This window comes from Podarcis raffonei, chromosome 12, assembly GCF_027172205.1.
Source record: "Podarcis raffonei isolate rPodRaf1 chromosome 12, rPodRaf1.pri, whole genome shotgun sequence".
NCBI lineage: Eukaryota > Metazoa > Chordata > Lepidosauria > Squamata > Lacertidae > Podarcis > Podarcis raffonei.
Genome location: NC_070613.1, coordinates 8,774,024 through 9,350,739, shown reverse-complemented (window position 1 = coordinate 9,350,739; position 576,716 = coordinate 8,774,024). Strand labels below are relative to the sequence as shown.

General features: G+C 46.4%; 9 protein-coding genes and 1 non-coding gene across 18 annotated transcripts; 3 read left to right on the top strand and 7 right to left on the bottom strand.

The window, feature by feature from the left end:
- Positions 1-104,898: 104,898 nt before the first annotated feature.
- LOC128398598 (U1 spliceosomal RNA) lies at positions 104,899-105,063 on the bottom strand. Its single transcript, XR_008327179.1, has one exon. It is a non-coding gene; the product is annotated as a U1 spliceosomal RNA (small nuclear RNA).
- A 91,095-nt stretch (positions 105,064-196,158) lies between these two features.
- Positions 196,159-488,137, top strand: XIRP1 (xin actin binding repeat containing 1). 3 transcript variants are annotated; one of them, XM_053410150.1, is made up of 3 exons: positions 196,159-196,212; positions 198,939-198,993; positions 201,811-211,020. In XM_053410150.1, the coding sequence occupies exon 3, from the start codon at positions 201,811-201,813 to the stop codon at positions 209,425-209,427; it is 7,617 nt and encodes a 2,538-aa protein (XP_053266125.1). In that variant the 5' UTR covers positions 196,159-196,212; positions 198,939-198,993; the 3' UTR covers positions 209,428-211,020. The 3 variants fall into 3 exon arrangements, with proteins under 3 accessions (XP_053266125.1, XP_053266126.1, XP_053266127.1); XM_053410151.1 differs by lacking the exon at positions 196,159-196,212 and adding an exon at positions 488,067-488,137 and having other exon boundaries at positions 198,944-198,993; positions 201,811-209,919; XM_053410152.1 differs by lacking the exon at positions 196,159-196,212 and having other exon boundaries at positions 198,944-198,993; positions 201,811-206,517; positions 207,020-207,146.
- On the top strand, positions 224,232-229,776 carry LOC128424216 (uncharacterized). Its single transcript, XM_053410153.1, has 2 exons — positions 224,232-224,286; positions 225,966-229,776. Exon 2 carries the CDS (start codon positions 226,171-226,173, stop codon positions 229,114-229,116), a length of 2,946 nt encoding a protein of 981 aa, XP_053266128.1. The 5' UTR covers positions 224,232-224,286; positions 225,966-226,170; the 3' UTR covers positions 229,117-229,776.
- On the bottom strand, positions 234,534-259,786 carry LOC128424220 (solute carrier family 22 member 13-like). Its single transcript, XM_053410164.1, has 10 exons — positions 259,364-259,786; positions 255,622-255,725; positions 247,543-247,697; positions 245,870-246,038; positions 243,498-243,618; positions 242,259-242,353; positions 239,849-240,063; positions 238,225-238,333; positions 236,942-237,151; positions 234,534-235,043 (listed from the first exon to the last, which is right to left on the bottom strand). The coding sequence occupies exons 1-10, from the start codon at positions 259,733-259,735 to the stop codon at positions 234,962-234,964; spliced, it is 1,632 nt and encodes a 543-aa protein (XP_053266139.1). The 5' UTR covers positions 259,736-259,786; the 3' UTR covers positions 234,534-234,961.
- On the bottom strand, positions 276,150-294,093 carry LOC128424218 (solute carrier family 22 member 13-like). 2 transcript variants are annotated; one of them, XM_053410159.1, is made up of 11 exons: positions 293,625-294,093; positions 291,838-292,255; positions 287,974-288,077; positions 286,279-286,433; positions 284,574-284,742; positions 283,145-283,265; positions 281,962-282,056; positions 280,685-280,899; positions 279,287-279,395; positions 278,077-278,286; positions 276,150-276,515 (listed from the first exon to the last, which is right to left on the bottom strand). In XM_053410159.1, the coding sequence occupies exons 2-11, from the start codon at positions 292,207-292,209 to the stop codon at positions 276,422-276,424; spliced, it is 1,644 nt and encodes a 547-aa protein (XP_053266134.1). In that variant the 5' UTR covers positions 292,210-292,255; positions 293,625-294,093; the 3' UTR covers positions 276,150-276,421. The 2 variants fall into 2 exon arrangements, with proteins under 2 accessions (XP_053266134.1, XP_053266133.1); XM_053410158.1 differs by lacking the exon at positions 293,625-294,093 and having other exon boundaries at positions 291,838-292,857.
- LOC128424219 (solute carrier family 22 member 13-like) lies at positions 294,443-320,237 on the bottom strand. 4 transcript variants are annotated; one of them, XM_053410162.1, is made up of 10 exons: positions 319,785-320,236; positions 316,374-316,477; positions 314,367-314,521; positions 312,723-312,891; positions 311,789-311,909; positions 300,175-300,266; positions 298,752-298,862; positions 298,106-298,214; positions 296,875-297,084; positions 294,443-295,785 (listed from the first exon to the last, which is right to left on the bottom strand). In XM_053410162.1, the coding sequence occupies exons 1-9, from the start codon at positions 320,154-320,156 to the stop codon at positions 296,893-296,895; spliced, it is 1,425 nt and encodes a 474-aa protein (XP_053266137.1). In that variant the 5' UTR covers positions 320,157-320,236; the 3' UTR covers positions 294,443-295,785; positions 296,875-296,892. The 4 variants fall into 4 exon arrangements, with proteins under 4 accessions (XP_053266137.1, XP_053266136.1, XP_053266135.1 ...); XM_053410161.1 differs by having other exon boundaries at positions 296,875-297,080; positions 319,785-320,235; XM_053410160.1 differs by having other exon boundaries at positions 298,752-298,966; positions 319,785-320,229.
- OXSR1 (oxidative stress responsive kinase 1) lies at positions 324,621-403,103 on the bottom strand. Of its 3 annotated transcripts, none has more exons than XM_053410157.1 (18): positions 402,642-403,103; positions 382,548-382,660; positions 372,357-372,465; positions 363,270-363,411; positions 349,315-349,370; positions 343,492-343,601; positions 342,279-342,380; positions 339,962-340,095; positions 339,232-339,280; positions 337,705-337,770; positions 337,429-337,551; positions 336,708-336,743; positions 334,910-335,071; positions 331,799-331,866; positions 329,045-329,097; positions 328,086-328,154; positions 327,819-327,883; positions 324,621-325,926 (listed from the first exon to the last, which is right to left on the bottom strand). In XM_053410157.1, exons 1-18 carry the CDS (start codon positions 402,712-402,714, stop codon positions 325,852-325,854), a joined length of 1,605 nt encoding a protein of 534 aa, XP_053266132.1. In that variant the 5' UTR covers positions 402,715-403,103; the 3' UTR covers positions 324,621-325,851. The 3 variants fall into 3 exon arrangements, with proteins under 3 accessions (XP_053266132.1, XP_053266129.1, XP_053266130.1); XM_053410154.1 differs by lacking the exon at positions 402,642-403,103 and adding an exon at positions 387,165-387,216; XM_053410155.1 differs by lacking the exon at positions 402,642-403,103 and adding an exon at positions 385,346-385,442.
- MYD88 (MYD88 innate immune signal transduction adaptor) lies at positions 421,038-433,335 on the bottom strand. The gene is made up of 5 exons (XM_053410167.1): positions 432,836-433,335; positions 429,885-430,019; positions 427,071-427,251; positions 422,426-422,517; positions 421,038-421,745 (listed from the first exon to the last, which is right to left on the bottom strand). The coding sequence occupies exons 1-5, from the start codon at positions 433,176-433,178 to the stop codon at positions 421,591-421,593; spliced, it is 906 nt and encodes a 301-aa protein (XP_053266142.1). The 5' UTR covers positions 433,179-433,335; the 3' UTR covers positions 421,038-421,590.
- LOC128424221 (cryptochrome DASH-like) lies at positions 434,682-450,291 on the bottom strand. The gene is made up of 14 exons (XM_053410166.1): positions 450,095-450,291; positions 448,525-448,697; positions 447,323-447,416; positions 446,288-446,418; positions 446,055-446,203; positions 444,386-444,474; positions 444,012-444,085; positions 443,473-443,562; positions 442,890-442,969; positions 440,968-441,027; positions 439,005-439,162; positions 438,256-438,375; positions 435,756-435,932; positions 434,682-434,833 (listed from the first exon to the last, which is right to left on the bottom strand). Exons 1-14 carry the CDS (start codon positions 450,155-450,157, stop codon positions 434,723-434,725), a joined length of 1,569 nt encoding a protein of 522 aa, XP_053266141.1. The 5' UTR covers positions 450,158-450,291; the 3' UTR covers positions 434,682-434,722.
- A 23,563-nt stretch (positions 488,138-511,700) lies between the features above and the next one.
- Positions 511,701-576,215, top strand: LOC128424067 (mitogen-activated protein kinase kinase kinase 3-like). Its single transcript, XM_053409854.1, has 16 exons — positions 511,701-511,781; positions 529,464-529,573; positions 542,539-542,582; positions 543,047-543,146; positions 548,274-548,387; positions 550,558-550,669; positions 555,114-555,247; positions 558,015-558,088; positions 561,908-561,966; positions 564,879-564,971; positions 567,018-567,215; positions 569,215-569,363; positions 570,903-571,034; positions 572,706-572,835; positions 574,239-574,416; positions 575,290-576,215. The coding sequence occupies exons 1-16, from the start codon at positions 511,772-511,774 to the stop codon at positions 575,516-575,518; spliced, it is 1,866 nt and encodes a 621-aa protein (XP_053265829.1). The 5' UTR covers positions 511,701-511,771; the 3' UTR covers positions 575,519-576,215.
- Positions 576,216-576,716: the final 501 nt, after the last annotated feature.

Genomic DNA, 576,716 nt, shown 5'->3' with positions numbered 1-576,716 from the left:
CGTCAAATTGTATATTATGTCCAATATCCCTGGCCCATTTTATCATAACTGATTTAACTTCTTCATCTTTTGTGTGCCATTCCAACAATATTTTGTACATTTTGGATAAATTTTTATGTTCGTTATTTATTATTTCTATTTGAAACCTAGAGTCTTTCTCTGCATATCCCTGTTCTTTAAGGTCTTTCTTAAACATTTCATTTGTTTGGAAATAATGTAGCCAATCATACACAAATTCTTTCACTTCTTCGTAGGGTTTCATTTTCCATTTCCCCCCTTCTTTAATGATCATATTAAAGAACGAGAGCATTTTTGATACAATGGAAAATGTTCCGGGAAACTGGTGCATAGTTTTGGTTCTACCCTCTTCCTCATGCATTTCTTGAGATAAAACTCCTGCCTCTACTTTCAGCCTATTTCAGGGAGTTGCCCTGGTACCGGTAGAGTGAGTGAAACTGCAGAAGGAAAAATGAAATGATAGGGCATGCTACTGTAGGGGCTTTCTCTCGCAATGATTCATTGTGTTCGTGCCGTGCAGCAAAGTGTGGCTTCCTCTTCGCCTCCCCCAACCCCCCTCTCCAAGTTTCCTATGAATTATAATGTGGTGAATCTGCCACAATGTGACTTTTTCACCCATTGCATCTCCAGCATGCAAATTTCTTCTCAATGCAACACCCCGACGTGCGGCAAAGGGTTGACATTTACTGGGAACTGGAAAGTTGTAGCTTTGAATGGGTTTGCAGTATATGGTAAACCTTTCATCGGGCCACTTGCAGAAAGGGCAACTTCTGCCAAAAGATTTCCCCTATTTAAAATGTCACACAAAACACATATTCTGGAGAATTTAAGCATGTTAGAACCAAGGGTCTCCTGGTGGTGGTGGTGTAATCTTGTTCCTCTCTTTTCAGAGGGGAAGAGATGTAGTTCTGTGGTAGAACACCTGCTCTGCATGCAGAAAGTCCCAGGTTTTTATTTTATTTTATTTATTACATTTATCTACCACCTTTATCAAGGGACACGGGTGGTGCTGTGGGTTAAACCACAGAGCCAAGGAAGGATCAGAAGGTTGGTGGTTCAAATCCCCACGATGGGGTGAGCTCCCGTTGTTCAGTCCCTGCTCCTGCCAACCTAGCAGTTTGAAAGCACATCAAGTGCAAGTAGATAAATAGGTACCGTTCTGGCGGGAAGGTAAATGGCATTTCTGTGCGCTGCTCTGGTTCGCCAGAAGCGGCTTAGTCATGCTGGCCACATGACCCGGAAGCTGTACGCCGGCTCCCTAGGCCAGTAAAGCGAGATGAGCGCTGCAACCCCAGAGTCATCCATGACTGGACCTAATGGTCAGGGGTCCCTTTACCTTTATCTACCACCTTTATCGTCCAAGGATTTCAAGGTGCTGTATATGGTTCTCCTCATTGCATCCTCACAACCCTGTGAGGTGGATTAGGTTAAGAGCCGATGACTGGCCCAAGGTCACCCAGTGAGTTTCATGACTGAGTGGGGATTCGAACCCGGCTCTCCCAGGTCCTAATCGAACACTCTAAGCGTTAGACCACTTTGGGGTCTCAATCCCTGGTAAATCCAGGTAGGGCTGGCCCCTGTCTAAAACCCTGGTGAGGCCCTGCCAGTGTGTAAACAATGACTGAGCCATGCTGGGACTGCTCAGTTGGTAGAGTATGAGACCTTAATCTCAGGGTTGTGGGTTCAGTCCCCATATTGGGCAAAAGATTCCTGCAATTCCTGCATTCTAGGGGGCAGGATGAGAGGACCCTCATGATCCCTCCCAACTCTATGATTCTTGATGAAACAACAGCCTGACTTGGAATAAGGCTGCTTCACATGTTCCTAATCACAAATAAAACTGCACAGCTGGTGGTGGTTTCCTGCTGTTACTGTAAACACAACTTATTGCATCTTCTCAGCTATCTAGGAGATGTTTAGGAAGATCACCAGAAAAGGGGGGCGGGGAGGCAGCGAATCTCTTTTCTTCTTTGTCTCCAACATGCCATTCAAGATTTCCCCCCTCCCCCTCTCTCTCTCTTTTGTTGGATAGTTTATCTTCATGAAAGAAAGCCCTTCATTTTGTGTTTCGTCCATTAAAACTGCATTGGTTTTCTGCTTCGTTCATTCACGTTTTATTCATCCTCGGACACATGCCAGCCCAAGATATTTTGCTGCTTGAGGCAAAGGGAAAGATGGCAACTCTCCCCCGCCTTCCATGTACGGACTAGATTGGCAGCTGGATTTTACTGTTGACACTGGCCATGAGATAGCATCACCTGAGGGCAGTGAGCAAGTCTTGAAGGAAGATGCCAGGCAGCTTGCCACAGCCCAGAAGATATGGTCAAGGGGCTGCCATAGCCTCCTCCCAGCTCCTGGGGCCATCGCCTCACGCTGCCTAATGGCAGCACCGGCCCCGAATGCACCTTCTTCCCTTTCAGATATCGTTTTCTGATTTTATTTTATTTTGACTTGTTTATCACTGCGCTGTGGTGGCTGTAGAGCAGACATCTGTGGGCCTCGTTGGCAGCAGCCATCTTGTTTTTCCCCAGAGTGCCCCAGACACCGTGTGGTTCTTGGCCATTGTAAGGGGGAATGGAATCCCCAACCCAGAACAGCAGCCCACACTTGTGGCCACCCCATCAGAATGATGCAAAACCCACAGCATAGCTGTCAACAGTCCCTTATTTGATGGGAAACTCCCTTATCCCAGCACTGTGTCCCGCTGCTGTCCCTTATTGATGATGTCCCTTAAATTTCCCGGGTTTCAAAGGAAGCAGCTCCTCTCCCTCCCTCCCTGCCGGCCAGGGAGGAGGGAGGCTCCAACTGTGTTGCTTGGCTGCGTTGCTCACCCAATAAGGAGTCTAAGAACGACTGGGGGGTGGAGCTTGCATGCCTTGTGCCGATCAAATCGGCCGCGTTGCCTGGGGACTCGCCTTTGCTCAGCGCTTCCCAGCGGAGAGGTAACGGTGGTTTTCCTTGCTGCATCTCCTTTGCCGGGTTGCTGCACTGTGGGAACCACCGCTTGAGGCTTCGTTTGGCTGCTGGCTGGGCTTTCTGCCTTTGGCTCGGAGGGGCTCAGAAGTTGAACATACCTGTGCTTGGAAAATCCCTTATTTTGGCTGCTGATCCCTTATTTTCGAGGCTGCTGGTCCCTTATTTTCAAATCTGTAAGTTGACAGCTATGACCCACAGCATTCTGGAAAACATGAAATAGTGGCTATCGAAGCCCCTTTGTCACCCCTTGAATGGTGCAAAAAGGGCCGTCTTAAGGATACCTGGCTGCTGGCAAAGCCGCTCAGCTCCCCCACTCGCTGGAGTGGCCCTGAGAGGCTGGCGCCCTGGCGCAACGCACCAGTAAGCCCAATGGGAAAGACGGCTCTGGGTGCAAATGGGTATGTTCCCCTCTGCATTTGTTTCTGGATGCAGGGGAATCAAACAGACTGGGCCTCGTTTGGCTCAGTTTGCTGCTTGTCCGCACCTGAATGCAGTGCCTTTTAGCTATCATGGCTGATAAAACCATGATTGCAACGAAGCCACAGGCTAGAAATACATGTCATATGCCATTGGCGCTCCTCTCGCGAACATTTCTTCCTCGCCCTACTAACCTTTTCAGCTATTTTGGGGTCAGGTTTGTCTCCTTCCTCTCCCCCTCCCCCAGCAATTTAACCTACTTTCCTTTAGCTCCTTCCCAGGCTATCGCAAGAGACGTCTTCTCTTCCTTCCCCTTTGCACCACGCCATGGAATCTGCCCTATTTTCCTGCCAGCTCGCTCAGCGGCCTTGCGACGTGTCAGCCGAGGCTCCGGCTTCCCTGTGGAAAGGTGGGGACATATATTGCGAGCGAAGTGCCTTCTGTACCCCAAAGCTCTGGCTCTTTGCAGCTTCCCTCGGCTTCCCGTGAACCCTGAGAAGCTGTGATATTATGGTGATATTATTGCCTTATAGAGCTCAAGCCCTTGCTGGTCACCCAGCAAGCAAAGGAAACTGCAAGAACTCGGTAGTGTTATCAGGGATGTGCTGGGAAATGTTGTGGTTTTGTTTTTTAAATCATTTTTATTTGATTTTACAAATACAAAATTGTAGCATTCCAAATGCATATCCATATAAAGAGATTACACACACCTCTTGTTGTTGTTGTTGATGTTGTTGTTGTTGTTGTTGTTGTTGTTGTATTTCTCAGTTACAGCGAACACAGGGGCTTGGGAACGGGTGGACAAGTGCAATCTCATCAGAAAGTGAAACCAAGGTCTTTTCTGGTTTTTTTCTGGTCTTTCTTCAGCACATGGTGCGACAGGAAAAGGAAGACACGGGTGGGGAGACCTCCTTTGGCAAAGCATCCTTGGCTCTCGGCTGTGGGATTCAGAAAGCTTTCCTCGCTCCAGCGTCTCCTGATTTATATACGTGTCAAGGGAGTGTCACACTCACGCCCTAACAAAACCGTACCAGAACCCCCACATCCTGGAACAACTTTATTTTCCTTGCCTCCCACACTCATTCCTGGACGAGCTCAGCTCTAATCAGTGCCATCGTCAGGGGCTGAAATGTAGCTCTGCCCAGTTTAACCTTTGTGAGAAGAACATTGTGATTCATGAACATCAGGGAATCATAGAATTGTAGAGTTGGAAGGGACTCTGAGGGTCATCTAGTCCAACCCCCTGCAATGCAGGAATCTTAGCTATAGCATCCAAGGCGGATGGCCACCCAACTTCTGCCTAAAAACCTCCAAGGAAGGAGAGACCACCACCTCCTAAGAGAGACTGTTCAGCTAACAAAAAGCTCTTACTGTCAGAAGTTATTCATGGTGTTTAGTCGGAATCCCCTTTCTTGTAACTTGAAGCCACTGGTTCAAGTCCTTCCCTCCAGAGCAGGAGAAAATGAGCTTTCTCCATCTTCCATGAGACAGCCTTTGAGACATTTGAAGATGGCTATCATATCTCTATGGAAGTGAGAGCTAGACCATAAAGAAGGCTGATCGCTGAAGAATTGACGCTTTTGAATTATGAGGCTGGAGGAGACTCTTGAGAGTCCCATGGACTGCAAGAAGATCAAACCTCTCCATTCTGAAGGAAATCAGTCCTGAGTCCTCACTGGAAGGACAGATTGTGAAGCTGAGGTTCCAGTAGTTTGGCCACCTCATGAGAAGAGAAGACTCCCTGGAAAAGACCCTGATGTTGGGAAAGATGGAGGGCACAAGGAGAAGGGGACGACAGAGGGCGAGATGGTTGGATAGTGTTCTTGAAACTACCAGCATGAGTTTGACCAAACTGCGGGAGGCAGTGGAAGACAGGAGTGCCTGGCGTGCTCTGGTCCATGGGGTCACGAAGAGTTGGACACGACTAAACAACTAAACAACAACAACAACACTCATATCTCTTCTCACCCTGTTCTTTTCCAGGCTAAACATACCCAACTCCTTCAACCGTTCCTCATCAGGCTTGGTTTCCAGACCCCTGATCATCTTGCTTGCCCTCCTCTGCACACATTCCAGCTTGTCAACATCCTTCTTAAATTGTGGTGCCCAGAACTGGACACAGGACTCCAGGTGTGACCTGACCAAGGCAGAATAGAGCGGTATACTTTTGCTTCCTTTGTTCTGGACACCATACTTCTGTTGATGCAGCCTAGAATAACATTAGCTGTTTTTTTGTTGCTGCGGCACACTGTTGACTCATGTTCAGCTTGTGTTCTGCTAAGACCCCTAGGTCCTTTTCACATGTACTCCTGGCAAGCCAGGTGTCCCCCATCCTATATTTGTGCATCTGGTTCTTCCTCATCAAGTGCAGAACCTGACATTTGTCCCTACTGAAATGAACATCCCCTCAATTTCTTCATCCAAGTCATTTATAAAGATGTAGCACAACAGTCCCAGTGCTGAGCCCTGCAGCTCCCCACTTGTTACTCCCGCCCCCACCCCAGGATGATGAGGAACCATTAGTGAGCGCTCTCTGGGCTCAGTCAGTCAAACAGCTACATTATCAATCTCACAGTAATAATAATAATAATAATAATAATAATAATAATAATAATAATTTATTATTTATACCCCACCCATCTGGCTGGGTTTCCCCAGCCACTCTGGGCGGCTCCCAATCAAGTATTAAAAACAATACAGCGTTAAATATTAAAAACTTCCCTGAACAGGGCTGCCTTCAGATGTCTTTTAAAGATAGGATAGCTACTTATCTCCTTCACATCTGAAGGGAGGGTGTTCCACAGGGTGGGCGCCACTACCGAGAAGGCCCTCTGTCTGGTTCCCTGTAACCTTACTTCTCACAATGAGGGAACCGCCAGAAGGCCCTCAGCGCTGGATCTCAGTGGCCGGGCTGAACGATGGGGGTGGAGACGCTCCTTAAGGTATACTGGGCCGAGGCTGATTAGTGCTTTAAAGGTCAGCACCAACACTTTGAATTGTGCTCGGAAACGTACTGGGAGCCAATGTAGGTCTTTCAAGACCGGTGTTATGTGGTTTCGGCGGCCGCTCCCAGTCACCAGTCTAGCTGCCGCATTCTGGATTAATTGCAATTTCCGGGTCACCTTCAAAGGTAGCCCCACATAGAGCGCATTGCAGTAGTCCAAGCGGGAGATAACTAGAGCATGCACCACTCTGGTGAGACAGTCCGTGGGTAGATAGGGTCTCAGCTGCGTACCAGATGGAGCTAGTAGACAGCTGCCCTGGACACAGAATTAACCTGCGCCTCCATGGAAAGCTTTGAGTCCAGTAACCTCACTCAGCCCGCATTTTACTAGCATCCTGTTCTCCCAGTGGCCAACCAGATTCATGTGCGAAACCAGCAAGCAGGATTCGACCACAAGAGCCCTCTCCCCTCCCATGGTTTCCAATAACTGGTGTTCAGAAGCATTTCTGACTCCCAGCTGTGGAGGCAGAACATAACAACAACAATACAATGCAATTTGTGGCAAAAATGTATAAAAATGAAAAGAAAGAGTGCTGGAGGTGTGAAGCAGAAGGTATGTTTTATCTTATGCGGTGGGATTGTAAAAAGGTAAAAGCTTATTGGGAAATGATATATAGTGAACTGAAGAAAACGTTGAAAATAACTTTCGTAAAAAAACCCAGAAGCCTTTTTATTAGGTATTTTAAGCCAAGATATACCGAAAGAAAAGAAGACTATGTTCATGTATGCCACTACAGCAGCAAGAATGTTGACTGCACAAAATTGGAAGACTGGAGAAATACCAGCTAAAGAACAATGGCCAGAGAAGTTGATGAACTATGCAGAACTGGCAAAAATGACAGACAGATTAAGAGAAAAAGACAACAGTGACTTTGAAAAAGAATGGGAACCATTTATATTACACTTGCAGAAACAAAGAAAGGCTATAGACTTGATGGCATTTAAATAAATATTCACATTGTTAGCATTAGAAAATGTGTAGAAGATGGAGAAATAATATGGTGTATTCATTGTTCTTTTTATGTTTTTAGGTTTGATGTTATTGTATAAATATGTTATTAGTAACTTTTTCTTTTAGGAGGCAGCAAAGTGGCCAAAAGGAGAAACAAACCAGAAGCGGAAGTTGGGGGAAGCCTAATAATAATAATAATAATAATAATAATAATAATAATAATAATTTTTTATTTATACCCCGCCCTCCCCAGTCAAGACCTAGGAGGGGAGGGAGGAAGGAATGCATAGCAAATGTTATGAATATGAGATGTGTGTAATGAATGAAAAAGAAAAATGAATAATGAATGAAAAAGAAAAATGAATATTTTTTAAAAAAAAACAACAATGAAATTTGGAGGGATTTTTTAAATAATTACTCAGTCCCTGCAGACAAGGAGAACTGCAGCCTTTGAGACAGGGTGAAACAGTTCTGGCAGAAGCATTACATGCTTAAGTGAGAATGTCTCACCTTCTCGGAAACCTGAGAAAACAAGATACCCACCTGACAAGGTGAGAATCTCTTCACACCTCTTCCCTTCCCTGGGGTCCTTCACCTTGCCACTGTCCCAAGCCTCTTCTGTTTGCCCTGAACCTTGTAAACTTGACAAATGGTGACAGATCATGATCGCAGCTGGCAAAAGGCTGGACCACCCCAGGCAGACTGACGGAAAAACCAGGAGGAGAGAAAGGAAAATCCTCAAGGAGCAGACTGGATGCTCAGGCTGTTCGCCCATCGTCCAGCTGAGACACAAATTAATCTGATTCTAGGTTGCGCTGGAACACTCGGGCCTGTCTCCCAACAGTGTCAGAGCCACTGTGAAATAGAAAGGGGGTGACATGTTAGAAGTTTGTAAAATTATGCTTTGAAATTAAGTTCTTCCCCTTCTCTTGCGACACCAGAACTCATGAACATTCAGCAAAGCAGACTGCGGGAAGATTTAGGACTGATTAAAAAGAAAAAAAGGATGTATCCGTGAAGCAAATACAGTGGTACCTTGGTTTTTGAACAGCTTAATTCACGAACAACTTGGAACCCAAACGCTGCAAAACCAGAAGTAGGTGTTCCGGTTTTCAAACTTTTTTTCGGAAACTGAATGTGCTCCGTTTTGAGTCCCACTGTGTTTCCTGTTGCGCTGCTAATTTGCATCCTGTCCCCCCAAAATTGTAATTCAAGCCTTCCATTTCCGATTGCAGTGTTCTGAGGTGATATTTGGAGCTTATATCTGGTGTTTTTGTTTTTGCTATTTATTCTGTGTTTTTTGTTTTTCAGTTACTTTGTTTTTGTGACCGTGTGGATCCCAGTTCAGCTACTGATTGATTGATTGATTGATTGATTGTGTGACTGCGGAAATGGATAAAAGCCCCCCATCCAAACAATGACTACCATCAGTGCAGGTAAGAATTTTTATTTTATTTTTATCATCTATAATACTGATTTATTTATTTTATACTACAGTACATTGTTTATCGCTTTCATTTTATGGATCAATGGTCTTGTAAGATAGTAAAATTCATGTTAAGTTGCTGTTTTAGGGGCTGTTTGTAAAAGTCTGGAACAGATTAATCCATTTTGCACTACTTTCTATGGGACAGCGCACCTTGGTTTTGGAAAGCTTTGTTTTTGGAACAGACTTCCGGAACGGATTAAGTTTGAGAACCAAGGTGCCACTGTCGTTAAATGAACTACGGAACTCACTGCCACAGGAGACAGGGATGGCCGCCATCTTGGATGGCTTTGAAAGAGGATCGGACAAAGTCATGGAGGGGGTGGCTACTGATGGCGGCTAGCCATGATGGCTGTGCTCTCACAGTTGGAGGCAGCAAATACCTCCAATATTTGGAGGCTTCCAAATGCCACTTGCTGGAGACGACAGGAGGGGAAAGGGCTCATGTTCTTGGGTCGTTCTTCAGAGTTTCCGCAGGCATCTGGTTTGTCAGAACTGGATACAGGACTAGATGGTCCATTGGCCTAATCCAGCAGCCTCTTCTTAGGTTCTTCAATGTGCTTGCTTGCATTAAGCAGTATCCTCAGTCGAGCCAATGCATGTCCCATGTGCCAACTCTGTCATGGCCCCTCCAGATGTCGCTTTTATTGCTCATATGTTCATTTTATTGCGCATATGTACATCGCTCACGATGGTGTTGTTGCAGTTATACACAGACGCGCTTTCAATGCCTTGTGTGCCTTCAGAAATTTCAGGCAGACATCCTGCTTTGTTTCCAGTTTGTGTATAGGTCCTGTAACTTTCTGCTGAAATCCAGGCCCTCCGAGTGCCCCTATTTTCCAGGGACAGTCCTGGATTTACAGAAGCTGATTTATTCCCAGAATGCCCTGCTTTTCCTTAGGACGTCCCTATTTTCATCAGATAAATCTTGGAGGGTACGGAGTCCTGCAACCCCCTGAGCCAAGGAGATAAGTAACTATACAACCATTAGAAGACACCTGAAGGCAGCCCTGTACAGTGGTACCTCAGGTTAAGTACTTGATTCGTACCAGAGGTCAGTTCTTAACCTGAAACTATTCTTAACCTGAAGCACCACTTTAGCTAATGGGGCCTCCCGCTGCCGCTGTGCCGCCAGAGCACAGTTTCTGTTCTCATCTTGAAGCAAAGTTCTTAACCTGAAGCAATATTTCTGGGTTAGCGGAGTCTGTAACCCGAAGCTTATGTAACCTGAAGCATATGTAACCCGAGGTACCACTGTATAGGGAATTTTTAAAAATATTTAATGTTTAATGTGTTTTTATATATGCTGGAAACCGCCCAGAGTGTCTGGGGCAACCCAGTCAGATAGGTGGGGTATAATAATAATAATAATAATAATAATAATAATAATAATAATACATATTATTGAATAGGACATCCCTATTTTCATCGCATAAATGTTGGAGGCTGTGGAAATCCTGTAACTTTTCATACCTCAAATCTTGTCCTCCACCTCAAGAAACAACAACCTTGACTGTAAAACCCACAAACTGACTCTGTTATAACACATAGAGACAGTGGCAGATGTTTATTTCAGCTTTACCCCAATTCTCCTCCAAGGTGCTCAGACCATTTATCCTCACAAGAGATAGGTAGAGATAGAGATAGTGAAATATTACCCAGTGAACTTTATGCTGCTTAGGGATTTGAACTGAGGACTCCTCAATCCTAGTTCTTTACCATCTGCTCCATAAAGGCTTTTATTATGGAAATAACGCTGTACAGTACTGATAAAGAAATAACATTGTTTTTAAAAACATCCATTTCTCAGACCCCCTGACTTTCTGGGAAAGTTACAATTTCCATTTGCAACTTTGTGTCTGTCCTGGGCAGGGCGGTTAAACAAACCGTGTTTAAGGAAGGGTATTTATGTATTATTATTTTTATTTCATAAAATGTACACACAACTTTGAGTGCTCACTGGAAGGACAGATCGTGAAGCTGAGGCTCCAGTACTTTGGCCACCTCATGAGAAGAGAAGACTCCCTGGAAAAGACCCTGATGTTGGGAAAGATGGAGGGCACAAGGAGAAGGGGACGACAGAGGACGAGATGGTTGGACAGTGTTCTCAAAGCTACCAGCATGAGTTTGACCAAACTGCGGGAGGCAGTGGAAGACAGGAGTGCCTGTCGTGCTCTGGTCCATGGGGTCACGAAGAGTCGGACACGACTAAACGAATAAACAACAACAACATTTATGTATTGTTATTTTTATTTCATAAAATGTACACACAACTTGATTGTAAAACACACACAACAACCTCAAAACAGTTCACAAGCCACAGTTAAAAAGAACCAAAGTTCCTCAGCTAACAACAAGCTATGGTTTCAGATCACGCTTTGTTGGCAGGAAGGAAACCACGGTTCAGCTGTTGGGCAGAGTCTGCATATAACATTAACCCATGGTTTAATAAACCATGGTTTAGCACAAACCATGGCTTAGCATTATGTGTGAATGGGGCCATTATGTGAACAGATGCGCGGAGGGCAAGGAATCAGTTTCTGCACACCTAGGGACCCTTCACAGAAATGCTTGAATCAGCCTTGCGTTCGCATCAGATCAGAGTCACTGTGCTGGCTGCGCACAGAGATAATGTTTTTCTTGCAACGTAAACTCTTTCTGCACGTCCCAGGGTAGAGGCATTTATTTGTCAGTCGTGAAGGTGCATCTGGTGGAAGCAAACTTTCCTCCAAGAAGCTCTTTGCTGGAAGCCGGGGTGTGTGTGTGTGGAGAGATGGGAAAAAGGAAGAAAGAAAAACATATTTGCACCGTGAAAACAAACATCTCCTTCGCTGCCCTGACCAAGCCCACAGAACGAGTGTTTGACTGAGAACAGCTGCAGCACAGAAGCCTCGTTCTCCAAACAAGGATGGTTTAAATTAGTCAGATTCGGGCTAATTAAAAGCCTATAAAGATATAATTGAAAGAACGGAGGCCGAGCCGTATTAAATTAGCCTGCCAGCCGCCTTCGAAAGTGTGGATCGGTGCTATCACCTAACCAGAGCAGAGAACGGGCCTTTGCTTCCTGAATGCGCAAGCAGAGATGTGGTCCCACGATGATTTTCAATTTCCATACGGGAGCAAGCGAAGAATTGAACAGGGGGCGTCCCGAGGGATTGCGTTTGAATATATAAACAGCCAGGTCCTTTGAGATAACCGGGGAGTGGTAAGAATCTGCTAAGATGAGCAGAGGGGGGGATGGAATTCCATACCCTCCAACATTCCTCAGATGAAAATAGGGACATTTCCCATTCTTCCAAACTGACCCCCCGTTTTTGTGCAGAGCACTAACTCTCAGAAGAAGGGTGGGGGCAGACACCCCCACCCCAATTTAATTTAATTTAATTCTTTGGTAGATCTGCAAGAAGAAAAACTCACACCAATAAATAAATTTTAGCAAGGGGCAAAATTAGACACAGGTGCTGAAAGCATTTTTTAAAAAATAAAATAAAAATTAATTGTGTTCTGCTCTGCTCCCCAATTTCTTCCTGCCCCTCAGAGCTGGAGAGTTATGTGGGGCTGTGCCAGCCTCTTCTCCAGCAACTGCTACGAGCTGCTTTGTCTTTAGTCATAATTTTATTGTTTGATTATTTTTGTAAACTGATTTGAGGTTGTTGGGTTGTTGTTTTTTTACAGTTAAGCGGTATATAGATTTCATGAAATAAGATAAACAAGCAATAAATAAATGATATTAATGGTATCGCCACTGGTTTCTCAGCGGAGCTGTGTGTGATGAAGATTTTGTTGGAAGGTTAAAGGCAGAGGAGAGAAAGCCCTTCACACAGCGCATCGTTAACCTGTGGAACTCACTCCCACTTGAAAGAGGATTGGACAAATTCATGGAAAAGGTGGGGGCTATCCATAGCTCCTAGCCAGAAATGATTTGTAATGAAATGAAGAAGATGTTTAAAATAACTTTTATTTAAAAACCAGAAGCTTTCCTACTAGGCATTGTAGGAGTGGATATACCAGGAGCGCAAAAGGACTTATTCAAGTACGCAGCCACAGCGCCATGAATACTGTTAGCACAACGTTGGAAAGAAGAAGGTGTCCCACCAGCCAAAGAAGATTGGCAAGTCAAATTGATGGAATGTGCTGAAATGGCAAAATTAACATTAAAATTAAGAGGAAGAGACGACAACGAATTTAAGGAAGAATGGAAGGACTTTATTGCATATATACAGAAGCAATGTACACAGGTTAATACATTGGCAGAATTCTAGAAATAACAAATAATGGAAAGAGGGAAGGGACTAGGGGAAGTTTGGCTTCCGAATGGTGTCCCTGCAAACCGGAACACTCACTTCCGGGTTTCCATAGTTCGGGAGCCGATTTGTTCGGCAACTAAGCCGTTTGAGAACCAAGGTACCACTGTATTTTATTTAAACCACTTGGGAGGTTTGGGGTGGGTGAGTTTTTATTAATTAAGCAGTGAATAAATCTTGTTACGTTAAGATGAATGAAATTATAGGGATAAGAATAGCCTGGAGCCGGGCTCCTCCCTTGGCCTTCATCCCGTTGTCAGTGCTTTGGGGGCTCGCCAGTCAAGCAAGCAAGAAAGAGGAAGTTGACAGGATGAGCAAATTCTCTGGGGGGAAACCACCGGTCCCTACCCCACACAACTGGAAAAGTTGAGCTGGGATGCTCAGCCGAGGGACGTTTCTGTGGTTGTCCCACTCTTGAGGTGGTTGGGAAATGACTCACGGACTTGTGTAGCAGGGCTCCTTCTCTTTCCTTGAAGCCCAAGAGGAGAACTTTTCAAACACACTAAGCACCCAACCAACCCCACCCCAAGTCGCCCTCCCCTTCCGCTGCCAGTCCTCCTGAGTGACTCACCCTGCAGGATTTATTTTAGAGCTGAGGTCAGGAATAGAAGTCTTTGGGAGCTGAGGTGCCCCTTTGAAGCGCAGCCAAAACCCTTCTCTGGCCTGGATGAGGGAGGCAGGAAGTCTCATGAGATTAGGCAGCCAAGGAAGATTTACAGCCTCTCCCGGTTCGCAGCGCTACAGAACAGCTTTTCTTGTGCTGAACCGCAGCGCTGCCAGCTTTGCAGCCGAGAAAGGAGCGCTGCAGCACAGTGGCGCAAAAAATAAAATAAAATAAATTCCTGGGGTGAGCGTTGCTGGCTTTAAAAATCTGCCAACGTAGCCAGTTAGCCATGACCTTGGAAGGTCATGGCCACCCAAAAGAGGGGTCCCCTGATTTGGTAAAGGTAAAGGGACCCCTGACCATTAGGTCCAGTCGTGGCTGACTCTAGGGTTGCGGCGCTCATCTCACTTTATTGGCCGAGGGAGCCGGCGGACAGCTTCCAGGTCATGTGGCCAGCATGACTAAGCCGCTTCTGGCGAACCAGAGCAGCGCACGGAAACGCCGTTTACCTTCCCGCCAGAGCGGTACCTATTTATCTACTTGCACTTGGACGTGCTTTCGAACTGCTAGGTTGGCAGGAGCAGGGACCGAGCAATGGGAACTCACCCCGTCGCGGGGATTCGAACCGCCGACCTTCCGTTCGGCAAGTCCTAGGCTCTGTGGCTTAACCCACAGTGCCACTCTCGTCCCCTCCCTGATTTGGTACTTGTGGGAAATGTTGAAGGCTGGAATCAGCCTTCCACCCTCCACTGCCCACCACCTACATCTCACTGGTTAATGGTCAGGGGTGTGTGGAAATTGTAGGCCAGCAATATCTGGAGCAAATCCTAGGGGTAGAGGGGTCTTTGGTCTCCTCAATATTTGCTGGCATGAACACGACATCACACCTCTGTCATGTGCATGACGCCTGGGTCTCGCGCATGATGTCACGCTCATGCAGTTGCCCCCCCCCAAAAAAATATTGGGTGCAAGACAGCGCCTCTGAACACAGGTGTTCCCCAGCCCCTGCTTTGAAGGTTAAAAGAGCAAGGCTGGGAGAAGAAAACAGGTTGCTTAACCAACCCACAAGTAGAGCAGAAATGTCTAAAATACAGGACATGGCTAAGAGAGCCAGCGTGGTGTAGTTGTTAAGAGCATTAAAACATAACCTGGGAGGCCAGGGTTCGAATCCCCACTTGTCCTTGAAACTCACTGGGTGACCTTGGGCCAGTCGCCACTTCTCTCAGGCTAATCTAACTTGCAGGGTTATTGTGGGAATAAAACGGGGTGGAGGAGAGTCTTGTATCTATGGGCTACTTTTCAAATGAGCCTGCATTTTAAATTGCATTTTAACGTGCATTTTAATTTGGTTCCCCCCCCCCATTATGTTTTTACTGTAATTTTACTGGTGTTAGCCACCCTGAGCCCAGTTCTGGCAGGGGAGGGCAGGGTATAAATAAATATTATTATTATTATTATTATTATTATTATTATTATTATTATTATTATTATATGCCACCTTGAGCTCCTTGGAGGAAAGGTGGGATGGAAATGCAACAGAAAAATAAGAATAATACCCACGACAGCAACCATTAACTGCAGGCAAAATTTAATCACAATAGCCAGGTTTGCTATAGCTCAGGCAGGCGCAAATTTCCTCTTCTAGTTATTCATTTATTATTATTTATTTCTAGACTAGTTTTCTGGAATACTAGGCGTGAAACAAACAAACAAAGCCACGGAAGTGCTCTCCCCCACGTATACGCTCATAACTTTGGCATTTTCTGGTTATAGGTTACTCTCTAATAATAGCAGCGTGTTGGCAAAGTCGCAGGCGATCGGCTACAATTTTCCCTCTTTAAAATGCCAGATCAAGCAGCAACTACCGTATCCTGCTATAAATGGCCCATAGCTGGCTGCGGTGTATTTTCCTGCCTGGGGCAGTCAAGGCACAATTCAACAGGTGAAGCTTGCCAGGATTGCAAAGGCTTTACTAGTTGAATTTATTCCTATCTTGCAGATTATTTGTGTGTGCGTGTGTGTGTGTCCACTTCTGTTTCCATTGCTTCTTCTGCATTCCGGTCTTTTCCCAGGGGAGCCCTCTAAGGCAGAAACTCACACCTTCTCCAAAGCCATTAACGCCTCATTAACACCCAGGCAGGAGTCTGTGTGATCCCTTCAGCATCCTTCCTGGCTGATTCGTCCTTGAGCCTCAGCGAATGGGCTCTCCTGCTTTCCTCCTCTGCAAATCCAGATGCCAAGATTTGCTACCTGGCAGCTGGATGTTTCTGCCTCAGTTTTCCCCGTCTGAAAAATGGGAGAAAATAACCCTGACATGCCCTGCAGAACTGTTGTAAGGATCGCAGCAGAGCCTGGGTACTGGCATTTTTGAACTCCAACTCCCATCATCCCCGGCCATTGGCCATGCTAACTGATTGATGGGAGTTGGGAATCCAAAAATATAGGTTAGCCACTCCTGAGCTAAACAGTGAAGACAGCTGGATTGCAAATACATTTCCATCACTTTCCAAATCCATGTATCATAGAATTGTAGAGTCTAGTCCAGCCCCCTGCAATGCAGGAATCTTTTGCCTAACGTGGGGCTTGTTGTAAACCAAAATTGCCCTTTTCCCTTATGGGGTATCCAAGAGCCCATACAGAGACCTTACATAGGTTCCCTATTGGTAGGAGAGAATAACAGAGGCCAACCAGAGAATATTGAGAAGCAAAGCAGCTAGTAAGCTTGATCTTTATTGATCTGTTGCAACAGGGTGCTCCCCTCACATGCAGGGAAGGAGGAGGGACCCAGAAAAATGGTGCGCAAGGCCTTATAAAGACTTTTGAAATTGCCACCCTGTAGATCAAGACCACCCCCAGAAACATCATACATACATCACAGAAGGGGTGTAACCTAAGACCACCCCTCAGATACATCATACCTACATCACAGAAAAAGGCGCTCTAAAACAGAAATTTGAATGTTGTTTTTCTCCTGTTGTTGTTTATCTCCTGTCTGTCAGGTTACTTGATTGGATTGCCTGGGTAGCCTGGCCAGTCTTTTGTAATGATAAATACTTAGTTCCTGGGCCAGGTCACAGGCTCACACCCTATTCAAACACAGACATACCCTTAAGACAGGATTTGTGAAGGAAAAGACAATGGGGAGGCTTTTCTATTTTCCTTTGGAGCTTGCAGAGAAAACATTTGGTCAGTTTGGGACAGTTTGAAAATCAAAATGGTTCCAGGTCGGTTTTCCTGTGCTCATCTATGTATGTGCTTGGTTGGTATACTTATGAACATTTAACATATATCTAAGACCTCAAAATTCCTATCACAGGCTCCAACCCACTGTCCTGAGATTAAGAGTTAGCTTTATATCTGAATGTTCCCTGAATACGGAAAGTAAGTGTGTCAGGGTTTCTCCCTCAGCTTTCTCCCTGATCTGCTACTTTTCTATGTGCAGGGAGATTTCCGTTTTGATTATGCAGGAACGTTCTGAAGTGGCCACGTGATTTATCTGTCCCTGGAGATCGTCTCTGAGACCTGCGAAGTGAAGGAATGCAAACCTCAGGCTCCCTTTATGCGAAATGCAAATTTATTTACAGCCCTCCTTTGAAAAGCGCTTCCGAACAGCAGCCTCCTAGACAGGAAAAACAAAACACTAGATATTCCCACATGGAGAACAAGCAGCTGCCACGACTTCCATAATAAATTAACACTCAATGCAATGCAAGAAGCGTACTGGGGAATATAATGTCAAAGCAGCACCCGGGGAACCAAAGGGATTCCCACTCCACAAAGCCAACAATTAGCTTTATTAGGATAAAAACCCAAGGTCGCCCCACGCAGCAGAACAGCCGGATCGCTGCAGATGGGAACGGAATTGGGATTTTTTGCACTCTGTTTGCGATAGGCGAGTATGAGCTGAACCCGGCTGCAGTGACACCAATCACTAGAAGGCTTTTGACAGCACTGGCTGGGATCCAAAGACCATTGCACAGAGCACTCAGTGGTGCATGCACTGCTGCACACCAGCAGCCAAACAGACGACAGTGCTCAGCACCAGTTGGAAGCCAGGGCCCAGATCCCTTGGCCCACAAAGAGTTGAGCACTGCAGCCCAGCTGAGCTCCCCGACCGACTGTGGGGCAGGAAGCCCTTCGGAGGCAAGCGATTCTCCCCACACTGGCTTCACAGGCATGAAAAGGCCATCCCCACTCTGCGTCTGAGCATGCACGGGTCGCGATTCGCCGCTTCTGTGCATGCGCGTGACGTCATTTTGAGCGTCTGCGCATGCGCGAGCAGCGAAACCTGGAAGCAACCCTTTCTGGTACTTCCAGGTGTCCACGGGACGCGACCTGAAAAGATTTAACCCGAAGCGTTTTTAACCCGAGGTATGACTGTACAGTGGTACCTCGGGTTAAGTACTTAATTCTTTCCGGAGGTCTGTTCTTAACTTGAAACTGTTCTTAACCTGAAGCACCACTTTAGCTAATGGGGCCTCCTGCTGCTGCTGCGCCGCCGGAGCACGATTTCTGTTCTCATCCTGAAGCAAAGTTCTTAACCTGAAGCACTATTTCTGGGTTAGCGGAGTCTGTAACCTGAAGCGTATGTAACCTGAAGCGTATGTAACCCGAGGTACCACTGTAAAGAGTAACAATAAATAACTCCATCGTCTCTACCGGCCACCTTTTCCCTCTTCTTTTAACTGCCTCAACTACCGCCTCCACAACCGGAGTACAAAAAACATTTCGAAACTATCTTAGAGTTTCCATGGAGGAGAGAGGAACACACACACACACACACACACACACACGAGAGAGAGAGACAGAGAGAGAGAGAGAGAGAGAGGTTTCTTGCAAGGGGAAGCAAAATGAAAAGCGTTGCTTCAAATACATTAAGGTTTCAAAATAATCATAATTAGCTGGTAGGTGAAGAATTTGGGCTTAAGTGCAACAGTGCAACACTGAGACACCTGTTCACTCCAAGTATTCAAGGCTGCAAGGAAGGGATATGGCTGGATTAACTGCTGTTTTTTCCTCTCCTGTCGATTTTTCCATCAGTTATTATTAGACATTTCTAATGCCGTCTTAACACTGTTACCCACCCGAGGATTTATACGAAGGGTGGGGATATAAAGGGAGCAAAATCAATAAGCAGAGGCTAGAAATATGACCTGTGGAGTCCTGGGTTCGAATCTCACATAGGAAGCTGCCAAATACCTAGTCGGACCTTTGGTTTAACTCTTGGGAGTGGGAAGCCTCAGGTCCCAGGGGCCAAATGCGGCCCTCCAGCCCTTTCTGGCCCTCGGGAGTTTCCCCAGGCTATGCTTCCTCCATGGCCATGCCCCTCTCCCCAAGCCACGCCCCTCTCCTGCCCTGCTCTGCAACTTCCTTGAGGTTCTTTGCCTGGCTGAAATGTATCCTCGAACTCCAATAATGCTTATTGCTGTTGCTTTCTGTGCGTTGCCACTGTGCGGTGCTTGGAGTCACAAGACTCTGCTTTGAATTCCAGAGATTCCAGACTGTTGGAAGTCTTACGGAAAGCAGGAGACGGATGTGACGTTACTGGTTTCCTGTTCCTTTGTTTTCCAGTTGCTCTCTGCTTTCACAGAGAGAGGATGTCTTTCTTTTCTGTCTGTGTAGCTAGAAAGTAAAACTCTTTGCAATGTAGCTCATAAATCTCATCACTTCTGCTGCTTTGAAACTCTGCGGAATGGGAACATGCTTGGAGCCTTATTAGAGGCTCAGGTCGGTAATTATCATCGGAGGCGATTCTGAAGGACTCAACCGGAGGAGGAGTGGCTTGGTCGTAATGGAGGCTCTGACAATTGCTTGTCTAGTCGGAAGACAGAGAAGGGTGTGAGAGTGTGTGTAGCAACTAGCCTACTCTACAGGGGTGAAATTTGCAGCCATTGATCAGCCTCCTTTTTCCTACTGGACCTGTCCGTCACTGACATGTGGCCCCTGGAAGCCTGCATAGGAGGCAAGGTGGCCCTTGATCCAGAAAGGGCTCCCCAGCCCTGGTCTGTACTTAAGATGTCAGCGATTGAATGAGAGCAAATCTTATTCAGCATCCTTAGACTGACAGCCTCAGCCACCAATGCAGGAACAGCAGTGTGGGATATTCAAAGAGCAGTCAAACCAACGATTCATTGTTTGCTAGATAGGCACATGAGAGGAGCCAGAGCTCAGAGGCGGAGCTAGCTGCTCTGGGACCCAGAGCGCTGCGCATGCTGGGGGCGGGGCTAGCCACCCGTGGGGGCGGGGCAAGCATCCCAGGGGGCGGGCGAATGTCCCAGGGGGCGGGGATAGCCACCTGCGGAGGCAGGGCGTCCCAGGGGGGCGGCGTGGCGATGTCACCCCCACCTGACCCTGACACCCGGGTCAGGCTGCGCTCACCAAACACCCTTCCTCTGCCCGTGCCAAAGCTCACAGATTTTGTTGTAAATTTGCTGGAGAGGACTCTTGCTTTTTGTTAAGTTGTGGGTGAACATATCAGACGACGCAGCGATTCTTCAGACAGCTCTTGCTTATTCACAGGCCAGAACAGAACTGAACTGAAGGGTTCAGCCAACCTGCTTATATAGAGCTCAACTACAAAGCAACAGTAACAACTTTCTGTAACTATCCAATCACTGAACGTCACTTTCAATTCCTTATTTGCATATGCGGACCTGAGTGAAAACTAACTACAGTATCCCCCTGTTAGCCCAGGGTGAGAACTTCAGTACATAGCACTTTTCATCTCCTCACCAAGCCAGCAATGTTGAACATCTGCTATGTCTGAGCTACAGCCCCGGCTCCATCTTAAGCTAGACTTAAAAAGCTCTTTGTAACCGAATTACCATCTTAAGCCTGCCGGAACCAAGCTGCGGTATCTGTTCTTCCACAACAGAAGTGCTGAGTGAGCAATTGTCATTCTTACCTTTAACAAGTCCGTTTGCGTGATTATTGTTTTCAGGGGGAGAAAAGGGCGAAATACCAGGAGAATCCAGTCCGCCTTAATGCATCCTGGATTACTTAAACTAAAAAGATAAAACCAACCTATTTAACTGTCCCTTTTAAGCTGCAAAGGGATGCACTTTGCAAAGGATAATCTCTAATAAATATATCCTCTCCTAGCATCTCTACACATCCCAGCAAGCAGTACTTTTTAATGTTTGAGGTTTTATTCTGTTTTTAGTGTTTTGTTGGAAGCTGCCCAGAGTGGCTGGGGAAACCGAGCCAGATGGGCGCGTAATAAATAATAAAATAATAATAATAATAATAATAATAATAATAATAATTATTATTATTATTATTATTATTATTACTATTACTGACCTAGCTTGCTGTTTAGAATCATCACCATCATTTAATACAGTCAGGGCTGAAGGTTTTGGGACGCAGGTGGCGCTGTGGTCTAAACCACTAAGCCTGGGGCTTCCTGATCAGAAGGTCGGCGGTTCGAATCCCTGCAACGGGGTGAACTCCCGTTGCTCGATCCCTGCTCCTGCCAACCTAGCAGTTCGAAAGCACGTCCAAGTGCAAGTAGATAAATAGATACCGCTCTGGCGGGAAGGTAAACGGCATTTCTGTGCGCTGCTCTGGTTCGCCAGAAGCGGCTTAGTCATGCTGGCCACATGACCCGGAAGCTGTCTGTGGACAAACGTCAGCTACCTTGGCAAAATGAGCGCCATAACCCCAGAGTCGTCCGCGACTGGACCTAATGGTCAGGGGTATCTTTACCTTTTTAAGACTCAGGAAATGGGTGCCCGGCTGCATTAATTCTGAGACAGGAAACTCTCACTTAGCGCTGCTTTCTGTGTAGGAGGAGATGATATAGTACAAATTGGGAGCTGTCTCTTGGCTGTTCCTCTCATCCAAGGTCTTAGCACTGTTACATTTCTCAGCAGAGGACCCATAGCGGTGTGTGTGTGTGTTGTGTGTGTGACACACACACACACACGAGAGAGAGAGAGAGAGCTTATGGAGTGATATTATATCAAATCTGAAAGCTATTCCCGTTCTGCTGGCTTTGCAGATTTCCTGCTGCCCATGCGACTGCAAGCCCTTAAAAGTTTATCTTATTCGATGAATTTATATGGCAGCTACAATGCCGGATGGTGTTATACAGCTCTTAAGTAGTTCCATGTGGCCTCTGTAGCCCGATAAAAAAGCATTCATTGTATTGCTAAGGTTGCATTTTAAGCACTGAATTATGGATCGCTTGATGGCATCGTTGGAAATCTGGCATCCCGATGTGACCTTGCCATTATCTATCGAAAATGGCTAAAGTGCCGTCTTGCAGTTGTCTTCCTCAGGCTGATTTAATGGTTGCCTGCGCTCTGCGATTCCCTCGGTTCGTGCAAATCAGTTCTTCCAGGCCGCTCCCTGCATTGCGAGATAGCGAGCCGTGACTTCCACAAGTGCCATCGAATGTCCAGTATCATGTGCAAAAAAATTGTCTCAGATAAAGTGACGTCACCGGCACCTGGAGAGAATAAATATGCAAATTCTGGGCCAGCATCAGGATACGACCAGGACCCAAACGTACACATGAAAAACATGCATGTGTGATCAACACTATCAACTCCCATGTGGGAATGGCCTTACTTACTTATTACTATTACTATTACTATTATTAAAACCCTGCTTTCCCTCCAAAGGCTGATCGCCGAAGAATTGATGCTTTTGAATTCTGGTGCTGGAGGAGACTCTTGAGAGTCCCATGGACTGCAAGAAGATCAAACCTATCCATTCTGAAAGAAATCAGCCCTGAGGACAGATCGTGAAGCTGAGGCTCCAATCCTTTGGCCACCTCATGAGAAGAGAAGACTCCCTGGAAAAGACCCTGATGTTGGGAAAGATGGAGGGCACAAGGAGAAGGGGATGACAGAGGACGAGATGGTGGGACAGTGTTCTCGAAGCTACCAGCATGAGTTTGACCAAACTGCGGGAGGCAGTGGAAGACAGGAGTGCCTGGCGTGCTCTGGTCCAGGGGGTCACAAAGAGTTGGACATGACTAAACAACAACAACAACATTCCCTCCAAACACAGTTCCTAGAGGGGTAGCCATTTTGCAGCAAATAAGCCTAGTGGCACCTTAGGTTGCGTACAGCTTAGTGTACTACAGACTTCACAGATCTCTTTGTCTGGTTTTTAGAGATCTGTGTGACTCCCCAAGCCTCCCAAAAAAACGATGCACACGGAATTGCAGGCGGCCTCAATGATGATCTTATTTCAATAATTCTCTCCCCGAAGGTTCCTGCATTGCAGGGGGTTGCACTAGACAAACCCATGCGACCTTCCAACACTACAATTCTATGATTTATTTACTTATAATGCCGTCTGATGGGGCAGAGGGACCCTACTGCGCTCATGCAAATGTCCCAGGCTCCCACTGGGTAGCTGGCTGAATGGGTTTAATGAAGGCTGCTTGCCAGAGACAATGGCCTTTTTTTTTTTGTCAGTGACAAAGGGGGGATTTCGAAAGAGAGAGTCAACTAGGGGGCTTCGCTGAGATGCTGCAGCAACGGGCATCCGAGTCAGGGAAGGCAGGGCCAATTGAGAAACATCAGCATCAGCAGGGGAGAGAAATAATGAGAGCCGGCAGAAGTCAGGCTAAAAGGCTGCGCGAGGAGGACCCTCGAGGGAGCAGAGCAGAGATGGAAATCTGGTGTGCGAAGAAGGAAACGAGCAACGCACCTGCGCGAGAGACAGGCCTTGCTCCGTCGCACGTATGCCCATATGGTCAGCGGGACGAATGCCAGCTTCGGAAGGCCTGTGCTGTTTGTTTTGGGGGGCAAATCAGAACATTGGGAGAGCCCAGACCCTCCAAGTGTCCCTATTTTCCAGGGACACTCCCGGATTTACAGAAACCGTCCTGGGTTGTCCTGCTTTTCCTTAGGACTTCCCTGTTTTCATCGGAGAAGCGTTGGAGGGTATGGAGTAATGTTTGTTACGGGTGCTGAGAGTTGTTAAAAGACATACAATCACACCTCGGGTTGAAGTAGCTTCAAGTTAAGTATTTTCGGGTTGCGCTCCGCGGCGACCCGGAAGTAACGGAGCACATTACTTCTGGGTTTCGCCGCTCGCGCATGCGCAGACGCTCAAAATGGCATCACGCTCAAAATGGCATCACGCTCATGCGTAGAAGTGGTGAAACGTGATGCGCAGTCGCATCTTATGTTTATTTCAGGATGCGAACGGGGCTCCGGAACGGATCCTGTTTGTATCCAGAGGCAGTGGCGTAGCGTGGGGGGTGCAGGGGGGGCCGGTCGCAACACCTGGGGGTTAGGGTTAGGGGGCGCAAATCCACGGGTTAGGGGGCGCAAATTACTTGCCTTGCCCCGGGTGCTGACAACCCAGGCTACGCCACTGTCCAGAGGTACCACTGTATATTCCCCCCATGGTGGGAATGAGGGTTATTCTTATAACTCTCAACATCCTTAACAAACTACAGCTCCCAGAATTCTTTGCAGGAAGCCCTGGCTGTTTAAAGTGATCTAGCATAGCACTTTAGATGTTTGGTGTGGACATGGTGGGCAGGCCTAAGGTCACCAAGTGGGCTTCATGGGAATTTGAACTCTGGTTTCGTCCAGCTCTCTAACCACTGCGCCGCACTACCTCTTTGATTTCAGCCTCACATTACAATGGTTCAAGATAGGAGGTGCTTTCAGGAGGGCCCAAATAGCGTGTCTATGGGGCTGGTAGGTTTCAGGTTGTCTCAGCTGGGTCCCAAGTCGCACTCCATCTCTTTTGCACTCTAGAACAAAGCAGGAGATATTTTTCAGCCAATCTGGTTTGTGTAGCCTCGCCACCACTCCGATTTGCATAGACCCACCTGTGTTCTGTTCTACGGTCACACGAATGTGTGACCAAGAGACATAAACCGCAAATCTGCTTTTCTAGAGAAACTGAGCCTAGCTGCCTGGAATAAAAGGTTTCTGTTCTTTTTAAAACGAAATTTAAAATTCTTTTAAAGCATGGGGGAAGGGTGGCAGGTCCAAGACCAGGCAAACTCGGCCCTCCAGACGTTTTTGGGACTACAACTCTCATCATGCCTAGCTAACAGGACCAGTGGTCAGGGATGATGGGAGTTGTAGTCCCAAAACATATGGAGGGCTGAGTTTGCCTATGCCTGTCCAAGGCCAATGCATCAGGCACCCTGCGCCACCTGCTGACGACGCCATAAGAACACAAGAAACAGCCTTGCATTGAGTCAGACCATTTGTCTACCTAGCTCAGTGTTGCCTACACAGACAGGCAGCTATTCTCAAGGGTTTCAGACAAGGGTCTTTACCAGTCCTAGCTTGGAGATGCTGAGGACTGGATCTGCAGGCTTTTGCAGGCAAAGCATGTGTCCTGGCCCTGAGGCACAGCTCTCCCCCTGCACGACTGTCAGCCATGACAGCTAGATGGAGGAGACGACCACATGAACAGCATCTATGCGCCATTCCTCATCTGGCTTGGGTTGTGCATCCGTAGTGCAGCAAAGCTCTTGCTTCCAGCCGGATCAGGACTTTGTTGTTGTTGTTTAGTCGTTTAGTCGTGTCCGACTCTTCATGACCCCCTGGACCAGAGCACGCCAGGCACTCCTGTCTTCCACTGCCTCCCGCAGTTTGGTCAAACTCATGCTGGTAGCTTCGAGAACACTGTCCCACCATCTCGTCCTCTGTCGTCCCCTTCTCCTTGTGCCCTCCATCTTTCCCAACATCAGGGTCTTTTCCAGGGAGTCTTCTCTTCTCAGGAGGTGGCCAAAGTACTGGAGCCTCAGCTTCAGGATCTGTTCTTCCAGTGAGCACTCAGGGCTGATTTCCTTCAGAATGGAGAGGTTTGATCTTCTTGCAGTCCATGGGACTCTCAAGAGTCTCCTCCAGCACCATAATTCAAAAGCATCCATTCTTCGGCAATCAGCCTTCTTTATGATCCAGTTCTCACTTCTGTACATCACTACTGGGAAAACCATAGCTTGAACTATACGGACCTTTGTTGGCAAGGTGATGTCTCTGCTTTTTAAGATGCTGTCTAGGTTTGTCATTGCTTTTCTCCCAAGAAGCAGGCGCCTTTTAATTTCGTGGCTGCTGTCACCATCTGCAGTGATCATGGAGCCAAGGAAAGTAAAATCTCTCACTGCCTCCATTTCTTCCCCTTCTATTTGCCAGGAGGTGATGGGCCCAGTGGCCATGATCTTCGTTTTTTTGATGTTGAGCTTCAGACCATATTTTGCGCTCTCCTCTTTCACCCTCATTAAAAGGTTCTTTAATTCCTCCTCACTTTCTGCCATCAAGGTTGTGCCATCTGCATATCTGAGGTTGTTGATATTTCTTCCAGCAATCTTAATTTCGACCTGCAGACAATTGTGCTGTCCTCAAGACCCCCCCTCTCTTACACACACACACACACACACACACTGGCCCTTACCCATCCACCTATGCATATGCAGGCACAGCCACATATTTAACTCAGAGCATAACGTTGACATTGCAGCTGACAGGATACGGTCCAGTTTGCACAAGCTGTCGGCTAAATTTAGCCCTCGCTGCCATCCCACTACGGAACATCTTGGCCAGGAAACAAACAGCCCCTTTGATGGAGCGAGTGCCAGGCTGGAGTCTACCATGACATTAAAAACAAAACCCCTTTCTGGAAGCAGGAGGAGAAAAGTCTAAGGTGAAGCAGAAGACTTTATCTCCAAATTACATTTCCTCCCCCTGCTAGCTCCCAACTTTTGTTGGCAAAGCATTCCTCCGCTTGATAAAGAACTGGCTCCATCCCAGCTGAGGCAACTCTGCCGTTTCAGCTTACGTTTGCAATATCCTCGTTCCGCACGAGAATCAGGGTTCTTGGGATTCATTCGTCGAAACGTTCATTTCTGGTTGCACAAGAACCAGTTTATCGGGGTACAACATACATGAGATCTGAAACACTTAGAAAGCTGTGGACATGATTCCAAATCTCTAGATCCCAAATCCCTCTCCATAGGAAGCCATGCACACACACAAACTGGAACTAAGCCATGGACTCAGCTATACAGCTGCAAATAGAACATTTTAAATGTGTTGTAAAGTGCAATGTACAAATGCAACACTAGATGGCGAAAGTGAGCTATGCCAAATTCAACGTATTTAAAACAAGCATTTTCACAGCATTTTTAATATGTGTGTAGATTCCACCAATATATATTTCTGCAGTTTACCTCGAAATGTGATAGCTTTTGAACTTGCATGCAGCTGTTTTAATTTGGGCAGGCAAAGGGTGTGATATCTCACATGTCGGTTGCCAAACGCTACCAAACAGCATCAAACAAGAAAACTGAACCTTCAGCCAAACCGCTCTTGACTCGGAAGATTTGTGGCTGGATCTCCTGACATGGGATAGGTTTCGGTTTCTCTCGGTTTATCGTTTTTCTAGCCTTAAGCTGCAAAACATTTCCACATCAGATATAGGCACGCACACAAATATCTCATGCAAATTCAACAGCATTTTGGCGTGGAGTTCTCCTGATAGACACATATTTGTTTGCAAATGCTAGTTCAGAGAAAAAACAATGCTGTCCAGGGTTGTAAAGACTGCGGAGAGAATAATTGGGTGCACTCTTCCCACCTTGGATCAAATCTATGCTTCCAGGTGTCATAAGAAAGCTGCAGAGATAGTGCAGGATAGTAGCTAGGGATCATGGGAGCTGTAGTCCCAAAATATCTGGAGGGCCGGGTTTGCCTATGCCTGTCTTATTCTATACGTTAGGCCCGCAAGCTGCACATATTCCATTAGTTAAAGTTGTCCTTCTTTAGTTGGGTCCTCGCTCGTTTTCCTGCCAGATCTGTGCCTCTAACAATTTTGCGCCTGAGGAAACTGCCCCACCACGCCACTGACTCTATAGAACTGCTTTTAAACACAACAAGCAAAAATAATAAATATATTAAGAGGGGTTGCCTAAGATCATGAGGAGGGGGGATGTATTATCATTTGGTGATTGTTCAAGGTCCTAGTCAGGTTGTATGGTTGGGGAGGGAGGGCATTTTCTGGTTTGCCTCAGGCAGTGAAATACCTTGGGCCAGCCCTGGCTGGGAATATTCCTGCAGCGTCAGGTCCCTGAAGGACTTAAGAGCTATGATTTGAAATCAAACCTCACCCCTGGCTCTGCTATTCCCTCTTTGCTGGGGCAGCACAGATGTTATTCTTCAGAAGCAGCTGAAGTGAAAACACGGGGACACCTGGATGCCTCCAGCTTCTCTCGATCTGCTCAGTCACCAACACCCTGTCAACACAAGGAGCACGTAACCTTCGTACGCTCGCTCGGAAGGAGACGGTGCGATGATCTCACTTGGCAGCAACTGCCTGCAATCTTGTTTCTGACTGGATTTCGTCAGTCCCCTGCTAAGTGAAAGAACAATATACAACCGCGGGAGAGGGGGCCAAAAATCTCGCAGCAACTTCCAAACATCTTCCAAACATGCATTAGGTCATACTGTGTGCAAGGCTGTTTGTGCGCATCTCCAGGAGGCCTGGCTAGAGGAAGGTTACCAGATTTTGTTCAATGAATCCAGGGACACTTTTCAACTTCCTAATACAGTGGTACCTCAGGTTACATACACTTCAGGTTACATATGCTTCAGGTTACAGACTCCGCTAACCCAGAAATAGTGCTTCAGGTTAAGAACTTTGCTTCAGGATGAGAACAGAAATCGTGCTCTGGCGGCGCGGCAGCAGCGGGAGGCCCCATTAGCTAAAGTGGTGCTTCAGGTTAAGAACAGTTTCAGGTTAAGAACAGACCTCCAGAACGAATTAAGTACTTAACCCGAGGTACCACTGTAGATGGGTTTTGTCAGGGGAATAATTTGTAAATCCGGGGGACTGTCCCTGGGAAACAGGGACGTCGGGTAACCTTAGGCTAGGTAAAGGTAAAGGGACCCCTGACCGTTAGGTCCAGTCGTGGCCGACTCTGGGGTTGTGGTGCTCATCTCGCTTTATTGGCCGAGGGAGCCGGCGTACAGCTTCCGGGTCATGTGGCCGGCATGACTAAGCCGCTTCTGGCGGACCAGAGCAGCGCACGGAAGCGCCGTTTACCTTCCCGCCGCAGTGGTACCTATTTATCTACTTGCACTTTGACGTGCTTTCGAACTGCTAGGTTGGCAGGAGCAGGGACCAAGCAACGGGAGCTCACCCCGTCGCAGGGATTCGAACCGCCGACCTTCTGATCGGCACAGTGCCACCTGCGTCCCTAACCTTAGGCTAGAGGACCAAGCAAATGGGATGAGGAGTTTTCACACAGAGGGAAAGAAGGCCACAATCTCACCTGTAGGCCCTGTCTTCTTCGGTTGCTTAGCAAACTTCTGAAAGAGCCCAGGTGCATCCACACATTTAAAGCTCTATGGTGTCAATTGAAACAGTTGCGGCTTCCCCCAAAGAATCCTGGGAGCTGTAGTTTGTTAAGGATACAGAGAGTTGCTAGGAGGTCCCTATCCCCCGCCCCCCAGAGAATACAATTCCCAGAATTCCTTGGGAAAAGGGATTGAGTCTTATATAACTCTGGGAGGGGAAATACGGGTCTCTTAGCAACTCTGGGCACCCTTAATAAACTACAGCTCCCAGAATTCTTTGAGGGAAGCCATGTTTAAAATGGCATTGTAGTCGTGCTTTAAATGCATGGTGGAGGTGTGGCCTGTGGGGTCTTCCAGGGCACTTTTAAAAATTGTGCATTCAATGATGATATCGGGGCACTCCAATTTTCAATACTGTCTGCACCTATAGAAGTTTCAGGGCAAGCAGCCTGATTCGTTACCTTTCAGTGCATGTCCTGTAATTTCCTGGGGATGTCCTGCAAGCTTTTATACCAAACCAGGTATAAACCAGGAGTGGTCATAGAAACACCGAGTTTCTATGTACATAGAGTCCCAACCCCTGCAATGCAGGAATATGCAACTGTCCCATACCGGAATCGAACCTACGACCTTGGTGTTATCAGCACCACGCTCTAAGCAACTGAGCTATCCACACACTAACATTGGAGAATCAAGTGAAAGGACATGCAGATGGCCTCGTATAAATCCACCACGAGGGCCCTGTTTTTGCACCCGCAACATGTTGCAGAATAACCGCCTGCAGCAAAAACGCTGCCCTGCTTTAGGCACCTGAACACTCTGAACCAAGGACTGGAGAGGATCCCTTTTCTGATTTTGCGGACAGTGCCTACAAAAGTACAGGGTTGCACAACGCCACGTACACCTTGCTTGTTCCATGCTCCATCCTCCTCCGGAATAGTTTCGCACAGTTTGCAGCAGCAAATATCCCACGGCCTGGGAAGAGAAACAGGAGGGGCAAGTTCCTATTGCTCATAGCGGCACAACCAAGGGCTCCCCTTCGCTCGCCGTTCTCGTGGTTTTTACTTCTTCGCAGTTGAACTATGGAACTCATTTCTGCAGGAGGCAGCGAAGGCCACTCGCCTAGAAGGCTTTAAAAGCAGATTAGACAAATTCATGGAGAGGGCAATTCGCGGCTTGTTGTTGTTGTTTAGTCGTTTAGTCGTGTCCGACTCTTCGTGACCCCATGGACCAGAGCACGCCAGGCACTCCTGTCTTCCACTGCCTCCCGCAGTTTGGTCAAACTCATGCTGGTAGCTTCGAGAACACTGTCCAACCATCTCGTCCTCTGTTGTCCCCTTCTCCTTGTGCCCTCCATCTTTCCCAGCATCAGGGTCTTTTCCAGGGAGTCTTCTCTTCTCATGAGGTGGCCAAAGTATTGGAGCCTCAGCTTCACGATCTGTCCATCCAGTGAGCACTCAGGGCTGATTTCCTTAAGAATGGATACGTTTGATCTTCTTGCAGTCCATGGGACTCTCAAGAGTCTTCTCCAGCACCATAATTCAAAAGCATCCATTCTTCGACGATCAGCCTTCTTTATGGTCCAGCTCTCACTTCCATACATCACTACTGGGAAAACCATAGCTTGAACTATACGGACCTTTGTTGGCAAGGTGATGTCTCTGCTTTTTAAGATGCTGTCTAGCTTTGCTATCGACAGCTAATATCCAGCAATGCTTCTGAACAGCAGTTGCTGGAAAGCACATGAAGAAAGAGTGTTTTTGCGTCCGAATCCTGATTCTTGCAGGTTTCTCACGGACATGTGGTTGGCCACTGCGAGAATGGGATGCTGGACTGGATGGGCCATTGTGCTGATCCGGCAGGCTCTTCTTTTGTTTTCAAAGCAAGAAACACAAGCCCAGGTTCGGGTGTCAGAGACTCAGGAGAGGGCTCCCTGCGGGAAGCATCAGCGGTCAAGAGGCCTTCTCCACAGGGGCACCCCCCCTTCCCTGCAAAACAACACAGGGCGCTATAAGGTGCATTGCTCCACTCTGCTTTCATCTGCATGCTCTTACCGGTGGCGCTGGCAAAGGAAGCTCTGCATCCTATTCCATTAGCAGGGTAGCACATTCCATCAGTCTTGTTCTCATGCCCCGCAGGCATTCTCCAGAGATTTCCACGCCATGACAATGTCGCATTGAAAAAACAAACCGCCCGACAACACGGGGGCCCCGCTGCTTCCCATCCATTTTTTATGGTGCCATGGAAACAAAAAGAGTATGCGGCTCCGTCGCGCTCGCCATAAATCACTCCGTAACGAGCGGCGACTGGCGGCCTCCTGGTGCAAGCTTTCCTCGCACTCCATCTTTGTGTTGGGGCAGGTCAGGCCTGGGCGGTGCTTCCCACCTTCCCCACCTGCCTCTGTGTAACCTCAGAGAAGAGCAGAGGGGCATCCTGTTCCCAAAGGCAGCCTGTGTGACGGGTCCAGAAGCTGGTGGACGGGGCGCGGCAGAGCTTGCTTCTCCCTGTTGCTGGCCCACAGCACAAGATATTCAGAGCTTTGCTGCGGCTGAGCATGGAGGTTCCACTTAGCTATACAGTGGTACTTTGATTCTCAAACTTTTTTCAGTATTTCCTTTTCAAAAAAAATAGTTTTTAATCGAAAATTTCAACGTAACAATTTATCAAAAACATATCATCCTAATTTTCCTTTCCCCCTCCCTAAAAGAACCCCCCCCCACTGGACTTCCCTCAGCTCCTCTCTCTGGTTTTTCAGCACATGTTATTTTCTGCATATTATCAAATTGTAATGATCCTTAATTTATCTCTCTATATGTTACCAATAATAAATTTGTATTTGTTTATTCAAAACCTGCCAAGGAGAATCAGTTCATTTTGTTGTTTCTTTAAGTACTTTGTGAAATTGAAGAACATATTTATGTATGCGACAACGGGGGCAAGAGTCTTAATAGTGCAAGGATGGAAGAACGAAGAAATCCCAACAAAAGAACTGTGGCAAGGGAAACTAATGAACTATGTGGGACTGGCAAAACTGACACATAAATTACGTGAAAAGGACAACTGTGACTTTAAAGAAGAATGGGAACCTTTCACAAAGGTTCTCAAACTTAATCCGTCCCGGAAGTCCGTTCCAAAACCAAAGCTTTCCAACACCAAGGCGCACTTTCCCATAGGAAGTAATGCAAAATGGATTAATCCGTTCCAGACTTTTGTAAATAACCCCTAAAACAGCAATTTAACATGGATTTTGCTATCTAACGAGACCACTGATCCATAAAAGGAAAGCAAGAAACAATGTACTGCAGTCACACAATCAATCCATCAGTAGCTGAACTGGGTTCCGCACAGTCACAAAAAAGAGCCGCAAAAACAACAATGCAAAATAAATAGCAAAAACAGACAGACCTCAGGGTAACACTCAAATCGGAAGCGTAACACTCAAAACGGAGCACGTTCGGCTTCCCAAAAAAGTTTGCAAACTGGAACATTTACTTCCAGGTTTGCAGTGTTTGGGTTCCAAGGTATTTCAGTACCAAGGCGTTTGAGAACCAAGGTACCACTGTAATGGCTTGAAGGTGTCAAGAGAGCCGTGCTCCATGGAGTTTTCCGACCCAGAGCTGGGGAACCTTTGGCCACACAGACGTTGTTGGACTACAGCTGTCTCCAGGCCCCGGATATCTGAGAGACCACCGACTTCCCTAGAGACCCTCTCAGGTGCTGAGATTGGCAGAGGGGCAGATGTAAGGGAGTGTGACCAGGTCGCCTGCAATGGGCGCCAAACCAAGAGGTCGCTGCGGGGCCCACAGTTGCCATCTCCTAGGCAGCAAGGACTCTTTGGGGCTCCCATAAAATATCCGCCTCTCACCTGAGCAGCCTCTTCCGCTACTTCGGACAGATCCTGTGCCCCTCCTTCCACCTCTGACTGCTCCACCCCTTCCTCCGCCCCCCGCCTGGCTCTGGCCTTGTGGGTGGTGCCAACCCCAATAAATCAGTGGCCCCTATCCCAGGTCACTCTCTGGCCCTCTTGCCTCCACCATACACAGGCCAGAGCCCTGCTAGGACCTGAGGTTCCCAGCTTCTACTGTATGGCACAAACACACATGAACAATGTACTGTATTTTTCGCTCCATAAGGCGCACCTAGTTTTTAGAGGGGGAATTCAAGGGGGAAAGAATTATTTAAAGGGAGCGCTGAGCAGAGCCTGTATGCATCCTAGGCTCTGCTCAGCGCTCCCTTTCACGAGCCGCGTGGAGCGTGTGTGCGGTGCTTGCAGGCTTTTCCCCGAGGAGGGAGAAGAAGAAGAAGAAGAGTTTGGATTTGATATCCCGCCTTTTCACTCCCCTTCAGGAGTCTCAAAGCGGCTAACATTCTCCTTTCCCTTCCTCCCCCACAACAAACACTCTGTGAGGTGAGTGGGGCTGAGAGACTTCAAAGAAGTGTGACTGGCCCAAGGTCACCCAGCAGCTGCATGTGGAGGAGCGGAGACGCGAACCCGGTTCCCCAGATTACGTGACTACCACTCTTAACCACTACACCACACTGGCTCTTGAAAGGGAGTGTGGCTCTTGGGGGCTTTTGCGGGAAGTGGGGGAAGTGAGAGAGCCTCGCTCTGTCCCTTCCCCCACCTCCAGCAAAAGCCAGGGATAGCAGTGTGAAGCCTCTGCAGGGCAGCAGGATGAAGGCTCCCCGCTGCCCTGCGGAGGCTTCACGGGCTACCCCAGAGCTGCTAAGGAGCTTGTGGGGCTGGCGAGGAAAGCCCGGGTCCCCCCCCCAGCCCCAGGGACCACACATTCGCCCCATAAGACAAACAGACACTTCCCCTTAGTTTTTAAGAGGAAAAAAGTGTGTCTTATGGAGCGAAAAATACGGTGATTGTATATTACACAGAAAAAAACCACGAGGGAAATGTCTCTATACTTATTCTTTTGCAGCCATGCTCCACCGAAATCAGTGGAACACAAAGTGCTGGACTTTGGCTGGATCACAGCAGAGTTTTCTTCCTCCCTCCCTTCCTTTTTGAAAAATAAAAATAATAATAAACCTTCTGGGAAAAGCCCTGCCTTTGCGTTTCTCTGGCCGTGATGTGTTCCAGAGTACACTTGGCAAACGGAGAGCAGGACTCGCTGCCAAAAGTGCGCCAGGCACTTTAAAGCGCTGGAGTTATTAAACATTAACGGCTCTCGCGGCAGAAAGGAAGGGCAAACAGGGAGAGGGGAGAGGGAAAGGGAGGAATTAAAAGGGGGGGGACCCATTTGGAACGGCAAATGAAAAGGACCGTTTGAGTTTACTGATACAAATGAAAAGGGTTTTGGATTGATCCAGGCCGTTTGATCCACTTAGACGAGCCAAGATGGGAGATGCCTCTTTCCCTTTGGCTCTGTGCCGGTGTTTGGGATGGAAGACGGAATGGCTCTCGTCGGTTCACTCTTCCAGAGGTGTGCCGAGAGGAGTGGGTGCCAGACAGGGGAGTGTTAGGGGTGTTCCAAGACTGTCCCTGTGTGGCAAGTGAGATTAAGCAAATTCAGGCTGCGCAATTCCGATGTGGATTTAACGCTCTTGTGGAACAAGCCGGTTCTTTATCTGCACACCCACACTTCATTTGTGTTAAGGGAAAGCGATAGGGAAAGGCACCAGGAAGTGTGGGGTAAGAACTGTTTGGTGCAGCTATGTGCCACCTGCCTCCACACATATCAGAGGTCACCTGGAAGTCACCTTGGAAAACTCTCTTCTGAAGAATCTCAGTCCACCTAATGTTGAGTGAAGTTCTACTGATAGGGCCCTTCAGATTGGTGTTTGATATACAGTCATACCTCGGTTTGAAGTAGCTTCAAGTTAAGTATTTTCGGGTTGTGCTCTGCGGCGACCCGGAAGTAACGGAGCGCATTACTTCCGGGTTTCGCCGCTTGCGCATGCGCATACTCTCAAAATGACGTCACACGCATGCGTGAAAGCGGCGAAACATGATCCGCACATGCGCAGACACACAGTCGCATCTCACGTTTACTTCAGGATGCGAATGGGGCTCCGGAACGGATCCCGTTTGTATCCAGAGGTACCACTGTACAGTGATACCTCGGGTTACAAACATCTCGGGTTACAGACGCTTTGGGTTACAAACTCCGCTAACCCGGAAGTAGTACCTCGGGTTAAGAACTTTGCCCCAGGATGAGAATGGAAATTGTGCGCTGGCAGCACCGCCGCCGCAGCCGCAGCAGCGAGAGGCTCCATTAGCGAAAGCACAGCTCAGGTTAAGAACGGTTTCAGGTTAAGAACGGACCTCCAGAATGAATTAAGTTTGCAATCCGAGGTGGTACCTCGGTTTTCAAACATAATCCATTCTGGAAGACCGTTCGAGTTCCAAAACATTCGAAAACCAAGGCGCAAAGGGCAGTCTGCAAATTCAATTGAGAAAAATAGAGAAAAACACAATGGAAGCTGTTGGACTTCTGAGACATGTTCGAAAATGGAAGCATTTACGGTGTTCAAATTCCGAAAGATTCATCAATGGAGACGTTCGAAAACCAAGGCACCACTGTATCATCATCATCATCATCATCATCATCATCCTCTTTCATTTATATACCACCTTTCCATCCAAGGAATTCAAGGTGGTGTGCACAGTTTTCTCATTCTCATTTTATCTTCACAACAGCTCTGTGAGGTGGTTTGGCTGAGGCAGCGAGTGGCCCAAGGTCACCCAGTGAGCTTCATGGCCGAGTGAGGATTCGAACCCTAGTCTCCCAGGTCCTAGTCCGGCACTCTAACCATTACACCACACTGGCTATCACTAATCCTGCGTCAGCGGTGGATTTAGTCGGCTTTATTTGTTTCTTCTGCGCTGCTTCCCCAATACCACCACATTCTTGCTGTCCAGAGGGGCTGCAGTGTCACAAAAGCGGGACAAAAACAAACTGCGACATTTGTGCTGTAGAAAGGTTCAGGAGTTTCAGCAGGAAGTTCTGGGATATTCACAGTTTGGAAGTAAAAACCATGTGACCACTCCAACACTTTTCCAGGTACAAACAGTATTGAAAAAAGGATTGTTTGCAACTGTGGTGATGGCATCATGAGCATAAATCATCATTAATGTGCAAGAAAAGGGATGCCTGGAGAGACCTTTCATTCATAATTCTTCCTCAAACTGCCACAGTCTCTTGCTCATTATGCAGCTTCATTGTGTAAGAATCTGAAAAGTGCCTGTGCCTGAATTTGCTTATTTTCCTCTCCCCTCCCCACCGCTTCTTCCTTTCATGTTGTGTCTGTTTAGATTGCACGTTATTATTTGGCAATGGCAAAGAGGTTAGTAAGAAAGATTGACGTTTATGTGTATTTGATAGTCTTGTTTCTTCCCATTACCAAAAATACCTATGAAGGAATTTGGACATGACCTATAGCGGTGAAATAATGTCCATTTGGGTTTCTCTCGGGTTCGCGTTTTTTCAATCTTAAGTCTAGCTCTCCACAGTTTCACAACAGTTTGCAGTTTACTCGTTCGTCTTTAAAAAGTCTTCGTGAAAATTTGCCTGCATTTCTGTGCAAATCTCTCCTAACAGACACATTTGTCGCAAGCCACACACCCCTCAATACAATGCATTTTTGTATGCTATTCTTTAAGAAATTCATGCATCTCAAATGCACTTTCCCTTAACCTACACCCCTTTGTAATATCTGGCTGGAGAAGCGCATTGCGAAATTCAGAGAAGTATATTTGTCGAAGGATATTCACAGCATACCACTTTGCGTATTATTTCAGGGAAATGCAGATTAGGCAGGTTCCAATCAAAACACAAACAGCTGAATTTATCCCCCAAACCCAAACTGAAAACCAGGCCCCGTTTTGCTCTCCAAAAGGCCAGGAAGCCAACAATGACCAGCTGGTTTTGCTGATGTGCCAGCGCTGTTATCAGCCATGATAAATCTCTTGTTTGTTTTGGCACAGGTATCAAAACCGGGTTGAAAATTCTCTCAGAGAACACCCGAAGGTCAGAGGAGAAGGCGAGAGTAGAAGGCAAACATTGGCTTGCCCGATGGAGAGGAGATGCAGAAACACACTAGCAAAAAAACCCCCTCTGTGTGTCAAGAAGTGCAGCACTGGTAAAAACAAACAAACCCGACTTATCTATTATTTACTGAAGACACCGCTGTAAGTGTTTCGGAAAAAGCAAGCAAGGAAACAAACAAACAAACAAATTCCCATCCCGGTTGACAGCTGACGTTCCCACACTGGTATGATCTACAAGTCAGACTTAGCATGTTACCTGCCAGTTCGAAGGATTATTGCCTGAGGTGGATGGCATGAAGTCAGGGCCTCTCTGCAGACTGGTATGATTATTATTTTCCAGCCGCGTTCTGCAGTGCGCCATGGATGCAATCATAGCGTATGGGGCGGTGACTCATACTGGACCCTCCACACATCATTCTGGTTTATTATTTTGATTGGCTGTGATTCCTGCGTTGAAGGGGGCTGGACTAGATGACCCTGGTGGTCCGTAACAGCTCTGAAATTCTACTGGTTGCTCTGATGTTTCCCCAGTGGGACCGACACCCCCCTCCCACCCAGAAGAACATTTGCGGCGAGAAAAGTTACAGGGCACCATTTCCCCAACCACCAGAAATTGGGAACAAAACTATGTAATTGTCTACAATTATTCAAATATTGCAATGCTGGGGAACCCGCCCTCCAACATTTCTCTGATGAAAATAGGGACATTTCTCCCTCCCTCCCACAGGATAGTGCGCACCCCGGAAATGACCTCTTTCAGCTTCTGCTTTCTGGAAGAAGGTACAGGGTTATAAAGACTAGGACTAGCCGCCTGAGAAACAGTTTTTACCCAAATGCGATTTTGGTTTTAAACGCCGTTTAAGGTAGTCTCTATGGGAGTATATTGTATTTAATTATGGGGTATCAGAGTTTTTAGGGGGCTAACCAGGCTGGGATAACTGGGATAGCAGGCGTGTTGGTTTCTGAATGTCTGATGTAGATTTTCAATTTCGTTGTTCTGTATGGGACAAGGACAATAAAGATTATCGTATTTTATTGTATCTCTGACCTCACATTTTGTCTCGCCCCCCCCAGAACATTTCCTATGTCACCCCCACACCAATGGGACACAGAACACACACACACCCCACTGTCCTGAGAAAAACCCTTAATACCCATTTCATTTTATTCTTTGGTAGATCTACAAAAAGTAAAACACACAGCAATCAATACATTTTAGAAAGGGGCAAGATTAGATGTGGGCGCATAAAGCATATCCACACACACACCCCAAATCAAGTCTCCTTGTGCTCTTTTCCACTCTCCCTTTCTTCCTGGCCAGGGCGGTCCTGCCCTCTGCCTGCCCCTCAGAAGGTCAGCAAAGGTACCGGAAGTCATGGAAGGGCAATAGGAGGCTCCCTGACAGCCGCCACTGTCATTTGGGACAAGCACCAGCTCGTTCTGCTTCCCGAGCTCAGTGGCAGCAGTGCCGGATTAAACCCTGTGGAGGCCCACTAGGGTTTCCATATTTTGAAGTGGCCTTGGCCCTGTATACCTGAAGGAGCGTCTCCACCCCCATCATCCAGCCCGGACACTGAGGTCCAGCTCCGAGGGTCTTCTGGCGGTTCCCTCACTGCGAGAAGTGAGGTTACAGGGAACCAGGCAGAGGGCCTTCTCAGTGGTGGTGCCTGCCCTGTGGAATGCCCTCCCATTAGATGTCAAGGAAATAAACAACTATCTGACTTTTAGAAGACATCTGAAAGCAGCCCTGTTTAGGGAAGTTTTTTAATGTTGGATGTTTTATTCTGTTTTTAGTGTTCTGTTGGGAGTGGCTGAGAAAACCCAGTCAGATGGATGGCGTATAAATGTTGTTGTTGTTGTTGTTACTGAAGTGCAAAAAAGAGGACACATTTGCTGACTTCTGCTTTTAACTATGGATCGCTATGATGACTCTCATTTTACATAGCCGTGAAAAAGAGGATATATCTGGGGAAAAGAGGACATATGGCAACCATATGAGCGGTCAAAATATCGGGGTGGGATAACATTGAACTAAGAAAGCTGGATTGCAATTTTCTTCCACGATCAAATCAATATTATTTTGATCCGTTGCCGCGGGGACCCTGAAAGGTGTGGAGCCCAATGGCCAGTGTCTGCTCTGCCTATTGGGTAATCTGGCACTGGGTGACAGCAGCGCTGGTAGGGGAAAGGAGAGTCCAACTCAACATCAGGAAGAACTTTGTGACAGCAAGAGCTGTTTGAAAGTGGAATGGACTCTCAACGCTGGTTGATGATCTCCGGCGGGCTAGGGACAAAGGTGAGAGCTGTTTCCTAGTTCTGCTGGATCTCTCAGCGGCCTTTGACACCATCGACCATAACATCCTTCTGGACCGTCTAGAGGGGCTGGGAGCTGGGGGCACTGTTATACAGTGGTTCCGCTCCTTCCTCCTGGGCCGTGTCCAGAAAGTGGTGGTGGGGGATGAGTGTTCAGACCCCTGGGCTCTCACTTGTGGGGTGCCTCAGGGTTCTGTCCTCTCCCCCATGCTTTTTAATAACTATATGAAGCCGCTGGGAGAGATCATCAGGGGGTTTGGACTGGGTGTTCATCAGTATGCAGATGACACCCAGCTCTACCTCTCCTTTAAATCAGAACCAGTGAAGGCGGTGAAGGTCCTGTGTGAGTGCCTGGACGCGGTTGGAGGATGGATGGCGGCTAACAGATTGAGGTTGAATCCTGACAAGACAGAAGTACTGTTTTTGGGGGACAGGGAGCGGGTTGGTGTGGGGGATTCCCTGGTCTTGAATGGGGTAACTGTGCCCCTGAAGGACCAGGTGCGCAGCCTGGGAGTCATTTTGGACTCACAGCTGTCCATGGAGGCGCAGGTTAACTCTGTGTCCAGGGCAGCTGTCTACCAGCTCCACCTGGTACGCAGGCTAAGACCCTACCTGCCCGCGAACTGTCTCGCCAGAGTGGTGCATGCTCTAGTTATCTCACGCTTGGACTACTGCAACGCGCTCTACGTGGGGCTACCTTTGAAGGTGACCCGGAAACTGCAATTAATCCAGAATGCGGCAGCTAGACTGGTGACTGGGAGTGGCCGCTGGGACCACATAACACCGGTTCTGACAGATCTGCATTGGCTCCCAGTACGTTTCCGAGCACGATTCAAAGTGTTGGTGCTGACCTTTAAAGCCCTAAACGGCCTCGGTCCTGTATACCTGAAGGAGCGTCTCCACCCCCATCGTTCAACCCAGACACTGAGGTCCAGCGCCGAGGGCCTTCTGGCGGTTCCCTCATTGCGAGAAGTGAGGCTACAGGGAACCAGACAGAGGGCCTTCTCGGTAGTGGCGCCCGCCCTGTGGAACGCCCTCCCATCAGATGTCAAAGAGATAAATAATTACCTGACATTCAGAAGACATCTTAAGGCAGCCCTGTTCAGGGAAGTTTTTAATATGTAATGCTGTACTGTTTTTAACACTGATTGGGAGCCGCCCAGAGTGGCTGGGGAAACTCAGCCAGATGGGCGGGGTATAAATAATAAATTATTGTTGTTATTATTATTATTATTGGGAGGTTGTGGACTCTCCTTCCTTGGAGGTTTCTAAGCAGAGGTTGGATGGCCATCTGCCATGGATGCTTTAGCTGAGATTCCTGCATTGAAGGGGGTTGGACTAGATGGCACTTGGGGTGCCCTCCAGCTCTACAATTCAATAATAATAATAATAATAATAATAATAATAATAATAATAATTTATTATTTATACCCCGCCCATCTGGCTGGGCTTCCCCAGCTACTCTGGGCGGCTTCCAAAAAAAAATATTAAAATACTGTGATTCCATTTTAATTTATTTTATTTATTTATTGACTTTATATACCGCCCTATACCCGGAGGTCTTCCATGACTTTCAGTGTCCCCAGATCACTGAAAGACAATTGGCCTTAATGCATTGGCATTCATTTGAGGGTTTTGTGTGTGTTTTTTTAACTAAAGAACACTGTTTTGGCTTTTAAAAACAGAGGAGAACAAGCTCTTGGGAGCAGGGAAATACAGTGGTACCTCGGGTTACAGACACTTCAGGTTACAGACTCCACTAACCCAGAAATAGTACCTCAGGTTAAGAACTTTGCTCCAGGATGAGAACAGAAATTGAACGGTGGCAACGGGAGGCCCCATTAGCTAAAGTGGTGCTTCAGGTTAAGAACAGTTTCAGGTTAAGAACGGACCTCCAGAACGAATTAAGTTCTTAACCCGAGGTACCACTGTACAGCAGACAGCAAAAGGAGCTCAATGTGCAAGCACTTGGAAGGAGGCAATGGTTCTCAGGCTCAAATGTGCTTCGACCAGATCTCTACTTTCTTCTCTGAAATGTTGGATGAGGAAACCTGTGGAAATAACTCAGAGGCTGTGAAAGAAAGAAGGATAACAACAGGAGGACTCAAAGAAGGAACTATTGGAAACTCAAGGCAGTAGAAACATAAGATGATTGGACCCCACTGAACTTGAAGCACGGGAAGCCCCAACAAAAATTTATAATTTGGCAAAATATTTGGACTTTATGATATGTATTTGTATAATCTGGAATATTTAATGTGATTTGATTGGATTGTTAAAATGGAAAACTTAATAAAAATTATTTTATATATATATATATATATATATATATATATATATATATATATATATATATATATATATATAAAAGAAATGTTGGACAAGGAACAGGCGGGTGGGTTTTGCATGCCATCAGTCTACCTATCCATTACAGAGGCCAAGGTGGCCCGGGAAAAACCTTCCTGAAACAGACCGTAAAACAAAGCGATACAAACAAGGACAAGGAACGAGGAAGGCCGTACAGTGTTCCGTTTTCCAGGGCATTGGGGCACCTGTGAAGAGCAATCTCCTGATATATCTCTGCAGGCATCTGATCCGTAATGAGGAACGGGCTCAAATGAGGTTAGAGCTCCCCTCCTGGCTCGCGAAAGCAGGTCAGTAGAGTCTGCACACGCTGTCTTTGGCAAGGCACAATGAGAGCCGCGTGCTTTGATGCTCCGGGAGAACAAGAACAACAAAAGGAACAGAGGGCTAGGGCTACGCCGCTTTGCATCAGTGACATAACCTCTGATTCTGCTTTTCTGGGATTAACTCAGTGCTGTTGGTGGAGAGCTCAGTGAAAACACTCTGGTATCATGTGGCAGGACGGAGGGAAGAAGAAGGAAGCTATCAAAACGTGTGTTTTAATGGCATTAAACAATGCAGATACGATCACCTGTTTGTCTGCTAAGCAGGCTACGATAACCAACAAACACAAAGAAAGCTTGAATTAACTGTAAGCCCAACAGAAGTTTAGATTATGTCCTTATCCTAAAGTACGCACAGCAATGATTTCTTTGGAAAGATCATGGATAAGCCTATTTGAATTAATATTGTTCCCGCAGCTGCTGAAGCAACCTCATAAAATGCGGGTGCTTCATACACCCTCTTTAAAAAATAAAGTTATCTCACAGAGTGATCCAAACCATGTCTACACAGATGTAAGTCCTATTGAATTCAATGGGGCTTCTTCCCAGATAGGTGGGATTAGGCTCTCAGCCTTATTCGTTATTGCCGTGTGGTGCATTCAACGCAGCCAAAAGTCTGGATAATGTCAGGAAATCTGAGCTACTCACATTTTGCAGGTGGGCAGGCAGAGCATTTATATTTTAGCCTTCTTCAGAGAGAAGTTCTGTACGGTAATCCACACAAGGAGTTCAGCATGCATGCATTTGTAGAATCATAGAATCATAGAATGGGAGAGTTCTGTATTCCTACAATACAGGAATCCCATTGATTGGGTGGTCTATGCCCTCTGAAATTAGACTTGAAAGAAGCATTCTCTTGTAGCCCGAACAGTAAGTTGTGGTATCCCAGCGGCAGTTTGGATGGCTTTAGACAGCGGCACTTGCTTCCGCGTAATCAAGCTGGGCTGCCCTGCCCCTGTGATACATAGAAGAAGAAGAAGAAGAGGAGGAGGAGGAGGAGTTTGGATTTGATATCCCGCTTTATCACTACCCGAAGGAGTCTCAAAGCGGCTAACATTCTCCTTTCCCTTCCTCCTCCACAACAAACACTCTGTGAGGTGAGTGAGGCTGAGAGACTTCAGAGAAGTGTGACTGGCCCAAGGTCACCCAGCAGCTGCATGTGGAGGAGCGGGGAAGCGAACCCCGTTCACCAGATTATGAGTCCACCGCTCTTAACCACTACGCCACGCTGGCTCCCATAGAGAATAAGCGTCACAAAGCTATGTTTTGGGTTTGTTTTTTTTCAGTGCAATGGATCTGAATTTCCTTCTACAGTGGTACCTCGGGTTACATACGCTTCAGGTTACAGACTCCTCTAACCCAGAAATAGTACCTCGGGTTAAGAACTTTCCTTCAGGATGAGAACAGAAATTGCACAGCGGTGGTGCAGCGGCAACGGGAGGCCCTATTAGCTAAAGTGGTGCTTCAGGTTAAGAACAGTTTCAGGTTAAGAACAGACCTCCAGAGCGAATTAAGTTCTTAACCCGAGGTGCCACTGTATCTTATGCAAAATATCCCAAACCTCAGTTTAGCCAGGGGAAGGCACTTAGGCCTATAGCCGTATTCTGAAATTATCGACGACACTTCATTTTTTTGTTGCTCAACCAATTTTAGCGCCTGTCTATAACCTACAGGCTTCAAAGCTAACCAGAGTAACATGTGTGGTCCAGATAATTCGTTCTTGACTCAGAGTGAGATTGTCCGTCTCTCTCTCTCTCTCTCTCTCTCTCTCTCTCTCTCTGTATTTCCGCTGCCTATTATTGCATTCGTCCCTTTTCTTGTGCCTGCTCGAATCATGTCCCCACCGCCCTGTCCTATTGGCCTCCTCTCCTACCCCTCTGGTGGGCATTCCCTGCCACTTTGCAGAACCGTCACAATGCCCCTGAGACTTGCCTCTAATTATCCTGGTAACAACGGCCTTCAGCATAATCAGATCTGACAGCCATGGGGTGGGGTGAGGGGGGGGGAGCACAGCTGCTGGAGAGGAGAAAGACGATTGTGGCGAGAGGAACACATTTCTTCTCCCACTAAGACCGTCCAAGCCATCTCCCCCCGAGCCTCTGTTTTCCAGGAATCTCTGCATTATTCTGGTCAGATGCACAACACTTTATAAATCGTTTCTCTCCTTCCCCTTCCCGCCACACCTTTTTTTTCAAGCAAAACCACGTAAAAGAGAAAAGCGTCATACCCTCCAACATTCCTCCGATGGAAATACGGACATCCCGTTCCATAATATAATTTTATTCTTTATACCCCACACATCCTGCTGGGTTGCCCCAGCATATAAAAACATCCTGCTGTGATCAGCTCCCCTTCTCCTTGGTCTCCCAGGGCCAGAAGAGGCGTGAAGAGGGAGGAGCAGAGATAGGCAAGACGAAGGAACCTCAGATTGCATGGGAAAGAACTGAGGGAGGAAGAGAACACACCCTCCAACATTTCTCCAGTGAAAATAGGGACTTCCCGTTCCATGATGATTTTACTATTTATACACCACACATCTTATTGGGTTGCCCCAGTCTGGGCAGCTTCCAGAATGTATAAAAACATAAAGGGAAGCCTGACCATTAGGTCCAGTTGTGACCGACTCTGGGGTTGCGGCGCTCATCTCGCTTTATTGGCCGAGGGAGCCGGCGTACAGCTTCTGGGTCATGTGGGCAGCATGACTAAGCCGCTTCTGGCGAACCAGACCAGCACATGGAAATGCCATTTACCTTCCCGCCAAAGTGGTACCTATTTATCTACTTGCACTTTGACGTGCTTTCGAACTGCTAGGTTGGCAGGAGCAGGGACCGAGCAATGGGAGCTCACCCCGTTGCGGGGATTCGAACCACCGACCTTCTGATCGGCAAGTCCTAGGCTCTGTGGTTTAACCCACAGCGCCACCCGCGTCCCTTATGTATAGTATAGGTAGGTATTATATAGAGTAATGTAGGTATGTTTTATGTTATTAAAATTAGGTAGTGTGTTGTGTACGTGTATTGTGTAAATGTATATGTATGTGTTTTATATGTTAATAAAAAATAAAAATAAATTAAAAAGAGATAGATTGATACTGTAGATTGATTGATGGATGGATAGATAGATAGAGTAATTTTCAGTTGCATGAATGGTAACCAAATTGAGCTTGGCCCTCGGGAGACTTTAAAACTGGATTGGACAGCATGACAGCAGGTTAAACCTATCCATGGTTCCTAGTTATGATGGTTGCTTGATAACTTCAGCCCTAGTTAGCAGGGCTATGCTGGCTGGGGCTGATGGGAGTCTTATTCCAAAACACCTGTAGGGCGCCAGTTGGGGAAGGCTACTCTGCTGGAACTTGCTTCCTTCAGCCTTTGATTTGCTCCTCCGGTGTGCACAGAAATCGGAGTCTGGTGTGAGTTCAGAGGCTGGCCCACAAGGATAATGGATAGTGTCAAGCTGGAAAACAAGGTGGGAAGGAAAGGAACCCCTCCACTGGAGCGAAGAGCGTGCTTCGAACTCGCTGCCTCTTCCTCTCCCAGGGGTTACACAAATATATTTAAGGGCAATTAATCACTTGGCACTCGAGTTAAACATTAACACCTTTAAAAGTTTAATCAGGCATTTTATCTCAATAATGGCCCTTAAAAGTTTTATTGGAAGGGGGGTTGGGAGAGAAGAGCTAATTGATTAAGGATCATTTTAGTCAGAGTAGGTTGGGATTCAATGTGTGCAGCAATTTAACCAAAACAAGAACTAGGTCCAAGTGTATCTATCACAGTGAGGTCCACGTTTGTAGGTTGTGCGTTGCATTGAAAAATCAGCACAGTGGACGAAGGCTCGCTTCATAATTCACTCGTGATGATTTATGAACTCTGGGTCAGGCCAATTTCAGCAAAGACCATTTATGTCTATTTAAACTGTATCTCCTTGATCAAAATTAAATGCCCCATATGAGGAGCCTTGGAGATATCCCCTGTAGTCGAAACAGACCGTTACTCTCTCCAGGATTTTCGGGGGGGGGGTCCTTGTGCAAGACTCCTCAGGGCCCCCCATTAACCTAGATAAGGATTTATACACATGTATAAATGGAGAAATCTTGCAGGCTGCCCACAACCTTCCTGGGGGCAGTAATTATTATTATTATTATTATTATTATTATTATTATTATTATTATTACCACCCTGCCCATCTGGCTGGGTTTCCCCAGCCACTCTGGGTGGCTCCCAACAGAATATTAAAAATAGAATTAAACATTAAAAGCTTCCCTAAACAGGGCTGCCTTCAGATGTTTTCTAAAAGTCTGATAGTGGTTTATTTCCTTGACATCTGATGCGAGGGCGTTCCACAGGCGCCACTACCGAGAAGGCCCTCTGCCTGGTTCCCTGTAACCTCACTTCTCACAGGGAGACAACCGCCAGAAGGCCCTTGGAGCTGGACCTCGGTGCCTGGGCTGAATGATGGGGGTGGAGACGCTCCTTCAGGTATACTGGACCAAGACGTTTTGGTCCTCTTACTGTTTCAGAATCTGCGAATTGGGTAGTTTTGCCCTCCACTGCAAACTAAATTGACTTTCTCCCCCACCCCATCAAATGAAATCCACCTTTATGTTCCTCTACAGTTCCTCACTGGACTTGACATTTCCATCCCCAAGCATCCCCCCGCAAAGAAATAACCCTCTGCCCCAGATACCACCAAGTGAGATTAAAAATTAGATACCACCCATTGATATATAAAACAAATACAATATCTCCCTTCCATCATTAAGACAGCACAGCAGCCACATAAAACAGCTGGCTCAGTTTAAAAATACATCACCAAAACAGGAGGTTAAAAGAGATTAAATCAAAGTTTAATAATAATAATAATAATAATAATAATAATAATAATAATAATCCTAAAGCTCAAGAGAGGTGACGGTAGAGGGGAACTGAACCTCTTTCAGGAAGGAACTTCAGAATTTGAGGGACGCTGTTCAGGAGGCACTCTCATGTCCTAGAGAGGGCAGTGCAGAGAAAATGGCACCCAATCATTCCCCCTCTAAAATATCTAATATAGCTTGCTGGGGAGTCACTGTGGTGTCGTGGCTGGACTAGGACCTGGGAGTCTTGGGTTCAAATGCCCACTCAGCTGTGAATCATACTGACTTACCCTAAGCCAGTCACTCTCTCTCTCCATCTGGTCTACCTCATAGGGTTGACGCAATAATAATAATAATAATAATAATAATAATAATAATAATAATAATAATTTATTATTTATTATTTATACCCCGCCCATCTGGCTGAGTTTCCCCAGCCACTCTCCAGCAACGCTATCTTGAGATGAGCCAGGAGAGAAACGCCTGACCATAAGACACACCTAATTTTTAGAGGGGGAATGCAAGAAAAAAATATTGCCAGAAAAGCCCCCATGCGGCTCTTTAAAGGAGCACTGAGCAGAACCTCCCGCCTGCATTCGCCCCATAAGACGCACACACATTTCCCCTTAGTTTTTAGGAGGGAAAAAGTGTGTCTTATGGAGAGAAAAATACGGTAAATGGACACAGTTATTAGAGAGCGGGGTGTGTGACATCAAGTGGTGAGCCAGAACTCACGGTCCAACTCTGCCCACCTAGCTTAAATATGTAGAGCCAGCTGCGAGTATGTACAAATGCCCCATTGTTTAATTTTCCAAGTGTTCAGGGCGTTTGCGGAAATGGGTGTTTCATCTTTCAGATTTCCAGCTCGTGTGGATGTGCCAGAATGCTTTTGGAACTGGGTGAGTTGGCCGCCAAGTCAGGCCATGTTCGCACCGTGCATTTAAAGCACTGCAAGATCATTTCAGGGCTTCCCCAAAGAATTATGGGAGCTGTAGTTTGCTAAGGGCACTGAGAGCTGTGAGGAGATCCCTTAGTCCTCTCCCAGAAATACAATTCCCAGAGTTCCCTGTGAAGAGGGATGGATTGTTAAACCACTCTGGGAACTGTTGTTCTGGGAGGGGAATAGGAGTCTCCCAAAGACTCTCAGTACCCTTAACAAACTACAGTTCCCAGGAGTTTTCTAGAGAAGCCATGGCTGTTTTAAAATACTATCATATTGCTTTAAATGTGCCTGTGAATACAGTGGTACCTCGGGTTAAGTACTTAATTCGTTCCAGAGGTCCATTCTTAACCTGAAACTGTTCTTAACCTGAAGCACCACTTTAGCTAATGGGGCCTCCTGCTGCTGCCGCGCCGCTGGAGCACGATTTCTGTTCTCATCCTGAAGCAAAGTTCTTAACCTGAGGTACTATTTCTGGGTTAGCGGAGTCTGTAACCTGAAGTGTATGTAAACTGAAGCGTATGTAACCCGAGGTACCACTGTACTTTCTTTATCCTGAGCAAACCGTTTTGTATGACTGGCTTTTCGGACTGATGAAACGTGTAGTGAAACCTGTAATATATCCGGAGAACAGGTCTCCTTTTCCTCACTTGCTTTGTGTTTCCAACTCAAGACCTATTGAAGAATAGAATAGAGATAGACTTGTAACCATTCAAGCAACAAACATACTAAGGTGCCATGTGCAAAACAAATCCTGGAGATACTGTAAACATGGAGTGGATAAATGTACAAGTGTATCTTAACAAGTTACATGTGCAATAAATGTTGTAAAGGTACCCCTGACCATTAGGTCCAGTCATGGCCGACTCTGAGCTTGCGGCGCTCATCTTGCTTTACTGGCCAAGGGAGCCAGCATACAGCTTCTGGGTCATGTGGCCAGCATGACTAAGCCGCTTCTGGCGAACCAGAGCAGTGCACGGAAACGCCGTTTACCTTCCCACCGGAGCGGTACCTATTTATCTACTTGCACTTTGACATGATTTCGAACTGCTAGGTTGGCAGGAGCTGGGACCGAGCAACGGGAGCTCACCCCGTCACAGGGATTTGAACCGCCAACCTTCTGATCGGCAAGTCCTAGGCTCTGTGGTTTAACCCACGGCACCACCTGCGTCCCAATAAACATTGTACAGACTGGATAAATGAACCGTTCAATGATTTGCCTTCCTGTGATTGATCCATGTATACGGCTTTGTGTTTCCAACTCAAGACCTATTGAAGAACATCTCATCCAGTTCAATCTTTGAAAAAACAGCTTTGAAAAACTTTTTCATATTCACCAGTGTGCTCCCCTTGCCATTGTGGCGGCACGGGGTTGCCGTTCTGTGATTGGACTTACGCTACATGTTGAACGGTTCATTTATCCAGTCTGTACAACGTTTATTGCACATGTAACTTGTTAAGATACAGTTGTACATTTATCCCCTCCATGTTTACAGTATGTCCAGGCTTTGTTTTGCACATGGCACCTTAGTATGTTTATTGCTTGAATGGTTACAAGTCAATCTCTATTCTAGTTATTATTCTAGTAAATTTGGTTTTATACTTATAAGCCAGTTTGTGGTATTGTTGTTTTGTTGTTTTAAAATAGTATCATATTGCTTTAAATGTTCAGTACAGTGGTACCTCAGGTTAGGTACTTAATTCATTCCGGAGGTCCGTTCTTAACCTGAAACTGTTCTTAACCTGAAGCACCACTTTAGCTAATGGGGCCTCCTGCTGCTGCTGCACCGCCGGAGCACGATTTCTGTTCTCATCCTGAAGCAAAGTTCTTAACCTGAAGCACTATTTCTGGGTTAGCGGAGTCTGTAACCTGAAGCGTATGTAACCTGAGGTACCACTGTGCAGATGTGGCCTCAGTCAGTTCATCTGTCCCAGCCCTGATCATCAAGGGTGGTGGTGAACTTTGCTGCAAATTTTTGGTTCAGCTGGAGTTTTGGGTTCAGTTGGACTAAGACCCGGCCTTTGGTCTGACCCAGCAGGGCTCCTCTTTGTGCCTCTCGGAAACCTCTTGCCCAGAACAAATCCCAGAATTTCTTCTCCTCCCAACGGCCATCTTGTTTTCCCGTCCTAGAAAGGAGAGCCATAGCAGAATGCATCGATCCAATTAATTCGCCGCACGGGAGGTAGTCAGAACCCGAGACTTCATTCCCGTCGCGGAAAGGTGGGAGGCGGAATGGAAATGACAGAGCCCCGTCCGATGGTAATTGACTGGGACTCTTCAGATACTGTCGTGTCGGTGAGGGACCCCGGGGACCTCATTTTACACGGCAGCTCAGCGCCTTCGGCAGCCAGAGCTGAAACGCGAGAACTCCCAGGCCCTTCAGAGGAGACCGCCGCTCTTCTGTTCCTCCGTCGTCCCTCACTGGACTTGACATTCTCATCTCCGCGCTGCCCCCTGGCAAACTTCTCCAGCTCTCGTCTTCCAGCGTCACACAGGGAAATTAAAAAGGCCCACAATATATTTCTTTAATTGAGTTAGGGAGAGAGGGCAGTGTCTGCAGAACTCAGAGGCTGTTCTGCATTGGAGACGAGCGAAACTGCAGGCAAGCTGGGGTGCAAATCCCTCTCAATATTATTATTATTATTAAGCATGCAAATTATTATATAAATTATTATTATTATTATTATCATTAAGCATGCAAATTATTATATAAGTTGTTATTATTATTATTATCATTAAGCATGCAAATTATTATATAAATTATTATTATTATCATTAAGCATGCAAATTATTATATAAGTTGTTATTATTATTATTATCATTAAGCATGCAAATTATTATATTTATTATTATTATTATTATTATTATTTTAAAGCATGCAAATTGTTATATAAATTATTGTTATTGTTGTTATTATTATTACTATTATTTTAAAGCATGCAAATTATTATATATCTTTTAAAGGACACCACAGGTTTAAACAAAGCAAATAAAAAACCTTCCGAGTGAAGAACTGGATTACATACTGGGATTTCTCCCTGGGCAAATATCCTCTCCAAGTCTATGATGTGAAGAACGCATACAGAGCTATTGCTATGCATATCTGCACCACGGGTGTAACAGTCATTCTCGCACAGAACTACACTTCCGAGGGTTCCAAAGTCGCAGAGGCGGAGCCTGGGATTTCCTGACAGAGGATGTTCTGAATCAACATCAAACTACAACTCCCAGGGTTCTTTGGGAGAAACCACAACAACTGAAGTGATACAATAAAAGACTGGTGGGGATTATAGTGCTGATGTACCTCTTAAGATGACAGCTGTCTTAAATTGACAGGCGAATGGCCCTTTCAACCCTGTATCATTTATTCTGTCAGGAAGAATGAGGTCTATTATATTTAGTTACACTCCACCTTTCCTCCAAAGTTTGCTCATGTTAGCACATTGTATTCTTTCTCCTTATTTTATCCTCATTTCATTTTGATTTGTTTTTGTGAAGGTTATTCGACTTTGAGGTTGAATCCTGACAAGAGAGAAGTACTGTTTTTGGGGGACAGGAGGCGGGCGGGTGTGGAGGACTCCATGGTCCTGAATGGGGTAACTGTGTCCCTGAAGGACCAGGTGCGCAGCCTGGGAGTCATTCACAGCTGTCCATGGAGGCACAGGTTAATTCTGTATGCAGGGCAGCTGTTTATCAGCTCCATCTGGTACGCGGCTGAGACCCTACCTGCCCACGGACTGTCTCGCCAGAGTGGTGCATGCTCTAGTTATCTCTGGCTTGGACTACTGAAATGCGCTCTATGTGGGGCTACCTTTGAAGGTGACCCAGAAACTAATCCAGAATGCGGCAGCTAGACTGGTGACTGGGAGCGGCCGCCGAGACCACATAACACCGGTCTTGAAAGACCTACACTGGCTCCCAGTATGTTTCCGAGCACAATTCAAAGTGATAGTGCTGACCTTTAAAGCCCTAAATGGCCTCGGTCCAGTATATCTGAAGGAGCGTCTCCACCCCCATCATTCTACCCGGACACTGAGGTCCAGCGCCCAGGGCCTTCTGGCAGCTCCCTCACTGCGAGAAGCGAAATTACAGGGAACCAGGCAGAGGGCCTTCTCAGTGGTGGCACCCACCCTGTGGAACGCCCTCCCACCAGATGTCAAAGAGCAAAATAACTACCAAACTTTTAGAAGACATCTGAAGGCAGCCCTGTTTAGGGAAGCTTTTAATGTTTAATAGGTTATTGTATTTTAGTGTTTTGTTGGAAGCCGCCCAGAGTGGCTGGGGAAACCCAGCCAGATGGGCGGGGTATAAATAAATTATTATTATTATTAATTATTATTATTATTATTATTATTATTATTATTATTATTATTATTTGCACCCATCATTCGGCATTTCACAAGTTCTAGTGCATTTCCCCTTCACTGTTGCACTTAAATCCACTTTAATTGCACCAAGTTAAATTTGCCAAGATGCAATCGAATCCCTCTTGCAAAACGGCGGCAGTCTGGAGGGAAGGGAAGACTTTGCAGGGAAGGTCTGCGTACGGTGGATATTTGGGCTTTCTGACAGGAGGTTGCAAATGAGACGGGGACCTCTCTCTCCTCCTCCAAATTGTCTGGCAAGCCTTCTGTCGCACAGGGAATAGTGGGCTTCAGGCTGCAAGTTGGGTAATGGCTAATGAGTGAAAGCAGGAAAATCTGAATCACTGCATTCTTGGAGTTTAAAATAAGGATATCAAAATGCTCATTAGAGAACAGATGTTACTATTTCCTTCTGTTTTAACCCAAATGCTTTTTTTATTATTAAAAAAAAACCAGGCTGGAGCAGATGTACACTCACAGGGTTCCAACAGCTCATTTTGGCTAGAAAGGGCCATTATTAAAGCTTCTTGGTAACTCCTTCAAATACAGAATGCAAACAAACACAGAACATTTCCACCAAGCTGAGGCAAAATGGGAAAAGATTGCCTGAGTCTGCCTGGAGAGGTTGTACCCAGATAAGCTTGTCTGCTGCATCAGGTGAGCTGTGGAGAATGTCGTCACTTTACTTCCTGGCTATAAAACCTGTATGACTGACGGAAATCCAACAGGTCCAGCTTTTTCTGGCTGGCAGATGCAATGGTGAAAATTCAGGCAGCTGTTGAACTTTAACCAGTTGCACCACTAGGAAATGCATGTGATGTGTCTTGCCAGAAGATGAAAGCCCACAGACCTTTGTATGCTCACTACAGAAAGACACTCTGTTGATTTCTGTCTGGTTGAAATCTGAACAATAAAGAACCCCGCTGGACCTAAGGACCAGTTTATACACACGGCAAAAGGGCCAGTTTATACATATGCCTGTGCCACTTTTGGACTGCATGTTTGAATGCTCCCTGATATAGGGGAAAAAAAAGAAATCTCTGCATGTAGGAAAGCTAACACCTCAGGCAAATTCAAAGCTATGTTTCTAGGTGCAGGGAGGTCTCCTCCTCCTCCTCTTCTTCTGGAAGGGGAGCACTTGCAACATGAAAAAAAAAAGTTCCTCACCATCTGTATTCCAAAGTAGCACAGTCTAGAGCAGCGGTTCTCAACCAGTGGGTTCCCAGATGTTTTTGGACTACAACTACCATCATCCCTGAGCTCTGGCCTTGCTAGCTAGGGGTGATGGGAGTTGTAGTCCAACCACATCTGGGGACCCACAGGTTGAGAAAGGCTGGTCTAGAGGGTGCTTTACCAGTTGATAAGAACATAAGCAGAACTCTGCGAGATCAAGCCAAAGGCCCATTTGGTGCAGCATCTGGCTGTCACAGTGGCCAAGAAATGTCCTCCTCTTCTCTGGTTTCCAGGAGGTGGAATGTGTCCATCTTGGCTAGCAGCCTGTCAGGCTTCAGGTACTCAACTTCCTCCCCCCCACTTTGGCAGTAGATAAGCAGAACAAAGCAAAAGGAGTCTCTTACTAGTTACGAGATTTAAATGATCACAGCGAGATAACAAAGGATCCATTCCTAGGAATGAAGGTGCTCCCAATTAAGGGTTTCACCCACTTCCCCCCCTTGTCACCCCCGTCACTTCCACGTCCTGCAACCTGATCTCACAGCCACTGTGCTTTCTGTGCTGCCACCTTATCTGCTCTTCTTGGGCTGAGCGGATGGACGCTTTCCAGCGAAAGAGAGTCTGTTAACTCTCTCTCCCAGTTCTTTTGCTCCTAGCTGTTGCCCATCCAGTACTTCCCAGCTTCTGCCTTCTGAATTACGTCCATCTGCAAACCGCTGTTCCAAATCTATTATTAAATGAAGAAAAAGAAAAAAAAGTACAAACAGATCACTATAATAGAAATCCACAAGCAAGAATCCATGGGAGAGGCATAGTAAAAATGCTCCTGGGAAGATTCAGGATCCTGCTCAGGAGCAGGGGGAGCGGGGAGACTCCCACCATTCCTCAGTGCAGCCCTCCTCAATACAATCCCTGACATAGCCATTGATAGCTTTGTCCTCCATGAACTTGTTTAAGCCTCTTTTAACCCTCTTTTAAAGCCCTTTGAGTTATGGCCACTTGTGAGAAGGAGTTCCATAGTTCAACTTTACCCACCACACCGGGCTCTCTCAGCTGGCACCACCAGCCCTGAACTGTGAGGCTTGGCACTAAATAAACGTTGGATGGACCAGGGAGAAGAATTGATGGAAGAGGATTGGAAAAAGTTCAAGGATTATCTACAAAAATATTGTAAAATGTTTGAGTGTTAATATGATGTGGGATGTGAAGGTAACACGGCATTTGGGATATGGTTAAAAGAGCTATGAAAAGAAGAATCTTGAAAAGGAGAAAGGGGGGTATGACTAGAATAATATTATGTCAAAGTATACAAGGTGGAGTAAAGGACCAAGATAAGGGAAATTAGAGACATAATAAGTGGAAACATATAATTATAAATGAGATCTGAAAGAGGACTAGAATTTGCTGAATAAAGAGGAACACAAAAAAGGGAGATGTGAGGAGGTCAGGACAGAGGGATATGGAATTTTGAAACTTAAAAGTGGATTTTTCTTTTTTCTTTTTTTTTCTTTGCTACGTGTGTATTTTTTGTTTTCTGTTCTCTGTTTTGTTATATGTGATTGTTTGATTTATGTGATTTTATGATTTCTATGTTTTGTAAAACTCTAATAAACATTTATTTTAAAAATAAATAAATAAATAAATAAATAAGCGTTGGATGACCCCCACCAATAATAATTCCACCCAGCACAGAACTTCTTCCAGAACCCAGCTACGAAGGGAGACCAAAACAAGGGACTGGAGGAACAAAAAAATAAAAAAATGAGGTGGTGGGGTTGCCGTTGCCTCCTGCCTCTCCGTACAAAATGGCAGCAGAATCTCTTTAATTCATCTCAACTCTACAATGGTACCTTGGGTTAAGTACTTAATTCGTTCCAGAGGTCCGTTTTTAACCTGAAACTGTTCTTAACCTGAGGCACCAGTTTAGCTAATGGGGCCTCCTGCTTCTGCCGCGCCACCGTCGTGTGATTTCTGTTCTCATCCTGAAGCAAAGTTCTTAACCCGAGGTACTATTTCTGGGTTAGCGGAGTCTGTAACCTGAAGCATCTGTAACCTGAAGCGTCTATAACCTGAGGTACCACTGTACTTCGTTTTCCCAAAAGGCAATTCCTCGCACATCTATTCTGGCAGGATACTGACCCCTTTCCTTCTAAGCTTCCTCCATTCCCTTCTTCACACTGCTGCAGATGTACTCTAACACAGAGGGCAAAATCAATACACATCGACCTTCACCAGTTCCTTCTCTCTCTCTCTCTCTTCACCTTCAACTACTGTGTTCCGTCTTCTTCCTTTATCACTCCCCCCCCCATTATAATGTCTGAGTAAGGAGCGCAGGGTGTCTTACAAGAAGTTTGCATTCACAGCAGAAACAGCAGGATATGCAGAGCAGAACCTGCTTCCAGACAGCCACTATTTTGCTGGCAGGATTCAGCCATAGTGCCACAAATTCAGATTGCTTGGTTAACTGTGCCCCTGAAGGACCAGGTGCACAGCCTGGGAGTCATTCTGGACTCACAGCTGTCCATGGAGGTGCAGGTCAATTCTGTGTCCAGGGCAGCTGTTTATCAGCTCCATTTGCTACGCAGGCTGAGACCCTACCTGCCCGCAGACTGTCTCGCCAGAGTGGTGCATGCTCTGGTTATCCCCCGCTTGGACTACTGCAATGCACTCTATGTGGGGCTACCTTTGAAGGTTACCCGGGAACTACAACTAATCCAGAATGCAGCAGCTAGACTGGTGACTGGGAACAGCCGCCGAGGCACATAACACCGGTCTTGAAAGACCTACATTGGCTCCCAGTATGTTTCCGAGCACAATTCAAAGTGTTGGTGCTGACCTTTAAAGCACTAATCAGCCTCGGCCCAGTATACCTGAAGAGCGTCTCCACCCCCATTGTTCTGCCCGGACACTGAGGTCCAGCGCCGAGGGCCTTCTAGCGGTTCCCTCGCCGCGAGAAGCCAAGTTACAGGGAACCAGGCAGAGGGCCTTCTCGGTGGTGGCACCTGCCCTGTGGAATGCCCTCCCACCAGATGTCAAAGAGAAAAACAACTACCAGATTTTTAGAAGACATCTGAAGGCAGCCCTGTTTAGGGAAGCTTTTAATGTTTAATAGGTTATTGTATTTTAGTGTTTTGTTGGAAGCCGCCCAGAGTGGCTGGGGAAACCCAGCCAGATGGGCGGGGTATAAAGAATAAATAATAATAATAATAATAATAATAATAATAATAATAATAATAATTATAACGTGCTTTTGTGCTTCTGCGCTACAAACTTGCTTCCCACCAGAAATGGACATTTTTCATTTTTCAATTTTAATTTTTTTTTTTACAGTAAGGAAAAGGGCACGAATGACCTGCAAAGTGTGTGGGATAGCAACTGCTGGGCACAACACTGAATCACAGAATGGTAGGTTTGCATTCGAACTGCCTCCCTCATCTCTCTGCTTCCTGCCCAGTCCCTTCCATACAGCTCCCAACACAGAGAATTGCACACTCCCCCTAGTGGTAGAAGTGTCCTATTACAGGGTTTCTGAGAGGTACTTTTAACTGCTCAGCAGCAAAAATTTCAACCCAGCTGGGACTTGGAATGCAAACATATCTTGATTTCATCTGATCAGATTTTTTCAAAAATGACAACACTCGGATTGACTCCTGATACATAATAGGCGCGCACACAAACACATCTCAGCCTGCAGCAACAGCATTTAAAGTCCCACCGGCCTGATGGAGGGAGCCCGCTCTGCTTTCTATCTAAGCACATCAGCATTTTAAAATTAGCCACAGGTGACTCATTCCTAGGTTTATGAGAGCAGTATTAAATTACTAGACTTGCTCGGCCTGTATATTTTATTACCTCATTTTTGTATCTTCTTTACGGATGGTGATATCAATGACCTTATACGCCGGGGCTGAAGAGCTAGTTAAACTTGTTCTCTGTCAAAACAGTAATTAAAAATGTTCCTAAAGGGCACGAAGCAAACCTTTGTGCAAGAGGCTGCTTCTCTCTGTCCCCGTGAAACCGAGTTGGGGGAGGGCTTGGCAGGGAAGGATTGGAAGGTGTTGATCCATCAGCCCCAAGACCCTCAGAAAAGGAGGTGTCCCTGAGTGTTCACATTAATAATTGTGCTGCGTTGGGTCTTTTGCATGAATATATTAGATAAATATGTATTAAGCCCCACTTGGTGCGGTCGATTAGAGATGAGATAACAGGTGAAAGATAAATCCTGCACTGGCAAGTTTAGTGCCGGGCTTCTGCCTGCAGGGAGCTGGGTTCGGATCCCTCAGCAATGATGAATTACCGTATTTTTCACCCCATAGGACGCACCGGCCCATAGGACGCACCTAGTTTTTTTGGGGGGGAATAAAGGAAATTCCCCCCCTTTATTTTTCCCCCAAAACCAGGTCGGGGAATCCAAACCAGGTCGGGGAACAGCGGGATGGCGGCGCTGCACCTCCCCGCTGTCCCCCGAGCTTGTGGGGCTGCCCAATGTCTTCCCGAAGTGCCGGGCGCTCTGCTTTCAGGGCGCCCCGTGCTCCAGGAAGCAGGCTGCTATCCGCAGCTGAGGGAGCCCTGTGGGACCTCCCGCGGGGCTCCCTCGGCTGCGGATATCTGCCTGGCGACAAGGCGCTCTGCTTCAGGGCGCCCCGCGCACCGGGCAGCAGGCTGCTATCCGCAGCCTAGGGACTCCCTGTGGGACCTCCCGCGGGCTCCCCAGGCTTGCTGATAGATTGCTGAAGCTTGGAGAGCGAGAGGGGTCGGTGCGCACCGACCCATCTCGCACTCCAAGCTTCAGCGAAAGCCTGCATTCGCCCCATAGGACGCACCCAGATTTCCCCTTAATTTTTGCAGGGGAAAAAGTGTGTCCTATTGGGCGAAAAATACAGTAGCTTCGTGCTTTCTGGCAAAGTTGATCTCTCTGGGCCCTGTGGCTGTAATAGAAACCCTTCATGAGTTATGACCCGGGGCCAATTGGAATTACAGTCATACCTTGGTTTTCGAACACCTTCGGCATTCGGACGTTGTGGCTCCCGAATGCCACAAACTCGGAAGTGAGTGTTCCGGTTTGCAAACTATTTTTGGAAGCCAAAAGCCCAATGGGGCTTCTGCGGCTTCTGATTGGCTGCAGGAGCTTACTGGGTGACAATGAGGATCTCTCAGGGCTGGTGTTATGTGGTCTCGGCAGCCACTCCCAGTCACCAGTCTAGCTGCCGCATTCTGGATTAATTGCAGTTTCCGGGTCACCTTCCAAGGTAGCCCCACGTAGAGTGTGTTGCAGTAGTCCAAGCAGGAGATAACTGGAGCATGCACCACTCTGGTGAGACAGTCTGTGGGCAGATAGGGCCTCAGCCTGCGCACCAGACGGAGCTGGTAGACAGCTGCCCTGGACACAGAATTGACCTGCGCCTCCATGGACAGCTGTGAACTCAAAATGACTCCCAGGCTGTGCACCTGGTCCTTCAGGGGCACAGTTACCCCATTCAGGACCAGGGAGTCCCCCACACCTGCCCACCCCCTATCCCCCCAAAACAGTACAGTGGTACCTCTGGTTGCGAATGGGATCCATTCCAGAGCCCCGTTCGCAACCTGAGCAGAACGCAACCCGCGTCTGCGCGTGCACGGATCACAATTCACCTCTTCTGCGCATGCGCGTGACGTCATTTTGAGCGTCTGCGCATGCACAAGCGGCGAAACCCGGAAGTAACCCTTTCCGGTACTTCCGGATCGCAGCAGGACGCAACCTGAAAAGATTTAACCCGAAGCGTCTTTAACCCGAGGTATGACTGTACTTCTGTCTTGTCAGGATTCAGCCTCAATCTGTTAGCTGCCATCCATCCTCCAACCGCCTCCAGACACTCACACAGGACCTTCACCTCCTTAGCTGGTTCTGATTTAAAAGAGAGGCAGACCTGGGTAGCATCCGCATACTGATGCACAACCCCTGAGCTTCGCCCCACGCCCACACCTCCCCAGTTTCTACATTATTTCAAGCCTAAATAAGAGAGCGGCCTCCTTTGACCCTTTCACCACCACCCAGTTCCCAAACGACCTGGAAGCACTTGGAGAAGAAACAGCCCCAGAAGCTGGAAATAAAAGCACGGGATGTTCCACCAACCCCCATTCCAATGTGTGTCTTTTACAGGCTGCTAACCAAGTTGAAACATTCGACCTGAAGTCCGGCCATTAAGAGCCAGGCAGGCACTCCCGGCCTCCCCCCCCCCTGTGCCATTTCCAAAGTGCTGCGCTCAGGAAGCGCAAGGAAAAGTGGAGCGCGCCAGCTTTTCATGCCTCCCCGCAGACCTCCCGCTCTCTAATGGGCCTGTCGAAAGGAACAAAGGAGTCCCCGGGAATCGCGGAGGGGCACCGGCGGGTTGCCGCAACTTTCCCACTAGAAGTTAATGAACTTTTAAAGACATGTTGCCGGGTGATCTATGTCTCCACCGCCAGCTCCTCGCCGCGTCCCCGCTAATATAATGCTCTCCGTTCCCCGGGGGACTCCCTTGCTGGGGTTTGCCAGCTGCGAAGCTATTCTTTTCTTTTTAAAATAATAATAATAATAATAAAATAAATCCTGCAACTTCCCCTTTGCTTTTGTTCGCTTTTGTTCTTTCTTCCCTTCCTTTCTGCTCGCCGTTTCCCCTCTCTGGGGAAGAGGGGGCAGGGAAGCATGTAGTTTTAATGGTCTGATTCAATAGTTTGAAGGCCAGGCATCTTCAAATTAAGAGCACTTACAGGTTTGGAACACCCATCCATCCAGGAGCAGAAGGGGGTGGTTGAGTCCTGGAGGGACTGTACCACTCCAGACTTCAGATGTGGAGCTGTTGTCTGCTCCTAAATCATTCTATTTTTATTTATTGCCTTCCTAGCGCACCTTTCCCTCCAGGCAGATCAAGACGACGTGCATAGTTCTCTTCGTTTAATCTCCACCACAACCCTGTGAGGCAGGTCAGGCTAAGAGATGGTGACTGGCCCAAGGTCACCCAGCGAGCGTCATGGCTGGGTGGGGATTCGAACCCTGCTCTCCCAAGTCCCAGTCCAACACTCTGACCACTGTCCCACGTGGTCTCTCTCTGCTACTTAAAGCCTTATCAGAACAGCTTGATGGGGCTCATTGAGTCCAGTTCCAACCAATGGAGAGCCTGCAAGCGGTATTAATTTATTCAGCGATTAATCAATTAATAATCTTAATGATTGTGCAGAATCTTTGGTTTGTGTTGCTCTTTTGTGTGTGTGGATTCACTGCAAACCCCACCTGATCATCATTGTACAGTGGTACCTCAGGTTAAGTAGGTACTTAATTCATTCTGGGGGTCTGTTCTTAACCTGAAAATGTTCTTAACCTGAAGCACCACTTTAGCTAATGGGGCCTCCTGCTGCCGCCGCGCCGCTGGAGCACAATTTCTGTTCTCATCCTGAAGCAAAGTTCTTAACCTGAAGCAATATTTCTGGGTTAGGGGAGTCTGTAAACTGAAGCGTATGTAACCTGAAGCGTATGTAACCCGAGGTACCACTGTAATATATAACAAGCAGACTGTCAGCGTTAATCCTAAACCAAACCCAGTCTGCTCTGCTTTGTTGTAGGAATGCAAGTGAAGGGGAGAGGACCCACATGTTCCACTTGCCTGCTCTTCAGGAACTCATTTCAAGATCTCCGGGACTGCTCTGACCCAGGTTGACCCCGGGGTTCCTGAAACGCATGCGTCTGAGAGTCCCGATGGAGCGCCACGGCGGATACATTGCCCTGAGCACCAGGCATGTTGCATCTTCCGGCACACAATAAAAAAATCTGCTTGGTGGCTGCAGGTAACTCTGTCTGCAGCAAAGAGTCTTCTGAGCAGCTGCTTTAGTGGCAGTGCAATCATGAGAGCCAGATGGTCCCAAGTCGGAAGATCTCCTTACGGCTTCAGACTTCAGGCTCTCAACCAGCTGGGTTAGGATTCCTCCGATATCCGAAGGGGAGGAGAAATTACTCTCTGAGTTCCTTTGCTTTGGCCTTTATTTGTTGGCCTCTACCAGGACACGGGTGGCACTGTGGGTTAAACCACAGAGCCTAGGACTTGCTGATCAGAAGGTCTGCGGTTCGAATCCCCACGACGGGATGAGCTCCCGTTGCTCGGTCCCTGTTCCTGCCAACCTAGCAGTTCGAAAGCACATCAAAGTGCAAGTAGATAAATAGGTACCGCTCCCGCGGGAAGCTACACGGCGTTTCCGTGCACTGCTCTGGTTCGCCAGAAGCGGCTTAGTCATGCTGGCCACATGACCCGGAAGCTGTACGCCGGCTCCCTCGGCCACTAAAGCGAGATGAGCGCCACAACCCCAGAGATGGCCACGACTGGTCCTAATGGTCAGGCGTCCCTTTACCTTTACAAGGCAAGGAACTGCAAGCAGCTGAGATGCAGTTAGCTCCAAATTTGGAAGGTTTCAGGCTCCAAACTGGGAGAGGGGTACTATTTTCTGACATCTTGCGATGGGCGCAAGTTTCGGCTGTATGGTTCTGTAGGTGAGGGTGAGGAAAATATGTTTCCCACCCTGAGGGCCACATTCCTTTGAAGGCAACCTCCCAGGGGCCATGTGGCCCTGGGGGCAGGGCCCGAGGGAAAAGTGGGTGCAACTCTTACCTTTCTACATCCCAGCCATGCAAAGCCCAGAGATTTATACACATCCAGACTGCACACAACCTCTGCCCTAAATTCCAGGCAAGTAGTAGGCATTATCAAGGGCCGTGGGTGGTGCTGTGGGTTAAACCACAGAGCCTAAGGCTTGCCGGTTGGAAGGTCGGCAGTTTGAATCCCCACGACGGGGTGAACTCCCGTTGCTTGGTCCCTGCTCCTGCCCACCTAGCAGTTCGAAAACACATCAAAGTGCAAGTAGATAAATAGGTACCGCTCCCGCGGGAAGCTAAACGGCGTTTCCGTGCGCTGCTCTGGTTCGCCAGAAGCGGCTTAGTCATGCTGGCCACATGACCCGGAAGCTGTACGCCGGCTCCCTCGGCCACTAAAGCGAGATGAGCGCCACAACCCCAGAGATGGCCACGACTGGACCTAATGGTCACGGGTCCCTTTACCTCTACAAGGCAAGGAACTGCAAGCAGCTGAGATGTGGTTAGCTCCAAATTTGGAAGGTTTCGGGCTCCAAAACCGGAGAGGGGTCCTATTTTCTGGCATCTTGCATAGGCGCCTGTTTCGGCTCTGTGGTTCTGTAGGTGAGGGTGTGGAAAATATGTTTCCCAGCCTGAGGGCCACAATCCCTTGCAGGCAACCTCCCAGGGGCCCTGGGGGCGGGGCCTGAGGGGAAAGTGGGTGCGACTCTTACCTTTCTACAATCCAGCCACGCAAAGGCCAGAGATTTATACACATCCAGACTGCACACAACCTCTGCCCTAAATTCCAGGCAAATAGCAGGCATTATCAGAGGTCAATGACACATCCCAGAAAAGCAAAGGCCCTCAAGAAGGGTGTGGAGCAAGGCCAGTGTGAAGTGGGTGACCTTGGGAGAGTCTTGAGGGCCAGGCAGAGAGGCTGGGGGTCCACATTCAGCCCCTGGAGCTGACACACCCCACCGTGCTGTAGGGGGTGAGAGACAAAAGATTCAACATAAAAAATGTGCTGAAAAGATGTGGGATGTAACAAAAGCAGTCAAATACAACATTTCCTGTTTGCCTAGAGTGGACATGCAGGGGAATGTTGGTCTAGCCAGTTGAATTTCCTGTTATATCTGGTCTGGAGCACCCTTCCTTTGCATGTGAGCAGGTAGGTGGGCGTGAACCTTCAAGACCCCACAAATCATGTCCGGTCATGCAGCCACCTTTCTCTTTTTCTCTCTTTTGATGCCTTTTCTTCTTTTGGACTAGCTAGCAGCAGGTGGGATGAGTTTCCATATGGGATGAACTCAAACCCTCTTCTGTAACTCTAAGCTAAAGGCTTCCTTCAGGGATCCAACTGTGAACTGAATGTGAGTAAACTTCTTATTACTTTCAAAAAGAAGACTGTTGTGTCTTTATTCTTTTAGGAGGGAATCAAAGGTCCCTTACCAGGAATAACAGAACTTAAGAAATTCTAACGAATCTGCAACTAGCTTCCTGCTGTGTAAAGAATAAACTCACTGGGGTGAGTTAGGGAGGATAAAATTTAATCAGTATATCCTCTCCTGCTACCCACAACATTCCCACAAAAGCGAATCTGCTGTGAATCTTTTATTTGCCCCTGAAACCTCTCCCTGAAATCCAGAGTGGTACGTTCCCTTATTTCATTATATCTTCACAACAGCTCTGCGAGGTGGACTAGCTGAATAGGAAATAATTTAACTAAGGCTCCCTAGTAAGCTTCACATCAGAAATGTGATTTGATCCCTGGCATCTCTGATCTGAGTCCAACATGATATCCACATGTGCTGGTTGAGGCAAGTGCACCAGTTTTGCAAAACCAGCAGCTTGCACATCGAGACGAGGAGCGCCAATCCAAAAGGAGCAATCCGCCAAGAGGCTTGTTCATACACTCTGCTAAAACACAGATACAAGCTGTATCTACACGTGTACCAGTGTCTGTGCGAAAGGGTGCACACTCATTGATTTGCGCAGACCAGCTACTGAGTACGCATAAAGGGTGTTCTCACCTTACAGTCTGTATACACAGTGGTGTTTTCATGTTACAAGTGTACGATGTGTACCTTTGTACATAAGTAGTTGAGCTGTTGTACATGCAACATTCAGAGAATGTAGACTCTGAGCACACCGTAGCTAAGATGTACAAATCAACAGGTGCACTCTCTTTTGCACAAATACTCGCACATGTGCAGAAACAACTTGTGCCTGGGTTCAGTGTAATGTGCAAACAAGCCTGTGCACAAGGATAGTACAGTCAGTGAACATGGCATGTGAATAACTGCGTAAGTACTCTTGTTAAATGAAGTAGGTGAACACCTCTTTAGACATTTTTTAGTGGGATTTCTGCAGAATTTGTCCTGTCGAGGTTGATGGGAAATGGGTCCAGCTCTTCTGCCCCCACAGGACCTTCCACCCAGGCGGGAGTGTTCTGCAGGCACCACAAAACACCAGTTGATAAATGCCGACCTTTGAGAGGCTTCCACTGCGTTGGATTTTACGAAGGGTCTAGTAAAACCTGATTGATTCATTCATTAGCTAATGTTCGTACAACCCTTTGAAAATGTCGAGAGCCGTAGAGCTGTTAAGTGTTGTTATTGATTGGTCCCCCGTTCCGTTTCGCGCTGGCCCCATAAACGCGAGAACAAGGGGTCATTCCGCAGAGTTAATGGTGGGTGAATGGAAACAAGCCGTCAGAAATGCATGGGCGGCAAAAACGGACGTGTCGGAGGATGGATGTCGGGCATAGAAGCTCTGGTTGGGTTTGGAGACAAAGTCGCAGGGCTAACAGCTCCCTTTGGGGAGGTTTAGCCCAGAGGAGAGGAGACTGAGAGGAGAAACGATAGCCACCTTCAAATATCTCAAGCGCTGTCACATGGAGGATGGAGCAAGCTTGTTTTCTCCTGCTCTGGAGAGTGGGACTCGAACCAGTGGCTTCAAGTTACAAGAAAGGAGATTCTGCCTAAACATCAGGAAGAAATTTCAGATGGTAAGAGCTGTTTGTCAGTGGAATAGACTCTCCTTCCTTGAAGTTTTTTCAGCAGAGGATGGTCATCTGCCAGGGATGCTCGAGTTGAGATTCCTGTATGGCAGAGGGCTGGACTAGATCAGAGTACAGTGGTACCTCGGGTTAAGAACTTAATTCGTTCTGGAGGTCTCTTCTTAACCTGAAACTGTTCTTAACCTGAAGCACCACTTTAGCTAATGGGGCCTCCCACTGCTGCCACGCCGCCATCATGCAATTTCTGTTCTCACCCTGAAGCAAAGTTCTTAACCCGAGGTACTATTTCTGGGTTAGCGGAGTCAGTAACCTGAAGCATCTGTAACCCGAGGTACCACTGTAATTTGACATGGAACCTGCAGGCCACACATTGCCTTGTTGCAGTGGACAAGGCCACAACTTGGCACTTGAGATGCCTTCACTCTTTAGATTAGTGGTGCCTACCCCAGGGACGACAGAGGACGAGATGGCTGGACAGTGTTCTCGAAGCTACAAACATGAGTCTGACCAAACTATGGGAGACAGTGGAAGACAGGAGTGCCTGGCGTGCTCTGGTCCAGGGGGTCACGAAGAGCTGAACACGACTAAATGACTAAACAACACAAGCCCGGATTTACGTGTAAGCTAAACAAGCTATAGCTTAGGGCCCCACTCTCTTGGGGGCCCCAAAAAAAATTAAAAGAAAAAACCACTGGATGTACATTTCCAAAATACAGTGGTACCTCAGGTTAAGAACTTAATTCGTTCTGGAGGTCCATTCTTAACCTGAAACTGTTCTTAGCCTGAGGTACCACTTTAGCTAAGGGGGGGCCCTGTTGCTGCGGTGGCGGCGTGCAATTTCTGTTCTCATTCTGAAGTAAAGTTCTTAACCCGAGGTACTGCTTCTGGGTTAGCAGACTCTGTAACCTGAAGCATCTGTAACCCGAAGCGTCTGTAACCCGAGGTACCCCTGTATAAGATAAAAAAGAAATAAAATAAAACCTAGATACAGCAACAGTGTTTTGTGTTGTGTAAGCTCATATGATGTAAGTCATGGGCCCCGCCTGCTAGCCTGCTCCCTAAAATATCACTGGTTTGCTCATTTCTATATATAGGGTGCCTACATTCTGCATGTGCAAATGGCTTTAGATACCTATTAGGTCCATAAATGACCATACAGCATATATTCAGCACAAAAAACAGTGACAATTTATTGTTGACAAAGGACAGCTGGACATATAAAGGGCTCCATTACCTTCAGTAGCTTAGGGCCTCATCAAACCTAAATCTGGCCCTGGGCTAACCTATGGCCCTACCAATGATTTTGGGCTCCAGTTCCCATCATCCCAGCCAGACTGGCCAACAGCCAATGCCTGAGCATAATCTCTTACTGTTTCCATCTCTTTCTGTTCTGCCAACAATGTGAGAATATCTGCTTAGTCTGAGACTGCACCTTAAACTACACTAAAATACGTCTTTGTAACTGAATTACCATTTTAAGCCTGCCTGGACAAAGCTGCTGTATCTGTTACTCTTCAGCAAGTTTTCTGAGTGAGTAATTGTTATTTTTATCTTTTACAAGACTTTTTGTCTGATTGTTGTTTAAAGACAGAGAAAAGGGGGAAATGCAAGGAAAATCCAGTCCTGATTTGTTGTTGTTGTTGTTTAGTCATTTAGTCGTGTCCGACTCTTTGTGACCCCATGGACCAGAGCACGCCAGGCACTCCTGTCTTCCACTGCCTCCCGCAGTCTGGTCAAACTCATGCTGGTAGCTTTGAGAACACTGTCCAACCATCTCGTCCTCTGTCGTCCCCTTCTCCTTGTGCCCTCCATCTTTCCCAACATCAGGCTCTTTTCCAGGGAGTCTTCTCTTCTCATGAGGTGGCCAAAGTATTGGAGCCTCAGCTTCAGGATCTGTCCTTCCAGTGAGCACTCAGGGCTGATTTCCTTCAGAATGGATAGGTTTGATCTTCTTGCAGTCCATTGGACTCTCAAGAGTCTCCTCCAGCACCAGAATTCAAAAGCATCAATTCTTAAGCGATCAGCCTTCTTTATGGTCCAGCTCTCACTTCCATACATCACTACTGGGAAAACCATAGCTTTAACTATACGGACCTTTGTTGGCAAGGTGATGTCTCTGCTTTTTAAGATGCTGTCTAGGTTGTCATTGCTTTTCTCCCAAGAAGCAGGTGTCTTTTAATTTCGTGGCTGCTGTCACCATCTGCAGTGATCATGGAGCCCAAGAAAGTAAAATCTCTCACTGCCTCCATTTCTTCCCCTTCTATTTGCAGGGGCCCAGTCCTGATTACTTAAACCAAAAGGCTAAAACTAGCCTATCTCAGCTTCCTTTTAAGCTGAACTCACTAGCGTGAAGAAGGAAGGATGATATTTAATAAATATATCCTCTCCTGGCAACTATTCACATCCCAACAATGTACGGCTGGTTTTCTTCCCAGCTGACTGACTCCTTGCTGTTTTTCCTCCTCTCGGGAGAGAGGCAAAGAGCAGAGGAATCTGGCCTCTGGGAAATGCAAGAGATGTCCATACTACTGGGGTCATCCGAGCGAGGGCGGTGCAAGAAGATTTACTAGTACCGACTGCTCTTCCAACAAAACCATCAGCAAGCGCAGGCCAAGCGAAGAACAAAAACGCCTTCAGCTTACAAACGGCTTCTTGGGAGACTTGGAAAGAGATTGGCTGCCTCAGCAGTTTTCTCCCCTCCGGCTGATTTCATTAAAAAATTGTGTCAAACATTTTACAGCTGGTGATTTTTAGGGAACTCTCCGCGGAGTCAGGAGGAGGTCAGAGACAAAAGCGAGAGCCACAATCTCACCTTCTCTGCCACCCCACACCCCCTCGACCTTTTCCCAGCCTGGGTAATTGGGACAGAGTTGGATGAAACCCTCATTAAACTTTTTTCCCTCTTCCTCTCTGGGAGGGAAAAAAATGGGGTGAAGTTCTGCCATTAAGGAGGAGCGCCACGGTTTGCCGAACTGCTGCAATGTAAGACATTTCCTCCAAAGAGCAATATTCATGGAGGACCCTCTTTCCCTGATAATTATTATTTTTTATTTTATTTTTTCAAAAAAATAGTGATTAAGGTCTCCCTAAGTAGCTCTAAATCTCCTCCCTGGAAATTGCCTTATGCAATCTAATTAGCTAATTCAATTAAACGATTGGGAGATATTAATTAGTCCATTTGTGCACTGGAATTAATTATCAAATGAAAAAGAAGATAAGGAGGGAAGGGTGAAGGGAAACCCATTATTATTAATTTGCAGTTTTAAGTGTCCATCTGCTTTCGCTGGGGACCAACTTGCTTACCAGAGCCAACCAACGATCCCTTCATTTAAACACCTACGGCTAATTGGATTCAGGCCCCATCTGCACACTCCAATATTACTTTAAACAGGCATGGCTTCCCCCAAAAGCACCCTGGGAACTGTAGCTTGATAAGGGTGCTGAGAATTGTTAGAAGACCCCTGTTCCCCTCACGGCGCTACAATTCCCAGAGTGGCTTAACTGTTGAGGCGTCTTCCTAGGGAACTGCCCTGGGGTATGTGGGGCATTGGCCCCCGGAAGGCAGCCCAGGAGTGAATGCGGCCCCGAAAATGCTTTTCTGCCCCTGCAGTAAGATCATTAAAGTATTACCTCACAAAAAATTACAAGCTCGAGGGTCAGCATTTAAGGTGTTCCAAAAAGCACATGCAACTTTCTGAAGCAGGAAAATAGATAATGCCTTGCCGGCTCACAGCATTTGCTGACTCAGATTCTGTGCAGTTGAAGGAAATATAAAGGTAAAGGAACCCCTGACCATTAGGTCCAGTCGTGAACGACTTTGGGGTTGTGGCGCTCATCTCGCTTTCCTGGCTGAGGGAGCCGGCGTACAGCTTCTGGGTCATGTGGCCAGTATGACTAAGCCACTTCTGGCGAACCAGAGCAGCGCACGGAAACGCTGTTTCCCTTCCCACCAGAGCGGTACCTATTTATCCACTTGCACTTTTTATCTACTTGCGCCACAATTGACTGAATCAGAAATCCATAAGTATTGATTTATTGGGATTTATCAAAGCATTGCATCAGCATCGTTTGCCACTTTTATGTTTAAAATGAGGCATTTTGTAAGTAGAGAGGGGCAAGTGAGGACAAGGGCAAGTGAGGACAAGGGTCAATGAGGGTAAGTGAAGGCAAGGCAAACAAATGTTTTCACAAATGGCGCTGAGAAATTGTGAAAAGAACAGGAATATTCAGTATAGCTTGAAGAATTGCAAGAAAACAGAGCTATTTTGGTTTTAATTGGGACTCAGAGCGATCTAGAAGTTCCCCTAAATAAATACAGGGCTTCTAACTCTGTGCTGATATCTCCCAGTTTAAAAAAAAGTATTTTGTGCCAAGGTAGCCCACATTCTGTGCCCTGAAGAAACGAGGCTAATTCAGCAAATGCTTTTGCAGACTTCTAATGACTGGAAAGGGACGCGGGTGGCGCTGTGGGTTAAACCACAGAGCCTAGGACTTGCTGAATGGAAGGTCTGCGGTTCTAATCCCCGCGACGGGGTGAGCTCCCATTGCTCAGTCCCTGCTCCTGCCAACCTAGCAGTTTGAAAGCACGTCAAAGTGCAATGCAAGTAGATAAATAGGTACCGCTCTGGCGGGAAGGTAAACAGCGTTTCCATGCGCTGCTCTGGTTCGCCAGAAGCGGCTTCGTCATGCTGGCCACATGACCTGGAAGCTGTACGCTGGCTCCCTCGGCCAATAAAGCGAGATGAGCGCCGCAACCCCAGAGTTGGTCATGACTGGACCTAATGGTCAGGGGTCCCTTTACCTTTACTAATGACTGGAAGGAGCAAGGAATTACAGGGTTTTCCTAATGATTGCCAATGTGCTTCATCTTTCAGTTCTGACCCCTCAGATCTCCCCAGGGGAAGCGGTTGACTTTTCGTTGCCTGAGGCAAAGGGTGAGGTGGTACCTCCCTCAATAGCAAGCAGAGACTCTAGTCCTGCAACCTTATTATTTGAATGGCAGTGATAAGACAGCACCCTTCACTGCTCTTGAGACCAGGGGTGCAGGCCAGGCCATGTGTAGCATACAAACTGCTCTCTCCTCCACAGGAAACTGCCTTATACTCAGTGCTGGCCCACCCATGAGGCAAGGTGCGGCAACTGCCTCAGGCAGCAGGATCCATGGGGGCAGAACATCCCAATGTAGATCTTTTATTCCCCTCTTTGTTCCTGATGTAGAACTTCACTCACGCCTTCCCTGGCATGGAGGAGGGCACCATTTTTGTGGTTCGCTTCAGGCGCCAAAATGCCTTGGGCTGGCCTGCTAATACAGAGTCAGACCCTCAGGCCATTTAGCTCAGTCTACATGCCTCTTGCCTACCCATTGAATTTGGCCCACGAGTCTAGGATCTGATCAGGATCTGGTCCATGGAGCCATAAAGGTTCCCAATCCTGGCTCTGCCTAACGGTAGAACCGGCCCTAGATTTGCTCATAGTACCCTCTCTGGCTTGGGTTGCTGTTGTTGTTTTGCTTCCTCAGGGCCTAGAAATTTCCTTTGTTCTTTTTTAAAAATAAGAATGCAAAGATCCCCAAGCATGCCACATTCCATCCTCAAAGCGGACATGATCACAGGATTAGAGATCACACACAGCCTCCTGCGGACCTCTTAAGCAAGAAACGCAGGACAGCCTTGGCTCACTGTCACCACCACTTTCTCCTCACCTTCGGCGCCTGCTAAAAACATTCCTGTTTAGGCAAGTCTACCCAGATGCTTAGAAAGTTGAGGCAATTTTAATCCGTTTTAGTATTTTTAACTTTTGTGCGTGTCCAATTCCGGGCACCACAATTTAAGAAGGATGTCGACAAGCTGGAACGTGTGAGGAGGAGGGCAAGGAAGATGATCTAGGGTCTGGAAACCAAGCCTGATGAGGAATGGTTGAAGGAGCTGGGGATGTTTAGGCTGGAAAAGAGGAGATAGGATAGGCATCTTCAAATACCTGAAGGGCTGTCACATGGAAGAGGGAACAAGCTTGTTTTCTCCAGCCCTGGAGGGTAGGACTCGAACCCGTGGCTTCAAGTTACAAGAAATGAGATTTTGACTAAACGCCAGGAAGAACTTTCGGGCAGCAAGAGCTGTTCAAATGTGGAACAGAGTCTTTCGGGTGGTTGTAGACTCTCCTTCCTTGGAGATTTTTAAGCAGAGATTGGATGGCCCTCTGAGATTCCTGAATCGCAGGGGGTTGGAATAGATGATCTTCGTGGGTCCCTTCCAACTCTACAATTCTATTTTTCTATGTTTTAAAGCATGGCTGTGATTCCCCCCCCCCCTTTCGTTCCCTTGCTTTATCTTTTCATAGAGCACTTTGAAGTTGTTGTTTTTAATCAATCCAGCTTTGTACAGTCATACCTCGGGATGAATACGCTTCAGGTTAAGCATTTTCGGGTTGCGCTCTGCGCGACCCGGAAGTAACTGAAAGCATTACTTCTGGGTTTCGCTGCTCACACATGCGCAGACGCTCAAAATGACGTCACGCGCATGCACAGAAGTGGCAAAACGTGACCCGCGCACGCGCAGACGCACATTCACATGTTACGTTTGTTTCAGGATGCAAACGGGGCTCCGGAACGGATCCCGTTCACATCCAGAGGTACCACTGTATATCAATTTTATGAAACAAACAAGCAAATAAAGCAAGCAAACAAACAAGCAAATAAAGAGGGAAAGAATAGACACAGTATATTTTAATAGTCGAAATGGACGCAGCATTTGACAAAAAGCAAGCCAGGGCCGATTCTGGAAAGGGCTGCGCAGATCCCCACTCAATTTCTAATAATCAATTTCCTGCTCAATGTGTTCCCCTTCCTGGCCCTATTTTCTTTCAGCTGAGAGCGAGAAAGAGGGCTTGTTTGTTCCAAGAGCACTTTGCCAGCTTCTCTCTTCCCCAGCAGCGTGGCAGAATGTCAAGCCTTCGGCAAGCTGTCCAGGATCAACATGCGTTCCAGTTACTCTCGCGGCTGAGCGGCACACAAGCCAGTAAATTTAGCCCTTCCGTGGCAGGGAGCCCTCAGCGGAGGTTTTTTCTCCAAACAGCAGCAGCAGCAGCAACCACACAACAACACAAGTTTCCGTGTGCAGGCAACGTGCGAGGCAGCGAGATTTGAGACAAGGCCTGGCTCGTCCATTCCTCCATCAGGAGAGCTTGCTGTGCTCGAACGTGTTCACGCAAGGTCTCCCATATGCAGACTTGCACCACATGGAGACAGGATCTCAAAGGAAACGGGGGTGAAATCAGAGAATCACAGGGTGCTCGAGTTGGCAGGGACCCCCAGAGGCCATCTAGCTCAACCCCCGCAATGCAGGAGTCCCTCGTGGAATCCTGCAGGCACTCCAAAAGCCAACGAGACGCCTCTGTTTCCAACATTCAGCTTCTGAGTGTGAACCGTGCAACCGTTCAGTATACCTGAAGGAGCGTCTCCACCTCCATCGTTCTGCCCGGACACTGAAGTCCAGCGCGGAGGGCCTTCTGGCGGTTCCCTCACTGCGAGAAGCCAAGTTACAGGGAACCAGGCAGAGGGCCTTCTTGGTAGTGGCACCCGCCCTGTGGAACGCCCTCCCGCCAGATGTCAAAGAGAAAAACAACTACCAAACTTTTAGAAGGCATCTGAAGTCAGCCCTGTTTAGGGAAGCTTTTAATGTTTAACAGACCACTGTATTTTAATACTTCGTTGGAAGCCGCCCAGAGTGGCTGGGGAAACCCAGCCAGATGGGCGGGGTATAAATTATTATTATTATTATTATTATTATTATTATTATTATTATTATTATTATGCTCTGGAATGCAACACTTGACTTCATTAGAGGCTAGCACCCTCTCCTGCCGCCCAGGAGACCAGGGTTCGAATCCTGTTCCTTTTTCGGAAGGACCACAGTTGAGTGGCAAGATGTACGCTTTCCTGAGTTCGTGTTTTGACGCTGGTGATTTTCTCCCTTTCCATCCTGGAAAGAAAATGGGATGTTAACCGGATACAAAATGAAAAATAAAACATATTTTCTATTTAGGAATCTTGATAACCTTCCTTCCTTGTAAGGTATACTTGAATGGTAAGGGAACTCTTCCTGTCTCTGAAGAGGATCTGTTGAGCCACACACACTCAAATCCTATCCCCTGTGTGTGGAAGTTCAAAGGAAAGTAACCTCGCTGACTCACAGACCACAGGATGGAGAGCTAGCTCTGGATTAGTCATCCCCCCCCATTGATGAGTAATGTGCAACATCTGTGGTGCATATTTATGGCACTTTTAGCACTGGGCATTCTAGCGGAAAGAGGCTGCTGTTTCTTGGGTGTAACGATGGACAGAGGAAGCATTGACAGGAACCGAGAAAGCCAGGGGCGGACGGGACTACAACTCCTTTTGCCTCTCCCTGGGCTCCCAAATTGCTCCACCTTTTAGCACTGAGGGGGAAATAGATGCTCCATCTTTGTGGGTCCTTTTCTCTGCCAAAACAAGGACACTGTGAAGCCCAGAGAAGGGGAAGGATTTAGCTGCTCGCTTATCATGTAGGGGTTCCTTTGCATCTGCAATCTTTTTCTGATTAGATGGAGGGATGGTGACCGGTTGAGACCAGCGCTGTGCAGGTAAAACATAGGTAGGCAAACTAAGGCCCGGGGGCCGGATCCGGCCCAATCACCTTCTAAATCCGGCCCATGGACAGTCCGGGAATCAGTGTGTTTTACATGAATAGAATGTGTCCTTTTATTTAAAATGCATCTCTGGGTTATTTGTGGGATCTGCCTGATGTTTTTACATGAGCAGAATGTGTCCTTTTATTTAAAATGCATCCCTGGTTATTTGTGGGGCATAGGAATTTATTCTTTTTTCTTTTCCAAAATATAGTCCGCCCCCCCCCAAGGTCTGAGGGACAGTGGACTGACCCCTGCTGGAAAAGTTTGCTAACCCCTGAGGTAAAATGACGACGGAGGTCTCTGACCCAGAGAGTCGACAGCAAAGAAAAGATGGCAAAGGTAGATGAGGAGAGAGATAGGATTAGGTTTGGGGTGAGAGAAGGACAGAGAGGTTTAAGGCAAAGGTATTATAGGGGAGGAGGGTTTTAAGCCACAGCAATGCTGGTGATGAGAGGTCAAGTATCGTAAGTATCACCAACTGCTGTTGGGAGAAACCCAGCAGTTCTCGTACAGGTCAGATCATTTGGGGGGGGGCATTGTTAAAGACTACCTATGGCCTCTGTGCGTATAAAATGCTCTCCCTGTCACCACCCTTGTCATCGTTTTGGTGTGCAATTCCCCCCCCTCCCGGGAATTTGGGCAGCACCAGTGGTGTTGCACAGTTCATCACGCTTTTGGAAGTTTTGCAATACAACAGTAAAAACACATTCGCTTCAGGGAAGCAATGTACAGTGGTACCTCGGGTTACAGACACTTCAGGTTACAGACGCTTCAGGTTACAGACTCCGCTAACCCAGAAATAGTACCTCGGGTTAAGAACTTTGCTTCAGGATGAGAACAGAAATTGCGCGGCAGCAGCAGGAGGCCCCATTAGCTAAAGTGGTACCTCAGGTTAAGAACAGTTTCAGGTTAAGAACGGGCCTCCAGAATGAATTAAGTTCTTAACCCGAGGTACCACTGTATAAAGTTCACCAAACCTAAAGGGAGAGGTGAGCGTTTTGACTAGGGGTAGGCAAACTAAGGCCCAGGGGCCGGATGCGGCCCAATCGCCTTCTCAATCCGGCCCGCGGATGGTCCGGGTATCAGCATGTTTTTACATGAGTAGAATGTGTCCTTTTATTTAAAATGCACCTCTGGGTTATTTGTGGGGCCTGCCTGGTGTTTTTACATGAGTAGAATGTGTGCTTTTATTTAAAATGTATCTCTGGGTTATGTAATAATAATAATAATAATAATAATAATAATAATAATAATAATAATATCTTTATTGTCATTGCCCCCTCTCAGGGACAACGAAATTACTCGACTGCTCCATAAAAACACTAATTATAAAAACACTAATTCCTATGTGTGGGGCATAGGAATTCGTTCATCCCAATATATAGTCCAGCCCCCCACAAGGTCTGAGGGACAGTTGACCAGCCCACGGCTGAAAAAGGTTGCTGACCCCTGGTTTTGACACTGCCAGAAATGACACCAGGGTGCAGTGGGGTACAGTTTCGGCTCAGCACAATCCCAAAGTGGTAAGAGTAAATTCACGGCAGGAAGGTTCAGCATGCTCAGTGTGTCAGCCGTGAGATCGCTTTGACCAGCTGGCCTCAGCTTCTTGTTAAAGGCTGCTCTTAATTACTTCCACTTGAGGCTCTTTTCTATGAACTGAACCCTATTATTGGTTTTCCCCTTTGATGTAGAAATGAACAAGCCCAACAACACAACCCAAGTAGGTCTTTCTTTTCTTTTGGATCTGGCTAACTGTGCCCTTTTATTTTTTAAATGAACCCTCCGAAACTTGCATTTGCAGCAAAGAGTTCCAGAACTGGGCTGCGATCCTAAGCACGTTTACAAGGGAGGCTTGGTATCACAGTGGCGATTACTTCAAAGTATTATTATTATTATTATTATTATTATTATTAAATTTCATACACAGCCCTTCACCCGTAGATCTCAGGGCAAATCACAACATAAAAGCACAAGATAAAAGAACAACACAAAATACACAATGCAACACAAAATACACAATAAAAGCAAAAACAAATCACTAACTCCACCTGCTCCCACAAATGCATTTTTAAGGGTATTGGATGGTGCCAAACGTCCTCCTTTGGACCACATCAGCAAGGGCTCTCAGGGTCATCTAGTCCAACCCCAGGCCAAGCAGGAATTTAACTGAAATTCCTGAATTGCAGGTGTTAGACTAGATGACGCTCGAAGTGCATTCCGACTCTACAATTCTATGCTTTTATGATTCTATATATGCACTAGAGACATCACCTTGCCAACAAAGGTCCGTATAGTAAAAGCTATGGTTTTCCCAGTAGTGATGTATGGAAGTGAGAGCTGGACCGTAAAGAAGGCTGATCGCCGAAGAATGGATGCTTTTGAATTCTGCTGCTGGAAGAGACTCTTGAGAGTCCCATGGACTGCAAGAAGATCAAACCTATCCATTCTGAAGGAAATCAGCCCTGAGTGCTCACTGGAAGGACAGGTCCTGAAGCTGAGGCTCCAATACTTTGGCCACATAGTGAGAAGAGAAGACTCCCTGGAAAAGACCCTGATGTTGGGAAAGATGGAGGGCACCAGGAGAAGAGGATGACAGAGGACGAGATGGTTGGACAGTGTTCTCGAAGCTACCAGCATGAGTTTGACCAAACTGCGGGAGGCAGTGGAAGACAGGAGTGCCTGGCGTGCTCTGGTCCATGGGGTCACGAAGAGTCGGACACGACTAAACAACTAAACAACAACAACAATGCAGCGGTTTTACTTCACCCCACGAGGCACACTCCATTGTTTCTGGAGACAAAGAAGAAGAAGAACCAAAACAAAAAATGCCATGAAATTCCTGCACTGCAGGGCATTGGACTACATGACGCTAGAAGAAGAAGAAGAGGAGTTTGGATTTGATATCCCGCCTTTCACTCCCTTTAAGGAGTCTCAAAGCGGCTAACATTCTCCTTTCCCTTCCTCCCCCACAACAAACACTCTGTGAGGTGAGTGGGGCTGAGAGACTTCAGAGAAGTGTGACTGGCCCAAGGTCACCCAGCAGCTGCTTGTGGAGGAGCGGGGAAGCGAACCCGGTTCCCCAGACTACCGCTCTTAACCACTACACCACACTGGCTAGAAGTGCATTCCAATTCTACGATTTTATGATTCTATCTATGCACTGTCCAGGCTTCCTCCTCAATGTCACTTTGATGCTGCATAATGCAGTGGTTTGACTTCACCCTGCGAGGCACACTCCATTGTTTCTGGAGACACAGAAGAAGAAGAAAAAGAACCAATGCCAACCGAAAACCCAGCCTAGACGCCACTAAGACCCAGAGGGATCCCCTGCGCACAGCTCAGCAGCTGAGCATAAGTCCTGTGCAGAGAGGGAGAGAGATCAGGTTCCTGGCGGCTCTCTCCCTCACATGCCCAGCAACGGGGCTTGGCCTCAGGCAGCCGCGCACGGGGAGCCTCCGCGGCTGCGCGCGCAGCCCGAGCCCGTCCTGCGCCAGGCCGCCCAACGGCAGTGGCCGGCGAAGCAGACCTGCCTCCCCGCGTGGGAGAGGAGGCTCGTCGCGCCACGTGACCCGGCGCCGCTCCCACGGGCCGTGGAAGCTTCCCCACGCGGACACGGGTGGGAGGGGCGCGCTGGACCGGTCTCGCTGAGACCGAACCGGATTGGAGGCAGCTGCCAATCTAGATCGCCCCATTTCCTCGGGGTTTGGGTTGTTTTTTTTTGCGGGGGGTTTGGCGACCCCATGCTGAGAAGCAGCGAAAGTGAAAACTCCTTTAATTGCTCTGTGTGCAAACACGGCGGTTCTCGCAGTTCGGTTGGATCCATGCTGCGATTGTAGATGGAAACTTGGGAGAGACAGGCCCGTTCTAAGTACATTAAATAATAATAATAATAATAATAATAATAATAATAATAATGAATAATAACTTGGGAGAGACAGGCCCGTTCTAGGTACATTTAATAATAATAAAAATAAAAATAAAAATAAAAATAAAAATAATGAATAATAACTTGGGAGAGACAGGCCCGTTCTAAGTACATTTAATAATAATAATAATAATAATAATATAGCAGAGGCAATCTGAGCACCAGAGGGCCGGCTACTACAGCACCCCGTTTCCCGCAATGGCCCCTTCAGATGCCTACGAGTTTTTCGGTTACGTGACTCCTCTCTCTGTGTCCAGCAAGTGGTCTACTACGCAATTCCCTTGCAATTCCCTCTCCCGTTTACACCTCCTTTCCCCGCCTCCTCCATTCATTCCTCCTCCAGCTGCTTTAACGAGCTTCGGAAAGTGAATTACGCTGGCCTCGTTTCCAAGAAATCCTGTGTTTATGAGCAGCTTTGGCTGTCTCCGCGCGGATCGCCTGGGTTGTTTTTGGGGAGAGTCCCAGCGCGAGACAGAACAAAAGGAATGTGTTGCACTTTGATGGAAGTGCGTAAAGGGATCGGAGAGCTTGCTGCTTCGGCTCCCCCTGCTGCTGATCGTGTGAATGGCAGCGAGAGTTTGCTGGGTCAAGCGGGAGGGAGGCCCGGATTTTATAAAAAGGTAAAGGTAAAAGACCCCTGACAGTTAAGTCCAGTCGTGAACGACTCTGGGGTTGCGGTGCTCATCTCGCTTTACTGGCCAAGAGAGCCGCCGTTTGTCCGCAGACAGTTTTTCCAGGTCATGTGGCCAGCATGACCAAGCCGCTTCTGGCGAAACCAGAGCAGTGCACAGAAACGCCATTTATCTTCCCGCCGGAGTGGTACCTATTTACCTACTTGCACTTTGACGTGCTTTTGAACTGCTGGGTTGGCAGGAGCAGGGACCGAGCAACGGGAGCTCACCCCGTCCTGGGGATTCAAACCACCAACCTTCCAATCAGCAAGCCCTAGGTTTAGACCACAGCGCCACCCACATCCCGTGTCTAGATTTTATAGGCTCTCTCAATTTCCCCCTCTCTTCGATGTACTTTTACAGTGTGCAAGAGCTACACGGGCCCACTCGCCATGTGGCAAAGGTAAAGGGACCCCTGACCATTAGTGCTTTCGAACTGCTAGGTTGGCAGGAGCAGGGACCGAGCAACGGGAGCTCACCCCGTCACGGGGATTCAAACTGCCGACCTTCATTTTTGGAATCGCTGTAAAAAATAATCCACCTGCAGCGTGTGATTTAAAACAACAACACTGTGGTATGAGAGACAGCAACATACTAAATAGCTGTAATTCCTGCACTGAAGGGAGGATTGGACTAGATGACCAAGAGTCCCTTCTAACTCTACAATTCTGTGATTCTATGATACCTCTTTTGGCCTTGTGTGTTCCCTGGGGGAGTGGGAGCAAAACGCTTCTAGAAACAGAATGGATCTTCCAGAAAGAGCTCAGAGTGCGCTAAGACTTCAAAGGCCCATACTGAGCTTAGCACAACAGTTCAAGAAACAACCCTAGAAAATCTAGCCAGACAAGCGATTTCCTACGCGTTGTGTAAGTTTTGCTGCATAAGGATTTGTTCTATCATGGATACTTTAGCTGAGATTCCTGCATTGAAGCGGGTTGGACTAGATGACCCTCAGGTCCCTTCCAACTCTTAAGATTCAGTTATTCTATTCAGAGCAGGAACTGGTTCCCATGCACAGCCCTTTGAACTGTGCAGGAATAGATACACACAAAATGGTGTCCTGCACACATCTAAATGGGGGTGTGTGTTATTGGTTTGTTGTTTTTATTTTGATTATATATATTGTGGTTTTATGTTTTGAGTTTGTTCTGTGCACCACCCTGAGGGTATAGGGCGGTATATAAATTAAATAAATAAAAATAATAAATAAAAATAAACAGATGAAGGTCTAGCTCCAGATCAGCAGCGCAGCAGTTCTAACGTAACACTCTTTCCCCAAAATCGTATGCCTCTTCCCTTCCTGTCAGTGCCTATGTAACAAAATAAACCAACTGTTTCTTCGCTGGAGAATAGAGTGCGTTCAGCACTCCAAATGCATTGTAATAAATTTGAGGGTGGACTAGATGGGTTTTGGGTCCCCCTCCAAACCTGCTATTCTTAAGCCGATTGCAAAAAGAGGCCACCCCCCCCCATATTAATTAAGTGAATTGCTTAACCAGATCTGCTAAGTATCTGCTTTGTTATGTAAGCGTGGGCCAAAGCATTGCCATGGAAACTAAATAGCTGGAAACGCTTCTGGGAATAAGCTGGAGAAGGTGTCAGCGTGTGTCTGAATGCTGGAGAGAGAACAAGAGGCGGTGATTTTTGGAACTCAGTTGGAAAGATGATGTGTAAATGCAGTCCCATGCCATTGGAAATAAACCTTATATCACATCATAGTCTCAAGTGACCTTCATTCCAAGGAAACCAAACCCTAAGTATGCACTGGAACTCCCGAACTCTCTCCCTCCTGCATGTAAGTACATATACTTTGCCCAGAACTATGGAATTCTGCAACTTGTATAAGTTTTTCAAAGCATAGGAATTAGCATATATTTGCATAAAGTGTAAGCATAGGAATTTGCATATATTTGCATAAAGTATGCTAATGATAGGGGTGTTCCTTCCTAACCTCCAGAAATTTCACCAGGTTCTCATTTCCCCTTTTCAGGTTGTAGCAAGCAGTAGCCATATAAACGTAAAGGGACCCCTGACCATTAGGTCCAGTCGTGGCCGACTCTGGGGTTGTGGTGCTCATCTCGCTTTATAGGCCAAGTGAGCCAGCGTACAGCTTCCGGGTCATGTGGCCAGCATGACTAAGCCGCTTCTGGCGAACCAGAGCAGTGCACGGAAACGCCGTTTAGCTTCCCGCGGGAGTGGTACCTATTTATCTACTTGCACTTTGATGTGCTTTCGAACTGCTAGGTTGGCAGGAGCAGGGACTGAGCAATGGGAACTCACCCCGTCGCGGGGATTCGAACCGCCAACCTTCTGATCGGCAAGTCTTAGGCTCTGTGGTTTAACCCACAGCGCCACCCACGTCCCCCCATATACTTTGTAGCCATATACTTTGAAGCTTATATTGTCTGACAGCAGCCACTGTGCTGTAGTGGTTAGAGTGTTAGACTGGGACCTAGGAGACCAGGGTTCAAATCCCCACTTGGCCAGTCACTGCTAGCCTAACTTACCTCACAGGGTTGTTGGGAAGGTAAAATAACGAGACAGAGAGAGTCCCTTGAAGGAAAGACTGAGGCCGTTTAGGGCTTTAAAGGTCAACACCAACACTTTGAATTGTGCTCGGAAACGTACTGGGAGCCAATGTAGGTCTTTAAGGACCGGTGTTATATGGTCTCGGCAGCCGCTCCCAGTCACCAGTCTAGCTGCCGCATTCTGGATTAGTTGTACAGTGGTACTTCTGGATGTGAATGGGATCTGTTCCGGAGCCCTGTTCGCATCCTGAACAGAACGCAACCCGCGTCTGCACGTGCGCGGGTTGCAATTCGCCGCTTCTGAGCATACCCATGACGTTATTTTGAGTGTCTGCGCATGCACGAGCAGCGAAACTCGGAAGTAACCCGTTCTGTTACTTCCGGGTCGCCGCAGAATGCAACCTGAAAATGCTGAACCTGAAGCTACTTTAACCCGAGGTATGACTGTAGTTTCTGGGTCACCTGCAAAGTTAGCCCCACATACAGCGCATTGCAGTAGTCCAAGCGAGAGATAACCAGAGCAGATAAAATGAGGAGGGGGGCAGAAACCATGTATGTCGCTTTGAGCTCCTCCCCATAGTTCAGCCCGTAAAGTCTGAGACACTTAATCTCATGGTCGTGGGTTTGAGCCCTACATTGCACAAAAGATTCCTACTTTCCAGGGGGTTGGACTAGATGATCCTCAGGGTCCCTTCTACAATCTTATGATTCTATGATCTGCTTGGACACTCTAAGAACAGTCTGCTGGACTAGAAGGGTCACTGGCCTGATGATCCAGTAGGTCTCTTCTTATGTTTAAGTTCTCCCATCACTCCATCCCAATTTCCCCTAGCTGGGAAAAAACTATTTTGGACTTTGCAGCCCTTAATGTGCTTTTTAAAACAACAACAACAAACACCCAAATCTTTCTTTCCCCCTTTCTAAATGCCGCCACACTCCTGTTGCAGAAAGGGAAATGACTGCAAATCTCGCAGGCCGCTAATTTAATGCCTATAATTTCTCACGGACAGTGGCGTACTAATGGACAATAAAACCGCTACCTGATTTCAGACCAGGCAAGTTCAGATGGCTGCTGCAGTCAGTCATACTTTATTGTGAAATTGTTTGCTGCCTTTGGCCGATGTGTTCATTCAGAGCTTTTAAGTCAGGCTGGCGGGACTTAAGTGCAGCTGAGATTCACCCCAATCTGTTCCTGCCAACAGAGCTGGGTGGCGGATTATCGGAAGGTCAGAGTTCAACAGGGCAAAAAGGCAGCTAGTTTGTATGTAACACAAACCCTAAAGACTGCCAGAAATAGGGATGACGCAGCTTTAAGAGAGACTGGAATGCTGACACACATACAAAGAGAGAGAGAGAGATTTCATTGGGACCTGTAGCAGAGAGAACATGAAGCTCAGACCCTCACACTAATATTTCAACCAGATGGCTGCTGGCGGTGAATTCGCTTTGACTTTGAATGTGCACCGAAGTACACAAAACAGCCACCTCAAAGATCAGAGGAAAGTTGCTGGAGAAGACCTGGGCTTCTCAGAAGCATCTGATGGGTTGCTGTGGGAAACACGGTGTCAGATTAGACAGGCCTTTGGACCAAACCAGCAGGGCCCTTCTGACGTTGTTGGCAGTCACTGTACTCCAGAAGCGCACCCATTTCATGGTTGCCAGGCATACTTTTTCTTCTCCAAGATCCATCAGGCGGGGCGGCGGTGGCAGGGAGTTCTGCAAAGCTTTATCGGCTGTGCATAGCTCTGATTGGCTAGTAGCCGTGACTTCGCAATCCTTCCCCAGGCCAGCTTTACACTATGTGTGCTTCACAGGTGGCAGCGGGGGGATGTTGAATGATAATGAAATGTCAATGTGGTCTTTTTTATTTCCTTTTTGTTTTAGGACTGAAGACCGACATGAAAAACAGGGAGGGATGGCAGACTACAGATCCCATCAGCGCTAGAGACACTGATAGTTATAGCTGCCTATGACAAAGTGAGGGTGAAAGAGGAGAGCGCAAAATATGGTCTGAAGCTCAACATCAAAAAAATGAAGATCACGGCCACTGATCCCATCACCTCCTGGCAAATAGAAGGGGAAGAAATGGAGGCAGGGAGAGATTTTACTTTCTTGGGTTCCATGCTCACGACAGATGGTGACAGCAGTCACAAAATTAAAAGACGCCTGCTTCTTGGGAGAAAAGCAATGACAAACCTAGACAGCATCTCAAAAAGCAGAGACATCACCTTGCCAACAAAGGTCCGTATAATTAAAGCTATGGTTTTCCCAGTAGTGATGTATGGAAGTGAGAGCTGGACCATAAAGAAGGCTGATCGCCGAAGAATTGATGCTTTTGAATTATGGTGTTGGAGGAGACTCTTGAGAGTCCCATGGACTGCAAGAAGATCAAACCTATCCATTCTGAAGGAAATCAGCCCTGGGTGCTCGCTGGAAGGACAGATCGTGAAGCTGAGGCTCCAGTACTTTGGCCACATCGTGAGAAGAGAAGATTCCCTGGAAAAGACCCTGATGTTGGGAAAGATGGAGGGCACAAGGAGAAGGGGACGGCAGAGGATGAGATGGTTGGACAGTGTTCTCGAAGCTACCAGCATGAGTTTGACTAAACTGCGGGAGGCAGTGGAAGACAGGAGTGCCTGGGGTGCTCTGGTCCATGGGGTCATGAAGAGTCAAACACGACTAAACGACTAAACAACAACAACAACAACAATGACAAAGTGAAACCTGGTGGAAGCCACACTCTCACCTTATGGGAAAAGAGTGGAAAATCACAGTGACTACTTTTTATTAGGTACATTTGGAGACTCCTTGAAGTCCCAAATTGCGGGTGTCTTGATGGCTTGGGTACTGGTGCAGAAATAGATTGGGTTCCCTGTTGTTTTCCCTGTGTGTGCATTTGTGTGACATGTCTGGGATCGTTTCAAGGTGAATGCTGGGAAACTAGCTTTCCAGAGGCAGGGAGAAGGGGGTTATCAAGCTGGAACACGGCATGCTCAAAAGAGGCCAGAGTTCTTTGGCCGCTTGCCCAGTGATATTCCAGAGTTGACTGCTCCTAGCAACCAGTCTCCCAGAAGCACACTTTCTCTCTCTCTCTCTAAATATAAATATATATAACTATGTATACAGTGATGTCACGGTCACCACGGCAACTATCAGCTGGAGAAACTATTGCATTTTGGGCTGCTAAGGAACCAGGGAAGCCGAATGGCCCCAGACTGAAATATTTCTCAGAGAGAAAGAGCTTGTTATGCGGCTCACATACGTTTGCCAGGAGGCGCACGCTGCAGTGCCTTTTGCTGATGGAACCATTCTTCATGGAGTGCATGGGGGGCTGCATCCCCCCCTCTTTCCCCCTCCCTTCTTCCCTCCCTCTTTTTCTCTCCACCAGCACAATTGCCTTGGCTGCTGTTCCTGGGCAACTGCTGCCATGCCCCTCTCAAGGGCTCCGCTGTAAGAAATTAATATCACAATTAATTAATCCCCAGCTCCTCGCAGGCAGCCCCGGCACTCTCGTGTCGGCGCAAGTTTGGGGAGAGAGACAGGGGGAGGAGCCCATCTGTCACCCGCCGACAAGTTTTGGCGCTGGGAAACGGGAGCCGTTCGGCAACAGGGGCCTTTGATCCTCTGCACACACGGCGGCAACGAGGATTAAACGTAATTGTCAGTTCCACGGAGGGTGTGTGAGCCTGTCTTCCAAGAAGGGCGTCTAGGCTTGGGGTAGGGGGGTGGGGAGAACAAGTCTCCATTTGGATCCCTTCCAGTCGGGATTCAGGCCTCATCATGGGACTGAAACTGCCTTGGTTGCACTGGTCAATGATCTCCGGCGGGCTAGGGACAAAGGTGAGAGCTGTTTCCTAGTTCTGCTGGATCTCTCAGCAGCTTTTAACACCATCGACCATAACATCCTTCTGGACCGTCTAGAGGGGCTGGGAGCTGGGGGCACTGTCATACAGTGGTCCCGCTCCTTCCTCCTAGGCCGTGTCCAGAAAGTGGTGTTGGGGGATTATTGTTCAGACCCCTGGGCTCTCACTTGTGGGGTGCCTCAGGGTTCTGTCCTCTCCCCCATGCTTTTCAACATTTACATGCAGCCGCTGGGAGAGATCATCAGGAAGTTTGGGCTGGGTGTACATCAGTATGTGGATGATACCCAGCTCTACCTCTCTTTCAAATCAGAACCAGTGAAGGCAGTGAAGGTCCTGTGTGAGTGCCTGGAGGCGGTTGGAGGATGGATGGCGGCTAACAGATTGAGGTTGAATCCTGACAAGACAGAAGTACTGTTTTGGGGGGACAGGAGGCGGGCAGGTGTGGAGGATTCCCTGGTCCTGAATGGGGTAACTGCCCCTGAAGGACCAGGTGCGCAGCCTGGGAGTCATTCTGGACTTATACCCCGCCCATCTGGCTGAGTTTCCCCAGCCACTCTGGGCAGCTTCCAATCAAGTGTTAAAAACAATACAGCATTAAATATTTAAAGCTTCCCTAAACAGGGCTGCCTTCAGATGTCTTTTAAAGAGAAGATAGCTGCTTAGTTCCTTCACATCTGAAGGGAGGGCGTTCCACAGGGTGGGTGCCACTACCGAGAAGGCCCTCTGTCTGGTTCCCTGTAACCTTACTTCTCGCAATGAGGGAACCGCCAGAAGGCCCTTGGCGCTGGACCTCAGTGTCCGGGCTGAGCGATGGGGGTGGAGACGCTCCTTCAGGTATACAGGACCGAGGCCGTTTAGGGCTTTCAAGGTCAGCACCAACACTTTGAATTGTGCTTGGAAACGTACTGGGAGCCAATGCAGATCTCTCAGGACCAGTGTTGAGTCATGACTACCACTGAAGGACACAAGCAAAACCCAAGCAAAGCCTGAAGAGGGGACAGTGGCGAGCCCGTGCAGGGTGGGGCTGGCAGGAACGCATGTGGTCTTGGGAGAGTCCCAAGAGCTAGATACAGAGGCCTGGCGGGCCACATTTGACCTCTGATCTTGGAGTTCCCCATCCCTGAGTTAGAGAATCAGGCTAGGGAACCCCAGATTCAGATCCCCACTTAGGCCCGCGATGGAAAGAGGATAAGATGCCGACAAAGGCGGTCTGGCCGATGAAACTACTTGACTATGCAGAGATGGCTAGACTGACTGGGAAAATCAGGAATCAGGAGGACCAGAGCTTCAATAGAGGATGGGATAAATATAGATTGTATTTGAAAGAACACTGTAAACACTTGAAATCTTTGGCAGGCTTCGAATAACTCTTGCAATGTTGCAGAGACTTTGGATACATCGGAGGACTATAATTTGGAGGACCCATAATATGCAGTTGATTAAGATATTTAAAGGACCCATGGAGGGGAAGAGGGAAGTCTTAAGATTCGGAAAAATCTTGTGCTATTTCAAAATTCAATTGTGTTAAGTGTGTGGTTTATTTTGTAAAACTAAGAAAAAAATATTTCAGAATTGAAACGAAAAACAGATCTCCACTTAGCTATGAAGTCCCTACACTCTCCTGCACAGGATTGTTGTGAGAGGGTTTTTTTTTAAAAAAGTGAGCAAGGGAGGAAAACCACATTTACACATATCTTCCAGCATCCCACTGATCAAAATCAGGACGTGCATTTTTTGGTCCTAAGCTCTCACGGGAGCCAGCCGACTTGCGCCAGAGCACCGGACCAATAAATGAGATGTTGTTGTTGTTGTTGTTTGGTCGTTTAGTCCTGTCCGACCCTTCGTGACCCCATGGACCAGAGCACGCTAGACACTTCTGTCTTCCACTGCCTCCCGCAGTTTGGTCAAACTCATGCTGGTAGCTTCGAGAACACTGTCCAACCATCTCGTCCTCTGTCGTCCCCTTTTCCTCGTGCCCTCCATCTTTCCCAACATCAGGGTCTTTTCCAGGTTGTCTTCTCTTCTCATGAGGTGGCCAAAGGACTGGAGCCTTAGCTTCAGGATCTGTCCTTCCAGTGAGCACTCAGGGCTGATTTCCTTCAGAATGGATAGGTTTGATCTTGCAGTCCATGGGACTCTCAAGAGTCTCCTCCAGCACCATAATTCAAAAGCACCAATTCTTCGGCGATCAGCCTTCTTTATGGTCCAGCTCTCACTTCCATACATTCCAGGATCCAATTAGAAGCTGGATGGCATCTGTAATTCGGGGATGTCCTGCTCAAATCAGGTTAAGGAGTACGTATATACACACCTTTTCAGGAAAGGCAGGATATAATAAATATGCTAAATAAAGCAATATATATATATATATATAGGATCCCAACGCGACATGTCACCCTAAAGAGAGGAGGAAGAGCAGGCAGGTGTCACGATGCCAGTTAAAATTTGGGACAGAAGTTGGTTCGATGGCGTTAACACATCGGAGTCCTCGGGTGCCTGCAACACACAACTCTGAATGTGCGATGAATAAGAAGGCTGAAACTGTACAACGATGGCCCTTTGAGCTGCCTCGTCTCCCCCCTCGCTGGCTTCTTCCCCCAAGACGCAGAGAAAGCGCTCACGACCTTTCCTTCGCTACTCAGAGATCAGGTCTGAAGATAACTTTGAGAAGTTGCTTCTAATCTGCACAACGGCTCCGTGTTGAAGTGCTGAGGTGGTGGGAAAATAATAGATACTTCTATTTCCACCGAGATGGGTCAGATAAGGGCTGGGGAAGGGGGAAAGGGCGTCTGGATAAGAATCTGTGGTTGTTTGTCTGCAGCGCAGCAGAAAGTCAGAGAAAAAAACACCGCCAGGGCTTCAAAAGGCCCCAACCTCCCGTCTTAGATTTGATTAAAACGTTCAGGAAGTATGTGTGGTACAGTCCTCTCAGAGAGCTGCTTTGCACCTCAGAGGCGCTGCTAATCTTGATAGTTACTTTATCTCTCTTTGCCTGTTATTTTGTGGTTGCTCCAGCATTGCTGCTGGCTATTTGTAGTGGAGCAAGGGGTTTTTTCAGTACCAGGGGTGGTATGATTCGCTTGCCTGGAGTGCTGGGTCAGAGGGTGAGCGTTATGTACTGAGTTGAATAGGATCCAAAATGCAGCAGTCTGATTGGCCCTAGAACAATAGGATTCAGAATGCAGCAGTCTGATTGGTCCTAGAACAATGCAGCAGTATGATTGGTCCGCAGGGGCCACCCAATCCAGCTCCAGGTGGAAGTGAATCCACAACCTGATTGGCCTACAGGAGAATCCCAGAATTAGCCAATCACGTGCAGCCTGTTGTGTAAATAATGTATATAAAGCAGATATTTTGGGGGGAACTTTCATTCCTCACTACTATGAGCTGAATAAAGAGCATGAAATCCACACTCGACTCCGAGTATATTTCAGTGAGAATAGATCTGGCTGGTTAGCAGGATCTTTATCTCCCTCACCCATCCGCCAAGCACCTAATTTCACATTGGACAAGAGGGACCACGCTTTTGTCTGTGGCAACAATCAGGTGAACTTTGAGGGCTTGCAAAACAGTGTGTCTCTGAAAATCAGCTACTGTCGGGACTTGCAAAACACTAGGCAAACAAACCCTTACATTTAGGCTTGCATGGTGCCACAGTAGTAGCATGGGGATGTGCTAAAGAGTACAGTGGTACCTCGGGTTACATACGCTTCAGGTTACATACACTTCAGGATACAGACGCCGCTAACCCAGAAATAGTGCTTCAGGTTAAGAACTTTGCTTCAGGATGAGAACAGAAATCGTGCCCCGGTGGCGGCAGCGGGAGGCCCCATTAGCTAAAGTGATGCTTCAGGTTAAGAACTGTTTCAGGTTAAGTACAGACCTCCGGAACGAATTAAGTACTTAACCCGAGGTACCACTGTATATGAAAAAAACATTGTTCTGGAGTAAGCATATCGGTATGTAATGAATGATGCTTTGCAGGGTGAAAGAAAAAGAAGAATGGTGTAAAAAGTATAAAGATGGAAATAATCTACATTAGACAACCATTTAGAAAGAGTAAAATTTTTGAGGTCTGAGAACAAAGGAAGGAAGTCAATATGTGTATATGTATGTAATGACTAGATTAGAATGAAGATATGGTTTTATTTGTAGATGTGTGCTTTTTGTGGGTTTTTTTCCTCTTTTGTGTGTGTTCTGTTTTTCTTTCTTGTTTGTATAGTTTTATTTTGGATTCAACGTTTGTAAATTTTGTTGTAATTTTCCATTGAAAATAAAATCTATTTTTTTAAAAAAAATAAGTAGCATCTGGAGATCCACAGGTTGAGAAAGGCTGGATGAGAGGCAAGATCTGTACTGAGTTCTGTGTAAGATTTAAAACCATTTCTGTTAACTTGTGGGTGAACATATCAGACGACACAGGCGATTCTTCAAACAGCTCTTGTTTATTCACAGGCCCAGAACAAATCTGAACTGAAGGGTTCAGTCAGCCTGCTTATATAGAGCTCCAGTACAATGTAACTGTAACAATTTTCTAAAACTATCCAATCACTGAACGTCACTTTCAATCCCTTATTTGCATAACTATCTACAGTATCCCCCTGCTGGCCCAGGGTGAGAACTTCAGTACATAGCAATTTCTCCGCCCAATTTGGGCACTGGCCACACCCTCCACTGGTACGGGGGCCCTAGAAGGTTGCCCTGATGGAAATATGGCCCCCGGTTAAAAAACGTTCATCCCTCCCTGATTTTAGAGCATGGGAAGAAAGAGAACAAGTCACCCCCCAAAGGACTTTGCTCTCGGTGAATGCTTTAAGCCTGATTGAAGTGTGGGAATATGTCCAGAGGATTCAAAAGCTATTGATGGGATAGAGAAATATATTCCAACAAGGTAAAGTTCTACATTTAGAACGAAAAAATCAGAGGCTAAAATGCACAATGTGTGGCACCTGACTTGAGAGCAATACTCGTGAATAGGATCTGGCTTTAGCAAGAGCCAGCAGTGTGATGCAGCAGCTAAAAAGGCAAATGCGATTCTAGGCTGCATCGACCATGGAATAGCATCCAGACATTGGAAAAGACTACCTCACAAGTGCTGACTGGAAGGACAGATCGTGAAGCTGAGGCTCCAATACTTTGTGTGTGTGTGTGTGTGTGTGTGTGTGTGTGTGAGAGAGAGAGAGAGAGAGAGAGAGAGAGAGAGAGAGAGAGAGAGACCACTTTCAGAAGTCACAAGAGCATTACTTAAATTGTCAGGAAGAGTTATATATACCACCCCATTAAACTGATATGTTAAGGCACTTACTTTGAGAAGGTGTGTGTGTGTGTGTGTGTGTGTGTGTGTGTGGAATTAATACGTCTCGTTCGCCTTCTCTTTTTCCATTTCTTTTGTTTTATTAATCTTAATAAAGGGCTCGACTTTTAGACCTCTGTTTCTCTTAGCTGCAGTTGACGTGTCTCAGATTATTGTATTTGTCCCCCAAACCCTCATAACTATGGGCCTGGGCCAAGCTAGATCCATGGTTAGGCAAAGAATCATGGACATAGACAACAGGACTGTACAAGGCTCCCCAATTATAAAATCATAGAAAATGGGGGATACGTAGCCGCTCCAGCAGCACATCACTGCTTCCTCACATCCGGAAACGCAAGAAGGGCTTTTACTCTTGCTAGAAGCTTGGTCTTGCCCTCACTGGTTCTGGAAGGCTCCTATAGAAGGGTCCCGTACGCACAGAGACTTTGCGCCTGCCCATTAGGGGAAATAGGAAGCCTCGAAAACATATTTTTTACATGTCCTTTTTATGTTGAGATTCGTAGAGACACCATTGATCCTTTGCTGAAGAGGCTCTCCGATCTTTCAGACAAGTCTAAACTTAATTCTCTCATCTTAGGCAAAGATCACAAGATGACCCGGCTGGTAGCCAGATTCTGCACCCACATTTGTAGGCCCAGATCATCCTCTAGAATAAAATAGCTTACTAGGGAAATGCTGAAGTTGCCCTTTGGGGCGCCTCAGGGTCAATTTTTTAAGGTAGCCCAAATCTCAGTTGTACAGGTGTATGTGTATATCTCAATTTTAACTCATGAGCTATTGCTGCAATCTGCTCCGATTGTATATTTTATCTTTAGGAATGCTGTTTTTATTGTGTTATGTGAGCTGGTCTTTCATCGTAATAAATTATCTATCTATTGTATTTGTCTGACTGCAGGAGGCTCACTTTGGCAAAGCCTGAGACCCCCTGCGTATCGTTTGCCTTCCTTCCTTCCTTCCTTCCTTCCTTCCTTCCTTCCTTCTGCTCATCCCATTCATGTATTTTCCGTAACTGTATGAAGGACCATTCGAATCCCCACGACGGGCTGAGCTCCCGTTGCTCGGTCCCTGCTCCTGCCAACCTATTATTATAACCTAGCAGTTTGGAAGCACGTCAAAGTGCAAGTAGATAAATAGGTACCACTCCGGTGGGAAGGTAAACGGCGTTTCTGTGCGCTGCTCTGGTTCGCTAGAAGTGGCTTAGTCATGCTGGCCACATGACCCGGAAGCTGTACGCTGGCTCCCTTGGCCAGTAAAGCGAGATGAGTGCCGCAACCCCAGAGTTGGTCACGACTGGACCTAATGGTCAGGGCTACCTTTACCTTATGAAGGACCATAATCAGCAACTAGATTTTCAGGAAGGCCATACTGGAGGGAGACGAATGGAGTGTGAGAAGCCAAAGAGGACTTGACCACAGTCAAGGCGGACTCAAGAGATTTTGCCGCCTAAGGAAAATGATGTACATCCCTACCAGATGTACAGAAGATGACTGGATGGGTATTTGTGTGTTTTTTTAATAAAATTTTTATTGGCTTTTCAACATATATTATAAGACAGTACAAACAACAAACACAAACAAACAAACAAACAAACATAAAAACATGTATAATTTCATAAATTTTTTCATGTACCCAATTTCAACGACTTCCCCATGCCTCCCTTTTCTGCATCCCTATTTTAAACTTTTTCAGCAACCCCTGATCTAAATTACTTATAAATTCCTTTCTTTAACCCTTTTCTTTCCTCTTATCCAATCATTTATCTTTGCAAATCTGCTATGCTTTACCCATGACATTTTAACACTCACTAATTTTACAAGAATTTTTAAGATAAAATTTAAATTTCTTCCAATCTTCTTCCACCGTCTCTCTCCCTTGGTCACGGATTCTGCCCGTCATCTCCGCCAGTCCCATATAGTCAATCACCTTCGTCTGCCACTCTTCCAGCGTGGGTAGTTCTTGTGTCTTCCAATACTTTGCTAGTAGAACTCTTGCTGCTGTTGTAGCATACATAAAAAACGTCCTATCTTTCTTTGACACCAATTGGCCTACCATGCCCAGGAGAAAAGCCTCTGGTTTCTTATGAAAGGTACACTTAAGCACCTTCTTAATTTCATTATAAATCATTTCCCAGAAGGCCTTAATCCTTGGGCACGTCCACCAAAGGTGATAGAAAGTACCTTCAGTTTCATTACATTTCCAACATTTGTTATTGGGGAAATGATATATTTTTGCAAGCTTGACTGGATGGGTATTTGAGCTTTACTTCAACATTAGCGATGGGATCGTGTCCTCCTCTGCAACCAAGGACAGTAGTCTGGCTCAAGAGGGCAAATACATGCTTAGGAGGAACAGCCTATTACTATTGCCACCACCCCAACAGCAGCTGCCGCCTGAGGCACTTGCCTTGCTTTGTCTAATGGTAGGACCAAGTCCACGCACCTCTCTTGCCTGTGAGCTGAGATGTGGGGCCCCTCCTGGACTATGCAGAACTGGACAAATTAACAGGAAGGATTCGAAACCTGCGGGACCAGAGATTCTTAGAAGACTGGAGTAAATATACGAATTATTTGAAAAGCAATTGTAAGGAACAGATTACGCTGGTAGGTTGGAAGAAGTTTAAAACCTACTTACAAAAACACTGTAAAATCTTTGAATGCTGATGACATTGAAATGAAATGAAGGGGTTCTAGTAAATAAGGGAAACAAGAGTATGAAAGAAGGGATAGACATTGGATGAAAATCGGGAAAGTATAATACGTGAGGGAAATTACTTAAGATTAAAACTAATAAGAATGAATTTGCTGACCAATTTTTAAAGTGGAATACAAGAAAGGGAGGCAGGTGGAAGTCAAGAAAATAAGGCAATGAATGATAAGAATCTGAAAAGAGGTTCTTCTCTTTTTTCTTTTCTTTTTTTGTGCTAAATGTTTTAATAACTTTTTCCTTTTTTCTGGCTTGTTATATCTTTTTTCTCTTTTTCTATTTGTTGTGTTTTAATTGGTATTTGTTGGTGTTTTAATATGTATTGTCTTTTTTCTGTATTATTTTTTTTGTAAAACTTAATAAAATATTATTTTTTTAAAAAAAGATTACGCTGGTAGGACTGCAAGAAGTCCTGGAAGGAGGACTATTTGAAATATTGAAAGAAAGACTTTGAGGCGAATTATTAGTTAATAATAATTAAGAGTAATAGAAAAATTAAGAAATGCAGAATAAGAACGGAAAATCACCAGAGGTGTTGACGGAAGTCTAAAACATTGTATAAGATAAGAAGTTATGTTATATGATTGTTGGAAACGACATATTAAAAAAACTAATAAAAATGTATGTATATAAAACAAAGAGATTTGGAGGCCCTCCAGCTGCCCAACTCTATCCTGGAGCACCGCATTTATTGCAGGAGAAAATTGACATTGTTGATCTATGTTGATATAGTAAGGTTACCAGACATCCCCGGGGACAGTCCCTGGATTTGCAAATCAGTCCCCTGACAAAATCCTATTGTTCCTACCAAAGTTGAAAAGTGTCCCCGGATTCATTGAAAAACATCTGGTAACCTTATGATATAGGCCCATTCATGCACAAAGCATGTAACGCAGCCCAATTTAGTGACCGGGGGAGGTGGGAATGCAGACATATCCCCGCACCCACTCCAGGAGCATAAATCTGCTGTCTGCAATAAAGTTCCTATGAAGTTTTCAGATTGGTGAATGAAAACCCAGATATCCCCCACGCTCCTAGAAGTACAGTGGTATCTTGGGTTAAGTACTTAATTCGTTCTGGAGGTCCGTTCTTAACCTGAAACTGTTCTTAACCTGAAGCATCACTTTAGCTAATGGGGCCTCCTGCTGCCGCCGCACCGCTGGAGCACAATTTCTGTTCTCATCCTGAAGCAAAGTTCTTAACCTGAAGCACTACTTCTGGGTTAGCGGATTCTGTAACCTGAAGCGTATGTAACCTGAAACGTATGTAACCTGAGGTACCACTGTAATTTTAAAAACAAGCAAACACCCCACCACTTTCCCTCCTCCAGTGATTCTATCCTGTTAAAAGCTTGCTGGTTGTTCTCTTTCCCAACCTGATGTTAATAGGTAAAAACTTCAGCAGCTGCCGGGCTGGGCTTAGGGGTCCTCCGAATTGCTCGATTCCGAGCTGTGCTGGGCCAAATTAAGCCGAATGCTTTTGAAGGGAGACAGAGGGGGAGAGCTCTCTTTGAGCACTAATAAATCTCTTTTGCAACAGCTGGCTGAGCCCTTTTAACCAAAGCCAACCACCAACTGCGCTCCATTATTGGATTCTTTTCTTCTCTTTGTCCCCAGTGGTGGAGAAAAGGAGATCCCATGTCGTAGCAGCCTGGCCGTTGCGATGGGCCTTCCACAGCGGGATTCCGTTGCTGTTATCGTCCCCATTTGTGATTCACAATAAAACAGGCGCTCTATGGGAATGCAGCAACAATTTGCGTGCCACACTGATCGTGTGGCCGAATGCCTTCGCCGCCAGTGAAATATACCCAGAGTCAAGAGTGGATTTCATGCTCTTTATTCAGCTCATAGTAGTGAGGAATGAAAGTTCCCCCCAAAATATCTGCTTTATATACATGATTTACACAATGGGCTGCACGTGATTAGCTAATTCTGGGATTCTCCTGTAGGCCAATCAGGTTGCGGATTCACTTCCACCCAGAACTGGATTGGGTGGCTCCTGCGGACAAATCATACTGCTGCATTGTTCTAGGACCAATCAGACTGCTGCATTTTGTATCCTATTGTTCTAGGGCCAATCAGACTGCTGCCTTTTGGATCCTATTGTTCTAGGACCAAACAGATTGCTGCATTCTGAACCCTATTGTTCTAGGACCAATCAGACTGCTGCATTCTGAATCCTATTGTTCTAGGACCAATCAGACTGCTGCATTCCGAATCCTATTGTTCTAGGACCAATCAGACTGCTGCATTCTGAATCCTATTGTTCTAGGACCAATCAGACTGCTGCATTCTGAATCCTATTGTTCTAGGACCAATCAGACTGCTGCATTCTGGATCCTATTGTTCTAGGACCAATCAGACTGCTGCATTTTGGATCCTATTCAACTCAGTACATAGCAGCCTCCCTTCTCTCTTGCTTCAGCTTCTGCCTCTGATTCCGGACTTCTCTCTGCCACAGACTCTCCCTGCTCACTAAGCCCTGTTGCCTCCTCAGCTTCCGACACCTCCTTGTCTTCTCCCTCTGACCACTCTTTGTTGTCCCACCACCAGTTCCCAGGCTCTGAGCCTCCTTCCTTTGGTGGTTCCCCAGCTGGTTCCTCTCACCATTCCTCTGTGTCCAACCAGTCCATGAACGACACCCTCTTTTTAAGCCATCCACATTGGTGACCATCACTACTTGTATTTGGGGGGTGGGGAACCCCACCTGGGTTTAACCATGTGCTCTGTGAAGAAGTACTTCCCTTCTCCTGTCCAGAACCTTCCAACATTCAGCTTCTTTGAATGTCCACGAGTTCTAGGGCTAGGGGAGAGGGAGAAAGGCTTTCCTCCACACTTCACATGATTTTAAACATTTCTATCATGTCCCCTCTCTTTTCTCTAAGTCCCTGTTAAGTTGTGGGTGAACATATCAGACAACACAGCGATTCTTCAAACAGCTCTTGTTTATTCACAGGCCAGAACAGAACTGAACTGAAGGCTTCAGCCAGCCTGCTTATATAGAGCTCCACTACAACGCAACTGTAACCACTTTCTGTAACTATCCAATCAATGAACGTCAATTTCAATCCCTTATTTGCATATGTGGACCTGAGTGAAAACTATCTACTGTATCCCCCTGCTGGCCCAGGGTGAGAACTTCAGTACATAACAGTCCCAATGCTCCGACCTTTACTCTCGAGGGAGTAAGGCTAGTTCTACACAGCTATTAAAAAAACACTGAAAACAATCTGCAAAAAAACGTTGAAAAGCTCACAATTGAAAATATCACTGAGTTGTGATTTCAGCTCTATAGCGCCACCTGGTGTTATAGTGTTATAACACATTTATAATGCTATATTTTGACTTAGGTTGCTCAGTCCTGAGTTGCTCCATATACTGGATCAGGCATAGGCAAACTCGGCCCTCCAGATGTTTTGGAACTACAATTCCCATCATCCCTAGTTAACAGGACCAGTGGTCAGGGATGGTGGGAATTGTAGTCTCAAAACATTTGGAGGGCCGAGTTCGGCTCTGGATCATTTTGCTTCTCCTTTTCTGAACTGCTCCAACCTCCCACCCTCCTACCCTGGGGCTTAGGAATGAATGAACAGGATAGGGTTCCAGCTTTGGCCAAGAGAAAGGCACCACCAAGCAGCTTTCGAACCCAAAGCCCGCGCTGGCCACACCAAAGGAATGACACCGGATGATTCCACTGGGGGTGCTTTAGACTAGAGACTTAAGTGGTGTACACAACAGCAAACAGCATGATTCATTCACAAGAGCCGAAAGGCCCTCAGGGCTTCCATTCATCTCAAATGTCACAGGAGCCTCCTTTCCTAACATCAATTACAAAAGGACTCTGCTTCAATTCCAGGTGATCCATTCATCTCTCTCTCTCTCTCTCTCTCTCTCTCTCTCTCTCTCTCTCTCTCACACACACACACACACACACACACACACACACACACACAAAGTCAGCACTGGTGGGTGGGGAGCTCTTTTTGTTAGCTGCTGCAATTGGCAAAAAAAGGAAAAGGAAGCCTTCAGTTTGGTGGCTGGAAATGGAATGGAATCGGTCATTGTGTTATATAACAACAACAACAACAACAATTTATTATTTATACCCTGCCCATCTGGCTGAGTTTCCCCAGCCACTCTGGGCAGCTCCCAATCGAGTGTTAAAAACAATACAGCATTACATATTAAAAACTTCCCTGAACAGGGCTGCCTTCAGATGTCTTTTAAAAATAGGATAGCTGCTTATTTCCTTGACATCTGACGGGAGGACGTTCCACAGGGCGGGTGCCACCACCAAGAAGGCCCTCTGCCTGGTTCCCTGTAGCCTCACTTCTCGCAGGGAGGGAACCGCCAGAAGGCCCTCAGCGCTGGACCTCAGTGTCCGGGCTGAACGATGGGGGTGGAGACGCTCCTTCAGGTATCCTGGATCGAGGCCGTTTAGGTCTTTAAAGATCAGCACCAACACTTTGAATTGTGCTCATAAAAGTACTGGGAGACAATGCAGATCTCTCAGGACCGGTGTTATATGGTCGTGGTGGCCACTCCCAGTCACCAATCTAGCTGCTGCATTCTGGATTAATTGCAGTTTCCGGGTCACTTTCAAATTTAGCCTCACGTAGAGCGCATTGCAGTGGTCTAAGCGGGAGATAACCAGAGCATGCACCAGTCTGGTGAGACAGTCTGCGGGCAGGTAGGGTCTCAGGCTGCGTACCACATGGAGCTGGTAAACAGCTGCCCTGGACAAAGAATTGACCTGTGCGTCCATGGACAGCTGTGCACCTGGTCCTTCAAGGGCACAGTTACCCCATTCAGGACCAGGGAGTCCCCCACACCTGCCCGCCCTCTTGTCGAAAGAAAAAGAAGGGTAGTAGATCACCTGCAGTAGTCCTGACTCATGCCTCTTCCTGTGTGGTGTGGTGGTGAAGAGCGGTGAACGTGTAATCTGGTGAACCGGGTTCGCGTCTCCGCTCCTCCACATGCAGCTGCTGGGTGACCTTGGGCCAGTCACACTTCTCCGAAGTCTCTCAGCCCCACTCACCTCACAGAGTGTTTGTTGTGAGGGAGGAAGGGAAAGGAGGATGTTAGCCGCTTTGAGACACCTTCAGGTAGTGATAAAAGTAAAGGTAAAGGTACCCCTGCCCGTACAGGCCAGTCTTGACAGACTCTAGGGTTGTGAGCTCATCTCACTCTAGAGGCCGGGAGCCAGCGCTGTCCGCAGACACTTCCGGGTCACGTGGCCAGCGTGACGAAGCTACCCTCGCGAGGCAGAGCCGCACACGGAAACGCCGTTTACCTTCCCGCTAGTAAGCGGTCCCTATTTATCTACTTGCACCCGGGGGTGCTTTCAAACTGCTAGGTTGGCAGGCGCTGGGACCGAGCAACGGGAGCGCACCCCGCCGCGGGGATTCGAACCGCCGACCATGCGATCGGCAAGTCCTAGGAGCTGAGGTTTTACCCACAGCGCCACCCGCGCTGTGATAAAGTGATAAAGCGGGATATCAAATCCAAACTACTACTACTACTACTCTTCCTCCTCCTCCTCCTCCTCCTCCTCTTCTTCTTCTTCTTCTTCTTCTTCTTCTTCTTCTTCTTCTTCTTCTTCTTCTTCCTCCTCCTCCTCCTCCTCCTCCTCCATTGTTGGCTTGGGGCAGAGCATCTCTCTTGCATGCAGAAGTTCCCAGGTTTGATCCCCAGCATCTCCAGGAAGGGCTGGGACAACAACAACCATGGAAGATGGGGGTGCTACTTTATTCTGAGTTGGTACTGTAAAAACTGACCCCCAATAGCTCTCTCGCTATTTTAGACAAGAGTCTTCCCCTCCTTTACCTGGGAGTGGTGGGGGTGGATATTGAGCCAGGGACCTTTGACAGAAAAAGAGCAGGCAGCTTGGATCACCAGCTTTTATTGAAACCCCTTTTCTTGCCCAATGAGGGCATATATTTGGAGCAAAAATTCATATCTGTGCAATTATTACTACTACTATTATTATTATTATTATTATTACTACTACTAGTAGTAGTCTGCATACTTTCCCATTGTTTGCAGTGTGGCCATATGCCTGTTACATTTAACAGCAGAACCGCTAGCATTACCTGATTTATCATCAAGGGTGAAAGGATCCTGAATTTGCATTACAGATGATTTTTTTACATCCCTCCTTTTTAACATATGTAAATTCAAGAGCACATTAAAGTCATTGCTCTCGAGTCCTTTTGAAACAGCGGGAAGCCTGGCTTATTTTTAAGTATATAAAGTGAAAGCACCGTGGGGTCCCTCGTCCTTTTCCCACAGAAACACAAAGTCACATTTACTCTGAGAGATGCGCAAAATCTTCCGGTTTATTTGTTGGGGGAGCATTTGAGCTTCTCCTTTCCAGATACCAGCTCACCTCCTCCCAGTTTGCGGTTTTGGTAGCCTCCAAACCCCCATTTCTCCCCCCAACCCCCTGAAAAAAGTGTGTACAACGGGAGGTGGTGGGGATACAGGCTTGGCGTCACCATGGTAACAGCATCCCCATCCTGTGTACATTCATGAGGATGTCTGTAGACCCTTGCAAAGAGGAGGTCTCTTCGGATATTCAGTGAAGTCGCTTTGGCCCACTGCCAGGCTTGTTCATGAAAAGGATCTGTCCCCTTCTTGCGCTATGCAAAAGGAAGGCTCTGACATTTCCCCCACTTTGGGACTGAGCTGGCAATCCGTGGATTATGTTAAGTCGTTTTAACACGTAGCCGAAAATGACCATTTCTCATGGAAGCAACAAAGGCTGCATCCTGTGCACATTTGCTGCACCAAACTGCAAGGCCCGTTAAAACTCGTTGTGTCCTCAGCTGGGAGGCAGGAAAGGAGGACATAAATCCTAGGTGAGAGAACAGGTTGGCTCGAGAGCCAGTGTGGTGTAGTGGTTAGAGCACTGGACTATGACCTTGAGAGACCAAGGTTCAAATCCCCCCATAGCTCATTGAGTGGCCTTGGGCTAGTCATTGCATCTCAGTCTAAGGCCCAGGGGTCAGCAAACTTTTTCAGCAGGGGACCAGTCCACTGTCCCTCAAACCTTGTGGGGGGCCGGACTATATTTTGAAGGGGGGGGAGAAAAAAATCCTATGGCCCACAAATAATCCAGAAATGCATTGTAAATAAAAGGACACATTCTACTCATGTAAAAACACAGATTCCAGGACTGTCCACAGGCCAGATTTAGAATGCAATTGAGCCTGATCCGGCCCCCAAGCCTTAGGTTGCCTGCCCATGGTCTAAGCCAGTGGTGTCCAAACTTTTTTCAAAGAGGGCCAGATTTAATGAAGTGAAGGGCCATGAGGGCCGACCAAAGTTTGTGGCCTTTTTTAAGGATTGAAGCTGTTGAGCTTTTTTTAGGGTTGAAATTGTTGAGGGGTTTTTTACCCAGGGAAGTAAACTGCCACAAGAGCCGGATTAAACCGACCAGCGGGCCGGATTAGGCCCCCAAATCAGGATAAAATGAGAAGACTATGTACACCACCATGGAGAAAAACTGAGATATAAATGCAACAAACAAACGGTAAATTGATGGATGCTTTCTCTGTTTCTTTGCTGCAGGCTTATTCGGCTTTCCTAAGGCGTATCTTGTATAATGAGTAGGCATTTTGTAATTTTGCTAGTTTATATTGTTTTACATGCTTACTTATTTGTAATTTATTATTATTATTATTATTTCAATTTATAATCTACAGAAAGCAGAAAGAACAATTATAACAGCAGGCGAAAGTTTAAAGATGAAAAACGAAACTACAATATAAGCACGTAGAATAAGTAGCTGCACGTGGGTTAAAATAACAAAGTCCAAGTAAACACTATCAACACTATCAGATCATCAAGTACAGTTCCAGTTTGCCAGGCTTGTGACAAAGGTTTGGTTTGTTTATTTGTTTGTTTGTTTGATATCCTGTCAGCACAGGGCAGCAAACACATGAGGTAAAACAACTGAAACAGCTGTTGTTGTTGTTGTTGTTGTTTAGTCGTTTAGTCGTGTCCAACTCTTCTCCTTGTGCCCTCATTTAGTCGTGTCCCCTTCTCCTTGTGCCCTCCATATTTCCCAACATCAGGGTCTTTTCTAGGGAGTCTTCTCTTCTCATGAGGTGGCCAAAATCTTGGAGCTTCAGCTTCAGGATCTGTCCTTCCAGTGAGCGCTCAGGGCTGATTTCCTTCAGAATGGAGAGGTTTGATCTTCTTGCAGTCCATGGGACTCTCAAGAGTCTCCTCCAGCACCATAATTCAAAAGCATCAATTCTTCGGCGATCAGCCTTCTTTATGGTCCAGCTCTCCCTTCCATACATCACTACTGGGAAAACCATATCTTTAACTATACGGACCTTTGTTGGCAAGGTGACCCCTTCATGGATCACTGCCTTGTCGTGGCGAAGGGGCTTGAATAACTCAGAGAAGCTATGAGCTATGCCGTGCAGGGCCACCCAAGATGGACAGGTCATAGTGGAGAGTTTTGACCAAACGTGATCCACCTGGAGCAGGAACTGGCAAGCCACTCCAGTATCCCTGCCAAGAAAACTCCATGGACAAAGACAACAGGCATTGAAACAGCTACAATTAATAAATTTAAAAAATGCCAGTACAGATTTATTTCAGTTGATTGTTTGCATTCATAGCACTTTTTCCATATACATATACCTATTAATGTGCTTTTCACTGCTTTGGGCCCAAAAGTCAGTATATAAGTAAACCCCCAAAGCTCACAGCAACTCAATGGGCCTTGCTTCCGAGTAGGACCATGTTAGGACTTGCAGCTCTCCTAACTGAAAGATCCTCCAGCCCCATAGTTAAAGTTCACCAGGTAATGAATCTTGCCAGCTGTCAAAGTAGCCACTTAATCTGTGAGCTCGCTGCCTTCCATTCGCCCTCAAAATTGGCTCGGGAAAAACGCTTTGTTTAGCTTGCATGTTATTTGCTGAGTCTTCCCTGAGAATGTCGCAGGCTGATCTGAATTGCCTTGTCCTGGAGCCAGCTGATAGAGTTTGCACATTTCAAGATGAGTCACGCCAAACAGCAGTGAAGAATGGAAATGTCACATGGAGCATGATTACTCATCGCCCTCACTATCACCCCCAACCACACACACACACACACACACACACACACTTTCCCCAGTGGTAAGAAGTTTCAGGGAAACTTTCCACGATCCTTTTACAGGCAACACAAGAATACTGGAGCATCGTGGTGTTTGGGTAATCCCTGTTCCTTAACAGGAATTGCGGCCATATCTGCCTGTTTGTTTCTTTGTCATTTGTTTGCTTATTGCATACAAATTACCGTATTTTTGCTCTATAAGATTCACTTTTTCCTTCCTAAAAAGTAAGGGGAAATGTGTGTGCATCTTATGGAACGAATGCAGGCTGCGCAGCTATCCCAGAAGCCAGAACAGCAAGAGGGATTGCTGCTTTCACTGCACAGCGATCCCTCTTGCTGTTCTGGCTTCTGAGATTCGGAATATTTTTTTTCTTGTTTTCCTCCTCCAAAAACTAAGTGCTTCTTGTGGTCTGGTGCATCTTATAGAGCGAAAAATACGGTATATACCGCTTGATTGTGGAATCAAAAAAGATAAAAACAATGAAATGATTGCTGCGGAATTTCCAGCCATAATTCAAAACACACCGAAAGCTAAAACCACAACAGACTAGACTAAAGCAAATTAAAACTCAGGCAAACTTTCTAAACATCTGGGCCGGCTTATCTAGAACATCTCTAGATGCCCATTAATATAAAGCAGAACTCTCTAAAGTGGTTTACATGAAATATAATCATAAAAAGTCTGTATGAGTTCATGGGGGGAAAACACAACAAACAAATGCAACTTTTAGAAAGATGAATACAAACAGAATTAGAGATAGGTGCAAAGTTTGGGGGAGCTGTGGTTCTCAAGGTGTTGCTGGGCTAGAGCTCTTATCAGCCCTGACCATTGGTCCTGATGGTTATGGCCTTCGTATCATTCAGAAAGGCAGAAAATCCGAAAGCAATGTTCTATAGAAGGAGCATGGACACCTGTCCCCTTTTGTCTTCGCAGCACCCTAGTTATTTAAGGTAAGGCTGAGGGGCTGCGACTTGTCCTCCCAGTGGGCTTTGTAGGCCACATTTGAACCCCTGTCCTTGCTGCAGTGATCTGTTAGCTACAAAAGAGGGGCTTTTCCTTGCCGGTGTAACGCTCAACTTTCTGATACTCTGAGATCAGGCAGTTATCAGAGCCCAGCTGACAGATCCGGCCCCAATTTATACCAGATGGTCACCGGAATTCAGTATGCCCCTTGTATAAGTTCAGATTACCGGATGTATTGGCAGAAATGACTGGCAGAATCCGAGACCAGGGAGAAGTGTCGGTGGATGAAGATTGGAAGAAATTTAAAGACTATCTACAGAAATATTGTAAAATTAATGAATGTTAGAATGATGTTGGATAGAAATTAAGTGGTTTCCAGCTGTAATGCTTTAAGAGAATATGAAAAAAGGGTTATAAATAGGTAAAAACATAATGGTAAGGATTTGCTGAACCAACAATTTGAAGTGGAATACAAAAAAGGGAGGTATGAGGAGGTCTGGGAAACAAGCTAAAGGAAAATAAGCAATGGAAAATTTGTGTGTCTTTAATTATTTTTATTTTGTATTTTTGTTATTTTATTCTCTTCATTTTATTGTAATACTTTAAAAAAATCTTAATAAATATCTTATTAAAAAAAAAAAAGACAGATCCGGCCCCAATTTATACCAGATGGTCACCGGAATTCAGTATGCCCCTTGTATAAGTTCAGATTACCAGATGTCATCGGCTTCATTTTGCAGAAGGATACCTTTTAACAGTCCCAAAGGTACTCATTATATATATATATATATATGGTTCATTCTCAAACAGATTCCTTCCGAAGATTTAAGGCAGCGCCAATCCGTTAGTGAGCTGAGAGGTTTCTTTGGCTTATTAAACCTGTTACGTACTGAAGTTCTCACCCTGGGCCAGCAGGGGGATACTGTAGATAGTTTTCACTCAGGTCCGCATATGCAAATAAGGGATTGAAAGTGACGTTCAGTGATTGGATAGTTACGGAAAGTTGTTACTGTTGCGTTGTAGTGGAGCTCTGTATAAGCAGGCTGGCTGAACCCTTCAGTTCTGTTCTGTTCTGGGCCTGGAATAAACAAGAGCTGTTTGGAGAATCGCTGTGTCGTCTGAGATGTTCCACACAACTTAACAAAAAACCCCACCACACGCTTTCCCTTGCCCCCAGCTACGCCCCACAGAGTGTAATTATGGGTTGTATGTTCTGCACCCTTGTTCTCCCTCTCTCAGGAGGGGTCCGTGAATGTCTCGAAGGAGAAACGAGCAACAGGGTGTCAGGCATGCGTATCCCCCGGGGCGACGGCCTTCACAGGGAAACCCGATGGAGAAGGAAACATTCATCCACAACTCTCCCGAGAATCATCTCCGGCCCTTCATCTCCCCAGCTGGCTTTTCCTTCATTTTGCCTGTCTTCTCTTTCCACTTAAGAGACTGGTGTCACCACGCTTAAGAGAAAATAGAAAGCAGCCTCAGTGGCAAACGACGCGGTTTCCAGGCCTGCCTGAAATAACCTTTCCGGCACTGGAAAAGGAAACGTCGCCATAAAAATAAGGCTGTGTGTGCCCCGCGATTGTGTGGCCTCGTTGCCACCGAACGGGTGGATCTTGCCCTCAAGGTAGGCCTGGAAGTGTGTTACATGAATTTTAAGGGGCATACAAGCAGGCACACACTCCACAGCAAACCAATCCTTTGCCCTTCAAAATTAGGAAATTGAAATATACTCAGAGTGAAGAGTGAATTTCATGCTCTTTATTCAGCTCATGGTGGTGAGGAGGAATGAACGTTTCCCCAAAGTATCTGCTTTATGTACATTATTTACACAATGGGCTGCACGTGATTGGCTAATTCCGGAATTCTCCTGTAGGCCAATCAGGTTGCGGATTCACTTCCACCTGGAGCTGGATTGGGTGGTTCCTGCGGACCAATCATACTGCTGCATTGTTCTAGGACCAATCAGATGCTGCATTCTGAATCCTATTGTTCTAGGACCAATCAGACTGCTGCATTTTGGATCCTATTGTTCTAGGACCGATGAGACTGCTGCATTTTGGATCCTATTCAACTCAATACATAACAGAAATAGTCTCTGGAAAAAATAGACACTTTATCTGAGTTCACAGAGCGATCCTGATGCCATCTTGACACACACACACACACACACACTCTTAAACAGCAGAAATACAGCCCCCCACTGTCACAAATGATGCAGTCCACTTTTCCCACATTTGGGGCAATCACAGGGGTCAGCCCCCCCACAGTGCAATGGATGAGCCTCACATTGAGAAAAACTCCTTCTTGATCAAGGTGTCTCCCCTTGCCAGGTTAGTATTTGACTCTCTTAACGACCCGAAATCTTTTCTCTGCAGCGGAAAGAAGTACCGTATTTTTTGCACCATAACACTCACTTTTTTCCTCCTAGAAAGTAAGGGGAAATGTCTGTGCGTGTTATGGAGCGAATGCCTGCGGGTGGCGGGGGGGGGGAATCTGCTGCAGTCGTGAGCAGAGGATCCATGGTTCCCCTTCCTTCCCTCCTCCATGGTTACAAAGCATGGATCCACATGGATCCTCAGGGTTTTTGCATTGGGCTACTCCAAACTCACTGTCAGATCACATGTCTGTGGCCACAGCATGAACCACAAAAATCATATATCCACTATTTTGTTTAGAATATTTTTTTTCTTGTTTTCCTCCTCTAAAAACTACGTGCGTGTTATGGTCTGGTGCGTGTTATAGAGTGAAAAATACGGTATCTTGGGAAAACCTTTCCCAAAATGTCTTTTCGCTTACCAAATTCCTTCAGATCAGTAAAAATCAGTCGGCAAGAGCTCTTGGGCTAGCCTGGAATACTTCCAGACTCTTCCCTTCCCCCATGGAGCTCAGAGGTTAGTTCATACAGGGTTATCATCCCGTTTTATCCTTGCAAAGGCACTGGAGGCTAGTGACTTGGGTAAGGCTGACCAATGATTTTTGACGGCTAAATAGGCATTCTGAACCCATCTTCAGTTCCTCTAGCCCCTATGCCACAACAGTTTTCGACATTGCAGTGGAGACAACAGCAACAACATATTATCACACACACACACAGAGAGAGATTGAGCATTGCGATTGGTTGAGTACTCCCACTAATTGCTTACTTTGGTTAATTTGTTCCCAGACAAGATAAATTGTTCATTGAGTACACAGTCTAGATTGCAACATCTTCCTGACAAAAACACTCGGCGCTAGACATTAAAAATAAATGGAGCTGAGCGGGGGGCAAACACACAAACCCTGTCATATTGATCACATCAACCGAGAACTCTCGGGGAATGGGGGCTGATTCAGAAATAAGAAATGGCCCAGTTTCCTGGGTCTCATTGTCCCACTGTCTATTTTTCCGTTCGCCCCCTTGAGCTGTCCCCCTTGACTTCATGCCAAACTAATAATTGTCAACGTTGACCATCTATGGCCCCAGATGTGGGTTGGATTTATCGTGGACATTTGGACAGGATGAAAATCTGGCAAATAGCAGAATTATGTGTGCAGGTTGAAAGACTGAAGAACCAAAGCAAACAAGTAGGCTGGTATTATTCCTAGGGAATTATGAGCATAGGAAGAAATCCAAGAGGTGCAATTAGGGCAGAACCAATCAGCAGACAGCTGGGAGTCAGCTGACATGGGCGAAGCCAATCAGCACAAAACTGGGAGTCACGTGACCATGGCTCAAAATGTCCTTGCTTGCTTCTACTTGGCTATAGACTGTGTCCATAAATATTGGCGATGACACTACAGACCCAATCCTGCACCTATTTCCACATGCTGAACTGGGGAAGCATCTGTTGCCATCACCGTAACCCAGCCCAAATTAGGGGCAGGGTGGGAATGAGCTCAGATCTCATTCTCTGGAATGGCCTCTCTCGCAGGTCGCCTAACTTACAGGTCTTAGAAATAAAATTGGTTGGCTTATAGTTCATACTGTGTATATTTAGCAAAGTTTTAGAAATCTCGAAGCTACGTAGAGTTAACTGCACCGCCATCGTTTGTCTCATTCACACATTGCTAGCGTTACTTTAAAAACGTACAATAAAACACACACAAGTCCCATAGGTAATGAAAAAAGACAGTTACTTCACATTCACAGGGAGGGTTTTGGAGTCCAAGCCTACAGTATGAGAGGAGGGCCAACACAGAAAAGGCCTGTTCTAGTTTTGCCCCCAAACGGATCTCTCATGAAGGAGACACAGGAAGAAGGGCCTCAGGTGATGATAACAGGGTTCGGGCAGGTTCATATGTGGCCCTCAGTTATTTAAAGCTTTATAGGTTAAAACCAGCACTTTGAATTGGGCCTGGAAACTCACAGTGCAGTTGGGCCAAGATTGGTGTAATATGCTCAAACCGTCTTATCCTGGTGAGCAACCTGTCCACCAAATTCTGCACTAGCTAAAGTTTCCGAATCAACTGCTTTTAAGAGTGTGTTTAAGACTTCTTCTAAGGCTCGCCCTGCTGTCCTAGGCCAACGGTCCAACAGTCTTTCCCAAAAAAATAGACAATCAGATGTTCAAAGCAGAGGTCAAAGAGACAGACACTGGACACAACTAAAGAACCAGGGAGCCAATATTTGGGGGGGGGAATCACCAGTGTTGAAGCAACGATTCTTCAACATCAACTTCTTTGGACTGGTCGTGTTGTGCGGATGCCTGATTATCGTCTTCCAAAGCAGCTACTCTATTCCGAACTTAAAAATGGAAAGCGTAATGCTGGTGGTCAACAAAAGAGGTTTAAACACTGTCTCAAGGCAAATCTCTAAACACCAAAAATTGGGAAACACTTGCCTGCAAGCACTCCAATTGGAGAATAGCCTTTACCAAAGGTGTCAATGGGCTTTGAAGACACTCGAACTCAGGACGCAAGGGAGAAACGTGCTAAGAGGAAGGCACGCTTGGCAAATCCACACCATGATCAACTCCTGCCTGGAAATCAATGTCCCCACTGTGGAAGGACGTGTGGATCCAGAATTGGCCTCCACGGTCACTTACGGACTCATTGTTAAAACTGTGTTTATGGAAGACAATCTTACTCGACTACGAGGGATCGCCAAAGAGGAAGAAGAAGAAGAAACATATAATATGTTGTAGTAATCTAACCTAGAGGTTACCAAAGCATTGCTGTTGTTTAGTCGTTTAGTCGTGTCCGACTCTTCGTGACCCCATGGACCAGAGCACGCCAGGCCCTCCTGTCTTCCACTGCCTCCCGCAGTTTGGTCAAACTCATGTTCGTAGCTTCGAGAACACTGTCCAACCATCTCGTCCTCCGTTGTCCCCTTCTTCTTGTGCCCTCCATCTTTCCCAACAACAGGGTCTTTTCCAATGAGTCTTCTCTTCTCATGAGGTGGCCAAAGTACTGGAGCCTCAGCTTCAGGATCTGTCCTTCCAGTGAGCACTCAGGGATGGTTTCCTTAAGAATGGATAGGTTTGATCTTCTTGCAGTCCATGGGACTCTCAAGAGTCTCCTCCAGCACCATAATTCAAAAGCATCAATTCTTCGGTGATCAGCCTTCTTTATGGTCCAGCTCTCACTTCCATACATCACTTCTGGGAAAACCATGGCTTTTACTATACGGACTATACAGACCAAAGCATAGACAGCAGTAATTTGGCTGTCCCAGTCCAGACAAGGGTGCAGCTGGGCCACTAGCCAAAGCGGATGAAAAGCACTGTGCCCCACCGAGGCCACCTGAGCCTCAAGAAACAGCAACAGACTAGATGACTCCAACTCTAGAATTCGATGATGAGAGAATGAAATTGATGCAGACAAACGTTGGCATCTCTGTCCAACTTGAGCCTCACTATAAGACATGAGCCTGTGTTAATACAATGGCATTGGAAGGGGGCAAAACATATGTGGCTAAAACTGGGCCCGTTTAACCTTTTCTTCCCAAACCTGCAAAATAAACATGACCCAGCTTTGCACAATAAAGAGGAGCAAAGCGCTCTGCCGAAACCTCCTGCATGCTACATTAATTTTATTTCCCCCCTTTCCTTCTGATTAAACTGCCCACTAGTTATTCGTTGCCTCTGGGCTAATGCTAGTACAACTCTGTCACTAATGGGAATGGAGTGGGCATGCATAAAACTACAATTAGAAGAACGGTACGATGCACATCTCAGACGTGGATATATCCCTCCCTATGCTTTGAGCTGAGACAGAGAGAGAGAGAGAGAGAGAGAGAGAGAGAGAGAGAGAGAGAGAGAGAGAACATTTTCACCAGCTGCTCATCAGTAGCACAGGATGCAATTCAACATTAAATTCACATCTAAAATTTAAAAGCAGGGGCTTCTGAATCTCTCTCTCTCTCTCTCTCTCTCCCCTCCTGGCAAGGGAAGGTAAATTCTGTTCATTTCATTTTTCCTCCATTTCTCATTTTCCCATTCTTCAGTTCTCCATATTTCCACACCAGTTTGCATTAAAAAAAAACCCAAAAAACTGCATGATAATTCATCAGCATTTCAGCGCTAGTTTGTCCTAATAGACACATTTCCGCCTGCACCTTTGCCCAATGCATACATTCTTTGCAAAACCTTTTCCCTGTAATATAGCACGTTTTAATGCACACTTTGCCCTAGTATATATAAATTTGCACACATTCCTTAGTTGGAGAACCAAGCTGCGAAATTTGAAGAAGTGTGAATTTCAAAGGATGTAATCCTTTGTTTTTATATGTGCAAATTTTAGAATTTTTTAATATATATATATATATGTGTGTGACTGTTTTATGTACACTTTTATCGTATTGTAAATAGCTTCAGGATGCCTCGTGGGAAGCGATTCATAAATTAAATAAATAAATAAAAATAAAAATTATAGTGTCTATGTTTCTTCCCTATCTCTCCCACATTTAATCCTCAGAGCAAACCCTGTGAGGCAGGCTAAGTGAGAGGCAAGGGATTGGCCCCAGTGAGTCAGGATTTGAACAGAGGTCTTCTGAATCTCTGTTTGACACTCACAAAGTGCCACCACTCTGGCGCTCTCGTTTGTCCGTGAGGAGGAACCCATGAGACACAGGATATGACATCATTGTGAAGTGCATCTCCCCACCCACCACCCCTTTGCCAGCCAATGACGTGAGGCAGGAAGTCACTCTGACCACCTCTCATGAAAACACCATGGGCAAGTGTCATGTGGATTTTGAAGAATTCAGGCACCTACAGTGGACGCTCGGGTTGCGAATGTGATCCGTGCAGGATACATGTTCACAACCCACAGTGTTCGCAACCTGCAGCCACACATCTGTGCACGTGCGGGTTGTGATTCGGCACTTCTGCGCATGCGCGACCGCTGAAACCCAGAAGTAACCCAGTTCCAGTACTTCCGGGTTTCGGCGGTCTGTAACCTGAAAAAACGCAACCTGAAGCTAGGAAGTACTAGGAACTTTTTGCCGTTAAAGTGGTTGAGAGCCAGTGTGGTGTAGTGGTTAAGAGCGGTAGTCTCGTAATCTGGGGAACCAGGTTCGCGTCTCCGCTCCTCCACATGCAGCTGCTGGGTGACCTTGGGCTAGTCACACTTCTTGGAAGTCTCTCAGCCCCACTCACCTCACAGAGTGTTTGTTGTGGGGAAGGAAGGGAAAGGAGAATGTTAGCCACTTTGGGACTCTTTTGGGTAGCGATAAAGCGGAATATCAAATCCAAACTCCTCTTCCTCCTCCTCCTCCTCTTCTTCTTCTTCTTCTTCTTCATTATGAACAAGGAGCTCAACGTGGTGTGCCAAGTTCCCACAACCATTTTATCCTCCCAGCAACCCTGTGAGGTAGGCTCGGCTGAGAGACGGTGCCTGGCTCCAAGTCACCCAGTGAGCTTCATGGCCGAGCGGGGGATCTGAACCCTGGTCTGCCAGGTCTTAGTCCAACGCTCTAACCACTACACCACACTGCTTTCAGAAGGGCTCTGCCGCCCTAGCTCAACAGATAAACTGGATTTGAGGGTGAGTCTGGAAAGTGAGGCAGAACTGCACTGAAAAGCACGGGATGAACGAGTGGTGTATGAATGCCCTGCAAGCAAAACAAGATGAATGATCCTTGGCGTCTAACCGCCCCGCTAATGAATGCTCAATAAAGACTGACTCTAATCTGACCTCTGTGTAAGCTTTGTGCAAGCAAATCAGGATGAATGATGCCGTCTGGAGGAGATGCCCCAGAAGAACAAGCTCCCATTCCCAGCTTATGTGAAATGACCCCTGAGTCTCGGCCGGGCAGCCCCAAATAATTCTCCGGCCTTGCTTCTTCTCTCATCTGCTGGTGGAGCCCAGCTGAAGGGGAAGAGCTCAGGAAGGTTTTCATCATCTGCCACTGGGTGCCGGCTATTATTTCAGACACAGCTCCGCAGTCAGCGGAGTGTATTTCATGACTCTTGAACATCAAAAGCCCTCGATGTCAGAGCTACAGATGCTGCACATTAGCCGAGCCGGAGCGCTGCCAAAACGTTATCTTGCATGAGAATTCAAGAGTTGACTTCTCAGCTGGACACACACAGAAAAGGGTTATTTCTTCAAGATGCAAGCGGGCGCAGGTCCAGCGGTTATTCAAGCTCTGCTCAACAGTATTAAGAAATCAGATTTCTTCCTCTCTCTCTCTCTCTCTCTCTCTCTCTCTCTCTCTCTCTCCCGAGCTTTAAGGAAATAAACTTCAGATATAGATTTGAGAAAGCACCTGCTGCCCAGATATTCCCCACAAATTCTAGTTCGGCCTAGTTGCTGTATGTCAGCTGGAGAACTTGTGTTATGAGGCAACGGGAATGTGCAGAATAAGAAATAAACACTTGTGTTTCGGCCCAGAAATGGAAGCAAGAAGAAATACTGACGAAAGAAGAATGGCAGACAAAATTAATGGACTACGCAGAATTGTACAAAATGACAGGAAGGATTCGAAACCTGTGAGACCAGAGATTTACAGAAGATTGGAAGAAATATATGAACTATTTGAAGAGCAACTGTAATCAACAAATTACGCTAGTAGGACTACAAGAGGTTTTGTAAGGAGAAATACATGAAACATTGCAAAGAAGATTAGGAAGAGATATATTAGTTATGATATTTAAATGTAATAGTGAAAGGAAGAAATGTAAATTAAGTGAAGAGATTGGAAAATTTTCAGATGTGATTGATTGTATAAGATATAAAAGTATGTTTAATAATCGTTGAAAATGATATGTTAAAAAACTAATAAAGTATTTAATAAAAAATAAATAAACACTCGTGTCAGCAGTCCAGAACCATAGCACTTTATTGTTTATTCCAGGCATTTATACGCCACTTAATCATCCACATTTCTAAACGGTGTACATGAAAATGAACCCCGCAGAAAATGCAGTGGTACCTTGGGTTACATACGCTTCAGGTTACATACTCAGCTAACCCAGAAATAGTGCTTCAGGTTAAGAACTTTGCTTCAGGATGAGAACAGAAATTGTGCTCTGGCGGCGCGGTGGCAGCAGGAGGCCCCATTAGCTAAAGTGGTGCTTCAGGTTAAGAACAGTTTCAGGTAAGGAACGGACTTCCAGAACGAATTAAGTACTTAACCCAAGGTACCACTGTAGGAGGATATTTTTTAGCTGGATCCCGTCTTGAAGGCAGACATGTCAGAAAATTCTGACAGGAAAAGAAAACAGGACTAGAAGTTGCCAGTATTTACTTATTCATCCCATGGCTGTAACAAAAATGAATGGGCAGGAATAATGTAATGATAACGCAATGCACGTAAATTAATTAAGTAAATTACGTCATTTCACCACAGCAGACAGGTGAACAAAGTTGTCTGTGGTGGAAGGTGAACTGTGTCTTCTGCTGCCGCCAGATTGGATCATAAAACTACAGAATTATAGAGTTGGAAGGGGTCCTGATGGGCGGGGTATAAATAATAAATTGTTATTATAAATTATTATGTTTATAATATGTTAGCCCAAGCCCCTACAATGCAGGAATATGCAACTGTCCCGTGCAGGGATCGAACCTGCAACCTTGGCGTTTTCAGCACCACGCTCCAACCGAGCTGTTAAGGATCTCTGAACCCCTCAGCTGCACCCCTCCCCCCACAAATCAAGGGGAGAATATTTGGAGAAGATTCTGCAAAGTGGCCTTTTCTTAAGGGCAGGGTCAAGGGCCAGAGAGAGAGAGAGAGAGAGAGAGAAAAGAAAAAGGCTAAGCATTTCCTCAAAACCAAACCAAATGTCTTGAGAAAATGCAGTTCAGCTGTAATTGAAAGCAAGCAAACAGGTTCAATAGCGTTCTGTGCAAGCGAGTGGGCTGGGTCAATGCTGCTCTGTCGCCACACGTCGTAACTCAGGAATAAGCATCTACATTGCATGCAGGAGGTCTCAAGTTCCAAACATGGCATCTCCCTGAATCTCTGGGGAGATGCTGCCAGCCGGTGTCAACAGTACTGAGCTAGGTGATGGGGCAATGGCTTGATTCGGTATAAGGCAGCACCAGCATCAAAAGAAAGGGCTCTTCCATCAGCTCTACATCCAAAGCACCAGCCGTTGCAGAGCACAGCGAAATCTCAGCTTTTTCTCTCTTGCATCATCTTCTAAGCAGTTCTAGGAGCAAACTCCAGTTCTTTGGACGAGGTAAAAGGTAAAGGTAACAGTCCAGTCGTGGCCGACTCTGGGGTTGCGGTGCTCATCTCACTTTATTGGCCGAGGGAGCCGGCGTACAGCTTCTGGGTCATGTGGCTAGTATGACTAAGCCGCTTCTGGCGAACCAGAGCAGCACACGGAAACACCGTTTACCTTCCTGCCGGAGCGGTACCTATTTATCTACTTGCACTTTGATGTGCTTTCGAATTGCTAGGTTGGCAGGAGCAGGGACCGAGCAACGGGAGCTCACCCCGTTGCTGACCTTCTGATTGGCAAGTCCTAGGCTCTGTGGTTTAACCTACAGCACCACCAGTGTCCAGGTAGCTTTGGGCAAAGAACAGATTATTTACAATGCATTAATCAGCTCCCAATTGTCCCCATCGGATGGTAGGTTTCACCACCCTCAAGGGAAACACAAATCATCTTTACTATGTATTATGATCCTAATGCGGTTTTAAGCCCCATGGAATACCAGGGGTCAGCAAACTTTTCCAGCAGGGGGCCAGTCCACTGTCCCTCAGACCTTGTGGGGGGTCGGACTATATATTTTTTTTTGGGGGGGTGTTGAACAAATTCCTATGCCCCACAAATAACCCAGAGATGCATTTTAAATAAAAGCACACATTCTACTCATGTAAAAACAGCAGGCAGGCCCCACAAATAACCCAGAGATGCATTTTAAATAAAAAGACACATTCTACTCATGCAAAAACACGCTGATTCCTGGACCGTCCACGGGCCAGATTGAGAAGGCGATTGGGCTGGATCCGGCCCCCTGGCCTTAGTTTGCCTACCCATGGAATAGTCTGACAGGGGTTTGCAGCCTGCCAGCAAACTCAAAGACCCCTACCCACAAATGCGCAGCATTTTAGGAAACCGGGAGGTTGATCAGATTTGGTCTTCCGATCCAGAAATCTGTCTAGCAACTGTTTTGCCGGAGATGGCCCCCTGGGCTCTGTCCTTGTCCTACTTCTGTTTTGTAATAAAATGATCTCCGGGAAAACTGTCACAAAGTCACACAGCAGATGCTCTCCCTAGTGGCGTCAGCTCGACATATTGGACGCCTTCTGTGCCTCTTGAACCTAAAACCAAATTGTTTCAGTTGTGGACCAGAATCCTCAACAAGCTAAGTCCAGTTGCTGAGTGCCCATTCTACCGCTAGAAACTTTTTGTTAAAAAAAACACAAATCTAATTTATTTATTTTTTATTTTCACATATCCTTCCACCTGCCTGGATCTTTCCCGGCCGAGACCGTGGAAAAGGTGAAATTGTGGTTAACATATATGCAGCTCATGTATAAAAGATTTTGGCCTCTGGTTCTCTTCACCATCATGTTTCTCCACTGCTAATTTCATCACTTCAGTGATAATGTAAAACTAGCCTAAGGGCCTGCTGGATTCTGTTGCAGGCAGACCACAGTGGGAGGCCTTGTCAGTCAGAGAAGGGGTGAGGGGGATTTACCGTATTTTTCGCTCTGTAAGACGCACCAGACCACAAGACGCACCTAGTTTTTGGCGGAGGAAAGCGAGAAAAAAAATATTCTGAATCCCAGAAGCCAGAACAGCAAGAGGGATCGCTGCGCATCGAAAGCAGCGATCCCTCTTGCTGTTCTGGCTTCTGGGATAGCTGTGCAGCCTGCATTCGCTCCATAAGACGCACACACATTTTCCCTTACTTTTTAGGAGGGAAAAAGTGAGTCTTACAGAGCAAAAAATACGGTAATAGTGCAGAGAGGAGAAGGACTGCTTTGTGGTCTGGAGTGACCTTTAAACAAAGATACAGGTTGTTTTGTGGGGGATCACACATTGCTTGACATGGGCAACCCCCAAATTTGCAGAGCGATAGAAAACAAGAGAGTCCTTTAGCACACTCAGGAGAGTCAGGGCTGGCCCTACAAGGTAGCAGCTGCCTCAGGTGGCAGATGATAATAATAATAATAAAAATTTATTTATACCCCGCCCTTCCCAGTTCAGAAAACCGGGCTCAGGGCGGCTAACAACAAATTTAAAACACTTAACTGATGCAACAAAAAAACAGCATAAAATAAAGTATAAAACGTGAATAACAATAAATTCAGAATTCAAAAATCAATTTTGGGGGAAATCCATCCAATAAACATTTGATGATCACCAGGGCTAGCTGGCTAAATGAGTCCTATTTGGGCCAGCGAGGAGACCAGGGGAGAATTAGCTGTGAGATCCCAGAGCAGGTAATCTTCATAAAGGGGGGGGGAGGAAGGGGAATAAAAGATCAGGCTAAGTTCAAATTGAAAGCCAGGCAGAATAGCTCTGTCTTACAGGCCTGTGGAAGGAAGTTAAATCCTGCAGGGCCCTGGTCTCCTGGGACAGAGCATTCCACCAGGTCGGAGCCATCACTGAGAAGGCCCTGGCCCTGGTGGAGGATGATCTGACTTCCTTAGGGCCCGGGACCTCTCAACTATGATTACACTGGGCAACAATTTTTTACTTTTTGAATGTTGTCTAGATTTCTACAACTGATTTAGGGTATTTTTGCACTGCTGAATCAGGAAATGGCATCCGTTTCTCTCCATCAGGTCAGGTTTTCTGTAAACTGAATGGTGGGCATTGATAAAGGTAAGTACATGTAAATTGCATGTTGCTTCACCATTTTTCAAACTTGGGGGCTTGAACTTCTGTTTCTTGGAATGCTCAGCAGCACGGAGGTCTCTCTTCAGAGTCCAACAGTAGTCAGCCATCATGACTGCGTCCCAGCGACCCTGATACCTGGTCTCTTTCATGTCCTGATGGAATCTCTCCCCCTGCTCATCACTCGTTGAACCCAGGTTCTCAGGATACCGGTCCATATGTAAAAATAGGTAGTGCATCTTGACGCTCATGTTGCAGCCCAGGTTTCGGAAAGCAGTCAGCATGTTGTTGACAAGTTCTGCGTAGTTTCTGGCCTTATTGTTGCCAAGAAAGTTCTTCACTACCAGAACAAATGCCTTCCACGCTTCCAGTTCCACTTCGTTCATTGAGTTTCCGAACTTTGGATCTCTGATGAGCTGACGGATCTGAGGACCGTCAAAAATGCCAGCTTTCAACTTCTCTATGGTCAATCCTGGAAAAGCCTGGCACAGAATGAACTCAGGCTTGCTAGAGAGGTTAAAAGCAACAAAAAAGGCTTTTATGGGTATGTTCGTAGCAAAAGGAAGAACAAAGAAACAGTGGGGTCACTCAGAGGAGAAGATGGTGAAATGCAAAGAGGGGACACAGAAAGGGCTGAAGTCCTCAATGCCTTCTTTGCCTCAGTCTTCTCCGATAAAGAAAACAATGCCCGACCTGAAGAATTTGGAGCAAATGATTCAGCAGAGGAAACACAGCCCAGAATAACTAAGGAGATAGTACAAGAATACTTGGCTAGTTTAGATGTATTCAAGTCTCCAGGGCCAGATGAACTGCATCCAAGAGTATTAAAAGAACTGGCAGATGTGATCTCAGAACCACTGGCAGTCATCTTTGAGAATTCCTGGAGAACAGGCGAAGTCCCGGCAGACTGGAGGAGGGCAAATGTTGTCCCTATTTTCAAAAAGGGGAAAAGAGAGGACCCAAATAATTACTGCCCAGTCAGTCTGACATCAATACCAGGGAAGATTCTGGAGCAGATCATTAAGCAAACAGTCTGTGAGCACCTAGAAAGGAATGCTGTGATCACCAATAGTCAGCATGGATTTCTGAAAAATAAGTCATGTCAGACTAACCTGATCTTGTTTTTTGACAGAATTACAAGCCTGGTAGATGAAGGGAACACAGTGGATGTAGCCTACCTTGATTTCAGCAAGGCATTTGACAAGGTGCCCCATGATATTCTTGTAAAGAAGCTGGTAAAATGCGGTCTTGACTATGCTACCACTCAGTGGATTTGTAACTGGCTGACTGACCGAACCCAAAGGGTGCTCATCAATAGTTCCTCTTCATCCTGGAGAAGAGTGACTAGTGGGGTGCCACAGGGTTCTGTCTTGGGCCCGGTCTTATTCAACATCTTTATCAACGACTTGGATGATGGACTCAAGGGCATCCTGATCAAATTTGCAGATGACACCAAACTGGGAGGGGTGGCTAACACCCCAGAGGACAGGATCACACTTCAAAACGACCTTGACAGATTAGAGAACTGGGCCAAAACAAACAAGATGAAATTTAACAGGGAGAAATATAAAGTATTGCACTTGGGCAAAAAAAATGAGAGGCACAAATACAAGATGGGTGACACCTGGCTTGAGAGCAGTACATGTGAAAAGGATCTAGGAGTCTTGGTTGACCACAAACTTGACATGAGCCAACAGTGTGACGCGGCAGCTAAAAAAGCCAATGCAATTCTGGGCTGCATCAATAGGAGTATAGCATCTAGATCAAGGGAAGTAATAGTGCCACTGTATTCTGCTCTGGTCAGACCTCACCTGGAGTACTGTGTCCAGTCTGGGCACTACAGTTCAAGAAGGACGCTGTCAAACTGGAACGTGTCCAGAGGAGGGCAACCAAAATGGTCAAAGGCCTGGAAACGATGCCTTATGAGGAACGGCTAAGGGAGCTGGGCATGTTTAGCCCAGAGAAGAGGAGGTTAAGGGGTGATATGATAGCCATGTTCAAATATATAAAAGGATGTCACATAGAGGAGGGAGAAAGGTTGTTTTCTGCTGCTCCAGAGAAGCGGACACAGAGCAATGGATCCAAACTACAAGAAAGAAGATTCCACCTAAACATTAGGAAGCACTTCCTGACAGTAAGAGCTGTTCGACAGTGGAATTTGCTGCCAACGAGTGTGGTGGAGTCTCCTTCTTTGGAGGTCTTTAAGCAGAGGCTTGACAACCATATGTCAGGAGTGCTCTGATGGTGTTTCCTGCTTGGCAGGGGGTTGGACTCGATGGCCCTTGTGGTCTCTTCCAACTCTATGATTCTATGATTCTATGATTCTAAGTAAGGGAAGCAGTCACCATCCTTGTCCAGAGCCTTGGTGAACTGCTTGATTAAGCCGAGCTTGATGTGCAGCGGTGGGAAGAGTATTCTGTCTCTGTCCACCAGAGGGTCGTTGATGACGTTCCTTTCTTTGCAAGGCACCAATTCCTCCCTCACAGGCCAGTCCTTCGTGTAATGCTGAGCACGGTCCCTACTATCCCACATGCACAGAAAACATGGGTACTTGGTGAAGCCAGACTGTTGTCCCAACAAAAAGTTCACCATCTTCAGGTCAACACAAATAAACCACTTATGCTGATCATAACCAATTTTCTCCAGCACATACTTCACCGCTTCATAGTTCTCCTTCAGTGTACTTGAGTGAGCCAGGGGTATAGAGGCAAACTGGTTGCCGTTGTGTAGCAGAACACATTTCAGTGATCGCTTGCTGCTGTCAATGAACAGTCTCCAATCTTTGGGTTCGTACTGTGGCACTCCAAGCTTGAGCAGAAGCTGCGCAATATCTGCACAGTACACCAAGTCCTTCTCTTCCGAGAAAAAATGGAGGTACTCTTGATGCCTGTTGCGCAAGAAGCTGATGCGAGCACTGTCAGAGAGGAGGTTTTTTTCCTTCAATCTGGATGCCAACAGTTCAGCAGAGTCCTTTGACAAGCTGAGGTCGCGAACTAGATCATTCAACTCCTTTTGGGAAAATGGATGTGGAGCATCATCTTCAAGAACCACTTCTTCTTCTTCATGTCCTTCAACACTGGAGGCATCTTCGTCACTAATGTCAGGAAGTTCTCCGAAGATAGGCACTGGAATTTCATCACAATGAGCTACAGGACGACGTGCTGATTGAAGATCAGGATACTTTGTGGGGCGGCTGCCCCATTAACTTAGTTTTGATCCCCCAACTTTATGCTTTGCTGGACCAATTTATGGAAGATTTCAAGGTTTTCTGACTTCAAACTGATCCCTTTTCGACATAATCATCTAGAACTATCGGACCTGAATACTTCTTGTCATTAAAATAATCATTTCCAATCAAAACAATTATTTGACAAGGCATTTTACCCCCACCAACTTCTTCTAAAATGCTACACACAAGCGTACATGTGAACAAAAACGTAAAAAAGACATGTGGCCATAGCTCAAAAACTTGACCTGATTGAGCAAAACCAATGTGATTTTTGGATTCAGCACATCAGATTCATCCTAAATCAGCTGAAAAAACGCAGACAACAAATTTGTTGTTGACCAGTGTTATTCATGGACCTTAAGGTCGTCTGCAGACCTTAAGGATGCTAAGATGGGGGCAGTGGCCAGAGCTATGAGTGCAGTGGCGGAGGAAGGGGGTGCGGCTGTGTGGTCTACCCCGGGTGTCATCACTGAGGGTGTGTGTGTGACAAAATGAGTTTTTTTAAAAAATAATAACAGGCCCACAAAACTTTTTAGGAGTGACGTGGTGGCTTGGGAGCCTGCGGGTTCTGCGTTGCCTGAAACAGCAGCGTGGGACGTGTGTCCGCCTCCTGCCTCTCCCTCAGCCGCCCTGCAGCTGAAGGGGAGGTGGCAGAGAGGCTCCAAGCATTGGAGAGGCTTGCCCCACCCCAATGGGTAGATTGCCCCGCCCCTGGCTGCAGGACACGCCCCCACACCAGGCACCCGAGCGGCTAGCTATGCCACTGTATGAGTGGCCAGTGGTCTGCCCTGCGTCCCCTACACTAGCCTGCTGCCCTCAAGTGCAGTGGAAGACAGTGTCCTATCGCCAGTATAGGAGCAAGGTTCAACCACTGGTCCAATTGGCTTCTGCATGTGCCTTGGGAGAGGGTGCCATCTTGTCCCTTGCCTCGGGCAGCAAAATGTCTTGAGCTGGCCCTGAGACTAGTCCATTAGGGCACTGGAAGGGGCACTGCCTCACCTTGTTACTCTCAGACAGTGCTCCACCTAGTGCCCCACCTAGACAGTCTGGTGGACTGTCTCGCCAGAGTGGTGCATGCTCTAGTTATCTCCTGCTTGGACTACTGCAATGCGCTCTATGTGGGGCTACCTTTGAAGGTGACCCAGAAACTACAACTAATCCAGAATGCGGCAGCTAGACTGGTGACTGGGGGCGGCCGCCAAGACCACATAACACCGGTCTTGAAAGACCTACATTGGCTCCCAGTACGTTTCCGAGCACAATTCAAAGTCTTGGTGTTGACATTTAAAGCCCTAAACGGCCTTGGCCCAGTATAGCTGAAGGAGCATCTCCACACCCATCGTTCTGCCTGGACACTGAGGTCCAGCTCTGAGGGCCTTCTGGCGGTTCCCTCCCTGCGAGAAGTGAGGTTACAGGGAACCAGGCAGAGGGCCTTCTTGGTAGTGGCACCCGCCCTGTGGAACGCCCTCCCATCAGATGTCAAAGAGATAAACAACTACCTGAGATTCAGAAGACATCTGAAGGCAGCCCTGTTCAGGGAAGTTTTTAATGTGTGACATCTTAGTGTATTTTTGATCGTTGTGGAAACCACCCAGAGTAGCTGGGAAAACCCCGCCAGATGGGCGGGGTACAAATAATAAATTATTATTATTATACTTGTCCTCCCTTATGTATAACCTGTCCAATGGCATGACACTGACTGTCAGCTCCCTCCTTCCTAGACTGATTATTTATTTCTTGCGTTTATAAGCCATCTTTTCCGCTGAGGAGCTCGTGGTGGTGTAGGTGGTTCTCTCGCTCCTCATTTCCTCTTCCCAAATCCCCACTCGACCACGAAGCTCTTTGGGTGGTCTTGGGCTGGTTGCTTTCTCTTAGCCTAGCCTACAGGGTTATTGTGAGGATAAACCAGGGAGTGGACAAACCACGTGTACCGCCGTGAGCATTTTGGGAGAAAGGTAGGATGTAAGTAATTGAAATAGACAACAATGTGATATTGGGAATAAACAACAGAGAAAAACGCAGAGATTAGAATAAAAAACCTTCTCCTACTAGCCAGAATATGGGAAGCCCTCTTTAAATTGTTTACCGTATTTTTCGCTCTATAAGACACACCAGACCACAAGACGCACCTAGTTTTTGGAGGAGGAAAACAAGAAAAAAATATAATCTCAGAAGCCAGAACAGCAAGAGGGATCGCTGCGCAGTGAAAGCAGCAATCAATCCCTCTTGCTGTTCTGGCTTCTGGGATAGCTGCGCAGCCTGCATTCGCTCCATAAGACGCACAGACATTTCCCCTTACTTTTTAGGAGGGAAAAAGTGAGTCTTACAGAGCAAAAAATACGGTAATTCAGAATGTATAATTGGCTTTAATTCGGAATGTATAATTGGCTTTAATATTTGTGTTGTGATGTGGGAAGATTTGATATGTGATTAATTGGAATGTTATTAATGAAAAAATAATAAAAATTATTTTTAAAAACTGTGACAACAAGAATACCTCTGAGCATGTCTAAAATGCTTCCTTCACTTCCTCTCTCACTGTTGCGTAAGTAGCCCCTTGGCTGGATATCAGATTTCTCAGTGGAAGAGAGAGAGAGCAGTAGCAGCAACAGGGCAAAAAATGCCACATTCACCCATGTAGATTCTGCAAACAGGACAGCAGAGTTTGCCATGAGCCAAGAGATGATTGGGAGAGATAAAGGTTAGAAAAAGAAAAAGGAATAGTGTGGGGGGGTCCAAGTGACCCTACCTTTATTGCAGGTGGCACCAGTTCTCCATCTTGTTTGACGATACCTTGCTAAAAAGAATATCGGGCTCTCCATCTCCCTGGCAGTTATCTAATTAGGTGGTGTAAAAGCGCTCGACTCCTGCAGCCCCGAAGGCGCAAATGAATGGAGATCAGCGGAGGGGCGAGGGTGATTCATCTGAGGAGCTCTCCAGATGCTCGTCGGCAGCGTGGCTTGCCTCTGCCACCCCCTCTTGTTTCCCAAATAAATGGGGGTGAACGTTATCCCCCTACAGCAAGCTGATCCTGGGCTGATGAAGGAGGAAGAGGAGGAAAGACTCCCGCCAGCACGACAACCTCTGCCTCTGCTCCCAAGGAAGGGCGTTTCAGAAGGGACAGCACCACATCAAGATAGCCACTGCCACAGATTTAAAGTTGCTAGCAGAGTGCTCTTCAAAATTTGTTGGTCAGACAGGAAAGGAAGGTGCAGCCTTGAATTCATCGCACCTTAAGTGCTCCCTCTCTCTAAAGAAGCCAGGTGGCACAGACACCGCCCTGTTAAATTTTACTTATACCTAGGGGCTGTTAGAATTCCTGCTCCATGATTGCAGTCCTGGGATTGTTGTCTTTCACATGACGGTGTATGTTTTGACTCCACAGAGTGGGAAGTGACGGAGACAGGATGTCTGTGTTACTGTGTTCCGTGAAGTGGGACTTTTGTCCTTTGTTCTTTTTCTCTTTGCTGTCTGATGCTAGAGAGAGAGGGAGCCATGTTGCAGTGCTCTGTGTGTGTTTATATGTAAATAAAGTAGATTAGCCAAAATGCTGAGTTGCTGAGGTCTGTTACGCAACTGCGCATACTCTGCAGATCCCTAAGTGTGCCGGTGTCTGTTGGCATCGGTCGTTGTGATGTTTGGGCTGAAGAAAGCTTCTGAAGCTCCTGAATGATCGACCAGGAGGGAGGGAACATACCAGTCGGCCATGTGTCTCTGCAAGGGTCCTACGCGAGTGTAGGCTGAACTCCTGACAGGGGCTGGGGTATATATGGGGTGTTAGGGAAGCAGTAGTACCTCTGGTGGAGGGCACATTGTGCTCCTTCTGGGGTAGTTTGTCCATCTGTGGTCGCCACCCTGCACTCACCTCTCACCTGTGGCTCCTAGAAGCCACGAACAAGTGCCAGCAGCCCTGGAACAGCTTCAACAGGTCGGCTAAACCATGTGAGGGTAGCCGATGGGTCTCAAACCCTCCGGGAGTTAGGGACTTCCACTGCCTGCGAAGACAGGCTCTGGTGGATTGAGCGCTTGCTTACTAAACGTCCTTGGTCTTGTATACCTGAAGGAGCGTCTCCACCCCCATCGTTCTGCCTGGACACTGAGGTCCAGCGCTGAGGGCCATCTGGCAGTTCCCTCCCTGTGAGAAGTGAGGTTACAGGGAACCAGGCAGAGGGCCTTCTTGGTGGTGGCTCCCGCCCTGTGGAACGCCCTCCCAGCAGATGTTAAGGCAATAAGCAACTATTTTACTTTTAAAAGACAGCTGAAGACGGCCCTTTTTAGAGAAGTTTTTTTAATGTCTGACGCTGTATTGTTTTTAATATTTGGTTGGAAGCCGCCCAGAGTGGCTGGGGAAACCCAGCCAGATGAGTGGGGTATAAATAATAAATGGTTGTTGTTGTTATACTAGGAGGGGGAGGGGCTCAGGGGGAGGGAAGTCAGCACTGAGCATAGGAGCCAACTCCTAGGGGCCAAGCACTGGCGGAGGAAGCGGGATGCAGTAGCTGCGGCACACACTGGGTGTCATCCCTGGGTGGGTGACATCACCACGATGCCCCCTTGGGACGCTCAGTGCTCGCCCCCACGGGCGGCTAGCCCCATCCAGGGTGCACAGCATCTGTGCCATTCTGGGTGCTGGAGGAGCTAGCTCTGCCTCTGGGGCCAGGGTCCCTTTGGGGCCCGCAGTAAAATATATATATATATTAATGTATTTTTATTGAAGATTTTCTTGGTTTACAAAAGTATGTACAATGTCTCTCTCTTTCTTTCTCCAAGTAACATTTTTCACAGATCAGTTTCATTTGTTGAGACGTTAGGTAGAAGAGGGGAAAAGGAGGGAGGGGGGAAAGATGTGTGGGGTTGGGTGGCGATGTTTCTATTTTACTTAATATATGTGGAGTTTGGTGTCAGCGTTGCTTGTGCTGGTTCTTTGCTGTTCTCTTGTGTTCCTTTGGTGGTGAGAGAGGTTGGGCTTGGCCTAGGGTGTGGTTGTTTGTTTGTGATTGGCTGTGGTGGTCTTTGTTTTCACGTGTGAGTGGGGTGGGTGGGTGTTTTGGATCAGGTTAGCCATATTGATTTGTATGCTGTTGGTGTAAAATACTTGAGGGGCCCGTGGCCCTCCAAAGTTGATGGGCATTGCCATCCAAATGGTGTGCATTTGCCGCATCATGTGATCAATTATGCAGGGCGGGGCTCACCTGTCTCCCCCCAATATTTTATTCAAGTTAGCACCCTGTTTGCACAGTGCCAGGATCGCCCTTTTGGCTCGATTCAAAGCCCCACTGCCTTGCCCCTCCCATTTGCCCCTGTAGTAAGTAGTTGCGATTCTGCTGTTGAACTGTCTGGTAAGCTGTGCCCTCGCCCGCCCCTTACCGTGTCCTAGTGAATGCAAGCTACAACCTGCCTGTCACATTCTCAGCTATCTCTGTGTCCCCAGGCTGACTTTCTGCCCCAATAGCTCTCTTCTACCTGGAGCAGATCTGAACTTGCTCCCTGTTTTCAACATTTACTTCCCCCTTCCTAGAATGTCAAAAGCTGCCAGCAGCTGATCTCCCACAATGGCTACCATTTAAACAGAAATCCAATACGTCTCCCCATTGTGGGGATTGCTGTGACCTGGTGCGACCACTCAGTCTGCTGTCCTTGGTGCTAGCTGTTGACAAGCAGCCTCAAGACCCCAGCTCTCCTTCAGAGAACTACTTGAAAATGATTTACAGATGATATTTAACTCCGGGTAAGACATCACCTTGCCAACAAAGGTCCATATAGTTAAAGCTATGGTTTTCCCAGTAGTGATGTATGGAAGTGAGAGCTGGACTATAAAGAAGGCTGATCACTGAAGAATTGATGCTTTTGAATTATGGTGCTGGAGGAGACTCTTGAGAGTCCCATGGACTGCAAGAAGATCAAACCTCTCCATTCTGAAGGAAATCAGCCCTGAGTGCTCACTGGAAGGACAGAACCTGAAGCTGAGGCTCCAATACTTTGGCCACCTCATGAGAAGAGAAGACTCCCTGGAAAAGACCCTGAGGTTGGGAAAGATGGAGGGCACAAGGAGAAGGGGACGACAGAGAATGAGATGGTTGGACAGTGTTCTCGAAGCTACCAACATGAGTTTGACCAAACTGCAGGAGGCAGTGGAAGACAGGAGTGCCTGGGTCATGAAGAGTCGGACACGACTAAACGACTAAACAACAACAACAGACTTTCTAAGATGTATTAGGCTGAATCAGATAAGCGCTGGAGATGCAATGAGGTCGAGGGTACGTTCTTTCATATGTGGTGGACCTGTAATAAGGTAAAAGAGTATTGGGAAATAATTCATAATGAATTGAAAAAAATGTTTACTCCCCCCCCCAAAAAACCCCACCAGAGTCCTTTTTGTTGGAGATAATCCAGATGGAAATTCCCAGGTATAAAAAAACACGTTATTTATGTATGCCACTATTGCAGCCCGTGTTTTGTTAGCCCAAAAATGGAAAACGAGCGAGGTCCTAACTAAAGAAGAATGGCTACTTAAGCTGATGGAATATGCACAGCTTGCGGACCTAACATACAGAATAAGAAAACAAGAAAAACATACGTTTAAAAAAGATTGGAAAATGTTTATTGAATATATGGGGGGGGAATTGTGTGCACTTGAGAATGTTGGCAGCATTAAGATAAATTCAACAGTGTAAGTTTTACTGGTTGTAATAATGGAATACTGAATAGTTTAGTTTATGTAAAATATGCAGGGATTTATAATATGAAAAATGGACCATGGAAAGAGAGGAAGGGGAGTAACTGATATTTTAAGGTTGTTTAAATGAATATTATAAATTTTAAAACAGAAAATTTAATAAAAATTATGCACACACACACAGAGAGAGAGATCCCAGCTCTCCTTCCCATATTATACCAGATAAGCTGGTCCTTCAGATAGAGGACTGCTCTATGTAAAGTAGGGCATATGCCCCCCAACTTTTTGGGAGATGCTGTGATGGCCTGGGAATCTGATTCAGAGGCTGAACCGGAGGAATCCCAGCCTGCACAGGAGTCCCCGCCTCCAGGGCCGGCTGAGCCGGGGCAGGGCCTTGAATCTTAAGCGCCTGCACCTGTGCCGGATCCTCAGAAGCAGACACCAGATGAATCCACTCTGGCTCCGGAGGTGATTGAGGACCCATTGCCTGCAGGTACTCCTCTCCCAGCCCTGTCAGGGGAAGGTGAGTCTCCCCCTGGGTCCAGTAACCCTCCAGCTTCTCCTGAGCTGCAGAGGCTCAGGGCAGAGAGGCGGAGGGAACTGGTTTCTCCCAGGAGGAGTGCTCGCCTTAAGGCCAGGAGAGGCGGGTCACCTGTGGGCCGGGACCACCCCTGGCCTCAGAGAAGATAAAGGCCAGTCAGCCCGGTCCCAGGTTGCGGGAGCAACGTCGTTGGAAACCTGTTTCTGGCAGCACCCAGACCTGTTCTACCAGCGTTCCCGACCTTGCCCGGCTCCTCGCTTTGGACCCCGCTTCGCCCTGGTGGACAGTCTCCAGACCCTTGACCCAGGACCGGACTCTGACCATGCCTCATGGTAACCTCCCCCCGGGACCAGCACAGATACCCAGGGTTGAACCCGTGACCTTCTACCTACAAAGTGTCTGCTCTGCTACTGAGCTATGACCCTTCCTCCACAGAGCAGCCTGCCTTCCACGTACTTCATTTCTTCACAACGCTGAATTTAACCTGGTTTCTAGTTTCCATGGGAGGTCACAGATCCTTTCAGAAAGGATTATTAATGAAGTGCAAGTACAAAGTGGAGCTCGGTGAGCCGTAATGGCGTTTCTCGCCAAGCGTGCATGGCCGTCGGGAGCTCGAAGGACTTCTAAGTTGATAGGAAGGTCTTCTGCCATCAGAGGGACCTCTCTTTTCTTTTCCATTTGGAGAGTGTGCAGGAGAAACAAGCCCTTCTCCCTCCCTCTTCACTGCCCAGTGGCAAGTCCCCAGATGGGGAGAGCCAAGTTTAGAGCTGGACTTCGGCTGTGTCATAACCGCTTAGATCAATCATGTCTCATTAAGTATGGTGACGGATACAACCAGGCATCGCCCATCACAACCGCTACACGTCAGCCTCAGGGGGAACGTAGAAGATCTACATTTTCAAGAGGTTATAAGCAAGCCATCCTTCCGCTTGGTCCCACGTTTTCTCTCGGTTTCAGGAAGACATGGAAAGGAAAAAGAAAGGAAAAACCAACCAACGCAATATATGCTCTTAATATTGCATGCCACATGGATTCGCAGCCAAAGTTAGGAGGGGGAAATAAGTCCAACGGAATCCGTTCCAGAAGTCCGTTCGACTTCCAAAACGTTCGAAAACCAAAGTTTGCTATCAGTATGCTGATGACACCCAACTCTATCTGTTGATGGATGGCCATCCTGACTCGGCCCCAGACACGCTGATCAGATGTTTGGAAGCTGTGGCTGGATGGTTACGTGGGGACCGGTTGAAGTTAAATCCTTTGAAGACACAGGTCCTTTGGGTGGGTCGGGATGATATGGGATTGGGGGGGCAACTCCCTGTCAGCATCGCCCTTGAGCCAGTGCCACCAACTGGACTCATCCACTTCAGCCCGACTGGGCTAGGCGAGCTGGGTGGCACTTCCAGAGACCACAGGAACAGGTCAAAGTGCCGTGGACTCACAGTTTAGAGTTGTGAGCACCGGATTCACTTCCACAAGAAGACAGTCGCCGCACAGCAGAGTACAGCAGAGTATAGCAGAGTATATAAACGACTCGGAGAGCAGCTCTGTAGAATATCTTCTTTATTCTATCTACAGCTATTATACAACTATATACAGAGCTTAATGAGGTCTAAGCATAAATGAATGCTGCACTACACTGAGTGTCTGCAGCTGCTCTTAGCAGCAACCTTATCTCTACACACGATCTGTAACACTCAGTCTCTCTCTCTCCGACACACTGATTGACTGACTGACTCTTTGATGTGGTGCTGGAGCAGAATAAGTAGAGAGCAGAACAGTCTCCTCTCTGGAGAATCAGCAGACTCATCAGGAGATTCTTGGATATGGGAGGGGTGAAATCTCCTCACTCCCATCTCTTGCGGGGGTGCAATTAGTGCCAGCACCGTCCGTTAAGAGTTTGGGTGTAATCTTCGACACCTCCCTTTCCATGGAGGCGCAGATTGCAGCTATAACAAAGGCGGCATTTTTTCAGCTCCGCCAAGCTAAGCAGTTGGCTCCTTACCTCTCTCGCCCTGACCTAGCCACTGTGATCCACGCGACGGTCACCTCCAGACTGGATTATTGTAACTCGCTCTACGCGGGGCTGCCCTTGAGACTGACCCAGAAACTCCAGCGGGTGCAGAATGCCGCAGCGAGACTCCTTATGGGGTCTTCACTGCGAGATCACATTCATCCGGTGCTATATCAACTGCACTGGCTCCCTGTGGAGCACAGGGTCAGGTTTAAGGTGCTGGTTTTAACCTTTAAAGCCCTATACGGCCTAGGACCCTCGTACCTACGGGACCGCCTCTCCTGGTATGTCCCACGGAGGACCTTGCGGTCTTCAAACAAAAACATCTTGGAGGTCCCGGACCACAGGGAGGTTAGGCTGGCCTCAACCAGAGCCAGGGCTTTTTCGGCTGTGGCTCAAATCTGGTGGAACGCTCTGTCACAAGGACTAGGGCCCTGCGGGACTTGACATCTTTCCGCAGGGCCTGCAAGACAGAGCTGTTCCACCAGGCCTTTGGCTAGGGCACAGCCTGACCCCCTCCTTCGGCAATCCTCACAGAACTCTAGCCCAATGGTAGCCACTAATTTGATTTGAACTGATTTTATAATGAACTGATTTTAGAATGTTGTATTATTTTACTGTCGTTAGCCGCTCTGAGCCTGGCTTCAGCTGGGGAGGGCGGGATATAAATAAAATATTATTATTATTATTATTATTATTATTATTATTATTATTATTAGTGCGGCTTCTGATTGGCTGCAGGAAGCTCCTGCAGCCAATCAGAAGCCCCATCGGACGTTCAGCTTCCAAAAATAGTTCGCAAACTGCAACAGTCACTTCCGGGTTTCGATTGTTCAGGAGACAAAACGTTCAAGAACTAGGCTGTTTGGAAACCCAGGTACGAGTGTATCTATGAACTATGGGTCAAGTATTTTCCTGCTCATGCTTAGATCAGAAGATGAGTCCTTTCTGCTGGTTCCTCCTCAGTATCGGGTACCTGGTGTTGGGAGCCCAGGAAAGGGCCTTTTCAGTGATGGCTCCTTGTATGTGGAACTCCTTCCCTCTTGAGCTGTGCCTGGCCCCCATCGCGCTATAGTTTCAGATGTTTATTTGGGATTCCTCTTTTTTGGCAGGTGTTAGGAGAAGATACTTGATTGCTCCTGCTACTATTAGCAATGGTTATTCTGTGGCGCCGCTCCCAGATCTATTAGTCTTGCCGGACATCAAAAGCTCTTCCACGGCATTCAGAAAAGCCTCTGCTTTCGCTTTTCCAACACATACCTTTCAGCAGTCTGTCGCAGTCTTACTCTCCTGTAAGTGCCGTGAATCTGGGCCCATAACCTGTTGTTGGGATACTGCCAGGGAGACAAAGTCCATCTTAGCCCCCAAGCCGGCTGCCGGACGATCCATTGACCTCCCGTAGACAGGCAATATCAGCAATTAGTGACACGAAGCCTCAGAAACAGATTGCCACATTCTTAGGCTGGTGCACACTCTGTCAGCAGAATTCACACAGCGAGAGATGCACAGCAGGAGAGCATATTTACAGTTTATTTAGCGTTGGTTAGAACAAAGAAACCATGACCGCCTGCATCGGTATGCTCAGGCAAGAAGAAGGAAACGAAAGCAACTGAAAACATAAACATCCTGTGAACAGGAAATACGCAGACTCTGTGACTCACAAAGCCTGCTCCCTTTTAAGGTGGAACGGAAATATCCCAACAGTTTTGTTGTGATGTGTTTTTGCAGGTCATTTTGATGGATTTCTGTTCATGTTGCCTTGTTGCAAGCAGCCCTGTGGTTTGTGCAAAGGGAGATGCAAAAACCATCTAAAGAACGGGAAAAAGAGAGAACATTTTATCACATGTGGTGGGAATGTAAAAAGGTGAAATGCTTCTGGGAGATGATATATAATGAGTTGAAAAAAATGTTGAAATATAAATTTATAAAGAAACCAGAAGCATTTCTATTGGGCATTGTGGGGAGTGATATAAATAGAAAGGGATGTAAGCTCTTCTTATATGCAATAACAGCAGCAAGAATATTATTGGCCCAAAAATGGAAGCAAGAAGAGTTACTGTCGATTCAAGAATGGAGGATGAAGTTAATGGACTATGCAGAATTAGATAAACTAACAGGAAGGATTCAAAACCGGCGAGACCAGAAATTCACGGAAGACTGGAGTCAATTTACGGACTATTTGAAAAGTGATTGTGAAGAACAGACGACGTTTGTAGGGTTGCAAGGAGTTTTGTGAGGAGTATTATTGGAAGTATTGTAAAAATGGAGAAGGGGAAGGATGATTTGTTAAGAGATGTAAAGGCAATATAAAGTTAAGAAATGCATCAGAAGTGGCTAAAACGGTGGATCATCAAAGGTGCTGATGGAAGTCCAAAAAGATTGTATAAGTGATAAGTTTTGTGGTACATTTTATAATTTATATGTTAAAATTAATTTAAAAAATTATAATAAAAAATAATTTTAAAAAACCATCTAAAGAACAGAATGGTGAAATGGTAAAATGTCACTCAGGCGGTGCAACCTAGTCTGAGGTCCAAGCTAAATACCTGCGAGAAGTAAGAGTCCCGCACAAATTACAACAGGCCTCTCTCTACATCATGTCAAACCTATGCTTTGTTCCTCTGTTATTAATGGCTTTCTCCAAACAATTCGGAGAATCGCAGTTCCGTGAGGGTGCTGAGAATTCCTTGGCGGAGATCATTCTGCACCACGGAGTGGCAATTCCCAGCATTCCCTGGGGCAAAGGAACAAAGCCTGTAGCAGTTCCTTTGGCCTCCAGTGATTCCCACATCAGATGGACATTTGACAGCAAACAAATCATAGAATCATAGAATCATAGAGTTGGAAGAGACCACAAGGGCCATCGAGTCCAACCCCCTGCCAAGCAGGAAACACCATCAGAGCACTCCTGACATATGGTTGTCAAGCCTCTGCTTAAAGACCTCCAAAGAAGGAGACTCCACCACACTCCTCGGCAGCAAATTCCACTGTCGAACAGCTCTTACTGTCAGGAAGTTCTCAAAGACGCAGGGCTTTTTGTCTGGACATTTTTTGGCGCTGTGAACCAGGATTATTCTCAGCGCTCATGTGCTTTAAGGTGCAGTGAACGAATCTGTCGGTTCTTTTCTCAGCTTCTTAAATTCAGTCCACCCCATTTCTGGAGGAGTTTACTAACTTCTTTGTTTGTTTGTTTTTTTAAAAAAACCTCAAACAAATATTTGCACACATTTTTTTTGCCTGTGTTTCTCCTAATATATGGATTTTTTGCACACAATCTTCCCGAATATTATGTATTTCTATGCTTTGTTCTGCAGATCACTGCAGATGGTGACAGCAGTCACGAAATTAAAAGACTCCTGCTCCTTGGGAGAAAGGCGATGGCAAACCTAGACAGCATCTTAAAAAGCAGAGACATCACCTTGCCAACAAAGGTCCGTATAGTTAAAGCCATGGTTTTCCCAAGTACTAAGGTTTTCCCAGTAGTGATGTATGGAAGTGAGAGCTGGACCATAAAGAAGGCTGATCGCCGAAGAATTGATGCTTTTGAATTATGGTGCTGGAGGAGACTCTTGAGAGTCCCATGGACTGCAAGAAGATCAAACCGATCCATTCTGAAGGAAATCAGCCCTGAGTGCTCAGTGGAAGGACAGATCCTGAAGCTGAGGCTCCAATACTTTGGCCACCTCATGAGAAGAGAAGACTCCCTGGAAAAGACCCTGATGTTGGGAAAGATGGAGGGCACAAGGAGAAGGGGACGACAGAGGACGAGATGGTTGGACAGTGTTCTCGAAGCTACCAGCATGAGTTTGACCAAACTGTGGGAGGCAGTGGAAGACAGGAGTGCCTGGCGTGCTCTGGTCCATGGGGTCACGAAGAGTCGGACACGAGTAAACAACAACAAAATGCTTTGTTCTCACTAATATATGCATTGCCCTCCCTTAGGATATGCTCCTTGCACACAGGTTTTGGAACTGCACCCCAAAATTCAGAAGAGTGCCAGTTTCAAAGGACAGCAGCATTTCAATTCTTGCCTTTAGTTCTGGAAGGGCAAAGTAGTTGATTTGCATTAAACTGATTGGATTTCTCCCCCACCCTCATCCATTCCTACTCCAAAAATTATAACTGTTCCAATTGTGCATCCTACTTAAATAGTTAAATCCACTTTTGCCTCTGATGTTTTCCATCTTTTGGGTTTCAGGTCTTGCGGGGCAACCTTGTCCATTTTGTTCCTCACTGAACTCCAATTCCCAGAATTATCTGTATCGCTACCATTTTCAGTGCAGGAGGCCACTAAATGTTGCTTCTCCAAGGCTCCTGGCTTGCCACAATGAGAGGATGCTGCTGAATGGACCTGATCCAGCAAACCTCTTCTTACATCCTTATCTGGTTGGCTGGATTTTCTTTTTTTAATGCTTATGAAACTTCATAATTTAAATTTGTATCTAAACAGGTATTTGAATGCACCTTATCCCAAAATGCGTATTTAAATTCCATGTCCACATTTTGAAACATATTCCATCAGAAAACGTTGCTACATTTTTCTGAGCTGAGGACTCCTGAATTTATTTTTAAACATTTTGCGTTTCCTCCAAAGTTGCTTATATATTAAAATAAGAGTATACATCAACTGCGACAGAATAAATTAGTACACACATACGCCCTGAAACTCCCGGGTTATATCGCAAAATCCAGAGGAGTGCAAAACTTGAAGGGTAATTAGGCTCCGATTTCATGAATTGTGCCCAGGAGGCATGAATCTACTCAATTTCCTTAAAAACGCAGACCAGACAAAATTCTCCCTCCCTAGACTGTGCTACACTCATTCCCCGAGATCTGCTTATCCACCCACGAAAACGCTGCTAAATGAGATCTGCGTGCTGCCTAATACTTTCTGCTTTTATTATTTTGTAAAATAACGTTCTGGCTGGATGGCAATCTGTGGAACAAATGTTTCCTTCCCTCTGTACTCTGCGACAAAAATAGACCTGCCAAGGTATTTTTAGCACAGATCAAGTGCAGAGCAGGTCCAAGTTCTTACCGCCAGCGATGAATATACCTCTAAGAGTGTCTGGGAACTCCTGTAAACAGTGATTTGCAACGAGGCTTCTTATTGCCGGAGAGGCATAATTATCTATTCCCTAATTTCATAGTTCGCGTCTCATAACATCAAGGTGTTTAGGCTAGGGTGGCAGAGCAATATATCACAAAGCACCGCACACACAGTTTTTGTAATCCTTCTTCGAGCCTCGATTTCTGCTGAGCAAAGGACGCATTACTATGCATACATGAGTGGAAGGGAAAATAAGTTTCCAGAAATGTTACCTCAATCTTTTCTTGTCTACTGAATTTTGTGGCAAGGGTGGTGACAGGATATTATATCCCTCCTCACCTCTGCATTCGCAGAGCCATTTGCTTTTCACGCCAGGAAGCAGTTTTCAGAAAAGAGCACTTATATTCCGGATTTTAACATTTGATCCACAGCTCTTGTCATTGTCACATGCCTTAGTTCGGCTTCTGTCCACAACACTTCAGCCGTGCAGGCTGTTAGGAAGATAACATATGAAGATATGAGCAGAGGTTGCAGAGTTTGGGGCTTTTTAGGGTTTTTTTTGGGGGGGGAGGAAGGTGTGCAGGGAAAAGGCAGGATGATAAGAAGTGTGCAGGATTATACGGCATGTGGGGAAATGTAGACACAAAGAGGTTTCTCTCTCTTTCTCTCTCCCTCTTGAAATCCCGGGACATGAGGTCATCACTGGAGAGTTCAGAACAGACCAAAATAAGTACTTTTTCATACGGTGTGTGGTTAAAACTATGGACTTTGCTACCGCAAGGTGCTACGACACCTTGGTTTTTTGAAAGAGGATTTGATAAGGCCATCAAAAGCTCCCGGTCACGGTGGCTATGTGGCAACATCTCTAGGCATCTGAATATCAGTCGTTGGGGGTCGCAAGCAGGAGAGGTCTACTGTGCTCCTGATCTCATTGCAAGCCCCTCACAGAAAACCCCACAAAAACCCACTCTTTACCGCCAAATCGGAGCAAACGGCAGTCCATGGGAAACCCAAACTGCTGTTTGTTCTGATTCAGCATTGAAGAGCTGTTTTTTGTGGGGAAAGCGCCAGGGCAATAAAGACAAGCACTCAGTACCACCGCTTTAAAACACAGACAAAAGGTAAGCCTTCAAATGAAATGTGCACTTTTTGTACACCCGCGTGGGACTGTCATAGAGTCGGAAGGCACCCTGAGGCAGTGGCGTAGCAAGGTCAGGTGGTACCCGACACGATTTTTTTTTTTAATTACTCCCCACACACACACTGAAATCTAATTGGACTCCCAAGAGACTGTGATCTGCTCATGTCAAGACGAAGGGCAAAGGAGGGAACGCCACAGCTCCCCCCCTTCCACCAACAACTCAGGTTAGGCAGGAGTCGCGGGCGGGCGGCGAGCTGACGACACCCCCCTCAGTGATGACACCCGGGGCGGTCCGGTCCACCCCCACCTTGCTCCGCCCCTGCCCTGAGGATCATCTAGTCCAGCCTTTCTCAACCTGTGGGTCCCCAGATGTTGTTGAACTACAACTCCCATCACCCCTAGCTAGAGCTGAGGGGTGATGGGAGTTGTAGTCCAACAACATCTGGGGACCCACAGGTTGAGAACCGCTGATGTAGTGCAACCCCTGCAATGTCGGACTGTGCAGCTGTCCTATACAGTGGTGGCTCGGGTTAAGTACTTAATTCATTCCGGAGGTCCGTTCTTAACCTGAAACTGTTCTTAACCTGAAGCACCACTTTAGCTAATGGGGCCTCCTGCTGCCGCTGCGCCACCGGAGCACAATTTCTGTTCTCATCCTGAAGCAAAGTTCTTAACCCGAGGTACTATTTCTGGGTTAGCGGAGTCTGGAACCTGAAGCGTATGTAACCTGAGATACCACTGTACAGGGATTGAACTTGCAACCTTGGCATTCTCAGAACCACACTCTCACCAGCTGAGCTATCCAGGCTGACATTAGAAAAGCTGGAGAAACTGAGATTGGCAGATCCACCCATCCCTGTGTCAATTTCCACAGCGGGGCTGCTCTTGGCAAATTTTGTGGGTCTTGAGGGAAGAGGAGACAGGGTGGTGGAGCGTCACACTGAACAGAGCCATTGGTCGGCCTGACCTACTCCTAAGGGACCAAGCAAGGGTGTAGCAAGTAGTTTGTCAGTGATTGGTTCATGTGCTGGCCCCGGGGGTAACCCGAGAAACACGGTCCAGGTCCAGTCCAGAATCCAAAGTTTCCGCTAGGAGTCAGTCCGGTGGGGCTAAGGCAGGACGCGAGGCAGGAAACCAGGCAAGGACAGGTACAGGATCTCAGGCAGGATCTGGCATACAGCAATGTTGCTGCCACAACCTGGGACAGGGTCCGTCAGCCTTTTATCTTTGTCAGGATAACTGCCGGTCCTGATCCCGGGCGACTCACCTCCCTGTTTCGCCCGAAGGTGAGCACTCCTCCTGTGAGTACTCAGGTCTCTCCTTCTCTCAGACCTTAGTCTCTGCAGCTCGGGAGACGTCGGTGGGTTACTAGACCCAGGGGCCGCCTCAGCCTCCCCTGACCCAACCAGTAGTGGGGCAGCTATAAGTGATGGCCCAACTGAAGGCAACGAGGTAATCCCCGCATCTGGAGCCAGCGCAGGCTCAGGCCCCTGACTCGGCTTGTTGGTGCTTGTTGCAGGGGCAGCTGTGCAGACTGGGGCTCTTCAGGATCAGACCCCAGACTTGGTTCAGATGATGCCTGAGGCAAAGGATCCGGTGCGGACTGAGACCCCTCTGGTTCCGAGTCCAAGCCCGAGTCCCAGGCCATCACAGTTCGGTTCCACCCCATGTGCTGCTTTCAGAGCAAACCTGGAAATCAAGACTCTATACCTTTGAGTTGTCTTGACACGTCAAGTCGCCTTGAATGCAAAGCACAGTTTGAAACCTGTATTAAATGTTTCTCTTCCACTCTGCACAGCATTAAACGTTCGCCCACAAAGAAAGAAACCAACTAAGTCCCCGGCCATTATTTTAAGCGCTTGCTTCCCCCTGCAAATGCAATCCAGAGCAACTGAAAAACCGCAAGCTGCTCTTTGTTTCTGGAACACGCAGGTGTGTGATTTGTGAGAGTTAAAAATGTAGCAGCAGCTAATAGTGGCCGTGTGCAACTCGGCGTGTGTGCTGGAGCGTGTGGCAGAGTTTTTCTGCAGAGTGATGGGTTGCAATAATCCAGCCAAGACATTATAAACACTCACACACCATAGACTACTAATTCCGCCTTAGGCTGCCTACAGCGTTTCTGGGTTATTGTCCTAGAAAGCCAACAGTCCAGACATTTCTTGTTGCCACGACTGACTCATGTGAACTGGAAACGACATGAAACACTCCCCAAGTACCTTTGTGAGCAAATTCTTCCCTCTCTGAGACCCACATTGACTCTGAGCTGTGCAAGATTCCAGGGGTCCAAGAATCTTATCCGAAGCTCAGGTTTCCTTTTGGGTTCAAACAGAAATCAAACATGGCTCTCAAACGTTGCTTTCCCTCTCTCCCCCCAGCTTGCTGTTTTACTTTTAGTTCTCATCACTGTCAACCCCCCCCCCAAAAAACACCTCTACTCTAAACCCTGTTGAGGGAGGGGCACCCGCCCAAGGGGTTCTTACAGAACCCCTTAATTTCCCTTTGTTTAGTTATTCATTTACAGTGGTACCTCAGGTTAAGAACTTAATTTGTTCTGGAGGTCCGTTCTTAACCTGAAACTGTTCTTAACCTTAGGTACCACTTTAGCTAATGGGGCCTCCCGCTGCCACCACACGATTTCTGTTCTCATCCTGAAGCAAAGTTCTTAACCCGAGGTACTATTTCTGGGTTAGCGGAGTCTGTAACCTGAAGCGTCTGTAACCTGAGGTGTCTGTAACACGTGGTACCACTGTATCTACATTGGCTCCCAGTACGTTTCCGAGCACAATTCAAAGTATTGGTGCTGACCTTTAAAGCCTGAAACAGCCTCAGCCCTGTATACCTGAAGGAGCGTCTCTACCCCTATCGTTCCAATGTCAAGGAAATAAACAACTCGGTTTTCGAACGTAATCCGTTCCAGAAGTCTGTTCAAGTTCCAAAACCAAAAACTGAAAGCAGAAGCCTCAAAACGGAAGCCTCAATACAGAAAACTCAAAACGGAAGCCACATTTCCTATTCGACTTCCAAGGCGCGTTTGAAAACTGGGGTGTTTACTTCCGGGTTTTCAATGCTCAAGTTCCAAAACGTTCAACTACAGAGGCGTTCGAAAACCAAGGTACCACTGTATCTGACTTTTAGAAGACAACTGAAGGAAGCCCTTCGTATGGAAGTTTTCAGTGTCGGGTGTTTTACTGTGTTTGATGTTTTAATTTGCTGTAAGCCCCCCAGAGCGGCTGGGGCAACTCAGTCAGATGAGCGGCATATAAATATTTTTCATTCATTTATTTAATTGATTTATTTCTTTGCAGCATTTGTACCCCACTCTTCAGCCAAAGTGGCTCCCCATCAAAACAAGCCTACCCAGAGGCTTACAACCTAAAAGAAAAAATCACAGCACTCAAAGGAAAAGGGACATCCTGAATAGAACGTAAGATATGACTGCGCGTTTGCATGCGCGAGCGGCGAAACCCGGAAGTAACGCACTCCGTTACTTCAGGGTTGCCATGGAGCGCAACTTGAAAACGCTCAACCTGAAGCACATTCAACCCGAGGTATGACTGTATTATTATTATTTTTTTCTGCTTTTTCCTTCTGATGCCCTGTGGTTAGGGGTGCGGGCCAAATTGAGTTCGGTTTGCATTTTCATGCCAACCCAGCGAATTCAAATTCTCTGAATCGAAGCATGGCCGACCCACAGATGCATTTGGCTCCCCGGGCATACTCTCGGCGAGGAGTCGCGACCCTAACGCCTGCACGCTATTGCAACAACATAGATTGACGCAACAGAAGATGTTGACGCGCCTAATTCTGTAGCCTTGAAATTGGCAGAGGTTTGACGTATAGCTTCATCTGGGTGAGGCAGAAGGGAATCCTCCCCAAAGGCATTTATCCTTTCATGAAGAAAGGGACTCTTTTACTGTTTCTTTTGCTTGCTCTTTCTGTTGGACAGGGAGAAAACAACTCTTTAATCTACACCGAAATGATCGTTTTGGCAATCGTCAGCTGGCAAGAGGAACTGGGTAGCCCAGCCACTTTGGGTGGGGGTGGTAGAAGATGCTGTAGGGATTTTCGGGAGACCCAGAAATCGATGGGTGGCGTGGCTTGCTGTCCATTGATCAAAGCCTACATCGCAAATAACCCTTCTGGGCCTGGCGCCATAGACGCTGGGCTTGAAAGGAGCCCTTTGATACCTGGCGAGGATAATCTGTCATTCTAGAGTCATAATCCACTTTCTCCTTTAGTTTAACCAGAGAGCTCAGCTCAGGTGTGAAATGTTAAAATCACAGCTCAGAGGAGATGAGCAGGACTTTGGCATGTTGTCGTTGCTGTTTCTGGAGATTTGCTTCACTCTTCTCCCTTGAGGCAGCTGCAGTAGCGAAGTTCAGCTTCCTTTCAAAGAGAGGAGAAGCATGTTTCAAACCTCTTCTGAGCAAAATGGAATCAAAATTCTTTTCACCTTCCCTTCAAAACCCGGCCTTCAGTCCCTTGGGATCCTCCGAAATCACCCGGAACGAAAAGAAAAAACTATATTGATAAATCTTTGCGCATCCTTCTGTAATTATTTTCACTGCTCATGTGGATATTTCAAAGACCCTCCAAATATACACAGCCAATTCCTCACAAAAATCCGTCAGCATTTGAGTGGTAATTTCTCTTAATATGCACATTGTGTGTGTGTGTGTGTGTGTGCGCGCGCGCAATTTCCCCTAATATACACATTTTTTGCAAAAGCATTCTCCCCCGACATTATTTATTTATTTGCTCACATACTTATTTATAAAAATATGCACATGCCGCCCTCTCACAAAATATCATGCGGAGGTGTACAGCAACGTTGTAAAAGTACCCTTTAAAAGGAATACAGAACAATCATTAAAATGACTGGCTGCTTTTTGGTATGCTATTTTCTTTTTCTTCTATTTTTCTGGGTGGGATGCTTCTTTTTTAAAAAAAATTTAAAAGTTTTTATTATTAAAATAATTCAGCATTAATACACACATATTGCAAATATACAAGCATACAAACATACATTTCATACAATCCTTTAAAAAGTTCAAACATACCCACACTCAATTCAACAGAGAATTCCTTTTCCCATGACCATCCATCACCCCTCACCCCACCTTTGTGTTAGACTTCCAATCTACTCAATTGCAATTTCTTTCCACTTCTATTACTTTCTTTCACACACCTTTAACCTAATTCCATGCTCCTTTTTCTATTACACATTGTTATCCATCTTATTTAGTATTTCAGGATTTTAAACGGAACTTGTTTATTCTAATAGGAGTTCTGATTTTTCAATATGGTTTTGCAAGTATCCTTTAAACACCTCCCAGTCCCTGTCTATCTCAAAAGAGAAGATAGCTATTTTCAATAAATTTATGCATTCATCAGCATGATTTGCCCAAGTATGTGCCATTTTGTACGCATGCCTTGGCTACAGAGATGCTTTGCGAAATTCAGAGAGGTGCGAATTTCAAAGGATGGCTGTCCAGAGTGCGTGAAGGAGCCATGTCCTGTGACCAGTAGGACTTTGCAGGATTGGGGCCTTCCTAAGTTTGTTCTGGAGAGGCAAGGTGCGGCCGCAAAGGTGAGGCCACTTGGTAACACAGCATTTCCCTTCGGCTCTTTGCCACAGCAACACGTTTCCTGCCTTGCTGCATTTGGCTTCTTGCTTCTTGACCCTCGGACCCTTGACTTGGTGACTCCCTGCTTCCTGACCCTTGGACCCCTGGCTTCTGGACTTTCATTCCTGCTCCCACCTCACCATCTTGCCCCCGGTCCCGACATCCTCAGCCGGGACTTCAATCGCCCGTAGAATGGACCGTGACAATGGCTGTGCTTTGGTTGCTCCAGGAAGTGTGAATTCAGCATGTTGGCCTTTAGTTGTGAACTGGATCAAATATCTCAACCATCCCTGCTTAGGAAGGAGACTTTAGCTCCTCTCAACTGCATCATCATTGCCAGTCCTGCTGCCACACATGCTCGTTAGAGGCAATGAGGAGCCTTTTCTACTCATTTAGGCTTCTTGCTCAATTCAGAATCCTGATTTTTCCAGTGATCCAAATCTCTATTATCAGCACCACCAATTTATTAATTGCCTTCTAAAGAATTGTCTCAAGGCGATGTACGCTGAATATCATCGAAGTTTAAAACTCAAAGGAGCAAATACATTTAAAACAAAATTAAAACATATAAAGTAGACTTAAAAGGGACACGGGTGGCGCTGTGGGTTAAACCACAGAGCCTAGGACTTGCCGATCAGAAGGTCGGCGGTTCGAATCCCCACAACGGGGTGAGCTCCCGTTGCTCAGTCCCTGCTCCTGCCAACCTAGCAGTTCGAAAGCACGTCAAAGTGCAAGTAGATAAATAGGTACCGCTCTGGTGGGAAGGTAAATGGCGTTTCCATGCACTGCTCTGGTTCTCTAGAAGCGGCTTAGTCATTCTGGCCACATGACCCGGAAGCTGTACATCGGTTCCCTCGGCCAATAAAGCGAGATGAGCGCTGCAACCCCAGAGTCGGCCACGACTGGACCTAATGGTCAGGGGTCCTTTTAAAGTAGACTTAGGGTAGACACCCATTTCTCCAGCTGAGAAAGCCTGTCAGAACAAACATGTCATTGATTGTTTCTGAAAATGCACATAGTGGGAGCCTTTCAAATCTTGTCAGGAATGCAGTTCCACAGAAGTGGGGCAGCCACACTAAAAGCCTTGCTCTGAGTTACTGTGAACTGGGCTTCTGAGATCTTTGGAACTTGCAAGAGAAACTCTTTGCACTTCTTAGTGCACTCCACTCCTACGGAAGATTTTAAACCCAGCCAGACTTGACAATTCCCCTTTGTCCCACAGAGGTTGGACTGTGTAAACTCTTAATGCATACTTGCCAGGCAATCTGATAATCAATGCACACTTGCTCAGGGAACTAACACGAGTTACACAACTTGGTTTGCATCACAATCATTTCTCAATGATTTAAAGAACCCATTTTAAAATCTCGCCCCCCTGCTGTCAACAAGAGTTGCCTCCCTTGTAATAGATCGGCAATTTCTTCTTCTGTGCTCTTGCAGCCACCGGAGGGGAAGAGAGCTGGGTGTATCTTAGGGTAGCAGCTCAGAGGAACAAGAGAAGAAGAACTTGCTGGATCAAGCCGAAGATCAAAGATCTAATCCAGGGCTGGCCAACTCCCAAGAGCCTGCGATCTACTCACAGAGTTAAAAACTGGCAGTGATCTACCCCCTTTTTAGGAGTTCAGGTCAAGGTCGCTGAGCTTTTTTTAGGAAGGAAAGCCCTTTTTTGGGGTTCAGGTTGAAGTTGTTGAGCTTTTAGAGAGAAGGAAAGCCACATTTTTGGGGGGTGCAGGGCAAAAATGTTGAGCTTTTTTTAGGGGAGCCAAAATTGTTGAGCTTCTTTGGGGGGAGTCAGTGATCTACCAGTGATCTACCACAGATGTCCAGTGATCTACTGGTAGATCACGATCTACCTGTTGGACGTGCCTGATCTAATCCAACAATGGACATTCAGAGGACACCCAGGACTATGGCACCACACACTGGTGCTGGAGCTATCATGCGGTGGTTCCTTGGAATGAAAATCGTTCCCCGAGAGAGAGAGACCTTGAAAAACATCGCAATAGATCAGTGGTTCCCAAAGTAGGGGCAATGGAGGAAAGGGGGCGGCAGAGGACGCGGGAGGCGCAAATGACTATCAGACTTTAAAAAGCTGGTATCTCCAGAGCAAGTCCATCGATTTTGTTGAATTAATTAAACTAAGTCATTTTAATTGAATTTTGAATAAATGTGCAATTACTGTTTCTAATTTTATTGTATCACTATTTTCCTTAGTAGGATTACAGTGGTACCTCGGGTTAAGTACTTAATTCGTTCCGGAGGTCTGTACTTAACCTGAAACTGTTCTTAACCTGAAGCACCACTTTAGCTAATGGGGCCTCCTGCTGCCACCACGCCGCCAGAGCGCGTTTTCTGTTCTCATCCTGAAGCAAAGTTCTTAACCTGAAGCACTATTTCTGGGTTAGCAGAGTCTGTAACCTGAAGTGTATGTAACCTGAGGTACCACTGTATTGCTTTCTTCTTCTTCGTCATAGAATTTATATACCGCCCTATACCTGGGGGTCTCAGGGCGGTTCACAGAATAAAATCAAGATATAAAACCACAAAATACATAATAAAAATAAAGACAACAGCCCAATAGGCCCCCCCCCAAAATACATTTTAAAGGGGCATGCAATGTAAATTGAATTGATTTTAGAATGAATTGATTTTAGAATGCATTTCAATTAACTGATTGTGATTTTATGTAAACTGTGTTACTTTTATTGTTGTTAGATGCTCTGAGCCCGGCTTTGGCTGGGGAGGGCGGGATATAAATAAAATAAAATATTATTATTATTATTATTATTATTATTATTATTATTATTATTATTAAATCAGATCAACCAAAGATCTGGTTATAAAGGAACGTTTTTCCCTGACGCCTATAGGTGTCTAATAAAGGTGTATTATGTATTTTGTTTTGGTTTTTTCTATTGTAATTTTATGTTGTGAGCTGCCCTGAGATCTATGAATGAAGGGTCATTTGATAATCATCATCATCATCATCATCATCATCATCATCATCATCATCATGCTTTTGATAGGGTAGGGAGCCCTGGGGATAAGTTTATGGAACCAAGTGTTGGATCGTGGCATTCTTGCAATTGCAAAAAAAATCCCTTGCAATTCTTCCTGGCGCTAATAGCAAAAGCTGCACGGATTCGGGAATCAACAACCAAACGACCCGTGCCAACAAGTTGCATGAAACTAACGCTTCCGTCGCGAGTGACATGCTGCTTATTAATGGCAGGTGTGAGGAAGTTAAGCACGGTGTGTACACAGATCTTTATCTGCAGCTATTCTTCAACAAACTGGCAGAGATGCATCGCTGCCTGCCGGGCAGAAGACAGAGAGGGATTAGATGTTAGGCAGGGGACCCCCAACCTCCCAGCTTTAAGTTTCTGAAGAATACAGATGTGTCCTCGGCTGATGAGAAGCGCAGACAGGGGCCTGGGAAGGAGATACATCAACAATGAAGGTTATTGCCATATAAGGCGAAGAAAGCAATGGCGCTTGCCAGGGGGGGAGAAGCAGGTTCAGGCAGACGGGGAGATCGTGGGATCGGAGCATTAGTGCCGAGGCCTGTCGAGTGGTGCCAGGATGAAAAATATGCGAGGGAGCTAGGAAAACAGGCAGCCAGATCAGCCAATGAACAGAGCTCTCAGTATCGGCAGGGATGGACCCTGGGATGGTGTGTGTGTGTTTGCGGGAGTGTAAGCCCTTCCCCAAATCCAAATTGTACATTTCTGCTTGGGTCAAAGCTCTCCCTTTCTCCCGCTGGGTGGAAAAGCTTTCCTGTAGGAAATAAAGAGCCCGACTCTTTCTTGGACAGCTCACAAAACCCCTGGGACTGTGATCAAAAGAAGCCTTTATAGGAGTGGCGCTGTGGTCTAAACCACTGAGCGTCTTGGGCTTGCCAATCGGAAGGTCGGCGGTTCGAATCCCCACGACAGGGTGAGCTCCTGTTGCTCGGTCCCAGCTCCTGCCAACCTAGCAGTTCGAAAGCACACCAGTGCAAGTAGATAAATAGGTACCGCTCCGGCGGGAAGGTAAACGGCATTTCTGTGCGCTCTGGTTTCCGTCACGGTGTCCTGTTGCGCCAGAAGTGGTTTAGTCCTGCTGGCCACATGACCCGGAAAGCTGCCTGTGGACAAACGCCTGCTCCCTCGGCCTGAAAAGCAAGATGAGCGCCACAACCCCATAGTTGCCTTTGACTGGACTCAAGTTTAAATTCTTATAAACTTATTTTCTATGTTTTTTGTTTTCTGTGTTTTTTAGCGGTTTTTATTTTTATCTGTAAGCTGTCTTGGGTGCCGTCAGGGGAAAAGGCAGAGTATAAATAAATATATAATCATAATAATAATTATAGGCCATACTTCCATAACAAAAAACAAGGCGATATCCAGAAATTACAAACCCAGCATGACAATAAGTTCAATAAAAGCACCAGTAAATACTGGTTGGGGAAAATAAATTTGCATTTCAAAGGCCCATCTGAATAATACAGTTTTCCAAAGGCATCCAAATGGAAGCAGGGATTATTCCCACTAGATATCTATTGGCAGGGAGTTCCACAGGGCAAGCCAGCGTGTTCCATAGTTTAACTATGTGCCTTTTAACTGTCCTCAATCTTCCAACATCCTTTTGAAAAGCAGTGGAGGCTGGTCTATTAGGGCAAATGGGGCACTGACCCCACCAAACCCGGCCTACTCCTTCTGTTTGCCCTTTTACTTGCAACCAGTCCAGGGGTCGCCATGGAGTGCCAGCTTCCACTTCCTTAGTCTTATTTGTAGAACTCAGTAGGAAGTATGAGTGGGACAAAGCTATACCGTGGTACCTCGGGTTAAGTACTTAATTCGTTCCGGAGGTCCGTTCTTAACCTGAAACTGTTCTTAACCTGAAGCACCACTTTAGCTAATGGGGCCTCCTGCTGCTGCCGCACCGCCGGAGCACATTTTCTATTCTCATCCTGAAGCAAAGTTTTTAACCTGAGGTACTACCGTATTTTTCACTCCATAAGGCGCACCAGACCATTAGGTGCACCTAGTTTTTAGAGGGGGAAATCAAGGGGGGAAAATATCCGCTTCTCCCAGAGCTTCTCGGGGCTGCCGGGGGAAGCCCGGGTCCCCCCCCATTCCCAAATAGCTTTCTCTTTAGCTGTGTGCAACCTCTTCAGCCAGGAGAGGCTGCGCGCGGCTATGGCAATTCCCCCACCTCCCACAAAAGCCCACCGGAGCCGCACACCCTTTAAGGAGTGTGCGGCTCCTGCGGGCTTTTCTACGAGGAGGGAGAAGGGACTGACTGGCCGCGTCAATCCCTTCTCCCTTCTGGGGAAAAGCCCGCAAGAGCCGCATGGAGCTTGTGTGCGGCTCTTGGGGCTTTTCTTGCCTGCCTCCCCCCTGCATTTGCTCCATAAGACGCACACACACTTCCCCTTACTTTTTAGGAGGGAAAAAGTGCATCTTATGGAGCGAAAAATACGGTATTTCTGGGTTAGTGGAGTCTCTAACCTGAAGCATATTTAACCCGAGGTACCACTGTAATCCGCTGGCTCTGCTTTTCATTGGCTCTGGCGCCACCTGCTGTTCAGCTCCTTGCCTTCTGGCCTACCAGCTGCAAAGGTCAGCAATCGCCACTGTTGAAAAGTAGCCCTTCCTCCTCCTTCTTCTTCGAAGAAATGCACCAGGTGGATTTAAAGAACTAAAACAGCAACCACGTCTTAAAGAGAGTTCATTCGGCGCAACCTATTTCTCAAGGCTAAGGGATTACGAGGCTCCAAATGTCCTGGTTCGTACACGAGATGATGAATGATCTCAAAAACAGAGGGTAGGTGCCGATCTATTAATTCCAGTGCGGTGGTTCTCTCACACCTCCGCCCGGCGTTTCCTCATGGAACGACAATAGGAATTGCGCCTTTGCACGCGTAAGGAAGCCGGGAATTAATGAGGGCAAAGTCTCGGAGCTCCTTTCCTTCGCAGAAGTGACACGGAAGCTGTGAATAATGAGCTTTCGCGCTACGCAGGCCCCTCTCCAAGGACCCAAACGTAGACACGTTCCATTAAGAAGCCACTCCATCAAAGGGTCCCAGGAGGAGGCGCGCCGGTGCGTTTTCCAGAAAGATGCCACAGAGCGGAGGGGGCAGGGGGAGGCTGGCGGATGATAGATGCCCGATATGATGTGCAAAGCTAACCACAGAGGACCGGATGAAGAGACATCGTCGACAGGTAATGGAAGACACTCATTCCGATTCCCAAACAAGCCTCGGAAGGAGACCCGCACGCAGTGATTATTTGCCACAACTTATTTATCATTCGGGTATCCTGCTGCTCCACGGAAGAACTCAGGGCAGCTTATTGATGGTTGCCAAAATGTTCCTCATCTTTTTTTCTTTTTCTTTTCAGTTTTTTCTTTATACTTTTCAAATTTATAAGGTAAAGGTAAAGGGACCCCTGAACATTAGGTCCAGTCGTGACCAACTCTGGGGTTGCGGCGCTCATCTTGCTTTATTGGCCGCGGGAGCCGGCGTACAGCTTCTGGGTCATGTGGCCAGCATGACTAAGCCACTTCTGGCGAATCTGAGCAGTGCATGGAAACACCGTTTACCTTCCTGCCGGTACCTATTTATCTACGTGCACTTTGATGTGCTTTCGAACTGCTAGGTTGGCAGGAGCAGGGACCGAGCAACGGGAGCTCACCCCGTTGCAGGGATTCGAACTGCCGACCTTCTGATTGGCAAGTCCTAGGTTCTGTGGTTTAACCCACAGTGCCACCCACGTCCCTCTTTCAAATGTATACATTCCATTAATTTGACAATCCATTTAACATTTCAAAATTTGACTTTCTTCCCCCTCCTTCTGCGGCTCCTTAAATTTATTTTACCATATCTTCTGCACATCCAAATTCATTTAATTTACTCATTTAATTATCTACTGCATATACATACTCTCTTAAAACTGCAGGTTTTTACAATAATCCCGCTAATGTTTTTATCTGCTTACAATTTGTCTGTAAATATTCAATAAACCATTTCCATTCTTTTATAAAGAGTTTCTTGTCTTGATTTCTTATGCTTCCGGTAAGTTTTGCCATTTCTGCATACTCCATAAGTGTTTTTTTTATCCATTCTCCCTTTACTGGGACTTCTGCTTCTTTTCATTTTTGGTCAAGTAGCATTCTTGCTGCTGCAGTAGCATACATAAATAAATTATACAATTTAGGTACCATATTTTTCACTCTATAAAATGCACCAGACCACAAGACGCACCTAGTTTTTGGAGGAGGAAAACAAGAAAAAAATATATTCTGAATCCCAGAAGCCAGAACAGCAAGAGGGATCGCTGCGCAGCGAAAGCAGCAATCCCTCTTGCTGTTCTGGCTTCTGGGATAGCTGCGCAGCCTCCATTCGCTCCATAAGACGCACACACATTTCCCTTTACTTTTTAGGAAGGAAAAAGTGAGTCTTATAGAGCAAAAAATATAGTTCTGTCCCTATAATTCCCAAAAGAAAAGCTTCTGGGTTGTTTTTTCAATAAACGTTATTTTGAACATCTTTTTCAATTCATTATATATCATTTCCCAGTGAGCTTTAACCTTACTACAAGACCAGCACCATTTATCAAAATGCCTCTCATCCATGCACCTTCCAGGGCCAGAACAGCTCTACTTGTGCAAGAGAACCGCAGGGCCGGATTTAGGTTTGATGACGCCCTAAGCTACTGAAGGTAATGGGGCCCTTTATATGTCTACCTGTCCTTTGTCAACAACAAATTGTCACTGGTTTTTGTGTTGAATATATGCTGTATGGTAATTTATGGACGTAATAGGTGTCTAAATCCATTTGCACATGTTGCCATGCAGCCAGTCCATGCAGAATGTAGGCACCCTAAATATAGAAATGAGCAAAGCAGTGATATTTTAGGGAGCAGGCTAGCAGGCAGGGCCCATGACTTACATCATAGGAGCCTACACAACACAAAAACACTGTTGGTGTGTGTAGGTTTTATTTTATTTGTTTTTTATCTTATATTTTGGAAATGTACATCCAGGTTCTTCCCCTTCACATTTTTTGGGGGCTCCCAAGCAAAACTGTCAACGTTTCCCTTTTTCTGAATAGGATTCCTCGCAAGAAAAGGGAGAAGTTGACAGCTATGCTCCCAAGAGTGTGGGGCCCTAAGCTATAGCTTGTTTAGCTTATAAATCCGGCACTGAGCCTCCTGAAACGGAAACCACACACCCTGTTCCCCAAACCGGGGAGCAAATTAACCCCTGAATGTGTGCAGAATTGGCTTCAAATGCACATGTTATTTTAGATCACCCACCCAACTATGCCAGCTACCCACCCGCTCCTCCTTTAGGGCTAAAGATATGAAATGCCCACCCATGCCCAAAAAACCTGAAGAGTGGGAACTAGACCAGAGAGAAGTATTTGCTCCAAGATACAGTGGTACCTTGGGTTACAGACGCTTCAGGTTACAGACACTTCAAGTTACAGACTCCACTAACCCAAGTAGTACCTCGGGTTAAGAACTTTGCTTCAGGATGAGAACATAAATCGCGCGACGGCAGCGGGAGGCCCCATTAGCTAAAGTGATACCTCAAGTTAAGAACAGTTTCAGGTTAAGAACGGACCTCCAGAACAAATTAAGTTCTTAACCCAAGGTACCACTGTATAGTATACCCCCAATGGTGGAGAAACATTTCTTCGGCCACAATCTCTTCTGGGCAATTTTGCAGGGCCCATGTGACCGTGGTGGGTGGAGCCAGAGGTAAAAGTGGGCAGGGAAATGGATGCAAATATTTAGCTTCATAAAATCATAGGATTGTCGAGGTGGAAGGGACCCCAAGGGTCATCTAGTCCAACCCCCTGAAATGCAGGAATCTCAGCTAAAGCACCCATGACAAATGGCCATCCAACCTCTGCTTAAAAACCTCCAAAGAAGGAGAGTCGGCAACCTCCTGAGGGAGACCATTCTGCTGTCGAACAGCTCTTACTGTCAGAAAGTTATTAAGTCCTTAAGTTCTTTATTTCATACAGTGTAGAACTACTGCATACTGCAAAAATTATAAAATGACACACACACACACATTCTGCTTTATTCGCCATTCAGGCTTACAGGAGACGTTTTCAGGGTTCAAGGCCATTTTCCAGCCAGGTAAAAACTCTCAGAGTATGAAGGAAGGTCAGTGAGGGATGTGGACCTGAAATATTTCTGAAGGTCATATAGAGAGGCGGCGGGTGGCGCTGTGGGTTAAACCACAGAGCCTAGGACTTGCCGATCAGAAGGTCGGTGGTTCGAATCCCCTCAACAGGGTGAGCTCCCGTTGCTCGGTCCCTGCTCCTGCCAACCTAGCAGTTTGAAAGCACGTCAAAGTGCAAGTAGATAAATAGGTACCGCTCCGGCGGGAAGGTAAACGGCATTTCTGTGTGCTGCTCTGGTTCGCCAGAAGCGGCTTAGTCATGCTGGCCACATGACCCGGAAGCTGTACGCCGGCTCCCTCGGCCTATAGAGCGAGATGAGCGCCGCAACCCCAGAGTCGGTCACGACTGGACCTAATGGTCAGGGGTCCCTTTACCTTTACCTAGAGTAACCAAATTCAGGCCTCCACAGTTAGTATTTCCTATGGGTTTAAGCATTCTGGGCCACAATTATCTGCGAGGAATTGCACCTGTGGCCCGACTCTCTCCATGATATGGGTGCTCAGCAGAAATGTCAACGTGGCTGCCTCACTTTGCCTGCTGAAGAAGGCATCTTTGTAGATTTCTCAAACGCTATCTTAACCAGACAATCTCAACATTTTAGGGAACTATCTTCCAGAACCCTGGGAGTAATAATGTTAAACTATCCAATAATCCAGTTTGGTGAATGTGAGCTGACTGGAGAATGTTCGATAAACACCAGTCGTTCTTGACATTCACCAGGCATTTAGCTATTTTGACCCTGCTTTTTCAGCATTCAGTGTTGTCCACCCGTCTCTCAAAGAGGTTCAGGTAGAACCTAAGGAAACACAAACGAAGCCACAATAAAACCTGAGAACATAAAAACAACAACAACATTGGGTGAGGAGAGGAAGGCATTTCTTAGAGGCCAGGGTCACACCAACACCAATGCTGCATTTAACTTCATCACCCCGTTTGTGGGTGATGAACGGGATACAATGAAACAGCAAGCGCAAAATTCACGGGAAACCTAAATCTCTGCCAAAGCATTTCATCGAGTTCTGGGCAGGGTCTCCCTATTATAAACGGCCAGCGCATTATCCCCCCCAGGGAGCAAAAGATAAATACCGTGACCCCGGAAAAGCATGTCACGGAAAATAGCTTTCCAGTCTCCAAATTGCAACATAAGGGGAGAAAACAACACCTTGCAGCTTACATTTTCGAAACAGTAAACATATTGTTCCGACTTGATTTCCTGAGGGCGAGAGTTGGAAGATCGGAATGGCTTCAAAAACACCTATTCTAACCCATCAGGTGTGCTCAAAGATATTCAGGCAGCATCCAGCCCAACGTTGGCACTCAGCCCTGTCGGGTAAATGCCAGGCTCCACAGTCCCCTCAGAACCTCCTTTGCTTCTTACATTCTTCCCAGGGTGACAGGGACTTTGCAAGGCACCAACAGCGGCTGCAACCGCCCACTATTGCCATTTAACAACTAGGGACCAGTTCACCTACGAGATGGTCTTACCTCACATGAGCCCACCTGACTGCTTTGATCAGCCGAGTTGGCACTAATACTGGTGCCACAATACCCGTTCCGCATCTGTAAGAATCCACTTTGGAACTCCCTGCCTGTTGAGATCAAGCAGGCGCCTTCACTGTTCTCTTTTTGACACCTGCAAAAAACCATTCCTGTTTTAGACAAGCCTACCCAGGTGCTTCATAGGTGGCGCTGTGGGTTAAACCACAGAGCCTAGGACTTGCTGATCCGAAGGTCGGTGGTTCGAATCCCCGCAACGGGGGTGAGCTCCCGTTGCCCGGTCCCTGCTCCTGCCAACCTAGCAGTTCAAAAGCATGTCAAAGTGCAAGTAGATAAATAGGTACCGCTCTGGCGGGGAGGTAAACGGTGTTTCCGTGTGCTGCTCTGGTTCGCTAGAAGCGGCTTAGTCATGCTGGCCACATGACCCGGAAGTTGTACACCAGCTCCCTCTGCCAATAAAGCGAGATGAGCGCCGCAACCCCAGAGTCGGTCACGACTGGACCTAATGGTCAGGGGTCCCTTTACCTTTACTTACCCAGGTGCTTTGAGGTGATTTTCTGTTTTAGAAAGTTAACTTTCATCTGTTTCAAAGTAAGATTGTTATTCCCGCCCCTCCCCCTTTGCTGCTACTCTTTTGTCTTTCGTAAAGCACTGTGAGGTTTTTTTGTTTTTACTTTCAAGCGGTGTAAAAATTTTACGAAAGGAAAAAATACAATAATTTCCCCCATGATGCCTCTGGTTTTAACTACGTTGGGGTGCCCAGAAGCATTCTGGGGGGGGGGAAGGAGGTATCAGGCTGCTACTTCTGCCCACCACTTGGTACGTTTGGGGGGGTGTCACCATTGTGATGCAGGACTTCACACAAGGATGTGTGGGGCTAAGGCCTAACTCTGACCCTGAATAGCTCTATGGTCTGCAAATGTCCAGCAGTGGCTTGGGAAGTTAGGATCCTGCTTCAGGGACTCCTCTTCCTCCCCCCCCCCTTTGGCAGTAGAGAAGCAGAACAAAGCAAAAGGAGTCTCTTACCAGTTAGAGATTTTAATGATCACAGCGAGAGAGCAAATGATTCTTTCCTAGGAATGAAGGTGCTCCCAGTTAAGGGTCCCACCCACTTCCCCCTCCTTGTCACCCACGTCACTTCCGCGTCCTGCAACCTGATCTCGCAACCACTGTGCTTTCTGTGCTGCCACCTTATCTGCTTTCCTTGACCTTGGGCTGAGCAGATGGACGCTTTCCAACGAAAGAGAGTCTGTTAACTCTTCCTCTCCCAGTTCTTCTCCTAGCTGTTCACCAGCCAGTTCTTCCCAACTTCGGTCTTCTGAACTACGTCCCTCTGCAAACCACTTTTCCAAATCTATACTGGGAAGATTCAGGATCCTGATCAGGAGCAGGGGGAGGGGGAGTCTCCCACCATTATTCCTCAGTGCAGCCCTCCTCAGCACGGTCCCTGACAGATCGACACCCAACTCCATCAAAACGCAGGCTTTGTACCGTATTTTTCCGTGTATAAGACTAGGTCCCCCCCCAAAAAAAAATAATGTCCAAAATTAGGGGGCATCTTATACACGGATCGTGCCGAGGGTGGATTTTCTTAAATCTGAGTCCTCCAAAATAGGGGGCGTCTTATACATGGGGGCATCTTATAGACGGAAAAATACGGTATGTGCCTGATTGACTCTGGAGCTGAACTTGGAGAATTTCCACCTAGGGGTGGGCAAATCTACTAATTTTGGTTTCTCTCAGTTCTCATTCCCAACCCATCTTCAGTAAAGTTATCCACATTTTCACATTTGTAGGGATCCCTCCCCCACAAAGTCCACTTGAAAATTCACCAGCATTTTAGTGTGAAATTCTCTCAACGCAGACATTCCTGTATTCAATCTGGCCTAATATTTTGGTGGTTTTCCTTACATAGGCATTTATATACCTGTTTAAGGAATATAGGAAGCTGTCAGACCACTGGTCCCTCTAGCTCAGTACTGTCTGAAATGACAGACAGTGGCTCTCTGAGATTTTAGACCAGATTCCCTCCTTGAACCTGGGATCTTTTGCATGCAAGGCTCTATCATTGAGCGTCAGCCCTCCAAATGGGTGCCATTTTGTACACAATACTTGGCTGGAGAGGCGCACTGGAAAAAACCAGAGCTGTGCGAATCTTGCGGGATGGTTATTTCAATTCGCGCATTGCTTTCCGAAAGTGCGAAATTGGAAGATTCGCCTTTCAGTGCGAACTGGACCGAATCTTTCCCCGCCCCCGCCATTACCATATCCCCTCCAAATGTCTTCTTCCTGAAAAGTTCAGGCAAAGATATCCAAGTTTCCAGCAGGCAACCCCAACCGGGGAGCTTTGAGGGCATCTGAACCCAGGCCAAGCCAGGCTTTGTTCAGAAGAAAGAGGAGAAGCCCCAGCTTGTTGCAACATGCGTTGGGGTGGGTGAGTGGGTGGGGGGCTTAAAAACAAGCTGGTTTTAAGCATGCTGCTGTTTTGCAAGGGCTTCCATGGCAACCATGAAAGTAAACAAGCCCAAACAGCTCAAAATAGCTGCCTTCCGCAGCACGGTTATTGTCTCTGTCACTTGGCCAAAGCGGTGAGTTATGGCCAAGCGCAAAAAGCCCATGGAGCGCTTGGCTCTGTTCAGTCTGTTTTGCAAGCAGCTGGAAATGCTTAAGGGGAGGGGGCTGTCCCAGAAGGAGAGCGGGGTCCAGTTAGAGTTGGGAGAGTGGAGGCAGGATGTCTTAGGGGAAAGCAAGGGTGGGTGTGTTTGGGATTTGGCCTGCCTGCCAGCCAGAAAATCAAGGTAGCTTGGCTCCAGAATGGATTTTGAAATGGCAGCACTATTTGGCGCTGTGAGTTAAACCACAGAGCCTAGGACTTGCCGATCAGAAGGTCGGCGGTTCGAATCTTCGCGACGGGGTGAGCTCCCACTGCTTGGTCCCTGCTCCTGCCAACCTAGCAGTTCGAAAGCACATCACAGTGCAAGTAGATAAATAGGTACCAGTCCGGCGGGAAGGTAAACGGCGTTTCCGTGCGCTGCTCTGGTTCGCCAGAAGCGGCTTAGTCATGTTGGCCACATGACCTGGAAGCTGTCTGTGGACAAATGCTGGCTCCCTCGGCCAAAAAAGCGAGATGAGCGCCGCAACCCCAGAGTCGGTCACGACTGGACCTAAAGGTCAGGGGTCCATTTACCTTACAAAGCCTTTGACAACTTGGGAACTGTTTACATACAACAACACTTTACCCAATATATGGGCTGGTATTCCATGCTCTCTTCTTGCTCTCTCATTGGTCTGGTGCCTCGCTATGTTCCTTGAGGGATGCTGAGGTCTCCTGACCTAAGTCCTTAGGACCCCCAAGAGCTGCTGGTTCCCTCCTCTGAGTTGCCTTTGTCCTGCCAGCCCTGGTACCCCCACCACTCTGTGACAGGTAGTTTATAACCTCTAGGTTAGATTGCTGCAATGGGTTAAACACCTCTGAAGACAGTTAATAATAATAATAATAATAAATTTTATTTATATCCCGCCCTCCCCAGCCGAAGCCGGGCTCAGGGCGGCTAACAACAATAAAACAATACAAAAGTACAACACAAACAACACTCTAAAATCATTCATTATAAAATTAATTAAATTCAAGCCACTGGCCACCATTGGGCCAGAGCTCCGCGAAGATTGCCGAGGGAGGGAGTCAGGCTGTGCCCTGGCCAAAGGCCTGGCGGAACAGCTCTGTCTTGCAGGCCCTGCGGAAAGATGTCAAGTCCCGCAGGGCCCTAGTCTCTTGTGACAGAGTGTTCCACCAGGTCGGAGCCACAGCCGAAAAAGCCCTGGCTCTAGTTGAGGCCAGCCTAACTTCTCTGTGGCCTGGGACCTTCAAGATGTTTTTATTTGAAGACCGTAAGTTTCTCTGTGGGGCATACCAGGAGAGGCGGTCCCGTAGGTACAAGGGTCCTAGGCTGTATAAGGCTTTAAAGGTTAAAACCAGCACCTTAAACCTGATCCTGTACTCCACCGGGAGCCAGTGCAGTTGATATAGCACCAGATGAATGTGATCTCGCAGCGAAGACCCCGTAAGGAGTCTCGCTGCAGCATTCTGCACCCGCTGGAGTTTCTGGGTCAGTCTCAAGGGCAGCCCCACGTAGAGCGAGTTACAATAATCCAGTCTGGAGGTGACCGTTGCGTGGATCACAGTGGCTAGGTCAGGGCGAGAGAGGTAAGGAGCCAACTGCTTAGCTTGGCGGAGATGGAAAAATGCCGCCTTTGTTATAGCTGCAATCTGCGCCTCCATGGAAAGGGAGGTGTTGAAGATTACACCCAAACTCTTAACGGACGGTGCTGGCACTAACTGCGCCCCCGCAAGAGATGGGAGTTGCCCCCCCCCAATCCCAGAAACTTCAGCTAGTGCGGAATTAGGTAGCCAGGTTCCTCGCCAGGGCAAGATGGTTTGAGCATATAACGCCAGTCCTGGCCTGACTGCACTGGCTGCCACTTGGTTCCACACTGGTTGTGACCTCTAAAGCCTTAAATGCTTCAGGACCACAATACTTCAAGGGCCTCCTCCCTCCTTATGGACCTACCTGGAACCTGAGATCGTCTTCTGAGGCCCTTCTTCATGTGCCTCCTCCACAAGAGGTCCGGAGGGTGGCAACACAAGAACAGGGCCTTCTCTGCAGTGGCTCCCTGTCTGTGGAATGCTCTCCCCAGGCAAGTTCGCCTGGCACCTTCATTATATGCCTTTAGACACCAGGCAAAAACCTTCCTCTTCAACCAGGCCTCTGGCTGATTAACATTTATATCCCTTTTTAATGTGTTTGTGGGCGTGGGAGGCGAGGGGGGTTATTGCACTGAGGGTTTTTCTGTTCTCGGTTTTATCATGTATTTTGTGTTTTTATGGATGCGGGTGGCGCTGTGGGTTAAAGCACTTGCTAATCAGAAGGTTGGTGGTTCGAATCCCTGCGACGGGGTGAGCTCCCATTGCTCAGTCCCTGCTCCTACCAACCTAGCAGTTCGAAAGCACGTCAAAGTGCAAGTAGATAAATAGGTACCGCTCCGGCGGGAAGGTAAATGGTGTTTCCGTGCGCTGCTCTGGTTCGCCAAAAGCGGCTTAGTCATGCTGGCCACATGACCCGGAAGCTGTACGCCGGCTCCCTCGGCCAATAAAGCGAGATGAGTGCCACAACCCCAGAGTCAGTCACGACTGGACCTAATGGTCAGGGGTCCCTTTACCTTTGTTATGTTGTGAACTTCCCTGAGATCTATGAATGAAGGACGGTATACAAATTTAACAAATAGATAAATATAATGGTAATGATAACAATAACTCGAATAGCGACTGCTGTCAGAAACAGTCACAATCCATCTTTTCGTTACTACTATATTTGGATGGGGTTTTTTTTTAACTGTCTCGTCTGATTAATTTTTCCATGCACTGCCTTGAGTGAAGGGCAATGGATATACAAATTAAGTATAGTAAATAAAGCATGACTTATTATTACATCAAAACTGTTCCAGCACCAAGGCAGCTGTCCACATTTACCCCCTGATGAACAAGGGCCCAAAAAAGTGCCGGTATAAATCCAAGTTGAAAACTCGGCTGCAGAAGTTGCATTGCGTTGATCCTAGATGGCGCTTCCTTCCCAAAATGCAGAATTGCAGGACAAATGGTGCAGCGCAAATTAGCCCCCCCTCCTTTCCTCCCCCCCTCCAAAGATTGCTAGATGAACTCAGCTGTTTTCTCTTAAATCAGCTCAAAGGGGCTGCCTTTAGCATCTGTTCCTAATCCTTTTGTGAGGAAACCAATATCCTTCTGATTTTGCCATTGAATGGTGTTTCACAAGCGGTGGGGGGTTTGGCCCCCTGCCGTTTATTTCGATGGGGTTTCGGCAGGGGAACTTTCCAGAAGATCAGGGCCCTTCTGAGGAAAGCAAGCTGTGCCCTGACTATGGGGCCAGGATGAAAACACACACACACACACCTGCCTCTTCCTTCATCTCATGTACCAAGATGACACTCAATTAAAGAAAAGTGTCATGATACAGTGGTACCTCGGGTTAAGTACTTAATTTGTTCCGGAGGTCCGTTCTTAACCTGAAACTGTTCTTAACCTGAAGCACCACTTTAGCTAATGGGGCCTCCTGCTGCCGCCGCGCCGCTGGAGCACGATTTCTGTTCTCATCCTGAAGCAAAGTTCTTAACCCGAGGTAATATTTCTGGGTTAGCGGAGTCTGTAAGCTGAAGCGTCTGTAACGTGAAGCATATGTAACCCGAGGTACCACTGTACTAAGAGTGTATTAAATATTTTTCTTTATGCAACTGCTGCAGCCAGAATAGCCGATGCACAAATGTGGAAGGACAAAAACAGTCCAACGAAAGAGGACTGGAAGAATAAGTTAATGGAATATGTGGAAACAAAATAATAATAATAAAAATTCCTTCCAGTAGCACCTTAGAGACCAACTAAGTTTGTTATTGATATGAGCTTTCGTGAATTTTTTTGTTGTTGTTTGTTCAGACTACGGCAGACCAACACGACTACCTACCTGAAACTAGGAATATGTGGAGTCAGCGACGCTGACTGCAAAGAAACCAGGATGAACATAAGAGAGGAGTGGGAAAACTTTGGGGGCATATTTAAAGAATTACAGCAGTTACATATATCTCCGAGTAGGACTGGGTATAGGAACATCAGCTATATAAACTAGAAAGATATGTAGCACAACTAACAGTAAAAAGGAACCCATGGAGAGGTGTATGGGGAAGTCAGATAATGAAGAATATTGTGAAATGGACCTACCAATTTACTGCTAAAGCATAAAAAAAATTAAATAAAAAAGTGTTGTAACAAAACGTCCTTGCATGAGCCGCACTGGGTTGCAGCGTGCCTGTCAGATGTGACAAACAGAGACACCTTTCAATTCATTGCATTTGGGACTTCCGGGGTGGCGCCATCGGTAATGGCGGACTCCCTCTGAATTGGAGGGACCAGCTCCGCATGAAACGGGTCTTTTCCGCTACGGCGAAGCGGGGACCCTTCTGGAAATCACAGGCGGATGAAGCCTGTGACCGTGGGACTCGGCGGGCACCCTTAGCGCCTCCCCAACCCGCAAAGGAACCCACTAACGGGCTCCGAAGCGACGAGGGGGAAGTGGCGCGGTGCTGTGAGTCAATTGCTTTTTCTGCGGAGCGAAGCCGTATAGCCATTACCAGAGAGCGCTGCTTTTTTCCTGGGACAATTTGGCATCTAAAATAACCACCCGTGAGTACTGAAACACTGAATAATTGGACTTGAATTAAGAACTGGCGAAATAGAAAGGAATTTGGACTTAAAATTTACCCTAATTTGGTACTGAAACGGGAAGGTCTAAACAGGAAGTCAGCCTTCTGTTTCCTTGTAGCCAGAACAAAGCAAAGACAACGTAAACTAGAGCTTTGAAAATCACTTTCAAAGGATTGGCTTTCATCATTTAAAATCGCTGAACCCCCCTTCGGCAGCAGGAGAAGAAGGGGGATCTTTTTTGGGCTGTTTAAACCTGCAGAAGTGAGTTTAAAGCAAAGTAATTTTCCACCGTCCTGATCCTGGAGCAGGGTGTCAGAATTGACGTTTGAAGCTCATTGACCAGAAACAAATGTCTCTGACAGATAGTTAAGAGAAGAGAAACATAGTGATTCTATTGTTTCCTTTCGCATTTTAAAAGAACAAATATGGACAAAATATCACAAAAAAGAAACTTTGTTGCTATTGTTATCAAAAGAAAGAACAACTAGAAGCTTTCCCCCTAGAGGGGGACTGTGAAATTGTAACTAATTCCTGGGAGCTTGCAGCTGTCTCAGATTACAACCGTGGGAAAGGATTTGTGACCTTGCAGGACAATGTCTTCAGAAGCACTGTTGGGTGCTTTCTGTAAAATAAATGCCCTATTGGATCAGTTAAGCCAGAAGACGGATTTAATGACTAATGCGGCCAGAACCCTTGAACAGGTAGTGGGAAATTATATGGAGCCCACCCAGGAACTAAAACAGGAGTGTGCCATGACAGAACAACTGAAAGAAGAGGATGTTGCTGAATCTTTGGCGCCAGAGACGGAGGGAGCAGCGGCCCAGCAGGAACATAAATTTTTGGAGTTGACAAACGAACTTGGAAAAAACCAGACTTGGAAAGATAAAGTTTGGTTAGGTTTGGAAATGGGGGGCTGGGTAGACCCCCCTTTACAGGGAGATTTGGACTTTTCGAGTCTGGCAATGGGCCGTCTGATGTCTGGAGCTGTGGGGGCTCTCAATTTTGGAGGGAATCTGGAACATGTTTTTAAATACCATATGGAGTACAGTCTGGTCTATGGAAAAGGGGCTGATTTGTTGAAAAGGGTCCAAAACATTACCAAGCTGGAGTTCCCGAGAATGAAAGGAAAATATGAAGAAGAGCTGCGGAAGGGACATGGAAGAGACTTGAGGGCCTCGGATATAAGGTTACCAGGTTAATGTGCTAGATTAATAGGTTAAAAAGGACTGACAAAGCCCGGGACCAGGAGGAAGGGACGCTGGATGAAGATTGGATTGTTTTTTTCTTTTTTATATATATATAATTAAGATTGTTCTATAAAATTAATGAATGTTAGAAAAATGTTGAAATGAAATTACTTGGCTCTTGTAAAAATGTCTAAAGAATTAGGTAAGAATGTTGTGGTTAGGAGAAGTTGGTAAAAATAAGATTTAAGCTTTAAACTTTAAGGTTTCTATATGATAAGATGAAAATAGAATTAAGGTAATGTAATGACAGAATATTATGAATTAAGGAAAGGATTTGCTGCGATTATTATTAATCAGGATACAAGAAAAGGGAGGAGGAGGAGGTCAAAGAAAGAAGGTATTGAAAGTGGGGAATCTGAGAATGGTGGTTTTATTTTTTATTTTTATTTTTTTGTCTTGTTTTTTCTTTGTGTGTGTGAAATTTTTTAAATTTTTTTTAAAAAAACCTTTCCCCCAATAAATATCATTTTTTAAAAAAACAAAAAACAATTCATTGCATTTGCAGCTGCAAGCTGCAGAAAAATTGAGAGCCCAGGGGAAAGATGCCAAGCATTGTAAGGAAACAGGACTCTCAGTTTTACCAGGTAAAGGGACAATTTTCTGGTCCCTTGTAGATCACTCAGTCTGTTTCACATTCTTTTTTAATGTGTTACAACATGATCCCAACTGTCTTCACCCAGAAGTAAGTCCTATCAAACTAGCCACGAAGCATTGCCGTATTAATGATGCCTCTGCTCTTCTTGCTATCAATTTTCAAAATTCAATAGAAGACGTGATAAAGGCACACATGAGCTTAGCTGGTTAGAAGCAGCTCAGACAGGGAAACTCTCTATACAAGAGGTAGTCCAGTCCTGTTCTGCAGAACGCAGCGCCAATCCGAAATATCCCACTAATGCAATTTGCTGGGCATCCTGTAAATCACCTTTCCATATGAGGATTACAAGAATTGTGGAGGGAAGGGATTAGGAAAAACTCACAGTGTCAGGGTTGGGCCAGCACAATTGGATCTGGTTTGCCTTCCTTTTTATTTTCCTGTTTTCTGGTTTTATTGGAAGTCATAGCCGAGTTCACCCAGAAACCCAAATGTGCATTGGGGTGGGGACAACCCCTTAGTGGGGAAGGTTTCCTTACAATGTGGTAAAAATGAAAAACCGTTGAATTAATTTTAATATCCCACAGGGTAACGGAAAAAGCGAGGCACCTGGCTAGGGTTGTGAAATTTCCAAACTTTGAGAGAAACCAGAGAAGCTTAGGGACTTTCCTGAGTAGCTTTCTTTCCAAGACGGAAGGATCTGGATGCACACCTGGGCGACACACCTGGCATTCCTCCACCTGACTCTTTGGGGCTTTCCTTCTTTCAACATTTATGGGGATCTGGCTATAATTTCCATTCTCGGCCAGTGTGCCAAATGCCTGGAAAGTGGTGTAGAAAGAGAGGATGTTGTTGCCGTTCTCCCAGTTAAAATCAGATAAAATGGGCCTGATTAAGGAATATTAATTGGAGAGAGCAGATCCTGTTGCAGATGCTTTTGCACTGCAGCTGAGAAATAAAGAAGAAGTTCTCCCCAACTAAGCTAAAAATAATACCTTTTTTACCAAATAATCTTTATTAGTTTTTCAATTAGAAAAACACATATTGTATCACATTTTACATTTATACTTGCTCTTCAGAGCTGACTTCCTTCTTCCTTCTTCTGGTTTTTTATATCACATATAATTTTATCGCACTATTTTCTTCCATTTTATATATTGTTATTCATTTTCCATATTTGACCATAGTGTATCCCTAAACAAATAAATCCTCCTGTTTATACAATTCTTGTTGTCTGTCTGTATTCATTCATCACTACTGTTAGTTATATTAGTTTCCTTATACATTTTGTTTCTTATTATTTTCATTATCCATCGCTTTTCTTAATCTTTCCCGTTATGAGGTTTGTTTCCAATTCTACCGGTTTTACTTTTTCACCTTATCTTTCCTATATACAACATAATTTTTTCCCATTCTTTATGAAATGTTTCTTCGCCCTGTTGTCAAATTTTCCCTGTTAGTTTGGCTATTTCCGCATACTCCATTACCTTCTGTCACCATTCTTCTGCTGTTGGTAATTGCTGCTGTTTCCAAACCTGAGCTAGCAGTAACCTCGCAGCTGTTGTTGCATATAAAAACAGTTTCTGGTCGTTCTTAACTATATCTTCTCCTACCATTCCTAACAAGAATGCCTCTGGCTTTTTCAAAAACGTATATCTAAAGATCTTCTTTAGCTCATTATAAATATTTTCCCAGTACATTTTTACCTTATCACATGACCACCACATGTTTTAGTTTGGTTTAAGGCAAGGGTAATGTTATGTACTGAGTTGAATAGGATCCAAAATGCAGCAGTCTGATTGGTCCTAGAACAATGCAGCAGTCTGACTGGTCTGCAGGAACCACCCAATCCAGCTCCAGATGGAAGTGAATCCACAACCTCATTGGCCTACAGGAGAATTCTGGAATTAACCAATCACGTGCAGCCCATTGTGTAAATAATGTATATAAAGCAGATACTTTGGGGAAACTTCCATTCCCTCCTCACCACTATGAGCTGAATAAAGAGCATGAAATCCACTCTCGAATCCAAGTATATTTCAGGTAAGAAGCCTGCATCCCTCCAGATGTTGCTGGACTTCAACTCCCATCATCCTTCACCTTTATCCAGGCTGCCTGTGGCTGATGGAAGTGGGAGTCGAACGACAGATGGAGAGCTGTTCAGGTGTTGTTGGAATCCTGCTTACATCAGCCGCAACCAGCATGGCCAATGGGAGTGGGAGCCCAATACATTTGGAGGGTACCAGGCTCCCCAGCCCTTGTTTAAGGAGGCGTAAGTTTGCAGTCCTAGACACAGTGGCCTGAGCGAGGGATAAGTCCCTCTGAGTTCAATGGGTTTCACTTCTGAATGTGCATGTTTAGGGTTAGGGTATAAGAGGGGAGGATGGTAGTGGTTTATAATAATTGGGCATGGTGTGGAAAAATTCATTTTTCTCGCTCTCTCATGTCTGATGAAGCTGATTCGCGGGGTCATGTTAATTTCAGCGGGGAGCGATGGGGTGGGATCGGAATCTGCACTTCCCCAAAAAATATGAACCAAAAATGCAGGTATCGTTCAAAATTCACACTCTTCCGAATTTCTGTGATGTAGTTCTCCAACCAAACAGACAAAGATGCACATATATATTAGGGAGAAATGTGCATTATAGTGCATGTATTTGTGAAAAATAAGACACATTCTATGAGGAAATTTTTATTTCAAGATATTAGGCAAAACTGCATACAAAAATGGGTGTACAGTGGTACCTCAAGTTACAGAAGCCTCAGGTTACAAATGCTTCAGGTTACAAACTCTGCTAACCTGGAAGAGTTACCTCGAGTTGAGAACTTTGCCCCAGGATGAGAACGGAAATCGTGTGCCGGTGGCGCAGCGGCAGCAAGAGGCCCCATTAGCGAAAGCACGCCTCTAGTTAAGAACAGTTTCAGGTTAAGAACGGACCTCTGGAACGAATTAAGTTAGTAACTAGAGGTACCACTGCATTATTAGGAAAATTGGGCACTAAACTGCTGGTGAATTCGCAAACCGTTGCAGATTTATGGAGAAGATTGGGAAAAGGAGAGACTGAGGTCCAGTGTGCTTCTGCTGAAATGAACCTAAATTTTGTTTGCCTTTGTGCAAATAAACAGAGAGAAACAGAAATGGATAGACTCGCTCATCCGCTACCAACTGGGACCTCTTTCTTGGGGTAGGCTTCCCCTATGCTACTGTGTTGCACAATATATTCACCCAGGCTGCAAAACTTTATTGGGGAGCAGAGGCCCTTCAGAATTCACACCCCCAGTTGGGCTGTAGGTCAGCCAGGGGGTAAATGTGCCATCTGGCTGTATCCTAAGCTATCATAATGAGTGGATGCTTTTTGCACAATCTCCCACCAAGTCTTGCTCAAGGTGCGTGGTGGTGAAGTCAGCGAGGCACAACCTTATCTATCCTCATTCTTTCTCCAATGCAGAATGCTCCACTTCTGATTTCTGAGTCATCTTCTTTCTGCTTCCTTCTTTTATGATGAACGTCCGCATGTATGCAACCATTCGCCCTAGGCGTCTTGTTAGTTTCTTCCTCAAGTTTCTTTTAGCAGAAGTAATGTCTGTGTTCCCTCTGCTGGCCTGATGAGGAATCACATTGGTGTATATAGGACTGACAAGATGAAAGAGCAGTTGAAGCAACAGCAGCAAGAATACTCATCGCGAAGTATTGGAAGACACAAGATTTACCCACCCGGTAAGAAGGGCAGATGAGGTTGATGGACTATATGGAACTGGCGGAAATGACTGGCAGAATCCGAGACCAGGGAGAAGAGTCGGTGGAAGAAGACTGGAAAAAGTTTAAAGACTATTTACAGAAATACTGTAAAATTAATGAATGTTAGAAAAATGTTGGAATGAAGTTATATGGCTTTAGTAGAAATGTTATAAGGAATTAAGTATAAATAGATTAATAGAGTATTAAAGGAAAAAATAAGGTTAGAATATGTTAAGATAATTATAGGATAGAAAACAGAGGAAGATGGAAAGGAATTGCTGAAACAATTAACAGAAGTGGAAAAAGGGAGGTGTGAGGAGGTCGTTGAAATAAGTGAATGAAAGATAAGATATTGAAATTGTTTGATGTGTTTTAAACTGTTTTTGTTTTGTTTTGTTTTGTTAGTTTAATGTGTTAGTGTTATGTAGTGTTTTTGTATTGTATTGTATTGTTTATTTTTTTTGTAGTGTTTAAATTGTTGGAAAGGTAATAAATATTTTTTTTAAAAAAAAGACAAGATGAAACAGCAAAACCTTTAGCATATTAACTCAGAAGAAATCTGGCTGTGTTCAGCAGTGCTTATGCTCAGGAAAGTGTGTGCAGGATTGCAGCTCCTGGTGCCATTAGTGCAGGAGCAAAGTTAAAGATCGGACCAAAATTTAGAGTGAAATTTGGTTTCAAAAAGTTCAAACTTGGAAGAATGCCACCGATAAATTAAAATTTAAGCCTTGATGTATGTCCAGGCAATCACGTTCGGTTACAGTTTACCAAATTCAAGACTGCTTCTAAAAAGCCCTTAAACCAAACAGTAAAGATAATTCAGAATGCTGAGGAGTATTTGTGCTCTAGAAAGTCACAGAATTTCAGCAGGAAGTTAGAGAGCACATGTTCAGCCCGGACACTGAGGTCCAGCTCCAAGGGCCTTATGGCAGTTCCCTCATTCCGAGAAATGAGGTTACAGGGAACCAGGCAGACGGCCTTCTCGGTGGTGGCGCCCGCCCTGTGGAACGCCCTCCCATCAGATGTCAAGGAGATAAGCAATTATCTGACTTTTAGAAGACATCTGAAGGCAGCACTGTTTAGGGAAGTTTTTTAATGTTTGATGTTTTATCGTGTTTTTAATATTCTGTTGGGAGCCTCCCAGAGTGGCTGGGGAAACCCAGCCAGATGGGCGGGGTATAAATATATTATTATTATTATTATTATTATTATTATTATTATTATTATTATCTGTTTGACAGTGGAACAGACTCCCTCAGACTCCTTGGAGCTTTTTAAGCAGAGGGGTTTCGACTAGAAGCCCCTTGAGGTCCCTTCCAACTCTCCCATTCTATGATTCCTGGACTCAGCACATGCTCAGAGGCACCTGGTTTCTCAATTCCTAGTCACAATTTTGCACCTTAGGGGGGGACCCCAGGGTTACAGTAAAAACAAAAGAACAAGCCTGAGCACTTGGGCCCTGAGCCTTCCCTGAAAGCTCTTCCAGGCGACTTGCTCCAGTTATTGCCATTGGCCTTGTGCCCATCGCTCTGTGCACAGAGATCCATTTGCACCTCTTCTCCAGACTGATGTGCACTTAGGCAACGCTGCTCCTGCGAGGTTATTAATAGGTTTCCTGAACATTTCCTGCCTTGAGATGCTTCCTCCCCAGCAGGCAGAGAAGGGCCTTGGGATTCTTCCTTCTCCTGGCTTACGGTTCACGTCTCAAGGTTGTTCTTTCAAAGCTTGTAATGTGCAGCGCCAGTTACCTCAAGCAAGAACAGCTTTTCAACAGGAACTCATCAGCTGTAGGAGAGTCGCATTAGTCCAGCAGCAGCCCAGGAAGCAAATAAAGTAAATAAATGGTGAGAAGAACATTGAGATATGTTCAGACTTCATATATGCGTGCTGTGTGTGTGCTTTGCACAGGTTACAGACCCTCTGAGTGTCCCTATTTTCCAGGGACAGTCCAGGATTTACAAAAGCCGTCCCGGTTTCTGATTTGATGCCAGAATGCCCCGTTTTTCATAAGGACACCCCTATTTTCATTGGAGAAATGTTGGAGGGGATGGAGTTATGCGACCCCCGAGCCAAGGAGATGAATAACCATACAACCTTTAGAAGAAGTCTGAAGGCAGCCCTGTATAGGCAAGTTTTTAAATGTGCAATGTTTTACATACCTCATGTTACGTTTGCTTCATGTTACGTTCTTTCAGGTTACGTCCCGTGGCAACCCAGAAGTACCGGAAAGGGTTCCTTCTGGGTTTTGCCGCTCACACATGCGCAGAAGCACAAAATGACATCACACCCATGTGCAGATGCGCCGCTGCGGGTTGCGCTATTTTCAGGTTGCGAAGGAGCTTCTGGAACAGATCCCATTCGCAACCAGAGGTACCACTGTATTATGTTTCGATATATGTTGGAAACTGCCCAGAGTGGCTGAGGCATTATTATTACATTGTTGTTGTGGTTGTTGTTGTTAAATAGGATGTCCCTGTTTTCATCAGAGAAATGCTGGAGGGCATGAGGTTAATGCAGAATGGGTGGGAAATGGAAAAACCCAGCCAATTAATTAGGAACTCTGAGTCTGAAATTTTATAGAGAGAGATTTCAGTAGAAGTGGATGTGAAAACAGCGCTCCTGAGATTGTTATAGGTTCACTAAGGTAAAGGACATTTCTGTGCAATTGTTTATTGGCAAGGAACAGAGACCCCGTGGGCGGAGCTAAAACATTTCCAGATTCCATGCCCATGTAAACAAAGATCAGTGGTTCTGAATAAGTCATTTACAGTCATACCTCGGGTTGCGAACACTGCGGGTTGCGTGTTTTCGGGTTATGGACCGCGCCAAACCAGGAAGTACCGCAACGGGTTACTTCCGGGTTTCGGCGCTCGCGCATGCGCAGAAATACTAAACCACACTTTGCGCATGCGCAGAAGTGCCGAATGCGGGTTACGAACGTGCCTCCCGCACAGATCACGTTTGCAACCCGAGGTATGACTATATACTGTATATCTCTATTTAAAGTAGAGATTGCAAAGATGGCACTCTCCAAATTTTGATGGGCTGCAGCTCCCATCACCCCTGACTGCTGGCGATGCTGGGAAGGGTTGATGGGAGTTGAAGATAACAGCATCTGTTTCTAAACCAACCAACCAACCTCTTCCTCCATCCCCATTCCACTCCCCAAAATGATAGACAACACTGACTAAATTAGGATCCTGCAATGTCTGGTAGAGTCGATCTTCAGATCAGGATAGAGCTGGGGTAGAAGAGAAAGCTTTTCAGATATTCCTATCTACAGCAGATTGTGATGCCCTGGCAGTCTGTGTTGCAGTAGCAACATTAGACACCACTATGCTTTTTTTTTTAAAAAGTACATTTCGTTTGCTCTATATCTGCATTTAGCTGATAACTTTTGGTTCCTTATCAAGGAGCCAGTAATTATGGAAATGACTTTTGGGGGCTGGAGAAATCTCAGTGGGGAAAATGACAGGGAGCCAAGTGATCTGAAACACAGTAGTAGGTTGTGACAAGAAAACATTCAGTAGCTGGGTGTTTCAGTCTAAATGGGGGCACACAGTTCTCTGTCCTTCCCAGATGGAGACATGGGAAATTTCAGAAGCAGCGTTCAACAGATGGCGCTCTCCCTCGTTCTTTGGCAACAACCTCTGAGATCCAAGCTTTCGTCAAGAAACCGGGGGAAATGGAGTTTGAAGTCTCAGACTGGTGGCAGGCAATTGAAATTAAAGAGATATGTAGCATTGCACATGGCGAACACATGTTTATTTGGGCCTGCACTCACCACAAGCCAAACCGTGTGTGTGTGTGTGTGTGTGTGTGTGTGTGTGTACACTCTCTCTCTCACTCACACACACACACACACACACACACAGATTCCTTTTTCTGGGGGGACGCAAGGGGACGCATACCCCTAAACATTTTGTGAATCTTTGTACTTTTGTCCATTTACTGTATTTATTTTTCCCTATTTGAACTATAAAACGGTGATTTTCTTGAGTCAAAATGAGAGTACCCCCTAAACATTGTGGTGTTTTTTTTTAAAAAGTACTTACTGTGTGTGTGTGTGTGTGTGTGTGTGTGTATAAAATCAGGAACTCCATAAAACTAGGGGGTGGGGGGGTGGCAGCAGGGAATGAAGCCAGGAAACATCACTAATTATTTTATATTTTAACAGATTGCAAGCACAAACAAAACTGTAAACGAAACTAGAAATGCTACTGTCAAAACAGGACACCGTTTTTTAAAAAAAAACCAAATGCCACCACAACAAAAACAGTGGTTATTCCTTATGACAGAAGCTGAGAGGGGCCCTTCCCCAACACCCTCACTCTGTCCTCAGCTTGCCATGCCTGCCTGTCTCCCTGCTTACAACCACTTCAGGTGCTTTGCCTGGCTGCCAGCTTCCTGGCTGCTTAACCTCAGCGTTGCTCCCGTCAAAGTACTGCATTTTTCACCCCATAAGACACACCTGGCCATAAGACGCACCTAGTTTTTAGAGGGGGAAAGCAAGAAAAAAATGTTCTGCGCAGAGCATGGATGCAGCTCTCGCTTTTCTTGCTTATGGGCAAGCAAAGCGAGAGCCGCTTACATGGCTTCTCTCCCGCTTTGCGCAACTCTCACTTGGCTTGCCCATCCCTCCTCCCGCCTCGCTGTAGAGCACGGTGACACTGGAGGAAGAAGAGGAGGAGGAGACACCGGGACAGGTGCTTTGCTTGCTTTACAGCGAGGTGGGAGGAAGGATGAGCAAGCAAAGCGAGAACTGCGTAAAGCGGGACAGAAGCCATGTAAGCAGCTCTCGCTTTGCTTGCTCCCGTCGCTCGCTTTGCTATCGCTCTCTCTGAAGCCAGCAGAGCAAGAGTGATAGCTGCACAGCGGCTCTTGCTCTGCTGGCTTCACAGCGAGCGACGGACGGGGGCCATGGCTCTGGCTGTGGAGGCATCCCTCAGCTTGCGACTACAGCGGTAGCCGAAGGGATCCCTCTGCCGCCCAGTGCATTTGCTCCATAAGAGGCACAGACATTTCCCCTTACTTTTTAGGAGGAAAAAAGTGCGTCTTATGGAGCGAAAAATACGGTAGTCAGGGAGGAGAGAAAACTAGCATCAGTTGCCTCAACCTCCACCTGCTTTTGTCTCTGGCTCCACCTACCGCTGACCTCTCGGCTTTCCATCCCACCATCCCTAATGGGAACCAGCCTCCACGGATTCCTTCAGTCGCCAGCCATTTGTGTCTCCTAACAAGCCCATCAGCCTTCTTGGTTAGGCACCTGTAACCGTCGTCCTCCTTAACAGCAGTGGCATTGCTGTACCTCACCCCAAACTTGCGCGACTCCAGGGGTCCCAGGTGCTAACCCAGGCTTCGTGTTTCCTTTGGAATGAGGTACAGCAGAGATGGCGGTGCCTTTAGGATATACAGTGGTACCTCAGGCTACATACGCTTCAGGTTACATACGCTTCAGGTTACAGACTCCGCTAACCCAGAAATAGTGCTTCAGGTTAAGAACTTTGCTTCAGGATAAGAACAGAAATCGTGCTTCGGCGGCGCAGCAGCAGCAGGAGGCCCCATTAGCTAAAGTGGTGCTTCAGGTTAAGAACAGTTTCAGGTTAAGTACGGACCTCCGGAACAAATTAAGTACTTAACCCGAGGTACCACTGTACAGTTTATTTACACATATGAAAATACCAGCCGGGACGCAGGTGGCGCTGTGGGTTAAACCACAGAGCCTAGGACTTGCCGATCAGAAGGTTGACGGTTTGAATCCCCACGATGGGGTGAGCTCCTGTTGCTCGGTCCCTGCTCCTGCCAACCTAGCAGTTTGAAAGCACGTCGAAGTGCAAGTAGATAAGGTAAACGGCATTTCCATGCGCTGCTCTGGTTCGCCATGTCATGCTGGCCACATGATCCGGAAGCTGTACGCCAGCTCCCTCGGCCAATAAAGCGAGATGAGCGCCACAACCCCAGAGTCGGCCATGACTGGACCTAGTGGTCAGGGGTCCCTTTACGTTTACCTAAATACCAGCCAGTTAAGGGAGAGATGCCCACCCATTTGTCGTCCGGCACAGAGCCACTTCTTTTGTCACCTTAATGATCTGTACTTAGAGGGTCATTATCACACCACGAAGCTGTTAGAATTCCTGCTCTGTGATTGCAGTCATGGGATTGTTGTCTTTCACATGACGGTGTATGTTTTGACTCCACAGACTGGGAAGTGACGGAGACAGGATGTTTGTGTTACTGTGTTCCGTGAAGTGGGACTATTGTCTTTTGTTCTCTCTCTTTGCTGTCTGGTGCTAGAAAGAGAGGGAGCCATGTTGCAGTGCTCCGTGTGTGTTTATATGTAAATAAAGTAGATTAGCCAAAATGCTGAGTTGCTGAGGTCTGTTGTTACGCAAGCTGCGCAAACTCTGCAGATCCCTAAATGTGCCAATGTCTGTTGGCATCAGTCGCTGTGATGTTCGGGCTGAAGAAAGCTTTTGAAGCTCCTGAACGATCAACCAGGAGGGAGAGAACATGCCAGTGAGGGCGGTGAAGGTCCTGTGTGAGTGCCTGGAGGCGGTTGGAGGATGGATGGTGGCTAACAGATTGAGGTTGAATCCTGACAAGACAGAAGTACTGTTCCTGGGGGACAGGAGGCGGGCAGGTATGGAGGATTCCCTGGTCCTGAATGGGGTAACTGTGCCCCTGAAGGACCAGGTGTGCAGCCTGGGAGTCATTTTGGACTCACAGCTGTCCATGGAGGCGCAGGTTAATTCTGTATCCAGGGCAGCTGTCTACCAGCTCCATCTGGTACGTAGGCTGAAACCCTACCTGCCTGCAGACTGTCTCACCAGAGTGGTGCATGCTCTGGTTATCTCCCGCTTGGACTACTGCAATGCACTCTACATGGGGCTACCTTTGAGGGTGACCGGAAACTACAACTAATCCAGAACACGGCAGCTAGACTGGTGACTGGGAGCGGCCCAGTATTCCGAGCACAATTCAAAGTGTTGGTGCTGACCTTTAAAGCCCTAAACAGCCTCGGTCCAGTATACCTGAAGGAGCGTCTCCACCCCCATCGTTCTACCCGGACACTGAGGTCCAGCACCGAGGGCCTTCTGGCGGTTCCCTCACTGTGAGAAGCCAAGTTACAGGGAACCAGGCAGAGGGCCTTCTCGGTAGTGGCGCCCTCCCTGTGGAACGCCCTCCCACCAGATGTCAAAGAGAACAACAACTACCAGACTTTTAGAAGACATCTGAAGGCAGCCCTGTTTAGGGAAGCTTTTAATGTTTAATGTATCACAGTATTTTAATATTCTTTTGGAAGCCGCCCAGAGTGGCTGGGGAAACCCAGCCAGATGGGCAGGGTATAAATAATAAATATTATTATTATTATTATTATTATTATTATTATTATTATTATTATTATTATGTGTCTCTGCCAGAGTCCTACTCGAGTGTAGGCTGAACTCCTGACAACAGCTAGCCTGGCTATTCCAGGATTTTGAATCCTTGCTTAGATTTTAACACTTACTGTAACCAGGAATTAGAAGGGTCTCGGCATGTGGCCTACACCCCTCCCCAAATTATAACAGCATGTTTAACTTCATTATTTTCTAAAAGGCTGTGTCTGGATCCAGCCCCCTAACACGAGAAATGAGCGCTGCACCTCTTCGTCAATTTCCCACTACAGTAAAGTCTTTCCAAGTTAAGTAAACCATTGGCTAGGACCAGGAAGAGCTTTAAGCTTCAGTTTTTGAGTTTTTGCTTACTAGCACAATCCTGTTGTCAAAGTTCTTCCTCCTTCCCCTTTCCACACCCTGAACAAAGGACATTCCTGGACAATGAATAGCCAGCAAGGATATTCTTTTGGTGCCCCAATGGCCCTCTTGTTAACATATTAACATCAGCTATTTGTGCCTCAAAGCTCTTAGAATCATAAAGTGAGAACAGACCCAAAATAAATAAAATAAAATTCCTAGCATTATGAGAATCCTCCATCAGAGACCACTAAATTTTCAAACTTGGGTCCCCAGCTGTTGTTGGACTACAGTTCCCATCATCCCTGGCCACTGGTCCTGCTAGCTAGGGGTGATGGGAGTTGTAGTCCATCAACCGCTGGGGACCCAAGTTTGAGAAATGCTATACATGGTTTCCACACACAAATAGCTCAACCTGCACAAGCCAAGGGCAAATTTACTATCAAAGAAGTAGCTCCAAGATAACTCAAGTGAGCCTTATGCCCAAGTATCCCACATTAAAAAGAAATCAGAGGATTAGATCGAAATTACGTAAATCCGTTTTAGTTCCCATCACTATCAAGTACAATGATACCTCGGGTTACAGACGCTTCAGGTTACAGACGCTTCAGGTTACAGACTCCGCTAACCCAGAAATAGTACCTCGGGTTAAGAACTTTGCTTCAGGATGAGAACAGAAATTGTGCAGTGCGGCGCAGCAGCAGCAGGAGGAGGCCCCATTAGCTAAAATGGTGCTTCAGGTTAAGAACAGTTTCAGGTTAAGAACGGACCTTCAGAACGAATTAAGTTCTTAACCCGAGGTACCGCTGCAGTGGGGTTTGCAGATCTGACTAAAGCCCCTCCCCCACGAGAAAACCCGAGCTTTCTCTCTCTCCTCTCAAGCTCTGCCATTGCTGTTCTCGAGGCCTGACTTTTAATGTTTAATTTGATCCCAAAGTCAGTGGACTTTGCCCACCTGGTTGCTGGAGCTCAACAGCCCAGACAAAAGACAAGAAACTAGAAGTCCCCACCTGGAGAAGTCTTCAGGATGCTTTTGCCGTGTTCCAGTGCGGGCTAGGAAACCAACCATTGGCAGGTAAGTACTATGGTCTGTTAACCATCTTAAACAAATAAATAAATCGCTTCCTCCTGTGTCTATGCCAACCTTCCTCCAAGGCACTCAAAGCGGACCTCCAAAGGTTCCACACTAACCTCAAAGAGCCGTCAGGGAGGCTGTGGGAGGGAGTTGCCTTGTAGCCCCCAAGCAACTTTCATGCCTGAACGGGGATTCGAACTTAGACCTTCTTCGTCTGAGCTCAAGGGTAGCCAACCTAGAGTCCTACAGATGTTGTTGCACTCTAGCTCCGGTCATCCTTAGTCAGCATGCCCAATGGTAAGAGATTGATAACTTTCTTGTCCATGGTTTTTGTCTCACCGTCTTCTACAGCCATCCACGTTGGTGGCCGCCAGTACTTTTTGCGGGAGCAAACTGGTTTTTAATCCATTTTAACATCTCTCCCCATCCTTCTCCCCTTTTAACGCACCTCCTTCAACCTTCCTTGATATCTGGTTTGTTAGAATGTCTTGAATGCGTACCTTCAGAAGCTTCTTTTTAATATACCACCAGGTGAGAGGATGCAATGATGCTGATTTGCTGACATGGACAGAAGTCCCAGCGTGAGATCACGGGCTTCCCAGAGATTGTCGAATACTTCGGAGTCTCCGGGGAGAAAACAGAATTTTGGAGCTGCACCTCTGGGAAGAATGTCCGTTTCGGAATTAGTGGTTCAGTAAGGAGAATGCCTTTAGCATTTTTTAAAGAGTGGCTTTAATTACTTATTTCCTGGTGTTGCTTTTTTTCCCTTGACTTTCTTTGATAGGTAAAGTGTTATTTTGCTATACAAGCAACGCAAAGTGAAAATGAAAGGGCATCAATCACTAAAGCCCAAGAAACAGTCTCAATAAGGGGCAATTCCTCAACCCTCATGCCACCTCCGAACAGGGAAACTTTTAACTAACTGTGCAGGGGATCTCAGCTGAACATCTGAACAGCTTATTTTGAACAACATTACTGGAGGAGCTTGGCCATGGGATAAGGAATTTCTGGATAAGACAGCATGATAGTAACCAAATGCTTTGCGGAGTCTCTGTTTTAATCCCGGTTCCAGCTGACGGGAAAAACAGCCTCTGAGAAGTGAAAGATACTCCACACTCCACATACCTCCCAAACTGTCCCCCCACAAGACCAAACACAGCCTCTCCCTTCCCTTTCCACTAAATTACTGGTGGTCCAGGAACAGCAACAACAAATGGCGAGAGAGAGATGGAGGTGGGGTTCAATTCTCTCAATTTGTCCCTTTCCCTTTGTGTTGGCTAATAGCATGCCAGGGTGCAGGGACATACAGTGGTACCTCGGGTTAAAGACACTTCAGGTTACGTACGCTTCAGGTTACAGACTCCGCTAACCCAGAAATAGTACCTCGGGTTAAGAACTTTGCTTCAGGATGAGAACAGAAATCGTGCTCCGGCGGCGCGGCAGCAGCGGGAGGCCCCATTAGCTAAAGTGGTGCTTCAGGGTAAGAACAGTTTCAGGTTAAGAACGGAGCTCTGGAACGAATTAAGTACTTAACCCGAGGCACCGCTGTATGGAAGATGTAGTTCTCATAAGGCACAGGTGGGGAACCTGTGGCACTTTGGGTAGGGTTACCAGACGTCCCCGTTTCTCGGGGACATTCCCCAGATTTGAGACTAAGTCCCTGGACAAATTCCATCCCCGGAATGTCCCCGGATTTCATCTAATGTCCCCGGGAAACACAGCAGTGTTAGTCTCAGCAGCCCGGAGCAGTCAGCTCTGGCTGGCTTCAGGAGCTGCTCAGAAGTCCCCATATGATGGTGGCGCAGGGGCTCTCAGATGCAGCTTCCGGGCTGCCTCCACCTTCCCTGACTCCAGCAACTAAGCTGTGAAGGGAGGCTTCATGCTGTCTATTGGAGCAGCCTCACAACTCGTACTTGCGTGCAAGCAGGAGCGGGGCGGGGATCTCTCAGCTGTGAAGGGAGGCTTCATGCTGCCTATCGGAGCAGCCTCCCAAATCCTACTTGCATGCAAGCAGGAGGGGGCAGGGATCTCTCTTAGGCAACGGGAAGCCTCCCTTCCCAGCTGAGGGATCCCTGCCCCCTCCTGCTTGCACACAAGTAGGAAAGAGATTGGGGCTGCTCCAATGGGAAGGGAAGCACTGCACTGCCTGAGAGATCCCTGCTCCCTCCTGCTTGCACACAAGTAGGAATCGGATTGGGGCTGCTCTGATGGGAAGGGAGGCATTGGGCTGCCCGAGCCTCACCGCTGCCTCCACTCTTGGCCCTCCTTCTCCGCCTTCCATGCCTGACCCACTGCGCACCACTTCCCCACCACCACCACCGAAGAACCGACAACTCAGGGGCTGCCCAGGTTCATGGAGAAAGGAGATAGAAGCCTCGGAAGAAGGGGAAACGTGGTGGTTTAGTTCAAGGCAGCGGCCGCCCCTCAGCCACCACCATCGCTGCAGTATCAACGTTTCAAACGCGTAGTGATTAATTAATTGATTAAAGTGTCCCCGGATTCATTGGAAAAAATCTGGTAACCTTAACTTTGGGTGCTGTTGGACACCAAGTCCCATAAAACCTAGCCAGCACTGGGCGGAAGTGATGGGAGATGTCACCCCAAGTGGCCATGAGTTCCACAGGCCGGCCAGTCCTGTCCTAAGGGCTCCCCAGGGAGGTGGTATGACTGATTCATTTTTGTTTCCCTGAGGTCTGTTTTCCTTATTGCAGGTATCAGAATATATCAGAAAATGCTTCCACAACTGAAGAGAAGCCAAAGGTGAGCGAGAAGGCCAAAGAGGTTTAAATTAGACTGTGAACTGCCCTGAAATCATTGGATGAAAGGCAGTATATAAATTTAATAAATTGACCTATTCCTCCCTCACCCCAACAGCGTACGAATCAATATGGCTATCCTGACCCAGCAATGTCCTCTCACACACAGACGAACCACACTGCAAACAAAACTCTGCCTCCCTCTTGACACTCTGCTTCTTTTGCAGAATATATATTTAAATAAAACTTCCTCTTCCACAATATTCAAAGGGTGCAGGGGTTTCGCTTCAGAATTTAGAAGACATATAAAGGCAGTTTTTAAAAAAAACTGTTTAAAGTTTTATTATGTTTTTCCATATGTTGGAAGCCGATGGGTGAGGTACAATTATTATTATTATTATTATTATTATTATTATTATTATTATTATTATTTAGGGCATTGGTACCTGAACAGAGGCACCAGGTTGCCCCCAAGATTGTGGGGGCCCAACAGCCTTTAAACAAATATTGAGGGGACCGACATGCCTTTGGCCCCTAGAGTTGGCACACCTGGACCCAAATATGGGGTTCAGGGGGATGGATAATGTTGAAAATAAATGGGTATTGCATTTTTTTAAAAAAAATAGCTGTCCAGATCATGAATAATCATGGCAAGGAGAGTCGTTCAAGTGTAACAGGTCACCTGACTGGAGAGTGAAGTTCGAAGCGAGACAAGGTTAAACATTGCCGGACGAGTCTTTTGCCCCAGTGGCATGTGCTAAAATAACAGAATATATAGATATATGGTGTAGCTGATAAGTCCGTTCTTTGTTACGGTTTCAGGTCCTAGAGAGAAGGCTTCTGCAGAAGGCCCCAGCTGATGGGTCTGGCCCCAAATCAGACATCATCCAAAGCAATGACCACAGAGCCCCCAGGAGCAGATCCGCGGAGAATTTCACCCTCCGACAAACCAGAGAAGTGAAGAACAAGAGCTCTGATTCCCAAGCTAGCATTGACTCCCCAAAAGCTGCATCCTCACCAAGCCTTGGCGGATTCCTTGCCAGAACATCAGCTGCTGACCTTCCTAGAAAGAGCCAGATTGAGTCCCGCAAAATGGCAGCCACCCACCAGCCGAGCGCTGGGTCCAAGCCTGCTTCCTTGCTCCTTTCCCAGGGAAAAAGCAGAAGAGAGGGGAAGTACGACGTCATCACCCACCTGCAAGAAAACAAATCGGACAGCGAGGTGGGTGCCCTTTCTTATTCCAAAGAGCGTGAGGGAGGGGCAAGAATCCTGAAAGATACTCAGAGTCGAGTGTGGATTTCATGCTCTTTATTCAGCTTATAAGGGACGCGGGTGGCACTGTGGGTTAAACCACAGAGCCTAGGACTTGCCGATCAGAAGGTCGGCGGTTTGAACCCCCGTGACAGGGTCAGCTCCCGTTGCTCAGTCCCAGCTCCTGCCAATCTAGCAGCTTGAAAGCACATCAAAGTGCAAGTAGATAAATAGGTACCGCTCTGATGGGAAGGTGAACGGCATTTCCGTGCGCTGCTCTGGTTCACCAGAAGCGGCTTAGTCATGCTGGCCACATGACCTGGAAGCTGTATGCCAATAAAGCGCCACAACCCCAGAGTCGGCCACGACCTTTACCTTATTCAGCTCATAGTAGTGAAGGAATGAAAGTTTCCCCAAAATATCTGCTTTATATACATTATTTACACAATGGGTCCCACGTGATTGGCTAATTCCGGGATTCTCCTGTAGGCCAATCAGGTTGCGGATTCACTTCCACCTGGAGCTGGATTGGGTGGCTCCTGTGGACCAATCATTCTGCATTCTGAATCCTATTGTTCTAGGACCAATCAGGCTGCTGCATTTTGGATCCTATTCAACTCAGTACATAACAAATCCTGTCTGAAATCTTGGAAAGCTACGGCCAGTTAGTGTTTACAGTACTGAGACAGTTGGACCCAGTGGGCTAACTTATACTAAGGCAGCTTCCCAGGTCCCATTTTCAATCATAGCTCAGCTGGTAGAGCATGAGACTCTTTAATCTCAGGATTGTGGGTTCAAATCCCATGTTCGGTCAAAGATTCCTGCATTGAAGGGGGTTGGACTAGATGACCCACGTGGTCCCGTCCAAATTCTATGATTCTGTGAATCCCTGGCCGCTTTAAATGGTTTGTCAGCCATCTTGATTCAAAATGGCGTCCAGTTGTATCCAAACGTAGATGGAGACCTGCTCCCTGATCCCACGAGCCATCGTCCAAATTTGGTTACTATGGACGGTATTCCTAAATGTTAGACCTGTTGAAATCAACACACCTCGCTTAATGTGTTCTGTTTCTTCCTGAGGTCTTGAGACTTCAGCAAGTGACTTCACACCATGCCCATTGGCCTCATAACACACCTTGTCTTGTCACTTTGTCACCATCCAGAAAGCACTACTCACAAGGAGAAAGAAGGCATCTCCTCTCCCTTCGACAACGCTTGGTGCAGCTGCTACCTGCGCCTCAAGAAAAGTCAACAGCTGTAAGTGAACTAATGTGTTTTGGTCCCTGGGGGGGAACCCTTCCTTTTCCCAACCATGATCCAGTCAAGATTTGGCATACAGTCATACCTCGGGTTAGATGCGCTTCAGGTTGAGCGTTTTCAAGTTACGCTCCGCAGCAACCCAGAAGTAACGGAGCGCATGCACAGACACTCAAAATGATGCCACGTGCATGCGCGGAAGCAGCAAAACATGACTCGCGCATGTCTTACGTTTTACTCAGGATGTGAACGGAACGGATCCCGTTCGCATCCAGAGGTACCACTGTAATGACATGTCCCCAAGCAATCGTGTCACCTCAAGAACCTGTAAAGGTAAAGGGACCCCTGACCGTTAGGTCCAGTCGTGGCTGACTCTGGGGTTGCGGTGCTCATCTCGCTTTACTGGCCAAGGGAGCCGGCGTACAGCATCCGGGTCATGTGGCCAGCATGACTAAGCCGCTTCTGGCGAACCAGAGCAGCGCACGGAAACGCCGTTTACCTTCCCGCCGGAGCGGTACCTATTTATCTACTTGCACTTTGACGTACTTTCGAACTGCTAGGTTGGCAGGAGCAGGGACCGAGCAGCGGGAGCTCACCCCGTCGCGGGGATTCGAACCGCCGACCTTCCGATCGGCAAGCCCTAGGCTCAAAAGTTTAGACCACAGCGCCACCCTTACCCTTGCTTCAATCTCTTCTCTACTTTTGCATCACTTGAAGAATTTTATAAACTCATTAAAAATACCAAGGTGGGGAGGGGGAAAAGGAAAATCTTGGTGTTCCCCCACACTGCACAACAACCACAGATCTTGCTAGAAAAGACAACAGGACTTTTATGAAGTGCTGTTCTATTCTCACCAATTTATCGGTGGGGTTTCTATTAAAATATCGTTAGAGCAATCACCATTGAGAAAGCTCAGAGTGCCACCTGGTGGGGAATGTGCTGTTTGCTTTTCATGGAAATCATAATTCAGGGATGGGGAACTTGTGGTCCTCCCTAAATTGTTGGACTCCAACTCCCATAATCCCTGAGTTGGCCCGTGAAGGCAATAGCCCTCCCATGTTTGGCCACCTCTTCTGTGGCTATGAGTGTGGAAGAAGATCGTACCTCCCAAACGCATCCATTCATCGAAAGTGTGTTTGCCCTGTTCACAGCTACTGAGGAATGTGTGGAGGTCGGGCACGATTCTGCTGCTCCTTTCCATGCCACCAGGGCAGGACTTTGGGGCAGAGGTCCATGGCCCTAGGCAACAGAGCAGGACCGGCCCACCCATGAGGCAAAGTGAGACGACTGCCTCAGGCAGCAAGACCCACAGGGACAGCAGTACCCAGTGCAGAGATTTATCCACCTGTTCCTGATGTAGATCTTCCCTCACCCCTTCTTCCGTGGCAGGGAGGGGAGGGACGCCATTTTGTTGCTTGCCTCAGGCGCCAAAATGTCTTGGGCCAGTCCGGCAACAGAGTGAACAGGAGGGCCCCCAAACACAGCAAAGTGCAATTATTGTTATCTATCTATATCTATCTATCTATCATCTATCTATCTATCTATCTATCTATCTATCTATCTATCTATCTATCATCTATCTATCTATCTATCATCTGTCTATCTATCTATCTATCTATCATCTATCTATCATCTATCTATCTATCTATCTATCTATCTATCTATCTATCTATCTATCATCTATCTATCTATCTGTCTATCTATCTATCATCTATCTATCTATCTATCTATCTATCTATCTATCTATCTATCTATCTATCTTCTATATCATCTATTTCTATATCTATCTCTATCTATCATCTATCTATCTATCTATCTATCTATCTATCATCTATCTATCTATCTATCTATCTATCTATCTATCATCTATCTATCTATCTATCTATCATCTATCTATTTATCTATCTATCTATCTATCTATCTATCTATCTATCTATCTATCATCTATCATCATCTATCTATCATCTAGCTTTCTATCTATCTATCAGCTATCTTTCTCTATCATCTATTTCTATCTTTATCTATCTATCATCTATATCTATCTATCATCTATCTATCTATCTATCTATCTATCTATCATCTATCTATCTCTATCTACCTTCTTCTCTTTATCTTTTCTGTCTCCCTATTTCTTGATTTTTCTTTCTCCATATTTTGGTTTCTCGTTTTTCTCCTCCTTTAACGACAAAAGTTTGCCTTCTGTTGTATTTTATGTTGAAAACCTGAGACGGGCCCAGGCTCTCTCACCCTGGGGGGGGTGTGTGTGACTGCTTATTCATGGCTCTTTATTTAAGCTGCGTTACGGAAGGCGAAGGGAAGATGGCTATGACCTCAGAGGCATACCTTTTATGCAGAAAGGCGATAGACGCACTGCATCCATAAATAAGCTAATTGTCATGAAGGAGGCATTTCTGTGTGCTGTTGTTTAGTGTCCAGGGTGAAGGTGAATGAATCTGCAGGGGAGAGGAATCCACTGGCATGAGGTCACCCTTTCCGTTCTTGGGGAAGCTACATTTCCCAGCCCCCAGGCCTCTAAATGCACTTGCCAGCAATGACATCTGACACTGGGAAAAGCCATTCCTTTCCCAAAAATGCTCCTGAAATGTTTGGTCACCCGAGTGTCACCCAGAGCTCGGCTGTCACAAGCCTGGGTGACACAATGACACATTTGTGACATAGCTACGAGATGCGTAGGGATGAGCGGACCGGCTAGTTTTTGCTGCCTCTTCTGTTTTCTCATTTCCCCAAGGCTTATTTATTTATTCGATTTAACAAAACCAAGCTTTTCCAAAACATAAAACAAAGCAAACATGAAAATTGTAATAAAGGACAAATAGATAAAAGACAAAGTTTAAAAACTGATGTTTTAAAAAATCAACATGTTGGCAATTAAAATCAGGAGTTGATATAAAATCAGATTAAAACAGAGAGCCTAGGCCAGGCATGTCCAAAGTCTGTTTTGGGGGCCTAATCCGGCTGTGGCGGTTTATTTTCTGGGGTAAAATCCTTAAAAACCCCTCAACAACTTCAAAAAAGCCCAACAACTTTGGCCGGCCCCCACGGCCCTTCACTTCATCAAATCTGGCCCTCTTTGAAAAAAGTTTGGACATTACTGGCCTAGGCTATCTGAAGGACCATATTCTCCCATACGTGTCTTGGCCCTGAGATCTTTGGGGGAGACCTTTCTCTTCGTCCCTGTACCCTCACAGGAATGTTTGGTGGGGAAGTGGGAGAGGGCCTTCTCAGTGGTGGCTCCCAGACTTTGGAATTCACTCCCTAGAGAAGCCAAATTATCTCCCTCCTTGTTGTTCTTCCTCTGGCAGATGATGACGTTCATTCCAAAAGGCCTTTGGGAACTGACCGTTTTTGAAGCAGTGCTGTGCTATTTTTATTATTTGTATTTTAATCAATTTGTTTGTGTAATATTGTTTTAATTCTGATAGAGTTTAATTACTTATTAATGGTGATCTTTTCTATGTTTTTAGCTATTTGTATTTTATCTGTGTTGCTTTAGTCTTTGTATGGACTCACCTTGAGTCCAGCTCTGGGGAAAATGCGAGATATTATTATTATTATTATTATTAGTCACACACACACACACCAGGAAAAGAGCACATACCTGTCAACTACCTCATTTGGGGCACCTTGCTTTCACACGATTTCAGGCCTTTTCTTGCCTTTTCACATCCACAGTCTCGCGCAGCACCCCCAAAATATGTGTTTTGGGGCACTGTGCCCGAAAAAGTGCTTTTTCGGGTCCACTATCTCACCATGCCCCCCCCAAAAGTGCTTTTTTTCTGGGTCCGCAATCTCATGTGGGTCGTGCGATTTGCGGAGGATTTCGGTCCCAGAAGATGGTGTCCCAGATTTGGGCCATGTCCTGTCGGAGGGTGCGAGATCACTGGTCGTGACGTGCTCAGAGGCACCTTGCCCATTCCTGTCTTACAGCCTATATTAGTTCGAGGGATCCTTGTCAGGAGAAAATGAGACACAGACCTCCCATGGCCTGGGCTAAAGGTAAAGGTAAAGGTGCCCCTGACCATAAGATCGAGTCGCGGACAACTCTGGGGTTGCGGCGCTCATCTCACTCTATAGGCTGAGGGAGCAGCCATACAGCTTCTGGGTCATGTGGCCAGCATGACTAAGCCGCTTCTGGTGAACCAGAGCAGCGCACGGAAACACCGTTTACCTTCCCGCTGGAGTGGTACCTATTTATCTGCTTGCACTTTGACGTGCTTTTGAACTGCTAGGTGGGCAGGAGCAGGGACCAAGCAATGGGAGCTCACCCCGTCGCGGGGATTCGAAATGCCGACCTTCTGATCAGCAAGTCCTAGGCTCTGTGTTTTAACCCACAGCACCACCTGCGTCCCAATGGCCTGGGCTGGACGGGGGCAAAAAACAAACAAACAAAACCACTGCAGGCCAAGACCTTGGGCTTAACTGGGCTTTAGACTGGGCTAATGGTCTGAAATTAGTTTCTGATCTCACAAGGTGCGTTTGACGTGGTGCCGTCGTCGTCATGACACCACACCTCAGAGCATGACTCAGCAAAGCGTCCCGAGTCCCCGATGTGCTTCTTCCCTTACCGAATTACGATTTACCGAGGGTGGAAGCGGCAGTGGGGGCTTCGCGGACTGAGTCAGCCCTCTTGGCACCGCGAATTTTGTAGGACGTGCTCCTTCTGCTGCTCCCATACTGGCTTACAAGAAATCGTGATTGACTCAGCCTGGTGGAATAGCAGCGCCTGCCCCCTAAAAATAGACCAGCCTTTTCACCCTCCCAACATAGCTCAGGATTCCAAGATATAATCAGCTGCGAGGGGCCGGCTGGAGACACTCAGAGCCAGGATCGGAGCGTGGAGCAGGTCTCTCCTCCCTAGGATATCCCAACGGCCCAGCCTTTCCAACACACCAACCCAGGACTTGCCATTGCAGATTGCTGGGAACTCTCTGTAAGTCATTTCTTGAGATATTGCAAAGGGAAGGGGAAGCTAACGGAAGCTAAATCTGTGGATTTAGGTGGAGTTAGGGATTGTCAAATATCTCGTTGAGCGAAGCCAGATTAACGTACCTGGTTTTTCTACGTTGAGCCAAAACTTCTGCCGGATGGTGGTCATTGTTATTTTTCTGTAGTCAGGCATGTGTTCCTTGGGCCTGGTGAACAGTCACATCCAGATTGCGACTTAACGCTTTTGGAAACTGGTCTATCTTTTGATGTGGGCATAACTGGTCCCAGATGCGAAGGGTGGACCTAGATTCAGGTCTCAGGCAAATCCACTGAAAAATGGATAAAGCCAGTATTTCTACATACGTTCTGGCCTTCCACCCCACCCTCCAGACACACATTTTGACCCTTCCTGAGGTCTTGGAGGGGTTTCTGCCATTCAGAGCCTGAAGCTACAGGTGGTCTTTCTGACATACACCTTTCCCGCCTGCCTCCATTGTGTTTTATCTCATATTGTGGTTTTAGGGTGTTATTTTAATTGTCATTGTTGTGATTTAATTACCTGGGTAATGGTGGCATGGAATTTTAGAGTTGGGAAGGGGGGATCTTGGAAGGCGCCTAGTCGAAACCTCTTGTGTGATGGAGTGATCAGACTGAAGAACTGTTGAATGGGAAGGGACCACAAGGATCATCTAGTCCAACCCCCTACAATCAGCTAAAGAATCCAAAGGGCAGCTCTGTATACCCTAGACCAGGATTCCCAAAATTTAGGTCTCCAGCCGTTGTTGGACTACAACTCCCATCATCCCTAGCTAGCACGACCAGTGGTCAGGGATGATGAGAACTGTAGTCCAAAAACAGCTGGAGACCCCAGGTTTGAGGAACCCTGCCATAGACCAATCTTCCCCAACCAGAGATTCTCCAGAGACTATAACTCCCATCAGTCTCCACTGAAACAGCTACACATGGAGACTCCCTGCAAATATTTGGTCTAGTCTAGTGAGTGGATAAGGGACATGGGTGGCACTGTGGTTTAAACCACAGAGCCTGGGGCTTGCCAATTGGAAGGTTGGTGGTTCAAATCCCTGGGACGGGGTGAGCTCCCGTTGCCTTGGCCCAGCTCCTGCCAACCTAGCAGTTCGAAAGCACGTCAAATTGCAAGTAGATAACTAGGTACCACTCCAGAGGGAAGGTAAATGGCGTTTCTGTGCGCTGCTCTGGTTCGTCAGAAACGGCTTAGTCATGCTGGCCACATGACCCGGAAGCTGTCTTTGGACAAATGCCGGCTCCCTCGTCCAATAAAGCGAGATGAGCGCCGCAACCCCAGAGTCATCCGCGACTGGACCTAACGGTCAGGGGTCCCTTTACCTTTAGCGAGTGGATGGTTTTGTATCAAATGGGTGGAAACCTGATCTGGCAGTTGGGTGACCGGGTGCTGATCATCATGACTTCAAAGCACCGCCCAGGGCTTGGAAAGGTCCTGTATGGTGCTTTGAAGTGCCATGGTTCAGCCATCTTGAAGGCAGCACCTTGAAGGCGCTTCAAGCCTGCATGTTGCAGGGATTGGCCTTGCAATCAAGTTTTGGGGGAAACGGCTTCATGGGTCAAATTAGAACCCAACCTGGGCCAAACTGAACTATCTACAGACAAGAGAGGAAGGCGTGGAGAGACTTTCTACTCTTGGGGCGTCGCACAGTCTTTTCGTTGCTGGCTTCAGAAATATATTACATAGCAAGATGAAAGAGTTGCTGCACAGCGACATGGGGGTGCTTATAATGGAACGGACACCCTATTCCCCTCATATAATTGCAATTCCCTGAGAAGAGAGACTGACAAACCCTCCAAGTATCCCTATGTTCCAGGGACAGTCCCAGATTTACAGAAGCCATCCTGGTTTCTGATTTGATCCCGCCATGTCCCGCTTTTCCTTAAGACATCCTTATTTTCATCAGATAAATGTTGGTGGAGATGTCTTTATTTTCATGGGAGGAATGTTGGAGGTTAAACCACTCTGATAATTTCAGTTCTGTGAGGGGAACAGGGGCTTCGTAAGAACTCTCAGCACCCTTGGCAAACTACAACTCCCAGAATTCTTTGGGGGAACCCATGGCTGTTTAAAGCAATAGGGTAGCGCTTTAAATGCATAGTGCAGCCTGCGTAAAACAAAGGTGAAGAATGAAAGGGAAACGGATCTGCAATTGCTTTTCACATTTGTTTTGATTCCTCCTTGCCCCCTGCAGCTACCAATTCATTTCAGCATCCCAAACAAATCTGGGTGCATTACATTTCATTTTCCATTCATTTTTAGTTAAAAAAGTGCGCAGCCTTAAAATACCACCCTCTGCCTGTCTGGACAACTACGCTCCGTTCAGCGCCAGCAATGCGATGATAATTCCAAACAATACCACCGGCTCGCGCATTGTATTTCTGAAAGCTCTTTAACATTCCCTCCTGCAACCCCCTGGTCTCTTGCACAGGAATGAAACTGGGCTTCTCTCACCAGCTGCCCGCTCAAAGGCAAACCTCCTCTCGCCCCCACATCCCAAAATGCCACCGGCAGTTGTCACTCGCCTTTGCATTTTTGAACCAGGAATAGCAGCTCTGCATTCTTTCATACATGATTATCTCCCCTGCCTGCCCACCCCCCCATCCCCATCCCTGGTTTCTCTCTCAGGCCAAATGTAACAAGCACAATGACTTTTGTCTCAAACAAGGGGCCATTTGCAAGGAATGTGTGCGAAAGAGGGTGGGGGGCGAGAGACTGCCTCTTCCGAGCTGTCAAAACTTCAGGTTCAGCAGAAGGAACGTGTTAATTCTGCACCACCAGCTATTCAGTGGACAATCGTATTTGCCTGCTCAAAAGTAAGCCCCACAGAGCTCGGTGAGGGATAAGATTGCAACCTAAATGGGCTTGTATGTGTCAGTGCAAGCCCGGAGGGTAGCACTCGAACCCATGGCTTCAAGTTACAAGATTCCAACTAAACATCAGGAAGAACTTTGTGACAGTAAGAGCTGTTTGTCAGCAGAACTGTCTCCCTCGGCAGGTTGTAGACCAGGCACAGGCAAACTCGGCCCTCCAGATGTTTTGGGACTACAACTCCCATCATCCCTGACCACTGGTCCTCCTGTTAGCTAGGGATGATGGGAGCTGTAGTCCCAAAACATCTGGAGGGCCGAGTTTGCCTATGCCTGTTGTAGACTCTCCTTCCTTGGAGGTTTTTGAGCAGATGTTGAACGGCCACCTGTCACGTATGATCTCGCTGAGATTCCTGCATTGCAGGGGGTTAGACTATAGGACCTTCGGGGTCCCTTCCAACTCTACAATTCTGTGATTCTACTATTCCAAAGACCATGTGGTTGAGGTGAGGGTGGGGAGTGATTTCCAGTGGCTGTGCTAGATCTTTGAAGCTGCCTCTTCCATTTGCATCCACCTTCAGACTTCATTGCTTGCCTGGACCAGAAAAAAAGCCTTGGAGAGAGAGAGGGGGGGGAGAGAGGGAGCTGGGATGGCGTTGCTCCATCAGGAATGCAGACAGGATCAGGGTCCTGGCAGCAGGACAATGGCATTGCCAGCACAAAGACGAAAAGGGGGCGGAGCAGGGCAGTGCCAGGGGGCTGAGCATTACCCATGGCCTGAATGGGGCTTGCAGGCTTGCATATATAGCTGGACCCATCACCCTCCAGTTAAAAGGATGCATTGGCTCCCACCCCCCACCCCTGGGGCTATTATTGCTGCTTATCCATCTATGAGAATCCCCCGAGGCCGGGGGCACGAGCGGCGCCGGCGCTTAGCAAACCTTTTGTCAAGGCCCGAATTATCTTGCAGCGGAGCAAAAGGGAGAGGGATTATGGGGGAGGCCACGCGAGTGAATTCCTTAACTTCCAGCCACAGATACGCGGGCCGTTGGAAGGCAGGGCTGGGATGCTTGATGTCTTTGGTCCAGGCCAAGATGCCTTTCCGTAGAAGTTCAGGAAGGGCAAAGATAGATGGAGTGCAAGTGGGAGGAAAAGATGGCCGGCCTTTCTAGCACTTTGGCAAATTTATTCAGTCTTAACAAATAGGTTTTTGGGTATGAGGAATTCAGATCTGCTTTTATTTTGTGATTGGGCAACGCTGGAAAAATCCCCTTGGAAGGACACTCCATCAAAATGTCATGAATTCATGGAGATGGGGAGAAAATGGCACGCAGGGCCTTTTTGCAACCAGAAAGGTCTCTGTGATCATCACTGCTGCCACACAGAACCATAGGGTTGCAAGAGACCATGAGGGTCACCTGGTCCAGCTCCCTGCCATTGAAGGAAACTTTTCCCCAACATGGGTTTCGAACCCACAGCCCTGAAAATAAGGGTCTCATTCTCTACCGACTGAGCTATGCGAGCTGATGTGGCAGTGAGAATGTTGTTTTTTTATTCTTCTTCTTAAAAAAGGAACTTACAAGGAACTTCCACTGCTTCCTAAGGAATCAAAACTTTGAGGGAACGTCACCCCTCCCCATTTTACTTAAACCCCCTCACCGGCTTTCAAGGCTTAAAGTTCTTCCAGTTCAGCACTAAATAATAATAATAATAATAATAATAATAATAATAATAATAATAATAATAATAATAATTTATTATTTATACCCTGCCCATCTGGCTGGGTTTCCCCAGCCACTCTTGGCGGCTTCCAACCAAATATTCAAAACAATACAGCATCAGACATTAAAAACTTCACAAAACAGGGCCGGCTTCAGTTGTCTTTTAAAAGTAAAATAGTTGTTTATTGCCTTGACATCTGCTGGGAGGGCGTTCCACAAGGCAGGCGCCACCACCGAGAAGGCCCTCTGCCTGGTTCCCTGTAACCTCACTTCTTGCAGCGAGGGAACCGCCAGAAGCCCCTCAGAGCTGGACCTCAGTGTCCGGCTTCTCCTTGCTTCCTCCCCTTGGCTTTTCCCTTGCAAAGACAGTTTAGGATTCCTAAGATTCCATGACGTTCAGTGAAGAAATCACAAATCACATCAATGAGGGCTTGGGGTATATTCCAGGCGAACATTTCTACTATGGCATGACTGCATGGTGGGTTGGAATGCAATAGCAGGGGCGGACTTTGGTAATCTTTCGTAATATGGTGCCCCGTGCAAGGCCATAATTTGCACCCCAAAATTGATCTTCTCAATTAAGGGGCTTCTAAATTTGCACCCCCTCGGCTCAGCACTCAGCGCGGGGGAACTGCCCGTACCACTCTAAATCTGGCGCTGGCAACAGAAACTAGTTTTAAAATCGACTCTAATCAGGCTTGTTGGTCTGTACAGGCCCTTCTCATTAGAGATGGGGGCAATGTGACCTGAAAGAAAGAAAGAAAGAAAGAAAGAAAGAAAGAGAGAGAGAGAGAGAGAGAGAGAGAGAGAGAGAGAGAGAGAGAGAAAGAAAGAAAGAAAGAAAGAAAGAAAGAAAGAAAGAAGTCTGTTTTTTCTAGCACCTGCTTTGCCTCACTCCCAGTAATTCCAGTGCTGAGCAGGATGGGAAGCAGGGAGTGGGGGCAGGGAGGCTTAGCCTTAGGCTGGAGACAAGACAAACAGACAGACAGGCTGAAGCAGGGGAGTGAGTCATGTGGCTGTGAGGGGGCATGGCTCTCTTCTACTCAGAAGTAAACCTAGGGTGCTGGGGAATGTAGAGGCCACCAGCACAAGGTGAGGCAATGAGCGAGCAGCAAAGTATTTGCAAGTTGAAGAAGTAGTATTGCATGCTCTGGTTATCTCCCGCTTGGACTACTGCAATGCGCTCTACGTGGGGCTACCTTTGAAGGTGACCCGGAAACTACAACTAATCCAGAATGCAGCAGCTAGACTGGTGACTGAGAGCGGCCGCCGAGACCACATAACACCTACTTTGTCTCCCAGTACGTTTCCAAGCACACTTCAAAGTGTTGGTGCTGACCTTTAAAGCCCTAAAAAGCCTCAGCCCAGTATACCTGAAGGAGCGTCTCCACACCCAGTGTTCAACCCAGACACTGAGGTCCAGTGCCGAGGGCCTTCTGGCGGTTCCCTCATTGCGAGAAGCAAAGCTACAGGGAACCAGGCAGAGGGCCTTCCTGGTAGTGGCGCCCGCCCTGTGGAACACCCTTCCATCAGATGTCAAAGAGATAAACAACTACCTGAAATTCAGAAGACATCATAAGGCAGCCCTGCTCAGGGAAGTTTTTAATGTGTGACATCTTAGTGTATTTTTGGTCTTTGTGGAAGCCGCCCAGAGTGGCTGGGGAAACCCAGCCAGATAGGTGGGGTACAAAAGATAAATAATTATTATTATTATTATTATTATTATTATTATTATTATTATTATTATTATTATAAATGACGCTTGAGATCCATCCCAATTTGACAATTCTATGGTTCCATGACTTTGGAGGACTGGAAATGGCCAGCAGGCAGCAAGGAGTGAAAGCATGCAGGAAGGGGCAAGTACTTAGTGGCGTGGTCCAAGGAGATACAGTGTGAAAGCTGGGAATCCCAATATAACCCCAAAACTGAAGTATGCCAGACTCCTGCTGCAGGGCAGAATGCAACGTACCCATTCTAGAAATCCTTTTCACGCTCCTCCATTAGGAGAAAAGCAGGTTTTTACTCCAGGGCTTTTCAGCAAACATCTCTCTCCTCTTCCTCGTAATCATTCAGCCACATGGGGCACCTCTAGACTTTTCAGCATTTTTGCAGATACTGGGATAAAATTTAGGTTGGCGCAATGGATGTGCCCTGTCACCCACTTGAAAAGAGAAACCAAATAGTTGCAGTTAGGAAAGTGACAGGGAAAGGCATTGAAATTTGTGGGACGTCTGAAAGATGAATGGGAAGTTGTCTAAATAACCTGCAACCCAACCAGGACGAATGCTGAATAAAGATCCAACGGAATCTAAACTCCACAGGAGTTTTGTGCAAGCAAATTAGAAAGAACTCTCAGCCAGTAGGTGGTCTTGGGAACTGATGCCAGGCTCAACCCAGAGTGATCTGGTGAATTCTTATGCAAACATCCAGAGATGTTTGCCAGGGTGGTTTGTTTTCTTTACATTCATAAGGCATCACTATATCTTGCCCACTGTTAAATTCAAGCCCTGGGTTTGCAAGTTCCTCCTTAGGCGAAACATCTGAGAAATTTTGAGGGAAGCCAAAAGGATTTTGGCAAGGGTAGGGAAACTCCTCATTGTGGGGTGGCATGCTGTTAAGGCAGCAATACTGATGAAAATAATCAAGGCTTGGTGCGATCAGTGCATGGATCACGCTTCTCCCAAGGAAGAAAGGCAGGCTGCGATGAAACACAGCTCACACCAGGCTAGACTGGGTGCTGTGCCTCTCTGCTCCTGCAGAGAGAGAAATCCTGCTGGCATTTGGGGCAGCCACAGCAGGGCTTATGCAGCGACACACAATAGGGTTTTTTCGCTTAGCAGGCCTCTTTGTCCGGGGCAGATGGATTCAGCAGCAAAGCTGACGACACGCTCTTGGCCACCTCCAGCATAGAGGCTGGGCGCTGAGCTTGCAGCTTTGCCTTTTTTTTAATAGGCGGTTGCGTCCGTCGGCAAGCCAGGGGTGGATGGTGGCACTCAGCCGGTCTGGAGAAGGAAGCCATCGATTCTAACAGGTGGGTGGCACCGCTGGCCATGGTTTTAACGTAGCAGCAAAACGGGGCAGGGCAGGAAGGGGGAGAGGAGAAGGAGTTGTCTATTTGACTATAGATTCTGGGTCTTGGAGCAAATCTGGGTATTGCATGAGCATTTTTAGTAATGACGGCTACAGTGGAGAGAAAAAATGAGTCAAGTGTAAAACAGCCTCTGCCGACCTCATGGCCTCCAGATCTTTTGGACTACCTACTGCTGATGGGAGTTATAGTCCACAACATCTAGAAGGCAGCCAGTTCAGCAGAGATTGATTTACCGGATGCCACAAGCTGAGCTTTGTTGACTACTCAAGAGTTTGAGGTATTTGTAGCAAGGAAGGAAAAAGGCAACCCGGCCAAAGTAGCCGATCTCACGCACAGAGAGGTTGCCAGCTTTCAACTGTTGGGTGTGAGGTTGTGCTCATACCGTACATCTTAACATTTAGACATTAACTATGTTTTTCGGCACCAGTGGGAAGCTTTCCTCCAGATGCAATAGCAGTTATGGTGTGTGTGTGTGTGTGTGTGTGTGTGAGAGAGAGAGAGAGAGAGAGAGAGAGAGAGAGAGAGAGAGATCCAGATTGGAACAGAGGTGGAAGCAAAGGGTTAAAGCCCTCCCCCAACCATGATCCCAATTTGGATCAATGCCCCTCCCATACAGCTGCTATTTACAAAACACCAGGCAGCCACTTGCACGATTATCGCCAAGTCATATCATGGGCATAGCCAGGATTTATTGGGGGGGGCAGGGTTTATGTTGGGGGGGGCAGAACCGAGTTGTCTGCAACACAACTGGTCAGTAAGTTAAGTATTTTTATTTATTTACTTCATTTGGGGGAGGGGCAGCCGCCCTCCTCTTTGCCCCCTGGCAACGCCTATGGGCTATATAGGATGTCATGAGTTGGGAGGGTGGGCGTGGCTTGAGAAATGGCCTTGCAGGCCAAATTGGAAACACTACTGGCTCAAATTAGGTCTGCGGGGCTGGAGTTCCCCCGCTCCTCTTTTGAAGGAAAGCCTGTCTGTTTTTCATTTTCCGCCAGAAGTGCATGGAGTTTGCAGGCCTGGTTACCCCTTCTGAGTGCCGTTGTGCTGAGGACATGCATCTGGTTGGTCACTCCAGCTGGCCCCTCTTATGTTCTTATATGCGATCAATATATATATATATATTTCCCTTCAAAAAACCAGTCGTTGGCATTTCCAGGCTGAGACCCAGCCATTCTGGTGGCCACCATGCTTTGCGTTGCTTTCTCACAGAGGAACTGGAGACTCCTGAACATAGCTGTCAACGTTTCCCTTTTTTTAAGGGAAATTCTCTTATTCCAAATGGGATTCCTCGCAAGAAAAGGTAAAAGTTGACAACTATGTTCCTGAACGCTTTCTAAACTACCTTCTGTTGTGTTTCATCCACCTGACTCTCCTGTGATCTATGGCTTCCTGACTCTGGTCTATGGTCACAACTCTCGGTTCTCGCTGCTGACAATCTCTCCCTGCTCTCAAGTTGCAGGCTTACCCAAAAAGTTTGCTCTCACCTGCTTGGTTTTACACTTCAGTAGACCCATACCTCACAAGCGTCCTGGGGAAAAACAGAACACCCTGCTTTCTCCTGGAAGAGCACTGGTCACTGTGATCTCGCATGGTTTTGCACTGAGATCTCACCTTGAAAAAGCATTTACCGTATTTTTCGCTCTATAAGACGCACCAGACCACAAGATGCACCTAGTTTTTGGAGGAGGAAAACAAGAAAAAAAATATTCTGAATCTCAGTAGCCAGAACAGCAAGAGGGATCGCTGCGCAGTGAAAGCAGCAATCCCTCTTGCTGTTCTGGCTTCTGGGATAGCTGCACAGCCTGCATTCACTCCATAAGACGCACACACATTTCCCCTTACTTTTTAGGAGGGGAAAAGTGAGTCTTATAGAGCAAAAAATACGGTATTTTGGAGCCGCAATCTTGTGCAGCACTCCAAAACGTGCACTTTTTGGTGAGAGCAAGCACCCCCCCATGTGTGTCTTTTGGGCTCTGTGATCTCGTGCAGGTCACATGACTTGCAGGGAGCACAGACAGGAAGTTCTATGTCGCCGTTTGGGGACTCTGCATGTTGGTGGGTATGGGGAACTTATCTTGTCCGGGACATAACTTGATTCTGCTACAACTTCCCATTATCCCTCCCAAGAAACACATTTCTCCGCTTGGAACTCAGGGCTTGGGAAATTTCAAAAATGCACCCAGAACATCTGGAACAATGTTTGATTCTGAGTCTGGATTCACTACTAATTTGGATGCCACATATCACAGAAGAGCATTAATTAAGTTGCCAAGACACAGCAGTAATTGGTTGCTTGCTACTAATAATGTGTCCACACCTGGACACTGAAGTTTAAGGACAGACCACATGATAAACACGAGTCTGCAGTGTGATGCAGCAGCAAAAATGCCAAATGCAATTCTAGGCTGCCTCAACAGAAGCACAGCATCCTATGGTATTGTTGTGTTCTGCTTTGGTCAGACTTTGGCTGGGATACTGTACATACTTCTGGGCACTGCGGTTTAGAAAGGATATCCTTGAATCAAAAACCTGTAGAGCTAGAAGGGACCGCAAGGATCATCTAGTCCAGCCCCCTGCTATGCAGGAATCTTTCAGACAACGTAGGGCATTGAACCCTACGATTAATCTCCGTGACCCTGAGATTTAAGGCCAGAGGAGGGTGGGAAAGACGAAGAGGGGAGATTGAAGCAGTTGGGAATCTTTAGCATGGAGAAGAGATAAAATGCAGTTTGAAAGGATACATCCAAAATTAATGCCAATTTTCAAGGTGGTTTTTAAAAGACGGGTCAGGGGATGAGAAGGTGCTTGCGAATGGACATATGTGAATCTGACCCAGGGCAGACATAGACTGATCCGTCCTACATAAGCGTGGCCTTGGGATGTGAAGTGGGGGTTATAAAAGTAGACCCCCTCAAAGAAGCTTGTTTCTCAGTAAAAGATGCGAACTCTGTATTGTGGGCACCTGCACAGCGAGAGTCAAATGCCTAGACTGGCTGGGGCCGCCATGCCTGGCCAGCCCGTTGCATCAGTTGTGTGCATGATAGATGTGTCACGCACTGGATTAATAAGTGCAAGGCATCCCCGTGGTTCAGCATGGCATTTTCAGCTGTTTGAGATGTTTAAATGTCAAGGCCCATCATAAATTGGTCTCTGGAGCAGCCTCTCACCCGACGCTGTACTCTGGGGGAAGGGCACCTTGCATGAAGAAAGCCGCAGGTTCAAAGCTCAGTGTTAAGTTGTGGGTGAACATATCAGACGACACAGCGATTCTTCAAACAGCTCTTGTTTAGTCACAGGCTAGAACAGAACTGAAGGGTTCAGCCAGCCTGCTTATATAGAGCTCCACTACAACGCAACAGTAACCATTTTCTGTAACTCTCCAATCACTGAACGTCACTTTCAATCCCTTATTTGCATATGTGGACCTGAGTGAAAACTATCTACAGTATCCCCCTGCTGGCCCAGGGTGAGAACTTCAGTACATAACACCCAGCATCTCCAGGTACGGCTGGGAGAGATCCTGCCTAAAACCCTGGATAGCCACTGCCAGTCAGTGCAGACAATACTAAGTCAGATGGACCAATGATCTGACTCAGTTTAAGGCAGATCCCTATGTTCCTGGTGCAAGAGGGCCCACAGGGGTATTCTTCACCACTTCTCTTCAAAACACACAAAAATGGGCACTGGGCCTGTGCTGGTCCCCCCCTTTCCAAGTAATTTAAAAGTGGTGAAGAATACACCATTCCTGACCACTCCTGCATGTGTAATAATAATAATAATAATAATAATTTATTATTTATACCCCGCCCATCTGGCTGGGCCTCCCCAGCCACTCTGGGCGGCTTCCATAAAAACCAAAAATACAGTAAAATATCACACGTTAAAAACTTCCCTGAACAGGGCTGCCCTGTGTATAGTCTGCCCTATTCAAATATCCACTTTTATTGAATTTGGAGCTTGAGTTTGCGTCTCTTCCTCTTCCCTCCGCCTCCTCTTTTCCTTTTGTGTTGTGTGTTTTGCCATCTACCCTGCACGGAGCTGCAATCCCAGTGCCTTTAACAAACCACAGTTCCCAGGATTCTTGGGGGGGGGTGAGCCACGTGCATTAAATGTGCTTTAAATGTATGGGGCGAATGTCACCAAGGCACATGACTCAGGCTGCTGTCTGTAACTCCTTTTCTTGGAAATGTTGCTTTATAAGAGCTGATAAGCCAACTGTGGGCTGAGAAGTATCAAGCTCAATAAAGGCGAAGGGAGTTGAGTTTTGCAGTAGATCAACCTACACAGAAAACCTTTCGCCTCTAAATTGCATCTCAGTTTGGCAACCCCAGAGGACACGGAGCTAGAGGCATCAAAATGGCGCACGGTTGCACTCATAAAATTGGGTTTTAAGTGACTTGCTCTAAAACAGATCCTATGAAGCCTTTTTTTTAAAAAAAGTGAATGATAATACCAGGCAACATACCTGAGATTTTATGAGTGCCAAAGTTCATCTCGGAAAAGGTGTTTTGAGAAGAAATCTGCCCTTTAGTCTCACTGTCGCAGATCTACAACAAATAACAGTGTTGTGATTATTTGTGAAAGGTTATCACACTGTCCCCCCCCCCTTTCTGTTTTCTTTGGGGATTTGGGACTGGGTTTAGCAGTCCCTAATTGCTGGAAACCTCTCTCCCGTCTTTGGAATGCCATATCCATCAGAGTTGGGGAGGTGGCCAGAGAGACTGCCTGAAGCAAGTTTGAATTTAGGCAGAGTTTAGCTGAGCAGGAAGCAATGCGCCTGTGAGGGGTCCAAAATAGGAGATCAACAGTGAAATCTTATATCTGTCTAGCAAAGAAAATAAGCCCTGTTGAGTTCAACAAGACTTCTTTGCAAGGGCTCACCCTCACTGTTCTTTGCTTCCGGGGTTAACAACTGCAGGGCTTGTTTTTAGTACCGTGTAGGCCAGACGAGGACGCGGGTGGCGCTGTGGGTTAAACCACAGAGCCTAGGACTTGCCGATCAGAAGGTCGGCGGTTCAAATCTTCGCGACGGGGTGAGCTCCCGCTGCTTGGTCCCTGCTCCTGCCAACCTAGCAGTTCGAAAGCATGTCAAAGTGCAAGTAGATAAATAGGTACCGCTCTGGTGGGAAGGTAAACGGCGTTTCCGTGCGCTGCTCTGGTTCGCCAGAAGCAGCTTAGTCATGCTGGCCACATGAGCCGGAAGCTGTACGACGGCTCCCTCAGCCAATAAGGTGAGATGAGCGCCGCAACCCCAGAGTTGGCCACGACTGGACCTAATGGCCAGATTTAGTGGTGTGGCCATCGGTTGCTAACCAGGATCATACATTATCTGGACCCTGAAGCAGTAAGCTTCCTAGCAGGAGGGTGAGGCTTCACTCCACAAATGGGCAAATGCTGGGATAGCTCAGCTGGTAAAACACAAGCTTCTTAATCTCAAGGTCGCAGGTTCGAGCCCCTCGTTGGGCAAAAGATTCCTGCATTTCAGGGGGTTGGACTAGATGGCCCTCGGGGTCCCACCCGACGCTACAGTTCTGTGATTCTGCGAAGTAGCATTTCTACTGGTGCTGGAACTCTGGCACACATCTTAGTGTATCTATCTTTGTCCCTGTTGCAGATGAGAAGACCCTGGGAGTTTTAAACAGCTCGGGCCACAAAAGCCACATACTTCGCCAAGGACACAGGACAGCCTCGTTCCCCTCTGTGAAGGAGCGGTCAGTTCTCTATCTGTCTCAGGCAGCAGCTGCCACTGCGGATCTCCCCGGTGGTCTGACAGAACCAGTAAGTTTCTCAGCCTTGACATTCCTCCCATTTTTCTGAGCTAAAAGAAGTATTTGAGCCATGCCTTCCTCCGGCAAATGGTCATACTGAAGTAGAGGAGAATTGGGGCACAGGGTGGGAGGGTGAATGCTATTATGGGAGTGTGTTTTTGTGGTCATCTCCCTCTGTCCAAGTAGCTAATATACAATGCATAGATCTGAAATGGCTGCCGGGCAATTTTAAAAGTCCAAATAGTTGCAAATACTGTGTTCAGATTGGCATCAGCTTGTTTCAGGGCATACTGTATTTTTCGCTCTATAAAATGCACCAGACCACAAGACGCCCCTAGTTTTTGGAGGAGGAAAAAAAGAAAAAAAAATCTGAATCTCAGTAGCCAGAACAGCAAGAGGGATCGCTGCGCAGTGAAAGCAGCAATCCCTCTTGCTGTTCTGGCTTCTGAGATAGCTGCGCAGCCTGCATTCGCTCCATAAGACGCACACATATTTCCCCTTACTTTTTAGGAGGGAAAAAGTGAGTCTTATAGAGCAAAAAATACGGTATCCATACGATAGCTTAGTTGGTTAAAGCATGGCGCTGATAATGCTAAGGTTGCAGGTTCAATCCCTGTATGGGATGGAATATTCTTGCATTTCTGGGGGTTGGACTAGATGACCCTAGCTCTACAATTCTACAATTCTATGATAACTAGCCTGAATTAGGAATGGCGGAGAAATCCAGTCTGGTTCACATTTCAGCATTAACCATCCTAATCTGAACTTCTGACACAATATGTTGACTGAAGCACAGCTCTCCTTCAAAATTTGTTCTTCTAATTTTGCAATGCAGGTCTCCAACCAAATAATGTGTGCAAAATAAATATAATGGGGGGGGGGTGGCTCTGTAGAAATGGATATGTTAGTGAAAACAAAAAAAGCAAAAAAATGGATTTTATTAAGGAAAATTTGCTTCCAAGCCTATAATACAAAAATGTATATATTAGGAGAAATTTGCACTAAAAGGCTGGTGATTTTTAATGACTTTTTTAAAAAATGCCTACTGATGCAGGCATGTTGAGAACTGAACTTACTGCTGAAAAAACTGAACTTACAGCTAGCCCAACATGAATACAGAGTGCTCTTGATGCAAAACGGATCAGGGCTCCTGCACATTTAACAGTTGTATAGAAGAGGACCCTTCTAGGGGCGCAGCAATAAAACCACTAGCACATTTGAAAAAGCTAAGCAGGGTTCAGTGTGGCTTCAAATTGGATGGGGGAACGCGTGTTGAGATTCACGTATTGCATGGGGTTGGACTAGATGACCACCGTTGTTCTCTTCCAACTCTACAATTCTATGATTTTATGAAAGAGCCTGGTTGCTAGAGGAGGCCAAATGGCCACCTAGCATCATTTTCTCACAGGGTCCAACCAGGTGTTCCACAGGGATAATAATAATAATAATAATAATAATAATAATAATAATAATAATAATAATAAATACTAATTTATTAGTTATACCCCGCCCATCTGGCTGGGCCTCCCCAGCCACTCTGGGCGGCTAAAAACATGATAAAATCTCAAACATTAAAAACTTCCCTAAACAGAATTGCCTTCAGATGACTTCTAAAAGTCAGATAGTTGTTTATTTCCTTGACATCTGATGGGAGGGAATGCAATGAGGGAACTGCCAGAAGGGCCTTGGTGCTGGACCTTAGTGTTCGGGATGAATGATGGAGGTGGAGACGCTCCTTCAGGTATACTGGACAGAGGCCGTTTAGGGCTTTGAAGGTCAGCACCAACACTTTGAATTGTGCTCGGAAACGTATTGGGAGCCAATGCAGGTCTTTTAGGGAAACCCTCCAGGAAGGCCTGAGCACATCAGTATTCTGACCACCTGTGATTCCAAGCAACTGGTACCCAGAGGCGAACCGTCCCTGACACTGGAAGCAGTTGTATAACCATTGTGGCTAGTAGAGATTGGTTGCCTTACCCTCTAATTCGTGTTAAAGCCATCCAAGTGCGTGTCCAGCACTGCATACTGTCTGAATTTTAACAGCTGGAATTCCCTCTTCTACACAGCTGTGAAAAGGGCAGGACCCCTGCTCTCTTTTTCATGTGCCCACCCTGCCAAAGAACCTGGGGCATAACAGTTGGTGAGAGTGTAGAGGATTCTCTTTTGGGAATCCCAGTCTCCCCATCCCACCCTATGCTGCTGCCACATTGAACTACAACTCCCAGAATTCCATGGCCAATGGCAGAGGCGGCTTTGGGGCAGCACGATCAGTTCTTTTGCAGGGCCCTAGGGGGCGTCTTCTCGTCTCCTTCCCAAAGCCTAGTTAGCTCTTGCTCAGCTTTGGGAAGGAGGAAGGAGGGCTCTAGGACCCTGCCAGAGCCACATTCCTCCTTCCCAAAGCCTGCTCCTCCCTTACCCAGCTTTGGGCAGGTGGCTTTGGGCTGGGGGGTCATGTGTCAAATTTTGGCCCTGCACAGGGTGCCAGATTACCAAGGTCCACCCCTGGCTCGTCAAACCAGTCTATGCATGCAGGACAAATACGCCTCCACTATGGTGAAACTGAAAGATCAGAATATCAAGATAAAATAGCTTTAGAGAAATGCGCCTATACACTGACATTGAATTTGGTATTTCCATATTTGTAGCTTACAGGCCTACCAATATGTATTTAGTGATGTGTGTGTGTGTGTATGTATGTATATATATGTATAAATCTACTTTCTGTGTTTCGTTCAGAATTTCATACACAAGATCCCTTTCTAATTCTCCGCATAACCAGAAAGCAAATAAGGTAGGAAATGCTACAAACATAGGTGTGGTTGCCTAATCCAGTATCTGTAGGCGGTTGTGCGGTTTATGCTAACAATGAATGCAGGCTTTGTGTCTCACGCTGAGCTTCAACATCACCTTGTGTTTTAAACCTCACTAATGTGGAATTGGCGGAAAGCACTAAACGGCAATTGAAACCGGAGTGATTTGCAGTTTGGTTTGCAGTGTACTGATTTCTGTTGTTGTTGCTGTTGTTTACTAATACGCTGTCCAGACTTTTGTTTACTGGAATGCTTGTGCATCCAATTGAGGGACTCATCCTGTACAAAAAGCGGGTGGGACTCACCTGTTTAAATTCTGAGCTACCCATTGCATTCTCTGCGATGTCGGATTCCTCTCAATGGTACCCTCTGTGCATCAGGTTCAAACACGGAAGGGGCAATATACCAAAAGCCACACTTTCCATATTGAAATTCAGCTCTTCTTCAGGAGGGAACTCCTCTGAATTTTGCAATGCGGTTCCCCAACCGATGAATGCATACGAAACATGTATATTAGCAAAAGCTGCATGCATTAAAAGAATGCATTTTTTTAAATGTACAGAAGTGCATTGAAGTGAGGGGGATTGGTTGCCAAATTTAATTAACTGTGTGCCAAGAAAAAGTGTCTATTAGGATCAACGTGCATGGGAAAGTGTATGAATTCTCATGCAAACATTATTTACTTATCGCATTGCTATGCTTCCTTTTCCTCCAAGGAGCTCAAGGTGGGGTACGTGGTCCTCCCTCTCCTCTTTTAATCACAACAACAACCCTGTGAGGTAGTGAGAGGCAGTGACTTCATGGCCATGTTAGGATTTGAACCCTGGTCTCCTAGGTCCTAGTACCAAACTGTAGCATACTGGTGCAAAAATTCACAAATGTATGTGAAAATGGGGCAAACCGAATTCAAGACTTGGAAAACGTGTTATAATAATAATAATAATAATAATTTATTATTTATACCCCGCCCATCTGGCTGGGCCTCCCCAGCCACTCTGGGCGGCTTCCATAAAAACCAAAAATACAGTAAAATATCACACGTTAAAAACTTCCCTGAACAGGGCTGCCTTAAGATGTCTTCTGAATGTCAGGTAGTTGTTTATCTCTTTGACATCTGCTGGAAGGGCGTTCCACAGGGCGGGCACCACTACCGAGAAGGCCCTCTGCCTGGTTCCCTGTAGCTTTGCTTCTCGCAATGAGGGAACCGCCAGAAGGCCCTCGGCGCTGGACCTCAGTGTCCGGGCAGAATGATGGGGGTGGAGACGCTCCTTCAGGTATACTGGACCGAGGCCGTTTAGGGCTTTAAAGGTCAGCACCAACACTTTGAATTGTGCTTGGAAACGTACTGGGAGCCAATGTAGGTCTTTCAAGACCGGTGTTATGTGGTCTCGGCGGCCGCCCCCAGTCACCAGTCTAGCTGCCGCATTCTGGATTAGTTGTAGTTTCCGAGTCACCTTCAAAGGTAGCCCCACGTAGAGTGCATTGCAGTAGTCCAAGCGGGAGATAACCAGAGCATGCACGTGGTTATTCTCTAACCACGTGGTGCTCTCGGGTGCAATGGTACCCTCAAGGTCTTCCTTTGCTACCCATGAAGCCTTTGAACCACCACTCATTTCCCCCTCAGTCATGAGGTGGTGAGGTTCTCTTTTCCTGTCACAAAAAGGACATAGAGTTGAAGAAGGAAGTGGCAAGACTGACACTCCTTCCCACTTCCTCTTTGAGCTCTATGCACTTTCCAAGGCTCAGATTCATCTACAAGATTCAGCCTTTACTCAGATCTCTTGGGAAAGCAAAGCACGAATACGTCCCTTTCTCTCTTTATGCCTCTTTGGCAGGGTATTGCAGATATTAATATTGCGTAGCTTCAAGCGGTTGGGTGCATAAAAACAGACTCATTTTGGAAATAGCACATTGCCAAGGCCCATAAGTTGAATTAAAAACTTTACTTGCAGAACTTTGTTCAAAGCATAATAAAAACATCAGATGATACATCCAAACAGTTCTGTAAGACATATTTCAGTCCAAAGCATAAGCTCAGCATCTTACAAAATATGAAATAATTCCAGCAGAGGTCTGTCTCTTCCCACATCCTGCATTCCTGCCTGGGGCTGTGTGCTCCTGGAGAACTTCATTTACATCCTCACTCTCACAGAGCCTGAGAACAAGAAGCTCCAGCCACCACCCTTCCAAGATGGTGAATTTGCAGTTCAATGTCTCTCATATGATCTAAAGTTAAACACTCATGTGTTAGCTAGCAGAAAACATCAATAGTTAATTGTCAACTGAGTTAAAGCTCAGTCTCTTAGAATGCTGCAGTGGAATTTTCCAATGTTAAAGCTTTCAGCAATACGCAGGCATTCCCACACCAGTGTGAATTAAACAATTATACTTAACACAGGGGAGCTGATCTTGGAAAGGGAGGAGAGAAGTGACCAGAGGTCATGGCACCTGCACTCGCTCAAAAATCAAAATGCACCCACGGACTTGAAAAGGTTGGCAACCCCTCTTCTAGCTAAATAGAAAGATAGGACTTAAAAACTGAAGAAACAAGCACCTGGGAACAGTTTGTGTTGTAGCTTCTCACTGGAGTTACGGGTGTCTTTAGCACCACTAACCGGAAACCAGTCGTGGTTGTTCGAGTTTGCAGTGGTGTGACGCTTGTTGTGCTTTGCAGGTATGGAATGAACACGCAGCTAGGCATATTAACCCAAGTTGCTGCATGGATTTGACCTTTCTCATTAACAAACTGACGAAGGGATTATGCTGACTTTAAAAAAAATAAAATTGTTTCCTTAAAGATGGCAGAAGCTCAGAACGAAAAGTCTTCCAAGGCAAGCATCAAGTCGGATGAGGATTTGCTCCCACCTCCTCCACCCCAGGATTCTGCCTCAGCCGCAGCTTCCACTCCCGCGACTCAGGATACTAACCCTCTGCCTCCACCTCCTCCCAAGGAGTCCTTCTCCAGGTTCTACCAGCAGCGTCAGGTGAATGAGCTGAAGAGACTTTACCGCCATATGCATCCAGAGCTGAGGAAAAACCTGGAAGAGGCTGTGTCAGAGGACCTGGCAGAGATGCTGAGTACCGACGACCCTGGCGCACAGGCCATAGTGAATCTAGATGCGGTGCTTCCAGGAGAGGTACAATCCATGCGCTGGATCTTTGAGAACTGGACGCTGGACTCCATTGGAGAACGTCAAGCCGCCAAGAAGCTGACCGAGGAAGAAGGCATCCCGAGCGAAGATGTGAAGAACAGGTCCATGAGGTTTGAAAGCCAGCCGTTCAACGGAGACAACCTGGTCCCTTCGGCCCAGTCATCTGAGAAGGAACAAGCCAAAGGCGATGTACACACGGCTCGGTGGTTGTTTGAAACCCAGCCGCTAGACTCCTTGAACAAAATGTATTTGGATGAGACCGACTTGCAAGAGGCAGTCCTCAAAGAGCCCGTGCAGAGAGGGGATGTGAAGGGGGCTGCCCGGCTCTTTGAAACCCATTCCTTAGACGCCTTGGGTCGCTGCAGTTCGGTGGAGGAGCAGAATATCTTGCAGCTGAAGTCGGAGATTCAAGAGCTCAAAGGCGACGTCCAGAAAACCGTCAAGCTCTTCCAAACCGAGCCCCTCTGCGCCATCAGGGACAAAACAGGAAACATGCACGAGATCAAATCTGTCTGCAGAGAGGAAATACAGAGCAATGCCGTGAAGACAGCCCGCTGGCTCTTTGAGACCCAGCCTCTGGACACGATCAACAAGGACACCTCCAAAGTGCAAGTCATCCGAGGGATATCGCTGGAGGAGGTGGCCCCAGGGAACGTCAGCGGAGCAAAATGGATGTTCGAGACGCAGCCCCTGGATGCCATAAGGGAATTTACAGTGGAAGAAGCAGACTTCAAGGCTTCTCCAGACCTTATCCAGGGGACCGATGTTAGTAAACAGTGTCTCCTTTTTGAGACACAGCCTCTCGACGCCCTGAAAGGAGAAGCCTCTGACAGCATCCCAGCCAAGGAGGAAGTTATCAAAGGTGACGTGAAGTCAACCCTTTGGCTGTTCGAAACCCAGCCGATGGAGACGCTGAAGGATGACTTCGAAGTGGGTCATTTGAAGAAAGTAGAGCTTTCAGAGAAGGAGAAAGGAGCGGTGAGGCAAACAAAGCACATCTTTGAGACCTGTCCTCTGGGCAGCATCTCCAAATCTCCACCTGAGGACTCCTCAGCCACCAGCGTACAAGAGGTGGAGAAAGGCGATGTGAAGGCCTTCAAGAGCCTCTTTGAGACCCTCCCTTTAGATAGCATCAGGCAAGCGAGCACCGAGGAGGCTGTCAAGGAAGGAGAGGAAATTGTTCCAGGGAACGTCAAAGCCAATCAGCTGCTGTTCGAGACGACACCTCTGTACGCCATCAAGGACAGCTTTGGGAACTTCCACAAAGTCACCTCTGTGAGCAGAGAAGAGGAAGTTGTGGGCGGAGATGTCAAGAACTACAAGTGGATGTTTGAGACCAAGCCCTTGGACCAGTTTGACGACAGCATCCAAAAAGTGGACCTTATCAAGGGGATCACTAAGCAGGAGGTGGTTGCCGGGAACGTGGAGACAGCCAAGTGGCTTTTTGAGACGCAGACCATCGACGTCATCCACAGTCAGATGAACCAGGCAGAGCAGAAGGTCTCCGAGAAAGGAGACTCTTCCCAAGGGGGTGACGTGAAGACCTGTAGGTGGTTGTTTGAGACACGCCCAATGGACACCCTGTATGAGAAAGAGGAGAAGAAGAAGCAGGATGGCGAAGAGCCTGTGCCACGAGCAGATGTCAAGTCGTGCACATGGATGTTTGAAACACAGCCCTTGGATTCCCTGAAAGGCCAAGAGGAACAATATCTGCAGGTCAGCAAGACCTATTGCCAGGATGAATTGCAAGGGGTGGACGTGAAAACAGCCAGGCACCTGTTTGAGACGGAACCCTTAATCAATAACGTCACTAGTGACGCAGATTCAAAGAAAATAATCCGGTACTCCAGCCGTGTGGAGATCCAGTCTGGAGAAGTGTCCAGGGTGAAGGAGTTTTTTGAAGCGAAGCCCTTAGATTCGGCTGGTAAGTCCAGCCCGTCCATGAAGGCCATCGATATCCCAACAGATGGGAACATCGAGGCAGGGGCAGTGCACAAGTTTACCTGGCTCTTTGAAAACTGCCCCATGGATACCTTGAAAAGCAGCACGGAGGGCATTCAAGAGGTGCCCCCCGAAAAGGACATCCGAGGTGGAGATGTCGGAGGCAAGAGATTCGTCTTCGAAACCTACTCCCTGGATCAGATCCACGACAAAGAGAACGAGATGCAAATCAAGAAAATCCAGGAGGAGACCATGAACAAAGACAGCGTCAAGTCCTGCACGATGCTGTTTGAAACACAGCCTCTTTACGCCATCCAGGACAGAGACGGAGGATACCATGAAGTCACATCTGTGAAGAAGGAAGAAATCATGAAAGGGGATGTAAAAGGCGCCCGGTGGCAGTTTGAGACCAAACCCTTGGACCAGATCAAGAAAGACGAAGAGGTGTTTGTGATCAGGGCTGTTACCCAAGAGGACATCAAGAAGGGAGATGTCCAAACAGCCAGGTGGAGGTTTGAAACAGAGCCTCTGGATTCCATCGCTGATGAGAAGAGGCCTGTCTTGAAAACTGTTGACGACGTGCCAAAGGGGGACGTCCAGTCCAACAAGCAACTCTTTGAATCAGAGCAAGTGAGTCAAAAGAAGTATGTGAGGATGGTCAGTGTCAGTGATGTCCAGCAAGGAGATGTGAGGACATCCACCTGGCTTTTTGAAAACCAGCCTATTGACTCCCTCAGAGGAGAATCTGAAAGCACCTCCAGCCTGAACACGGTACAGAGGGAGGACATTGCCAAAGGGGAAGTGAAACGCTGCACGTGGCTGTTTGAAACTCAGCCCATGGACAGCCTGAAAGACACAGAGGCTTCTGCGAGTGCTGAGCCCCAAGAGCTGGTCCCTCAGGCCGACGTGAAGAGCACCACGTGGTTGTTTGAAAGCACGCCTCTGGACAAGCTCAGCGCTTCTCAACACTGCACAGAAACAGAAGTTAGGGAGAGAACCATAAAGGACACTTTGGAAGTTCTCTTCTCCTACCAAGTGATCCAACACGACGGCATCCTTATCGAAGCCAACGACATTGAGAGCGTCAAGATGGCCAAGTATCAACTCGGCAGCCAAGGAGCCCCCGAAATCCAGAAGGAAGAGGTCATGGGAGGCAACCTGCAAAGGATCTTGATGCGGCTGCTTCAGAGGCCCAACGTGGAGAGCCAGGGGGTTTTGGTGCAGGAAAAAGAGAGTGGGGATATCAAAATCAGTGCAGTGCAGCTATTGGAGTCTGGCAAGGCTGAAAAGAGCCAAGAGGAGTTGAGCAGCAATGCGGCAAAGGCTCTCCAAGAAGTTCTTAGCCAAGACGCCTCAAGCAAGAAAGGGATCGTTATGCAGGAGACACAAATGGGGTCAGCAAACTTGACCATCTACTCTCTCCTTCACTGCGTTGCTCAACAGCAGCAGTTTGTCAAGGGGGATGTCAAGTCAACGATTGGGAATCTGCTGGCTTCTGCCCAGGAGCAGAGGGCAACTGCGACCGTCCGGCGAGAGGACAATGAGAGAGGCAATGTCCAGCTGTACACCAGCTGCATCGAAAAGGGAGACCTGGATTACTTAAAGAACCTCCAAAGGGATTCCGAGATAGAGGGCCTGGTTTCCTCGCAAGCAAAAGAGGAGACCCTGAAAACAGTGGAAGAGGTCAGAGTATCTCCTGCCCAGCTGCAGGAGGAAAAAACTGTGACAGCGGCAGCAGACATTGTGCTGGGGAATAGCAGTGGGGCTAAGCGAGTGGTCTTATGTGAGAGCAAAGAAGGTACATTAGAAAGGAAAGCGATGCATGCAACTGACCTGGGTTCCTCTGCACGCTGCCTTGCGCAAACTCCACCCCCTGTGATAGTCAAAGAAGGTCTTGTTTCTGGGGGTGTTAATTTGCCCATGCAGTCAGTGCAAAAGGCACAGAATGGTAGCCACAGGGTAGCCAGAGAAGAACAAATTATCTTGGGCAACAGGAAGGAGGGCACAGCCGTCATCACCACCACCACCACCAAAGTGGCAGATCAGAAGAATAAGACAGCTGGGGTGACCCACTGTTCCACGGTCGGGGAAGCCAGCCAGATGGTGGCACAGCCTAAAACGCAGGTTCTGGGGAGCGACCTTCAAGCAGCGATGCAAAGCCTACGGCTAGCCACAGCAGAGGCCCAAAGCCTCCAGCACCAAGTCCAGAGCAAGCTGCAGAAGACGACCGAAGAGATTCAGCTGAGCCCCGCACAGCCCCAGGCGGCCGTGCAATCCATTGCAGCAAACACAGAGGGCTGCGTGGCCACCAAGCAGCAGCAGCAAGCGAGCAACGTCACCTTCCTCCGAGTGCAGGAGGCCTCCAGGTCCCATGCAAGCATGTCTCAGAAGACCATGGTGTCCCACGCAAAGGTCAGTGCTTCCGAGGAAGTCCAGGGAGGTGCGCTGCCCGTTGCAGCCTGCCCGGACGGCCGAGCTGCGCCTAGTGCAGGTCTTAGTATTAAGGACGGCCTGTATACTGCCACGCCAGTGAAGTCCTATGTAAACCCATTTGTCGAGTCTGATTACAAAGAGCACTCTTCCGTTCCAGAAGAACGAGAGCAAGAGGCGATAATCGGAGGGGATGTAAAGACCGCTATCCGGGCCCTCCAGAGTGCCGCCACAGAACAAAGAGACAAAGTAGACAAAGAGGACGTTGTCCGTGGCAACTTAAAAGCCACGCTCGAGTCCCTGGAGAAGTCTAACGTTAATGTCTCCAAAGGAGATTTTAAAGCGGCCATGATATACAGGAATGCAGGGCTGTCCCATTCCACTTGTAAAAAGAAACACGAGTCTCAGTCTGTTAGTAGTCAGGCAGCTGCTGTAGCAGCTTCAGGCTCACAAGCTCTTAATGACTTTACTCCTCCTCCTCCAGCTTCAGCTTCAGTGATGGCCGAAGGCACCTCGCCACCCCCAACCAAACTGAGAGAAGCAGAGGCTGTAGAGCATTGCCTCCCCACACCACCCCATGTTCCTCAGACTCTCCCTCCATCACCTGCCAAGCCCAGCATCCAGCGTCCTTTAGAGAAGCCGCAACTTCCCCCCAAGCCCGACGTTCTCGCCCCACCAAGGAAGAAACCCGTCCCACCTCCGAAACCAGACTTCCTTTTGAAGGAAGCGCCGCCCCACCCTCCCTGCTGCAGGAAAGGGCAGTCAGGAAAAGCGGTGCCTCCCCTTTCCCCACCCAAACCTCCAGCCACAACTGAGCAGGACAAGCCTATGGCTTCCCCCACGAACCAAGCCAGGGCACCTGGGGAGGCTGACACGGGGAAGAAATCTGCATGCGGAGATGATTCGACGGGTTGCCCCATGCCGACTGTCGTCACGGACCTCGCTTTTGAGAAGAGGGCCACGAAAAGTACCGTCAAGACCCCTCTGCAAGTAGCGGAAGAAAAATATAAGGCAAAGAAGGAAGGGCAGAGCAAAGTGGAAGCGTCTTCATCAGAGGAGATTAAAAATGGGTCGGTTGCCTGCGGAGGAGGGAACTGCCATCCTACTACACAAATCCAAGGATCCCTGGAGTTGTGCCAACAAGAAAAGAGTTGCTTGCTGCCTGGCAAGCAAGACTCTCTCTCACCTCTTGGATGCCAAATGGGTCTTCCTAATTTGGAGGGTCAGAGGAAGCCATATCTCTCTGCAACATGCGAGGCCAATATTCTGAGAAAAGGAACCGTCACAGCCCACGTCTCCTCATCGAAGATAGAAAAGGCAACCGTCATTGGAGCCTCTGCTACAAAGAGAACAAATCCAAGAGCACAAGAAGAGACACCAGGAACTTCTGGTTCAATGTCTTCACAATCAAAGCAGTTCTTTAAAGGGCACCAGTCTGTGAGCAGCAGGGGGTTAGGAGAACCGGAAGCGAAGGCTGAACAAGAGACGGAAAAGCCAGTCGTGGTCATGCGGGAGAAAGCGTGCAGAGAAACCGAAGACGAACGTCGCAAGAGGCTGTCTGTTCACAAGGAGGAGATCATGAAAGGGAACGTCAAGGAAGCCATGGAGATATTTGAGAACCTGCGAAGGCAAGAGGAGCTCCAGGAAATCCTAACCCGGGTGAAGGAGTTTGAGGAGGAAACCTCCAAGGTGGATGTGAAAGCCTTGAGAAGCCTCTTCGAGAACGTCCCTGAGTGGGTGGTGTATCACAAAGCTCACCTGGCGAAACAGCCCAAGGCGGAGAAAGCTGGGCAGATGAAGGAAGCACGCGAAGATGCCGACAGTGTTTCGTCGGTGGAGTTAGCCTTTGAAGATCTAGAGAGAGCCAGTGCTGAGATCATTCATCTAAAGGAGCAGACCCTGAGCAGGCTGCTAGACATTGAAGAGACCATCAGGAAAGCCCTGTATTCTATTTCCAGCCTAAAATCTGAATCAGACATAGCTGGGCTCTCCGGACTTCTCAAGGAGTCTCTTGGGAGTTCCCAGAGCCTTGCAGCCGGCAACAACATCCGCAAGATCAGCATTGTCTCCAGCAAAGCCAAACAAGAAAGAGGGGTGCAGAACTCATCCTGTGGAGAGGAAAGGAGGCACGAGGTGCCCAAAGTGGAGCTAGGGGTCCCCTGCATTGTTCAGCCTCGAGCCACTTCTCCTTCCTCCCCTTCCTACATCTCCATTCAGTCGGCTGCACGGAAGACTGCAGAGTCCCCCAAAATGGCACGTTCCTCTTCCTCAGACTACTTGGACAGGGCTGCAGAAAGGGACACGTTCGCTCAGGATATTTTTAGCTCCTTGCCACGTCACTCGGTGAGGTCTGACGGCTGCAACTTGACCTTCAGTGAAGGTGAGCAGGAGCTCATCAAGATGAAAAAAGGAGGGAGCTTAATTAAGCAGCAATATCTCCGTAGTCCCGACCATCTCCAACATCACCTTAGCAGCAATGGTGATCAGGAACGGGAGACCTCCCAAAGCTTGACTCAAGGAGGAGGGGCTTCCCTGAGCTCTTTAAGCCCATCAAATCCACGAAGGCAAAAAAGCATACTAGAACTTCAGACGAGTTCTGATGGATCCAAGCTCTATGGGGCTACTCGAACCGTAACGGAACAGTATGAGGAGGTGGACCAGTTTGGAAACAAAATCATCACTTCTTCCACCACCGTCACCAAACAGTCAGAGACTCAGACCTCCTCCACATGCGACATGGTCTCCTGCCCTACTAGATACGAAGTGACAGCCTCACCAATCCTTCGTAGGTACCTGAACAGCCCAGCAGAAGACTTCCACTCCAACGGAGGCAACCAGGAAACAGGGGTGGTCTATGTCACTTTCAGCAACTCCAAGCCTGCCAAAAAATGAATCAGATAACAGTGATGGTGGGTGGTCTACCAGCTAGCTAATCTCACCCCAGGCTGAAGGTTAAGCCAGCTGGTTTTAATAGGACCCAAATGTCTTTAATCCAGCACGTTCAAGATAAAGGAACTGTAAATTATGGAAATTGCATGACAGGAGAAGCTCTTCAGCTTCGCAAAACTTTTGCAGAACAGTCTTAGGGTTTGTGTGAGACTGTGACTGATGAACTCCAAACCGGTTCTGGAAGAAGATGGCTTCCTGCCATCACAATACAGACCTGGATTTCAAACTGAAGAGAAAGAGATTGGGGCAACTGCTTTTAAGAGTGGGCCCTGTGTTTAAGACTTCTTCTAAGGCTCGCCCTGCTGTCCTAGGCCAACGGTCCAACAGTCTTTCCCCAAAAAATAGACAATCAGATGTTCAAAGCAGAGGTCAAAGAGACAGACACTGGACACAACTAAAGAACCAGGGAGCCAATATTTTGGGGGGATCACCAGTGTTGAAGCAACGATTCTTCAACATCAACTTCATTGGACTGGTCATGTTGTGCGGATGCCTGATGATTGTCTTCCAAAGCAGCTACTCTATTCTGAACTTAAAAATGGAAAGCGTAATGCTGGTGGTCAACAAAAGAGGTTTAAAGACTGTCTCAAGGCAAATCTTTAAAAAATGTAGTATAAACGCCAACAATTGGGAAACACTTGCCTGCGAGCACTCCAATTGGAGAATAGCCTTTACCAAAGATGTCAATGGGCTTTGAAGACACTCAAACTCAGGACGCAAGGGAGAAACGTGCTAAGAGGAAGGCACGCTTGGCAAATCCACACCGTGATCAACTCCCGCCCAGGAACCAATGTCCCCACTGTGGAAGGACGTGTGGATCCAGAATTGGCCTCCACAGTCACTTACGGACTCATTGTTAAAACCATGTTTATGGAAGACAATCTTACTCAGCTACGAGGGATCACCAAAGAAGAAGATGATTCTCAATATGCGGTGCCCTTCCCCCACCTCTTATTTTGATTGACAGACGCCCCCCAACCTATTTGCTCCCCTTACTCTCACTTCCCTCCATGCCATTTGCCCACAGACACTCCCATGACTTCTCTATAGCTAGAAATTGAAACAGTTTTTATCACAGCTGTCAACAGCTTCAGCGTTATTACGTTTCCAACAGAATATTTAGAGCTATCCATATGTAGCAAAAGATCCGTATCAGGATGAAATACATTAACCCATATTTAATAATTCCTATCATTGTCTTTCCCTCTTAATGAGAAAATGCGGGGAGGGATTCTAGAAAATACCAGGGTGGTTTTTTTGCATATTGATGGTTATTGCTTTCCTCTTTTTAAAAAAAAAAAAATAGAACTGTAATTTATTATTCATTGTTAACATGTCTTGTATTCTTAGACTCCTCGCTTTCTTACCTGTTCAGTATTTAAATCAATTGTGAAACCATGTAAGAGCAATTTTATTACAACGTTTTGTATATTCTCAAGTGAAGATTTTAGGTATTTTGTGGTTGTTTTTTAAAAAATTTGCATTCTGAAGGTAAATTTGACTTCTGAAAAATAACTTGGGTCAGTTTGTTTGCCTGCGTGGGTGTGCTTAGCCAAAAGAGTTAATTCCTTTGAAATCACCCATCAGATCATTTCTCTTCATGAAGTAGTTAAATCTGTCTATTGAAAGAGCCAGGTGGGTTTTAAATGACCATGAAACAACAATGAAAATTCCTGAACACTTTTACAGTGTGGTGTGGTGGGGGTGTTTTTTTCTTAGCCAAAGACCTGTTTGTTATTTTATTTAAACTGACCATTTCAACACCAGTCAGACATCCTTCATTTTTTCATTTCTCTTCCAATAACAGCAGTCTGGTGTACAGAAGTTAAGAAAGTAAAGAGAATCACTTTTACAAGGCTGAGTGATGGGGGAAACTTCCACATTCTTAATTCCTGTTCAAGGTTGCCTACATTTCTTTAAGTCAAACTGCTATTAAAGAAAAGAGGATTAAGATAATACATATCTTTTTATGTATGAATCAAAATTTATAGACCTCTGCATGGCATAAAGCCTTCAAAATGGTATACAGGGCGAAAACAGAATAAAACAGAAGCACAAGCTCTAAGGACATCAAAATTGATTCAATGAACTTAAAAATATATATAAACCATCCATACAAACCCTAAAAAGGAAATTCATTATAAAGGAGATTCTTACCAAACACCAGGAATAACTTTCTGACAGAAAGAGCTGTTCAACAATGGAACAGAATTTCCATCCATGGAGGTTTTTAAGCAGAGGTTTGGATGGCCATCTCTCATGGATGCTTTAGCATTTCACGGGGTTGGACTAGATGACCCTCGGGTCCCTTCCAACTCTTAAGATTCTATGATTCTATGACTTCCGGCTCCCTGTCCTGCAGCTACATATAATATTCATTCCTTAAAACCCGACCATTCTATCTTCTATAAACCTGCATTATTTCAATATTCAAACTCCGATATTACCAGTTCATTTTCTGTTTCACTCAAAAAGTCCATAAGAAATTTCCATTCCTTAACAAATGTCAGTAATGATTTTTCCCCCCTGTCTCTAATCAAGCTTCACCATCTCAGCCAGATCCAATCATTTCATCAGCCATTCTTCTATAGCAGGGGTCAGCAACCTTTTTCAGCAGTGGGCCGGTCCACCGTCCCTCAGACCATGTGGTGGGCCGGACTATATTTTGAAAAAACAAATAAATGAACAAATTTCTATGCCCCACAAATAACCCAGAGATGCATTTTAAATAAAAGAACACGTTCTACTCATGTAAAAACACACTGATTCCTGGTCCGTCTGCGGGGCTGATTGAGAAGTCGATTGGGCCACATCTGGCCCCCAAGGCTTAGGTTCCCTACCCCTGTTCTATAGCTGTGATGAATTTCTTGCGACTTTCTGGGCATAAGCAAAACCACCTTGTTCCTCCTTTTCAAGGGCTCCTGCCAGATTTCCAGAGTCAGTGGCGTGTGATGGTTATGGTCAAAAGGTCAAACTAGGTAAAGGTAAAGGGACCCCTGACCATTAGGTCCAGTTGTGGCCGACTCTGGGGTTGCGGCGCTCATCTCGCTTTACTGGCCAAGGGAGCCAGTGTACAGCTTCTGGGTCATGTGGCCAGCATGACTTAGCCTCTTCTGGCAAACCAGAGCAGCGCACAAAAACGCCATTTACCTTCCCGCCAGAGCGGTACCTATTTATCTACTTGCACTTTGACATGCTTTCGAACTGCTAGGTTGGCAGGAGCTGGGACCGAGCAACGGGAGCTCACCCTGTCGCAGGGATTCGAACCACCGACCCTCTGATCAGCAAGTCCTAGGCTCTGTGGTTTAACCCACAGCGCCACCTGCATCCCTCCCTGTTCTATAGCTATGATGAAGTTCTTACGACTTTCTGGGCATAAGCAAAACCACCTTGTTCCTCCTTTTCAAGGGTTCCTGCCAGATTTCCAGAGCCAGTGGCGTGTGATGGTTAGAAGGTCAAACTAGACCAGGGTTCAAATCACCACTCATCCATGGGAGGCCTTAGGCTAGTCACACTCTCTCAGCCTGGCCTACCTCACAGGGTTAGCGTGAAGATAAGAAATGGGGAGGAGGGAGAAACTGAAATACAGAACATCAGAAAATAAGAACTTTATTTAACATATATATATATATATATATATATATATATATATATATATATATATATGTTTCTTATATATATATATATATATATATATATATATATATATATATATGTTTCTTTCGCCTTCTAAATTCAAGCAATCACTCGATGAAAAGTGGACATCATGGAGTGTTTATTTGTGCAGAGACCTTCCAAGGTGTTCTGGGCCAGCCGATTTTTCTGGCTGCTGAGGATTAAAATTCTGGATCCAAAGGAATCTTTCCTGACTCTTCATCTCTCCTGAACGCAGCCAACAATGACCTCATCGTTTGTGTCACAGACATGTCCTAATGCCCCGGGGAAGCTGTTTATAGCACGTGAAATAATAGCAGATGTGTGATCCTTTTCGCGAAGTCAGTCTCATCCAGGAAACTGACGCACCTCGTCTCAGATTACTCCAGCTCCACAACATGCCTCCAGTTTGTGGCTCTTGTGGAGCAAGAAATGAAATTGCTCAAAATGCAAATCCAGACCAAAGAAAGGGCAGAAAAAACACTCTTGCCACCTCCCTTTTCAGCAAGCTTTCTCACTGTGGAATTTAAGCGTTGCGTTGCATAATTTGGAGGATATAAATTCAATTGCCGGCTCACCAAATAGTCATTGTGGATGTGTTGCCTTTCTCCAACCATTCTAGAATATCGTTTCAAAAAGCAAATCATATTATGGGGTGTTCGTGTTAAAGTGGGAGTGGGAGGAATCGCTCTAAATAGCCAGATTAGGGAGTCCAGCTCTGCGTGGCACTCTCAGTTCTGCCAACTCTACAAATCTGTGGTCACTTTCAGAAACCTGCTCATCACACGTTCGTCCTGGTTTGTTTGCTGCGAGATTAGACAACTCTCAGCGCCCTTAACAAAATACAGTTCCCAGGACTCTGTGAGAGGAGCTGTGACTGTTTAAAATGGTTTGATACTGCTTTAGGTGTTTATTGCAGATAGGCCCATAATATTACGTCAAGCAAACGTTATCCCACACTTCCCAGTGGATTTTCTATTTACAGTTGTACCTTGGAAGTCGAACAGAATTCGTTCCAGAAGTCCATTCGACTTCCAAAATGTTCGGAAACCAAAGGGTGGCTTCTGATTGGCTGCAGGAAGCTCCTGCGGCCAATCGGAAGCCACGCTGGACATTCGGCTTCCGAAAATTCTCCGAAAACCGGAACACTCACTTCTGGGTTTTGATTGCTCGGGAGCTGATTTGTTCAGGAGCCAAAGTGTTTGAGATCCAAAGTACGACTGTATTGCAAAAAGTCAAATTTGGAGGGAGAAGGGAGAAGGAATGTTCCGCAAGACCAAATCGGTTTCAATTGCTCAGCTTGAATTTGCCTGTATGCAAATGCATCTCTCCTGAAAACAATAAAAGCTTGGCGCTTTGCCTTTGGGGAAGGGCCATAGTTCAGTGGTGGAACATCTGTGCTGCATGATGCAGAAGGTCCCAGGTTCAAATCCTGCCCAAAACCCTGAACAGGTGCTGCCAGTGTGAGCAGGCAGCACTGGACTAGATGGACCAATGGTCTGACTCAGTATAAAGCAGATCCCTATGTTCCTATGGAGGGACGGACGCAGGTGGTGCTGTGGGTTAAACCACAGAGTCTAGGACTTGCCGATCAGAAGGTCGGCGGTTCGAATCCCCCTGACGGGGTGAGCTCCCGTTGCTCGGTCGCTGCTCCTGCCAACCTAGCAGTTCGAAAGCACATCAAAGTGCAAGTAGATAAATAGGTACTGCTCCGGCGGGAAGGTAAACTGCATTTCCGTGCACTGCTCCGGTTCGCCAGAAGCAGCTTAGTCATGCGGGCCACATGACCTGGAAGCTGTACACCGGCTCCCTTGGCCAATAAAGTGAGATGAGCACTGCAACCCCAGAGTCGGTCATGACTGGACCTAATGGTCAGGGGTCCCTTTACCTTTACCTTTATGTTCCTATGGCAGCGCTCCTTGCCTGCTGCAGCTGCTGCTACAGCCTCCCAGATGACCCAAGATAATTTCTCAGCAAGAGAGATGATGGGGCATCGTAAGCATCAGTTCTCATGGATGTTAAAACAGTTTGGTCCAGCCTTCCTCAACCCGGTGCCCTTCGAATATTCCTGGGCTCCAATCTCCCATCATACTTGGCTGTGTGGGGTAGGAGAATCCCTCAATTGTCATTTATCTTGGATTGTCGTTTTTCCAAGTACAAATGCTTACGATGGCAGTGTAAGACTGCACACTTGACCCAGTTAGCTGGGAGTAGGCTCCATTGAAAACAGGGGGACTTACTTCTGAGTAGACAAGTGTAAAGCTCCATTTACAATAAAGGAATAAACACTCCACATATTTCCTAAGAAATGGCTGGCTGCGGAAGCGTTGCAATGAAAGAATTTAAAGTGGATTGGTGACATTTTCCTTCAAAATTATAGGAAGGCCTTTGTGTGCCAGCTTTACCATTTGCTACATTTATTATTATTATTTTTATTATTATTATACTGCCCTATACCCGGAGATCTTGTTGGGATACTGCCAGGGAGATAAAGTCCATCTGAGCCCCCAAGCTCGGTGCTGGACGATCCATCGACCTCCCGTAGTCAGGCAATGTCAGCAATTCAGCGACACTAAGCCTCAGGCTTAGTGCACACTATAACAGCAGAATTCACACAGCAGGAAGTTGCACAGCATGAGAGCAGAACATGCATATTTACAGTTTTATTTGGCGTTGGTCAGAACAAAGAAGGCATGACCGTCTGCTCCGACTGCTCAGGCAAAACAGACAGAAAACGAAAGGAACTTACAACATAAACATCCTGTGAGACAGGAAATTACGCAGGCTGTTATACAAACATCCTGCTCCCTTTTAAGGTGGAACGGAAATATCCTAACATCCTCCCCCTTTCCGTGTAACCTGTAGTACCTGTGGTTCAACCCAATTGCAACCTTTGTGCGTAAACCTTCAGTTGTTCTCTGTTAACAACCTTAGACAACAGATCAGCAGGAATTTCATTTCCTGGCATGTAGGACACCTGAATGAGTCCTTTCTGAATACACTCTCTTGCACGATGTAGCTTAATCTGCAAGTACTTGGTCCTCTGCTTGCAACTCTCCGAGTTCAGCAAAGCCAAACAAGATCTATTGTCTTGATACACTTGTATAGGACATTTCACAGAAACCCCAATGTCCTTAAACAGTTGCATCAACCATTCACAATCCATGAGTGAAAATGACAGAGCATTGAGTTCTGCTTCACAGGAACTTAGGCTAACTGTGGTCTGCTTTTTGCACAACCAGTCAAACAGGCAGTGGTTGTACATGTAGCATACTCCAGAAGTGCTTGTACCATCTGTGGTGTCACTTCCAAAACTTGCATCTGCAAAGATTTCAAGACCTCCAGTCTTCTGACTGGTGAACCTCAGCCTGTAGTGCATAGTCCCTTTCAAATACCGGGCTATGCGCTTCAGAGCTTTCCAATCCTGAACAGTAGGATTGTTAGCATGTCTGCTAAGCAGGTTAGTGCTTACAGCAATGTCAGGTCTCGAACATCTAGCAATGAAATTCAACTTGCCTAGAATGCATCTGTATAGCGTTGTGTCAGAAAACGCTTCAGCAGTACTGTCTACCTGGTAACCTGCCACCATCGGTGTGTCTGCTGGGTTTGCATCAACCAAATTCAACCTGGTTAATACATCAGCAATTTTCTGTGTTTGGTGTACCAGAAAATTACCTGCTTGGTCCCTCTCCACCTGCAGAGAAAGATAGTTGGATACCTCACCAAGATCCTTCATGTCAAAGTGCTCCTTCAGCTGAGCTAGGGTGCTTTGGTAAAAAGCCTGATTCTTCCAAAACATCAGAAGATCATCAACAAAACATAAACAATACAGTTTGTTTTGCCCCTCCTCCTTGACAAACACACACGGATCAGCTTTGCCCTGGTGAAAACCTAGAGAAAGCAACGTTTCAGTGAGTTTTGTGTTCCAACACCTGGCACTCTGCTTGAGACCATACAAGGATTTCCGCAGTTTACAGACCATTCCCTTCTGTATCTGCATCCCGTCAGGTGGAAGCATGTACAGCTCCTCCCCCAAAATCCCGTACAAAAAAGCTGTATTTATGTCATGATGGGAAACATGCAGTTTCTCCTCCGCAGCGATCTTGAGCATCAGCCGAATGCTCTCATATTTGACCGTGGGTGAGTAGGTCTCGTGGTAATCCTGCCCTGGTACCTGTGAAAAACCTCTGGCAACCAATCTGGCTTTGTGTCTGACAACCTTGCCATTCTGGTCTGTCTTGGCCTTGAAGACCCATTTGCTGCCAACCAGTCTCATCCCTGGGACTACCGGTACCAGTTCCCAAGTTTGGTTCCTGTTCAAGGAATCAACTTCAGCCTTCATGGCATTAAGCCAAGGCTCAGCATCTTTAGAGGTTAACTCCTGGACCTCTTTGAAGCTTGAAGGTTCCCACACCTTCTCTGAGCTACTAAGAACAGCAGTTGCCATCTTAGCAAACTCATCAGCAAATCTCTTTGGAGGTTTGCCTTTGGTCGCCCTTTCAGACCTGCGAACCAGACGCAAGTCTTCTGGACTCATCTCCTCCTTCTTAGGAGAAAAACGACCAATGGTGAACAGTGGTTCTTCCAGTTCATTGTCAGACTCATCAGATGGTCTGACTGAGGCCTTTGCGCTCTTGTAGTCTGCTGTGTCATCACTGTCACTGACAGCAGCAGCAGCGCCGCCCACTGAACTGGAATCCAAACTCTGATCATCACCATCATCATCATCATCATCATCATCATCCTCAGTTTCCTCAGCTTTCTCAGCATGATCTGCTTTCTTCACATCACCTACATCTTCCTCTGGGTAACTCTGGAAAATTCCCACATTTTCCCCCCACTTAGGATTGTACTCAACACTCCTTGTGAACTTTATGGATTTAGAGTTAGTCATCCATACCCTGTATGCACCTTTTTCGTACCCCATGAACAAACCATGTGCCCCACGCTTCCCAAGCTTGTTGCTTTGTGGGGTGTGCACCCACATGTCAGAACCAAAGATTTTCAAGTGCTTGGTGTTAGGTTTCTTACCAAACATCTTCTCATAGGGAGTGCAGCCTATAGGTGATGACAGTCTGCGATTAAAAGTGTAAACAAAATTCGCCAAAGCCTCCCCCCAAAACTTCTCAGGGAGATTGGCATCATGCAACAAGGTTTTTATCCCTTGCAGCAACGTTTGATTTGCTCTCTCTGCAAGCCCATTCATCTATGGCGATCTAGGCGTTGACAAGTCATGCTGGATTCCCTTCTCAGTCAGGAAAGCTTCAAACTGCTGAGAAGTGAATTCCCCGCCTCGATCAGTAAACAGACAACCAATCCGTTTACCGTGAGCATTCTCCAACCAAGCACAGAATGCCTTGAACCTAGGAAATGCTTGCGATTTCTGCTCGAGCATAAACACATGAATGTACCTGGAAAAAGAATCAATTAGAACCATGAAGTACCTTGCTCTTCCCAAAGAGGGCGCTAGAGGACCTACCAGGTCTGCGTGAACTAGCTGGTAGGGTTTGGAAGCCTGCCTGCTAGACTCCTTGCCTTTTGGAGCAACCTTCACCTTGTTCTCTGCACAAGATACACATTTCATGTGAAATTTGCAAGGTTTGATGTCCAAACCTTCAACCAACTCAGGCATCTTGGCTAGCGCTTGCCAAGAGAGGTGACAAAATCTGCGATGTGCATCATGAATGCATCCTGCATGAAGAACCTTGTTAGTTTGTGCAACACAACAAGAATCAGCATTAGACATAACAGCATTGTCATCATAAGTTAGACAGAACAAACCATCCATCAACTTTGCATGCAAAATGTCCTCTTTGCCTTTTCTGATGACACAGACAGTCCTCTTGAAGGAAACCTCAAAACCACGCCCATTCAGCTGTGGTACACTAAGCAAATTGTCCGCAGCTCCTGGAACAAAAAGTACACCTTTGATGGTAGTATTCAGACTTGCAAGTTTCACAGTCCCAACTCCTGCAGCCTGCAAAGTCCTTCCATCAGCCAGCTGGACCTCTCCATCTTGAGGTGTGAAGGATATGAACAGATGGCGGTCTTTGGTGAGATGGCGCGTGCAAGCTGAGTCGACTATAAACCTGGCCTTCCCCTTCGAAGCAGATTTGCTGGCAAACAAAACCTTGTTTTCCACCAGCGTGGGCTTTTGCAGCTTGCCTTTAGCCTTTGGTGAAGCTGTGCCAGCAAACATAGCCTTGTTTTCCACTGGCGAGGGCTTTTGCAACTTGCCCCCCTGCTCCTGGCCATCAGACGTGCCTTTAGCCTTTGGTAGAGCTGTGCCAGCAAACATAGCCTTGTTTTCCACTGGCGTGGGCTTTTGCAACTTGCCCCCCTGCTCCTGGCCATCAGACGTGCCTTTAGCCTTTGGTGGAGCTGTGCCAGCAAACATAGCCTTGTTTTCCACTGGCATGGGCTTTTGCAACCTGCCCCCCCGCTCCTGGCCACCTGCAAGCATCTTGCTCTGTTTACATCTGGTCTTCCGGCCTCTGCAAAGGCTCTGACCTTGGTTCTCACGAGAAACAGAGCTCTCAGCAGCCGACTCTTTGGCTCCCCCTGGAGGCTGGAATGCTGCCCGGGATGACGTTGTAGTCTGCTCCCCCTGCAGCTTGCAACCGGTGCCCTCAGCATCCCTGCATTCACTAGCATTCTGGGAAACAGCCAGGACCTCCGATGCATTCAAACACTGGGCTGGGATTATTGGCTGGTGGGCCTTTTTCAAAGCATCCCACATGTCACGTGCCGTGAGATTTCCAGCAAGCGTCTTTATTTCCTCCAGAGAGACGGATAAGACTATAACATCCACGGCCCTCAAATTCTGGCCCTGCCATTTCTCTGTCCGAGGAACTGGAGTGGCTTGAGAGACAGTATGCCAGACTCCAAACTGACGCAGCAAACTCTCACACCATTTTGCCCAGGTCTGATAGTTGTGCCGATTTAACTTAGGGCACTCAGTGGCCTCCGAAGCTTGGAAAAACTCCATTCCAGCTTTTTACGTGAGCCGTTATGCCTTGGAAGACGTGTTATCTTGGCAGCCCATTAATCACGATGCCTCTGGCTCGGCTCCCAGGCCAATTAGTTTTGCCGGACATCAAAGACTTCTTCCGCGGCAAACAGAAAAGCCTCTGCTTTCACTTTCCCAGCACATACCTTTTTGCAGTCTGTCACTGTCTTACTCTTCTGCAAGTGCCGTGAATCTGGGCCCGAAACCTGTTGTTGGGATACTGCCAGGGAGATAAAGTCCATCTGAGCCCCCAAGCTCGGTGCCGGACGGTCCATCGACCTCCTGTAGTCAGGCAATGTCAGCAATTCAGCGACACTAAGCCTCAGGCTTAGTGCACACTATAACAGCAGAATTCACACAGCAGGAAGTTGCACAGCATGAGAGCAGAACATGCATATTTACAGTTTTATTTGGCGTTGGTCAGAACAAAGAAGGCATGACCGTCTGCTCCGACTGCTCAGGCAAAACAGACAGAAAACGAAAGGAACTTACAACATAAACATCCTGTGAGACAGGAAATTACGCAGGCTGTTATACAAACATCCTGCTCCCTTTTAAGGTGGAACGGAAATATCCTAACAGATCTCAGGGTGGTTCACAGAAAAAAATCAAACCACAAAATACGCAATCAAAATAAAAACAACTCAATAACACACACACCCCGGGGGAAAAACACATTTTAAAAGAGCATAGGTGAAGGTATTTTATTTTCAGTATAAACAGGACTCTGTTTTTGCACCTACACACACACACACACACACACACACACCACTTTTAAATTGTTCTCCGAGCCGCGGAGGAAAAAGGAAAACCAGGACATTCCAGGATCAAAACAGAAACCAAGATGACTTCTGTAATTCTCAAGACTGTCCCCGGAAAATCGTGACACTTGGAGAACATGCTGTAGCAGCCAGATCTCTGGCTTAGTCATCACCTTGCAGGCCTGCGATGCCCAAGAAAGTCTTATCCCATGAGTGCCGCCTCATCGAGAGCAAGCCATGGCCAAACTAGTTATTTAGACAAAGCCAGTTTTCTCAAGCGGTGGGTTGGTTGCCATAATCGTCGTTCCCACCCTGACCCCATCCTCAACTGCACTGCATCATACATCAGAAGTGTGTTACATTAAGCACACGCCCAGAAAATTCCCGCATTTCGACGGATGCCATTAGTGCACCCGTTTTGAACAAAGGAGAGGTGCAAAGAGCTTCCCTCTGTGAGCAAGTAGCTGTTGTAGGTGCCTTTCCCCCCATTGGACAGGATGAGTTGATCATTTGAGGTGCTCAAACCACGGTGCGATTTTGTCTCTTTCTCTGCCCTTTGAGATGTGTAAGCCCTGTATACCTGAAGGAGCGTCTCCATCCCCATCGTTCAGCCTGGACACTGAGGTCCAGCTCCGAGGGCCTTCTGGCAGTTCCCTCCCTGCGAGAAGTGAGGCTACAGGGAACCAGGCAGAGGGCCTTCTTGGTGGCGGTGCCCGCCCTGTGTAACGCCCTCCCATCAGATGTCAAGGAAATAAACAACTATCTGACTTTTGGAAGACATATGAAGGCAGCCCTGCTTAGGGAAGTTTTTAATGTTGGATGTTTATCGTGTTTTTCATATTCTGTTGGGAGCCACCCAGAGTGGCTGGGGAAATCCAGCCAGATGGATGGGGTATAAATTGTCAGACCTTGTGTTCGACAGAGCTCCTCAAGTCCTCCGACGTGATTAACGACCTGAGCCTTTGATGAGGCTCCAGGCATGTTCCCTCATTACACAGAGTATCCAGCACGCAGGGAAGGACGAGAAATATGAGCTACATTGCAAAGAGTTTTATTTCTAACTACACAGACAGAAAAGAAACACCCTCTCTCTGCGAGAGCAGAGAGACAACAGAAAAACAAAGGAACAGGAAACCAGTAACATCACATCCGTCGCCTGTCTTCTGTGAGACTTCCAACAGCCTGGAATCTCTGGAATGCAAAACAGAGTCTTGTGACTCCAAAGCACTGCACAGTGGCAACACACAGAAACCAACATAAATAAATAAATATTATTATTATTATTATTATTATTATTATTATTATTATTATTAAGCATTATGCCACTCCCATTGCAGCCATTTTGTGACAGGCGCCCACGGCACTTTGTCCCCTCTGGGCCCAAAAAGGTTTGAGACCTCTGCAGTGTCAGAAAGATGCTCTCTCACTCTTCAAAACAAACAGAGAGAAAGAGTGTGAACAGGAATGGGAGGGGAAAAACACATGCAGGAATAAAAGGCAAAGCAACGCCCCCATTGTGGCTGCAAAAGCCAGCCTGGGAGTTGGGGCAGAGGAAATCCCAGGACCCCATTGCTACCAGTCAGAAGAGGAAAGCGATATTTGCAGTTTACGGGTGACTTCTGCAAAGCGAGTGTGTCTGTGTGGGTGTATTTTATAAAAGCAGTCTATCTACTGCAGATAAAACCATCGCCTAAAATGCAGTAGCGCATTGAAAAGTCACTACAGCCTGACAGACCTAGACCCTGCCTTCAAGAGGCCCCAGGAGGCCCCAAAGAGAGGAGAGGCACTTGTGGGATTTTCCTGCCTCAGCTGCCAAAATAAATGGGCTGGACATAGGGATGGGTGAACCAGTCTGTTTTGGTTTCTCTCCGTTTCTCATTTTTCCAATCTTAAGTTAAATTTTCCACGGCAGTTCATGATTGCTATTATTTTTAAATCCTCATGAAAATCCATCAGCCTTTTAGTGCCCGTAATCCTAATACACACATTTTTTATAAAGCATGTTTTACCGAACACAATGCAGTTTTCTTTAGTACTTTTTTCTGCACGCTTTACCTCAGCGTGTGCATTTTTGCACACGTTACGTGGCTGGAGAACTGCGCTGCAAAAACCGGGGAAGGGCAGATTTCGAAGGACAGCTGTGTTTCGGTTCACATAATGTTCTCAAAGTGAGAATTTGGGGATTTAGTTTCTCCCCCACCCCCTGTAGGGGTGCAAATATCCAGAGTGTGGGGGCCAGATGGGATTGCTATGAGGAATTATAAAATATGCATCAAGCCATTGTGTCCGCAATGAAAGCATTGCGTTGACTGGGTTCAATTCATTGACAATAATTTCTGATCAAATCCCACAAGCCTCTGCATCTTTGGCCATTTTCTCTTATGTTCATTTTCTACGCCTGACAGGTACGTGTAAGCATTCTAAAACACAGGCCAGTTACTTCATCAGGCATCCTCAGTACATAAAGATAGTAGGTTACTTTGATATAGTTTGTTAATCTTAGGGCCAGTAAATAGTTTCACATGTAGGTGATAAAGATGCCTAATCTTTCCTTGCCATCCTTTCTCTCCTGTTTATTGCTGTTTATGTTATGCATTCCTCCTTTTTAGTCCTGTTTTATTTACCCCAGAAGTATGCATGCTTAAATTAGCTTTTGTAGTTTAACTTTGTCCCCACATGGGGTTTTTTGAAATGCTCAGAGGAAATCTGATTGGTTCTTACGAACACTGTGTAAAAAGTTCTTTTCACAAAAGTTCTTTTGTGAATAAAACGACCTGGGCCAGGGGGTGGAGAGACAGATTATTATACGCACTCCTCCCAGAATCTTGCTGGTCAAGCCTCTGTGTGTATTTTATTAATCAGAGTCCAATCCTTCCTTGCTTTGGGAACGCTACACACCCCAGCTGGATAGAGGGGGACAGCCCTGTCCCTGGTTTAGACCCTTCTTGGGAGTGTGGGAGTTCCTGCTAAGGCACAAGTGCTCAACATCCTCCACTCTTGCCTTCAGGAGAGGGAGAAGAGAAACCTTCCCATTTGGGGCAGACGTTCTGGTTTTAAGCTGAGAATTGCTCATTGAACGCAAATATTTAAACCGTGTGAACCGCCCAAATAAATGTTTGTTACAGAACAAATCCAAAGAGTTATTTCACACCACCAGAATCACCTTTTCTGTCCCTTTCCTCCCCATAAGAACCGCCTTGTTGGACGGACATCACAGGCCAACAAAAGCAAGACAAACATTTGAATGCACTAGCTAGCTGATGCTTTGTAATTTCAGGCTGGAGTGAAGGAAGTGTGCGCATCATGTTCCAAGCCTGTCCAGAACGTTCCTCTGCACCACACATGTTTCTGCTGTAAGCACTGCGGAAGGAAGCTGAGGTGAGACATGAGACTTGAGTGAGAAAACCACGGGGTTACAGGTCACATTCAGAGAATGCAAAGATGTATCAGGCCAAGGACCCATCTAGCCCAACTTCCTGTTCCAACCAGATGCCCATTATGGGAAGCCTAGAACCTGAGTGCCACTTATGATTCTCAGCACCTGGCATCCAGATATGTTAGGGGTGTTAGGAGAGGGGTAGTACTTCTGGTGGGGGGCACGTCATGTTCCTTCTGGGGTAGCTTGTCCACCTTTGGTCCCCACTCAGCTCTCACCATGTGGCTCCTAGAAGCTGTCCACACAAGACAGTGGCCACACCCTGGGAATGGCTTTGACTGGTCAACTAAACCAGGTGAAGGTAGCTGATGGGACTCAAAGCCTCAGTGAGTTGGGCATGCAAAGACAGGCTCCAGTGGATTGAGCATATGAGACCAATAGTGGGTCCATCGGCCAAGAAGGGGTTTTTTGCATGTGCTGTAGAGGGAAGTGAGAGGCAGATGGGGCTCATCCACCTGAGAAGGGAGCCCATCCAGGAGAAGGAAATATCTGATCCTAAACCTCTACTGCCTTGGGAGAACAAAAGGCTCAGGAGTAAATCCTACACAAATCTAGAGTGGAGTCCCTAAGATGGTTGGATGGCGCCTTGCATGCCTCCTTCTGGCAACTCCTGCAGCCAAGCTGGTGCCAAACGTCTTGCTCTGCTTTCCTTTGGACCACATCAGCCAGGCCAAGAAGGGGATCTTGTAATCTGGGCGGCCCAGGACCTCCACACACACTGCCCAGGCTTGCACCCCAGGGAGGTCACTTGGATGCTGCAAACGTAGCCATTTGATTTCACCCCCGGAGGTGTACTCCATTTTCTTTTGAGACAGAAGGATGCCAATAGCAACTGCCATTACTGCTGGTACCCACCAATAGCACATGTGTCCAAATTTATTTCAAAGCTTAAAGTTAAGGTAAAGGGAGCCCTGACCATTAGGTCCAGTTGTGACCCACTCTGGGGTTGCGGCGCTCATCTCGCTTTCAGGCCGAGGGAGCCGGCGTTTGTCTGCAGACAGCTTCAGGGTCATGTGGCCAGCATGACTAAACTGCCTCTGGCGAACCAGAGCAGCGCACGGAAACACCGTTTACCTTCCCACAAGAGAGGTACCTATTTATCTACTTGCACTTGACGTGCTTTCGAACTGCTAGGTTGGCAGGAGCTGGGACCGAGCAACGGGAGCTCACCCCGTCACAGGGATTCGAACCGCCGACCTCCTGACCGGCAAGTCCTAGGCTCTGTGGTTTAACCCACAGTGCCACCCGCGTCCCATTTCAAAGCTTAGATGTGTCTAAAATTATTTCAAAGCTATTCAATTTACTACCCAGCATAGCTGCAGCAGCAGAGTAGGAGATGTGCCTTTTCCCTTCTTCTGGTGACCCCATTGTTTCACCCCTTCCCCATTGTCCCTCAGATTGTAGCCCATTTATTTTGCCCCACTGAACTTAATGGGGGCTATGGATAATTCAGGCAGCTCTGATCTGCATAGCCCCACCCCTTCATCTGCATGGCCCCACCCCCTTCACCTGCATATCACCACTTGGCTTGTTCTTGCGTGATGCAGTGGAACTCTGGGAAATGATGGGTGTTTGTGCATACGCGACAACCGTAACCATTTCCATTCTGTATGTCTTGCAGCTTAGCCAACTATACCACCTTCCAGGGCACATTTTATTGCAAATCTCATCACCAGCTGCTTGCTGGGGTTAAAAAAAGGAGCCAAGAGGAAAATGCCGGCGTCCGTCAAAGAGATCAGCAGCTGCAGATAGCCGTGCAGCCAAGTCCAGGACTGGGGCCCAAGAATAGAAATAATTGCCCAGGAAAGCTCCTCGCCAGAGAGAAAATGCAGCCGCCGTTTCCTGGTTTGTACTCTCAGGCTAAGCTGAGACCGCCTAGGCAAGCCAGGCAAGAGAACAAGCCGAGAACTAGCTGGCCCCCTTTAAAGGAAGCGGCTGGAAAAGAAATAGGTCGAAAATATGGCAGCCCTGGACCATTGCAAGATGCCTTATTGATTCTGCAATGCCGGAGTGGAGCAGATGGGAGCCGCCGCGAGGCCCCGGGAGGCAAATCGATAGCAGAAAGTGCTCGGGCGGAAAAGAAGCAAAGCCAATTACCCAGAGTCCCATTTCCAAAGCACGGTTCGCATTGGATTAAAACAGCAGGTGGGAGCGGAGACTTGAGAGTATCGGGGAAGAGACAGTTGTTCATGGGTAAAAGCATCCCAGGAGCTCAGGGAAGGAAGAACGGACTCAGCATAGCAGAAAGGGCTGTGATGTTCCAAGGCAACCCGCTCAAAATGAAGAAGAGCGTTCCTGTAGTCTCCCCTTTAACGTCAACCCCTCTGGAGTCTCCTTCTTTTGGTTCACTGCCCTCCCGTTCAGAAGCACTCAGAACTAGTAAAGCAACTTGTTTTGCCGCTTCAGGAGTTACTGTAGCTGATGCTTCTAGTCTTGCAAAAGGTTCTCTCAAGGGCAAGAGGCTTAGTAGTGGATCTTCCTCCAGAACAGGTGCATCCGATGAAAGACATGCAGAGCAGATTTTGCTAAGAGCTGAGCTCCTTCCTAAAGCCAGGGTTCCACTGCCTGCTTTGGCACCAGCAGACAGCAGACAGAAGCTTCCAGAAGCCAGCAAAGGTAACATGTCAATCACTCTGGCGTGCGAAGAGGCTGGACAACTGAGTCACATCAGCGCTAAACCAACAGAGGTCCACAAGCCCTCCCAGGCGAAGGCTGAATCCTCAGTATATCTACCTGAGCACAAAGGTGAGCAAAGCAATGATGAGGAGATGTTGGGTTCTTCTCTTGATTCAGTGGAGACATGCCTGGCGGCTGACCAGGTAAGTGAGAATTCATGGGAAGTCAGGATTGAGTTCCCCGAAAGAGAAATGCAAGCGGTGGTAGACCCAGCAAGCTTGCAAAGGCCAGAAAACCAACTTTATCCTGAAACCCACAACAGTAAGGAGGCAGAGAGTAGAAGGGAGAAAGGAATGCAGGCAGGAGGAGATTTAGACAGCATTGAGACACAAAATGGCATTCTTCAAGAGGTCTCCCAAAATAGCAAACCTGAGGAAAGAGCCACCACTTCAGACGAGGAAGCAGAAATAGAAGGTCCTTCAGCGTCCAGCTCACAAGCAGAAGACGCTAAAAAAATGAGTGTCCCGCAAAGAAATAACCCACAAGACTCCACTTTGACTTCCAACACAGCACCATTCACTCGTGAAAACCTGGAACCAAGTGGCCTACTTGCAGAAATAGCCAACACAAATGAAGAGATACCAGGAAAGTCTAGCAGTGACAATAATATCCAGCTTGAGGAAGAAACTTTCAGAAGGACCATCCTTCAGGATTCTAAGCTTCAGGTCAAGGACCAAGAAACATTCGACTCCTGTGAGGTCCCACATTTGACTGAAAAGCAAGTGATGGGAAGCACAAAGGTGGCTATGAAACCTCAGAGCGAAGATGGCTCAGGTGCACAGGCCATCTGCAGTAAGGAGACCACCAAGGAGTCTGCTAGAAAGCAGAAGGAAAGGAACCCTTTGGCTCGACTTTTTGCTTCCAAAACTCAAGGCAGAGCATGTAAGCAGGAAGAACCAGCAGTGACTAAGAAAGCACTTAAGACTCAGTCTGCCTTGGCCACGCTGTTCGGATATTCTTTGGAGAAAGACAAGATCCCAAAGGCATTAGCAAAACCCACAACGAAAACCAGCAGTGAAGAAGGATTATCACTTGTGTGTTTCTCAAACTTACCAAAGCTGGGCACCTGCAAGGAAAGTGAGACCTCAGGTTTTATTCAAGCAAAAGGTTCAGAAGCAGGCCTTCGGGATCCAGAGGAGAATTATGGAAGCCACACAAGGGATGGGCAGAGAGAATGTTCTCCATCCTTGGACAGTGCCAAAGCCTTCAGTGGTGATGCGCTTCCTATAGAGCTGAGCACAGATATTTCAAGTAGCATTGAAGTGGTGTCTGGAATGAAGGGTCTTGAAGTTCCCAAACAATCCAATTTGCAAATGGAAACAGTGCTCTCGGACCACAACAAGTCCTCACTATTTTCCAGCTTTCAGGATTCTCTGGCAACTCCTACAGAGAACCTGTTGCCATGTTCTACGAGCTCCTTGATGGAAACAAAGACAGAAATCACCTCTAGAGGTGATTCCTATGATCAAGATCTACAAAACTTCCCTAACCAAGCTGCCATGGATGCTCAGTATTTAGAAATAAAGGCTGAAAATGTTTCTTTATTGGGCCCTTCGAGAGAAAACAAGGCTCAGTGTGACTATCAAGTTCCTGACATGCTTCTATTTTCTATGGGGGTAGACAGATCAGCAAGCATGGATGGAAGTGGCCTGCAGTCCAGCTCTCTTGATCTGGACATAGGGAGCATGAAAGTAAAAAATGATACTTGCTCTGGTTTAAGCGCTTCAGAAAACATCTCAGAGGTGAACAACCTGCACCAGTTTTCAGAATCTGAGCCCATTAGAGCAATCACTCTTAATAACAACACTCTAGGAACTAGAAATTCTGAGATGTTTCAGAACCCACAATCCTGCCTTGAGTTTAATGAAGATGTTCTCCTCGGACTTGGACTCCATGTTGAAAAAGCCACTGCTGATGGTTACTCCACTGGAAAAGTGGACGTCCCGCCATTGCTTGGATCTCTCCAGCATATTCCAGAGCTCCTTAGAGATACCATTCAGCGTAACACTGAAGGAAGTGCAGCTGCAACAGAACAATCCCTGGAAGAGATGATGTCAGCAGAGAAGAGTGATGGGTCATCAGGAAGCCTTCTGTAATGCATCTTGAAATGCAGTGTCTTCTACTCACAAGGCAAGGTTATGGGGGCAAAGTCCTAGCAGAGGTGAGTTTGTGGCTAAGAGCAGCAACCAGCAAAGTACCCTCTCTGGGGTGCTAACTGGCTTGACTGTCCATAATTTCCCAGGTTAGGGACTGGCAACCCAAGAGAGCCCCCCCCCTCAAGGTCAAAGGTGCAATCCAATGACCTTTGGCCTAAAACTCCCATCAGCCCCTGCCAGCCTGACCAAAGGTGAGAGAATATGGGAGTCGGGAGTTCAACGGGTGGAAGAAGGCTGGGGTTTTTTACACTTCACAGCTCTGTGACTCTAGGAAACCGTTAAAGAACACATTATCTGATTCACTCCACGTTCTCCTTCCCCTCTACTCCACCACCTTCGTTCAATCAGCCCCAAACTCACAAACAACCAATTTAGTGCGTTCCCAATTGTCTCCCCTCCTGCTCTGGAAAGAAAAAAACCCTTAATGAGCATCACTCTGCAAAAAGGAAATTGCTCTCTCCAACCCCGGAGGGAGGTGAAAAATTCGTTTCCTCCTCTTTCCCTGTTCTTAAAATAACTCATTGCAAGATAGGAGGTCTGAGGATTAATTAGATTTCCCTTTGCCTGGGATTGAATCCCAAGGAATTAGTAACAACACCAGGCAGTCAAAAACATGCTTAGCATCTGTTTTTGGGTACCACGTTAGCCGTCCGTTTTTTTCAAAGTAAAGGAATAGCATTTTCTGCTCCCTTTTCCTTAAGACTGAGGAAGTTTCGTTTGGGGGGGACCACACCTGGAGTCTCGTTGTGTCAGCAAAGCAACGACCTATTTTTTCCTTACAAAGGAAACGCTTCGCCAATGCACGGAGTATGGCTTGCTTAAGGATTCGTGGATGTTTGGAATATCATTCGGTCTGATGTTGCATTGACTGAGAAAATTTGTATCTCCCCGACCTTCTTGCTTGATGGCAATAAAGACAAGAAATACGTAAAAATGTGTTTGATGCTAGGGGGAAAACCCACACAAGTTAAATGCCATTAAAGGAGTACATGCGCCATCCCGCAGGCAGGCAGAGTTCAGCATGTTGCCTTTCCCATTCACTTCAATGGAGGGGCTCCATTCAAGACTCTGGAACTGGAAAGGCTCCAACTTGGCTATCACTTCGCAGGCAACGGTTCCAGGAGAGCAGAATCGGAATCACACATTTTATTTTTTATTTTTTAAATAATATTTATTAAAGTTTTAAAGGTTACAGAAAGAGAAAGCAAAAAAACACCATTTTAAACAAAAACAATACAACGCATCACAATAAAGAAAAAACAAGAATGAGAAAAAGAAAGAAAAAACAAAAAAATCCATTAAAAAAGCAAAAAAGAAAAATACAGCGAATCTTCCCATAACGTATCTTTCATTAGCTTATTTCCTTGACCTCCTCACACCTCCCTTTTTTGTATTCTAGTTTGATTATCTGTTTCAGCAAATCCTTTCCATCTTTTCAAATTTTTGTCCTGTAATTTATCTTAATATAATGTAACTTTACTTTCCCTCCTTTCACCAATTAACAGTCAGTTTTTCCCGAATCCTTTATAACATTTCTGCTAAAGCCACATAACCTCATTCCAACATCCTTCTAACATTCATTAATTTTACAATGTTTCTGTAAATAGTCTTTAAATTTCTTCCAATCTTCCTCCACCGACTCTTCTCCCTGGTCATTTCCACCAGTTCCATGTAGTCCATCACCTTCACAGAATCACACATTTTAACTGAGAAGCACGTTTTGCATCATCTTTCCCATTCAGTGGGATCAACATTGCTGCTACTTCGCCTCCTCTAGGACAGGGGTCAGCAACCTTTTTCAGCAGAGGGGCCGGTCCACCGTCCCTCAGACCATGTGGTGGGCCGGATTATACTTGGGGGAAAAAATAAAATGAACGAATTCCTATGCCCCACAAATAACCCAGAGATGCATTTTAAATAAAAGCACACATTCTACTCATGTAAAAACACGCTGATTCCATTTAGAAGGCGATTGGGCCACATGTGGCCCCTGGGCCTTAGGTTCCCTACCCCTGTTCTATAGCTGTGATGAATTTCTTACGACTTTCTGGGCATAAGCAAAACCACCTTGTTCCTCCTTTTCAAGGGTTCCTGCCAGATTTCCAGAGTCAGTGGCGTGTGATGGTTAGAAGGTCAAACTAGACCAGGGTTCAAATCACCACTCATCCATGGAAGGAGGAGGAGGAGGAGTTTGGATTTGATATCCCGCTTTATCACTGCCCAAAGGAGTCTCAAAGCGGCTAACATTCTCCTTTCCCTTCCTCCCCCACAACAAACACTCTGTGAGGTGAGTGGGGCTGAGAGACTTCAAAGAAGTGTGACTAGCCCAAGGTCACCCAGCAGCTGCATGTGGAGGAGCGGGGAATCAAACCTGGTTCACCAGATTACAAGTCCACCGCTCTTAACCACTACACCACGCTGGCTCCTTTGGCTAGTCACTCTCTATCTCAGCCTGGCCTACCTCTCAGGATTAGCGTGAAGATAGGAAATGAGGAGGAGGGAGAAATTGAAACAAAGAACATCAGAAAATAAGAACTTTATTTAACATATTCTTTCACCTAAATTCAAGCAATCACTCGATGAAAAGTGCAGATCATGGAGTGTTTATTTGTGCAGAGAGCTTCCAAGGTGTTCTGGGCCAGCCGATTGTTCCGGGTGCTGGGGATTAAAATTCTGGATCCAAAGGAAATTGGCTGACTCTTCATCTCTCCTGAACGCCGCCAACAATGACCTCATCGTTTGTGTCACAGGCATGTCCTAATGCCCCGGATCTTAGGTTGCCTACCCCTGCACTAGAACATCCACATCTTTGGTCTCATAATTGATTGTTCTGATTTGAAATAGATGGCCGCCTAAGGTTGCCACTGTCTTTTACTGGCCCTGCTCCTGTGCCTTTATCCGAAGCCTGGGACAGAGAAATGGAGCAAGCTACTCTTTCAGGAGTACAGATAAGTCTCAGGGAAAGCTTCCCCTGATAAATTTCTGTGCGCTAGGTTGAAGCCGCATGCGGTTAAAGTCACAGGAGCAAAGCCAGCCCTCCTATGATCAGCCATTAAGCCCCTTCACAGTAAAATCAACAAGATGGTGGGTGGAATTGTTGTTTTCTTCTTAAATCGCCTCTCTTGGCAGAAAGCCCATCAGCAATTTGATTGCCCCTTTGGACTCCGAAGTTTATCGTTTCTCTGTTAGCAAGTTGTGCATTAACTTCAGAGCCATGGGCATAAATAAGGACACAGAGAGTGTCAGCGCAATTGCCTGTGCAGCATCTGAAGGCAGCATGACGACCATCCATATTGCTTTTGCCACATTTATGTCTTAAAGGTAAGGTAAAGGTAAAGGGACCCCTGACCATTAGGTCCAGTCGTGACCGACTCTGGGGTTGCGGCGCTCATCTCGCTTTATTGGCCGAGGGAGCCGGCGTACAGCTTCTGGGTCATGTGGCCAGCATGACTAAGCCACTTCTGGCGAACCAGAGCAGCGCATGGAAACGCCGTTTACCTTCCCGCCAGACCGGTACCTATTTATCTACTTGCACTTTGACGTGCTTTCAAACTGCTAGGTTGGCAGGAGCAGGGACCGAGCAACGGGAGCTCACCCCGTCGCGGGGATTCGAACCACCGACCTTCTGATCGGCAAGCCCTAGGCTCTGTGGTTTAACCCACAGCGCCACCCACGTCCCTTTTACGAATGCACAAAGCTGCCTTATCGCTGCTTCCGTGCCAGATGATGGGCACGTCTACCAGCCCAGTAATGTCTATAGAATCTGACAAACCACACCTCTCTAGAGTTTCAAAGGCTCTCTCCCAGAACTGCAGCAAAACTTTATTTTTATTTTTTTTAAAATAACCTGAAGGTTGAAAAAGGAACTTGGCGGATGTCCAGAAACATGTCACCCAAAGAGCTTTCTAATTGCAAAACCTGGTAACTGAGCCTGGAACTTGAAGCATTGCAAACAAAATGTGTGTTTCTCCACTACTGAGATTACTTGGGGAGTTGAACTGGTGGGAAAGTATTTGCACGCGCTTCAACACTAGACGTGAGGGGGAAATGCAATTCAGTTCACATTCAAAGTGAATATTGCGCTTTCTGAAACATTCAAACCAAGACACATTCATCCTTCAACACTTGCACTTCTCCAAATTCTGAAACCCATTTCTAATGTGTGTATATATTAGTGAGAACAACATGCAAAAATGAATTGTGCTGGAGAATGGTGCATCCAAAAAAATTTTGTGTATGTTAGGAGAAATTCACACTAAAATGCTGGTGAATGTTCACAAAGACTTAAAAAGCAGAATTGCACATTGCTGTGGGGAAAATGTGCATGACTGAACCTGGAAAAATGAGAAACAGAGGGAAATCAAAACTGACCATGTTGCCTATCCTTACCTGACATGCAACTCTGTGGCCCCTCTCCATCTTGTCACCTGCTTCTACCATGTCTGAAACTGCTTTCTCATCACCAGTTTGTGGCTAATTTATACAGTGGTACCTCGGATTAAGTACTAAATTCGTTCTGGAGGTCCGTTCTTAATCTGAAACTGTTCTTAACCTGAGGCACCACTTTAGGTAATGGGGACTCCCGCCGCTGCTGCCGCGCCACCGGAGCACGATTTCTGTTCTCATCCTGAAGCAAAGTTAGCGGAGTCTGTAACCTGAAGCGTATGTAACCTGAAGCGTATGTAACCCAAGGTACCACTGTAAAAAAAAAATGGTGGAAAGCACTAATAGTAGTTGGTCAAACTTGTCTGGAAGCTCCCACCCTCTATGTACCTCTATAATCAACAGTACCGTTCACAAGGTCCATTCTGTCAGGGGTCCTTTCAAATATTTGCCAGTATCTTCACCTATTCTTCACTTACTTTTGTTTACAATATTTTTAGACCAGTCTTTGGCAGAAGTGTCTCAAAGGAGCGTACAAAAAGAAAGAGGGAGAGAGAGAGAGATCATAATATGTTAAAATTAATTAAAAACCAGGGACACAGATAAAGAAGAGCAGCCACAAAATGAAAACAGTGAAGCTGGAAAAAGCTTCCATTTTACCAAAAGTGCCGTGTAACATAAAGGTCTTCATTTGCATTCAAGAGGACCAGGTGGATAGAAGCTGCATGAGCAATTTGAGGGAGAACATTCCATAGTTCTGGGGCTACAACAGATAAGCCCCTGTTCTTTTTGGGGGGGGTATTCAACCTCACCTTGATACAAGATGGAATTTCAAGTAGGATAGATATTAAAGGTTGGACTGTGTCTTTTGGATCTCCTTGAGATGGTCATCCTTTGGGCTGCTTATGGCTTTATTGGTCCAAAACAGCTGATGAATTGGGCAAATGGATAGCCACACACAGGTGTTTCAAGACACATGAAATATACCAGCCTGAACCAGTCAGAAAAAGAGACTTTACTTAACAGGGATGGGGAATCTGTGCCTCTCCAGAGATTGCTGGACTTCATTTCCCATCAGCCTCAGCCAGTATGACCCTTGGCAGGGATGATGGGAATCGAAGTCCAATAATATCCAGAGGGCGACTGGTTCCTCATCCCTGCTGGATGAAAAGGAATGGCAATCCTGACTGGTGTGACTGGGAGGCTGTTTTAAAGGGGCACGGGACCTGCGTTGCCTAGGTGCATATCTGGATCATTGGGACTTGCAGGGCTGCATGTTTTCCTAGGCAACCTGAGAACGGCGGGTGAACAATCGAGAGATATGCCCACATCATTTGCCTGCTAAAATCTTCCACAGATGTCCCACTATTTCTTTGGACTGCAAGGAGATGTGATGTTTCTGCTAGAGGTATGTGCTGTTGGTATGTTCTTTCGTTTCGCCAGCTTCTTTCTGCGCGGGTTTTTCCCCAAGAGCGTTTTTGGACCTAATGGAAAGGAACACAAATAAACATCACGTACAGCAGCCCCCAATTGCCCCCCATCCTCATCCCCACCCATTGCCATCACTTCCGTGGAGGCTTCCAAGCTGTCACTCTTCTGTGGTCACCTGGGGTGAGCAGAAATGATCACCAAGCGATATTCGCAAGCCAAAATAAACTTGCTCCTTTCGCCTTTCCTTTTCTTGTTTACAGTTTGGTAAGCTGGTTCCTCGCACTGGAAGTGAGAGCTGGACCATAAAGAAGGCTGATCGCCGAAGAATTGATGCTTTTGAATTATGATGCTGGAGGAGACTCTTGAGAGTCCCATGGACTGCAAGAAGATCAAACCTCTCCATTCTGAAGGAAATCAGCCCTCAGTGCTCACTGGAAGGACAGATCCTGAAGCTGAGGCTCCAATACTTTGGCCACCTCATGAGAAGAGAAGACTCCCTGGAAAAGACCCTGATGTTGGGAAAGATGGAGGGCGCAAGGAGAAGGGGACGACAGAGGACGAGACGGTTGGACAGTGTTCTCGAAGCTACCAGCATGAGTTTGACCAAACTGCGGGAGGCAGTGGAAGACAGAAGTGCCTGGCATTCTCTGGTCCATGGGGTCACGAAGAGTCGGACACGACTAAACGACTAAACAACAACAACAAGCTGGTTCCTAGCCTAACAGCGATTTCATTCATTCAAGTCCTACCCATCAATCATAGGCACGCTTAGGGCTTAGTTACAGGCAATTAACAGCATAATTAGTAATCACATTGGGTGTTGTTGTTTTTTAAATTACCTATTGCACAGGGGTGGGGATTGTTATCAAGATCACAGTGCAATAATAATAATAATTTTATTATTTATACCCCACCCCTCTGGCTGGGTTTCCCCAGCCACTGGTTTCCCCAGCGTGTAGAGAGGGGATTTCAAACTTTCTCTCTTCTGCCACAATCTCCATGAAATTCTTTGTCCATTCCACTCGCCCCCCTGCATGTTAATACAAACTTAAGCATAGGTGCTGACGCCTAGAAGCCTTCAAAACAATATTTGAGGGACCCAAGTTGATGGGCACACTACATCATTTGATTGATTATGCATGGAGGAGCTTTCCTCCCCCACTAATATTTTATTCAAGTTGGCCCTCCTGAATTTAAGCTTTCCTAGCATTTTAAAAAATGCTATGTATGGGGTATGCGTGGCAAATTTCACAAACATTGCTGGTCAGGAAGAAAAGGTTAAACTGCAATTTCAATAGCAATGATATTGGGGAGGGGGAACCACCTAATATTTTATTTCTTAAAACACTGAACTCATCCACCATTAACCCTGTCACATGGACTCAGGTCTTGGGAGAAAAACCCATTTTACTCAGTGGACTTAACCAAAAAAAAGAGACAGCACGCTTAATTGTTAAGCATGTAAGGACAAAAGAAGTAATTATAATTTATTAGTTTTCATGTTATTTTATTCTGTTAAAGCAACTAGAAAAAAATTTATGTTGGGAAGATCTCACACAGATGAAAGGAAGCCGTGGGGAGAAGGGGAGGGTTAGGTTGAATTTGGGAAATAAAATAATATATGGGACAGCAAAGGATATCATAGATTCTTATAGAATAGTAATATATTGTAACAAGAATAGAAGTTCAAAAGGAGAAGTAACTGTATTTTTAGTATTTTCATTATTGTAATAGTTATTATTATTTCTTATTGGTAGAAGGCAATGTTAACTTAGATATCTTCATTTTGCTGTCTGTATAATTTTCTTAAGTCAATTAAAAAAGAGAGAGAGAGCACAGAGGCAGGGGTGGAGGAGGCCAGAATGGAGCAGACTTAGTGTATTCAATGTGCAAAAAATGTCAACCTCTTAACTTCTTATGCAGAGCTGTTCTAGAATCCCCTGCAACTCACCTCTGACTGGCTGGGGATTTGCCGGTGTCATCCTGGAGATCTTGGTTCCGTGTCTCAGGAAGGAAGAAGCAGAGGATTCCCGCGGCCAGTGCTATGCCCCCAAAGATCACCATGGGAATCGCAGGGTGGAACTTGTCCAGGAGACCCACAAGCGGAGCAAGGATGCCCCCTATTCTGGCAGCCATGGAGCACAAGCCTAAACTGCTTTGCCTGGTGGAAGTAGCAAAACACAGAGAGCGATGCCTGAGAGGAGGCGCAGACAGGTGCGCCCGGCCAGGGGCAAGTTTCCAGAAGTAAAGAAACTGCCCCGTGCATAAGGATCAACAAACATATCTGTTTTGGTATCTCTGACCTTCTCATTTTCTTCAGTCTCAAATTCACTTCACCGCAATGCTGCACCATAGAATCATAGAGTTGGAAGAGACCACAAGGGCCATCGAGTCCAACCCCCTGCCAAGCAGTTTACGATTTTGTCATTTTTGTGCACTTTTTCACTTCATTGCATGCAATTGTGCCCAGCATACAATGTTTCGCCAGCTATTTTATCAGTCGCAATGCATTTTTAAAAATAAACAAAAATCCTTCCAGTAGCACCTTAAGGTAAAGGTAAAGGGACCCCTGACCATTAGGTCCAGTCGTGGCCGACTCTGGGGTTGCGGCGCTCATCTCACTTTATTGGCCGAGGGAGCCGGCGTACAGCTTCCAGGTCATGTGGCCAGCATGACTAAGCCGCTTCTGGTGAACCAGAGCAGCGCACGGAAACGCCGTTTACCTTCCCGCCGGAGTGGTACCTATTTATCTACTTGCACTTTGACGTGCTTTCGAACTGCCAGGTTGGCAGGAGCAGGAATCGAGCAACAGGAGCTCACCCTGTCGCGGGGATTCGAACCACCGACCTTCTGATCAGGAAGTCCTAGGCTCTGTGGTTTAACCCACATCGCCACCTGCGTCCCTAGTAGCACCTTAGAAACCAACAAAGTTTGTTATTGGTATGAGCATTCGTGTGCATGCACACTTCTTCAGATGCACACGAAAGCTCATGCCAATAACAAACTTAGTTGGTCTCTAAGGTGCTACTGGAAGGATTTTTTAAATTTTGTTTTCAACTATGGCAGACCAACATGGCTACCTACCTGTATTTTTAAAAATTTTATCTTCACCGTCAGGGTCACGTCCAACCCAAACGCTGGCAAGATGCACCGCCACTGTCTTCACCTTATTTGAGCAAAATATGTAGAGGATGTTTTTTAGAATACAGTGTGGTTTGTGTAATAGATCCTCACCTGACAACAGTGGGAAAGACTTCTGCAGAAAACACATAGGTGGTTGAAAAGGAGGCGGCCAACGCAGACTTGCCAATAACAGCCAGGACCGTCACGATCACAGGGAAGTCTGGGCAAAGACAGGCAGTGAGGTTAGAAACTAGATCACAAAAAATGAAGGTAAGGCTTTGTTGAAAGACCACAGGCCTAGCAAAATGTCTAATCCAGTTCTGAAATGTCGCCTGTGGTCCTAGGGATATCCAGAGCTACTCTAACCCAGGAATGTATGGGTAGTTGAAAGGTTTTCTGGTGCCCATTTGCAGAAAGACTCTGGCTCAGTGGTAGAGCAGAGACTTTGCTTGTAGAAGATCCTGGGTACAATCTCTGCATTTAGGAGAATCTCAAGGTGTAGTAAATGGTGCTCTACCCAAGCCCCAGGAGAAATGCCATCAAATGCCAGATATTGCTGCATCACCACATAATGCTAAGCCATTGCTTTATTTTTATTTTATTTCACAACTGCACAATCCATATTTCAGGCCACCTCCTCATAGTCTTCCCCTATTATGGTGAGATGAGTTGTATTTAAGCTACAGCAACTGCTTCTAAGGGACGCTGGTGGCATGTGGTCTAAACCACTGAGCCTCTTGGGCTTGCCGATCAGAAAGTCGGCGGCTCGAATCCCCGCGATGGGGCGAGCTCCCATTGTTCGGTCCCTGCTCCTGCCAACCTAGCAGTTGGAAATCACGCCAGTGAAGTAGATAAATAGGTACTGCTGCAGCAGGAAAGTAAATGGCGTTTCTGTGCGTTGCTCTGGTTTGCCAGAAGCAGCGTAGTCATGCTGGCCACATGACCCGGAAGCTGTACACCAGCTCCCTTGGCCAGTAAAGGGAAATGAGCGCCACAACCCCAGAGTCATCCATGACTGGGCTTAACAGTCAGGGGTCTCTTTACCTTTACCTTTAACTGCTTCTAAAATTTGCATCTTTATGTATAAACTAGCACACGTAATTGTCATGCAAACCAGTGTGCCCTGTTTTGTTTTTTTCAGAAGTTAATCCCTTGAGAGTCTTGGTTCAAAGAAAGGAATGGGAGGGAAGAAACAAGGAAAGGAGGAAATGGATGGAAGAGAGGAAGGACACAAAGTGTAAGAAAGCAATGTTGAAGAGAGAAGCAGCTGATTACTCAAGCCATGCCTGCAAGGGCATTGCTAGCTACTTAAAAGTCCTGGCGTTCAGGCTCCAGATTTGCCTGTGGCAAATAACAGGGTGGGTGGGTGCACTTTATAGAGCGTCTAGCCTCCTTGTAAGCAACCCTTTAAAAAATTTAGGAGGCATGGGGCAGAAGATCAGGTCCCCAGTGCAATAGACCCAGAGCCTTGTGGCACCCCATAATAACTCCACCAGTGCCTGGCTGCTGTGTTCTCTTCACATACCTCAGGGGATTCCTGAACACACAGAGACACTTCTGAAACAGTCGAAGGCCTGTGGTTCAGACCTTACAATGAGGGATGTTGAACTCCAACTCCCATCATCCCCCGGCCAAGATGGCCAATGCTCAGGGATCATAGGAGTTGAAGTCGGGTTCCCCTTGCTTGCCTTGCAGTTTGCCTTCCGGGTTTTCTTTCTCAAGCGGCTTTTTGTACCTTTTGGAATAGCAGGGATGAGCAAACACACGACTCCGCTCAGGAGGAGCCAAGCAGCCTGGCATTTTTTCCTTCCCATCCACTGGAGGAGGAAGATGCAGGAGGCTCGAGATGGTATTTCCACAGCTCCAAACACAAGCTGGGTCATGTAGATGTCCAAGCCAAAATCCCCCACATGAAGGCTCACTCCGTAATACACAAGACTGTCTGCAAACCTGAGGACAAAGGAAGAAATTACTGTTCATTCTGCATTTATTACTATTGTTCATTTTAATTCCTGGCTCACAGCAGTGGGATGCAGTTCCACAAAAGATTGCAATAACGCAGCCTTGGGTGAAGAATTCAGTTTCTTCAGACTCTAATTTTTCATTTTCAATGGGAGAGCGCATTCCTAGCCCTCCAGGCTATGACAGGCAGTGTTTAGAACTGCTGAAACCGACTCTATTTTTGCTGCCTGAGACTAGCCCAGTTGCCCTTCTGGAAACTATAATAAAACAACAACAAACCAAAAGGTCTCATTCAAGATCGATAAAAACAGCCTAAAAACTCTGCCTATAGTGTAGGCCGTTATTTTGTTTTTATATCTGGGACACAGCATACGCATTTTGCCCATTCCCATAAACATTCCTTTGCATACCCTCTAACATGGGTAGGCAAACTAAGGCCCAGGGGCCGGATCTGGCCCAATCACCTTCTAAATGCGGCCCACGGACGGTCCGGGAATCAGCATGTTTTTACATGAGTAGAATGTGTCCTTTTATTTAAAATGCATCTCTGGGTTATTTGTGGGGCCTGCCTGGTGTTTCTACACAAGTAGAATGTGTACTTTTATTTAAAATGCATCTCTGGGTTCTTTGTGGGGCAAAGGAATTCGTTCATCCCCAAATATATATATATATATAGAGAGAGAGAGAGAGAGAGAGTCCGGCCCCCTGCTGAAAAAGTTTGCTGACCCTTGCCCTCCAACATTCCTCAGATGAAAATAGCGCATTTCTGACTCCTCAAAAACTGACCCTCCTCAGCCCCCCATTTTTTTGTCCCCCGGCCCCCGAGCATTTCCACCACTACCAATGGTATACAAAACCCTCCACCATCATGATAAAACCCCTTAATCCCGGTTTTGTTTTGTTTTATTCTTTGGTAGATTTACAAAAAGAAAAGCACACGCCAATGAACAAATTTTAGAAAGGGGCAAGATTAGACGCATCCACACAAAGCATTGAAACAGAAAGAAAATCAGGACTCCTTGTGCTCTACTCTGCTCCCTGTTTCTTCCGTGCCCTCTACTTTTTGTAATTCCAGGACTATCCCTGTAAAATAGGGACACTTGGAGGGCATGCATTTGTTCTATTTGATGGAGAGATATGCATGCAGATGACAATGGCTGCTTTCTCTCACATTGTTCTGCCTGAAATGTGCAGTCACTGCCAAAGGCCTTCTTCCATCCCTTCCCTATCCAAAGTAAGGTGAGCAGGAACTTGAAAGAGGGGCACCCTCTTTGCCGTACCCTCTCCAAGGAGGCCTGCTTGGCACCAACTCTACTGTGATATTTGACACAACTTTTTCTCTGTAAGGTTGGGCAAAGTTTTCATTCCGCCCGTTCCACTGATTTTCATGATTCCTTTGCACGTTGCTGCTCTTTCGTTTATTCGACCGTACTTGATATTTAAGAATTGTTTTCTGGAGCGCGTGAACTACGCTTTCATTGCCACCCACCCTACAGGTTTTACTAAGAGTGGCCTTGAAATATTTCAACCAATGGGCAGAGATGACGAGCAGAATCCGAAATCAGGGAAGAGAAGCAGCGGAAGAAGAATGGAAAAAATTTAAGGACTATTTAAAGAAATATTACAAAATTAATGAAAGTTAAAATGATGCTGGATTAGAAAATAAATGGTTACTATTAGTAATGGATAAGATAAGGAGAATAAGTAAGATCAAACTAAATTAAAATAAGGGAAGATTTGCTGAATAAATGATTAGAAATTGGAATACAGAAAAGGGAGGCATGAGGAAGTCGGAGAAGTAAGGTATAAGAGAATAAGATATGAAATTGTACTTGTTTTTTTATGTTTGTTTGTTGTGTTTACTGTATTGTATTGTTATGTTTTTGTTGTTATAAAAAAAATCTTTTAATAAAAAAAAATTAAAAAAAAAAGAAATATTTCAACCAATGAAAGTTAATTCTCAGTAAAGGAACCAAGCCATTCATGGGGCAAGAGAAAACTCCAGCCTTAGACCAAACAGAGCCTCATCAGATAGAAGTCAAAGGTTTTTCTATAAGCCACTGATTATTGTATACCTAGAGAACCAAGAACAAGGAAGCTTCAGCTGGTGATGCCTTTCCATGTAGACATTGGATTTTTAAAATAAAATACTGTACTGAATTGATATAGTTTGGAATACTTACCAGACTATGACCATGATTAAAGTCAAAATCCTTAGATGTGGCTTCTTGAAAATATCCAGGATATTCCCAGATTTCACCTTCTCTTCTGGAGTGAGCTTCAAAATGTGCAAGACAAGACACAGAACATCAGCCAGAATCAAGGATGGCTGTTCCCAAACTGGTGCCCTGCGGGTTGGACTACAATTCCCATCAGACCCATCTGCCAGGGCAGCTGTGCTGGCTTGGGTCAATGGGAGTTTTAGTCCAAAACAGCTGGAGTGCCAGGTGGGTTAGCAAGTTGAGCCAAGACTGGAGAGATTCCACTCAGCCACAAAATTCACAGGATATGCTTGGACTTGTCGTTCACCCCCAGCGCAAATCTCACAGGCCTATGAGGAATTAGGGAACCATGTAACCCCAATAGGGGGGACCATTGGCCCTCTAGGTGTTGTTGAAATACAACTCCCATCATCCGCAACCATGCTAGCTGAAGCTGATGGGAGCGGTAGTTTCACAACATCTCATGGATGTTCCCCAGACTTAATGTAAGCTGTCCTCCATACCTCCTTGGAGAATGGGTGGTATATATACATTTTATAGTGAATTAAATAAAATGAGAAGGAAGCGGTGGTTTGGAGGGGCAGGTGGACAGCTAAATAGTAGATACTCAAAGTGGATAAGCATATTTTTTTAAAAAAGTCAAATGTGTTAGGATATAGTTCCGTTCCACCTTAAAAGGGAACAGGCTGTTGTGTGTCACATGCCTGTTTACTTCCAGCACTTGCTGGGAACTTCCGTTTGTATATAGCTTTTGCATCTCTGCTGTTTTGCTGGAGACGAAGGGAAGCAGACATGTTTTCCTTTGTTCCTGAACTATGCTGAATAAAATGCTGTACATTATGCTTGCACATCTCTCTGTCCGCCTCTTCTGCTGTGAGATGATTTACACACTCTGCTGACAGAGCGTGCACAGGTCTCTAAACGTATCTGAGGCTCATGTCGCTGTTTGATACTGCTCCAAGGGAGACTGGCTGCCGGCTAGAGCCAGCTGGGGGCCTGCCTGATGCCTACCTGATGCCCCCGTCTTCCTGGCAGTATCCCAACAACATGCAGTTTGATGAGGGACTCAAATATCGCAGGGCAGGGATCTCTCTTTTTTCAATGGTCTTGTTTTCCCTTTCCCCATTCACCGTTCGCTTTTTCCATATCCTCCCCAGACATTTTCAGAAAAGGAGCAATAGAAATCCCAGGCTTTGCTACCTGGTTGAGTAGTTCTTCTGAGACGGTTCGTTTGTTAATGGAAGCGGCTTTTCGAAGCTCCTTTTTGGCTTCCTCGACCTTCCCTTTTGTCGCAAGCCATCGCGCAGACTTGGGAAGAACCCTGAAAAAGACAAGAGTTTGTGAGGCATGGCCAGTGCATTAACCTGGAAAGGAGCTGAGGTGGGTAGTGGTCTGCTGTGCTCTGGTCTGGTCTGGTAGAAACGGGGGCAGACTTTGGTTATACGGCACCCTCAGCGAGGCCAAAACTTGGCACCTCCAAATGGACCTTCTCAATTATGGATCTTCTCCATTTTGCATTCCCTCGGTGCCCTGTGCAGGGGAAATGCCTGTGCCACCCTAAATCTGGTGCTAGTAGAGCCCAGAAGGCAGCCTTCCTCAAACTGTGCCCTCCAGATGTTGCTGGATGTTGCTCCTTTCATCCCTGGCCATTGGCCCTGATGGATGAGGATGATGGGAGCTGATGGGCACCAGGTTGGGGCAAGGCTACATCAGAACCCTTGGGACTCCATAGCACTGCAAAGAGAACTTCAGTAAACATTAACAGGCCAGAACAAAATCACAGTTATAATGATGCGATCAGGATCCAAAATTAGATTTCGGCCATTAAAAGAGACAAAACAAGCCTTTGAAGAATATGCATGAAGAAGGCTGTTTATTTTATCTAGGTCCCTAAAAGGTAAAGGTAAAGGGACCCCTGACCATTAGGTCCAGTCGTGGCTGACTCTGGGGTTGCGGCGCTCATCTCGCTTTACTGGCCGAGGGAGCCAGTGTACAGCTTCCGGGTCATGTGGCCAGCATGACTAAGCCGCTTCTGGAGAACCAGAGCAGCGCACAGAAACACCGTTTACCTTCCCGCCGGAACGGTACCTATTTATCTACTTGCACTTTGACGTGCTTTCGAACTGCTAGGTTGGCAGAAGCAGGGACCGAGCAACGGGAGTTCACCCCGTCACGGGGATTTGAACCGCCGATCTTCTGATAGGCAAGTCCTAGGCTCTGTGGTTTAACCCACAGCGCCACCCGCGTCCCTATCTAGGTCCCTAGTAGATCTTAAAACACAGGGTAGATAGGAGTTGATGTCACCATTTCACTTAATTGTTGCACGCTGTATATTTTTACATGCAGTCCAACTGTCATGGCCTGGTTGGACGCAGTGTTCAAAACTCCCATTGTTCTAGGCGCATTTTGCGACAAGGAATTTCATTAGCACAAGCAGTTTCTGAGCTCTGGGTGCGGTATTCTGCCTAAGATTTCAGATTAAAACTGCAAAGTAGAAGGAAAGGAGGACCTTTTTCTGCCTCCACACTTCCAGCTACCCTCTGGAGAAGTGTCCCTCTTAAGAATATTAGGGGGGGAGGGCAGGGAAAGGACTAGACCATGTGAAAAATGAACATTATATTTTAGCTGCAGTTCATTCATTTTCTGCTTTGTATTCTTGTTGTAAAAAAGCGCACCTAGACATTCCGTTGTTGCGCCCATAACCTAGGTTTAAGGTGCCATTTAACTCCTAGCTTTCACATTTCAGTTTCTGACACTGGTTGGACGCAGAAGAAAGTTGGGAGGAACCAGCTCAGAGCCCAGTTGGTTGGTGATGGGACAATGATGAGTGGTTAGAGGGAGAAGAGAGAGGAAACTGGGAGGTGGAGATTTCGGAAGCTGAAAAAGTAACTGGGTTTAGTGAGCAGGAAGAGACAGTGACAGAGAACAGATCAGAAGCAGAGGCTGGAGAGGAGGGGGGCCAAGAGGCAGAGGTGAGTCTGGCTGGTGAAGAGACATGGATATCTCCCCCTCCTGTTGTGACAAGAACTCCTCCCCCCTGGTCTCCAAGAACCAGGAGAGGCATGAAAAGGGTGGAGAAAAGGTTGGCTGCACATGGGCACCGTCTCTGATTGCTTGGGGAAAGCCCTGAGGAGGAAAGGCCTTAAGCAGCTCTGGGAAGGCGGGGACCTTCAGTCTCCACTGCTTCATAGGGGCAAGACTTACCGGAGATGAGTCACTGTGCTCAGTAGACCCGACACTCCTGTGCAGATCCTGTTTTTGCTAATACAGTGGTATCTCTGGTTATGAACAGGATCCGTTCCGGAGCCCCATTCGCAATATGAGCAGAATATGATTTGCCACTTCTGTGCATGTGCATGATGTCATTTTAAGTGTCTATGCATGCATGAGCGGTGAAACTTGGAAGTAACCCTTTCCGGTACTTCTGGGTCACCGCGGGACGCAATCTGAAAACGCTCAACTTGAAGTAAACGCAACATGATGTATGACTGTAAAGAGTTAATTCCAACTTGCTCAGTGCGATTTACAGCCAACTCGCTCCTGTCTCATTTCTGGTCCTTTTGCACACTCACCAAATGTAAAAAAAGAGGGCGAATGCTGGAGCAGAGCCAGCAATCTGGTAGAGTCTCCAGTCACGAATGGCGTACGCCAAGCCAGCCAAGGCCATCTGCCCAAGAGCGTTGCTGCAGTGGCTGATGATCATCGCAAGCGGGCGATAGGAAGGCCCGACCCACTCTGAAGCTAAAAGGGTTCAAGTTACAGTCAGTATTTGAAAATTAGAAGACCCTGCCATTGACAATCACTTGCATTTTTTAAAACAACCCTGACTTTATTATTGGCTGCTTTTAAATAACCACATAAATTACAAGAGCAAAGTATATTTCTAGGTGGATAAGAAGGAAAAGTAACCACAGATGTTGATGACAGTTCAGAAATGTGGGGGAAACTCCTTGTCCCCCCCGCCTTGTCCCCCCAGCGCCATTCATGCAGCCACACAGAAGAGGCTACATTGGTAGCAAGCAGAGGAGCATTTTGACCCATGCAAATTAGGAGTGAGTTTTGCATTTCTTCCAGAAGCACATCAGCTGTGTGGCCATAACTCCTGCAGCATGGACTTGTAAGGTAAAGGTAAAGGGACCCCTGACCATTAGGTCCAGTCGTGACCAACTCTGGGGTTGCGGCACTCATCTCGCTTTATTGGCCGAGGGAGCCTGCGTACAGCTTCCGGGTCATGTGGCCAGCATGACTAAGCCGCTTCTGGCGTACCAGAGCAGCGCACAGAAACGCTGTTTACCTTCCCGCTGAAGCGGTACCTATTTATCTACTTGCACTTTGACGTGCTTTCGAACTGCTAGGTTGGCAGGAGCAGGGACCGAGCAACGGGAGCTCACCCCGTCGCGGGGATTCAAACCGCCGACCTTCTGATCGGCAAGTCCTAGGCTCTGTGGTTTAACCCACAGCGCCACCCGCGTCCCAACATGGACTTGTACTCTGAGGTTATTTCTTCCCTAGCTGAGAGAGCCAGGGTTAGCATGTTAGACTGGGAACTTGGAGACCAGGGTTCAAATCCCCACGCGGCCTTGAAGCTCACTCAGGGCTTATCCACACATTCGTCAGCTGGCGCAACGGGTCAGTGTGTCCAGCTGTTAACCGGAAGATTGGTGGTTCGAGTCCAGCCAAGGACAGCTGTGGGCAAGATTCCTGCATTACAGGGGGTTGGACTAGATGAATTGGCATTTGCTATCCAGATGTTTTAAGGGACGTGGGTGGCGCTGTGGGTTAAACCACAGAGTCTAGGACTTGCCGATCAGAAGGTCGGCGGTTCGAATCCCCGCGACGGGGTGAGCTCCCGTTGCTCGGTCCCTCCTCCTGCCCACCTAGCAGTTCGAAAGCTCGTCAAAGTGCAAGTAGATAAATAGGTACCGCTCTGGCGGGAAGGTAAACGGCGTTTCTGTGCGCTGCTCTGGTTCGCCAGAAGCAGCTTAGTCCTGCTGGCCACATGACCCGAAAGTTGTACACCGGCTCCCTCGGCCAGTAAAGCGAGGTGAGCGCCGCAACCCCAGAGTCGGCCACAACTGGACCTAATGGTCAGGGGACCCTTTACCTTTATCCAGATGTTTTGGACTTTGGCTCACATCACTGTTGTAGCCTAAAGCACCTGGAAGACTCCAATTGGAAAAGGTTGGGTTTGTTTTTTTATGGATGGCAGGGCCTGAACTTCCCCAGGGAAACTGAAGTGTCTTACTTAACGCTGCCATGCTGATACTGATCCCGGCAAAAGCAGCGCCCACGATGAATCTCAAGGCGATGTAGAGGTAGAAATTTGGCGCAAAGCCTGCCCCGACACCAAAGGCGCCCATGAGGAGAAGGGTGAGCAAGATCATCCGTTGACTTCCGATCCTGGAAGAGGGAAATGAAATGCGGGAGGGAGCTGAGAACTTGCACCTCGCAGGAACATAGGAATTTGTCTTATACTGAATCAGACCCCTGGGCCATGTAGCTCAGTGCTGTCAACACGGACCGCAAGTGGCTCTCCACAGATTTAAAACAGGGGTCTCATCCTGCCCTCTTGTGTTGCTGCACATGAAAAGCTTTCCTATCTGCTAGGCGAGAAACCCATAAGGTACAGTGGTACCTCAGGTTAAGTACTTAATTTGTTCCGGAGGTCCGTACTTAACCTGAAGCACCACTTTAGCTAATGGGGCCTCCTGCTGCTGCCGTGCCGCTGGAGCACAATTTCTGTTCTCATCCTGAAGCAAAGTTCTTAACCTGAAGCACTATTTCTGGGTTAGCGGAGTCTGTAACCTGAAGCATATGTAACCTGAGGTACCACTGTATTTTCATTCAAAAGGTATTTTATATCCATAGTGGCTTATTGCAAGATAGATGCTTTTGCTCGTTTTCAGTCGCATCCTCACCTATGATTCGGTACATAACGCACTTTAAAAAATTTTAGTATGTCTAGAGACAATGGGTAAAACCAACACCATTAGCTGTACTGTTGGGTTAAGTGTTTAATGCTGATTGTATTTGTATTTGTTAAAAAACTGATGAAAATTGTTTTTTTAAAAAAAAATGAGGCAGTTTTATAAATTTTGTTGTCCTTTCTGTTCTTATACACATTAAAAAATATTTTTTTTAAAGGTTTTGAGGGCCTTTGAACCTGACATAGCTGGGGTGGGGGGCTCAGCACATCTCAATCCAGCTCTGCAAACTCCGCCTCATTTAAGGTGTGCCACAGGACCCCCTGAGAGCCTTTCAGATTCAAGGCATATAAATGTGTCGTGCAATTGCTTCTTGTGTTAAGATTCTGGGAGAAAACAACAGATAACCGGGCCTTCAAACACAACCTGATTTTAGTGCAGCATAACTAAACAGCGAGAGAAGCTCCACGCAGCAACTCAAACTGGAAGGAGCAGGCATGCGAGTTTTGGGTACTTCTGCATTCAGGTGGCCTTGGTGTTGCAAAGTGCCTTCCTTCAGCTTCGGCTCGTGGGTCAGCTGCGCCCCTATCTGGACAGGGATAGGCTAACTTCTGTTGCCCATGCTCTGGTAACCTCTGGGTTAGATTACCACAATACATTATATGTCGGACTGCCTCTGAAGATGGTTTGGAAGCTTCACCTGGCGTAGAATTTGGTGGCCAGGTTGCTCACCGGGGTAAGATGGCTTGAAACGCCAATCCTGGCCCAACTGCACTGGCCGCCAATTAGTTTCCAATTCAAAGTGCTTGTTTTGACCTATAAAGCCGTAAATGGTTCAGGAACACAACACAAGAAGGACTCTCTGTATATGACCCGCCCTTTTCTTGAGACCATCATCTGAAGCCCTTCTTTAGGTGTCTCCTTCACAAGAAGTCTGCAGGGCGGCAACAGGAGAACAGGGCCTTTTCTATGGTGGCTCCCCATTTCCGGAATGCTCTCCCCAGAGAGGCCTGCCTGGCGCCTTCATTATGTTAGGATATTTCCGTTCCACCTTAAAAGGGAGCAGGATGTTTGTATAACAGCCTGCGTAAGTTCCTGTCTCACAGGATGTTTATGTTGTAAGTTCGTTTCGTTTTTGGTTGTCTTGCCTGAGCAGTCGGAGGAGACGGTCATGATTTCTTTGTTCTGACCAATGCCTAATAAACTGTAAATATGCATGTTCTGCTCTCTGCTTGTGCAACTTCCTGCTGTGTGAATTCTGCTGATATAGTGTGCACTAAGCCTGAGGCTTAGTGTCGCTGAATTGCTGATATTGCCTGACTACGAAAGGTCGATGGATCGTCCGGCACCGAGCTTGGGGGCCAAGATGGACTTTATCTCCCTGGCAGTATCCCAACAACAGGTTTCGGGCCCAGATTCACGGCACTTGCAGGAGAGTAAGACTGCGACAGACTGCTAAGGTATGTGCTGGGAAAGTGAAAGCAGAGGCTTTTCTGCCGCGGAAGAAGTCTTTGATGTCCGGCACAATTAATTGGCCTGGGAGCCGAGCCAGAGGCATCGTGATTTATGAGCTGCCAAGATAAGAAGTCTTAGAAGGCAATAAAGGCTCACGGCTAAAGCAAAAAGCTGGAATGGAGATTTTCCAAGCTTCTGAGGCCTCTGAGTGCCCTAAGTTAAATCGGCACAATTATCAGACCTGGGCTAAATGGTGTGAGAGTTTGCTGCGTCAGTTTGGAGTCTGGCATACTGTATTTGAACCCACTCCAGTTCCTCGGACAGAGAAATGGCAGGCCCAGGATTCGAGGGCCGTGGATGTTATAGTCTTATCCGTCTCTCTGGAGGAAATAAAGACGCTTGCTGGAAATCTCACGGCACGTGACATGTGGGATGCTTTGAAAAAGGCCCACCAGCCAATAATCCCAGCCCAGTGTTTGAATGCATCGGAGGTCCTGGCTGTTTCCCAGATTGCTAGTGAATGCAGGGATGCTGAGGGCACCGATTGCAAGCTGCAGGGGGAGAAGACTGCCACGTCATCCCAGGCAGCATTCCAGCCTCCAGGGGGAGCCAAGGAGTCGGCAGCTGAGAGCTCTGTTTCCCGTGAGAACCAAGGTCAGAGCCTTTGCAGAGGCCGGAAGACCAGATGTAAACAGAGCAAGATGCTTGCAGGTGGCCAGGAGCGGGGGGGGCAAGTTGCAAAAGCCCACGCCAGTGGAAAACAAGGCTATGTTTGCTGGCACAGCTCCACCAAAGGCCAAAGGCACGTCTGATGGCCAGGAGCAGGGGGGCAAGTTGCAAAAGCCCTCGCCAGTGGAAAACACGGCTATGTTTGCTGGCACAGCTTCACCAAAGGCTAAAGGCAAGCTGCAAAAGCCCACGCTGGTGGAAAACAAGGTTTTGTTTGCCAGCAAATCTGCTTCGAAGGGGAAGGCCAGGTTTATTGTTGACTCTGCGGCCACGCGCCATCTCACCAAAGACCGCCATCTGTTCATCTCCTTCACACCTCAAGATGGAGAGGTCCAGCTGGCTGATGGAAGGACTTTGCAAGCTACAGGAGTTGGGACTGTGAAACTTGAAAGTCTGCATACTACGATTAGTAATGTTCTTTTTGTTCCAGGAGCTGTGGACAATTTGATAAGTGTACCACAGCTGACTGGGCGTGGTTTTGAGGTATCCTTCAAGAAGACTATCTGTGTCATCAGAAAAGGCAAAGAGGACATGTGGCATGCAAAGTTGATGGATGGTTTGTTCTGTCTAACTTATGATGACAATGGTGTTGCTATGTCTAATGCTGATACTTGTTGTGTTGCACAAACTAACAAGGTTCTTCATGCAGGTTGCATTCATGATGCACATCGAAGGTTTTGTCACCTCTCTTGGCAAGCGCTAGCCAAGATGCCTGGGTTGGTTGAAGGTTTGGACATCAAACCTTGCAAATTTCACATGAAATGTGTATCTTGTGCAGAGAACAAGGTGAAGGTTGCTCCAAAAGGCAAGGAGTCTAGCAGGCAGGCTTCCAAACCCTACCAGCTAGTTCACGCAGACCTGGTAGGTCCTCTAGCGCCCTCTTTGGGTAGAGCAAGGTACTTCATGGTTCTAATTGATTCTTTTTCCAGGTACATTCATGTGTTTATGCTCGAGCAGAAATCGCAAGCATTTCCTAGGTTCAAGGCATTCTGTGCTTGGTTGGAGAATGCTCACGGTAAACGTATTGGTTGTCTGTTTACTGATCGAGGCGGGGAGTTCACTTCTCAGCAGTTTGAAGCTTTCCTGACTGAGAAGGGAATCCAGCATGACTTGTCAACGCCTAGATCGCCATGGATGAATGGGCTTGCGGAGAGAGCAAATCAAACGTTGCTGCAAGGGATAAAAACCTTGTTGCATGATGCCAATCTCCCTGAGAAGTTTTGGGGGGAGGCTCTGGCGAATTTTGTTTATTCTTTTAACAGGAGACTGTCATCACCTATTGGCTGCACTCCCTATGAGAAGATGTTTGGTAAGAAACCTAATGTCAAGCACTTGAGAATCTTTGGTTCTGACATGTGGGTACACACCCCACAAAGCAACAAGCTTGGGAAGCGTGGGGCACATGGTTTGTTCATGGGGTACGAAAAAGGTGCATACAGAGTATGGATGACTAACTCTAAATCCATAAAGTTCACAAGGAGTGTTGAGTACAATCCTAAGTGGGGGGGAAATGTGGGAATTTTCCAGAGTTACCCAGAGGAGGATGAAGGTGATGTGAAGAAACCAGATCATGCTGAGAAAGCTGAGGAAACTGAGGATGAGGATGATGATGATGATGATCAGAGTTCGGATTCCAGTTCAGTGGGCGGCGCTGCTGCTGCTGTCAGTGACAGTGATGACACAGCAGACTACAAGAGCGCAAAGGCCTCAGTCAGACCATCTGATGCATCTGACAATGAACTGGAAGAACCACTGTTCACCATTGGTCATTTTTCTCCTAAGAAGGAGGAGATGAGTCCAGAAGACTTGCGTCTGGTTCGCAGGTCTGAAAGGGCGACCAAAGGCAAACCTCTAAAGAGATTTGCTGATGAGTTTGCTAAGATGGCAACTGCTGTTCTTAGTAGCTCAGAGAAGGTGTGGGAACCTTCAAGCTTCAAAGAGGTCCAGGAGTTAACCTCTAAAGATGCTGAGCCTTGGCTTAAAGCCATGAAGGCTGAAGTTGATTCCTTGAACAGGAACCAAACTTGGGAGCTGGTACCGGTAGTCCCAGGGATGAGACTGGTTGGCAGCAAATGGGTCTTCAAGGCCAAGACAGACCAGAATGGCAAGGTTGTCAGACACAAAGCCAGATTGGTTGCCAGAGGTTTTTCACAGGTACCAGGGCAGGATTACCACGAGACCTACTCACCCACGGTCAAATATGAGAGCATTCGGCTGATGCTCAAGATCGCTGCGGAGGAGAAACTGCGTGTTTCCCATCATGACATAAATACAGCTTTTTTGTACGGGATTTTGGGGGAGGAGCTGTACATGCTTCCACCTGACGGGATGCAGATACAGAAGGGAATGGTCTGTAAACTGCGGAAATCCTTATATGGTCTCAAGCAGAGTGCCAGGTGTTGGAACACAAAACTCACTGAAACGTTGCTTTCTCTAGGTTTTCACCAGGGCAAAGCAGATCCATGTGTGTTTGTCAAGGAGGAGGGGCAAAACAAACTGTATTGTTTATGTTTTGTTGATGATCTTCTGATGTTTTGGAAGAATCAGGCTTTTTACCAAAGCACCCTAGCTCAGCTGAAGGAGCACTTTGACATGAAGGATCTTGGTGAGGTATCCAACTATCTTTCTCTGCAGGTGGAGAGGGACCAAGCAGGTAATTTTCTGGTACACCAAACACAGAAAATTACTGATGTATTAACCAGGTTGAATTTGGTTGATGCAAACCCAGCAGACACACCGATGGTGACAGGTTACCAGGTAGACAGTACTGCTGAAGCGTTTTCTGACACAACGCTGTACAGATGCATTCTAGGCAAGTTGAATTTCATTGCTAGATGTTCGAGACCTGACATTGCTGTAAGCACTAACCTGCTTAGCAGACATGCCAACAATCCTACTGTTCAGGATTGGAAAGCTCTGAAGCGCATAGCCCGGTATTTGAAAGGGACTATGCACTACAGGCTGAGGTTCACCAGTCAGAAGACTGGAGGTCTTGAAATCTTTGCAGATGCAAGTTTTGGAAGTGACACCACGGATGGTACAAGCACTTCTGGAGTATGCTACATGTACAACCACTGCCTGTTTGACTGGTTGTGCAAAAAGCAGACAACAGTTAGCCTAAGTTCCTGTGAAGCAGAACTCAATGCTCTGTCATTTTCACTCATGGATTGTGAATGGTTGATGCAACTGTTTAAGGACATTGGGGTTTCTGTGAAATGTCCTATACAAGTGTATCAAGACAATAGATCTTGTTTGGCTTTGCTGAACTCGGAGAGTTGCAAGCAAAGGACCAAGCACTTGCAGATTAAGCTACATCGTGCAAGAGAGTGTATTCAGAAAGGACTTATTCAGGTGTCCTACATGCCAGGAAATGAAATTCCTGCTGATCTGTTGTCTAAGGTTGTTAACAGAGAACAACTGAAGGGTTACGCACAAAGGTTGCAATTGGGTTGAACCACAGGTACTACAGGTTACACGGAAAGGGGGAGGATGTTAGGATATTTCCGTTCCACCTTAAAAGGGAGCAGGATGTTTGTATAACAGCCTGCGTAAGTTCCTGTCTCACAGGATGTTTATGTTGTAAGTTCGTTTCGTTTTTGGTTGTCTTGCCTGAGCAGTCGGAGGAGACGGTCATGATTTCTTTGTTCTGACCAATGCCTAATAAACTGTAAATATGCATGTTCTGCTCTCTGCTTGTGCAACTTCCTGCTGTGTGAATTCTGCTGATATAGTGTGCACTAAGCCTGAGGCTTAGTGTCGCTGAATTGCTGATATTGCCTGACTACGGGAGGTCGATGGATCGTCCGGCACCGAGCTTGGGGGCCAAGATGGACTTTATCTCCCTGGCAGTATCCCAACACATTATACACCTTTAGGCGCCGGGTGAAAACATTCCTCTGCAACCAGGCCTTGGGCTAATTGAACCATCTTATTAACTATGGGGGTTATTGTTCTTTGTTTGTTACTGTGTTTCATATTTTTGTGTTTTTATATTGTACACTGCCCTGTGATCCTCAGATGTAAAGGTAAAGGGACCCCTGACCATTAGGTCCAGTCGTGGCCGACTCTGGGGTTGCGGCGCTCATCTCACTTTATTGTTCGAGGGAGCCGGCGTACAGCTTCCGGGTCATGTGGCCAGCATGACTAAGCCGCTTCTGGTGAACCAGAGCAGTGCACGGAAACGCCGTTTACCTTCCCGCCGGAATGGTACCTATTTATCTACTTGCACTTTGACGTGCTTTCGAACTGCTAGGTTGGCAGGAGCAGGGACCGAGCAACGGGAGCTCAACCCGTCACGGGGATTCGAACCACCGACCTTCTGATCAGCAAGCCCTAGGCTCTGTGGTTTAACCCACAGCGCCACCCGCGTCCCTGATCCTCAGATGAGGGGCGGTATATAAAGTTTAACAACAACAACAGGAGCTGATCAGGTGAAACCCATCAGCACAAAAACACAACCTTTACTATATTTTGAAGTGCAGTGCACTTAGCTGATGATGCTACCTTAGTTGTTGTCCAAAGCTACTTGAGGTAATCTAAACTAAACTGACAGGCCAGTTCATTAAGGTCATAGTGGATCCATTTCTTCATAAAGTATCAGCAATGGGTTCTGTCTTGCCCTTGCTTCTTCTAGAAATATGTTTTGCCTCTCAGGCACACCCTGAGAATCGCTGCCCACACTCCTCTGACTGGGCGTTCCAGTGTACGACTGGAAGAACAGGAAATGTTTTTTTTCGCAAAGGCACATAGAAAGTGCAAGGAGCTAAGCAGGTCACTGAAACTCCTCCTCTGCCATCTTTTCTTAAAATTAAATTTGTACACCGCCCTATAGTCCCAGGCCTCAGGGTGGTTACAACACAAAAGCACCATATAAAAACACAAAATACATAACAATAACAAAAACAACCCAATCTTCCACCAGGTAATGCCCATACATTTGAAAAGCCTTGAGGACCAGAAACTTGGTGGTTGTTATTAAAGGGAAAAGTGAAAGATGGGAAACTGCATTGTCAGCAACCAGCTGGAGATGTCTGGATCTGAGACCTTCTGCATCCAAAACAAGTGTTCAATAAATATAAGAGGTAAACAGCCTCAAAGTTGTGGGCAAATCCCCTCCCCTTTAAATGACTGAAATACCTGGTCTCCTGTTCACCAACTGCAGATGGAGTGGCCATTTTCTCTCAGCCGCAACATGAAATCTCAAAAGTTATGCTTACCAGTCGCTCAGTGGGCCAAAGACCAAAGCTCCCACAAGAAGACCTGACATGTAAATGGATTGAGAGATGTCTTTTAAGTCCTTTCGGTCGCAGACCAAGTTGAACTAAAGGAGAAGAAGAAGAAAACGCCTTTTCCTTCCATCTCCCAGCACTGCATGGTGTATATTATACGTCCCCTTTTCTTAATTTGACTGACGTTATGATTCATGAATTACAAGCCGCGCTCCTCAAAATTTGGCCTGTTTTCCTTAAGTCACCTAGATCAGCCAAGCTCAGGAGAAAAATTATACTGGATAGCTCTGTTGGTTAGAGCGAGGTGCTGATAACACCAAGGTTGTAGGTTTGAGGCCGAAATGGGACAATTGCATATTCCTGCATTGTAGGGGGTTGGACTAGGTTAGGGCTGCCAAACGTCCGGATTTTCCCAGACACAACCGGGATTCGGGGAGCTCTGATTATCTCCCGCTTGGACTATTGCAATGTGCTCTACTTGGGGCTACCTTTGAAGGTGACTCGGAAACTGCAAATAATCCAGAATGCGGCAGCTAGACTGGTGACTGGGACCGCATAACACCGGTCCTGAAAGATCTTCATTGGCTCCCAGTACGTTTCCGAGCACAATTCAAAGTGTTGGTGCTGAACTTTAAAGCCCTAAACGGCCTCGGTCCTGTATACCTGAAGGAACATCTCCACCCCCATCATCCAGCCCGGCCACTGAGGTCCAGCTCCGAGGGCCTTCTGGCGGTTCCCTCGCTGCGAGAAGTGAGGTTACAGGGAACCAGGCAGAGGGCCTTCTTGGTAGTGGCGCCCTCCCTGTGGAACGCCCTCCCACCAGATGTCAAGGCAATAAACAACTATTTTACTTTTAAAAAACAACTGAAGGCGGCCCTGTTTAGGGAAGTTTTTAATGTCTGACGCTGTATTGTTTTTAATATTGGGTTGGAAGCCGCCCAGAGTGGCTGGGGAAACCCAGCCAGATGAGCGGGGTATAAATAATACTAAATTAGTAGTAGTAGTAGTAGCAGCAGAATGGCAACCGGGCGGATTTTGGCCGATTTGGCAAAATGTCTCGGAAAACCTGGACGTATGGCATGGGGGGGGGGTGCGCATTGGGATTTCTGAGTGAGTGCTGTGAGCATCACTCCCTCTGGCCACTCCTTTTCCCCAGATCATGCCCCCCCACTCCGAAACACAGAAGGCGATAAAGTATGCAAACACATTTTGCAATTCCAGAGGAAGTAGGGGGAAAACTCCACTCTTCCTCCTTCAGATTTACGTACTTTTCAAGGGAGGAAAAGGTAACACACACACCCTCACCATCTCATGTGCAAGGGGGTGGGGCAAACACAGGCTTAATGGGTGCCAGGGAGAGATCTGAAGGATTTCATTACCCCCATGGGCACAATGTGGGTGACTTTTGCTTCAGGGAATGCTGGGCATACCGTGTGACCCTGAAAATGCACTCTAGAAGTCACCCTACAATTCTGCCATACTCCCAGTGTCCTGTTTTAAGTAAGCTAAAGGTAAAGGGACCCCTGACCATTAGGTCCAGTCATGGCCAACTCTGGGGTTGTGGCACTCATCTCGCTTTATTGGCCGAGGGAGCCGGCGTACAGCTTCCGGGTCATGTGGCCAGCATGACTAAGCCGCTTCTGGGGAACCAGAGCAGCACATGGAAATGCCGTTTACCTTCCCGCCGGAGTGGTACCTATTTATCTACTTGCACTTTGACGTGCTTTCAAACTGCTAGGTTGCCAGGAGCAGGGACTGAGCAACGGGAGCTCACCCCATCACGGGGATTCAAACCTTCTGATAGGCAAGTCCTAGGCTCTGTGGTTTAACCCACAGCACCACCCGCGTCCCTTTTCCTGTTTTAAGTAGGACATCCCAAATCACAGAAACCAATCCCAGCTTCTCTCTGGATCCCGGAATGTCCTGTTTTTTGGTCCAGCACTCTGGCACGACCCTGCTGATGATGGCCAGAGTGCATCCCTCCTGAAGTCCCAGTTTGGGGGAGGAAAATATTGGAGGTTGGGTGTTTCTAAAGGACCATGGGAAACACGTCAGTGTAGAAAAGATCCCCAAAGGGAAGGAAGTTTGAAAACCATGGATCTTTCTCTCTCTTTCTCTCTCTTTCTCTCTCTCTCTCTCTCTCTCTCTGTGTGTGTGTGAGAGAGAGAGATGTGTGTGAGAGAGGGTAGGGGAGAGCCACTTCACTCCTCAATTTCTTAGGGTCCTGGAGCCCTGACATTTAATCGCTCCATAGTCCAAGACACTCCACTCATCAGAAAAATCTCAATACAGACATCCTTAAGGACCCTCTCAGGTGTTGCGCATCAGAGGGAGTTCTCTTGGAGTCTCGTAAAGGTAAAGGGACCCCTGACCATTAGGTCCAGTCGTGACCGACTCTGGGGTTGCGGCGCTCATCTCGCTTTATTGGCCGAGGGAGCCGGCATACAGCTTCCAGGTCATGTGGCCAGCATGACTAAGCCGCTTCTGGCGAACCAGAGCAGCGCACGGAAACGCCGTTTACCTTCCCGCCGAAGTGGTACCTATTAATCTACTTGCACTTTGACGTGCTTACTGCCGACCTTCTGATCGGCAAGTCCTAGGCTCTGTGGTTTAACCCACAGCGCCATGTCTCTATCATCCCCCAAAAGCAAGGTTGCCACAGCCTGGAAGAGGTCATTCTAGGTGGCAGAAGTGGGAAACTCCGTCTCCACAGAAGGTGTGTCTCCCATCTTCCCTGTACAGTTCACCTGGCCTTCAACAGCTCAGGTGTTTTGCCTCGTGAGACCGGTCTCTACTCCACTATACAGTGGTACCTCAGGTTAAGTAATTAATTCGTTCCGGAGGTCCATTCTTAACCTGAAACTGTTCTTAACCTGAAGCACCACTTTAGCTAATGGGGCCTCCCGCTGCCGCCACGCCGCCGGAGCACAATTTCTGTTCTCATCCTGAAGCAAAGTTCTTAACCCGAGGTACTATTTCTGGGTTAGCAAAGTCTGTAACCTGAAGCGTATGTAACCTGAAGCGTATGTAACCCGAGGTACCACTGTACACTGTTTTGTTCTGAATGGTTCCAACCTGTGTTTTTAAAATCATTTTTAACTGTTTCATCTTAAAAAATAAATAAATAAAGTTTACAATTTTATTGTTGTAACCTACCCTGGGAACTCCTGGTTAAGAATCGCAAATCGTAGCCCAGTTAATTAGGCGGAGCTTTTACCACTGTATTATCAAAACCTCTAAGCGGTTTCCATCACATGTAAATTATATATTAAAATTGCCAATAAAAATGAGATGTTAAAAAGAAGTTAGCCTATTTTTCCCGAAAAAAATAAAATCAGCAGTTTAAAAAATTTACCTCTTGAGATAGTTGCATGTCAAAATGCATGTCAAAACAATTATCCCCTTGGCTGGCCACTCATGTCAATAATTATTTTGTATTGTTCTTACTTTTTGTAGTGCTTATATGTACATTGTGGTACACCACCTTGATCTTTTATACAATCTTGCAGCTAAAAGACTTAAAGAAGGTGATTGCCACTAGTCTATCCACAAGTCATTTCCTGTCCTGTCAGTTTCGCTATCCAGATCTTTAACTGTAGGGATAGCAGGTGAATACCAATGTTGAAATCGCTTTAAAGCAGTCTTGTACGAATCGCATGTGACACACACAAACGCATCTACCTCAGAAGAGACAGGACATTTTTGTTAACAAGGAATATACTATACTCACCTCTGTCAGCAACGACGGCTTTGGATCTGTGGGATACACCCAGCCATCTCGGCAGGCTTCCGTGGAATTTCGTCCGTCTTTTATGATTGAATCGATATCGCCTTCCACAGGAGTAAACATGGAGCATTCCTCAAAAGAGCCATCTGGTTTCCTGGGAACGGTCAAGTTCAGCTGCTGCTCTTGGGTCAGGTTTTGGGTAATATTAAGGATCCAGTTCGTGTTGCAGTGGTGAGGCACGTCCATGACAATGAAGACTTGTCCGAACATGTGAAAGGGAGTCAGGAAATTGGGGATGCAGATCAGCAGCACCAGCCATTTCTGAAACCTCCCGAATTCTCCGATCACCTTCAAGATGTCTCCAAATCTGATCATTCTGGGATCTTTGGCAGCCAGTCTGTATCGTTCTCACATCTGGGGACTGAAATTAATCTTTAAACTTAATTGTGGCTATGGATAAGGTGAATAATTAATCAGGCTTTGGCTTCTGATAAACTTAAGGAATCTATCCTGTCACAGCAAGTGCCAAGATTAAAAACATACTTTCCTGCAAACGCTTCCTTATTGTTGCCTTTTTCTGATTCAGTGTTGATATTGTTTCGATTTTAGTATAGATTTCATCTAACCAAAAAGGAATTGAGCTTCAATGTGTGATGCTAAGTGTACACCGTACTTTTAAAGGACATTTAGAGCAGACCCCCCTCTCTCACAAAGAACTTGGGAACCGTAGTTTACCTGACAAAACTACAATTCCCAGCACCCTTTTATTAACTAGAATTCCCAGAATTCCTCTGCGGTGGGGATGTTGGACTGGTCATGTTGTTCGGATGCCTGATTATCGTCTTCCAAAGCAACTTCTCTATTTCGAACTTAAGAATGGAAAGTGTAATGCCAAGCGGAAACAAAAGAGGTTTAAAGATGCTCTCAAGGCAAATCTTTAAAAATGTAATAAAAACACCAACAATTGGGAAACACTGGCCTGCGAGCGCTCCAGTTGGAGAACAGCCTTCACCAAAGGCATCATGGACTTTGAAGACACTCAAACTCAGGACAAAAGGGAGAAATGAGCTAAGAAGAAGGCATGTTTGACAAACCCTCACCGTGATCAACTCCTGCCTGGAAACTAATGTCCCCACTGTGGAAGGATGTGTGGATCCAGTCACTTATGGACTCTCTGTTAAGACCATTTTCATGGAAGACAATCTTACTCAGCTACGAGTGTTCGCTAAAGAAGAAGAATAGTGATAATTGCAAATTATTGCAGAAATTAAAAACCAGAAAAATGAGAAACTGCAAGAACCAAAATTATCAGATCCTTCCATCCCTGCTCCGGAATAAAAGTCTTCACTGCCCAGAGTCAGGCAACTTTTCTATGCGGATGCTTTACCACTGAATCTAGGCACCAGCACTATTCCTGAGCTTTGGATGCAAGAAAGAAGCACCAAGTTTCACACTGTTTATCTCTACACACACACACATAAACCTTTGCCAATGCTACTTACTTTTTAACAGCTGTACCTCCTTCCCTTGCACATCATAGCAGGAAAAAAAGAAAAGGAAGTCTAAGAGGGAAAATGTTCCGTGAAGGAAAGCCAGCAACACTGAGGCGGTTGAGACATCAGTAGGAGGTCAACACACCCTGAATCGGGCACCTTCAAGAGAGATTACCATCTTCGCCGGTTAATGTAAACTTGTGCAATATATCAAAGTATTGTTGCATTCAAAGCAACATATAGAGGAAGAGGCGAGGCAAACCTGTTTGAATCGCAGAATTCCAGACGATCTAAAAGGCAACCAATGGTGGCTGGTGCTCACTGGAAGCTGGTGCCCAGGGCAACTTAATCGGATGAGTGGCAGTGATGTTTTTCTAGAAACAGAAGCACCGGAACTCAGCCTTGTTCTCTTAGAATGGCAATGGCGCTCAACGAGTTCCAACAAGTTCTGGCTGAAAAGAAAGCCCTGATGAGCAGGGTACAAATAATAAAGTTATTATTATTAGCCACATAAGCAGAATTCATCATGTGAAAGGCTGGGCTGGATGAATCCCTAGCTGGAATTAAGATTGCCAGAAGAAATATCAACAACCTCAGATATGCAGACGACACAACCTTGATGGCAGAGAGTGAGGAGGAATTAAATAACCATTTAATGAGGGTGAAAGAGGAGAGCACAAAATATGGTCTGAAGCTCAATATCAAAAAAACTAAGATCATGGCCACTGGTCCCATCACCTCCTGGCAAATAGAAGGGGAAGAAATGGAGGCAGTGAGAGATTTTACTTTCTTGGGCTCCATGATCACGGCAGATGGTGACAGCAGTCACAAAATTAAAAGACGCCTGCTTCTTGGGAGAAAAGCAATGACAAACCTAGACAGCATCTTAAAAAGCAGAGACATCACCTTGCCAACAAAGGTCCATATAGTTAAAGCTATGGTTTTCCCAGTAGTGATGTATGGAAGTGAGAGCTGGACCATAAAGAAGGCTGATCGCCGCAGAATTGATGCTTTTGAATTATGGTGCTGGAGGAGACTCTTGAGAGTCCCATGGACTGCAAGAAGATCAAACCTATCCATTCTGAAGGAAATCAGCCCTGAGTGCTCACTGGAAGGACAGATCCTGAAGCTGAGGCTCCAAGACTTTGGCCACCTCATGAGAAGAGAAGACTCCCTGGAAAAGACCCTGTTGTTGGGAAAGATGGAGGGCACAAGGAGAAGGGGACGACAGAGGACGAGATGGTTGGACAGTGTTCTCGAAGCTACCAGCATGAGTTTGACCAAACTGCGGGAGGCAGTGGAAGACAGGAGTGCCTGGCGTGCTCTGGTCCACGGGGTCATGAAAAGTTGGACACGACTAAATGACTAAACAACAACAAAGCATTTTGGTGGCTGAAGTTTATGCTGACTAAAAGTTCCGAACGGTTTTTTTAACAGCGGCCGTACAGAAAACACATTACAGTGGTACCTTGGTTGTCGAACTTAATCCGTTCCAGAAGTCCATTCGACTCCTGGAATAGTTCCAAGACCAAGGCACGGCTTCCGATTGGCTGCAGGAGCTTCCTGCACCCAATCAGAAGCAGTGGAAGCCCCGTCAGATGTTTGGCTTCCAAAAAACTTCTGCAAACCACAACATTCACTTCTGGGTTTGTGGCGTTTGGGAGCCAATTTGTTTGGGAGTCAAGCTGTTCGACAACCAAGGTACCAGTGTACAGCCATCTTAGCCTGGATGTGAATAGGGCCTTATGTAATTTGAAGCCGCTGGGCAGAGGGAGGAAGATGCCTTGGGCAGAGGACATTGGTTGTAAAGAAATGGCAAAAATGGCTAGTTAATTATTTTTGCATCTTTAGCACCAGAGAAGAGGATAGGTGCTTGTGGGATTTTCTGCATCACAGACCAGAAATAACTTGGCATTGGGTCTTGCGCATTTTCGCTTGGGGCAAGGGGTGTGGCAGCAAAAGGTCTTGAAGTAGCTCTGCTTTCCAAGGTTAATGGGAGCCCCCCCCAAAAAAAGATTTTATTGAAAGATTCCCATGGATGACAAAGGTGCATATAACATCTCTGTTTTCAGTTCATAAGAGTCTTATCTGCAGGTCAGTTACATCTGGTGTGAGACATTGCTATCAAAGCCATTGTGAGGTTGCCAGGGGTGGGGAGAAAGGTGGAAGAGAGAAGAGGTGCAATCATTTCCCTTCTTTTGCATGGTGTATGGGGGACGTTTTGTGTCAGCATCATATGGGTAAGTTCTTCATCTGTTCATTTATTAATTTTCGTTGGCTCTGAGATTGGGGAGCCCGGGGCCTGATTGGTTGCATTCGGTTGATTGCAATGAGTTTTGTACGTATGGGGGAATGGACTTTTTGGGTGTTGTAAACCGCTGAGCCTAGGGCTTGCCGATCAGAAGGTCGGCAATTCGAATCCCCACGACGGGGTGAGCTCCCGTTGCTCGGTCCCAGCTCCTGCCAACCTAGCAGTTTGAAAGCACGTCAAAGTGCAAAGTAGATAAATATCGTATTTTTCGCTCTATAAGACGCACCAGACCACAAGACGCACCTAGTTTTTGGAGGAGGAAAACAAGAAAAAAAAAATTCTGAATTTCAGAAGCCAGAACAGCAAGAGGGATCGCTGCACAGTGAAAGCAGCAATCCCTTTTCTGGCTTCTGTGATAGCTGCGCAGCCTGCATTCGCTCCATAAGACGCACGCATATTTCCCCTTACTTTTTAGGAGGGAAAAAGTGAGTCTTATAGAGCAAAAAATACTGTAGGTACCGCTCTGGCAGAAAGGTAAACGGCGTTTCCATGCGCTGCTCTGGTTTCACCAGAAGCGGCTTAGTCATGCTGGCCACATGACCCAGAAAAACTATCTGCGGACAAACGCCGGCTCCCTCGGCCAGTAAAGCGAGATGAGCGCCCCAACCCCAGAGTCGTTCGCGACTAGACTTAACTGTCAGGGGTCCTATACCTTTACCTTTTTATGCAGGGCTTTTATTCAGCTGGAACTCTGTTCTGGCACCTCTCAGGTACTATTGGCATTCTAAGAGAACGAGGGAGGTGTTCATGGTGAGTCCCAATGCCTCTTTTTCTAGAGAAAGAGCAGTGTAATAAAGGGAGCCACACTGGGGTGAAGGATCCTCTGTTGTTTCTCCCCATGCCAGTTTCAATTTGTTGGCTAGCTTTTCTAGTTAGGGGTGTTTCAGTGGCATGTGGTCACTGAACTTAGGGGAGTAGGCTAGCCCCTAAATGTTCCCCTGCTGCTTCCTTCCCAAAGCAAGGGAAACTTCTGCCTGGCTTAGGGAGGGAGGCACAATGCTCACACACACAATGTCAGGGTGTCACAATGTCACATGCATAACACACACACCCCGTCCCCCTGCAAGCTGGCGCTTCCGGCCCTAACTGTTCCCCTATGGAAAAAAATCATCGCATGCCCCTGTTAGGATATAGTTCCATTCCACCTTTCGGACAGGCATGTGGAGTTGTTGTATGTCACATGTCTGTTTACATTCCAGCACAGCTTGCTGGGAACTTCCATTGTATATTGCTTTTGCTATACTGCTGTTTGCTTGGACACAAAGGGAAGCAGACATGTTTTTCCTTTCTTCCTGATGCTGAATAAAGTAAAGGGACCCCTGACCATTAGGTCCAGTCGCAGACGACTCTGGGGTTGCGGCGTTCATCTCGCTTTATTGGCCGAGGGAGCCGGTGTACAGCTTCCAGGTCATGTGGCCAGCATGACTAAGCTGCTTCTGGCAAACCAGAGCAACACACGGAAATGCCATTTACCTTCCCGCCAGAGTGGTACCTATTTATCTACTTGCACTTTGATGTGCTTTTGAACTGCTAGGTTGGCAGGAGCAGGGACCGAGCAACGGGAGCTCACCCCATTACGGGGATTCAAATTGCCGACCTTCTGATCAGCAAGTCCTAGGCTCTGTGGTTTAACCCACAGAGCCACCCGCGTCCCGATGCTGAATAAATGCCTGTAAATATACTTACATATGCCTCTGTCCGCCATTTCCGTTGTGAAAAGTTATTCACTGCTGATTAGAGCATGCTCAGTCTCTGAAGGCTTCTGAGGCGCGAGGCGCTGATTGATGCTGTTGCAAGCAGGAACCGGAGTTTGTCCGGCTGCCGGCCGGTGGCTGGGGGCCTGCCAAATGCCCCCGTCTCCCTGGACGCACCCCAACAGCTCCATGGCTGTTTCCTAGGCGGTTTGGGACCAGTGGTCCACGTTCACTCCTGACAGGTCCCTCCAGTGTCTAGTTTTGATGCTCCTAGCTGCTGAGAACAGGTGGCTTACGAGTTCCTTGTAGCGTGAATGTTGCAAGGGAATTTTGTTTCTTTAAAAAAGTATGTTTGGAACCACTGCTAGGATTTGCCTCTGGCTGCCTGCAACGTCATCCCCACGATCTGGAAGTTCCTTGCGGGAAGGGAGGGAGGGAAAGGATTCCACCAACCACTGCTGTGCTGCCAAATATCACCACGGAAACGGGGGCCGACACTTGTCGAAGAGGCCAATCGGGGACCAGATGTGGTTGGTCAACCTAATTGTCATCTGGGCACACCCATTCTAGAAGGAAGAGAGACACAGAAGGCACATTTGACAAGTCTTCCCCACAATGCTCTGGAGTGACACTGCAATGGGGGCATTGTGCCAACCGGGTAAGCCAGAGGAGGCACAGCAATGTAAGAAGGGGGCCCAGACAAATGGCACTTTTCCTAGAGATTCCTGAAACCGGCATATAGCCGAGCGGCTGTGTGATTGTCGCAAGGGATAGCCAACAAGCGTTTTGCACAGCCTGGAAACCAACACACTGGCCCATCTAGCCAACTCAGGTGGAGAGTTTTTCCCACGCCGTTCCCTGAGATCTTCGGAAACTGCCTGATACCAAGCCAGATGATCTAATTCAGTATTATCTACAATGACTGAAATATACTCGGAGTCCTGTAGTGATTTCATGCTCTTTATTGCAGCTTGTAAAACAGTGATTGAATTGCCCCCCAAACCCCAGGCTTTTATATACATTATTTACACAATGAGTAAGGTCTGATTGGCTGATTCTGCTTCCCTCCTGGAGCCTGATTGGTCTTTTCCTGCAGGTCAATCAGTTGTTGCATTCTACGATCCTAGGAGCCTAATAGGCTGATTAACTTCCTCCTGGAGCCTGATTGGTCTTTCCCTGCAAGCCAATCAGTTTTTGCATTCTAGGATCCTACTTGCCTATTGTTCTAGGATCCAAGCTTAGTAGATAACAATGACCCTCAAGAGATCCTCAAGGGACTATCTAGGGATCCTGGCAGGGGACATTCCTAGCCATACTTGTAGTTGCTGGCAATTGAGCCTTCAAAACAGGTATTCTGCCATTGCTAATAAAGTAGCAATAGACAACAGGCTGCTTCTTCTTCTGCTTCTTCGGCGATCCCTCGTAGCCGAGTAAGATTGTCTTCCATAAACATGGTTTTAACAATGAGTCAGTAAGTGACTGTGGAGGCCAATTCTGGATCCACACGTCCTTCCACAGTGGGGACATTGGTTTCCGGGTGGGAGTTGATCACGGTGTGGATTTGCCAAGCGTGCCTCCCTCTTAGCACGTTTCTCCCTTGCGTCCTGAGTTCGAGTGTCTTCAAAGCCCATGACACCTTTGGTAAAGGCTGTTCTCCAACTGGAGCGCTCGCTGATGACGTAAGAGAAGTCACCCCCCTCAAGTGGGCGTTTCTGAAAAGTTCCAAAATGTTTGTAAAAGTGGGTTTTTTTCAGGTTTCAGCATTTACAAGACATGAAAGTGTAAACACAGACAGAAAGGGTAGAGCGGGGAAACCTAGATAAGTTCATTTGTAATCTCTTGCTTTCGGTACATCCCAGTCCGTCATGTTTTTGTTTCTGCACCCAAAGCAACCTACACTGTTTGCTCATCATGGACCAGAACAGAATAGCGTTGGCCAGATGTATATATCCCTGTTGGACTCTGCCACCTGCTGGTGGGAAGGAAGAAGTGCAGTTCCTGCCCAGTTCATCCACAGTTCCTGTCTGTATCATTGGAGCACACTTACCTTCTCAAGAGGACCACATCTTCTTGGAGTTAGCGGTAAGCATTGTTCGAGCAATGGAGACAGGAGGAGTTGCTAAAGTCTTGTGCAAGCTGGCAGACCAGGCAGGCTTTGGTTCACTTGGTTGGGACAAATGGAGTCTGCTAAAATTGGTTTGTTTTACTCTGGAATCAGTTGCTGGGAAAGCATGGGGAAAGTGTTATCTTTTTTTATTTTCCATTGTTTAAGCTTAATTACAGGTTAGGGCATGAATGGGGAACCTGTGGCCCTCATTAGCCCCTCCTTGCATGGCTAAAGGTCATGGATGATGGGAGATGTTCCCCAGTCAACATCTGGAAAACCACAGATCCCCCCATCCCTGGGTTTTGTGAATGAACAGGGTTTGCACTGATTCCAGGGCACCAAATACCACTTAACTACCCTGCCTCTGACTTCATTTTTTATTTATTTTACATTCCACAATATTTTTTTATTTATTTTATTTTTTATTTATTTTACATTCCACAATATTTCAACAAAATTCAGTCTAAACAAATTCAGCCTACATTTTCTTCAACTTCCCTCCCCGCCGTCACTGCAGTTCCTTATTTTATATCGTAATCTTACTATTGCAAATCTATTTACAATTTTAACCTTTTTAACTCCCTTTAAGTTATTTCTTACTGCTCGTGTTTATGTCAATCCTGCAAACATTTTTAATTGTTTGCAATTTGTCTTCATATATTCAACAAATTTTCCCTATTCTATTTTTTTAAAAGTCTCTCATCTTGATCTCTGATTGGTCTGGTAAGTTTCGCCATCTCTGTGTATTCCAGCAGTTTTAATTGCCAATCGTCTCAATCATTGGAACTGCTTCTTCTTTCCATCTTTGGGCATATTCCATTCATGCAGTCGTGGTAGTATATATAAATAGGTTTTTTTCCTGATCTTTGGGTACCTCTTCCCCAATTATACCTAAAAGAAAAGCTTCTGGTTTTTAAACTAAAGTTATTTTCAACATTCTCCCCCCCCCCATTCATTATAAATCATTTCCCAGAAGTCAAAGGCAGGGGTCAAAGGCAACAAAGCAATAGCTCCAGTCTTTGACTTCAACCCAGAGCCAGAAACTGTCTCAGGCCATGCCTGGGTAGCAATACAATAGACAACAGTTTTACCAAACTGGTGACATAATCCCAAACTGAGATTAGGCTGGGCCTGCAACAATACCGTATGAGAATGGAAAACACAAAAGCTGCACATCTGAAAAGATGGTCCCTATCTCTGCCACTGTTATGTACTAAGCTTGGATCTTAGGTAGGGAGGATCCTAGAATGCAACAAGCCTGCAGGAGCAGCCCAATCAGGCCCCAAGAGGAAGTTAATCAGCCTATTAGGCCAATTGGATCCTGGAATGCAACAACTGATTGGCTTCCAGTAGCAGCCCAATCAGGCTCCAGGAGGGAAGCAGAATCGGCCAATCAGACAGAACATATTGTGTAAATAATGTATATAAAGCCTGAGGGTTTTGGGGGGGGGGTTCATTCACTGTTTTACGAGCTGCATTAAAGAGCATGAAATCACTACGTGACTTAGAGTATATTTCAGGCACTCTCCTAGCCAATGGTATTGCCGCAAGAAAAAGCATCTTAAGTGTCAAAGATATACAAAGCAAGTGGCCACTGGTTCAAACGGAGGTCTCATCAGAACGGTGAGGACCCAATTCAAGCTCTGTGTGGGAAACTAATGCAGCATCTGGAGTGGAAATAGAAGTTCCTGAAGGGCCTGGGAGTGAGAACCACAACCAGCAGAACAGGGTATCACCCAACACCATCAGGATGTGACATGAGATATCAATATATATCCTGCAGATAAGAAGAGGAAGAGCTTGCCTGATGGAAACCAGAGCATCTAGTTAACAGTACTCCTGAATGTTTAATAATAATAATAATAATAATTTATTTATACTCCTCCCATCTGGCCGGGCCTCCCCAGCCACTCTGGGAGGCTTCCAAGAAAATATTAAAATACTGTAATACATCAAACATTAAAAGCTTCCCTAAACAGGGCTGCCTTCAGATGTCTTCTAAAAGACATTTTGCCTTTCAGAGTTCTGTAACCTTAGGAACCCATAATATATTATCCGATACCCTCTGCACCCAGCTTCCCCTTGCCTCTACCACCTCCTCATTACAAGGACCCCCAAGCCTGCTAACAAATTGGAGGGAACAACCAATTTGGGACGCTCCCAATTGTCTTGCTCTGAGAAGAAAAATCCTTAATGAGCCTTGCTCTGCGAAAAGGAAATTGCTCTCTCTAACCCTCGGCGGGAGGAGGCAGAAACTTCGTTTCCTCCTCTCTCTCTCTCTCTGCCTAAAATGAAACGTTGCAAGGTGGGAGGGGGTGAAGATTAATTATATTTCCCTTGCCCAGGATTGTATCTCTAGGAACCAGTAACAACAAGAGGCAGCCTGGGCTCAGAGAACATGTTTTTGGTACCGTGTTAGCCATCCTTTTTGTATGCAAAGAAATAGCATTTTCTGCTCGTGTTTCCTCAAGACTGGGGAAGTTTCGTTTGGGGAGACCACACTTGCGGAGTCCTGTTGTGTCAGCAAAGCAACGACATGTTTCCTTAGAAATGAAACACTTCCTGAAGTATGGCTTCCCTAAAGATTTGCGAATCTTCGTTTTGATTTTGCACTGAGTGAGAAAATTTGTATGTCGTCCCTGTGCTCCCTGGTTGGGTTGGGTTGTACTGTACTGTATAACTCAATAAACAAATGATGTTTGATGAATTTGCCTCCAGACAAATTGGGCTTGTCTGGAGGTTTAGCCTTCCTCGTGGCAAATGTCACAACTTTTGGCGGATAAAGCATTGGGTTGGCTCTTTAGTCCAATACAGTGGTACCTCAGAACTTAATTCAGAACTCAATACAGTGGTACCTCAGAACTTAATTCAGAACTCAATACAGTGGTACCTCAGAACTTAATTCAGAACTCAATACAGTGGTACCTCAGAACTTAATTCGTTCTGGAGGTCCGTACTTAACCTGAAACTGTTCTTAACCTGAAGCACCACTTTAGCTAATGTGGCCTCCTGCTGCCACCACGCCGCCAGAGCACAATTTCTGTTCTCATCCTGAAGCAAAGTTCTTAACCTGAAGCACTATTTCTGGGTTAGCAGAGTCTGTATCCTGAAGTGTATGTAACCTGAAGCGTATGTAACCTGAGGTACCACTGTACTGGGATTGGGCTGAATTGGTGCATCACCCCAACCTCAAGAAGGTGCAATCTCAGGACACCCTGTTAGAGGGGTCTAAGTGCCCAGAAGCCAAGTGTGGGGCATATGGACCACACAGCTACCAGCAGTGGCCAGGAAGGCCGACTCAGTTGACTTGCATCTTGGCGTGGTCCATACCCCAGGTATGACCTTTATGCTTCTGCCTGTTAGAATATTCCGTTCCACCTTAAGAACAGATGTGTGGATTGTTGTATGTTATATGTCTGTTTACACTCCAGCATAGCACAGCTTGCTGGGAACTTCCGTCTGTGTATAGCTTTTGCTTAAGCTGCTTGCTTGGACATGAAAGGGAGAAGACATGTTTTTCCTTCTGTCCTGACGTACACTGAATAAACTGCTTGTAAATATGCTTTACACAGCCTCTCCCTGCCACTTCTGTTGTGTGTTTACTCTGCTGAGTTGCATGCCCAGCTTCTGAAGCTTCTGAAGCTCTGGGTCGCAGATTCATGCTGCACCAAAGACTGGAGTTCGATCAGCACGTCGGCCGGTGGGCTGGAGCCAGCTGGGGGCTTGCCAATTGCCCCCAATTCCTTAGCAGCATCCCGGACTTCCGGGTTAGCGCCATCACCTAATGGCGGATTCCCTCCGAGCTCCGGAGGGAATCGGCTTAGTAGGGGTCGGGTCCTGCCGCGGCGGCGACGCGGGGACCCTCAGAAACCACAGGTGCTGAAGCCTGTGGACCTAGTAACTCAGCGGGCACCATTTGCGCCCCCCGACCCGCGAAGGAGCCTTTTTAAAGGCTCCGGAACGGGGGACGGAGAGTGGTGCGGTGCTGTGAGTCGACTGCTTCCCCTACTGAGTGAAGCCGCATGCCATGGACGGAGAGCGCTGACTTCTTTCTCAGAACATTTGGACTAAAAGTAACAATCCGTGAGTAATACAGAAATTGGACTTAAAAAGGGAAATTTTTGGGGGGAATTAGGCACGACCGGGTAAGGTGCAAAGAGGAAGTCCGCCTACCCGCCTTGTAAACATCTTAAAGCAAGGATTTTATAACTAAGGTTGAGAGAACACCTTTCTCTTTTGTGGATAAAAGCAATTAACTCCACGTTTTGGCAATATAAGTGATTGTGCTGGAGGATAAGAGCTAATATTGAGAGCGGAATTGTCACCCCTCCCCCAGGACCCGGGAGCGATCGGTGAGAGAGCCTGCTGAAGAGATATAGAAGACTTTGACAGCTGTCAAACTAGCTGTCAAAGTTGGGGGAAAAGGAGAACTTTGTTTCTGTTGTCTTTGCTGGTTATATTGGTTACAATTTGGTAACAAATTGTTAAAAATAAAGAAGAAAAGGCTAACTTGACTTTTGGGTTGGAACTGGAAGATACTAAGAAACCAGAATCCCTCTAGAGGGGGTTCAGGACATTACAAAAATGGCTGTAAGTGGAAAAACACTGGCTGAACTGGAGAGGACTTTTTTTCTCTTGGGAAAGTTGCAGGAATAGAGTGATGTTTTGGCTACAAATGTTACAATATTGAATGGAATAGTAAATAAAGTTACTGAGCCTGGGAGGGACTTGACTCAAGTCTTTGTAGCTGAACAAAAAGGTTCTACAGTTGAACTAAAAATCTCTGCAGCTGAACAAGAAAAGAAATCTGAGAAATTTGAGAATGTGATGAAAGAGATACATGATGATTTGAAGGAAAAGGAAGGAGGAGCTATAATGCCACAGATGATTAAGGAGAGCCAGAGGCCGGTTAAGATGGATACAAAGGAAAATAAGATCAGGATGATGAAAATTTGGTTTGAATTGAAGAATGGAGAATGGAGAGATCTCCTTATGTGGAGATCTGAAGACCTATGGAATACAAACCTGGCTAAAGTGGAAACTGGAAATGTGCTGCCTGAATGCAGCAAAAGAAGCAGTAAGTCTGTGACTGCTTCCAGATTTGTGCTTGATTGCGGGTGTAGTGCGGAACCGCTAGCAGTGGGCGAAAACAATTGCAACGGTGAGATGGAGCAACCTTGACAAGACAACAATCTGGGATTAAAAATTGGCTGCATTTTTATTGATTGCACATTCAGACAGGCCTTTGCTCTGGCAACAGGTGTATAGCCATTATCAGCAGTGTTGGGGGGCAATGTTGGGATGCTGCTAAGGAATTTTTTTTTTTAATAAATATTTATTGAAATTTTCAAAAAATAAAGAAAAAACAAAGAAACAATTAAAAACACATAAAATTTACATTCCTTACTATCAATAACCAATTTCCTTGACTCCCCCACACCTCCCCTTCTTGTATTCCAATTCCAATTTTTAGCTCAGCAAGTTCTTGTCCCCAAACTTTACCTTATTTTCTTTAATTCATTTTAGTTAACCAATTTTAACTTATAAACCTCAATCTTTATACATCAGTACTTATTCTTAAAAATCTTTTTCTAAGGTCGACCCCAATTCCCTTCCACGGATTCCCCATTTTTATATTAGTGGCAAAACAAAATTAAATGAAACAGAGTATAATTGTACACCCTTTGGATTCCCAAAGCCCCACCCCCCCTTTCCCGGTTTCGAACCCCAACAAATGTCCATCAGTCTATCTGCTGTCAGCCTGGCGACCTCACGTCCGAGGCTCTTAATTCTCTCTCAATTCCTCTCTGCCGGTTTTTTGATAGTCCTTTATATTGAACACCAAATCTCGAAAAAGCTCTGTCCCAATAAGGTCCATATTTCTTCCAGCCAGGCCTCCATATTTAAAAGTGGAGCCAAAATCTTGTTTCTTGCTTCTCTTAAGTCCAAATGTTAATGCAGTGTAAAAAGGTAAAAAGGCTGGTGAGTCAGAAGAAACCGAATCCTTCAAAATTCAGCTGCTCTTGTTTACTTTAAGATGACTCTCAAAGATAGAAAACGCCTTTCCTTCTACGGGGATGTGTCCAAATTTCAGAATTCGTCGCAATGTCTCCCATTAGGTGTCTGCCATCTTGGCTACTGTTTGGAACGGAATGTGGAAGGAGGTGAACTCAGGAGGTCTTATTCAGAAAGATCCTGTGGCTCCAAAGGAGTGAAATCTAAATCAGAACCACCCATTTTAACCTGGGAACCCATGTTGCATTAACTTCCCCATTATGTGGGATCCACACTGCTGCTCACTTCATCACCCCCTAGAACATCCAGATGCATTCTGAGTATCATAGTTGCTTGGTTTTATTTGAAACGACTGCCACCAAAGATTGCCACCTTCTTTTACTGGCCCTGCTCCTCTGCTTTTAACAGACGCCTGGTACGGAATAGAGATAAGAGATGGGAGAAGCTTCTCCTGCTAAATTCCTGCTTGCCAGGCTGAAGTCACATACCATTAAGATATCACGTTTATGATCGGCAGTTAACCCCTTCATAGTAAAATCAACACGATGGTGGGTGGAATTGTTGTTTTCTTTTTAAATTGCCTCTCCTGGCAGAAAGCCCATCAGCAGCTGATTGCCCTTCTGGACTCCTGAGTTTATAAAGTCCACTCCTAGCAAGTTATGCATTAAATTCTGAGCCATGGGTAGGAATATGAACCTGAGGTGCCAAAGGCTTTATAGCATGGGAAGCTGGTGTGGCAAAAAGAAAAAGACCGCTTACCACTGCATGGCGGTTGCAGCCCAGCACAGCTACGATGGTGCCAGGAAAACCTCTGGCACCAGCGCAGACATAGCTCTTGGAGAAGACCAGAGGGGGAACTTATTTCCTCTGGTCTGCTTCCTGGCTATATAAGCAGCGGTGAACTTTAGGCTTTCACGTTTCAGCATGCCCTATGCAATGCCAAACTTTGGCGCCACCTCTCTGTTCTAAGTCACTGTTGTGGTGCCCTCTTGGCTCAGTGCCCGGTGCAGGCAAACCAGTCGCACTCCCCTAAACCTGCCTTTAATAAAAGCCAGCTGCACCTTGCTCTCTGCCTTAGCTAGTGCCAGATTTCCCAGCCCTCCCACCCTAAGTGTTACGCTGCAGGTCAGCTGGCAGACAACCAGGCAGGCCCTGCATGAGAGCTTGCTGTGGAAATTTTCAGTCGCCATATTCAGAGCCAAGGAGGAATTTGCATTCACATGATATTGGGCCTGTCTGGGGGTTTTGCCCACCTCATAGCAATTGTCACAACTTGATGGCAGATATGGCATTGGGTTGGATCCTTAGTCAACGGGGGTGCTGGGAGCCCCATGCCAGTCCAAAGAATCAGCTATGCCAGTGGTTTTCAGCCAGTGTGCCATGGCAACCAGAGGTGCCTTGAATGATGGTCGGGGTGCTACGGGCAACACGGGCCTCTGTCCCTCTTTCCTTCCCTCTCTCCTCTGAAGTCCTCCTGCATCTCTTCCTCCCAAAGGCTTGCACAGCTGCTTGTTGCAGCAGCCCTGGATACAAGCTCCCAAGGGGAATGGTGCCTCTGGGGCTGGCCAGGGGGTGCTGGTTGCCAGTAGTTGAGGCAGCCTTGGAGTAAGCAAGCAACCGGGTCTTGCTGCTGGGAATGGACAGACAAATGGGAGTCTGGCCAGGCCTTTCTTGCACTGACCTTTCTTGTGCTTGCTGTGTGCAATGCCTGCCTGGGAGCTGAGTGCCTGGGGCTGAAGGGGAACCTTTCTGCTAAGCAGACCCAGCTGCCTCCCATGGTAAAGTGCTGGCCTCATGTTCACCTTTGGCCAGTCTCTGTTGGGCCACCAAGGCTGGGAGCATCCTCTTTCCAGGCCCCTGTGGGGCAGTGTGAGGAGGCACCTCTCTTTGGGGCAAGTGAGGGGGCAGCTCAGAGACCAGGCTGGTGGCAGCGGCTGCCCTGAGGACTCCCAGGGAAAGGGGAGAGGAGGCTGAGGGAACACTCCACAAGGGAAGGTGTTCAAAAAAGGGTGAGAGACTGCTAGCTCTGCAGGCAAGGGATGACGCTCTGAAGGAGCGTCTCCTCCCCAATCGTTCTGCCCGGACACTGAGGTCCAGCTCCGAGGGCCTTCTGGCGGTTCCCTCACTGCAAGAGGCCAAGTTACAGGGAACCAGGCAGAGGGCCTTTTCGGTAGTGGCGCCCGCCCTGTGGAATGCCCTCCCATCAGATGTCAAAGCGATAAACATCTACCTGACATTCAGAAGACATCTGAAGGCAGCCCTGTTCAGGGAAGTTTTTAATATGTGACATTTTAGTGTATTTTTCACCTTTGTTGGAAGCCGCCCAGAGTGGCTGGGGAAACCCAGCCAGATGGGCGGGGTACAAATAATAAATTATTATTATTATTATTATTATTATTATTATTATTATTATTATTATTATTATATAACTGGGCACCGGAGCCCCACAAGGCTGCTGCAGAAAGAATGCAGATGGTTAAGGGAGCTATGGATTCAAAAAGGTTGAAAACTATGCTATGCTGTCAAGAAGATCCAGGGGAGATGCTTTTGTCTGAACACCCAGACAGGGGCTGGTGGGCCAAGATGGTGCTCACAGAGAGCCACCCCAATTTGATGCTTGCCATGGGGCAATTCTTCATCTTGGTGAACCAGCAGCTGCTGAACACACACCCAACGCCTTCGCCAAAACCTGCTGACACCATGCCTTAGCCCCAACTTCCCGCAGCTTCACTGCACCTGGGTCAGCAAATCCATATTGCTTTTGCCACGTTTGTGTCTTATGAGCACACAAAGCTGCCTTGTTGCTGTTTCATGGGCTCATCCCTGAGCCCAGTAATGTCTAATCCCATCTCTCCAGAGTTTCGAATTGGTGACTTGGTGCACGCACAGAACATGCTCATCCAGAGAGCTCCCTAATTGGAGAACCTGGTGATTGGACCTGGGACCTTGAGCATGGAAAAAAAAAGCATGTTTTCCTCCACCACTGAGGTTATTTAGAGAGTTGAACTGAGTGCTCTAATGTGAGCAGAGGAATGCAATTCAGTCTGCACTGAAAGACAAACCAGCAGAGTTTGCTCTTTTTGAAACAATATGCCGTCCTTTGGAACTCGCAATTCCCTAAATACTGAAATGCTGCTCTCCAGCCAAGCGGAGATTAAACATGCATATATTGAAGTGTGCATAGAAATGCATATATTAGTGAAAACAACATACCAAAATGCATTGTATCAGAGAAAGGTGTGTACAAAAAATGTGCGTATTAGGACAAATTTGCACTAAAGTGCTGATAAATCTTCACGAGGACTGAAGAAACCGGTGTGGGAATGTGAAGAACTAGAGTTTCGAGAGATGAGAGACTGGGAGAAATCAAAACGACCAATTCACTCATCCCTGAAATCTTCGCTAAATGTCCTTTGGATCCAAGTGGATTTGTTATTTCTGCTAGAAGCGTGTAGTGATGGTGGCTTCTTTCAGTTGGCCATCTTCTGTCTGCACTGGTCCATTTTCAAAGCTACCATTGACAACCTTGTTGGACCTAATGAAAGGGAATATAAATAAACATGACATAAAGTAGCCCTCTATCGCCCACTAGCCTCATCTCCACCACTGTCATCTCTTCCTTGGAGACTTCCAAGCCGTCATCCATCTGTGGTTATGGGGGATGAGCATAAACCATCCTGGCTTCTGATAGGACCCCAAAATGTCCCATTTTTTGGCCCCGTGCTCTTGCGCAAATTAGCAGTATCGTGCTAGAGCACCGGACCAAAAGGCACTCGTTTTTTGCTCTGGAGCAAGACCAAAATGATAAGCATTCCAATTTTAATCAGCAGGACGTTGGAGGGGATGGCATAGCTAAGCCTGGCAGGACAGCTTACTCTATGGTGTTAACCCCTTCACACATTAACTAGACTTAAGCATGTTGGTTACATGAAACTGGTCACCCCACAATTAGCAATCACATTTGTGTGTGTTTTTAAACTAAGTATGAGGCACACAAGGGGATTGTTATCAAGATCAGAGTGCATGGAGTGAAGAATGCGTTTTCTCCTCTGCCTCCATGAAATGTCCCCCTCTATGGCAACCAAATCCTCTCTACCCCAATGACCGCTCCCCGCGTTAACTGGGGGGCGGCTTTTGCATGATCGCGCACACACACCCCCCCCCCGGGGATTACTAGACCCCTGGCAAGGTAGTTGGCTTCGCCGCCCCCCCCCTCGAGCTGGATACCTGGAGGTTCCCGCCTAGCCTCATCAATCAGCCAATCCTGGCGGGGGGGGGGTATTGCCAAGGGAATTGTCCAGGTATAGTTAGGACCACCCACACTCACAATAGAGGGTGTAACTTACCTGTTGGTCCTCAGTCGGCAAACCCCTGAACACTATTGCTAACTTAAGCCACCCTAGCATTTTCTGAAAGCTAATTTGCTTTCAGTGGGGGGCAAATTTCACAAAGATTGTGTCTTGGGAAGAGAAGCTTAAGCTGCAATCCCAGCAACAACTATGGCAGGAACCTGGTGCTAAATTTTCCAAAACATAAAACTCATTCATCATTAATGTTGTCATATGTAAAGTTAAAGGTAAAGGGACCCCTGACCATTAGGTCCAGTCGTGGCTGACTCTGGCGCTCATCTCGTTTTACTGGTCGAGGGAGCCGGCGTACAGCTTCCGGGTCATGTGGCCAGCATGGCTAAGCCACTTCTGGCGAACCAGAGCAGTGCACGGAAACGCCGTTTACCTTCCCGCCAGAGTGGTACCTATTTATCTACTTGCACTCTGAAGTACTTTTGAACTGCTAGCTTGGCAGGAGGAGGGACCAAGCAACAGGAGCTCACCCCATCGCGGGGATTCAAACCGCCAACCTTCTGATCAGCAAGTCCTAGGCTCTGTGGTTTAACCCACAGCGCCACCCACGTCATATGTAGTTAGGCCTTTATATTCTGGAGAAAAGCCCATAGTCCTCGGTGGACTTCCTTCTCCCCAAAAGAGGGGCAATGTTTTACCAGGACGTAACACAATGGGGTGGGGGCAGAATGGAGCAGCCTGTACAAAATGTGAACTTATATACCTACTATATTTCTAGAATCCCGTGGAACTCACCTCTGGCTTGCTGGGGAGTCTCCTATGTCGTCCTGAAGATCCTGGTTCTGTGTCTCAGGAAGAAAAAAGCAGAGGATTCCCGCAGACAGAGCTGTGCCTCCAAGTATCACCATGGGAATAGCAGGGTGGTATTTGCTCAGGAGGACAACCAGTGGGGCAAGGATGCCGCCTACTCTGCCAACCATGGAGCACAAGCCTAAACTGCTTTGCCTGGTGGAAGTAGCAAAACACAGAGAGCGATGCCTGAGAGGAGGTGCAGACAGATGCGCCCGGCCAGGGGCAAGTCTCCAGAAGCAAATCAGCCACACCATGCAGTAAACAATTACACAACAGGAAAGAAAGGACAAATATCTCGGTTTTGGTATCTCTAATGTTCTGAGGGTTTTTCAGTCTTAAATGCAGTGCACCACATTTCTGCATCGGTTTATGATTTTGTCACTTTAGTGCACTATCACACACATTAGAAGTATGCAATTTTGCCTATTGCACCCATCTTTGCAATCAGTTTTGCCAAACGCAATGCATTTAAAATATGTTGTTTTCATGAATATATGTAGCTGTGTACATTGGATGGTGTTCAACTATGCTTTACTCAGAACAGACTCACTGAAATCAATGAACATGCCTAAAATTGGGCTCATTCATTTCATTGCTAACTGCTCTCTCGGGCAAGCATTTTGGTAAAAGGGTTTACCTTCCTTGGGCCGAGTCATATCTTGGGGCACAACACAATGCTGCCCTTTATTTTGCTTCAGAAGAGCATTGGGGTCAGGTCCAACACAAAATTGACAAGCTATACTGCCAATGTCCTGCACTAATTTATAGCACAATATGTGGAGGATTCATATATCAGAATTTTCAGAATATGCTTTGTACACTGAAGACCCCAGAGTTCAGGCACTTGAATCTTTTGCTTATACCTCCAGTTAAACGATACCATCGTCACAAACTTTCATCATAAACTTTTTATTGTACAAGCCAAAAGGCCATGGGCATCATCCAAAAGTACCAAGAACCACTACATATACAGTAAAACCACAGTCAAATCTACTAGAATTCTTTGTTACATAGAATAAAAGATAGTTCTTATGCAAAATGCACAGAGTAAAGCCCTCTTTGTTGTCATTATACCTGTGGACAAAACTGCCCAGCAGGTAAAGCTGAAAGTGGAAATTCATTTTCTAAGCCCCTATACCCAAGAGATCCTCACCTGATAACTGTGGGAAAGATTTCAGCAGAAAACACATAGGTGGTTGAAAAGGAGGCGGCCAACGCAGACTTGCCAATAACAGCCAGCACCGTCACAATCACAGGGAAGTCTGGGCAAAGACAGGCAGTGAAGTTAGAAACTAGACCACAAAAAATCAAGGTAAGGCATTGTTGAAAGACCACAGGCCTAGCAAAATGTCTAATCCTGTTCTGAAATGTCACCTGTGGTCCTACAGAAATCCGGAAATATTGTCACCACAAATCTATGGGTAGCTAGAATGGTTTCTGGGGCCCATTTGGGGAGAAGACTGGCAGTATTAGAGCACTTGCTTTGCTTGTAGAAGCTCTCAGATTCAATTTCTCCATTTTGGAGAATCTAGTGGTGTAGGAAGTGATGCAGAAGAACCTCTTCTGTGACCTGGAGAGATGCCATCAATTGCTAATACTGGGCTAGAGATTGCTGTGTCACCACATAATGCTAAGCCATCATTTACTTTTATTTATTTTTATTTCTGTATATAGTCCACATTTCAGGTCACTTTCTCACAGTCTTCCCCTGTTAAGATTTCCAGACCCTCCAAATGTCCCTATTTTCCCGGAATGTCATGCTTTTCCTTGGAATGTTCCCAGTGCTTTTCTTCTCGGGGGACGCAGGAGGACGCATACCCCTAAATATTTTGTGATTCTAACTTTGGCCTCGTTGAGGGGCAGTATTTCAATATGAGTAGGAAAATGAGAGTACCCCTGAACATTTTTTTTAAGAAAAAAAAGGCACTGGATGTTCCTATTTTTATTGGAGAAATGTTGGAGGGCATGGGTTTCTATTTAAATTTTAGTAACTGCTTCTAGATTTGCAAGCATACCTATATACTGGCAGATGTAATTATGCAAACCTGTGGCCTGTTCGTTTTTTCAGAACTTAGTCGCTTGAGGATCTCAGTGGAAAGGAGGAAGCGGGAGGACAGAAACGAGGAAAGGAACATGTTCCCCCCCCCCCTTATTATTAAAAAATGGTTCAAAAAAGAAGGGGCAGAAGATCAGGTCCCCAGTGCAAAAGACCCAGGGCTCAGGCCTTACAGCTCCCTTTAACTCAACAGTGCGTGCCTGTTGTGTCCTCTCTGCACAAACACAAGACAAGTTCTGAGAATATACAGGCACATCTGTGTCCTTCTGAAGCAGCTCTGTATAGCCAGGGGTCTGTGGGTCACTTCTTACATTAGGGATGGGGAACCTGTGGCCCGCCAGATGTTGAACTTCAACTCCCATCATCCCCAGCCAAGATGGCCCATGCTCAGGGATGATCGGAGTTGAAATCCAGCAACATCTGGAGGGCTGCAGGTTTCCCTTGTCTGCCTTGCAGCTTGCCTTCCAGGTTTTCTCCCTCAAGTGGCTTTTTTACCTGTTGGAATAGCAGGAATGATCAAGCACATGACTCCACCTAGGAAAAGCCAAGCAGCCTGGCATTTTTTCCTTCCCATCCACTGGAGGAGGAAGATACAGGAGGCTCGAGATGGTATTTCCACAGCTCCAAACACAAGTTGGGTCATGTAGATGTCCAAGCCAAAATCCCCAACCTGGTGGCTCACTCCATAATACACAAGACTGTCTGCAAACCTGAGAACCAAGCAAGAAATTACCATTCATTCTGCATTTATTGCTATTGTTCATTTTAATTCCTGGCTCACACCAGCCCCATCGCTCAACTTCAGTGCTGGTTAGAACCAGGGTGCTGCATGTGATGCAGTTCTGCAATGCCCCAGAACTGGACGCAGAATTCAGCTTCCTCAGAGTCCAAATCATCATTTTAAATCCTAGTCCACATGGCTGTGAAACTTTATAGGCAGTGTTTGAAGTCTCTGAAGAAACCAACTCTTCTCTTTTTTGCTGCCTCGGACTAACACAGCTGCCTCTTGGAAACTATAGCGAAACAACAACAAAACAGGTGGTGTCAATGTGTGTCATGAAGACTTATAAAAACAGCCTTAAAAATATCCATCTGGGGCACAGCAAAAGCATTTTGCCCATTGCCCCAAACATTCCTTTGTTCTATTTGACCGGTAGCTGTGTGTGCAGCTACCTAGATGTAGATCTCAATGGCTGCATTCTGTCAGACAGCCCTGCCTGAACCATGCAGTCATTTGCCAAGGTGCTTCTTCCTGGACCACCATCATTCAAAGATGGTGACTTGAAAAAGGATCACATCAGAGGCATCGTATTTGCAGAACACGCATTCCAGAAGCAGGCTTGCACGACAGCAACTCTGCTGTCATTTTGGCACCTGGCAAAGACCTTTGTTTGACAAGTGAGTATGGTTTTCATTCCACCCATCCCACTGATTTTTGTGTTTTGCTTGCTGCTTTTGTTTATTTGACAGTTCTTGGTATTTGCAGCGTGTGTGCTATACTTTCATTGACAGCCACCCTGGAAGTGTGACATTAAAATATTTTAATTAATAAAAATTAATTCTCAGTGTAGCAACCAAGGGTAAGAGAAAAGTCCTGCCTTGGACAATACAGAGGTCAAAGGTTTAGCCATAAGTTGCTGGTTGTGCTCATTTTATACATGAAGAAACAATAACAAGGAAGTAGAAACAACTGATCTCTTTCCACACACAAAACTGAAGCCACTTGCATATTATATATAGGTTGCTGAATTAATGTACTTCAGAATTCTTACCAGACTACGACCATGATTAAAGTCAAAATCCTTAGACGCGGATTCTTGCAAAGATCCAGAATATTCCCAGATTTCACCTTCTCTTCTGGAGCCAGCTTCAAAATGTGCAAGACAAGAGAGACACATAACATCAAAGGACAGTTTTCCCCAACCTGGTGCCCTCCAGTGGCTTTGAACTACAACTCCCATCAGACCCATCTGCCAGGGCAGCTGTGCTGGCTTGGCCTGATGTGAGTTTTAGTTCAAAACAGCCAGGGTGCCAGGTGGGTTAGCAAGTTGAACTAAGACTGGAGAGATTCCACTCAGCCACAAAACTCACTGGGTGTACTTCGACTCATCTCTCCCCCTGCCCAAATCTCACAGGCCTATAGGGAGGCTAAAGCAGGGGATGGGGAATGATGTAAGCCAAATGTAGGGGACCTGTGGTCCTCCAGGTGTTTTTGAACTGTAACGCATGGGATTCCCCAGCCTTGGTTATGCTCACTGAGGGTGATGGGAGCTGCAGTTGCACAACATCTGGAGAATGTTTCACACACGGTGTAAGCTGTCCTCCTTACTTCCTTGGAGGAAGGGTGGGAATGGATATACATTTTGTTGTAAATAAAACAAAATGAGTTTGGAGGGACAGGCTAACAGCTTAATAAGGAATGCTTGAGGTGGATATGCAACAGATTAAAAAAAAAATTATAATGCAGCATGAGAGACTAGAGTATTGGATTGATATGATCTATTGTGTTTCTGGGGACGTGGGTGGCGCTGTGGGTTAAACCACAGAGCCTAGGACTTGCTGATCAGAAGGTCGGCGGTTCGAATTCCCATGACGGGGTGAGCTCCCTTTGCTCAGTCCCTGCTCCTGCCAACCTAGCAGTTCAAAAGCACGTCAAAGTGCAAGTAGATAAATAGGTACTGCTCTGGTGGGAAGGTAAACAGCGTTTCCGTGCGCTGCTCTGGTTTGCCAGAAGCGGCTTAGTCATGCTGGCCACATGACCCGGAAGCTGTACGCCGGCTCCCTCGGCCAATAAAGCGAGATGAGCGCCGCAACCCCAGAGTCAGCCACGACTGGACATAATGGTCAGGGGTCCCTTTACCCCTTTACCTTTATTGTGTTTCTATGCCGCTTTCCCTCAATATCCTCCCCAGACATTTCCAGAAAAGGAGCAATAGAAATCCCAGGCTTTGCTACCTGGCTGAGTAGTTCTTCTGAGACGGTTCGTTTGTTAACGGAAGCGGCCTTTCGAAGCACCTTTTTGGCTTCCTCGACCTTCCCTTTTGTCAGAAGCCATCGCGCAGACTTGGGAAGAACCCTGAAAAAGACAAGAGTTTGTGAAGCATGGGTGGGAGTCAATGAAACCAACAGTAGCTGGAGCAAGAGCCAATGGCAGGGCAGGGCCAACTAATTCTAGTTGTGGGCTTCTCCACACTTCTGCTTGTCTGCTGCTTCCTGTTTGTCCCATGCCTTCCAGGCAGCTTTGCCCTTGTCCCACTATTTCCCCATGGAAAATCCGCTCTTTAGGAATAAATCGGAGCAAATGTCAATCAGGAGAAAAGTCCCTTGATGTTTGCTTTGATTCAGTGGTAAAAAATAGAGTTTCCCAGGGGGGAAACAGCAGGGCAAGGGCAAGTCTGGATGAGTCCTCTATCCTCATTCTCCTCCCTGATGCAAGGATAACACTGAGACTAAGAATCTGGCAGGCAGTGTCATCTTGTAAGAAAGAAGGCCTTAAGTGGGAGCCATCTGAGGGCAGATTGAAATTGCTGGGGGTGTGCCCCATTCACCCTAATGAACTAGTCTCCTGGGCACAACAATTCTCATTCAGCTGCAGTACAACCAAAAGGCATTCCTGCAATAAACCTGTGGGAGATCGCAGTCAACCCTAACTGCTAGTTAGTACATGAAGGGGTTAAGGACCATAGAGTTGTATTCCTAGACAGACTCAGGTCTCAGTCCAAAGAGGAAGTGATGCCTCTGCATCATATAACCAATGAAGGAGGATATGTGTGGAAGCTTGCTCCCAATCTTACAGCATGTGTTTGGAACTATATTCTGTATTTTCTACCTAAGAGCATTTTGCCTGTATTATCCTTGCTGCTGTATGGAACAACGCACGACTGAGACCTTGAATCTGTAAGTAAATATTTTAAAACTTACTTAACAGTGTGTGATCTGCTCATTGCAAGAGGGGTAGGAAGAGGTCAACTGTTGTGTACAGCTGAAAGGCATAAAATACGGCATAACAACCTATATTCCTAATGCGAGTTCAGTCTCTGCTGCTGCTGCTGCTCTCTCCCTGCAGGAGAGTATACAAAGCCCCATGTTTTGAATATAAGCATCCAGCCAATTGTTTTGTTGATCACCCACACTAGTGGGTCCACAGGCATTCATATCTTTTCTCTCAGATCTTAACTCAGGGGCAGCTTGGGTGAGAGGTACTCCTTCAAGTATTTTGGTCCCAAGCTAAATAGAGCTTTATCTTGGTCCCTGGCAGATCATAAAATATGACAGATCTTAAAAGACAGGGTGGTTATGAGCCTATGCTACTGTTACTCTTAATGATATAGTATGCTGTATTGTTTTACACACAGCCCCATTTCTGGTTCTTGTGCACACTCACCATATATAAAAAAAGAGGGCGAATGCTGGAGCTGAGCCAGCAAACTGGTAGTTCCTCCAGTCACGGACCGAGTATGCCAAACCAGCCAAGGCCATCTGCCCAACGCCTTGGAAGCAGTAGCTGATGATCATCGCAAGCGGGCGATAGGAAGGCCCAACCCACTCCGAAGCTAAAAGGGTTCAAGTTACAATCAGTATCGGGAAAAGACCTTGCCATTTTCAACCACTCACATTAAAAAAAATAAAATCATTTAACTGCCCGGCTTTAATATTAGGTTATTGTATTTTGTTGGAAGCCGCCCAGAGTGGCTGGGGAAACCCAGCCAGATGGGCGGGGTATAAATAAATTATTATTATTATTATTATTATTATTATTATTATTATTATTATTATTAAATAACGGTGGATTAATGTGATGATGTCAAGGAGGAGGCTGGAACGCTTGCAGCAGTTACTGATTTTTTGGATTGGGTCCCCAGTTTGAGACACACATTTACACAAACACACAAATCATGTCCATCAGACTTCACCTGATGTGCCTGGCACAGCCTGGCTCTTTCCTTAACTAGGCAGGTGTTGTGCTTTCCACCCACCAGACACACTAGGCTCCATCTGTCCCCCAAACAGTCTTTACCCTACCTCAGTCCCCTTGCAAATTGGCTCCTAAAGTGTCTCAAACAAGTGGGCCGTCTCTGCATCTCATTTCATGGTTGGGATGCTTCTGTACAGAACAATGACACTGTACCTCAACAGGGCCAGATTTAGGTTCAAGGAGGCCCTAAGCTACTGAATATAATGGGGCCCTTTATATGTCCAGCTGTCCTTTGTCAACAACAAATTGTAGCTGTTTTTTGTGTTGAATATATGCTAAATGGCAATTTATGAACCTAACAGTTATCTAAAGCCATTTGCACATGCAGAATGTAGGCACCCTATATATAGAAATGAGCAAACCAGTGATATTTTAGGGAGCAGGCTAGCAGGCGGGGCCCATGACTTACATCATAGGAGCCTACACAACACAAAACACTGTTGCTGTATCTAGGTTTTATTTTATTTGTTTTTTATCTTATATTTTGGAACTGTACATCCAGGTTTTTTTCCTTTAAATTTTTTGGGGGCTCCCAAGAGAGTGGGGCCCTAAGCTATAGCTTGTTTACCTTATACATAAATCCGGCACTGTACCTCAACATCCACCTTTAAGCAATGTTACCTTGAGAGAAAATATATCTACAGTCATATCTCGGGTTACAGACGCTTCAGGTTGCGTGCTTTCAGGTTGTGCACTGCGCCGAACCCGGAAACACCGGAACGGGTTACTTCCGGGTTTTGGCACTCGCGCAAGCGCAGAACCACTAAATCGCGCTTTGCGCATGCACAGAAGCGCCAAATTGTGACCTGCGCAGGCGCAGCGCTGCAGGTTGCGAACATGCCTCCAGCACGGATCACGTTCGCAACCTGAGCATCCACTGTATTTGGGGAGGGCAATATATTCATAAAAAGCAAGTTGTGCAGGTTGGGTAGAGTAAGGCAGTGCCCCCAACCTGATGCCCTACAGATGTTTTGGGCTATAACTTGCACTGCCCCCCAGCCAGCAAAACTGTGTTTAGTGCAAAACATCTGGAGGATACCAGCTGTGGAAAGATGGAGTGTGATTCTTTTGACAGCAAGGCCTAAACCTCCCCAGAGAAGCGGAAGTGTCTCACTTAAAGCTGACATGCTGATGCTGATCCCAGCAAAAGCGGCGCCCACGATGAATCTCAGGGCGATGTAGACGTAGAAATTTGGAGAAAATCCTGCCCCAACACCAAAGGCGCCCATGAGAAGGAGGCTGAGCAGAATCATCATGTGACTTCCAGTGCTGGAGGAGGGAAATGCAATACAAGATGGGTCAATCTTAAGATCATTATTTGCTACCCCAAAGTGTACACCTAATGCAGTCTTAAGGCAAGAGGCAGGACTGCCCAGAGTGGAATTAAAAGTCTGGGAGCAAGCAATATCCCTCTGGCTGAAAATCCATTACAATCCTAAGGGACTGTTACCTTGCTTCCTGGCCGCAGTTCCCTATCCTCCTTGGCTTATGCAAATAACTAATAAGATCAAACAAATTGGCCTAAACCCTGAAAACCTTTTTATTGGAACTCTGAATAAGGCAAAAGCAATTATCACTCAGAGACTTTACGATGTCGAATTACAACAAGACGACGCCCTACTCCCGGAGACGAATAGATGTTTAAAAGCTTCGCCTAATTTTGCAACTGCCCCTTACTTAACTAACATCACTAACGAAGCTTATAGATGGGCTTTCTCTAGAGCCCGCTTTGAGACAATGCCCTCAGCAGTGCTGTACGGCAAATTCACGCGGGTACCAATGCATGCGCGCCTCTGCCCCTGTATGTCTAATAAGGTAGAATCTGTCACACACATCCTTCTATTTTGCGAATTTTATAGTGAAGAGCGAGTTCAACTTATTTTGCCGCTTTTATCAAAATTCATACCCCTACAACATTATTTGGAATCCTCCCCCGAAATTCTACGAAAATACCTTCTGGAAGATTCCTCAAGCTCAATATCATATGAGGTGGCCAAATTTTGCACTTTAGTAATCAGGAAGCGTAAATCTCTTCTGTTGAATGGCACACTGCGAAGTTCCCTTGTGTAATCCTTTTTTTTCTTTTTCTGATGTTGTTGTTGATTTCTTTTTGTTTGATCTTGTGGTGTTTAGTGTCACTGGCTTTTGCCGTAATAAAACTTGGTAATTGGTAATTGGATGGGTCAATCTGCAAAAGGGAGCCTACCTCACAGAGGGCTTATCCTTACTTCTGCCTATACCGTGCCTAGAAACCACAGGTCTGAGTGGTTTCCCCCTTGCCCTGCTCCTTTCCAAGGGAAAAACCGCTCTTTAGTCACAGATTGGAACAAATGGTGCTTCAGGGGAAACCCAAATTGCCGTTTGCTCCGACTGAGTGCTACAAAGAGCAGGGGGACAAGAGGAAGTGAGGATAAGCCCAGAGTTATTGTGGGGAAGATGATGATTTATATCGTAAGATCTCAGGGCAGTTCACAGCATTAAAATACAGGATAAAAAACAAGTAAATGATTAAAAACAAAACATCAAAAACATGACCCACCCGCCCCCTTCCCAACGGCCTGTTTTCTCCTTGCGCCTAAAAATATATAATGAAGGCACCAGGTGAGCCTCCCTGGGGAGCGCTTTCCACAAACAGGGAGCCACCACAGAAAAGGCCCCGTTCTCGTGTTGCTACCCTCCGGGCTTCTCAATGAGGAGGCGCACGAAAAAAAGACTTCCGATGAGGATTGCAGAAAAGCCTCTCCACCTCCTGAAAATGGAGTGACCATTTTCTCTCAGTTTCTCCACGACATCTCAAAGTTATACTTACAAGTCGCTCAGCGGGCCAAGGACCAGGGCTCCCACAAGGCCACCCGCCATGTAAATAGATTGAGAGATGTCTTTTAAGTTATTTCGGTCACAGACCAAGTTGAACTAAAGGAAAAGAAGAAAAATCCTTGTACTTCCCTCTCCTGACACTACATTGTGTACAGTATATCACAAATCTACACTGTTTCTGGTTTTGTTTGAATAGTATTAGCCTGCTCTTTTAAAAAATTTAACTGTTTCACTTGCTTTCATAATGTATACCATTTTATTGCTGTAACCCGCCCTGGGCCTTATGCTGAAGGGTGGACTCAAATTTTACCCCACTTTGGTCAAGTCCCCTCACTTACAAGAATACCTTCCCTGGTGAGGTGAATCTCCTCACCCTCATTATTAGTGCTGAGGCAGAATTATTATTTTTTTCCAAAAATTTTTTATTAGTTTTCCAAATTTATAACAGACATATCCACAAACATAAAAATAAGACATTAACAAACAAACAAACATATATCCTAACTGTAGAAATTCCACTTTTGTTATCATTCTTGGGTGACTTCCTCGAATCCCCCTGGCTGAGTTTCCATATAAATCATTGTAGCAGTTTTCCAAGACTATTTTCACATAAAATTTACTTAGTCCATTAACCTCTTTCTTTCTTTTCATTTTGACTTATATCCATAGTATTCCACAATATCACATATTTATATCCTAGGCCAATCTGATACTCGCAAGTATTTCTATTTAATTTATCTTAACATATTTAACCAAATAATCTTGGAATTTCTTCCATGAGGCAGAATTTTAAAACATTCCCGTTAGCTCCAGGCATTCGGTGGTGGAAAGACATTGTTTTTCGCAACTTTGAGAGGGTATTTGGTGTGTGGGTTTTTTCCCCCCTTTTTTTTTAAAAAAAAATTATAAATATTTATTAAAGTTTCAAAAAAGGTTACAAAAAAGAAAGGGGTTACAAAATGAAAAAGGGGGGGAAAAGAAGAAATGCAAAAATACAAAGAAATACATTAAAAAATTAAATAAATAAATTAAAAAATTATTGAGTTGTTATTTGCCATCCTGGGCTTCTTTGCGAAGCAGGGCAAGATGATGATGATGATGATGATGATGATAATAATTCCCTCTTTGGGGAAAATTCCAGAATGCTCAAAAAGAATTGTCCCCTGTGGAGAATAGAGACAGAACAGCCGCCATCTTGTTCCAGCTCAGGTGATCTCTCTCTCCCCTAACTGCCACCAAATATGACTACTGAAACATCATCCTCCCTGAGGGAAGGCGATTTCTAGTTTTTAAAAAGTCTCCCAATTTTTTGCTGTTTTTTAACAGAGTGCTAATGTATGCACATTCCTATGTAAACTGCCTTGCGAGGCTCACTTGAAAAGTGACATGAACAATAACGGATTGGCATAACAAGCTACAAGAATTTGCTGAAACGGCACAGTTGACAAATAGCCTGAGAGGCAACTCAAAACAAAAATTTATGGAAAAGTAGGATAGATATAAGATATATGTTCAAAAATACAGTAAAGGTTCACTATTCATGCTAGCATTCGATTGACGCTGGAGAGAGACCGAGTTGAGAAATAAGACCAAGGGTACATATTGATATAGGAATGTATTAGATAAAATGTAAAGAAATATACAATAATAAACATTCATTTGTAAAAAAGGAATATATAATGGGATAGACAGGAAGTCCAAAGTGTGGGTACATATATGATTTTGGAATATTTTTTTGTCCTTTCCCCCCCCTTTTTTCTTTCTTTTAGTATATAAATTTTGTATACGTTGAAAATTATAGTATAATAAGCCTTGTGATGTGATATGATAATGTTTACCGATGTAACATAAGAACTTTAATAAATAAATAAAATGCTGCGGGCAGGGGGGGAGGGGAAAAAAAGAAAAGTGACATGGAAATATCTTCATAAACAAACAGATGAACATTTGCTAGTAGCTTTTAGGAGAGCCTCTGAAAACGGGACATTTCTGCCTCTAATATTCCAAATTATTAGGAAATGTAAGGAAAAGGAAGGCACATTCTTTCACCTCTGGTGGACGTGCCCGAAGATTAAGGCATTCTGGGAAATGATTTATAATGAACTGAAAAAGGTATTTAAATATACCTTCCCTAAGAAACCAGAGGCCTTTCTCTTGGGCACTGTCGGCCAAGGGGTGTTAAAGACAGATATAACTTTTTTTATGTATGCTACAACAGCAGCTAGAATACTTATTGCAAAGTACTGGAAGACGCAAGATCTACCCACACTGGAAGAATGGCAGATGAAGGTGATGGACTACATGGGCTTGGCAGAAATGACGAGCAGAATCCGAAACCAGGGAAGAGAAGCAGCGGAAGAAGAATGGAAAAAGTTCAAGGACTATCTAAATACTACAAAATTAATGACAGTTAGAATGATGTTGGACTGGAAAGTAAATGGTTACTATTAGCAATGGTTAAGACAAGGAGAATAAGGATGATTAGCTTAAATTTATAGTAAAATAAGGGAAGATTTGCTGAGTAATTGATTAGAATTTGGAATATAGAAATGGGAGGCATGAGGAAGTCGAGGAAGAAAGGTTTAAGAAATTAGGATATGAAATGGTACTTGTTTCTTGTTTTGTTTTTGTCTTTTGTTTGTTTATGTATGTTTTGTTTGTATGGTTATAAAAACTGTTTAATAAAAATATTTAAAAAAATAATAATAATAAAAAATAATATTCCAAATTATTAGAGAATTAGAGAAAAATTAATAAAACTTTCTCGTTACCTCACGGAGGTGTCAAAATGGTTAGAGGACTTCCTCATGACCTACAAGGCCTAAAATTTGTGATCTGGCATAATCTCCTTATTAAAAGTAATCCTTATTACCATGGTATAAAAACTGTATCCTAACCAAAAAAGATCACACAGCGGTTTAAACGCTGTTATTTTTTTACCTCATTAATGCCGAGTTTCCCTCACAAAATGGAAACCAGGGAAACCGGAAGCAGGGAGAATTCCTACAACTACAAAGTATACTTGAGGAATGCAGGCTGAAGCCATTAATTTCTTTAAAAGTTATCAACTGAGACCTAGACAATTAACAAGCAATTATCTTTAAGAAACATGGACTATTGACATCCATTGCTGTAAAGTTCTGGACTGACTATATGACGTCTTTTCTTCTCTCTCTCTCTCTCTCTCTCTCTCTCTCTCTCTCTCTCTCTCTGGACTGCTTGAATTGTTTCCCTGGTTCAAAATCTGGTTAATAATAATAATAATAATAATAATAATAATAATAATAATAATTTATTATCTCCCAGACAGTGGAGTTTCATACTTGCAGAAATCAGATTAGAAAAGTAAGAATGGGAATTAAATAAGCACATCATTCAACAAGGCTTCAACATCAAAGAGCTTCAGGATAACTATCCCATGATATGTAACATCTAGATTAAAAGAAGAGGAATGCCACTAATCTATCCACATTTTGGTACTTTATCATAGGCTCACTGGCTTTTTTTCTTTTCATTCATTCATTCATTCGTTTGTTTGTTTGCTCAACGCACAACAAAAAAAGGACATAATTAGCCATAGTGAAAGTACCATCAGTTGTGCCTTACATAGAGAATTGATATAAATTTCATAATCCTTAAATTGTAATGGTCTCTTCTTTTTAAACCCGACTTCACTGGCTTTTTTAAAAAAGCATTCCCTGACCTGTCCGTTCCCCTAACCAGATTTTTTGTTGTAGGAACAGCACCAATGAAATCACTTTAGAGTTGTCTAGTATGGTTATCAATTGATGTGCGCGCATGGACACGCCCTTCAGAAGAGTCAGAACCAAATTATTTAACAAGGGCTGTAAAATACCTCTGTCAGCAACGACGGCTTTGGATCTGTGGGGTACACCCAGCCATCTCGGCAGGCTTCCGTGGAATTTCGTCCGTCTTTTATGATTGAATCGATATCGCCTTCCACAGGAGTAAACATGGAGCATTCCTCAAAAGAGCCATCTGGTTTCCTGGGAACGGTCAAGTTCAGCTGCTGCTCTTGGGTCAGGTTTTGGGTAATATTAAGGATCCAGTTCGTGTTGCAGTAGTGAGGCACGTCCATGACAATGAAGACTTGTCCGAAGACGTGAAAGGGAATTAGGAAATTGGGGATGCAGTTCAGCACCACCAGCCATTTCTGAAACCTGCCGAATTCTCCGATCACCTTCAAGATGTCTCCAAATCTGATCATTCTGGGATCTTTGGCAGCTGGTCTGCATGGTTCTCACACCTGGGGACTGAAATTAATGTTTAAACACAATCATGGCTATGGATTAAGTGAATAATTAATCAGGCTTTGGCATCAGATAAACTTAAGGAATATATCCTATCACAGCTACTGCCAAGGCTATACTTTCTTTCTGATTGTTCTCTTCTTATTCAGTCCTGGTGTTCCTTTGACTTTGGTATTTCCTCCAATTAAAAAGAAAGTGAGCTTCGAGGCTATTAACATGTATGGCTGTGTCCACACCAAACATTTAGAACACTGCAAAGGATCATGGGAACTGTAGTTTACCCCTAATAATGCTAAAATCCCCAGCACATTTAACAACATTACCCAGGGTTCTTGGGGTGATGGGAGAGACTGTGCTTTAAATGTACATTGTGCAGGTATGCAACATTAGATGAGTTATAGCAACAAGAAGGGGCCATTTAAAGATTGTTTGCTGCAGGACAAAAATGAGCGAGGGGTGTTGGCTTCAAGTATTTTCTGCTGGCTTGCATCTGGTCCAGCGTCCAGTCTGTTCAGCCTAGCAGCTGACAGCCTGGAGTCTATCTGAGCTTGCTATAGAAGGAGAGAGGAAGATTGGGAGAAGGAAGGACAAGGAACCTAAAGACCCTGAGGAAAGAGTTCCTTTTTCTAAACTGACACAGAAGTAGCTGGGAATCATCAGCGTAAGAACTTAGCAGAATCAGGGCTGAGCAAGAAGAATAAGCACTCAAGGGCTGAGAACCGCTGCTGTTTGAGAGTTCATTGCTGGCAGGCACAAACCAAGGTCTGCATCCGACACTGAACACGAATGCTTTTAGTCTGAAGTGGGGGAGTTGTTAGACATTTTTTCCCTTTTTAAATAAATCCCATATGTATTCTCCTGAGTCCATAAACACCCCCAAAAGAATGCCGACGGGAGTTGTCCCGTTTCCCCTGCAAGCTAACAGCAGTCCGTAATGAATGTCTGCACTGCAGGCCCTGTTTTGCCTGAAGTGTAAAATGGACCAGCTAAGTTGTGCTTGTGGGACGCGGGTGGCACTCTGGGTTAAACCACAGAGCCTAGGACTTGCCGATCAGAAGGTCGGCGGTTCGAATCCCCGTGACGGAGTGAGCTCCCATTGCTCGGTCCCTACTCCTGCCAACCTAGCAGTTCGAAAGCATGTCAAACTGCAAGTAGATAAATAGGTGGGAAGGTAAATCTGGTGGGAAGGTAAACGGCGTTTCCGTGCGCTGCTCTGGTTCGCCAGAAGCGGCTTAGTCATGCTGGCCACATGACCCAGAAGCTGTACGCCAGCTCCCTCGGCCAATAAAGCGAGATGAGCGCCGCAACCCAAGAGTAGGCCACGACTGAACCTAATGGTCAGGGGTCCCTTTACCTTTTAAGTTGTGCTTACCAGGCAATCTTGTTGAAAACTGGAGAAACCCAGTGTTACAGAGAGGTACCAGTTTTGGCAGCACAAGTTTGACAAGGCAGCTGAAATAAACAGATTAAGGATCATATGTGGTGGTACCGCACCATAATATATCAGTTCCAGCAAACACCATTTGAAGAGACTAGTAACATAGTACGTTGCAAGCTTCAGAGTACGCCTCAACTTGCATCGTTGCTCCTATTTTATAATAAAAAATGTTGATGTTCCTTACAAGGACTTAAGTAGATTTTTGATGGTGGCGTCTCATTAGCTGATAAGTGAGCACTTGAAAACTGGTCTCAGGTTAACATTATCCAGGTGGCACACAAACATTTGGCAAATTGATTTAGCTGAAAAATTAACAGGAATGTAAAAACAGATGGCTCTGACACATTTTTTTGTTTTTAGTTATTTCGTATGTTAAGAGGTGTAGTCATAACATAATTACCCCCATGAAGACCTATGGCTTAATCTACTGGATTTCACAGTGAACAGCAAAAGTACTATGATTCTGTCTTATGTTGATATTTGTTATTTGTATGTTCAGAAAACCCTTCAATAAAAATACTTACACTTAGGTACCTTTCAGGGACATCCAAGTGTCACTTAGTTGGAAAGTTACATTGGATTGTCCTGTTGGTTACGGAATGAATGGCTGAATCTCACGGAGAAACCACCACTCATATATAGTATGTAAGGAAGGGGCAAAGCATGCTTTGTGTTAATTTTGGGTTTTAAAGGGGTAATCTGCTTTTTAAAAACCCTGTATTCCACCAGTATGTATTCACAATGCCAATGGCTCAAACTATTATCCATTTAATTATTTGATTCATTCAGATACTGCCTTTCATACAAACATCATAGGCTGGTTTACAGCATAAAAATACAAAATAGAAACACAAAATACATAACATAACAACAACAGCAAACAAATCTCCTCCTTCTACAAACACCATTAGAAGGCCATCGATGGTTTAATCAGCCAAAAGTTTGGTTATAGAGGAACTTTTTTTGCCTGGAGTGTACCTGAATACTTCTCAGGACAGACATGTTATATTGGTGTGTCTTGAATACGTAACAGTTAAAAGTTATGGCCTATGTTTCTTAGGTTTCAAAAAGTTGCCTGTCTTCCCCCATTATAGCTAAAGCTTTTTCAGACATTTAGCTATGGAAACTGTTCAAAACAAACAGGTGCGTGCAAACCTCTGTTTTCCTCAGGTACACTAGAACTTTCAAGTACAAGAATAAAGCTGAGACCAGCAGATCACTTCCCACAGACTTGCAAAGCTACAGAGGTCTCCTGATAAGAGAAACGCTCAACTATTTCACATATTCATTTCACAAGAGTATTTACAACCCTAAAACATTCCATCCCAGCAAATTCTCATGCTGGAGAGAACATCGGACACTACAAGTACAGCATTTTGAAACAATAAAACAATTTAAAGCTAATAATCCACCAGCTGTAAAAAAAGAAAAAGAGAGAGTGCAATGGTTTTTAAGGAGAGGTTAGATAGCCCTCTGTCATGAATGCTGTAGCTGAGATTGCAGCTTTGCAGGGGGTTGGACTAGATGACCCGTGGGACCTTTCCCACTCTACAATTCTATGATTCTGTGTGTGCAGAAGGTGTCAGCTTCAATCCCCAGCATCTCCAGGTCTGGCTTGATACAATGCTGATTCTGATGTTTTCTAGAAGTCCTACGTTGAGTCCAAAGGGATTTACTCCCATATATGTGTGAGCATAGAACTGCACCCTAAATTTGCACTGCAGCTATTCTGTAAGAAGCACAACCAGATCCATCCTAAGATTATCGATGTTCTTTTAAACATGAGTGTATGCTTTTAATCTGCTCATATTACATTCAGAACTTTCAAACCAAGTTATTTTAAGGGGCACGTAATAGAATTGATTTTTTATTTTAATTTTCATTTAAAAACCATTTTTTAAAACAAAATATTTAAACCAATTATTTTTATCTGCTGGGCTCAGAGTGGGAGGGGAGGAAATTCACACATTATTCTTGGCAGCTTGGAGCAATCCACACGGTGGGTTAAAGGCGAGTTATTACTATCCGTTCAGTAATCTCTTCATTCGGTTTTAAACACGCATTTCCCAAACTACCGTTGATTCTTTTGCTGGGCCTATGGAGGGGAAAGAAAGTTAAAAGGAGATGATTAAATTCATGCATACGTTTTCTGCTCCAAACGATTCTGAATGGCAGGTGCATCAAGCAAACCTAGGAATTGGTTCACAGAAGCTGCCTCACACAGTCATGAAGAAGAAGAGTTTGGATTTGATATCCCACTTTATCACTACCCTAAGGAGTCTCAAAGCGGCTAACATTCTCCTTTCCCTTCCTCCCCCACAACAAACACTCTGTGAGGTGAGTGAGGCTGAGAGACTTCAAAGAAGTGTGACTAGCCCAAGGTCACCCAGCAGCTGCATGTGGAGAAGCAGAGATGCGAACCCGGTTCCCCAGATTGCAAGACTACCACTCTTAACCACTACACCACACTGGCTCTCATCATGGTTTTGGGTCCATGTAGGTTAATATTGTCTGTTCTCACTTGCAGCAGTTTTCCAGGGTTTCAGACAGCCTTTCCCAACCCATTCAGGTGACACCACATTAGCACTGATGGTTGCAATGTCAGATGATGCCTAACATGTGCGATTCAGCCACAGTTACTGAAGATCACCTGCCATTCATCAAGGCACACATACATGTAAGTTAATAGAAGGCAAACAAGTGGACCTTCTGCCCTGCAAACTGCATGATCGGCTGAGACACGAGATCTGTTTGTGGCATTAGGTCTGTGCCAGCTCATCTGCACATGCAAGCAAACCCTCAATATTGTGGACCTCCAGCAACAGCAATGCATGTGTGAAGCAGCCCGAGATGCAGAGTAATCAAGCGATCCATAGCCGAGATTCCCAAGTGAGAGTAAAAACCTCAATAGTCAACCTTCTCTTCTGATAACCAGTTCAATTAACCATATGTATAAATGACTGTAAACAATTGCTTGGCCTCTGGCAGGTGCAAAACAGTGTTTTTAAATCACCCAACACTGTTGCTTTAGCTCTGCATTGTTTTGATGGAAGCGGTTAGCTGTCTTGCGGACTCCACACAGCCAGGAAGCACAACCAGGTCAATAACTCAAGCACAAACACATGGATATGGAAAAAAGGCAAGGGAATAAATAAATGCACAAGTCTTCAGAACCAGGACTTGCCTCTGATAGTGTGCAATGTCATCCATGCAATCTGGGAGTTCCTTGCCGCACGTCTCCGGAAGCAAGCAAGCAAGGAGTCCACCAGCCACGGCTGCACTGCCAAACATCACCACGGGGATAGAGGGGTGGTACTTGTCCAAGAGACCAATCAGAGGCGAGGTGATGCCTGCCAATCTGGCTGCCATCTGGCACCACCCCACTCCAGTCTGCCTGAGAAGGAAGGAAGACACGTGTGGCGAGTCTTTCCCACAATCCTCTGGAGGGGAGACGCATTGGGGGCACTGCGGGAAATCAAAATGGTAGTTCCCAGGCTCAGGAGCTGGCACTGCTTCCATGTGAGCCAGAGGGGGCACATGGAAGTAAAAAGGCAACCCACACAAATGGCACTCTCCCTAGAGATTCCTGAAACCTGGATATAGCCCAAGTGGCTTTTGGATTGCCACAAAGCACAGCCAATAAGCACTATGAACAGCCAGCTCCCCTTGGAAGCAGGAATAAGTATTGACTTAAAACTCTTAGGCCCCCTCAATGTTCAGAGGGCGTTCAGCTCTACCCCTGGCTCCTTTGTGACGTTGGGCACTCGCAATCGACTTTAGAAGTTGGCACCTCTGTTAGGAAAGTGAGTGGAGGGTGGAGATTTCACTTGTTTCTGTCAGTCTTTTCCATTCACCCAGTCTACAAGTTTAAACTTACAATCATTTGTTGATTGTATGGTTGGTTTATAAACACAACATGCAGTGCTATTTTTCTAGAAAAAGAGGTCATCATGAACGTTTTCCTTGTTCTTTTAGAATGGCAATGATGTCTACCTGAGAGGTGCTGGAGCCGAGCTCTGGTGAGCTCCGGCTGAACAAAAGCCCTGGTGGCGTGTGACGTTTCTCAAATTTTGCTAGAGAGCCTGGTTCTCCAAACCTAGCAGTCCCCCCCTCTCTTTCCACCATTTTGTCATCAAAGCCCATTGCAGTCTACAAGTGCTTGAATTATACAGAGCAGCTGGCTAACTTAAAGGAGCAGACAGGGTGGTGCTATGGCTATGGCTGCTCATATGGACAACTTCCATTACGTAACACTGCAAAAGGTCGTGAATTATCCAATTTAAAAACTGGAAATGCAACCTTTACATCTGATATAACTCTTTATATTTTTTTTAAAAGCTCTATTTCAGGCCCTCTGCATAAATACACCCCGTTTTTGAGACACAATGTTTTTAAAAGTACATAGCAAGCCTCACCGGACAATAGTTGGGAACAGCTCTGCAGAATACACATATGATATAGATAAGGAAGCAGACATGATAAACTTCCCGGTGGTGGCAAACAGCGTTACTAGTATAGGCAGATCTGGGGGAAGAAAGATTGTATGTCAAAGAAAAGCCAAAAACAAAAGCAGTGTGTGTGTGTGTGTGTGTGTGTGTGTGTGTGTGTTGTCATGCGACCCAGGGCTTCAACAACCCATGTTCAGGGGAAGAGGCCATGGGTACACGAGGCGCCTAGTATAGGAAGATCTGGGGTTGTTTTCTTGCATATTTTAATCTGGATCTTTATATTTTAACTTTTTGTGTTTTTATAGTTTGTAAACAGCTCATTTTGGCATTAAGAGGTATATGCATTAAATCAAATTATTACAATAATAAGAATGATAAGCCCCTATAAGCATAGAGATGTCACTCACCAAAGATAGGACTGTGGCTTAGAGGAAACTGGAGCACTATTGAATGCTCAGCCTGCGTCGGCTGCTTGCTGGAGCAAGCCGAGATTCCAATCAGAGCATCGCCTGACTTCACTTATCCGAACCTCTTTTGAAGACTGGTTTAAAACAGAGCCCATTTGGCAAGTGTTAGCCCGGGGGATGCTAGCCCTTCAGGGGTTGATATGCACCTTTTGGGATGACTGCGATGAGAAGGCAACAAGCTCCCCCCAGGAGCAAGGCGGAAGATTGGCATTTCTTTCTCCCTAGCCACTGCACCAGGAAGATGCAGGAGAGACGACCTGGAATTTCAACAGCCCCAAAGATAGCCTGCGTCAGGTAGATATCGAAACCGAAACTGCCCACGTTCAAGCTCAACCCGTAGTACGCCAAACTGCTGACAAACCTAAAGGCGAAGAGACCATAACCATGATTAAAAGTAAGGAGAGTTTTAAACTGGAAGGACACACAGCACTTCCCAAAACACACCTTTGTGATTCCTCACAGTACCCCGTTTTAACTTCTTTAAAAGGTTTTGTGATAGGAATTTTGAGGTCTTAGATATATGGTAATGTTCATAACCGCACGTACATAGATCAGCACAGGAAGACCGACCTGAAGCCATTTTGATTCCTAAACTGAGCAAATGTTTTTTCTGCAAGGTCAAAGTGGAAAAGCCTCCCCATTGTCTTTTCCTTCGCAAATCCTGTCTTAAGGGTATGTCTGTGTTTGAATAGGGTGTGAGCCTGTGACCTGGCCCAGGAACTAAGTATTTATCATTACAAAAGACTGGCCAGGCTACCCAGGCAATCCAATCAAGTAACCTGACAGACAGGAGATAAACAAGGACAAGAGAAAAACAACATTCAAATTTCTGTTTAGACCGCCTTTTCTGTGATGTAGGTGATGTATCTGAGGGGCAGTCTTAGGTTACACCCCTTCTGTGATGTATGTATGATGTTTCTGGGGGGTGATCTTGATCTAGAGGGTGGCAATTTCAAAAGTCTTTATAAGGCCTTGTGCGCCATTTTTCTGGGTCCCTCCTCTCTCCTGCGAGTGAGGGGAGCACCCTGTTGCAACAGATCAATAAAGGCCAAACCTACAGGCTGCTGTTTTGCTCCAAGTTATCCTGGTTGGTGTCTTTGTTTTTGTCCAAGGGAGCCCTTTCTAACCCGCATGGATGGGAGTGCAGATCGTTTTGGAAATGCGACTTGGAAAAGGGCATGTAATTTGGGCAAATTACAGACGCCGAGCTTTCGGTGTGGGCTGATGTATGAATAGGAAAATATAAAAGGAGACAAAATGCATGAAGATGCTTTCTGCGTAATCAAATCATTGGCCCTTTTGCCCACCTCGAGTAGGTAGTCTTTCCAATCCCATTCTCTGAGATCTAGGAAATACGCCAAGTTGGATATCTGGCCCACCTGACTCAGTATTGTCCACACAATGGCTGTGATTCTCTGGGGTTTCAGGTAGCGTAATGGCCAGCCACGCCTGGAGATAGCGGAGTTTGAAAAGGGAACCTTCTGCATACAGGGCAGAGGCCAGGAACTTTGCACCCTTGGCCTGCAAATCTACTACTGCAAATAAAGTAACAATAGATAACAGGCTTACCAGACTGCTGATAGGACGAAAGTCACTTTCCCCATGTGGGGGTTTCTAAACAGTTCCCAAATGCCTGCAGACATGGTCTTTTCAGGTTTCAGCTTTTGCAAGACATGAAAGTGAAAACAGAGAAAGGACGGAGTGGGGAAACCAAGTTAACTTCATTTGTAATCTCTTGCTTTCTGGAAAGCCCATCTCAGTTCACCTTTTTTCGTTTGTTTGTTTCTGCATCAAAACCAAACTATAGTTATGGACCACCCAAACAACGTTGGCCATATCTGTGTCCCTGTAGCACACTGCCCAACTTCTGGAGACACAAAACCAGGACTCGCGTCTTCCAGGACACACTCCCAGGCAAGTCACGTGACCTGTTCCTTGCCCTTGCCCCCCAAAAAGCGCTTTTGGGGATGAGAACACAGTGTGAGAGCACGTGACGCCGAAAATGGCCACCACAATCTCTCACAAAAAACCCCAGATGTCCCATTTTTCCAGGGGCACTTGGCAGGTATTCTGTTGGGCTTTGCGGCGAGCAAAAAGAAGCGCAGTTCCTGCCCAGCTCATCCATGGTTCCTGTCTGCTCACCTTCTCAGCTGGACAAGGTTTTGTGGGAGTTAGGGGTAAACATGATTTGCGCAATGGAGACGAGAGGAGTTTGGAGACGAGAGGAGTTGAGGCATCTGATCATAGCCTGCATTTTTAATCAAGGCTTATATTTTGATCAGATTCCTGTATTCCAAAAATGAGCTTAAATTCACAAATGTTTCTTTCGAGACAGGACACCAGCAGGCAAGGTCTTTGTCAGAGGCCCCTTTGGTTTATTGCGGTCATAAAACAGGCTGGGAACAAAAGGTCACACTGACCATACAAATGATAGAAGACAATCAAGGTTGCAAAAACAAATAGTGCCTCCCATTAAACTTGAGCCACATCTTCCTAAGGTTAAAAGGGCAAGAGCTAATACAAACAGCAGCTGGCCAAGGGAAGAGGCCTCTCTCTCTCTCTCTGTGAAACTGCTTTGAAGCTTCAGAGAATTTAGAAAACTTATAGAACTTAGCTTTTACTAAGTTCCTTTTTACTTAAACAAGATCTTTGCTTCTAAAAATCTATATATGTTATATGTATGAAATATTGGCTTAAATGTAATTATGCAAAGGATTTAGAAAGTAAGATTCTTATTTCATAGAATCATAGAATCATAGAAGAAGTTGGAATAGACCATGAGGGCCATTGAGTCCGGACCCCTGCCAGACAGAGAGACGCCATCGGAGCACTCCTGACATATGGTTGTCAAGCCTCTGCTTAATGACCTCCAAAGATAAAATTAGCCACCATCTGTTTTGGAGTGAATAGGGCAATAGGGCAAAAGATGAAATGTTAGTTAAGGCGCCTAGTCTAGGGCAAAAGGTTATTTGGTAATTAAGGTGCCTTGTAGAGGTTAATGGCTATTTATTTGCCAATTATAAATAGAAGGAAATATAGCTCTTTGTCTCCCATAAAAGGTAATAGGAAATGGGTGTATCTTTTATGATTGGTTCTAGCAAACAGCCAATAGGAATTTTAACCAGGCTGATTGGACAGAGGCAGCCAAAGGAGGAGCAAGGGGGCTGAGCTGAGGGAATATAAGTGCTGGCCATAAGGGCAGGAAGGCAGGCCAGAGCTTGGTAACCATATACCACTGTGCCTCTCATTTATTTGTCTGACAAATAAATTATTATTTTAATTTCTCTATTGCTGCATTGAATATTTCATTCCAGCTAAGCGTTAACCACAAGCAGGGTGCTACATTTTATGGTGCCGTGACTCGGATAAGTGGTCTGCTGGAACGCAGCCCCTTCGCCTTACTGGGCAGGGTACAAGAGGGAGGACCACTAACTGCTTACCCAGCGCGCACTGGAACATTTTTTCCAGGGGAACGCAGAAGTCTCGTCTGTCTGATACCCTGCTCACCGACGGCGACGGACCGGGGGGAACCAGAGAAATAAAGAGGGATCCGCTAAGGGTAAGTGCACAAAGGGGTTTTGGCCCTCCAATTAATTGGGAGGAAGAGAAGTCTTGATCAAACTTCTGCGTCTCAGTAAGGGGGAAACTGAGTACGCTACATGACTGGGTACATCAGATGGTGATCTGGTGTAGGGAAAAGGGAAAGGTTGGGAGGTAGAGTGTGGTGAAGTATCCAGCGCATTGTATGTGTGAGAAAGTACAACCTGAGTGTGGAGTGGGTAGTACTTCGGTTCCCAGTAAGGCGACTTCACTGGGCAAGGAACCCCACGAAGCGAGTGTGTAAGTGACTGAGTGGATACTTCACAGGGCCATACAATGGGAGTTGGAGGTTCAAAGGGGGAAAATACACCTCTTGAATGTATGTTAAATAATTTTAAGAAAGCCTTCTCAGGGGCATATGGAGTCAAAATGACGCCAGAGCGCTTGAGAACGTTATGTGAATTAGAGTGGCCGAAACAAAATACTGAATGGCCATCTCAGGGAACCTTTGATATAAATTTAGTAAGCAAACTTTGGACTAATATCGCCAAAGAAACTGGAGGGTGCCCAGAACAATTTTCATATATAGATTCTTGGCTGAGCACATTAAATAAAAATCCTCCATGGATAAGGGAATGCAAAGTCCAACGATGCAAATTATTGGCTGTAAAAGCCGAAGCTAGGAAAGGAATCTTGCCAAATAAACTCAAACCCATTTTTGAGGGACCAGAGGAAGAGGTGCTTCCACCTCCACCCTATGCTCCACATCGAAGGGAGCCTAATCCAAATACTCCACCAGTTGTAACCCCAAGGCAAGAAAGTGGAACGAATAATGGGGGTGGAGTCACAGAACTTGATTCCTTGATAGATTATGATAAATATCTTCAGGAGGCCTTGGAGTCCTATAATAAAGCCCAAGCAGAAGTGGTTATTCCACCTGTGAGTCCCAGTAGAACTCCATCTACAGTCTCCTTTAGTGGAACAACCAATTGCCCACCCCAAACCCCTGTACATCCAAATCCTAGAGAACTATTACAGGAGTTACAGGGAGACCTTGATCGGTCAGCAAGCAATACAGCAAGGCGTATAAAGCTGCTAAAAGAACGCCTTGGGACAGATACCATCCCCTATGATTTGAGGCCCCTAGAGCAAAGCGAAGAGAAAGGTCACGTAGTAGCCCCTCTTAGAAGAGTATTTGATGCACTTGAGGAGCCTGTGCTGGTTAACGGGCAACCCGGACCACGGCCACCTCGAACTTCGACCCTCCAGTACATTCCATTCACAACTACGGATCTGATGAATTGGAAAACACACACCCCATCTTTCGCAGAAAAACCTCAGGCTATGATGGACTTGGTGACTTCAATAGTAAATACTCATAGTCCTACTTGGACAGATTGCCGCCAACTCCTGAATACTCTGTTCACCACTGAGGAAAGAAGAGACATAATTGAAAAGGCACAGATATATTTGCGTGAGCAGGCCAGAGTGGGAAATATTTTTAATATTGACCGTCATCTCCAGGATAACTTTCCTTTGGAAGATCCTAATTGGGATCCAAACAATGCAATTCACCTGGCCAGGCTTACCACCTACCGCCAGACGCTTGTGCAAGGTATCCGCAGGGCATGCCAGAAGCCCACTAATATGTCTAAAGTCTCAGAAGTAGAACAGAAACCAAATGAGAGTCCGGGAGACTTTTTAGAGAGGCTGCAGGAAGCCTATCGTATATGGACTCCTTTTGACCCTGAAGCCCCTGAAAACAGCAGAATGATTACTGCTACATTTGTGGCCCAGTGTGCTTCTGATATTCGTAAGAAAATTCAGAAATCAGAAGGATGGGAAGGGATGCTGATGAGCCAAATTATGGCCATTGCACGCCGAGTTTATCGGAATAGGGATGAGGCTGAGAAACAAGAGAAGAAGAAGTGGCAGAAGGAAAAGATGGTGATGCTAGCCACAGCAGTGAAGCAAGACTACCGCCCTTTAAATGGAGGGAGAGGGCGGGGAAGGAATCCACCACTGGGAAGGAATCAATGTGCGAATTGCAAGAAGGAGGGTCATTGGAAGCGGGAGTGTCCTGAACCCCTGAGGTTGGAAGAAGTACGCCCAGGCCCAGGCCCAGGCTCCGGCCCAAGAAACCAGGGACGGGGACGGGGAATGATCCGAAATGGAAGATATCAGAGACCTGGACAAGGACAGAGTAGAGACAATTTCATTGGACTGGCAGAGGAGGATTTTACCCAAGACTAGGAACGACCGGACTCCATAAAGTTAGGCTTCCAGGAGCCCACGGTCACGATTCAATTAGGGAGCCATTTAATAGACTTTATGATTGATACTGGGGCTGAATACTCAGTACTCCCAGAACTATTGCAGAAAAAGGCATCCAAAAGTGTAGTCATTAAAAGTGCCACTGGTCAGTCAGCTAAGAGGTCTTTCCTTCAACCTTTGGAATGCCAGATTGGGGGACATCGTTTAACCCATCAGTTTTTGTATATACCTGAGTGTCCAATACCTCTCTTAGGTAGAGATATGCTGTCCAAATTGCAGGCCCAAATCACCTTCACTCCTCAAGGTCCAGAAATGAAACTGCCATCAAAGGCAGCAGGAATAATTACCCTCTCAGTACCTAAGGAACAATCATGGCGCCTAATGTCAGCCCTGCAAGTCCAACCCACATTGGATACAGAATTAAACAAGCTCCTCCAAACCCTACAGGTGCCACCAGGAGTATGGGCCGAAAATAGCCCACCAGGAATGGCTAAGAATATAGCTCCAATTGTAGTAACCCTAAAACCTATGGCTACCCCTGTATCTGTAAAGCAATATCCTTTACCCCGGCGAGCAGCAGAGGGCATCCAGAAACATTTGGACCGCCTATTAAAATATGGTCTGCTTAAGCCCTGCCAATCAGAATGGAACACACCCCTTTTGCCTGTTCGGAAACCTGGGACAGATGAATACAGGCCAGTACAGGACTTGAGGCTCGTAAACCAGGCTATCGAGACCTTGCACCCAAATGTACCAAACCCATATACCCTGCTGAGTTTGATCCCACCAGAAGCAACATTTTTTACTGTATTGGATTTGAAAGATGCATTCTTCTGTTGCCGGCTGGCACCACAGAGCCAACCTATATTTGCCTTCCAGTGGGAAGACCCTTTGACAGGAACAAAAGGCCAGCTAACCTGGACAAGATTGCCCCAGGGATTCAAAAATTCCCCAACTTTATTTGGTACTGCCTTGGCGAAAGATTTAACAAGATACCCCTCAATACCTGGAGAAAAGGTGGTTCTGCAATATGTAGATGACCTTATACTAGCGGCAAAGGATTTTGATACCTGTAAAGAAGGGACAGAGGAACTGCTCCACTTGCTCTGGGAAGCTGGCTACCGAGTTTCCCAGAAAAAGGCACAGTTATGTTTAGAAAAGGTCAAATATTTGGGCTTTGACATCTCACACCAACAACGAGCATTGAGACCAGAGAGGAAAGAAGCTATTTGCCTTATTAAGGAACCTACCACAAGGAAACAACTCAGAGGATTCCTGGGAACAGCAGGGTTTTGTAGACTATGGATACCTGATTTCAGCAGTCTGGCCAAGCCCTTACATGAAAGCACTCGAGGTGCAGAAAAGGACCCATTCGTATGGGGACCTGAGCAGCAACAAGCCTTTTTAGCTATCAAACAACGACTTATGGAGGCCCCAGCCCTTGGACTGCCTAATTCGGAAAAACCCTTTCAGCTGTATGTACATGAACAGAATGGGATTGCAGCGGCAGTCCTGACCCAGAGATTAGGAAGTTGGAACCGTCCAGTAGCTTATTTGTCAAAACAATTGGACTCAGTAGCAAAAGGATGGCCTCCATGCCTAAGGGCAGTAGCGGCCACTGCAAGCCTTGTCAAAGAAGCTGATAAATTTACCTTTGGCCAGACGATGTATGTGAATGTACCTCATGCTGTTCTGACACTTATGGAATATAAGGGTAGTTATTGGCTAACAAACCCAAGGATGGCTAGATACCAAGGCCTATTGTGTGAAAATCCCAGGATTCATCTACGAGTAGTGAATATGCTCAATCCAGCAACTTTGCTGCCCCTACCAGAGGTAGATGATGAAGAATCACATGATTGTCTCCAAATAATGGATGAAGTTTATTCCAGTAGACCCGATCTGAAAGATGAACCATTGAAAAATCCAGATGTTGTATATTATACTGATGGTAGCAGTTACCTGCATGAGGGTGCCAGACGAGCAGGATATGCTGTGGTCACCAATGAGGAAGTTGTGGAAGCTGAAGCTTTGCCTGCTGGCACCTCAGCACAAAAGGCTGAACTTATAGGTTTAACTAGAGCTCTGCAATTGGCAGCCGGATGTAAGGCAAACATCTATACTGATTCTAAATATGCCTTCTTAACCCTGCATGCACATGGAGCTCTATGGAAAGAAAGAGGTCTAATAGGAGCCCACGGGAAGGCCTTGAAATATGGACCTGAAGTAGAAATCCTGTTGGAAGCAGTATGGGCTCCAGAACAGATTGCTGTAATGCACTGCAAAGGTCATGGACGTGGAAGGGATCCAATAACCAGAGGAAATCATGCTGCTGACAAAGCAGCCCGAGAGGCAGCCCAAAAGCCTGTGGGAGGATTTATAGCAGCCCTCATACCAGAGGTAGTTCCAGAAGAAGTTAAACCTCACTATACCCCAGAAGAGAGGAAGTGGGCTGAACAGGAAGGGGCGATTGTGAAGGACGGTTGGATGATCCTGCCAGACAATAGGATTTATGTACCTCATCACCTAGCAGGTACAATTGTAAGAAATTATCATGAATCTACTCACCTTGGCGGTACTGCAACCAGAGAGAGTCTCAGTCGGAAGTTGTATATTATTAACCTATCACAATTAGCAACTTGCATTTCCCAGAAATGTGTTCTTTGTGCTAAAAACAATCCCAGGCAGGGACCGGTACAACCTCCTGGAATCCAACATGTGGGATACGTCCCCATGGAAAGCCTAATTGTGGACTTCACAGAGCTGGTCCCTTCTAAGGGATTCAAGTATCTCCTTGTGTTTGTAGATACTCTTACCGGATGGGTTGAAGCTTTTCCCACCAGAACTGAAAAGGCGCGAGAGGTAACTAAGAGACTCCTCACTGAATTGATCCCAAGGTTTGGATTACCTAGATGCATTGGAAGTGATAATGGGCCAGCGTTCATTGATCAAGTAGTACAAGAAGTATGTCGAGTCCTACAAGTGAAGTGGAGACTGCATGCAGCATATAGGCCTCAGAGTTCAGGGAAAACTGAAAGAATGAATCGGACTCTGAAAACCCAATTGGCAAAATTAACCCAGGAAACAGGATTGGGATGGGTAGATGTGTTACCCATAACACTGTTTCGTGTTCGGTGCGCACCCACAAAAAGACTTAAGTTGTCACCTTTTGAGCTCCTGTATGGGAGGCCGCCCTCCTTTGTTCAGGATATTCCAGCTGACCTCAAACAAATAGGAGACTATGTGACACAGGGACAAGTGCAATCTCTCTCCCGTGTTTTTGTTTCTCTTAACAGGTGGGCCCTCGAGCGCACGCCGTGCAGCATTGCCGAGCCGATTCATCAGTTCCAGGCTGGCGATAGCGTATGGGTGAAAGAGTGGGAACGCGATCCACTTGCACCTAAGTGGCGTGGACCTTACACCATCTTGCTCTCTACTCCAACAGCGGTGAAGGTAGCTGAGGTGACCCCCTGGATTCATCACTCCCGTTTGAAGAAGTCCGAAGGCAGTTGGACGTGCAAAGGTGACCCCTCTAATCCTTTAAAACTGACTCTCTCCAAAAACCCCTGTATCTAGCCCTACGGGGAACGGGCTAGGTCACGGGCAACATCAGACGACCGGCCTGCTGCAGCCACAACCTGGAAGCTGGCTGACCTGCGCACGCCTGAAGCTTGAGGAGCGTCTGAACCAGCGATTGTGAACGGGAAGATTCTCTTATACAATTGATTGACTGCCCCCCCCTGTGGAACAATTATCAGAGATATTACTCATTGGGGATCCTTGGGACATATGTTTTGGTCTTGGTGGTTCCCCATTTCTGTCACTGGGGGAATTATATTGGGACTAATATTTTTTTGTTATCACAATAAGGTAATCTTTTGTGGAAGGAATGCATATACTAGACATCAACATGATTTTATTATTAATCCTGATCCCTTGGGAAGGGGAAGGGTCCTTGAATTTGAGCAAATTTGCTAAATATGGATTCCGCCATGACCACAATATGTGGGTAGGCTTAGCTGAGATGGTAGCCAATGTTACAAATAGGACCAATTGCCTTGTTTGCTCTCTTGGGCCAGATGATTCAGAGGGAGGTATGCCCTTATTACCAATACCATTAAATGCCATTGGTATGGTAAGCGAAATGCCACACCAAACAGAAGTACAGAATTTCCCCGGATGGAACTCAACTAAACCAATACGAGTTATACCTGTACAAGGGGAATTCTGTGTACATAAATCATCAGAGGCAGCTGATTCTACCATGATAGGCTCTTCTCATTGCCACTATACTTGGGATTATATTAAGAATAGTCAAACCTGGGCAAACGGTACTACCTATCGAACTCGGAATACCTTGCCCTGTGCACCTCCTTTTATTCATGCATGGAAAATGGTGTGGAACATAACTATGACAGAAAAAGGCAATCTAACATACTGCACTGTGAGCTCTATGCCCCTTTTGATATTTCGCCTTATGCACTCCACGTACCAAAAACCTCAGACCCGATGGTTGTGGTGGATATGTGGAGAATGGGCATACAAGAAACTCCCTTCCAAATGGAGTGGGACTTGTTTCCTGGGATGGGTATTACCACCAATGTGGATTATGCCCACTAGTTCAGCCAAGCGTACACGAAGAAACGCTGATATTTCTCATATAGCAGGAGGAAGTACCCAAAGTTGGAGCGATACTGATGATTGGCCACCAGAGCGCATTATAGCCTATTATGAACCTGCCTCCTGGAATCCTGATGAGCTCATACAAGGGGCTCGAGATCCTATTTATAATCTAAACAGAATAATTCGATTGCAAGCAGTAGTGGAACTTGTAACCAATGCAACGGCCCAGAGTTTGAGACTTATTGCACAACAGTTGGATGAAAGTAGAGCCGCCATTTTGCAGCTGAAAATGGGAATGGATTATGTACTTGCCAGGCAGGGAGGCCTATGTGGAGTCTTGAACTTGACAGGGAATGCCTGTTGCTTTAACATTTCTGATAATGGTGAGGCAATCCGTGTGTTGGCCACAAAGATGGAGAATATAGCACATGTCCCAGTACAAACATGGGAAGGATGGGATATGGGATGGCTCACCAACTGGTTACCAAATGTCGCAGGACTCAAAGGGATACTATTGTCTTGCTTGTTTTTCTTGACGGTAGTAGTAATGGTTTTGTGTATGGTGCCATGTATCATTTCATGTTTTAGAAGTACAATTAGCAAGATGATTTCAAATGAAACTTTACCTCATATCATGGCCCTATACAGAGCTTTACCTCAGGAATATGATGAAGGTCAAGCTATCAAGGACACTTGGGAAGGTCCTTGAGCTTGAAAGGGGGGAATGAGGCATCTGATCATAGCCTGCATTTTTAATCAAGGCTTATATTTTGATCAGATTCCTGTATTCCAAAAATGAGCTTAAATTCACAAATGTTTCTTTCGAGACAGGACACCAGCAGGCAAGGTCTTTGTCAGAGGCCCCTTTGGTTTATTGCGGTCATAAAACAGGCTGGGAACAAAAGGTCACACTGACCATACAAATGATAGAAGACAATCAAGGTTGCAAAAACAAATAGTGCCTCCCATTAAACTTGAGCCACATCTTCCTAAGGTTAAAAGGGCAAGAGCTAATACAAACAGCAGCTGGCCAAGGGAAGAGGCCTCTCTCTCTCTCTCTGTGAAACTGCTTTGAAGCTTCAGAGAATTTAGAAAACTTATAGAACTTAGCTTTTACTAAGTTCCTTTTTACTTAAACAAGATCTTTGCTTCTAAAAATCTATATATGTTATATGTATGAAATATTGGCTTAAATGTAATTATGCAAAGGATTTAGAAAGTAAGATTCTTATTTCATAGAATCATAGAATCATAGAAGAAGTTGGAATAGACCATGAGGGCCATTGAGTCCGGACCCCTGCCAGACAGAGAGACGCCATCGGAGCACTCCTGACATATGGTTGTCAAGCCTCTGCTTAATGACCTCCAAAGATAAAATTAGCCACCATCTGTTTTGGAGTGAATAGGGCAATAGGGCAAAAGATGAAATGTTAGTTAAGGCGCCTAGTCTAGGGCAAAAGGTTATTTGGTAATTAAGGTGCCTTGTAGAGGTTAATGGCTATTTATTTGCCAATTATAAATAGAAGGAAATATAGCTCTTTGTCTCCCATAAAAGGTAATAGGAAATGGGTGTATCTTTTATGATTGGTTCTAGCAAACAGCCAATAGGAATTTTAACCAGGCTGATTGGACAGAGGCAGCCAAAGGAGGAGCAAGGGGGCTGAGCTGAGGGAATATAAGTGCTGGCCATAAGGGCAGGAAGGCAGGCCAGAGCTTGGTAACCATATACCACTGTGCCTCTCATTTATTTGTCTGACAAATAAATTATTATTTTAATTTCTCTATTGCTGCGTTGAATATTTCATTCCAGCTAAGCGTTAACCACAAGCAGGGTGCTACAGAGTTGCTAAATGGAGGCTGCTAAGGAGTCGGGATGGCTTGGCTAGATTCATTTGCTTGTTTTCCTCTGGAGCCAGATGCTGGAAAAGCATGGGGAAAGTGTTATCCACAGTCGTACCTTTGTTTTCAAACAGAATGCGTTCCGGAAATCCGTTCGACTTCTGAAACGTTTGGAAACCAAGGCACGGCTTCTGATTGGGTGCAGGAGTGTCCTGCAGCCAATCGGAAGCTGCGGAAGCCGTGCCGGACATTCTGCTTCTGAGGCAAAGTTTGCAAACCGGAACACCTACTTCCGGGTTTGCAGCGTTCGAGTTCCAAGTTGTTCATGAACTAAGCTGTTCAGAAACCAAGGTACGACTGCATTTCTTTTCTTTTGAGCTTAAGTACACGGTAAGATAGGAATGGTGATTCTGCTGCCCTCTGCTAGCCCCAGCCTGCAAGGCTAGCAGTCAGGGACAATGGGAGATGTTGCCCAACCAATATCTAGAGTGCCACAAGTTCCCAGCCACTGGATTAGATGAAAAGACAGTCTAGGCTTTATGGCAAATACTACTGAGCTACCTTTGCTTCTCTGACTTCATCCTAGAGCCATAGAGCTCCACTCCACTCCATGCCTAGGGTTCCAATCTTTTGATGCTACAAGTAGGCGACTTCAGCAATTTAAAATACATTTATCAGTTTCAAGTTCTGTGCTTTTCATTTTTTCTACAAGACATCTGCTTTTGAAAATGGAAGTTAGCTAATTTTTTGTGGGGGCGAAGGGTGCAAGTAATTAGCCCAAGATATGTCTGGCACCCCTGAAATCTCTCAACGTTCTGAGATTGGGGTGTACAAAACAATATGGACTAGGTGAAATAAATGATAATTTTGGAAAGAATAGCTGGCTACAACGCCCGGCTTCTCTTACCTCATCTAACAACTTCAGTGGGATGGCTCGCTTGTTGACAGAAGATGCCTTCTGGAGAAGCTTCTTGGCTTCTTCTGTTTTTCCTTTGGTCACCAGCCACCGAGCAGATTCAGGAAGGATCCTGAGAAATATTCCAACAGGCAAGCAAATTCAGGGCAGTCCATTACATCCCTACTAAAAACAAAACAAAACAAAACAGGATGGTACGGTGACCTGGCAGACAGCATAGCAGGCTGGAACCCTTGATACACTGCTGCAAGTCCGGACTATGCAGATTTAGATAAATTAACAGGAAGGATTTGAAACCTGTGGGAACAGAGATTCTAAGAGGACTGGAGTAAATATATGAACTCCAGTAATTGTGATGAACAGATTACGCTTGTAGGTTTGCAAGAAGTTTTTTTAAGGTGGATTGTTTGAAATATTACAAGAAAGACTATGAAAAGAATGATTAGTTAAGGACAATTAAATGCAATATAGAAATTTAAAAATGCTAAAAAAGTGATAAAGAACGGAAAATCATCAGAGGTGTTGATGGAAGTCTATAATATTGTATAAGATGAGAAGATATGGTGTATGACTGTTGGAACTGATATGTTAAAAATCAATAAAAAGGTGTATATAGATATATAGATATAGATATAATAGATATAGATATAGATATAGATATAGATGATATAGATATAGATGATATAGATATAGATATAGATATACTGCTGCAAGTCCCATTCATAGAACAGCAGAGTTGGAAGAGACACCATGAGTCATCTAGTCTAACCCTCTGCAATGCACCTGTTTTCAATGTAAGCCACCTTGGGGCTCTTGCAGAAGGCAGGGTAAAAACAAAACAAAACACCACTTCAAATAAAAAATAGGTGGGTGGGTGGCTGGCGGCCTGTCTCTGGGACTTGTCACATTCTGATCCAGCACTCACCACAGGTAGAAGAAGAGGGCAAAAACTGGAGCAGATCCAGCAAGCTGCAGCGTCCTCCAGTCGCGAAAGGCATAAGCCAGGCCAGCCAGGATCATCTGCCCCACGGAAAAGGCTGCATGGCTGATAATCACCGTATGTGGACGGTAGACAATTCCAACCCATTCTGTAGCTACAGGTGGTTAGGAGAAATTGATTTCAAAGCATAACAAAAAACCAATCATATGAATAAAGCTTTAATTTTTTTTTTTTAAACAGCTTTTGACAGGGCAGTCTCACAATTTAAAGTTTTGGCTTCAAGTTGCATTCAGTTCCACAAAACCCTCTCTTGATTTTTCCTGCTGGTAGTGCAAAGAGAATTTGCAGCTATTATGTAGGGCACTTGTCTTGGATGTTCAGTCACACATACACACACTCAGATGTGACTTACTAAAATATTGTTCCAGATGGAAAGCCATTAAAAAACCTATTCCTAGGGCAGCAATATAATGGGTAATAAACCTTGCCCTAGGTCAGTGATGGCCACACTTGGCTCTCCAGCTGTTTTGGGACTACAACTCCCATCATCCCTAGCTAACAGGACCAGTGGTCAGGGATGATGGGAATTGTAGTCCCAAAACAGCTGGAGGGCCAAGTTTGGCCATCACTGCCCTAGGTCAACTGAACTTGGACGGGTTCTTATCTCTCCAATGGGACAAGGTTGACAAGTGGCTGGGGCTGACCAGCTCTCAATCTGGGGTTTATTTTGCATAGCTCTGTGCGAAGAAGCCTCAACTACCGGAAGATCACCAGGGCTTACAAAGACCCTAGGTCAAGGGTGAAAAACATGGTGCCCTCCAGACGTTGAGGGACTTCAACTCCCATGAACCCCAGCAAGAATGGCCAGTGATGGGAGCTGTAGTTCAACAACCCTGGAAGGGTCCATGGCCCAGGTCTTATGTTCTGACAAGTGTGCATCACAAATGGAACAAATGAAGCTGCTTGATGCAAGATCAGATTATTGGTCCATCTGGAGGGCTTTGGACTTCCGAAAGGCAGCAGATCCCAGGGGGCTCAGGTAGAGAAGGATCTTCCCCTTCACCTGCTATTTGGTCCTTTTGTCTGAAGGATCTACTACATGCAAAGCACAAGGCTTGACCATTGAGCTATCGCTTCTATTCACATGAGAGTCTGGTATATCTGTCTTCAAAAGCCATACTTAAGACTCAGAATGCTGTGCTCTCGGAAATGGGAAGCTATTTGGAGCATAAACACCACTCTTGATCTTTTAAAAAATGCAGTCAGAGAGCAAAATAAAGGCCTCGCTGATGTGATCCAATAGAAACCAGAGCCATACATTTGGCCCCAGCTTAGCTGCAGAAGTTGCCACCCAACTGTCTTAGGGACTGCACTCCAGATTTGTGTAGGGTTTACTCCTTAGCCTTTTCTTCCCCTGAGGATGTCTCGCAAGGCGGCGAGTAATGAATATTCATAATAAACATGATAAAAATAAACATACACCACACGAAGAACAGCCAGCGAGTGCGGTGGCATGGGGAGATTTCCGAGAGCCAGGTAGAATGGTATTGAGGGCCTCATTTGCCCAAAGAGGAACCCAGAGGCTAGGCTTCCCTTTCTATTTTGTAAAGCCGTTTCTGTAAATCTTACCTAAAGCTAAACTGCTTATCACGACTCCGGAAACAGAAGCACCCACAAGAAATCGGAACGCAATGTAGAGGTAGAAATTGGGAGCAAAGGCCATAGCAACCCCAAACACGCCTTCGATGAGCATGGACAACAGAAGACTTGGCCGCCGACCAAACCTGGGAGAGGAGGAAATGCATTTTGCCATCACGTTGCTTTGGGGGAACTTTCCTTCTCCTAAGACAGTAGCAGAAAACAGGAGGCAGGCACAAAAATCCCTGGGCACAAGGACATTGGTCTCCAGCTGCGCTCTTTAGTAGAGGGATGAAAACACAGATGGACCGGCAATTAGGGATGATGGGAGCCCAAAATATCTGAAGGGCACCACATTGGCGGAGGCTGGTGTAACTTACACACTCCCAACCTCGCCAGAGTGTTTCTCTTGATTTCCAGATGTTTGCCTTGTATACTGGTGTGATAGGAATTTTGAGGTCTTAGATATATGTTAAATGTTCATAAGTGTACCAACCAAGCACTTACATAGATCAACACAGGAAGACCAACCTGAAATCATTTTTGATTCCCAAATGTTTTCTCTGCAAGGAGGGGGGGGGGGTCAGGGAGCCTTCCCATTGTCTCAGGAACTGAGTAATCAGCATTTTAATGGGTGACAGACTATCAGGAAAGGCAATCAGATAACCTGACAGACAGGAAAACAACAACACCTTTTCTGTGATGTAGATATGAGGTATGGAGGGGTGGGTCTTGAGCTCCAGGGCAGGGAATTTAAAATGTCTATATAAGGCCTTGCGTGCAATTGTTCTGGGTTCATCCTCCTTTTCTGCGTGTGCAACAGTTCAATAAAGATCAAGCTTACTAGCTGCTTTGCTTCTCAATATTCTCTGGTTGGCCTCTGTTATTTTCTCCTACCAATAGGGAACCCACTTAAGGACTCTATATGGGCTCTTGGATACCCCATAAGGGAAAAAGGGCAGATTTTGTTTACAACACTGGGTTTTGCAAAAAGTGGGACCTGCAAACAGACATCACTGGTGTTTACTAGAATAATAACTAGAATAGAGATAGACTTGTAACCATTCAAGCAACAAATATACTAAGGTGCCGTGTGCAAAACAAAGCCTGGAGATACTGTAAACATTTATCCAGTCTGTACAACGTTTATTGCACATGTAACTTGTTAAGATACAGTTGTACATTTATCCACTCCATGTTTACAGAAACTCCAGGCTTTGTTTTGCACATGGCACCTTAGTATGTTTGTTGCTTGAATGGTTAGAAGTCTACCTCTATTCTAGTTATTATTCTAGTAAATTTGGTTTTATACTTAGAAGCCAGTTTGTGGTGTTGCTGTTTTGTTGCATTGTTGCTGTTGAAGACACGCCCCAAACCCCATCATGAAATTACAGGTGTAACAATTTGTGATAAAATTTGACTCTGTCCATTGAGGTCTTAACTGAGACTAGGGACATGTCACCCACTACGTGTGTTAAACCCTCCTAGTCTTGCGGTGATGGCCATGTTATCACAAATTATACTACTGAGAATAATTTATCTACGTGCTTTAAACTTTGTAGATAAATGTCATAAACCCAATGAACCTTCTGAGCTTCATGGCCACACCTCTCCGCTGTCTCTGGTTTTGTGCTTGTGGTAGACTTTAGGAGTCTGGTGACACAGGCAGCAGTGCCACAATCACTTTTACCCATTTTTAAGACACCACGGCACTCTAAGGACCAAGCTACATGCCAAGTTAAATGCATTTATTTATTTATTTTGCATTTAAGGTGCAGGTTTCTAAAAATTGGAAATTGCATTAGCTTGGGGAATCTAATAATTACAAGCAGGGAGGTAAGCAGCGGGGAATTTAACCCATTCCTCCCCTGCTACTGTCCTGGGTAAAATCCTTCTGAAGCTGGTTTTTGGGGATGGGCAGGAATCTCCTGCTGGCTGACCACATTTCCAAACGGCAACACTTTCCCAGCCTACTGCCCCTTATATTTTCTCTCTTACCGGTCACTTAACAGACCAGACACCAGCGCTCCAGCGAGAAGGCCCAGCATGTAAATAGATTGCGAGATGTCGTTTAAATCTTCCCAGTCACATACCAGGTCAAACTTAAGGAAAGAAAAGGAAAGCCACTTTACTTGAAGGGAATCAGGAGAGGGAAAGAATTAAACTTGTACCTTGACAATGGGCACATCTTTTCAGTAACCAAGGCTTGTGCATAGGAAACTGCTTTCAACCAAGGGGTTAGCATACTAGGTCCTCCTAACCCTCTGTTGCCTGCACTAACAGCTGTCCAAGAATACAGACCTGCTACTTTAAATTGGAAGGACCAGAACTCATTGGTAGAACAGCTGCTTTGTATGCAGAAAGACCTAGGTTCAATCCATAACATCTCCAGATAGTAAACCCGGAAAACCAGGGAAGCTGTCAGTGGAGAACAGGACTATTCAACCAAGGTCCATTCAGAACTTGCAATGAACTAATTCAGGTTAACTAAGTCACTGAATTACCGTATTTTTCGCTCTATAGGACGCACTTTTTCCCCTCCAAAAATGAAGGGGAAATGTGTGTGCGTCCTATGGAGCGAATGCAGGCTCCTTGGCTTCAGCGATAGCAACGAGAAGCCTCCAAAGCACAGAGGGAGTGCTCCCTCCGTGCTCCAGAGGCTTCGCGTTGCTTTCGCTGAAGCCTGTAGAGCAAGAGGGGTCAGTGCGCACCGACCCCTCTCCTTCTCCAGGCTTCAGGGATAGCTGCCTGAAGCCTTTGGAGCGCAGCGGGAACTTGCGCTGCGCTCCAAAGGCTTCGGGTTCCTTTTGCGGAAGCCGGGAGAGCAAGACTCTCCTGGCTTCAGTGAAAGGAACCCGAAGCCTTTGGAGCGCAGCACGAGTTCCCGCTGCGCTCCAAAGGCTTCAGGTGGCTATCAGCGACACGCCTGTCATGCGAAGCCGGAGGAGGAACAGAAGGGTCTCCTTCTGTTCCTTCTCCAGCTTCGCTGAAGGGGCAACACCCCTTCAGCGACGCGCCTGTCCTGGCTTCTGCCTTAGCCCTGCGCAGCCTCTTCAGGCAGGGGGAGCCTTCATCCCGCTGCCCTGAAGAGGCTTGGTTTGGTTATCCCAGAAGCCAGAACAGCCACACGGTATCCCAGAAGCCAGATCCCTCTTGCTGTTCTGGCTTCTGGAATTCAGAATAATTTTTTCTTGTTTTCCTCCTCCCAAAACTAGGTGCGCCATATGGTCCGGTGCACCCTATGGAGCGAAAAATACGGTAAATCAAACATCTCTGAATTGCACCTATAATTTCCAAGTGAATTGAATGGGAATTAAGTTCCTTTTGTTGTGTAACTTTGGGTGATTTTTTTAAATTCAATTTGCTTTTAATTTTGTATTTGTGTGCACATATGCACACACAATTTTTTTTGATAGCGGCCATTGCATTTACCGTTTTTACTTGCCTGAAAAATGATGCTGCTGTTTAAGTTTAAAGTTCATAATTTGGTGGGAGGGAGCTGGAAATAGACAGGAAGACAAAGAAATGAATGCAAAGCGATACACTTTCCCTGGCTTGCAAAAACACTTAGGGTTGCCAAATTGTGATTTAGCATCATCTGTGGGGCAGGCACTGGAGCTGGGAGTTGTTGTTAATAAAATTTATATATTGCCCGTTGTCTAAAGATCTCAGGGTGGTTCATAAGATGTTGCTCAACAGGAGTTGGCGCCTATGGCTACAGGTGTGGAAGTGAAATGGCTCTGAATTGCGAGGGTGTGGAGTGCAGCAGGCACCACCTCCTGAAACTTCAGTGTGCTCAAAATGAGGTACCTGGTACCAAACACAATGCATGCATGGCTAAACTGTGGAAAAGGGGATTAGACAAACTAATGGAGACTAGGACCACCAATGACTACTAATCATGATGGCAATAGATTGCCTCCAGTGGTTAGCCACTGTAAGAACAGACTTTATTTAGCCTGATTCTAAAGCGCTCTTCCTATATTCCTAGGAACAGGAATTTGGTAGTGCTGGCATCAAAAGGCCAGAGGTGGACATGCAAGGAAGTCTCAAAAGCTGTGAAGTCCGCTCCACTTCACTGTGGGGAGGAGTTGCAGTGGACCACGTGGCCACCCACTCTCCTCTGGGGGCAGGGAGCAAAGTCCCGCATTGCCCGGGAGATCCCGGCCACGTCATCGTCCAGCCAGCCAAATCGGTGGCTGGGGGGGCGTGGCCGGGAATATTTAAGCTGGGGTGTGAGCCAGAGGGCTTGCTCTTGGCTCGCTTCTTCAAATTCCCTCCCTAGTTTACAGGTTTTCTGCATTGGCCTTGCTATGGACCTCAGTTGGTCGCCATTGAGGGAGGAATTTTTCCACTTGGCAAAACTGGCAAGGGGCCATTTGGTTTTCGCCTACCTCGTAGCAATCGTCACAACTTTGTAAGGCATTGTTTGACCTTATGAGGGAGGTGTGGCCATCACCTGCCCCTCCAAGCTTAAGGGTATTCCGTTAAAGGAATCGGGAGTATTGATCTTGTCTGAAGCCCGGGGGCGGGGCTAGGGCCGTGACACGACCCCGTCGGGAACACCAGGGGGAGCTCCAGTTGTTCTGCATCAACAGGCTCCCTTTTCTGGTGGTTTACCCTTAACGGACTCCCTGCGCAACGGGCAGGAGGCAGATATAGTCAGGTCCATTCAATGCCTAAGTCAATACACAGTCTGTAATCAATAAAATTGTGGCCAAAATTTGCCCAATAACATTAACATAATATCTGTGTCCTGGTGTCTTAATTCTTTACGAGGGGGTGAATGCGGGGTCTGGACATGCAATTAGGGACTCTTGCCACAAGGGCTCAGGAGCTAGAGGAGTAGGACAAGAGTGATGTTTTACACACCGAAGGAAACTATTGACCAGGACGTGTGGCTGTCAACTCTCTAGCTGCCATTAATATACTGCTTTATGTCTAAATAGGCTTCTCTGAAGCATGACGTATGCTGGGACAATCTTATATAAAGAAATAACCAAAATCAGTCGCTGTTGCAGTCACTTCTAACGGTTCAAAAATCACCTTCAGGAATGTACACTTCGTAATGTCTGCTTCCTTGCATTTTTTGCGAAGAGACATTGCAATGCGCTGTCTGTGCAGAATAAAAGTGCTGGACTGCGGTCCTGCCCTACGGTCTGAAGATCCACGAGGCCACCACCTTGTTGAAGCTAAGCAGATCCAGGCCTGGATGAGTGCCTGGATGGGAGACCCCATCACAGTGGGATAGAAATGTAGGTTGCCTTGGGATCCACGAAGGGAAGGAGACAGGGGTATATAGACTGCTTTGAAGCCATTTTGGCATATATAATTGGTATATAAATTAATAAATAACTTAGGGGAAAATGCAAGCAAATGATTCAGAAGGGTAAAACACAATTTCCAAACCTGTGTGAGCAAGGAAGACTCTTGGTTTGAAGGATAAACCCACCCATGCCGACACGTTTCGGTAGAATTAAGTCCATATTGCAGGATGGCATCGAGATCCCAGTCCACTGGAGTGTACATGAGACATTCTTCAAATGTCCCATCGGGCTTTTTGGGAAGGGTCAAGTTCAGCCGTTCCTCTTCAGTCAGGTTCAAGCCGATGGCATTGAACCAGCTTGTGTTGCAATGATGGGGCTCCTCCAGGACCATGAATAACTGGGAAAACATATGGAAGGCGAGGCTTGGCGAGGTTAGAGTCACGAGCACCAACAACTGCCATTGGAAACGCCCAAAGTCTCCAAGAGTTTTGATGATTTCCCCAGTGTCAGACATTGCTAGCTTCTTTCTACCCTTCCCTTCTGTGACTGCAATCTCCCCCAAAGACCTTTTTCACCTAGCCTCTGGAATTAATGTTTAAACCCAAAATAAATGTTTAGATGGGATTTGGCAACAAGGATGGGTATCCACTGCGATCTTTTGACAACATGAGCGCCTCACATTTCTGCAACACTGCTCTGTAACCCATTAACCCGGCTGCCAACAATAAATGACAATATCACGGGAAAATGCCGTATTGAAAAAGGGACAAGACAAGCTGTTATTTATTCTAATGTTGGAAATGCCAACTAAGGAAATATTGAAAAATAATGGGGAGATGGGAACAAAGAGCCAACAATTAAAGTTGGGCAGAGAGATTACAAATTTGGTCCAGAACTTCTCTTGAGGAAGGCTGGTGTGTTGTGTGGATATTCTCTTGTATCTAAGCATACATGTGATAGGAATTTTGAGGTCTTAGATATATGTTAAATGTTCATAAGTGTACCAACCAAGCACATACATAGATCAGCACAGGAAGACCGACCTGGAACCATTTTGATTCCCAAACTGACCAAATGTTTCTCTGCAAGGTCAAAAGAAAAAGGAAAAGCCTCCCCATTGTCTTTTCCTTCGCAAATCCTGTCTTAAGGGTATGTCTGTGTTTGAATAGGGTGTGAGCCTGTGACCTGGCCCAGGAACTAAGTATTTATCATTACAAAAGACTGGCCAGGCTACCCAGGCAATCAAGTAACCTGCCAGACAGGAGATAAACAAGGACAGGAGAAAAACAACATTCAAATTTCTGTTTTAAGACCGCCTTTTCTGTGATGTAGGTATGATGTTTCTGGGGGTGGTCTTGATCTACAGGGTTCCTCCTCTCTCCTGCGGGTGAGGGGAGCACCCTGTTGCAACAGTTCAATAAAGATCAAGCTTACTAGCTGCTTTGCTTCTCAATATTCTCTGGTTGGCCTCTGTTATTCTCTCCTACCAATAGGGAACCTATGTAAGGTCTCTATATGGGCTCTTGGATACCCCATAAGGGAAAAGGGCCGTTTTTGTTTACAACATACGACATAACCGTGATGAGGAATTGGGGATATTTGCAAGGAGAGGCAAAGAGAGTATGACAGCAGCATCATAAGAATACAAACCAACTCCAAAAAGCAATGGACATTTTTTTTATTGATTAAAAATTAGAGAAGTACATGCAGTAAAATACAAAGTCAAAGGGGGAGGGAAAAGGCTGAATATTTTACATCTTTCATTAAAATCTACAGTACACCAAAATCGTGTAGAGGTTCCTGTTATATTAATACACCATCATCATCCCTAAGAGTATCAACTAAGTTTTTAAAAAAATACCAACTGATTTCTAGGTTCAAGTTCAGAATTTACCCAAAATAAAATTTAAAAAAAACCCCTCTGATCCATTAAGGGTAAAAAGGTTAGAAATAATTCCTTGCCCCCCCCCAAATTAAAATATAAAATAATAAAATCATTGGCACTTTGAACCTCGAGAACAAAACAGTCGTCTAGCACTTTTTAGTATCCCAGGCAAAAAAACAAAAGGAAAAAAAGGAAACTATTACCAAGAGACACGTGCCTAGAAATTTCTAATAGCAAGGGGAGTGAAGGCTCATTAAGACAGAATAAAATAAAATTTCAAGGAGAACGGCCAGCATGGATACTCTTGTCCGCTAGACTTGGGTTAGACAGAGGTGGGAGCAAATAAATAGATACTGCATCATTGCACTGGATTAGGCTGGACTCCCGTCCCAGTGTAGAGTACAACAAGGTTCGCACGGCATGCAGGCAAAAGTGAAGTAATACTGTACCAGAATAATTTGGTCTTCATAGCTGAAGACAGGGTGGGAAGTGGGGGGGTGCCTTCTACTTGCCCTCCAAGCTTCGCCCACCTGGCTCCTCACCTGAGGCCCATTTTAGCTCCACCCACCTTTTTGAATCACCATCACACAAGGGGGTGGGGCTTGAGGCAAGCCCTGCCCACTTTAGTGGCATGACATCACAGGCTCCGAAGGGACGCGCCGCCGGCCGAAGGCAGGCAAAGGATTCAGGGAATCGAGACTGCGGCGGAGCCTCCGCCACTCCCATTGATCAAGTGGGGACCCCCACACCCCGGTCAGAGACACGCCCCCCCCCCTTGGAAACAGTAGTCCCGGGACTACTTAGTGTTACACCCCACCCATGCAGGTTTTAAAAGAAAGTAAGAGTTGAGTGGGGGTGAATGTGGTGCTCTCAGAGGGGGCGAGGCGGACAGAACTAGCTCTTCCAACACAGACACTCAGAATTCGAACGGGGCTCTTTTGTTTCACACTCCTCCTCTTTGACACCACTGCGATGTGGCCCTTTCCTATCCTTTCTTCGTTTTGCCTCCACGCTTGTAGCAGTTTTTGCTCGTGACCTACCGGTAGAGCGAATAAAACTACAGGTTTTGGGTTTTTTTGTTTTGTTTTTATGAATTGTTATTTTCTCTTTAAAAGCAAACATGGCAAAAACTTGTGTGTGAGAGAGTGAAGGAAGCTTCTGTCACTGCCGATAGGGTGAAAATATATAAATATAATTGGTTAAATGGGGGGAAAGATTCCGAGAGATTCCTAACTGAATTGAAACCCCCCAACCAGAGTGGGCCAGTGCACACGTCTCTTCTATCAGTTCCCCCCCAACCTGGTGCCCTCAAGAGGTTTTGGATCACAACTGGGCAGATGGAAATTGTGGTCCAAAACCCCTGAAGGCACCAGATTGAGTGTGTGTGCCTTAAATCCCAGTTAAGAGGTTAGATGTGAGGTGCAAAACTTGCAAGCTCCATCTTCTCTTTCCCCAGCTTCTTTCTCTGTCGTAGCCACGGTTTTGCAGAAACGTTAACCAGGATCTGCCTTAACCCAAGTTAACAGAGCAGCTTCAGATGCATGCTTGGAAAGTTAATTCCGGTTAAAGCTGGAGCAGAACCACGGATAAAGCCAAAGAAACAAGGAGGGCTGGAATTTGCCCTGGAAAGAGAGTCAACGAGAAGGAAGGAAGGAATCCGTAAGCCAGCTCCAGAGAGTTTAACTCTGGTTAAGAGATTGGCATTGCAATGTGCCGACTGGGCCAATTCCAAGTACATTGGAAGGCTGTAGGGCGAGAAACAAAAACTCAATTCCTTTATCTGGGATTTAAATTCACCCATCACAGACTGCCTACAATTTCTCTACGCTTCAAAAGCAGAGCGGGGATACACGAAAGGCCCAACTGGACTGTGTTTGAAGTGGGGGGGGGAGGGGAGGCCTGTGAGAGAGGGAGGAATCTACACCATTTTATTATTCACATATTGCATTACAAGTGTTGCTTTTTTTCCAAACTAAAAAGTATAATTTATATGTAGAAATTCAAAAAAAACGAAAAAAACCATACACATACACACGCACGCACACACCCCACCAGATACTCATTTCTTTAAAAAATACTAAACGCAAGCTATATTGGTTTCAGTTATATCATCTTGATCAAACTCTTGATGCTCACACTGGAGAGTATAAAAAAAAAATCAATTTTGCAAATTCCAAGCAATTAGTGCAGCAAGAGGGACAAAATTGTCCAGAGCTTAATCTTGCCATGTATGAATCTACTGGCAATCTATTTATTTATCTTATTGCTGTAAAAACAGAATAGGGGTGGTTCCATATGTACCAGTCTGTGCAGGGGGGGAAAGGAAAGAGGATGAATGCATTTTCTATCTTGAACACACCAAAGGAAAATTCTGAGAACAAGAACAGGAAAGATTTGCTTCGGCTGAAACACACGCACACACACACACACACACACACACACACACACGTACAGACACAAATACAGAACTTCCAACTGCCAGAAGGCATGGTCAACTTTTGTTCTTAGCAACCATGTACAGAGAACATCTGGTTTTATGAATGCGTCAAACCACACATCTACGACTTTGCACAGTTAAACCACCCCAGCCAAACTTTGCATAATTACAACCTCCAGCAACATAGTCTCCCTTCTCAAAAACGGTTGCAGAGAAATATTCCACAGTGAGGGGAAATGTGTATCGTTTGAAGAAGCAACCCAAGCTTTGCAAAAGAGTTCTGGGAATTGCAGCCAGCTTAGCAAGCTGAGATTTCCCTTGCCTTCCTTTTTTTGGCAACACGCTCATCTCCAGAGAGACCAAGATGCTCACCCCCAGGGAATATTGGACTCCCAACTCCCTTCAGCCCTGGACAATGATCAAGGATAATGGGAGTTGTGGTTTAGCAACAACTGGAGGTTTAACAAAGTAGAAGAGGCTGGCCAACGCATTCCTAACCACACAACTACAATTCCCAGGATTGCGAAGTCAGGAGGTTTGAAACTCACCCAATGCTGCCACCCAATGACTGTGTGGATTTGTGGGGACGCAGCAAGCCTGATAACAGCATGGCAAAATTCCTGGGGGGTTGGGGAACTTCTTCCTCTTTTTACAAAACAGCCCAATATCTAGGGCTATCCGGTCCCACTGCTCCACCCAATCTCCTTTCAGCAAGAGACGCCCATCACAAACGTTGTTACGGAAACCACCCCCCGATGGGAAAACAGGGATTGCAAAGGCCAGCCTTCCCAAACTTCCCAGCAGCCAACGCTTTTGAAACAACGGTGATTTGGGCATGGCAGCAACAGCAGCAGAAGTATGCAGAGGATCGACTCAGCGCAATTCTGGCTTGGCGCTTTAGAGCAAGGATGGGAAGCCCGCAACCCTCCTCTGGGTGCTTTTGGACCACAATTCCATCCCCCCTGATTGTTGCTCATGCTGGATAGGACAGATGGGAGGTGGGGGCAACAAAAGGTCCACCACCCCTCCTCTAGAGACAAACACGTTGGAAAGTGGCCTGACAAGATTGCGGATGGTGAAAAGTAACAAAAAAAGCAGCAGCAACAAAACGATACCCTGATAGTTCCCCTTCCCAAATGCTCTATTTTGCATTAATGTGAAGGGGGCGAGGAGGAATTAAGGCTAATCCATTTCTTTCGTGCCGTAGACCCATTAAATAAGATCCCTTAATGGTTTATTGCTAAGCCTAAGGCTTAAGACTCTCTCTTAAGACTTTGTTGGGTTTGCAAGAGCCCATCCGGATTTCTGACATGCTAGAATAGCTTGCCATTCCTGTAGTTTTTAAAGTATTTCCCCCCCCCCCCAATGCCTGGTAAAGTGGACCCAAAAGTGAAGCAACCCCCCTTTTGCAATGGAGCAACAACCACACAGCCACACAGGGGGGATAAAAACCTGATTCGACATAGAATCAAGAAACGGACAGGCACACGAATCACGCCGGGGTAGTTGTTAAGAGTAGTGGAAGCCCCGTGTCGTACTCTCAGTAGTATTTCTGGCTCCTTCTCTTTCTTTCTTTTTTGTACTTTAAATAGTTAAGGCAATAATAATAATCATCATAAAAAACTACAAACATGCAGGCAATGGAAGGCTTGGTCTGCACATCTGGGATGAAGGAAACGTGGCCGAGAAGCCAGCTGTCTGCAATGGTGGTGTCGGTGAGGAGGCGCCGCGATGCGACTCGGGAAACAAACGAGGTTAAAGCTTCTAAGAAAGGGAGCTGTAGTTTGGTTCTTTGGCAGTAGTGGTTTTGCTTTTCAGGCTGACAGAAGCGTTCAAGGCTGCACCCGTTTGGGGGGGGGGAACCATCGTCTGGGTGGGAGTGTCGTTTTAGTTAATGCTGAGCTGGGCAAACCCAATCAGCTTGCTGTCGTCGGGGATATCGGAGCCTTCGACGCCAGATGCCTGGAGAACAGAGGGGGCGGGGAAGTCCAACAGCGGTAAGCATCACGGAGGAGAGAAGCTTTCCACAAACCATTTTCAAAAATCGCAAACCATTAACAACAACAACAACAAAAACCCAACGCCCTGGAATTCTACGTGAAGAAGAATGCCTGGATTTCGCAGTGCCGAGGCAGAGTTGCCACCCGGGCCAGACAGTCGTGGGTCATAGAATCATAGAAGTGCAGAGCTGGAAGGGACCCAAGGGTCATCTGGTCCAACCCCCTGCAATACAGCTTGCTGTCGATTAAACAAGAATAGCAACCCTCGCCAAAATAAGAAAAGAGCCACGGGAAAGAGAAAATTAAGAATCAGTGGAAACAGTCAAATATAAGTAACCCAGCCCTGCAGTAGCTTTGTGAAAAGTGTGGCCTGTAAATATTTAAATATAAATAGTAGCAAAATGATAAATATATCAGAAAGTGGTTCAAAAAGAGCAGCAGTAGCCGGTCAACAAATCTTTACATAAAGGTAGCGAAGGCAACCTGAACACAGTCTTTATATGAAGAGTCCCAGGGAATCTAAGGTGTGTTTCTAACAGAAGCAAATCAAGCTTCCATATAAGATGGAAGCTGAACCAGGAGCTCCTCTGAAGATACTATTGCAAAAACCGAACTTGCAAAAACATTAGGTGGCAAAGTTAGGTGACCAGTGTTCCCTATGCCTTCCAATATAGGCCACTTGCGGGGCAGAGTTTTGGACAAGAGTGACCTGGGACCACAAAGAATAAGGAAAAAGGAGGGGGGAAAGACCCACTACCTCGAGCAAACATGAGGTCTGCAACCTTGCTTTTAAACAAAACAAAGCAAAAAGAGAACAGCTGGAATATGTGAGAGTGATGCCTCGGTGAGAAATCAGAAGTGTGGGAAATATTTCCGTGCCCCCTCCTCACGCACTTCACCAAAGTGACAGAGACTGCCATAGTCCGCTTCTGTTGCACAGTCACCTTGTGAAGTACAGAGGTGGGGGGAGCACGAATGGGGAGACTGTCACGAGTGCAAACCCTGGTGCATATGGACAAGGAAGCAATTCGCTAAAACAGCAAGCGAGACTCTAGTCACAGCAGACCACACTTATACTTTTTTTTATGTTCTCTGCAGACCAAAATTAAAACTCACATCCTTCTGCATTCCGATGCAGCTTTAAGAGAACATGTGAGGCACAGAGAAAAGGGCTAGATGGTGGGGGCAAGTATTTCGAAGTTATCGAATCCTCCTTTATCAGAAATGCTCATCACTAAGCATGTCTAAAGCCACCACATTACATTAAACTGTGCCGTTGTGCAGAATGTAGTTCAATTTGGCATTTGCAATGTTTTGTCCCGGGTCCCGGTTGAATTTTCAAAGGCGTTTTTCCAAAGCAGCATGGAACGCTCCTGTTCAGAATTGCTGCCAGCCAGCCAGCCATGCCCTCTTACAGAAACTCCATTTCATTACCCCCCCTCCCCCAGATTTTCTTCTCAAGAGACACTTAGCATTCCAAGCCCCCATTGGGCTATTCTGGGCTATTCCCCCAGGCAAGCTGATCTTTCCACCCTGGAGCAAAGATGATGCCAATCTGACTACAAAAAGACTGGCACATGTCCCCAAGCATCATTCACAGAGGAAACGATATTTTAACCCCACTTTTTGATCTGGGTGTATCTAAATTACAAAGATTAATCGCAACTCAACTGATCCCCAAAGCCCCTGAAAATAGACCCCCTGCCTTATTTCTGCTATGACTGCGTGGGTCCCTCACTAGATACCCATTGTCCAGGGATTACTGTTGAAGAATCAGCGCCCCAAAGAAGCTTAGAGCAGACACACCCTTTTAACACAGACCAGGTTAATAAGGGGGGGAAATAGTAAATATACCAGTTTGAAAGTGACAGATCGATTCGTCTGGGGCTCTTCCACAATTTTTTGTAAGTTGGCAGCAACTGAAACGACAGAGGGTGGACACACTCAAAGACGGAGTACTTAAGCATTTTCATTCTGAACAAGCTTCCCTAAAATATTGGAAAAAGATGTCCTAGTTAACAATGAAGGAATTTCCCCCTCCCTGTCCTGGGAAGGAATACAGCAACTTGTATCCACAAATCCAGTATGGGATTAAGGTGAACATGAAATGCGCACTATTACCTATTACTAAGTCTCTGCCATCGACAAGCCCAGCCGAGATGAGTTCTTGGGATACCCCATCCGCAGTATCTGGAAAGATCGTAATTAAGAGACCATCACATCTGCACACAAGTGGTCTAAAACAAATTCAGAGTTCACAATTTGCAGGCATTTACCTTTTTCTTCTTCTTTTTAGATTGGTTTTATATTATGCATCGTTCTGCATTATATTTTACTTAAAATGCATTGGATGGATTGTATACAGAGACGTGGGTTAGAATAATTTCTTTAGTGAAAACAGAGCTTCTAAGGATCCAACCCTACCTAAAAGTAGTACCTCCTGATCCCAGACTAATAGGATCGAGCTGGGATTTCTCATTTGGGAAGAAAAAGGACTCTGTGTGTGCTCAGAGGAGTCTGAACCCCAACTCTGATTAAGCCCAACCACTGAGCCTAGGAAGGTCGGCAGTTCGAATCCCTGCGACTAAGCCGCTTGTGGTGAACCAGAGCAGCGCACGGAAATGCTGTTTACCTTCCCGCCGGAGCGGTACCTATTTATCTACTTGCACTTTGAAGTGCTTTCGAACTGCTAGGTTGGCAGGAGCAGGGACCGAGCAACAGGAGCTCACCCTGTCACAGGGATTCGAACCGCCGACCTTCTGATCGGCAAGTCCTAGGCTCTGTGGTTTAACCCACAGTGCCACCAGCGTCCCTCTGAGCAACTACCATAAGGTTAAACACAAAACATGCAGGTGGAACATCCACAGCATGTCTGCAGCCACAACAAAGGAAGTTGCCTTATACCAAGGGAGGCCGCGTCTAGCTCAGATGGGCTATTCTTGCTGCCAGTGGATCTCTGTGGTTCCAGAGTGAGGGATCTTTCCTGCTTGGCGATGCTGGAGATTCAACCCAGAACATTCTGCACCCAAGGTTACTCAATAACTTCCAGCACGTTTTTCTTTCCCGTACCCATTTCTCACCTCTCCCAGGGGTGAACTCGAATCGAATGTCGTTGAGTTCTTTCTTTGAATTCCTGTTGAGGAAGAGAAGAGAGATGAAACACAAAGCCATTTATTTTTTTTACGCTTACTTTTTTACTTTAGACGAAAGCAAGGACGGTGAACGAAAAGCCTGGATTGCAGATCCCAAGCACATTTTATCTGGCCCTAGCAATGCTATGCCAAATACGATAAAAAGGAGGTCTTCCCACAGTTTTGTTTCTGTAGAAGGATGTTTTTACATCCTGTAAGGATGACCCACAATTCAACTTTACATCTCTTTCAGATTTTTCATGTCACACGTAAATGCAAATATTTGTTAGCGAATCATATACCTGAGTGCATATGCTCTTTAGCTGAAGTCCTTAATGTTAGAGCAAATACATTATGGGGCCTGAGCACTTTTCATTAATGTGTTCAGAGCATGGATGGAATGGGCCTGGGCGCAGGCATACACAAGAAGCAGAAACCTATTCTAGATAGTATTACCTATTTCAATATGAAATGTTCTAAGGATTACCGTATTTTTCGCCCCATAGGACGCACCGGCCCATAGGACGCACCTAGTTTTTTTGGGGGGGGGGGGAAATAAAGAAAAAAAATCCCCCCCAGGTGCGGGGCTGGGGCGGGGGAAGCCCGAGCTTCCCCCAACCCCAGCCCCCAGAACAGGCTGCTATCCGCTAGTCGTTGGAGAGCCGCGCGGCACACCCCAAGCTTCTGGGTGCCAGCAAGGTCTCTGCTAGCCATGGGAGAGCCACACGGCTCTCCCACAACTAGCGGGGCGCTGCACGAAGCCCAAAGCTTGGGGCGTGCTGAGCTCAGCGTGCCCCAAGCTTCTGGGTGCTGGCGAGGTCTCCGCTAGCCGTGGGAGAGCTGCGTCTCCCACGGCTAGCGGATAGCTTCCTGAAGCCTGGAGAGCGAGAGGGGTTGGTGCGCACCGACCCCCCTCGCTCTCCAGGCTTCAGCGAAAGCCTGCATTCGCCCCATAGGACGCACACACATTTCCCCTTCATTTTTGGAGGGGGAAAAGTGCGCCCTATAGGGCGAAAAATACGGTACTTTTGAGTGGTCTGAACAATGAACATATTTTCATACATTTTTTAAGCACTACAAATATTACAAAGATATATACTCTTTGGGCTGTGGGTGTGGCTATGCATGGACCATCTGTTTGCAGCCCATGTCAATTCTCCATGTGTTCTTTCAGAAGTCTGTTCCATCCCATTTCTACATTAATTTGATTTTTTTTAAAAACAAAAAAACAAAACTGTAAGATATTTCCTTAATAAACACATTCGTAACAGTATTTAGTCTAGAATACGTTTTTTGTATTTCGGGACACATTTCGGTACAGTTTTTGAGCAGAGGGCTGTTATTGCAAAATTCGAAGAAGCACAGAATCCAAAAGGATATTTACGTTCCGATCTTGTGTATTAGTCTGGGTGGTGCAAATCCGGTCACAGCTGGCTTAAAAATGTAAAACTGAATCGACTTTTCCACCATTCCCACAGTGTGGTTTTGTTTTTAAATCGCCTCGTTTCCCACAGAAGTCGTGAGGTCGAAATATATTCAAGCCTTTGACACATCTTTAGGTATGTGACCATGTTGTTCTATTACTGGGTTCATCAGTTGGCACTGCCTGTTGACAGGCGCCTTGGTTCTCTCTGTATAGTTACTTTAATGAACTGTGTGCTTTTCCGATGCAAAAATTAAGCCTCAGCCAAAGAGTCTTGCCAAATTGCCGTATTTTTCGCTCTATAGGACGCACCCGACCATAGGACGCACCTTGTTTTAGAGGGGGAGAACAAGAAAAAAAATTATCCCTCTCTCTGCTCATCTCCCCTTCAGCGAAGCGGCAGGTGAAACGGAGCCCCTTCCATTTCTCCTCCCGCTTGGCTGAAGGGGAGCTGCGCAGCGTTCCCTCTCTGCTGAAACCAGGAGAGTCTTGCTCTCCCGGCTTCAGCAAAAGAAACCTGAAGCCTGCGGAGCACAGTGGGAACTCACGCTGTGCTCCGAAGGCTTCAGGCGGCTATCCCTGAAGCCTGGAGAGCGAGAGGGGTCGGTGCGCACCAACCCCTCTCGCTCTCCAGGCTTCAGCGAAAGCAACGCGAAGCCTCTGGAGCACAGAGGGAGCGCTCCCTCTGCACTTCAGAGGCTTTGCATTGCTATCGCTGAAGCCAAGGAGCCTGCATTCGCTCCATAGGACGCACACACATTTCCCCTTAATATTTGGAGGGGGGAAAGTGTGTCCTATAGTGTGAAAAATACGGTAATTGGATTTTCTTGGTGTGAAATCTCGAAAAAGAAATATTGTGCTCCAACAAAGAGGTCCAAGGTACTAAGCCCGTTTCCTAGAGTGGGGTGCTGAAAAGCTCCCAAGATTGAAAATATTAATAGCAATGATATACTTACAGGTGAGGAGAATTTAGGTCATACATGGCCATGGAAAGTTCATGAGATCTGAACCCACCTCTCCTTGGGGCCAAGTCAAGCCTCACCCAGTGGACCACAGAGAGAGCAAGGGTGGATGTCATGGTGCCTTTGAAAGATGCTGATGAACTCTAATTCCCCATCAAACCTAAACCAGCAGCAATGCTAGTTGGGACTGATGGGAGTTGCAGTGCAACAACATATGGAGGCTGCCATCTTGGAAACCCCACCCCAAAAGCCTCTCCTGTCAAGGATGGGAGTTGAACAACAGCCAGGTGATTTAAGCCTTTGCAAGAACATGCTTACCTTAACCTTAGAACGAGGCTGATGGGGACTTTCATTTCCTCTTGCGCTGGGGCTGTTGCAGGAGGTGCCTTTGGGGGGAAAAAGAGGAAGGGCCAACTTTTTAAAAAAATTAATAAATTTTTGTGTTGTTTTTTTTAAAAATCAATGTGTGTTTTGTGTTTTAAAAAAACACACAAAAGCATTGTAAGATGATCAGGCAGCAAATTTTGGACAGGCAGAGAGCAAACAAATGCGGTGACGCAGAGATTGAACTGATTTAAAAAAACTCCCTTGGGACGACTCGCTGGATGAATTTTCTTCAGTGTTTCACGATTGGCAATATCTCAAGCAATATTCCGTAAGGCAGATCTCTCTCTCTGCCCCCTCCCAAAACACAGGCCTCCTGTGCCCCGAGTCAAACTGGCTACTGATCCGGTGGGGTTAATTTATGACTACTTATTATTTTGGCATCTTATTGTAGTACATGGCTTCACTTGTTTGTTTTAATCATTTGCTCCGAAGGAACCTATTGTTTTTTTTAATGTTTCTTCCTTTATTAAACCATTTTTCCACACGATGGTTTGCAGCTCTCTCAGGAACTAAAGCACAGAGAAATCCGGCGCAGCATTGATCCAACCCAGAGCAAGACAGTCTTCTTAAAAAGAAGCAGCAGCAAAAAAAGCCTTTGCCCCACCAAGGAAAATAAAATCACAATGAGTAAACAAGACTTTCCGCAGAGCACATACTTACTGCAGGTGCTATACTCTAACATCGATTGAGTATGTTCAGCTTTGTACACTGGGGCAGGGGCTGATGGGTGGCTGCCCCTGTTTGCAAGGACTTTCAGGCACCTGCCAACTCTATTCATTTCAACTTACGGTAGGTCTGAAGAGCTTGTTATTGCATCAGCGCCCTCTTCGCTTAACAGCTGATGTAGTTCAGGGATGGAGAACAAATGGCCTTCCAGATGTTGATGGCTCCAACTGCCACCCAGTCAGAGCAGTTAAATACGCAGGCCAAGTGGACAAATGCTTTGAGCTGGTATAAAGCAACTTCCTATGCCTCAAGATCTCCCAGGGTGGTCCCACAACTGGCCCAGCCTAGTTCCACAAGAGGAGAGGTGCCTACAAGCTTAGAAGTGGTACCTTGATATACAGGAGCCATAAATGGAGCTAGGGGGGGGGGAGAAGAAGATAGGACATGGATGAGACGCAGCCCAGAAATGGCTGCCTAGGTCACAATGGGGATGCGATTAAGAGATTCCCCGAAATCCTGCGCTGGGGAGCCACATCGCGCTCCCTTGACGTCAGCGAGGCCACAGCTGCCGTACCTTCCAGCTGCTGGGAAGTGGCAGAAAAGAACAACCACGCACATTGAGGGATTGTTTCAAAGCAGAGGCCGGGGGCTCCCTCAAGCGTTTAATTGCTGGGCCTGCTCACACAGAGAACATCTGCAGACCCTAAGCCAAGTCCGTCCTATTTAATTTCAGCCAGCTGGAATCCAGGAACGTAGGGCGCCAAGGTTTGTCTCCCCAAGATTAATGGGCTGTCAGGGAGAGAACAGGAGCCCTGTGAGCGCAGAGGGGTTTATATATAGCCTCCTTCCCAAAAACCCATGAAAACACTTCTAGGAAAAACGCTGAAGCCCTCGAGTGTTGCTCTGGCCACAAATCACTGCCGGACCATTCCCAGCAGGCCTATTAGGATCACAGGGTGAGGAAGCTTCCCCCGCCCCTCCAGCCTTGCAGGCCTCACCCCGGCTCCAAGGACAGCTATTTGCTATAATACATGAGCAATCGCCGTCCGACTGCCTCCAGAGCACCCGCAAGCTGTGGGACACGCTCCAGAACGGGCTGGTTTTGGCAGGAGTTCACCCTGAGTGAGGAAAGCCATCTCATTGGCTGCTCCTCTGCCGAGTTCCGCGCCCTCTGCAAAAGGCAGGGCTTGCATTAAAACACTTTGTCGCCTGAAAAGCAGAGGACATTGGGGTGGCGGTGGTTTTTGCGGCAGAAAGGCCCTAAGGGCTCCGTCTCTCCAAGCAGCCCTATAGGGTAGGCCAGCTGCTCTCGATCCCATCTCATGGACCGGGAGACTGGTAAAAAAGAGGGACAGCTAAACCACCTACTTTGCTCACGGCTGAAGGGACATTTCGGCCAGGAGCTTTGCAATTCACAGCTTCTTCGCCAGAGAGAATGCATGTACTTGTTTTATAGCCAAAGCAGGCTGGGGAAGGCTGCATGGCCAGCAGCTGCTTAACCCTTTTCCCCGCTGGTCTTATGGTGTGGTTTAGTGACTCAGGGGTCAGCAAACTTTTCCAGCAGGGGGCTAGTCCACTGTCCCTGAGACCTTGTGGGGGGCCGGACTATATTTTGGGGGGGGGTGTTTAACACATTTGTGGTGCTGTGGGTTAAACCACAGAGCCTAGGACTTGCTGATCAGATAGTCGGTGGTTCAAATCCCTGCGACGGGGTGAGCTCCTGTTGCTCAGTCCCTGCTCCTGCCAACCTAGCAGTTCGAAAGCACGTCAAAGTGCAAGTAGATAAATAGGTACAGCTCTGGCGGGAAGGTAAACGGCCTTTCCGTGCGCTGCTCTGGTTCGCCAGAAGCGGCTTATTCATGCTGGCCACATGACCCGGAAGCTGTACGCCGGCTCCCTCGGCCAATAAAGCAAGATGAGCGCTGCAACCCAAGAGTCGGCCACAACTGGACCTAATGGTCAGGGGTCCCTTTACCTTTACTATGCCCCACAAATAAGCCAGAGATGCTTTTTAAATAAAAGGACACATTCTACTCATATAAAAACACGCTGATTCCCAGACTGCCCACAGGCCAGATTTAGAAGGCAATTGGGCCAGATCCGGCCCCCGGCCCTTAGTTTGCCTACCCATGGGTTAGAGTGCCAAAGTAGGACCCGGGAGACAAGGGTTCAAATTCCCACTTGTCCAGGAAGCTCCCTGGACCAGCCACTGCCTCTCAGCCTAGCCTGCCTCACAGCGTTGCTGTGGGGATACACTGCGAAGGAAGAGAGCTCTGTGTGTCGCCTCGAGCTCCTCAGAGGAAAAAGTGGGATATAAATGCAAAAACGAACTGTTTCCGCTTCTGGTGGGTCTTCCCCAGAGGCTCTTGGCCTTACCTGCGCAGGTGGAGGAGCTCCTGCTGCAGGTGCCTGAGAAGCTGGAGCAGGGACAGCGGGAGAAGTTTGTGCGGGTGCTTGTCCTGCAGGCTGAGGTAGTTGAGGCGGCTGGGCCGGGACGTTGAGCAAAGGGCTTGCCGGCTGCTCCGCTGGCGGAAAGAGCTGCAAGTCAGAAAGGAGAGAAGATGGGTATGGGAGAACGAGGAGGGCCCACCTGCCAGAAATACCAGCGATGAGCTGCTTGTTTGTTGACTTATTCAGGCAATTTCTTTTACCGCCTAATTGCAATTGTCCCTAAGCGGTGAACAAGTAACTAGGAGCATTGTGTAAGTAAGTATGTAAGTACATAAGAGCCAGTGGTGGTGTAGTGGTTAGAGTGTCGGACTAGGACCTGGGAGACCAGGGTTCGAGTCCCCACTCAGCCATGAGGCTCACTGGGCCACTGCCTGTCAGCCTAGCCTACCTCACAAGGTTGTTGTTGTGGGGATTGAATGAGGAAAACCCCGTATGCTGCCTCTGAGTTCTTTGGAGAGAAAGGTGGGGTATAAATTCAATAAATAAATAAATAAAATTAAATAAATTCAACACAATAACAAATAAAATAAAACAAATGCAACACACTGAAGGTAAAAACCAGCTACGAATTTGTGACCCAATGAAGCAAAGATAACTCAATTATTATTCCAAAATGCTTGAACACTGCCAGCCCAAGGAACAAGTGATTTAAAGTTTCTTTACGAGTCATTGCTGTTTATGTATCAACTCATTGCCGCTTATAGCAATTCATATATCCCTACATTTAATGCATTGGTATGCAATACTGGCCAACTCCACAACCCTCTTGGGCTTATGCCTACAGGACAGAAGATGCTTCCATCTTCCTCATCTCCCTTTTTGGATTTGGATTTGAAGAGTTTGGATTTGGATTTGATATCCCGCTTTATCACTACCCGAAGGAGTCTCAAAGCGGCTACCATTCTCCTTTCCCTTCCTCCCCCACAGCAAACACTCTGCGAGGTGAGTGAGGCTGAGAAACTTCAGAGAAGTGTGACTAGCCCAAGGTCACCCAGCAGCTGCATGTGGAGGAGCGGGGAATCGAACCCAGTTCACCAGATTACGAGACTACCGCTCTTAACCACTACACCACACTGGCTCTCAGGAGCCTTTCCCCCTTTTTCCAGAAGGGATTTCCGTCCTCCCATTGGAAGGGGAAAATACATTCGCCAGCCCATTGTGCCACACTCCCCCACCCTGAGCACTTGCCAGTGGGATTAAGTGCCACAATTTATTACTGTCTTACATTCACACCCCACCGTTCCTCTGTCGCAGAACCCAAGGCAGTGTGGTTCATTGGCACTCACACACCCAGGCACCTATACCCAGACCTCCTTCAGCTTCCATAAGCTGGTGGCTTTCCATGAACTTTCAGAACATGCTCTGGATTTTGTTACGAACCATAATTTAAAAATGACAATAATTTAACTGGCTTCAGCAGTTATCATTCCATTACTTAAAAGTCGAGATTTGTTTGCAAAAATCGCACGTTGCGTGTATCTATGTATATAAAATGCCGCCTGGCAATTGCTTCAAGCTAGCAACACTTATTTTATTGTTCTGAAGCGCGGCCGCCCCACTTTTAAGCCAGGATAAGTCAGTCTGTAGGTCAGTGCTCTGTTAACAGAGAGCTAAAACATTACCTTAATTGTTACTATTATTTGTGCGCATATAATGAACTTGGCACTTCTCAAAACAGAAGACAGGCCGGTGCTTCAAGATGCATGACTGGTTAATAACTCACCTCGGAATTTTGTGATGATTCTTTCACTCTGGGCGACTAAAAGGGGAAGAAACAGACAAGTGCAATTAGCATGCAACGCCACAACCGATGTCATGCCCTTGAAACACGGTGAAAACGGCAGCTTTTGGCATAATTTCATTTTAATGTGTTCCAAGTCTAACTGCGGGCAGTAATTCTTAGATCCCAGAAGATCTTTGAAAAAGAGGAGCTCAGAGGTCTTAAGCTGGTGAGGGTGTTGCAGCAGGGGTGTCAAAATGGTTTACCATTTGTTTTTAATAAATAACAGGAGTGCCTTCCGTTCGAAATGCTTACTCAACAGTCTTGCTCCTGCAGAGCATTAGCAATGGCTATGAAGACTTAAATGGCAGAGAAGCGCTCTTTTGAAGAGAGAGATTCTCCTGTCCTCAGAGAGGTGGTATGTGTCTCCTCATGTTGCCAGAGTTCATCTTCTGATAGCCACAGCCAGTGTGCAGAACGGTCAGGACTGATGGGAAATACGGAGATTCCTTGTTTTTTATGATTTATGTATGATATACCTCTGTAAAAATTTAAGTTGAAAAACCAAATAAATAAATAATTTTTATTTACATTTTTTACTGAGAAACGCTCTTGCAATCCCATCAATGCATTAACTGCACCCTTAAAACAGCTTTCGCAACAGAGACTGTCTTTCAATTCCGGGGCTAATTTTAAGAAGCAAACGGTGACTCTTGGTGCCCACCCTGAGCTGTGAAATTGCCGCTTTGCCTTCTTCACTCTCTTCGTCGAGCTCATCGTCGCTCCACTCCCAGTCGCCGTCTTCCGTCTTATGAAGGCGCCCACTGGAGCCAGGGACTCTTCGGACCTGTATTTCAACAAAGCCACCATTAAAGTCACTGACAGAATTTCATACAGAGAATTCTAGTGTGGCCTTTCTAGTGCAACCAGAGAGCTGGTCAATGGAAAATTTAAGAAGCACAGTTTGCAGATTCCCACTTCAAACTGTTTTAACTCGTACCTTTTTGGCTCTTTCCGTGATGGTTGGGGCTCTCTGCAGCATTTTTTCTTGCAAAAATTCTTTATTCTGGAAAAGAAAGGGAGGGGAATCAAATCAACGCTTTGCAACTCCTGTTCCTCAAAGGCCACCGTTTGGCTCAAGCGTCATCACTTATGTGTGTGTGAGAGAGATAAGCTCTCAAGTTACTTGAAAGGGAACGAGAGGGTTCTTTGATACAAGTGTTGGAAAGCCAACACATTAGATTCTTCCTAAGAGTAGTCCGTGCCACACTCCTTAGAAATTATCCTAAGGTGGTTGCGGAGAGGTGAGTGCGTCAAGGTTTCAACTTCACCACAAGAGTTTTCAAAATCCATACACAGCTGCCAGGAGACTGCAGGCCTCCCCCTGCCTTAAAATGCTCATTGTGTCTTGTCTGCAAGAGCATTTGCTCTGACATAAACCTCCTAGGTCAGGGGTAGGCAAATTAAGGCCCGGGGGCCAGATGCGGCCCAATCGCTTTCTCAATCCGGCCTGCAGACGGTCCGAGAATCAGCATGTTTTTACATGAGTAGAGTGTGTCCATTTAATATGCATCTCTGGGTTATTTGTGGGGCCTGCCTGGTGATTTTACCTGAGTAGAATGTGTCCTTTTATTTAAAATGCACCTCTGGGTTATTTGTGGGGCCTGCCTGGCGTTTTTACCTGAGTAGAATGTGTGCTTTTATATAAAATGCATATCTGGGTTATTTGTGGGGCATAGGAATTCGTTCATCCCCCCCCCCCCAAATATAGTCTAGCCCACCACATGGTCTGAGGGGCGGTGGATCGGCCCATGGCTGAAAAAGGTTGCTGACCCCTGTCCTAACTCTTTGCAAACTGTGGGAGAATGCTTGCTTCTGTATGTGAAGCAAAACCTTGTGAGGCCTGGGGCAAGGTCTTCTCTGCCCCGACACCACAATTTCCAAGGTATCCCATTCTGCCTCACAACATTACTAATCTTCAGGTGAAAATACTTCCCCCATTTCTAAATTTTGCACTGTTGACTTCATACATTTTTCTGTGTTGTACAGGAACAGACCTGGTAACTGTTTTGATATTCCCATTTGGGTTACTTCATTTTGAATAAGTGTAAACTGCCTTGAGTGTTAAGTCTCAATCAAAGCCAAAAGAAACTCAGCCAGATTTGCCAACAGATTCCAAGTCAGTAGTTTCATAATCAAGGCATTCTGACTTCTGCACCAGGAAAGGCCTAATGCAGAAGTCTTCAACATTTCGAACTTATCTTAAACATTTGGGGTCCCATTCCCCCCCCCATTTATTTTTATGGTGCTAGTGGTGCTGGTGTGACCCACTTTAGATCAGGCCACAAGATCTTAAGTCCTGGAAGATCTTAAGGCAGACGAAATTCCACTGGTGAATAAAACCTGGGAGGAATCTCTGCTGCAATCAGCTCTTATTACCTGCACACCAGTAAACTGCTCCTCTCTTCAAATATATTATTTATTGATCATTTGTTCATTTATTTAAAAGGTCAAGCTAAGTTCCTACCTTTGCTTTCTGGAAAAATTTGTGCCTTAGAAGTTCAGCAGCTGTTGGTCTATTAAAAAAAAGAAAAGGAGGGTGTCATTAGAAGACGTCACAATAGTTGCTTTTTCTTGCTGCGCCAAAACAAGATTGTAGGAATCTTTAAAAAACTGGGCGCCATCTCTGATAGAAGAGGCCAAATTGGATTGTGGTAGAGACTGCTGTTTCCTTCTGATGTGTACATCTTAGTTCAATATTAACAGAAGCTCCTAAGATCTGGACTTAATGAGCTTTGCTAAGGGGATGGGTATGTAACTGGAACCCACTGACCACGAACAAGTCTGCAGTGGCTGAATTAAAAGTAAGAAGAAAAATGTGCATTGAAAATTAGATGTAGTGTAGAAAATTGCTTTTCTGCATTCTTTGCATTACAGTGGTACCTCGGGTTGCATACACTTCAGGTTACATACGCTTCAGGTTACAGACTCCGCTAACCCAGAAATAGTACCTTGGGTTAAGAACTTTGCTTCAGGATGAGAACAGAAATCGTGTTCCGGCGGCGCGGCAGCAGCAGGAGGCCCCATTAGCTAAAGTGGTGCTTCAGGTTAAGAACAGTTTCAGGTTAAGAACGGACCTCCGGAATGAATTAAGTACTTAACCCGAGGTACCACTGTACTGTGTCTCCCACTCTCACAAGCTTTCATCAAGCAATGCTGGTTCACAATGGGTGGAAACAAGACGGTTTGCCGCACACCTTTTCTCGGGGTCTTTTTGCAAGCACAGTGAAATCATCTTCCTAAAAGACTTTCCATACTTCTTCAGCATCTCCTTATCCTGCACACCTGTCTCCAGCGAGGGCGGATCGTTCTGTAGCGTCAACATTAAGACCTGAAACAAGTGCACCCGTTAGAAGCACCAAGACAAACCTCAAGTTCATTTAGCAGGCACTGTCACTTTGAAAAAGATGCCATAGCCTCTTTGAGCAAAAGGAAGGTGGCAAGTAGCCTATAGCCTTCAGCAGACAAGCAAGGTAAGCAAAAGGTTGTGGAAGAATAGGTACATTAAAAAAAATGTCTAGTTCAGCATCCCAATTCCCAAACCACTGAGAGGTTATTCTGGAAAATCTCCAGGGAGGCTTGAAAGCAACTGCCCTCCTCAGTCCAGCATCTGGAGTGAGCAGCAGGAATGACTTCCTTAATTTATAATTTAGCACCCAAAACGTCTATCCGGTAGTTTCCAAAAAGAGAAGGTCCCAGCTCAAAATGCCCGGCAACTTAAAAATAAACTGCAATTAGGGCTGAGATGACTGGCAGAATTCGAGACCAGGGAGAAGAGTTGGTGGAAGAAGATTGGAGGAAATTTAAAATTTATTTACAGAAGTATTGTAAAATGTATGAATGCTGATGACATTGAAATAAAATGAAGGGGTTCTAGTAATAAGAGATAAAAATTTGAAATTTGGGAGGTAAAATATATAAGGATAAAGTAGTAGGATACGAATTTGCTGAACTAATTGTTAAAAAGGGATATAAAAAAGGGAGGCGTGAGGAAGTCAGGAAAATAAGTTAATTGAAGATGAATAATTAGAAAAGAGTGATTTGTGTTTTTCTTATTCTATTTTTTGTGTGTTGATTGTTCTTTTTTCCTCTTGTTAAATGTTTGTATTTTATGTATTGTGAAAGTTTGTATTGTTGTGTTTTATATTGTTTTTGTGTTCTTATTGTCCTATTTCTCTATTGTTAAACTTAATAAAATATTATTTTTTTAAAAAAATAAAAATAAACTGCAATTAGATGAACACATGTTTGGGATTAAAGCCCCCCCCCCCCCCGCTTTTTTATAGGAATAATGCTTTTGGAAAGAAAAAAAGACATAGGAAAAAAACACACAAAGTGTTAAGGACGGGGAAACCAGTTCAGCCAGGTGAAACCACAACATCAGGCATCAGTGATGGAATTAGGGAGTGCTCCTGCTAACGTTACTGTAGTTCACTTTGTTTTGCCTTCTTAGTTTGGTCAAAAGCCTCAGTTGGTCGAGGGTTTGAGGACTACTGCAAGCTTTTGGCGTAAAAGCTAGGTCACCTCCTGCTTTTAAATTGTTTGATTTTATAGTTTTCTCTTAATTGTGAATAGGGCTGTATCGTTCCTACATGGGAATCCAATGAGAAATCAAGGACTTGCTTGGCATGGGGAGTAGATTCAGAAGGGTTGAGCTGCTGAGTGTCTCAAAAGCAAGTGATGATGATGATGATGATAATAAAAAAATAAAATAAAAATAAATTATTTATACCCCGCCCATCTGGCTGGATTTCCCCAGCCACTCTGGGCGGCTTCCAACAAAGTATTAAAATACAGTGGTCTGTTAAACATTAAAAGCTTCCCTAAAGAGGGCTGCCTTCAGATGTCTTCTAAAAGTCAGATAGTTGTTTATTTCCTTGACATCTGGTGGGAGGGCATTCCACAGGGCGGGTGCCACCACCGAGAAGGCCCTCTGCCTGGTTCCCTGTAACCTGACTTCTCGCAGTGAGGGAACCACCAGAAGGCCCTCAGTGCTGGACCTCAGTGTCCGGGCAGAAGGATGTGGGTGGAGACGCTCCTTCAGGTATACTGGGCCAAGGCCGTTTAGGGCTTTCAAGGTCAGCACCAACACTATGAATTGTGCTTGGAAGCGTACTGGGAGCCAATGTAGATCTTTCAAGAAGAGAAGATCAGCAGCAGGCAGGCAATTTTTTCAGGAATTTGACCCACCATCACAAATCTTCTCATTGAGGGACCCCAGATTAGTTTCTGGGAAGCCTCAGGGTTTCCTGTTGGTAAAGCACAGTTCCAACCTACGTATGCCGTGACGCTCGCTCTGCATTCTGATAATACAGCGTTGCTTCGTGCTTGCCAACTTCCTTCCACATTGACAAAACTCAGGCTTCCAAAGCTCTCCCCACTGCCCCCCCCTGCAGGTTACCGCTTACTTCCAGAAGCAGCACGTTCTAGGATGCTGGGTTTTTGGGGGGTGGGGAACACAGGTGATTCCTAGGAACCAACACAGTTATCTGAACTAGTCAATCAGTGACTCACCTTCATGGGTGGGTATTTGTGGTAAGGAGCCGCCCCTGTCGCAAACTCGATTGCTGTGATTCCAAAACTCCAGATGTCTGCCTTGAAATCATAACCTCTCACCTAGAAAGTGAAGAGACAGTTAACAAGGCATTTCTTTTCAGTTAACCTACACGGGCCTCCAGGCTTTTCCTGCATTCTTGGTCACAAAACTGATCCAACTCCATGCTAACGGTAGATTGGAATCAAACCTAGAAGCTCTGTTCTGCTCTGCTATCACCAAGCAGAGATAATCCATATCCCAAGAAAGCCGTTTCTTTTCTGGCAATGAGTTATTGCCAGGCATCTTATCCAGAACACTGAGTTTCTCTCCCAACGGCAGAGAAAAGACACTGCGTATTCTCTACACTTCAAGAGTTTTGGCCAAATGGGAGGAATTAACTGCCCCTGGACTCGTCGAAAAATTGACATCTTTGCAAATGCCATAGGAGTGTGTTGCTTCACTAACTCAGCATTGCTCTGGAAGGAAAAAGCTATTTCTTCCACTAAAAGAGTGGTGGCTTCATATTGTACTATGCAGCTGGAATAGGCAGCCGGGGGATGGGGGAGAGAGAACTGTCCCAAATATAAGGAAACGATCCCAGATTCTTCGAAAGAAATATTAACACAGCACCTTCAATGAGCTTCGTATAATAATAATAATTTATTATTTATACCCCATCTGGATGGGTTTTCCCAGCCACTCTGGGCGGCTGCCAACAAAACACTAAAATACAGTAATTCATCAGATATTAAAAACTTCCCTAAACAGGGCTGCCTTCTAAAAGTCGGATAGTTGTTAATTTCTTTGACATCTGATGGGACGGTGCTCTACAGGGCAGGCGCCACTACCGAGAAGGCCCTCTGCCTGGTTCCCTGTAACTTTGCTTCTCGCAGTGAGGGAACCACCAGAAGGCCCTCAGTGCTGGACCTCAGTGTCCGGGCAGAACGATGGGGGTGGAGACGCTCCATCAGGTATACTGGACTGAGGCTGTTTAGGGCTTTAAAGGTCAGCACCAACACTTTGAATTGTGCTTGGAAACGTATTGAATGCACTTTATCATCTTTATTTCCTTTATTCTCCTAGCTAGCAAGAGCAGTGGTCAGGGATGATGAGCTATCCACTTGTCTGCCAAAAGTCCTTAAGCAGAAGTTGCAGGTCAATCATTCTGAACAAGGCTTTTCCCTTCCCTACCTGCTCCATGACTTCAGGTGCCATCCAGCAAGGGGTGCCCACAAAAGTTTTCCTCACTTTGTTGCGGGTGATGTCGCCGCCAGTGGCTAAAAAAGCACTAACACCAAAATCTGAAATGTTGAAAAAGAATTAAGTTTTAAGGAGCAGTTTCTGAATGACACACAGACACACGGCACCCTTGGGCCATTTGCACTGCATGCTTCCCAGCCGTCGCTCCACTTGATCTGCGAATGGGGCAGAAGAAAATCACAAGTGCTGAGAAGTTACCCAGTTGTTAAGTTTGTCAAGCCAAGTGTGGCTGGGCCAGGGAACAAATTCATGTCTCTGCTTTAGCTGCATAGTATTGCTATCTGCTCTCAGGCAGTAGTCTGGTCTGAAGTGAAACGTGGCGACTTGCACACCTATGATCAAGACGTAGGAAGCCAAAACAAACAAACAACCTCTTTTATTGCACGGGCACCCATCTAAAGAAGTACCATAGAATGAACAAGCCACCAACAGATTTAGGAGACAGGAAGGATCCACTTTTACGAATTTTAAGGTAGCCAAGATTTGTGATTCAAGCAAGCATTTTAAAATGTATCAGATGTCAAGAACATAAGAAGAACCCTTACTGGATCAGGCCATGCAAATCATTATCAGTTGCAAGAAAAAACACAAGAGTGGCAAATCATTAAACTGTGTGTCAGTGTGAGATGGAAGGAAACCCACCATTTGTGAGTTTAGGAGAATTCAGTTTTGTCAACAAAGGTTTTGTTTTTAAAAAGGGGGGGGGGAAGGTTTCCATACCTTATGATTCTGGAGACAGGATTGGAAAAATACTGACAATGTCTGAATGAATTATCAAGAGCTGAAGGGCTTGCTGTAAATGCTTTCCAGTGGACAGGGATTGGATTTCAGCACCCAGCACAGCTACTTGCCTCACAACTGGAATGCAAGTATGCCAGAGCATTCCCACTGATTCTGCTAAGTTGCTGAGTGAACTCTCCTTCACTGGAGGGGTTTAAGCAGAGGTTGGATGGCCATCTGTCATGGATGCTTTAGTTGAGATTCCTGCATTTCAGAGGGTTGGACTGGATGACCCCGGGGGGTCGCTTCCAATGCTACAATTCCATATGTGCCGCTGCTTATGTAACAGTGTGCGAGCACAAACACTCACCACACACTCATCTACACAAAGGAGGCATCAACAGGCTTGGGGGTGGGGAATGCCAAGATCTTCAGAAGTACAAAAACATACTTGGAGCTCCACAAAGCAGCCTAATGAGAACTGGCCATGCTCAGCGGCCACAGTATGATGACTGAATGGTTGGGGTGAGGGGGGCAGAAATCAGAACATAGCAGCCCCCATCACATAATTCCAAAATCCCTATCAGAAGCAGTAGGGGGAAGTTTGCGAGCTTGAATGTTTGCAGAGGTGGCAAAAATTCAAGGCTTTTACTCGGTGAAAGCAGGATGTTAAAACTTGAGTTTGGGGCACATAGTATCAACAGCCCTAGCACTAATGCCAGGACCCTACAGACCCTCAGATCCCACCCCTTAAGTGTCACCCCAGAAACCCCACATCATCCGATCACAAGATTTTTGCACTGTTGCTCCTCCGATTATGCACAGATTTATGAAGCTTCTATTGTTTCTAAGAACAAAGAGAGGGGGAGGAGTCAGATATCTTGTTCCGAGACAAATCTGCCTTGCATGGAATGCATGCATTTTAAGCAGCCACACATCACAACTGCAGCATACTAATTACCCTGTCATACTTCTTTACAGCCAGTTGCAGGATGAAAGAGAGGGCAGGTTTTACAAAGTATTTCCAAACCAAGTGGAAATGCGGCAGAATACTGCGGTGTCGCCTTCAGCCGCAAAGGAGAGGGTGTAACCCAGGAAGTGGGTCCTCTCAGCCCCGGCTGGCGATGCGGGGACTTCCTGTGCGGAAAAGAAGCTGGCCAGAGTCAGGCCTTTCCCCTTGACCTTGCTAGGCAGATTCTCTCTCTGATTTAGACCAAGTTCTGCCTGAGCCACTAAAAAGCTAACACACTACATTATGAACCCCTAATTGGGGTTCCACATTTCTGTTCACTCCCCAAGGAGAACTGCAGCCTTCTGTTCATGGAGCTACAATGGTAAACGTCATAAAATCAGCCATGAGAAGCCCATCATTGTAATGTTAAAAGAAAAAGGGGAAACGGCAGAGGTTCACCAGCGACATTTGCAGCTCCTCAGCTCTCTAGATGCCCACTCCCAAATCTACCATACAAAGTTCTCGCCGTTTAGCAGACGTCTCACCACAATGAATGGATTTGCTGTTGTGGATGCTACAAGCAAAACTGTCAAGGAGAGAAGTCGATGCTTTGCAGAGAATCCCCCCTCAATTAAGTATTATGCAAGAAGTCTTTTTATAGGAAATAATTAACTCACTTCTCCCTGAAGGGTGGACTTGCATTTACAGGGACGTCTTCAATGCAGAAGAGTTTCCTAATATTTGCACATTTAGACTGTCTAAACGTAAGATCACTTTGACAGCACAAGAAATCAACTTTTATTCCAGGGGGAGGAAACATACAATTTAAAACTGTTCGTCTCGAATGCCTGAGACAGCTTGTCAATCCAGTAACTCACAGGAACAAAGGAAGCTAACTTACAGAGAGTCAGACTATTGGCCCATCCAGCTCAGGACCACCTACACTGACAGGCTACACCTCTCCAGGGTTTCAGGCAGCAGACATTCCCATCCTTACCTGGGGTATACTGGCTTTTGAATTGCCACTGAGAAGGACAATCTGTTGCAAAAGCAATATATCCTTGGAAAAGAGCTGAAGAAACTCAATCTGTAGAAGATTGGGCAGTTCCAAGAGTAGAAGTCATATTTTACATCGTCGGATGCTTTTTTCTGTTGAAGTTGCCTGGTGCTGTCTTTGCACAAGGCAGCTTTCTACGTTTACGTAGCCCCTCTCGGAGGGCCTGCCAGTAGTGGAATCTTGTGCATTCTTTATTTCTGGGGATTCACAGATGTCTTTCAACCATGATAGCCAATGGGAATTCACGGGCTGTGGGTCTTGAAGGCAGTAGCAAGATACCAGCATCTTAAGATCTTTGTCCTAAGCATTTTGCCAAGGGATGGGAAATCAAGTTGCAGACCAGAGTCCATTGCCCCATCAAGGAGAGCTTAGCTTACGTTCTACAGCTAATCTTCGGCCTACCACTCCTTTAGACCCCCAGGTATGTAGCCAAGAGGCTGAATGAACTTGCTTCGCTCTGAATTAAAATATCCCATCACAAACAGTAACTTCGGAAAACCCAAGGGTTGTGTTCAAATCCTCTGCAGAGACACATGCAATATGGTGCCTGCCACATTCACATCTTTAAACTGAAGGATGCTCTAAAATAGGAATGGGGGACCTCTGGCCCTCCAGAGGTTGCCTCATCACCCCTGTTCATTGGCTATGTTTGCTGGGATGATGAGAGTTGGAGCCCTAACAACCTCTGGAGGTCTGCAAAGGTTGGATGGCCATCTGTCACTGATGCTTCAGCTGAGATTCCTCCATTGCAGGGGGTCAGACTAGATGACCCTTGGGTCCCTTCCAACTCTACAATTCTATGATTGAATAAGTCTACACTAACTCCCTCACCTGCCCTTCATGTGAACAAGCCTATAACTATACTTAATTCTATAGTTTTGTGTATTCAGACAGAAACACAATTCATGCTAAATGAATTTTGCAACCAGTATGAACAAATGTCCATACTCTTTTTTTTTTTTTTACTGCTGACATACATTATCTTTGCAGCCATGAAATGCAAATAAATAAATTAATTAATAAATGGGGAGAAAAGGAGAAAAATAATCAGGACCGAATTCTGTGGCTTTTCTGAGCTTAGGCTCTATTGTGGCACTCGCACAGCTGTTTAATCCAACACAAACAGACCCTTCAGTAGGTCCTGCCTTTATCCAAATACAACATGAATGGGGCACATGACTGTTTTAGATAAGATTATCAAAGGACGAGGGTAAGGACAGGGTTATTAACTCTCAACACAAAGACCCTTCTAGGGCATAGGCAATAGATTTCCGGTCAAAGCATCATTAAGGATTCAGGAGGTTGCTTAAAAGGCAAATCTAGTTGCTTGTACAATCATTTTGATATTGAGATGATCTCACACGGCTAAGTGATTCTGGAAGAGGATGAAACAAAGAGGCAGGCAGCCTTAATTTATACTGCAGCCAGTGCCCACTGAGTGTAAATTGATAAACCTCTGCAGATAAAAGGCGGGCAGAGCAAAACGCCCCCATTCAGAAGAATCCTTGAAAGAGCTCTGTTGTAATAAACCACAGAAGGTCCATAGATTGGGGGATCAAAGAGGTGCAAGACAAAGCCCTGGTTCATACCCACCCCCCAAAATCCCTGCAATGACAGGAGCCTTCTCAACATTGGAAACCAGGCAACGCAAGAAAGTTTTTGGACCGGCTCCTTTTTCATTTCTCTTCTCCTTGCCTCACTATCTTGTCTTCCAAGCCAATGTTTACTGGCAAGAACACAAAGAAAACTCTTGCCAGACAAGGTGGGCAGAAGGGGACCCGAGGAGGGAGACGTCTGACACAGGCAGCGTAGACAGAGCAAGGGAAGGCTGGCAGCGAGGGTCTTCCTCTGACAAAACCGGGCGGACTCAAACTGCTCTCCACAAGGCTTCCTAGACAAGAGCAGAATCGGACAGCAAGCAAGCCACTTCAGATTTTGCAGTTCGAGGGTGTGATGGCACAGCAAGAGTGGGAAAACGTTTTCAGTCCGAGGGCCACACTCCCTTCCACGGAGCCTTCCGGGGGCCACATCCCAGTGGTGGGCAGGGCTATGGGGAAAGTGGGCGGAGCAGCAAACCCTTACACAGTAGGCTAGTTTCTAGATACACTCAACACACCTCTCTGTACCGTTCCTCCAGGAGAATAAGGGGCATTACTGAAGTTCAAGGACACATTCCAGCCAGGGGAAAAGATTTGAGGTGTGAAGCACAGCCCGTGTGGGGCACAGCCTGGGGAGACTTCCCAAGGGCCAGATAGAGGCGATGGAGGGCCACATTCAGATTCCAGGTCTAGAGGCTCCCTACCCCTGGTTCACCCTAACAAAGCTGCTCCACGCCCACCTTTGACAACCAACTCTTGGGGTGGGAGGGGCTGATGCAATGCCCTTAAGGGTTGGGCATGATGTGTTCACACCCCACTGACTCCCCGTGTTGGAGGGGGAACCAGACACCTATGGCACATTGTTTCCCCCTTCCTCCCCATGCCACGGTCTTCAGGGTCATAGAATCATAGAGCTGGAAGGGACCCCAAGGGTTTTTAAGCTGTTCTTCTTATATTTTGTACATCGCATTGGGAAATACGTGGAAGGCGATTAACAACCAATTAATTATAGTGGAGCTACAAGTTAAGAGTTGGAAGGGACCCAGAGAGTCATCTAGTCCAACCCTCTGCAATGCAGGAATCTCAGCTAAAGCATTCATGACAGATGGCCATTCAACCTCTGCTTGAAAACCTCCAAGGAAGGAGAGTCCACAACCTCCCAGGGGAGTCCATTCCACTATCGAACTGCTCCTACTGTCAGAAAGTTATTCCTGATGTTTATTTGGAATCTCCTTTTTTGTAACTTGAAGCCATTGGTTCGTGTCCTACCCTCCAGAGCAGGAGAAAACAAGCTTGTTCCCTCTTCCATGTGATGTTGAAAGATGGTTGTCCTCAGGTTCCTCTCTCTGGCATGGAAGCAGAGAGCAAACTACATGGCAAATAATAACAACAATGATAATGACAATGATAATCATAAAAAGGTTCACCTGCAATCTGGACTGAGCCATCTTCTCCTAGAAGGATGTTTCCAGCTTTCACGTCCCTTTTGAGGAGCAGGGAAAGAAGAGGAAGAGACAAAACAAAAAGATATACACAGTGAGTACAAGCTGTGAAGTGCCCCTCCATTCTCTCCTGCCACACTCTGCTTCATGATCCAAACATTATCTTCTCAATGCAAAAGGCCATTGCTGAGGCTGTAAATACTCAAATTAAAGTTCTACCCGCAGAGAGAGAGAGAGACCTAAATTTGGCAAACCTGCGAAAATTATGGAAAGCACATGCAACAAGTTTAATTATCTGATAAGGTCTGTTCTGCTTATAGCTCAGCAAATACAGTGGTACCTCGGGTTAAGAACTTAATTCGTTCCGGAGGTCCGTTCTTAACCTGAAACTCTTCTTAACCTGAGGTACCACTTTAGCTAATGGGGCCTCTCGCTGCTGCCGCACCGCCGCCATGCAATTTCTGTTCTCATCCTGAAGCAAAGTTCTTAACCCGAGGTACTATTTCTGGGTTAGCGGAGTCTGTAACCTGAAGCATCTGTAACTTGAAGCATCTGTAACCCGAGGTACCACTGTACTGCTCGCCTGATTTATATGAAATAAGGTTGCCCCCCTGCCCTATAGGCATAAAACCACTGAGCCCCATTTCCCCAGCCCCCTGTAGCTCTGCAGCCCCTTCGGGGGCAAGGAAATATGCCTCCTTCCAAACTTTCACCACCTTCCAAACTTTCACCACTTGGATATCTGCATCAGAAGCCCTCAGTTGAAAACCGTGCTCCAGAGGCCAGCCTATCTCAACTTTGAGTCCCTGGAGTTGGTTGGTCTACAACTCTCATCAGCCCCAGCCAGCATAGCCCAATGGTCAGAGGTGACGGGGCATCTGAGGTCCTACCTTGGGGAAAGACTGATCTAGGTCAAGGGCTACCCAATACAGTGGTACCTCAGGTTACAGACGCTTCAGGTTACAGACTCTCCTAGCCCAGAAATAGTACCTCAGGTTAAGAACTTTGCTTCAGGATGAGAACAGAAATTGCACTGCGGCAGCGCTGGGCCCCATTAGCTAAAGTGGTACCTCAGGTTAAGAACAGTTTCAGGTTAAGAACAGACCTCCGGAACCCGAGGTAACACTGTATAGCGTCATCTAGTTGCTGATAGACTCTAACTCTCATTGTATGTCTCTGCTTCCCTCTCCTAACTGGGGTGTTTTTTCCTCTGAGATCAAGCAGGTATGGCCGTTGGAGCAGAAACCTGTCTTCATGCATGCCTGATGATCATGTATCCATTCGTTCACATTCACAAAAGTTTAATTAATTTTCATAAATACTTTTGCTCCACCTTTAAAAAGAAAAAAACCCAAGGCGGCATAGGAAAACAAACAAACAAGTGGAAAGTGCGTAAAATCTACCCCACCAGTCAAACACACCTTAGGATTACCGTATTTTTCGCCCCATAGGACGCACTTTTTCCCTCCTAAAAAGCAAGGGAAAATGTGTGTGCGTCCTATGGAGCGAATGCAGGCTTTCGCTGAAGCCTGGAGAGTGAGAGGGGTCGGTGCGCACCGACCCCTCTCGCTCTCCAGGCTTCAGGAAGCTATCCGCTAGCCGTGGGAGACCCAACTCTCCCACGGCTAGCGGAGCACTGCATTAATCCCGAAGCTTGGGGCATGCGGAGCTCAGCGCGCCCCAAGCTTCTGGGTGCCGGCAAGGTCTCCGCTAGCCGTCTAGACCTTGCCAGCACCCAGAAGCTTGGGGCGCGCTGAGCTCCGCATGCCCCAAGCTTCGGGATTAGCGCTCCGCTAGCCGTGTCTAGGCTGCGGATAGCAGCCTGCTTCCCGGAGCGTCGGGCGCCCTGAAAGCAGAGCGCCCAGCGCTTCGGGAACACATCCGCAGCGTGGGGACCCTTGCAGGAGTTCCCCACAGGGCTCCCCACGCTGCGGATAGCAGCCTGCTTCCCGGAGCGTCGGGCGCCCTGAAAGCAGAGCGCCCGGCGCTTCGGGAACACATCCGCAGCGTGGGGAGCCTTGCAGGAGTTCCCCACAGGGCTCCCCACGCTGCGGATAGCAGCCTGCCGCCCGGCACGAGGGGCGCCCTGAAGCAGAGCGCCCCTCGCGCCAGGCAGACATCCGCAGCGCGGAGAGCCCTGCAGGAGTTCCCCACAGGGCTCCCAACACTGCGGATAGCAGCCTGCTGCCTGGCGGGTGGGGCCCGCTGAAGCAGAGCGCCCCGTGCGCCAGGCAGACATCAGCCAGCCCCACAAGCTCGGGGGACAGCAGGGAGGCGCAGCGCCACTATCCCGCTGTTCCTCGACCTGGTTCGGTTTCCCTGACCTGCTTTTGGGGGGGAAATAAAGGGAAAATTTTTTCTCTTTATTTCCCCCCCAAAAAACTAGGTGCGTCCTATGGTCCGGTGCGTCCAATCGTGCGAAAAATACGGTAAATATACAAGCAACCATGACATTCATTTGATTTTGATCTGGAATTATGCTGCAAAGCGCAAGAAGCTGGTTTCTTGCAGAACCCTGTCCCCTCCCAACCGCTGAATGCTCCTTTTGTGAGCTCAGCGAAGCAGTCGTACACAGAAAGAAACAGCTGGTCCAACTTTAGCAACCTGGCAACCTCCAGATGTTTCCAGCTACAACTCCCATCAACTTGCTGGTGGGAAGCATAGCTCAAAACATCTGCAGGGCCCCAGGAAGGTGAGGGCTGGGGTAGTTCAGCGCCATCTCCTGTGACTTCTCCTCTAGCAATCCTGTGCAGTGTTCAAAATTCACCAGGCACATTTTGCACCTGGCTATTGGCCACTTGTGACCATGTGAAGATGCCTGGGTGCCTGGATGGGGTCAGCAAACTTTTTCAGCAGGGGGTCGATCCAATGTCCCTCAGACCTTGGCGGGGTGGGCGGACTTTTTATTTTATTTTTTAAAATGAACAAATACCTATGCACCACAAATAACCCAGAGATGCATTTTAAATAAAAGCACACATTCTACTCATGTAAAAACACGAGGCAGGCCCCACAAATAACCCAGAGGTGCATTTTAAATAAAAGGACACATTCTACTCATGTAAAAACACGCTGATTCCCAGACCGTCCACGGGCCGGATTTAGAAGCCAATTGGGCCGGATCTGGCCCCCGGGCCTTAGTTTGCCTACCCATGGTCTCTGCCATCTGGAGGTGCCTGCCTGGGAATTATTGGATGTTGAAAAGCAACACATTCTGGTCATTATATTTAATCTATGCAGTCATAATGAATTGCAGGACTAAAAAGTCATGTTGAAAAATACAACTTTCAAGCCACCTGGCCCCAAAATCGCAACTAGGCATTCCGTTTTAGTGACTGTAACCCTGGTTTAAGGAGCCATTTGGCACCAAGCTTATATATCTGAGTTTCTAACACTGATCCCGGAATCCCAAAATGCCTTCTTGCTCATTTGGATGCCAAGCCGATGAAATGTCCAGCCTTCCCACCATGGGTTTAAAGACACATTTATGGCCAACGTAACGCCAAGAGAGCTTCCAGAACTTGCAGCAAAACTCACTGTGTACAAATTAAACGACGCAAGCCACACTCCAACGAGCTTTTCTTAAATAAAAAACACATGGACCAGCTTGCTTAATATTACACAGAAGGAAACTTCATTGTATCTCTTTGTCCGCGGCCCATCTATTTACTTCCAGCAAGTGCCAAAGAGAAGCAAAAGCTTTTGTCCTCAGAATAATGGCTCTATTATTTGTTTTCATTTTGTTTCATAACCCAGGGAGAGGGGGAGAGCTTGGTTCCTCTCCAGAACAAAAGGGAATTTCCATTGAATGCTTCAGAATTCTTGAGGGAGCACCAGAGATGTCCCAGCTCACCACAAATCTTCCCTAAGAGGTGAAGACACCCATCTTCAAAATTTTGGAACCACTATTCGCTTTTCCCCCAGCATGGCATACTGGCTGCAGGGGTTGTTTTCAATTACTGGTACAATTTATCAGAACCATTTTTAAACGTTGCTTAATGGTGTGTTGACTTTTATCATCTGCTCTGCTGTTTTACTTTATTATTATTTCTAACAGTTTATTTCATGTTTTCCCGCATCGTAACAAACAACTTTTGGTCTTCTTATTGCAGATGGGTTTTGTTTTGCTTTTCATGATGTGTAAATGATGCTTACAGTATGAGAGACAGTGTGCAAATATTTTAATGAGGAAATCAAGCCGGACCCTAACTAATGGCTTTGTTTGAGCTCCAGAATATGAGACCAGAAGTCACAAAGCACCATCTCTCTCTCTCTCCTTAAGTATTTCCCTAAGACATAAGATGAGTCAGGTAGGTCTGACACAGTAAAAATATATATATAAAAAATAAAAATTGTCCAGTAGCACCTTAGAGACCAACTAAGTTTGTCCTGGGTATAAGCTTTCATGTGCATGCACACTTCTTCAGATACACACACAACTTATTTTTGTGCATGGACATATGTGTGTGTATCTGAAGGTGTGCATGCACACGAAAGCTTATACCCAGGACAAACTTAGTTGGTCTCTAAGGTGCTACTGGACAATTTTTTAATTTTTATATATATTTCGACAGCGTCAGACCAACCCGGCTGCCTACCTGACTCTAGAACCATGGAAGGCACCACATTGAACCGCATGAAGTGGAAGTCCATCAACCTCACAAAGAAACTTGCACTGGTACAGACTGATATCTCCTTTCTGACTAATTGCAAGAACCTGGACATTATACCTAAGGGTCTTAGAATTAAGAACCCTCTACGATCCACCTATCCTAGGTATCTGAAGAAGTGTGCATGAACACGAAAGCTTATACCCAGGACAAACTTAGTTGGTCTCTAAGGTGCTACTGGACAATTTTTTTTATTTTTTAATATATTTCAACATAAGAAGAGTGTGCTGGATCAGGCTAGCAGGCAACTTAGTCCAGCATCCTGTTCTCACAGTGGTCAATCGGAGGTCTAAGTGAAGATGTTCATAAGCAGGGCCTAAGCACAAGAACACACTCCCCTCCTGCTGTTTCCGGCAACAGGTGTTCAATAAAAACCCATGTATTCAGCTATAGCCATACCCAAATCAGACTGCAACCAGCCCACTCCACACTTCCAATAAAACCCATTTACTTGTTTTCTCCTCTAATCTTGGGGGAAAACAGGGAGAGTGCACTTAGATTCACCAAAAGCACAACACAAATGCAGGACGTCAGTTTTCTTTTTCTTTTTTAATGCTATTTATAGACCAAGGAGAGATAATATGTTCCGCTGCATTCTTAATGGCTGAGTAATTGGCCCCCTCCAGCTCCAAACATTACTGCCAAAGTAGCAAAAGCTTGTTAGGCGCTTTCCAATTACAGTAAACCTAGACATACGCCATCCATCTTTCCTGTGCATTGTCTGAGCGCTTAGTACAAATGCACGGCTGTCCAAGTGGGCTAGAGTCATCTGGGCATAATGGCTAATGTATCTGAACTGTAAACTATAAATTTCCAATGGCCTAACTTTTAATTTGGCCAGAGGAAACGATGCCAAGAATCTATACACAGAAACACACGTTAATTACCGTTGTGTGTGAGAGAGAGTATGCTAAAGCCAGCTCCTAACATGCTGGGCTGACTATCAGAATATCCGGTTGCACTTCTGTGTGACCACAAGACAGAACTCTGGACGGACATTAGAGCAGACTTGATATATTTTTAATATAAAATTTATTAGAGTTTATAAAGAAAAATGCAAAAGATTATTGTCAAATATTTGTTGTTGTTGTTCAAACAAAAACAACCCAGAGGCAAAACAGAGAGAGGGGGGAAACAAAAAAGAAAGAAAGAGAAAGAGATAAAGAAAAAGGAACTGCAAAGGAATTAAAAGAAAGAAAGTGAAGCTTTTCTTTTAGGGATTGTAGGAAAGGACATAAGAAGAAAGGACTGCAAGCTTTTCCAATATGCAGTAACGGCAGCCAGAATTGTGTTGGCCCAGAAGTGGAAACAAGAAGAGATACCGACGGTAGAAGAATGGAGATTAAAATTGACAGATTATGCAGAACTGGATAAATTAACTGGGAAAATTAGATATAGTAAAGATCAAAAGTTTATTGAGGACTGGGAAAAATTTGTGGACTATCTGAAAAATACATGCGGTGTTAACACAACGCTAGCGGGATTTCAAGAGGCACTGTAAAAAACAAATAAGTATTGTTTATTAGAAATATTAGGAGTAAGGAGGAATATTTCCAATACGAAAGAAGGGAATGTGTATTAAAGGTATAAATATGGATGATTGTCAGAGACGCTGAAGGAAGTCCAAAACAGTTATGATTTGTTGTATTCGGGATGAAATGTACAATTCGATGAAAACTAATAAAATTTATTTTAAAAAAAAAGAAAGAAAGTGGAAAAGAGAGAAAAAGAGAGAAAAATGAGAGATAAGTATAGAACTTCCGATTCTTCATCTGTCCACTATATATAAACATTATTCACTTCATCCACTCCAGTATCACACCTAATAAAGCCACTTTCTATAAACAATTATCTTCAGTTCTCAAATCCAAATGTCACTATTTCTTTTTCAGTCTATGAGTGGTTTCTAACCTTTAGTAAATGTTAACAATGAATTTCTCTTATTAAGCATGTCAGTTTCGCCACCCCTGAAGCAGATGTGATTCTTGACGGCAGGGGTCACTAGTGCCACCCCAATGGCGCCTGCATGCGCACCCTTTTGCTTTGCCCCACATAACTGAATGGCAGCCATTTATTCCCATGAGGAACAGGAAAGAGCTACACCTGGGGCAGTGTTACAGTGGAGCCAACCATCCAGTTGAACATTGGCTTCCATGCCAGACATCCTTTGCCTCTGCGCATATCCAACCCAAGAGCAACTAATTCTTCACCACACTGATGGGAGACGGAGCCCAGAGTGGCTGGGGAAACCCAATCAGGTGGGCAGGGTACAAATAATAAAATTAATAATAAAATTTTTATTATATCTAGAGCAGGCATGTCCAAAGTCCATTTCGGGGGCCTAAACTGGCCCACCAGTCGGTTTAATCTGGCCCCTGCGGCAGTTTATTTCCTGGGGTAAAATCCTAAAAAACCCTCTACAACTTCAACCCTAAAAAATAGCTCAACTTTTTTTACAACTTTGGGGTAAAATCATTAAAAAGCTCAACAATTTCAGTCCTAAAAAAAAGGTTAACAACTTTGGTTGGCCCTTTGGTCAGCCCTCACGGCCCTTCATTTCATCAAATATGGCCCTCTTTGAAAAAAGTTTGGACACCACTGATCTAGAGGAAACCACATGAGCGAGCCTTGTGCTGGGGGTCTCAGCAGATGGCTTTCAACTCGAAGTGCCAGGGATTGAACCTGCGACCTTCTGAATGAACTGCTCTGACTCTGAGCCATAGCTGTCAACTTTCAGATTTGAAAATAAGGGATCAGCAGCCTCGAAAATAAGGGATCAGCAGCCTCACCTGTCCCGGGGACAGTCTACAGGATATCTAACAATCTGGGATAGCAGCGGGAAACGGCACTGGAATAAGGGAATTTCCCGCAAAAAAAGGGAAGGTTGACAGCTATGCTCTGAGCTATGGTCTTTCCACAGTCGAAGAGCAAACTTGGTTAGCCTTATCCATAGTTAAGGTCGGTGCCAACACAGCCCTTATCTGTGAGGTTAAGGCCAAGGGGAGGGCGGAAATCCACTCCCCAAGACAAGAGGGGACTAGAATCAAATAACCCCATGAACCCTTAAATCCCTCCATCGTGGTTAACATCATGTGCCTACAGCAGCCCCTACGTTTCTCAAGGGCAAGAAAGAGTAACGCTGTTAACTGGCAACAAGTTTCAATCAATTTTAAGCTCTGGAGGCCTTGAAGCAATAATAATAATAATAATAATAATAATAATAATAATAATAAATTTTATTTATACCCTGCCCTCCCCAGCCAAAACAAGGCTCAGAGCGGCTAACATCAAATATATAACATATTACCATAAAATCAAGCAACCAATTAAAATACATCCTAAAATCAAATCAGAATCAAAGTGAAATCTAATCAGATGGCAACCCGCAAATTAGGGATGGGCACCTTAAATGCTCACCAGGCCTATCTGTTTATACTAATCTTATATGAACCTGTGAGAAAAGTTGAGGGGCCACTTTCATGTTAAGTTCTTATAAGGAGAGAGGGGGAGTCAGACTAGACCCCGGCCAAAGGCCTGGCGGAACAGCTCCGTCTTGCAGGCCCTGTGGAAAGATGTCAGATCCCGCAGGACCCTGGTCTCTTGTGACAGAGCATTCCACCAGGCTGGGGCCACAGCCGAAAAGGCCTTGGCCCTGGTCAAAGCTAGTTTAATTTCCTTGAGGCCCAGGAGACCAAGAGGAGAGGAGAGACTGGGTTCCACATCCTTATGCCAACCTCCCCACTAATCTTTTCTCCTGACCTCCTTGTTCCCACCAGATTTCTCCTCTTACAACTCCCCTGAAGCAAAAACCATCTGATGCCAGAAAGAGGATGGGGAAAAGAAAAGAATCGCAGGAGACAATGGTTAACACAAGAGTTGCAGGCCTTGATAGTCTCCATAGCAATTCTGTGGAGAATGGATTTTCCTCTTCTTCAAAATTAAAAACACACACACTCCCAACTGCAGCATCTGTGAGCAATCTTGTCAAAGCATTACTCAGGATCCCAGAAATATGAGTCGGCATCCAACAGGGGAAGAGCCGCGTTCTGTTCCTACGCTTCCGGGGGCCTTGACCAATCTTTTGAGGAATCAAATATTACAGCTGACATTTTTTCCAATTTTGCGCAGCTCGGATTTGGAATTTCTGACATGCAAGGAGGAGAGATTGGAGAAAGGAGCGCATTTAAGCAGTGGGAAAATATATATCCCTGCAGGGCTCTTTGGGGGAAAGGGAAGGGTTTTTTTTAAAAAAACCAAACAATTAAAATAGTATGCATAAATGTCAACACTTTACGACGACAGGAAACTTCATAGAGCAGAATGGAGCGAAAATCGCGATGTCTTGAATTACTCAGATTCTGGAAACAATATTCTTGGAAGGTGTATGTATGCAGTCAGGAAAGGTTTTCCTCTGTCTTCCCTGGGATCACCAGGGATAGCCAGACTTAGGGAAAATATAAAACAGAAAAGCAGCCCTGTGGGATCAGAACACAGGCCAGCACACAGGGCTCCCTGCCCCAAAACCTGCAAAGCCGCTAAGCTGGCTGGGCCAATTGGTCTGACTCTGTGGAAGGCAGCATCCTCTGTGCCACTCTGGGAATCTCCAAAGCAGAGCAAAGTGGAAGCAGCCATCCCTAGTGGTCTTCAGCACCCATTAGGCAGAAATATGCTACCACTGTCCAAACAGGGCACAAAGCAACCGTACCTAATCCCAATCCTTTCCAACGAAGCATATGAGCTGGTGATCGATGCCGTGCCTTATGAAGAACACAAAAGCAAGAAAAACACAAGCTTGCAGATGTGCGTCTCCTACAGCCACACATGTTGATGATGGGCTACATCTCCCATTGCCAGGGCTGGGTGTGCCCAGTGTTAGAAACTCTTGATATATAAGCTAGGTGCCAAATGGCTCATTAAACCAGGGTTACAGTCACCAAGGGACGTGGGTGGCGCTGTGGTCTAAACCACAAAGCCTAGGGCTTGCCGATCAGAAGGTCAGTGGTTCGAATCCCCTCGACAGGGTGAGCTCCTGTTGCTCAGACCCAGCTCCTGCCCACCTAGCAGTTCGAAAGCACGTCAAAGTGCAAGTAGATGAATACGTACTGCTCCGGTGGAAAGGTAAACAGCATTTCCGTGCGCTGCTCTGGTTCGCCAGAAGCGGATTAGTCATGCTGGCCACGTGACCCGGAAGCTGTCTGCGGACAAATGCCAGCTCCCTTGGCCTATAGAGTGAGATAAGCGTGCAACCCCAGAGTCGTCCGTGACTGGACCTAATGGTAGGGGTACCTTTACCTTTACCTTTTACAGTCACCAAAATGCCTAGTTGCCATTTTGGGGCCAGGTGGCTTGAAAGTTGTATCTTTCAATACAAATTTTTGGTTCTTGAGATTTGCTCTGATAGTGCAGATAAAATACCACAGATAGAATTCTACAGGGTGTGTTGCTGGTGTGTGAAAACAGGCAAGATCCAAGGATCCCCAGACACGCACTGTATGTTGTCATGCCATGCTGCATGGAACTGATGGGAGCCAGAGTCCAACCGCAGCAGGAGTCCAACAACATCCGGAGCAGCCACAGGATCCCCCTCCTCTGCTGCAAGAGATTTAGGCCCTGAGTCTACCTTTGCTCACTTTCAATGGTACCCAGGTCAGCTTTCAGAATGTCCCAAGCAAACCTTTCTATTTCAGCCATGTCGACCGACTGTAGAGAGCACCTGTGTGTAGCCCCAACAATCCGGCATACCAAAAAGGAAAACCTCCCGAAGCTAAGAGGCATTTTTTGAAAAACAAAAACAACAACACACATAGTATTATTGCTTCCTCTCCAAGCTTGTCAAAATATTCAGTTACACAAGAGCTGATCATAAGCTCAAAGGCATCCAGGAGAGAGAGAGAAGAAGAGAGGGGGGGGGGGAGAGAGAGAGAGAGAGAGAGAGAGAGAGAGAGAGAGCGAGCGCGAAAACGAACAAGAACTTCCATCCAGTTAAGCTAACCATGACTGGCTTGTCAGAAAGCTATTTAAAAAAAGAAAAAGCAGCACCACCTGAAAGGGCTTAAGTTTCAAACTCTGCCCAGTAACTTCCCAGCAACTCTCCCATTTGCTTTGGTTACAGATTATAGAGGATCATCCATCAAGCAACTGGACACATGATAATCCATGAACAAATGCAAAGGCAAGGCAAGTGTCCAGAATTGGGAGTGGTGCAAAATATTTAACACATCAACTGACTCTTGTCACTCAGGCCTGGGAGTGGGTCTCCTTTTCCCCCTCCTTAGTCACAGAACACACTCCCTGGCCTTCAAAGCCTCTGGGATTAACCGCAGTGCAACACACCTCTGGCACACCAGGGCAACCTTTGAAGACCATGGAGGAGTTTGCAGGTGGTACAGAGTCCATTATCTGGATGCTCAACAGGGATTGCTCACCTGCAGCACTTTACACAGGAACCTAAGGTGCTGCCTTCACCTGAGTCAGATCTTTGAACCACCTAGGTCAGGACTGCTTACACTGACTGGTGGCAGCTCTTTGGGGTTTCAAGCTGTGAGTTTTTCCCAATCCTACCCGGAAATACGGGGAATTGAACCTAGAACTTCCTGCATGCATGGCAGCTTCCCAACTGGGCTGTCTTCCACAGCAAACAAAAGTTCCCAAGCCAAATCTCCCCTAAACCCTTGCCAAAGAAGCTTGGGGAAAATGTTGCTCATGGCAAGAAGCCCAGTGTTAAGAGAGAAGTCACTTGCATCAGATGGTGGGTAATTCTCCCTTATCCTGTTTAGGGCTGGGCAATATATCAATATATCATCCAAAACCGGTTTGAAGTCCATATTGTGATTGATTTCATAGTTTTTGACCTGGCAATACATTGTGAATCATGATGTGTTTGGGGCTGGGCGATATATCGTTGAACAACCAGTTTCAAGTCCATATCATGATGCTGGTTTCATAAATTTTGACTGGACAATATAGTGTGAATCATGGTGTGTGTGTACTCTACAAAAATCACGATGTGGGGGAAACCATGAAGCCAGCCAATGCTTCTACATACTTATTTCAGACATTGAAACATATCAGTATACTGCAATGTTTAGCTGGTGATATATCGCGATGTTGAAAACCAGATATCGCCCAGCCCTACTTTATCTCAGATGTAGGGAACTGAACTGGGCCAGTTGGCCAGGTTCTTGATTCCCCCACCCACCGAAGGCCAACTTTGGCAGTTGATTGGCGGCAACTGCAAAGCCTTTTTGAAGTCCACTTGCAGGTGTGGCTGCGATCCAAGCTACACCTGAAAGTGAACTTCAAAGGAGCTAACAGTGATCCCTTAAAGATGCCCCTGTCCAAGAAAGCACACCTTCAAAGGCACTTGCTGACAGCACCAATCAGCTGGCTGCAACTGACAGCGAGCTTGCAAAGGAACGATCAGGTGCTCGCTTTAAGCTCCTAGTCGTTCCTTTGTCCTTGCCTGCTCAGAATCTGTTGCTGGGTTAGGGGCAGGTGGCCACGGTTTGGGGAAAACAACCTGGTGGGCCAGTTGGACCCAGACTAGGCCTAATTACACCCACAGGCCCAGCAAGATTTAACTGATTAAATTTGAGGCCGCTCTGAACTTTTACGCATTATTTCATTTGCTGCTGCAGTTTTTGTTGTTGTTCTCTTTTAAATTGAATTACTTTTATTGTGAAAGTCATATGCTATTCTTTGTGACGTGAACCGCCTTAAGAAGGCCAAACAGCCCTCAAAGACAGCAAACAAATACCTAAATTCCTCCCCGCCCCCTTTTTGTTAATACCCTGAACTCCTGTAGGAGGCCCAACAAGTAACTAGCTAATGCAAGATGCTATAAAGTGTACTGGGTCCTACACACCGACACCTTTAAGCTTGTAGTAGGTAGAACTTATACTTCTCCTGCTCTTGAAGGCTTGAGGGAGGGTAGTGAAACCAGTACATTTTTAAAGGGTAAAAAATAAGCAAATATGGCTTAATCTTTGAAAATGTTAAGACAAGAAAGCCACATGTAGCCATTTACTCCATAAACTTATATTTTAAAAGAAAGGAGAGTGTTTGAATTAACACTCATCTGCAGGGTCTTAATGTCTCTCTCTGTCCTTCCCTCTCTCACACAAACACTTCAGGTCCCTGCCAATGCACTCCTTTAATAGCTTGACCTGTTCTTCCCATCATCTCCTCTCAAAACATACGATAACTAAGGGGGAAAGCAGGCTCCACTCCAGAAAGACACTCCCTTCTCACTCCGCCAATAAGCTGGGTGCCAAATTTGGTCAGATGTACTAAAGGCATTTGTCCTGCCTCCACGCCATGGCTCTGATGGTACTGGGCTGCTTTTCTGCTAAAGGTGTGAGCTATGACTCAGGCCTTCCGCTGCACAGGCCCCGAACAATCATTTTATTGTGCTAACTTGGATAAGCTGCTTGGAGCTTATTTCTTCCACAAAGCCTTGAAACTCCTCTTCCGATTCAGCTCCACGTCTAAGCAGGCAAGCAGACGCACCCCAAGAACAACGTCTGTTTGGAGCTGGTCCTCAAGGGGGGGGGGAAAGTGTCTATACAATGACAGCTGTCTTTGGAGGCACCCGTGCACTGAAAACGTAACACATAAACCTGGCAATCGTGGATGCAATTGGCAGTACTTCTCAGCATGCAAAAAGCTGAGAGAGGGGGAATCCAGAAATTATCAAAAGAATGGCCTGACCAGTGGAAAATGAGAGGGTGGAAACATCTTCGAGTTTCAGAAATGCATTATTTCATAGAATTACGGTATTTTGCAATGCAGGTTGTAGTCAAAGGCGGAAAAGGCTGTTGCTAAGTGGGGAACCACTGCCAGCCAGTGTAGACAGTGCTGAGCTTCATGGACCAGTTCAGCATTTTATTTTATTTTTTAAAAGCAGAGACAATATTAATAAAAAGAAGCCTTCAAACTTCAGGAGGGAAGTGTATGAGGGCAGTAAATGGCTGGATATTAATTCCAGACCAACAACAAGCAAAGGCAAAATGTGTCAGAAGTGCTAAAGTGGGTGCAATGCACAGGGGCACTCCCAAACACTGGGTCCTGTATTCAAATCGTGACTCAGGCTTGCAAGGCGGTTCTAGAAAGAGAGTGTGTCAAGTTTGCCTCTGCCGCTGCTCTTAACATATCAGATGAAAACAAATGTGACCTGCCTCACACACACAAAAGGAAAAGACTGGGAGGCACGTTGATCCCACAAGAAGCACGATATAAGACAGCAAGTTATAAATGCAGTAAGAGATCCACCTGTGGATTTGTCCGTTTTTATGCAGGTATTCCAGTCCTTCCAGCACCTCCTTCAGGATCGTGGCTATCACAGGTTCATCCAGCACTCCGCTCTTGTGTTCTCCTTTTGCCACAATGTGCTTAATAACATCCAGAACAGACCCTATATGGAAGGGAAGAAACATGTTAGTAAAATTGGGGGCAGCGCTTGATTACACCACCAGTTATCTCAAGATATTCATCCTCTCATTTGCGTCCAGCTTCATGTAGTTGATAGGGAATGGGTGACTCGTAAGCCACCTAATGATATTTGCACCTCACTCAATGAATGCTCTTGAACGCCTTTTGATGGGCTTACCTCTGTGTCCCCAGCACTCAGAGTAAGCCCCCACGGAACATAGTTCCTGCACAGCTGCCAGTTTGCATTGGCAAGTCCTGATAAGTTACTTGTGTCATGGCTCAGTTCTAGAACATCAGTGAAACCATAGTTCAAGGAAGCTTTGCCTGCAGTTTGGTGAACAGATGAACAGCTTGCAGTTAGCTGGGAAGCCAGATTCAGAAACCATGTAGGCTGGCAAACGTGTGGTTTGTTCTGTTCAAACATTCTGCCAAGCCAGTGTTCCTGCCATGGCTCTGCCTCCCAATTATTGAATGCTGAATGCAGAAATGGCTGAGAAGAAAGGCAAACAAGCAGCTCCAAACCATGATCTGCCTGTTATATGTGCTCAAACCATGGTTTGGGTGCTGAACGATGGGAGTATACAAACTACTGCTTGCTATATTTTTGCCTGCATTTGGACATTTGAGTTTAACTATGGTTTAGCCTTGTAAGTATGATCCCAGCACAGGTGTGCGTACACACCCATGTGTGAGAGCAAGGATATTAAACTATGGTTTGGACATAATGCTAAACCATAGCTTAGCTTTCCCTTGGACTGTAGTGGCTGGACCACACTATCGAAAGAGTAAAAGGAGCAAGGAAAGGTTGTTAGAAAGGAAAGCAGGGGTGGGGAACTTGTGGCTCTCCAGCTATTATGGGAATCTCAGCTCCCTTCAGCTGAACCTAGCACAGCTCATGGGCAGGTATGTTTGGAACTGGGTATCCCATAATACCCGCAGAAGCAGCAGTTATGCAGCCTTTGAAATAAAGCATCTTGCGTGAGACATTTAAGCAGGTAGAATTAGGGCTGAGCTACCAGTTCTGCCCAGCACCTCCCATCTCTCTTTCTCTTTCTTTCTTTCTTTCTTTCTTTCTTTCTTTCTTTCTTTCCTTCCTTCTTTCCTTCTTTCTCTCTCTCTCTCTTTCACTTGAATGCAACTTGTGTGACGATGCTACTAAATCAAAGTGTCTGCAACAGTAATTTGTGGAAAGGATTTAGGAAATCCAGCCACCATCCCCAAAGTGTGCCAAGAGCTGGTCCTAATCTAGCTTTTAAAATATATATATTTAAAAAGGTCAATAAAAAACCTTAGGGTGCTTATAGGCCTCAGATATTGCAGCAGCAATTTAATTTGGAATAAAAGTTACAGAGAGTTCATTGTGCTTAGCCTGGGGATTAACGTTTCACGGTGGGGGAGACTGCCTGCCCAGGCTTGTTTCGGGGAGTTTCAAAAGCCTAGAATCCTTAAGACTCACCCCCATTGAAAATTAAGTTTAAACAGTATTTATTTTGGATTGCCGATTAATCCAGAATGACAGTTAGCACCACTAAGACCCGATAAACATGTATGCAGGAAGGGGAGGTGGCTCAGTCTGGAACCAACCCGGCCTCCTCCTAAACTTTCTACCCTGAGGTGATTTTTTCCTACCTCCTTTCGACTGCTGAGGAATTCCTGCATATCCTCAACCAAAACCCAGAGCACCACACAGCATTACAGTGGTACCTCTGGTTGCGAACGGGATCCGTTCCGGAGCCCCGTTCGCAACCTGAGAGGAATGCAACCCGGGTCTGCGCACGCGCAGGTCGTGATTCACTGTTTCTGCGCATACGCGTGATGTCATTTTGCGCGTCTGCGCATGAGGCGAAACCCGGAAGTAACCCTTTCCGGTACTTCCGGGTCGCTGCGGGACGCAACCTGAAAAGATGTAACCTGAAGCAAACGTAACAAGAGGTATGACTGTATAGGCCTTGCACTGAGGTTGCGTACACACATACACACACTACTTTTAAAACACATCTGAAGCACATTATTTCCCTCCCAGAATTCTGGGCACTGTAGTTTGCCCCTCACAGCAACTATAATTCCCAGCAACTCTTAACAAACCACAGTGCCCTGAATTATTTGGGCGTGAGGAAATGTGTGTCAAAGGTATGGCATAGACAAGACGGCCTTAGTGCTTTCACATAAGCACCCACACACAGCCTTGACCCCCCCCCAAGCGTTCATCAGTGGCTCAGGACTGTGGCAAGACTACCACATGGTGCTGCCAACTGACCCAAGAAAACTGCCTGATTTGCTCCTGTGCTTTTCACTTTGCGGAACGTTTTAAAATCAGTGAGCTGAAACAGCAGGAAACCACCTTTAAAAAAAACCAACACAAATGGGGGTGTTTGTTTCTGCCAGTTGTCCAGACCTATTTTATTTGCAATATTTATGTGTTAATCCAACAACCAATTTCTGGGCTGATTATTGTATTCTAAGACATAACTAGTAGTAACACATCAAACCATATTCTCTCCCTTCCTACACTTTCTTCTTGGAAAAGATATTCCCTTCCTCCAGCTGGGGGAACAGGGATATATGGGAGCACATTGTATTTAAGAAGGAAAACTCCAGCTAATGCCTTGCTTGGGAGAAGGCTCTGAAATCACCCCATACTTAGAATGACCAACAGCTCCTCAATTTAGTGAGCTAGGAGCAAGCCTGGTATAATGAACTATGCTGGGTTTGGAGCAGCAAGATCTGGGTACAAATTCTTGCCCAGTCATGAAGGTCAGCAGGGGGCACTGGGCTAAATCACTACTTCTAAGCCCAACCTGCCTCCCAGGATGGCCGAGAGGATAAATATGGGATAATCCCCACGTGTGCCACGTTGAACTTCCTGAAGGAGGAAGGGGGTTCAAGTGCACCACTATCCACTGCACTAGTTGTCCCCAATCCAATGCCCTCCAGGTGATGTATGGCCAACAACTCCCATCAGCCTCATTGGCCATGCTCTTTTTTGGCTGCGCTTTTTCTGAATCGTTAGCAACTCTACAAAATGTCTTAAGCCGCTCTGTGTGTGTAGATCAAGGGCAGCCAACAAATGTAGGACTACAACTCCCATAAGCACCAGCCAGCACTGCCCAATGGTCAAGGATAATGGGAGTTGTAGTCCTACATCATCTAGAGGGCACTATGTACATAATTCTTAGATGGAAGTAACAATAGATAATTCGCTACAAGGCAGCCTCTTGTGTTCCTGGTTTGAAATAAACCATAGTGGAACTCCTCAGCCCTCAACCCATCCAAAAATAATAGCTTCAAGAGGTTAATGCCTCAACCTTGCAAGAAGCAAATAAAGCAGGCATCATTAAAAGCATTTTAAAGGGAAGATACAAATATAGATTGAAGGGGAAGATAACCAAGGCATCCAAGGAAAATACTAGGCCATGAGATGAAGCTGGTACCAAACCCAGCCTCTCCTAAGTGTTTGGAAGCATCCAGGTTCAAGGTTAAGATGCTTAAGAAGTAATGGAAGCATCAGAAAGAGTGCTCCTTAGAAAAAAGATTCAAAGGCACAAGCAAAAGCCTCTGACATGTTCTTCACTGTTTTGGGGAAGCTGACAAGATAATGGAATTTCAAAAAAGCCACCTCCTTGCCATGGCAAATGCCATGTGAATCACCAAGAGATAAATGTTTATGCCTCCAGGACCCACAATAACATCTGAAAAGGCGTATTTATGCTGCCTCATGCATCACTGAAATTGCTAGTTAGCCTCCGGTTGCAGACATATGTTGGAAATAAAAATAGGGCAAGAGGCAGCGAGAAGGGGGAGTGTTTGTGTGTGTGCAGACCTAAGTGGGTATTCATGGGCCACTCAGCAGGAAAGCAAGTCATGAGCAGAATGAGAAATGGGAGAGGCCGGAGACTCCCAGCTCCCCCCTCCCCCCCAAAAAAAAGAAAAGAAAAAAGGAACTGTTTGGATTAGGATGTGCAAATGTTGAGACACAGCTATGGATGCAACAGGCACTGGTAGCTATAATAAATGAATGAATGATTAGGATCCTGGCTTCCATACCTGCTTTTCACTAAGGCAACCTGCCCAGTTTAATATGCAAACAGCCTTGCAAAGGTGCGTCTAGACATTATGTAGCCGCACCAAGACACATTCTCAAAAGCTCTTCTCATCTTCTCTCAATGAACTTCATCAAGCCCCCTTCAGCCCCCTTAATAATGCTCCCTGAAGGGTTGTTCATTTTCAGTGGTCCAATTATAGGCACTTCAATGCTATTAATCTGTGCAAAGCTGTGCTTGAAATGGGTTTCTCCCTTCTAAAGCCAACCAACAGCAATGACATCAAGTTTCTGGTCCTCATGAATTGCAATTATTTATTTATTTGTTAAAACTTCTTCCAGAACAGAATGGAGTGGCATTTCCAAAAAGTGAAAATGTAAGGTGGATATAAGTATAAATTAGGCTATGAGGCTCAAAGAACAGCCCTATCCAGCAAGTTTATTATAAAGCTGAACCTATCACACCCCAGCTCAAGACATACTTCAACTTAATTTTGTTGAGCCATTCTTTAACTTGTCCATATATTAATCCAGAGAGGCTTCACTTTTCCTGCCCTAGAGAGAGGGAGTTTTACGGAGTAGTTAAAATTCTTTTCCAAGGAGAGGAAGTGACACACCCTGAACTCCCTGTGGGAAAGAGATGATCGCAGTTAACAAAACACACGGGGAAAGAAATGTGATTTAGAGAAAGTTACTAGACAGTCTGCAGACTGAGAGCGAAACACTGCTTTGCCTTCAGCGACTTCCTCCTTGCTTATGAAGTCATCCACTGACTTGGGAGTTTCATAGAATCATAGACTTGTAGAAGCTTTCCTCAACTGGCAGAAGAATCTCTGTTGTGAAAGCTATTCTGGAAAACTAACCTGCTTATAAAACTCAAGAGGGATTCAGCTCTAGAGCTTTGGAAACCCCAAGACAACTCCCTTCCTCAAGGGAAGGCTGCTTCACACATAGCAAAAATCCTACACAGAAGGCACTTTGATGTAGGGAAATATGTAGTATGAAACTTATATGTAGACCACTCCACTTCAACCTGCACACCAGCTACACACTATTTCCTACACACAGATCACTTTTAGCTGGGCATGTTTAGCCTGGAGAGCTGGGCATGTTTAGCCTGGAGAGCTGGGCATGTTTAGCCTGGAGAAGAGGAGGTTAAGGGGTGATATGATAGCCATGTTCAAATATATAAAAGGATGTCACATAGAGGAGGGAGAAAGGTTGTTTTCTGCTGCTCCAGAGAAGCGGACACGGAGCAATGGATCCAAACTACAAGAAAGAAGATTCCACCTAAACATTAGGAAGAACTTCCTGACAGTAAGAGCTGTTCGACAGTGGAATTTGCTGCCAAGGAGTGTGGTGGAGTCTCCTTCTTTGGAGGTCTTTAAGCAGAGGCTTGACAACCATATGTCAGGAGTGCTCTGATGGTGTTTCCTGCTTGGCAGGGGGTTGGACTCGATGGCCCTTGTGGTCTCTTCCAACTCTATGATTCTATGATTCTATGATTCTATGATTCTATGATTCTATGAAACCAGGAAATGTGCCGAGTTTTAAGTAGCTGATCTGAAGGAACTAATATTCAAGGCTATCTGGGTTAGAATCTGAGTTGATGAGGATGGCTTGCAAGCCACATTCCCTGACCCCTTTGCTTGTTGCAGGAGGTCCATGGCTTGAGCATCTCCAACAGCTGGCTGTCTAGCCTTTGCCTGAAGACCACCAGGGAGGGAAAGCCTACCGACCCCATCAGGTTAATCAGTCCATTGTCAGACTGCCCTACCATCAAGAAGTTGTCTGTCATGGACAAAGGTTCCAAAGCAGACAAGTCAATGCAAAGTAGGGTGAGATGGAAATGACCAGCTTGAACACAAATTCTAAAGGAATCAATTGGTGTTCCTCATTGCTAGGCATTAGAGTTTTACAGCAGGAGGGAGGAACAGAGTGAGAGAGAGAAAGAGAGAGAGAGAGAGAGAGAGAGAGAGAGAGAGAGAGAGAGAGAGAGAGAAATGAAAGACGCACAGTCATCACTCAAGAACCTTTCCCTTCCCTTCTTTTACCCCTCCCTCTTCAAATGCCAGGTAAAAGAGACTTAACGAGATAATTAAGGGAGAGGAAAAGGTCAATAAAGAGCTGATTTATGACACATGCTGGAAGAGCCTTGCGTGCGTAACTAAGAACTGCACTCTCTCCGAAGACAGGAAGCAACGTTCCTCAGAAAAGGGAGATAGAATCTGAAGTTGCTGCATGCGGGGAGGCTGCCAGCTCAACCTCGTGGGAGTCTTGACAAATTGCAGCTACACCGAGGATCCCGAGCAACAGGTCTGAACACCAAAGCAGCAACAAAAGAAAGAAAGAGGGTCCAAGAATAGGGATGCCAACTGATTGAGGCCATTTTCACCAACTAAACTTGTGCCTTTTAACAACTCAAGTTTAAATGCATACCAAGAAACAGGTAGTCTACCAAAAATAAAAAGTGGTTCTTGAAATATCCTACTCTGCTTTCTTCATCCTTTAAAGATGTGAAGAAAAGTCAGGTCTGAAAGAGCATCAGTTCCCCTCATCCCAACCAGGTGAAACAGATTCTCCCTCCTCAGTCACCTTCCCTCAAGCTTTTCTGGATTATCAAGTAATCTATTAATATTCCTGCTATTTTCACAAGATGTCTCTGGCAGGGTTGAGTGGGTAGGTTTAGCTAGGGCAGGGGTCAGCAACCCACAGCTCCGGAGCCGCATGTGGCTCTTTTACACCTTTGCCGCGGCTCCGGGGCGGATACTAGCAAGGGGAGGAGGCGCATTGTGCGCCCCGACACTCCCCACTGTGGCGGGCGCTGTACTGGCTGTGACGTCGCATGGGGGCGGTGCGTGCGTTAGTCACGCACCGTCCCAATGTCACCTTCCCGGTTTTGCGGCTCCCAGGTTTTTTTTCTTCGGAAACGGGTCCAAGTGGCTCTTTTTGTCTTAAAGGTTGCAGACCCCTGAGCTAGGGTATTATTAATGTCTGCAAGTGAACACAAGCCATCCTTTTAATTTCTACCAAAAAATTAAAGGTAATTGGCCTAGATCCAAAGAGCATCTGGCGAAGTTGTGTTCAAACAGGGCTTTGCAACCTCTCCAGTTTCCTGCTAGAACCAACTGCTCCCTCCTCTGCCAAGAGCCATTCCTGGGGGTTACAGGACTGCTAGTGTCAGGGGTGGGTGGGAGGAGCAAGAACAGAAGTTCTGCTCAAATAAGGGGTCCTCGTACCATGTCGCTGTGGCCATGCACTGCATTCACACATTTCCAAATCACTTCTTTATGACATCCAAATAGGTCAAACTTTGGCGCAACCCATAGTTTGTTTCTAAGTCTAGTTAGTAGGCAAGCTACAATTTGTCATTTATGGATGTAGGCAAGCTACAATTTGTCCATTATGGATGTCAAAACAAACTATAGTGTGCCAAACCAGGAAGTGAGGCAATCTCAAAGACTCATGGGTAGTTTGCAGGCCTCAGACATAATAATCATGATCTTTCTTCTTCTTTGGTGATCCCTCGTAGCCAAGTAAGATTGTCTTCCATAAACACGGTTTTAACAATGAGTCCGTAAGTGACTGTGGAGGCCTATTCTGGATCCACACATCCTTCCACAGTGGGGACATTGGTTTCCGGGCGGGAGTTGATCACGGTGTGGATTTGCCAAGCGTGCCTTCCTCTTAGCACGTTTCTCCCTTGTGTCCTGAGTTTGAGTGTCTTCAAAGCCCATGACACCTTTGGTAAAGGCTGTGCTCCAACTGGAGCGCTTGCAGGCCAGTGTTTCCCAGCTGGCAGTTTTATACTACCTTTTTTAAAGATTTGCCTTGAGAGAGTCTATAAACCTTTTTTTGTTGACCACCAGCAATACGCTTTCCATTTTTAAGTTCGGAATAGAGTAGTTGCTTTGGAAGTCGATAACCAGGCATCCGCACAACATGACCAGTCCAATGAAGTTGATGTTGAAGAATCATTGCTTCCACACTGGTGATCTTTGCTTCTTCCAGTACACTGATATTAGTTTGCCTGTCTTCCCAAGTGATGTGTAAAATTTTTCGGAGACACCATTGATGGAATCTTTCGAGGATACCCAAGCTATGACTAGGGCTGGGTGTTATGTCGCTATATCGTCCAAAACCGGTTTGAAGTCCATCTTGTGATATCAGTTTCATAACTTTTGACCTGGCAATATGTTGTGAATATGATGTGTTTGTGTGCTATGCAAAAATGACAATGCAGGAAAAACTGTGAAGCCAGCCAATGCCTCTACATAGTTCCATCCTGTCTGAAATATCAGTATAACACGATGTTTATCTAGTGATATATCGCAATGTTGAAAACGAGGTATCGTCCAAGCCTAGCTATGGCTTTGCCATTAAATGTGAGCCAAGCAACTGTATTTGGGAATCACTCAGGTTAAAATAAATAAAATCTGACAAATAAATTATCAATTATTTATTAAAGCTCTATTTAGATGCCTTTTTGAAAAAGGGTAGGATATGCTTTATTTTTAAAAAGTGAAAACAAAAAATTTTTTTTCCTTCCAGTAGCACCTTAAAGACCAACTAAGTTAGTTCTTGGTATGAGCTTTCGTGTGCATGCACACTTCTTCAGATACACAAGAAGTGTGCATGCACACGAAAGCTCATACCAAGAACTAACTTAGTTGGTCTTTAAGGTGCTACTGGAAGGAAAAAAATTTTTTGTTTTGACTATGGCAGACCAACACGGCTACCTATCTGTAACTGTTTTTAAAAAGTGAAAATTGCTACTCAGTGTTAGAAACAAAAATACCTCTTTGAATGTTTTGAAAGTCCCTTTTACTAAATTAGAACCAAAACAACCTGAGAGCATACACAGACACACCTAATAACCTTATACTTACCTCCACTGAGAAGCTTCATCACTAACCAGAGTTCATCTTTCACTACGAAGGAAGTATAGTAAGATACGATGTTCGGATGATGGCACTGACTCATGGCTTGAATTTCTTTCTAAAGAAGGGGGTGGGGGAGAAAGAGAAAACTTCTGTTACTATTGTTGTTGTTTTTAAAAAACCATGTGCTGAGTGCTCTATGCAGAAGTAGTGGAGTGCCCAGTTTTGGGGCAGAGTGCTTAAGACATGTGTAAGATGAACCTAGTCATGGCGAGCAAGTGAAGGGGTCAGGAACTGGCCATAAGAGCTGAGTTGCGGAGTCAGCACAAAACACAAGACACAGCCCTTGTTACACTCCAGTGCAGGGTTGTCTCCAAACTTGGACTACAACTCCCAGCATCCCTAGCTAGCAGAACCAGTCATCAGGGATGATGGGAACTGTAGCCGCAAAACAGCTGGGAGACCCAAGTTTGGGAAAGCCTGCTCCAGTGCTCCAAGTTGCAGGTAGGCTGCTGCATGTCTGAAGGCTCAACGGTGTTTTAAAAAAGGATCCCCGGATGCAGAAAAACTAGTATATTAAGAAGCATATGAGCCAACTCCTAGGGTAGGGTTGCCATATTTCAAAAGCGAAAATCCAGACAGAAAAGTTGTTGAGCCTTTTTTGGGCAAAGCTGTTGAGCTTCTTGGCAAAATCGCAAGAAATGCCATACACCCGGACACTGGTGGTCAAATCCCAGCTGTGTCTGGGAAATTCCAAATGTATGGCATCCCTATTATATAAACTGAGGGAGAAAATTCATCTGAGTCTTTGAAGGTGGAGAAATCTGGATGAAGAATGCAAGTCGAGAAAAACAGAGACAGAATTCTAGAAATATGGTGCCAAGATTATGCATATTTAAATTCTGCTCATTTGGAAATGTTTTGTGCGGGGTGTGTGTGGTGTCAACGAAGTGTTGCAGTGTCCAGTGCTGCTGTGCAAGAGGCTGACCTGTTACCCAAATACTCCATTGCATTTCCCCATCTCCCCCTTCCAGTTTCCCATTTCATTCATATCCCAGTATGAGCACAACTATTTCCCCCCCACATTAGATTCCCCCCCTTTAAGTATATACTTCTACTAATCTCGCCTTCCCATCTCCTCACATGCCAACACCTCCATCATGTGCAAGAGTGGTGCCATTTTGGCTCCATAAAGAGAAGCGCCTGCCAAGAACTAAGGTTGCCATTAACATATATGATGTATGGTGCTTGGTTTCTTTGCGATATTATTCTCTTCTATTGGTTTTCTTTTTACTGTTTCCATTCAATCTTCCTTTGAGGTACAAAGAACTTAGAAGAAGCGGAATTTAAAACAAAACAAGCAAGGTTGTTTACAAAACAAAACCAATACGATAAAATAATGATAATAATATACACAGACAGATTTCCCACCAAGGATTTATACTAAGGGTCAAGTGCCTGGGGACACCCGTGTGAACCGGTGAGCTTTTAACCAGCCAGTGAGACATCTGCTCTACAAGTGCCAACAGTATCTCTTTTCAGAGAAGTTGGTGATGTGCTGCAACCAAGGACCCCCCAGGCCCCACCTGGCCTGTACCTTTAAAGCAGTATAACACAACTTAAAACACTTATCGCTTCACCCAAAGGATTCTGGGAAGTGTAGTTTGCTCAAGGTGCTGAGCATTGGGGAGTAAACTCCCCCATTCCCCTCACAGGGCTACAGTTCCCAGAATTCCCTAGGAAAAATTCCCAGACTCTTAAACCACTCTGAGAATTGTAGCTCTGTGAGGGGATTAGGGGAGTCTCCTAATAATAATAATAATAATAATAATAATTTATTATTTATACCCTGCCCATCTGGCTGGGTTTCCCCAGCCACTCTGAGCGGCTTTCAACAGAATATTAAAATACAATAGTCTACTAAAAGCTTCTCTAAACAGGGCTGCCTTCAGATACACAAATCTCTTCACCTTTAACAAACTACACTTCCCACGATCCCATGGTCACCAACATTTTTGGGCCCATGGGCATGTTTGTAAACCAGAGGCGCTGTTGTGGGTACCACGCATGCACCCCTCAACCAAGCACACACCAGAACCTATTTGCTCCTTTCAGGCCTGATTTCTTCTACGGTGGGAGGGATGACCACATACTCCGGCACAAGCTTCTCGATAGAAAGGGAAGAGATGCATGAAACAACCTTGAATAATTGACAGTCTTCTCCAGATTTCAAGATCACAGCTAGGTTGACAGAAGAAGTGGGGGAAGTACTGCGGCTATTAGGAAGGAAGAGGCACTTAGCCATCTGCAATAAGGCTGATTCAATAATGGAAGGCAGAGGATAAAAAAAAAAAATCTGTAAAATGGAGAAGTAAAGATATGAATTATTAATGGAAAGGATGCTGCCTTCCTTTATTTCTGCAAGACTGACAGAGCTGAACACACGGGGCAAAGCTTTCACGGCTCTCAATTCCTTCGGTCTCCCCTCATGAAAGTTACAAATCTTGCAAGGGCCCCAAGGATCACATAAAGCAGGCTTCCTCAACCTTAGGTCCCCAGATGTTGCTGGATGACAATTCCCATCATCTGTTAGCAGAAGGGCAGCAGTCAGGGGGAGAAATGGTTGGCTCCGGAGCTAACCATTCTTCTGACCCCCCCACAAACAACAAGAATCGGAAAAGTGTGCGAATGCCGCCTCGTCTATTTCAGGCTGTAACTTATCACAGCAAACCTAGCGAGGCGAGAGTCTCCAAAAACAACTTTCCTCAAACAACCAACTCTTGAAGGCAGATAGGGTTCCTGCTCCTAGAATGGTCCTAGAACACAGCTACCACAAACACTGCATCATGGGTTATATTCACTCTTCTTAACCAGCCAGAATGATGCTTCAGATAATCAAAATCTCAAGCTTACTTCTTAATGCCTATAGGATTGCATCTTTTAAAAATCTATCAGGTAAATAGATTTTTTTATTTAAAAAAACCTAAAACTTTTGACGTACTGGGAAAAGGTGTCCTGATTAACTGAGCATTAGATCAATAAAAATTTGCACAATTAAAAGGCTTCGGATTGCAAGGACTATCTTGGAAGAGACATCACCTCATGCGTGAGAAAGGACGACGAGAAGGCCTCTCAGGAGTGTGCCTTTTACACCACACCTGTACCACAAAAGCTTATTGTTTTTACTGGCACAAAAATTTGCTATCAGTCCATCAGCTAATATAATTGCTGTCATCGGCTGACTAATCTGAAGGGCTGCAGCTCAGAAGTAGAGAATCTGATTTGCACACAGAAGGTTCCAGGTTCAATCCCCATCATCTCCAAGCAAGGCTGAGAATGGCCCCTGCCTGGAACGCTGGAAAGACGCCATCAATAAAGACAATACAGATTCAGGTGGATTGATATACTGATTCATATATGGCAGCTTCCTGGGTCCTACTGCCTGTCTCCCAGGCAACCTGGCAGGACCTGCTCCTCTGGACAGAAGGAAGAGGCAAATGTAGAACGCCGCTTCCTTGCAGCGGTCGGGGCTTTTCCTCCAGCCCAGATGTCGAGGCTGAGCTATAATAAGAGCAGACATCAACCCGCAGAGTAATTAAGACTGCTCAGCCATAAGCTTCGGCAGACTCGAATCCCGAGGACTCTCTCTGCAGAGTTGCACGCAAGGGATCTCGGGGTTTCTACCTTTCCATCTCCAGAGGCCCAGATGTAACAGCTCCTCCAAAATGAAAAAGCAACATGGAATCTACTGTTGTGCTCAGGGATGCACAAGTCACCCACGTCCGCCAGACATGGGTGGGAAACTCTTTCTAGGAATTTTAGCTCTTTCATAGGAAAGGCTGCGCAATCCGAAAGCATTTGCTGAATACTCCCCCCACCGCCCCAAAGAGACCAACAGTCGGACCATTATTTTTACGCATTAGTACATAATCTCAGCAGTCCTTGCAAAGATCCAATCTTCTGTTTCAGGTGCACCCTAGATCCTGGGAATAACCGGGCAGAGTTTTTCCCCCTTTGAATATCAGACCCCGAAGACACATCAAACACTGCATTTTAAAAGCCATTTCACTGCTATATGGCAATGGTTCCCAACTGGGGGTCTAATACCCATCAACTTCCCAGGACGTCCCGTTTTGGGGGGCCACGACTCATGCAAGAGCACAGCCTGAAAGATGCACATCCCAGATTTGCACTGGGACTTCTTGGAGGGTATGGTGGCACCATTCACACAACAAAAACTACCACATAGAGACTAACCTTTTTCAAAAGTAGGTGGTCCATGGCTCGGCTATTTTGGGAACCATTGCTATATAGCAGGGGGTCAGCAAACTTTTTCAGCAGGGGGTCAGTCCACTGTCCCTCAGACCTTGTGGGGGGGCAGACTATATTTTGGGGGGGGGGGATGAACGAATTCCTATGCTCCACATATAACCCAGAGATGCATTTTAAATAAAAGGACACATTCTACTCATGTAAAAGACGCTGATTCCCGGACCGTCCGCGGGCCGGATTGAGAAGGCGATTGGGCCGCATCCGGCCCCTGAGCCTTCATTTATAGCATGAGACATCAGGATGCAGGAGCTGCTGCTCTAGAAATACAAGTCAAAAGCTCCCTTTTCCAGTGCTCTTCTTTTGACACTGGACACGATCCAGCCTGAAACCCTGGAGAGCCACTGCCAGTCAGTGTCGACAATATTGAGCTAGATGGATCAACAGTCTTAATTCAGTATAAGGAAGCTTCCTGTGTTCTGGCTCCCAAGAATTATGCACATTCCCAACATCAGCCTGAATGCCACTCTTGCGAGAGGGGTGCACTCAACTATGCTGCCCACCTGCAATCCCTACCTTCACATCCTGTCTACTATATTCCACAAGTGTCTGCCACGATTCGCTCCACCCCCACCATTTTGTGGAAGACCGTGCCTACACCTCAATGATCTTTTCTTCTTCTTCTTCCCTTTTTCCCCTTGCTCTGCCTAACAGCCAAGGTGTCCTTGAGTTACTGCGTGCATATTTCCATACTAAATCCCCCACACTAATCCCTGGTGTGGGCAAGCCCCAGCTTTCTAAATTTAAAACACTGTCACTGTGTATGAAGATGGCATTCATCTAGAAATGCACGCCTGTTAATTATAAACACGTCGCCGTCGCAAACCGCCACATGACAACAAGGTGTGAGGGTCACAGGAGGCCGCTCAGCCCCTCGAGTATATTTTGAGACTTTAACGGCAAGTTAAGTGCTTCCAAAAATGACCAGCAAGCTCTTTTCTGAGTGGGGGAATTATCATTCCAAGGCAGGCTTTTACAACCTGGTGCCCCCGCAGGGCTGAAACTCCTCTATCAGACCAAGCCACCATGGCCAATGGTCAGGGATGATCTGAAGTGCCCTGGGATGAATCTGAGAACTGTAGAGTTGGAAGGGGACCCTGAGTGTCATCTAGTCCAACCCCCTGCAACGCAGGAATCACAGCTAAAGAATCCTGGACAGAAGGCCAACCAACCTGTTTTGGAAGTCCACCACCTTTCAAAGTAGCCTGTCCCACTGTCAAACAACTCTTGCTGACATATAGGTCTTCTAAGGAAGGCTGTTTCAAACAATTTGAAGGAGGATGCCTTTTCAAACTCAGTTTCTATCTAACGTTACCTCACCCCTCAAAAAAAGACCCCTATTCCGCATCATACTTGCAGCACCATCAACACCCATCAGTTAATTTGGTTATAAGCAAGTATTTTTTATAGTTTCAAATCTATGCCTGCCTTGCAACAGCGGTGAGAAACTGCAGCTATCTACCTATCCTTCCTTGCACCCCACAAATTCTGGATGGAAGTGCAGCCCAAACAAACCCAGTTAGGGGGCAGAGTTCTTAAGAAAGTTAGGGGAAAATGTACAAAGTGCCAGAAGATCAAGCAAAGTCGAAACTGAAGGGAGCCATGCCTGCTGTGGTTGCATGAACTTGGGGCAGCAAGTAATAGTAAGGGGGCCTTAGCTTCCCAGCTGACTGGGGAGAGAGATGGAGGGGGTCAAAGCTTTTGCGCCTCCACCCACAACAAGACTTAACACACCCCAACACAAAATCTGCCTATGGTTTCCCCCCCCCCCCACACACACACCTTTTGGTCTATTTGACCTCCCCAATACATTATTCTCTGCTCCACTCCCCAGCACCACCAAGGTGGAAAGGCCAGGGCTTTTGATGTGGCACAAAAGCTAGGATTGTGTTGCCTAGAAACTGGATGGAATGTGTTGCAAGCTGGCAACTGGGCTTGGATTCCCCCCTCCATCAGCAGAATAAGCAAGGAGAGAAGCACTCAGAGTGCGCAAGAATGGCTGGGCTGTGGAAGAGGCACCAATTCGACCCCTCTCAATTCATCGCTCTCTCTCTCTTTCTAGAGTTAACTAGATTGCTCTATTAAGTTGGTGTTTCTTCAAGGCAATGATTTCCCAAAAACAACGTCTTTAGAATGCATTAGGGCAGTCACTTGATTAAAGAAACCTTGGGTGACGAAGTGAGTCACCTGCTTACATCTGCACACGAGTTAAATTGAAGCCCGCACCACGTTAGAAGAATCATTCCTGCTCGTGTGTTTAATCAAGAGCACTGACCACCTGTAGTAGTTAAGTAGTACCTGCGTGTGTGTTTTTTAAAAACTTTAAGATCCATTGCTCAATCAATTATGCAAATGTTTCCAAGCAAACTATTTTTAATCAGTGTAACCAGGCAATTAAATGCCGCAGTGGAAAATTTTCCAGCACTTTATTTTCCCATGGAAAATGTTCCACTCCATAAATTCATTAATAATTATGAAAGGATGTCAGCTGCAAGTAAAAATTAGGCAAGCCAGGCAGTTTCAAAGTTTTAAGCATTGTTTACTAAACACAGGGCATCAGAATGTTGTTGTTGTTTTTAATTAAAACTCAAAATTTCCAATGCAAATTACTCTAATAAAATAAGGAAAGTTTCCTGGAAAACACTGGAGGCTAATTAACCATTCCATCATGCAGGGCAGTTTCTCTGGCCCAGCTGGCAAGAGCGGTGTGTTTAGAAGAGATATGTTTAAATACACTCACAGCAAACCAAGTGGCTTTGGGGAAGGCTGTTAAATGGGAATACTAAAAAGCAGGAGCAGTTAAGTAGTAGTGTGGAAACTTTGTCCATTCTTTGCCAAATACATCATAGCTGTCTGGTTGCTCAACAATAAAAATACTCTGCACATGCTCAAGATGGTGGCACCAATTTTCGTTCACATGTGCTGGGGATCAGGCTTAGCCCCAGCTCAAACTAAGTCCTGCAACAACCATTCTGCACCATCACGATTGCCAGATCTGGATTTCTTGGAGGCATCTATCCAGCCACTGCTGGAGAAAGAAAACTGGGCAGATCTTTTTTTAAAATCTGCGTTTGTCTTGATTATTTCACCACTATCATCCATTATCAGAAGGAGGACTGGCTGGCTGGGAGAAGAGACCCAAGAAACTATTGAAGGTGGAAAATTCCCATCTTCCTGATCCTGACAGGGCGCAGCTCGGATGCAATATTAAAACTTTGTTTGTTATGCTTAAGTCACTAGGGGAAGAAAAGCACAAGGCTCCTTTCCCCAACGAAAAGCCCGGTAAACAAAGCGCGACTGCCCATCAGGTCACCTAATTGGGACCTCTTGAGAAGAAAATGAAGCAATTCATTGCTGCCCCATTCATTAGCCAATGAAATAGGGGGCTGTTATGGAGGACTGGGTCAGCTGGAGATTAAATTATTTAATTAGGAGTTTTATCTGTGTTTTCTGCTGCAGAGCTTTCTGAATGGTTCTTTGAGCCCTGAGCTGGCAAGTGCCCAAGTTCCAACAGTATGTGTGACTACTTTAGCAGGAAGGGACTAAAGAGGAAGGGATGGAGCCGAATGGTACAACGGATGCAAAATGCATTCAGACAGACAGGCTCGGCCTCTAGGTTTTGGGTGGCTGGGTGGGGGCAGCGTGGCTCTGGGCAAGCTGCTCTCAGCAGCCTCTCCAACGGTGGCATCGTGCCGCCGCCCCCCTACGGGCACCGCAAATGTGATTCATCTTTACGGGATCGAATCATTTCCCAAACCTGTATACACCTGAACCAGATCTGACCCGTAACAACTTACTTCACAGTTGCAGTGGAACTAAAGCCTACAAAACTGAGTGGTCTCACTCCCTGAGAGGCAGTGCAGGAAACACTTCACAGCCTGGGGGAAGGAATATATTCCTCCAGGCCCCTCCATTTGGTCTTGCAACCTTTCACAGGCCCTGTTCCACACTCTCAAGTGCTTTTTCCTGGCAGCAATGTGTCCTTAAAGGGTAATGGGGAACCCTGACCATTAGGTCCAGTCGTGACCGACTCTGGGGGTGTGGCGCTCGTCTCGCTTTATTGGCCGAGGGAGCCGGCGTACAGCTTCCAGGTCATGTGGCCAGCATGACTAAGCCGCTTCTGGCGAAGCAGAGCAGCGCACGGAAATGCCGTTTACCTTCCCGCCGGAGCGATACCTATTTATCTACTTGCACTTTGATGTGCTTTTGAACTGCTAGGTTGGCAGGAGCCGGGACAGAGCAACGGGAGCTCACCCCGTCGCGGGGATTCGAACCGCCGACCTTCTGATCGGCAAGTCCTAGGCTCTGTGGTTTAACCCACAGTGCCACCCGCGTCCCTTGAATTATGATAATATTCCTTACTTGCTAAGATGGAGTGGGGCGCAGAACCCTTTTCCGTGGCTAGGATTAAGGCTGGGCAACATATCTATATATCGTCCGAAACCGGTTTGAAGTCCATATCATGATAGCAGTTTCATAATTTTTTGTCTGGTAAATATATGGCAAATCATGGTTTGCGTGTGTGCGCTATGCAAAAATCATGATGCAGGGAAAACTGTGAAGCCGGCCAATGGCTCTACATAGCTCCATCCTTATTTCAGACATTGTGAAAGATCAGTATATTGTAATGTTTAGCTGATGATATATCACAATGTTGAAAACCAGATATCGCCCAGCGCTCCTGTTTGCCTCTATATAATTCCATCTTTATTTCAGACTTCATGATATATCAGTATAATGCGATGTTTAGCTGGTGATATACAGTCGTACCATGGTTCTCAAAGGCCTTGGTACTCATACATTTTGGCTCCCGAACGCCGAACACCCGGAAGTGTTTCAGTTTTCGAACATTTTTCAGAAGCCAAACGTCCAATGTGGCTGTCGGCTCTTGTTTCCGGGTTGCCTGCGCCAATCAGAAGCCATGCCTTGGTTTTCAAACGTTTCGGAAGTCAAATGGACTTCCGGAACAGATTACGTTCGAGAACCAAGGTATTGTGATGCTGAAAACCTGGTATCGCCCAGCCCTAGTTTGGATGTAAGAGCCACATCCACTGCCATAATAATAATAATAATAATAATAATAATAATAATAATAATAATAATAATAATAATTTATTATTTATACCCCGTCCACTCTGGGTGGGTTCCAACAGAATATTAAAATGCAATAGTCTATTAAACATTAAAAGCTTCCCTAAACAGGGCTGCCTTTAGATGTCTTCTAAAAGTTTGGTAGTTATTTTTCTCTTTGACATCTGGTGGGAGGGCGTTCCACAGGGCGGGCGCCACTACTGAGAAGGCCCTCTGTCTGGTTCCCTGTAACTTGGCTTCTCGCAGCGAGGGAACCGCCAGAAGACCCTCGGCGCTGGCCCTCAGTTTCCGGGCAAAACGATGGGGGTGGAGACGCTCCTTCAGGTATACTGGGCCGAGGCCATGCCAGTGTTTGCCTCTGGCCACACACCCCCATGCCACACAGCCAATACAAGGCTGCTCATGATGGAAAGCGGCCCTCAACGTGAAAATGGTTTCCTACCACTGATCAAGTCGTCCCCCCCTCCATCTTTTTGTTTCCCGCAATCGTACAGCTTTCTCCTATGCAATCCAAGGGTGAAATCCTACCCACAAATCCAGAAAACCTACACACAGAGAGAGAGAGAGCAACCACAAGATTTTAACACTTTTTCAAATGTTGCTTACAGTCATGAGGTCTTCAACTTTTTCCTTAAAACAAAAACAAAAAAACCCCACAAAAACCCAGCACAGTCACAGAGAGTCTAACAGGGGGGGGGGGGCTCCTCCGCCAACACAGAGCAACAGTGATTTATAGACCCTAAAATGAATTGTGGAAGAAGATGGGTGGGATTTTTGTACCAGAAGCTCATCCATGCTGGTCTGGCATTTCTCAAGGTTGATCCGCTTGATTGCCACCTTTTCTTTCTTCGGACTACAATAGGCTGCTTGCACCACAGCTGTTGCTCCACTGCCTGGCAGAGAAAATACAGAAAAATACAAAGTTAGGAAGCAGCTGCTAAGGATGCTGCCGAAGTAGCATCTTTTTGCGAGGAGAGGTCTGAAATATTGACAACTACATTTTTGAATTCTATTAATTTATTAGATTTATGGGCCCTTCTTTCTTCCAAGGAGCTCAAGGTGATGCGTGTGCTTCTCCCTCCCTGCAATTTATCTTCACAACAACCCTGTGAGGTAGGTCAGGCTGAGGTCTTCATGACAGAGTGGGAATTAGAACCCTGCCCTTCCAGGTCTTGGTCTAACACTCTTAGCCAATAAACCACACTGGTTTTCTTTGTTTAAATACATTCACAAATAGTGCTGCTTTTGAACACTGTTGGCATATTCAAATTGCATATTCTGCCCACAAGCTTACAGGAACCCCATAGTCCTGCTTAAAAATGAAAGATTAAAAAAAAAGATAAATTACTAGCCTGCCAGTAACTCCACCCCTCTTGCAGAAGCCAGTTGCACTTCTCTGATGGGCCCTCCATTTCTTCTCCAGTGGCCAGCTCAAATGTCAGCATGCAATTGCTTTTTCAGCTATGGCTACCAGGCCAGAATTTAAATCAGGCATGGGCAAACTCGGCCCTCCAGATGTTTTGGGACTACAGTTCCCATCACCCCTGACCACTGGTCCTGTTAGCTAGGGATGATGGGAGTTGTAGTCCCAAAACACCTGGAGGGCTGAGTTTGCCCATGCCTGATTTAAATGCAAGGCTCCATATCTCACTTGCTCCCCGCTACATCCATTCTTACCCGCCCCCCAACTATTAGGTTGCAGAGCAAACAAGGAGACTTGCTAGGGATGACCTTCTCCAAAGTATTAAAAAAAAATAATGCAACAAGACACACATGTGAATTCTCACTTTGGCAGCGACTGTGGCACACCATGGATTTTCCAGACCAAACTTAAGGCGGATCGCCAGGCTGCCTTAAGAAAAACGTTAATAAAGGCATAGCTGCAATTCCTGGGATGGCTGAGCTGCTATGGAATTTAAATTGTAACATTCCTCAAGAGAGGCAGAACAAGTTTGAAGGTATCACTACAGACACAGCATACCAAAACCACATAGCTAATAGCAAGAAGAGTGAAAGGTTACAATGAGGAGACAATGAGGAAGCTATTGTGAGGCAAGGGACAGTTTTTTGAAAGGGGAGACAAAGCTTCCCAAAGTCTTCTCTCACACCCTTTTACAAGGCCAAGCTGACTTGACAACAGTTTTGCTGCTGAAGCTAACCAGTCCTGACTTTTATATACTTCCCAGATGGTCACCACTTTAGCAAAGGAGACCAACACTGAGGCAATGCAATGCGCAAATCTCCCAATGCAAACTAACATAGGATTTGGCGTCCTCAGAACCTGAGTGGGGTTCCTAGCTCTCAGGACTGAAGCAAACACAAAGTCCAGAAACTTAAGTCAGAAAACCCCTAGCAACAGTCCTGCATGTTTCTCATCCCAACCATCAAAATATTTCTCTCCCTCTTGAACTTTCTGCTGCTGTATTCCCCTCTCCACCCCAAAACACTTCCAGCCCACCTTTATATCATTTGCACAACCTCAGGTCTTGAAAACTATTCATTTATTTTGCTCATTTTTATTCTGGACACAGGACTGAGAGTGGTTGCACTGGCTTTAAAGCTGTTTTGATCCATGCCTATTAGGAACGCTAGTATCTGAGAGATGACCTAGGTATACACACACCCCACAACATAACCCTCTACATGTGCCCCCTTGCTACTGACAGCTCTGGAAAGCAGCAAGTGAGAGAGTGACAAGAGCCGTATGCCTTTTGCCACGTGTGTTTATTTACTCGCAGCACTATTAACATGTTCAAATTAGATTTGCCATTTGAAAATGAGCAATTATATTCCTTCCTTTCCCTTCAGCCAGGCTCCCTCCTGGGCCAATTTAAAGGGCACCCAAACTATTCAGCGTTAATTCCCTGGGATGGAGGGAAAGCAATTCTGCCGTCCCATTTCCAGCACACAGCGACCAGATCAGAATGGTACACCATTCCTCCTTAATCGCCTGCAGCTGTCTTGATGGAAGATGCCATAATAAACGCTACGATCACTGTATCCACTTCTCATCTTACTGCGGCTCAATGCTTTTTTATTATTTTTATTATTAAACAGGAACTGCTGTAGTCAAAATGGGATCCCCATTCCTCCTTTGCCTCTGAACTGCCCCTTCTCCAAATATTAGTGGCCAGTTATAAATAATATTTTAATTGGCTAGTGTGCCACTACCCCAGCAGTTTTCAAAACTGTGTCACACTTCTCAATTGCCAAAAGATGTCCAGGCAATGAGCTGACAAACCGGCACCAGAATAAAACTACATTTGTAGTGGTCTAGGACTGGATGAACACATCTGAACGGAGATTTACTAAACAGGAACTTGTGACCATATCTCATTGGGCTAAGAGAGAAAAATAATAGAGAACTTTGCCTTCTAAAAAATGCTATTAAAACAATAAATGCTGTTCCTTGCAGTGTAGCAGGTCTCTTTTCAATAAAGAGATTTAAGCAGCTGGGAGTCATTCAATCTACTTTCTCGGAGGGTTACGATATAAAATCATAAACCTGCAACTTCACGGCAAACCATGGCATAAAGCTAATTCCCAAATAACTTTGTAGAAGAGCTCTTTCCACATACCCGTACTGTGGCTACATATATCCAATAGGGCTGGGGGATATATCGTCCAAAACTGGTTTGAAGTCTGTAACCATTTCATCATTTTTGACCATGGCAACGTATCAAGACATATCACCGAGAAAGTATCTTTCAACTGAAATTAAGACGTTTTCATTTTTAACGACAGACCTCGCACAGATTCTAATATGCTAACATACTAGGACTCTGCTTATTGTGTTTCTAAATGCCACAGAAACCCAGCATATCCTTCAGGGATTTCAAGTTTTATGCCATTCTGAAGATACAGGAGCAGGTTAATCAGATTTGCGCCATTTTGCCAAGGCTCTCCAATCTCTCATACGTTTCCTTAGATGTAGGATAAAATCCTTCCAAAACTCTCTCTCTCCCCCCCCCCCCCAAGCAACAATTATCACTAAAGGTATTACACACTGTGTGGACTTTTCAATGAGCCAAACGACACTGGGGTGTTATTTTATGTCAATTTCTCCTCAACTTTGGTCCCGAGAACTGCAAGCCTCTTGTAAAGTTTCCATATTTCAGCTGACAGTGACACAAATCTCTCCCTCTGTCTTGTCACAACATATGTGTCATTGTGCCACACTGTTAAGAAATAATATGCGTCGCATTATTTCTTAACAGTATGTGACTGGAAGAAACGCACACTGATTTGTGTTGGGGGCGGGAAGGAATTCCTGAAGAAATTTCTCAACCCTTCGTTCTTTCAATGAGTTGCTTTCCGTATGCGCAGAAGAGAAAATGCTTCTCTGTAAATGTTTTCCAGGACTGGCCCTCAACTCACTCCCCGCTTCTCTACAATCCTCATTTAGCCCTCTGCCCTTAATTTTTGAAAGGGCGGAAATTTCATCTCTCGGGCTGAAGGCCCTTCTACCCCATCCAAGATGGCTGCCACCATTTTATAGCCATGACTTCAGAGAAACAGGACAATAAAACGCCACATGACCTCTCACTTTCCCTAGCTTCGCTGTCGGTATTACTCAAATTCCTGATCATGATTCTAGGCTGGTTTTCCCCAACCTGGCACCCTTCAGATGTTGTCGAACTATAATTCCCCTGCTGGCTGGGGCTGAGGGGGGTTGGAGTCCAACAACGTCCAAACGGCGCCATGTTGAGGAAGGCTCTCTTCTAGAAGTTTCCCTTCGTATTTCCTACTATGCTCAACCACTTCCATTAAGTGGAGTTTCAAAATATCAAACACACACTTCATGGTAACCATAGTTTAAAACCATCAGGGCCAGAAGCCTTGAAGTACCGTATTTTTCACTCTATAAGACGCACCAGACCACAAGACGCACCTAGTTTTTGGAGGAGGAAAACAAGAAAAAAAATATTCTGAATTTCAGAAGTCAGAACAACAAGAGGGATCGCTGCGCAGCAAAAGCAGCAATCCCTCTTGCTGCTCTGGCTTCTGGGATAGCTGCGCAGCCTGCATTCGCTCCATAAGACGCACACACATTTCCCCTTACTTTTTAGGAGGGAAAAGGTGAGTCTTATAGAGCAAAAAATACGGTATTTTTAATACACATATTGCTTTATTTTTGATTCCATAAGCTATTCAACAGTCCACTCTTAATTATGGGTTATTTAAGCCATGTTATTTAAGATGTGTAAACATGATGTCTTTACAGCCCTCCTCAAAGGATCTTGGGAACCCCTCACAGATCTACGATTCCCAGCACCCCCTAAACTACAGTTTCCAGGGATCTTTGAGGGGGGTTGTGCTTTAACTGTGCCTTAAACGTATGGTGTGCAGGCAGCCTAAGAAACTGTTAATATGGCTGCTTTTTAAAATAGAAATCACCTCGCCCTGAGGAGCACAGAGAAAAAGCAGAAGCCATCATCCAGCTCCCAAGAGTGGCTCCTGCCTTCCCCAATTTCCACCACAGAAGCTTTTGAAGAGCTCTCTTTGCCCTGAGGGAACAGAAGAAACAGATACCGGCTTCGTTTAAAAACAAAAACATTTGTCTTTTCTATTTGACATTCTTGTAACAATGACCATCAATAAACCTCTTTGTAAGGTCCACGTGAAAAGCAGAATAAAAAGCTTATGAAATAATATTCTATTCTAATGGCACCTTTGTGGGGTGTTATTAATATGCCAGCATATATTGCGCAGTTTTCTTTATTGCTCATAGCCAGTGCATTATGTACTTTTCTTGACGGGGGGAACCGACTCTTTCCAAAAGCAATTTGCCAGCATATGAGCTAATAATTTTCCTGGCCTGTCACAAGCTGCAAAATGTTTGGGTTTAGTACACAAGTATTTCAAAATATGATGCAAGAGTTCTAGTGCCTAATTTCCTTTACTAGATACAGCTGTTATACATCAATCCTGTTATTTTTTTCATTAGCGATTCTTCTCTTCCAAATAATGCTAGTTTTCCCAGTTCTTCCGACTAGTCAAATACATTGCTGTAGGAAATTAAGAGCAGCTCTGTTAGATTCAACTTCGCTGAATGCCCCGAGTTCTAGTATTATACAAGGAAGAGAAAAATTATACCCTATCTGCTTTCTCTACACCCGTGCATCACTTTTTACACCTCTATCATGCCCCCTGCTTTACTTGTCTTCTTTCCAAACTCAAAGACACCCCAAATTTCCTCAGCACTGCCTCCCTAAGTAGTACCTTGCTTCCATCCTATTTCGTTTTTTTAAAAAAACACAACCACATGCCTGATAACTTTTTTAAAAAATGCAATTACACCTAATGATTTTGGTCATGTTTCACATAAATTAAACCACCAGTTGAAGTATTAATGACCTAGCAGGTTAAGGAAGGGGAGAGATTAAATAAACCCACCAGATATAATAACTATTTTCTGAATGGACAACGTATTGCATATAGAAACATATAAGTAAAGACTTGCATGGAGGGAAGGCAATTCATAGAATTGTCTCCACAAGTCTCCAAAGGTTGCAAACCCTTACACTGCATAGCAGATATTAAATATATTAATATAGATTTCACTTTACGTCAAATAAGAACAAGCAGAAGGAAAGGGGTAATATATTAGTTCAAGCTTACTCACTAACTCCCGCCTCTAATGTGCAGGTTTCTGAAGTATCAGTCAATGAAGTTCTTCTCTGTATTCCCTTGTGCAATAGCCTCAATTTGATTAATTGATCAGAGAGCTGAACCATTTCCTCTTCACATCTACCAATTGCTATTTTAATTCCAGAGAGATAGCTGTACAAGTCTGCAGCAATTTAGGCCCGATTCAAATGATGCTCTTAGCCGATGGCTCCCCCACAGCAAGAGAAAATGAATAATAGAATAACAGAATTGTGGAGGCGGAAGAGACCCAAAGATCCATCCCCCTCCAATGCAGGAATCACAGCTAAATAATCCCTGACAGATGGCAATCAAACGTCTTCTTGGACACCTCCAAGGAAGGAGGGCCCATGGTCGTCCAAGGAAGTCTGTTCCACCGTCAAGCAGCTCCTGCCGTCAGAAAGTTCTGTACAGTGGTACCCTAATTCTCAAACTTAATCCGTTCCTGAAGTCCATTCCAAAACCAAAGCGTTCCAAAACCAAGGCATGCTTTCCCATAGAAAGTAATGCAAAATGGATTAATCCGTTCCAGACTTTTAAAAACAACCCCTAAAACAGCAACTTAACATGAATTTTACTATCTAACAAGACCACTGGTCCATAAAATGAAAGCAATAAACAATGTACTGCAGTCACACAATCAATCAATCAATCAATCAATCAGTAGCTGAACTGGGTTCCGCACAGTCACAAAAACAAAAGAGCCACAAAAACGCAAAATAAATGGAAAAAATAGACAGACCTCAGTGTAACACCCAAAACGGTAGTGTGGCACTCAAATTGGAAGTGTAACACTCAAAACGGAGCATGTTCAGCTTCCAAAAAACGTTCGCAAACCGGAACACTTACTTCCAGGTTTGCAGTGTTTGGGTTCCAACTTGTTTTGAGTACCAAGGCGTTTGAGGTACCACTGTAGTTGGAACCCACTTTCTTGTAATTTGAATCCATTGCTTCAGGTCCTACCTCTGGAGCAGCAGAAAACAAACTTGCTCCATTTCCCATGTGACAGCCCTTTAGACATCTGAAGGTGGCTACGATATCACCTTTCAGTCTTCTCTTCTCCAGGCTAAACATACCCACCTCCCTTCTCCACATGCCTAAGACTTATGTACCCTCCCTCTGCTTCCCAACTACCCAACATGCTGCTCCACCACAATGCTACAGGCTTAATGTATCAATAGGACACACAAAATCCACCATGCGCAGGCCCAGGATGATTCCCAGATATCAATCTGCTGTTCAGGCTCACGTACATTGGGTTTTCACACAATGCTCTACACAAAAGTGGGACAGGACCACTGGGGCAAAAAAGGTCATTTTGTGGGAGTGATCAACAAGAGTATCATTGCATTTTGGCCGAAAGCAAGGCCCTGTGGCACCTTAAAGGTTAAAAAATGTGTATTTAGCTCATGGGCATCCCATAGGCCACTGTAAGGACAGGATATTGGACTAGATCAGCCTCTAGACTGGTCTAGCAGGGTTCTCGGTCAGTCTAAGGGTACAGTCTAAACTCTAAAGGAACGTGAAGCAATGGCCACATTAAAGCTAAGCAAGCCTGTGTTTTGCCAGCACCTTGTTGAGTGACTACCTGGGAACCCCATGTCGTATTTGGTTCCATGGCAAAAAGGGAGACAGCATATAAATGTAAGCAATTACAATGGAATCTTGGACTTGAAAGCATAAGCCTGCTGATTTTATCTATAGAGTAAGGCTTCTTATATTTTTGACATAAGCTAATGAGTGAGAATCTCAACCAAACATGGCGGCCAATCTGATATGCTGTACAAAACATGAATGAGTGTGCCTCGATTCTTGGTAGGGACTATGCATGCCAACCGCACCAACTCAATTCAAAATCCATTAATACAAAGGCAGCAACAGTATGACAAGGAAGAATTCTGTGAGAGTGTGAAATACGTAGGCAGGGGCAATCTGGTAAGCATCATCCACGTGGGGCTGCGTCCAACAGAGTCACTCAGCAGACAGTGAGGCTTCTGTTAGCATATAGGGAGGGAAACCTTCTCAACTATGTGGTGATAAGAGTTTATTGGTTTATTTGTTTCCGTCTTTACTTTTATTACCATTTCCCTTTGTAATTGCAGCCTGTATAGTGGTAGCACAATATTTGAGATTAGTAACAGCAAATTTGATACGGGAGTGGTATTCTCATATTTGGTTGGTGGCCCTTATGTAAAAACTTGTCAATTGAGGGAAAGGAAGAGTTCACGGAGGGAAAAAGTCTTATGTGAAATGGTTTAGTTTTATTAAATATTTTTCGGTCAAAGAGGGTGATTGGCTTCCTCCATCAACTCGTACTGCTTTATTATTACAGGCTGGCTGAGTTAATTATTTTCCCTTCTTGTTATGCTTGGCTAGTTAATTACATAAAAGACAGCTCCTTTTATTGCTTCACGGAGTGTTTATTTGTTCATGTGTTTACGTATTGTATATTTGCGGGAGATTTTCTGCTGTCTGCTTGTTTTGGTCTTACGTTTGCTGTAACCAAGTGTATAGGTGTATATGCTCCGGGTTTTTGTTGTCTGTATTTCTTTGATATGGAAAGCCTTGACAAACTGTTCCTAAAAAACAAAACAACAAAGGTACTTTGTGGTGAGAAAAGAAGACAAAAACATACATGGGAGCACAGTAGCTACTGGCCATGATGATTAAACAAAACCTCCTGGCTCAAAAGCAGTGTATCTCTTAAATACTGGGAGCTGGGGAGGTTATTGCTTTCATATCCTGGTTGTGGGCTTCCCAGATGCACCTTGCCGGTCACTGTGAGGAACAGAAGGCTGGTGCAAATTGACATTCTTGTGTCCATTTACAGCAGAGATCTGCTTCAAGGACATTGAAAGAAGGGAAATGACTACATGGAGAATGCTGAAATGCATATGCACAGATCATCCAGTTAGAGATGCAGCACACAGAACGCACACATCTGGTATTTATGCCGCTACATCAAGAAGCAAATCTTACTCATTGAGTAACCGAAGGAAACAAGCCTTGATCAAATAAGATTAAGCAACACAAAGCCACAAATCTCATGACAGTAGCTGAAGATTGTTAGTCACTGAATTAAATAATAATAATGTTAATGCTGTATGTCCTTTTAATTGGCACGAATAGCTGTCTTGATTTCAAGAAAGCAAACAAAAGAAAGCCAGATCATAAAATCCTTGCAATTTTCTTGGTGCTAAAGCATGGAAAGTCTCTGCTGCTCCAGCAACTGGCGTCCTTTGTTGCTCAACTGCATGGCACTCCATAGGCAAAGCATCAATATGGTTGAGGTGGTGCACTAGCTAAAAAGATCCCTCCCAGCTCCACTCACAGGCAAGACAGTTCCATCTCAGGCTACAGCTGGTCTGGCTATTCTAGCTTGTACCAGAGCAGCTCAGGCACCTTGCTTCCCTCCCTTGCAATACTTCATTCAGCCCTGATTCTGGAAACCTTAAAGCAAAGCAGCCCTAACTTCACCACAAAAGAGAAATATGAACCCAACTAAAATGCAGTGTTACATATCCAGAGCTGTGCTCACAAGTTTCAAGTGCTAAAGCAAAATAATGATTCTACCTGTGATGTAAACTTAAATTCTGCAAATTTATTATAATGTATTCTACATTTTCAATTATTTTGTGCATTTCTGCCTTGCTATTTCTTTGTAAAGGTCAAAGAAATATGCAGAATTTTAACAACTTCTTGCTGCTATTGTTTTTTAAGGAAGTTAAAAATTCAGGTCTTTGATCTGCACAAACAATAACTTTCTAAAGTCGTCAAAGCTGGTATCACTCCGTGCTGCTACTCAAGTGCAACAGCCAGGCCATTCAGTAAAGGGTTAAGTGGTTCTGAAGGAACCTGACCTAAGAAAGATAAAATTATTTTCTCCCCGTATCAGACACTGTCCTTGCTCAGTTTGTTATCATGAAAGTAGTACATATGGGGAGATCAAGATTTGAATCCTGCCTCAACTGCGAAGATTCATTGGGTGACCTTAGGCCAATGAACCTAACCTACCCCATAGGGCTACAGTAAAGGTAAAATGGGCTGTAGGCAGTGTTCAAAATTACCCAGCCACATTCTGCACCTGACTGTCGTCCACTTGCGACTTGACATCTTCGCCATCTGGCGGTGTGTGCCTGGCAATCATTGGATCTTGACTGTTTTCACACACTAATATCACATCCTGCAGAATTCTATCAGCTATATTGTATCTGTGGAATGAATTTTAGGGATCAAAATGCTTTTTCTGTGCAGCCTGAGCAGGAGGAGTAAACAATGTTATAGTTAATTGTAGCTTGTCTCCACTTACCCCACTGCCCTGCTCATATTCTCCAATATATTGTGACGGATATTCTTATGCTATGAATGGTCTGTGTCAGCATTAAGAAAAGCAAGTCAGAATAAGCAAATATATATGCAGACTGTCCCTGGATCAAGTGACTTTTCTTTTGAAGATCTCAAAGTTGTCCTATGAACTAGCCAGATGTTAAACTGATCATCAATCACAGTCAGCGCACCATTTGAAAAATAAGACTTTAGAGCTGCCTTGTCCAAAATGGCAACTAGACTTTCCATTTTGGCAACTGCAACCTTGCTTTAAGGAGCCATTTGGCACCTAACTTATATATTTGAGTTTCTAACACTGGTTGAACGAAATCATGTATGTTTCCACCTGGTCAACAGTAAAAATCATCATCATCATCATCATCATCTTTAGAGTCCAATATTACATTCTGCACTCACTGACTCGTGTGTGTGTGTGTGTGTGTGTGTGTGTGTGTGTGTGTTGCACACTGCCCAAATGCATTCATTCACACTAAACCATGGCTGGCAAACTAAGGCCCGGGGGCCAGCCCAATCGTCTTCTAAATCTGGCCAGCCGACGGTCCAGGAATCAAAGTGTTTTTACATGACACCGGTCTTGAAAGACCTACCTACATTGGCTCCCAGTACGTTTCCAAGCACAATTCAATGTGTTGGTGTTGACCTTTAAAGCCCTAAACAGCCTCGGCCCAGTATACCTGAAGGAGCATCTCCACCCACATCATTCTGCCTGGATGCTGAGGTCCAGTGCCGAGGGCCTTCTGGCGGTTCCCTCATTGCGAGAAGCAAAGCTACAGGGAACCAGGCAGAGGGCCTTCTCGGTGGTGGCGCCCACCCTGCGGAATGCTCTCCCACCAGATGTCAAGGAAACAAACAACTATCTGACTTTTAGAAGACATCTGAATGCAGCCCTCTTTAGGGAAGCTGTTAATGTTTAACAGACCACTGTATTTTAATACTTTGTTGGAAGCCGCCCAGAGTGGCTGGGGAAACCCAGCCAGATGGGCGGGGTACAAATAATAAATTACTACTACTACTACTATTAGTAGTAGTAGTAGTAGTAGTAGAAGAATGTGCCCTTTTATTTAAAATGCATCTCTGGGTTATCTGTGGGGCATAGGAATTCGTTCCTTTCCCCCCCCAAAAAAAAATATATAGTCCGGCCCCCCACAAGGTCTGAGGGACAGTGGACCGGCTCCCTGCTGAAAAGGTTTGCTGACCCCCTGCACTAAACCATACAGGGAAAGGAATAGACGCAACCCTGGCTATAATCTTTGCCTCCACCAACAGCTGCTGTCTTCACATGCAGAGGATCTCCGATCTAAGTCCACAGAGGCGCTGCAGCTGTTAGTCACTCCAGGCTAATCCCAGATCATGACACAGATATAATGCATACCTTGTAAATGGAATGAATCAGACCCGTGCTGAGTAATAGATTTTTTCCTCTTTTGGGCCCTAGATAAAGCAAGGACATTTCACAAGGGGATTTCCTCTCTCTCTCTCTCTTTAAAGCATTCAGCAAACAGCGGTGGCAGGATGGCACAATGCCCACTAGAGTAACTCAAAGAGTTTTTCGTGGGTGGTTTTCAGGCAAAGAATCGGCATGAGGAAGTGTTTTTTTAACCCAAAAAAAGGAGGGGAGGGGAGAAACCACGAAGTAGTTTCCTATTAAAAGTGTTTTGTATCAATGTGATTTGGAGCAACATTAGCAGTTTGCCAACTTAAAGGTAGCCGATTCTCTATTTGCATACTGGTGCAAGGTTTAAGGTCTTTCACCAAGAACTCCAATATGACAACTCAAAGATTCCCCCCCAAAAAAACAACAACTACAGTGGTACCTCGGGTTACATATGCTTCAGGTTACAGACTCTGCTAACCCAGAAACAGTGCTTCAGGTTAAGAACTTTGCTTCAGGATAAGAACAGAAATTGTGCTCCGGCGGCGCGGCGGCGGCAGCAGGCCCCATTAGCTAAAGTGGTGCTTCAGGTTAAGAACAGTTTCAGGTTAAGAATGGACCTCTGGAACGAATTAAGTACTTAACCTGAGGTACCACTGTACAAGCTGCAGGACAAGGATGGGAGGGAGGCGGGAAGTGGCAAGTGGGTAGAGTGAAAGTGGTTTTCTCTCCCCCCCACACACAAATAACTGAGCATAACAAAAAGACAGTGGAGGGGAAAAGAAACTCAACACCCAGGAATGCAGGTTTCCTAGAAAATTCTGAAAGGCAAAACTGGTAATTTCTAGAACTAAACTGGTAATTTCTAGAACCGTGGTGCTCAAGCCATTTTCTCTGAGCTTCAGAGCAAAAGATTGCTTGGGCCACACTGAGTTTTTTTATTGATAGGAAATACATTGGAAAACAAAAAATCTGAGTTTCTAACACTGTCTCCTACCACACCCTTTGAGAACCACTTGCCTTAGAGTGTTGTCCAATTCAGTCAGGTTATTTTACTTGTCAAAGCAAAACCATTTGGAACTGCCAAGCTTGCGTAATATTTCCAATTAGCATCCATTCATTGTTACTAACAAATTTACAAAATGGAAAAAGACCTGGGAATTTTTCTGCCCTATCTCACCCGCAAGATCCATGACCTCTCACCTCTCCTCCTATGATTTACACGAGTTCTTTGTAAAGCTTTTAGTCACAGCCTGCAACGGTTGAGTATTTCAGTGCTTTCAGGAATTTGAGGGTCAAGAGAGGAGGGGGGAGAAGGTAAGAAGGACGAAAATAAGAACAAGCCCATTCTTCTCGACCAATTGTCAACATGTGTTTTAACACGTAGTCCAAAATCCTGAAGCAATCTTTGAAGACCAGCAGCCAGTTGCAAGGGAGACAGTCTACAGGAGAAATAAATTAATATGATTCTTCCCCTACTAATTATTTCATTACCCTTCATTACATAAAAAAGAGCAAACACACACCAAAATAATCAGTCCCGATTCAGACTCCTTATCCCTACTATGTAACCAACATGTAAAGGTAAAGGGACCCCTGACCATTAGGTCCAGTCGTTGCCGACTCTGGGGTTGCGCCACTCATCTCGCTTTATTGGCCAAGGGAGCTGGCGTACAGCTTCTGGGTCATGTGGCCAGCATGACTAAGCCACTTCTGGCGAACCAGAGCAGCGCACGGAAATGCCCGCCGGAGCAGTACCTATTTATCTACTTGCACTTTGATGTGCTTTCGAACTGCTAGGTTGGCAGGAGCAGGGACCGAGCAACGGGAGCTCACCCCGTCGCGGGGATTCAAACTGCTGACCTTCTGATTGGCAAGTCCTAGGCTCTGTAGTTTAACCCAGAGCGCCACCCGTGTCCCAACATGACAAATGTTTAAATGGACAAACGTTTCTACATCTCTGCAATTCCAACCTATGCACTTTGCTATAGCTGAAGGACGCCATCGCTGGATTCTGTATGGGGACAGAGCTTGTCCATGGGGGGAGGGCGGTCCGGAATATGCCTGAAAATTTACCTAGCTACTTATTTGTCTGACCCATTTATGAGGACCTAAGAGCAGCCTTGTCCAAAGATTTAAATCTATCAGTTGAAAGACTTACGGGGCACTTGATTAACTTTTCTTAGGGGGGGACACTTCTGAAAAGGCGACCTGCTTTGCCTTCAGAGCAGCATTTTATATATATTACATTTAAATCTCATAACTAATATCTCTATTCTTTTCCTATTTTGTAACGTTTCATATATTTCTCCTTGCAAAACTTATTGTAGTCCTACTAGCGTAATTTGTTGATTACAATTGCTCTTCAAATAGTTCATATACGTCTTCCAGTCTTCCGTAAATCTCTGGTCCTGCAGGTTTCGAATCCTTCCTGTCATTTTATCCAATTCTGCATAGTCCATTAATTTTATCTGCCATTCTTCTTTCGTCAGAATTTCTTCTTGCTTCCGTTTCTGGGCTAACAATACTCTTGGCGCTGTTGTTGCATATAAAAACAATTTGACATCCTGCCTATTAATATCTTGACCTGTAATACCAAGTAAAAATGCTTCTGGTTTTTTTTTAAAAAATGTATATTTCAACATCTTTTTCATCTCATTATAAATCATTTCCCAGAAGTTCTTTACCAGAGCAGCATTTTTAAGGAGGGAAGTTTGTGGGGACAACAAGTCAAATTCTTCAGTGGAACAATTTTCTATTTGACAGAATGCCCAGTTTTAATCACAATTTTTACTGGGTAATAGTACATTTTGCTTTGTTTCGCGCATCTTGTTTTGTAATGGCTTCAGCTACGCAAATAAAACTAAAGGAAACTAAAGGAAATAGGCCCCAACTTAGCAGCAACCGCTTACTATCAAACTACACATTACATGGGACATGCAAGCTACCACCAGCCAAGGCATCTTCAGCAGAACTTAGCTGAAGCAGCCAAGCCATCCAGTCCCAATCAGGATTTCCCTGCCTCCCGCTCCACTTCATTTGACCCCCCTTGCAGGCAGCGGAGAAGCAGAGCATTGGCATCACACTGTACGCCTTTCCTAACCAATGATGGCATCATAAAGCTCAGCATCTTTGCATCAGACACTGGCTCCAGGGGACTTGGTCCCTTTTCATACTGTGAAGCTGTCTGTGCAAGCCTGCAACATTCATGTCAGAGACCAACTATGCTTAAACAGAAGCAGACCTCTTTGGCAGGTTTGTGCTCCTACTTCCCTATTACAGTACGGACAGCATTTGATCCAAAGCAATTTCCAGAAGAGCAGTATCTTTGTCTTGTCTGGCTCCAAGTTTTCTCAACCTAACTCACAGACATGGTGCAGCTGTCCAACGCGGATCTGGGAACGAAGGCGTTTGAAAGCTGCTGGAAAAGGAACATTTAAGTGCTCTTTTCCCTTCTTCTAAAATTTGAACCGATAGGTTCTTTTTCCTCTTCCTCCCCACCGCACCTCTTAAATGAGTCATGTTACTTGTGATTGCTGTAGAAGCCAGACAAAGGGCACCAGCCCTATTCACCTGCTGCTGCCTCCACTAAAAATAAACAGCATGGATTGGACAGCAGGCGCACACATGCAAACTCCAGACCATCACCTGAGGAACAGGACAGACAGATAGCAGAGCAACGGTCTCAGTGGTGGAGTTTGACCTTTAAGTGACTCATTTGCTTATGAGAGCCTGCCAGGGCTGACACCCCAACGCTCAGCCATGATGCACATGGGAGCTTTTTCTGAATGATGAAAACGGGACAGTTAACTTGTCAAACTACTAGCCCAACTGAATGTAACACAATTCCTTATCTCCAAGGTATTGATCACATAAACATGGCAGCCAGGAGAGGGTTTGCCGTCACTCACTATTTTACAGGGGAAAGAGACAAAGTGGGTGCCATGGGACAGCCTACTGAGGAACCAACCAGCAATATCAGAAGGCTAAGCCCTGAATTCAGAAGTCTTCAAAGGAGAGGCCGTGTCACCAGTATTTTCCAAGAGGCAATTCTTCCACAGCTCTGATGCATAACAGCAGCTACCACAGTCCAACAAACCAATAGGTGGGCTTGGAATGCCCCATCTGTCCTCAAGAGACCTCCAAGAAATGTGAAGACCTCCAACGCTACCATGGATGAAAACTCTCACAACAAGGGTGGTTCCATCCCTGGCCTTTCCTGGAAAGCCATCTTCTAGGACAAGGGTAGTCAACAGAATACTCCCAGGTGTTGAAAGACTCCAACTCCCATCAACCTCAACCAGCAATGGCCAGGAATTATAAGAGTTGCAGTCCAACAGTATCTGGAGAGCACTATGTTGGCTACCAATGCTCACAAGCCTAATGTGCTTGCTACCCACTGCTCTCGTGGGCCTTCCATTGTCTTCACTACCCATCGCCCTTGCCTTCACATTCTACTGGATTTTTGCATGCACCCTCTTGCAGCACCATTCATCACCATCACCGTCTATTCCCTTCTGGCCCTGTAATCAGCTACCATCCCCATACTTCAATCTGCTGCATCTTTCCCAGAGATCTCACCAAAGTGCCTGTTGATTCTCTTGGACCTCTCAGTGGCCTTTGATACCATCAATCACAGTATATGTCACAGTATATGCCTGGTTTGGGGCCCAGAGGCCCTACACAGCAATGATGGTGCTTTCACTTGGATGGTTGATTCAAGGAATTATTACTCTGGGGGGTTATTGCCCTGACCTATCTCAGTTATGCCATGGGGTTCAACAGGGCTCCATTTTATCCCCCGGGCTATCTAACACCTACCTGAAACCACTGGGAGAGGTCACCGAGGGGTGGGGGCTGGTGTGTCACCAATATGCGGGTGACACCCAGCTCTATATCTCCTTTTCATCTAATCCAGGTAACTCAGTGGGTGTTCTGAACCACAGCTTTGGCATGGAAATGGAATGAATGACAGCCAGTGAATGGAGCCTCAATCCCGGGCAAGGCAGAGGAGCTGTTAGTGCAGCCTTTGCCAAGTTGATCTCAAGAAGCGGAACTAGTGGGTGGTTCATCTGCTCATTTAATGGTTAGCATTCTGCTCTATATATCCAAAGGAGGAGGCTTGACAACCGGGGGTGCTATGAGATTCAGCACAGTCACTTTCATCAGCTTTGGCAGACAGGCCAACTACAGCTTTAGTTGGGCAGAGATAGCCTTACAATGGTTAATGAGGTTCTGGTAACCTCCTAGCGGGCTTATTACAGCAACACAGTGATATGCATGGGGCTGCCTTTGAAAATGGTCTGGAAACTTCACAGACCTAGAGTGTGGGGCACCAGAGTTATCGTAACTGGGGCTGGCAGGTATGATCACATCACACCAGTCTCCGTGACCTGCACTGGCTTCCAGTCAGGGATATGGGATGGAAAAACCTCCCGGGGGGAATTCCATCTTATACGTTCATTTGTAACAAAGAAGAGATGCCAACTGCAAGTAAAAAAATTAGGCAAGCAGGGCCGTTTCAGAAAAGTTCGGCTTTTTAAAACAACGCGAGTGGAACGAACACGCTGAATCAGATCACTCTTGTGGGCATTGTAACATTTTCCAATGCAAACTGAAAACGTTGATAAAAATTCACAGGAGAATTTTACAATTCACAGCTTTCTGGAAAATCCACACCCCTGGTTTCAAAGCCCAATTCAAAGCACCCTTAAAGCCCCCAATAGCTTGTGACTAGCTTGGATCACTTCCAGTCAGGTATCCCTCTCTAGCACTTAAGAATAGATCTCCAGCAGAGGTGCTTCTCCAGGTTTCTGTCCTAATGAGTCAAGGTGAGAGGTCACCAGGAGGAGGGCCTTTTGCAGTGTTGGCACCCCAGTTGCATGTTATTTTTCTTAGAGAGGCTCATCCGATGCTTCTGTTATGGTCTTTCCAGTGCCAACTAAACATCTGGTTTTTTAAAAAAACAACCATAAATTTTAATTATATAGTTTTGAGGAGGGGACATTTCAGTCATTGGCACTAATCCATGCTGGGTTTCAGGATGCTTTTATATATATTTTAGATTGCTTTGTGTCCAATCACTTTTTTAGACTGACTTTGCTGATTTTGATAAAACCAGAGGACTTGGTTGATGAGCAGTAGAGAGGTGTCACAAATACATAGCAAACTTCCTTGGTCTTGGGACTAAGGCTTCCTTTAGCTTTGGGCACCAACTCTATGGACCCACCACCCATTCCAAGGTCACAAACACTGATGTCCTCCCAATGAACTCACACCCCAAGGCGGGGAAGAAGAGTCACCACACAAGAGTAGGTGTCAGGATGAAGGGCGACAAACACTGTATCAGCAATACATTATAAATTTGCAAGGCTGCACCAACACTAAAATGCTTACTTTGCAAGCCCACAATGACTTCCACAATGCAACAGACCCTCAAATCTCCCAGCAGCTAACACCTCCTCAAGAGTTTTGACCTCTTCCTGAGCTTTACAGATGCACCTCCGAGCGCTGAAATGCGAGAGCGTCTGTTACAGCAAACTAAAGAGGCAAAGAGGAAATATAATAAATGTAAATTCTATTGTGCACCCTGTATTTCCACAGCTCTAGCAAGAGAAAGTTTGACGGAGAGCAAGGATCCAGTTACAAAAACCTTAAATGATAGCAGAGCCACACCCCCAGAGCTTTCAACCCACAGGTATTCAAACCACCTCATCCCTCAAGCATCATTAACAGGGAGAGTAGCTGCAGGCCTACAGATACCTACAACCCAGTACAAAGTCGCAACACACCATTCCCCTGGGAGAAGACGGAGATCCCACGAAAGCCTACAGCGCTAACGACAACAGATATCATCTGTAGAGCTTTGTACAGGAACACACACATGCAGGAGTAGGCGTACTGAACTGGTAGCATGTAACTATAGCTGTGTGCCTGCAAAATAAGATCCAGGTCTTTTAATTGTGTACAAAATGGGGGGCATACAATTGTATTATGCATGAGAACACTCGACTCAAGTGCTCCTTCACCTCCAAATCAGGCACAGGTTTATTTATTACGTTCATATCCCACCTTTCCACCAAAGAACCCAAGGAGTCATATATGGTTCCGCTCTCCCCCTTTTATATTCACAACAACCCTGTGAGGTGGGTTAGGCTAAGAGATGGTGACTGGCCCAGGGTTAGCCAGTGAGCTTCAAGGCTGAGAAGGGATTTAAGCCCTGATCTCTCAGATCCACGGTAATCACTTCAGCACACTCCAAATTCCACAAAATCTCATACATCTACCACAGCCAAGCAGCTCAGGACACACATGTTCACGCATGCACAAACACCTTAGCCCCGACTTCGCATGAGAAAGCCTGACTCCCACCTAGCTAAGAAGCAGCAAGCTCTACAATATTTTGAAAAGCAAGAATGCCAATACAAAAGCTTTCCCCAGCTGACATGCACCATGAGCTCCCGGGAGACACACATGGTCCTCCAGATGAATGAAGAAAAGGCATCCAGAAAACTATTATTTCCGGAACTGGGTCACCCGCCAGCACCAAAGCACACGTGCGGCAGGCGCAACACATGCAAGGCCCCCACCTCCAAAGCACCACCCCCCAGCTCCAAGAAAGAGGCTTGCCTGTCACCACTAAGAGCTACCGGACACACATCCTCACGTATATACACAACCTGCACACGCCCGTAAGCACACAATGCCCACTCTGTCCTTTTCGTTGCATGAACATGACACATGCAATTCCCTACATTAATTTGGTTGTTTCCGGGCTGCAATCCAAAGCACTATTCACAACCCCTTTGACCTCAGCAAGACTTGCAACCAGAAAAGGACATTTAAGATAGGGGTCAAGGTATGCCATACATATATTTATACACACACACACGTATATATATATGTGTGTGTGTGTGTGTGTGTGTGTATACACACACATATACATATACACACATACCCATCACAGATATAATTTCCACTGCATATAAGGTGCCCACAATGCCTGGCTCAAAAGCGCTTCCTCCCCAGGGGCAAGAGGACTCCGTTTCACAAGGGAGGCCACCCTGTCGACACAAAACAGTCACTGTAAACCCATCTGGGCCCTTTGGCCCCAGATTTCAGGAAGAAGAGCGGAGCAGAGAAAGTGTCAGATGCCCTGACACAGACCTGGAGAGGCCAGCCCTTCCCAGACTCCCAAGTGCACACGCGAAAATGCCAGGCAGAGGCAGGCACACCCCCTTGCGCTCCTCTCCTCCAGCTGAAAGGCAGGATTATATGCTGCACACGGGAGTCCCAGCACACAGAGAAAGAGGGAGGAAAGCAACTCCTAGGCACACACACACACACACGGTGCAAAAGTGCAGCCCCCCTAGAAAATGCAAGATCCACCCTCCTCTTCCTTGCATTTTGGCCACGCCAGGCCTAGCTGGAGAGATCTGGGGAGGGAGCAGCACCCCCCCCCCGGCCTCCTCGCCCTTCCCACCCCCCAAGTGCCCGGCCCCACTCACCAATCACCTCCTGCAGCTCGTAATCATCTTTGTTGATGGACCAGGGCAGGGAGCTGGAGTCTTCAGCAGCCATGGCACCAGCAGCTGCTTCCCCCAGCACAGGCAAAAAGGAAAAAGGGAAGGCTGGCAGGCCTGGCCCCCCAAAAGGCAGGGAAGTGGGGAGAGAAGGGGGGAGGGAGAAGAAGGAGACCGGAGCCTGCCTTCGAGTTTTCCCACGCACAGCAGCCTGCCTCCTGCTCCCGCTTCCCTCCTCCTAACAGGGGCCAAACTTAGCCTGCTCTTCCCACCTGCCCATGCCCAGAAGCGCGCGGTGACGTCACCCCGCACGGCGCGCGTCTCCCGCACGAGGTGGGGAGGACGCCGACGCCATCTTGAGCGTGGCGTCCGCTTGAGTAGTCGCTTACAGTATATTATGAAACAAGGGCATGACTTCGGGTGGTGTGAGGTTTTTTTCCTAATATATATAAATATATGTATATACTCCACGAACGGGGCCACCGACTCCCGTTCTCCCGCCCGGCGCCGGGTTGTACCACGAGTGCGGAAAGGAGGCTAAGGCGATGGGCGCCGCACCCAAGATGGCGGAAGGCGCATTCTTCGTCTTCGCTCGTCTCGAACGAGCCGGGAAGGAACCACGCCCCTGTGGGGCTGGGCGGCGCTGATTGGTGAGTAGGCGAGGTGGGGATGGATACCCTGCCGGGCATTGGCTTGCTTGGGTGTCAGTCACGCTTTGTTCCCGCCTTTGTCCCTTGGCAGGACTTGGTTGCTGGGGAGGAGGACTGAGATGAGCAGGGGAGGGTTTGGCTTCATGTTGCCTTTTGCTGGGAAGGAGGAAGAGTTGAGCTGGGTTGGGTAGGAATGCAAAGCATCTGCCAAGCTAGGAACTGTAGCTCGGGAGTTCGCAGATTTTTGCTCAGTATTTCAAATGCTGCCACTTGGGCAAAGGTGTCTCTGAGCATGCACAGAGTGCTTTCCCCCTTTTTAAAAAAAATCTCTGTAAAAGGGAAGCCTGTTGAATGTGCATAGCTTCTCCCTGCGATTGGCAAACCTGTTGTATTGTAACCCTATTTTCTATCTCCTTTTCTCCATGCAAACTTCATAGTGTGTAGAAAATAATTTGCAAAGCTTTGAACAACGTCTGCCAAGACTTCCATTAAAAGTCTGACGTTTGGCACAAGCCTAGTTTTCAGGTGTTTCTTCATGCCAAGAGACCTGTTCAGATGAGCCAGCCATTTAAAAAATGATTATTATTGTATCGTTTTTCTGACACGTTATTATTTTCACTCGCAATATTTTGTTGTACGCTACTTTGGTATTTTATATCAGCTGCTTATAAATATTTGTTTAAATTAAAATAGAAATAAACAAGGCCCTAGTAGGGATTGTGCCATTTCTCAAAAAGACCAGTCTTAAAGCAGTATCATTGCACTTTACACAGTCATGGCTTTCCCTCCAAAGACTGCTGGGAAGTGTAGTTTGTTAAGGGTGCTGAGAATTTTTAGGAGAGCTTTGTTCCCCTCAAATAACTACATTTCCCAGGATTTGTGGGGGGGAAGCCAGGACTGTACAAGGTGATAGGATACATCTTTAAATGTACAGTGCAAATTAGGTCTAAGGGAGCGATGAAGACCTCCACTGTCCGTATGTATGATCTGGCCAGATTGTGAGGTTTAGCGTGCTGGTATTCCTATTTATTTTTGTACTTACTATAGTTATTTAGATAAATGTATAGGCTGCTTAGTCAGAAAACTCTCTTAAGTGTTGTACATAATAACATTATTCATGTCACAGCTCAGGACCCAAATATCTGCAAGATAACCTTTAAAGCCTGCCCTTGCTTTTAATTCAGCATAAGAGGCTTTCTTGGTGATCCCTAGGTAGGAGGAGATACATGATCCCCTTTGAGAAAAGTGCAGAGACAAGATCAGGCCTTCTCGGTGGTGGCTTCCCAATTATGGAATGCTCTCCCCAGTGAGATGTGCCTGGCACCATCACAGTCAACCTCTAGGTGCTGGGTGACTATGTTTCTATTTATCTATTAATCCATTTATCCTTTTTATGTTATTGCAGGATGAGCTATTATAGTTAATAATGTATTTTGAAATTTTGGTGGTTTTTTTTATTATAAGTCACTTTGAAACTATTTTATTTTTATTTTTTTGTAGTAAGCAAACAAATATACGTAACCAATAAAGGTGATGATGTACGTGCCCAGAGAAGGGCCTTTTCAGTGGTGGCTCCTTGCATATGGATATGGAAATCTCTCCTTACTGAGGTGTGTCTGGCTTCATCTCTTTATCGCTTCATGTGGTTGGTCAAGAGATGCTTATGGGGGAGGAGCAACTGCTGCTACTAGTAACTATCATTCAGTGAATAGTTGTGCATTTCTTAATGGGCTGTGCTATTATTGCGGATTTTATGTATTCTTGCCTGCTTGTTTTTCTTGCAAAGCACCCTGTGGCCGGTACAAAAGGTGGCATATACCGTATTTTTCGCTCTATAGGACGCACTTCCCCCCTTCAAAAATGAAGGGGAAATGTGTGTGCGTCCTGTGGAGCGAAGAAGCCATAGCCGCGCGTCACCTCTCCAGCCGGGAGAGCGTGTGCAGGGCTAAAGAAGCCCCCGCGACCCTCTCCCGGTTGGAGAGGTGACGCACGGCTATAGAGGCTCCTGCCATAGTCGCGCGTCACCTCTCCAGCCGGGAGAGCGCGCGCGGGGCTAAAGAAGCCCCCCGCGACCCTCTCCCGGCTGGAGAGGTGACCCGCGGCTGTGGCAGGAGCCTCTATAGCCGCGCGTCACATCTCCATCCGGAGAGCGTGCGCGGGGCTAAAGAAGCCGTAGCCCCGCGACCCTCTCCCAGCTGGAGAGGTGACGCGCGACTATGGCAACAGCCTCTCCGCTGCGCGCCTTTCCGCTTCTCCCCAACCTGCTCTTTTGGGGAAATTCTCCCCCTCTCTGTGCAACGCCTCCTGCCTCTTCGCGGAAGGGGCGCTGGGCAGAAAGGGGGAGATTTCCCCCCCCTTGTTTCCCCCCCTCTAAAACAAGGTGCGTCCTATTGTCCGGTGCGTCCAATGGTGCGAAAAATATGGTAAATCATCTAAATAAATAAATCACTCTGTACCTGGGCAGACAAGAAGTAGATCTGGATCTACTGGTATCTTTGGGTGATCCGCAGTAGGTAGGCAAGGATTTTTGACTCACAATAGCTTAGCAATAGCACAGAAAAACCCAACACATTCTCTGACTCGGCATGCTTTGCCGTAATGTCTCACTTATGCCTCACTTTTTCCTCACCTGTAAAATATTTGTATTGTCTTTGCCCACATATTTTGGGCAGACTCCTGGCCAACTTTAGGGTTTTATGTTAGGATCCCTGAACTGTAGTAACGCCAGTGTGTGTGTTTATACTGTATACAAATATATTGATATATTGCAATACTCACCCCTTTTCATAAAACAATCTAAAACTATTACAAAAAAACCCCCAGCAGTTTAAAAAGACCATTAAGGCATTGCCTGCCTCATAAACTAAAAGCCTTCTAGATTGAAAAGGTATTTAACAATGTCTCAACAAATGAAACTGATTTGTAAAAATGTAACATGGGGGGGGAATACAAGAGAGAGACATTGTACACACTTGTGTATATCAATAAAATATTTAATTTTTTAAAAAAGCTAAAAAGAAAAAATAATAATGTGAGGAAGGTGGCACATTTCATGAGGCAAGGTATACCTGCATAGGTAGCATATTCCAATGTATTTTTTAAAAATACACATATGACGCCTACTACCCCAGTCTTGATATAAGAGGAGCCCTGTTGGATTAGCATCCTGTTCTCACAGTGGACAACCAGATTCCTACGGGTGTAGAAGAGTATAAACAACGGCAGTTGTAAAATCCCCACACCAAATAAACAGATAAAAAAAATAAACAAAACGGATAGCCCAGTCCATCCATTGAGCCATCGTTTTTTGCATCTTGCTCTGCCTCCCCACCCTAAGTGACCATTTTGTGTCTGGTTCCTCTTGAGGGGGGGGGGACTTCATAAAATTCAGAGTAGACCCGGCTAGACTAAAGTGGGCTTGCTCCTGCTAGGCCAGCTATCAAGGCAACCTGGTAAAGGTACAGGGACCCCTGACCAAAATCTTCCAGTCGCGGCCGACTCTGGGGTTGCGGCGCTCATCTCGCTTTATTGGCCAAGGGAGCCGGCGTACAGCTTCCGGGTCATGTGGCTAGAATGACTAAGCTGCTTCTGGCGAACCAGAGCAGCGCACAAAAACGCCGTTTACCTTCCTGCCAGAGCGGTACCTATTTATCTACTTGCACTTTGACATGCTTTCGAACTGCTAGGTTGGCAGGAGCAGGGACCGAGCAACAGGAGCTCACCCCATTGCGGGGATTCGAACCACCGACCTTCTGATCGGCAAGTCCTAGGCTCTGTGGTTTAACCCACAGCGCCACCACAAGGCAACCTGCTCTGCCTTAAATACCCCTGTTCTTGCAAATGTTATCGCAAATGGCCCTAAATTGTTTCTTAATGACCCTAGATTGGCCAGGTTGGGGGTTTGTGGGTTGTTGTTTTTTGTATTGTCTCTGCAGCTTGTATTTGTCCCTTCACATCCCACATAATCAAAATCCTACCATTTATGAATTTCTAGGATTTAGGGGAGTCCCCCCCAAAAAAAACCCCTATAACAATACAAACACAATAGAAGTATGAACGGTCCTTAAGAAAGAGCCTAGTAATCATTGCTGGGTTGCAAGAGTCCCAGGCAACCAAACCTGATCTGTCCTGCTTGCATTTGTTTCAAGACTTGCGATTGTTTATGTCACACCAGCATAGCTGGAAAGACCAGCTAGTCTGGCAGAGAGGACCAGTTACCACTGGTTTTGAGTTATCACTGGCTGGAAAGCAAATACTGTTTTCTTGGTTCTTTCTCCCTGTTTCCCTCAGTCTCAAATGTTTTTTCCTCTCTCTATTAGTTATAGAAATAGTTGGATTCACCTTCAGGTAGTCGGAGAGTCTTTGGGGGCCTCCAGACTGCATTTTTCAGGAGGGAGTTGAGCACGTATCTGAATTTTAGGTATGCGTAGTTAAAGCTCTCTCTTTCATCCTAGCACAGCAGATTTTTAAAAACCAACAACATTTTGAGGTTTGGAAAATAACAGGGAAATGCATTGAAAAGTGTAGGGCGGGTGGAAAACAGCAAGACGTGTAAAACAGCCTACAGACAAATCCAGATGAAGGCTCGTTGTCACATAACCTTCCTGCGAACAAATCAGGACAAATGCTAAAAACAACAACCCACCGGACATAGCTGAACTGTCTCTTGGTGGAAACAAATCAGGAAAAATGCTGAATAAATAGGTTATCTGGGGGAGATCGGAACGGCAATCCACTGTGAGAAGACACCTACAGAAATAAGTTGCCTCACCATATTTTATTGAGGATAAAAATGGGGAGATAACATGGGACCCTGAATTCTAGAGGACAGGTGCAATTCACCATAATAAAATAAATAGCAGACCTCGGATTCAAGAACCTTCAGTGTGGAAAAGGAGAAGTGGAAAGAAACCACCATATGTATGTGTAGTCGCACCCTGGCACTCACGTTACTTAATCTGCTTGCATGATTGTTTGTGTGTGGCATGCTAGTTCCGCTTGCTTCCCAACCGGAAATGTGCTGGATTGTCCACAATTTTATCCTTTGGGCCAGTTTCCAGAACTGGAAGGTGAAACGGTTTGAGAAATGCCAACGCAGCAGAGCGGTTCTTGCAAGTTGTGTGCATGTGTGAGTACTACACCGAAACGTGTGATGTGTTTGCAGCATTTGTAGGGCGATGTTGCACTTGAAAGCCCTGGGCACACTGTGCTTTGTGAACACACATCTGCCTCATACAGCGATTGGTTTTGCTTTGCATTTGGGGGTTTAGTTTGCACTTAAGGGTTTCAGTTTTTTTATGTGCTGTGTTGATATGCTTGTTTGCCTTTTACTCGTCGGCTGACAGGGCTATTTTGAATTGTTTGTATTTTGCTCGCACGCCGATATGTTTAATGTTTGTTTTATAATGTATCATCCATCACCAAGAGCAGTGATGGGGGAGCCTGTGGCTCTCCCAGACGCCACCGCCATCAGCGTTGTTGGTGACCAGAGATGATGGGAATTGTAGTCCAGCAATGAAGGCCTGAAGGGTCCCCACCTCGTCACATGAGGCAACTGCCCCAATAGAACTACTAAGTAAAATATGAAGCAGTGGCTGGTACCATTTTCCAGGGCGCATTATTCTGAGACACTGCTTGTGTGCTCATCAGTCTCCATGCCTTGAGCGTGCAAGTGAACAGGACCAGATTGCTCTTCTCCCCTGTGCCCCATGCTCCTAGGATCACTGACCACATGAAGAAGAAGAAGCTACTCTAGATGGTATTTTCCCTCCTCGGATAACCCTTAAAGTTTCTGGAACACGCTCAGGATTTGAACTTAGCAACCTTCAGTTTGTGGGCTTAAGGCGCTGGCTGTGGCAGCCACTCTTTCCCCAGTGAACAATGCCTGCCCTGTTATTCCGCTCACACAAAAAGAGCAAGCGGCTTTTGGCAAGCGGGACGCCTGACCTTGTCGCTGGGCCTCCTGGTTTCCATTGAAGAGGACATTTACAGGCTTGTTAAACAAGAGGGCTCCATCTCCATTCGCAGCCCAATGAATCCTGCAAGGAGCTGGTGGACTCTGGGGTTTTTTTGTTTTGCTTCCCACCCCGCTCTGTGCTTAATGAAACAGTAAAACACACTCTATAAAGCCCCACCTCAGTGTTCGGAGCAGAGTCTTTGAGTTCCCCTTTGACTCTCGATGGGGTTTTGCTCAGCCATCGGCTCGCAGGGCAAGGCTTCCAAAACGGGAGCCAACGCTGAACATAATCTCTGCCAAGGAGCTTTCCTGCACCAATTATTCTCTGTAATGCCGAGCCCTTCAGGCCGACTGCTCTGTTAGCCTGCCAGGTTATTTCCCCATTCATTTCTCGCAGGCCTTTCCTAACACCACGTAACCCCACAGCCCCCAAATGCATAATGCACACCGGCTGTTATGAATGAAGACTGTATTTTATTAGTGTGTGCTTTTATCCTGAACGTTGGCACTTTTTTATTTTCAAGGAAGAGAGCAGCAGCGGCAGCAACTCTGCCAATGTCCATGCCTGAGTAAAGGTCTGGTGCCAATTGCAACCCTGGCACTTCTTGTACCTATAGAAGCATAGAATTTGAGAATAGGAAGGGATCCTAAGGATCATCTTCTAGTCCAACCCCTTTCCAGGCAGGAAAATGCAGCTGTCCCATGCAGGGATCGAACCTGCAACCTTGGTATTGTCAGCACCATACTCTAACCAACTGTGTGATCTCCTGGTTGCCACTGTTTGGTGGTAGAGCATCTGTTTGTAGGCAGAATGTTCCATTCAGTTCCCAGGATGCCAAAAATACTGAGCTGGAGGGACCCAAGTGTGTGTGTGTGTGTGTGTGCATGCGTGTGCGTGTGGCAGCTGTCATGGACTAGCTGGACACAGAGGAATGGTAGGAGGCAATTGGTGAACCCCCAAGGGAAGAAGGCTCAGAGCCCAGGGAGTGGTGGTGGGACAATGAGAGGTCATCGAGAGCAGACTGGGAGGAGGTGGTGCCAGAAGATGAAGAGGTAACGGGCCTTAGTGAGCGGAGAGAGTCTGTGGTAGAGAGAAGTTCAGAATCGGAAGCAGGAGAGGAGGAAGGCCAAGAGGCAGAGATGATTCAGGCGGCAGAAGAAGCAAGGGTGTCTCCCCCACCTGCTGCAACAAAATCCCTTCCCTCCTCATTTCGCAGGACCAGGAGAGGTATGAAGTAGTAGGAGCAAAGGCAGGCATAGTCTCAGATTGCTTGGAAAAGACTCACAAGACAAGGAGGCTTAGGAAAGTTAGGGACCTTCAGTCTCTACAACGTCTTCATGGGGCACGATCTACCAAGAAGAGTTGCTGTGCTCATTAGACCTGGCACACCTGTGTAGAGATCCTGTTTCTTCTAATAAAGAGTTTGCTTCGCTTATTCTGTGGTTTGTTGCTGGGTTGCTCCCAACAGTGCCAAAGAGAAAGGAGTCTCTGTCCTGACTTCTCCATTGGTTCTGTCCACAGCCCAGATATTTTTAAGCCACAGGCTGACAACTCTGAAGCTAGGGGAGCTTGGAAACCTAAATCCAGGTGGCTAACCTGTGCCCCCCCCCAAACTCCCATTAGCCCCAGCCAGCATCACCAATGGTCAGCGATGGCGGTGCTTGCAATTCCAGCTGCACCTGGAAGGTCATATTGTAGGCCCCCAACTCTCCGGATCTAAATAAAGGAGACTATTTTCTGGATGGTGGGACAACATCCCTGAGAGATTAGCAAAAAAAAAACAAAACCCAAGCTTCTCCTTGACCTCTGGCTGATCTTCAGCCTTCCCCACGGGAGTAGCGATCTCGCTTTCATCTCATCAATTCATAGGGGTTGGTTGGAGGGTCTCCTCTCTTAGTGCCTTCTCAGCAAATTTGCACACTGCAAAAAGCTTTCTCCCCCCCCCTCCCCTCCTTATGATGTGGCTGTTGCTTAAAGGCCAAGGACAATGTCACTGAGCTGAGTGACGGCTGCTAAAAATAGGTGCATTTCTGTGTATAGAAAAACCGAGGAAGGATCAGAATCGAACACATGGGGGGAGGGGGGAGGGAGGGAGAGAGAGAGAAACCCGGTATGCAGGAGAGAAGCAGGAAATAAAGGCCAATAATTAAATTTGGGAGCATTGCCAGAAAAACGAAACAAAGTTGTGCCTGAGCGGTAGGATGGAGACTGTAGAACGTGTACAGTGGTACCTCTGGTTAAGAACTTAATTCGTCCTGGAGGTCCGTTCTTAACCTGAAACTGTTCTTAACCTGAGGTACCACTTTAGCTAATGGGGCCTCCTGCTGCTGCCGCCATGCGATTTCTGTTCTCATCCTGAAGCAAAGTTCTTAACCTGAGGTACTATTTCTGGGTTAGCAGAGTCTGTAACCTGAAGTGCCTGTAACCTGAAGCGTCTGTAACCCGAGGTACCACTGTATTTCATTAATGGCAACAAGGGAATTCTGACTGCATGGCCCTAGTGCCTTATTTCCCCCTCCAAAAGCCTTTATCGTATAATAAAAGATGGCAGCTTCTCACTTTAGCCCCGTTTCTGTCCCAGATGTTTTGGTCTGCAACAGGAGAGGAGACCCTCTGGGCCTAAGGATGTTGCTGGGCTACAACACCCATCATTCCTGACCAGTGGTCACGGTGGAAGGGGCTGATAGAAGTCACAGTCTAACAGCATTGGGAGAACTACAGGCTTCTCCCTGCCCCTGATTAAAATAGCTTTGGGAAATCGTTGTTTTGGCTTTTAAATCATATCTAGCGCCGTTATGGGTCAGTGATTGGTCTGATACTACTACTACTACTTTGTGATTTATTCATTTTTTTAAAAACTGCCTGAAAATTCCTCACCCTTTAACTTCACATTTCTCCTAACATGCAAGTTTGCCTAATATATTCAATTCTGCAACTTCCCCTCCTATAATGTATTTTTGTATTTTTTGTATATATTTTTTAATTTTTATTAAGTACGAATTAGAAAACATACATATTTACAACAAAAGAAAATACAAAAGAAAAAGCAAATACATATTTACAGTTATTTATACCTCTGTAAAATGCTATTCACAATAAAGGAGTGAAATGAAAGATATCAGAAAAAAACAAAGAAAAAATAAAGACGTAAAAGAAAAGAATCATAGGTGAAAATTTTTAAAAGTAGATAAGTATTCACTATACATAGCCGTTTCCATCTATATGCTATAATGTATTTTTGTATATTGCTACTAATACCTGCATTCTATGCATGCTTTATACTATAGCATACACATTTTTCTACACACTGCTCAGCCAGAGAATTGCATTGCTAAATTTTGGATAAATCTCAAAAGATGGCTGTCTTTCTCTTTGCATGTTGTTTTGGAAAGCACACATTAAGTCAGTTTGCCTTTAAACGCAAACTGAATTTATTTTTCCCCCTCCATCCTCACACTGCAGCCCCCTTTCAGGGCTGGGTGCAAAACTTACTCCCCCAGGCTGAGGATGGAACCAACCTCTGGATAGTTATGGAAGAGTTTCACAGCAGCTGAGGTTTCAAAACGAATGACTATATTAGGAAGAAAGGGATCTCGTCCTCCAATAAGGTCGAGGCTGCTCCTGATATATCCAAGAATGCGTACCTCTCGGCTATTGTAGTCAACGTTTATGCCTTTCTGAGCATGTTGTATGAGCATGCAGGCTACACCCAACTGGGCCTGGCTTTACCCCAAGAGAAGCAAGACGAAACAGCCAAATGATTAAGGCCCGTGTAATAAGAGATCGGCCAACATTTGCTATATGACAAAATGTTAAGCTTGTTATAAGAACAGCCCTGCAAGACCAGGCCAGTGGGCTATCTAGTCCAAGCATCCTGTGGCCAGTCAGATGCCTGTGGGAAGCCACATGCGTCAGGATTCGAACACAAGAGCCACTCTCTCCACCTGTTATTCCTAGCCAAAGGTGGTTTCAGAAGCATTCTGTCTCATTCCCTCATACCTACGGGACCGCCTCTCCTGGTATGCCCCACGGAGGACCTTAAGGTCCATAAATAGCAACACCCTAGATCAGGGGTCAGCAACCCGCAGCTCCGGAGCCGCATGTGGCTCTTTTACACCTTTGCCGCTGCTCCGGGGCGGATACTAGCGAGGGGAGGAGGCGCATTATGCGTCCCGACACTCCCCACTGTGGCGGGCGCTGTACTGGCTGTGACGTCGCATGGGGGCGGTGCGTGCGTTAGTCATGCACCGTCCCGACGTCACCTTCCCGCCCGCCTGCCCGCTACATTGTAAGGGGCATGTACCCTGGTCACTGCATTGAAAGAGGGCATGTACGCTGGACACTGTTTTGAAGGGGAGTGAAGAACACACACACACACACACACACACACACACACACACAAAGGTAACTTGTTAATTTAAGATTTATTTCTATGAGGAGGAGTAATTCTGAGGGGTCAAACAAAGAAATAATTTTTAAAAAGTGACAAAAAAGTTATTTTTATAATGACGAGTTTTGCGGCTCCCAGTTTTTTTTTCCTTCGGAAACGGGTCCAAGTGGCTCTTTTTGTCTTAAAGGTTGCAGACCCCTACCCTAGAGGTCCTGGACCCTAAGGAAGTTAGATTAGCCTCAACCAGAGCCAGGGCCTTTTCAACACTGGCTCCGGCCTGGTGGAACGCTTTGTCTCATGAGACCAGGGCCCTGCAGGATCTGATTTCTTTCCGCAGGGCCTGCTAGACAGAGTTGGTCCGCCTGACCTTTGGCTTGCAATCAATTTGATTCCCTCCCCCCCTTTCTTTTTTCCTTTCTCCTCCTGTGATGGAACTTTTATTTGGGGACTTCCCTGGCTTTTTTCTGGCCCATGTAGGACCAGTCTGGATAGTTAGCCTTGGTGAAGACTTGACGTTTTCACCCCCCAAAAAGTTTTTGATTGAGTTTCCACTGAAATGAGGCTGCATTTTAATGTTATATTTTAATCTTGTTTTTTAAGCTGTATTTCAATAAATTGTTTTTATATTTGGAGTTAGCCGCCCTGAGCCCGGTCTTGGCTGGGGAGGGCAGGGTATAAATAAAAGTTTATTAGTATTATTATTATTAACGGTGGAAACAGAACATAGCCATCATTACTAGTAGCCAGAGATAGCCTTATCCTCTGTGGAGGTGTCCACTTCTTTTGAAACCATCCAAGCTGTGAGCCAACACTGCCTCCTGTAGGAGCAAAGTTCTTAGTGAATCAAGTACTTTATAATATCCATCCTAAATCTCCCAGTATTCCACTTCACTGGGTGTCCACGAGTCCCCAAAAGGGAGGAAAACATTTTTGCATCCATTTTCCCCGTAGCATACATAATTTTATAAACTTAAGGTAAAGGGACCCCTGACCATTAGGTCCAGTTGTGGCCGACTCTGGGGTTGCGGCGCTCATCTCGCTTTATTGGCCGAGGGAGCCGGCGTACAGCTTCCAGGTCATGTGGCCAGCATGACTAAGCCGCTTCTGGCAAACCAGAGCAGCGCACGGAAACGCCGTTTTCTTTCCCGCCAGAGCGGTACCTATTTATCTACTTGCACTTTGATGTGCTTTCAAACTGCTAGGTTGGCAGGAGCAGGGACTGAGCAACAGGAATCTCACCCCGTCGCAGGGATTTGAACCGCCGACCTTCTGATTGGCAAGTCCTAGTTAATAAACTTCACTCTAAACCAGGGTTTCCCAAACTTTGGTCTCCAGCTGTTTTGGGGCTACAATTCCCATCATCTCTAGATAACTGGACCAGTGATCAGGGATAATGGGAATTGTAGTCCCAAAACAGCTGGAGACCCAAGTTTGGGAAACCCTGCTCTAAACTAAGAAATCCCAAATGCTGCAACCTTTTCTTACCAGGGAAACGCTGCATTCCCTTTATCATTCCGATTGCGCTTTCCCGAACCGTTTCCAACTCTAGTGTGTTCTTTTTGAGGACATGTTTTGGTAACCTCTTGTTTGGGCTACTGCATTGAATTATATACGGGGCTGCCCTTTACTAGAAACAGTTGAGGCTGTTGAATGTTGCAGCTAGATTGCTCAGTACGGAGACTTACCTTGCCCATTTTATTTTTTAAATGCTTTTTATTAAATTTATTAACAAAAACAAATAAAACTCTCTTTTACAATCATCATTTATATCATCTTATTTACACTGCGTAGATTTACGCCCAGACTTCCCTCCTTCCCAACTTCGGTTTTCTTGATGTACATCTTCTCTTGCAGATTCTCATTCCCCACAATACACATCACAGGATTTATGTTAAGCCTGCTACAGTTTTTAGACTTCCACAGTTAATTCTTATGTAAGCAATAAATTTACCCCATTCTTCTTCAAACTTTGTCCCTTTTTGGTTTCGAATTCTGTAAGTCATTTTAGCTAATTCTGTATATTCAAAAAGTTTAACCTGCCCTTCCATTACCGTTGGAGTCTCCTGCGATTTCCATTTTTGGGCTGCTAGAATCCTGGCTGCTGCTGTAGCGTATTGAAATAATTTAAGATCCTCCTTTTTTACTTCCTCCCCTATTATCCCTAGTATCAGAGCCTCCGGCTTTTCCAGGAATGTATACTTAAGGAGTTTCTTCAACTCATTATATATTGAATCCCAAAAAAATTTCATCTTTTCGCACTTGCCCATTTTAAAACAGCCACGCTGGCTTCTGGTTCAAACAGTGGTTTTTCATTTCTGTGTCCTCTAGATGGTCTGGATTACAACTCCCATCAGCAGCAGCCAGCATGAGCCATTGTTTTTCCCAAAAAATATGGCTACCAAGGGCTGCTATAAAGTATGTGCAACTCTGTACCCATCTTTACAATTGCTAGTAAGCATTTTCTAAATCACAAGCAGTCCCCCCCCCCAAAGGCAAACAACTAAACCAAACCAGTTTATTACCAATGTTTTCAAAGTGGCTAAACCAAGGTTTTAATACAAAGCATTCTCCTTGACCTTAATGTTAAAAATACATTTACAGTGGTACCTCGGGTTACATACGCTTCAAGTTTACATACGCTTCAGGTTACAGACTCTGCTAACCCAGAAATAGTACCTCGGGTTAAGAACTTTGCTTCAGGATGAGAACAGAAATTGCGTGGTGGCAGGGGAAGGCCCCAATAGCTAAAGTGGTGCTTCAGGTTAAGAACAGTTTCAGGTTAAGAACAGACCTCTGGAACAAATTAAGTACTTAACCCGAGGTACCACCGTACATCCATCTTTTATCTTAAAAGAGCTCAGAATAGTGCTGGGTCCTCACATCGCAAACCTGTGTAGTTGGTTTAAGCCGAGATAAACACAAGAGCAAGCAGCTTGCCCAGGGCCACCCTAGACCTACATTTGAACCTGAATTCCTCAAAGGCAGCACTCTGCCAACGATAGGTCAACCCCGGGGCTGGATTATTTAAATGTATGCACAAAGGTAAATATACAAGAAAGTGCCTCAACATTCAGAAATTCAGCAGTGGAATAATTGCGCTGCAGCCCACTTCCTCGGAATGCTGAGAAGCGCCATTTTGTAAAGAGCTTGCGTTTATCTTAAGATTCACCTTTCCCTGGAATGTATACCAGTGGCGGAGCTGGACACTGAGGTCCAGTTCCAAGGGCCTCCTGGCGGTTCCCTCGCTGTGAGAAGTGAAGCTACAGGGAAACAGGCAGAGGGCCTTCCTGGTAGTGGCACCTGCCCTGTGGAATGCCCTCCCATCAGATGTCAAGGAAATAAACAACTATAGTCATACCTCGGGTTACAGATGCTTCAGGTTGTGTTTTTTCGGCTTACAGACCCGCCGAAACCCAGAAGTACCAGAACGGGTTACTTCCAGGTTTGGGTGGTTGCACGTGTGCAGAAGTGCTAAATCGCGCTTTGTGCATGTGCAGAAGCACCGAGTTGCAACCCGCAGGTGCGTAGACACACTGCTGCAGGTTGCGAATGCTGCTGGTTGCAAACATGCATCCCGCACAGATCACATACGCAACGCGAGCATCCACTGTATCTGAATTTTAGAAGACATCTGAAAGCAGCCCTGTTTAGAGAAGTTTTTAATGTTTGATGTTTTATCATGTTTTTAATATTCTGTTGGGAGATGCCCTGAGTGGCTGGGGAAATCCAGCCAGATGGGCAGGGGTATATTATTATTATTATTATTATTATTATTATTATTATTATTATTATTATTAGCAAAACCACAAAGAGCCTGAATACCACAAGCAACTCCAGGGCCACAACTCTTCTTGTTTCCCACAGTATTTGGTAAGCAGAGGTACAGTGCCCCTCTCTGTGGAAGTTGCATTCAGCTATCATGGCTTATAATTATTCTGTTTGGGCACATTATATTTCCCCATCCTTGGACATGTCTCTGTACACAGATGGATACGGAATGCACACCCAGAGAAAAATCCAAGGATTAACCGAGCACCCATTCCTCCCCGTCTTTCATTTCCGGAGGTCACAGGGAAAACATTTTCAGGGTGGCAGGGTTGAGTGGAGTTCAAAAAAATTGAAAGCAAGCACGCAGTGGGCTGAGTTGAACTGGAAATGATGAGCAACAGGGTGCGGTTAAAATACGCTGCCAAATCCAGCCTGTGTAAACACACGCAAGGAGAGGTAGATCAATCAGGATTTTTTTTTAATAAAAAAGAGCCTCAATGAACTCTGATCATTGAAGAGAAGAGTGGATTTGATATCCCGCTTTATCACTACCCGAAGAAGTCTCAAAGCGGCTAACATTCTCCTTTCCCTTCCTCCCCCACAACAAACACTCTGTGAGGTGAGTGAGGCTGAGAGACTTCAGAGAAGTGTGACTGGCCCAAGGTCACCCAGCAGCTGCATGTGGAGGAGCGGGGAAGCGAACCCGGTTCCCCAGATTACGAGTCTATTGCTCTTAACCACTACACCACACTGGCTCTCCTCTTGTCCCCCGAGGACAGCCTCCCAGATGCAAACTCGAGACACGTCAACTAGGAAATGCAGCAGAACTGTTCTCTAACTCAATTTGCCCCAACGAAACTAAGGCACTTTTATTTTGACTTACCACATTATTTGGAGAGAATCGTTCCCTCTGTTGGTGATGCTCAGCCCATGTCTGCCTAAGCATGTGTGTCAAAATGGCATTGCGCGCACAAGGAAGGCAGGCTTGTGGGGACCCCAAAGTTTGCAGAAGTACCAAAGAGAGGACTACCCTTAAAAACAAAAGGCCTGATGGGGGCTAAGCATATTCCATCACAACAAAATGCTGGTTGTTGGGACAGAGGGAGAAGAAACAGAGCAATCCTGAACAGCAGCATTCCAGAATGTGCCTTTTTGTTGTACAATCCACTTGTTTTCCTTGTAATATCCACAATCTATCTTCTCTGAAAATGCCCTTATTCCTTTCGAGCTATTGTCAATATTGCTATCTGGGCTACAACTCATGGAAATGTTTGGCACAGCATGGGACACATCTATGAGATCTCTTTTTGTGCTTTTATAATAGTAGAAGACTGGCTAACCCCTGGTCCTCAACTCAGCGCTCGTACACACATTCCTCCCCTCGCAAGATCCAGTTGTCAGTTACTTCCTGGCTTGCAGCAAACCTGGATGGTCATCCATCAGGGATGCTTCAGTTGAGATTCCTGCATTACAGGGGGTTGGACCGATGACCCTCTTGCTTCCTTTCAACTCTATGATTCCATAAACTATGGCTTGTGCTTCCCCTGCAAACCATTGCTTGAGCGTTAGTTTTGCAGAACAAGCACAAGCCATAGTTTGCTGGTTCAGATGCAATGGCGAATTATGGTTTGTTGCAAACCAGGAATTCACTAATTAAGCAGAGTATGTGGGTGAAGCATGGAGAAGCAGCTTGAGAGCCAAGACGTAACACCAAACCATGGTGTGCCGTTAATCGTGATTGACTGTTGTTGTTGTTTAGTAATGTCTGACTCTTCGTGACCCCATGGACCAGAACACGCCAGGCACCCCTGTCCTCCACCGCCTCCTGCAGCTCGGTCAAACTCATGTCCATAGCTTCGAGAACACTGTCCAACCATCTCGTCCTCTGTTGTCCCCTTCTCCTTGTGCCCTCCATCTTTCCCAGCATCAGGGTCTTTTCCAGGGAGTCTTCTCTTCTCATGAGGTGGCCAAAGTATTTTAGCCTCAGCTTCAGGATCTGTCCTTCCAGTGAGCACTCAGGGCTGATTGACTGTACCATCTACCAATGAAGCACTAAGGAGTATGCAATATATGTAGCATTCATCCCACCCCCTACTTGGCCTATGGGGGAAGAAGATCCTCACCACTGCTGGTAGATTAATGGATCTAGAGAAGACCTAAAGGTCTCACTTCTGCTATGGACTCATTCGGGGGGGGGGGTTGCTTCCTTAAAGTCTCAACACCCCCATGTGTACAATGGAAGCAATTGCAACTTACTTTTCAGAATTCTGGCAAGGAATTCTTAAGCTGTGGCACAGAGTGGTCCAGACTGCAAACATGGATGGGGGCGGAAGGAACAAATTATGGATGGATGAGCCAGTTCTAGGTCTGTGCCAATTTCACATGCACCGTCCTACATCTGGCCTGTCCTATGGGCTTGCATTTTGGCTGTATGCATTCCTCACAAAATACACATTTTGCACTTCCCTCCAAATTATGCATGTTAACGCTTTTCCATGCAGCTCCCCACCTCCTTTAAAAGAAAATGCATTTTTTAAAAAACTGAAACCACATTGCAAAGTTCAGATAAGTGAGCAATCTGACTGATAAGTGCATTACAGTCCACATCGGTCAGGGACTGTGAAATCAGGTCACGTCGCTTTTAAGACGTGGACTGAATTAGCACCGTCAGATGGCAATTCCTCAAATTAAGGCCTGCTATGCAAAGAATCAAATTAAGGCCTGCTATGCAAAGATGGAGGGCACAAGGAGAAGGGGGCGACAGAGGACGAGATGGTTGGATAGTGTTTTCGAGGTTACCAGCATGAGTTTGACCAAACTGCGGGAGGCAGTGGAAGACAGGAGTGCCTGGCGTGCTCTGGTCCATGGGGTCACGAAGAGTCAGGCACGACTAAATGACTAAACAACAACATGCAAAGAATGCAAATGACCATTGCAAACATATTGCAGTGCAAACATAGTGTTTGAATTGTAGGGGTTCCTTTCTATCCACAGCTTCGCAGGCAGGCAGATTCTTGGGAAACTCAATGGACCCAAAGAGCAGAAAATCCCAACGTGCTTTTAAAAGTGCTTGAGGAAGCAGAAAGCTTGAAAGAAAACAGAGGCCACAGTTTCAACCCACTTCCCATTATAAAATGTTGAGAAGTGCTGTGGCACCCAGATTCAGGCAGTGCTTTGATTAAAGAAGAGGAGGAGTTTGGATTTGATATCCCGCTTTATCACTACCCGAAGGAGTCTCAAAGCGGCTAACATTCTCCTTTCCCTTCCTCCCCCACAACAAACACTCTGTGAGGTGTGTGGGGCTGAGAGACTTCAGAGAAGTGTGACTGGCCCAAGGTCACCCAGCAGCTGCATGTGGAGGAGCGGGGAAGCGAACCCGGTTCCCCAGATTAGGAGTCTACCGCTCTTAACCACTACACCACACTGGCTCTGGATTGGATTGGCAGGCTCTTGGTCCAATTCTAGGCATGCAGTTGGGGTGAGGGCAGAATCAAACACACCTTGGCAGCTGCCTAAGATCCTTCAGGAATGCCCACCTCAAACTTAAACCCCTCCTTAGGAATGCCCACCACATACACTTAAAATAATTCTCCACCCCATGGCAAATGGCAGGCAGTGAGAGTTGCGGAATCTGGTTATCCTTCTGTACAATAGAAGGTTTAAGTTGTGGATCTTGGGAGACCAGTGATCCATCTCTATTTTTTAAGGCACTAGGAACTCAGGCTTGTCAGAAACAGGATACTGGGGAAGGGGGCGTTAGTACATTTGTTGGTTTGTGCTAGTAAAAAAAAAAGGTTGCTGTTGAGTTGTCAGAAAGAGAGACACTTTGCAGATCACCGCCATTTGGTGCGCCGCAGCTGTTGAAAGCTTTCTCCCGCCCGTGTCCATTCTTTCTCAATTCCCCTGTTTTGCAAGGAGGAAATCAGCTGAAATCAGGAAACGTCGACCCAAAACCTCAGGAGCAGCTGCAGTTCTCAGTACTTTCTAGCCCTCGTTTTTAAAACAGACTGGCTTCTGAGGCAAGGGGTTCTTTCGGAGACTCGGTGAGGCAAGAGTTTAGCACAAGTCGGCAAAGGCTAAGAAAGACTTAGCCGCCCCCCCCCCAAACTTCCCTTCCTCAAGACGCAGTTCAAGTCACGACGCAAGACACTCAGCCTCACGGCTTTGCATCATGGGAGCAACAGGGACTTGGCCAGCCGCATCCAGAACCATTTCTTGGTGCAGGGGTTGGTGTAGTCGCAAACCGTGATGAACCTGAGGATGCTGGGGAACTCCTTCTTCATGCTTTTGCACTTAACTGGAATGAGGCGCTTGAGGCGAGCTCCTGAAAGAGGAAGCCAACATGGGAATGTGACATAACAAGAGATGGCCTGAGGACCTTCTTCCTCGCTCTTTCACAGAGAGGCAGGAAACAGCTGCCCCCACTTTCCTTTCTGAGCTCCAACGAGGCTCTGCGTCAGAGCCGAGTCAAAATTTCTCAGAAAACCTTTTTCTGAGAATTTCCCTTTTACCCCTTCCTCTCCATCCCCCCATAAGGGACGCGGGTGGTGCTGTGGGTTAAACCACAGAGCTTAGAACTTGCCGATCAGAAGGTCGGCGGTTCGAATCCCCACGACGGGGTGAGCTCCCGTTGCTCGGTCCCTGCTCCTGCCAACCTAGCAGTTCGAAAGCACATCAAAGTGCAAGTAGATAAATAGGTACCGCTCCGGCGGGAAGGTAAACGGCGTTTCCGTGCGCTGCTCTGGTTCTCCAGAAGCGGCTTAGTCATGCTAGCCACATGACCCGGAAGCTGTACGCCAACTCCCTCGGCAAATAAAGCGAGATGAGCGTCGCAACCCCAGAGTCGGTCACGACTGGACCTAATGGTTAGGGGTCCCTTTACCTTTACTCCATCCCCCCGTATACACACACACACAGGCTCCAGGGTGCCTCACAGGAAGCGGATAATAAATTTAACAAATAAGTAGCAACAATATGGATCAGGTAGGCCATGCAGGTGTTTACCTGGGGAGAGGCTGAGGGCAAACTTGGTCTGGAAGTCGCAGGCTTCGCTATCGAGGTAGTCATCCGAAATCACTACCACCATTTTCCGGCACCTGAAGTTTTAAAAAAAACAGAATAGAGAAAACACGTTTGTGAAAAGTGAGCGGACAACGGGGAAGATGGAGCCTAGGCACCTGGAAGTGTTCTGAACAACAGGGAATGGGGTGTTTTTGGAGCTCTAGATATGGCCTAGTGCAGTGGTCCTCAAAGGAGAGAATGGCAAGAATGGCGGGAAGATTGAAGGACAATCAATATTCTATTTTGAGAATGACTCCTGTTCGTCTGTAGCTGCGTTGTTTTATACAGTGGTACCTCGGGTTAAGTACTTAATTCGTTCCGGAGGTCTGTTCTTAACCTGAAACTATTCTTAACCTGAAGCACCACTTTAGCTAACGGGGCCTCCCGCTGCTGCCGCGCCGCCAGAGCACGATTTCAGTTCTTATCCTGAAGCAAAGTTCTTAACCTGAAGCACTATTTCTGGGTTAGCGGAGTGTGTAACCTGAAGCGTATGTAACCTGAAAGCGTATGTAACCCGAGGTACCACTGTACTTCCTGGATGTCCCGTGATTACATTATAAAGCGGTTGTGTTGTATGTTTTAAATCAAGCCTTGCTAGTTGCTTCTTTTTGTTTCCCAGTGTATTTCTTATAGATAAAATATTCGGTGCAGTCTCAGCAAACTTTTATTCCGAAAGTGTGGCCCAGAGAAAAAAGATTAAGGGCCTCTGGCCTAGTGGGTAACGGGGAGCCTGGAAGATGTGTGGGTCAAAGGCCACAAGGCACTCCATTTCCTCCCCACCATATGCACATCTTAAGTCCCCACATATATGCCTTCCCTTTCTGTATCCGCCTAGTCCCAATACTTTAAAGTGGCAAGAAACATCTTAACCTAGCCCCAAAACTGCATCCGACCCAAACTGCAAAGCAGAGCCTGACTATACGAATACGGACTGTAAAGTATTTGTCAGCCTCTCCTCCTCTTCTTCTCTGTGACCATATGCAAAGGTAGATAAGGATCCCAAATCTCCGGCTTACTGTTACACAGTCTTAGGAAAAGCTGCTCCCTCTGGCTGTCTCTATCTTAAACATCACTGGGCTTTGAAGACCATTCATTTATTTAAAAATGCACGGACCACATTCTCCCGATATCCAGGTGGCGCCTGGGAATGGCATACAGTAAGGAATCAATTGCCGCAAATTGCAGGTGTGTGTGGGAGTGCTGTTGTGCTCAGGTCCTGCTTGTGAGCTTGCCATAGGAAGACTTCTAAAAGGAGATCTTCATTCCACTTGGTATTTCTTTCGGATTTCATTGGTTTTATGTTCCACCCGCACCTCTGGCTGACTTGCCTACCTGCCGTTTTGTTGTCATGCTGGAGTTGCTACAGCCACCAACAGGCAGCCATGTGAACTGCAGCATGACAACAGCCTTACCATTTATTTTATATATGACATATGCAGGTGGGTTTTATTTTATATATGACACATGCAGGTGGGTTTTGTTTTTGTTTTTAATGTAACTGTTTTACTTAATTTATATCCTAAATTGCTTTGGGATGCTTCACTGGAAGCAATTCATAAACAAAATAAATAAATAACAAGCATCCAGTTGGCCGCTATGAGAATAGGATGCTGGACTGGATAGACCAGTTTCTTATGCTCCAATGATAAAATCAATTAAATTACAGCCTTTTCAGTACCGATTTAACTCTCAGTTTTTTCTGGGCTGTTTTATGCTGCTAATTCCGTTTTTATCACTGCTATTTTTGCTTTGTAGTTTTTTGAGGGGTAGTGTTTTATTTCTTTTTATTCAACAAAACTTATAGACCACTTGATCAAAAAGAAATGAAAACTCTAGGTGATTCACATAAAATAGCACAAAATATTATTTAAAACAGCAGTAAAAATCAAACTTTAGAAACAAGTAGATATAATAAAAATACATTGTGAAAATGCCCTTGGCAGCCAGTGTGGTGTAGTGGTTACAGTGTCAGTCTAGGACCTGGGAGACCATGGTTCGAATCCCCACTCTGTCATGAAGTATACTGGGTAACTTTGGGCTACTCACTGCCCCTCAGCCTAACCTAACTCACAGCAATAGATTCTCTCTGCCTGCTACTTGTGGGGATTAACTGAGGAAGAGAAACATGTAAACCACTTTGAGCTCCTTGGAGGAAAAGGTGGGCTATAAATTCAATTATAAATGAATGAATGAATGAATGAATAAAGGAAATGTTGATGGGCAGCATAAAAGTTCCTAAAGCAAGTAAATATTACAGCCATTTTCCCCCAGCCTTAAAATAATAGAAAGGAATGCAATACATTTTTAATGTATTGAGAGCCAGTGTGGTGTAGTGGTTAAGAGCGGTAGTCTTGTAATCTGGTGAACCGGGTTCGCGTCTCTGCTCCTCCACATGCAGCTGCTGGGTGACCTTGGGCCAGTCACACTTCTCTGAAGTCTCTCAGCCCCACTCACCTCACAGAGTGTTTGTTGTGGGGGAGGAAGGGAAAGGAGAATGTCAGCCGCTTTGAGACTCCTTAAAGGGAGTGAAAGGCGGGATATCAAATCCAAACTCTTCTTCTTCTTCTTCTAAAAACTAGGCTTGTTCACTAGTAAAGGGACCCCTGACCATTAGGTCCAGTCGTGGACGACTCTGGGGTTGCGGCGCTCATCTCGCTTTATTGGCAGAGGGAGCCGGCATACAGCTTCCGGGTCATGTGGCCAGCATGACTAAGCCGCTTCTGGCGAACCAGAGCAGCGCACAGAAACGCCATTTACCTTCCCGCTGGAGCAGTACCTATTTATCTACTTGCACTTTGACGTGCTTTCGAACTGCTAGGTTGGCAGGAGCTAGGTTGGACCGTCGCGGGGATTCGAACCGCCGACCTTGTGATCGGCAAGTCCTAGGCTCTGTGGTTTAACCCACAGCGCCACCCGCGTCCCTACCAGGCTTGTTCACTAGTTCCTAGTTATTCTAGATTGCTTAGACTAGTCAGCCAGTTTTATTGCACATAGCCAAAGGCTGCCGCAATGTACACAGAATCATTCAACAATTAAAAGAAAATATACTGGAATAAAGGTATTAACCAGCTGATTGTTGATCACTGTTCCAACAGGTTACTGGAAAAACACGGCAAGTTTTGTAAGGTCTCAGTTGTTTCAGAATGAATTGAACAGGCAGTTGTATTGGGAGTTGCATTCTTTTAAGTAATTTTATTTAAGGGGGGGATGTTTGGGTGCAGAAGGCTGAATCCACTGTTAGAGCAGATCCACTGAAATCCATGGACATGACTACTTCTATTGATTTCGCTGTCTACTCTTGGTTTTTTATGCTTTATTGGTTAAAAACTTTATAACAGAAATGTTCAATAGATGTTGAAAACAAAACAGAAAAACAAAAATAAACATTCATTCCTTAACTGATTCTTGCTTTTTCATCCATTTGTAATTAAATTTAACATCTTTCCATTGTGTTCCCGGATTAAATTCCTTAAATACGCACTCTAACTTTGTTTCCTCCATGTGATTTAACTTACTATAAATTTAGTTTTATAAAATTACCCTGTTTGCACACAGAAGTTCAATCAAAACCTGGCAACAGATTAATATTTTTGACAATGTTCTTTTACGTATGTCCCACTCTGATAAATTTTTCATCAGTGACGTCTCGTAACCTTGCTGATAGTCTCGCCAGTTCGACGTACTCTCTTATTTTATTTTGTCAGTCTGATTTAGATGGGATATCCTCTTCCAGCCTTTGGCGATTAGAATCCTGGCAGCAACTGTACACATACATAAAGACTCTCCTGAACTTTGGGGGGATTTCGTGACCTATAATTCCTAGCAGGAAGGCTTCAGGTTTTTTTTTTAGGGAAAGAGCATTTGAACATTTTCTTAAGCTCATTATAAATTAAGAGTCTACTCCTGAGTAGAACTTACCGTATTTTTTGCTCTATAGGACGCAACCGACCATAGGACGCACCTTCTTTTAGAGGGGGAGAACAAGAAAAAAAAAATCTCCCCCTCTCTGCGCAGCACCCCTTCAGCGAAGCAACAGGAGAAATGGAGCCCCTTCCATTTCTCCTGCCGCTTTGCTGAAGAGGTGCTGCGCAGAGAGGGGGAGAATTCTTTTTCCTTGTTCTCCCCCTCTAAAACAAGGTGCCTTCAAGGTGCGTTCACCCAAAGCCTCCAGAGCGCAGTGGGACTTCACGTTGCGCTCTGGAGGCTTCAGGCGGCTACCTTGGAAGCCTGGAGAGCGAGAGGGGTCGGTGCGCGCGAGTTCCCGCTGCGCTCCGCAGGCTTCCGGTTCCTTTTGATGAAGCTGGGAGTGCAAGACTCTCCCGGCTTCAGCGAAAGCAACGCGAAGCCTCCAGAGCACGGAGGGAGCGCTCCCTCTGCGCTTCGGAGGCTTCGCGTTTCTATCGCTGAAGCCAAGAAGCCTGCATTCACTCCATAGGACGCACACACATTTCCCCTTAATTTTTGGAGGGGAAATGTGTGTGTCGTATAGAGCGGAAAATACGGTAACTGGGAACAAGCCAAGAGAGCTGTGGGAAGCATGGTGGATATTTCCATTGCTGCCCCCCCGGATGCATATTCCCCAACTCACCGCGTCTCTATAAGTTCGCTGGTGATGGTCCAGACGCACGTTCCGGGGAGGACATCCCGGTCGAACACGCAGAGCTTCAGCTTGTGCTCTGTCTGTTCCAGCTCTTGGATCATCTCTTGCACAAAGTGAAGGTCGTTCGGGCAGTAACAGATGAAGGCATCAAACATCTCTACCGTTTGTCCTGAATTAAAACAACAACGAAAACACTAGATGAGATTATGCATTCATTTATGCCAACTCTCAAGAGACTGCTATCTACCGTGTTTTTCACTGTATAAGACACACCAGACCACAAGACGCGCCTAGTTTTTGGAGGAGGAAAACAAGAAAAAAAATATTCTGAATCTCAAAAGCCAGAACAGCAAGAGGGATTGCTGCGCAGTGAAAGCAGCAATCCTTCTTGCTGTTCTGGATTGTGATAGCTGCGCGGCCTGCATTCGCTCCATAAGACGCACACACATTTCCCCTTACTTTTTAGGAGGGAAAAAGTGAGTCTTATAGAGCAAAAATTACGGTACTTTCAGAATTAAAAACTGGCAGTGATCTGCCCCCTTTTTGGGGGGTTCAGCTCAAAATAATTGTGGAGCTTTTTTTTAGGAAAGAGGAAAGCCCCATTTTGGGGGGAGTTCCTTTTGGGGGGGGCTAATGGGTGGGGCAGGAGGAAAGGGAGCCAGAGATCGACTGCGATCTAACAAAGCCTCGTGGGGAACTACCAGTAGATCGTGATCGACCTGTTGGACATCCCTGATTTAGGCCTTCATTGCATTAATATGGCCCCTGTTTCTCAAGGTAGCAAATATGGACCACCCCCTCCTCATTTAAACCCCACAACAACCCTGTGAGGTAGGTGAGGCTGAGAAGCAGAGACTGGCTCAAGGCCACCCAGAGAATTTCATGGCAGAGTGGGGATTCGAACCCTGGTCTCTCGGATCCTAGACCAATGCACTAACCACTATACCACACTGGCGCGAATGGAGGGAGCGGGGAAGTGTTACCTGTCTGAGCTAGCCTTGCACACATGTTCTCAAAAATTACCGTCCCCCAGCTCACATAGAGGTGTGAAACGTTTTCAGACCTAAAAGAAAATTGCTGTATACCTTCCCTGCTAGTCACCTGGAGGATGTAACCGCTCGCCACAGGAGAGCAGGAAAGTAGCTGCTTGCAAACCAGATGTAAACTATCCTGGTTGTAACAGATGCTTGGCAATCACCGTATTTTTTGCTCTATAAGACGCACTTTTTCCCTCCTAAAAAGTAAGGGGAAATGTGTGTGCGTCTTATGGAGCGAATGCAGGCTGCGCAGCTATCCCAGAAGCCAGAACAGCAAGAGGGATTGCTGCTTTCACTGCGCAGCGATCCCTCTTGCTGTTCTGGCTTCTGAGATGCAGAATATTTTTCTTCTTGTTTTCCTTCTCCTTCATCCCACTGCCCTCCGGAGGCTTCGCGGGCTGTCCCAGAAGCCTCCGCAGGACACGGGGATGAAGGCTCCCCGTGCTCTGCGGAGGCTTTGCACGAAGCTAGAACAGCTAGAGGGAGTGCTGCGCAGCGCTCTAGCTATTCTGGCTTTTGGATAGCCCCCACGAAGCCTCCGTAGGGCAGCGGGACAAAGGGTCCCCGCTGTCCTGCGGAGGCTTTGCGTGGCTCTTGGGGGAAGGGACAGAGCGCGCGACTCTGTCCCTTCCCCCACCTCCCAGAAAAGCCCCCAAGAACTGCGCTCCCTTTAAAGAACGCTCGGTTCTTGCAGGAGATGGGGGAAGGTACAGAGGGCAGCTTACCCGCACGCAGCCTCTTCTGGGCAGGGGGAGCCTTCTTCCCGCTGCCCGGGAGAGGCTTCAGCGGCTATCCCAGAAGCCAGAACAGCAAGAGGCTATCCCAGAAGGCAAATCCCTCTTGCTGTTCTGGCTTCTGAGATTCAGAATTTCCCCCCCTTGTTTCCTCCCTCCCAAACTAGGTGAGTCTTATCGTCAGGTGCGTCATATAGAGCGAAAAATACGGTACATGTAGCTCAAAATCCATTTAACACAGAGCACCCTCCTCCAGGAAGAATTCTAGACAGGCCAATGAGCTATGCAGGCGCCTCCATGGGCGGTAACACCGAGGTCAAAGAAAAACTTGCTTGCACATGTCTTCCCTCTTAGTTTAGCTGCACGTTTATCGTCGTGTTGCTGTGCTCAAGGGTTACACTGGTTTCCCACAATGCAGCATTTTAATTCTTTCTTTTTTCAAGAGTGTTATTAATTTCCCAATAATAATCATTAGCTACCATGATATATATTTTTTAAAGAGTGTGATAGATTGTGCTCATTTTACCTGGTGCTTTTCTTTCTTTCTTTTTAAAATAATTTTTATTAAAGATTTTCTCCGTTTGCAAAAGTATGCACATCAGTCTCTTTTTCAGGTTATAAAGTCTTTTCTGCAGGTCAGTTACGTTTCATATGAGACGTCATATACGGCATTTTAAAAGGTAAAGGTAAAGGTACCCCTGCCCATACGGGCCAGTCTTGACAGACTCTGGGGTTTTACCTGGTGCTTTTGAACAGCTGCACAGCAAGCAAATTCAACAGGTGCGCTTCAAAGAGGTGCAATCTGTGCGAGGCCGGGAGCTTTACCTGTTTAATTTCTGCCTGTGCTGCAAAACCGTTAAAGGTTCAGGAGCCCTGCTAGAAAATTAGGCGCCCATCAACCCTAGCCACAAAAGGTGGGAAAGTTATCTCATGTCCTCTTCCTTTCAGTGGCTGCATAAACACTGTTCTCTCTCTACCCAGACCATCTTTTCCGAATCAAATAATCTTATGGTCTTTTCCTTTTCTTTTACCAAGGGGGTCATCTCGCGTAGTGATGCCCTGCAGTTCCGACGACCGTGCGATGCTGCTGTCCACCGCCGGGACCTGAACGGGCTTCTCCGCCGCCTCCTGCTGTTTCCTCCGCAGGTACTTCTTGCAATCTTCTTCTGCAAAGAGTCATAGGACAATAATAATAATAATAATAATAAGGCCTGTTTCTAGAAGAAGAAGAAGAAGAAGAAGAAGAAGAAGAAGAAGAAGAGGAGGAGGAGGAGGAGTTTGGATTTGATATCCTGCTTTATCACTACCTGAAGGAGTCTCAAAGCGGCTAACATTCTCCTTTCCCTTCCTCCCCCACAACAAACACTCTGTGAGGTGAGTGGGGCTGAGAAACTTCAGACAAGTGTGACTAGCCCAAGGTCACCCAGCAGCTGCATGTGGAGGAGTGGAGACGCGAACCCGGTTCACCAGATTACGAGACTACTGCTCTTAACCACTACACCAAACTGCAGTTCGGGGCCTGTACGCACAACAGCCTCCTCTGCTCAGTGCTAAACCACAAACACAGGAAACATGGGCTAGAGCACGGGTGTCAAACACAAGGCCGGCGGGCCGAATCCGGCCCGCCAGACCTCGTCATGTGGCCCGTGTACCCGCCGCCGGCCTTCACAAGATAACCATGTCTAGCCACGTCGCAGGCATTAAACTGAAGGCAGTGTCACGCCGACGGCAGCCACGTGGCTTCTGCTTTGAATCCCAGCCTTTATTTTTTCTTCCCCCAAATGGGCTAGACGCATGCGCAGAAAGAACCCAAGCGTCACTCTCCCTCCCTTTTAAGAGGGGCTATTTAAAGGGCCAGCCAAACCCACTTAAAAACAAAGTAAATTTAATAATAATAATAAAAAAAGGCCGGGGGCGGGAGAGGATCAACAAGTAAAAGGATGGTGGCTTGTTGAGAATATGTGAGGCAAGAGATCAATTCAACGAGGGCGAGCTATCTAGGCAGCCGGCATAGCGCGCCCGATGGTTTTTGCGACTCACAGCCAGGCTTGGGGGTCAAAAGTGAGGCGGGCGGCTGTGGCTGCTCAAGACAAGCCCCTTCTCCGTCCCTGGCGCGCGCGCAACAACCTTTTCTTCCGGGGTGGTGGGGAAGACAGAAAAGGAGTCACAATTCAGGAGTCACGGTGACTGACCTCAGGGAGGGCAGTTGCGGCGGCAAGGGCTCGGAGGCGACTCGGGAGCAATGCCCGCCGGTGTCTGTGGCGGCGGTGCTCCCGGCCGGAGGAAGCGGGGAGCGCCTGGGCGGCTGCACTCCGAAGCAGTTCTGCGCTCTGCTGGGGAGGCCGCTCGTTAGTTACACGGTGCGAGCCATGGAAAGGTAAATAGCCGCCGCCGCCTCCTCCTCTTCCCTCACGCCAGCCTGACTTAGCGTGGCCAACGGCTTTTTCCCTTCACCCACGCATGCGCACACGCTCTCCAGGGCTGACAGGAATGGCGCGCTTACCTCAGCCCCCCCCCCCCGGCGCCTTCAGAGAGAAATAATAACTGTCAATGTGTAAAATGCAAAGGAAGCAGTGTGGGTGTATGAGGGAAACCCGCCCCCCCCCGAAAAAATATCGCATTTGGGCAACGTTGGGGTCGGTCCCAATAAGGGTTTTTGCCAAAAATGCGGATCATAGTCATGGCAACAGCACTTCACGCACCTGAGATTTTGAACAAGACGCAGCTCTGCCTGGAAGCTTACAATTTTACCTCCTTATAAACATTTTAAAAGGAAGAGGAGTAAGGAAATCAAATTCAGCTCTGTGTTATGTGCACACTTGAAAATACCTATTGATTTCACGAGGATTCGCTTTCAGATTCGTGCTTACTTACCTGCTGAATACAGGGGCGTTTATTCTGATTAAACACTAGGAGTTTGATTCCAGGGCTTTATTGCAAAGATGAGGGAGATGTTCAAAGGCAAGAAGTTGGCTCACAAGCCCCACCTGCTTGGACCCCTTGTCCTATGGAGCCTCAGCTAGTAAAAAGTATTTGCAGTTCTGAGTGCTCATGATCACTAATGGAAGCTTAAGCATGTGTTGTGCTTATTTATCTTTTACACACACACCCCACCCTTTTTCTAAGGAGCTCAAGGTGGCGTACATGGTACATGTTGACTCGGGGGTCACACTAAGTTCAGGGAAGCTCTTACTGTGTTTTGAACTGCAGCTTTGGAATTTGATCCTACGCGGCTGGGTACACCTAAGCTGCTTGAAATGAGTAGGCTTTTTCAAAATATTCACAGGTTTGGTCTGTAAATGATCTTGAGCACGGGTGTCAAACACAAGGCCCGCGGGCCGAATCCAGCCTGCCAGACCTTGTCATGTGGCCCGTGTAGCCGCTGCTGGCTGCTGATGTGGCCCCCGATGAATTTGAGTTTGACACCCCTGGGCTGAATGGCCATCTGTCAATAGTTTGGATTCCTGCACTCCAGGGGGTTGGACTAGATGACCCTCGGTGCCCCTTCCAACCCTATAATTCTATGATCCTATGAAATGTTTTTATGTTAAAGCAAACAAACAAAAGCAACAGCATTGCAGTCACACACCCGGAACCAAAACAGCTTCAAACAGGAGTGCTAAACAACGAGGAAGCGTCAAGAAGGAAACAAAACCAAGACGTTAGGAAGAGGGAGGAAGAATATCAGTGGCCATTTCCTCTCTCTCTCCGGGAAACTGCTCCCTTACAGGCAGAAATCCAACCGGCGACGCCCCGGCGGCTCCGAGGATGGGCGCAAAGCCGCCTCTGTTGGGAACTGGGTATTGGGGCGCAACAGAAAAGAGAGGTCGTGCGTAAAAGAGGGCGCTCATTTTGGAGAGGCCGTGCGTAAAAGAGGGCGCGGGGAGAGAGAGGTGTCCCCCCTTGGACTGGGGCGGAGGGGGCATCGACGGGACGAGGGGAGGGCGAGAATTAGGGGCGTCCCCGGGCCCTGTTTGCTCACCGATGCTGGTCCCCAGGTCGGCCAAGACGTCTCGGCGCCCGAGGTGGCGCAACAGCCCCAGGAGGCGGCCCACGGTGGCGCCGCCGGGGCAGCGCTTCTGCCAGTCGGCCAAGAGGCTCTCGGTGGGGTCGGCCTTGCCTTCGAAGTGCTTGATCTCCAGGTAGTCGTAGCCCAGCTCCTCGGCCAGCGCCGTCCAGTCGGAGGCCACCGGGGCGCGCGGGTTGAGGAACAGCCCCAGGCGGCGGCGCACCGAGTAGTTGAGCGCCACCAGCGGCACCGAGTCTTCTTCCGACGGGGAGGACGGAGACGCGCCAACGGCGCCAACAGCAGCGACCTCCGCCATCGCGCGCCTGGCTCGCTCTCTCGAGCCTCGCCGCCTTCCCTTTCCTGTCCCCGCGGCCGCTTTCGCAACTTCCCCGACGGGGCGGAGCAGGAGGAGGAGATGATGTGCCTCCAAACCGGTTTCGCTTTTGGTGCCGGCTCAGCTGCGGGATGCATCCGTCCCGCAGATTGGAAGATTCAGAATAGATGCGCCTAGTGGTTAACGCTATGAGACGCGCGCTCCCACGACAGGCAGGGATGGCCCCTCCAAGCTAGATGGCCGTAAAATTGTTATTACTAATTAAAATTTGAGTATTGTCCTTAGCCCAGAGCTTTCCAAACACTGTCGTTACAGGTGTGTCGGCTGCAGTATATAGGTCTGTCGCGTGAACGCTCCCCACGTTCCCCCCAGGGATTGGAAAGGGGTTAGTTTAACCCCAAATTTGCAAGTAAAACGGAATTCCTGTGTTGTGAAATGATGCATGCCAGAAAAGCATGTCACCATCAGGAAAAGTTTGGAAAGCTCTGCCTTAGCCCAAAGATTGCAACAAGGAAATAGAACACAAAATAGAAACCAAATTTAAACAATAACCCCATTCTCTCCAACACACAGTTATAATTTATTAAATTTGATAGAGGAGAGGGAGATCCATGGCTATTGAAAAAACTTCCCCACCCCATTGAACTCTGGGGCTGACTGCCCTGCCAGCAAGCTTCATTGCTTCGTTTGCAAAATGTTTATCAATGGATGGTAAAAGAAAACGGAAAGAAACTCAGGAAAATCTTTATGCCAAAAGCAAGTTTATTTGTCATGATCATTATTTAACAGCCCAAACCATTTTTGTTTAAGAGAACAAAGCCCACGCTAATATCAAAAACTATTTTCTGAACCCCACACTTTCCCCCCAAAGGTAGGACACCTAGCTAAAAATAAGACCGCATAGCACAGCATTTAGCACAACTGATCTGTAACTCCTATGTGAGTGGTAACTATGGACTCCTCCAAACAACCTTTTTCTTCCATCATTCATACTGATTCGCTTGCACGACGTTTATGCAGGGGTTAGAATATATCCAGGCTTTGTTGAGCAGTTGTTCTGTTTTGCTTACAGGGTGTTAGTACATCTTCCTGCTAATCCTTTCCCCCCCACATTTTTCAATGCATTTCCCTATCACTTTCCTAACTGCAAAAGTCTGTTTCTTTCTTAAAGCCGCTTTGTGGCACAAGGACGACTGAGCACTTTGATCTGCTTTAATTGTGCAGCCCTAAATTTCCCCAGAGTGCACTGGAACCCCTTCCCCAAATCAGTCGGAGGGACACCCTTGGTTTGTTTTACAAAGGGGCGGCCATATTAAGTTTGTCAGAATAGCAAGATTCCAGGGGAGGCCATATTTTCAGTTTGAGTAGCTTTTGCCTCTGCAAGCCTTCAAGTTACACACAAAGCTTTGCCCAAAAAACGTGGCCTACCACACCACAGGTTTCCCAGCCCCTGAAGGGCCAAAAAGGGCTATCAGCTATACCCTTCGCCTCTGGGCCATTTCCCCAGGGAACCACAGCCACTCTCCTCAGGACAAATCTTTGTTCCGAGAAAAATAAAAATCCACTCCTCTATCTTTGTGCTGCTTCGGGGTGTATGAAGGACCTTTCTTTCCCTTCAGAGCGGGACCTTGGCTGTTCTGCAAGAAAGAGGGAAACGGTCATGAATTCTTATATTTATTACAATTATTATTATTATTTAATTTGGTTTCTTACCTGCCCTGCACCAGAAAGTCCCAGAGCATGTTACAGCAATGTAAAGCGGTTAAGAGTACTGGACTAGGACCTGGGAGACCAGGGTTCGAATCCCCACTCAGCCACAAAGCTCACTGGTTGAGAGCTTGGGCCATTCCCTGCCTCTCCGCGTAACCTACCCCACAGGACCGTTATGAATAAAAGGGCAGAACCGTATATACGATACTATAATCTTTATTGTCATTGTCCCATACAGAACAACGAAATTGAAAAAACTACCTCAGACCCCTGACCATTAGGTTCAGTCGTGGCCGATTCTGGGGTTGCAGCGCTCATCTCGCTTTATTGGCCAAGGGAGCTGGTGTACAGCTTCCGAGTCATGTGGCCAGCATGACTAAGCCGCTTCAGGCGCACGGAAATGCCGTTTACCTTCCCGCTGGAGCGGTACCTATTTATCTACTTGCACTTTGACGTGCTTTCGAACTGCTAGGTTGGCAGGAGCAGGGACCGAGCTACGGGAGCTCACCCTGTCAAGGGGATTTGAACCGCTGACCTTCTGATCAGCAAGCCCTAGGCTCTGTGGTTTAACCCACGTCCCAAAGACTACCTTACACTGCATTTAAAACCAAAATCGCATATGGATAGAAACTGTACACCACTTGGTCTCCTTGAAGGAAAAGGCGATATACAAATGTGAGAAATATTAAAAAAGCAGGTAAAACAAATTGCAGTCCCTAGAATAGGGTGGGTCCCCAAAAGGTATTAAACCTCTTTTGAAAAGTTTATAGGCTGCCCTTCATCCGAAGTTCACAGGGCGGTTTTCAGCCGTGCACAGGGCAAGGCAAAATTGACTGACTTAGCACATACCGGTTTCTGGTTGATGTGCCTGCTCCACTCCCGGGCCATGACGACTGGCAGAGGATAGGTGGCCCCGAGGCTCACACCTGCCTGAGAAAGGGCAGCGGTGCTCAGGGCCCATGGGGTATGTACGTCTCCTCCTTTTATGCCCTGCAATTCCGGAATCCACAGTCGGATGTAGTCTCCCTGCAGAGGCAAACAATTCAGCTGGTCCTTGCCTATGGGTGAGGCAAGGCTTGCAGCTCAGTGACAGAACACCTGCTTGGAAGTAAGGCAGGAGATCCCTGGTTCAATCTCTGGCGCCTGTCTTTCTTTTTTTTATTATTAATAATTAAAATTTTATTAGTATTTTCCACACAACAACACAAAAAATATCAAAAAACCCAAATCCATTATCTTACAAGTTAATAATATACCGTATTTTTTGCTCCATAACACTCACTTTTTTCCTCCTAGAAAGTAAGGGGAAATGTCTGTGCGTGTTATGGAGCGAATGCCTAAGGATGGTGGGGGGATCTGCTGCAGTCGTGAGCAGAGGATCCATGGTTCCCCTTCCTTCCCTCCTCCATGGCTCGCTTTGAAACAGCAAAGCGGGAGAAGAGCCACTGAGTGGGAAGAAGAGAGGGACAGAGAGCCTGGTTACAAAGCACGGATCCACATGGATCCTCAGGATTTTTGCACTGGGTCACCCCAAATTCACCATCAGATCACATAGCATGTCAATGGCTACAGCTTGCACCAAAAAAATCATGCACCCACTGTTGCCTGGGGCCGCAGTGGTGCAAAAACGTGGTTACAAAGCATGGATCCACATGGATCCTCAGGATTTTTGCATTGGGCTACCCCAAACTCACCGTCAGATCACATGTCTGTGGCCACAGCATGAACCACAAAAATCATACATCCACTGTTTCGTTTAGAATATTTTTTTCTTGTTTTCCTCCTCTAAAAACTATGTGCGTGTTATGGTCGGGTGCGTGTTATAGAGCGAAAAATACGGTAAACACTAAAAAGAAAAACAAACATTGACTTCCACCAATCCCACAACACCTCCTTTACCTCTCACTGTATCTTCCTGTTTTCCTTATCATCTCTATCCTAGCATCTAGATATAAATCCCTCTTTCTTATCCTTTCACTTCACAAGGTATCCCAGACTCAGCCGGATTTCTAGCCTCGAACCTTGACTTTTAAGGTATTCATTTAAACACTCCCATTCCTTTTTCACTCCGGCGTCTTTCAGTAGGGCTGGGAAGATCTAACGATCTGCACAGCATCTCAAAGGAGGATTGCAAATACTGCTTTGGGATGTGAGCTTGTTAGCTGAAGCACGGACACATGCATTGGGCTCATAAGATCAGGGGCCATTAGCCCCCAACCCAAGGCCAGCGCATGCTCCTTCACTCAGACTCGACACTGTTCAGTAGGAGAGTACACACAAAGGTCTCAAATCCGCCCCCTGGCACCTGCAGTTAAATGATTTTAGGTCCACAGATGGGGCCAGGCTTTGGAGAGATAATTTCTATCAGTTTATTAGCTCCTTATAAAGCCAGCAAGGCTATCAGCCCCCAGTACGTTGGCAGCTATCAGAGATGCTCTATTTTATGCTCTTCTGCACTTACCACCAGAGTGCAGCCATACAGAGAAAAATACTATGTATGAGCGTCTCCACCTCCACCTTCATCGATGGAGGAGCGTCTCCACCTCCATCGTTCTGCCCTGACACCGAGGTCCAGCGCCAAGGGCCTTCTGGCGGTTCCCTCGCTGTGAGAAGCCAAGTTACAGGGAACCAGGCAGAGGGCCTTCTTGGTAGTGGCACCTGCCCTGTGGAATGCCCTCCCATCAGATGTCAAAGAGATAAACAACTACCTGACAATCAGAAGACATCTTAAGGCAGCCCTGTTTAAGGAAGCTTTTAATGTTTAATAGGTTATTGTATTTTAGTGTTTTGTTGGAAGCCGCCCAGAGTGGCTGGGGGAACCCAGCCAGATGGGTGCGGTATAAATAATAAATAATAAATTAATTATTATTATTATTATTATTATTATGAACTTTCCTGGATTGCTCTGTGCCAGAGTGCAAATTGGCTAGGAAAGTGGAATCACATATTTGAGTACTCTGCCCATTAAGTAAAACAAAGCACTTCCTTGCAAATGGAAAGCTAGCCTTCCAGGGTTTTAATCTAGCCTTCTTCCTGAGATGCTGGCTTTATCACTGTCAGTCTTACTGAGAGATGTGAGGGGTTGGACTTGAGGCCTTTACGCACTTCCAAAAAGATGCTCTGCCACGGAGGTCTTCCTGCTCTTTTTAACTGCCTCTCCCCAGTCTTGCTGGGCCGTTTAAGAGAACACACCTCTCACACACTTTAATGAAGAAAAACGGCTGACCATACCAAATTCCCCCTATTACTCCTGGTGGCACCCCATAAAACCGGCCTTCAGCCTAATGCAACAAAGGAAGCAGGATACCATGTGGTGTTCAGCGTCAGGGGTTTCCCAGCAAGAACCTACGTTGCTGTCGTAATCCAAGCCTTGTTTAATCATGTTGAATTTCCGGTTCTCCCTGGGGTCGTTGCCGACTCCAGCGCTGTACAACCAGTTGCCATAGTTGCTGCAGACATCATAATCCACCTTGAATTTAGGAAACACATATATGTATATATATCTATATATCACAATGACTTGTTAAAAAGGGCTTGATCAGATATTCAATGCAATCCTCTTCCTTTTCTGAGATGGCTCCCAATTTGCTAAAGTTGCATTGACGATTCCAAGGGATTTCGGGAAGGTATCTTGACCTCTCAGCTGTGAATGACATGAGGTGCTCAGCCGAATATACATTTTATCTTTAGGGAAGCTTTTAATGTTTGATGTATTACAGTATTTAAATGTTTTTTTGGAAGAAAACATCCTCTGCCCCTGGCTTTAGCCCAGCTGGGTGGCTACCGCTAAAGATTATTATCTTTATTATGCCGTTTATAATATTCTAATAGATAAATAATAAAATGCACCACACACCTATATCTCCACAGTGCCTGTGAGGCTGTGCACACTCTACAATACTTCCTCCAAAGACTCACGCATTGCATTATTCCTGCATTCCAGCGGGTTGGACTAGATGACCGTCAGGGTCCCTTTTCCAACTCTACCATTCTACGACTCCTGGGAACTTATTCTAATCCTGCATATGTCTCAAAACCCAGGGCGAATTCTAGCAACCAGCTGGCCTTAAGATATAAACGAAGTTGCTCCCATCTTACCAGCAGGGACTCAAACCATTCGGCTCCCATCCTCCAGTCTAAACCCAAATCCTTGGTCAAGAAACTGGCCACGTTCTGGCGCCCTCTGTTCGACATGAAGCCTGTGGCAGCCAGCTCACGCATGTTGGCATCGACAAAGGGAACCCCCGTTTTTCCTTCTGCGAGATCAAGAAGTCACACAGACACACACACACACCTTTGTACAGTGGTACCTCGGGTTACAGACGCTTCAGTTCTTAACCCAGAAATAGTACCTTGGGTTAAGAACTCTGCTTCAGGACGAGAACAGAAATTGTGCGCTGGCGGCGTGGCAGCAGCAGGAGGCCCCATAGCTAAAGTGGTACCTCAGGTTAAGAACAGTTTCAGGTTAAGAACAGACCTCCAGAATGAATTAAGTTCTTAGCCCGAGGTAAAGGTAAAGGGACCCCTGACCATTAGGTCCAGTCGTGGCCGACTCTGGGGTTGTGGCGCTCATCTCGCTTTATTGGCCGAGGGAGCCGGCGTACAGCTTCCGGGTCATGTGGCCAGCATGACCAAGCCGCTTCTGGCAAACCAGAGCAGCACACGGAAACGCCGTATACCTTCCCGCTGGAGCAGTACCTTTTTATCTACTTGCACTTTGAGGTGCTTTCAAATTGCTAGGTTGGCAGGAGCAGGGACCGAGCAAAGGGAGCTCACCCCGGTGGGGATTTGAACCGCCGACCTTCTGATCGGCAAGTCCTAGGCTCTGCGGTTTAACCAACAGCGCCACCCGTGTCCCTGTATAAATACTGAGATACTGCTTCATTCTGCAAACAGAGAGGTGGGAAAGAGGGCTTTCGTGCTATAGTCTGGGCCTTAACATTTTGGTTTCCCCACCTACATAATCTGAACGAATCAGCACTTCAAATCTTACTTGATAGATGGTGATGGACCAGCCACCTGAGGACAGCAGGCTAGTTCAAGAGATGGAGGGTAGCCTAGCTTAAGGGACTCAGGAGAAATGGGGGCACGAATGCCACCCGCCTGCTGTTCTGCAGTCCAAGGCAGTTGTCTCACTCTGTGGTGGCTGGTGCCAATTGGGTCTGGTAGGGCCGGGGATAAGGAGGCCAGTGGTGGGCAGAGCCAACTCAGGCTACAATAAACACTAGGCTTATCGCCTCAATTTTACAGGTAATAATACTGTTTTCTAACATTCTGTTTACACCGCAGTACCTGCTGCACTATGGAAATGCAGCCTTTTGATCGATATACCACCAGGTCATGTTAAATTGTAAACTGCAGTAAATAACTGTATGACGGGAGGCTGCCTCAGATTCCATCATGCGGAATTGCAACGCAAAAGTCCTGAGTTTACGGGGTTGCAAACAGGCTTTTTAATGCAGGCATAGGCAAACCAGGCCCTCCAGACTCCCATCATCCCTAGCTAACAGGCCCAGTGGTCAGGGATGATGGGAATTGTAGTCCCAAAACATCTGGAGGGCCGAGTTTGGGGATGCCTGTTTTAATGGAAACAAATCAACACGGAAATGAACGCCAAGCTTCCTCTGCATTCCCAGAAGTGGATTTTCCCATCTTCCGCCCTTCCTTTCTTCCTACATGGAATAAGGGGGAGGAAGCTGAGGGTCTGTGGCCTAAGAAGGCAGGTAGGTGTGGGGAGAGATGCTGGAGGTCAGACAGAGGACCAGCCTCCACTGGTCTCACTCTGACCAACCTACCCTCTAATGGACCAAACTCCACTGGTTTCATTCTGCCTAATGGTAGGGCTGGCCAGGGCCGGCCCAAGACATTTTGGCACCCGAGGCGAAACACAAAACGGCACCTCCCTCTGCCAGCTGAGATGAGAGAGGGGAGTGAAAATCGGAATTAAAGGAGAAAGTGACTATCAGCATTGGAATGAGCGGGGTGGGCAACGGTGAAGGAGAAGCAGGCGATGGCAGAGGTGGCAGCAGGCAGATCTCTCGCCCCTCATTGGTTTACTGACCTTTCCAAGAGTCAAACAGTTTGGGGTCCTTCTTCCAGGGAACCTCTTTATCCTGGAGCCCTATGGGGGGGAGACAGGATTGGCTAGGCATTAGGGGGCATTGCCTGATGGCAAGGGGTTTCTATTCCAGAAGTGGCAGCTGGGATTTCTCATACAAGACTGCAGGTCTTCAAAGAATCCTGTTCAGGCACAGCACTGCCATCCAAAACCCAAGAGGTACAAAGTATGCAGGTGTACTTTTCTCAGACTAGGGTTCACATTTTTCTCCTGCATATATTTAGGGAATGTTCATCCATTTTCTTGCCCCCCCTTTTCTGGTGGCAGGGTCTTGAATATAATTGCTGTTTGAAATGTGACCCAGCTTCCTCCAAGCCCTACAAAAACACATTTCTCTTCAAGTTGCACCCAGGCTGGACTTTATTGCCCAAGTTCAATAAAAAAAAGGTGAAGAGGAACTTCTCCACGCTAAGGACCCAGTGCAGATAATAAACTACCGTATTTTTCGCTCTATAGGACACACCGGACCATAGGACGCACGGGACCATAGGAGGGGGAGAACAGTAAAAAAAAAATTCTCCCCCTCTCTGCTCAGCGCCCCTTCAGCGAAGCGGCATGAGAAACAGAGCCCCTACCATTTCTCCTCCCGCTTGCCTGAAGGGGCGCTGCGCAGCTCTCCCTCTCTGCTGAAGCCAGGAGAGTCTTGCTCTCCCGACTTCAGCAAAAGGAACCCGAAGCCTACGGAGCGCAGCGCAAGTTCCCGCTGTGCTCCAAAGCCTTCAGGCGGCTATCCCTGAAGCCTGGAGAGTGAGAGGGGTCGGTGCGCACCAACCCCTCTCACTCTCCAGGCTTCAGCGATAGCAACGCGAAGCCTTCGGAGCACAGAGGGAAAGCTCCCTCTGCGCTTCGGAGGCTTCGCGTTGCTATCACTGAAGCCAAGGAGCCTGCATTCGCCCCATAGGACGCACACACATTTCCCCTTCATTTTTGGAGGGGGGAAAGTGCATCCTATAGAGCGAAACATACGGTACATCTTTGGCTACACATAACTGATATTGTTGAGTCAACAGCAGAGTGGTAAAACCCAGGAGCAGGACCCAATGGAGACAGATGCATAGGCAGCCATGGGACTGCACTGCGAACCTTGCATTTTCTTGGGGGATTAAAAAATGTGGGTTTTAATTGCTCTTTTAACTCATAAGATCTGAACGAATTTGCCTAGGAATAAACAGGAAGGATAGTGATGTATGGAAGTGAGAGCTGGACCATCAAGAAGGCTGATCGCCGAAGAATAGATGCTTTTGAATTCTGGTGCTGGAGGAGACTCTTGAGAGTCCCATGGACTGCAAGAAGATCAAACATATCCATTCTGAAGGAAATCAGCCCTGAGTGCTCACTGGAAGGACAGATCCTGAAGCTGAGGCTCCAAGACTTTGGCCACCTCATGAGAAGAGAAGACTCCCTGGAAAAGACCCTGATGTTGGGAAAGATGGAGGGCACAAGGAGAAGGGGACGACAGAGGACGAGATGGTGGGACAGTGCTCTCGAAGCTACCAGCATGAATTTGACCAAACTGCGGGAAGCAGTGGAAGACAGGAGTGCCTGGCGTGCTCTGGTCCACGGGGTCACGAAGAGTCGGACACGACTAAACAACTAAACAACAGGGATCAGGGATCAGGGATAAGTAACCTCTTCCATCCCGAAGGTAACCTTCCATCTTGGCCAAGCTTCTGAGAGGCCACATGGCCCTGGTGGGAGGGGCCAGTTGTAGGAAGTGGGCGTGGCACAAGCAAAAGTGGGTGTGGCCACAGATGTGGCAGACGTCAGCCATCTGCGAGTCAGAGGTTTTTGTTTTTCATCCACGCAAGAAAGAAGCCTGGCTCCTTCCCACCATCTTGAACGGAAAGGGCAATTCACTCGCTTACCTCTCACAAAGAAAATCCTCCTGCCGTATTTCAGGGCCACAAACCGGAAGTAATCCCTCCACACCAGTTCAAAAAGCACCCTGGGAGAGAAAAAATACACACAAACATACACAGGTATTACAGCCTCCTGCAATGCAGGAATCTCAGCTAAATAATTCCTGGCAGACAGACATCCAACCTATAATAATAAATAATAATAATAATAATAATAATAATAATAATTTATTTATATGCTGCCCATCTGACTGTGTTGCCCAGCCACTATGAGCGGCTTCCAACAAATTATAAACATTAAATTTTTTAACCTTTGTTTTAAAACATCTGGGGGCCATCTTGTGTGAGGGTTTTCTTTAAAACTGATTTTTCACTTCCCTCTCAGAACCTGCGCTATCCACATTCCACACTGTCAGAATGTCAGTTATCTCATTCCGTGATGTCACAGAAACTCAGCCAATGGCTGCAGAGTGATGTATGTGTCTAAGAAAGAGTGGGAGGGGGAGAGGCAGGCAGAAAGTGAACAAGAGGATAATTTTCTCTTTCCCGTGTTAATGTTTCCAAGCAGGCCATGTCGTTCATATCCTACCAATAGGTACTTTGATTTGCTGTCCTCTCTTTTTCGTATTTCCGGATCTGCTCGTAAATATACCGGGGCGAGATACAGCCCAGAGCCAGCCTAGAAGACAAATCAAGGATGTCATGAGGGAACGTGATCTCTGAGGGTGGAATGCCATCATTTAGGTGGTGGAGCTGAACTCAGAACATCTACTGTTTAATTTGAGGCATAGCCCATCTTAAGTGCATAACAACATGCTCAATTACCACCACCCACTTGCACTGATTAAATCCCAGCTCATATTTAATTAAATCAACTCTGAAAACCATGATTGGCATTCTATTACTTGCATATCACGTGGCTCTGAGCTGTGAGGTTATGCAAAGCAGACCTTCCCATGGGCTTTCGTACAACATTGTCATGGATGCGGGCGAAAAAAGCATATCAATAGGCAATTGGGCTGCTCTTTGTCCAAAGCCACATTGGAATGCACGTTGAGTGATGCCCACTGAGAAGGCGGACATCGCTGAAACAGGATTACCCGATCCTAAGCTCATGAAGACATTTACCAGGGTGCAAACTTGGTCGAATAATCCACTCCTATCAATCCATTCCGTGTCTCCTTGTACGAAGCGACTAGGTTCTGTGTAAAAGGACGTACATGTCAGGCATTTCAAAGGAAACATAAAAGTGCTTTAAAAACAGTAACACTTTTTCTATAAATGCCAGAGATTGCAAATTGAACAGTGTAGAACAAATCGAATCTATGAACATAACCTCTGAGACAGAGATTTCCACATCTAAGAGAGCCCTCTAGTGGCCAGGATCAGGAGTTACGCAGCTGTGACATGATCAGAATGAAGTGGACAGCTTGGAGGATACCCCTGCCCTCCTCTCAAAACCAAAACAAGCCCCCTCCCAATTCTACAATTCTATTAATTACCGTGTCCCAGAAGTAATGCTGCAGCCTCATTAAGGCCCGTGTCTCTCCTCCGCCGCAAGGGAAGGCAGTGCGGGGATCGACTGACGGATCTGCCGAGGAAGGGGGAAGAATCAACTTGAGCAAAGGGGGGGGGCGGCGATTCCTGCCCTGAAAACACCCTCCAAATCCTGCAGTTGGAGGTGGGGTTAGCTCCAGTCAAACAAAGCAGGATTTGCAACAAAATGCTGCTGTTCTCCCGTTTAGATGCTGTTGAGATGCGTCCAAGGGAACGGGGGCAATTCGCAGGCCCCCAGCTGACTCCAACCCCCCCGGACAACAGCCGGGCAAACTCCTGTCCTTTGGAACAGCATCAAACAGCGACTCACAGCTTCAGAAGCCTTCAGGAACTTGAGCACGCCTTAACCAGCAGAGTGAATAACCAGCAACAGAAGTGGCGGGCAGAGGCATAGGTAAAGCATATTTACAAGCAGTTTATTCAGTATGGTTCAGGACGAAGAAAAACATGTCTGCTCTCTTTCATGTCCCAGAGCAGGAAGCACTAAGCAAAAGCAATACGCAAATGGAAGTACCCAGCAAACTGTGCTGGAATGTAAACAGGTATGCCTGGGATTCAGACTTGGAGGCTGAACCTAAGGAATCCCAGCCTGTACAGGAGTCCCCGCCTCCAGAACCAGCTGAGCCGGGGCTGGGGCTTGAGCCTGAAGGGTCCTCACCTGTGCTGAATCCTCAGGTGCAGGCATCAGCTGAGCCTGCTCTGGCTCCTGAGGTGATGGAGGACCCATTGCCTGCAGGTGCTCCACTCTCAGCCCCATCAGGGGAAGCTGAGGTTGCCTCTGGGTCCGGTAACCCTCCAGCCTCTCCTGAGCTGCAGAGGCTCAGGGCAGAGAGGCGGAGGGAACTAAGTTCCCGCAGGAGGAGTGCTCGCCTCCAGGCCAGGAGAGGTGAGTCATCTGTGGACCGGGGCTGCCCTATGCCTCGGGGCAGAGAGAAGCTGGCCAGCCCCAGTCCCTGGTTGCGGGAGCAACATTGTTGCTAGCCTGTTCCTGCCTGCACCCTGTCCTGCTCATCCGCCAGAGTTCCTGACCTCACCCGACTCCCTGCCTTGGACCCTGCTTCAGCTTTGACGGACAGCCTCCATACCGCACCCTCAACCTCGGCCTGGACTCGGACCTCGCCGCATGGTTAACCCTCGGAACCAGCACAACATGTGACATACAACAATCCACATATCTGTTCCTCTTAGGGTGGAACGGAATATCAATATCCTAACATCTGCTGCCGGGGTGGGCGGGGGATGGGGAGATTTAGCTGTGATTCCTGCATTGGAGGGGGTCAGACTAGACAGGGTCATCTTTAGCATATGTGGCACCGGGGTACAAAAAAACGCCCATTGCCCCCAATTAGTTTTTTTGCAGCTCACGCCACTGCGGGAGGAGAGCAATCCCCGCAGAGGTTTGGGAGGGAAGCTGCATGCCCACCAGCCACCTGGCGCCCCCCAGAATTCGGCGCCGAGGTGCCCCGCACCCCTTGAACCAAGGGTAAAGACGGCCCTGAGACTAGAGGACCCTATGATTCTATATGATGTGCATAAGCAGTGCCAATTCCACCATAAACACCGATGGAAGAGGACCCCAGCGCAGTGAAAAATGCTGGGCGGAACCATCCCTACCTTGCATCCCAAAATCTTCCAGTTTGGGGATGTTCCCTTCTTCCACCCCTGGAGGCAACGGCTTCAGCTGAGTGGCCATTTGCAGAAGAGGCCGGACCTTCACCTGGGACTCCACGGCTTTCCGGAACTGGGTGTACACATCGGGCAACCTGCAAAACAGAGTCCCACCAACATATCAAGGGCTACAGGTTCCCAGTCACTACTATAAGGTCAGGGCTGGGGGCTCAGCTCACCTGGAAATGTGCTTGAAGGGCAGGTCGTCCCTGTGATAGAGCGTCGACCCCCAGAACTTCTGGGCCACCACCCCCTGCTCAGAGCACACCTGCAGCAGTGCCTTCTCCACATCCAGCTCTTCCTTTGTCGCCTAGAGCAAGGGAGAAGCGAAAGAGAGATATTCTCCCATCTGTGCAACAACTGCAACAGCGAGCCAGCAATAAATCACACTGTGCATGTTGGAGGAAATAAGGATTTGTTTTAGGTTTTTCATGTGTGCTAAAACTCAGTCTGGTTTCTTTTTTCATTGTTTAACCACATCAGTTAACAAACATGGATACATATGCTACAATGTTATTGTTTTAGTTAAATAAATTGTTTAAATTGTTATTAAGGAAATGATTCTTTTTCTCCTTCCAATAAAGTACAGCAGAAAAGTTGTCCAAATATAAACGGTTAACCTCCCAATAATTTCATAATTATCTATGTATTTCTAATAGTATAACCAAATCGGCAATTTTTGATATAACTGTAAAAACTATTTTCAGTTAATTTGTTTTTGTGACTGTGTGGATCCCAGTTCAGCTACTGATTGATTGATTGATTGTGTGACTGCAGAAATGGATAAAAGCCCCCTATCCAAACAGTGACTATCATCAGTGCAGGTAAGAAAAAAAATTAATTTTAATTTTTATCATCTACAATACTGTTTTATAGTACCATGGATTATAGTCCATTGATTATTGCTTTCATTTTATGGTCTCATTAGACAGTAAAATTCCTGTTAAATTGCTTTTTTAGGGGTTGTTTTTTAAAAGTCTGGAACGGATTAATCCATTTTGCATTACTTTCTATGGTAAAGTGCACCTTGGTTTTGGAATGCTTTGGTTTTGGAACGGACTTCCTGGATGGATTAAGTTTGAGAACCAAGGTACCACTGTATTGGCTATTCTGGCTGGGGGCTGATGGGAGTTGGAGTCCCAAGAATATCTGGAGGGCCAGAGATACCCCATCACTGGTTTAAGCTCTGAAAACGGCGGGAGATCTTTCCTTACCTCTTCGTGGAAGACCACGGCAGCCACGGAACCGAGCTGGGAAATAAGATCGCAGACGACATCTTCCGGCTTCCCTTTTCGCACCACCAGATTACTACGGAGGAAGTACGGCCAGCAGAAAGTTAAACAGCAGCATGATCCCACTGAAACCACTTGGCCTCATCTGCACTTAAGACACTGAAAGCAGCACCGTACCACTTTAAACAGCCACGGCTTCCCCCAGGGAATTCTGGGAACTGTCGTTTGCAAAGACTGCTAAGAGTTGTGAGAAAACTGATTCCTCTCACAGAGCTACAATACCCAGAGTTCCCTAGGAAGAAGGGTTGATTGTTAGACCACAGCAGCTTCACCTGCAGACATTAGCAGGAGAGAAATGCCTCCATGCTGTGAAAAGCTTCATCAGTTAAATCCGGCAGATCAAATTACGGTTGCGAGGGCAGGAGCGGATCAGGCTGCCTATCTCTCTGGTCTGCTGGCCACTGTACTAGAAACAGCATTTAGCGGATGAAGTGCAGCTGTGTCTGGAACGGCAAACTGCATCAAATGAAGTATAGTGGTACCTTGGTTTATGAACTTAACCCATTCCGGAGGTCCGTTCTTAAACTGGAACCGTTGTTAAACCGAGGCGTGCTTTCCCTAATGAGGCCTCCCGCCGCCGGTGCCCATCCACCGTTCAGCTTCTGTTCTTAGACCAAGGTAAAGTTCACAAACTGGGAAACCACTTCCGGTTTTGCAGAGTTTGTAAACTGAATAGTTCATAAAAAGGGCTGTTTTTAAACCAAGGTACCACTGTATACGGGATGCAGCTGGCGCTGTGGGTTAAACCACAGAGCCTAGAACTTGCCAATCAGAAGGTCGGCGGTTCGAATCCCCGCGACGGGGTGAGCTCCCGTTGCTCAGTCCCTGCTCCTGCCAACCTAGCAGTTCGAAAGCATGTCAAAGTGCAAGTAGATGAATAGGTACCACTCTGGCAGGAAGGTAAACAGCGTTTCCGTGCGCTGCTCTGGTTCGCCAGAAGCGGCTTAGTCATGCTGGCCACATGACCCGGAAGCTGTACACCAACTCCCTTGGCCAATAAAGCGAGATGAGCGCCACAACCCCAGAGTCGATCACGACTGGACCTAATGGTCAGGGGTCCCTTTACCTTTACCACTGTACACAAAAACGGGTTTCGAATCTAGCACTGATGAGGCTGCACACACCTGCCCTTTTTCTTGAGCGTCTCCCTGAGATCTTCTATACTCTCCAGCAGAAACTTGAGGCGATAGGGGCCAGTCTTGGGGAACTGATAGTAATGGGTTTCCGCGTAGTGCCGGGCATCAAAGCAGTATAGTGGAATGACGAAGTCTGCGTTGCTGTGTGCCCAGTGGAGAACCTGCGGGGGCAGACAGGATTGGCATCAAAAACACAGGAACACTCAGGCCCATTGGTCCATCTAGCTCAGTACTGTCAACACTGACTGGCAGCAGCTCTCGCCTTCCTCATTTAATCCCCACAACAACCCTGTGAGGTAGGGTGAGGATGGTGAGAAAGCAGTGGCTGGCCCAGGGTTACACAGTGAGTGTGCTGGTCCCGAGGGTTAACCGTGCGGTGAGGTCCGAGTCCAGTCCAAGGTCGAGGGTGCAGTATGGAGGCCGTCAAAGCTGAAGCTGGGTCCAAGGCAGGGAGTCGGGTGGGGTCAGGAACTCTGGCAGAAGATCAGGACAGGGTGCAAGCAGGAACAGGCTAGCAACAATGTTGCTCCCACAACCTGGGACTGGGGCTGGCTGGCTTTTATCTGCCCCGAGGCATAGGGCGGCCCTGGTCCACAGGTTACTCGCCTCTCCTGGCCTGGAGGCGAGCACTCCTCCTGCGGGAACTTAGTTCCCTCCGCCTCTCTGCCCTGAGCCTCTGCAGCTCTGGAGAGGCTGGAGGGTTACCGGACCCAGAGGCAACCTCCTCTTTCCCTGACGGGGCTGAGAGTGGCGCACCTGCAGGCAATGGGTCCTCCATCACCTCAGGAGCCAGAGCAGACTCAGCTGGTGCCTGCACCTGAGGATCCAGCACAGGTGAGGACCCTTCAGGCTCAGGCCCTAGTCCTGGCTCAGCTGGTTCTGGAGGCGGGGACTCCTGTGCAGGCTGGGATTCCTCAGGTTCAGCCTCCGAGTCTGAATCCCAGGCCATCACAGTTAGCATCATGGCCAAGTGGGGATTTGAACCCTGGTCTCCTAGGTCCTAACCACTACACCACACTGCCCAGCTAGCAGGACCAAAGGCCCACCTTCATATAAGGCGGCACCCTATGCTTCTGACTTCCACAGATGAACACACCCACCCTAACCGGTTCCTCTTCAAAGATGCTTTTGCTCAGTGGAAGCGCAGGGCTGAAGCCTCCTCCTTGGTCCCTGCGCTTCTTAACAAGCCCCTGCCCTGTTCCCTCCCCCGCGCTGTTTGATAACTTAGCTCGTGACGTCACGGGGCACTTCAAAAGCAGCACATGGGGGAGGCGGGGCTTCGAGCGCCAGTTGCAAAGTTACATAAACTTCGGAGCCGCGTTGTCCGGCGCGCAAAAGCCGGACCGGCGAGGCTCTTGGAGAGGTCTTGCTCTGGCCGGCCCAGCGGGGCGCGCTGAAGCCCGCCGAGGGCCAGTCCCTCCCGGCTTCCCCCGGACCGAGGTCCCCCTCCTAGACAACCCATGTCTCTCCCAATTGCTTTGCTCTGGTGTTGAGGGGGGGGGGTTTCCCCGCGATCTGCTGCTTAGCTGCGCCCAGGGCGCACCGTCCGAGCCCGTACCTCGTTATCGTGGTAGCGCAGGTCGTTCCGCAAAACGCACAGGGCTGTCCTCAGCGCGGCCATGGGGGCGATCGGAGCCTGCTGTAGCGCCCCGGCCTTGCACTGCGAGGGGGCGGGAGGTGCCCAAGCCCCGCCGCCCACAGGGGAGGAGCCTCACCCGGCTTCTTTCCGCGGCGCGCCCTTTGCAGGACTCCCTGGAGAGGCGCGGGGTGGTGGGGTGGCATGTTTTAGCCGCGCGCCTGGCGCGTTCAGAGGCCAAAGCGGGGCTGTGTGAAGGGTCTGCTCCGGGTCAAGGTTTGCGGGGCAAAGGTCTATGACCGCCCCCCCCCGCACATAGCAGAATGAGCATGAGGGGTCTCCAAACGCTGCAGGGATGACTTGCCCCATTTCTTGGCATCCGTTGGGAGACAATGGAAGAGTGCGGTTTTGGACATTTCGGGCGCCTTGAAGCTTGAGCTCTTATGGGGACTCCTTTTATCCTCAGCGGGGTTCCACGACACATCACATTTTAAAAATATCAGCCGCATATCGTAATTTGATTAGAATTGCTCTGCTGGATTATCTCGCATGTCAACAGGTGTGAATAAAAAATTCCAATGCCTTATATTTCCCAAGTTAAGGGTGTCTAAAAATTAGGGAGAATTTTATACATGCATGATGCATCATAGAATGATGAAATTGAGCCTACCAAACCCAAAAATGTTAAGCAAGGTGGACTAAAGTCACTTCTGGGGGCCCTCTGGCCCCTCATTTATTTAGGGCATTACGGAGACTCTTGAGAGTCCCATGGACTGCAAGAAGATCAAACCGATCCATTCTGAAGGAAATCAGCCCTGAGTGCTCACTGGAAGGACAGATCCTGAAGCTGAGGCTCCAATACTTTGGCCACCTCATGAGAAGAGAAGACTCCCTGGAAAAGACCCTGATGTTGGGGAAGATTGAGGGCACAAGGAGAAGGGATAGACAGAGAATGAGATGGTTGGATAGTGTTCTTGAAGCTACGAACATGAGTTTGACCAAACTACGGGAGGCAGTGGAAGACAGGAGTGCCTGGTGTGCTCTGGTCCATGGGGTCACGAAGAGTCGGACACGACTAAACAACAACAACAACCACCATCTGAAGACCCCCACATTTGGCCAGTGTGTGAGATAAGGGTTAGGGCCTGATCTAGCTCCCCATCCCTGGATTAAAGTATTCCAGGGATTGTGTTTGCACAACCAGAGTGTAAACACAAAGGAGAGGGGTAACTTATGCTGCCTTCACTGGTATGCAGACTGATGCTTTGGTGACTGCAGCTGGGTTGCTTAAATAAGTTACGGAACCGTTTCCTCTCAAATTGTGTGCTGTCACCGGAAATAAATTGCGATTAGGGAAAGACCTCTGTGAGCTGAGATTACTCATCCTGCAGGGGCAGGTGCCTGCTGCAACTCTGTATGATTCCCTGAAACACAGAGAACAGCCTCCACCAAGGCAGATAATTCACTCACCCGCATTCCCCAAATAAACCTTTTTGAGAAGCTAAAGAGAGCCTTGGCTCAACTATCCAAAGCCTGGCAGTTCAAAGAGCCTTTGGGAGTCGAGAGCTTCCTTGATTTCCATTCCATTGTTCCTATAATTAAAATGTGCAGAGCAACTGTGTGACTCACCAGCTAGTCAGACGCTGATTTGATTCATTCAAGCCGGCCTCGAGAGTCTATGGTTGCACAATGAAGTTTTATATTTAGTCATATTTGGACATGGGAAACAATGCCCTACGTGGATACTTCTGCATTCATGTTGGCATTTACCATCAAGTGACAGCTGTCCCTTTTATCCTACAGTGATGGACAATGTTACAGAGTTGGTTGCACTGCGGAGCTAAACTAACGCACTCTGACAGCTGTATGAAGCTTTTGTGTAACTTAGCCCTCCAGTTAAGTAACTGGGCCTTCCCTATATTTACCGTACCTGTTTGAAAAAGCTTACCTGGGCCTTCCCAATAGGAAGAAGATGGCAAGGACTGTCCCTCTCTCAAAAAGTATATTTGGAAAATAAAGAATGCAGAGTATTTTCCAGACTGGAAAAATGCAGTATACGTTTAGTAGCAGGACCCATCATTTGTGTGACAATAATTGCACAAAGCTGTGTTGATTCTATCACCTAAATCTAAGCACAATGATGTTGCCTGTATTTTGTTTCCCCTCAGAGCTACCTTTTATCTACAGTATCCAGTACTCATTATCCTGCCAGCCTAGCAGTTCGAAAGTGCTTCAAGTGCAAGTAGATAAATAGATACCGCTCCAGCGGGAAGGTAAACGGCGTTTCCGTGCGCTGCTCTGGTTCGCCAGAAGCGGCTTAGTCATGCTGGCCACATGACCCGGAAGTTGTACGCCGGCTCCCTCGGCCAATAAGGCGAGATGAGCGCCGCAACCCCAGAGTCAGCCACGACTGGACCTAATGGTCAGGGGTCCCTTTACCTTTACTTTATCCAGTACTTACATATGTGTGTGTGTGTGTTTGTGTGTGTGTACACTGCACACTCAAGAGTGCATACAGACATTGGGATTATTGTTTTGCTGGTTATACCGCTAGCAATTCTGCTGCAGTTTCTTATATTTCTTTTGTACTGTGTTACTTGTGTTTGGAAACGTGGCTTTTTGATCAACGTGCCACCAAGTTGCGCCAAGTTCGCAGCAGTGTTTGTGGTGTGACCCAACAGCAGACCGTTGTTCGGCAGGTCACCACCCCTCAAGTACATGCCTGCTTCTTCTGTTCCCCCAGGAAGGAAAGAGCTGCATTCTGGAATCCTGCCCCCAATTCCATCCCACAATTTTCCAGGTTAATGGGTTTTTTTCGGGAAGCAGTTAACCCAGAAATGTGCACTAGATTCTGCTAGATTCTAGAATTGGCTTTCCGCCATGTGGAAGATCACATAAAATGTGAAAATTATTTGAGGAAGGAGATGTCATGAAAATGGAATAAAGTAGATATCTTTGAGAGCAAAAGTTCATCGAGGACTGGGGAGAATTTGTTGAATATCTGAAAAGTATATGTGATGTGCAAACAACACTAGTGGGTTTTAAAGAAGCACTGTGAAAGTTGAGATATATTGTTAAAAAGAAATACATGGTGGGAGGGAAGACTAATGGCAATAAAAAACAGAAGAAATGCGTAATTGAGAGGTAAATACGGATGATTGTCAGAGGAGCTGAAGGAAGTCCAAACAGAGTTAAATTTGTGAAAATTTGGATAAGATTGTATATTTGTGTTGAAAATTAATAAAAATTATTTAAAAAAAGAAAGAAAATGGAATAAAGTACTGCCTCATACCCCTGTCTACTCATGGTAACATTCAATGATTACATGGAAAGCTTGCGCTTTAATAAAAGGTGTCAGTCTGTTGCAGCAAAAACAAGGAACAGTCTCGTGGCACCTTAAAGACTATCACAACTGCCTTGCTGGAAACTGGCGTAAGCTCACCGTAAATCTCTTGCCATGAATGGATATGTCAAATGCCAAATCATTAACCCAAATTTTGGTATTGTTTAAATCCTAGATATTGTCCTCATTCTTCTGTGGGTCTGAACATCCACCCTCTTGCAAAATAAGTTTAAGCATTCTTTTTTTAAAAAACAAAAATTATTCATGTTTCCTCTATCCCTGCTGATTTATTAGACTTCCTATTTGCAATGGAGCTATATTTAACACTTCTACCATATTTGTATTGTTCACCAGGGAGGTAATCGTCTCATCTTAAAAGTCTGCCTTTGTTCACTTGCTTTTCACATCTGACGTAAAGTGGTTTGAGTAATGAATTGCCATGGAACAGCCTGATTTGGGCAATGTAACTTTGTGTGAGATTGTGGAAAGGCTAGGATGGTTCATTTGGACAACAATCACAGGGGAAATTAAGGCCATTACGTCTGACATTGAACTAATGATTTGGGAACTTTAGCCGAAGGAGGCTCAGAAATGCTCCTCTCTGCTGAGTTAGTGCTGATATAATGCTGAGATTGTGCTGAGATAATGCCAAGGCTGCAGGTTTGATCCCCATATTGGGACAACTGCGTATTCCTCAGGGTCCCTTAAAACTCTACAATTCTATGATTATGGTTTCCCCCCCCCAAAAAATTATTCATTTTATAACACAAATAAACAACACAAACAGAAAAACAAACAATACAAACAAATTCTTGTCTTATCCTTATTTTTTCTTAACATTGTTAGGTGGGCTTCCCCAAGTCCCCCCATCTGATTTTCATTTTACCTCATCTTTAGCAGTTTACATATATCATAATTTTTAGCCACTTACTTTTACCACAATAATCTTCACATTTTATCCTTTACAGATAATACTGTCTTCTAACCCTACAGCCTGTATCCACTTCCAAAGCTATTCTAAGATTTAAATATTAACATTTTTTTTTCAAATATTCTTTAAACTTCTTCCAATCTTCTTCCACCGTCTCTTCTCTCTCTGGTCTTGGAGTCTCCCAGTCAGTTCGGCAAGTTCCATATAGTCCATCATTTTCATCCCAATTCTATGATTATGAGATCGCATAAGAGCAGAAATCTTTTGCCCAATGTGGGGCTTGAACCCACAGCCCTGAGATGAAGAGAATCATGCTTTTTAAGAGTCATTGGTGGGCGGGGCCATAGGCAAAAGTGGGTGGGGTCTTGAAGGTAAACTTTGCCATTGGACAGTAAGCTATTTTTCTGCACAGACACCTTCCTTCTGCATCCAGACTAGCAAGAGGCATCATCATCGGAGTTCAAGGACAAATTCAACCCACTTGGGGTGCGAGAAGCAGGAGAGGTGGTCTGGGGTTGAGTGAGGTCTGGGTACAGTTTTGAGGACCAGATAGAAAAACCTTGGAGGCCTGCATTTAGACTTTGGGCCTTGGGCACTCAACAACTGATTGGTTGTTTTGGATTAGTGCCTGTGTTTTTGGTGGGTAGGGACGTGGGTGGCGCTGTGGGTTAACCCACAGAGCCTAGGACTTGCCGATTAGAAGGTCGGCAGTTCGAATCCCCACAACGGGGTGAGCTCCCGTTGCTCGGTCCCTGCTCCTGCCAACCTAGCAGTTTGAAAGCACGTCAAAGTGCAAGTAGATAAATAGGTACCGCTCCGGTGGGAAGGTAAATGGAGTTTCCGTGCACTGCTCTGGTTCTCCAGAAGCGGCTTAGTCATGCTGGCCACATGATCCGGAAGCTGTACGCCGGCTCCCTCGGCCAATAAAGCGAGATGAGCGCTGCAACCCCAGAGTTGATCACAACTGCACCTAATGGTCAGGGGTCCCTTTACCTTTTGGTGGGTACCATAACCTTAGTTGTTTTTGTTTCCATGTTTTGAGGAACAAAAGCAATTCACAGATAAATTTGGTCTCATGGCCAGTAACCCGTTCCTTTAATATTGCACTCAGAATTGCACTTTGTGTGTGTTCATAGTGACTGAGTAAAGGTGAAAAGATAAAGGACCCCTGGATGGTTAAGTCCAGTTGCAGACGACTCTGGGGTTGTGGCGCTCATCTCACTTTCAGGCCAAGCCAGCCAGCATTTGTCCACAGACACCTGCTTCTGGTGCAATGGGACACCGTGACAGAAACCAGAGCACACGGAAATGCTGTTAACCTTCCTGCCGCAGTGGTACTTATTTATCTACTTGCACTGGTGTGCTTTTGAACTGCTAGGTTGGCAGGAGCTGGGACAGAGCAATGGGAGCTCACTCCATCGTGGGGATTCGAACCGCCGACCTTCTGATTGGCAAGCGCAAGGGTCTTGGTGGTTTAGACCACAGCGCCCCTGTCTCGCTCAAAATTGAACAAAACTACAACATAAAAAGGGATGCGGGTGGCGCTGTGGGTTAAACCACAGAGCCTTGGACTTGCCGATTAGAAGGTTGGCGGTTCGAATCCCCGCAATGGGCTGAGCTCCCGTTTCTCAGTCCCTGCTCCTGCCAACCTAGCAGTTCGAAAGCACGTCAAAGTGCAAGTAGATAAATAGGTACCACTCCAGCGGGAAGGTAAATGGCGTTTCCTTGAGCTGCTCTGGTTTGCCAGATGCAGCTTAGTCATGCTGGCCACATGACCCGGAAGCTGTACCACATGACCTCGGCCAGTAAAGCAAGATGAGCGCCGCAACCCCAGAGTCAGCCACGACTGGACCTAATGGTCAGGGGTCCCTTTACCTTTATAGCATAAAAAAATAAAGAATTAAAATAATGATATAAAAGGGTAAAGAGTTATGTTTTCTGTAGGTCAGAGATAGGCAAAGTTTTCCTTGCTCTCCTGGGTATCTTTGCATCCAGGCAGAGACATCACCTTGCCAACAAAGGTCCGTATAGTTAAAGCCATGATTTTCCCAGTAGTGATGTATGGAAGTGAGAGCTGGACCATAAAGAAGGCTGATCGCTGAAGAATTGATGCTTTTGAATTCTGGTGCTGGAGGAGACTCTTGAGAGTCCCATGGACTGCAAGAAGATCAGACTTATCCATTCTGAAGGAAATCAGCCCTGAGTGCTCACTGGAAGGACAGATCCTGAAGCTGAGGCTCCAATACTTTGGCCACCTCATGAGAAGAGAAGACTCCCTGGAAAAGACCCTGATGTTGGGAAAGATGGAGGGCACAAGGAGAAGGGGACGACAGAAGACGAGATGGTTGGGCAGTGTTCTCGAAGCTACCAGCATGAGTTTGACCAAACTGCGGGAGGCAGTGGGAGACAGGAGTGCCTGGCGTGCTCTGGTCCATGGGGTCACGAAGAGTCGGACACGACTAAACGACTAAACAACAACAATATTTATGTTCTTCCTTCAAGGACACAAGGCACTTGGTTGTGTGCCAGCGTGTGGAAAAGGTGAATGTGCCCATTTTAACCACAATATACTTCGGCAACACATTCCTCTTAGCTGCTTCCCAATACATTTAACTGCAGCCCAAAATGCAGAGGCAGCAAAAAACCTCATATGTGAACTGGCTCAAAAAAGTGTGGTTTACGGGTTAAGTTTTGTCAAAAGGCAATCGCCAGTAGGTGTCGCTGGAGAATGCATTTTCATTTCTGGGTTTTAGGTCCTTTATCTCTGCAGCTTTGGCTGTCAAGGAGGACAAGCATTACTCCCTTTTCTTTGGAGCAATGTCTTTGTTCTGCAAGATTTAAATACTAACCATCTAGAATCAAGGTTGTGTGTCTTTCATTCCTTTGCATTCCCCCTCACTGCATCTTGAGGAACTTAGAGCTGAATTAGAAATGATTCGTGATTATTTGTGCTCAGGGTGGTTAAGTGTGATTTTCACTGCTATTTGCAGCTCCCAAACTTTCAGGGGCGGGGACACTGCTTTGTTTCCAAGCAGTGCATGTCTCATATTTTCCTGCTGAAATCCATTTATACCACAAATGTTCCGGGTTCTCCTGTTTTTGCTGCACTAGAATCCAAGAGTGTCCCTCCAGACTTGGGGGGGGGGGGAGTCTTGCAGAACAGCCAACAAAGTGGAATGAGATGTAGATGGTGCACTCTTATTGCATCAGATGTTGCAGAATACATGTACAAAAAACAAACAAACCCACAGCCTAGTGGAGGCCTTAGCATAAAACACATATACAAACAAATTCCTTTCCAGCTCTTGTGCCTATGGAAAGGTTTGACTGAAAATATGTGCAGTGCCTAGTGCAGGGGTCAGCAAACTTTTTCAGCAGGGGGCTGGTTCACTGTCCCTCAGACCCATAGCTGTCAACCTTCCCTTTTTTTGGAGGAAATTCCCTTATTCCAGTGCCGTTTCCCGCTGCTTCCCGCTGCTATCCCAGATTGTTAGATATCCCGTAGACCAGGGGTGTCAAACGCAAATTCATCGGGGGCCGCATCAGCAGTCTGGTCACCCTCAAAGGGCCGGTTGTATCTATAGGACTCAATATGCGCTCAATATAAAAACAAGTGGAGGTTTCCTGAATGCATGTAAAGTGGAGGTTTCCTGTGTAGAACGGCCGGTGCCGCTAGAGGGCAGACGTTCTCTGGCTTGTAAGCTGCCGCGCATGCGCTGAAGAGGCGGCTTTCTTGTGTCAAAAAAAAAAAGTGAGAATAAAAGGTGAAGGCTGGCAGCCGGCGGCGGCTACACGGGCCACATGACGAGGTCTGGCGGGCCGGATTCGGCCCGCGGGCCTTGTGTTTGACTCCCGTGCCGTAGACTGTCCCCGGGACAGGTGAGGCTGCTGAGCCCTTATTTTCAAGGCTGCTGAGCCCTTATTTTCAAATCTGAAAGTTGACAGCTACGCTCAGACCTTGTGGGAGGCCGGACTATATTTTGAAGAGAGAAAAAATGAAAGAATTCCTATGCCCCACAAATAACCCAGAGATGCAGTTTAAATAAAAGGACACATTCTACTCATGTAAAAACATGCTGATTCCCGGACAGTCCACAGGCTAGATTTAGAAGGCGATTGGGCCACATCCGGCCCCCAGGCCTTAGTTTGCCTACCCATGGCCTAGTGAGATCTAGAAGCGAGAGAGGAGCAGTACTCAGAAGGTAGAGTTTAAAAACCTTGTGTTAACTCCTCACCTCTTCCCACTGCCAGCAGAAGTAGCATTCACGATCTGCGCTTAACTGGAGGCATGCAGATTTTCACAAGATATTGACATTGCGGAATCCAGAATTATCTGCATGCAGAATCTGGACACATGGGACATAGCTCACTAAAGTGCATTGTTAAAGACTGTTTAGGGGGTGTCGGGAAAGTAGCACAAGCATATTACAACCGGGATCACTGCTGTCATTTGGTTGCCCCACAGAAGCCCTTATTAAAGGAGCAGGATTTGCATCTATAAAGCCCTAAACTTTGTCGCCCCCGCTTTTTTGCATCCTACAAATTGCTGCTTACACTTTTGACTCTGCCCTGCTGTATCAAAGCAACACTGAGCCAATTCTAAACTTATTATTTAAACCAAATAAAAGCTGTTTTTAACTAACCCAAGCACCTGACGTCCAGCTCATTTGCAACAAATTCCCATTTGCTTCAAAATGATCTCCCTGCAGGAAATTTGGAGGTTTTCCCTTTGTAAATAGGATGGTGAACGGGGGGGGGGGGTATGTGTGCTGTGGGGGGGGAACCGATTCACGGTACGGAAAAACCACAGAAAACAATCACAAGCCGATGGGCCGCTTACGCACAATTTAGTTTATAAATGGATTTGTGTGGAAAGTGGCCCCTCTGCTCCACAGACAGCACACATAAATCTCTTATCTCAGAAGCCATATGTTCCCACTTCCTCGCTGGGAGGTAAAATAAGACCCACTCTGGTTTGGAAACAAGAGGCAGAAGTGTTCAGCAGACGACAGTACTTAGAGAACACTGGTTTTAATTAAGGGGGCAAAGAGTTGGTTCCTCAATCCAACAATTTATTTATTTTTTACAAGGAGAAAGAGGAGTATTGGGGGGGGGAAACAGTTGGAAAAACAGCCAAGGGAAAGCCACACACCACTAAAACTCTGTGAGATTAAATATAGTTATCTATGAAATTTACCTAGTAACTACATACCCTCCAACATTCCTCTGAGGAAAATAGGGATGGCCTACTCAATAATAATAATAATAATAATAATTTTAATATTTATAACCCTGCCCATATGACTGGGCTGCCCCCGTCCACTCTGGGTTGTTTCCAACATATATAAAAACATAATAAAACATTTTAAAAACTTCCCTATATGGGACAGCCGTTGGAAGTCTTCTAAAGGTTGTATATGTATAGTTACTTATCTCCTCAGCTCAGGGGTCGCATAACTCTATATCCTCCAACATTTCGCCAATGAAAATAGGGACATTCCAGGCTGAAATCAGAAACTGGGATGGATTCTATAAATCCAGGACTGTCCCTGGAAAATAGGGACATTTGGAGGGCCTGCAACTATGTTTTAAAAAGTATGACACATAACGACACTATTAACGCTCCCTCCGATTTTTCAAGGGGCGAGGAGTTCCAGAGGTGCAACGCTTACCCAGGCATGGTTGTTGAAGGGTTATAAGCCACTGGTAATACTTCAGTTTGTTTACAAATGTGGAGGCTAAGCATAGATGGATATCCTTCTCATCCCTGACTGGTGGGCGACCAACCTCTGTTCGAAAACTTCCAGGGATGGGGAAAGCCTGCCACTAAAATGCTTTGAGTGAGCAGGGACTCTGCAGAAAGTCTTAAATACTGGAGCTGTTGGGAGCGCAGACACCCTGTCAGGGAGAGAGAGAGAGAGAGAGAGAGAGAGAGAGAGAGAGAGAGAGGATGTGTGATTTTTGTGGAGCAGGCTGTAGCCATGGACATGCTATGTGATCTCATGGTGAATTTGGGGTGACCCAATGCAAAAATCCTGAGTATCCATGGGCTTTTACCTCCCCACTCCCAGGCAGCCTCCTTTATCTCTAGCATCCCTTATCTCCTCCCCGATCCCTTGCCAATCAGCTGCTTCCTTTCAACACCCATTTCCCCCTTTCAAAAAAAAGAGCATGATCTGCTTTTCGCCCCTGGGCAATTCAGTTCCAGGGACCACACATTCGCTCCATAAGACGCACAGACATTTCCCCTTACTTTTTTTTTAGGAAGAAAAAAGTGTGTCTTATGGAGCAAGAAATACGGTACTTACTCCTCTGATCAGTTCTGGCTTTTGCCTAAACCAGTGTGTCAGCTTCATGTCCCAGAACACAATGACCACCGCCGGACTTCCAATGCAAGTTTATACCTTCCCGGCTGCTGCAAAACCGCACAAAACTTAAGTATGCAGATGGGGGGGGCTTGAAAACAAGTTGAAAGGCCTCCTTACCCTGTGTCGAGGGCGTGTCTCTCTCCCTTGACAAATGAGCTGCCACAAGGAAAGGTTCCCTGGCACTCCTTTCGTCTGCAGACTGTATCTGCTGTTGTCTTTGAAAGCTTAGCTCTATCTTCTCAGAAAGAGGGGTTAGCCAGGAGGAAGGACAGCACCAGCACGCAGGAGACAATGCGAAAATTGAGGACTTTGACGCCGTTGTGATTTGGTGGAATAGTATTTTCCGGGCTAATGTCAAAGGAGAAGATGCAGCGGGGAAGTTTGTGCTCTTTTCAAACCAGATATTTGTGCATGTGTGTGTGTGTTTGTTTGTTTGTGTGTGTGTGGAGAGAGAGAGAGAGAGAGAGAGAGAGAGAGAGAGAGAGAGGTAAAGAAAGGGCCCCCTGACCGTTAGGTCCAGTCGCGGATGACTCTGGGGTTGTGGCGCTCATCTCACTTTATTGGCCAAGGGAGCTGGCATACAGCTTCCAGGTCATGTGGCCAGCATGACGAAGCCGCTTCTGGCGAACCAGAGCAGTGCACGGAAACACTGTTTACCTTCCTGCCGGAGCGGTACCTATTTATCTACTTGCACTTTGACATGCTTTCAAACTGCTAGGTTGGCAGGAGCAGGGACCGAGCAACAGGAGCTCACCCCATTGCGGGGATTCGAACCGCCAACCTTCTGATCGGCAAGCCCTAGGCTCTGTGGTTTAGACCACAGCGCCACCCTCGTCCTTTAAAATTGCACTGTACGTTTCTTACAGTAGGGCTGGGCCGGGCAACTTTCTTCAGCCCAGGGCGGGATTTCCTCCCAGGCTGCGTGCGTGGCCAAAATCGGGCAGAGCAATGGACGAGACTACAGTTAAGACTACATCCCACCGATGCAAAATTCAGCCGTTCCTTCACCCTGCCCCAGAATCTCTCCAACCAGGCAAGCAAGATGCTTCATCGCAGTTCAAGGACGTGATTGAAGCAGGCAAAAGCTCTGCAGGGGCCACCAAGCAGGGCTGCTGAGGGGGTATGACCAAAAAGAGTTCCCAGGGGCCAGATAGCAGGGCCTGGAGGGCCACATTCAGCTTCAGTGGCCGAGTGTCCCCCGCCCCTTCTTTGCTAGGAGAAAAGAATGACATGATTCAATATTATTTTTCTCCTTTTCCAGGGAGAGGAGCAGGGAGACAAAGGGTGCTTCCAGCCAGGTGTTTATTGTGGGATTATCCATTTCTTAATTGAATTAGTCATTTTATCTTGCCCCAGGCAACCCAAAGGGGTTTACAACCAGTGCTGCTCACGCCTTTAAGGGGTTTTCTTCTTCTTCTTTTTACATTATATGCACACCATTGGTATCCAAAAGTCAGCCCCTCATTCAGTCAAGATGTACCCTTTTGGAAGAAAACCCAGTGTTTTAAAAAAAGAAGGCAACACCCTGTTTGTAATATCTGAATACTCCATTTTTCAATATTCAGGTCCCCTCCGAAAACAATGTGGGAGGTGATATTATGCCATGTTACAGACCTGAGGTGCTGACTGAGAATTTATCACAACAGAGATCAGTGTGGGGGGGGGACCTTGGAGGTGTCGGGAGCAGGGAACCTCTGGTCCTCTAGATGTTGATGAGCTACAGTTCCCATCAGCCCTAGCCAATGGATCACGGGAGATGTAGTTCAGCAACATCTCGGGGTGCCAGAAATTCCCAGCACCTGTTTTAGGTCATCACGTACCTATGGGACCGCCCCTCCTGGTGTACCCTGTGGAGGACCTTAAGGTCCACAAACGACAACATTTTGGAGGTCCCAAGTCGCAAGGTGGTTAGATTGGTCTCAACTAGGACCAGGGCCTTTTCAGTACTGGCCCCGACTTGGTGGAACGCTCTGTCACAAGAGACTAGGGCCCTGCGGGACTTAACATCTTTCCGCAGGGCCTGCAAGACAGAGCTGTTCTGCCTGGCCTTTGGTTTGGCCTCAGTCTGACCCTTATATTTCCCTCCCCTTATCGTTTTGATCTATGGGCTACTTTTAAAATGAGGTTGCATTTTAAATTGCATTTTAATCTGTATTTTAAATTGGTCCCCCCCCATTATGTTTTTATTGTAATTTTACTGGTGTTAGCCGCCCTGAGCCTGGCTCTGGCCAGGGAGGGCGGGGTATAAATAAATTATTATTATTATTATTATTATTATTATCATCATCATCATCATCATCATGTCAAGCCCACTGCCCAGTACAGGGAATCTAAACTTGGGGATTCTCCAATAGATGGCTGTGTAGCCCCTGTATGAAGACCTCCTTTTTCACCCATGGCTAGTCATTCTGTTGTCATTGTTAAGGTGTTTTCTCCTAATGCTCAGTGCATTCTGAAGGATGGCTGTCTTTTGCTTATCATATTGATTTGGAAAGCACAAATTTGACCAATTCAGCCTTAAAATTAGATATCTCCCCCATCCCTAATAATATATAATTAATCTTTGGCAATCACTCGTAGCCGAGTAAGATTGTCTTCCCATGAACACAGTCTTAACAGTGAGTCCATATGTGACTGCGGAGGCCAATTCTGGATCCACATGTCCTTCCACAGTGAGGACATAGGTTTCTGGGTGGGAGTTGATCACTGTCAGGGTTTGCCAAGCGTGCTTTCCTCTTAGCACATTTCTGCCTTGCATCCTGAGTTCGAGTGTCTTCAAAGCCCATGACACCTTTGGTAAAGGCTGTTCTCCAACTGGAGCGCTCACAGGGAGGCCAGTGTTTCCCAGTTGTCGGTGTTTATACTATTTGTTTTTTTTAGTTTTGCCTTGAGAGAGTCTTTTGTTGACCACCAGCATGACGCTTTCCATTTTCAAGTTCAGAATAGAGTAGTTGCTTTGGAAGACGATCATCAGGCCTCCACACAACATGACCAGTCCAACAAAGTTGATGTTGAAGAATCATTGCTTTGACACTGGTGATCTTTGCTTCTTCCAGTACACTGGTATTAGTTCACCTGTCTTCCCAAGTGATGTGTAAAATTTTTCGGAGACACTGTTGATGGAATCTTTCAAGGAGTTGGAGATGGTGTTTATAAGTGGTCCATGGTTTTTGATTTTAAATATTTTTTATTAATTTTCTTTTCTCAAAATAAATATCCAACATTATTGTTAAACACACATTTTCCAATTTCCCCCCTCCCTGTTGACTTCCCTCAACTACCATTTCTGGTTTATTACATCAGATGATACATTCTGCTGTTTATATACAATATTATATTATCACATTGTTCCACAGTCATACCTCATGTTACATTTGCTTCATGTTACGTTTTTGCATGTTGGGTCCTGCAGTGACCCGGAAGTACCAGAAAGGGTTACTTCCGGGTTTCGCCACCCGCGCATGCGCAGACGCACAAAATGACGTCACGCGCATGCGCAGAAGCGGCAAATTGCTACCCGCACGTGCGCAGACGTGGGTTGCGTTCTTTTCAGGTTGCGAATGGGCCTCCGGAAGAGTACCACTGTACTTCTTGTTCACTATAAGTGGTCCATGTTAATAATAATAGATTTTGCAAACCGCAGTAATATGGCCCAATGCTGCCATCCCCCCCCCCTTGCAGAGGCAGGAGGGGACCAAAAGCTTCTTGCAACCCAGCTGTGTGTTATAGCATTGTTGCTACTTCCCAAAAGACCAGGTGGAGCAAGACAGAGTGTATTGCGGCCAACCACCAGTTGCCTTCATATACGTGGCATTCGCACCACTAAACACAGACCCCAAACAATACCGGAAAAGCCATTCTAAAGGAGCTGCAGGAAAGGAAATGCGAGTTGTGCTTCCTCTAAGGCCAGAGGCACCGGGAGGGGAGGGGCCTCTGGGAGCAAGGATCTTCCTGGACCCTTGTCTGAATTTTCAAGCAGCAAAATCTCAGTATCAAAGAATAAGCCCCAAGTCCCACCACCGCGGCTGTGCAATATTTGGCCAGATGCAATTGACAGGGACAGGAACCTTGCTGGGCTGGGACAGACACTTCCTGCAGAAAAGAAAAGCCTTTGCATTAAAGGCACAGGATCCTATATCTGGAATGGCCAGCTCACCAAACTATAGCAGCCTGTTCTGTTCCCTCCATGCCCTGTGGCTGTAAGTGAGCTGCAAAATTAAGTGATAATGCTTATTTCCAGCTTGCAAAAAGCTGTGATCAAAGGAATAATTTGGAAGAGCTCGAAAGAAACTGTTCCGACTCTGTACGTAGTGTAATGCTATAACAGAGCTCTGATTTCCCCTGTGAATGTTCTGCGTGAATGTCCATACTTTTTAAAGGTTGCAAATCTTAAAGCAATATTTTTCCCCCACCAATTTCAGCAATATTCTACTTTTGTTGAGAAGACAAACAAGAGGTTTTGTTTCACACGATCAGATGCTCTTAAGCTTGGGCCTCCCAAAAGTCTCCTACTTTTGAGTAGCCATGCAGAGAATAAAATAATAATAATAATAATAATAATAATAATAATAATAATAATAATTTATTATTTATACCCCACTCAGCTGGCTGGATCTCCACAGCCACCCTGGGTGGCTTCCAACAAAGTATTAAAATACAGTGGTCTGTTAAACATTAAAAGCTTCCCTAAACAGGGCTGCCTTCAGATGTCTTCTGAAAGTCTGGTAGTTGTTCTTCTCTTTGACATCTGGTGGAAAGGCGTTCCACAGGGTGGGTGCCACCAGTGGCGTAGCGTGGGGGGTGCAGGGGGGGCCAGCCGTACTGGCCGCAACATCTGGGGGGGCGCGCGCTCGCACTCGAGTGTTAAAATCCACGGGTTAGGGGGCGCAAATTACTTGCCTTGCCCCGGGTGCTGACAACCCACGCTACACCACTGGGTGCCACTACCGAGAAGGCCCTCTGCCTGGTTCCCTGTAACTTGGCTTCTCGCAGTGAGGGAACCGCCAGAAGACCCTCGGAGCTGGACCTCAGGGTCCAGGCAGAACAATGGGGGTGGAGACGCTCCTTCAGGTATAAGAAAAGCCCTGCTGGATCCTGTTCTCACAGCAGCCAACCAGATACCTGTGCAAAGTCTGCAAGCAGCACCTGAATGTAGCAGGACTCTCACCTGCGGCTTCCAGCAACTGGAATTCAGAATAATTACCTCCTCCCACCTTGAAGAAACAGTCCAGCCATCACGGTTAGCGGCTAGCGATAGCCTTTAAACCCCATGAATTTGTCTAAGCCTCTTTCACTGGCTCTTAGTGAAAGCCATCTAACTCCGCTTTCAATCCTGATTAACTCACCTACATTTGCAGCATTTAGGAGAGCCAGTGTGGAGAAGTGTTGAGCTAGGAGACCACCATTCCCAATCCTCACTAGGCCGGAATGATGCTCATTGGGTAACCCTCACTTGTTCTCAGCCTAACCCTACCTCACAGGGTTGTGGTGGAGGACAAAATGGGGAGTAGTAGAACAGTGTGTGCTGCTGCCTTGAGGCCCTTGGAGGAAAAAGATGAGACACAAATGCAAATAAATAAATAAGGTTTGGATTTATTAGCTATGATTGTTCTTTAAAGCATACATTGCACAAAATGGTTCCTAAATGACCCTTGTGGTCCCTTCCAACTCTACAAATATATGATTCTACGATATCTAGATTGGCTCCCGGTACATTTCTGAGCACAATTCAAAGTATTGGTGCTGACCTTTAAAGCCCTAAACGGCCTCTCGGCCCCATATACCTGAAGGAGCGTCTCAACCCCCATCATCCAGCTCTGAGGTCCAGCTCCGAGAAGTGAGGTTACAGGGAACCAGGCAGAGGGCCTTCTTGGTGGTGGCACCCTCCCTGTGGAATGCCCTCCCATCAGATGTCAAAGAAATAAACAACTATCTGACTTTTAGAAGACATCTGAAGGCAGCCCAGATGCGCAGGGTAGAAATAATAAATTATTATTATTATTATTATTATTATTATTATTATTATTATTTTATTATTGTTATTATTATCTGAAGGCAGCCCTATTTAGGGAAGCTTTTAATGCTTGATGACAATTATGTTTATTGATTTATATTTTATCTTTTCCCTTTTCCCTCTGTATTTTGTTGTAATCCACCCAGAAGCTGGGGCAACCCAGGCAGACGGCGTAGTAGTAAATAATAAAATGATGATGATGACTGAAATAATAATAAAAAATCTACAGGTTTTATTTTTTTTGTTTTTATTAACACAAACAAAACAAAACAAAACAAAACAAATACACTAATGTTCAACTATCCTACATACACTTGTTTTCCAAAGCTTTCAAGCACGGACTTCCCTCCTTCCCTTCAACAGGTTTTCATATTAATCTTTCATTTATCACAGATCTACAGCTTTTAGAGGGGGGCTCAAAAAAAGAATCCCGCGCTCCTACCACTGGCTCGGCCAGCCCTGAGCGGGCACCACCTGAGCAGCGAGATCTCCCTCCGGAGAGCTTGCAAAAAGAAAGAAAGAAGAAGAGTGGGAAAGGGTCCAGCGCCCGGATCCGAAAAGCGCCGACCCCACAGAAGCCTTCCCGGGCTCCTATTGGCTGCGGGCGCCTTTGCCGTCATCTCTTCCTGTAGCTTTTGTGCCCGAGCTCTTTGCCGAGAGCTGCGCTCTGCAGCTGTGCAGGACGAACCCGAGAGAGCGAAAAGTTTCCAGGCGCTTGGCTATTAAATCCTCGCATCTTTTCTGTTTTCTTTTTTTTTGCACCCACCCGGGCTTGATCCAGGGGGGCCTATTGAACCCCTCCACCTTCTCCTCCGTGATTCCTTTTCTTCTCTTTGCGTGCAAGCAGGAAACTTGTTGCGGCGGAGTTTTTCCTCCCCTTTCCGCGAAGAGGTGCGCACCGACGGATTGCATCAGGAGTTTGCAGCTGGGGAGAGCACTCAAATTCTGGATTTCTTTCTTTACCTGGGGTGGGGTGTTCAGCTGCCGCGGACCTCTGAGGGGCCTTGGAGGCGAAAGAGGTCAGGATCCGGCGCCCCCTCCCTCCCCATCCTGGTGTGCAGAGTGGGGCCCCCCCATCTCAGCCAATTTTCCTCCGCCTCCTCTCCAAGTTTGGCACCGGGGAAAAAGGCATCGGATATGGAGCCCACGGAAGCGAGGACGACCTCATAAGAATCTCCCTCGACTTCTTGCAAAAACGAAAAAAGGCAAGATTTATTTTATTTATTGCAGCTTTTCACGGAGGGGTAGGGGCTTAATATATTTCCTCTGCCACCCATTTCACGATGTGCTGTGATGGAGGGGTGGTTGGTTTTGGTTGTGTGTATTTTTTTGGGGGGGGGACGACGACTTTATTTTATTTTTAGTGCTGCGGGATCGAGCGAAGTTTGTTGGGACTCCACCTTCTGCTTCTTCTGAAAACTTTTTTTCTCCTCTCCGCGTCTCGCGTTTCCTGTTTCGTGTTGTTGGCTACTAAACTATAGTACAAGCGTCGTCTTCTTAACGCGCGCCGCTCCGAAAAAAGCTTGCCAGATATTCCGCGATCAGCTACCCAGCCCTCCTCTGATTCACCATAATCCAGTGACCTTTTGGGTTATGAAATCCTAAATCAGTGATGGTGGCTGAGATCGAGTCCGAGAGCTGCAAAACTTCGGGATTAACTATAGCGATCGGTGGCACAAGCTTCCAAAGTCCTGTCTAAAACTCTATAAAGGTTGCATCCATGATTTTTTTCATCCTATGAAAGCAGGATTTTAAAATATGAGTAACTTGGTTTTCTCTGGAACCTCCTAGTCCCTATCCAGAAGTTCCAGGTTCAGTTCTGAAAATTCAGATTAAATAATTTTTTTTAAGTGGGTGCCCATGTGCATGTACAGAGCACCTTTCACTTAGCACAGGGTAATTTCAAAAAGTGTTCTAAAGTTGGGGGAAAATTCTGGCTTGAACCAGACCGCTTTTTTTTTTTTTTTTTACATTTTAAACCTGCATTTATATATGTGTGTGTATGTTATTGTCTGTTACATTTACTTAAGGTTTTTCTTTTGGGCGTTGCGGGAAGTAACTTTAGTTAATCTGCATACACAGCAGTATGCAAGAGAGACTTTGGGGCTGCACCGTTTCCTGCAAACCAGGCTGACGTGCTTCCGAGGAGTTCATATATTAATTTTTTTATATACCACTTTAGCTGTGTTAAAAAGTGATTTCCTGCAGAGCTTGGCATTGCAGGTGTTGCTTTTGCAGCTGGGAACCAGTCCAGGAAATTCATTTTGAGTAGAAGCCTCCAAACCTGTCCTGAAGGCTGGAGTCCAGCCCTGTGACAGGGGAGTAATAATAAAAAAGAGCATTTCTCCTGCCCATGTGCAGAATTCTTTTCCCAACTCCTGCACGGATCTGGAATTAAAACAAAGACTGCTGGTCAATTTCAGACATGCTTATGAGCCTTGGCATGTAATAGCCCAGCCCAGCCAACAACAATTTTGTGGATAATCTGTGGGTGTCATCCTGACAACACAGGAATAATGGAAATAAGGGGTGTGGCACTCAACTCACACCCCTCACTCTTTATATACAGTATAGCACTTGTTTCAAAACCACTCCCCACTCTTATGCACTGATTATCTACAAATCCCATCTCCTGCACAGATTTGGGAAATTTGGAATGAGAAAAACATGGCTTTGAATTTGCTGAGGGTTTGTTTGTTTGTTTTCTTGCCGTTTCCCACGGATTTTTATTATGGGATGCCTCTTCCTCCTCCTCCTGCTTTCCTCCCCCCGCTCCACCCTGGTCTTGTTCTTGACATAACTCAAGGAAAAGAAGTCAAAGCAATTAGATAATCTGAACAGCAGTAAAGACTTCAGACTCCATTATTAGTTCAGCTGGATGCAGCTTCCGGGTAATTTAACACACGTTTGATTGCTTTGTGGCGTATCGCGGGTACCTTTTAAAGCGACAAAATAAGCGAAGGCCGTCAAGGAGGGGCAGGGAAATTGTCTTCTCTGGCCCCTTCGCTTTTCAATTCGTGATATGTAAGTATTGGCTGGAGAGTCTTAATCTGCTTTTTTTAATGAAGGAGTTGGGCAGGGAGTAGCAGTCTTTGGTGGTAGTTATTCTGGATTAATGGAGAAGGAACAAATGAGGATCAGAATTAGCTCCATTTCCCCCATTTTTCGAAAACTAAAAGTGACAGCGCTACAATATATGGGAGCGAAACTACCTAGAAACTGCAGGAGGGGAGAGTATTATTGTGGCCGGATCCTGCCTGCGAGTTTCTCAAGGGCATCTGTTGGGTTGGCCACCGTGAGAACAGGATGCTGGACTTGAAGAGCCATTGGCCTGATCCAGGAGACAGACTCTCCTTACATTCCTAGAAGGTACGTCAATAAGTCCCTCCCTTTTTAAAGGGCAGAACATAAGAAGAGACTACAGGATCAGACCAGTGGCAGTGGCCCATGCACTCCAACATCATGTTCCCACAGGCGCCAACCAGATTTTATTTATTAGTTTGTTTATTTATTGAATTTATATACCACCCTATACCTGGGGGTCTCAGGGCGGTTCGCAGAATAAAATCAAGATACAAAACCAGATGTTTGCAAACATTTCTGAGAATAGTGGTTGACTCATTCATTCATTTATTGCATTGGACTAAAATCCATTACAAATTCAAAGAACAGTGCAGGGAGTTGTTATTGTTGCGAATTATTATTATTTTTTAAACACACCATGATCCCTTGTGGGCAAAGGAGAGGAAAGAAAATAGCTGGAACGGCTACATTTTATTTATTTATGCTGCAAACTACCCTCAGATCTAGGATAGGGCGGTATGCAAATGAAATGATAAGAATTAAGAATAGTATTGATTTAATTATATTTGTATGCCGCCCTTCACCCAAACATCACGGGGCAGATTGCAACACAAAACAGCACATTCACTTAGAATATGGATAGTTGGATTGAGGGTGGGCATTCTGTGACATCACAGCAGCTCAGCAAATGGCTGAGCGTATAATAATAATAATAATAATAATAATAATAATAATAATAATTTATTATTTATACCCCGCCCATCTGGCTGGGTTTCCCCAGCCACTCTGTGCGGCTTCCAACAGAATATTAAAATACAAAAACCTATTAAACATTAAAAGCTTCCCTGAAGGTATGGCACTTAGGTAGCCATTGCTTGGTTTATATTTATTTGTTGCTACCTTCCTCTAATCTAGGTGGGGGTGCTGGGCTTCGCAGGTAACCTCTTACTCAGTTCCTGACACAAGAAACCTCCATACAGAATGAAAAGAGCATTTTCAAACCTTGGATTCTTAGTGCTACAAAAACACACACACCTCCAGTTCTGCGTCAGAACTTGTTTCAGGAGAAAAGAGCATTTGTGGGGCACTAGGGAAGAATCCTGCTGGAATCTTGGTACCAGTCCTGTAACAGGAATTGGTTTCATCCTAAAATGCTGCAATAGAGGATGGAAACTTCTGCTGGCTGCCACATACGTTGCTTTGTTTCTGTTGAAAAGATTTCCAGATTTCATCCTTTTGGTGCATCTCAGTTCAACAAAGATTCTAGGCTACCCTATCCCCATCCCACCTGCTTTCTAAAAACTGTATTTATAAGTCACCTAAAAAAATAGCCAGATATAATACAATCCCTAGAGTGTTAAGTCCACAACACAGCACTGAAATGGTCAATGTAAACCTGGGTGTGTGTGTGTGAAAACCATGCAAACAACATTGGATCACAACCTCAAACAGCTAAAAGGATCAGAACTAAAAGATTGGTGAGAATAAACAGGTCTATATGGCTGGTGTGGGACGCGGGTGGCGCTGTGGGTTAAACCACAGAGCCTAGGACTTGCCGATCAGAAGGTCGGCGGTTTGAATCCCCGCGACGGGTTCCTTGCTCGGTCCTTGCTCCTGCCAACCTAGCAGTTCTAAAGCACGTCAAAGTGCAAGTAGATAAATAGGTACCGCTCCGGCGGGAAGGTAAACAGCGTTTCCGTGCGCTGCTCTGGTTCTCCAGAAGCGGCTTAGTCATGCTGGCCACATGACCCGGCCAATAAAGCGAGATGAGCGCCGCAACCCCCTAGTCGGTCACGACTGGACCTAATGGTTAGGGGTCCCTTTACCTTTATATGGCTGGTGTAGGGGGGGGGATGACATTAAATTAAGCACCAGGAAGACCTCCCTGGGGAAGTCATTCCGCAAGCAAGGGGCCACCACCGGGAAGGCCCTTTCTTGTTACAAAATTATTCATGGCCTAGAGAAAGTTGGGTAGAGAAGACTTCCCCCCCCACGTAACACTGGAACTGAGGGACATCTCATGAAGGGGAATGCTGGAAGATTCAGGGCAGATAAAAGAAAGGGGCTTCTTCATGAAGCACATAGGTAGACTGTGGAACTCCCTGCCACTGGAGGCGGTGATGGGCCACCAACTTGGATGGCTTTAAAAGAGGACTGGACAGGTTCATGGAGGGGAAGACTATCAATGGCTGCTGAAGACCAGTTGCCGGAAGCCACTGGGCTCAGTGGGTGTGCTCTTGTTTCTGTTTGGGGCATCTGGTTGGCTGCTGTAAGAACAGGATGTTGGACTAGAATTGGCCTGATCCTGCAGGCTCCGCTTTGTTTTCTTGAGTTGCCATGTGCTGTTTCTCAGCTTTTGGGGTGGCCATGTGGGAGCTGGAGCAAGCGAGTTCCATGTCTTGGAGGTCAATAGGAGCTGTTACTTTGCATGGGTCCAGAGGAGACTGCCAGGCCAATGCCTGACCCCAAACTCTCCCTCTGTCAAAAGACCCAGAGCGATCACAGATCCAGGAGATCCTGGGGGAACAGATGGTGCCCCCAACTCTGGCACTGAGGATGGTTTGCATCCGAATGAAGACCTCATCAATCCTGTTGCTATGGAGGGGGGTCTATGACTCACCTGTGGCAAGAAAAAATCCCTCCCAGCTTCAGAGAATGTAGAAGCCACAGAGGCCAAAGTCAATTGGCCACATCATGGAGGAACGTGTGTCTTGAAGCCCAAGGGGGACAGAGCGACTCATGAGTAAGGGATTCCTTGGGAGGAAGGGACTCAATGAAAGCAGAATTAAGTGCTTGCAGCTGTTTTTGGGTGGGGCCTGAGGCACCAGGCTATAGGGCAGAGCAGTCCTTACCATGTCAACTCAGAAGTCCTTTTGAATGCACTGGATTTTGGATTTTGACACTTTCTGGGCAAGCTCCCATGTCAAAGGCCTGTGCCTCTCAGTTGAAGTCTGCTAGCTGTTGGGACAAACGTCTTTCAGGTCACAGGACTCTTCTGAGCTGTGCTTCGATTTCATTGACTGATCTTCTGTGCTACTGACCTTTCAAAGACCTTGCCTCTCGGTCTTTGAGGTTGCTGACCTCAGCTATACAGATACGCTTGTTTTTTGGGTTTCTCCTGAGCGATGGCACTGTGTTTCTGACCTCAGTCGGTCGTGGACCCAATTGTGGGAAGGTGTACAAAACCCAGGTGGAGTCACGACCCTGTAAAGCCCTTTGCTTTACTGGATTGGCGACAGAGAGGGCTGTGTGTTTTTCAGTACAATCAACTGTACAAAGGTAAAACTCACATCCATTGCTCTGCCCAGTTTTGCTTCTGGCCCTACAGTGGTACCTCGGGTTACATACACTTCAGGTTACATACGCTTCAGGTTACAGACTCCGCTAACCCAGAAATAGTGCTTCAGGTTAAGAAATTTGCTTCAGGATGAGAACAGAAATTGTGCTCCGGCGGCACGGCAGCAGCGGGAGGCCCCATTAGCTAAAGTGGTGCTTCAGGTTAAGAACAGTTTCAGGTTAATAACAGACCTCCAGAACGAATTAAGTACTTAACCCAAGTTACCACTGTAGTAGTAGTAGTAGTAATAATTCCGACCTCTTGTTCCTAATGGTGACTGCTCCTGCTCAGACTGCACAGAGAAAGCATTTTGGTACCTGTAATTCATTCCAGTTGTGCAGATAAAATATAACTGATAGAATTCTACAGGATGGGATGCGGGTGGTGCAGTGGTCTAAACCACTGAGTCTCCTGGGCTTGCCAGTTGGAAGGTCAGTGGTTCGAATCCCCGTGATGGGGTGAGCTCCAGTTGCTCTGTCCCAGCTTCTGCCAACCTAGCAGTTCAAAAGCACACCAGTGCAAGTAGATAAACAGGTACCTCTGTGGCGGGAAGGTATAGTGGTACCTCGGGTTACAGACGCTTCAGGTTACAGACTCTTCAGTTTACAGACTCCGCTAACCCAGAAATAGTACCTCGGGTTAAGAACTTTACTTCAGGATGAGAACAGAAATTGCGCGGTGGCAGCAGCGGGAGGCCCCATTAGCTAAAGTGGTACCTCAGGTTAAGAACAGTTTTAGGTTAAGAACGGACCTCCAGAACGAATTAAGTTCTTAACCTGAGGTACCAGTGTAAATGGCGTTTCCGTGCGCTCTGGTTTCCGTCACAGTGTCCCGTTGCACCAGAAGTGGTTTAGTCCTGCTGGCCACATGACCCAGAAAGCTGTCTGTGGACAAATGCCGACTCCCTCGGCCTGAAAGCGAGATGAACGCTGCAACCCCATAGTTGCCTTTGACTGGACATAACCATTTCACCTTTTCACCTTTACAGGATGGGTTATTAGCGTGTGAAAACTGGGCCAGAGTTGATGACTGGCCAGCGGTCTAAAAGCAGAACAAGTGGAACACAGGTTGGGTCAGATTGGCTCTCTGGGCAGTGATTGACAGCATTGGGAAGATTCTGGGATGTGATGGCGGCATCCCAGGTTGAATTGCTCGCGGCTCCTTCCTTCAGCTTCTTTCCCATAGCAGGAGATCATTTTTCTGACCTGCAAGACTTCTGCTTCACGCATGTGGCACACCTGACCAGCTTCCCTCCGGAGCTGTTTCTTTGTATGTGTGTTTTAAGACCGCCTCCTGGCCCTAGGGACACACAAGGGGCAGGCTGGACTTCCGAAACAGTTAAATATAGTCGCTGCTTGGCCAGCGGACGGACGTGCCGCGACGAGTTTCGCCCGCCTTGTGCCGAAGCGAGAATTGATTTGGACTGTGTGGAAACGCAGAAAAATATACCTCTTTGGTGGAAGGCGTCTCTGAGCTCGGTAGGATTCCTGCGGCTTCCAGGAGAATGTGCCGCTGTCGATTTCAAAGGCCCCTTTATATACCTCTCCATTAAAGTGGTGTTTTTTTGGGTCTTTTCCTCCCCCACCTCTGCTCCTCCTCAATGTGTCTTGGTTTTCAGTGCTCAGAAAGCCACAACTGGCGCTGTGTTTTGCAAGTGCTAAAAAGAGATGCTTTATGTCGTAGGCCATTGGAGCTGGTTCGTGGAGACATGCATCCACTCAGACAGCAGTGGGGGCAGAAGGCTGACTGAACTTGAAACCTGAAGCAAAGAGGGAAAAGCTCTCTTAATAGCTGCTGGACTAGATTGAGATGTGGGCCCTTTTGCGGTCTGTCAAACAGAGGTTGACGTTGTTACGTGCGGATTGCAGGCATTTTTTCCCTGGGCTGCGTGTTATTTCATGGGTTTGAAACTGCGCCTGGATTTCCCCTCCTCGGCTGAAATGTCCCACTTCTGACACACATGCAAATGTTTTCATGGGGCTTGTGTGTGTTGGGTTGTAACAAACAGAGCATTTTGAAGCATCCCATCCAAGATTGTGGATGTTAAGAGTGACACACAAGTGGCCGAGGGGAAATCCCCTGGGATCAGCCAGCACACTAGTTCTGGTTGGTGGTCCGTTGTTTTTTTTTAAGCCCTAAATGGTGTAAGGCCAATTTGCAATGTGCAAATTAGGTAGGTTCACATTTAAAAATGTGAAACAAACCATTTCGCCCCCCTGCCAATCCCTGCCGCCAAGATATACACACATAGAATCCACAGTGTCAAGCTGCCATATACACATTCTTTGTGTGCCCCCTCTGCGAGAGCTCCAGAAGGTGGCAACATGAGAACGGGGCCTTTTCTGTGGTGGCTCCCCGTTTGTGGAATGCTCTCCCCAGGGAGTCTCGCCTGGCACCTTCCTTACATATCTTTAGGCAAAAGCACTCCTATTCTCCCAGGCCTTTGACTAATAAAGCCGTCTGTGGCCTTTGAAACAGGGTGTGTGTGTGTTGGTTTTTATATTATGGTACGTATTTTGTGTTTTAATATTCCAAACCACTGTGTGATCTTCAGATGACGGTCAGTGTAGAAATTTAATAGTAATAGTAATCACCCTGTATCCTGCCATTTTGAGAAGTAAGGACGGTGTAGGTCTTGTCTGTGTGCCTATACACAGAGACCATCTTTTTACATCGTTTGCAAGGCAAAGAAATGAGGTGTGTGTGAATAGATGTGCCAGGGGGTCGGGCCTCTTCCCTGACCACGTAGAGGGAAGGGGAACCTCAGGCCCAGGGTGAGGGGCAAATGTGGTCCTCCAGGCTTCTCTGGCGCTTGGGAATTTCTGCAACCGGCTTTGTACCTTTTTGGTGCTGTGGGTTAAACCACAGAGCCTAGGACTTGACGATCAGAAGGTCGGTGGTTCGAATCCCCGCAACGGGGTGAGCTCCCGTTGCTCGGTCGCTGCTCCTGCCAACCTAGCAGTTCGAAAGCACATCAAAGTGCAAGTAGATAAATAGGTACCGCTCCGGCGGGAAGGTAAACGGCGTTTCCGTGCGCTGCTCTGGTTCGCCAGAAGCGGCTTAGTCATGCTGGCCACATGACCCAGAAGCTGTACGCCGGCTCCCTCGGCCAGTAAAGCGAGATGAGCGCCGCAACCCCAGAGTCGGTCACAACTGGACCTAATGGTCAGGGGTCCCTTTACCTTTATAGTCCAAAGACTAGAAAGGAACAAGGCCACTTAGAGTTTCTCCTATCCTTGACCGAGAAACGTCCAAGTGGAAAGGGCATGTGCTGAAAGAGGCTGTTCTTCTCTTGGGGTTCCATGTCCCATAAGGCCGAACTGGATAAATCCTGCTTAGCGGCCTCTGTTCCCGGGGCATTTGTAGCGATGGAAACCTTGTGTGCGATTAAATTGCAAACTTTCCCCTTCCACGAGAATCAGACTGAATGTCTTTTCTGTGCACCACGTATTCTGGAAAATAGATTATGTGAGCCCGGGGAGGAAATATGGGATTCATCTCAGTTATTTTCTTTGAGCAGAAACGCCAGACATGATGTTTGCTTTTCTCAGAAAGCGATACGTAGGCTGCTGGTCCCAAAGCGAGGCCTGGCTGTGGCTTTCCCGCAAACCCCCGCCGTTCATCTTAAGAAGCGTAGGCCAGAATGACTAATCACGCTGCGCTCAGAATCGCTTCAAGGGAAGTCAAAGGAAGGCGGCGTGTTTTCGAGCGGCAAGGAAGAAGTTGGCTTCGTATGGACAGATGATTTCACACCTGTTCCTGCCGTGAGACATCCCTTACTTTGCCACCCAGTGCATTTGGTTGTTGTAGATCCTGAGTCCGTTGCTTTTCCTGCAAGTCTCACGTGCTAGGATGAAGGACGATGTTTCGTTTTTGAGATCCGTGTACCTGGTCTGGAGACAGCCTTGTGACGTTCCATACAAATGTGCTTCTTCTTTTGTATCCTGATCCAATTTCACAAGTTCAGTTCAACAAACCGAGGAAAGGCCAGCTATAGAAGGGGACGCATTGGCTAGTGCCGGTGACGTCGCCCACATTCTTCAGTCCCTAGACTGTGCTGTATGTAGGTCAGGAGTGGCTACCCTGTAGTCCTTCAGGTGCTCTTGGACTGCCATCCCCATTGTCTCTGAACATTTGCCATTTTGGCCGGGGCTGATGCGAGTTGTAATCCAGCAATATCTAGAGAACTAGAAGTTTGCTATCCCTTCTTACCCAGTCAGAGCAATATGATAGGTTGGCCAAGGTGCCTTAGAGCAGTGATGGCCAAACTTGGCCCTCCAGCTGTTTTGGGACTACAGTTCCCATCATCCCTGACCACTGGTCCTGTTAGCTAAGGATGATGGGAGTTGTAGTCCCAAAACAGCTGGAGGGCCAAGGTTGGCCATCACTGCCTTAGAGCCTTCAATAACCTGGAACCCACTTGACAATAGGTGAAGCTTTTCCCCAGTATCCTAATTCAGTGATGGAGACAAACTTCTACCTCCCATGTTTCTGGTGGCTGAGCAGCAGTCACAGGCATAGGAGCCCTACTAGAAAAGACCTTGACAACCCCAAGGCTGTGTTGCTTCTTCCATCTATGTGGCTGATGAGGAGCTGAGGACCTCCTGCCTTTCACCTGCTCGCTCATTTCCAGTTGTGATCGCGGGAAGCTGACATCGGTTATGCAGCGGTTTCCGAATGCAGCATCTCTTTGGGATTCAGGTGTAGGCCTTTCCTGCAGGCGATAGAAGCCAGAAGGCTTTTGGGTCAGAAATAGCACCAGGAAAACTTATTTCGGTAGCCTCCCATGGCATTGAAGGCAGATCAGGTTCTACTGGTAAGATCTCTGAGTGATCTGAAGTATTTCCGATTCCCAATTTCTTAATGGGGGTAGCGATGTAATTAGTTCCCCTCCCCCACAATTAACTGCTGAGAAGAAGAACGCACAGGCAGGCAGGAGGCAAGGAGGAGTGGGGGTTTTTGTATGTCATCTCAGTTCATGTCTGATAGTCGGCAAATTCTTGGGCTGAGAGTTCTTTAATTTTAATGGCATGCCTTTTGCAAGGTTCCAGTTTAAAAAAAATCCCAAAGTATATTGTGCAAGACTGAAGCCTGCCCACCTCTGCTTTAAGGAACTAAGAGAAGCCAACTTTTTAACGACATTTTCTCCTATGAAAGCGAAAGGACTTGATTTTGCGGATTCTTCCCTGCCTAAACTTCTTCGTAATGCGAAACCAACATTGGCCGGAATGCTAAAAAACCTATCAAAATTCCCCACCAGAGAAAGCCGCATCTTTCCGGGTGCAGATTTGAGTTAAAGAAGTCGCCAGATTGCTTCTAAATTTGAGCATCTCATCCCCGTTTTGCACAATTCCGCTTTTACAGTGGTACCTCAGGGTACATACGCTTCAGGTTACAGACGCTTCAGGATACAGACTCCGCTAACCCAGAAATAGTGCTTCAGGTTAAGAACTTTGCTTCAGGATGAGAACAGAAATCGTGTTCTGGCGGCGCGGCGGCAGCATTAGCTAAAGTGGTGCTTCAGGTTAAGAACAGTTTCAGGTTAAGAACGGACCTCTGGAATGAATTAAGTACTTAACCTGAGGTACCACTGTACTAGTCATTGGTTAGTAGTCATGGTTTATTTGTTTGCGTTGATTCTTATCTTGCTGTTCCTCCAAGGCGCTCAGGGGAGCACGTTTATTTTCCCTCCCACTTGATTCTCACAATAACCCTGTGAGGTAAGCTAGACTGAGAAAGACTGGCTGGCCAAAGGTCACCCATTGAGATTCACGGCTGCCTGAGAATTCGAACCTGGATCTCCTAGACTTGGTCTAGGAGTGGGAGACCCTTTGCAGCCCAAAAGCACCATGGGAATATTCTGGGGGCTGCATGGCAGTGAGGAGTAGGACCAGGGGAAAATAGTGTGTGGCGCAACAGCTATGACTCCGATGCATGTGGAACGCCGCCCTCTCGCCCTGTTTGTGCTCACGGCTGTTTCTTGTGCCTTTATTTCTTTTCTTTTCTAATATAATTTTTATTGATTCCTTTTTTAACACAATATTTCAAACATTACGTTGACAGACAAACACACACTTTGCCCTGCCGGGCACATTACTTCCTTCCATCCCTTCAACTGGTTTTTTTATTTTCAAGTCTTTATATTCACACTTTAGACCATCCATTTCTGACCTTTCTACTCTTAGAGTCAACTCTTTCTCTTTGGTCAGAAAAGTTCATCATTGCAAGATTTATTTCAGTCCTGCTAATGCCTTCACATTTTTACAGTAATTATTCATATACAGTGGTACCTCGGGTTAAGTACTTAATTCGTTCCGGAGGTCTGTTCTTAACCTGAAACTGTTCTTAACCTGAAGCACCACTTTAGCTAATGGGGCCTCCTGCTGCTGCTGCCGCGCCACCGGAGCACGATTTCTGTTCTCATCCTGAAGCAAAGTTCTCAACCTGAGGTACTATTTCTGCGTTAGCGGAGTCTGTAACCTGAAGCGTCTGTAACCTGAAGCATATGTAACCCGAGGTACCACTGTATTTCGAAAAATTCAAAATATAGTTAAAACTAACAGAAAACTAAAACGAGGATCAAGCACTTATCAGTCGGGATAGGCAGACAAAAAAGTTTTAAGCAGTTGGTGAGACGTGTATGGGGAAGATGCCTGCTTGATGTCAATCGTCAGGGAGTTCCAAACTGTAAAATAAAATACTGATTTATTGCAAGGGCAGAACAGATACTACTTTTAGAAGACATCTGAAGGCAGCCCTGTTTAGGGAAGCTTTTAATGTTTGATGCTTTACTGTATTTTAATATTTTGTTGGAAGCTGCCCAGAGTGGCTGGGGAGGCCCGGCCAGATGGGAGGAGTATAAATAAATTATTATTATTATTATTATTATTATTATTATTATTATTATTATTAGCACTAGTTCTGCAGACTGATGCAATCAGGTGGGCATACATGGGGTAAAGGGACCCCACGTGTTGCAGAGGGTTAAGCTGGATGACCCCCCGGGGTCCTTCTAAATCTACAATTCTGGGATTCAGTGATTCTAAGTAACCTGGCTCCCGCGCTGAGGCCGCCCTTAGCACTAGGTAGGCATAAGACAACGTCAGCCCCGCTGAGTAAAACGGGGCCTCTTCCCATGAAAGTGTGCAGCGCCGCAGCTGTAGAAACTGTTTACGAGGTGATCTTGTGTTTGTAGACCTCTGCCTACACCAAGGAACCTCGCTTTCCACCCAGCCTTCTTAATTATAGAGAGCACGTTCCTGCCCTACAAACCGTGATGGAAAACGGCGAGAGGAAAGCGAGGAGGCAGGAAAAGTAAGAGCGAGACTGTGGAGGGCAGGGCGGAGGATGTTAGAAACTGGGATCCGAGCCAGATAAGTTATGTAGGAGAAAGTCTACCTGATGGCACAGAGAGGTTTTCTTGTTTTACTTTTTACACTTCTAAGGCCTTCGACAGCTTCCTGACCCAGATAAATTTTAGCAGGTGGGTCTTTTTGGTCCTGCTCCTGGGTTCCAGATGTTTCACCAGCAAAAATTTTGTGGACCACGCAGTTGTCAAAGGCACAGGCCGGTGTGTGTGTGAGAGGGAAGTAGCACAATCGTTGCACTTGGCACCTGCCTCTGTTGGCAGTAAAAGCCTTGAGGTTGTGTACTCAGCTCGTAGCAAGTTCATACGTAAACAGCAGAAGAACACACAAGGGCGGGTGGCAAGGAATCGCAGCCAGTGGCTGCACAGCTTTGAGATCTACCAGGCCTTCGCGAAGAGATATGGGTGATGATCTCACCAGCTCTTACGTAGAAGAGGGTGTCTTCCGATCTGTATTCTGCCTCCTCTTAGGCAATCAAGATTTCGGGGTTTGTGAGAGTACGTGCTTAGCAAAAAACAAAGAGTCCTCCAGGTTGCAGCTGTGGGACTGTGTCATTTTGAAGGCTTGCCTCCATTTTGCACGCTTCCTCACGTACAGCTCTCTGGGAGAAGAAAGCTAGCAGGTCAGCAAGAGAGATCTTACCCAGGTTTCTTCTTGGTATGGCATCTACATGGGGATTTAAAACTGAGGTTTTGAAAAACAAAGCTAGATTTGAAACTCCCTACAAGGGAGTATATAAAGCTGCCTTGTACCGATTCAGGCCATTCTGGCTTAGTATTGTCCACACGGACTGGCAGCAGCTCTCCAGGGTTTTGGACTGGAAGCATTCCCAGTGCTACCTGGAGATTTTGGGGATTGAACAATAAGACTGTATCTTGCCCCCAAATGGCAACCAGACATTCTGTTTGGTGACTACAACCTTGGTTTAAAGAGCCATTTGGCGCCTCGTGTATACCAGCGGGATGGCGGCGCTGCGCCTCCCCGCTGTCCCCCAGCTTGTGGGGCTGGCGGTGGGGAGAAGTGTGCTTCTCCCCACCGCCAGCCTTCAAAACAGGTCGGGGAACTGATGCCCGGGGCGCGCTGTGCAGGGAACTCCCGCGGGCTCCCAAGGCTTGCAGATAACTTCCTGAAGCCTGGAGAGCGAGAGGGGTCAGTGCGCACTGACCCCTCTCGCTCTCCAGGCTTCAGCGAAAGCCTGCATTCGCCCCATAGGGCGCACACACATTTCCCCTTCATTTTTGGAGGGGAAAAAGTGCGTCCTATAGGGCGAAAAATACGGTACATCTGAGTTTCTAATACTGGTAGAGAGAGGAATGACTCTGGTCTGAAATTCTGGACAGCTACTGCCCGCCAGTGTAGATAATTGTCACTGGCCAGGAGTCGGCTTCACCTGTTGAACAGCAGCCTGAAGGAGGAGAAGGCAGAGTGACTCCACCTGTGGGTGATCAGCCTTCTTGCTCCTGAGGAGAACCAACTGGCTCCAGCTTCCTTAAGCCGGGTTTCCAGCCTCAGTCGGTTACTGGAAACAACATTTGTCGTTTCTGGCTAGACCTTGCTGCTTCTTGTGACCTTGAACACTTGAGGACTTTCTTGTCCTCTGGACCGTCTGACTACAGTGGAACCTCCGGTTACAGCCTTAATTTATTCTGGAGGTCCGTTTATAACTGGAAACTGTTCTTATCCTGAGGCGTGCTTTCGCGAATGGGGCCTCCCCCTGCGCACGCGCCTATGGCGCGAAATTTCTGCTCGTGTCCTGGGGCAAAGTTCGCTACCAGGAGCAGCTACTTCCCGGTTAGTGGAGCTCATAACCCAAAGCCCAGAGGTCAGCAAACATTTTCAGCAGGGGGCCAGTTCACTGTCCCTCAGACCTTGTGGGGGGCCGGACTATATTTTGAAGGGGAAAAAATCAACGCATTGCTATGCCCCACAAATAACCCAGAGATGCGTTTTAAATAAAAGGACACATTCTACTCATGTAAAAACACAGATTCCCAGACCGTCCTCGGGCCAGATTTAGAAGGCGATTGGGCCGGATCTGGGCCCCGGGCCTTAGTTTGCCTACCCATGCCTGAAGCGTTCGCAAGGAAGTATTACTGTGTGTATGTGAACTGATATACACCTGACCTTAGGACTTGACTGGACCTTGTACAGTGGTACCTCTGAATGCGAACGGGATCCGTTCCGGGGCCCCATTCGCATCCAGAAGCGAACACAACCTGCGTCTGCGCGGGTCGCGATTTGCCGCTTCTGCGCATGCGCGTGACGTCATTTTGACCGTCTGTGCGAGCGGCGAAACCCGGAAGTAACGCACTCCGTTATTTCCAGGTTGCCGCAGCGCGCAACCCAAAAATACTTACCCCAAAGCTACTTCAACCTGAGGTATGACTGTATAGGGACGTTGCCTCCAGGCAATGCCCCCCCTCTGAGACTTGGCTGGTTGGCTGAGCTGTCCCGCCACTGAGCAGCATGGGCCTACGACAATAATGCTGAGATAGTTGGACCCAGTGTTCGGACTCAGTCGAAGGCAGTTTCCTATGTTCCAAGCCCTCCTTGCTAAGCTCAGGAGCAGGGCGCTCAGCTGCCCGTCTTCCTCTGTTAGGTTCTCCATCCTTTGAATCTGTGGGCCTCCACATGTTGGGGAGGGGGCTGCAACTCCCATCATCACCCCAGAGCTGTAGGGTAGGCGGGCTGGTGGGAGCCGGCCTCCGACAACATCACGAGGGCTGCATCTGCAGATGGTACCGTGAAAACGGCGCAATTGAGAGAGGAGACGCAGTTGTGGCGCAGTCCAGGGAGGACCGCGCCACGTGGCCTTTGCTGAACGTGGTGCTTGGCGGCAGGAAGAGAGCCGGTTGCGACTTCACCTCCTCCTCACTGTCGCTTGCGCCTCTGTGAAGAACTTCACCTCACAGTTTTGATCTGAGGCCCTGGCTTCATGCAGAGACCTCTTCACACCTGCCGTCTGCACTCATTTACCACCATTTTGCATGCGGCTTTGACCTATTTTGAAGGCCTTGGTGCTCTGAGGCCTGGTTACCATGGAGATACGGCCCCTTCTCTCTTTCCTGGAACTGCCACCTTTAAACCAGGACAGGGCTTCATAGCAGGTGCTTGGACCAGAGTTTGTTTGTTTGTTTGTTTTTGTAAGGTAAGGGGCGTCTCCTTCTTTCCCTTCCCATACAACATCTCCACATTATGGTGCACCTGTGAGCTTGGCTGGTTGTATCTACATGAGACGGTGGGTGTTATACCTGTGCAAAACCCATTGAGTTTTCAGGTGCTGAGGGAAGGCCGTAGCTCAGCAGTGGAAGCAGCTGCTTGTATGGGGAAAGGTTGAGGTCTAGCCCTCAGCATCCCTAGGGAGCTCTGAAAAAGAGGACCCGTTTGGAACCTTGGAGAGCGGCTGCCAGTCCGTGTAGGCAGTTATGAGCTAGATGGACTCTGTATAAGACGGGCAGCTGTGTTGCCCTAAATGAAGATGGCTTCGTGCAATAGAAAGCAGGCAGTGAAGAACGGAATTGAAAAATGGAATTGCGGAAGGCGTGCCTTTTCTCGCTCTCGCGAGGCTGTGATGTTATAAGGTCCCAGTGAGCTCAGACAGTGAAATGCGTCCTTATTTATTTGGGGCAGCTTTTGGGGGCAGGAGAAGGAACGCGGGTGGCGCTGTGGGTTAAACCACAGAGCCTAAGGCTTGCCGATCAGAAGGTCGGCGGTTCGAATCCCTGCGATGGGGTGAGCTCCCGTTTCTCAGTCCCAGCTCCTGCCAACATAGCAGTTCGAAAGCACATCAAAGCGCAAGTAGATAAATACGTACCGCTCCGGCGGGAAGGTAAATGCCGTTTCCGTGCGCTGCTCTGGTTCGCCAGAAGCGGCTTAGTCATGCTGGCCACATGACCCAGAAGCTGTATGCCGGCTCCCTTGGCCAATAAAGCGAGATGAGCGCCGCAACCCCAGAGCTGGTCACGACTGGACCTAATGGTCAGGGGTCCCTTTAACTTTACCTTACCTTGGGTGCAGGAAACTGTGCTGATCCACAACACACACACCCCAATCATGGATAAAAGGTCATCAGCCCAGCCTCTCCTGGTGATCTGGGGAGCCCGTAAGACCCTTGGAACTGCTGTTTTCATAGAACCACAAAATGGTAGTCAGAAGGGACCACGAAGGTCATCCAGCTCAACCCCCTGTAATGCAGGAATCTTTTGCCCGATATGGGACTCCAGTTCACAACCCTGAGACTAAGAGTCTCCATGATCTAAAAAGCAATGAGTGTAGTACAGGTCTGGCCGTCCTTCAGCCTGAGCAACTCAATATCCAAAGCAATTGCTCTACAGCAGCCTTCACCAACCTAGTGCCCTCCTGGTGTTTTGGAATACAACTCCCATCAGCCCCAGCCAGCCTGGCTGGTAGTCAGTTTCATGATGGGAGTTGTAGTTCAGCTACATTTGGAGGGCCACAGGTTAGCCCACAGCTGTCAACTTTTCCCTTTTCTTGTGAGGAATCCTATTCGGAATTGTTATGTACTGAAGTTCTCACCCTGGGCCATCGGGGGATACTGTAGATAGTTATGCAAATAAGGGATCGAAAGTGACATTCAGTGATTGGATAGTTTTAGAAAATTGTTACAGTTACGTTGTACTGGAGCTCTATATAAGCAGGCTGACTGAGCCCTTCAGTTCAGTTCTGTTCTGGCCTGTGAATAAACAAGAGCTGTTTGAAGAATCGCTGTGTCGTCTGATATGTTCACCCACAACTTAACAGGAATAAGGGAATTTCTCTTTAAAAAAGGGGAACGTTGACAGCTATGGGTTAGCCACGCCAGCCTTATTAAGTGGACAAGATTTCCTTCCCTCCGTGGCATCTGGCTACCTAAGCACAAGTCACAGAGTTGGGGCAGGATAGATGCCTGCCTTGCCATGCCTACAGAAAACACTTGCGCATACCTATCTCTTAGTGTACGACCTCTGGGCAGCATTTCCCATCAGTATGGCCATTGACTAGAGTCTGGGATGATGGGAGTTGTAGTCCAGCCACATCTGGAGGGATCCGGCTCAGCTACCCCTGACTTAAAGCAAAAGTCAAAAAGCTTTGTGCAAATTCCAGGCCTAGAGCTGATTCTTACCATAGGTGGCTAAGCCTGAAATGCCAGTCACCGCACCTTTCTTGCCCATATTCATGGCCGCTGCCCAGGCGCAGCCACTACATTCTCATGAGGACGAGGGGGCTCAGTTCAAGGTGTCTTAGTCCCGCATGCCATGGAGCTCCCATAGACGAATGGGGCTATTTGTTTCGGATGAAGGCTGGACGCCGTCTTGTGCAACCCACAGGCAACAGGCTTGCTTTGCAGTTACCCGAGCAACGAGACTCCTGTTTTCCATGACTCACGAAATGCCAGGCAGAAACGGCTAAGATTGGATGAGCTCATTATTTGGGCTGATCTGGAGCATCTGGTTTCTTTAGTGAAAGGTTGAAGAGGAGGCTGCGTGGAAGGGCGACGGGGGATTTCCAGGCCCTTTACTTACTTTTGTGGGGGTTTATTTTAAGACGCTCGTTGCACTGCGCAGCTCTGTACTACATGAACAGGATACAGGAAGCCTTCGAGGATCAGAGTGACAATGCTGAGCCACATCTCTTTGCATTTTAGAAATGAGCGGCTTTTCAGATCCTCCTTTTTTTTTGGCACACAGAAACACCAAATCTGCGCAGCTGTAGGTGTGTCGATGGAAACAGACTTCTAAGGATTGTAGCTAACTCAGTTCTTCTCAGAGTAGACCCACTGAAATTAATAAAGCTAAGTCAGTCATGTCTGCTAATTTCAGCGGGTCTACTCTTGAGTAGGGATGCTGGTGGCGCTGTGGTCTAAACCACTGAGCCTAGGGCTTGCCGATCGGAAGGTCTGCGGTTCAAATCCCCGCGACGGGGTGAGCTCCCGTTGCTCGGTCCCAGCTCCTGCCAACCTAGCAGTTCTAAAGCACGCCAGTGCAAGTAGATAAATAGGTACCACTCTGGTGGGAAGGTAAACGCCATTTCCGTGTGCTGCTCTGGTTCGCCAGAAGTGGCTTAGTCATGCTGGCCACATGACTCGGAAAAACTGTCTGCGGACAAACGTTGGCTCCCTCGGCCTGTAAAGTGAGATGAGCGCCGCAACCCCAGAGTCATTCGCTACTGGACTTAACCGTCAGGGGTCCTTTACCCTTTATTCTTGAGTATGACAAGTATTGCCATAACCCCTAAAGTGCTCACAAAGTGAATTGCTCTGGTAAATAAATACAGGAGTGTTCATCTTCCACACCCAATTGACCTTCTTTTCCTCACTTTTCCTTCTTCCATCTCATAGCCTGACCTAAAAAGGTAAAGGACCCCTGACCATTAAGTCCAGTTGTGGACGACTCTGGGGTTGCAGCGCTCATCTCGCTTTACTGGCCGAGGGAGCCAGCGTTTGTCTGCAGACATGTGGCCAACATGACTAAGCCGCTTCTGGCGAAACCAGAGCAGCGCACAGAAACGCCATTTACCTTCCCACCGGAGCAGTACCTATTTATCTACTTGCACTTTGACGTGCTTTCGAACTGCTAGGTTGGCAGGAGCAGGGACCGAGCAACGGGGGTTCACCCCATCGCGGGGATTCGAACCACCGACCTTCTGACCGGCAAGTCCTAGGCTCTGTCGTTTAACCCACAGCGCCACCCGTGTCCCTTATAACCTGACATACATGGCCCCAAATGGGTTTGAATAAGCTCTGTCCATTTTCTGCAGGATGATCCATTGCTTTTGTCCATCAGCAGCCACTGATCTCTTAGGAGATGATGCTTGGGAGCCACTCCCTCTGACCTAAAATCCGAGAAGGGTGTGGGCTGGCTATAGCTACCTGGGGGAATAGAGAAAGCAACCTGTAACCTATCCGAAAAATCACTTGTCTTAACTTTACACAACAGCATTTAAAATTAGCTTCAAACCACCTTGTCACGGCTCCTGTCCTGGGTAGTGGGCAGTATGTACTTTCTATTCTCAGGTGTATTTACTTGTAGAGTAATTTTCTTCACACTGTACACACATGCATATTTGTGGTATCATATGGAAACTTGCAGCCATGGTTGTCTTCCATATCAGCCCTTTTCTCTGGAATTGCCATCTGTTCAATCATTTCTTAATGGAGAAACTAGATAGCATTGTGGTCATCCAATTACATTCCAGCATTTTTTTTTTGGATGTTGAGTGATAGGCCAAGCTTTTTGCACTAGGGAAGAAAGGCGAACTAATGTCAATGTACTGGAAGAAGCAAAAATCACCAGTGTCGAAGCAATGATTCTTCAACATCGACTTCATTGGACTGGTCATGTTGTGTGGATGCCTGGTTACCATCTTCCAAAGCAACTACTCTATTCCGAACTTAAAAATGGAAAGCGTAATGCTGGTGGTCAACAAAAGAGGTTTAAAAACTCAAGGCAAATCTAAAAAAAATTAGTGTAAACACAGGCAACTGGGAAACACTGGTCTGCGAGCCCTCCAGTTGGAGAACAGCCTTTACCAAAGGTGTCATGGGCTTTGAAGACACTTGAGCTCAGGACAAAAGGGAGAAACGTGCTAAGAGGAAGGCATGCTTGGCAAACCCTCACTGTGATCAACTCCTGCCTGGAAACCTATGACCCCACTGTGGAAGGACATGTGGATCCAGAACTGACCTCCACAGCCACCTATGGACACACTGTTAAGACCATGTTCATGGAAGACAATCCTACTTGGCTACAAGTGGTTGCCAAATAAGAAGAAGACATTCCAGCATTTATTTTCCTCCCATTCCACACACCCCCAATACTGTGTTTGTGTTGATTTTGTGGAGGAAGGAATACATTAAATGCAGTTGCAGTGCCTGCCTGCCTAGTATGGACACACAAAGCACTGCTTAGGTTTTTAGAGGTTGCAGTGCCTTTTAGTTAAAAGATTCCTGTTGACAGCTTCTGCACATTTTATTGTATCTGTTCATTGTGACTGGGGGATTGATGCTCAACTGTCCCTTAAGTAGTCAGCTCCCATTCTCTGTTCTAAGGGTCTTAATTCTTGGCTTCCTTGCATCCCCCCCCTCCTTAATTGTGAAATGGGAGTTTATTTGAAAGCAACCCAGGATAGGAGCAGTGCTGACACCAGGAACAGCAGAAGAGAGTGCAATGATTCATTTTGTGGGGAACAGGATGCAAAGTAGATGTGACTGACCTGTGGCTAGGGATAAGTGAGTAGGTCAGTTTCCGTTCCTCTCAGTTTCTTATTTTCCCCCAATCTTGATTTAATTATCCACATCGTTATATCGGTTTGCAATTATTATTTTTTAAAGTTCTCATGAAAAATTTTCAGCATTTTGCCCAATTTTCTCCTGCTACACACACATTTTTATATGCAACGTTGCCCGATGTACACATTTTTTGCAAGACAGATTTCTCTACTATAATGCATTTTTGAATGTTTTTCTCATATATGCATTTACTTGCAGTATTCTCAATATATACGTTTTTGGGAGCTGCATTGCAAAATTCAGGTAAGTGTGAATTTCAAAGTTTGCAAAGCAGACGGAAGAACGTTAAACGAGTGCGCGCATATCACTGGCCACCCAGCAAGAGGATTTGTGGAGCTTCTCTGTTAATGCACAGTCCTGTCCAACATTCCCTCCCTCCGCCTCCGTCCTGCACGCATAGGCAGCAGGAAAGACAGCAGTCAAAAAAAGTTTATCAGCAGTTCTCAACAACAATACTGAGCAGGTGTGCTCGGGTTTCCTCATAATCCTGAAGATGAGCTAATTCAGCACGCACAGACACACACAGAGGCAACCTCTCACTCTTGCCAACAACGGAGCATCGTGATTTCCTTTCTGTAGTCATGTGAGGACCCGATCAGTAGCCTCGTTTGTCATCCTATCGTCCCAGGCTTGCTCTCGTCATTTTAATTTCGGGATGAGCTTGGTGCAGGGCGAGATTTCCAGTTGTGAAACAACTGCCCTGAAATTGTTTGGTGTAGATGCACCCCAAGATGTGCTCAAAATGGACTGGGAGCCTTGTGGGTCAGGCGCTGGTTCCCTGCACTTCTAGCCAGAGGAAGGAATTGCACCCGAAGCCAGGGCGCTCTCACGAGAGCCTCAGAAGTCCTCTTGGTCCTGGGAATCGGGTGACTTCATGACATGGCTCCTTCAAATGGCCCAGATCCACTGTACATCCTCACCCCTGACCATTTATTACTAAGGAGGACTACTAGGGTGGTTGCCTGCTGCCTGTCAGGGGCTTGGCAACCCCAGAGCCTGAGCACCTGACTTTATATTTCTTTCCCACAAGCTACATGTGCTACAAACTGCAGGCAAAAGGCAATTGTAGCAGGATCTGTCCCACAGGCTGGAGCTTTGTAGCATCACAAGGTTCCCTCACACCAGTATGAGGGAACCACCAGAAGGTCCTTGGAGGTGGACCTCAGTGTCCTGACTAAATAATGGGGATGGAGACATTCCTTCAGGTATACAGGGCCGACGCCATTTAGGGCTTTGAAGGTCAATATGGGACACGGGTGGCGCTGTGGTCTAAACCACTGAGCCCTCTGATCGGCAAGCCCTAGGCTCTGTGGTTTAACCAACAGCGCCACCCGCGTCCCACTTGGAAGATAAAAGTGGTATATAATACATAAAATAAAACACAGGTAGAGAGCCCTTTAGGGACCAGGAAAGCTCTCAGTGGCCAGCGATGGTAGAGCTGAACAAAAGGAAGGTCCAAGCCAGAGCTTAAAAACTTCAAAATTTTTGAAAAGCAGTTCAACACCTTTGCCCCTACATCAGAGGCCACCTTAGAGAGCTGCAGTTATTGCACATTGATTATTACAGAGCAACAGCAGTTTCTTCTTCTTTATGTAACAACTGTCTCCTTGCTCACACCCGGGTTATTTTCTTCAGGGTCCAAGAAAAAAAAGAAAGAAGTTTAAACAAAGCGCACGCTTTCAGGAACTCTTCAAGGATTAGAAGTTCCTTGAAGCCATGCAGAATCCGGCCCAGTCAATAGGCGTCTGGCACGTTTGAGATGGGCGGCCAATTAGGAGTTGCCGTTTCAACCAGCCCGATATGACACTGAGCCGCTCAGAGCTCATTACGAAGGACTGCGCTCTGTCACCCAAATTGGAATTTGACTTCAAAAATGGGTATCGATCGAGGAGTGGAAGGAAGGTGTTTCGTGTTCCTCCCCCCTTTATAAAAAAAGAACTAAGACAACACGAGAAGTACGGAGGAAAGATACATTTCCAGAAGCACATTTTGTGTTTATCACATGTCAACCAGGCCACTGGTTGGATTTATAGAGCTTGTAATTTTTCTTAGACTGTCCTGAATGTCGGTTCTCCTATACCAGCCTTTCAAAAAGTTTTAAATTATTGTTGATAATGTTATTGGGTTTCTTTTTTGAAAACAAGCTTTGAGGGGTTTTTTTCTTCTTCAGACAAGCGGTATATAAATTATACGAACTAAATAAAAATGTCTCTTATGCCAGTGTTTAACGTCTTAGCAACAAGGGTATAATAATCTTGTCCTGTCATAAGTCACTAGCATAGCTCCTGTCAATTCCATATTGTAGTAGCTGGTCATTACTTTGCAAAACCTAAACATGTTTACCAAAATTGCCCCATTATGCTTACTCCCAAGTAAGTGTGAGGCCTGTATATTTTGGAAAGCAGAAATACTGTCCACATAGGGCAGAAAGAAGAATAATCAGTTTATCATTGTTGGTTTTTTAAATGAGCTTGTCTTCTAGTGAGATACTAGATTTTACATTCCACGTTTAGACATAGGCAATGCAAAGAGGTTGAAACACCATTAATTCTGAAGATGCTGTTAAGCTTGGGCAGGGACTATTTGGGGTATTAGGGGAGGAGTATTACCTCTGTTGGGGGACACGGCATGGCTCCTAGATGCTGTCAGCATGAGACAACGGCCATACCCTGGGAAAAGGTTTAGACTGGCCGGCAAAACCAGGTGCGGGTAGCCAGTGTGTTAGGTTTACAATGCCTGCAAAGACAGGGTCCAGCAGATTGAGTGGACGAGACCAATAAAGGGTCAGTGGTCAAGAAGGTGGTTTCTGCACGTGCCGTAGAGGGAAGTGAGGGGCAGATGGGAGCTTTTCCACCTGGGAAGGAAGCCCATCTAGGAGAAGGAAGTCTCTGATCCTAAACCTCTGCTGCCTTGCAAGGTATCTTTGGGAGAAGAAAAGGCTCAGGAGTATGGGCCGTAATCCAATGGGAGCAGTCAAGTGCAACATTCCTTGTTTTCCTAGAGTGGACATGCAAGGGAATGTTTGGTCCAGCCAGTCAAAACTTCCTGTTCCTTCTGGCCTGGAGCCTCCTTCCTTGCATGTGACAGTGGGCGGGTGTGACCTTCCCAGACCTGGTCAAAGGATGAGGCATGCTGTCACTCTCTCTCTTTTCCATATTCTTTCATCCTGTGAACTTCCTGGACTGAAATGCTGGCTGCCAGCCAAGCAGTACCCCCAGGTCATCTCCCTTATGGGGTAAACCTGTTGGTATATGTTTGTAACTTTAAGCCAGGCATGGCCAAACTTGGGCCTCCTGCTGTTTTGGGACTGCAACTCCACCATCCCTAGCTAACAGGACCAGTGGTCAGGGATGAAGGGAATTGTAGTCCCCAAACAGCTGGATGGCCAAGTTTGGGCATGCCTGCTTTAAGCCTGGCTTGAGAGCAGAGAGAGTGACACCTGGCTTGAGAGCAGTACATGTGAAAAGGATCTAGGAGTCTTGGTTGACCACAAACTTGACATGAGCCAACAGTGTGACGCGGCAGCTAAAAAAGCCAATGCAATTCTGGGCTGCATCAATAGGAGTATAGCATCTAGATCAAGGGAAGTAATAGTGCCACTTTATTCTGCTCTGGTCAGACCTCACCTGGAGTACTGTGTCCAGTTCTGGGCACCACAGTTCAAGAAGGACACTGACAAACTGGAACGTGTCCAGAGGAGGGCAACCAAAATGGTCAAAGGCCTGGAACCGATGCCTTATGAGGAACAGCTAAGGAAGCTGGGCATGTTTAGCCTGGAGAAGAGGAGGTTAAGGGGTGATATGATAGCCATGTTCAAATATATAAAAGGATGTCACATAGAGGAGGGAGAAAGGTTGTTTTCTGCTGCTCCAGAGAAGCAGACACGGAGCAATGGATCCAAACTACAAGAAAGAAGATTCCACCTAAACATTAGGAAGAACTTCCTGACAGTAAGAGCTGTTTGACAGTGGAATTTGCTGCCAAGGAGTGTGGTGGAGTCTCCTTCTTTGGAGGTCTTTAAGCAGAGGCTTGACAACCATATGTCAGGAGTGCTCTGATGGTGTTTCCTGCTTGGCAGGGGGTTGGACTCGATGGCCCTTGTGGTCTCTTCCAACTCTATGATTCTATGATTCTATGATTCTAAGCCTTAAGCCTGCCTTCAGGGATCACACTGTGCTCTGCCTGATCACGAGTAAACTTTCTTTTTATTGCTTATGAATAAGACTGTGGTGTCTTTATTCTTTTAGGAGGGATTCAAGGGGTCTTACCAGGAAAATACTAGAACACATTTCAATCCGGATGAGCCAGATTGAATTGCGTATTGTCTTAAGAAACTCACACGAGTTTGCAACTAGTTTTCTGCTGTTTAAAGGGGAATGCAAACTCTGCTAAGTAAAGGAACTTGCTAGCGCAGGTTAGGAAGGATATTAATAAACAATATGTCCTCTCCTGCCACTCTGAACATTCCTACAAAGGGTTATGGACCCAGCATGCTTCCGCTGCACAACTCTGCTAAGTAAAGGAACTTGCTAGAGCAAGTTAAAGGTAAAGGGACCCCTGACCATTAGGTCCAGTCGCGGACGACTCTGGGGTTGCGGAGTTCATCTCGCTTTACTGGCCGAGGGAGCCGGTTTACAGCTTCTGGGTCATGTGGCCAGCATGGCGAAGCTGCTTCTGGTGAACCAGAGCAGCGCACGGAAACGCTGTTTACCTTCCCGCTGGAGCGGTACCTATTTATCTACTTGCACTTTGACGTGCTTTCGAACTGCTAGGTGGGCAGGAGCAGGGACCGAGCAACGGGAGCTCACCCCGTCGCGGGGATTCGAACCGCCAACCTTCTGATTGGCAAGTCCTAGGCTCTGTGGTTTAACCCACAGCATCACCCGCGTCCCTTAGAGCAAGTTAGGAAGGATATTAATAAACAATATATCCTCTCTTTTTTTTTTATAAGATATTTATTAAAGTTTTAAAGATTTATATAAAATAAAAAAACAAAAGAACAAACAAAAACAACAAAAATACATACAAAACACATACAACAAGTATAATTTCAATCCCCTATATTCATAAAACTTACTTTCCCGACCTCCTCATACCTCCCCTTTCTGTATTCCAATCTCTAATTAGTTCAATTCAGCAAATCCTTCCCCTAATTTCTATATAATTTTTGACCTTTCTTTTCTTAATTACATAATCATTACAGCTAAAAACCACTTAATTTCAAAATCCACATCGTTCTAACATTCAATAATTTTACAATGTTTCTTAAGATAGTCCTTAAATTTCTTCCAATCTTCTTCCGCCGTCTCTTTTCCCTGGTCTCGGATTCTGCCGGTCATTTCTGCCAAACAATATATCCTCTCCTGCCACCCTGAAGATTCCCACAAGGGGGAAACCCCACACAAAGCCCTAAGGCGATTGGACGGCGCCTTGCATGCCTCCTTCCTGCAACTCAGCAGCCAAACTGGTGCCAAACGTCTCGCTCTGCTTTCCTTTTAGGCCACATAAGTGAAGCCGAGAGGGGGTCTTGTCATCCGAGCAGCCCAGGACCTCCAGCCCCACTGCCCAGGCTTGCACCCCGGGGAGGTCACTTGGGTGCTGCTAGGGCGGCCATTTGGCTTTGCCCTCCGGAGGCACACTCCATTGTCTCTTGAGACAGATGCATGCCAACAACAGCTCCCACCATCCCTGACCACTGGGCATGCTGGCTGGGGTTGATGGGAACTGGAGTTGAACCCCAGATTCGCCATCTCTTTGTTAGCCCTGATGACCTAAGGGGAATTTATTGTATTCAGTCCATTTGTTCAGGAAAGTGAAAACCTGATTATGGTGCTTCTAGCTAATAAATGCAATGGCACCGGGATGACTGACGGCTCTTCAGCACTTACATTTTAAAACACTGTTATTAAAATTTAAACGGTGTTCTTAAAATTATATATTATTGTTAAATTAAAGGGAGGGAGTTTTTTTAAAAAAAATAAAATCAGGTTTGCTTGGAAGTAAATTACAGTGAATTTAGTGGGGCTCATTCTAGAGTTTCCGTGCATAGGATTACAGACTCATAGTGCAACTTTATACGTGGCCACGATCCTCCGCTCAATTACCTGGGATTAGAAGTCCCACTGAATTCAGCTGAGTTTACTTTTGAGTAAAGCCCCATTGAGTTCATTGGAACTTTCACTCCCGGGCCATTGTGCAGAGGATTTGCAGCCAGTCATAGAAATGTAGAGTTGCAAGGGACCGCGAGGATAATCTAGTCCAACCCCCTGTAATGCAGGAATATTTTGCCCAATGTGGGACTTGAACCCAAAACCCTGAGATTAAGTCTCATGCTCTACCAACCGAGCTATTCCAGGTCGTACGTTTGAGTTGCTATCTTCAACGAGTGTGGTGTAGTGGTTAAGAGCGGTGGATTCGTAATCTGGTGAACCAGGTTCGCTTCCTCGCTCCTCCAAATGCAGCTGCTGGGTGACCTTGGGCCAGTCACACTTCTTTGAAGTCTCTCAGCCCCACTCACCTCACAGAGTGTTTGTTGTGGGGGAGGAAGGGAAAGGAGAATGTTAGCCGCTTTGAGACTCCTTTGGGTAGTGATAAAATGGGATATCAAATCCAAACTCCTCCTCTTCTTCTTCTTCTTCTTCTTCTTCCTCCTCACCCTCCCATTTTCCCGGGAGTGAGCCCCATTCAATTCAATAGGACTTACTTCTGAGTAGGTGAGGTCAGGATTGCCCTGTTAGCAAAATCTTAGCTATATAGGCAGTCTGTTTTGCTTTGGTTTCTGATGCAACACATTTCTCCAAAGAAAATAGGGAGGCCCTGTTCAATAATAATAATAATAATAATTTTTACTATTTCTACCCCGCCCATCTGACTGGTTTGCCCCAGCCACTCTGAGCGGCTTCCGACATATATAAAAACATAATAAAATATTAAACATTTACAAAGTTTGCTATACAGGGCTTCCTTCAGAAGTCTTCTAAAGGTTGTCTAGTTCCTTATCTCCTTGGCTCGGTGAGTGTGTGTGTGTCACATAACTCCATTCCCTCCAACATTTCTCCAATGAAAATAGGGACGTCCTAATGAAAAGCGGGACATTCCGGGATCAACTCAGAAACTGGGACGGCTTCTGTAAATCCAGGACTGTCCCTGGAATATAGGGGCAATTGGAGGGTCTGCATCTCTCTCCCCCTGCCCCTTGAAATATTTTGGTCTATGGTCCAGGCTTTTTACCCCAAAGCTTTAAGAAGAAAACCCAGTTTCTTGCAGCTTTCACTTATCCTCCCACACTATACATTTACTGGCTTTTGTGGTTTCTACATCAGGGTTGCTAGGCCTGAGTCACTGTAGCCGTAGCTTTTGAAATATTTCCGCTGCCTGTGTGTGTGTGTGTTTTATGTGTAGTTAACACTTGCAGGAGTGTCACATGGAACAGGAATGTGTGTGCTGTGTGGGCAGCAAGTTTGAAAAAGTGTTTGCGTTTGGCTGAGCCGATGCATGTGGAACGCCGCCCTCTCGCCCTGTTTGTGCTCGCGGCTGTTTCTTGTGCCTTTATTTCTTTTCTTTTCTAATATAATTTTTATTGATTCCTTTTTTAACACAATATTTCAAACATTACGTTGACAGACAAACACACACTTTGCCCTGCCGGGCACATGACTTCCTTCCATCCCTTCAACTGGTTTTTTTATTTTCAAGTCTTTATATTCACACTTTAGACCATCCATTTCTGACCTTTCTACTCTTAGAGTCAACTCTTTCTCTTTGGTCAGAAAAGTTTATCGTTGCAAGATTTATTTCAGTCCTGCTAATGCATTCACATTTTTACAGTAATTATTCATATACAGTGGTACCTCGGGTTAAGTACTTAATTCGTTCCGGAGGTCTGTTCTTAACCTGAAACTGTTCTTAACCTGAAGCACCACTTTAGCTAATGGGGCCTCCTGCTGCTGCCGCGCCACCAGAGCATGATTTCTGTTCTCATCCTGAAGCAAAGTTCTTAACCTGAAGCACTATTTCTGGGTTAGTGGAGTCTGTAACCTGAAGCGTATGTAACCTGAAGCATATGTAACCAGAGGTACCACTGTAACCTATTAAACATTAAAAGTTTCCCTAAACAGGGCTGCCTTCAGATGTCTTCTAAAAGTTTGGTAGTTATTTTTCTCTTTGACATCTGGTGGGAGGGCGTTCCACAGGGCGGGTGCCACTACCGAGAAGGCCCTCTGCCTGGTTCCCTGTAACTTCACTTCTTGCAAGGAGGGAACCATCAGAAGGCCCTCGGCGCTGGACCTCAGTGTCCGGGCAGAACTATGGAGGTGGAGACGCTCCTTCAAGTATACTGGACCGAGGCCGTTTAGGGCGTTAAAGGTCAGCACCAACACTTTGAATTGGGCTCGGAAACGTACTGTACTGTACTTCCGTACTCGGAAAGACTGTGAATGAAATTTTAGCTAAAGAGAAAATGTCACCTGTCACTGTCAACTTTATCAATTTGCTTGCTGGAAATGTTCGCTTGAAAAACATGCCAAGTGTAATTTCTGCATTTGCTAAGATTATGAGTGCATTCCGCGGAGAAGTTTTATGCTCCGTAACCGCTGCTCAGCTCTTGGATGAAGCTAATCTTACGGAGTTGAAGGCAGCTTTGAATGGCTTTTTAGCTAAAGGAGAAATACGGAAACTGGAGATAAAGACTGACTCAACAATCTTGGGTGGAATGGTTGTCAGCAATTCGTCGACACGTCGACAAAGACCAAGATTCAGAAACTAAGCAAGATCATGAGAGAGACTGTCTAAACATCTCGAGATGCTTCCTCCTCCCCCATAAAAACCTAGTCAGCTATATGATGAAAACAATAAAAATGGTTCTCCATAAAAAAATAAAACCCATTGCAGATAAAATTTCCAGTTGTGTACATCAAGGAGTGTCTACCCATGTGTGCAATGGTACCCTTGAGTTTGTTTCCTGTAGTCCATAAACCCTCTGAGCCCTACTGCCCCCTTGCCCATGAGGTGAGGAGTATAATTTTCTCCCTTGAAAACGGACGCCGAACGAAAGGCGGAATTTGAAATTCCCATTTCCTCTTTCACATCCTAGGAGCTTTGCAGAGCTTGGATTAATTCTGTTGAATGTGCCTGTTTCCTGGAAAAGCAAAGTGGGTGTTTGTGGGCGTTTGCTTTCTCAGTTTCTGTTCGAGGGGATGTATCTAAGCCTTTTGTCCTTTCAGCCACGAAGGAGCCTAATGGTGGTTGACGTGTAAATAAGTCCCACCAACATGGAGAGGATAATAAGTCCATAAGTGCAGGAGCGCCTGCTCTGAGTGCTCTAAAACAGAATGTAAATCAGGAACTTCTTTTAGAGATCTCTTAACGGTCCGCAGCAACAGTTTCTAACTGCAGCTTCCAACAGAAATAACTAGGAAGCTTTCTGAAATTAGGCCGGTGAAACAGAATTCTTGTGGTGGGAATGAGAGCGGGTTTTTGTGTGGAGGGGGAAACAAAATCTGAGCTTTGTTCTGGAACTGATTATAGATTCCTGGGCTGAACATGTGTCTGGAGGTCTCCATCAATCCTTAGAACATGTCCGCTCAGCTGAGCCACTATTTTGTATGTGGATCTGGGGGTCCTAGTAAAAATCAAAGTGGATCCCAGAAGCTCAAAGTCTGCACACCTCTACTCTAAAAGTAATAGCAGCCACTCAGTTGAGGAGAAGTCCCCCCCTTCTGCTATTTTGAAACCACAAATATGATAAACTCTTGTGGTATAAGAGAGTGACAGATGTGGGGGCGGATTTGTGAGTTTTTTCATTCTTGTTTTTATTATGTACTGTATTTTTTGCACCATAACACTCACTTTTTTCCTCCTGGAAAGTAAGGGGAAATGTCTGTCCGTGTTATGGAGGGAATGCCTACGGGTGGCGGGGGGATCTGCTGCAGTCGTGAGCAGAGGATCCATGGTTCCCCTTCCTTCCCTCCTCCGTGGCTCGCTTTGAAACAGCAAAGCGGGAGAAGAGCCGCTGAGTGGGGAGGAGAGAGGGACAGAGAGCCTGCTTCTTTGAAGGAGCAAAGCGGGAGAGGAGAGGAGACGCTTACACAAGTGTAAGTGGCTCCTGTCCGGTTGGTTCCTTTAAGGCAAGCAGGCTCTCTGTCCTCTCTTCTCCCCAGTCAGCTCGCTACATAGCAGCAAAGTTTTTCAGCTCGCTAAGCCGGGGATGAGCGGGGAGGAGGGAGAAAAGCAGAGCCTGCTTGCTTTAAAGGAGCAAAGTGGGAGAGGAGAGGAGCTTTCTCCCCTTATACCCCTCTTCTGCATTATTAGCAGCATCCTTCTCCACACACCCCACGCGTGCTCCTTGTCCCCTTAAACCCCTCTTCTGCATTATTAGCAGCATCCTTCTCCACCCACCCACGCGTGCTCCTTGTCCCTTGAGTGCTTTTCCTTCCCTCCCCACTTAAAACGTGGTTACAAAGCATGGATCCACAGGGATCCTCAGGATTTTTGCATTGGGCTACTCCAAGCTCACTGTCAGATCACATGTCTGTGGCCACAGCATGAACCACAAAATCATACATCCACTGTTTCGTTTAGAATTTTTTTTTCTTGTTTTCCTCCTCTAAAAACTAGGTACGTGTTATGGTCAGGTGCGTGTTATAGAGCGAAAAATACGGTATTTTCTGTTTTTATATTGTATTTTTATGCTGTGGTTTGCCCTGAGATCTACGGGTGAAAGGTGGCATACAAATTTGATTTTTTTTTAAAAAAAATAATTGTTTTAGTAGTGTGTGCCCATGTTGTTACTGTGAACTGGATATTTGAAGGCAGGGGGCTGTTTGTGTGTATAAATCAAAGTGTTGGTGGTTGTATCAGCAGGACAACACGAGCGAAAGGAAATTGTAGCATCATAGAATTATACATTTGGAAGGGACCCCAAGGGTCATCTAGTCCAACCCCCTATCAGAGGTGGGTGTGGGGATGGGGACAATTTTTTATTATTATTAAATATTTATTGGCATTTTCAAATAACACAGAACAAACAAAAACAAAAAATAAACAAAACAAAAAACACAAAAATACATAACATTCAAAACTAAACAAAAAAAAGAATAGAAAAAACACATAAAATTTCTAATACTTATTATTCTTAACCTTATTTCTCAGACTTCCTCACACCTCCCCTTCTTGTATTCCAATTTAAATTGTCAGTTCAGCAAGTCCTTAACTTATTTCTTTACCTTAGCTTAAACATTTATTCTAACATACTATTGCTTTCCTTTACTTCTTTTTTCCATTTCTTCAATTTATTTTTAACAACCTTATTTTCAATTGATTTAAAAAGAAAAAACCAATTTTACCTTATTAAAATTACACACCAATACTTATACCTCATTAATTATTCTTAAACCTTTTTCCTAAAGTCGACCAAAATTTCCCTTCCACGATTTACCCAATTTCCTTACCACTAACAAAAAAAAAATATAAAAAGCAAATTATCCTTATGTACCCTTTGGATTCCCAACCTCCACCCACCCTTTTCCCGGTTCCAGTCCCCAACCAATATCCATCAGTCTTTATGTTATTTATTTAGCCCGGAGATCTCACATCCGAGGCCCTTATATCTCTCTCAGTTCCTTTCTGCCGGTCTCTTTGATAGTCCTTGATGTTAAACCCCAAGGCTCGGAGGGGCTCCGGCCCAACAGAATCCATGTTGCTTCCAGCCAGTCCTCCATACTTAAAGGCAAAGCCTATGGGGTGCTCCAACTCTTGTTTCAAATTTCTTTCAAATCCAGATGTCCCCAAAGCTCCAGCTTTCACCAACAAATTTGTAATCCTCAGGTCTTCAGATCTCCTCCAAAAGGAATCTCTCCATTTTCCAGACTCCCATTCAGACCAGGCTTTCCACATCCAGTTTTTATTGTCCTTTTTTATCATCATGTCGGGCCTCATATTGTAACTCTCCTTTGACTCCTGCAAATCTCCTGCTGGATGGGGACAAAATTTGAGTGAGTTCATGTTTAAAAGGCGAACCTACCTAACTTTCACTTTCAAGAACGCTATGAGAACCAAAACACAGCTGTCCTTCAAAATCCATACTTCTCTGAATTTTGCAGTGCAGATCTCCAGTGTACAAAATATGTACAAAAATGCATATACTGGGATAAAGTGCCCATAAAAAAGACACATATATACATTAGTGAATGTAACATTTAACAAAATACATTCCGTTTAGGAAAATTGCTTTGCCAACATACGCATATTAGGGAAGATTGCATACAGAGATGTGCATCAGGAGAAATTAGGGCTAACGTGCTGTTAAATTTGCATGATGACTTTAAAAAAAAAAAATCTCATGCTGATGTGGAACTGGGGAGAACTACACTTATGATTGGAACGATGAGAAACAGAGAGAAACTGAAATTGACCCTTTAGAGAGGAGCCCAGTAATTCCAGTCCTGCAATATTGCCCCTTTTTGTTCCTGCTTGCATTTGTTATGTATTTATTTATTTCATAAAACGTATTAACAGCTTGATTTGTTTTTTTATTTTAAAAAAGCCTCAAAACACTTTACAAAACGAATAAAATAGTAACATTAATTACTACTGGTAAAATCAGCTAAAAACAACTATTTAAAACAATTTTTTAAAAATAAAAAGCGATAAACTAAAAGCAGATTAAAATACACATCAACATGCTGGATAGGCTTGTCCAACCTTGAGAGCTAGAAACATGTGCCTTTAGTGCAGGCTTCCTCAGCCTCGGTCCTCCAGATGTTTTGAGACTACAATTCCCATCATCCCTGACCACTGGTCCTGCTAGCTAGGGATCATGGGAGTTGTAGGCCAAAAACATCTGGAGGGCCGAAGTTGAGGAAGCCTGCTTTAGTGCAAAGATGAGGAAATCTGTGACTCTCCAGATGGACTCCGAATCCCATCAGCCACAGACAGCATGGTTAGTGGGCAGGGATAATGGGAATTGTAGTCCACCATCATACATGGAGGACCACAGGCTCCCTTTCTCTGATGCAGTGTTTTAATTAAAGCTAGTCTACCTTTCGGATTCTTCATGTGCATTTGGAAGATGAGTAGCCCTGAATATATACGAAGCTGCGAGCAAAGAACTTATAAATATTCTTTTGAAATTCCAGCCGCCTTCATCCTGGAAACCCCTCGCGACTCAGGCATGCTCATTCCATAGATGGTAGTGAAATTAATGAGATGAGTCAGACCTGGAAGTCGATACGCCAAGTACGCACATTCCATCGCTCGACAACTTCTGCATAAAAGTCCCGTAAGGGTCTGAAAGTGTGTAGCTGAAAAGCACAGGACAGCCTCCCAACTGTAGGAGTATAAAGCGGTTGAATTGCCTTCTTCCTCATTATGATTGTGCTGAGTGATAGGGCAATCTGAAAGTTTACTGCAGGGCGGAATCATTGCGCATAATCCCAAATGCATCTAGACCCAGGGGCTCCCAAACTTGGGCCTCCAGCTGTTTTTGGACTACAGTCCCCATCATCCACCTCTGTGCTCCCCAGTATGTTTCCCCTTACTGACCTCTGGAGGTTCCAGTTGCCAGTCCTGTTCCTGCCAGTACAGGTTCAGGTAAAGGTAAAGGGACCCCTGACCGTTAGGTCCAGTTGCGGACGACTCTGGGGTTGCGGCGCTCATCTCGCTTTACTGGCCGAGGGAGCCAACGTTTGTCTGCAGAACGTTTTTCCGGGTCATGTGGCCACCATGACTAAGCCTCTTCTGGCGAAACCAGAGCAGCGCACGGAAAGGCCATTTACCTTCCCGCCAGAGCAGTACCTATTTATCTACTTGCCCTTTGACGTCCTTTTGAACTGCTTGGTTGGCAGGAGCTGGGACTGAGCAACGGGAGCTCACCCCGTCACAAGGATTCGAACCGCCGACGTTCTGATCGGCAAGCCCTAGGCTCTGTGGTTTAACCCACAGCGCCACCCATGTCCCATTCAGGTAGTCCAAACCAATGCCTAAGCAACCACTCACATGCTGTAATCAATAATGTTTTGGCCAAATTAACGCCAAAAATCTTAAACAAATATTCTGTGTCCTGTGTGATTTATTTTGGAGGGGGTTTGGGGGTCTTCATATGCAAGTGCTTTTGGGTTATTGGGACCCCTAACAGCAACCCCCCCAAAGATCTGATATGCTCCACAAAACCTCTACAAGAAAGTGTTGTCTATTCTCAGATAGATGTTGGCGGCGTAATGATGAAAAGGCCTCATTGAGTCATCTGATGCAGGCTTGCTCAATGATATATTCTTTTGGTGTGAAGTTGTCTGTATCAATTTTGTACCGGTCAAAACTTTGGTATTTGTAGATGTTAATGTACTTTAAAACTATATTTTTACAGTATGGGGATTAACAGACAACAAAAAGAGGATGTTGTGAGCACTTATGGCTAGCAAGACACGTATAGTGGAAGTATATATGCCCACCATCCATTAAGTAAAGTTCAGTCTTTAATTTTAAGCTGTTTTTAGGTGTCCAGCTGCAAGTTTCATTGTTCAGCTGCAAATAAACTGTAATGATGATGATTTCTCGCTTTTTCAAACCCTACACAGTTTGTTTCTTCAGCGCCTAAGCTTGCATTTGAAACCGTTTCTCATTATTTGGTTATTGCTTTTGCTAGTGCTATCCCTCTGCTGGCCCCAAGTTCGCTAGAAAAAAACCCTCTGACAATAATATTTTTGTGCAGTACCACAGTACATTTTAAAACAACAACATACACAACCTCCTGCGCATTAGCTGGCAGGCCTCCCGGAAACTTGCTGAAAGTTAGTGTGGTGGAATCTTTTTAAAGAAAAGTTTTCTTTTCCTTTTCCGTTTGACTCTCTATTTTGCTTGTTAAATTCTTCAGGCTCGGTCTATTGCTTTAACACCGCTTAGGAAGCAAAGGAAAGCCCCTTTTTGTTAGCAAATTGAATTAAATCCGGATGACTTTTCAGCTTGCACTGACCTGCATTTGCAGCTGCTTAAAAAACGGATCGGCGGATTGAAACAAATCGGCACTTTTTGTAATTTTTATTTATTGCCAGTTTACAAGAGAGCTTCAGTTATAGATAAACAGCCAGTGACTTCTCATAAGACATGCATGTTTGCAGACGTGCTTGGGAATATTGGCTTGAATCAGGCAGTGCCTCCTTCTCATTAACCATGGTTAAGTATGAATGAACAAGCATACTGGTACAGTGGTAGCCCAGGTTAAGTACTTAATTCGTTCTGGAGGTCCGTTCTTAACCTGAAACTGTTCTTAACCTGAAGCACCACTTTAGCTAATGGGGCCTCCCGCTGCCGCCGCACCGCCAGAGCACGATTTCTGTTCTCATCCTGAAGCAAAGTTCTTAATCTGAGGTACTATTTCTGGGTTAGCGGAGTCTGTAACCTGAAGCGCCTGTAACCTGAAGCGTATGTAACCTGAGGTACCACTGTACAGTATACAGTTACAAAGTTAAAACCACTTTGCTCCTCCTGTTCCTGCTGTCATTGCACTACCGGAAGCTAAGTTATGGTTTGGCTTAGTGTTACCTGCAAAACCAGGCTCATTGTTCGTCTCCTGCAAACAAACCATGAGTGGTGAACCAAGAACAAACCTCGGTTTTGTGCCTCTGAAGGATCAGGTGTGCAGCCTGGGAGTCATTATGGACTCACAGCTGTCCATGGAGGAGCGGGTCAATTCTGTGTCCAGGGCAGATGTCTACCAGCTCCACCTGGTACGCAGGCTGAGATCCCACCTGCCCGTAGACTGTCTCGTCAGAGTGGTGCATGCTCTGGTTATCTCCTGCTTGGACTACTGCAATGCGCTCTATGCACCTTTGAAGGTGACCTGGAAACTACAACTAATCCAGAATACGGCAGCCAGACTGGTGACTGGGAACAGCTGCCAAGACCACATAACACCAGTCTTGAAAGACCTACATTGGCTCCCGGTATGTTTCCAGGCACAATTCAAAGTGTTGGTGCTGACCTTTTAAGCCGTAAACAGCCTCGGCCCAGTATACCTGAAGGAGCGTCTCCACCCCCATCGTTCAGCCCAGACACTGAGGTCCAGCTCTGAGGGCCTTCTGGAGGTTCCCTCACTGCAAGAAGTGAAGTTATAGGGAACCAGGCAAAGAGCCTTCTCGGTAGTGGCGCCCGCCGTGTGGAACATCCTCCCACCAGATGTCAAAAAAATAAAGAACTGACTTTTAGAAGACATCTGAAGGCAGCCCTGTTTAGGGAAGCTTTTAATATTTGATGTTTTATTGTGTTTTTAATATTTTGCTGGAAGCTGTCCAGAGTGGCTGAGATGGGAGGAGTATAAATAAATTATTATTATTATTATTATTATTATTATTATTATTATTATTATTATTTACAGTTAATAGTTTGTTCAGAGTGAAACAGGCCAAACCATGGGTTAGCTCCTGGTGGCAGCAGCAGGAGTAACAGGGAAGTGAAGCAGCCATGATTTTCCAACTGCATACAACTGTACAGTGGTACCTTGGGTTACATATGCTTCAGGTTACATGCGCTTCAGGTTACAGACTCTGCTAACCCAGAAATAGTACCTCAGGTTAAGAACTTTGCTTCAGGATGAGAACAGAAATCGTGCTCCGGCGGCGTGGCAGCAGCAGGAGGCCCCATTAGCTAAAGTGGTGCTTCAGGGTAAGAACAGTTTCAGGTTAAGAACAGACCTCCAAAACGAATTAAGTTCTTTTTTTTTTATATAAAATTTTTATTGGCTTTTCAACATACATTATAAGACAATACAAACAACAAACACAAACAAACAAACATAAAAACATGTATAATTTCATGAATTTTTTCATGTACCCAATTTCAACGACTTCCCCATGCCTCCCTTTTCTGCATCCCTATTTTAGACTTTTTCAGCAACCCCTGATCTAAATTACTTAAAAATTCCTTTCTTTAACTCTTTTCTTTCCTCTTGTCCAATCATTTATCTCTGCAAATCTGCTATGCTTTACCCATGACATTTTAACACTCACTAATTTTACAACAATTTTTAAGATAAAATTTAAATTTCTTCCAATCTTCTTCCACCGTCTCTCTCCCTTGGTCACGGATTCTGCCCATCATCTCTGCCAGTCCCATATAGTCAATCACCTTCGTCTGCCACTCTTCCAGTGTGGGTAGTTCTTGTGTCTTCCAATACTTTGCTAGTAGAACTCTTGCTGCTGTTGTAGCATACATAAAAAATGTCCTATCTTTCTTTGACACCAATTGGCCCACTATGCCCAGGAGAAAAGCCTCTGGTTTCTTATGAAAGGTACACTTAAGCACCTTCTTAATTTCATTATAAATCATTTCCCAGAAGACCTTAATCCTTGGGCACGTCCACCAAAGGTGGTAGAAAGTACCTTCAGTTTCATTACATTTCCAGCATTTGTTATTGGGCACATGATAAATTTTTGCAAGCTTGACTGGGGTCATGTACCACCTATAAATCATTTTCATGATATTCTCTCTTAAGGCATTACATGCCGTAAACTTTATACCGGTGGTCCATAACTGTTCCCAGTCAGCAAACATAATGTCATGACCAATGTCCTGCGCCCATTTAATCATGGCAGATTTAACCGTTTCATCCTGTGTATTCCATTTCAACAGCAAGTTGTACATTCTTGACAAATTCTTAGCAATTCTGTTTCTAACTTTGACTTTTCCACCTGGAAGCCGATTTTCCTGTCCTGTTTAAAAACTTCATTTATCTGATAATAATGAAGCCAATCTCTTACTTTAGATTTCAGTTTCTCATAACTCTGTAATTTCACATTTCCTCCTTCTTGTTCTATGATTTCCCAATATTTTGGCCATTTAGATTCCATATTGAGTTTTTTAACTTCCTTAGCCTCCATTGGTGACAACCACCTAGGGGTTTTATTTTCCAACAAATCTTTATAACGAATCCAAACATTGTATAATGCTTTCCTTACAATATGGTTTTTGAAACCTTTATGAATTTTTACCTTGTCATACCATATATATGCATGCCAACCAAACCTATTATTGAACCCTTCTAGATCCAAAATGTCTGTGTTCTCAAGAAGTAGCCAGTCTTTCAGCCAGCAAAAAGCTGCTGCTTCATAGTACAATTTTAAGTCCGGCAGGGCAAACCCCCCTCTTTCTTTTGCGTTTCTCTTCAGATCGTATAAATCTTTCGCCTTTTACAAAACGAATTAAGTTCTTAACCCGAGGTACCACTGTACTTAGTTTGGCTTAGCATTATGCAACAACCAGGCCAGTCAGTATGTGGATGCACAAACAGAAAATCCAGTCTAGAAGCAGTGCTTCTTTGACAGCAGAAGTTGCAAGTCTACAAAACAGGCCACTTGCCTCTTAAGTTTGGTGTACAGTGGTACCTCGGGTTACAGACGCTTCAGGTTACAGACGCTTCAGGTTACAGACTCCACTAACCCAGAAATAGTACCTTGGGTTAAGAACTTTGCTTCAAGGTGAGAACAGAAATTGCGCAGCAGAGGCCCCATTAACTAAAGTGGTGCTTCAGGTTAAGAACAGACCTCCAGAACGAATTAAGTACTTAACCCGAGGTACCACTGTACAGAGAAGATCGCATGCCGCAAATATTGTGCATGTCAATGCTGGATTCTCAGGCAGGGTCAGATTGAGACTAGATATTGCAGTGTGGAGAGGGAACTAAGATATTGCAGCCAAGGGGGTGTGTGCTGAGTCTGCTGTGACCCAGATTCAGGGTGAGCCATGAGTTGCCTGAAGAACAGGGGTTTTCCCTGGAGCCTACAGCCACATTACAGCCCAGTGTCCAGTTCTCCTGCTCAGGAAGGCTTAGTGCAGCAGCTTGGAGCTACAAGGGAGCTGTTGCTTCAGCTGTGAAGCATCTTAGACTGAAACTGCTTCACCCTGGCAAGTGACAGGCATGTGTTTGCCGGTGCTCCCTCTCTCCTCCTGAGTAGCCTCACATTGCAGCTGGCAGCTGCAGCCTTGCTTGCCCCGGTGGTGATGGGAAAGAAGTTCCAAGAGCAGATCTTACATACTAATAGCAAACTGATTTGTCAGGTGGATCCTTACATAGCTAAAACACCACCACCCACATGCAAGAAGTTGGTGTCAATAGGCTTGGGAGAACCCCAAGGTTTGCAGAAGTTGGGAAAAAATTTACCGTATTTTTCGCCCCATAGGACGCACCGCCCTATAGGACGCACCTAGTTTTTTTGGGGGGGGTAATAAAGAAAAAAAATTATTTTCCCCCCAGGCATGGGGCTGGCGTGGGGGAAGCCCGAGCTTCCCCCAACCCCAGCCCCCAGAAGAGCCTGCTATCCGCAAGCCTAGGGAGCTGCGCCGGTCTCCCCAGGCTTGCGGACAGCTGTGTGAAGCCCGGGGCTTCCTAATGCAGGCAGCTCTGCGCAACCCTCCGCCGGGCTCCGGAGGGTTGCGCAGAGCTGCGCGGACCCCAGGAGGGCAGGCAGCTCTGCGCGACCCTCTGGAGGTCGGCGCGGCTTGGCGCCAGGCTCCGGAGCGATGCGCAGAGCTGCGCAGACCCCGGGAGGGCAGGCAGCTCTGTGCGACCCTCTGGAGGTCGGCGCGGCTTGGCGCCAGGCTCCGGAGGGTTACGCAGAGCTTCCTGAAGCCTGTATTCGCCCCATAGGACGCACCCACATTTCCCCTTCATTTTTGGAGGGGAAAAAGTGCGTCCTATAGGGCGAAAAATACGGTAATTGGTGAGGAAGAGACGCAAGGAGGATTGAAAATGCTCAGTGTCAGATGGTATTTAACACCAGTGAAGTTAGCAAAAATGTATCATATTCATGATAATAAATGCTGGAAGTGTAAAGAAAAATAAGGAACCTTTCACCACATGTGCTGGACGTGCCCCAAGGTAAAAGACTTCTGGGAAAGGATTTATAATGAATTGAAAAAAGTGTTGAAAAACACATTTATTAAAAAACCAAAAGCCTTTTTGTTTGGTATAGTGTGGGGTGAAATCCCCAAAAAGGATGTTACTTTTTTTCTGTATGCCACAACAGCTGTGAGAATATTATTAGCAAAGAATTGGAAGAAACAAGATTTACCAACTATCGAAGAATGGCAGATAAAGTTGATGGACTATATGGAACTTGCCGAACTGACCGGGAGACTCCGAGACCAGAGAGAAGAAACGGTGGAAGAAGATTGGAATAAGTTTAAGGAATATTTGAAAAAAATACATTAATATTTAAATCCTAGAATAGCTTTGGAAGTAGAATAGCTTTGGAAGCGGTAGGGTTAGAAGTAGAAGATAGTGTATTTTATAAGTGATAAAATGTGAAGTTTTTTTATGGTCAAAGTCAGTGTGGAGAAAAGAAAAAGATGGTTAGAAATTACGATATATGTAAACTGCTAAAGATGAAGTAAAATGAAAATCAGATAGGTGGGACTTGGGGAAGCCCACTTAACAATGTTTAGGAAAATAAGAATATGACAAGAATTTGTTTGTATTGTTTGTCTTTTCTGTTTGTGTTTTTTATTTGTGTTATAAAATGAATAAAATGAATACAAAATTTTTTGAGAAAAAGAAAGAAGAAAATGCTCAGTGGCCACCTATGCTGAGGATCTGGAGCGGGGAGGAAAACCCAGGGAGGCAGAACAGAATGGAGTGTTCTAGAAGAAGACAAAGCTGGTTGTTTGGGACCCTGAACTGAAGCGCTCCACCCTGCAACATTTTGTTGCAGTCCCCGTTTGTATCTTTCCCATAGAAGCACAGCTTGAATCTCCCGTAGATTGTTTCCAAATTCCATTTCCGTCAGCGTTTTGGGGGATTTTTCATGTGGTGTTATCAGGGACAGGACTGAAACTTAAAGTCTTTTGTCCCCAGTCTTGATGAATTCTGTCACCCTTTCGGTCAGGGTTTGTTTCGAAGCCGTATACGTCATTCTGCCTCTTGCTTAAAGTTACAGAATGTGTGGCAGCATAGCTGGGTTTCGGTTCCCAAAGAGAGCCATGTGGTTTCTCAGATAGGAAGTAGCAGCAAGCGAAAGGAACAACATGTTTAGCTTCAGATGTCCATTTCAGATTATTGGCTTGATGCATCTCTCTCTTCTTCCTGCCCCAATATCTCAAAATAGGTTTGAATAAATATCCTTGTACTTGCTTTAGAGTCTGAAGATGTCTCGGGTGTTTACAACATTATTTTTAGATTGCACCTTGAAGTGATTTCTGTGTTGTCTGTGGTTGTCATGCCTGTTTGTGAACAGTTTACAGTTTTCATTATGAGGTCTAAGAAGAAAATTCAGAGAGGGAGGGTTCAGGGTGAGTTTATTATCTTACTGTGGTTGGTTATCTGCAAGTCGATACCTGGGGGTTTTATGTTAAAGGAGCATCCTTTCTAGGTAGAAATTTGCAGGTGTTTTGTTGGTGTTGCAATGTTTGTGTTCTGCCACTAGGTGCCGCTAAAGTGTTGGTTGCTTTAACATTGGCCTCAGCACACAGAAGTAGCACTTGTCTGGCACCTAGTGAAATTAGGGTTGCCGTACAGTCATACCTCATGTTACAGATGCTTCGGTTTGCGCGATTTTGGGTTGCACACCGCACCGAACCCGGAAGTACTGGAACAGGTTACTTTTGGGTTTTGGCACTTGCGAATGCGCAGAAGCGCCGAATCGCAACCAGCGTGTGCGCAGACGCGGCGCTGCAGGTTGCGGACATCCTTCCCGCATGGATCACGTTCGCAACCCGAGCGTCCACTGTATTTTGAAGAGCAAAAAGAGGACACATTTGCCGACTTCTGCTTCTAACTATGGATCGCTATGGCAACTCTCATTTTACATACCCATGAAAAAGAGGACATGTCCTGGAAAAGGAGGGCATATGGCAACCCTAGAAATAGTTCAACTGATTGCTGAAAACAACTGGTCCTTCAATGATTTAGGGCAGTACACACCACTGTGAGCCCAATTCAGATAAGGAAGTATTACAACGGTTTGGCGTGATGTTTGACCTAACAAACCATGGTTTGCCTGCCCAGCAATTGAGAATGGGAAACCATGGTTTGTAGTGACTTTGCAGTAACCATGGTTTGGTGCTGTGTCTGAATTAACAGACACTAGTGACATACTGTATTTTTTGCACCATAACACTCACTTTTTTCCTCCTAGAAAGTAAGGGGAAATGTCTGTGCATGTTATGGAGCAAATGCCTGCGGGTAGCGGGGGGGATCTGCTGCAGTCGTGAGCAGAGGATCCATGGTTCCCCTTCCTTCCCTCCTCCGTGGTTACAAAGCATGGATCCACATGGATCCTCAGGATTTTTGCATTGGGCTACTCCAAACTCACTGTCAGATCACATGTCTGTGGCCACAGCATGAACCACAAAAATCATATATCCACTATTTCGTTTAGAATATTTTTTTTCTTGTTTTCCTCCTCTAAAACTACGTGCATGTTATGGTCTGGTGCGTGTTATAGAGCGAAAAATACGGTATGTTGTTCTGCCTCCAAAGGGGTGACAGGTAGACACAGCACTTGGGGAGGATGGAGGCAAAATGCTGTGGTTTTTAGTCACATAAAGGTCGTGATGAGATGCTTTTTGGCACAGGCGATGCGACCACATTTGACTCTGCCATGTCCGTCTACAAGGTTCACTATCTAATAATCTTCATTCTTCCTGTCGCAGGTGTGCAGCCCTTGAACCTGAAGGCCTGTACGGCACAAGTGCCCTCGACTCGTGGGATACAGAACTGATGAAGATATGACCATGGGTAAGATCTCTTACTTTTTCCAACCTTGGCTTCCTGCTGGTGGCAGAGCACAATGGCGGACATTTTAAGTTCTTGCCAACACTTCTGTGTGGTACATCAATCAAGCGAGAGAACCAACAGGCAGAGTTTGCATTTGCTGCTAGATGCCCATGACTTTAATCACAATAGATGTCAGCCCCAGATTGTGACACTTTAAAAGATTGTGGGTTCCGTGGTGGACAACAATTAAGGATTTATTACGTTTTCTGAATGCATTGGGAAATCTATATACAGTGGTGCCTCGCAAGACGAAATTAATTCGTTCCGCAAGTTTTTTCTTCTTGCGAGTTTTTCGTCTTGCGAAGCACGGTTTCCCATAGGAATGCATTGAAAATCAATTAATGCGTTCCTATGGAGACCGCTTGCCAGGCTGGCGGTGCGGAGAAGGGCTTTTCTCCCCACCGCAAACCTTCAGGACAGGTACGGGAACAGAGGGGAAGGCGCGCAGTGCTTCTCCTCTGTTCCCAGGGCTTGCGGTGGGAGGAGGGTTTTTCCTCCCCACCACCAACATTCAGAACAGCATTCTGAATGTTGGCGGTGGGAAGGAAAACCCTCCTCCCACCGCAAGTCTTCAGGACAGCCTTCCGAAGGCTGGCGGCGGGAGGAGGTCTCTCCGCCCCACCGGCAGCCTTCGGAGCAGCCTTCTGAAGGCTGGCGGCGGGAGGAGGTCTCTCCGCCCCACCGCCAGCCTTCGGAGGAGGTCCGAGGACAGTGGGGAAGACGCGCTGCGCTTCCCCGCTGTCCCGGAGATTTCCCTATGGGCTTTCGTCTTGCGAAGGAAGCCCATAGGGAAATTTGTTTTGCGAAGCGCCTCCAAAACGGAAAACCCTTTTGTCTAGCGGGTTTTTCGTCTTGCGAGGCGTTCGTCTTGCGGGGTACCACTGTAGAAAGGTTTATTGTTTTGTGTTTCTAAGATAAAACATATGCGAAGGGACTTGACAGGAAGTCAAAACTGAAGAAAAGATTTTGTAAGATAAAAGGGGGGGGGAATATTTATTATCATTTTTTTATTTTTGTGTGTGTTTGTGCAGGTGTGTGTTTTGGATGGAATGTTTGGGAGGAAATAAGACGGTAAATAACAAATAAACAAAATATTGATGAATGTAATTTTTATTTCTCAGTTATATTTTGTGGTAGTATGGTTGTAATGCTTTTTTGTAACATAAAATCATTCAATAAAAATTATTTTAAAATAAAAATAAAAGATGGTGGGTTCCATCAGGCAACAACCTTAGGGCCTGCAGTGAACCCCGTCTTTCTTAGTTGAGGGGTAGCTTGCTTTTTTGAGGCACGGGGTGTGTGGCGTGTTACCTGCTTTTTTGTCCATATTTTGTGCATTTGCATGAGCTGGTAGAGTCATAGAATGGTAGAGGGACCACAAGAGTCATTTAGTCCAGCCCCCTGCAATGCAGGAATCTTTTGCCCAGTGCGGGGCTTGAACCCAAAACCCATTAAGAGGCTCATACTCTACTGTCTGAACTGTTGATGCTTTGCCTGGTTTGTGGGGAGTGGAGTTGTGAACTTTGCCAACTTTCATTCTAGGAAATTGGTATTTTATTTAACAGGATTTTGATACCGTTAAAAAAACCACCCTTCTCAAGAGCATTATGCTGTTATAAGTAGCCATTATCAGTTTCAAACATTAGCTTCTCTAGATGAGTTCCTTCAGGGTCTGTGCTGGTGTCACCTTTTCTGCGTTGAATGCCTCACCTGGCTGTCTCACCTTACTGTTTCTCACCTGGCTGAACACGGGCAGCGTTGCAAGCCTCAGTTGTCAGCATTCCTCCTATGTGTAACCGACAATTAAAAGGGGCAGGAACCCTGGGCATTCGTTTACCATGTATAGGAGCAAATCAACAAAGACCTAAATCCTAAATATTAATTCAAGTTGAATTAATTTTACTCCCACAGTTTTTTGTTTGTTTTTTTTGCATGCTATTCCAGAGTGATAACATACAGATATTTTGAGCAGAATGCTGATGTTTACTTTTGACCGCCACGTGGGTGGCTCTTTAAATAGCAGCACCACTACTAATTATCCAGGTTAACAGACTCTGTTTCCATATTCAAGATAATAAACTAATCAAACAAGAAAATTAAAAAACAGCAACCATCTAGCCGGATTTCCCACGGCTTGCTCCAACCAAGATTATAAACTTAAATCCGGATGAGATGATCAGTTTCATCTGTATATAACAGGGGTCCCCAACCTGCGGCCCACGGAGGCCTTTTAACTGGCCCACAAGCCACCCCTGAACCGAGGTGCTTGTTCGGCGAGTTCCCGCGCACTGCGCTAAACCAGCACGGCGCTGGGACTCTCTTCCTCTGCTCCAGAAATTGCTTCTGCGCATGCTCAGACCCTGGAAATCATGTCTGCGCATGTCCGCGGTGCCCGAAATCGCTTCTGCGCATTCCCAGAAGCTTCTGCGCAGGAGCGATTTTCGGCATCTGGGCATGCACAGAAGTGATTTCCAGCATTGCGCTGCACCGCCCGGCCCACAGAGGATCTCCGCGGGAGTGATCCGGCCCATGCCCTGTAAGCTTTGCCGATCCCTGGTATATAATGTCCCATCCAATTCAGCATCCTCTTGACCATATTTACCCATGAGATTCCTATGATAATGCCAAGGTTGCAGGTTCGATCCCCGTATGGGACAGCTGCATATTCCTGCATTCCAGATGGGTCCCTTCTGACTCTACAATTATGTGATTAAACGACTGGGATGATTGGCAGGCAGCTGGCTCTCAGCTGTGGGTCCGCTTGTTCACAAAGGGCAGTTGTTGTTGTTTAGTCGTTTAGTCGTGTCTGACTCTTCATGACCCCATGGACCAGAGCACGCCAGGCCCTCCTGTCTTCCACTGCCCCCCACAGTTTGGTCAAACTCATGCTGGTAGCTTCGAGAACACTGTCCGACCATCTCGTCCTCTGTCGTCCCCTTCTCCTTATGCCCTCCATCTTTCCTAACATCAGGGTCTTTTCCAGGGAGTCTTCTCTTCTCATGAGGTGGCCAAAGTATTGGAGCCTCAGCTTCAGGATCTGTCCTTCCAGTGAGCACTCAGGGCTGATTTCCTTCAGAATGGAGAGGTTTGATCTTGCAGTCCATGGGACTCTCAAGAGTCTCCTCCAGCACCATAAAAGCTCCATGGACAAAGACAACAGGCACAAAGGGCATGCCCACCACCAAATGCAGAAGTTAGTCGGTGGGCTGGATCCCTGAAGCTGCTGAGATTCCTCCTCTCCTAGACGGAGAAGGAAGGTGGAATGGGGTGTGTTTGCATGGGATCAACCTTGTGCAATTCGGCTCTGAAGGCGATTCGCACGCCACACCGAAGGCACACAGTGTTGACGCAGCTGCTTTCCCTCTGCTCCCTGCCCCCCCCCCCGTGTACGAGAAACCAGAAACTTCAGGCAGGAGCGAGTGGGACGCAAGGAATGCGGCCACTCCGGCCTTCCCTCAGGCCTTCTCTGTTTTGGACCGCAGGGCAGTTGCCGTGGCGACGGATTGCAAACCCCTCTGGTTATGGTTTTATTGCAGCGATAAGTGATAGGGGAAGCTAGCCTGGGGAACAGGGGAGGGAAATCCCTGTTTTAGAACTCAAATATTCTTTTAGTCGTATCGGAGAACACAACGCTTGTAAGGTCCAGGAAAAACAGCTGCCCAAGTATTTCATTACGAGAGAGAAAGAGAGAGAGGAGGGATTTCTGGGTTGGTTGGTTTTTTATCTGCACAGTGTGTGGGCCCAGTAACGATATTCTTCCTTTTAAAGGCCCACTTGTGCTGTTTTCCACCGTTATATTTATCTTTATTACTAGTGTTTGTCATTGGGATGGGCAGAGGCAACAGATGGCAGTCCCTATACTGTAGTGCAAGGCTGGGGAATCTCAGGCCCATAAGCTGAATGTGGCCCTCCGACCTCTCTGCTTGGCCCTCCATGTGTTCATGCACCTGCTCAGGAAAAAGATGCATCTCCACCCGTACAAATCCCAAAATGGCACCTCTCTATATGGGAGTATATTGCATTTAAAAATGGGGTATCAGAGTTTTTAGGGGGCTAACCAGGCTGGGATAGCAGATTTGTTGGGTTTTGAATGTCTTATGTAGATTTTTCAATTTCGTTGTTCTGTATGGGACAATGACAATAAAGAATATTGTATCGTATTGTAGCACCCTGCTTGTGGTTAACGCTTAGCTGGAATGAAATATTCAACGCAGCAATAGAGAAATTAAAATAATAATTTATTTGTCGGACAAATAAATAAGAGGCACAGTGGTATATGGTTACCAAGCTCTGGCCTGGCCTCCTGCCCTTATGGCCAGCACTTATATTCCCTCAGCTCAGCCCCCTTGCTCCTCCTTTGGCTGCCTCTGTCCAATCAGCCTGGTTAAAATTCCTATTGGCTGTTTGCTAGAACCAATCATAAAAGATACACCCATTTCCTATTACCTTTTATGGGAGACAAAGAGCTATATTTCCTTCTATTTATAATTGGCAAATAAGTAGTCATATATCTTACATTTACCTCGACCAGGCACCTTAATTACCAGATAACCTTTTGCCCTAGACTAGGCGCCTTAACTAACATTTCATCTTTTGCCCTATTGCCCTATTCACTCCAAAACAGATGATGGCTAATTTTATCTGAACAGATCTTTTTGTTCATCTCCCCACACATTATCAATGAAAGATCTCCTTCTTTGGAGGTCATCAAGCAAAGGCTCGACAACCATATGTCAGGAGTGCTCTGATGGTGTTTTCTGCTCGGCAGGTGTCTGGACTCAATGGCCCTCATGGTCTATTCCAACTCTTCTATGATTCTATGATTTCTTACTTTCTAAATCCTTTGCATAATTACATTTAAGCCAATATATTTCATAACATATATAGTTTTTTTTTAGAAGAAAGGGAACTTAGTAAAAGCTAAGCTAAATTCTAAATTCTAAAGATTCAAAGCAGTTTCAGAGAGAAGCCTCTTCCCTAGCCAGCTGCTGTTTGTATTAGCTCTTGCCCTTTTAACCTTAGGAAGATGTGGCTCAAGTTTAATGGGAGGCACAATAATTATTACTATTTGTGTTTTTGCAACCTTGATTGTATTCTATAATTTGTATGGTCAGTGTGACCTTTTGCTCCTAGCCTGTAATTTCCTTTTACAACCCTGAGACACTGCTATAGATCAGGGGGGCCCTTGATCAAGAAGATAAACAGCTGCCAGAGTATGGTTTCTGCCTGGCATGAGAGATACAAACATTTACAAATATATATTTCTTTAAGGTCATTTTTAGAATACAGGAATCTGATCAAAATATAAGCCTTGATTAAAAATGCAGGCTATGATCAGATGCCTCAGTATCTCTCAGCTCCCCGGAGGAATAGGTAAAATGTATACCACATGCTAGGTAAAGGTACCCCTGACAGTTAAGTCCAGTCGCGAACGACTCTGGGGTTACGGCTTTACAGGCTGAGGGAGCCGGCGTTTGTCCGCTTCCGCAGACAGTTTTTCTGGGCCATGTGGCCAGCATAACTAAGCCGCTTCTGGTGAAGCCAGAGCAGCGCACGGAAACGCCATTTACCTTCCCACCGGAGCGGTACCTATTTATCTACTTGTACTGCATGCTTTCAAACTACTAGGTTGGCAGGAGCAGGGACCGAACAACGGGAGCTCACCCCGTCATGGGGCCTTGAACCACCGACCTTCTGATTGGCAAGTCCAAGCGGCGCAGTGGTTTAAACCACAGCGCCACCTGCGTCTCACCCTACCACATGCTAGGCCAATGCTAAACATTTAAAGCACTCGCCCCCACTCCAGAGAAACCTGGGAACTGTAGTTTGTTAAGGGTACCGGGAATTGTAGTCCTGTGAGGGGGAAACTACAGTTTCCATAATTTTTTGCAGGCAAGGGGGAATGTGAACATATGGTGTATATGTCCTTTGTTGTGTCGAACACTACCACACATCTGCACAGAGAAGGGATTCAGCTACACAGCTAAAAATTAACCATTTTAATTTTTTGTGACGTGCAGTATACAAATGTGACACTAGATGGCTACAGTGAGCTATGCAAATTTCAAGGTATTTTTCCAAACTTTTTTTTTTTAAAAAAAGGATTTTCACTTTTTTTTATATGTGCATAGTTTCCACCAAGGAAGCTGAGACTTGAAGCCACCTGGCTGCCTGTTTGCTGTTGCAGTAAAAAGTGAAGGCAGCATTTGTACAAACAGGACGTGTTAGCAGTCATTGTTTGCTCTTAGCAGCCACAAAGAGCCAAGACTGTGACGATTGCAGTTTCTTATCTTAATCCTAGGTTTTTAATCCATGACTGCAGAATGCTGAGGCTTTTGTTCAGTGATCACTTGGTGCCCTCTGGACTGCAGGGGTCTCCCATCCTCACATAAGCCACGTTTGAGCCTAAGTCCTTGGGGAAGGACCACCAAACTCACAGGTGGTCCTGTTGTGTTTTCAAGTTTTATAATAGATAGGGGACCACAACTCCCTGGTGGTCTTTTCGGATCGATATTCTGAAAATATAGCATTCTGTACCGAGCCTGCAAACCCTTTCCTCCTTTCGCCCCCGACCATCTGCCCCCTAAATCTTTCGAAACGGGGTGTTTCTGTTGCTTTTCCCATTGTTGATGGAAGCAGATCCTTGGAACCCACGGCAAATTTTCTCCCAACTAATAGCCTGCTTGCAAAGCCAACAATAACAGGCCTGTCTAGACCTTCCAAATGTTGCTAAGTTGTTCCTTCGTCTCTCCCATATTCCCCCCACATTTGACAGCTAAGCTGTTTGGGTGGTCTGATGCTGACCCTGTTTTCTCGTGGCTGTTTTCTCATCCGGCTCTCAAACGGCAAAGACGAACTAGGAACGCAGATTCTCCTCTTAGCGATTCCCCACGCACACAGACACACATACGCACAAGGAGGAGCGGAGCCTGGGAAATCTAGACAGGATCTGAGCCTTCCAGAGCTGTCACAACTAGGTTAGGGGGAGGGAGGCGCTGGTATTCTGCCAGGTGGTTGAATCAGCGGCAGATTTGTGGCAAAGGTTCGAGGGCTTGCGGTTAGGAATCTCAGACCGGGCGGGAAAGCCCCACGTCCAAGTGATAAGAAGGCAACCTCGGTTCATGATTTCAAGCTGAAATTGGCACAGTTCAGTTTACAAATGTGATGTGAATGAAAGGAGGGTGGTGGAGGAAGGCTATATTCTTTAAAACCCCAGCTCCTCACAGTGCAGGTTCCGGGGGCCAGCTTTACCTGTTGGCTATCCGCCTTGTTAATGCTGCTAGGGTTGATGGGAGTTGTAGTTTAACGACATCTGGAGGGCCAGAGGTTTCCCAGCCCTGCACTGGAGAGCAAGACCCATTAAGCTCAATAATATTTACAGTGTTACCTCTGGTTGCAAACGGGATCCGTTCCGGAGGCCCATTCGCAACATGAAAAGAGCGCAACCTGCAGCAGCGCGTCTGCGCATGCGTGGGTTGCGATTTGGCACTTGTGCTCATGCGCGAAGCATGATTTAGCGCTTCTGTGTATGCGCGAGTGGCGAAACCCAGAAGTAACCCTTTCCGGTACTTCTGGTTCACCGCAGGACGTAACCTGAAAGAACGTAACATGAAGCATACATAACATGAGGTATGACTGCATATCTCCAGAGACGCGCGCAGGGTTGCGCTATAAGTAAACAATCCTGAGTCAGCCAGTGGAGAAGACTCGGAAGCAGGGCGAATAGCACTTATTGTGCCTGTCATTTACTGTTCCTCCTCTCTCACATTAAATATTACGCTAGCAACATGGTTGTGAGGTGGGAAAAGCATTTAGGGTGTGTGTGTGTTTTATTTGAACAAAAAGATTTGATGGTTCATGTTTGCAGTAACAGGACTACGTAGACTCATAGAATTGTAGGTGGATGGGACCCCGAGGGTCATCTAGTCCAACCCGCTGTGATTCAGGAATCTCAACTAAAGCACACACGACAGATGGCCACTCAACCTCTGCTTTAAAAACTTCACCACCTCCCGAGGAAGTCCATTCCACTGTCAAGGCAGTGCGTGTTTTCTTAAACTCGGCTTTTTTGCAAATCCTCTCATTTCCTCTTTCAGGCCGAGAGGCAAAAGATAGCATTTGAAAGCTAAGCAATGGGAGGGAAAGCCAAACGGATTCTCAAGAACTGCTTGAAAAGGGAAGTTGAGGTGATGTGAAAGTCTGCGAGGGGAAGGCGCCACTTAGCTGGGGGTGCCGGGGGGGGGAGTGAAGGTGGATGGACCAGTCCTATGGGTGGGGCAGGGGACGTGCTTGTTATTTTGCACTCATCTCAAAAATCCCACCCAAAGGTGGTTTAGGGCAGATGGTGCATTTTGAGGGGGTTTCCCTTGAAATGTTAATGCAGAGTCATCAGGGAGTGGCAGGCAGGAGTGGGTGCTTAAGACTTCCGCCTGCCCTCATATTATCCCCTTCAAAGGCACCCATGGACTAGGTTTTCTTCAATTCTCTCCCCCTGCCATTAGTCTCTGAAAATGCAAGCTGAGGGGCATTTTCTCTCTCTTTCCGCTTCTGCCTTCTGGAAGAAGGTACAGGGTTATCAAGACTAGGACTAGCCGTCTGAGAAACAGTTTCTATCCAAATGCGATTTTGGTTTTAAATGCAGTGTAAGGAATTTCTATGGGAGTGTATCGTATTTTTAAAATGGGGTATCAGAGTTTTTAGGGGGCTAACCAGGTGGGATAGCTGGGATAGCAGGCTTGTCGGATTTGAGTGTCTTATGTAGATTCCCCCCCCCCCAGTTTTGTTGTTCTGTATGGGACAATGACAATAAAGATTATCGTATCGTAATGTATTGGGGGTGCGTATGAGGAGATGGGACACTGGTGGCGCTGTGGGTTAAACCACAGAGCCTAGGACTTGCCGATCAGAAGGTCGGCGGTTCAAATCCCCGCGATGGGGTGAGCACCTGTTGCTCAGTCCCTGCTCCTGCCAACCTAGCAGTTCGAAAGCACGTTAAAGTGCAAGTACTGTGGTACCTCGGGTTACATATGCTTCAGGTTACATACGCTTCAGGATACAGACTCTGCTAACCCAGAAATAGTGCTTCAGGATAACAGAAATCATGCTCTGGCGGTGTGGCAGCAGCGGGAGGCCCCATTAGCTAAAGTGGTGCTTCAGGTTGAAAACAGTTTCAGGTTAAGAACGGACCTCCGGAACGAATTAAGTACTTAACTTGAGGTACCACTGTAGATAAATAGGTACCGCTCCAGTGGTAAGGTCAGCGGCGTTTCCGTGCGCTGCTCTGGTTCGCCAGAAGCGGCTTAGTCATGCTGGTCACATGACCCGGAAGCTGTACGCCAGCTCCCTCAGCCTATAGAGCGAGATGAGCGCCACAACCCCAGAGTCGGCCACGACTGGACCTAATGGTCAGGGGTCCCTTTACCTTTACCTATGAGGAGATAACTGGGGAGTACAGAAGAGATGAAGCGCCCCTCCCTCCTATTGATTCACCCCCTTGAGTGTCCCCCATCCAGCTTACACTAACGTTATCCCAATGAACACATTTATAGGACCACGTGTTCCCATGTACTTGGATGCTAAACTGCCAGGGAGCATGTTTTAAGTGCTGGTTCTTACAGAGGCGCCAAACATGCACCTGGGCCGTGCCGCTTCGCACTGCGAGCAGAGAGAGGGCTCACATCACTGAAAGACTTCTCCATGGAGAGATGCTTGTGTTGCCATCCTCAGAGAAGACACAGAGAGAGCACTTGCCACTGGCAAACAGGCTTCTGGGGACGTTGCCAGCCGTTCCCCACACATTTTCCGCCATAACTCTTCAGCCATAAGAACAAGAAATGTGCCAATGTTTTCAAATGCACCGGATACCGGTGTCCTCAGTGAGCAGAAGGCAGACAGTCCTGTCTTAGTGCTGGCGCTGGGACTTGAGTTACGTTGCCTTCTGGCTTTTGTCTGTGTTGCTGTCCTGAATTCCTTGCCACGGCTGTCAATTTCAGCCCCTGGCACACAGCTCCCTCACCTTCCCCTGCCCCGAACTTAGCGAGGGCTCTTGTGCCAGCTGCTACCCCAGCAATGGTGCAGGTGCCAGGTGTAGATATCTAATGCTTATTTCCCCTAAATTGATTTTTGAATTTTATTGTTATTCATGTTTTTATACTGTATTTTATGCTGCTTTTATAATTAAGTGTTTTAAATTTGTTGTTAGCCGCCCTGAGCCCGCTTTTGAACCGGGAAGGGCGGAGTATAAATAAATATTTATTATTATGATTATTTTATTATTATGATTATTATTGCCAAGACCCACACCCCAGCAGGAGGCACCCCACAACCCCTCAGAGCTCACTGCCTCTGCTTTCCTCCTCCTTTTTGCCACTGTTCCATTATTCTCTCTGAATGGTTAGGAAATTCCTCGTGGAATCCTTGGATTTGGGACCGAACCTGGACTGCATTGCTCGGGTTAACCCCTGGGCCCAGCACACAACGATCGGTTGTGGAATCTCTGGGGATCAGCAGATTGCCGTGGCTTGCAAAGATTGCAACATATTCCACTTGCCTTGCGCTCTGACCACAGCTTCATAGAATCTTAGAAGTGGAAGAGACCCCAAGGGTCCTTTAGTCCAACCCCCTGCAATGCAGGAATCTCAACTAAAGCATCCATAACAGATGGCCACCCAACCTCTGCTTAAAAACCTCCAAGGAAGGAGAGTTCATAGCCTCCCAAAGGAGATTGTGAAGGGCAGTTCAAAGCCAGTCATCCAAATGAATGGACTGCAGTGACAGAAGAAAACTAAATCAAAACTAACCTAGGACCAGCACTGTCCAGGAAGATTGTTCCATAATTTGGCACTTCTAATAGTAGGGACGCGGGTGGCGCTGTGAGTTAAACCACAGAGCCTAGAACTTGTGAATCAGAAGTTCGGCGGTTCGAATCCTCACGATGGGGTGAGCTCCCGTTGCTCGGTCCCTGCTTCTGCCAACCTAGCAGTTCAAAAGCACGTCAAAGTACAAGTAGATAAATAGGTACCACTCCGGCAGGAATGTAAACGGCGTTTCCGTGTGCTGCTCTGGTTCGCCAGAAGTGGCTTAGTCATGCTGGCCACATGACCCGGAAGCTGTACGCCGGCTCCCTTGGCCAATAAAGCGAGATGAGCGCCACAACCCCACAGTTGGCCACGACTGGACCTAACGGTCAGGGGTCCCTTTACCTTTACCTAATAGCGGAGTGCCCTTTTTCTGATGTGGGACAATTGATCTCCATTCTCTGTTCTTGTGTCATTCTGCATGCCTTCAAGATGGCGGTTCTTTTTGCTCACCTGACATGTTTCAGGGTTCCCGGTCATATGCTGCCTTTCTGCTAGTCAGTGAGGAACTTGTGTCCCTTATAAAGCACTTACTACAAAAGGCTTCCTGAACTCCGCCTTGAAAAGAGCTGTTTGGGGCAGAGACTTGGAGAACAGCGCAGCAGGTCCTGCTTGTTCTCAGAGGCGATTATTGGAAGGTTTGTTCCATTCAAACCTGATCTTGATTCCACTTTTACAAGTAGGGATGGGTGGTTCTGTCGGTTTCAGTTCTTTCAGTTTCTAATTTTTCGAGTCTTCAATTCAGTTCTTTGCATTTCTGCAACAATTTGTGGGTTGTTTATTTATTTTAATCCTCAGGAAAATTTCCCAGCATTTTAGAGCACATTTCTCCTGACGTGCAAATGTTTGTATGCAATTTTGCCGAATGCATACATTTTTGCTAAGCGTATAGTGGATTTTGTGTGTGTTATTTTCACTAACACATGCATTTTCAGGCACACTTTTTCTGCACATTACTTGGCTGGAAAACCGCACCGCAAAATTCAGAGAACTGCAGATTTTGAAGTATGGATTTCAGTCCACAGATCCTTTCAGAAAGTTCAGATTTGATAGGTTTGCTTTTAAATGCAAACGGAGTCAAATTTCTCCCCCTCCCACCCCTTACTGTTTGGGCCTCGATTGAACTGGTTGCTCAAATAGCACACCTGCCCCTTCAGGGAAGCCTTTTGCTCTTGGGGGTGGGGGGTTGGACCCCAAGAGCCAGGATTAATCCATTTCTGCCCAAGATCCTTTGTAAACAGGACTGAGTGAGCAGCAGCTTTGCAAGCCGTGATGCCAGCTCTTCTGATCTGTCTTCTCCAATGAATTCTGATTATTATTATTTTGGAGGTTGAGCATCGCTCCACTGATGCTTTAACAAACAAGTTTTCTTATTGTTTAAGCCACACACACGGGACTGTCTGAAGGAGCATCCTGCCATCTATTTTTGTTTACAGAACTCAGGAGAAAGGGGTTTCCTGAAGTACAAATGTTTTTGGAGATCAAGCAGAGGGGGAAGCGACTCTTCCGCGAATCAGTGTGGTCTTCCCTTGTTAGTTCATCCTTCTGGACTGCTGCCGAGGGAGAAAAACACAGGGCTGTACATTTCCCAGTCACTGAAGGCAGATGTTGTCTTTAAGCCACCTGACTGACGGGCAGCAGTAGAGCGAGCAGGACAAGGCCTGGAGCAGGATTTGAATGGTTTTGGGTGAAACAGTGCTAGCTTAGTAGAACACATAGCCCGTAGCTGCACACATAAATCCTCTGGATTTGGCAACTGGCATATCTGGTTAAAACCAAAATCGTGTAGAAGAGTGAGGAAAGATCTCCACTGCCCATGAGAAGAGGCAGGGTAGCTCAGTGATCTGACCTGTTGGCCATCTGTCATGGATGCTTTAGATGAGATTCCTGCATTGAAAGGGGTGAGACTAAATGGCCGTTGGAGATCCCATCCTACTTGACGGTTCTATGATTCTGTGTCCTGGTATAAGGCTACTCTTGATATCCTCACAAGTTCTTGTGCTTTCTAGGTTTTTATCTCTATGGATATTGCGCGTGTGAGGGACAGGCAGACAGAGACCTGTTTTGCGCATTTGGAGAAGCCATAAACCAAGAGCTTATTATGCGCAAGCGAATTGCTGCCACTTTGCTCCAACACATGCCTCCTGGCTCACGCTGGAGAGAAGCAGTCGTCTGCAATCATCACCTGAGGCCTTTCTTCATGTGCCCCCTCCACAAGAGGTTTGGAGGGTGGCAATATGAGAACAGGGCCTTTTTGTGGTGGCTCCCCATTTATGGAATGCTCTCCCCAGGGACGCGGGTGGCGCTGTGGGTAAAACCTCAGTGCCTAGGACTTGCCGATCACATGGTCGGCGGTTCGAATCCCCGCGGCGGGGTGCGCTCCCGTCGTTCGGTCCCAGCGCCTGCCAACCTAGCAGTTCGAAAGCACCCCCGGGTGCAAGTAGATAAATAGGGACCGCTTACCAGCGGGAAGGTAAACGGCGTTCTGTGTACTGCGCTGGCTTGCCAGATGCAGCTTGTCACGCTGGCCACGTGACCCGGAAGTGTCTGCGGACAGCGCTGGCTCCCGGCCTATAGAGTGAGATGAGCGCACAACCCTAGAGTCTGGCAAGACTGGCCCGTACGGGCAGGGGTACCTTTACCTTTACCTTTACCTCCCCAGGGAGGCTCGCCTGGCACCTTCATTAGGCGTCGGGTGAAAATGTTTCTCTGTAACTGGGCCTTGGGCTGATTGACCATTCTGTGGTCTTTCCAATGTGTTTGTGGGAGAGGTGTGTGTGTGATTGGTTTGTTTTTGTCTTATGTATTTTGTGTTCTCGTTTTGCATCTCTATGTTGTGAACCTCCTTGAGATCTACGGATGGTGGGCAGTATACGAATTAAATCAGTCAATCAACAAACAAACCACAAGCCGTGGCAAAGTGTTACGGCAGAACCAGGGATTGTGTAATAATAATAATAATAATAATAATAATAATAATAATAATTTATTATTTATTATTTATACCCCGGCCATCTGGCTGGGCTTCCCCAGCCACTCTGGGCGGCTTCCAACAGAATATTAAAATACTGTAATGCATCAAACATTAAAAGCTTCCCTAAACAGGGCTGCCTTCAGATGTCTTCTAAAAGTCTGGTAGTTGTTGTTCTCTTTGACATCTGATGGAGGGCGTTCCACAGGGTGAGTGCCACTACCGAGAAGGCCCTCTGCCTGGTTCCCTGGTTATGTTTTGCTCATGACAAACTTCAGTCTGTAGCCAAGGCTTGCTGACCTGTGGTCCTTCAGAGCAAAACAAACTACAACCTGGTTTTGTCGTAATGCGAAGTCAGGGATCGTGACTCACAATCTCCCCAGTGTGAGCAGGGACAAAGAAAAGAGCCCAATTCGGAAGGGTCCTAGTAAAGCATTAACTAAGGGGCTGGTGCCAGACTTCAGGGGTCCTGCAGCACAGTACTGCCCCCCCAAACTGCAACATGCACCAATGCAGCCACACTTTCCCCCCTGCTGCCACAACCACCACATGCGGCCTAGGACCCTCGTATCTACGGGACTGCCTCTCCTAGTATGCCCCGCGGAGGACCTTAAGGTCCACAAATGACAACACTTTGGAGGTCCCAAGTCGCAAGGTGGCTAGATTGGTCTCAACTAGGGCCAGGGCCTTTTCAGTACTGGCCCCGACTTGGTGGAACGCTCTGTCACAAGAGACTAGGGCCTTGCGGGACTTGACATCTTTCCGCAGGGCCTGCAAGACAGAGCTGTTCCGCCTGGCCTTTGGTTTGGACCCTTATGTTTTCCTCCCCTTATGGTTTTGATCTATGGGCTACTTTTAAAAAATGAGGCTGCATTTTAAATTGCATTTTAACCTGTATTTTAAATTGGTCCCCCCCCCTTATGTTTTTACTGTAATTTTACTGGTGTTAGCCGTCCTGAGCCTGGCTCTGGCCAGGGAGTGTAGCACCCTGCTTGTGGTTAACGCTTAGCTGGAATGAAATATTCAACGCAGCAATAGAGAAATTAAAATAATAATTTATTTGTCAGACAAATAAATGTGAGGCACAGTGGTATATGGTTACCAAGCTCTGGCCTGGCCTCCTGCCATTATGGCCAGCACTTATATTCCCTCAGCTCAGCCCCCTTGCTCCTCCTTTGGCTGCCTCTGTCCAATCAGCCTGGTTAAAATTCCTATTGGCTGTTTGCTAGAACCAATCATAAAAGATACACCCATTTCCTATTACCTTTTATGGGAGACAAAGAGCTATATTTCCTTCTATTTATAATTGGCAAATAAGTAGTCATATATCTTACATTTACCTCGACCAGGCACCTTAATTACCAGATAACCTTTTGCCCTAGACTAGGCGCCTTAACTAACATTTCATCTTTTGCCCTTTTAACCTTAGGAAGATGTGGCTCAAGTTTAATGGGAGGCACAATAATTATTACTATTTAATTGTGTTTTTGCAACCTTGATTGTATTCTATAATTTGTATGGTCAGTGTGACCTTTTGCTCCCAGCCTGTTTTTTCCTTTTACAACCCTGAGACACTGCTATAGATCAGGGGGGCCCTTGATCAAGAAGATAAACAGCTGCCAGAGTATGGTTTCTGCCTGGCATGAGAGATACAAACATTTACAAATATATATTTCTTTAAGGTCATTTTTAGAATACAGGAATCTGATCAAAATATAAGCCTTGATTAAAATGCAGGCTATGATCAGATGCCTCATGAGGGCGGGGTATAAATAAAATGTATTATTATTATTGTTATGTACTGAAGTTCTCACCCTAGGGCAGCAGGCGGATACTGTAGATAGTTTTCACTCAGGTCCACATATGCAAATAAGGGATTGAAAGTGACGTTCAGGGATTGGATAGTTACAGAAAGTGTTACAGTTGCGTTGTAGTGGAGCTCTATCTATATAAGCAGGCTGGCTGAACCCTTCAGTTCAGTTCTGTTCTGGCCTGTGAATAAACAAGAGCTGTTTGAAGAATCGCTGTGTCGTCTGAGATGTTCACCCACAACTTAAAACTTATTATTATTAGTCACACCTTCCATTGTCCTCCTTGCCACATTTTAGCAGAGGAGAGGTGCTCCTCCACCTTTGAAATGGGATTCATCCACAGTGGCTGCCTGCCATCTTAATCTGCCCAGAATGTAGCACACCAGTCCAGAGATTTGTGAAGACTTACTGGCTGCTGGGGCATCGCATTTGAGGCAATTTAAAATGGTGCACGACCGCCGCGGACAGGAGCCAAGTTTAGCTCCTGTTGAGAAGTGGCCCTGCTGCCCATCCGTGACTAAAATGTCACCTGGGAGCCACGGTGGAAAGAGGGCATTAAGGTGGCACAGCAATGCCAGAATGACCAGTCACCCTTCTAACACATGGGGACTCTTGGCCACTGCCAAAAGCCTTCGACTGCTGGCATCCAGGCCTGGTTACTTGCAACCTGTGAACTGGATCAGTGTTTCCATGCATAAAGGAAACATTTAGATTTGCAGCATCTTCTGCCGCTTCAGACTGGTGATCTTCTTTCTCTTGGGTGGAGAACCCCAGGGAAACATAATGACAGCTCCTTACCACTGACAATTACAGGACCACACTGCCCCATTCTGGTAATTTATGGAAAGGGATTCCCGGCTCAACCAGGGTAATACTCGCATTTTCCTATTTTTTCCACCAAGCACCCCATCAGAATTTTCTGAGATACCTACAGGTATAGATTTCCTTTTTTAAAAACCAGCAACAACTGTTTTTATTGATACTTATAAAAAGATATACATACAAAAGTTCATACCCAATTCAAAGTATCTTTTTTATAATATGCCAGACTAAAAATTATAATCTAAAAAGGAACAGGGGCAAAAAGAAAAAAAAGAGGAGCGAAGAGGGAGAGAAAAAGAGAAAGGAAAGAAAATGGAAAATATATATCAGCTAAATATAGTATTCGCTCATTAGCTTCCAGCTATTCTGTTTTCTATAAGCCAATGTTTTTTCAGTCTTCAAATCCAAATGTTACGAGTTCATTTTCTCTTACGCACAAAAAGTCCATAAGAAGTTTCTAGTCTTTAATAAATGTCAATAATATTTTTTCTCTAATTAAACCCATTAATTTTGCCATCTCAGAATAGTCCAATAATTGTATCAACCATTCTTCCATAGTAGGGGAAGGCTGTATCTTTCCATCTTTTTGTGTGTAAAATTCGCCGCTGTAATCATATACTGGAATAATCTTCCACAGTCCTTTTCCAGTTGGGTATCCATTAACCCTAACAGAAAAAAAGTTCTGGCTTCAATTGGATATTAACCTTTAAAATCTGCAGTATCAATGCACGTATTTGTACCCATTTTTTTTTTAAGCCTTTTCTACATGTATAGATTTCACAGTCTGCCACACTGGCACTTATGACTGATTTTTTTAAAAAAATGTACTCAAGAGTTACTGTCTGAAAATACAAACAAATTTGCAACTATATAAATTGTGTGAAGTGTTCTCATTTTAACGCACTTATCTCTCTGCGCATACTTGGTTCTCGTTGTAGACTTCCTTTCCGCTCTGCTAATAATAAAAGATTCATGCCGTAGCTTGTCTTACACATGTGGGAATCTCGGATCACTCGTTCTTGAATTAGCCTCTGCCCCGGTCTTCTAACCCAATTGCTGATATTGAGAAAAATCCGCATATTATTATCATTATTTTAAAGTGCTGTGGTATGGGCCTTGGAGAGGTCCAGAAGGAGAGAACCTCAGGTTTCACAAGACTAAATCTATTTCCTTTCTTCTGCAGACGAAGAGGAGGCGCTCAACTCTATTATGAAAGATCTCGCAGCCTTGGGCAAATGCGGAGGCCTCTTGGATACCAACCGGAACAAAAACCACGTCTATTCCAACAAACAGGTGAGTTGAGTTGCAGGGAACACCTTCCTACAGGGCTCAAACGTTGTGCTTTCTCAAACACCAGATTCTGGTCCATTAGGATAAATGGGGTACTTCCCCACCATCCTTCATCTGACCCTCAGCTAGCCATCGCCTGCCTGCCTGCCTTTCTGCTTGCAGCTGGCAGTATTCAATTATGTTTTACTCTAGAGTAGACCCATTCAAACTAATGAAATGCCTGTAGGCTCCCTCCTTCATTTTAGTCTTGGTAAAACTCAGCGTGGAGGAAGATCCCAGTGGTGAGACCAGAGTTAGTTTTTTTTTAAAATAAATTTATTTATTTGGTTTTTCAGATTAAAATTTCACAATCACTTGTCCAGCATACAACATAAAAACGAGATTCCAAGGAATCTCCTGGACTTCCCTCCTCCCCTTTGTGGGTCCTGCTATTAATTGTTTCCTCCCGCATCTTTTATAATACAGTGGTGCCTCTGGTTGCAAACGGGATCCATTCCGGAGGTCCATTTGCAACATGAAAGGAACGCAACCCGCAGTGTCGCATCTGCGCATGTGCGGGTTGCAATTTGCCGCTTCTGCGCATGCGAGTGACATCATTTTGCGCATCTGCGCATGCGCGAGCGGCAAAACCTGGAAGTAACCCTTTCTGGTACTTCCGGGTCACTTCAAGACATAACCTGAAAGAACGTAACATGAAGCGGACGTAACATGAGGGATGACTGTAATCCAAATCCATTGTATCCAAAATCCGCCATTAAACTACAAGTGATATTCCAGTCCTACTGACTGTTTACAATGGTCTTTAAGATAAGTTTTCAATTTCCCCCATTCCTTGTTACAAGTTTGGTCTTCCTGATTTCTGATTCTCATTTTAGCCATTTTGGCATAGCCCATCAACTTGATTTGCCATTCTTCTCTGGTAGGGACTTTATCTTCTTTCCATCACTGGCACTGACAGTAGGTGGAGCCAGACCCAACGGCAAGCGGAGACAACTAACTCTGGTCTCCTAGAAAGACCAGAGTCAGTTGTCTCTGCTTGTCATTGGGTCTGGCTCCACCTACTGTCAGTCTTCCACGCACCACAGTGATGCACAGCTGCTTGACAGAAGCTCAAAATGCATCTGTCCGTGTCCACGCACATCCTCCAGAGCAGCCTTTCTCAACCTGTGGGTCCCCAGATGTTGTTGAACTACAACTCCCATCACCCCTAGCTAGCAAGGCCAGAGCTCAGGGATGATGGGAGTTGTAGTCCAACAACATCTGGGGACCCACAGGTTGAGAACCGCTGCTCCAGGGTGTCACTAGATCCGACGGCTGCTGAAAAGGATCCAAGATGTTCAGCAAACCCGTGGGCTCCCTAACAGCTGCAGTGATGTCCGATGACCCAGTGGGACTTTGTTGGTTTGGCTAGTGGGTTAACGTTTTATGAAAGGTGACGGTTGAAGGCAGGAGACCATCCTGGAGTGATCTGAAGAACAGCTTGAAAGTCGGGATTTGTTCAACGAGTTGTGTGTTTCTTTTGCAAAAGCTGCACCTTCCTTGTTTTCGTTTTTCACATGTTCCACACGCACACACACCGGGTATTTTCTCAGATATCTGGACTCCCCTCTTTCCAAACTCTCTGTCCAAACCCTCCTTGCACCAACCATTGATTTGTGGGAGACCTGAAGCAAAGGTTCGCTGTGGAACCGCCTTGTGCTTTTTAGCAGCTGATGGTTGCGGCAGGTGTCAACAGGTGAGCGTGGAAATAAGACGCCTCACCTTCTGACAACTGTGCTGTGTGTGCATGTATGTATTGTGTTGAACTTTATTACGGCCATTGGCCCATCACACGACAGTTTCCCATACCAACATAATGTACTTAAACCTCCAAATTTAAAACCGCCAAAACTTACAAAAAACAGACAAGAACCAAAGCAAAACAAAAACAAAAGACCAACGTCATACATTACAATAAATTTGTAACATAAACATCACCCTCTACTCATAAATTAGTAGAAGACATCAATGGTGATATCACCTAATTACATCCTAAAACATAGATCATAGTTTAAAGAGATTATCCGAGCCGCACAGGAGTCCGTTTCTCTTCTTTAGGGATAGAACGCTGATCAAGAATCTGGCAACCATGAGTGATCTTAGGGGGTCGTCATCATTTAATAGATATCTCAGTTTGGCTTCATTCGTATCATCGGCAATTCCCTTTAGATATTGAGCAAGAAACTTGCTCCTGGCCGATGAGTGAAATGCACAATCAAAAATTATGTGATGCAACGATTCCGGTGCCCCACAATTACAATCACATAAGAGCGATATCTGTCCATTGGAGAATCTATTTCTCAAGTGCATGTATGTGTGTGTGTATAAAAATGGCAAGGAGGAGGGGAGCTGCTGAGCCATTTCTTCGCCTTGCCGTTCTCCAATCGAGATAGCTGTCCTCCCCTGCCATCTTATTTTTCCTCTGTGGGATTTTGATTGTGCATCGACCATCCCATGGGCAGTGAAATATACTTGGAGTCTAGTGTGGATTTCATGCTCTTTATTCAGCTCATAGTAGTGAGGAATGGAAGTTCCCCCGAAATGTCTGCTTTATATACATTATTTACACAATGGGCCCCACGTGATTGGCTAGTTCTGGGATTCTCCTGTAGGCCAATCAGGTTGCGGATTCACTTCCACCTGGAGTTGGATTGGGTGGCTCCTACGGACCAATAAGACTGCTCCATTCTGAATCCTATTGTTCTAGGACCAATCAGACTGCTGCATTTTGGATCCTATTCAACTCAGTACATAACAGGCAGAAAAGCCACCTGGGCAGGGGTGGAATTCATTTAGAGCAGAGAAATGTAAAGCAGTGAAAAAAGGTGAGGCACCCCCACACACCTATCAGCTTCCAATAGCTCCCTCGCAAAGTGGCATTTGAAAAAAGGACTACAAGCAAATGTGCTTCCATGTAACATAGTTTGGTCCTGTGTGTGTTACCCAACATTCTGTCTGCATTACGGACAGCCTCTAATATTCCACATAAAGGGGTTGTAATCCATTTCAACACTGTGGCAGGGGATGGAACAGATGGTTTTGCCCATCTCAGGCTTTCTGCTACCCATAATGCCCCTCATGCCTTGGCCAGATTGCCCTTCTGCTACCCATAATGCCCCTCATGCCTTGGCCAGATTGCCTTCTGCTACCCATAATGCCCCTCATGCCTTGGCCAAATTGCCCTTCTGCTACCCATAATGCCCCTCATGCCTTGGCCAGATTGCCTTCTGCTACCCATAATGCCCCTCATGCCTTGGCCAAATTGCCCTTCTGCTACCCATAATGCCCCTCATGCCTTGGCCAGATTGCCCTTCTGCTACCCATAATGCCCCTCATGCCTTGGCCAGATTGCCCTTCTGCTACCCATAATGCCCCTCATGCCTTGGCCAAATTGCCCTTCTGCTACCCATAATGCCCCTCATGCCTTGGCCAGATTGCCCTTCTGCTACCCATAATGCCCCTCATGCCTTGGTCAGATTGCCCTTCTGCTACCCATAATGCCCCTCATGCCTTGGTCAGATTGCCCTTATGCTACCCATAATGCCCCTCATGCCTTGGCCAAATTGCCCTTCTGCTACCCATAATGCCCCTCATGCCTTGGCCAAATTGCCCTTCTGCTACCCATAATGCCCCTCATGCCTTGGCCAGATTGCCTTCTGCTACCCATAATCCCCCTCATGCCTTGGTCAGATTGCCCTTCTGCTACCCATAATGCCCCTCATGCCTTGGCCAAATTGCCTTCTGCTACCCATAATCCCCCTCATGCCTTGGTCAGATTGCCCTTCTGCTACCCATAATGCCCCTCATGCCTTGGTCAGATTGCCCTTATGCTACCCATAATGCCCCTCATGCCTTGGTCAGATTGCCCTTCTGCTACCCATAATGCCCCTCATGCCTTGGCCAGATTGCCCTTCTGCTACCCATAATGCCCCTCATGCCTTGGTCAGATTGCCCTTCTGCTACCCATAATGCCCCTCATGCCTTGGTCAGATTGCCCTTCTGCTACCCATAATGCACCACACCCTCTGCCCAGAATGCCCTCCGCTCCTCCTTATATCTGTGCTCATCTGCCCACAGAAAACATTCGGTTCCTCTCTGCGAGTTTCCGAACAGCCCGCTGCAACTTTTAACTGCGTACTCTGTGTTTTATTATAAACAGCAGCTATTTCTTCAGGGAATGCTGCATGAGATCATGATTCACCTCATTCAGAGACGCTTTGTTATTATTATTTTTTTCTCTCTCTCCCCAGTTTTTTCCAACAGTTCTCTTAATCTAAACCAGCCAGCTTGGCTCTTTCCACACCTCCTTCCAAAGCTGTAATGAAAGCTGAGCAGAAATTCACTAGATCCTCGAGTGCACACACACACACACACACACACACACACACACATATATATATATTACACGCATTGAACGTAAACATACATCCAAACAGTGGTCGCCATGGTTTTTTCCTCCCTTGGGATGAGGCCATCTTCTTCCTGCCCTCGTTTTCTAAAAGAGAGGCGTACATACCAGCGATTCCACTGCTAATGTAGCCGTCAGTCTTGCTCCTTCCCCCCTTTCTTTAGGTTAGATGGAACTATCAAGGACTATTCATCTTGAGGGCTATACATCACCTCCAAATTTAGAGGCAGAATTGCTTGGGAAGAAGCCCTTTCCCTGCAAGCAACTGGCTGACCACTTTGGAAAATGGGATGCTGGACCCTTTGCCCTGATCAAACAGGACGCTTCTCACGTTCTAATGGGCTGCCTGCCTTTTATTGCTATTCCCAGAAGTCATAGACTTGTAGATTTGGAAGGGACACCGAGGGTCATCTAGTCTAACCCCCTGCAATGCAGGAATCTCAGCTAGATCATACGTGATAGGTGGCCATTCAACATCTGCTCAATAACCTCCAAGGAAGGAGAGTGCACGACTTCCCTGGGGAGTCTGTTCCACTGTCAAACAGCTCTTACTGCCAGAAATTATGCCTGTGGCTAGCTCAGTTGGTCAGTGTGTGGTGCTGGTAACACCAAAGTCACAGGTTCGATCCCCATACGGGCCACCTGCATATACTGTATTGCCTGGGGTTGGGCTAGATGACCCTTAGGGTCCCTTCCAACTATGCAGTTCTATGTTTAGTCAGAATCTCCTGTCTTGTAACTTGAAGCCATTGGTTTGGGTCCTACCCTCCAGAACAGGAAAAAAACAACAACCAAGCTTGCTCCATCCTCTGTCTGAAAGCCCTTTCGATATTTGAAGATGGCTATCCTCTCATTCTCCTGTTTTCCAATCTTAACATCTCCAGCTCCTTCAACCGTTCCTCATAAGGCTTGGCTTCCAGACCCTTGATCACCAGAACTGGACACAGTATCCCTGCTGTGGTCTGACCAAGACAGGACAGAACAGTGCTAATGGCTTCCCTTGATCAGGAAACTAGACTGTGGTTGATGCAGCCTAGAATAGCCTAGATGCAGCCTAGAATAGCATTAGCTTTTTTTGCTGCTGCATCACTGTTGACATGGGTGGAATGTGTCCTTGAAATCAGGTAACGCCTCTTGCCTGCCAGGATGGATAATATAAAGAGGAGCATGAGGAGGTGTTGGAAGTTAGGTAGAGTATGCAGGTAAATTTGCCTTTGTTGCTCCATTGACCTTTGCTCTAGGGTTTGGGGTTTTTTTTGGGGGGGAGCAGGATCGTGGGGGCAGCCATTCCCTCCACCCCAAAGAATGCTCCAGAAATGATGCTGCGTTGTGATGTAGCGTTCTGCCGAAAACAGGCCTCCCTGCAATGAATTGACTTGCTTGCATGATGTGCTTAACACCAGCCTCTTGGGCCAGATGAACGAGTCTAAGCCACACATGGCAAGACAACAGTGTTCTTGTAAGCTTTCCTTTGGCAAGGGCCCTGCAGGAGTTAGGGCGCATCTAAGTTCTTCGCCAATTAAAAACCAATTTCTGACTAATTAATCTTTAACAGGTGAGGAATTAGGGTAAACAAAGAAACAAGTCGAGGAGTATTATCTGAATTTCCCTTTTCTCCAGCCACAAAAGATGCAAGGACACTGGTCCTTTTCTGCGTTTGTTTGTTTGTTGGGTGTTTATGTCTGTGTGTGTCCCTACCTCCTATTAAAGCGAGTTAGGAGGCCAGCTTAGCTTCTCCCCCAGTTTCCTCCTGAGGCAATGGGCTCACGGCACTTGCCCTGGCATCCCACGCCAGCCTGTTGAGTGGTGGAAAGCTAGCTCCCACTGACCCTACCATTAGCACACTTCCGAGAAGTCCTGGCCAACGCCTGAGTCTTCCACAGCTTCTCCAAGAAGTAGCTGTCCTTGCCCGGCGATGGGATTTCGTCACATGTTAGCAAGATGTCCTGGCCTGGGGTGACCTGCCTGGGCACATTTCTCATGGCAAGGCCCTCCACAAGCTTGCCACAAACCCTGATTTTGCTTCCAGGATGCCACCAGCAGGAAGGAAGGAGGCAGCTGGCCAGGAGTTTCTGGCTAAGAAAGTGACCCTGTACCAGGGGGAGAGGGATCTTGTACTTTGCTTCTTCCTGATGGTTGAGTTTGATGCAATGGGAGGGAAAACAGTACAGGGGTGAGAACTCAGAAGATCCAGGTTCAGTTGCTGCTGCACAACAGATAAAACCGGGGGGACTTTGGAGCATATTTTCTTTTCTTGTGATTTTGGCATTTATGCCAGAAGGCAATTATTAGAGGTCTCAATAGGCTGATTTCTTTGCCACCAACGGTTCAGGACCTGCTTTCGGACAGGAATGATCAAATTACTTTAATAGTGGCTGAATTTTTGAGTGCTATCCATGTAGAAAGACTGGGTCATTATAAAAAGAATTAGTGGTTCTTAATTGAGCAGGGATTCGGTAGTGCTGTATTGTATTATTTATGCAAATTGATTTTCTATGGAGTTAAAGATCTGACCGGGACAAACCTTGTTATGTTCAGCTCGTATTTTGCACAATTTGCATACGGTGTCTGTTTGATAATGTGTGGTTTGCTATGCCTGATAAAGGATAACTTTACTAAAATGGGGGGGGAGGCTTTTCATCCTAGCGACAACCCTGTTATGTAGGGCCAGCTAAGAGGCAGGGACAGTCCCAAGGTAGCTTTGTGGCTGAGTGGGGATTCGAACCCTGCTCTCCCGAGTCTGACACTCTAACTATGACGCCACACTGGTTGTCTTTATGGGGAACTTTTCAGGAGCCACAGGGCAATGGTGAATGGGGCCCAGGGCCGTCCTTTCCCATTTCACAGCCTGAAACAAAATGCGACACAGCTGCTGCATTCCCTCCCCGCTCCTGCCGTCAATGTCTTGCTTAATGGGGTCAACAATGGCAGTGGCTTCCAGCAAGATCTCAGGGAGCGCTTGCAGTATAGCTGCCATATGACCCGGCTGGGGGTGCTGGGCATTGCCCCATGGTATTCCGCCGCTCAGGGCGGCTGCTTCAGTGGGCCGGCCCTGGTGGGGTCAAAGGCCAAGGTGGCCAGATCAATGGGTGCTTCTTCTTATGTCTTACGTCCAGCCACATTAAAGGTAAAGGTAAAGGGACCCCTGACCGTTAGGTCCAGTCGTGACCGACTCTGGGGTTGCGGCGCTCATCTCGCTTTACTGGCCGAGGGAGCCGGCGTACAGCTTCTGGGTCATGTGGCCAGCATGATGAAGCCACTTTTGGCGAACCAGAGCAGCGCACGGAAACACCGCTTACCTTCCCACTGGAGCGGTACCTATTTATCTATTTCAAGCCAAGGGTGCCGGTGTTTGTCCACAGACAGCTTTCCAGGTCATGTGGCCAGCATGACTAAACCGCTTCTGGCACAATGGAACACCGTGATGGAAATCAGAGCGCACGGAAGCGCTGTTTGCCTTCCCGCTGGAGCAGTACCTATTTATCTACTTGCTCTGGTGTGCTTTCGAACTGCTAGGTTGGCAGGAGCAGGAACCGAGCAACGGGAGCTCACCCCATCGTGGGGATTCGAACCACCGACCTTCTGATTGGCAAACCCTAGGCTCTGTGGTTTAACCCACAGCGCCACCCGCATCCCTTGCATAAAAGTTGGACGTCTCTATATACAAAAACACATATTCCCATCCTCGCGTTTACCCTGCAAAGGGTACAGAATCCACCCATTTCAAATGAAGTTGATCTTTGGGCCCCTTTTAATAGTTGTTTTCCTAGCGAGCGACACTTGAGTGCAGGGGAAGTCGAAATCCTGCAAATCTTTTCTCTTCCCCCCCCCCCTCTTTTGCATCTGGCTCTCTCGGATTCCTCTCCTCGCCAGCCAAGTGCTGTTATGTGAGAGGCGACTGGTGTGTTTTCTTTGGCCCTCGTCCAGAGGAGGTCACTGTTGTTGTTATTGTTTCATTCCGGAGAAGAAGGATGCAGTCATTATTTCCCCCTCTCTTCTGGGGCTCTTCTGGGGCTGTTTTAAACAAGTGCTCTGGCGATTTCCAGCAACACGTTGTTCCTAAACAGAGTTGTTCTGGTCAGCAGAAACGGCGTCGAGTCTTGCAGGCGGGGGTGGCAGCTCAAAGCTCTCTTGCTCAGCGAAGCAAACGGCGCTCATTGCATAAAAGCTCAGATTTCTGCGCCTGGTAATTCTGTAGGACACTTCCAGGACATATGATTTGCATGGGGAGGGCTGTAGCTCAGAGGCAGAGCCTCTGCCTTACATCTAGGAGGCCCGGGGTTCAATCCCCGGCGTCTCCAGGTAAGACTGAGAGAGACTCCTGCCTGGAACCCTGGAGAGCTGCTGGCAGCCAGCGAAGACAATACTGAGCTAAATGGACCAATGATCTGACTCAGCACAAATCAGCGTCCTCTGTTGCCCCTTTTGCATTCTGCAGCCACGATCAAGGAGGCCATGTGACTCGTGAGCAGAGAGATGGGGAGGGAACCACCTGAATACGAGTTTTTGTGTGTGGCTCATTATTATTATTATTATTATTATTATTATTATTATTATTATTATTAATATACCGCCCTATACCCAGGGGTCTCAGGGCGGATCACAGGATAAAATCAAGATACAGTCGTACCTTAGATCCCGAACGCCTTGCGAGTCAAATGTTTTGGCTCCCGAACGCCGCAAATCTGGAAATGCGAATGTTCTTTGGAACCCGAACATCCCGACGCAACTTCCGCAACTTCAGATTGGTTGCAGATGCTTCCTGCAGCCGTTTGGAAGCCGCGCCTTGGTTTCCGAACATTTTGCAAGGGACTTCCGGAACCGATTCTGTTCAACTTCTGAGGTACCACTGTATAAAACCACAAAATAAATAATCAAAGTAAAAACAACAACCCAATAGCCCCCCCCAAAAAAAGCACATTTCAAAAGGGCATAGGATGTAAATCAGATCAACCAAAGGCCTGGTTAAAAAGGAACATTTTTTCCTGGTGCCTAAAGGTGTATAATGAAAGCACCAGGCGAATGCCCTTGGGGAGAGCATTCTACAGACAGGGAGCCACAGCAGAGAAGGCCCTGTTCTGGTGTTGCCACCCTCCTTGTAGGTTCCCCCCCCTTTTTTAAAAGCTGTATCAGTAACCAGAATGTCACAAAATAGTGGCAGTTTTCAAGTTCTTCAAAACCCTGATGAAGTGTAGGATGGGAGCATGGAAACTATGCTCTGGGCAAAGTATGAGTAAAAGATAAGGAGCGTTTTCAGGAAGAGACGTCACCCCACTCGCCCATCTAGGAATTCTCCTTATTTGATAGAAAGCAACGTGTGGCTGATTTTTCCAAGGCCTGCTTTATCCAGGGTAGGGAATACATTTTTTTTCCCACCCAGAAAAGAAAGGAAGGGAGGAGAGAGATGACTCTGTAATTTATTTCTGTATTTATTTATTTCTGAAAAATCTATTAATAGGGGGGCACTCCAACCAATGGGCTTTGCTGCTTGGTTTCAGGCCACAAGGAATGTGTACGCTTGCTAGGGATGTGGGGGAAATTCAGTCCCATTCATGTTGAAAGGTGAGCCTACCAAATCCATACTTTCTGAAGCGTCACAGAAACCCAAACTCAGCCACTGCTTCGAAATTTGCGGTGCGTTTCTCTAGCCGTGTAATGTCCACGAAAATACCCATTTACTAGGGTAATTGCTTGTAAAACACTTACAACAGGGGTCAGCAAACTTTTTCAGCAGGGGGCTGGTCCACTGTCCCTCAGACCTTGTGGGGAGATGGACTATATTTGGGGGGGGGGAATGAACGAATTCCTATGCCCCACAAATAACCCAGAGATGCATTTTATATTAAAGGACACGTTCTAATCATGTAAAAACATACTGATTCCTGGACTGTCCGCGAGCCGGATCCGGCCCCCAGGCCTTAGTTTGCCTACCCATGGCTTAGAAGTTTTGCCACAATCAAGGAATATATGCATTTTCTTAAATAATATAAAATATGCATGAACACATGTGCATTTAAAAATAAACGTACCAAGTTGCATTACATCAGAGGAAATTGCTGTGCAAAAAAAATGTATATTAGGATAAATTGCAAGGGGGGGAATTGCATATTAGAAGAAATTTGCACTAAAATGCTGATGAATTTTCACGAGGACTTAAAAAAAAGAAAGAATTGCGAACTGATGCAGACATGTGGAGAACTGAACTGAGTTTAAGTCTAGAAAAAATGAGAAACCGAAATTGACACATACCCAACTGCCTGTCCCTATGAAGTGGATTGACCAAACCCCAGGACTGCAGGACTGCAACTCTAGGGTGTGTTGGGAAACCAGGACTTTGTCCGCGATCCATTTGTAGTATGCAAACCTTCCACTCGTATTAAGGCCCGGGAATTGCTTTCAGAAACATTCCCATCTCTGGAGAGCAGAATAGGCAAACTAGCCGAGTTTCCTGTACCCCTATGGCATCATCCAGGCCTTCCCAACGTCCATCTCTTAAAGCAGGCTTCCTCAAACTCAGCCCTCCTGATTTTTTCCGCCTACAACTCCCATGATCCCTAGCTAGCAGGACCAGTGGTCAGGGATGAGGGGAACTGTAGTCTTAAAACATCTGGAGGGCCGAGTTTGAGGAAGCCTGTCTTAAGGCTAAACTTTGGCCATCTGCTCTTTCTAGAACTCTAGAATTCTTTTGTGGGCCTGCACCACTTGCGACCTGTCACGACAGACACAGCCAACTGACCTTGTTCGGCTGGCTTGCCTGGCACTTGGCACCGTTCTCCTGCAACCTCTGCCAGGGCCAGATCTCCAGCAAAGCACCCTTCTGGTATGGAGTGTTGGTGTGAACTGCAGATGTTGTTGAAGCTACAGTGCACATCATCATCTAGACATTGGCTGCACCACCTGGGGCTGATGGCGGGTTGTTGTTGTTTAGTCGTTTAGTCGCGTCCGACTCTTCATGACCCCATGGACCAGAGCACGCCAGGCACTCCTGTCTTCCACTGCCTCCCGCAGTTTGGTCAAACTCATGCTGGTAGCTTCGAGAACACTGCCCAACCATCTCGTCCTCTGTCGTCCCCTTCTCCTTGTGCCCTCCATCTTTCCCAACATCAGGGTCTTTTCCAGGGAGTCTTCTCTTCTCATGAGGTGGCCAAAGTCTTGGAGCCTCAGCTTCAGGATCTGTCCTTCCAGTGAGCACTCAGGGCTGATTTCCTTAAGAATGGAGAGGTTTGATCTTCTTGCAGTCCATGGGACTCGCAAGAGTCTCCTCCAGCACCAGAATTCAAAAGCATCAATTCTTCGGCGATCAGCCTTCTTTATGGTCCACCTCTCACTTCCATACATCACTACTGGGAAAACCATGGCTTTAACTATACGGACCTTTGTTGGCAAGGTGATGTCTCTGCTTTTTAAGATGCTGTCTAGGTTTGTCATTGCTTTTCTCCCAAGAAGCAGGCGCCTTTTAATTTCGTGGCTGCTGTCACCATCTGCAGTGATCATGGAGCCCAAGAAAGTAAAATCTCTCACTGCCTCCATTTCTTCCCCTTCTATTTGCCAGGAGGTGATGGGACCAGTGGCCATGATCTTAGTTTTTTTTTTGATGTTGAGCTTCAGACCATATTTTGCGCTCTCCTCTTTCACCATCATTAAAAGGTTATTTAATTCCTCTTCACTTTCTGCCATCAAGGTTGTGTCATCTGCATATCTGAGGTTGTTGATATTTCTTCCGGCAATCTTAATTCCGGTTTGGGATTCATCTAGCCCAGCCTTTCGCATGATGAATTCTGCATATAAGTTAAATAAGCAGGGAGACAATATACAGTGGTACCTCGGGTTAAGAACTTAATTCGTTCTGGAGGTCTGCTCTTAACCTGAAACTGTTCTTAACCTGAAGCACCACTTTAGCTAATGGGGCCTCCTGCTGCCGCTGCGCCACCGAAGCACGATTTCTGTTCTCATCCTGAAGCAAAGTTCTTAACCCGAGGTATTATTTCTGGGTTAGCGGATTCTGTAACTTGAAGCGTCTGTAACCTGAAGCGTATGTAACCCGAGGTACCAGTGTACAGACTTGTCATACTCCTTTCCCAATGGAGGGTTAGACTCAAAGAACACCTAGAGCAGTTTTCTTCTGTTTTGGGCCTCTAGGTTTTCTTGGACTGTGGCTCCCTTCATCTCTAACCATTGGCCATTCTGGCAGAGGCTGATGGGAGTTGGAGTCAAGCTTTGTCTAAGGGGCCAGAGGTTCCCCATTCCTCCTTCAGAGAACGTTCAAAGTGTTTGGTGTACACCCTCCTCCTTGGAGCTTCTTAGCAACCCTGCAGGGCAGCTTGCTATTATTCCCCCCATTTTGCAGATGGAGGGGAGGCAAACTGAGGCCGAAGTCGGCTCACTTAAAACCATCTAGTGAGAGCACCATAAATTGGAGATTTGGATCTGGGGCTCCCAGATTTGTGTAGCCCAGGTTTTATTGCCACTACGCTGCATCGGCTCTGTAGCTAATGGGCTTCTATCTCTTTTTGTTCCTCAGTTGCGGAATGCCAGGATCAAATTTGACCACGATGGAGAGAAAAGGTAGAATGTATTTTAATTACTTGACTGTGGTTTTATGTAAATTGTGCTATTTTTACTGTTGTTAGCCGCTCTGAGCCCGGCTTTGGCTGGGGAGGGCGGGATATAAATAAAATTTTATTATAATTATTATTACCTTCCCTGGTTGCATGAAGACTGATGTGTGTCATTGTTCTTCCTTAAATCGTATAAAGCCCATAGTCATTCTCCCTTCCTTTAATTGTTTCACACGTACAGAGAGAAACTGCCTGTCCTTCAGGATCCTTAAAAACCAAAAGGAGTAACCCTTTCTAACAGTATGCTAATTTGTTTAAAACTGATTGAGCTTAATTTAATTGCATGCAATGTTGTTATGTGTATTTGCTTTTCAGAAGTGAAAGCAATGGAAGAATGTACTGCTGCCCCACATTACTGAGCAGAGGCATAGTGATGCTTTAAATAACAAAATGCCTATTATTTCCTTGCAGGATTATGCAGTTCCAGAGGCCAGTTAAGTTCAAAGAAGTTCTGCAGAAAGCCATGGATGCTTTTGGGCAGATGATGGACTTGCAATACGCCAACAACGAGGTTGGTTTCTTTGCTTGCTTGTATGTGTGTTTGCTTAAAACAACCTCCTCTCTGCAAGGCGGGTTACAGCAAACTAAGAAAGTTTCCCTAGAGCTTGTTGGCTGGGTTTTTTTTAATTAAACTGTATATACCATCGATTCCGGCGCATTAGGCGACTGGGTGTATAAGACAACCCCCCAAATTGGCAGCTGCCAATTTGGGGGGTCGTCTTACATGCTTCAGCAGCTTCGCTGGGCAGCGGCAGTGGGCGGCGGGCTCCACGCCAGGAGGAAGCTGCCCGGTGAAGCTGCCCAGCGATGCTAAGCCAGCTTCGCTGGGCGGCTTCCTCCCAGTGTGGAGCAGAGCCCGCCGCCCACTGCAGCCATACCCAGCATATAAGACAACCCCCGACTTTTAAACCTCTTTTCCGGGGTTAAAAAGTCATCTTATACGCCGGAATCTATGGTATATATCTTGTTAGGGAGTGGGTGGCGCTGTAGTCTAAACCACTGAGCCTCTTGGGTTTGCCAATCAGAAGGTCGGAGGTTTGAATCCCTGTGATGGGGTGAGCTCCTGTTGCTCTGTCCCAGCTCCTGCCAACCTAGCAGTTTGAAAACACGTCAGTGCAAGTATGAAATGAATGAAATTTATTACGGTCCCAGATCAGATTCACCAGTGCAAGTAGATAAATAGGTACCGCTGCAGCGGGAAGGTAAACAGCATTTCTGTACACTCTGGTTTCCATCACGGTGTCCCGTTGCGCCAAAAGTGGTTTAGTCCTGCTGGCCACATGACCCGGAAAGCTGTCTGCGGACAAACGCCAGCTCCCTTGGCCTGGAAGCGAGATGAACGCCAAAACCCCATACTCACCTTTGACTGGATGTAATCGTCCAGGACTGCAAGATCAAACCTATCCATTCTTAAGGAAATCAGCCCTGAGTGCTCACTGGAAGGACAGATCCTGAAGCTGAGGCTCCAAGACTTTGGCCACCTCATGAGAAGAGAAGACTCCCTGGAAAAGACCCTGATGTTGGGAAAGATGGAGGGCACAAGGAGAAGGGGACGACAGAGGACGAGATGGTTGGGCAGTGTTCTCGAAGCTACCAGCATGAGTTTGACCAAACTGCGGGAGGCAGTGGAAGACAGGAGTGCCTGGCGTGCTCTGGTCCATGGGGTCACGAAGAGTTGGACGCGACTAAACGACTAAACAACAACAACCCGCCATCAGCCCCAGGTGGTGCAGCCAATGTCTAGATGATGATGTGCATTGTAGCTTCAGCAACATCTGCAGTTCACACCAACACTCCATACCAGAAGGGTGCTTTGCTGGAGATCTGGCCCTGGCAGAGGTTGCAGGAGAATGTTGCCAAGCGCCAGGCAAGCCAGCCGAACAAGGTCAGTTGGCTGTGTCTGTCGTGACAGGTCGCAAGTGGTGCAGGCCCACAAAAGAATTCTAGAGTTCTAGAAAGAGCAGATGGCCAAAGTTTGTAAGCCTTGAGACAGGCTTCCTCAAACTCGGCCCTCCAGATGTTTTAAGATGTTTTAAGACTACAACAACAACAACAAACCATCCAGGCGTCCTTTATCTTTTACCTTTTATATCTTGTTAAGTATAAATTAAGAACTGGGCACAAAGGCAGCTTTTCTCAGCCATTCATGACACCTGCCGAAGCTGTCCTTGCACCTAACATTTAATGGGTCTATTAATTTGGTTGCAGGTTGCTTTGGGTTGCCCTGGGCAGGATAAAGAGCAGCTAACAAATTTAATAATAATGATAAACTGCTTAATTGACCCTGGCTCTTATGGAAGCTACAGGAGCCATATTCTGCTTTGATGTAGCCGAGCACCAGGGCAGCACAAGCTCTTGGCTTTGATTTCTGCCTGGGGAGAGGCTTGCAGATGCCACCTGAACAGGAGACCCTTTCTGCACCATTTAGCAATTGGGCATTTAGCACTGTGGCACCTTTCTCTTAAATATTAGACAAGTTCCACCTCTGCTGTTCTTTCAGCACCTACTAAATACCTTCCAACAAACCCAGATGGGCAAGATATAAATATAACAGGAACAGGAACAGGAACAATAAATAAATAATAATAATTTTACACCCCTGTTATGTAGCTTTAGGTGCCAGGCAAAAGCACTCCTCTTCTCCCAAGCTTTTGGCTCATTAAACTTATCTGGCCTTTTAAATTGTTTGTGTTGTGGAGTGCTGGTGTTCTTGTTTTTCTTTGTTACTACGGTATGTATTTTTGTGTCTTTCTATTGTGAACTGCCCTGGGATCTTCAGGTGAAGGGCAGTACAGAAACTGAATAAATAGTAATCATTACGCTGGTGGCGCTGTGGTCTAAACCACAGAGCCTAGGGCTTGCCGATCAAAAGGTTGGCGGTTCGAATCCCTGTGATGGGGTGAGCTCCCGTTGCTCGGTCCCTGCTCCTGCCAACCTAGCAGTTCAAAAGCATGTCAAAGCACAAGTAGATAAATAGGTACCACTCTGGCGGGATGGTATATGGCATTTCTGTGCGCTGCTTTGGTTTCACCAGAAGCGGCTTAGTCATGCTGGCCACATGACCCGGAAGCTGTACGCCGGCTCCCTCAGCCTATAGAGTGAGATGAGCGCTGCAACCCCAGAGTTGTCTGCGACTGGACCTAACAGTCAGGCGTATCTTTACCTTTACCTTTAATCATTACGTGGAGATCTTTCCCTGTTTGCATCTGTGCTGGAATTGTCAATAGAGTAGGATCATCTAATCCAAATTGTTTTCAAGGTGCTTTTATTGTTATCTCAAGTAGACTCCCTGCTCCCCAGCCAGCCTTCCCGCAGTTCAATGCAAATCTCTCTTGGAAACCTGCAGAACTCCCTGCAGCCTGCTTCCTTTCTTACTCTCAGGCTGAAAACCTGCATGGGAGCAGCAGCACGTCGGCCAAGACACCGCCACCATTCTTAATATCCTACACCTGTCTTCTTCACCCTCACAGGCTCAAACCTTGAGAAGCTTAGCGAGGTGATGAATCAGCACTCGGCAAATCGTGCCCCCCCCTTCTCCCCCCGCCATGGGCGCCCTGGCTCATTAACTTAGCTTTTCAGTTTTACCGGCTGTAAGAAAGTTTTGCTCCATTTCCTGAGCCTGCAACCTGCCAACTCTCTCTCTCTCTCTCTCTCTCTCTCTCTCTGGTTTACATGTGTCTATATTTAGGTCCGTGTCTGGTAGGGAACTTTCATGTAAAGAGCAGCCTCGTTGGCAGGCGAGGCAGAAAACCTTCCCGCTAGACAGAAGCAATTAGGCAAAAGGACCACAGGCAGAAGTTTTCAAACACGGTGTCTCTTTTTTTGGCGTCTCGATAACCGGGCACGGGACCACATGGAACATTGGTGGAGAGGCTCCTAAGTCCGTAGGACATTTTATTCCAAGCACAGGCAGTTTTTTGGAAGGCCTGTGTAGGTTTGGGGGTGGAGGGTGGGGGGTGAGGTTAGGGGACTGCCAGGGAACTGCCCCCAAAAGTTTAGATCCAAATTCCAGGCTAGACTGATTAAGGGTGGGGAAATGTTCAAATACAAAGTTGGAATGGGTAGATTATTCCCATTGTTCACAAAACTAACTTCATGTTACTTCCTCATATGCATATTCTGCTCTGCCCCATTTTGGCATTACCTGTGGATTTTGTTCTCAAAAAAAGAAATCTACATACAATTTGTGTTTTGTTAAAAAAACATTTCATTACGAAACACATGCTTAAAAACATACATCATCTCCATTCACACAATTATAAATGTATTTCAAAGCATCGCAGTACCTTTTTTTGAGCAGAGAACTCCATCGCAAATTATGAAGGCGTGCAAAATCTTAAGGACAACCGTAGTTCTTTTTCTTTATTAAATTTGTATACGGCTCTTCATCCGAAAATCACAGGGTGCTCCACAACATTAAAATGCAGAATAAGAACACAAAATACAGAATAAAAGTAAAACCAAAGGCAAAACAATAACCCCCCCCTCCCACAAACACATTTAAAATGGCATAGCATGTCAATCAGCTGAAGGCCTGGCTTCACATTCTGAACATTTATGAGGCCTCTCTTTAATTAAGTTCCGATCCATATATTAGTCTGGGAAGTGCAAAAGAGGACCTGATTCGAATCCCAGTCTCAGCACCAGAAATACAATTGGTTGGGATGTTTGGAGAGGCCATTCTCAGTGGTTTTTATTACACTCTACAAATTTTTAGCTGCTCTCCCTGGTGTTTTTAAATTGCATGTTAGTTTTGCCTCTTTGTGGACTGATCTGCTTTTAAATTATATTGTGAGCTGCCGTCGGTGTTTATTTTAGACAGATGTAAGTTTTCCTAACAATAATAATCGCAAATGAAATCTGTGCCTCCACGACCGGATAGCTAAAGCACACTGTTTTCTGAATTGACATTGGAGCAGCTTTTATATCCAAAACAAGTATTATTCTACCTTGCTCTCAGAGGAGCCCATCTCTTTTTCTTTCTTTCTAAATAAGTCACTCGTCTGAACAAACCTGGAAGGAGACAAAACCCAGAGCAGGGAATCATGCAGAGACACTACGAGCAGCTTCCTTGGTAGTTCGACACTCAGGGCTTGCAGGGAAACCTGTAATTATCTGATGAATTCAATAACCAATTTAATTCTCTGGGCATGCTAAGAGTTCTCTCCCGGCAGCCCAGCGTTCAGAAGCAGCTGCCTTTAAGAAGCACGCCTGTCTTGTTTTCAAACGGACAAACTACGCAAGAGCAGCTGGATGCTGCGTTTGCAGTTTACGTGTCCCTCTCTTGGTGGGTAGCATTTTGCAAGTCGGATCCAAGTCTCCGGAGTGTTTTATTTACTTTTTCCACACAGGTCTTCCCTCCAGCGGAGCCAGCGGCGCTTCTGCACCTTCCCTTTCGCAGGCTGTTGTTTTGATAACTTTTATCCGATTCCTCCGGGGGGGGATGCTATCTTGGAAGAAAAGGTCAAAGCCCCCAGATGTTTGGCTGCTATTTTCTGCCGGGGGCCTCGGGTTCCTTTTGCTGTGCCCCGGGTCCAACTGCCCACCTCCCCGCCAGTTCCCAAGCCCCCGGCTGCTCTTTGGCTTCCTCTGTTTGTACCTCAGCTGCAACAACGGTGTTTGTTCAATCTTTTCCCAGCTCCTGATTCCCCTCAAATCCCAGGAAGACTTGGACCGGGCAGTGGAACACTTGGACCTCAGCCCTTCTCTGAAGAGCCTCAAAGTGTTTGTGAAAACGGCAAAGAAAACAAACGTGAGAGAGCAGCTGCGCTTTCCCCAACCACCCCCTTCCTCCTTCCATTTGTGTACAAAGCAAAACACGAAGGGGACGCAGGTGGCGCTGTGGGTTAAACCACAGAGCCTAGGACTTGCCGATCAGAAGGTCGGCGGTTTGAATCCCCGTGACGGGGTGAGCTCCTGTTGCTTGGTCCCTCCTCCTGCCCACCTAGCAGTTTGAAAGCACCTCAAAGTGCAAGTAGATAAATAGGTACCGCTCCGGCGGGAAGGTAAACAGCGTTTCCGTGCACTGCTCTGGTTCGCCAGAAGCGGCTTAGTCATGCTGGCCACGTGACCCAGAAGCTGTACGTCCGCTCCCTTGGCCAATAAAGTGAGATGAGCACCACAACCTCAGAATCGGCCACGACTGGACCTAACGGTCAGGGGTCCCTTTACCTTTACAAAACGCGGTGCTCTTGTCCCAGGGAGTCAAAACGCTCTTGCATGTTTTAATGATGTATCAGGTGGCGAATGTGTCGCAAGGGACACATTAGAACTGGCATCTGGTCATTTGGGGGGGGGGGTTGTTCACTCTGCTTTGGAGTCCATTTTTCACCCCACTGTCTGAACAACCCCTGCACGATGCAATTACCGTCCTGTTAGCATCTAGCAGCCCTCAAGCAAAACCCAGCCTATTTGGGATTTGGGTTGAGGAGATAAGTGTTCCCTTGCAGGATCAGACCAAGGATTCACCTAGACCGAGGTGGGAGTGGTTGTGGTGGGGACTTTTTCAGCCCGGGGCAGATGGGAGTTGTAGTTCCAGACATCTGAAGGGCGCCCAATTGGCAAAAAGGCTGTTGCGATTAATTCTTCAGCTTAACTAGACAGATTTCCCTTTGGATTCCCTAGATCAGGGGTGGCCAACTGCCAAGAGACTGCAATCTACTCGCAGAGTTAAAAACCGGCAGTGATCTACCCCCTTTTTGGGGTTCAGGTCAAAATTATTGAGCTTCTTTTTATGGGCTGCAGAGCTAAAATATTTAGCTTTTTTTAGGGCAGCCGAAGTTCTGGGGCTTCTTTGGGGGGAGTCTGTGATCTACCAGTGATCTTCCACAGATGTCCAGTGATCTACCGGTAGATCACAATCTACCTGTTGGACGTGCCTGCCCTAGATTCAATACCCCACGGCATGAATTTTGTGTGGTAGTGCGATATTTTTACACACAAGCCTGCACTCTATAGTTCCCACCCACCAGAACCAAATCTTTCTGTCTCCCTCTCACCTTCCGTTGCGACTCGAACGTTTTGGCTCCCGAAGGCCGCAAAAGCCAGAAATGAGTGTTCCGGTTTGCGAACATCCTTTGGAACCCGAACATCCGATTTGGCTTCCAATTGGCTGCAGAAGCTTCCTGCAGCCAATCGGAAACCGCACCTTGGTTTTTGAACGTTTTGGAAGTCAGACGGACTTCCAGAATGGATTCCGCTTGACTTCCGGGGTACCACTGTATTTTGAAGCTGGGAAACACCATTTTTGGCAGGGGAGCAAGTTTCCTCATGTGCCTTCCTGAGACACTTCAGACAAAGCAATATCTCTCAGGCTCCCCAGCCTTGGGGCCAGTGAAGACCATAGAGTAAAGGGAGCATTTCCCAACAGCCTCCTTCTGCCCTACGTCAGAGACAATGGGAGTGGGAGTCCAATCACATAATAATATAATAATAAGAATTTATTATTTATACCCCGCCTATCTGGTTGGGTTTCCCCAGCCACTCTGGGCGGCTTCAAACAGAACACTAAAATACAATAACATATTAAACATTAAAAGCTTCCCTAAACAGGGCTGCCTTCAGATGCCTTCTAACATGGGTTCAAGTTACAAGAAAGGAGGGTCTGATAAAACATCAGGCAGGAAGAACCTTCTAACAGTAGGAGCTGTTTGACCGTTGAACAGCTGACCTTGGAAAGTGGTGGATTCTCCTTCACTGGGAAATGAATCAATTAGCTCTGCCTGTCATTGGCTCTGGCGCCCCCTACTGTTGGCCTCCCTGATTTCTGCTCTATCAGTTCCCATGGGCACCAGCCACTACAGATTAGGGTCCAGCGATATGTTCCTGGACAGGGAGACTGAATATGCCTGGAATATTTTAAGCATCCTTCCCGAAGGAGGAGACTGAAACCTAACAACTCTCTCTTCACGTACCTCCCGTAGTCTCTGCAACCCAACAACAGCAAACAGCACGAGATGAGGATCTCCAAATCGATGGGAGATATCTTGGGGTCGCTGTACAAAGATGCGGAGAGGACACGGAAGCATTCCACAGGTCGGTGAAACGCGGCTTCTCTTTCTCCCACAGGGTCTGCCAGGGCAGTGACAGCCACCTTTCCGCACCTGAAAACAGGGGGCCGCTCCAGTCCCAAAGCGCCCCCCAAGTGTATTCAGCAACATGCCATTGATGCAGTAAGTGCATTGGTGGTGGATTTCCCTGTCTGATTTCAAGAACAAACTGATTCCAGGGGGCTGGAGCCGAAACACTAAAAGCCCGGTTCCTAGCGCAAGCTAAGCACATTTCTCATCATTCAACACTCTCTGATGAGCACAGTCGCTGGGCAGGGGTATATGGCCGGTGTTAAGTTGTGGGTGAACATATCAGACGACACAGCGATTCTCCAAACAGCTCTTGTTTATTCACAGGTCAGAACAGAACTGAACAGAAGGGTTCAGCCAGCCTGCTTATACAGAGCTCCAGTACAACGTAACTGTAACAACTTTCTATAACTATCCAATCACTGAACGTCACTTTTGATCCCTTATTTGCATATGTGGACCTGAGTAAAAACTATCTACAGTATCCCCCTGCTGGCTCAGGGTGAGAACTTCAGTACATAACAGCCGGAGATTTATCTGATTAGATAAATCTATCGTCACTGTCAGAAGTAGTATGAATACTGGTTTCTGGGAACACAGGTGCTGATGCATTCTTGACCTGTTTACAGGTTTCCCATATGCATCTTTCTGGCCACTGTCAGAACAGGATGCTGGACTAAATAGGCATTGGGCCTAATCCAGCATCTCTGCTCTCAAGGTCTTCAGATTTGACCCCATCCAGTTGTCCAACCGACAAGCTATGCCTTGAGGCAACTTGCTCTTTTCCCTGTACCACCAAATGCCCCAGTCTTTTGCTGGAGAAGCGGGTAGGTTGCCACACATTCCCCCAGTTCCTGACACAAACCAGGGGCCTGTAATTTCTGTTTAATTGTCAAAGCCTTCCTCCCTCAACGTTGCCATTGAGACTGTGCCCAGAATTCTGGGATGGTTCCTTCTGAAACAAAATGTGCTGTTACATCGAGTCACTGCAGACTCTTCTTGTACTCGTACAAAGTTAACAATATTTTTTTTTTTCCTTTGGACTGCCAGCCAGTTCTCTGTGCCACACACAAACACCAATAACCCAATGGAATTTGGAACTGATGCAAGTTTGTTGCTGGCAGAAACCATAAACTTCCTGTCCTTCTGTAATGGGGACAACCGATGCTCAACACAGGGTTTATGGGGCTGCTTCATTATTTATTATTATGGAGGCCAAGGCCTGGATTTTACTGAGTTGTCCTAAATAAATCACTATGGCGATAAGTGCAATTATTATTATTATTATTATTAGGGCATGCTTGGGTGGAATGGAAAACTTTCGTGGCTGCGGTGTAGGCCCCCCAAGACAGGAAATACTGAAAATAAAAACTTCGTTTCCTTTAAACAAAGCAACTTTCTGGTCCTTATGATTATAAGGAGCGGGGGAGGGGGCAGGCAGAGATACAGCTCAAGTTTTGATAGCAGTCTCTTGGAAGAAAAACGACTCTTGAAATGAAAAGCATAACTGCAGAATTTGCCTGTCTTACAGCAGTTTCAGGTACTTTGCAGTAAGGTTTTTAAAAACAAAAAAAGATAAGTGCAATCTTCAGTGTGCGTGCATGTGTACAAATACCGTATTGGCCCGAATATAAGCTGCCCCCAAATTCAACGGAGGGGAGAGGGGGAAAAGACAGCGCCCAAATATAAGCTGCTCCCTTAAAATTCTGCAGGCACTCACACCCGTTGTATTTTAGCGTATGTCTGTTTCAGCAGCGGTAAAAGCCCATTCTTGTAAGGTCGCGAATTGAAGCCACACTTTAACTTTTCACGGTCGGAATTTGGAAAAAGAAAGAAAGAAAGTGAGGCTTATATTCAGGCCAATACTGTATCATTTGCTCAGGTGGAGCTATTACTAGATTACATTCATAGCCTTCCATATATCCGGGGCAGGATCCTGTTTGGGTGCATCCATACGTGCAGTCAGATTTTAAGGGGTTACTTGGGGCTCGGTCACACAGAACCCGGTTGCAGGGCATCAGCTGCATATATGGCGGCTGAGACCTAAGGATAATGGCTGCGAGGTACGGAGCGGCTCCTCCTTGTGGCAAACTTCCATCATGGCGCATGCTGCTGAGCCCTGTGAGTTCCTGGTTCGAGACCCCAGAGCCCCACAAAGTGTGGCACCGGGCACACCCGTTGCGCCCTCTGCGGTCCGGGGTCAGATGAGGTGCCCTGCTTTGGGTGGCGCTGCTGTTGTTGACGCCCAAAGCTTCAGGACTGGCCAGCGGCCGTTCAGGATCCTTATAACGGAGCCTTTCCTTCGCCTCGCTGGATCTCTGCAAGGAATGATGCCAAGACTGTGGCATTTTTCCGATGAGCAGCTTTTGGATGTGGCGAGGAAGCAGCGAGTAGGGAGCCAGGCAAAACACACACACACACACACACACACATGCACAAAGCACCACCCCTGCTTTTTTGGAAACAGCCAAGCGAGGTCACAGTGGATCTGGCTGTAAAATAACGGAGTGGAAAAGGACATTGAAAAGCCCCAGGGCCTGCCAGCCTGGAATGGCATCTCTCTTCATGGGACATGCTGTACTTTTTAATAACCTGGAGCGTGGGAGAACCCAGCATATTTCTCTGCCCCTATCTTATTCACTGACTTAATGTGTTTATTGCTTTTATATCCTGTGTTGTTCTCCATGGAGCTCCGAGGGGGCAGAACTGGTTTCTCCCCCTTCCTCATCTCCCCCCCCCATTTTTTTATTCATTTTATAACACAATTAAAAAACACAACACAAACAGAAAAAACAATACAAACAAATTCTTGTCTTACCCTTATTTTTTCTAAACATTGTTAGGTGAGCTTCCCCAAGTCCTCCCTATCTGATTTTCATTTTACCGCATCTTTAGCAGTTAAAATATATCATAATTTTAAACCATTTTTTATCACACTTACTTTTACCATAAAAATCTTCACATTTTATCACTTACAAATAATACTGTTTTAAAATACACTATCTTCTACTTCTAACCCTACAGCCTATATCCACTTCCAAAGCTATTCCAAGATTTAAATATTAACATATTTTTTCAAATATTCTTTAATCTTCTTCCACCGTCTCTTCTCTCTGGTCTCGGAGTCTCCCAGTCAGTTTGGCAAGTTCCATATAGTCCATCATCTTCATCTGCCATTCTTTGATAGTTGGTAAATCTTGTTTCTTCCAATTCTTTGACTTCCTCATTTAACTCCCTTAAACAACCCTGCGTGGCAGGTTAGGCGGAGAAACGGAGTGAGTGGCCGAAGGTTGCACCTGGTGAGCTTCGTGGTCGGGTGGGGATTTGAACCCTGGTCTCCCAGGTCTGATACTTTAACCACTGCTCCACACTGTCTCTCTCTCTCTTCAATCCCCTTAACCCTCTGTTTTGAAAGAAATGAAGGGCGGGAGAAAGCCAAGCAGCAGAGGATCAGATTCCTAGATCTCTAAGGATCTCACGGGGGGGCATACATTGGCCTATTCTCCCCCTCCTGTTTTATCCTCACAATAACCCTGTGAGGAAGAGTTAGGCCGATGATCGCTGACCTGGTCCCCATCCATTTTATTTTATTTTATTTTATTTATTTTATTTTATTTTATTTTACAGTTGCATAAGTAAAATAAAACCATTCAAATCCTCCTCCCCAGGGGTGATTGGGTGGAAGCCAAAACAGCAGGACCGTATTGCTCATAGCAATACAGCCTAGTGCTAATAGCAAGCATCAGCACATCCCTGTGTGTTGCTCTCTGATGCAGATCACAAACATGGTGGCCGGGTGTGGACTTGAACCCAGCTCTGACTCCCTAGCCAATGGCAGCGCGCTCTGCTCTGTGGTTGCAGTGTTGCTGCAGCCCAAGAGGAACGGCTTCCTTTGCTGCTGTTACGTACTGAAGTTCTCACCCTGGGCCAGCAGGGGGATACCGTAGATAGTTTTCACTCAGGTCCACATATGCAAATAAGGGATTGAAAGTGACGTTCAGCGATTGGATAGTTACAGAAAGTGGTTACTGTTGCGTTGTAGTGGAGCTCTATATAAGCAGGCTGGCTGAACCCTTCAGCTCAGTTCTGTTCTGGCCTGTGAATAAATAAGAGCTGTCTGAAGAATCGCTGTGTCGTCTGGTATGTTCACCCACAACTTAACAGCTGCCATTTTGTGTGGAGATGTTTGCTCTTAGCATTGCCCCCCTGCCCCTTCTCTGCTGATAACTGGGAAACCCCTTTGGATCCGTGGGAAAACGCTTGCAGGAGGTCCCAGGTCTTGTCTCCAGCATCTCCAGTTAAAAACAAGACCCTTGAGTGCTGCCGTATTACGGAGTCGCGCGCCTTTGCAGGCTCCTAGGACTTGCACTTGAATCCCTGGGCCTTTCTCTGTTTTGCAGGCTCCCTGCACACCGGCCGCAGTTCTCCGCCCCCTGGGAGCGTCCCCGAAGAACAGCAGCAGATCGCCCGCCAGGGCTCCTACACCAGCATCAACAGCGAAGGGGAGTTCATCCCCGAGATGATGGACCAAAACGTAAGCTAGAACCTGGAAGCGATTGCCTTGTCTTTGTTTGGGGAAGGGCGCAAGATGGCAAAAAGTGACTGGGTATCCCTTACAAAACAAAGCCTTTGGGGGCTTTTTCTCTGACCTCCTGGGATTCTTTCTAATGGAGGCGTTTCAACCATGTGTCTCCGTCAACACAGACCGTTGGGTAACGGCCCATCGTTGATGGGAGTTGTGGTCCAACATGTGGGGATGCCCAAGGTTGAAGCACTCTCATGTTGCTCTCCAACCTACTGTATTTTTCGCTCTATAAGACACACTTTTCCCCTCCTAAAAAGCAAGGGGAAATGTGTGTGCGTCTTATGGAGCGAATGCAGGCTGCGCAGCTATCCCAGAAGCCGGAACAGGAAGAGGGATTGCTGCTTTCACTGCGCAGTGATCCCTCTTGCTGTTCTGGCTTCTGGGATTCAGAATATTTTTTTCTTGTTTTCCTCCTCCAAAAACTATGGTCTGGTGCATCTTATAGAGCGAAAAATACGATGATTTTCCTTAGGTTAGGTTGCTTGGAACCAATTTTATTATGTGGCACAGCTCCTTCTGGACTAGTTCAAGTGAAGGGTTGCCTCAGCGAATGTGCCTCCCCGCATCATCATAATTATGATGGTTGTTCCAAAAGCCTTGCACTCGGACACCTAGCCTGCCAAGGAAGATCGTTTTAGAGTCTCCTTTTCCCTGAACTGCTAGCCTTCCACATGCAGGGAGGTGGCATTTTATCTGAACGCGGGGGAGCATTCAAATCCCATGGTTTCCTGGATTGCATCCTGAAATGGTACGGTCCAGGAAGGAGCATATCACAGACTAATTCTTCATGTCGGGAGTTGCACCACAATACAGAAAGTCAGCTAGCTTTTGGGGGGGGGAGGTGGACAGGGACGATTTGCCCAGGCTGAAGGAAGTCCGCCGGTGAAATATACTCGGAGTCGAGAGTGGATTTCATGCTCTTTATTCAGCTCATAGTGGGAGGATGAATGAATGTTCCCCCCAAATATCTGCTTTATATACATTATTTACACAATGGGCTGCACGTGATTGGCTAATTCCGGAATTCTCCTGTAGGCCAATTAGGTTGTGGATTCACTTCCACCTGGAGCTGGATTGGGTAGCTCCTGCGGACCAATCATACTGCTCCATTGTTCTAGGACCAATCAGACTGCTGCATTTTGGATCCTATTGTTCTAGGACCAATCAGACTGCTGTATTTTGGATCCTATTCAACTCAGCTGGTCTGCAAGTCTTAATATCCTCCAGTAGTGCTCAATTGGCCCTTTCGCATTACCTGACTTTCCAGATCCAGGGGTAGCAGGGGTTCCTATGGCACATCACTCTGGCTAGACCACACGTAGGCAACCTAAGGCCTGGGGGCCAGATCCAGCCCAATCGCCTTCTAAATCCGGCCTGCGGACGGTCTAGAAATCAGCGTGTTTTTACATGTGTAGAATGTGTGCTTTTATTTAAAATGCATCTCTGGGTTATTTGTGGGGCATAGGAATTCGTTTATTCCCTCCCCCCCAAAAAATAAAGTCCGGCCCCCCACAAGGTCTGAGGGACAGTGGACCGGCCCCCTGCTGAAAAAGTTTGCTGACCCCTGGGCTAGACTGAAGCTGGCCTACTGTTAATTGCCCCTCCACCCAGGAACACAGGAAACCGAATCAGACCATTGGGCCTCACAGCTCACTATAGTCTGCACTGATTCGAAGTGGCACTCTAGGATTTCAGGCAGGGAGCTACCCCATGACAGCTCTACCTGGAGATAGCAGGCACCGAACCCAGGACATTCTGCATGCAAAGCAGGTGGTTGCCGCATTTGCGGCAGAGCGACTCCTGATTCGCATACCCCCTGGCACAAGCTTCACCGTATAGTGGTAACTCAGGTTACATACGCTTCAGGTTACAGACTCCGCTAACCCAGAAATAGTGCTTCAGGTTAAGAACTTTGCTTCAGAAATTGTGCTCCGGCAGCGGGAGGCCCCATTAGCTAAAGTGGTGCTTCAGGTTAAGAAGAGTTTCAGGTTAAGAACGGACCTCTGGAATGAATTAAGTACTTAACCCGAGGTACCACTGTACTACTTAACTGAAAGGCTGGAGCATTATACCATGGTCCCTGCACTACAGTGGTACCTCGGGTTAAGTACTTAATTCGTTCCGGAGGTCCGTACTTAAACTGAAACTGTTCTTAACCTGAAGCACCACTTTAGCTAATGGGGCCTCCTGCTGCCGTCGTGCCGCCGGAGCACGATTTCTGTTCTCATCCTGAAGCAAAGTTTTTAACCTGAAGCACTATTTCTGGGTTAGTGGAGTCTGTAACCTGAAGCGTATGTAGCCTGAAGCATATGTAACCCAATGTACCACTGTATGGGAAACACCGTCCCTCTGAAAACCAGTTGCTAGGAATCGCAAATGGGGAGAGGATTGCTGCAGTCCTGATCGCCTTGCAGGCTTCCCAGAGAGCGCCCCATTTTCCTAATAAGCCCCCGGCAGCTGCTCTCGTTGGCAAGGTGAGGTCTTTTCGTTCCGTGATGCTATTGCGACCTTTCTCATATTTTTAACATGACAACAACGAGATCCAAAATCGCTCCGGGTGAGTTTTGGCAGAAGCCGAGCACAGATGTGCTGTGTGCGTCTCGATGCCAAAAAAAGAGGGAGCTTTCATTGTTTCTTTAAAAATTTATGAGTCTTTCTCCGTCTCTTTCTCTCTCTCTCTCTCCCCTGCTTTCTTTCCTCCTTTCCTCTCAAAAAGTTGTTGGAGCCGTTCATCAGCCCAAACGACTCGCTCTCGTCAAGCTGTCAGTCGCTGGATAGGTCTGGAGATAGGTAAGCCAGATATGGTTGTCTTTACTGCTAGGGGACCAAGATACCTGAAGGGGCTGCCTGTGTCCATATCTGCCCACATGGTCCTTGAGGTCATAGTCTGGATGATGTCCAGCAGGTGGCAAGATGGGAGGAGAGCCTAGAAGGTTCTCACCATCACTGGAGGTCTTCAAGCAGAAGCAGGAGAGGACCATCTGTTGGGGAAGACCGTCTGCCTCAAGTTTTCCTGCACACTTAGCAGGGAACTGGATACTCTAGAAGGCCCAGTTCACCTCCACAAACACTCAAGATGGGTCTCTGGTAGTTTCTCTAGTGATGAAGAACATGAGCTGAGAGGCTTCCACCTCAGATGCCACCTTAAAAAGGTAAAGGTACCCCTGCCCGTACGGGCCAGTCTTGACAGACTCTAGGGTTGTGCGCCCATCTCACTTAAGAGGCCGGGGGCCAGCGCTGCCCGAAGACACTTCCGGGTCACGTGGCCAGCGTGACAAAGCTGCATCTGACGAGCCAGCGCAGCACACGGAAACGCCGTTTACCTTCCCGCCAGTAAGCGGTCCCTATTTATCTACTTGCACCTGGGGGTGCTTTTGAACTGCTAGGTTGGCAGGCGCTGGGACCGAGCAACGGGAGCGCACCCCGCCACGGGGATTCGAACCGCCGACCTTTCGATCGGCAAGCCCTAGGCGCTGAGGCTTTTACCCACAGCGCCACCCGCGTCCCTTAGATGCCACCTTAGCTGTGAACAAATTGGGTGGCCTACGGCCCTCACTGACTGTTACAGGAGACGTATGGCTACCACTGACCCTCATCTCCCCCCTAGGTCTCCCTGGCAACGTCCAGTAAAAGAAACATGTCCCAGGACGTCATCACATTTGTTCTCTCCCGTTTCCCCGCACTGCACTTAATTGGCTTTTGCTCTCGGGGTGTGAGAAAGCGCTACAGGCCAGGATTCACCATTTAGCTTCATTAGTTGCTACCAGGAGGTGAGGGAGAAGGATGGTTGCCTCCTCTAAGGGCTGGTCAGCGGAGACTGCCGTGTGAACGGCAAAATGGTATCGTTGGCCTGCCTTGCAAGTCTGTCGTGTGTGAATTGGTTCAAACGCTTTCCAAATTTGGGGTCCACAAAGTCGCAGCTGTGAGACTCACACAAGGCCCTCAAACACCTGCCCTGGCTCCTGTCAGTCTCCTTTTTAGTCTGGTATTATTATTATTATTATTATTATTATTATTATTATTATTATTATTATTATTTGGGCATTGAATTACAAGAGGATCTGTCCTGGAGTGTCAACACAAGGGGGCTTGTGAACAAGGCGCAGCAGAGACTGTACTTTTTGAGAATTCTAAGGAAAAACCATCTTCCGCAGAAACTGCTGCTTGCCTTCTATCACTGTGCCATTGAGAGCGTGCTCACTTATGGCTTATGTGTGTGGTACGGAAGCTGTACTACCCAGGACAGGATGGGGTTGTGCAGAGTTGTTAAGGCAGCAGAGAGCATTGTTGGCTGCCCACTCTCCACCTTAGAGCAGATTTATGCCACAAGGTGACATAGGAAGGCACTGGACATAGTAAAAGATCCATCGCATCCTGGTCACTGTCTCTTCGAGCTCCTGCCGTCGGGACGGAGATACAGGACGATGAAGACAAGAACCAGCCGTCTTAAGAACAGCTTCTTCTCCAGAGCAATCTCGGCCCTGAATGGGAAGCCTGGACTTTGAAAGTCATCTAATCTTCCTTGCTGTACTATACTGTATTGTTTTAATTAGTGTTTTTATGGAGCAGTCAAGTAATTTCGTTGTCCCCGAGAGGGGGCAATGACAATAAAGATATTATTATTATTATTATTATTATTATTATTATTATTATTATTACTTATTTATTCCACTTATACACCACCCTATACCCAGAGGCCTCAGGGCAGTTTACAATAAGACCACAACATACAAAATCAAACGAAAAGCAGTAACCCAACCCCCCCCCCAAAAGCCACATTCTAAAAGGGTTTGGATGTCAATAAGATCAACCAAAGGCCTGGTTAAAAAGGAACCTTTTTGCCTGGCGCCTAAAGGTGTACAGTACAGTCATACCTCAGGTTACAGACGCTTCAGGTTGCGTTTTTTTGGGTTACACCGGAAGAGGTTACTTCCGGGTTTTGGCGGCCGCGCATGCATAGAAGCGCTAAGTCGTGCTTTGCGCATGCGCAGAAGCGACAAATCGCAACCCGTGCATGCGCGGACGCGCTGCTGTGGGTTGCGAACGTGCATCCTGCATGGATCGCGTTCGCAACCCGAGCGTCCACTGTATAATGAAGGCACCAGGCGAACTTCCCTGTGGGGAGCATTCCATAGATGGGGAGCCACTGCAGGGAAGGCCCTGTTGTCACCCTCTGGACCTCGCGAGGAGGAGGCACGTGAACAAGGACCTCAGAAGATAATCTCAGGGTCCGAGTTGAACTAAAAATCTCTGCAGCTGAACAAGAAAAGAAATCTGAGAAATTTGAGAATGTGATGAAAGAGATACATGGCGATTTGAAGGAAAAGGAAGGAGGAGCTATAATGCCACAGATGATTAAGGAGAGCCAGAGGCTGGTTAAGATGGATACAAAGGAAAATTAGATCAGGATGATGAAAATCTGGTTTGAATTGAAGAATGGAGAATGGAGAGATCTCCTTATGTGGAGATCTGAAGACCTATGGAATACAAACCTGGCTAAAGTGGAAACTGGAGCTTTTGGGACATTTGGACTTAAGAGAAGCAAGAAACAAGATTTTGGCTCCACTTTTAAATATGGAGGCCTGGCTGGAAGAAATATGGACCTTATTGGGACAGAGCTTCTTCGAGATTTGGTGTTTAATATAAAGGACTATAAAAAAAACCGGCAGAGAGGAATTGAGAGAGAATTAAGAGCCTCGGACGTGAGGTCGCCAGGCTGACTGCAGATGGACTGATGGACTTTTGTTGGGGTTCGAAACCGGGAAAGGGGGTGGTGGGGCTTTGGGAATCCAAAGGGTGTACAACTATATTCTGTTTCATTTAATTTTATTTTGCCAATAACATAAAAATGGGGAATTCGGGGAAGGGAATTGGGGTCGACCTTAGAAAAAGATTTTTAAGAATAAGTACTGATGTATAAAGATTGAGGCTTATAAGTTAAAATTGGTTAACTAAAATGAATTAAAGAAAATAAGGTAAAGTTTGGGGACAAGAACTTGCTGAGCTAAAAATTGGAACTGGAATACAAGAAGGGGAGGTGTGGGGAAGTCAAGGAAATTGGTTATTGATAGTAAGGAATGTAAATTTTATGTGTTTTTTTGTTTTTTCTTTATTTTTTGAAAATTTCAATAAATATTTATTAAAAAAAAAAGATAATCTCAGGGTCCGGGTAGGTTCATATGGGAAGAGGCGGTTCTTGAGGTATTGCGGTCCTGTTTGAAGTGTGCATGGCAATGTTTGGCGAGCATCACCAGCTTTCCTTCTCTGAAATGGGTACATATATATATATTTGACGTACCCACAACAGTGTCATAGATTTCCAGATTTGCCCTGGGGGCCAAAAATGTTGTGGACCCCTGCTCTCAAGCAATGTTTCTCCAGATGTTATTGACTACAGCTCCTATTGTCCCCAGCCAGTGTGACCAATGGTCAGGGATGATGTGCGTTATAGTCCAAAACATTTGGAAGCCATGAGGTTTGGGTTGCAATAAAAGCGCAATATAAATGCAAAGCTTTACTATTGTTTTGGCGATAGTTGTATTAGAATAAATGATGCTGAAGACCAGGGCTACGTCACTGGGTCTAATGCACCTCTTTCTCTTCATGCAGTCCCCCCTTTAGCCAAGCACCTATTTCAAGAAGGGACAAAGACAGCCTTGATTGCCTAGGTAAGTTCCTCTGAACCAGCATTGTATACTGTCACCGAGAGAGGTCTCTAGGGATGTACAGAGGCAGCAATTTCCACCCCATTCTACGTTGGTTGCAATCAGTGCTGTTTCTGTTCCATTGCAGTTTGGCTTCTGCCAAAGCTATGTCACTTACTGGCTAGCTGCTGCGGCCAAAACGAATGCAATTAATCACATAATTAACTCCATTGCATTTCAGTGGAGGGGAAACATCAGGACAATTCAGAAAATGTTATAATTTCTTGGGAAGGGAGTTGTTATTTTGTTGTTTTTGTTTTAACTATTTTTATTTTTGCTTGTATTTTTGTCTTGTGAACCGCCCTGAGATCTGGTGACGAAGGGTGGTAAATAAATCTCATTGTTAAAATGCAACATTTACGGACCAAAAAAAAAAAAAAAAAGCGACAGCGAGTGCTGCTTATGTTTACTTGTGTTCCTGACCTCAGGCAAACATGCAAATTGTGGAAATTTCTGCTCCTGTTTCCATTTGCAACATCCCTGGAGATACCCTGAGAATCTCATGAGACTATTGAAGGCTAGACTGACTCCAAGTGAGAAGTCCTTGAGTGCAATGATGCCATTCCATGTTTTTCCTTTGAAAGTCTGTTCTCTTATATCCCTGCCTGATCCTTGAAGTCTTGCATGCTCAGCTCATATCCGCCAGTTCCGTTTTGTTGGCACAGTTTTGTGGAACCTGCTCCCTGCTGAACTTTAGGCCCATACTGAAGAATCATTTCTGATTCTGGAGTTAGGTTTTATCTCTGTTGTATTTGTTCATCTTACTGTGCACTGCTTATAAAGGTAAAGGTAAACGGACCCCTGACCATTAGGTCCAGTCGTGGCCGACTCTGGGGTTGCGGCGCTCATCTCGCTTTATTGGCCGAGGGAGCCGGCGTACAGCTTCTGGGTCATGTGGCCAGCATGACTAAGCCGCTTCTGGCGAACCAGAGCAGCACACGGAAACGCCGTTTACCTTCCCGCTGGAGTGGTACCTATTTATCTACTTGCACTTTTGACATGCTTTTGAACTGCTAGGTGGGCAGGAGCAGGGACCGAGCAACAGGAACTCACCCTGTCGTGGGGATCTGAACCGCCGACCTTCTGATCGGCAAGTCCTAGGCTCTGTGGTTTAACCCACAGCGCCATCCAGCAGTATGCAAAGTGCCCACGTAGATAGATAACAAAATTACCTGAGGACTAGAACCCTGAGAGGCCAGAGGGATGGAGCTATGGCAAAAATCAGGCAATTGCACTGCTGGGCAAGCATACCCAGACAACAGGCATTTTGGAAGATTGAGAACTTTAAAATCGCACATGTTAACACACAGAGCTCTAGTTTGAGAAGCCTTTGCTTGAGCGCACATGTGCAGCTGGTGAAATCACGGAAAATTTCATCATTGCTGCATCATAGTGACCTCTGCTATTAAAAAATGAATGCGTGGCAGGGGGCCCAGAGGATGAAAAGACAATGTTTGGCTTGCGGAGGTGCTGCTGGGCTGAGGCATGGAAGTCGAGCGTCAAATAAGGCCAAGGGATCCTGTGAAGTTTTAATATGCCCCCTGGGTCGCAGCGCTCAAATTTCCCTTTAAAAGCCCGTTCGTCAGATCCTCAAGGATGTGGCTGGCTTTGTGGGCCCCTCCCTGGCTTGCTGTTCACGCTGATTGTGCGACCATCGCTACATGCTCTGCTTCTAGAAGGGGGGGGGATAGGGTGGGAGGAAAGCCCCCCTGGCTCTAAAGCAGGGTTTCCCAAACTTGGGTCTCCAGCTGTTTTTGGACTACAATTCCCATCATCCCTGACCCCTGATTTTGCAAGCTCAGGATGATGGGAGTTGTAGTCCAAAAACAGCTGGACCTCCAAGTTTGGGAAACCCGACTCTAAAGGGGTAACCGTTGAGTAGTGGCTTTGCGAGGTCGGTGAGTGGAGGATTTTTGACTGAGTTAAAAGTGCGGCAATGGAAAATTGGGCAGCGGAAGACGGCGAACCTAGAGATAAACTTTTTGCAACAATATACCTTTGAGATTTATGCTGTGCCAGCAGATAGCCCTTGAGTTGCATCCGTTTTGGTGATCTGTAATTTGCATATATATGCCAAATTATTATTTTTCAGCAAGCACACACACATTCCTTGCTTTCATTTGAACCATCCGCCATGTCTCAGAGAGGCAGCTGGCTACCATTGCAACATTCTTGCACCAATTAAATGTGGCACGTAGAAGGTGGAATTTGAGTTAAGGGTGAAGCCACACTTCCCCCAGTTTTTTCCACAGATCTATTTTCCTCGAGGGGCTCGCGTGTAATTTCTTAGCCCTTTCCCCTCTTGACAAAAGCGGCTTGGAGGAGCAGCAGCAGCAACAACAAAATCTGCAAAAAGAATCCGGAGACCCTGTCTGCACCTTACGTTTAAATCACTATGATGCCACTATAATGGGCGTGGTTTGCCCCAAAGCATCCTGGGAGGTGTGGCTTGTTATGGGTGCCAAGAGAGAAAAAATCTGGTAACCTTACGCTAAGAGATCCCTGTTCCCCTCACAGAGCTACAATTCCCAGACTTCCCTAGGAAGAGGGATCAACAACTCTGGGAACTGTAGTTCTGTGAGGCGAATAGGGATCTCTTAACAACTCTCAGCACCCTTAACAAACTACAATTCCCAGAATCCTTTGGGGGAAACCATAGTTGCTTAAAGCGGTATGCTTTAAATGCAAGGTGCAGCTGTGGCCATGGTTTGTTGTTCTGCACTTAGTTCAACCCAAAACATAATCAAATATCTCAACGTGACCGTGTACAATCTTAACGTAAGTGCTGCCATCTTGGATTTTATTATGCAAGAGTGTTGCGGGCAAAGCAGGGGGAGAGGAACTGGATGTAAGTGTCATTTCTGTACTTTTGCCAGATTTTGACATCCCGTTTTGCGAGAGATTCGGCAAGGGAGGGACTTTTCCAAGGCAGTATCACCTGTCCCAGAGCCGCAAGGACTACAATGACGGTAAGGCTGGTTAAATCGGTGGGTTTTTGAGGGGAAGGGTGCAGAGGGCAGCTTGGTGGGTGCCTTGGGCAGGAACTGGGAACTGGAATTGGGCTTGTTGCAGCTGCGTTGAGCACACTGGCTCCCGAGCTCTGGAGAGAGGTGCTGTTCAGGGTGGGGCCCCTATAAGGTAGGCACCATATAATAGCTTTCCTTCCCCGACATGGTGACAATGTGAGTAGACCACATGTCTCCAGGTGGTGGGCCCTGGCTGATCCGCACTAGGAAAGGCCTGTAGCTGAGTGCATGAGCACATCCTTCCATACAACCGGTGCTTTTTTTCTGGAGGGACGCAGGGATACGTATACGCCTAAACATTCTGTGAATCTTTGAACTTTTGTCCATTTACTGTACTTATTTCCCCCCATTTGAACTATAAAATGGTGATTTTTCTTGACTCGAAATGAGAGAGTACCCATAAACATTTTTAAAGAAAAAAAGCCCTGCATATAACACCATATAAGACCACATTACACTGGTCCTGAAAGACCTGCATTGGCTCCCAGTACATTTCCGAGCACAATTCAAAGTGTTGGTGCTGACCTTTAAAGCCCTAAATGGCCTCGGCCCAGTAGACCTGAAGGAGTGTCTCCACCCCCATCGTTAAGCCCAGACACTGAGGTCCAGCTCTGACTGCCTTTTGGCGACTCCCTCCCTGCGAGAAGTGAGGTTACAGGGAACCAGGCAGAGGGCCTTCTCGGTAGTGGCGCCCGCCCTGTGGAATGCCCTCCCACCAGATGTCAAGGAAATAAACACCAACTGACTTTTAGAAGACATCTGAAGGCAGCCTTGTTTAGGGAAGCTTTTAATGTTTGATGTTTTATTTTGTTCTTAATATTCTCAATATTCTGTTGGGAGCCTCCCAGAGTGGGTATAGTAAAGGTAAAGGGACCCCTGACCATTAGGTCCAGTCGTGGCCGACTCTTGGGTTGCGGCGCTCATCTCGCTTTATTGGCTGAGGGAGCCGGCGTACAGCTTCCAGGTCATGTGGCCAGCATGACTAAGCCGCTTCTGGCGAACCAGAGCAGCGCACGGAAATGCCATTTTCCTTCCCGCTGGAGCGGTACCTATTTATCTACTTGCACTTTGAGGTGCTTTCGAACTGCTAGGTTGGCAGGAGCAGGGACCAAGCAAGGGGAGCTCACCCCATTGCGGGGATTCGAACCGCCGACCTTCTGATCGGCAAGTCCTAGGCTCTGTGGTTTAACCCACAGCGCCACCCAATCATCATCATCATCATCATCATCATCTGCATGCAAACGGGCCCAGGTGTCGGTTCCTAGCATTTTGAGGTAGAAGTGGAAGAGTCACCCTCCCAGAAACCCTGGAGAGCTGCTGCCAGTCTGTGTAGACAATACTGAGACTAGATGGGCTGGTGGTCTGACTCGGTGTAAGGCAGCTTCCTCACTGATGCAGAGCTCGGCATGCATTCGCAGCACACTGTACCCGCTCGCAGCTTCACTTAATTCTGGTCAGACCTCACCTGGAGTACTGTGTCCAGTTCTGGGCACCACAGTTCAAGAAGGACACTGACAAACTGGAACGTGTCCAGAGGAGGGCAACCAAAATGGTCAAAGGCCTGGAAACGATGCCTTATGAGGAACGGCTAAGGGAGCTGGGCATGTTTAGCCTGGAGAAGAGGAGGTTAAGGGGTGATATGATAGCCATGTTCAAATATATAAAAGGATGTCATATAGAGGAAGGAGAAAGGTTGTTTTCTGCTGCTCCAGAGAAGCGGACACGGCGCAATGGATCCAAACTACAAGAAAGAAGATTCCACCTAAACATTAGGAAGAACTTCCTGACAGTAAGAGCTGTTTGACAGTGGAATTTGCTGCCAAGGAGTGTGGTGGAGTCTCCTTCTTTGGAGGTCTTTAAGCAGAGGCTTGACAACCATATGTCAGGAGTGCTCTGATGGTGTTTCCTGCTTGGCAGGGGGTTGGACTCGATGGCCCTTGTGGTCTATTCCAACTCTATGATTCTAATTCCCTTCTCCCACCCCAAAAGGCCGGAGAACCTTCCCCAGGAGTTACGCGCCGCCGGAGAACCTCTTCCAGATCATGCCGTCCAGCAGGACGAAAAGCTTCAACGGAGACAACAAGCTTGTCACCTTGCGGTACGAGGAACGTGGGGGAAACAAGTGGTGGCACAACTGCGACAAGATATTCCAAGGATTCGGCTCCTCTCCAGCCAAGACGAGGAACAGTAAGTCATCTCCCAGCGAAGGGGCTGTTGCGGGTGTGGGCCGGGAAGGACCTTCCCTACTCCAGGGTTTCCCAAACTTCAATCTCCAGCTGTTGCTGGACTACAACTCCCATCATCCTTAGCTAGCAGTGGTCAGGGATGATGGGAATTGTAGTCCAAAACAACAGCAACTGGAAACCCAAGTTTGCGAAACCCTGCCTTGCCTTCTCATCGGCAAAACTGAATGCCGACTTGAATAACCAACGCTTGGCCTGCGGAGAAATCAGGGCGTAGCTTGCAGGAAGCCTGGTTATTTATTTATTATTATTTGTTCCTTGAATTTGCACGCTGCAAACTTTCCAAGGAAAAAGCCAATGAATGTTCTGTTGCAGTAATGATGAGATACTCAACCATTTCGAAGCATAGCATGGCAACCCAGCAAATGACTCTCATTTTGATTACTTGGCCTGCTAGAACATTTTAAAGTCCCCGTCGAGCAAACTGTCAATCATTTGAACCTATCAGTTCATGACAAATAGGATAAACATTCCAATGCAAGTGCATAATGTAGGGAACATTCCAAGGCAATCACATTTAAAGGCTGTTCAGATTGTGAAGATCTTTCGTGCCTGTTGTGGTGGGTGAACGTGATCTGTAGGGGGCTCTGCATTTTGCCAACTTCACAGAAACTTAGTGCTCCCACAGAGATGTAACATAGAGCAGACCTGCATTTTGCCAGCAAAGAGGGTTTTGTTTTGTCTTGTTGTTAAATTCAAAAAGCAAAGCGAGGTGGCCTTGAAGGGATTGCTTCACTGGAAAGGAACCTGGTGCCTTTCAGATGTTGTTGAACTGCAGCTCCCATCATCCCTCATCATTTGTCCCAGTGGCTGGGGTTGATGGGAGTCGGAGTCCCAACAATATCTGGAGGGCCATGGGTTTCCAACCCATGCGTTGGTGAGTTTGCTGGAAACCTTCCATTGGTAATACTTGGCTAGAGGGATCCACCAGTTGTCACAGAGAACAAAAAAGGCCCTGTGAACTCCTGGGGCGGCTGAATGCACCCCATCTATTGTTGTTGTTTAGTCGTTTAGTCATGTCCGACTTTTCATGACCCCATGGACCAGAGCACACCAAGCACTCCTGTCTTCCACTGCCTCCCGCAGCTTGGTCAAACTCATGCTGGTAGCTTTGAGAACACTGTCCAACCATCTTGTCCTCTGTCACCCCCTTCTCCTTGTGCCCTCCATCTTTCCCAGCATCAGGGTCTTTTCCAGGGAGTCTTCTCTTCTCATGAGGTGGCCAAAGTATTGGAGCCTCAGCTTCAGGATCTGTCCTTCCAGTGAGCACTCAGGGCTGATTTTCTTCAGAATGGATGCGTTTGATCTTCTTGCAGTCCATGGGACTCTCAAGAGTCTCCTCCAGCACCAGAATTCAAAAGCATCCATTCTTCGGCGATCAGCCTTCTTTATGGTCCAGCTTTCACTTCCATACATCACTACTGGGAAAACCATGGCTTTAACTATACGGACCCATCTATGGTGAACCGTTAAAGGACTCCAGAACCCTTTAGGTCTGACTGTTTTTGGAAGAGATTGCAGTAACAGGAGCGTTGTCAAGCGCCAGGCAGGCCGCAGCTGTGTTTGTCTTGGAGAGTCACCAGTTGCACAGTGTATGAAATATCAGGCTTGGAATCATAATTGCGGCTTCACAGACCCCCTGGAGTCAGAAAGGCTACAGCAATGCCACCCTGCCAAAGTTTTTGACAATTCAGGAACAGGGTTTCCCCCCCTGAATTAAAACTGGGGGCCTGCTTCCCTCTTGCGCTCAGAAAGAGGCGGGTATCTTCTGGTTTTTGAAATGAAAACTGGTGTTCTGAAGGTGCCATCATATTCCGTGCAAGTGGAAAAAATGCAGACGTTGCAACTCTTTGACATGGCGATGGCTGCACTGGTGTGGAGACCAAGGTGGTCTCAAGCCTTTCTCCCCACCCCTCCCTGACTGGTTTCTGTCTCCCTTGTAGCGCTGCAGGCCCCAGTGAACTGGAGACTTGGGAAGCTGCTGGGCCGAGGTGCCTTCGGGGAGGTCTACCTTTGCTACGACGTCGACACTGGCCGGGAGCTGTCTGTAAAGCAGGTGCCCTTTGACCCTGACAGCCAAGAGACAAGTAAAGTGAGTGTGTGGACCAGATAAGATGCAGTGCGAACTCTCCCCTCTGCCCAAATTAACTTGTATGTGTTTGTGTGTGTTCCTTTATGGGGCAGGGAGGTCTGGAGGGGGCAATAAGGGGTCATAAGCAATTGAGAAGGATCTGGGATATTGACGAGGAAGCGCAGAAAGATAGCGCACCCTGGTTCTTTGCGCTTGCTTTTGCAGAGAAAAGTCGAGGATAGATGTGTCCATCCATGATTGTTAGACATGGCAGCTTAATAGAGGAGGAGTTGTTTTATTGTGTATTGTGTTTTATTTGTATTTTTCCGCTGCGAAGCACCCTCAGATCTTTGCATGAAGGGCCGTTTATGAAAATCTCACTACAGTCCTACCTTGGTTCTCAAACTTAATCTGTTCCGGAAGTCTGTTCAACTCCCGAAACCGTTCGAAAACCAAGGTGCGGCTTCCGATTGGCTGCAGGAGCTTCCTGCACTCAAGTGGAAGCCGCGTTGGACATTCAGTTTCCAAAAAATGTCTGCAAACCGGAACACTTACTTCTGGGTTTGAGGTGTTTGAGAGCCGATTTGTTCGGGAGCCAAGCCATTCGAGTACCAAGGTATCACTGCACAGGCAGGGAACGCTATAGGTGCGTCCGATATGTGTGTGACCGTGCGCATCACGCCGGCCCCGGAAGTGACCCGAAAATGTCACAAAAAAGGGGCGGAATGGGATGTGGTGGCCTTGCAAGGGCCCCACTGGCATTGGTCTGCAATGTTATTCCTGTGCAAATTGGCCATTGCCAATAATAATAATAATAATAATAATAATAATAATAATAATAATACAGCCTTACTTTGGGTTACAGATGCTCAGGCTGTGCGTTTTTGGGTTACGGATGCGCCAAAACCCAGAAGTACCAGAACAGGTTACTTCCGGGTTTCAGCGCTCACGCATGCGCAGAAGCGCTAAATCGTGCTTTGCGCATGCGCAGAAGCACCAAATCACAACCCGCATGTGCGCAGATGCGGCGCTGCAGGATGTGGATGCTGTGGGTTGCGAACGTGCCTCCCGCATGGATCACATCCGCAACCCGAGCGCCCACCGTAATAATAATAATAACAACCAACAACAACAACAATAATAAAAACACCTTTGAAGCAATAGACCTCTCAACACCATGTGTTGGGGACAAACATGTTCTGCATGTGAGCTTCTCAGAGATACCTGGCTGTCCAGTGGTGGAAACCGGATGTTGAAGCAAAGTGGACCTTTTGGGTTTTCTCATCTGCATGATTCTCTTATTATTTTCTCCCCATCTGTTGGGGCTTCATATTGGGAGAAGGAAGCGATTGTGTGAATCCAGTTAGCACGGGGAAACCGTCTTCTATTTTTGGAAGCCCATGTCTGTTCCTTGCCGTGCTCCTTGCTGACATTTCAGAGACAGTCGGGGTTTGAAGGACATTAGGCCCAAACCTGCACGCCACCATCCGTGCCACACGCAACTAGCTATGCCCACAGCCCCTTCCTCTTCCACCTGCAGCTGCTTCTGTCTTCCTGCAGGAGGTGAATGCCTTGGAATGCGAGATCCAGCTGCTCAAAACCCTCCGCCACGAGCGGATCGTCCAGTATTACGGTTGCTTGCGGGACGCCGAGGAAAGAAAGCTGTCCATCTTTGTGGAATACATGCCAGGGGTAAGTCAGCCTGCTTTTGTTTTTGCAAAGGTCGTGGACTTCTTAATAACCCCAGAGCTCCCAAACTCCAAATTGTTGTCGACCTTCAGTGTCCCATGAGCAGACTTTGATCATATGGCTCCCTGAGCGAGGACAAAATCTGGTGCCTCTCCTTCATAGCTGTCAACGTTTCCCTTTTTTTAAAAGGGAAATTCCCTTATTCCGAATAGGATTCCTTGCAAGAAAAGGGAAAAAGCTGACAGCTATGCTCTCCCCTCTAAATACTGCTTATTTCTACAAGAATTCCTTTTGGCACAGTTGCTTTCGTTATGGGTCTGCCCAACAGGCTCACTGAAACTTCACATTATTTCAAAAAAACCAGAAGTTGTTGATATTATTTTGTGCCTCTTCAACTCGAAAAGGGAAGGGAATTTTCTGCACTGCCCTAAATCCGGCGCTCTCTGTGTTCCTCGTCTTCCTTCGACCAGCAAACCTTTTCTTGCAGCCCACGTGGACTGTGCCCCTGCTTCCCTGAAATAATTTTGAACGTACTCCTGTTTGGAGAAATGTTACATAGATATCAGAGCCTGACAGCTGATATAAACTCTGAAAAGAGAAGAGTCGGCAGAAGAAGACTGGAAAAAATTTAAGGACTATTTACAGAAATATTGTAAAATTAAGGAATGCTGAATGATGTTGGATTGAAATTGAGCGGTTTCTAGCTGTAATGTTATAAAGGAACATGGATGGAAAAAAAGGGTTTGGCTAGAAAATAAGGTGATATGATAAGCTGTAATGCTTTAAGTTAAGGATTTGCTGAACAAATAATCTGAAATGGAATACAAGAAGGGGAGGTATGAGGAGGTCAGAGAAATTTGTTATTGAAAAGTATGTTTTATAACTATATGTTTTTTTTGTTTTTTTGCTTGTTTTTTGTTTGTATAAAAATTGGAAACTTTAATAAATATCTTAAAAAAAAATAAACTCTGAAAAGATATAACATTTTATGCAGGCTGAGGTAGTTCAGTAGCCACTGATTGGCCAGTGTTCGTGATGTCATGGCCCCTTGCCTTCCTCAGTGGTTTCCCAAAGCAATTTTGCATCTATTTTGAAATGTTTTCAATATGCTTTCTTGGGAAAAGAAAACGCAGTTTGCACACCTATGTGTGTTAAATGCCAGTATGCTTCATTTAAGAAGTAGGAGGAATCTAGCTAGTATTTGGAATCCACAGTATTGTTCTGTGGTTTAAGGTAACTTTAAGACAATTTCCACATTAAAAAAAGCCATTTTTAATTGAGTACTGTATGTTCCCTTCCTCTTGGCATTTAAACTCTCTTTAGCAGAGGAAACCGCAGCAAAATATCCCCCTTTTTAGCAGGTGCAAGAAGGATCCTCCAGTCCTCTCAGCTAATAGTTCACTTCTCCATTGCATAAATGCCTGGCAGATAGCTCAGTTGGCTAGAGCGTGAGTGAATAACCCCAAGGTTGCAGGTTCGATCCCTGTATGGGACAGCTTGCATATGACCCCCGGGGTCCCTACAATTCTGTGATTCGAAATGTTGCTACTTATTTGATATGCAGCTTGCTTTTTGACCTGCCTCTCCAAAATGGCTCGCGCCATTAATAAAACGACACGGTTCCATTATCCAAAGTAGCCAACGGAGCCTTGTTTGTTCCCCCACGTTCTTTAGGGTTCCATCAAAGACCAGCTGAAAGCCTACGGAGCCCTGACCGAGAATGTGACCCGGAAATACACACGGCAGATCCTGCAAGGGGTTTTCTACCTGCACAGCAACATGATTGTACACAGAGATATCAAAGGTAGGTGGAGATCCCAGGGGGAATGTTCCGCTCGCTTAGGTGAGCTCGTTGACTGTAAGCAACAAATATGTTCAGTCCATTCAGCGCAGGCACATTTTGCATAAACCCCAAGGGCCCATTGCAGGCATAGGCAAACTTGGCCCTCCAGATGTTTTGGGACTACGACTCCCATCATCCTTGACCACTGGTCCTGTTAGCTAGGGATGATGGGAGTTGTAATCCCGAAACATCTGGAGGGCTGAGTTTGCCTATGCCTGGCCTATTGCAACCTTCAAGCATGCTCTCAGCAGGGAAAAGCAACACATAATACCACTGATCATGAGCCCAGAACCACCTCCAACTAGCTGAGTTAAGCTGATGTTAAGAAATGCCAGCAAAATTTCTGATTGTTGAAGGTGGGAGGAAAGACTCAGCCATGTAATGTTGCAAAAGCACTGGTTCCGGTACAAAGAAAGTTAAATATTTGTTCAGAACCCATGCATAAGGTTTGCTGTTGTCCTTCCTCCCCCAGTTTTAGTTGTACCTGTGAGTTTTCCGTTTTGTTTCTTTAGTTGGTCGGAAGTCACCTTGGGTCACTTTGGGCAAGATAAAGCAACTAACAGATTTAATTAACAACAACCACAATTTGTTGTTGTTGTTGTTTAGTCGTTTAGTTGTGTCCGACTCTTCGTGACCCCATGGACCAGAGCACGCCAGGCACTCCTGTCTTCCACTGCCTCCCACAGTTTGGTCAAACTCATGCTGGTAGCTTCGAGAACACTATCCAACCATCTCGTCCTCTGTCGTCCCCTTCTCCTTGTGCCCTCAGTCTTTCCCAACATCAGGGTCTTTTCCAGGGAGTCTTCTCTTCTCATGAGGTGGCCAAAGTATTGGAGCCTCAGCTTCACGATCTGTCCTTCCAGTGAGCACTCAGGGCTGATTTCCTTAAGAATGGAGAGGTTTGATCTTCTTGCAGTCCATGGGACTCTCAATAGTCTCCTCCAGCACCAGAATTCAAAAGCATCCATTCTTTGGCGATCAGCCTTTTTTATGGTCCAGCTCTCACTTCCATACAACACTACTGGGAAACCCATAGCTTTGATTATACGGGCCTTTGTTGGCAAGGTGATGTCTCCGCTTTTTCAGATGGAACAATAATGAACCCTAACATTTAAACAAGATATTCAACATTTTGTACAGAGCAAAACTGCTAGACCATTGATCCATCTAGCCCAGAGGATCCCCATTAGCTAAGTCCTGCAGACCTCCGGTTTTTCAAAAGCCAAGACATGGACCCCCTGCTTTTGAAAACATTGCTATCTCTGTGGTAGCTTTTGCTTTGTGAATGGTGCCACCATATCCTCCAACATGCTCTGCCACTAAGCTTCCATTTCAGAAATGGGCTCTTTTCTTATTTTCTTTAGGTGCCAACATATTGAGAGATTCTGCCGGGAACGTCAAACTCGGAGACTTTGGTGCCAGCAAACGCATTCAGACCATCTGTATGTCTGGAACAGGGATGAAGTCCGTCACGGGGACGCCATACTGGATGAGCCCCGAGGTGATCAGTGGAGAAGGATACGGAAGGAAAGCTGACGTGTGGTAAGATCTCAGTTAATCCCAGAAATGTGTTTCTGTTGTTGAGGCGGAAGGGTAGCGGTAGCAGAGTTATTGCTGGAATCTCCTAATGTATATAATTGTGAATGCCTTTTTATTTAGAGTATTGGCGTACCCTTTCAGGCAGATCTCACAAAGTGGTTTAAATAAGATTGTTACAACAATAAGTGCTGTATTTTTAAGAAAAGTTACAAATGAACAGAAATTAAATGGGACTCGCACTTATTGGTAATAGTCTTCAGTTTGCATGTGGTAGAAGATTTCCCAGTCTTCTCAACTTCCACCTTCCTTTTGGACAATGGATAAAACAGGCCGAATCACTTTCTATCAACCAGGTTTTCCTCACAGAGTTGTGAGGAAAAATCTGATAGGACCGCCTAAGGCATTTTGTATATTGATATAAATGCTATAAAAACCGTAATATGTGTGATTGATTGAGTTTTAAAATATATATATATTTAATTTAATTACAGTGGTACCTTGGGTTACATACGCTTCAGGTTACATACGCTTCAGGTTACACACTCCGCTAACCCAGAAATAGTGCTTCAGGTTAAGAACTTTGCTTCAGGATAAGTACAGAAATCAGGCTCTGGTGGCGCGGCGGCAGCAGGAGGCCCCATTAGCTAAAGTGGTGCTTCAGGTTAAGAACAGTTTCAGGTTAAGAACGGACCTCCGGAACGAATTAAGTACTTAACCCGAGGTACCACTGTATATTGTATTAACATGTTTGTGTTTACTGCCCTGGGCTCCATTGGATGCAAGATTGGATCGAAATGTAATAATCAATGAATTGTGAGGGTAAGAGAGCCTTTCTTCTTTCCTAATTCCTTCCTTCCCCTTGGCATCGTCTTGCAGGAGTGTTGGCTGCACCGTGGTGGAAATGCTGACCGAGAAGCCACCCTGGGCAGAATTTGAGGCCATGGCCGCCATTTTCAAGATCGCTACGCAGCCCACAAAGCCCCAGCTTCCAGATGGCGTCTCGGACTACTGCCGCAGCTTCCTCAAGTTGATCTTCGTGGAAGAGAAGCGAAGGCCCACGGCAGAAGACCTCCTGAGGCACCCGTTCGTGAGCTTTAGCCTCTAGCAGACCTTCCCATTATCGGGAGGGATAGGGAAAGGACCAAAGATTCACACCATCGCGGAGGACTGAGCAACAGGACCAAAACCGCAAACTTCCAGATCCAGCCTCAATTTCCTGTTTGGGTTACTGCCATATCTGCTGCGCTGCTGACAATCACGCCTTTTTGGACAGGCGGCGTCCATCTTGCAAGTCTCCAAAGTGTACTTGCAGCCATCTTGGCTTTGTGGGGGCTGATGGGTCACTGAGATGGAGGGATTTGGAGGAACTGAGGTGATGCTGGCAAGGAGGACATCTTGCCTTACGAACGCCAATGAATTATCTGCTTGCGTGACGTGTCCGTTAGCGTCTCACGGACTTGATCAGCTGCGAAAGAACAAAAAATGAAGGAAGTCTGGCAGCCTCTTGTCAGGAGACAAGCGCTGAAAGCCGCAAAATGGGCCGGGTGCTCTGTAGAACTAGCTTGTCACCTGGTTGGCAACCCTTAGAAAAAGCAGGCGCGGCCTAAAGCCAGTGGAAATAAATCCCCAGCACAAATGATCAAAGGCACATATCTACTTCTGTTTGAAAAAGGAGAAGCCATTACTAAGTCATAGAAGCAAAGAGTTCTGGTGCACATAGAACTGTCTTTGGCTTTTGGGAGCAGAAAGCAAAGAGGATTCCTTTGTATATTGGGTGGCAATTATAATCCTAAAGTTATCAAGTCAGGGATATGACTGTAAAAGTGATCGTGTCGAACAGGAAGCTATGGGAATTGTAGAACCTTATAAGATTCCCGCAAAGCTATCTTTTCCTTGGACCCAAAAAGAAGAAGCAGTTCTATCCAACCCACCTAGGAGAGAAATAATTGTTTAAAATCCCCAGAGATGGAGACCACAGCAGTCTGTCTCTGCAATATATTCCCTTGCCCAGAACCCTAAACAGGAGGTTGCTAATGAATCCACAAGCTGTCGCTTGGCTCTGCTTTGTGCAATTGTAAGGGGCCAGTTTACACGTTAAAGACCCCCGTCCCGCTTATTTGCAATGGAGGCTCTCAAAAAACATTTTCCTGAGATGGAAGTAATGTTTCAAAATGATTTACTACTAGAGCTGCAACATATGCAATGCAATCCTAGCCATTAGAAATAAGTTGTTCTAAATTCAATGGGAACCCCTTCCAGGCCACTGTGTGCAGGGTTGCAGCTTTTGTCAGATCAATTGGATT

What these genes read in the sequence shown, in the direction of transcription:
- OXSR1 (XM_053410155.1), bottom strand. Translation starts at nt 385,427, where the DNA reads ATGATGAAATGGTTACAGACTTCAAACCAGTTTTGGACGATATATCCC. An exon ending in AATCATCACAAAATTCCGAG is followed by an intron (nt 335,072 to 336,707) that starts GTGAGTTATTAA and finishes TCTGACTTGCAG; the next exon opens with CTCTTTCCGCCAGCGGAGCA. An exon ending in GATCTGTCACTTTCAAACTG is followed by an intron (nt 325,927 to 327,818) that starts GTATATTTACTA and finishes TCTGTTCTCCAG; the next exon opens with GCATCTGGCGTCGAAGGCTC.
- LOC128424216 (XM_053410153.1), top strand. Translation starts at nt 226,171, where the DNA reads ATGCAGCCGCCGTTTCCTGGTTTGTACTCTCAGGCTAAGCTGAGACCG.
- LOC128424221 (XM_053410166.1), bottom strand. Translation starts at nt 450,157, where the DNA reads ATGGCCGCGCTGAGGACAGCCCTGTGCGTTTTGCGGAACGACCTGCGC. An exon ending in TGCGCTACCACGATAACGAG is followed by an intron (nt 448,698 to 450,094) that starts GTACGGGCTCGG and finishes CTGCCCCCGCAG; the next exon opens with GTTCTCCACTGGGCACACAG. An exon ending in GCAAATCAAAGTACCTATTG is followed by an intron (nt 442,970 to 443,472) that starts GTAGGATATGAA and finishes TTTCTCTCCCAG; the next exon opens with GGTGCTTTTTGAACTGGTGT.
- LOC128424220 (XM_053410164.1), bottom strand. Translation starts at nt 259,735, where the DNA reads ATGATCAGATTTGGAGACATCTTGAAGGTGATCGGAGAATTCGGGAGG. An exon ending in TTTGGCCCACTGAGCGACTG is followed by an intron (nt 247,698 to 255,621) that starts GTAAGCATAACT and finishes TCCCTCTTCCAG; the next exon opens with GATCGGAAGTCAACGGATGA. An exon ending in TTAATCATGGTCATAGTCTG is followed by an intron (nt 240,064 to 242,258) that starts GTAAGTATTCCA and finishes CTTTGTCCTCAG; the next exon opens with GTTTGCAGACAGTCTTGTGT.
- MYD88 (XM_053410167.1), bottom strand. Translation starts at nt 433,178, where the DNA reads ATGGCGGAGGTCGCTGCTGTTGGCGCCGTTGGCGCGTCTCCGTCCTCC. An exon ending in TACGCGAGATGACCCCCTTG is followed by an intron (nt 427,252 to 429,884) that starts GTAAAAGAAAAG and finishes GTTTTAATTCAG; the next exon opens with GACAAACGGTAGAGATGTTT. An exon ending in AGCGAACTTATAGAGACGCG is followed by an intron (nt 422,518 to 427,070) that starts GTGAGTTGGGGA and finishes TTAAAACTTCAG; the next exon opens with GTGCCGGAAAATGGTGGTAG.
- LOC128424067 (XM_053409854.1), top strand. An exon ending in GACACGGAAGCATTCCACAG is followed by an intron (nt 550,670 to 555,113) that starts GTCGGTGAAACG and finishes TCTGTTTTGCAG; the next exon opens with GCTCCCTGCACACCGGCCGC. An exon ending in GGAAGGAAAGCTGACGTGTG is followed by an intron (nt 574,417 to 575,289) that starts GTAAGATCTCAG and finishes ATCGTCTTGCAG; the next exon opens with GAGTGTTGGCTGCACCGTGG.
- LOC128424218 (XM_053410159.1), bottom strand. Translation starts at nt 292,209, where the DNA reads ATGATCAGATTTGGAGACATCTTGAAGGTGATCGGAGAATTCGGCAGG. An exon ending in CTTGGCCCGCTGAGCGACTT is followed by an intron (nt 286,434 to 287,973) that starts GTAAGTATAACT and finishes TCCCTCCTCCAG; the next exon opens with CACTGGAAGTCACATGATGA. An exon ending in CATTCCTGCTATTCCAACAG is followed by an intron (nt 279,396 to 280,684) that starts GTAAAAAAGCCA and finishes GTCTTTGCCCAG; the next exon opens with ACTTCCCTGTGATTGTGACG.
- XIRP1 (XM_053410151.1), top strand. Translation starts at nt 201,811, where the DNA reads ATGGCAGAAGCTCAGAACGAAAAGTCTTCCAAGGCAAGCATCAAGTCG.
- LOC128424219 (XM_053410160.1), bottom strand. Translation starts at nt 320,156, where the DNA reads ATGTCTGACACTGGGGAAATCATCAAAACTCTTGGAGACTTTGGGCGT. An exon ending in CATCGCAGTCATCCCAAAAG is followed by an intron (nt 298,215 to 298,751) that starts GTGCATATCAAC and finishes TTCTTCCCCCAG; the next exon opens with ATCTGCCTATACTAGTAACG. An exon ending in GACATTGCACACTATCAGAG is followed by an intron (nt 295,786 to 296,874) that starts GCAAGTCCTGGT and finishes TCCCCTCCATAG; the next exon opens with GCCCAGCAAAAGAATCAACG.